The sequence below is a fragment of the Tamandua tetradactyla genome, chromosome 2 (assembly GCF_023851605.1).
Source record: "Tamandua tetradactyla isolate mTamTet1 chromosome 2, mTamTet1.pri, whole genome shotgun sequence".
NCBI lineage: Eukaryota > Metazoa > Chordata > Mammalia > Pilosa > Myrmecophagidae > Tamandua > Tamandua tetradactyla.
Genome location: NC_135328.1, coordinates 42655080 through 43231795, shown reverse-complemented (window position 1 = coordinate 43231795; position 576716 = coordinate 42655080). Strand labels below are relative to the sequence as shown.

Sequence of the window (576716 nt, the reverse complement as noted above, 5' to 3'; positions counted from 1 at the left end):
TGGGGAGCAGCACGGGCTTACTGTGTTCTTGATTCTTGCTGGGAATTGGTTCAAGTAATCCATTTCCTAGAAATAAGACAACGAATTTTTTTCTCCCCCTTTGCCAAAACCCCAATGCCAGCCAGCTGGGAAACTCTAAGGTGACATGGGCACTTGCTTTACTGCTGGTCCTAATCAACTGGATGAAACGATGAGATTGCCCAGTGGGTGACCCCTCTAATGAAATCTGTGGACTCAAAATACTACCTCTCTCTCCAGCCCCACGTCCATCCTAACCTTGAATAAACCAGAGCCCTCAGTCTTCTTGGCCAAAGGGCACCGAGATTACACCTGGACTTGGAGATTTTACCCAGAGCTGCCTTTGGGGAAAGAAGGAAGGGTTTGTGCAAGGCCTTTCCCAAGCGCTCCCCGGATTGTGTCACAGCCCAGGGACAGCCCAAACAACAGCTTCTTATAAAGGTCACTGCACCCTCTGGCCACCACTTCTGGCCACCCAGGGCCCTCCTGATCCGGCATGGCGCTTCCCTGGGCCCTCGCAGCCCTGAGCCTCCTTCCTCTGCTGAGCGCCCGGGGCCCACTGTGTGACCACCCGAGGGCTGCGCCCATCACCGACGCTATCCTGCAGCAGGTGAGCCCTGGGCCCAGCCTCTCGGGGCTGTGCTTTCCCCTGTTGGCTGTTGGCTCTCCCCTTTCCTTGCCCGGACCCTGGGGTGAAATCCAGGAGCCTCAGGAACCATTCTTCTGCCTCCAAAGTCGAGGCACCACAGCAGGGGCAGTTCTGTGCTGGGCATGGAGGGGGCGCCCCAGAGATGCCTGGTCATGGGGTGAGCTCCTGCACGTCCAACTCCCACCTGGGGCCTCTGTTTCCCTGTTTGCAAAATGGGGGGAAGATATGCCTGAGCCCATCAAGGGCTCAGTCCCCAGCTCCCCATCATCAGCTCCTGCTTTCTCCCCAGCTCTCTGGCAAGTGGTTTCTCATTGGTGTGGTCCTCCGCAACCCTGTGCTCAAGGAGATGAATAGAGAGCTCAAAGCACTCTTCTTTTATCTCATCCCCAACCTGACGAAAGACAACCTACAGTTCAGGGACTACGTGACAATGTGAGACCCCCACATGCCAGCCCTCCACCCCACCCCAGGGGCCAGCCTTGGCTTCTCCTCCTAGAGCGGGAAGATGGAAGCAACTTGCCCATCCCCTGGCCTCGGTCTGTGTCCCCATCCTTGGAGTGGGAGGGCCGACTGGAAACTGCCTGAATCTTGTCCTTCTTGACTGTCATGGTTGCCTGTCCCTCTCTCTATGACCACCTCACCCTGTGATCTCACATTGTGTCTGACGTTAGTGGGCCTACGTGCATCTACAGTGAGAATCCTGGGCGCATCCAGCGGCAGAAGGGGACTTTGTCCCGCAGTGGTAAGCCTGGGCCAGCACCTGGAGGCCTTCATGTGGAAAGGGGGGCCCTGGGGTAGGACGGCACAGCCCAGAGGAGGAGGAGGGTTGAGGGCAAGGAGAACACAGGAAAGGCTCGTGGCTTATGTCTCTGTGGCCCTGGTGCCAGCACATGCAGTTATCAAAGGAGTTATCACCACCATGTTTGAGCCCCTCCTATATGCCAGGCACTGTTCAAAGTGCTTTGCATGAATTAAGTGATTTAGTAACCCTAAGAGGACATGATGATAATCCTGCCCAATTTTCATGTGAAATTGGAGGCACAGAGAAGTCAAGACCTATCTCTGAGGTCACACAGCCTATAATTGGAACTAGGACTCAGACCCAAGGCTGGCTCCAGACCTGCCTCTACCTTAGCCACACTGTGAGATCCTCTGGAAGTGAAGGGTGGCAGCCCGTGTTGGGTGGATGGTGGCTTCACGCATGTCCCAGTCATCACCAGGGAGACAACACATAGTAGGGGCACACGAAGGCCAATGGCACTGAACTGGCCCCACTTTCCTGCCCCAGCGCCCCTCGCTGGACCTCATTCTCCTCATCTGTAAAATGGAGAGAGGGAACCCAAGAACACTGGTTGGCTGAGTGACCCTGGGCACGCCAAGGTGTCCTCATGTAAGAGGGGACACCGCCCTCCTCTCGGTCTCACCCAGAGGCTCTTTTCCCCTCTAGTGGTTAGTGAAGAACACTTTGCCAACCTGTGGCTCACCAAGGACCCAGAGACCTTCATATTGTTGTTCTCCCCAGAAGATGATAAGAACCTGGGATTAGCCTTCTACGGTAGGCACATGAGCAGTCTCTGACTCCAGACTCACCCAGGTTCCCACACCCCTGGGTGGGTGCCCAGAACCCCAGCCCTGCCTGGCCCCCTCCCAGCTTCCTCACCCAGGCCCTCCCACCCCTGCAGCCAGGAAGCAGGAGGTGACCAAGGAACAACGGAGGGAGTTCCACGAAGTCCTCACCTGCGTGGGCCTGCAGGACGAGGAAATCCTATACATGGATGGGAAGAAGGTAAATGCCAGAGGGCCCGGGCAGTGCCCAGTGCCAGCCCGGGGGTGGTCCAGCCGTGGGCAGCCCTGGAGGCCAAGAGAAGGAAGGCTGCCAGCCCAGGCTGCACAGCAGAGCAGGGCGTCCTGCTTTGAAGCAGGGACAGCTGAGCTTCCCGCAGGCCTGTGGGTGCTGGGTGGGAGCCCAGAAGGGAAAGGACACTGGGAAATCAGGAAGGAAGCACAGAGCAGGTGGGGGGGACTTGGAGGATAACTGGAGGGTAACAGTTCAGGAGCGTTGTGGTGGTGGGTCCCAGTGAGAAGGTGCACCCCAGGCAGTGCCATTTGCCATTTCCTGCTCCTCCGAGTCTGTGCTCCCCCTGCTCGTTTTTATGACCTGTACAATTGGGAATCAGAATTGTGGTTTCAATGTCATCCAATTCACAGTAAGTCCAGGACCACATCCCGATTTTTGTGTAACCAAGAATTTCCTACATAAGTATCTCCTTAATATGTTTCTTTAAACCCATTTTAAGTGCAAGTCTTTACTTGATCTCATCCTATGCAATATTAAATGAAATAACATGGCTGATGTGCCAGTTACACTTTTACATATATATTTTCCTTTTTTTAAGATATATATATATATATTTAAAAAATTAATTTCATATCTAGTTAAATGAAAATATCTCTGTTTGCCACCTGAGCTCATCTCACATGCTTACCTGAGGGAAAGGTTTCCTTCCAGTGCGGGAACCCCAAGAAAGGGCTTAAGAGCACAGTCTTCCGAGAAAGACCCCCTGGTCAATGGCCTGTCTACCACAGCTTTTGGTCAGGTGACCTCATACAGGTGATGGTGCCACCCTGAGCCTACTTCTCTGTAAAATGGGAGAAGTTGCAAAGCACCCAGGAGATACTGCCTCGGGCCTGACAAGTCAGATGTACTCGGAAAAGGACAATGGTGAAGGGGCTGAGCTCCCATTTTGGAGTGAATAAGCTGAGGTTCAGAAAGGGAAAGTGATTCCCCAAGGTTGTCCAGCTCTGAAGTAGCAGAACCAGAATTGGGAGCCCTGGCTAGGCTGGTTTGAGTCCAGAGTTCATTCCATCCCTATGAAAGAAACCTTTCCTCCCCCCATAACTGGGCATTCTCCCCCACTAGGATCTGTGTAGACCCCTGGAAAAACAGCAGGAGGAGGAGAGGAAGAAGGAAAACACGGAGTCCTAGGACACAAGGACTGACTGAAGACAGAGCTGGGGGGCGAGATCTTGGAGTTTGTGGATCTGGGGCCCATCCTCATCCCAGCACCCAGTTCTTGTCTCTTGGATCTTCCTCCAGATGCATTAATAACAATTCTGCATTTAGGACAGTCTGGTTGTTAATTGTTTGTTCATTCATTCATTTGAAGCCTGACTCGAGTTGAGCTCTGTCTGGCACTGGATAAGACATTGTCCATGCTGTAGCAGCCCCTGGTGTGATACTCACCATGTGCAGGATGGATAATGTGGGCCATGTACTGTGGGAGCCCAGTGTGGGAAGGTTCCTTCTGCAGAAAGGAAGTTTGGGAAGGCTTCCTGAAAGGGGCATCAGAACCAACAGTGTAGAAGGATTAGAAGCCTAACAAACCTGCTCTTCCCTCTGCCACCCAAGGACCTAAGAAGACACATATGAGGAAGGCCGAGGCAGATGACCCCAAGTAGGAGGTGTGGGTAAGGCGTAGTGGGAGTCCAGGCACATTGGTGCCCAATAAGGATAGGCCCTATTGTAGACATATGGCCCTGGCCTTCTGGGGAGGAGGGTTTAGAGGGTCTGGACTTGAGGCAGGAAGACCCTTGTGGAGGTTGCTGTGTCCACCCAGGCAAGAGCTGGTAAGCTGGATGGAGCAGAACAGGGGAACGTGAGCTGGATTCTTCAGAAATGTTCTCAAGGTGCTTCCCCGCAAGACCCAGAGCAGAAGACGCACCTCGGGGTGAGGGCCGGGAACCAGCCACCACCTTGCACTTGGGTTTGGAGATGGGCTGCATCTGAGGCTCACATTAAGACATCCACAGAGCTGATCCCCGAGGCCACGTGCCCAGCACAGGGGACCGGCCCCTCCCAGACCCAGAGGGCTGCGGAACACATGGCCTCTTGTGTCTGAGGAAGGCACCACCACCACCCAGGTGGCCGAAAGATGGGCCCGAATTCTTCAGGCAGGTCCACAGCCCAGGGGCCATGCCCAGTCCTGGGCCCTCACGGCCAGCACCCTCTCAGCCTCCCCTCCCAAGGGCCGAGCTCCACAGGCCCAGACTCTGGCTTCCTTCACCAAACAGGTGGGGCCGTGCTGGGCCTGGGACTTTGAGGCTGGGGACCCTGCCCTGGACCCCCAGCCCAGGCCCCTGCCCCCACCTGATGGGACACTAGCAGACATAACGGCCTCTAGGCCCTAGGAAGATCCAGATCTGGGGGCTCAGAAACAGTAAGGAATCTTTGCATTTCAGCATTCATTCCAACAAGATGCCAGTTTAAACGCATCTGGGGAAATCAGGTGAAAAGTAGCTGAAATGGGTCCTTCGCAGGGGAGGTGCATGTGAGCAGAGAGGAGGGACTGAGGAAAAGGCTGAGTGAATGAGACACAGTCAGAGAGGAAAAAGTCACAGTGGTGCAGAAATAAAACAGAGAACATGGATTTGGGGATCAATAAACGTGGGCTTTAGCCCTGGCTGAGCTCTGGCAGTGCAGCGGGACCTCACTGTAATTCTCGAGTAAAATGGGCCACAGTGGGAACTGTGCCGGGTGGGGGTACCTGGTGGGGGGTGCCATGCCAAGGACTCAGCCCAGGGATCACTTCTGAGGGTGTCAGGATCAGCAGTTACCGTAATTGTCTGTGCTCAGGAGCACTGGAAAGAAAGTCCAGTTCATGCTTTTGCTGACACCAATTTAATTGAAACATCTCTGTCCTCTATAAAAAAGGACTCGGCCAGACGGCCTCTCCTTGCAGGGCCCCTCCAGCTGATGGTTTATGATTCTGAGCTGGGCAGAGTGGAAAGTAGGAGAAGCAGAAGCCACGGGCAGGAGGCAGGCGGTCTGGGAAGGTGCACCTGGAGGTGCCCCGGAGAAGGGCTTGGCGGGGCGTCCACTCTTCCCCCCACAGACCTGAGGGTAGAAACCACAAGTCAATGACGTTCACTGCAGATGCAGGAGCTTTGGGAATGTTTTTCTTTTCTTTTAAGGTCAATATTCAGTCTCCTTCATTTGCACTGGAAAGGAAAAAATATTTTTAAATGCCTCAAATATGCAAACATAATGTACGCACACCCATTCCTGAAATGCTGAGGTGAGCCCCGCTGTGGGGTGGGGGAGCGCGAGACGGCCTGGCCTGCAGCCCTGGACCGGGTTCCAAACCAGGGCACAGCAGGTAGGTGGATACTCGCCAAATGCCACAGGGGTCCCAGGGAGAGAGCTGGGCCTCAGGGTGTGGCTCTGAGAGGGCCGTGGCAGGCCAGCTTCCCGGGGCTCTCCGTGGTGTCTGCACCCCAGTGGACCAGTGGGAAAGACCTCTCACCCATGGGAGCTGGGCGCATGTCACCCTGGGCTCTCCCCCAGATTCCCCACAGCCAGAGGTGGGCAGGTACAGGGTGAGGAGGAAACACTCCCCGATATTCTGCCTGGACAGAAGGTGGCCTGGCCGCCTCCCCTCCTAGAGGAGGCTGGACCCCAGGAGTCACTTCTCTTAGCATCTGACCGCCGTCCCCTCCATTTAGAAAAACCAGGACTGAGCAGGTGGGGCCCGGGCTGGGGGGTCGCCTCCTGCTGGGGGCTCTACAGGAACTTCAGGGGTCTGTGGCTGCAGCCGAGTCCTGGCCTGGGGGACAGCAGCGGGCTCCTGTCCCTCTCCCCGTCCATCTCTGGGCCCCGAAGGGAGTCAGGAGAGGCAGGAGCCCCGTCAGGAGAGGCAGAAGCCCCGTGGGCCGTGGCAGCCCGGACGGCACAGCCCAGGGCCTCGTCCAGCTGCCGCAGGTCATCCAGGGGGAGCTGGTGGGCGGCGGGAGGAGGCTGTGGGGGCCGCTCTGCAGATGCTCTGGCTGTGGGCGCTGAGGTAGGTCCTGGGGGTGCGTAGTACCTGAGGACACAGGTAGGCGTCTCGTTAATCAGGAGAAAGGTGTGCAGAGCCAAGGAGCCCTGGGTGGGACCCCACACTAACCGCCAGCTGGGCCCTGCCCTCCACTCTCTGTGCCTTGATTTTTTTCACTCCCTAAAATGGGAGAAACCAGGACTATCTGGATGGACTCGGAAGGATGCGGGATGAAAGCACAGGTGGGAGTACCTGGCCTGGAGCAGGTGTCCAAGAACAGGTTCTTCGGCTACCTGTTCCTCATATAAATGTCTACTGTCCAAATGCCCTCTGCAGACACTGTGCCAGATGGATGGAGGAAGAGACATGCAGCCTGTCCTCGGGGAGCTTCTCACCTGAAGCCAGATCTCAGGGGGACAGGACAGCAGGGCCTGCAGCAAAGCCCCCCTCACTGAAGAGGGAGTGTGTGTGCTCCCATTGCCAACCTGGGGCCCCGGAGCAATGTGATAACAATGAGGATTCTGGGGGGCAGCAGGGTCTGGTCCTGCCAACCCAGGGCAGTGGGGGGACGGCCTCCTTCTCAGCCGGGTCCTGCAGGCACTGCGGGGTGGACTTCAAGTGCTGGGTGAGGTAGGCTGAGAGGCCATGAGATGAGGCAAGGAGGTGTCTAAGTGACTGCTGCCTTCATCCAGGCCAGCAAGGGCTCCAAGGAGACCTGCCGTGGGCAGGAAGGGGCGTGGCCTTTGGGAGGTGGACTCCATGGGGGGATAAAGGAGCATTTCACCTAAAGAAGGCAGGACTGAGCTTCAGAGCTGGAGACATTCACTGCCTCTCCCGTGGCACACTGCGGGGGCCCAGCACACCCTGGTTTTATTCTGGGCTCCACTTGCTAAGTTGTACTATTGTACAGTGTGTTTACAGGGCTCTGCCAGGTTCTGAATAGACATTTTTCAGAAGGAGATAAGCAAATGGTCAACACGCACATTAAAAGATGCTCAACAGCATTTGCCATCAGGAAATACAAATCAACATGACACAGAGATGCAGGTTCACACACTTGACATCCACCAGTCTGGCTAAAGTGAAATGATGGACATATACCAGGGTTGAGGAGGACGTGGAGAAATCGGTGTCCTCACGCAGAGCTGATGGGAATGTAAAATGTGCAGCTGGCTTGAAGAACAGTTCGGAAGTTCCTCAAAATGTTAAACATGGTACCTAGACAAGAGCTGGCACCCTCGTCCTCGGTACCTGCATGCCAGGCTCCGAGACATGTGCTTCACCAGCACTGTCTCATTTATTCCATTGGCACGTTATCCATATGTTACAGAAGATGAAAGAAGTGCGGCTCCGAGAAGCCAAGTGCCTTGGAGGCAGTGTGACGTGCTGGCCTCAACAGCTCCTGCCTGCAGGCTGCCAACTGTACCCTGGGTAACTCACTATGCTAGCGGGGTGACCTTGGATAAGCTATGCCACCTTTCTAGGCCTCCATTTCCCCACCTAAATGACCTTGTTTCAGCTCTCCCAGGGTGGCTGTGGAGATCAAATGGGAAAGTTAGGTCAAACGCCTTGTGCGCTGCCTGGCTATGCTAAGTGCTCCATTAGCTGCTCAGCCCAGGGTCAGAGAGCTGGGAAGCAGCAGCGCTGGGACTCACACCCACACCTGCCTTGGAGCAGCATCTCTAACCTGTGCTGATTGGCACACACGAGAAGCTGATAAACATCACCTGGAGGAATGACCAGGCTTTCTGAATCCAAAAGCAACAGCCTCTTCTAGGGACTATCTGGTATAATTTCTGGGTTCCTGCTCACCCCCACTTTCTGTTATTTGATGACCAGCCTGGTTGAAAGTTACCCAATGTGTCCGCCAGGGCAGATGCAGGAAGAATCCCCACCCTGGCTAGGAAGCCTCTGGTGCGGCTGCACAGTGCACGACCAGCTGGTGGCGGCACAGGCGCTTTGAGCTTCCCACAGGGCTGCTCTGGGCTGAGCCTCCGCGCATGCTCAGTCCCACTGACCAGCAGCTGGACAAATGTCAAGGCAACCTCAGCCCAACTTCCAGGAGCATCAGAAGCTCTGTGGTTTACCAGCCACCGTCGAAGTACTGTGGATTCCCCCTGTAGTTCACTGAATCCTCGCCACAACCCGTTTCACAGAGGAACAAACGAGCACAGAGGAACAGTCAAATAAATCCCCAGCATGACCTGCAGCCAGTGCTGGGAAAGTGAAGGAGGGGCTGGGAGAAAGGGCGAGGCTGGCAGGTGGGTTCCAGTCCCAGCCTCCTGAGCAGAACATGACCTTGGGCAGGGCATGACTTCTCCCTTAGGGTCAGTTGCTCACTGCAAAATGGGGCTGGTGTGCCCTGTCCTTGTGCCAACCACAACAGGGTCCATAGTAGTAGGGAAAACTATATGAAATTGATGAGCTTCAAGTGCTTTTTGACCTAAAAAATTGACAGTTCCATATGCTTGACAATTTCAATCCCCAAAAAACACCAACATCCTGTGCCCCCACCTTGAAACAGGTACCACGCTGTGTGATGCGATTTCATCTCATGCACAACCTTGTGTGAAATGCATTATTTCTCTGGTTTTTCAGATAGTGAAATTGAGGCCCAACGAAGCTACTTAAGTTGCCCAAGATGACACAACAGGATTTGAACTTGAGCAAACGTTTTTTGTGGGGTGTTTCCCCAGCCCAGACACAGAGCTCCTAGGAGGGTGGTTTGCTCTTTCTTCATGGTTGCCCATCAGGAAGGAGATCCATGTTTGTCACCAAGGCTAAACCCTGGCTGTGGTGAAGAAATACTCAAATTGGCTTTTTCCAGAAATAAGGAGTTCAAATGCATGCATTTCCAATTCCCTAAAGGTCACTTAGTGTGTGACCTTGCATGTCACTTCATCTCCCTAATCTATTGTTTTAAATCTAATCTATATAAGGGAGGGAATATTCAATTTTCTTGAATCTGGGAGACATTTTTGCATTTTGATGTCTTTAGAAATGGGATGCAATCTACAATCACAGAAGGATTTCTCTAATGCAACATTCTTTCTAACTTTTCTTCCCACTGAAGCTTGTCCTTAAATAGATGGTAAGGCTTATGATAATGAGCAGATTCTTGAAGGAAATTTATTTCATTTACTGTGCATTATATAAATGTAAACTGGTTGAGTCCTCATACCTGGATGTAGTGGGTATTATCATTAGTCCCATTTTAGAGATGGGAAAATTGAGGCAAGGAGCAGTGAAGGAACTTACCCCAGGTCACACAGTCAGCAGGTGGGAGAGCCAGCTTCACTCTGCACCATCACCTACCCCACCTGGTCTGTCTTTTCTGTTCATCCACTCTGCTCCTCCCTAAACTCTGAAGCAGAGTCTGTCTCCTACGTCAGTGGCAGTGTCACCCCCAAATCATCAGGATATTTCAATGCAGTGGGCTTTTGCTTCAAGAATAAGGAGTGTAAGATGTTGAGAATTGTTTGCCTGGGACCTGAACAGTATTGGTCATGAATGTGGGTATTTGGGGCCATGGGTCATTCTGTGCCAGGACCAGTGACAGAGGGGCTTCTGTGTTGTTTTATAAGATGTGTGTGTTTGTGTGTGTGTGTGTGTGTGTGTGTGTGTGTGTGTGTGTGTGTGTGGTATGTGCGGCCCTCTAAAGCTCAGGACTCTGCTATCCCTGAGCCATGCAGAGCCTCTCCTTGAAATAAACAGCGGCTGGAACCTGTCCCCCATCATCTCACACCTGGACCGCTGGGCCAGCCTCCACTGGCCCTTCCAGGCTGTTCTCCCACCTCTGCCCTCCCCATCCTCCCCATTGCAGACAGAGTGATCTCTAAAGAGAAAATACGATTATGTCACCCTCAACCTTACTTAACATATTTCAGTTTCTGCCACCTGTCCCCTGAGTCCATACCAACCCCCTCAGCCTGGACCGTGCCCTGCAGGCTTGGACTCCTGCCAACCTCTCCAAAATCAACTCTGGACATTCCGTCTCCATCACCTGCTCCAGCCATACAGCTCTTCCATGCCTTGAAACATCTCACTCTCATTGTACTCTTTGGGCGTCCCTTTTCCCCCTGCCCTTCCTCCACTTTCCCAACACAGGGCTACAAGAGTGTTCTCCAACGCGGCTGCAACATTTTACATTCCCATCAGCTACGGGTGATGGTGCTGATTTGTCTACATCCTCATCAACACTTATTGTTGTCTGTCTCTTTATTTTAGTCATACTGTTGGGTGTGAGATGTGTCAAAAAGTGGATAAACTTCCCTTTTCGAAGAATCAAATTACACCCATGCAAATTCAAAAACCAAATTGAACTGGCATAATATAAATCAAAAAGTGGGGAATTCCAATTCTCACAAAGATGTGGTGAAAGACTCACTGGTGCATTGCTAAGTTGGTACAGCATTAAAAATTGTTAGTGTTTTTTAATTTGCCATGTTTTTGCTTTCTCTGCTTTGAGGGAGAGTTTTTATTTAAAAATCCACTTTCTCTAGATAAAATTTGCATACAACAAAATGCACATATTTTAGGTTTACATTTTAGTAAGTTTTGACAAAGGTAGAGATGTTTGGAACTGACTCCACAATGACAACATAGAGCACTGCCATCCCCTCAGAAAGTTCTCTGGTGCCCTTTCACCGTCAGATTGCCCTCCCTGCTCTAGCTAACTGCTGGTGTTCTATCTATCACTAGAGGTGAGTTCTGCCCATTCTAGAACCTCATGTCAATGGACTATGTGCCTGGTAAGTCTGCTTTCTTTTTGCTCAGCATAACATTTTTAAGATTCTTGTCAGTAGTTCATTCCCTTTTATTACTTAGTACTGTTTCACTGAATTAAAATTGCACAGTTTTTGCAACTTACTTGTTATGCTGGTTTGAAAGGATGTATGCCCCCTAGAAAAGCCAAGTTTTAATCACAGTCTCACTTCATAAAGGCAGAATAATCCCTATTCAATACTGTATGTTTGAAACTGTAATCAGATCAGTTTCAATCAAACTGATTTGATTGAAATAAAATTTTAGTGATTTAATCAAGAGTGGTTGTCAAACCAGATTAGGTGTCAACATGACTCCACCTATTTGGGTGGGTCTTGACACTTTTCTGGAGTCATATAAAAGAGGAAACATTTTGGGGAATGAAGGAGATTTGGAGAGAGCAGAGAATGCTGCAGCACCACAAGGCAGAAGTCCACGGCCAGCGACTTTTGGAGATGAAGAAGGAAAACGCCTCCCAGGGAGCTTCATGAAACCTGAAGCCAGGAGAGAAAGCTAGCAGATGATGCTGTGTTCGCCATGTGTCCTTTCAGCCAAAAGAGAAACCCTGAACTTCATCGGCCTTCTTTTTTTTTAAATTTATTAATTAAAAAATTAAGAAACCAAATAAAACATCAACATATATAATCAGTAATTCACAATATCATCACTTAGTTGCATATTCATCATTTTTTAGAACATTTGCATTAATTCAGAAAAAGAAATAAAAAGACAATATAAAAGAAATAAAATGAACACAGGAAAGAAAAAAAAAGATTATACCTACCATACCCCTTACCCCTCGCTTTCATTGATCACTAGCATTTCAAACTAAATTTATTTTAGCATTTGTTCCCCCTATTATTTATTTTTATTCCATATGTTCTACTCCTTTGTTGACAAGATCAAAAAAAGGAGCATCAAACACAAGGTTTTCACAATCACACAGTCACATTGTGACAACTATATCATTATTCAATCATCCTCAAGAAACATGGCTACTGGAACACAGCTCTACATTTTCAGGCAGTTCCCTCTAGCCTCTCCATTACATCTTGAATAACAAGATGATATCTACTTGATGCATAAGAATAACCTCCAGGATAACCTCTCGACTCTGTTTGGAATCTCTCAGCCATTGACACTTTGTCTCTTTTCACTCTTCCCCCTTTTGGTGGAGAAGGTTTTCTCAATCCCTTGATGCTAAATCTCAGCTCAGTCTAGGGTTTTTCTCAATCCCTTGATGCTGAATCTCAGCTCATTCCAGGATCTCTGTCCCACGTTGCCAGGAAGGTCCACACCCCTCGGAGTTGTGTCCCACGTAGACAGGGGGAGGGTGGTGAGACTGCTCGTTGTGTTGGCTGGAGAGAGAGGCCACATCTGAGCAACAAAAGAGGCTCTCTTGGGGGTGACTCTTAGGCCTAAATTTTAAGTAGACTTGACCTATCCTTTGTGGGGTTAAGTTTCATATGAACAAAGCCCAAGACTGGGGGCTCAGCCTATAGCTTTGGTTGTCCATTCATCGGCCTTCTTGAACCAAGGTATCTTTCCCTGAATGCCTTAGATTGGACATTTCTATAGACTTGTTTTAATTGGGACATTTTCTCAGCCTTTGAACTAGTAAACTTGGATCTTATTAAATTCCCCTTTTTAAAAGCTGTTCTGTTTCTGGTTGTTTTGCAGTCTCTTTGTGAACTGCGTGTGAACTGTGTACTGCGAACACCCACATACAGGGTTCCAGTGTACATGTGTCCTGTAACTACTTGTTGAAGAGTGCTTTGAAAACTAGTGCTTTCTTATTTCTTTGCTTTGAATGTATGTTATACTATACAAGAAAAAAGTAAAAACAAAACACTACATATCACTCCAGTGCCATGCCCATTCTAGCTTGGAATATGCCAGACCCCTCAGTTCTCTTGACCAAAGGGGACCTAAATTTGACCTGGGTTTAGAGGTTTTACTTGGAGCTGCCTTGGGGGAAAGAAGGGAGGGTTTTGTGCAAGGCCTTTCCCAAGCACTCCCTGGATTATGTCATGGCCCCAGTGGCTGGGCTGCCACACAGCTTCTTACAAAGGTCACTGCATCCTCCGCCACCCCTTCCGGCCACCTAGGGCCCTCTGGTCCCAGCATGGTGCTGCCCTAAGCCGGCATAGCCCTGAGCCTCCTTCCTCTGCTGAGTGCCCGGGGCCCAGTGTGTGACCACCCGAAGGCTGCGCTCGTCACCCATGCTGCCCTGCAGCGGGGGAGCCCTGGGCCCAGCCTTTTCCTCGTCCGGACCCTGGGGTGAAATCCAGGAGGCTTGGGAACCATTCTCCTGTCCCCAAAGTCAGAAGCCCGGTTCTGAGATGCCACAGCAGGGGCAGTTCTGTGCTGGGCGTGCAGGGGGCGCCCCTAGAGATGCCTGGTCGTGGGATGAGCTCCTGCACGTCCAGCTCCCACGTGAGGATCTGCCTGAGCCCATCAAGGGTTCATCCCCGTCATCAGCACCTGCCTTCTCCCCAGCTCTCTGCCAAGTGGTTGTCATCGCCGCCGTCTTACGCAGCCCTGAGTACAAGATGACTGGAGTGGTCGAGGCAGCCTTCCTGTACCTTGTCCCCAACAGTTCAGAGGACACCCTATCGTTCAGGGAGCACCTGACCATGTGAGACCCCACGTTCCAGCCCTCCACCCCACCCCAGGGGACAGCCCTGGCTTCTCCTCCTAGAGCGGGAAGACCGGAGCAACTTCCCCATCTCCTGGCCTCGGTCTGTCTCCCTATACTTGGAGTGGGAGGGCCGACTGAAATCTGCCTGAGTCTTATCCTTCTTGACTGTCCTGACTGCCTGCCCCTCTCTCCATGACCGCCTCACCCTGTGATCTCACTTTGTGTCTGACATTCGCGGGCCCGAGTACATCTACAATGTCGGCTCTGGGTGCATCCAGCGGCAGAAGGGGTCTCATCCCGCAGTGGTGAGCCTGGGCCAGCACCTGGGGGGCTGCATGTGGAAAGAGGAGCCCTGGGGTAGGACGGCAGAGCCCAGAGGAGGAGGAGGGCTGGGGGCAAGGAGAACACAGGAAAGGCTCGTGGCTTATGTCTCTGTGGCCCTGGTGCCAGCACATGCAGTTATCAAAGGAATAATCACCATCATGTTTGAGCTCCTCCTATGTGCCAGGCTTTACATGAATTAACTGAGTTAGTAGCCCAGAGGGGACATGATGATGGTCCTACCCAATTTACATGTGAGTAATCAGAGGCACAGAGAAGTCAAGACCTACCTCTGAGGTCACACAGCCTGTAATTGGAACTAGGACTCAGACCCAAGGCTGGCTCCAGACCTGCCTCTGCCTTAGCCACACTGTGAGATCCTCTGGAAGTGAAGGGTGGCAGCCCCAGTGTTGGGCGGATGGTGGCTTCAAGCATGTCCCAGTTATCACCAGGGAGACGGCACATAGTAGGGGCACATGAAGAGCCAGTCGCGCTGAACTGGCCCCACTTACCTGCCCTGGGGCTGCTGTCTGGACCTCATTCTCCTCATCTGTAAAATGGGGAGAGGGAACCCAGAACTCATTGGCCAACTGAATGACCCTGGGCACACCAAGGTGTCCTCATGTAAGGGACACCACCCTCCTCTCAGTCTCACCCAGAGGCTCTTCTCCCCTCCAGTGTCTGGTGAAGAACATTTTGCCAATCTGTGGCTCCCAAAGGACGCCGACATCTTCCTATTATTGTCCTCCCCAGAAGATGAGCAGAACCGGGGTCTACCCTTCTATGGTAGGCATGTGGGCAGTCCCTGACTCCAGACTCACCCAGGCTCCCACACCCCTGGGCGGGTCTCTGGAACCCCAGCCCTGCCTGGCCCCCTCCCAGCTTCCTCACCCAGGCCCTCCCACCCCTGCAGCCAGGAAGCAGGAGGTGACCAAGGAACAACTGAGGGAGTTCCACGAAGCCCTCGCCTGCGTGGGCCTGCAGCACGAGGAAATCCTATTCATGGATGGGAAGAAGGTGAACGCCAGAGGGCCCGGGCAGTGCCCAGTGCCTACCTGGGGGTGGTCCAGCCGTGGGCAACCCTGGAGGCCAAGAGAGGGAAGGCCGCCAGCCCATGCGCAGCAAAGCAGGGTGTCCTACTTTGAAGCAGGGACAGCTGAGCTTCCCACAGGCCTGGGGGTGCTGGGTGGGAGCCCAGGAAGGAAAAAAGACACTGGGAAATCAGGAAGAATGCACAGAGCAGGTGGGGGGGATATGTGAGCCCAACTGGAGGGGAGCCACCTAGCAAATGTGTGGTGGTGGGACACGGGGTCAGACACTCTCCAGTTGGTGCCATTAGCCATTTCCTGGTCCCTGCGTCTCTGTTCCTACTGCTCATTTTTATTACCTGTACAATTGGGAATCAGAACCATGGTTTCAGTGTCATCCAAACTGCTGCAAGGCCAGGACCACATCCCAATTTTTGTATATCCATTTACTGCCTGCATAAATGTCTCCTTTATATTTTTTCTTTCCAACTATGTCAAATGCAAGCCTTCACTTCATCTCATCCTATGCAATATTATCTATGAAATCTCATGGTTTATGAGCTGGTTATATATATTTTTACATACATGAAATGATTTCATAACTTTTAAGATAAAGACAACTCCATCCATTTGCCACCAGAGCTCATCTCATATGCCTTCTAGAAGGGCACGCTCTCTCCCAGCTGTGGGAAATCTGGGAAAGGGCTTAAGAGCACAGGTGCTCAATGAAGACCATGTGGATGACAAGCCCCACTCATTTTTTGGCCAGGAGACCTCAGACAGGTGATGGAGCCACAATGACTGTTTCATCCTCTGAAAATGGGTGCAGTTTTGAGGTACCCAGGAGACACTGCCTCGGGGTCTGACAGGTCACATGTACTCAGAAAAGGACAGTGATCAAGAGTCAGAGCTCCCATTTTGGAGTGAATAAGTTGAGGCTCAGAAAGGAAAAGTGAGTCCCCAAGGTGCCCAGTTAGGAAGTGGCAGAGCCAGAGTTGGGAGCCCCTGCTGGGCTGGTTCCATAGTCCAGAGTTCATTCTATTCCTATGGAAAAAACCTTCTCTCCCCCTGTGACTGCACACCATGTTTATGATGGATGATGAGATGGGCTACGTGCTGTGGGGCCCAGTGTAGGGAACTTTACTTCTGCAGAAAGGAAGTCTGGGAAGGCTTCCTGGAAGGGGCATCTGAACCATCTGTATAAAAGGATTAGAAACTAGATAAAACCCTCCCATCCCTCTGCCAGCCAAAGACCTAAGAAGACACATATGAGGAAAGCCAAGGCAGGGGACCCATGTAGGAGGTGTGGGTAATGGGCAGTGAGACTCTAGCATGTTGGTGCCCATCAGGACAGACCTTATTCTAAACATATAACTGTGGCCGACTCAGGAGAAGGGTTTAAAGGGTCTGGACTTGAGGCAGGAAGACCCTTGTGGAGGCTGCTGTGTCCACCCTGGCAGGAGCTGATGGATTGGACTTGGGTAGGTCTTGGGAACATGAGCTGGAGAGCCGGGTGATTCCTCAGAAATGTCCTCAGGGTACTCCCCCGCGAGACTCAGAGCAGGAGACCCAGGCCAGAACCAGTGGCCAACTTGCACGTGGGTTTGGAGATGGGCTCCGTGGACAGGGTGTGTGTGCACTCACGCGCACCAGGGCAACTACCTGGCCCAGGGATAGGCTTTAGAGGGTGTCAGGAAACAGCAGCTACCGTTATTGTCTGTGCTCAGGAGCACTGGAAAGAGAGTCCAGTTCATGCTTTTGCTGACACCAATTTATCTTGAGCCCGAAACATCTCTATCCTCCAGAAAAAGGGGCTCGGCCAGATGGCCTCTCCTTGCAGGGCCCCTTCTGACCTATAGTTTATGATTCTGAGCTGGGCACAGGAGAAAGTAGAAGCAGAAGCCACTAGCAGGAGGCAGGCAGTCTGGGAATGTGCACCTGGAGGGGCCCTGGGAGAAGGGCTTGGCGGGGCATCCACTTTTCCCCCCACAGAGCTGAGAGTAGGAACCACAAGTCAATGACGAACACCACAGACAAAGCAGGCTTTTGGAGTTTCCTTTCTTCTTTTTTAAGGTCTATAGTCAATCTTCATTTGCACTGGTAACGAAAATATATCTTTAAATGCTTCAAATATACAAATAAAATGTATGCACACCCGTTCCTGAAATGCTGAGGTGAGCCCCGCTGTGGGGTGGGGGAGCACGAGACGGCCTGGCCTGCAGGCCATGGACTGGATCCCAAACTGGGACCCGGCAGGTAGCTGGCCACTCGCCAAATGCCACAGGGGTCCCAGGGAGAGAGCTGGGCCTCAGGGTAAGGCTCTTAGAGGGCCATGGCAGGCCAGCTTCCCGGGGCCCTTTGCGGTGTCTGCACCTCAGTGGACCTGTGGGAAAGGCCTCTCACCCATGGGAGCTGGGCGCATGTTACCCTGAGCTCTCCCCCAGATTCCCCACGGCCAGAGGTGGGCAGGTGCAGGGTGAGGAGAACCAACTCCCCAATATTCTGCCTGGACAGAAGGTGGCCTGGCCCCTCCCCTCCTAGAGGAGGCTGGACCCCAGGAGTCACTTCTCTTGCGGACAGACTGCCGCCCCCTCCATTTGGAAAAACCAGGACTGAGCAGACGGGGCCTGGGCTGGGGGGTCGCCTCCTGCTGGGGGCTCTACAGTAATTTCGGGGTCTGTGGCTGCAGCCGAGTCCTGGCCTGGAGGACAGCGGCGGGCTCCTGTCTTCCCGCCCCGTCCATCTCTAGGCCCCGACGGGAGTCAGGAGAGGCAGGAGCCCCGTCAGGAGAGGCAGGAGCCCCGTGGGCCGTGGGCCTGGCGCAGGGCGGCCAGCAGGGAGCGGCTCATCCGCTGGCTGGTGCAGCGCACGCTCTTGGCAGCCCGGACGGCACAGCCCAGGGCCTCGTCCAGCTGCCGCAGGTCGTCCAGGGGGAGCTGGTGGGCGGCGGGAGGAGGCTGTGGGGGCCGCTCTGCAGATGCTCTGGCTGTGGGCGCTGAGGTAGGTCCTGGGGGTGCGTAGTACCTGAGGACACAGGTAGGCGTCTCGTTAATCAGGAGAAAGGTGTGCAGAGCCAAGGAGCCCTGGGTGGGACCCCACACTAACCGCCAGCTGGGCCCTGCCCTCCACTCTCTGTGCCTTGATTTTTTTCACTCCCTAAAATGGGAGAAACCAGGACTATCTGGATGGACTCGGAAGGATGCGGGATGAAAGCACAGGTGGGAGTACCTGGCCTGGAGCAGGTGTCCAAGAACAGGTTCTTCGGCTACCTGTTCCTCATATAAATGTCTACTGTCCAAATGCCCTCTGCAGACACTGTGCCAGATGGATGGAGGAAGAGACATGCAGCCTGTCCTCGGGGAGCTTCTCACCTGAAGCCAGATCTCAGGGGGACAGGACAGCAGGGCCTGCAGCAAAGCCCCCCTCACTGAAGAGGGAGTGTGTGTGCTCCCATTGCCAACCTGGGGCCCCGGAGCAATGTGATAACAATGAGGATTCTGGGGGGCAGAAAGGTCTGGTCCTGCCAACCCAGGGCAGTGGGGGGACGGCCTCCTTCTCAGCCGGGTCCTGCAGGCACGTGGGGGGTGGACTTCAAGTGCTGGGTGAGGTAGGCTGAGAGGCCATGAGATGAGGCACGGAGGTGTCTAAGTGACTGCTGCCTTCATCCAGGCCAGCAAGGGCTCCAAGGAGACCTGCCGTGGGCAGGAAGGGGCGTGGCCTTTGGGAGGTGGACTCCATGGGGGGATAAAGGGGCATTTCACCTAAAGTAGGCAGGACTGAGCTTCAGAGCTGGAGACATTCACTGCCTCTCCCGTGGCACACTGCGGGGGCCCAGCACACCCTGGTTTTATTCCTGGGCCTCCACTTGCTAAGTTTGTGTTATCATTCAGTGTGTACACAGGGCTCTGCCAGGATCTGAACAGACATTTTTCAGAAAAAGATATGCAAAGGCTCAACACGAACATGAAAAGATGCTGAACATCATTAGCCATCAGGGAAATGCAAATCAAAACCACAATGAGATGCCACTTCACACACTTCACACTCACCAGGATGGCTAAAGTGAAAAAATAGACAATTACTAGTGTTGACGAGGATGTGGAGAAATCGGTGTCCTCACACAGGGCTGATGGGAATGTAAAATGTGCAGCTGGCTTGAAGAACAGTCCGGAAGTTCCTCAAAATGTTAAACATGGTGCCTAGACAAGAGCTGGCACCCTCGTCCTCAGTACCCACATGCCAGGTTCCGAGACATGTGCTTCACCAGTACTGTCTCATTTATTCCATCGGCACATTATCCGTATTTTACAGAAGATGAAAGAAGTGCGGCTCCGAGAAGCCAAGTGCCTTGGAGGCGGTGTGACATGCTGGCCTCAACAGCTCCTGCCTGCAGGCTGCCACCCGTACCCTGGGTAACTCACTATGCTAGAGGGGTGACCTTGGATAAGCTATGTCACCTTTCTAGGCCTCCATTTCCCCACCTAAATGACCTTGTTTCAGCTCTCCCAGGGTGACTGTGGAGATCAAATGGGAAAGTTAGGTCAAACGCCTTGTGCGCTGCCTGGCTATGCTAAGTGCTCCATTAGCTGCTCAGCCCAGGGTGGGAGAGCTGGGAAGCAGCAGCGCTGGGACTCACACCCACACCTTCCTTGGAGCAGCATCTCTAACCTGTGCTGATTGGCACACACAAGACGTTGATAAACATCACCTGGAGGAATGACCAGGCTTTCTGAATCCAAAAGCAACAGCCTCCTCTAGGGACTATCTGGTGCAATTTCTGGGTTCCTGCTCACCCCCACTTTCTGTTATTTGATGACCAGCCTGGTTGAAAGTTACCCAACGTGTCCCCTCCATGGCAGATGCAGGAAGAATCCCCACCCTGGTTAGGAAGTCTCTGGTGCAGCTGCACATCGCACAGCCAGCTGGTGGCAGCACAGGTGCAGTGAGCTTCCCACAGGGCTGCTCTGGGCTGAGCCTCCACGCATGCTCAGTCCCGCTGACCAGCAGCTGGACAAATGTTAAGGCAACCTCAGCCCAACTTCCAGGAGCCTCAGAAGCTCTGTGGTTTACCAGCCACCACTGACGTGCAGCAGACTCTCCCTGTGGTTCACTGAATCCTCGCCATGATAATTTCACAGAGGAACAAAGTGAGTCACAGAGGAACAAAGTAATCTGTTCAAGGGTTCAGGGCTGGCCCGTCAGACACGAACGCGCAGGGGCTTTCCCCTTCCCATGGCCCATCCAAGCCTGGGGTCAGCAACCTGGGTTGTTCTCCCCGGAGGTGTGAGCCTAGAAGTAGACGGAACAGGGAGTCAAGGAGAAGTAAAACAACCCCAAGGGTGCTGGGGACACTCAGAGCTTTATCCTGGGCCATCAAGGCCAATGGCAAATTCCAAGCAAACCCTTCCTGCCCAGTGAGTTGGGTTATAGGCCAGGATCTCATCCCACTCCAGCCAGAGGCCTTGGACGGTAGGTAGGACAGGCTCAGTGTAGGTGGGGAAGAGAGGACATTGCTAGGCCAGTGTCCTAATAAAGGACCTGGCCTGGGTGGCGCCTTGGGCCTCTGCCTTTGCCCAACGCCAGTCCTCCCAGCTAGTCCTCAGTGCCCTCAGAGGTTCTTCTGGTTACGCAGCCATTAGAAAAATCAAGTGCCAACTGACTCATTTTACAGTAGAGGGGAAACAGGCAGAGAAAGGGCAGTTGGTACAAGACGGCAGGTTTCCTCATTCCAGCATCTAGGGTTCTTTCTCTCCACGATCTTGTCGTGTTGAACCTGCTCTAAGTCACTTTTCTTCTTCCGGACGGCGATACTGAACAATAGCATTAAGGGCTGCAATGCCGATGTCGCTACGGCCAGCAATGCGCAGTGCCCATCCCGCACTACAAACGCCACATCTTGTCTGGAGCTTGCCACGTGTCTCATTTCAGTCGAGACCATCACCCCATTTAACACAAGCATTGAAACCATCGCCCTATTTCACACACAGGGAAACTGAGGCTCAGAGAAGAAGTAGCCTGGTCAAGGCCACAGTGCTAATGAGTGGCAGACAGGATTTGAATGCAGCTCTGATCAACTCTAAAACTGAACCACTTCTGCTGTGTCTTTTCTGTCGACTGAGGTGATGTGCAAAGTCCATATTAGAGTTCATTGTTCAAACTGTGCCTGAGCAGTACTCCTCACAACTGTCAAGTTGTCAAAAATAAGGAAGGTGTGAGAAACTGTCATAGCCAAGAGAAGCCTAAGGAGACATGACAACTACATTTCGCATCGGCTCTGCAATGGAGATGGGGACAGGAGGAAGACAGAAGGTAAAAATGTAGAGCAAAAAAACAACAAAACAAAAAAACCTCAATAAGCTATGGATTTTAGTTAATAATAATATATCAGTCTTGGTTCACTGTGACAAAGGTATCATACTAACGTGAGATGCTCACAATAGGGAAAACTGCATGTGCATTTGGGAAGGGGATATAATTTGGGAACTTTCCACACTATCTGCTCAATTTCTCAGCAAATCTAAAACTGTCCTAAAAATTAAAATCTTAAAAAAAAATGTTCATTAATTGCTTGCTGAAAACAATCATGTGGAAGATGGTGAGGGTTCTAGAAGCCTCTGCCACTGCTGTATTTCCAGGAACGAGCACTCGCCCGGAACACAGTGTGTGCAGAGTGACTGCTTTGCTTGAGGGATGGGCTCGCCTGCAATTTGTCCATGTGGGGATAAAATACAGGAGCACACGGCGCTGGGTTCTCAGCTGCCCCAACGCAGGCCTGCTTGCCTGAGACAGATGGTGAAGGAGAGAGGTGGGGAGTAAAAGGTACTTACACAGAGGCTGGTGGATAAGGCACGATAGGAACCGCGGAGATGTAGGCAAAGGCTGGAGAGGCTGGCACTGGGGGAGCGGCTGCCAGGTACCACAGCCCAGGAGGCAGCCAGGGCGGTGACCCTGGCTGCTTGCTCCTCTGCTTGGGGCTGGAATTTGAAGGTGCATTTCTTCTTGTGGCAGCTTTTTCAGCCCCTGCCAGGGAGGAAACACCTGAGACACAGAGTCTAACTTCAGAGATCAGGGGTTCACCCAGACTTTCCCCTGTCAGAGCTGGACACTGCGCCAGCCAGGCTTGGGATGCTTAGCTCCATAAAACACATCATCTTCTCAATTTGCTCAGCCCCAGATGGGGGAAGGCAGCCAAGCTCGACCAGATCCCCGAGCCCAGTCAAGGAGAGTTGAGGGTCTGGATGAGAGAAGAAATGGGGCATCTGGTCTTACCAGAGGTGGCAGAGTCTGGGCCATCCCCCTCCAGGCGGGGCCCAACTCGACGACACAGGGGACATCGCAGGGTATCAGGTGGAGACGATCCTTGTGGATCCCTGGTGGCAGCACCACCTGGGAAGGAGGAAGAGATGCCAAGAAAAAGTTAAGTGTGGCTCCTCGGACTCCAGACGCATTGGGCCTCCTGCAGCTTGGGCTTCCCTCTGCACCCACTGCAGATGGCACAAGTCTGGGTGACAGCATCAACATTGACGAAACCATGACAGCAAGAGTAAGCAATAATGGGCCAGGCCTCTGCTAAGTGCTTTTGTGCACTGTTTAATCCAATCCAACAAGCCGCTGAGCTGGCACTACCATAACTCCTGTTTTACAGATGGGGAGACTAAAGGTCTGAGAGGTTGGGTTATTTGCCAAGGTCTCAGAGCTGGGAAGGGGCAGAGCTCTCTCTGATCCCTAGCCCACGCTCTCCCAAATGCAGTCCCCATTACCCCCATACCTACCTCTGGCCCATTCCCCAGAGCAGCCCCCCAGGCACCCAGGAGGTCATGCAGGCCCAAGAGAGGAAGAGAGTGGGCACACTCATTCTCTCCCTACCCAAATCTGAAACAGCATGTCTGGGTGAATTCCAGACTGGTCTGCTTCTCCTTCAGTCCTCCATATGGTTATTACCCCCTCCAAGAATCCCTTCTGCCCACCTAGGCTGAGCTAGGTGCCCCCAGTCCCTATCCCTGCCTTGGCACCCTCTTCCCAGCACTGATCTTTCTGTTCTATCATTGTCTGCATGGCTGAGAGTTCCTAAGGAGGCAGGAGACGCATATGAGTGGTTGCTAAGTAAATGTTGAATGAATGCATAGATGAATGAATGAATGACTGCAAGGGCCTCTTGGGACCCTAGCAAAGACAGAGAGGCATAGTGAAGATCTGTAGCTCTGGGATCATAAAGATCTGGGTTTAAATTCTGGCTTTACCACTTGTAAGCTGTACGCCTTTGCGCAAGTTACTTGACCTCTCTGGGCCTCGGTTTTCTCATCCATAAAATGGGCATGATGGTAGTACTTACTTCATAGAATGGTGAGGATTAATGTATATAAAACCCTTAGTATGATGTCCAGTACATAGTAAGGGTTTAATAAATACCAGTATCATCATGATTATCAGTGCTGGAAGGGTTCTTAGAGATCATCTCAAACCCTTGCATTATAGACGTAGAGCCTGAGGCACAGAGAAGTTAAGGACTTGACCAAGGTCACACAACAAGTCACTAGCAAAAACTGGACTAGAACCCAGTGTCCAGATTCTTGGGTTCTGCTCTCCCCACTATTCCTTGCTGTTGGGTTTGGGCAAGAGGAGGGGATAGGAGAAAGGTAGAGGGGAGATAGGACATATCACCTCAGCCAGTCCCCTCACTGCCTGGCACGCCCAATCAGACCCCTTCAGAAATTGCCTAAATCACATCCTGATTTCTCCAAATCCAAATCAAAGAGCCTTCAAGCAACAGTACCTGGAGCAACAGGTGTGATGGCAGAATGTCTTTGCAGGGATGAGAAGCCCAGAAAATATCTCAGTCCCTCACCCGTCCTACAACCCACCACTGAGCTGATCCCTGAGACCAAGAAGCTGTACCTTGGCTGGCATGGCCCAGGACCCAGGTTCCATCTCTTACCTGTGTCCTGGGTCCTAGCAGGCCGGCAGTGGGGACAGGAAACTGTGCCACTGCCTCTCGGGACAGTCTTAGGGGACAGAAGATGGTATTCCTGGCCTGCAGAAGAAAACGAAACAGTCATTAATGGATGCAGAACTGAGCCGAATTTGGGAATAATCTTCTGCCTTCTTCTTTGGTATGGCTGTAATGGTCTCTCACACATGTGTGTACATATGTGTCCTATATAATCATGTACGTGTGGGTGTGAACATGCATATACACATAAATACATAAACACACATGCGTTCATTTGTTTATTGAACACTCTTCAGACTCCTATTTTTTTATCATGCATCCTATTCACATCCCAGCTGCCTAGTTCTTGACATCTGGCAGCATTCTACAAACCCAAACTGAGTTGGAATTTGAAAGTAAGCCAGGAAGAAATGATAAGTGATCTGATTTCCCCCGGCCCCTGCTTGTGGTTTGGATTTGAATGGCTCAGACGTGGGTTCATCACGCAGCCTCCCTCATTTTGCTCTTAGTGGCTGAAAAAGGAGGATAATTATAGTGTTGAACTCATAGGCTTGTGGGGAGGACTGAATGGCTGTATCTCTGCCGCCCGGTGCCTGGCAGATGTAAAACTCTCAGTGTTACTATAAAACTTCTCGTCCAGCCCCGCCATTCCCCTGCCTCGCCCACCCCTTAGCCTTAAAGAAAACCTGCAGGATGCTGCCTAAAGCCACAGGAACAGAGAGCATGGTTCACCTTGTCTCCCTCCTGTGCTGCCCAGGCTGTTTCATGAAGGGCTGGCACTCAGTGCTCTGTGCCTGTGGCGTTGGGGACTCCCTGAACTTCCTGCTGCCCTTGCTCCTAAGCCCCCGTGGCAGATGGATGCTCCATACGGGGCGCGTCTCCTATTTCCTGTGTGGTCCCCTACACTCAGCCAAAGCCTGGCCCGCAAACACATAGGGATTCTGTTTTGGACAGATCTGAAGTTAACCCCTCTCCAGGCTTGGTGACGTGTTGATAAGGGATGCATCACACTTGCTGCCTGCTAAGGGTTCGGCTGCAGCTCCCAAAAGACGCATTACAGTTGTAATCTCAGCCCTGTGAATACAACCTTATTTGAAGATGAGGCCAAAATGGATTTAGGGTGGGCCCTAATCCAATATGACTGGCATCCTTAAGGGGAGGAGAGGGACAGAAGGACACAGGGAGAAGGCTGCAGGCAAATCCCCAGAAGCCAGCAGAGGCAAGGGGGGATTTTCCCTCCTTGGAGCCCTATTTCCACCTTGATTTCAGACTTCTAGCCTCTAGAACTGTGAGACAATCAATTTCTGCTGTTTTAAGCCACCCAGTGTAATACTCTGGTATGGCAGCCCTGAGAAACTGAGACACTACAATCGCTTTGTTGTGTGACTTCTCCGCCACGCGGCCAGATTCATCAACTTTTTTTTAAATGTCAAGCTTTTCAACATCCCACTTTACACGATCTCAGGTCTGATTATGTCCCTCTAGGAAGTCAGAATCTCAAGGCAAGCCAGGAATAAATCATACAGGATTCCACCCAGTCACCCCGTATCATCAGGCCTGGCAACGAGGAGGTAGCTCATAAATCTCTTTACGACTGACAAGCTGAATAGGCTGTGCAGGTGACTGACCTGGGAGCTCCCCGGGGCAGGGACAGTACCCCCTCATGGCAGCAACTGTGTCCCCCGTGGTGGCTTCCCCAGAACCCAGTGTGGGCCCAGGGAAGGGGGCTGTAGGAAGGTGTTTGCTGAATGAATGGGCAAACACCCTGAGATTCCCGAGGCAGTGCTCCCTGATGTTTACCATGCTAAGGAACACTGAGAAAATGATGCCATTTAAAGGGCCCACAACTCATTGGAAAAGGTGACTCACGACCCAGGAGACCACCCCAAGACTGCGGGCCCCCAGCCCTGCCACCTGCCCACCTGTGTAGTGGCCCTGGAAGATGACCCTGTCTCGCCGCCTGGAGCTGCCTCCTCCTCTCATTCCATCCCGGCCGGCCTGCGGGCTGTCCTCAGCCACCCTCCTCTTCTCAGAGGAGAGACGGAGGGAGGTCGGCTCAGACTCAGAGTCTGCAGTGGAGAGAGAAGGGCCTCAGAGAGGGCAGGGCTGTGGGGGGGAGGGCACAGCTCGGGGAGCGGGCACCTCATGAGTTCTGCCTCTGGGGCAGACGCCTGGGCTTCATCCCAGATCTGCCCCTTGGTAGTGGCCGCTGTACACAGGGAGTCTGATGCGGGGCTAAGCACAGGTCTAGGCACCTGGCATGTGCTGTACCCTGCACCTTTGTGGCAATCACATGAGAAGGATGTGCACAGCGAGCCATGCCCATGACTGCCCAGACAGGTGACCGGATGGGCCAGGCACACCCAGCCAGGCAGGGGTGGAACAGACAGGGAGCCCTGACCCCACAGCCACATCCCTTCAGGCTCTCCAGGCTTCAGTGCCCAGGTGTGCAGAAGGATGAAATGAGCCGCCTGCAGTGGCACCTGAGACAGTGGGGAGATGCTCTTAGCAGACAGCACAGCCCCCAGGAGGTGGCTACTAGCAGAAGTGTACTGTGCTCCAGAGTACTATAATACGTACTGCAACTGTCTAAAACAATAAAAAAAAAACCTTCTCAGAGCTCCCTCTAAAGGAGGCTGCTATGCTTCCTGTGGCCCAGACTGCGGCCTTGGGAATCAGTCCTGGCAGATGGCCACTTACTCAGGGACAGTCGGGATACCTCCCGAGGCACCGAGGAGGACCTGGCTCGCCGCCTTCCTGCAGGGAAAGCTTGTTCTGCATCTCCAGGCTCACCAGACAATCTCTCTGCAGATTTACTAGCAAAAGGGAAGAAAAGACAATGTCACTGGGGGAACTTTATGCAGCCTTGAGAGATGATCAATGAGAATATCAACCTGTGGAAAAGCATCTAACAATGAGAGGAGGAGAGCATAGCAATCAAAACAAAACACTCTGGAGTCAGGCTTACAGAAGATGACTGGGGGCCTCTCTGACTCTCGGTTTTCTCATCTGTTAAATGGGGACTCATAAGAGCAATTACTTCAGAGGGGGTGGTTGAGAGGACTAAAGGGAAAATATCCATAGAAACCTTAATCCTGTACCCTTCCATAGAAAACCCTTAAAAAGATTAATTAATTTTATAAATCATCACTCTAAATGAAAAGATTATCAAGTGAGTGGATAAGAGAGCAACCTCCTGGAATTTTCTAGTTCTTCAGTTAGGTAGATTCAGGGATATTCATTGTACCATGCTTTATAATTAATATAAATGTTTCAATACGCTTTTATGTATTAAACGTGCAATAAAAATTCAGTAACTGACTGAATGAATGAAAGTGGATATGGCAGTGCTTGAGTCCATTGCCCGGGCAGAGTCAGAGGCTGCCCAAGTCTGTCTTCTGTGGCTGCCGCCAGGGCACAGGGGAGGGAGATTTGGAGTCACCCACCTGCCACAGTAGGAGCCCCAGGCAGCTAAGGAATCCGCTGGGTGACGGTCCCGGTCCTGGGTGGGACGGATGAAGATGGACGCCGGGCGCTTTGGGCTGCCCTGGGGTGGCTGGTGCAGGCTGTCCTCCAGTCGCAGGCGGAGCCGGGACACCTCCTCTTGCAGCTTGCGGATGGCTCGGCTGGGGTAGGGGGTGGAGACAGACACCAGAACAGATGCACAGAGAACAAAGCTGAAGGCACCCTGGAGCGCGGCCCACACGCAGCTGCCTCCACCCCTGTCTGCAGCAGGGGACCCAGCTCTGCTCTCACATGAGCACACAACGACCCTGTGTAGCTGACCTTCTGACCACATGTCTGACCCCTCTCTGAGTTTGTGTCTGCACAACTGGGGAGCAGAACAGAACCCATCTCTGAGATCTACACAGCCTAACGTGCACAGCTTCTGAGTAGCTGTTCTGAAATGCCAGGGACTAATTCTCAAGCTAGAGAGGAGGATGCAGAATACAATTTGAATTCCGACCTGCCTTGGCCCCTGGGGGCCCCTTCTTCCTCCGCCTCTACCTGTACAAACCCTAACCACCTGCCTGGGCCTTGTTTCTCCTGCCCTTGCTCAGCTTCTCCCCTGTTGGGTTCCCCCAAAACACACTTCCCACAGCTGTTCAAGCCCAAGGCAGAAGATGCTTGTCTACCTGTCTCCCCAACCAGATGCTGGGCCACTAGAAGGCAGAGGGAAGGCATGCCCCATCTTGTCATCCCCGAACCACTTGGAAACATCACTGAACTGGATGTGAGGCTTCAGGTGACATTGGCGTGAAGGGCCGTGCATGGAGAGAGGACAAGGAGACACACGGCATCTCCAGTCACCAACCGAATGGGGTGGGGGTGGGGGGCTGAACGAGAACATGCTGGAAAACGTGGGGTGCTAGCTGCAAACTGGGAAACCACCAAACACCGCTCAACCTCTTATCTCCCCAGGCACCTCAATGAGCCCCCCTATCATCCCTAGATTAATGAGTTATACAAAGTTTGGATTTCTCTTCATTCTGACCCTGAATCTCTCTCCGTGGCCTGGCTGGCACTGACTGCAGATAACCTGTCCCAGGCGCCCCTGACAAATGCCGCTACACACCGGATGGCAGAGGCTGGGCTCAGCATGGGTGTTCCCTGGGCTGCGTGCAGATTCCACATCTACTCCTCAGGCTGGCTTCTGGAGCAGGGGCTCCCTCAGTGTAAACTCTTGCCTGGCAGTTCCTGTGAGTGGCTGGTGGCACCAACTTCAGCAAACAGTCTCAGATGAAAATGTCAGAGGGAGCCAGAGGTCTCTCTCTGGCTGCGCCCAGCTCGGTGTGCGTCCAGGGACAGTCTGTTTCCTTGGAAATCCCCAGGGAGATGCTTGTTGGGGTTTCCAAGGCAACCTGTGCAGGCAGTGGCTGTAGGAGAGTGAGAGCTTCCATCCCACTTAACTCCTGAAAGGCAGGGGAGGCTCCGTGCTGCCTGCAAGCCAGGAGGGCAGCTCTCCCCACTGTCTGAGGTTAAGACTTGTAGGCCTGGGACCTGGAATGCCCACGTGCATATCGCATATTGCTTCCTCTCTCTTTTTATCAAGATCTCAGGCTTCCTGACTTAACTCTTTAATTACCGGGTACCAGGTGGCACTTGAAATCTTTCCCTGCACATTGACAACCCCCTCCTGGACTTCCCATCTCCATACGTGACATTAGCATCCAACTGATGACCAGCCAAAAATCTTATTCTAGACTCTTCTTCTCCATTGAACTCCCCTAGAATTAATCAATTACCAAGCCCTTGGGCCTGACCACCTGACTCTCTCTCCTCAAATGCATCCCCCTTTTCCTCCCCCTCACTGACCCCTAGAGGCTGGACTACCTCACCTCTCTCCTGGGTAAGAGCCTTCCTGTAGCCTCCCTGCCTCCATTCCTCACAGCAGCCAGAGAATTCTTTCTAAAACATCAACCTGACCAGGCCACTCCCTCTGACTATCCCCCTAGCTGTCCTCAGGGTGAACCTTCTGGCCTTCACAGACAGATTACCGAACACCCTCTCTAGGCCTGGCCACCTTCCAAATCCCTTACTCTCCCAGATCCCAGCAGGGTCTCTGCTGTGCACCTCTCTACCAGCCCATCATCCTCACCCTCGGGGATCCAGCTATGCCAGTGACGGACACTCTCTCCCCTCTAGGTCTCTGCACGTGCTGTTCTCCCGACTGGGGATACTCTTCCATCTCCCCACCTTCTGGGTGAGGCTCAGCTATGACTTTTCTCCAGGAAGCCCTCCAGGAAGTCTGGGCAAGATGCCCCTGTGCGCTCCCCCAGTCCTCTGCCCACTGGATTCACTGGATTCACTGCATTCGCTGCATTCACCACCCACGGGGAGCAGCTGCCTGTTCGGTTGTCCGCCCTGCAAGACGGCAAGACTCAGAAGGTCGAGGACGGTGTCATGTCCACTATCTTGTTCTCGGGGCCTGGTACAATATAGACAAATGAGCCTCTAACTTCCACGCTGACATTAGGGGGACCAGAGGCAGTGGACCTACTAAACTCAGACAAGGAGGCCAAATGCCAGCAGCTGGCCACGACTTTATCCATAGCCAACATGGCACCCCATAAGGGAAGCCAAGTAGTCTCCCCAGTCACACTGCAGAACAGACACCCTGATCGCAACAAAGGCACGTGATTTAGTACTGGACTAAAGCAACTAAGAGGAAGTAAAAGGATTGACCAAGTTATTTTCCCTTTTCTGTTCAAGCAACCAAAGAGCAGCTTCTTTAGTAGAAAAATTGCTTGGATTATACAAACAAACAGTGGCATCTCAGTGCTTATACTGAATGGAAAAACTGCAGGAAAAAAACATGCCTGGGACGTGTGGACCTGTCTAGGAAGGGAGAAGGTGGTGGGTGCAGGGGGGTCTCAGTTGCAGAAAGATGAAGCTCTAAGTCATGCCCCACTGTCTGAAGAAGGGTCCTCAAAGTCTAGGAAGTGAGAGCTTGTGGAACAGCCCTGAGTCGGGAGGCAGGAGACCAGGGTTCCTCTGACCCCAGCATAGCTACCTGCTAGGTACGTGAGCTGAGCATACCCTTACCTGCCCCACGGCTTCTCAGACCTGAATGAATGCGGCGCTCAATCCCACCATTCCCGAGAACCCGACTTACTCTCGCTCTGTCCTGCTGAGGAGGAGGCTGGAGGTGGTTTCTGCGGGCCCATCGGTCAGAGGGGTGGCTGCAGGGGCCGGCCGTGGGGGTGGGCTGACTGCCCTGCTGGGGAGGAGCTGCTCAGAAATCCTCTTCCGCCCCTGAAACCCCGAGCCAGGGACCACTATGGAGGCAGAGAGAGATCAAAGTGAGGTCATGCACAGAGGACCCCTGATGCCTGACCTTGTGTGGGGGAGGGAAGGGGTACAAAGAGAGGGGCCTGGCTGAGCTCATGAGTGAAGTTCCTGATGAGGTCAGTGACCTACTGACCTGGAAACCAGAAGGAGAGCTGGTTTTTGCTGGGAGCTTGGGGTGCCAGTTTCGCAGAGCTGATTCTGACCAGACTCTGTCCCCCGGCCCCCACCTGTCCACTGTTATGGCAGCAGAGCCAAAGCCCTCAAGACCTCCCTCCTGCAAAGAGCTCGTGGTTCCCTGCCGTGGGCTCCCCCAGACGCTGTCGGGTTGTCCTGGGCTGGCTCGGAGCCTCCACGACCCTCTGAAATGGCATCTCACCTTTGCCTGTGTGCTTCTGGGGAGAGCATTCATGATTTTAGCCTCTCAGAGTGGGTGGTGGCAAAGAAAGACTAGAAACCACTCATCTGGGCTGAGTGTTATAAACCAGGAACCCCATTACACTTAATGACATATCTCAAAACAGTGAATTTGTGCAGACAGAAAGATAAGAGGTTCCCAAGGATTAAGGGGAGGCTGTTGCTTAGTGGATATGAAGTGCAAATTTCAGAAATTTTTAAATAAAACTAATTTTAAAAAGAAAGTAAAAGCAACAACAATGAACCCTTGGAATACTACTCAGCAATATTAAGGCATGAACTAATGATACATACACGCAACAACCTGGATGAATCTCCAGAGAAATTGAGGATTTTTTTCTGGGTGAAAAAAAAGCCAGTCCTAAAAGGTTCAACACCGTGTGTTTCCAGCTCTATAGCTTTCTCCAAATGACAAAAGCATGGAAATGCACAGCAGACGGGTGGTCCCCACGCGTTAGGGAGGGGTTGGGGGAGGAAAGCGTGTGTGGCTGCAAAGGTGACCAGGAGGGGTCCTAGAGGCGAAGGAACCACCAGACCATGGCCGGGCCTGTCACTGCATCTGGGACCGTTGGTGTCAGCAGCTGGTGTGACACTGGGGGGCAGGCGTTTCCATCGGGGGAAAGTGGGCAGCCGGGACACAGGAGCTCACCAAAAAGATTTCTTACAACTGCATGTGAATCTACATATCTCAAAATAAAAAGTTTAGTTAAAAATTTGCTTAAAAAAGATGAACCTTAAAAAGAGGGAAAGCTCATCTGGGATGTCAGATGTCAAAGAGCGGTTTCTTTTGGCAGGGGCCTGAGGGGGTCTGTGGGGTTCTGGCAAAGGCTGAGTTTCTTGGTCTGAGTGTGTTACTTTGTGAACATTTATCATGTGTGCTTTTTCCCATATGTTTCCTTTCAACAAAAAGTTCACATATTTTTAAAAGGTAAAAAAAAATCCAAGAGGAATCACACGTAGATTTTATAGATGTGGAAAACGTTCCTGGTGCAATGTTCAGTAGAAAAACAAAATGAAGTTCCTGAACATGTGTAATATGATCCGATTTCTGTTTTAAGTGTATAAACACACACGTCGCCGAGGTGACAGGTTCTACACCAAAATGTCAGCAGTGATGGTTTCCAGGGCATTGTTTTCTTTTATTCCCTTTTGTCTACCCATGGGTGATTTCACATTTTCCTACAACTAACCTGTAGATTTCATATTCTCTGAAGGGCAATATGATTTTTTTGTTGTTTGTTTTTTCAAATCCATGAGATCAGCCACACACACCCAAATCCAGCCAATCCAGCCTCACCTACTCACCCATCTCTGCCACTGGCATCTTCTGCTGGAGAGGACAGCCTGGGCTGGGGAGACGCCTCTGGGCTCGGCTCCTGGGTTTGCTCAGCTCAGCAGCTGTTCTGGGGACTGGGGGATCCCTGGCCGAGAGGTGGGAAGCTCCATCCTGGGGCACAGATGCCGTGAAAGGCTGGCCTGATGTCCCTGGGTTGCTGAGGTTCCATGGAAGGAGAGACACACTGAGGTCACATGGGGAGACCTTAGGCAGGGAACAGGGAGGTCCTAGAGCAGGGAGCTCCCCAGCCTTTGGGACTTTGTGTCCCTGGGAGTAAAATGTCATACAGGCATCTATTTACAAGCTACATAGCTGCAGACCTGCCAGTACATATATGGAAAACCATAAAGCTTAATTTGTTTTCAGAAAATATAGAGAACTAACATTTCTAGCACTTTCTTCTCTGCACCCTGGGTTACCATGCAGGCACCTGGGTCTGGAGACTCCATCATGACACACTTCACATGTCCCCTCCACTGACTTCCTTGCCGTTAGGCCCCTGCTCAGTCTCCACCCAATGCAGGTACCATGTCTTGCCCTTGGTCTTTGTATTCTGCTCCCCTCATGCTACCTTCCCTATAGCTTTTATTCATTCATCCATCTACACATTCAGTTATCTAACAAATATTTATTTCTGGGTCTGAGTGACGCTGGGCAAGTCAATTTCCCTCTCTGAGTCTCTGGTCTCCTCTTTCAATGAAATGGGAACAAGGAACCATGGTTAGGAGGATGAAGTGGGGTCTGGCTCAGGACAGGGGCTCAAGTGGGGTGCCACCGGTGCTCCAATTCCCAGGCTGTCCCAGGTCTGTGGACACTCAGGGGTTGATGGTGGGGGGCCCTGGGATACCTGCTGTGGGAGAGCCGGTGCTCCGGGGTCTGAGCGAGGGGTGACACTCTGCTGGTTTCTGAGCCCACAAAGCCACTGTCTGTCTCCGGAGATGCCATCCAGGGCTCCTGAAATAGGCAGTATCCCTTTAAGTCTGAGGAATGTGCTCAAGGCAGACTGGGAAGCCCTTCCAGGATCCTGGCCTGAGCCTCACATTCCAGAGGCTCATGGGCCAGGGAGGCGGGTTCAGCTCTCAACAGCCCGGTCTGGGCCTGAGGGTCCCCAGACCCCCAAGGCTAGCACAGCCCATGGCGTGAACAGTGCCCTGAGGATGCCCTGCTTTCCCAGGAGTGGGAGCTAGAGCCCCTGGGAGGGATGAGTGGGGCACACTTGCTGAGATGAGGAATATGAAGAGCAGAAGGAGAAAAAGCCGTGTCTTCTGGTTTGGGCCTGTGATTCCTTGGTCTTAGCGCAGAAAGGACCCAGCTCAATGTACTAGGAAAATAAAACCCATCGAACATGTACACCTGCTACAACTGATCTAATGCAAGGTCCAGAGGACTCAGAACAACCCAGGAACCTGCCCTCAAGGAGTTCATGGAGAGGTTACTACCATGGGCTCACCAGGGCTACAGAAAGTCCCAGAACCCTTGAAATTGTCAGCAGAATGTGTGTGTGGGGTGGGGGGCAGGCATGCACATTCAAATGCATTATTCTGTGAGAGAGTCTGTGGCCTAAGCAACACTTTTATGGCAGTCTGGTATCCTACAACAGTTTAAGAGTTACAGCTCTGATGGCATAAGCAGGGCACAAGCCCAGAGAAACACAGACAGGGCGCTCAGAGGAATCACAGGAGCTCCTGGCAGAGGAAGGGATGGGGCCAAAGGGGAGCTATGGCAGCAAGGTGGCACTGGGCATCTGCTCTGAGTAACGGGCAGGGTTGTCACCGGCAGGGACCTGAGTGGCAGGCTGTGCTGGTTTGAAAGGGTGTATGTCCCCTAGAAAAGTCATGTTTTAATCTAAATTTCATTTCATAAAGGCAGAATAATCCCTATTTAATGCTATATGTTTGAATCTGTAATTAGAACATCTCCCTGAAGATGTAACCCAATCAAGAGTGGTTGTTAAACTGGATTAGGTGACGACATGTCTCCACCCATTTGGGTGGGTCTTGATAAGTTTCTGGAGTCCTATAAAAGAGGAAACATTTTGGAGAATGAGAGAGATTCAGAGAGCACAGCAGAACAACATAGCCATGAGAAACAGAGTCCACCAGCCAGCGACCTTTGGAGATGAAGAAGGAAAATGCCTCTTGGGGAGCTTCATGAAACAGGAAGCCAGGAGATGAAGCTAGCAGATGATGCCGTGCTCACCATGTGCCTTTCCAGATGAGAGAGAAACTCTGACTGTGTTCGCCATGTGCCCTTCCACTTGAGAGAGAAACCCTGAACTTCATCGGCCTTCTTGAACTAAGGTATCTTTCTCTGCATGCCTTTGATTGGACATTTATATAGATTGGTTTTAATCGGGACATTTTCTTGGCCTTAGAACTATAAACTAGCAACTTATAAATTCCCCTTTTTAAAAGCCATTCTGTTTCTGGTATATTGCATTCCGGCAGCTAGCAAACTAGGACACAGGCATTGCATGAAGGAGGGGCACAAGGAGAGGCCGGGAGGCAGGAAGCCCACCTCCTCCAAGGAAGGGCCCGAGGCTCTGAGCCTCTGCCCCCGGGTGGATGCTTACCTCCAGGGGGACATCACCAGCTGGGCGGAAGGACTTCTGGGGAAGGCGTTCTGAGATGCCACTTCCCGCCAGGCTGGTCGTGCTGCTCTGGTGGGACGGTGTAGGCTTGGTGGTCTGAGGGTGGGGCAACATGCCAGGGCCCAGAGGAGCTGCCTCGGCCTTGCCCAGGCCTGGAGGGTGCCCGTCTCTGTCCACGGAAGTCTGGAAGCCCGGCGGCTTCACACTTACCACCTGCTCCATAGTTTCCCTGGTGGGAAGAGAGAAACAAGTCACCCCTAAGCCCTGGCAGGATCCAGGCGGCCCTGACTTGGGATTTAGCCTATCCCAGGGGCCCAGTGGTGCAGGGCACAAGTGAAGGCAGACACCCCTGGCTGCCCATACTAGCTCTGCCACTTTCTACTTGAGTGACCTTGGACAAGGCCCTTCTCCAACCTGAACCTCACTTTTCTTAACTGTAAAATGGGAATGCCAACCAAATCCATCCAATATACCACAGGAGAGATATTGCAAAAACAAATGCAGTAAAGCAGTATTTCCCAAACTTAGGAATTTATATATCCTCTTCCATATTTTAGCCATTTCCATAAACTTCAATTTAATTTAAAACACTTTATTTAACTGTTACAAATAGAAAAATAGTACTTTAGGTTACAAATATATTATCATACACTACTGTATGCTAGACTGCGGCTGTTGCCCGCTGAAGGCTCTGGAAGTGCAGTCTCACACGCCCTCATTTGTTCTCACTGTCTCTTTTTAAAAGCAGATCAAGATGGGCATTAAAGACATAACTGAGACTTTCTCCTTGATGTAATTAGAAGGACTGAAACTGAAAAGGAGAATAGTTATTTAATGCTGCTATCCAAAATCATGTCCCACACCACCCAAAATCAAATGCTATCAATGGTACACCATCAACATTTTAGAGATGCTGAGCTTCAGGACAGAAAAGCAATTTCTAAACCATAAAGAGTTGTCTTTATGACACTGAAAACTGTTGCCCCTATGGTTCCAGAACTGGTATGAGACAAGTGGGGGAAGGCGCGTTCACCCACTCGAGGGGGGCCCTGTGAGCTCCCAGCCTACCTTGGGAGCTGCTGTTGGGGAAGCCTGGTTGGCTCCGCTTTCCTTGGAGCTGGAACCAAACCATCAACTTCCAGGGTGCACCCCTGCTCTTCCTCCTCCTCCAGCCTGATAGATTCTGGAAGAGACTTCACACTGAGGTATCTGTGGAAGAACACACAAAGGGGTGTGACCTCTGCTCAGGTCGCCTGGTGGACGAGATCGAGCCACGGAGCAGAACATCACGGCCAAGGAGGCCCCTTGCTCCAGTGGCCTTGCTCTTTCAGGGTTCATGCCTGGTGGACACTCACTGCTCCAGGAGGCCATGGAAGTCTTGCTCCATCTGCAGTTCCTTGTGCTTGAGCGGGGCCGGGAGGTCCCGTGGTCTGTCTTTCACCTCGCTGCTGGAAGAGCTCAGGTTCATATCCACGTGCAAAGGGCAGGGGCTAGTCCTGGTGGCATTGGGCTGGGAACAGAGAGGGAGAGGAGCAGACATTCAGAGGGCATCTAAACACTACTACCTTGTGCCAGGCTCTTGCTGGGTGCTGAGTGAGAAATGCATTCAACTCATTACTCCCACCACCCCATTAAGCATGCAAAATGTGGGAAATGGACTCGGTGACCTTCAATACTGGCTGGCGTTAACTGAACACCTACTATGTCCCAAGCACTATCCAGACATACATCACTTCAAAGCAATCCCACCAGCATGCCCCATTATTACAACCCATTTTACAAACAGGTACTTAAGGCTCAACAAATCAGAACGTTCTGCCCAAAGTCACACAGAAGAGAGCAGCACAGCCAAGATTTGAACCCAGATTTTCTGCCAGAAGCATCTCTCCTGACCCCTCTCCATTTCAGGGTGGCCACCTAACATATCAGGCCTTTTTTCCTATCTAGTTCTCAAAAGACCAGTCTTTGCCCCAGAAGCAAGGAGGAGTTTTGAGGCAAAAGAATTACCATATGATCTGGCAATTCCACTCTTAGGTAAACACCCCAAAGAACTGAAACCAGGACTTGCACAAATAACTCCAACGTTCACAGCAGCATTATTCACAACAGCCAAAAGGTGGAAACACCCAACTATCATATCAATAGATGAAGGAATAAACAAAATGCAGTATATCCATGTAACGGAATATTATTCAGCCATAAAAAAGAATGGCGTTCTGATACATGTATGGATGAACCTTGAAAACACTGTGCTAAGTGAAATAAGCCAGATACAAAAAAACAAATGTTGTATGACCTCATTTATATGAAATATCTAAAATAAGCAAATTCATAGTGATAGAAAGCAAATTCAAAGATAGCAGGGCCCAAGGGAAGGGAGGAATGGGGAAGTACTGCCTAAGGCGGCTAATGTTTCTATTTGAGATCATGACAAAGTATGCCAAAGAAAAAAAATTACAAAGTATATGCATCCTACAAATATTTTATTAATTTTTTTTGCATTTATTCATTTTATTTAACAAATAATTATATATAATCTTACTACGTGCTAGGCACTGTTCTGAGTACTTTATAGCAATAAGAAGATTATCATTTTACCCATTTTATAGTTGAGAAAGCTGAGGCAGAGACATTCACCGACTTGTCCAAAGGCACACAACATAAGTAGCAGAGCTAGGATCGTAATGTAATTGTAATTTTCTCCATTTGACCCTCTCAGCAAGGCTGTCAGATGTCAGCGTTACTCTGCTCATTTTGCCGTTTAGGAAAGGAGGCTCAAATGGAGAAAATACATTACCAAGGGGTTTAGGAAAAAAAAATAATTGGAAAAGACTGAAAAGCTTCTCACCCATCAAAATATTGATCATTTCTCCCTAAAAAAGTGAAGAAAAACAAAATCTAGGTCTGAACCCCATCTTCATTGCATCCATAAATTTAGTATGTTGGTTTTCCTTTGTATTAATCTCTAAGTATTTTTAAAGTTTCCTTGCCATTTTTACTTTAAACCACTGGTTGTTTAAGAGTGTGTTGTTCAATTGAACATATTTGTAGTTTTTCCAGTTTTCCTTATGCTATTGATTGCTGGCCTCCTTCATTGTGGTCAGGGAAAATACCTTGCATGTTCCCTGTGCTGGTTTGAAAAGATGTATGTCCCCTAGAAAAGCCATGTTTTAATCTAAATTCCATTTCATAAAGGCAGAATAATCCCTATTCAATACTATATGTTTGAATCTGTAATTAGATCATCTCCCTGGAGATGTAACCCAATCAAGAGTGGTCGTTAAGCTGGATTGGGGGAAATGTGTCTCTACCCATTTGGGTGGGTCTTGATTAGTTTCTGGAGTCCTAGAGAAGAGGAAACATTTTGGAGAATGAGAGAGATTCAGAGAGAGCAGAGCAGAACAACATAGCCACGAGAAGCAGAGTCCACCAGCCAGTGATCTTTGGAGATGAAGAAGGAAAATGCCTCCTGGGGAGCTTCATGAAACAGGAAGCCAGGAGAGAAAGCTAGCAGATGACGCCGTGTTCACCATGTGCCCTTCCAGATGAGAGAGAAGCCCTGACCGTGTTTGCCATGTGCCTTGTCACTTGAGAGAGAAACCCTGAACTTCATCGGCCTTCTTGAACCAAGGTATCTTTCCCTGGATACCTTTGATTGGACATTTCGATTGACCTGTTTTAACTGGGACATTTTCTTGGCCTTAGAACCATAAACTAGCAACTTATTAAATTTCCCTTTTTAAAAGCCATTCCATTTCTGGTATACTGCATTCTGGTATACTGCAGCTAGCAAACTAGAACATTCTCCCCAAAAAGGTCTGGCAAAGGCTGGTGGTGATGGTAGTTCAACATGGTGAATGTAATTAATGTCCCTGAAATGTACACTTAAAAATGGTTAAGGGCGGTAAGACGGTGGCTCAGTGGAAGAGTTCTCACCTGCCATGCTGGAGACCCGGGTTCAATTTCTGCTGCCTGCCCACGCAAAAACAAAAAGAAAAAAAAAATGGTTAAAATGGGAAATTTTGCATTTTATATATACGTTGCCACAATTTAAAAAGAAATCATTATGTAAAACTTAGTTTAAAAATGGTTAAAACAGCAAATTTTATTTGCCACAATAAGATTTTGAAAAGAGGGCGGGCCGCGGTGGCTCAGCGGGCAAAGTGCTTGCCTGCCATGCCGGAGGACCTCGGTTCGATTCCCGGCCCCAGCCCATGTAAAAAACAAACAAACAAACAAAATATAATAAAACAAGAAAATGTTTAAAGATGTTTCCCTTTCTTCCTTCCTTCCTTCCTTCTCTCTGTCTTTCCTTCCCTTCCTCCCTCTAAAAAAAAAAGATTTTGAAAAGAAGGAGGAGTTTGTAGGTAGAGGCCCCACCTATGGGGTTGTCGGCTGTGACCTTTTTATGTTCAGTTTGTGCAACCACAAAACAGAGATGCTGTCTGCTATGACGGGGTGCAGAGGGCGGGGGAGGGTTCTCCAAAGCCCTTCCATGTGCAGTCCTCGCCTAGTGCACCCTATCTTCATGGATGGCCCATCATCTATCTTGTTCTACAAGTTGGAAGCCTGGAGGTAACCCTCAGCTCCCTGCCCTTTCACTGCGACTCCAAGTCCAATTAAATGTACCCTCTGAACCTCTCTCAAGTCCATGTATGTCTCTCCATCTGCCCTGCCACCTCCCCTAAACCACAGCAACAGCCTCCCTCTGACTAGTCTAGTTGCAAATCCTCTGATATCATCCCCAGCAGAAAAACAAAACAAGAAAAAAAACCCCAGCAGAACATAAGTCCAAACCCCTGATGGGACCCACATCTCAGACAACTGCCCCATCACCTTCCACTCTCCAGCCACAGGGCCTTTGCACAGGCTGTTTCCCCTACTTGGATGGCTTTTCCCTTTCTGTATCCAGTAATTCCTATTCACCTTTCAAATCTCACTCCTCAAGGAAAGCTTCTGTCATCTCCAAACTCAAGTCATGCCACCTTGTTATCTATTCTTACAAAACCCCATGATTCTCCTTTAGCATACTGATCACGAATTACAATCAAACTATGTAACGAGACTGAAAACTCCATGAGGTTTGAGAGACCATTTCTGCTATTTCCCACTGAGTCCTCAGCTTGAATCAGGGGTCCTGACACATGGCATATACTTCATAAAAAGCTTGGGAAGGAATGAATGAACAGAGGAACAGATCAACATGGCTGGGCAGTTACCTCTGAGTGGGACATCTGGACAGTTGGTGTGGGGGCTTGTGTGGAAGGAGAGGGCGGGCAGGCTGGCCTGCAGGGTGAGGGTGTGGCTGGGGGGCTGTCCAGAGCAGCGTCTGACCCGGTTTGCTCAGACTCCTGCTGGCTCTGCTCCATGTGGTCCTTCAGCTCTTCCAGGAGAATTCCCAGCTGGAATATCTCAGCCTCCAGCTCCCTGGAATGGGAAACATCAGCACTGGGAGTCCAGGATGGCAGCATATAGTGTGGCCCCAGGAGGCTGTGATTCTGAGCAGAGGCCCCAAGGAAAGTGCATTTAGGGCACATTTAATGTTCTTATTTATGTTATGTAGGGAATGCAAAAATAAACAAGATGAAAGAGGCCTCCTCCGGGAATCAGGAGGCCTCAGCTCATGTCCCTCCCTCTGCCACCAACCAGTTGTGGGACATGGAATAAATCCCTTTCCCTTCTGGCCTCATTGGGTCAACGAAGGGTTTCGACTTTCGACTCTACTTCAAGGCCCCCCTCATCGCAGGGAGCCCAAAGGGACCCAAATCTCAGTCTTCAAGTACTGCACCATTTGGGTATGCTGCTAATTGGGATATGATGTCTCCCTGTTCCTCTGTGTATGAATTATGAGGATGAAGCAGCTCCCTCCTGGTGACTGACGGCACCGGGGGCCTGCTCTGTCTGTCCTCCTGGGTCTCCCTCTCTAACACGTACCTGTCAGGATCAAATTTCCGACGGGTCCCCTGGGAGCCCGCAAGCTGCTGCTCCAGATGTGGCTGCTTCCTGCAGGCCTCCAGGTACTGCTCCTCCAAGGCAGCGTGGGCAGCCTTCAGCTGCTGGAAGCCCTGAAACCAGACCAGGGCAGGAAGACCTGAGTGCCCAGTCCCCACGGGCTCTGTCCCTGCAGACCTGGTGGGTGAGATGACTCGAGTGCATGGGATTCTCCCTGGGTCTGCAGAGGTCTCTGGGCCCCCGAGTCCCTGGGAGAAAGAAACCCCAGCATATCGCAGGACTGTCTGCCATCAAGCTGGCACAGTAGAGGCGTGGGGGAGAGCCTTGGTGCCAACTTCAGGGGAGGCCAGGCCTTCTGGGCAGGCCTACGAGGATGCTCCGGGACAGTCCCAGCGCTAAACGCTCTAGCACATGTCCTAAAAAGGACTGTAGGGCCTTATTCTTGCTTTGCGAAGTTGGGAGTTACAGAATATTAGTCCCTCTTTTCTCAAATTTTTATAGACTATCAAGACAGAGGATGTTATCATTGTCATCAGAGTATTGATAATGATTAACATTACTGCACTTTGCAATCCTAATGAGAGGGGTAATTTAAAGTCATAATTCAAAGAGGGGAAAACTAAGGCACAGAGAGGCTGCTTTAGTTAGTGAAGATCACATAGTGAGTGAGCAAGTTGCAGAGCCAGGGTTTGAACCCTGACCCTCTGGTTCCAGAGCTCATGGTCCTAACAACTGTGTTAGGCCCCCAGTCAACATGATAGCAGCCAATACATGGCTTGAACTAAGGGAGCTGGGATCATCATCCTGGCTTATTAGCATACTTAACCCACTCATGAGGATAGACCAAGGCCAACCTAGAATCCAGACCCCAGTCAAGCATGACTTTCTGATAACTTTCAAGGTTTCTGGATATGAAGAAATCAGGATAGAGAGGAAGAAAATGAATGGTTTCAATTTTCAAAGTCCTTTTGTCAACTTAAAATGTGGCAAAACCATATGCATAGAGCCACGGTGGCTCAGCAGGGAAGAATGCTTGCCTGCCATGCCAGAGGACCCGGGTTTGTTTCCTGGTGCCTGCCCATGTAAAACAAAAACACACATACACACACACAAAAAAAACCATATGCATATCACACATGTGGAAATGCAAAAATGTATATGATGTCTATATACTAACATAGGAAAATAGCCATGCCATGATATTCATTGACAGAGTATTCTCCATTTGCCTCTCCAGGCTCCCCTGCAGCCCCCTCCCCACTTGCTCGGTGCCTCTAGCATCTTCTGGGCTCTCTTCCTACCTGCTGGCTTTCAGGTGGGTGTGTCTAGGGGGGTGCCCCAGGGAGCTGAGGAGGTGGGAGGAGGTTGCTGCTGCCTGGGGCTTCCCTATTTCTTATGAGCTCCCCTGATATGGCCCAGGCCCTTCCTTCTACACCTCCACTGCCTGCTTTGATGGTTCCATCTGTTCCTGATGGGGTCGCTGACTGATGTAGAAGGAATCTTAATGGTGTATATGACTACGGTTACCTCAAAATACATAGAGACCAAAGCCCAAAGGAAATAAGCCAATAATGATTAGGTTAGGGGTCTTGCCCCTTTTTCCCCTAGTTTTCACATTTTTGGTGACTACCTTTATAATTGAAAAAAAGAAGAAAGAAATGGAAAAAGGCCTTTTTCTGATTGCTGGCAGGCAGGGTTAGCAGTAGGAAGCCATGCAGGGCAGTGGTTTTGACCGTGACCTTGGGGGTCAGACCTGAGTCTGTTCCCAGCTCTGTTGCCTCCTCGCTGTGTGTCCTTTGTGTCCTTTTTGGGCTTCAGTCCCATCCTGGTCATGTAGGGGTGGTGGCTGTAACTGCCTCCTGAGGTTTTATGATGATAAAATGAAATAATGCATATCGAGGACTTACTTACCACAGCACTTGGCAGGCCATCATCATGGCATAAAGATCGCTATCATGTATAAGAACTCAGAAATGGACAGCACAATACTACCCAATTGTAATGCAATTATGTTAAAACACTGAATGAAGCTGCATGTGAGGTATAGGTTTTTTGTTTTTGTTTTTGTTTTCTCTTTCTATTATTGTTTTAATTCTTATTCTGTTGTCTTTTTATTTCTTTTTCTAAATCGATGCAAATGTACTAAGAAATGATGAATATGCAACTATGTGATGTTATTAAGAATTACTGATTGTACATGTAGATTGGAATGATTTCTAATTGTTTTGTTAATTCTTTTTTTAATTAATAAAAAAAAAAGATCGCTATCATGGAAAGCTAAGCAGGAACTCTTTATTCTAAAAGAAGACACTGTCTCTGGGATTCTCTGGTCTGTTTTGCAGCAATCAAAGGTGCAGAAACTCAGTCTGGGGAATGGAACCACTGTCTGGCAACACCATGGGCATATCTTGAATTGGGCAGTACCTTAAGTTGGTCCTGGGGCGTGAGCCGTCCTGCCTGCATCAGCCCTTCAAAGCACTTCACCTGGACATTGGGAAGGGAAGAAAACGCAGTCCATTAGCTCAGACCTGGAAGATGGCCCTGCAGACACTCACACGCAGCTCCACTCATGCTTTGGCACATGGGTGGCCTCGGGAGGTGGGTTGTCTGACAAACAGAGTCTGATGCCAGAGACCAACTCCACCAGGGCCTTGGGAAAAATGAAAGTGGAATTTATCAACATCAAAACATAGTTGTGTGCAGCAAGACCTATGAGCCATGGTATTCACTGCAGCACAGCTGAAGGGAGTAAGGAAATAGCCTAAATGCCTGCCCGTGGGGTATCATGTGGCCATCAATAAGAGGGAGGCATGTCGTAGGCTCTGACATATAAGCATTTCCAAGGTCTGTTTCTCGGCACCACGTCCAGGTACAGACGGCATGTACAGTATGTTAGCATTTGTATGAAATCTATAGGGAAAGATAAATACATTTGCTTTCATGTGACAAACTAGAAGGATGCACAAAAAACCGGAAACATGGGTTGTTTCTGGTGAGGACTGGGTGGCTGGAGAACAGGGATGGGAAGATTTTCTACTCTGTGTCCTTTGTGCCTTTTGAACTTTGAATGTGTGAATTCATTGCCCGCTTACAAATAAATAACATCCAAATTTAGGACATTAAAAAAGTCAAGATACAGTACAGCTGGCACTGTATGATGACCATTTCTATATATATGTGTGTGCACTGCACATTTTTCCATGGATGCCAAAAACTGGTGGCAATGGAAACTTCTTTGATGGACACCTGAGGGACAGGAGGGCAAAGGAGTGAGGAGAGACTTACTTTTCACTGAATATACCCTTTGTAGTGTAGGAGAATTTTTTACCATGTGTGTATATTACCTCAACAAAAAAATTTTTTTTAATTGAAAAAAGGCAAACGATTTGAGGGTCATTTCTAGGGAATTTCTAGATCAGTGCTGAAACACAACGCAGAAATATAGATAATTATATTACAATGTCATATAATTATACTATATAACTTTTATAGAATATATAAAATAGAAATACAATGCAAGCTACTTAAATAATTTAAAAATTTCCCTAGTAGCCTCCTTAAGATATAAAAATAAACAGGTGAAATTAATTTTAATAATATATACTATTTAACTCAAACTATTGTTTCAACATTATCAATGTAACAAGTATAAGTGAGATATGTTATTATATATATATATAGGCATTACGTCTTTGAAGTCCAGTGTGTATTTTATGCTTAGCCACATTTATTTCAAGGGCTCACTAGCCACAAGTGGCAGTGGCTCCTGCATAGGATGGACACAACTCTAAATCAGGAGGGGTCAGCCGGTGAACCGAGCAGAGCCAGGCCCAGTTCCTGCCCAGTGAGATGACATGGTTTTACTTGCAGCCACCGAGAATGGTGAGAAAACTGAAGCACTGATACATGCTACAGTATGTGCGAACTTTGAAAATATTAAGCTAAGTTGAAAGAAGCCAGAAACAAGAGACCATATATTACACGATATCATTTATATGAAATGGCCAGTACAGGTAAATCCATAGAGACAGAAAGCAGATTCGTGGTTGCCAGGGGCTGTAGGGAGGAAAGAATGGGGAGTGAGTGTTAATGGATTTGGGGTTTCTTTTTGGAGCAGTGAAAAAATGTTCTAAAAGCGGCTGTGGTGATGGCTGCACGACTGTGAATCTACTAAATGCCCTTGGATCACACACGTTAAATGACTGTACTGTATGGGATGTAACTTATATCTCAATAGACTGTTATAGACAGAAACAGAATGGTGGTATTTCTCTGCGAGAACTGGTTTGTTTGGTGGGGATGGTGATGCCCGGAATCACTGCATTTCCCTTTTTGCCTCAACAACTCGGAGACTCAAAGCCGGCCACATAATCCTGGTAAAGTGTTCAGGGCCTGGCAGACCATTTTGTTTACGCTCCTCACCCAAAGTTCATTTTATTTTTTTCTACCCTTACGCCCCCTTTGGCCCCAGTTTCCTCACTTCCGTTTTCAAAATGTGGTTATAGTGTGCATATTTTCATAAGGGGCCTTAAAGCACTTCTGGAATAAGGCCAGGAGTGTGTGTACAAGCAGACCTGTAAACAATTCAGTGACTTGGACTGTTTGATGAAGATACAAAGGCCCTTTGAGAGGTAACTGAGAGTTGACTTCTATAATGAAATGAGCTAAGGAAGTGCAGCAATTTATCCTGACAGAGAAAAGATACAGCAGAGATTCAATTACCCTCCCGGTATCCGGACAGAGCTGAAAGTCTGCCCTTGAGAGCCAATCAGGAGACATTTTTAAGCACAACTTGAGGGATTCCGATGAGACTCAAGGCCAAAAGCAAAGTGGGAAGCGGGGTGGGGAGTAAACTTTGTTCCAAGATGGTGGGCGGGGCAGGGGGGGAAGGCAGGACAAGAGCCAGATGGTCCCTAAAACCAGGGGAGGGGCTGGTGTTACTGAGATGGCCTAGTTAGCTCAGGCCCAGGGGCAGGGGAGGGAGGGATGGGCCAGCCTCGCAGGGAGCCACTCGCTCAAGCAGAGGAGGCTCTGCTCTTTTTGGCGAGGTGAGGCCCCACGGGCAAAGCCAGGATTCCGCCTACCGTGGTCAGGAACCGGCTGGCCTGAGAGGCCAGGGCCTGGGTCTGCTCCCCTGAGGGCTGGTCCCTGGCGAGGCCCTGGTTCTCCAGAAGCCGGGTTGGGGTGGAGGTGCCGGTGGGCGAGGAGGGGCTCAGGTCTCCTGGCGCCGACTGCCAACCTAGAAGGCACAACCACTGAACGCTGGAGCCACGCACAAGCCCTTCTCCTGAAAGACCAATGCCAAAGCCCCAAACCACCGCCCCCATCCACCAGTTGGAGCGCCGCAATCTCACAGCGGCAGGCGGGGCAGAGGGAGGCCCCGTTCACAGGTGAGCACAAGGTCCGGCTCTGTCCCGGGCCACACCCCGGGGAGCAGTGGAGCCACCGTCAGGCCTCTGGGGTGCTGGTCCTTACAGCTTCCCCACCAAACCGCGCTGCCGCGAGGTCAAGGCCAATAGCGTGGGCCTCAACCCTGAAAGATGCAGGTTCTCGTCCTGACTCTTCCACTTAGCGGCCCCACGACCTTCAAGGTCACCTCATCTTTCGGAGCTTTGGTCTCCCCAGCCACCAGTGGGGTAGCATCAGAATGTACCTCACCAGGCTGATGCAGGGTTAACTGAGGGCATGCATGTCAGGGGCTTCCCGAAGGACACTGCTGTCTGCTATGCAACTCGCCGAAGGACCCACAGCTGCTGAGTGGCACAGCCAGGACTCCGCTGGCTCAAAGCAAAGCGGAACACTTGCCGCACCTCCATTTGATGTCCTCAAGTCAAAGGGCCCAGCCTCACCTTCCTTCCTGCCCCTGCCATCCCCCGGGGCAACAAGTGAACCACAGCCCAAAGGAGCTGTCCAGCCTCGGCTCCTCTCCCAGACTCACCTGCGGCCTTGGAGGCCTGAGGAGCCCCGGAGGGGCCTGGCTGCCACTCTGCCGTGCGGGGCTGTGGGATGGTGAAGGACAAGACCTTGGTGCCCTGGGACACCTTCCCCACGTGCAGGCTGGGGCTGGGCTGGGGCAGGTCCGAGTACAGGTTCACCTGCAGGGGAGGGGGTGGGCAGGAGCAGGTCAGGGTGGCGGCGAATCCACCCTGGGGTGGGGGCCAAACACCAGGAGAAGGGCTCATGGGCTCTTTCACTCTTTACGGCAGTCCCAAAAGGGAGAAAGAGTCCCCATTTTTCATCCCCATCTCACAGAACAGGAAACTGAGACCAGAGAGGTGAAGCCAATTACTCAAAATCTCCAACTAATAAGTACCTGACATCTACCACCGTGCTCTGTCTGACAGCAAGGCCTCTGGGGTTTTCCACTAGACTAACGATGACGACAGTAATTTCATTTCTGTATTGATAATAATAGCAACTAATGGCTGTGTGAGTGAACGAGCCAAGTGAACACACCAACAGCAGTGGCAGCAAAGCGCCATCATGAGAGGATGGACTGGATGCTGGGAACAGCCTGGTTTGTGAAGAGAAGTCTGGAGTCAGGCAGATGACCAAGGAAGACCATCCGAAGCTCAAAATTAAAGGGGACCCACGCCCAGGACAATGATTTAGAGCGGGGATCTGCGTCTGTAAATAAGGTTTTACTGCACACTAGCCATGCTCACTTATTTATATATTGCCATGGCTGCTCTCGCACAACATCCACAGAATTGAGTTGTTGTGACAGTGGCCATATGGCCCACAGAGCTGGAAATACTCTCTCTGCCCCTTTTCAGAAAAAGCCAGCTGCCTCCTGGTTTAGCAAGTGGACCCAGCAGTCAGAGACCAGGGTTACAGTCCAGGCTCACCCCTCCCTACCGCAGAGTCCCAGGGCAGCTGACTTAGGCTCTCTAGGTACAAAGTAAGTGCTCAATAAACAGCAGCCACCACCCTCAGGACCACTGCCACCATCGCTGTTGCCACAGCGGCAATGGAGGCAGTCGGTGGCACCTGCTGGTCAGGGGATCAGGCAGGTTATCGTCACTGAGCTCTGCTGCCCCAAGGTCAGGAGAAGGGCAGGAGATGGGGTGGGGAGCTGGTGGAGGGAGCTCCCTGGCTCCCAGGCTCCCAGCAGGCAGCCTTTCCTTGCTTAAGCTGCTCCTCCCGTCCAGGCTGAGGAAGAAAATCTACTCCACGAAGAGGCCCAACTTGGGCCTGGGCAGCGAACAAAGCCGGATTTGAATAATCCCCCTGGCCATCTGCTCAGACCTGCCCCCTCCACAGGGGCTGGCCCACTAGCCCTCCTCTCTGGCTGAGGTGACCCAAATCCTGGGGGAGCCCTCAGCTGCGCTTCTACACCCCCACCCCCACCCCCCTGGTTCCTGGGCTCCCCAAGGCCCAACCTAGAGGGGTGACTGCAAACAGGCAGCTCCTGGGCTGGGCTGGGGTGAGGGCAGCCCTTGAAGTCTCGGGGACCAGGGGAGCCCATGAAGTCTTGGGGACCAAGGAGGAGCTGGAAACAAAGGCCCAAAGCCTATGCTGAAGTCCGCGAGGGGGGAGCTTTGGGGGTGGGGGGTAACTGCTGAGCTGCTCGGGCCTGCTCCTCCCAGGACCTGGGCACAGCCCAGACCCACCCTGGGGGCCAGTGAGCGCCTGTTAGGCTGGGGGTCCCAAGGGTGTGCTGGGAACTTGGGTCAGGAGTCTGGGAAGGGTGGGCTGCTGGAGTTCGGAAAACTGCGGGTTAAACAGTGAAGAGTCTCTGCACAGAAACATTACTCACACCCTTTAAAATGCTAATGCGCTTGATGAATGGGGGGAGGGAGGAGAGAGTAGGAAGCCCTTCCCCACCTCCTGTGAACACAAACCCTCCCCCTTCCCCTCCCCCCACCCCCACCAGGCTCTTCAGAACATCCACTGGGAAGGTAGTTTTCTGTCACCCCCCACCCCCAGTTCTTTCTTGGGTAACTTCTGGTCTCCTCAGACCCAGATCCCTCTATAGCTGAGGTGGGGGCAGGGGTGGGGAAGTGGCAGCAAGGCAGTGAGGCTGTTCGAGCCCCAGGAACTCAGGACAGATGCCAGTGTGGAGAAGTGCCCAGTCCTGCCTGCCTGGCCTACCCCTGGCGTCTCCCATCCCCAGCCCGACCCATCCCTCAGGCTGGAGTCCAACGGTGCACTCAGGCCAGGCTGGGGAATGATGGAGCGGCCCAGGGCAGGGAGCCACTCCTAGCTACAGATGCTCGGTTATCTAGGGGGTTCATAGTAGGCTTTGGCACCATAATACCAGGTTCAAATCCAGTTCTGGCATCCGCTTATTGAGTGAACTTGGGCAAGTGACTTAACCTCTCTGTGCCTCAGTCTCCCCAACTGTAAATTGCTTAGGACAGTGGTGGATATACAGTATATTTTAGTAGTAGTAGTAGTAATATTATTATATTGCTCCTCTGCCTTGTCCCCGAGCCTCTGTGCATACCCCAGTCCCAGGGCACAGAGTCCCGGCTTACCCAGGCATGTTGACAAGAACACCCACTCTGGGATCAGACAGACTGATTGATTCCCAGCTTTGCTGCTTACTAGCTGGGGGATGCTGAGCAAGCCACTCCACCAGGCCCAGCCTGCTTCCTCACGTGGGGATCAGAGGCGACCACCCTTGTGGGGCACTTAGCCTGCCCATGGCAGTCGTGTCCCCACCGGTTGACCCGTCCCTCCCCAACGGGCCAGGCTCCCACTCAGCCTGGTGTACCCCTCACCCTGTGGGCCTGGGGAGCTGCGCCCACCAGCTCCCTCTGAGAGAGCAGCAACATGCTCCCTGCTCTCCCGGCCTTGACACGCAGCCCTGGATAGAGGCAGGAAGCCCAGCTTGAATCTCCTCTCCCCCACGGCCTGGGGCGAGCCCCTCCCCACTCGGCATCATTCTCCTCTGCTGGGGAGGACGAGCCCCGCCCTGCTGCGAGACTAGAGTGGGGAGAAGGGTAACCTAGGTTTCGAGCAGGCAAGTACTCTCCTTCCGCTAACTCCTTTAAGGAAGGAAGAAGGGAGGAAGGAAAAAGGGAAACGGGGAGAAAGAAAGGGAAGAAGGGAGAGAGCAGGGCTCCAAGCCTCTGCCCTGTTCTCTCTGAGGCTTTGGTAAGACTCTACCTGCCCAGTGCTCCCCGGTTTCCCTTCTGTAAACTGGGGTGACCTAAGGGTTTGCGCCAGATGGTCAGTTATTTCTCCTCAGACCTCCCAGGATTCCGCAGGCATAGGCACCTGGTCTCTGCGGAGAGGATGCCTCCTCGGCCTCTCCCTCCCCAACTCTCATCAGACCTGCTCAGCAGTTCACAGAACTAGAAGGAGCCTTGGGATGCCTGGCTGGGCCTGCTGGCTTCCAGAAGGCAGGACCCGAGAACCCCCTTTACAGGTATCCCTACTGAGGCCAGTTTGGGAAGGGGCCTGCTGTGTCACACAGCAGGTGGGGACATAACCCCCACGGCTGGACGAGGGCCTGGATGAGGGCCTCTTCTACTTCGTCATGGCTGCCTCCCCACCGTGAGTCTTGGGAAGCAACTCCAGGCTGGTGAGAGCCTTGCCACAGCAGGGCAAGTAGGGAGCATGACCGGGTGTGGACCGGTCCTGGGAGGCAGGCGTGGGCTGGAGAGGGCTGGAGAAGGTCTGCATCTCTGCTCCCCACCTCTTCCTCCCTTGCTGCCTCATGGGGCTAGAAGGGGGGCAGAGGGCAGGCCGGAAGCCACGAGAGGCTGCAACAGGTCCCACTTCCTGCTTCAGCTGAGAAAAAGAGGAAGGTACCAAGACCAGAATTCACAGCCTCCTCCTCTGAAGATGGGGTAAGAGCGGGCAGGATGGCTTTCCCCCCCACCCACCCACCCCGCCACACACTAGGCATTCGGCTAGGATGGGTGAGACGGTGGGGACGGTGCAAGGCAGATGTGTGATCCACCAAGGACCACGTCCAGGAAACAAGCACCATTCTCTGTGCTGAGCATAAACTCTGTGCCATACTCTGGATGCTCAGAGAGCTTAAGTAACCTCCTTAAGACCACACAGCTAGTCAGAAACAGAGTCTGGATTTAAGGTAGGTGGTTTTACTCCAGAGCCATTCTAGAGTATGAGAGCTTCTGGTGAAATTCCTGGGCCCCCTGAATTCTAGTACAGAGTGCAGCAAAGTTCATCAACAGTAAGGGAGACAGGGCACAGAGAGGGCAAAGCTGCTGCCCAAGTCATGGAGAAACGTTGCATTAGAATGGGGACTGGGTTTCAACTATCTCCAAAGTCTCAGAGGCTGCAGGATGCAATGACCCCCTTCTAAGTCTATGGAAAAGGGTCATCTCCTGGGGTCCTGGGCCCACATCTCTGCCCACCCCCCAGCCTTAGTACCTTGGCCCCGAGACGCAGCTGATCGATGGTGTTCTCAGCCTCAGCATACTTGGTGAGCAGCTTGTGGTAGTCCTCCTGCAGGAAAGGGAGAGCCACACAGTGTCATGCCCAGGAACACAGCGCATCACTCCCCCTGTGCAGGCACCGTCCCCACCACCTCGGGACCCTCAGCTGGAAGAGTTCAATGGTGGGAGCTGAGTAGACCCCTTCAGGCTCACACGTACTATGGATGTATTTCTCCCATCTCCTCTCTGGAGTATTAGAGGTGGCAAGAGAACCCTTCTTCCACCCCCTCTCCCCTGTATGGGCCGCACAGTGAGTCTGGGCTGGTTCACCTTGATGCATGACCCCCGTTATAGAGGGCTGTGACTGCCTTCTTACTTGTCCCAATTCCCTGCCCATCTGTCAGCTCCGTGAATGAGGGCTCACATCTGTCTTTTCTACCACTCTATTCCCAGGGCCTGCATGTGCTTAATAAGTACTTTATAATGAATGACTGAATGAATTACCCAAGGGTCCTTTGTTAGAAGAACAGAAGATTTCAAAATCACAGTTTCATCTACTCAAAGTCCCTATTTGCCTTAAACGAGACCTAAGGGTTTTATTAAAACAAGTCATTGCGGGGAAAAAAGCAAAAGCAAATTTCATTGGTCACTTTTGAAAGATATTAGGGAACTGACTTACGGCCCTGAAAATTGGTAAATAAAAGGACAGAATCAAGCATGGATCCTGTCTTTCCCATAATATGGAGGTAACCAAAGAGTTGATGAGGCAAGTTTTACCTTATAGAAGTCCAGCAAATACATGCAGAAGGGATGATGGCATGAGAATACTGCCGTCTTTTTACCCCAAATGAATGAGTGGATCTAGGCAATGAGCTCTAACATCACAAATGAGGGACCAGAAGATATCATGGGTTTCCTGAAGATCTCCCATGACATGCCCCTGCCAAAAAAGCCCTGACTGGCCTGGAGCTCTTGATCTAGGGCAAGTAGAGCAGATAATTAGCCCCAGAAGTCTCTAGCTCTAGACCTACCAATGCATAGGAGGGGCACAGTAAGAGATATCACAAGATATGTCAGAAAAGTCCAGGATTTAGGAAATTGTCCAAGACAGATCTGGTTTCTCCAACAAATAAAGAACAAGAAAGAATAAGAGGGAGGAGAAACCCATGGTTTAAAAGAGATTCAACAAAAAAGAAAAAAACAAAAGGAGAGAGATGTGAAAGGCACATTGACCAAATGCAATTATGGATGCTGTTTGTATCCTGATTCGAATACAGCAAAACAAACTACAAGACACGTAGGAAGATCTGAACACTGACTGGATGCCTGATAATAGTAAGGAACTGGCATTTAGGTATGAGAACGGTATTGTGGTTATGTCTAAAATAGAACCCTACTCCTTAGAGACACATATTAAAATATTTTTGGATTAATTGACCTGAGGTCTCACATACTCTTCCAAATAATCCATTTGGGGCATGGAGGGCGTGGGATGCAAGCCACAGTCGAAAAATGTTACTGCTAATTGTGGAAGTTGGGTGATCGGGGTACATCGGGGTTCATTATATTATTTTCTCTCTTGTATATGTTTGAGTTTTTCAGAGTAGAAGTTAAAAACAAAGGATTATTTTTGCCACTTGAGTGAAATCATTGCTACTCTGTGAACAAAGGGCTTAGGTTCATTCTCATGGCCCCAGGATGGGGCCCCAGCCCAGGCCCAAGGCTTCCCCACCCCAGGAAGTCTCCAACCCAAGTCCACATGTGACTTGATGACATGCCTACCTTCCTGGGCCCATAGAAGTGAATCCAGCTTACCTGGAGTTGATGGACCAGCTCGGTGGCTTGTTCAGGTGTCTGGAATTCTTGGGGTACCCTGGTGATAGGGTGAGTAGGGGGTGGGTCCTTTGCTGGGTAGGTTTCTCCACTGCTCAGCAGTACCTCCCTCACAATCTCTGCAGGTGACTTAAAGATCAGGGGTCTGACAGGACCTTGACACTGTCTACCATGGCTCCTGGCCTTGGGGGGTTGGTAGCTATCATCTTTGGGGAACCTCACCCGGGGTCCCACCTTGGAGAAATCAGGGAGTGGGTAGTTCAATTGCCCCCGGCCGTACTTGGAGCCATCAGAAGAGTGGCTAGCCAGAGCGGCTCCCTGCCTGGGTGGCCTGGGTTGTCTGTCCTGCTGGGCTGGCCTAGGCTGAAGACTCAAGGAGCTGATGGAGCCAGTGAATCGGGAAGGAAGTGCCTTAGTAGATGTCCTTGCCCGCTTCCAGGCTTGATCCCTGAGCTGAGGGCAGGATAGGCTGGTAGCATCTTTCCATCCATCTCCAGGACACAGGAGGCTCTCGGGTAGGGCTGCTGAGGAATCATGGAACCCTGTGGGGGTTGCCTGAGCAACGCTGCCTCCAGTTCTGTTGTTTGGATCTAGGAGGTGGCTGCTACGGCTCTGTGGTAGAGTTTCTACCAGAGAAGTGGGCTGGGGGCCTTCAGGCTCTCCTTCCCAGGTGGAAGTGAGGCTATCACTGGCATGCCCAAGGCTCACGGTCCCACTGCTCCAGGATCCTGCAGACTGGAGGTCAATAGATGGGCTGACCTCAGAATGTTCCGAAAGCTTGTTTTTATTGGCTGAGTTGCCAGAGACCATCCAGCCTCTGGTCTGCCCCTGCTCCAGATCCATGCAGCTAGTGCTTCCATTGTCCTTCAAGCAGAGTTCAGCTTTGTACCCCAATCTTGGGAAATTCTCTCCAGCTTCCTCAGTCTCCTGCGGACTTCTAAGGGCTTCGTCAGGCTCCTCTTCAGTCATGTCCAATTGATCCAGCTGGGGGAACCAGTTGAGAGGTAAGTTGGAACTTTCTGGGCTGTCCACATCTTCTGCTTCAATATCTGGAAAGACAGGTCATTGCTTGGCATATACCAAGTCTGGACTCACTCTGTAACCTGACCTAAGTCACTTCATCTCTCTGGGCTTACATTTTCTCATTACATGGAGATGGCAAGAATCCCAGTGAGCCCCTCATATGACCAAGTACTTATCTGACATCACCTCTTTTTTTTTTTTCAAAGATCCTTCAAGTTCAAAACCCAAACACTTGACAGATCCCCTAGCCCAAATCTGGTCATCCTCCTCAGTGCTCCCCATCTCAGCAATGGCAATGCAATCCCAACTGGGTGCTCCCATATAGATGGCAACCAACACCCACAAACCCATTTGCTATCTGGTCCTTTCCATTTCACCTTTTACAGAGCTCTCAACTGCTCTAACTGTCCACAACCACCACCATCACATTCGTCCAAGCCAATATCTCCTCTTGCTTGGACCACTGATCATCTGTTAATATCTTCCTATTGTTCCCAAGATAAAATGGATAGTTGTAATTATGACATAGTAGGTGCTCAAGAAACATTTGTCCATCTACCCACCCACCTATCCATTACTCACTCATCTCTCCTACAGCCAAGTAGCCACCCATCCACCCATCTGTCCCTCTACCTATCCACCCACCCACTCACCCATACATCGTCCTCCCACCTATCTCTCTATTCACCATCCATACAGTCAATGGGTATTGAGCATCTACTCTGTCCTAGACACTGTGTCAGCCCCTGGGACAGATCCAAAGGTTCATGGGACATAGTTTGGCTAGTGCCAAGCACAGACTGTCTGTTCTGGTTAGATGTACCTTTCTGACAACCCTTGTATCACTCTGCTCCCTCATGCTCTTCCCCCTACCCTTGGCATCTCCACTCCCTCAGATCCTTAAAACGACCTTCGGCAAGCCTGTATTATTTACACACCTGAAGCCCAGAGAGGTTAAGTAACTTGCCAAGGATTGTATAGTACAGAGCAGTCATGCACCTAGATGCCAGGCCTCAGCCACACAAGTGAGCTTGTCTCTGCTGCTGGAGGTTAGTGCAGTGGAGTAAAGAGCCAGGGCTTTGGAGCCAGGAAGCCCTAGGGTCAATCCTGGCTCCTCTGACTTCTCACTGAGTGGCCAATGGGCGGGCAAGTCGCTGTCATCTCTGGGCCTCAGAGACCTTCATTAACTTGTGGGTAGTCCCTGCTACCCAGCAGGGGCAGGTGAGCAGGGAAGGAGGTAAGGCCCAGACCTACCCAGACAGCCTGTGCCTGGCACACAGTAAGGGCACAGCATGTGGTAACAGCTGTTACATCATAGCAGGGGGTTACCATGTGAGCCCCAGGAAGGGCTGCCTCTGCCCTGTCATACCAGTTCTCAGAGGTGGAGGCACCTGCTCTCGAGGGAGAGCTCACAGATGGCTCCTGAGCAGGCAGCTGTGGGCAAATCCTGCTTTAAACAGATCTCGCCTGTGGAACTCCCGGAGTTGACACAATCCACTTGAGCCTAATGGCTTCCCTACCACGATGTGGGGCCTGCCCGATTCACGGAAGCACAAGACAGGGGTTTCTCATTCATAACTAAGCATGATAGCTTCCATTCCCGCCTCTATCCCCGCTAGGCTGTGTGGCCTTGGGGAAGCAACTCACGTCCACAACCCTCAAGGCTGATAGTGTTACTTCCATTTCACAAACGGCAAAACTGAAATTCAAAGAGATGAGGATACTGGCCAACAAAACTAGGATTTTACTCGAAGTTGGTCTCAATTCAAAAGGATTGCAGTTACTGTAGAAGACAAGGGGCGCTGATATTTCCATTGCCAACTGGGATTTTTAAAAATCATGAAAAAAATGGGCATTACCCCTGGACTGAGCAATTCAGAGAACCAAAGAAAGTATCAAATCAAGTAAACAAAGATATATTGGTTGATATTCATCACTGCATTATTCATAAAATAAAAAACCAAGAAACTACCTACATGCCTAGCAGTAGGAACTGATCCAATAAATTAAGAAACATCCACACCGTGGAATTTTATGCAGGCATTAGGGATGACGTGTGGAAGAATACTGGATGATCTGGGACAATGTTCACGTCTATCACATTAAAAAACCAGTTACAATGTGGTATGCAAAGTGCTGTTCCATATTCATATCACATTTCCATATTTCCTTTTTTTTTTTTGGAACAGTGGTTATGGTGGAGTGGGAGGATATGTCATTTTTAATGTCCCCCCTTTTTGCATATATTTTATGATTTTTCTGCAATGAACAATGCTGCTTATATAGTTTAAATTTTTTTAATTTTAAAATTATAGACTTTGAAAAAAATAATAATAATAATAACGCTCACCCTCCCTGCACAGAAGGTGGGACATGGGCTTCCATGTGACAGACTTGGGGGGAGGTAACGCTGGGCAGGAGGCGGGGTCAGCCTCACCCTCTCCCGCAGAGTCTCCAGACTGGGAATCCTGAGGTCCGGCAGGCTGTGGATCCCACTCCAGGGACAGCTGGTGCTGCTGGGCCGAGCAGAGGTCCTCCAGGAGCTCGGGGCTGGTGGCATCGGGAAGCGACCCGTCTTCTTCCCAGCTGTGGGTGTCTCTCCCACCACCATCCTTCTCCTCCTTGGCCCAGGCCCAGCGCTGCCGCCGGGGCCCCTGCCCCAGGCCTGGCCCTGCCCAGTGGGCCTCAGGGCCCGAGCTGGCCATCAGGCCCGACCTGCGCTTCACCTGGGCCACTTCATCTTCCGGAGATGGAGCTGCTGCCACGGGGACCTTGGGTCACAGCTGGTTCCTCTCGTCACTGGCCATCCTACCTATAGCCTGTCGGGGACACAATCGAGGGACAGCATTAGTTCTTGAGTCTCCAGCTCTGGTCAGAACAAAAAGTGACCCAGCAGGGACTGTGAAGTCAGAGAGCCTGGGTTCAACCCCTCAGCAGTGACAGTGAGCAAGTCACTGAATCTTTGGTCTCCTCCTCAGTAAAACTGGGGTAGCAAGTCCTCCCTCCCTCAGGGGTTTTCTCAAATTTGAAATACAGTGTAGAGAGCCCAGCAGCCCACAGGCTGTTGTGACAGTGGGCTGGGCACAGGAAGGGGGAATGGGGGGAACCAACCAGGCAACAGATTAACGTGAGAAGTGACAGGGGGCACTTAGGGGGCTGGGGTCGGGAAGGCAGGCCAGGACCCAGTTTGGAAGCCATTTCCTCTGGGAACCTTCCCTGACCTCCCTCAGGTAACAATTCAGATTGGGCATGGGGAAATGGTCAAAAGAGCATTCTAGAAGCCCAAAAGAATCGGAAGCAGGTACTCAAACACAGGAATGCTGACAGCATCGCTATTTACAGTAAACAAAAAGTGAGCAAACCCAAATGTCCATCAGCAGATGAACAGATAAACAAAGTGTGGCATAAACACACAATGGAACATCATTGAGCCGTAAAAGGAACCAGAGGATGGAGACAGGGGGTTAACCTGGAAAACATTATGCTACGTGAGAGAAGGGGACACGACAGGCTACATAATGTATGATTCCATTTATATGAAATACCCAGAAGAGGCAAATCTACAGAAACAGAGAGCAGACTGACAGTCGTCAGGGGCTGGGGGAGTGAGGAACGGGTATGGGGTTTTCTTTTAGGATGGTGAAGATATTATGGAACTAGATAACCTTGCTGGCTGCACACAACATCCTGACTGTACTAGATGCCACTGAACTGTCCATTTTAAAATGGTTACTTTTAAGTTATGTTAATTTCATTTTAATAAAAAAAAGATTTTTTTTACAAGAGCATCCCTTCCGCCCTGGGGTGGGGGGAGTGCACGTTTGATGGATATGGATGTGTAAATTAAAGTAATAATAATAAGAACAAAGTCATTAAGAAATTAAAAAAAAAAAAAGGACTCCAGGCTCAGCATGTGCAAAGCCCCGGAGGAGGGGAGGGAGGGAGTGGCCAGCTGCTTTCCTGGGCTGGCGCGGCCCCACCATGGCTGTGGTAGGGAGTAGGGCTGGGTACTGTGGACGGCAGAGGGAACGGGAACAGAAGAGGGGATGGGCCCAACCAAGGAGGGTCTCTCAGGAGGGTGAGATGCTCCCAGGTCAGAGCTGCAGCTTATAAGTTTCTCTCTGGCTGCTCTGGTGGAATGAACCAGAGCAGGAGAGAATGGCTACAGGGGGACCCATGAGGAGGTATGGCTAGGAGATTCTACCCCCTTTCCCTGCCTTCCTTCTTTCCTCTTCACCCTCCCTTCCACCTTTCTTCCCTTTCATCTTTGCCCTTCTCCTTTCAGCCCTCCAGCTCTGGCCGGTATTCCCTAAGGGCCTCCTCTAAGGCTAAGCACCCAGCCAGGCCCTGGAAACACAAAGACAGACCAGTTATGTGCAGCCCCACCCAAGGGGATCGCAGGGAGGTTTCAAAGAATCACAGAAAGTGAGTGCGGCCCCTGTGTTGTCATCCCCGTGAGCATTTGGATCCGAGTCAGAAGCCTCGGCTTGAATGGCTGAAATAAGTCAGCAGGCAATTATTTCTGGACAGAAAGTTCGCTGGGGAATGGAGCAGCCCGTGAAAGGCTGGCTTCTCAAGGGCTGGGGTAGGGACAGGGAAGAACATTCTTCCTGTCTGCTCTCTGGATGGGGCTCAGTGGTCTCTACCATCTCCCCACCCCCCACCCAGTTTTCCTGTTTGCCTCCCCAAATGCAGAGCCTCCAGATCACCCTGCACCTCCCTCCCCCACTGTGTGTGGTGCCCACTCTGTGCCAGCCTGGGCTAGAAGCTTTACTTTATTAGCCCTCAACCCTCCTTCACACTGAACTTGCAAGGTTGGCCACAGGAAAATATTGTTCAGATGCAGAAACTGAAGGTCAGCTAGTATAATAACTCGGCCAAGATCACCCAGCTGGTAAGGGATAGAGTGAGATTTGGAACTATCAATTTTGGCCTGGTGGCCTCCCAATTTTTTTAATCACAATGCATCTGTAAAAATGCATTGGCTGCCTGCCCCATCACAGTATATGTATACTCCTTATACCTTTATATTCATGTATTTCCACTCTAATATATTACGTGAATGAGAAAAATTGCATCCAAAAATAAATGTTAAAAGGATGCAACAGAAAATGAATATTTTAAGTAGAAGTTCTAATAATTGTTCCCCATACCCTTTGGAGGACCTGTACCAGTCTTTGAAATCCCTGCCAGTGGTTCTTCAGGGTCAGTGCACTTAAGAATCCTTCAAGAATACAGATTCCCAGGTCTACCTGCACAGTCAGACACACTGGCCCTGAGTTAGGGCCCAGGAATCTGAATTTTAAACCAGGACTCCAAGCAACTCCCTGTCTTTGAAGTTCACTGCACCTCACCTTCCTGTAACTCTGCTGGCAGGTGTAGGATGTGCTGAGGCTGAGCCGTTGCTTTTCTATTTCTGAAACCTCTGCTGCGGAAGGGGGCGGTGAAGGCCTGCGGTTTTCTAACTTTTCTAAGGCTTTTTTGAAAAGCCCTGCCATGGAGCTGCCTGCCCAATCACAGTGGCCTCTGGGTGCACAAAGAGGAACATCCTGTCTCCTGGTATGACTCAGTCTTCACAGAAATCTCACTGTGACCAGGAGTAGCCTCACGTCAGAGGCAGCTGTGGTCACTGGTGGAGTTTTGCAAATGCTCCCCAGGCCCCTAAACCTGTGAGACCTTCCTGAGCAAGGCCTCTGTCTTCCATGCAAGCCACAGCCCACAGTACTGCAGAGCCCTGACTAGTGTGGCGTGCATGCATGCACTCAGTCAATCAGAAAGTCAGTCAACAAACACGCATTAGTGCCAACCACATGGCAACTCCGGGCTAGGATGAGAGGATGAACTCAAGCAGCTGGAGTGAAAAAGCAGCAGACTGGGCATCAGGAGGCCTGGCCTCCACTACTCACTGTGAAATACTGGGCTCTCCCCTCACTTCTCGGACTTTTAATTTGTTGCACTGCAAAATAGGGAGAGCCACCACCTATTCTTGCCTCCACAAGGGGACATCACCCGGAGAAGGTGTGTTGGAAGCCAGGGGACTGGCTAAACGATTCGAGGTTCCTAGTGGCTCCCGGGAGCAACAGAACAGCCGCCCTCTGCTTCTCTGTGGTTACTTTCCAAAATAAGGTATGGACTCTTTTAAGGACCTGGTTGGATACACAGTAACTTCAAAAAAGCAGCAGTCCCTTAAGATGTGCAGATTTTTTAACCAACTCGAATTTAAATGAGTGGAAATGTATAGAGGGGAGTGCTATTATGAGTATAATGAACTGTGCTGAGTTGAGTGTGAATGTGGTTGATAGGGGAAGGTAAGAGTCACGTACAGCACCGAGAGGAAAATGGGAGGTTAAAACACGGGCTGGTATAACTCAGTAAATCTTGTGGCTGACGATGGCTGACATTAACAGTTCAAATATAAAAAATTTCTTCCATGAACTAGAACAAATGAAAGGAACTATTATAAGGAGTTAATAGAGCAGTATAAGGGAGAAAAAATGTAACTACTGCAAACTATGGAGTCTAATTAACAGTAATATCTTAATATTTTTTCATCAACAGTAACAAATGTACCACACCAATGCCAGGGATCAATGATGGGGGCGGTTAAGAGGGATGGGCTGTTTTGGGTATTCTTGGAATTTTTTTCTTCCTTTTTTTTCCTGGAGTGATGACATTGTTCTAAAATTGATCTTGGTGAGGAATACACAACTGTGTGATAATACTGTGAGCCATGGATGGTATACTTTGGATGGACTGAATGGTGTGTGAAGACAGCCCAATAAAATTGCATTTAAAAATAAAGGCTTTTACTTCCTACTGTGTGTCAGGCACTATGGGAAGAACAGACATGAGTGAAAGCGTCTCAGAATTTCAAGTAGGGGGCAGGGTACCAGCACAGACAGGTCAGTGAAGTGGGAAACACTGTCCCAGGAGTAGAGGTGAAGAGGAAGGGCACCCCAGCCTGGGAGAGTGCAGGCAAAGGTATAGGGGTCTGAGCAAGTGATGAGAACCTGCGGGAAGAGTCGGGAGTGGGAAGTCCTTGTGGGCCGGACAAAGGCAGGGCTGCCCTTCACAGGGTGGCAGGACTACTCCTGAGGTGGGCTGCATCGATGGAGACCCCAGGCTTGTGGCCTGGGGTCAGCGCTTTAGCATGAAGTCCCCCCATTCTGTGGTCGCTCCCTCCAATTCTGGGCGAGCTGGGCTCCTCTCCCAGAGTCCACCCTCATCGGGCCTCTGTCCCCTCAGCTGTACCCAAACACAGGCACAACCACTCAGAATCGCCTGAACTCGCAGCTTCTCTGCCAACAGCAGCTGCACAGCCCACCTCGGCGCCCCTGTGATTTTCTGAAGCCCCTTCCCATCTAGTCAGGGCTGCCTGCCCCCCACCCCCCACCCCAAGCTCCCACCCCCATCCCTGCCACCTCCCAGAGGAGGAAGCTGGGGTGCACAGGGGCGGCGGGCTTTCACAAGACCTCGCAGCCAGGAAGGTCTGCGACTCTGAAACCAAGGCTGCCAGAGCAGTCCTAGGCAGGACGGAGGGGGAGGAAGATGGCCCTCTCCCCATACCGAGTAGCTATCTGGGCCCCTCCGAAAAGGCTGGGCTTGGGGCTCAGGGTCCTGAACTCAGCTCCCTCCCTGGCCAGCTGGCAGGGCACAGACCTGCGTGCTCAAGGGTTTCCCGCCAGCCCTGGGGAAACCGCTCCATAAGCACCGACTCACCCCCTCCCTGCGCCCTCAGCTCCCTCTCGAGCAGCAGAGGCTGAGGGGACTGGGGAAGGGGCCCTGGGTCCTTGAGACTCTGGTCCCCCCTACCCGGGTCTCTCAGCCTTTAGAATGTCCCCGACTCCTCTCCTGGCCTCCCTGCCACCCCTTTGGGCCTGCTCCCCAGCCCTGTATCATCTCCGAGGCGCCTGAGCAGCCCATGGGACTAACTCCCCCTACGCAGATGGGAGAAAGCGAACAACGTTTCTCCACATTCAGGCAGAGAGCAGACCACAGCTGGGAAATCCCCCCCAAAAATCCACCCTTGCCCCAGGGGCCAGGCTCCCCTAAACGGGAGGGAAGCTGTACAGCTGCCTGCGCGGCTTCGACTTCCTGGCTGGGCTGTCCCACGGCCTCGGACTGTCCCAGAGAGTCTGTGACTGGCCAGTCCAGAGAGAAGGCGGCCTCCCCTGCCCCCTCCGCTCCCTTACCTCTCTCAGGCTCCACCACTGTCCTGCTGGCTCAAGGGACCCGCGTGGGAGGTCTTTGTTCCAAACCGAGGGAGCCCCCTGCCTCCATCGTGCCCTGGCCCACCGCCAGGCTGCTCTGCCAGCCCAAGCCGCCGCTCACAGACAAGCATCGCTCCCCACTTCTCCCGCCCCTGCTTCTCAGCCACAGGCAGGAAGCGCTCAGCCCGATTTCCTACAAGTGTTTGTCAGAAGGAGGGGGTTTGCCGTGCAGAGCTTAACCCCTTGCAGGCCCTCTGCGGGTCTTTGCTGCCCATAAAAGGACTCACAGAAACTTTCAAAGCCAGGATTTGGGACTACCTCCACCAAAGCCCTAGAGGTACAGACCAGAAGACCAAAGCCCAGAGAAGTCAGAGGCTTGACCCAGGTCACACAGCATGCTAAGCCTGGAAGGAGCCCTCATCCCTTACACAGCCCCTACACTGCAGGCAGTCTTCAACCTCAGCCAAGGCTCCTTCTCTCACTGAGCCTTAGTGCCCACCTCTACAATGGGTGCTCAGACGATGCTCGTTGGGCACTCTTCCAGCTCTGACTCTCTGACCCATCTGCCAATGTGCAACTCAACATCTCAGGGAGGTTACAATGATTCCTGCCATTCCACCCACTGTCCCAGCTCAGTTGGCCCTACAGCTGGAGTGGGATTTTCCAGGCTCCATGCGGGTGGGGAATTGGCTGATCAGGGGAGTTTCCCCTGTTTTAAGTATCCTCCCTGAGCTCATCAAAGGACAAAACGCAGATTTATTCCGATCGGCTAGCGGTCTTTTCTCAAACCTCCTGTTTTATTCATTCATATTTCATACTTCAACAGGTACTCACTGAGTTCTGACTGTGAGCCAGGCTCTTTTCAAGGTGCTGGGAACACGGCCGTGCACAAGACAGGCAAAAAACCGCTGCCCTGCTCTATAATTCCAGGGGGTGAGGTGGGAACAAATAGAGCATGGTGAGATGGAGCAGGCCCCAGGCTGCTTTGGTGAAATCCTGATGCCCAGGACTCACCCCAAACCAAGAGAATCAGTCCCTGGGTACCAGGGATTTTTTAAAGCTCCCCAGAAGACAGGACATGTGGTCCTGGTAGAGAACCCCTGGGACAGAGTCACAGGTAGGGAAGGAGGGTGACAGATGGTCAGGGAAGGACTCCTTGAGGAGTGACATTCAATCCAGAGACAGGAAGGAAGAAGGGGGCAAGAGTAAGCTACAAGAGGGGATGGGGACAGAGGACTGTGGAAGGGTGAGTGGAAAGGCCCAAGATGGGAACCAGCTGGGTGGCCAGATTTGAGAACCACCAGTGCAGGAGGGAGAACGTGAACCTTGGCATTGACATGAGCGTAGGTTCAAATCCCAGCTCCACCTCTTGACAGCTCTGTGACTTCAAGACTTCACTTCTCTAAGCCCAGTTTCTTCATGCAGAAAATAGGAATAAATCAAGTAGACACCCACTAGACTGCTGCTGAGGTAATGAAATTACTGAGGTAATGAAACAGGAAATGCAGGGCGTGGACCTGGAACACGGCAACTATTCACTGAGCTATGATAGTGTCATCGCCATCACCATCATCACTTCTGGATGAGTCTCTGCTCTCTTCCAAGGACGAGGTTTCATTACCTTTCCTAGGGCCCGGCACACTGTTTCTAGCTGATGAATGTGTGAATGAATGAATGAATGAATGAATGGACTTTCCCAAGGCTAACTTATGAATCAGGTGCCCTCATCCCAGGATCACCCTGCAGCTCACCTCTACCCCTCCCTGCCTTTTACCCACATCTGGGTGGCAGGAGTCTACCCCCAGCTCCAAGCCAAAGGTGGAGCCGAGCCAAACCCTGATGCAGCCCTTCCCTGCCAGCTCTGGTGACCATGTAGGCATTGTGTGAGGGGCGGGCTTCCCTGACACCCTGTCACTCACTCAGCCTCCCTCCCCCGTCATTAACTCAGCAGCTCTGCCATCAACGCCAGGTGGCGGCCGCTGGCGGCCAGCCACGCCCCGTGGCCCCTGGCTAACCCCAAGCCCATCTTGAGGGGCAGCCGCTAACACCAAGGAAAACTCTTGGGAGTTAACTCTGTCCTACCTTTTCTCCCCACCCCCGCACCCCCACCTCCCTGCTTGGGCTCACACTGCATCCTCTCCTGGAACACCGTTTTCACAAAATTCTACTTAACCAAAGCCACATGCCTATTATGAAGCCACTGAGCTCATTCATTATATTGCCACCCTCCAAGCCTGCCCCTCCCCAGTTTGGGCCCCTCTTTCACCCAGGTGCCCAAGCCAGAATCAGCCATCCTCCTGAGCACCTTCCTCTCCCTAAACCAGTCCACTGGCTGATTTCATTCCCTAACTCTCACCAGGCTCTGTCCACATCCCTGTACCCCAAGGCCAACCTCCTGGCCCAGGCCACCGCATCTCCAACACCGCCTCCTGCCGCAGCCGCACCCCTGCAAAGCTCTCCGGTCCCTCCAGCCCATTCCTCGCTCTTAGAAAGAAGATGAAACTCCACCTCCCTCCACCCTCGCCCCAGATGCAGGGGCCTCCTCACAGCTCCTCAGACAGAGGCCCCTGCTGCCTGCACGGCCCACCACACACAACTCTTCTCCCTGATAACTTCCAGGCTACCTGCAGAGCTCAGCTTGGGCACGCCCTCCTCGGGGACTCCCCTCATTTGGAATTTACATTTCGTGTGTGATTACTTGACTCACTTCTGTGTCCCAGACTCAACTGTGAGTCCTGCAAGCCGCTCCCCATCCTATCCCCAGGGCCCAGCACAGGCCTGGACACACAGTAGCAGTTTAGGAAACAGGTGCTGCGTCATCTGTAGATCTAGCCAGGTGCCCAGAGGCCCAAAGAGCCCAAGCAACTTGCCAAAGGTCACAGAGCTGATGAACGTGGGCGGGGGTGGGGGGTGGGAGGGGGTGGAGGGGTGCGGTGCAGGTAAGGGGATGGGAGAGGGTAGAGACTCAAACACAAAGACCAGGCTCTTAAAGACCAAGTTCGGTGCTGGGGCCAGAAAACAACTGATACCTATGTGGGACAACAGGAGGGAGCTTATTAATACCACCTGCAATTCCCTAAGCTGTTCTGATCTCATTAACAAGGCACAGAGCCTTGTCTCTGCAGCTCTGCATGCATAATAATGGCCTTGGGGAGTGCTCAGGGCAGCAGTATTCTCCATTATAGAGGTGAGGAAACTGAGGCCCAGGGACATGAAGGGACTAGCTCCTGGCCACCCAGCACAAAAACCCTTTGACGCCCACTGCCAAGGCTGGAGGACTTTCACTGGTCACATGCCCACAGGGCTGCATCTGCACAAACAGCCAGGTCTCCCCAGGGGAGCCCAGCAAGCCTTCCACCATTTGCTCCCTCCAGCCCTCACAATGCTCTAACACCACAGTGGCCTTTTCTCACCCACTCCCCCACTGCCCACCCTCTCAGCCCTCCCCTCCCTCGGCAACCATTCTAGAGCTCCTGCTAAGCATCCAACCTGTTAATGAGACAGGAAGCCAGAAACTGAGATTCTTTCCTTCTGGCACAGCCCATGACCCAGCACTGGGAGGGGCATCACTGGATGACATGATGAGCCCTCCACACTGGGACCCTCACACAAGGGACCCCTGGACTCCTCAGCCATCCTGGGGGAAACCAGGGGCTGGCAACTTCCGGAATCCTGGAGATATCCCACCTTCTGCTCCTCCCTGGGCTCCTGCCTCTCTCTTCCCTGGGAAAGGAAAGAAATGAACACCCCTCCCCCTGCCAGATCCCTCACTTCTTCCCACTCAGGTTGTTAAAATCCTCAAGGAGTCTAGGGTGAGAAAAAATGGGCAAGGATTTCTAGAGCGGAAGGCTAGCCTGGGCAGCTGGTGTCTTGCTTTTCACTTGGACAAGTGCTTTCTCCAATTTGTGCCTTGGGACTTGGGGCTTGACAAAATTATCTCTGGGGGCTCTTCTAGCACTAAACTTCCCAGGTTCTTTCACGTGATGCTGAAATGCTATGCAGCAATGCACAGGGGTTAAGGGTGCATGGACTTTGTGGGCAGTCAGAGAATTCCAAGTTTTTCTTTGGAAACTGTGTGCCCTCTGGCAAATCACTTAACCTCTCTGAATCCCAGATTCCTTATATGTTGAACAGCATAATAGTCTTAATTTTACAGGATCCATGAGGTGATCAATGAGACCAGGTGTAGATAACTGCTCGGGGATAAATGGCTTTGGCCTTGTTGTAAATGTCCATATTGCCTGTTCCTGCAGAACTGAGTTTAATTTTCCCGACACTGGAGATTCCCTAATGTCAGCCACAGCTCTAGCTCTGCATCCTAGACAAAAAAAAAGGGAGGGCCAGCTCTTTCAAATAGAGGGAAATGCTGCTGTCTCCCTTTGATCCCTTTCCCTGAGTTCCCAAACTAGATCCTAGGGCCACTGGCCCAGCTGGAAATGCTGTCCCCACAGAGAAGAGTTAAGGAGGAGAGGAAACAGGGCTTTTGAGGAGTGCGTGGTCCTACTGAGAAAAACACATGCTCGCACTCACGCACACTCAAATTAATGCTCAATGAAGAGTCAAACAAAAAAAATATGCTTGTGCCAGGAATGCACTGGTAATTGTAAACTTTTATTGAGTTTCTGTGAGGAGTCTAGCTCCTGTAGAGGCCATTTAATCCTCACATCAATCCAAGGAGGTAGGAATTATCATTCCCCTTTTACAAAGGAGGAAGCTGTGTTTGAACCAAGCTGATTCCAGAGGGTAGAATCTTAATCACATTTCATTTGATCCCTGTAGTAGGTGAAAGGGTGGAAAAAACCTCAGCGTCCAATAATAGGGGATCATTGAAATAAATATTTCTATCCAAAGCGATATTATACAGCTATTAAAAGTCGTACTGTAGAAGAGTATGGAATGGTATAAAAACTGTGGAGTGGGCGGGCCGCGGTGGCTCAGCGGGCAAAGTGCTTGCCTGCTATGCCGGAGGACCTCGGTTCGATTCCCGGCCCCACCCCATGTAACAAAAACGGAGAAACAGAATACAATAAAACAAGAAAATGTTTAAAAATGTTTCCCTTTCCTCCTTCCTTCCTTCCTTCTATCCTTCCTTCCTTCTCTCTGTCTTTCCTTTAAAAAAAAAAAAAAAAAACTGTGGAGTTAAGTGAACAAGCCCATTATAAAATAATATATAAAATATATATCTAGTTTGAGCCCATTAAAGAAAAAATAAACAGTAAAATATGGAAGAAGGGAAGGAGAGAAGGGAGCAAGGGAAGAATTGAGGGAAGAAGGGAGAGAGAAAGAGATAGAGACTGAGAAATATGCACGCCAAATGTATGCAATAATTATCATTGGGTGGTGGAATTACAGGCAATTTTACCTTCTTTTGCCTTATGTGTTTTTTTTTAAATAACAGTTGGTTTTATAATAAGAGATAAATGAACATTTACTATTGTGAAGGAAATAAAAAACAAAATATCACCTCACATCTGTGTGATGCTCCATTCCAATCAGACCTGGGGCACATCCCTCCTTAGTTTCTCACTATGAAAACTGGGAGGAGTTGCTGGTATCTTTGAGACCCACTGCAGCTCTGACTTTCTGTGACATCCTGTAACTCCCATCACACACCTTCCTCTCTTATTCTCAAACTCTGGATACTATGTTTCTTTTCTGTGTACACAGCCATCATGCAACATGTTGGAACACATGAAAATCACAAAAGAAAGTATGTGATTAGTACCCACCCTTAGCCATTCTTAATATTTGGGAGCAAAGCATGCGTTTTCCAGTTGGATCCTCATAATCAGGCATTTAACAGACAAGGGAAGACCAGAAAGGTTATGCAACTTTCCCAAAGTTGCACAGACCAGGGGAGGCAGAGTTGGGTCTGTGCCCACTAGTAAAGCATTACCTTCAAGATGAATCCCTTGCTTGGGGTTGCTGATTGCAGCCTCCTGGACTCCTTGGCTATGGTTCCAGGACCCCAAAAAGACTGACAGCAAGGCATTCCACTCTGGCTTTGATCCCTGGCCCCTCCCCCGGAACAGGCTCAGCAGGGAGAATGCTGGCAAGAGCCTAGGGGCTGGGCTGGCCTGTCTCCAGGAGAATCTGGTGCAGAAGCAGCTCTGGGAACAGGGCTGGGGGGAGTCTCACTGGACAACAGAGCTGGAGTTAGGCTGACACTTGGCAAGAGAGACCAGAGCCAAGACAGGGCTATAGGGACAGAGAAGGGACCAAGGAGTTAAAATGTGACCTTTGGGAAAAGTCAAGACCTGAGTTCAAACTTCGGCAGATCTGACCTGATATACATTTCCAAACCTCTCTGATGTCGACATTTCCAAACCTCTCTGATGTTGTCCTCCATAGACTGAAGATAAAATTTTCCTCAGAGGTGCGTGTGTAAAGTAACAGGGTGATGTGTTCACATGGTTTAGTACACAGAAAGCTCTTGGCAAATGGAGGGTGGGGAAGGATTGCTGCTGTTAGCCTCCTCCATATTCTCCTGAGCAATCGCAGCAGATTCTTCCTAGTTGTCCCACTCTGACTCACCCTCCAATCCCTTCAGCATCTGCTGCTGGATAAATCTTAGAGCATCAGGTAATTCCCCTGCTTAAAACCATCGATGGTTCCCACCACTTTGAGGTTGAAGGACAGATATTTAGCCTAGAATCCAGGCTCAGAGTAACCTGTTCCCAAATCAGAGTTGTATTGCACAACTCACAGCATAGACTATGAGCCTCATCTCATAAAAGTTTCCTTCCCAAATCCACACTCAAGCCAGAAGTGAACAGGGAAGCTGCAGTGGGGTGCAGGTCCCCTGGCCTGGCTCCCATGGGTTCACTGCACCACCAGAAGTCCCCTGACTCCCATGCCGAAGCAAGGTCAGTCTTTCATTCCCGACATCCTTCACATACAGCTCTCTTAAAAGAAAAAAAGATCCCTGATTTGTGGCCTTTACCTATTTCCATGGTGTAAATACTCTTACTCTGGCCAATCTCAGGACACCAACATATTGTTGCAGAATACAACACTGGGAAGAGAAGTGCACAATCAGCTCTCTCAAGCAGACACCCACACACTCTCAAGGTAAGGACCAGCTAACCCCTATAAACAGTTTTGTGATCTCAGTGAGTGCCTTAACCTCTCTGAGCCTCAGGCTTCTCTTCGGTAAAATGGGAACCACAATAGCACTCACGTCATGGTAATGCTGTGAAAACTGATATAACTGGGATGATAAGCAATTACATACTGACACCTACTAGGTGCACTGCCAATGAGAGTGAAAATAGTGATGAAAAAATAAGAGCTCTTGCCTTCCCAGATTTCACTCCATGCAGTAAAGCCCTTGGCACAACAGCCGGAATAGAATAATTCATTTAATAAACATCAGCTGTTGTTATCAATGCTATTATTGTTGTTATTCTTCTCCTTCTCCAGGCCTGTTTCCTCATCTGCCAACTTAGAATGCGGGCTGAGCAAAAAGCTTTCTATAATACCTTAAGCCTTAACGTGGTGCTGAAGAGGGCATTATCACTCCCATTTTACAGACAGGAAAACTGAAGCTCTGGGAACTGTAGCCAAAGTAGGGACTCAAACCTGGGTCTTCTAACTGCAAGTTTCTAGCTCATTCCCATCGCTCAGAATGAAAGAAAGATAAAAAGGGCCTGGCATTCAATTGATGGTGGGAATGTTTTACAAGTACTCTTCCTCTCCCCTCTCCGGGGGTGGGGGGGTGGGGCTGGGGGGGGTAAATGGGGATGACCAGGCATGCAACAGTTTCCAAAGTACTCTCTCAGCATGACAGCCCACAGTACAAGGCCATTCCCACTCTCTCTGGAAACCCCAATTTGGTCCTTCCTGCAGTCTGTGGGTTCGTGGGAGCTGATGAAATCCCCTTGCAAGAAATAGTTTCAATCATTTCACTTTTTCAAATAAAACCCAGCTGTATTTTGCAAAGCAAAGGCCACAAGCGGGTACTTTCTCCCTCCTGAAGAATCAGAGGCCCTCCCTGGAGACAAACCCCAAATAGGAAGTCCCAGAAACACCATGGGTTCCATCTCCCTGAGTAAGGAAGCCAGATTTAGGTCCCTCTGACCAACGGACAGCTATTCCATTTTCCTGACAAAACCAAACCAACAGCCAAAAAACAGCATTCACCATCCCCAGAGGAGGTACCTGGAAAATTATCTTGGGAAGTCCCTGCACGTATCTAACCTCAATCCTTCATGCTTCAGTCTCAGCCTATTTCTTCTTGTTCAGTCCTACAGGACAGGAATAATGTGGCTTTTCACTGCAACCTGTCTCAGGTTCTCTTCTCAGATCCAAATAGTTCAGATTTGTTATCAGCAACTTACCTTTCCAATTTTCTCATTCAGAAGCAGAGAGTTTTTAAACACAGGAAATGATGAAAAACCCAGAAAAGGAGACGAGAAGAGTCACGTCCAAGATCGTACAGCAAGCAGGCTCGGGCTCTGCCCCGCTAGTCCCATCACCCAAGGGAGCGGCCGGCTCCACTCCTGCCCTGCTGTGGCGGCCTTGGGTAAGCCGCGCCCCCTCCCTCTCAGATTCTCCCCATCTCTGCTCCGAGAGGGAACTATACTTATTTCCACAACCCGTTCCAGTTCCAACCATTGGAGAGACTCCCCACCCCCACGATGGCCCTTGCTCTACCCCACCGCCCTAGCAAAAAGAGGAAAAGAAACCTGCTTCTGGCGTCCGGGGAGGGCGCGCGGCTCCAAGGCTCTAGGCTGCGTGAGACGTTGCTTGGTGAGCGAACCTCACACAAATCTCAAGACAGAGGAGCCCCACCTCCCCAGTAACCACAGCAACCCGGGCCACGCCTCCAACCCAAACACTGCCGGAGGCCCTGCCAAAGACCACCCCGGGCTCCCCCGGGATCCCTCCCCTCCCAGCATTCTGCCCCAGCCGGAGAGAGAGAAAAAGCTGACGCCCCCATCCAACGCCCCACTGTACGGAAGCGGAGACTGAGGCCAAGGGGGCGGCACCTGCGCAGCCGACACGGTTACTTGGGCCCCGATCCACAGTCCAGGAGACCCTCCCATTGCCGGCGAGTCGAGCCCTCTCCTTCCTGCGAGTGGGGAGATTCCACGTGGGACAGGTCAAAAGCAACACCGCCGCAATGCAGCGGAGCCACCGGCGCCCTGTTCCCACTCCCCATTGCCCGGACGCAGCAACTGAGACCGCAGTAGGGTCTGGTGCCCGCCCCAGACCCGCCGCGAGACCCTCCCGGAGCCTAGCCGGCCGGCGGCCGCCGCGCGCCTGTTGCTTCCTGGAGTTCAGCGACAAACGAAGGCCTCCAATCCGGGCGCGGGGCGGGGCGGCAGGCTCTTTGCATAAACCCCGAGGCCGGCCTATGACTGGAGGGGAGCGGTCCAGGGGACGTGGCCTCGGGCAGCTCCACCAATCGCAGAGAGGCGGTTGTTTGTGGCCCGCCCCCAGGGGGGTCCGCCGCGGGAGAGCGGATCCCGAGTCTACGAGACTGAAAATTTCCCATCTGTGTTCCACGACCGCGGTCCCCAGTTTGCGGACATTTGTCCAAGGTCGCACAGAACTACAGTGAGGAAGAAGCCACGAGCTTTTCTAGCTCTTACTATACCCAACTCTCTCCTGTGGGGTGGGTAGGTTTCATCGTTACTGTCTCTCGACCCCCACGCCGCCACCGCTAGACCAGCGGTAAACGCGGGCGGGGAGAGAAAGGAGCACTTGCTCACGGTCCGGCTCGGGTGAGCACAGGGCAGGGGTCATCCATAGCCCAGGTTGAACTGACCTAGACTCAAGCCCTGTTCGGCCACTTGCTGCCACTGAACTTCAGGTAAATGGGGTGACTGTGGAGGGTAAATACATTAAGTTAGTGACAGGCCCTTGAGAAATAAATCAATGGCGTCGGTTTAAAGATCACCTCCTCCAACCCAATGGTGGGGCGGCGGGGGTGGTTAATAGGCCCCGAAAAAGGAAGCCAGGGGCCCAGGGGCCCTCACTGGCTGGGTGGCAGCCCCGTTCTCTTTCCAGTTCCCCAGGCTGAAGGTCACTCCCCACATGCATCTCCAGAAGTCCTAGCAGCAACTTCTGTCCACTAAGGGCCTTCTCTGTGCCAGGGGCAAACATTTTAAGCTAATCCTTGCAATAGGCCCCAAGATAGGATAATATTATGATCTCCATTCAAAGATGGGGAAACAGGCTCAGAGAGGTTAAGCGATTTGCCCAAGGTGGCACAGCCAGGAAATGGTAGAGTCCACCGCCAGGTGTTTGACACTGGGGTGTGGACTCCCTGAGCAGTGCCTTGTTCTTTGTCCTGCTTTCTCTGTACACCCCAATGGGAGCTATCCCACCCCTTACCTCATTTTCTCCCAGGCAGAAAGGGCCCCGAATGATTGAGGGCTGACTGGACATGGACAGGTCCAGGCCCCAGGAATCAAAATCTCATTTTCTTCCTGCCTTCCGCTTCATGCAGCTTCTGTCCCTAGAATGTCAAGGGCCCTGAGGTGCATGTACACACTATCATGGAATTGAACTGTGGGGCAGCATGGCTATCCGGCCTGAGAGATGTTTTAAACAGAGATTGAGATTGGAGAGGCTTAAAGTGCCCAGAACCTACCAAAGATTCTCCAGCAAGGGAGGAGCAGACTCTGACTCTCCAGCTACCACCCCTACCCCCAGATCTGGCATCATAAGTGAAAAGCCAGGGTCACAAGAACATGTGGTCTGGGTGGACCTCTGACCCCCACACCCCACACCCGCCTCCTGTATTCAAGGTTGCCTCCGTCTCAGGCATTGGGCCCCTTCAAAAGTAAAGGCCATGTGCTTGTCCCAGGGCTTCATGTTATGGGAAAAGCAGGCTCAGGCCTCTGGCAGCCTTGGGTCCAAACTTGTCCTCTTCCACTTGGTACTGTGTGACTTTGGGCAAGCAACTTGACCGTTCTAAGCCCACTTGCAAAGGAATTTTTTTTTAGGTTGAAAATTCCACAGGGAGGGGTACCCTTACACTCAGCAGACTGCAGCCCCAAAGTCAGACCCAGGAATGCCAGAGCAACAGTTCTAGAAACTCATTCTTATCTTGCTCTTTCAGACTAAAAACTTGGGCCCATGGGTGGCAGATACTGGGACTCTGCCTTCTGGGGGATTGGACCAAGTGGGGAGATGGCTGATTGGAGGCAGGGACCATCAGAACCTACCGGGAGTTCTCAGAGCAGGTCAGTGCCTGGCCGAAAAGTCACCCTGAAAGCCAGAGTTGGGGAAACTATTCCACTTTAAAAGGATGCACAGGGACTTGGGGATTGGAAGGTGTGGCCTTCACAACATCAAAGGACCACTTTATTTACCATCATTGTCATGACAACTGCAGTGACATCCCTAGCGCTGACTCTGCACCTGATGCTTTAGCCCATCTACATCATCTCCACCCACCAGCCTCCTTTCCTGTCCCTCATGTTTTGCTTTTGACATCCTGCACCGTGGCTCTTACTTGGAGGAATTGCCCTTGGAACAGCTTTGTCTACCCAGGTAGAGAGTGGCAGTGATTGGGTATTTATGGCCCCTCCAGTCCCAGGCCTTGTCCAAAGACTGACAGGTGTGGAGGTGTGAAAGCCCAGCCCCCTCGCCTAGAGTGGAGATGGAGACCACTCTGGGTCCAGCTTACACTCCAAGCCTCCTCCATGGGATCAGGCTGAAGCTGCCCTCTCTGGAACTTTGCCTGAAATCCCACCATTATGGGGCCTCCTCCCCTTCCCTGTCCTGCTTCCCCCTCCCTCACTGGCCTCCCCTGGAAGTTCTTCCTTAACAAGTCACTTGCATCCACATCCTCACTTCAGTGTCAGCTTCTGGGGAACCAGCCTCAGATAGACCACTTCTGTGTGTTTTCAAGCATTCATGCACATTTTGCATTCTGCCCCATAACAAACCTGGATGAGTTTTAATCTAAAAATATTACCTGTAAATCCTTAAGTTTTGCTGTTAAAGCTTCAAGTAAGATGCTCCAAGATGCAGGTGTGGCTCAGGTGCCCCTGCACACCCCTCTGTGTGTCCCATATTGAGCCGTGGGGGGCAGGGGAGGAGGGTGGTGAGCATGTGATGTTCTGAGTACCAGTCTCTGTCCCCGTCCCCCCTCCCCTCCGCCCTCCTAGCCACCCAGGCAGTCCACACAGCACACTGGCCCCTAACCTTGTTCAGATTTCTTTATTGAAAAATTAAAGTCATAAGCTCTGTATATAAATACACGGACACTTCTGGTCACCTGCGAGGCCTCTGGGAAGGGCTGGGATGTGGTAGGAAGACAAGATGGGGCTCTGGGGCCCTTGGGGTTGCAGGGAGGGAAATAAATAATACATACCACAGGTTTAAGGAGGCAGGGGAACAGGGTGTGTGGGGGGGAGTGCTCGATGCTTATTTGTGGCACTAAAGGGCCTGTGAGATGGCCCCTGGTGGGGGGCCGCGTCCACAGATTCTCATGTGACCTCCCTCTGACAGAGGCTCAGGCATCGGGGCTGCACGGGGCACCCCCCACCCAACCTGGAGCAACAGACCCTGGTAGCTTCAGTCGGATATTCCAGGATGCAGGTGCTCAGCCCTTCCCCTGCCTGTCTCCCCTCCCCGAAGTCCACACAGGTTTGAGCACCTACTGTGTACCCGGCACAGAAGGGGGTCCCAACCTGACCTTCTTTCTGTTTGCCTTGCCAGCTCTCTTCGCCCCCCAGTTCTGCTCTAGGGGGCTGGGGTGGAGTGGGGGGGAGGGTGTCTTCCTGCTACCCTGGCCAGGCAGCCCGGCCCTCAAGGAAGCTTGGCAGGGCCAGGAGGGGGGTGGGCTGGGGCCTGGGGCCGGGGGGCGGCCCTTAGAGCGGCACGTTGAACTCGGTGACCAGGAAGTCCACATAGTCCTGGTCCTTGGTCTTGAAGGCCTCGGCGATGGTGCGGGCGGCCTCGCGGTGCTCCTTGCCCCTGAGCGTCAGCCCGTTCACTTCCAGGATCACGTGGCCTACCTTGAGCTGCCCACAGTTGTGCGCTGAGCCGCCTCGCTGCAGGGGGGAGACGCAAGGCAGGGAGCACGTGGGGGGCCCAAGGGGCAGGCCGGCCTGGCCTCGAGCACCCCACTATGTGGTGAGCACTAGGGGCGGGCCAGGGCATGGCCAACCAGACTCCTGCGACCTGGGTGTCCACCACCCCGACGAAGAACACTGAGGCTCCGTGAGACCCTGGGTCTCCCTCGGGTGCTGGATCACCTCTGGGGGTGGCAAGATCCTGGGGATGCTGGGAGAGGGCTCCCCAGCGGGGGCCCCGGGGGAAGTACCTGGATTGTGACGATCCGAGGCAGGGGCTGGCGGGTGTTGGCGCCACCCTCGATGGCGATGCCCAGGGTGGCCGCGCTCTTCTTCACGCGGACCAGGGTGGACGTGGGCTCCAGAAGTCCAGGCTGGGGGGATGGGGAGCAAGGAGGCCACTGGCTGAGGCCGTCTGGTGGGCAAGCCCTTCTGGGGAATGGGCGGGGCCATGGCAGGCCCCTTGGGTCACCAGACCTCCTCACTGGGAGCTCATGTGGCCCGGGCACCACCAACAAGAAAAGCCTGGGAAATAACCAGTGTTGAGGAGGTCATGGGGAAGCCGGAATCTTTGTCCGTTCTTCAAAAAGTTAGACAGAGAATTACCACATGGCCCAGCAAGTCCACTCCCAGGAATACACCCAAGAGAACTGAAGATAGGGACTCGGGGATTAGGCAGAAATGCTCACAGCAGCATCATTCACAATAGCTGAAAAGTGAAAGCATCTCAAATGTCCGTCAGTGGGAGAATGGATGAGAGAACCGTGGTGTGTGCACACGGAGTGGAACATTATTCAACCATCAAAAGGAAAGAGGTGCTGACACCCGCCACCACATGGATAAACCTCAAAACATTATGCTAAGTGAAAGAAGCCAGACGTAGAAAGTCATATATGATTCCATCTACATGCAATATCCAGAAGAGGCAAATCCATAGAAAGAGAAGGCAGATTGGTGGTTACCAGGGGCTGGGGGAGGAGGAAATGGAGAGTGACTGCTTCCTAGTCAGACAAGCTGAAGCCTGGTTCCCGGGGACCTCCCTGCTCTCAGTCCGGGGCCCGCCTTCCCCTTCAGTCCTCCCTCCCCCCCGTCGTCCTTGCTCACCGGTTTGGTGGCCCCCTCTGTGGTCCTCTCATTCTGAGGTAGCTCTTTGCTGCTCTTGCTCTTGGCGGACACTGTCTGCCTGCCTCGGCCTGGGGCGCTGGCCTCCGCCTCGCCAGCATCCACACCGCTGTCCTCGCTCAGCGTCTGCCCGCTGTCTGAGAGCTGGGAGAGTGTGGAGGCTGCTGAGAGTGGGGGGACAGGAGACAACTGTTCATTCAGTGGGGACCAGAGAGGGCTTCCTGGAGGAAGTGACGGAGCTGGAGGCAGGAAGGCTGGATGGCACTCCCCAGGCATCAGCGGAGAAATGAAGGGATCATGGGGCTTGAGAATAGGGAGACCCACCACCATCCCCACCTAGTAAGACCTGCCCATTCAACTCAGCCTTCCCAGAAGGACACCACTTCCAGGCAGTCCACCTAGACCACCCAGTTCTCAGCCCCCAGGGTAATGATTACAAAAGAGGTCAGATATCAAACCCAGCCCACAGATATGGGTTTTTCTTTTTAACTTGTACAATTTTTAGTGACGGACCCACATGTTCAAATTAGGGGATTTAACATAAAAATTAAATTTCTAGTTTCTTGAGAAAAAATGAAAGATCTGGCACCCCTGGCCAGCAGCCCTGAATGACCCCAACTGGCCTGAGCTGAGTGGAGGACATGTGCTGTTTGGCTCGCCAGTCACACCTGAGCTGCCACCCTATGTGCATTGTATTCTGGACCCTAAGTTTAGACCCTAGATTAAGAACCCACACTCTGGAACCTGGCAGATAGGGCTTGAATCTCACATTTCTACTGATCAGCTGTGCAACCCGGAGCAAGCCACATGGGCTCTCTGAGCCTTGGAACTCCCTAAGAGAGAAGCAGTCAAGCCCATCCAAAGAGGTTATCATAAAGACTAATGGATCTGCTGCAGGTAGTGAAGCCATCAAAGACAGAGATGAGCCCAGACTGCCTGACTCCACTGTTACTTTCTGTGTCTCTGTTTTTCCATCTGTAAAATGGGGGTGAACAACAGGACCAGTCTCTTCGGGCTGTCGCCTGGGCCAAATGCATTTATGATATAGGAAGACTCCTAGACCAGGGCTTGGTCCTCGGTAAGAGCTGCACAAGCGTGAGCTCCCATGGGCCCAGGCAGGCCATACATCATAGCCCTGTTTTCTCTTTCCACATCCTGCCTGCTCTCTCCTTAGCTGCCTCCCCTGACTAAGGGACCTGCATTCAAGGACCCCGCATTGGACATCCTCATCAGTGGACTGCTGGGGAGCAGCAGGCACACAGTTAATCCCCCCTGACTTGGCCGGCCGCCTAGCTTGGCCTCAGCAGCCCCGCGGATCATTTTAGCCATAAGATGGCAGCAGAATCCAACAAAATGCAGGTGCCTCATCAACAGGAGGGGCGCGCTCTCCACGGTGGAGGGTTCTGGCTTCGCAGGGGTTGGAAACCCGGTTTGAGCCTAGCCTCGGCCTCCTCAGCTGGACTCCCACTGAGGGCCCCAGCCTCAGACTGGCCTCGGGAAGGTGGGGAAGGTCCATCCTGCCGTTTTTATACCCACTGCTCCCCGGGCAGCTATTCGTGCCAGCAAGGATAGCAGAAGCCACCCCCCCCACGACAAGCTCACAATCTTGGGGCAACTGTTAGACAAAAACAGGCTGATTAGGGCTGGGGGAACAAGGAGAGCTGGGAGAGGATCCCCCACCCCTCACAGCAACCCTGAAGGGGCTGTTCATGATGGGGAAGACAGCTCAGAGAGGTGGAGTGGCCTGTGAGAGCCACACAGCTAGTAATGGCAGGGCCAGGATTCAAAATCGTACTTCAAATTCCAAGGCCACCTTAATAGGGGCCTCAGGATCCTGGCCGCTCTGACCTGAGCCTGGGTGCATCTGGGCACCTAATCCCACCCCATGTAGATGGACCTGTGGAGGACAGGGACCTGCTGAGGCCATCCTAGCCCCCCAACCCTGAGGTCCGTGGGCACTCACCACGCGTCTGGGGCAGTGCCCTCACTTCGTTCACGTCCGGCTCGCTGTCAGGCCGGTGCACCTCCACCATGACAAAGTGCTGATTTGTGCTTGTCTGGTCTGGGTGGCTGCAAGGCGAGGGTGGTGGGAGGCAGCCCCCCACCACCGGGGCCTCTGCAGGGGGACTTTTCAGGTGCGGAGGCGACTGGACGCGTGGGAAGGGGCCGATGGGGTGCTGGTTGACCAGGGCCAGGTGGGTGTCCAGCGGCCTTTTGGAGCTGGGCTTGGCAGGGGAGACAGAGGCATAGATGGGAGAGGAGGGCGAGTCCTGTGCTGTGGAAGCCGCTGGGGCCGGTGTGGTGCCCGCTGGTGGGCTGTGGTTGTGCAGAGCCGAGAAGATGATCCCCGAGTGGGGAGACTCGGAGGAAGGTGTCTGGAAGTCTTCTCTGGCCGGTTTCCTTGGCTGCGCGGGTGGCTGGGCCAGGCCTTGGGCTGGAGGTGGTGTAGGTGGCGGTGGCATGAAGTCGGGCAGCCCCTTGGAGATGGATTTGACGTCATCCTGCCAAAACACCCAGCAAGAATAAAAGGAGTCAGAGCTCATGGTGGATGGAAGAGGGGAGGCCCGAACTGCTGAGAAGTGCCAGACCCGGCTGGAATTCTGTCCCTGCTCTATTGCTCCTGGCCCTGCTGCTCTGAATTATGCAACACCCGAGCGGAAAACTTCTCCCCAGCATCTCAGCAGCTGATAAGCGTCGGGATCTTGGCGGGCTTCCCTGGGAACAACATCATTACCTTTGGGAACCGAAGTCCTTGGCAATAGCCAGGACTTGTCACGGGGTATGAGACTTAATGAAGAGGATGGGGGGGGGGGAAACATTTCTTTGGCTTTTCTTTTTAGGGGGTCCTCTTGGCTACTGAGATGGGAGACATGATTGACTGGAGGGAGGAGGAGGGTGGCCACAGCGAGGACCCAAGCTGGGATGCTGCTGGGTAGTGCAGGACGGTGCTGGACACGAAGTGCACGGGGAAAGTCACCGTGTGTAAGTGCATATAAGGTGCTAGCAAAGTCCCCGTGATCCAGCAGGTGCCTGGTGAGTGGCAGCTATGGACAGCGTGATTACTACTTGCTCATGTCCATGTGCAACACTTAACATAGCTCTGATTACATTGCTGACACTGTTCTAAATGCTTTACATAATTTATCCCTCGTCACAAACTTTTGGGGCTGGGACACTATCATCATCCCTGTTTCATGGATGGGGGGGTTAAGAAACTTGCCCAAAGTCACGCAGTAAGTGACAGCAGTGGGATCTGAATCCAGGCAACCGGGCTCCAGTTCCAATGCTACTCAGGAGTCACTGGGGGAAAACCTCGTGTCCCCAGCCAATCACATAAGATGCTTCGCTTCTATTTAACCTGCCTCCACCTTCCCTAGGTCAACAGCCTCCAATCAGAGCATACTTGGGCCTATCTTTTTTCCCAGTATAAAGCTTTCCCACTCCTCAGCCTGCCTATGATGCTCTGCCAAATGCAAATGCAGGTGGCTGCCTCCCTGGCTATAGCAAGCTCTGAATAAATAGACTGTTTTTTTAAAAAAAGTCATTTGGGCCATTATCACAAAAGGACCGTTCAAGCTACTGTGTGCCTACAAGAAGAAAGTCAGATTTAAGTGTCATTTCTGGCCTAGGCATGTGCCTCTTCAAGGGGTTTTCTCCACCTACTCCAATTCAATCTTGCTCCAATAATAGTCAGGTCAGGTAACATACTAAAAGCAAGCACCAACTCGGCAAATAGGCTGCGGTCAAGAAGTCTGATGCTCCACCTAAAATCACCAGGAACCAGCCTTCCTGGCCCTGTGGGAGACCGCAGAGATGCTGCACCTGGTGCCCAGGCCTTGGCTGGGTCTGGGGATTCATGCAGGGACCCTGTTCTCTCACTCGGAGAAGGAGATCCCAGAGCCCAGGCAGGACACCATTAAAGGATCAGAGGAGGTCTTACCAGGGAAACATCTGGGAGGGTGTTGACACTGCCCTGGACAGCCTGGCCAGTCTCCTCCAGGTCCAGGGTGTTCTAGAAACAGAGAAGAAAGCAAGGTGAGCAATTATAAGACCAGAGGGGGAAAGCGGGGTTGCTCTCCAGGACCTCCAAATTTCTGGGGCCCGAGGGCACCTTCACGTGGTTTATGAGAGTCCTGACAGGCCCCAGGCCATTGGAATTTACTTATGTGTAAAATGAATGCCAGTGTTCCTGCCAGACCTTTTGAAGTTAGTTTTTCTCTGAGGCAGTCCCATCATCCGCAGGCGGCCCCTGCACTGCCTGGAGATGCTGACGGGTGACCCTGGCTTTGACTAGGAATCCTGGCGCCCAGGACTAAGCAATGTGCTCAACACCCCCCACACCCAAGGGTTCTCTCTCCCCTGCTCCAGGAAAGGATCCCAGGAGAGTGTGGAAAAGGCAAAATACATTGTGTTGTTGTATACAGAGGGTTGGTTCAGGGTTTCAACAGGCCGTGTTTTGCAACAGTGTCCATTTCCTCCTTCTTCAGCTCATTGGAAGAAGCGGGTTGCTCCCTCTGGGGACACTGCACTGAGGCTGGTGGTCTAGAGAGCTCAGGGGAGCCATTTCTCTCTGCCCAGGATGCAGTAAGCCATGGCCACCCACACCAGACTCAAGTCCCAAGAGATCAATATGGGTCATCTCTGCAGCTCTGGACTGACGAGGGGCTGGGCACCCCTCCATGGGGAAGGCTGTCTTCAGGGAACTGCCTTCAGGGAGCTTGGAGGCCCTTGGGGTTGGCCAATGAGTAAAGGAGCAACAAGGGACTGTGTGGAGAGGGCACAGGGAGAGGGAACAGAGGTGTCTGTGGAAGCCCAGGGAGAAGTGTGCTCGTGTGCGTCAACGTGGTGAAACGATGGTGTCCAGGTGTTTGGTCAGACACTAGCCTCGATGTTGCTGTGGAGGTATTTTGGAGATGGGATCAGCTTCTGCAGTCGGTTGTTGACTTTAAGTGAAGGCAATTGCCCACCATAACATGGATGGGCCTTGGCCAATCAGGTGGAGGCCGGAAGTGCAAAAAAACTGAGGTTTCCTGGAGAAGAAATTCTCCCTCAAAACTACACCATCAGCTCCTGCCCCGGTTTCCAGCCTGCTGGTCCCTGCTAATGAATTTGGATTCAAGAATGCAATATTAACTTTTACCAGAATTTCCAGCCTGCCGTACAGTTTTGGGACTTGCCAGCCCCACAACTGCATTAGCCAGTTCCTTAAAATAAATCTCTTGATGTATATAATCCTGTCTGTTCTCTGGAGAACCCTGATTGATTTAAGAGAGGCTTCCTGGGGGGCTGTGCTGCTTAAAGCTGAGTCTTGTGGATGAAATGGAAAGAGAAAGGAAAGATGGGTCTGTAACAGACAGAGGAAAGGTTGCACATAATGTAGGAAAAACATCGAGGATATTCAAGAATCTACAGAGACAGTAGGAAGAAGATAAAGGATGTTCAAGAATGTTCAACCGGAGCATGAGTGGAACTGCCAGGACTTGAGTTTGAGGGCAGAGGGTTGCCATGGAGACATGGTCAGGTTTGCTCTGCAGATCCCCTCTGCTCCTGTCCTCTGCAGTCACACTGCAGGCATGTTAGGGCCTTCACACAGGCTGCTCCCTCTGTCTGGAACATTCTGCCCCTCAACTCTCCACAAGGCATGATCCTTCAAGACTCTATCCAAATCGCCCTTTTGATGAGGTCTACCTGAACTCCCCCTAACATCGCAATTCCCACCCCCCTTCCCTGCCTTATTTTTCTTCTTATCCCTGATTGCTAGTTTCTATGCAGCAGCCAGGATGTAATCTCTGAAATATAAGTCAGATAATGTCTCTCCAGCACACAACCCTGCAGTCACTTTGCATCTTTGCTTGGAGGAAATTCCAAACTCCACACTCATGCAATCACACAGTCTGGTCCCTTCTTGCTGCCCCTCCAACACAATGGCTTATTCCTGCCTCAGGGCCTTTGCATTTGCTGGTTCTCAGCCTGCACTGGGCTCATGGTTCACTTCCTTGGCTCTGACCCTGAAGAGGCCTTCCATGACCAGCCCTAAGATAGTATTCCCCATCGCCTATCCCTGCCCCTGTTTTGCTTTGTTTTATAACATTTATCATGACCGGATGCCATCCTATTTATTTACTGACTGTCTGTCCCTCCCATTAGAATATAAACTCCATGGAGGCTGGATTTGTTACTACTACCTGGTCCCCACTCTATCCCTAGGGCTCAGAACAGTGGCTGCTTGATACATATTTATTAAGTAAAATAATGAATTTGTGACTGAATTAATCAATCACTCTGGCCATGATGGGGAGAAGGCCAAGTGGGCAGGGAGATAAGTAAAGAGGCTACTGCTGTCACCATGGAAAGCAGAGCAGTGGCCTGATTGACAGAAAGCACAGGGGGTGGGGATAGGCAGGGTCTCCACCCCTAACCCCCACGGCAGACGCCCCAGGCTACTCCACACTGATCCGCCTCTCACCTCTCGAATGATCTCCCTGAAGTATTGAGCATTTGGAGACAGGGAAGGGGCAGGCGATCATGAAGGCCAGACTTGGGTATCTACCAAGCAGCAAGCTGCTCGGCCTCCCAGAGCTGCAGAAGAGCCGTTCCTACCCAGACCCCCCCAGTCTGGTCCCCACGATGCCTCTGTGACAAAGTCAGGCTGACAAAGCTGACGTTGACGTGCAAACCTGGGTCTCCACTGCCTGCTTTCTCTGACCCTATCTCTTATATACTGCCCAGCAGGAAGATGCTGCTGGCAGCCCCTATGGTTCATGAGTCAGTGTGTGTGTGTGCGTAGGGGTCCTTGGAGAGAGTGAGGGGCAGTGATGGGCTATTTTCTCACCCACTCACTAGTGGCACCGGGTCAGGCTTTGCCATCTCTGAGGCTTCTTTGAGATCACACCCAGCTCAGCCATTTATACATACCTAGCTGTGCCTCAGTTTCCCCATCAGTGCCTGCCGCATGGGTTGATGTGAGTATTTGGCACGTTATTACTTGTGAGCAGCTCAGAACAGGGCCAGGCACAATACACGTGGGAAGGTGATTGTTCAGTGCATAAGAAGCCCAGAAGGCCCTGCAAACCTGCCGCCAGCAACCCATCAAACTGCCAAGATGTTCCCTGGATTACGTGAACACCTCAGTGGATAGGAAGCCGGTAGGGCTCCCCTTCAGCAGCCCCACCCCAGAGGCCCCAGAGACCCCATTTCAGTCCGGTGCTCCCTGAAAACCATGCAGCTGGGCAACCCGGGTCATCCTGAATCAAGGCATCTGGGGTGGATAAATGCAATTAACCCCCTAAGCGTCGACAGTGGTAGCCCAGGCTTCACCAGGAGGCACCGGGGAGATTGAGAGCCCCTAGGAGGCGCAGCCTCTGCCACCTCCCTTCCTCCACCAGGCATCCCACCTGCAGGCAACCCTGGCAGAAGCCGGGTGGGACCAAAGAGATGGAACTCTGGCCTGTTTGATGCGGTAGGAGCTCTGTGCACTCAGTCAATACACGCTTATCAGGTAGCCCTGACTTATGAGGAAGGACGATAAGATCATGACGATCCCAACACCAGGCAGAGGGTCATGCATAGTAGCTGCTCAAAAACTCTTGTTCAGGATCATCGATGGGGCTGGTTGAGTAGAGAGGCCCCATGGGATGGGGGAGGAAGGGTCTGGACCCAGCATGTCTTCACCATGCACCAAAGGGAAGGTGTGAGTTTTTCCTGATTAAGAATATTAGAGAACTACAGATTAGGGAGGCCGTCCACACTGGGTGCTTTACTTACATTGTCTCATTCAATTCTGCCAACAGCCCCAAGAGGCAAACCCTGTGATTCTCCTCCTTCTACAGATGCAGCGTATAAAGCTCAGAGGGGAAAGTGACTTGTCCAAGGTCACATAGCCATTCTGCAGCAGATCAGGATTCTAACCAAGGTTTGGATCGCTCCGAAGCCCATGCCACCCAATCCCAACCCCAGGCGTGGTTAGAACCAGAGGGGCCCCCGAGGGACTCCGTCTGAAACAGGAGAGAAGGCATCAGTGGCCCCTGGCCTCAGCCTCATTCTCTGCTATTCACAGCATCTGAAAATCCGGGCAGCAGGTTGGGGTGTGGGGAGACAAACATCCAGCCCTGGGAGGGGTCCTGAAGTGGAGCAAATGGCAGACGGGCCAGAGCGCAGCCCTGCCAGGCTCCATCTGCCAAATCCAGACGCTCAGGAGCCCCGAGTCCCCAAGCCATGCTCCATGTGCATCTGAAATAGCTGCAGACAGCAGGCTAGGAACCCAGGGGATGCGTCAGCAGAAACGCTTGTGCAATAGGCTTCAAGAGGCGGATCAAGGTCAGAGCTCAGGTAGGAGCCAGGCCTGTGTGTCCTGCCCACCCCCTCCAGCTGCCTGGGGCCCCTTCTGCCCTGGCACCCTCCGGGGCCAGAGCCCAGACCAGGCAGCTCAATTAATCCTGCCAGGTGGGACCCTTCACCCACACCGAAGTTGAGGTAACTGAAGCTCGGAGAGGGAAGGCCTCCTGCCCAAGGTCACACAGCAAGGATAGGGCAGGAAGCTGAGCCCCTTTAAAGTTCTGACTCTACATCCCGGGCAAAAAAACCTGCTTCCCACCAAAGCTAGCAAACCTCCAAGACCTGCTGCCCTTATTCCTGTCTCCTCTGTCCTCAAAACTATGACAGCTCAAAATATTCCCTTCCTTAAGAGAAAAGAACGCCTTGGCTCTAGTTTGGAAAAACTGCAGGGAGGACAAGAAACAGATCAACAGAAATGAAACAATGTGGGGCCATCATGTGTGCTGACCTTTGCCAGGTGGACTTACAATTTGAATTAAAGGGAGCTAAGGCTTTGCTTGGACATTGTCACAGCCCAGGCACTGCTGGGCGTCCAGTGCCACCTCAGCAAGTGAGCACCCCCACCCCCACCCAATTCCTGGGTTTCTAGGCCTTCTCCCCTCCTTACAATGGAAAGGCTTTTATATAAGGTGCTATTTCCAGTTCTTTTTCTTCCTGCTTCTTTACTCTGAAGTCAAGCCAAGATGCTCCCTTCATCCCACTCCAAAAAACAACAGAGGTTGAGGCTGGGTGGCCCCTCCCCCTTTCTGTATATGGGGAAACTGAGGCACTAAGTTACAATTGGCTTTTGGAAGTCATCAGCAGGGGCCTAGATTTCTGATCTAGGGGCTGCAGATGTAGGGAGCGAAGGACAGAGAGATTGAGAAAAGAGAGTGACCAGAGCGGGCTGAGTGAGATTAAGAGAAAAGAGAAGGGAGAGGGAAGGGGAGAGCAAAGCGGAGAGACAAAGGGAGGAAAAGAGAAAAGAAAGGGGTGGTGGCATGGCTGGAGCTGGGGGTAGGAACAATGGGATGGGGGAAGGGGGTGAGAGCAGGAAGCCCTGGCATCGCTAGGTGGGGGGGCAGTGGGGCTGCCCAGGGTGAAGGGGGGATCCAGAAGGATTATGGGACCAGACCCTGGGGACAGAGAAATGCTAATGGAGATAGGGAACTGTCTGACCCCAACTTCTCCACGTGTGGGGAGGTGGGGTTGGGAAGCAATAGGGGAGGTGAGAAGCAGGGGACTGGGGCCCAGACTAGCTGGGGTGGCTGACATCCTATCATTCCTCAGTGCCAGGTCAGCACTTTTTTACCTGCTTGTCTCCTCCCGCTATGCTGTTTGGTCATTGAACTACAAAAGCAGAAATGCCCCTGGGAGGCCCCTGCATGAACACCTCCCAAGACAGGGGGCTCACTACATCACAAGGAAGCTTGTTCCACTGTTAACCAGACTGCTTCGTCTGCTAAGCTGAAGATGCCTCCAGCATCTCTCTCCTGGCAGTCATCGGAAATGGACATGGTAGAGTAGCTCAGTAGCTCAGCCCTGGACTGACCGTCTGACCCAGAATCTCCAGGAGGCCAGGCCTGGCAGAAGCCTGAGGACCGGCATTCATAACGAGGGTCCCCTGGATGGAATGCAGGGGGCCTGTGAACCCGGCTGGGAGGAAACACACCATCTTTATTTCTACTAGCCTCTAACTGCAGTGGAGCGCCTCCTTCCATTTTAATGAACATAGATAACAACCCCCCAGGAGAATCGGCAGTACTTGTGACACTGGCGCCAAAAGAAGTCATAGATCTCTCCTATCACAGTCCAGTTGCTGCAGATGCCTCCAAATCCCATTTACACTCATCGCAGCTTCACAATTATAGCTGTCACTAACCCGTGGCCAGGCTTTGCTTTTAATGTGCTCATAATGTGCACATCTTATGATTTGTTTTGGTGTTTTGAAAACTGCATTGTAATATATAATTTCTCTGTGCAGTTCTATGTATTTTGTTTTAAGCATTTCCAGGTGTTACTCTAAAGATGGAAACCAAGGGCTCCCCCACCCTGCCAAAAAGGTTCATGGCACAGAAATGGTTAAGAATCTCAAGTCAACTCAAAGCTGCCTTCAACTTCCTCATTTGGTAGCTGGGAAATTTAGGGCTGAGGGCAGAGCAGGGGACAGCCAACAGCCTCTGACCTCCTGTGGGCTTGGCTCTCTGTGGGAACAGCTGCCAGCACCCCTAAGAGTTCCCACAGGGAGGAGGATGTTCTGGAACCCTCTGAAGACACAGCTAAATACTGGCCACGAGGAGGCTCCCCATGCTCTCTGCCACTGCAGCCACCCCGAGGCAATAATGTGTCTGGTGGGCTGTGTGTTCTGGGGCCAGGGGGCTGTTTTGAGGGGTCTCAGGATGGAGTGGGCAGTATGGAGACAAAACCCAAGGGGAGACAAACACCATCCTTGCGGTGCCCTGTCTAGGCACTCAGCGGCTTCTGGGGGCTTCCTAGGGGAGGAGGACATGGAGCCAGTCTGTCCCACAATGTGCGCGGACATCTGCAGCAGCCCCCAGCCACCTCCATTACCCTCTCCAGCCTGCCTCTGACCTCTCTTGACACTGCAGGGCAAGCATTTTACAGGATGCAAACAGGCTCACGTCACTTCCTCACTGAAGACCTTCGGTGCTGCCCCATCACTGAGGATGGAACCCAAGTCCCTGGCTCCTCCTGCCTCTGACCCCAGCTCCGGCCCCCAGTCCTAATGCTCTGGCCCCATCGACTTCCCTGCGTTCATCAAGGGTCTGTAAGCCTCCCAGCTTGGGGCTCTCACATATGCCAACCCCATTCCCACTAAGCTATTCCCACTCACTAAGCTATTTCCACTCACTAAGCTACTTCTACTCACTAAGCTACTTCCACTCACTAAGCTACTCCCACTGCCTGGGTGAAGCCAACAACCTCAGACCTCAGCTCCAACATCTCTCCCCTGCTGCCCCGGACAGGTCAGGGCCAGGCCATATGCTCTCACTTCACCTGCCACCCTACCTATCAGAGTGTGAATCAGGTTGTCCCTGTGAGGCTGCCTCTCCCGTTAGACTTGCTAAACTCTTGCTAAACTCCAGGAGGCCAGGTGCTGCATCTCTCACTGTTGAGTGGTCAGTGTCCGGCTCAGAGCCTGGCACATAGAATGTGTTCAACAAATGCTTTCTATGTGAATAAAGGAAAGACTGAATGAATGAATGAAAGAGGGAGGGAGTGAGGGTGTGAGGGAATAAATGGAGTTCCTTCCTTTTCCCCCACTGAGGAAGGACTTGCCCAGCAGAGGATTCTCTAAACCCATCCAGGCTGGACCAAAGTGAGAATGGCAGGAGTGGGGAGGGGCTCTGACTGTTTGTTCCCTGTTTCTGGAAAGAGTTGCCTTTACAATCAGGGGTCTCTGGGGCTGGAGGGGCCTGAGACAGGCTGAAGCTTCCCCACCTTCATTTTGCCACTGTGAGGAGGGAGGCATGGAGGCCACAGAGGGGCAGTCCAGCCTCTGCAGCCTTGGGCAGGCCTACGGAGCCCCTCTGAATGCACATGAGTCCTGGGATACAAAACTCCCTCCAAGAGAGGCAGAAAAGGCCTGAGGTGGAGACGGGTAAGTCCCCGTTGCTGCTGCTGTCCTCAAGGGCATCTTCCCTGTGGGGGGAGGCTAGCCTTAGCCTCTATAATCTCCTTTCTTCTGTGCTTCTCTTCAGGTCCTTTACCAGCCTTCAGGGTACTAACAGAGGCAGCTCCCACATGCTCACACCTGCATGGAGCCAGGCAGGCCCACTCCTGATCTCACCACATAGTCACAATCCACAGATGGCAGGTATCAGCCCACTGCACAGAGGCAGAAACTGAGGCTCAGAAAGCTGACATCACCTGCCCAAGGTCACACAGCTCCTAGGTTGGGGGAGCTGAACTGCTCAGTGGGATTCCAAAGCCTGTGCACTTCAGCCCCTCTGTCACAGGCCTGTTTGCACTAGATGAAGAGGAATTCAAGAAATGTCAGGCAGGCCTTTCTTCTCCTTTCAATCAACAGTGCTTTGAGCTCTCTGGGCCAACATTCTTTATGGGGGGAAATGATATTGTCTGGAGGCCGCAAAAAAATTCTCAGGGCTGACTCTATTAGACAAATGGAAAATAAACACAATTTGTCATTGCGGGAAGGCTGCAGCTGATTTCTTTTGATTGATAGTGTCTGGTTTGAGGGGAGCCGGCTGGAGAATGAGCCATGTTTAACCTGGGATTGATAACCTTGCCGCTTGGTCCAGGGAATTCAGGCTAAATGGAAACTGGCTCCATTTGGGGCATCCATCTGAGGCATCTGGGTCACTGATACCCAGCCGACAGAAACCACCTTGCCTGTCTGAATGCCAGAACGAAGGACATTTTCCTACAATACAGGAGGCGAATGTTTAGAAGGCTGGAATGTTAGAAGATAATGTGGAGGAGCTGGGGAGGGTGGTTTCCTTTTCATTTCAGTTCCACATTTCTTGCCCCACTGCTCCAGGCCAGGCTGTGGGCTGGCACTAGGGACACAGACAGAAGAGCTGCCCTCGCCCCACCAGCTCTCTCCATCTGGTGGGGAGGACCAACTGATGAGCAGGTCAAGCGACGTGACAGGTGTCATAATGGAAACATGGAAAGCACATGAGTGCTCGAAGAGAAAGGATTTGGGTCATGAAATGGAAGTATTGTGGCTGTTTTCCGTTGATATTTGGGGATTGTTTTTTCTCAGCATTCTTAGGGCAGAAAGTAACTAATATGTGGTGGTGTTGCAGTGCAATGCCTGGCACTTATTAGTGAACGTGAAAATATGATTTTGAGCACTCCTTCTGGAGGAATGCAGAAGCCCTTGTTCAAATATGCAGAAATGTGGCAGGACTGTGGAACTGTATTCCTTGACACGTCTCCCCCTGATGCAGAAAGGACTCTCAACTGTAAGAATTTCAGGAGTCTTGGAGGTTTGCCTTGGTCATGCAGATGGGGAGGTGAAGGCCAACAGTAAGTGAAGGAAGGAAGAAAAGGAGGGAGGGAGGGGAGATAGATGAATGGATGGATGGATGGACAGATGGACAGACAGATGGATGGATGGCTGGTGAATGGATGCTACTTAACAAACAGCTGGTGAGAACCTACAGGGAGGACTCACAACCAGACTGTGGAACTTAACAGCATCTGCTCAGAGATAAGCAGACCTGGGTTCGAATCCTGACTCTTAGCTCTTACTAGCTGTGCAACCTTAAGCAAGTTGCTTCTCTTCTCTGGGCTTCAGTTTTCTTCTCTGTAAAATGGGGATCATAACAGTACTTGCCACTCCCAGTTACTAGGAGGGTCAAAGAAGATACAATTGCGAAGTGTTATCACAGTGCCATGGAGAGCCTTCATCAAATATCAGCTACTATTATTACTTAAAAAGCAGTTCATATGGGCCAGGCTCTGAGCTGGACACTGGGGGCACTACCATTTGTAGTGGTGTCTACAAACACCATGGCTGCCTTCAAGAAACTCATGGTCAAGGGGGAAGAACAGAAAGGCTTGTATAGATTATTAGATTATAATGAGGCAAGAGCCAGGACAAAAGGAAGCCCAGGTGAGTGGGAAGCCAGAGGCTGAAAATCACACTCCTTTACAGGATCAAGGAAGTTTCAGAAGTGGACCAGAGGAGTCTTGTCTGAAGAGGTGGCATCTGAACTGAGGGCTAAAGCACACACAGGAGATGGCCAGGCCATGTGAAGTGGGCAGGAGACCAGTCCAGACAAGAGGGCATGGCACATGCAAAGCCAAGAGCTCTCAACTCATCTCCACAGAACAGAAATGATCACTCTTATTTTACAGATCCTAAAACAGTGCACAGAGGGTGACACTACTTGTCTAAGGCCACACAGCAAGAAAACATCAGAGCTGGGACTTGAGCAGGGGTAGTCCCACTCCACAACCTGAGAAGACCCGCTGAATGAGCAACCAGGAGAGACAGTGAGAGCCAAGAAGATCCCCACATCCCACCGGGGCTGGGTGCAGACGGAAGGGGGTGGCTAAGGAACTTCCACAACCCAACCCAACAGGAAGGACGGTACCTCCATTAGGTCTATAAGCCACAGCAGCCGCTCCTGGGGAGGAAGGTGTGCAAAAGGCAAAAAGAAAAATACATCAAATAAATATTGGGGATGGGGTGGGAATACCAACAGCCCCCACCCCCGAACATAATCACACAAAGGCAAAATACATACGCTTCTCCAAATTCGTTTTCTATAGACTTTCAATGATTTGGGAAGTACTAAAGGAGGGAAAGGGGAAGAAAAGTCCCTGCTGCTGAGCCAGCACCCCTTCACGCTGCCTGGCCCTTGAAGGAAACAGGGGACACCACTCCTGGGCAGAAATGACACTTGTCCTTGAGAAGGGCCTTCAGGCAGTGCTCATTCACTTCGGGTGGCTCACCTGACCCCAGTCAGGGCTGGGGTCCTTATTCCCACTTGGCGGATGGAGAAACTGAAGTTCAGAGGATGGAATGACTTGTCCAGGGTCACATCTGGTCATATAGGCAGAGCCTGGAGGAGGCCTCTGTTCAGAAGCCCCAGTTAGAGAAGGCCTGGGTTTGGGGGAGCCGAAGCCCTGACATGGCAGAAGAGCCAGGAGGCTGAGGAATGCAGCCCCTGGGACCCCACGATGTGTGTGCACATGGGCAGTTCCTCACACCAGCATTTTCCAGAAAGTATCCAGAAGGCCTTGGATGGAAATCCTCAGGGTGGTTTTCCCCGGCATGGTCGGGGAGGAAAGAAGGGCTCCACCTGCCCTTGGGGTGCAGGCAGCATGTCTGAGACGCAGGTGCGAGCAGGGCAGCTCCTCAGCCTGGTCCATAGGCATTCTCTCACTCAGCCCTCCTGAGAGGCTGGCAGCAGACTCCGCCCCAGACAACATGACTTTGTCTTCCTGCACTGCCTCTCCTGCCTGCCACAACTTTCTCTTAAATTCGGGGAGCCCCTCCTGGTCTCGGTCAGTCCTCATCCTGACATCCATGTCCCAGCTGGTGGGCCACAGACTCTCAGAGTGACATGATCTCAGTGCCATTCCCAGCTCAGAAGCTTGGGGAGGGCTCCAGCTCCCTCCTTTCTCTCTGCTCAAAACCATCCCATGGCCTTTCTGAGCTCTGACTTTCTCGGGGTGCCTTAACCTGCAGTCAGGGCCCTTCTAGTCCACAGGTGGGGAAACTGAGGCCCAGGAGGACCCAGCTTTGAACCTAATCTCCTGCCTCCCAGGCTGGAACACACCCCATCCCTCTCTCCGGCCTTCCCATTCCCGATTCTGAATGGAGCATCACAGCATTGCAGTCTGTAACTCCCCAGGCAGGAGAGCAGTGGCTCTCGCTGCTGAAGCCCCAGGTGGACATTATCAAGGCCACTTTCAGTGGAGCTGCCCCAGAGAATGGGTCCCTGAGCCAGGGCCTTGCAGCCTGAAACCAGCCCATCACCTGGGCACATAAAAGGTGGGCCCAGAGCCAGACAGGGAGCCCGGGTGGGGGCGGGGATGATCGGCTCGTGGCAAAGCAGGAAACTGTAGCCACGCCCAGAGCCCAAGAGGGATGTGCAGCAACTTCCTGGGTCACCCCGGGGAAGGGGCGAGGACTCCTGGGGGAGTGAAGGCGGCCCAGGATGGCAGGAATGGTGGGCAGAGGTGTCAAAGTCCCCAGGAGCCGAGAACCCCAGCGGAAACGCTACACTGGGAGACGGAGTCTGCAAAGGAAAGTGGAGTCTGCTCCAGGCCTGTCTCCGGGTGGCTGCAGGCTCATCCACAACCCCCTGGGGTGCAATCCTGGACATCTCCGCACCCATCTGGGCTCCAGCTTCTCTTGACCAAATAGAGGCAACTAATACTGCACCTGTCCTAAACTTTCTACCTGGCGGAGCTGGAGGTTCAGCTCCTAGAAGCAGTAATGCTTAAGAAACACTACTTTCTTTCCTTACATTTCGCAGAAAAGTGGTGTTGAATGACCCGGAGACAAGAAACAAGACTGTGGAAAAGTGTAAGGAGCCAGAGCCAGCCCCCTGACCCCCCAGCCCAGGCACTGCCCATCGCGCGGACCTTCAGGAACACTTGTGTCCCATGATGGACAGCAAGACATTTCCTCCTGCCCCTTCCTTGCAAAAGCCTCTGGGAATTCATTTGCCTCCTAGCATCCTGGGGGCAGAACCACACCCAGATGCATTCCCGGGTGGCCTGCAAGTCAGGAGAAAGCCAGGCTGGCTTTGGGGCTTCGAAGAAAAAGGATGGGCTCGCAGGGGGGTTCAAAACCACAGTCTAACACCCTTACCACTCCCATTTGCCAAGCGCTTGCCATGAGCCAGGCATCATGCTCAATGCATTGCTGTTTCCTCACTTACTTCTCTCAAGGACTGTACTTCTTTTTTTCCATTTGTCTAATTACCTGTGCTTTTTCCCTTTCTCCCCCAGCCCTCCAGGCTGTGAGAGTCCCATAAAGGCAGGACTCATGCCTATCTTGTTCCCCAGCTATCCTCAGAGCCCATGCCTGGCACTTCACAGGCATTCGAACAGCTATTTGTTTTTTCCCAGATGAAGAAACTGAGGATCAGAAAGGCAAGTCACAGAGCTGATAAGTGGCGGTGCCAGGATTGGAACTCAGGTCAGTCTCACTCCAAAGCCAGTATCTCAACTCCCTGCCCTGGACCATGAAGCCAAGGACGGGGCGGCAGTGACTTACCCTGGCTGAGCTGACGGTGGTGGAGGTGCCTTGGCTGCCTGTGGATGAGGCTGTGTCACTGTAGGAGACCATGGAGTAGGTGTCCCCAGCCCCAGGGCCCCGGGGCTGCCGCGCCTTCATTGACTCGATTTCCTGCCTCAGTACCAGGTGGTCGAAACGGTCCAGGTCTTGTGGGGAGATGGTACCTCTCACCTCGGAGAGGAGCGAGAACTGGGTCGGGGGTTGGGGTGGGGGGGAGACACGTGGGGCTCAGCAGGGAGCCCCACCGACAGGTGAGGCCAGTCCGACCCCCTATCCACAAATGACCTGTGTGCAAACTTGACCACTGCCCTCCCCTCCTTAACCCTCCATGGCTCCCAACTGCCCTCAGGAAAAAGTCGAAACATCTTCGCTTGGACACTGGGTCCACATCCTGCTTGCTGACAGCTTACTCTCTCACCACCTCCTCCCTGCACAGCCTACCATGGTCACACATGACTGAAACTCCCCGAACACACCACCTCAATCCATACCACCAAACCATTGACTTGGCTGTCCCTTCCACCCTGAATGCCCTTCTTCCTACTTGCCTCCAAACCCCATTTCCTCTTTTAAGTCTTCCCAAGTATAACCACTCCTACCAAATTTAATAGCTTCTTCCTTTGTGAAACTTGTGAACCTCAAACAGAACAAGAGCAGACTTTCCAATGCCGGCCACACGTCCCACTTTATCCAGGGAGCTTGTTAAAAACATTGACACCTGGTTCCCACGCACAGCTGTGTGGACTTATCCGGCGTGGACAGGGCCTGGGCATGGCTCTTTAAAAGCAATCCAGGCAATTCTATATGTGTACCCAGCGTGGAAGCCAGTGCTTAGAGCCCCAGTCACATGGGGCTTTAACTGTTCATTTCCCCCCAGGAGTCCATAAGCGTCTGGGGCCAGGGGACAATCCTGGTCACCAGTCTCTGCCCAGGGTTCAGTTCTGGCCTGATTCCTAAACTGGGGGCAGGGAGAGGGGTGGGGACAGGGAAGCGTGCAGAGGCCTTGAACTTGCCAAATCCCAGCCCTCAGCCTTGTCCGAGGAGGTCGCCGGTCACCTTGGCATGGGTGTCAAGCAGCTCGAACAGGGCCATGGCAAGGGCCTCCACAGAGACGCCGCCGTCGCGGTACTCGTCCAGGTAGTAGGCCAGGGTGGCACGCTCCGGCTCGCTCAGCAGGTGCCGCGCCCGCTCTTCCAGCAGCACACGGGTCTGGTTCCCCAGGCTGCTCAGGGTCACCTGGGAGCCTGCTGGCCCCTTGTAGAAGCCGGGCTGAAAGGCAGATAGACAGGGGGCCCGGGGAAGTCAGAGCTCCTCGGGAGCTGGGCGGCCACAAAGACACAGATCTCCTAAAAGCCCTTCAGTGCCATCTGGTTATCCCAGGTTAGACGTCAGTTCCTGAGCGTGGCCCACGAAGACTGGTTTGATCTGGCCATCGCCTTCCCCTGCCCGCCCCCCCCATCACCTTGCTCCGGCCTCCTCACTCACTCTGTCCCCCCTGCGCCCCACCCCTGTTCTTCCTACAGCCCAAGGCCTCCCCCTGCCTCAGGGTTCTCGCACATGCTGTTCCCTCTGACTGGCTCACCCCACCACCCCCACACTTTGACCCCACCAACTCCTACTGAACCTTCAGTCCACAGCTCCAATGTCAGGCACTCCCTCGGCAAGGCCATTCCCCTCTGCCCCGGCCCTCTGCGCCCCCATCTAAATAAGGCGCTGCATCTGCTATTCTCTTTCCTAACAGCGGGCCCTGCCCTGATGGCCCTGAACATCTTTTATGAGATATTTATTTGTCAGTTTGTTTAGTTGCTGTGGGTGGCTCCTTCCCTGGAATGTGCTGTTGGAGCCCAGGCAGCACCCTGCACGTGTGTGCCATGGGGGACGGACAGACAGCGCACGGGCTGCAGGACTGAAATGAGATATGGTATGTAAACCTCTCGGCACACACAGCCTGCCCAGTGCTCCCAGAGAGGAGAAACAGAAAAAACAGAAGATGGACACTTTACCTTGCTGGTCCCATCTACTGTGAGATCCCCAGGAAACCTGTGAAGAGAGACAAGCAGCTTCAGCCACCTGGCTAAGCAGAGCAACTCGGCATGAGTGAAAGGGAGGCTGGTCCGGAAGGGAAAAAGCAAAGCTTTGTGAGAACCCTGGCGTCCTGGCCTCCCGCTTGCTGACAGCTCAGTTCTGGGGCTGCTCGTGGGTATGTGAAGTCCTGGATGGACAGACTGACGGACGGACGGACAGACAGATGGTTTTGACCAATGTGTGAGCAGGACTTCTAAAACCACACAAGGCACACCCCTGAGTTGTTACCAACCCCATGGGGCCCGGGGACATAAGGTGAGGAGAGAAGTGGATAAATGACAACTGAGTCACGGCCTCAGGGTCAGGCCAACATTAGGGAGGGTGCAGACCGGGCTGAACTGAAGACCCCAAGATGCAACCCAAGGGGGCAGCCACAGCTCAGCCACAGCCCCTAACTCCTCAAGGTATTGCGCAGGCTGCCAGACTTCTTGGTTTTTAAGAAGCCAGAAACCCAGCTTTTTATGGGAAACTTGATGTCTTTTTAAACTTCAGCAACTCATTTTTTTTAAGAGATGTATAATACCGTACAGGTGGGAGAAAGGAAAGAGGAGGGAAGGGAAGGAAGGGAGACAAGGAAGAAAAAGAATGGAAGGGAAAAATGGGAAGGAGGAAGGAAAAGAAGGAAGAAGGAAAGAAAAACAAGAAAAAGTGTTTTTGGATTATGTCTCACCAGTTGGAGACTTGTGATGGAACTCAAAAGGTGAGACATTATATTACCAGCCATGGGGCCACCTGGTAACTGTTTCTCATTTTATGACTTCCAAGACTCTTTTCCCCAAATTACCTCATGCGATCCTCATTAACAGATGGGGGCAGGGATTAAGAACCCCGCTTTTCAGATGAAGAGACTAAGGGCCAAAGAATAAACTATGGTAATTTGCCTGAGGGCAAATCAAGGAGAAGAGAGCTGGAAGGGACATCAAGGATCCTTTAATTCTTCTCTCCACAAGGAAACTGAGGCCAGGAAAGAAGAGATGTGCTCAGGGCCACAGCGCAAGTGAAAACAACCCCTTGTGTGTGGATCTGGGCTCTTAGAAATGGAGTGGCCTTTTGTAGATGGGCCTTTATGGAGGGATGAGAGGGGCCCATTGCTGGCTTTCAGAAAACGGGGCTTAGGGTGAGCACAGTGGTCAGACCCTGCCGAATTTGTGGCGTTCTCCCCAATCTGGGAACTGGCAATCCACTTGGTCTCGTCCACGGTGGTGCGGGCGTGGGGCAGCCTTCTGACGTCCTTCACTGTCAGGATGAGGTGCCGAGATGATTTGAGCAGCTTCACCGCCTCGTCATGAAGGATGGTCAGGAAGCTCCGCCCATTCACCCCCAGAATCTGGTCCCCAACCTGCCAAGACCATCACACAACACAGTCACCTGGGCTGTCTGCAGGGAACGCACTTGTGCCAGGGGCTTTACAGCCCCCATCCCAATATTCCTCTTTACCAACTCCCAGAAAGGCTCAGAGAGGTTGTGTAGATGCCTGAGGGTCACACAGCAAGTAAATGGCAGAGCCAGCTTTCCATCCTGAGCTTGAACCCATGGTCCTGTCACTAGAAGAGACACCTCCCCACAACTTAGTAGCAGCTTTGAGGGCTCCTTGTCTAGAAACTAGCATCTCAGGGGCTGGAGAGGGGAGATTAAGGGTAAGGTGAGGTGAGAAAGCAGATTTCCATTGTTTTTCCTCTGGCATCTATATTGTTGAGCTTTTTACAGTGAGCATGTGTTCTTATATTACCTAAAAGTGAAACAACATTATAATTTACAAAGAGAAAAGCAATAAAGGAGAAAACTAGCCTCCCATTACAGTTAATATACTTTTGAGGTTCTTACAACAAGCATACAGTTTTATTATGTAATGTAAAAAAACAACACATTTTTTAATGAAAGGATGAAAAAAAGGAGAAAACTAGACTGCCGATAAAAATAAATAGGTGACAAAAATCAAAGAGGGAATGCAGGTTGGAAGGAACATTGCTGCCATCCAAGCTGGGGCACATTTAAAAGACCTGTAGTTTAAACTCGGAGAGTCCAACCTCCTCTTTTTCCCTTCACAGATGGGGAAACTGAGGCTCGTGGCCAGGAAGGCCCCTCCCCCACCCCCACGTCCAGGGTCACATCCCACACGGCCTTCAAGATCAGTCTCACAAGGCCAGTAGCTGACACACTCCTTTCCTTCTCCCCAGCTTTCCAGCCTGCTGATGGCACATGACCAACCCCCAACGGCTTTTTCAAGCAGTTTTCAAAGTAAGACTTGGATAGGGGAGTCAAACAGGAGTATAGAAGAAACAGAGGAGACAAGAAGACATGGCAATGAGACTGAGAACCAAAACCTGGGTCTCTGGTTTTCTGTCTTTTTTGCCTCACCTGCAGTCGGGGAGTTTCCAATACGGAAGGTGGTTAAACATCCAGACTTGACCTCTCCCCCTGGCACCAGCTTTGATGCACTCAGAGGCCATTTGCTGCATCTTTGCCGGTATGACCCCAGGCACTGGGTGAGGTCTGTGTGGCATCTCATGCATTTTAGAACATTTACTGAACACCTAGTATGTGCTGGTGCAGGGCTGGGATGGCGCAGAGGGCAAGCCAGACCTGCCTCCTGCTCTCATTTTCCTAACAGCAGAGAGGAGACAAGGCGTTATAGGGTGGGCTCACATTGAGATCCACCCTTATCCAGTCTGGCCTCATTTTAACTGATCTCATCTTCAAAGACTTGGCTTTCCAAATGAGGTCTCATTCAGGGCTAGGACCTGAACAAATTAGGGGGGACACAATTTAACCATAACACCACCTTTTCTCCATGGCCTCCTTCTCCCCTCCCTATTTGTTGGCTTTCCTTGAAGCTGTCACAAACAAGAGCTCCCCTTCCCGAGAGTGCATGAGAAACACACTCCCTGCTGGGTCCCTTTGCACCCAATTCATCCAACAGCTTCCCACGTGGCAGCTCTACCTTTCCCCTCCGCCACCCACCCTTTGAGCCGGCATCAGTCTTCACCCTGCAGAAGTGCTTCATTTTCTTAAGTATCTCCCTCCCTCGCTAAGGGAATCAATTTTAATCTTCCATGTACACATTATTTCATTCCGGCAGTTTAATTAAAGGAACTAGAGTCTGAGAGACCCGATGTGGGGGGTGGGGGAATGGCATCCTTCTATGGCAAACCTCTCTAATGGGTCCAGGCCTGGGGAGGGGAGCCCAGGTGGACAACTCGATGTGACCAGCGTCCACCTGGCCCTCCACAGTGAGGCTGGGGGGTAAGGTTGACAGATAAAATGCACGACGCTAGGTTAGCCTTGACTTTCAGATAAGCAGCCAATACATTTTTAGTACATGCATGTACCAAAATATTGCATGGACATATGCGTATTTAAAAAGTTAACTGCATGGCCTGTATTTTTATTTGCTAAATCTGTGACCTCAGGGAAGGAGGGCTCAGTAAGCTCTGTGGCCAATGGCTCTTGGGAGTGGGGGAGGGCAGCTGATTGAATGCTACATTTTCTAAACTTCAGTGGTTCTCCCGGGCCCTGAGCCTGGCACCCTGCCATTCATGCAATCCACATCCAGTGAACTAGCCAGCACCAGGCAACTTCAGCCTCATCTTAAGCTTCAATACCGATGAAATCACAGGTTTGCTGTGTTAGTCACATTTTTCCTCATGCCTGTTACATAAATATACCCCTACCAGATTTGTAAGAGGCAATGGGGTGAGGGTGGGAGGCTTGGGGGGGGGCATATGCAGTCCACCTGGGAAACCCCAACTTAATGGGGGAGGGGGGGGAGCGACACGGCCCATGAGCTCATTTTCTGAATCTCTTTTCAATCCTCTCCTGCCTTTCCTCTGCCTCCTAGTTTTGTTTTGTTTCCTTTTAGGATGGATTTTTCTTTATTAGGGAAAAAAATGACATGAAATAAAATTAACCATTTTAAAGTGAACAATTCAATGACATTTAGTGCATTCAAAATGTTGTGCGGCCACCACCTCTATCTAGTTCCATTTCTATTACCCCAAAAGAGAACCCCATCATCATTAAGCAGCCTTTCCCATTCCGCCTCATGCAAGTCCCTGGTAACCACCAATCCGCTTTCTGCCTCTACGGATTCACCTATTTGGGATATTCCATATAAACGGAATCATACAATATTGAGATCTTTCGTGTCTGGCTTCTTTCACTTAGCAGTGCTTTTGAGGTTGGTCCACGTTGCAGCATATACCAGCACTTCATTCCTTGTTATGGCTGAATAATATTCCATTGTAAGGATATACCAAAATGTGTTTATCCATTCTTCGTCTGTTGATGGGCATTTGGATTGCTTCCACCTTTTGGCTATGGTGACTGGTGCTGCAGTGCACATGCCTAAGCATGTATTTGCTTGAATCACCATTTTCAATCCTTTCTCCTCTATACCTAGAAGTGGAGTTGTGGGACATATAATAACTCTGTGTTTAACTTTCTGAAGAACTGCTAAACTGTTTTCCACAGTGGCGGTACCATTTTACACGCTCACCAGTCATGTATAAGGGTTCCAATTTCTCCACATCTTCTCTCACTCTTGTTACTTTGTTTGGTTTTGCTTTGCTTTTTAAAATGAATAGCCATCCTAGTAGGTGTGGAGTGGCACCTCCTTGTGGTTTTGAGTTGCATTTCCTTAACAGCTCATGATGGTTAGCATCTTGTCATGTGCTTACTGGCCATTTGTATATGTTCTCTAGAGAAATAGCTAAGTCCTTTGTCCATTTTTTGCTTGTTTGTTACTGAGTTGTCTCCTAGCCCACTTTTAAAACCAGATTGTAAGAGTGGTGGGGAGGGGACTGGCTTCAGGGACGCTACATGGCCCTCCCTAGCCTTGGAATTTCCCTGTGTCCAGCTCTCTCTCATTTCCTCTACTTTCTGAAAAGCTTCCTGAAGTCAGGGAGCCCTGTCAGAACACCCGTCTGCAAGCTCACCAGGATTCAGAGCTCACAGTCTGCTTTCAGATCAATCCAGTATCTCCTTTGCTGTCCCAGTGGGGTGCAGAGTCCCATCTCTACCATGCAGCAGATAAAAGCCCCTAGTTTTGAAGCCAGGCAAGCGTGAGGGGCGGTCCCTACTTTGTAACATACTAACCATGTGGCCCTGCACAACCAAAGAAAATGTCTGAACCTAGGTTTTCTCATCTGTAAAATGGGCGCTACTCTACCACTAATTCAGAGGCAAGGAGCCTGACCCACAAAAGGAGGCCAATAGTTTTTCACTTGCTTCCCTTCCACAACTGAGCTCAGAGAGGTCAAGTTACTCATGCAAGGTCACTGCTCACCCAGGAAGTGGACAAAGGAACAGGGATTTGAACTCTTCTCACTTCCCTCCTACCACCAGTGCCGTCTTTATCACAGCACAGTGCCTGGCACACAGGTGACGTTACATAAATAGAGAATGAAGGGGCCTGAACCGCGCTCTTCCTTATCCACCCAAAGTCCACTCCAAACTCGCCTCCAACCAGTTTCCCTTTTCCTTCAGTCGGTGCAATGTAATGTTGAATGGGGCACACTGAAAGGTCTTGGTCTGGCTCTTTCCTAAAGAAAACTAAGGGCTGTATGTGTTCACTTATTGAAATGCTACTTTTCTTCTCACCCACCAATGCCACCTCTGAGCTAGACCAAAAAGAGAGGTGCAGATGCTGAGACCGGCAGGGCCTTCGAAGGGTTCACCCACCCGTGGAGAGACGAGGCCGGGAAGGGCAGGGACCCAGAGAGAGCTGAGGGCAAAGCCCGGCCCTGGGACTGACCAAGAAAGCACCCACCCTGCCCCAGAACACACCAGGACAAGACCCCTGGAGAAAGAAGAGACGGGCGCAGAGCATGATGCGTGCTTACTACGGCTCAGCTGGCTCCTAAGGATAAACGAAGAAAGGCAGCTTCATAGTATTCGTCACCACAGCTGCTCTACTTGTGACCAGTGTCCTGGACTGGACCACGGAAGGTCCTTCATTCTAAGGAGGAAGAAACACTCCTCCATCACCCACAGCTCATTGAGTGGCACTTCTGAGGAAAGCATGACAGGATTTTGACAAGGACACAGCACAGGTTTCCCCTGAACTTGGCCAAGCACCAGGGAGCAGGGAATTCATTTCCTTTAGGCCTAAGGGGGGAACAGGAGCCCCGAGAAGGAGGCCCTTGGAGCAGGGAAAGTGCTCAGCAGGCCTTGGAGTGAGGTTACTTCGGTGTGTTAGTCAATTTTCTCTAGAGAAACAGAACCAACTGGACAGGTCTGTAAATATGAGATTTATAAAGGTATCTCACACAACCGTGGAAACAGAAGAGTCCAAAATCCATAGGGAAGGCTGTGAAGCTGGCAGCTCCAATGAAGGGTCTGGAGAACTCCACAGGAGAGGCCTGCTGGTTGAGGAAGCAGTGAAAGTGTCTCTCTTCTTCCTTAAAAGTCTCTAACCGATTGAAGCAAATCCAACTGATAGGATTATCTGGTTTGTGGGAGGGACACCTTTAGTTTACTGTAGATATAACCAGCCACAGGTGCAATCAACTGACTGATGATTTAATAAACCAGCCTCCCAGTTATCAACCATCCACAAAATATCCCTGCAGCAAGTTAGGCCAGTGCTTGCCTGACCAGACAACTGCGCATCATCACCTGACCAAGTAGAAACCAGAACCAACTCTCCCCTTACTCCCTCATTTTACCCCTCTAAGCTTTCCTTCCCTCAAAATGGGAACAAGCCCTTCGATTGCTAGTGGGTCACACGGACTAAAGGAGAGGCAGTCTGTGGTCAGAGCACAGATCCAGCAGTCTGGCTGGCTGGGTTCCATTCAGGCCTGGCCATTTAATTAGACGTGTGACCTTGAGTAACTTACCTAACTTCTCTGTTACCGCCTCTATAAAATGGAGATAATATAGGTGTCTTCCTCTGAGAGGAAGGTATGAGGATTAAATAAGTTAATATATGCACCACTGTTCCCTCAGCCCCAGGCACAGACCCTGGCACATAGTAAGTGCTCAATGAATAGCTATCGAAAGGACACATATAAGGCACATAAAGCAGTCTCTAGAATTCAGAGTGCTCAATAAATGTTAACCCATTTTTGAAAGACCACGTTCACCCCTGAGGTGAACCCCACCTCCAATTTTGCAATTCTATCTCCTAAAAGTCTCTCTGCACCATCCTCCCCCTCCCTAAACCTTACTACCTGCCTCCTCCTGGGCTTTGCCTCCAGCTTCCGCTGACCCACGCCTGCTGACAGCACCGAGGATGTACATCCTGTTAGCTCCACTTTACAGACAAGGACACTGAGGCTGGGAGGTGGGGTGACATGAACCGAGTCCTGACCTTCATTCTGTCTGCCTCCAGAGCCTCTGCATGAACCCATGGGAACCCTCTTTAAGGAAAACCAGCCTGTCCTTTCCCCCACCTCGGTACCCCTCGGCCCTGGGCTCCGTGCCATGTACACAGTAGATACTATGTCCGTGCCTGAAAACAAACCAGCAGAGAGTAGCTGCGGCAGGATGGCAGCAGCTCCAAACGCCCTCGCTAGAAGAGGTTGGGGGAGAGACCTGCCAACAACTCGATCCCCGGCTGAGCTAGAAGGGAACTCCATACTCTTGGGTCCAGCACTCCAGCACGAGCAGCTGGGAAAGGATTCTGAAAGAAGCCTTATTCCAGGGGCTTCTTTGCCACCATCCCAAGACTTTATTGAAATGGATTTTGTGGTTTCAAATGAGGACCCTGCTGAGCACGACATCACCACAGGGAAAATTCAAATTCCATTAAAGAGTTTTATTGCAATTATGAATCTTTAATAGTTTTCCATGTCAGGTATAAAACTTTAATGGGCTGCTCTTTTTTTTTTTTCAGCACAAGTGAGCAATCCAGTTTTAATGAGACATTAGTTTTTCCCAACAGTTCAGAAGTCAGTAAACCTTGTCTATATTTAAAAAAACAAACAAACATGGGATCAAAGTAAATGCTCAGAAGGTTCAGCGAAGGTCTGTTCTAACCTCCTCAGGTTATGAATGGAAAAAAGCCCAGAGAAGGCTTGCGCAAGGTCATATTCTTTCAAGGTCAAAGAAAGGGTTGAGAAACCAATCTTGAGTTCTTTCTATAAAAGAGTCTGGATTCCAAAGTAAACATTTAAGAGATATTATAAGATCAAACTCAGGAGAAATAACTACTATTGATCCCTGAGTGCCTCACTTGGACCAGCTACCTGAGACAAACCAGCTCTCAACTTAACCAGCACCACCTGAGGCATGGAATGGCATCCCTGGATTACAATGAGAGCAGTGAGGCTCAGAGAGGTGAAGTCACTTGCCCAACGACGTACAGTAAGTAAGTAGCAGAGCAGGATTTGAACTCCACCCAGATTGCTATTCTGAGCCCAGACTCTTACTAGCCCATTCAACTCATAAGCACTCTAAATTGTCATAGAACTTTCTGCACTATTGGAAATGTTCTATATCTGAGCCATCCAGTATGATAGCCCCTGCTATTTAAATGCAAATGACTTAAAATTAATTTCCCTACTTGCCTTCGCCCCTTTTCAATAGCCGCATGTAACTTGTGGTTATTGTATTGAACAGCATAGCTCTAAACACTTGTGCCCAAGATCAATCCCTGCTCCTTTCCTGTACCCTCCTCCTAACCCAGTCCCCCTTCTGGGGCCCCCCATCTCAGTGCTCAAGCTAAAAACTTCCCCCATCATCCATTCAGTCTCCTCTGCCTCTACTGACTTCAAACAGTGGCAGCCACCATCATCTCAGCCCAGAACCACTACCCCAGCCTCGTAGACAGCCTCCCTGCTTCCCTTTTCCCCACTCCCTCCACTACACTCCTAAGTAGGACTGAAGGGTTCCATTTAAACTGCAAATCTGATCATGGTACTACTTCCCTAAAACCTCCAGTGGCTTCCAACATCCTCCTTTACCTGCCTGAGAGACACCTTACCTCACTAACCCACCTCAGACTTCTCTCCCCAGGCTCTGTCTGATCCACCCACAACTTGTCATCTCTCCATCCCATCAATGGACTTTGCCCTTTCCCACCTCAGGGCCTTTGCATATGCTGTTGCTATTTCCCAAAGATTTGTCCCACCATTCCTTGCCTGGATGACTCCTACACAACCTCAAGTTTTGGCTCAAATGACACTGTTTCCTTGAAGCCTTCTCTGACTCCCTCCTCTGAGGCAGGTATGGCAGGGCACCCCCACTCCCCCAGCGCACCCTGCAGTCACCCTGCCCCCCAGCCCTCATTGCAGTTTGGTTACTGCTGGACTAGAAGCATTTAGTGCAGGGCCAGTCTGGGCTGTGCTCACGGCTGCCTCCCCATTGCATGACACATGGGCACATTCAACAACCACCTGCCAGAATCTGTGAATGAGTAAATAAATGATTAAATGAACTCATGAGAAAGCATACAAACAAGCCAGGTAGACTATCTCCCAAGCCTATGCCCCTCCCAGTTTCTGCAGACAGTCAGGAGACATTTTCCATTTATGGAAAGGTTTAGTATGACAAGGCCAGGGCATATAGGGAGGCTGTGCTGGGAATTTGCAGCCTGGCTTGTACACTGCAGCAGGGAAAGAGCACCTAGCTCTTTCAATTAAATGGAAGGCAGTGAGGTAAAAACAGAAAGCACAATTTTGCTTTTGCTTGGATTTATTCTCTGGGGAAGGGTGTATGTTTATCCAGCTCCTCCTTTTGGAAGAGAGAAGCCGAGAAGGGGTGTCCCAGGTCCGAGGCCACCTGGTCAGTCAGGGCAAGGCTGGCCCAGGACCCTTGCACACCTGCAAGAATCAGCAAGCTCTCAAGTTCAAATCCATGGCCTTCATACACACAGACAGTAACCAGTCAGAAGATGTGATGGAAGCGAAACCCCATTTAAACTTAACAAGAAATGTGCAATGCCTATGCGAGGAAAACTTCAAACAGTCCTGAAACACCTAACACAGTCTCGACAAATGGAACGAAAATCCACTGTCCTTGGAAAGGACGGGGCATCACCGAGATGGCAGTTCTGCCTCGGTTAATTTATAAATTTAACACGATCCCAAGAGAAGCACCAACAAGCTCTTGTTAGATAATGTGATGCCAAAAGTTCATATAAATGAGTAAAAAATGCAAAAATAGCCATGAAAACCCCGATGCAGAAGAGCTGCGGGAGGAGCTACCGGACACTACAGCCTGCCCCAAGGCTGTGGAGTCACTGCCGGGCAGCACTGCTCATGGGGACGCGCACCGACGGGGGCCAGGTGGGCAACGGACCCAAGGACACAAGATAATTTAGTATATGATAAAGCTGGCATCTCAAATCACTGTGGCAAGGATTGGCTTTTTAATACCTGGTACCGGGACCAGTGGGTAGCCATCTGGAAAAAGATAAAATTGGATCCACAAGTCACACCCTATGCAAGAATAAACAGGTCAGTGGTCTAAAGACAAAAAATGCATTTACAAATACTAACAGAAAAAAAATGGGTGAATTCCTCTAGGATCTGGCTGCAAGAAAAGGTTTTCTAACTAAAACTCAGATTCAACAGAAGAAAAGATTCATAATTAAACTAGATAAAAATAAAATCTTTTGCATTGCAAAAAACTCTATAAGCAAACTCAAAAGGAAATGAGAAAATGACAATCAGGGAGAAGATTCTCTCTCTCTCTCTCTCTCTCTCTCTATATATATATATATATATCAGATAAAGGGCTAATTAGGGGCCACGGTGGCTCAGCAGGCAAGAATGCTTGCCTGCAATGCCAGAGGACCCGGGCTCGTTTCCCAGTGCCTGCCCATGTGAAAAAAAAAGGGGGGGGGGGCTAATTAGTTCTTATATATAAAGAATTTTTAACTTTAAGAAGAAAAACTCAAAATCCTAATAGCATAAGAGTAATAAAACAAACGAACAAATTAGGAAAAAAATATAAAAATGAAACAAACTTATGAAAAGAGGATCAACTTCGCTTATAAGAAGAAAATTGCAAAATAAAAGTGTAGCAAGACATTATTTCTCACCTATCAGACTGAAAACAATGTAAAACTTCATGGGAATTCAGGATGGTACGATATTTAAGGGGTAGAACGTGGCAAAATTGAACAAACCATATATGCATGTACCTTTTGACCCCAAAATTCCACTTCTAGAAATTTACCCTGAAGATTTCTTCCTTCCAAAAGTAAGAAAATACTTATGCACACAGGTACTCCTCGCAACATTGTTTGTCACTGCAAAATATTGAAAACAACCTAAGTGCCCACATATAGGGGAGTGGCTGAATGAAGTATGATACAACTATACAGTGGAATACTATACAGCTGTAAAAAATGAATGACAATTATCAAAGAATGAAAGATCTCTCTGCACTGACATGGAGTGATTTCCAGGATATATGGTTAAATGTAAAAAAAAAAAGAAGAACAATAATATGCTATATTTTATGTAAGAAAGAAGAGGTGTGCATATATGTATCTACTTATTTTTGCAAAAAGTGATGGGAGGAAAAAACCAACAACTAATTTATTTGGTTACCCAAAAAGGAGTGGGTAGAAAAAGGTAAAAGAAAGACGGGAGAAAAGTGATACTCTGAGTATCAGAGTATCACTCTGAAATGTCTGAAATTGTTCAGACAATTTTGGCATTTTAGTTACTAAAAAAGTAAAATCAAATCAATACAAGATGGGGGGATACCTTAAAACTGAATAGCAGCAGAAACAAATGAACCTATTTCAAACGAACAACCTAAGTAGACTAAAGGGGAAAAAGAAATAACTAACTCAAGACCACAGACCCTCAGTTTAGAGACAAAATGAACTGCAAACAAACCAGTAACTGGACTTAATAGGTTTGTTTTTCACAGTTGTATGCATGCGGCAGTTTTGAAACTGCTTTTTGTGTACTATAAGACTGGGCAAATGAATAAATGTATTGATGATGGTGGGATCTGGGTTTCTCATTGTTGAAGGGAAATACAAATAAGGAATGGGAGAAAGCTAGGAAGAACTCTGTGTTTTAGAAAAACATTTGAAAAATATGTATAAATACACACACGTGCATTTGCATATATGGATATGAGTATGTGTGTTTTGTGCATACATGCAGACACAGGCATACACATTTCCTAGTTCTGTCCATTGAAAGGGCCCACAATAGTGACACCCAATAGCAATGAAGACATCAAGTTTCCAGATCTTGATTTCTAGATACCATTTTCCACCGAAACGAACCAGGGCCCCTTGGAAAAATAGCTGATTCCAGGACTACGGCAGGAGGTGTACAAGACGAACCTGGAACACCTTCCTAAGCCAGAAAATAAGGAAGAACTCAAAGAATGATAGGTACATGTCAAAAGGACACAGAAGCCAGCTTGAAGGGCTGATTTGCCACTGGCCAAATCTGGGACAATGTATCAAAACAAATAATGACAGTAATGAATTACAACTCAAAGAAAAAAGTCAGAATGCATGAGTCTATACTTATATGAAATAAATAAGAAGGCAGTAAAATACTGAGGGAAATTTTTTTTAAAATCACTAATTTGCAAAACTGATTCAGGCAAAATTCATAAAACTAGTGGGTACAAGTTTGAGGAGGAATAGAATATTTACAGAGTCTCAAAAAATCTCCCAAAGTAGTTATTAAACAAATGGAAAAATAGTAATTTCATGGTAGAAGAAGCTGGCAGCCATTGCTTAGTGATCACAGTTAATCTCCCAATAATGGGACCAGCTGGTATCCTGGGCCTCTTGGGGAGACGCCTCAAGGACCGAGCATCCCTGCTGGGGTGGCCCTGTCCAAACCCACAACCTCGACTCAATCCCAAGGAAACATCAGCAACCCAAAGAGAGAGGAGCATTCCACAAAATAATGGGCCAGGGCCCTTCAAAAACAGCAATGACAAAAGGAAGGCAAAGAACTCTCCTAGATTGAAAAACACTTAGGCATGAAAACAAAATGCCATGTGTGACCCTGGGATAGATCCTGGAAGGAAATGGATTTCCATGACAGACAATTGGCAAAATGTGAATGAGGTATGTAGATAAAATGATAGGATTATATTCGTGCTGGATTTCCTGATTTTAATCATTGCACTGTGATTACATTAAATGGTTGTCCTTGTCCTTGTTCTCAAGAAAAGCACACTCATGTATTTAGGAATAAAAGACCATGAGATAGCTTACTCTCGAATGGTTGAAAAAAGAGAGAGAAAAATTAAATAGAATAAGGGTAGAATAACACAGCAAATGTGGCAAAATGTTAACAATTGGAATATCTGGTGAAGGGTACACAGGAGTTCTTTGCAGAGTTCTTGTCATTTTTTTTTGTAAGTTTGGAATTATTTCAATGTAAAATGCTTAAAAAAAAAAAAGATCTTCCAGGTGGGGAGTATTAGATATCACAGACTAGCACATGTTCTCCATTTCTCTACTTAACTCGCCCTTTCAAAGACAAGAGAATCCTCCAACGCATTGCCATGGAGAAAGCAATATAAGTCGAGACCAGCAACAAATGATGGAAGACTCTGGGACAAACACCAAGGCCCTCGGACAAGAACCTAAGGGCCAGGGCTGCACAAGGTATAGGGGACACGTCATGCATTATGTTAGTTTTCTATTGCTGTTGTAACAAATTACCATAAATTTAGGGACAATACAAATTTATTATCTTTCAGTTCTGGAGGTCAAAAATCTAAAACGGATCTCACTGGGTTGAAATCAAGGAGTCAGAGGGCTGCCCGCGTTCCCTCCAGAATCTCTAGGGGCCTTTCCTTGTCTTTTCCAGCTTCTAGGCGCCACCCACATTCCTCCGTCTCAAAAGCTGGCCCCACCGGACTGACGGATGGAGGGAGTCCTCTGGTTCTCTCTTCCGATTCCCTCTCTCAGTTTTAAGGATCCTTGGAATTACATTGGGGCCGCCAAGGTAATCCAGGATAATCTCTCCATTTCAAGGTCAGCTGTTTAGCTACCTAATTCCATCTGCACCCTTAATTTCCCTTTGCCATGAACCCTAACATATTCTAGGGATTAGGAAGCAGACACCTTTGCGGCCCATTATTCTACCTGCCACATGTATGGCGTCTGAACCCGGAGACCACTCAGGGTTGACCAAACAGAACTGAACACCAAGGGGCCCCAGCACCCCATCCTGATGCAGGTGGGGGAACAGGAGGTCTGGCATTTTGCCAGCATGTTCAAACTTGAGAAGAAACATTTGACAAAATCATGCAAAAACCTTTGCAATTTTACTTCTAGCAATTAACTCCAAGCAAATAATTATGGTTATGCAAATGAAAAGTTACAAAAATAATTTGGAACCCCTCCTAAATGTCTAGGAACTAGTGATTAGGCAAATACCATATGGTACATCCATACAGTAAATATTGGAATGCTGTTAAAGATAATACTGTAGAATATTTAATGAGGATGCTTTTTTTCCTTTCTAAATTACAAAACCAGTACGAGCCCGTGGTGGGAATAAACAATTAAAAACAACAACAACAACACAAATAGGTGTATATACAACCTGCAAAACTTTTCCCCGCAAAATCCCTTTCCCTTGAAAATACATCTCAACTCCCCAGCCCATCTCTGAAGTCTCAGGCCTCTAAGACCATTAATGTTTCTTGGGCATTCTCCCTGAAACTTCCTTCTCACATATATAAGTATGTGCAAATGAATATATTCCTTTAAAAACAAATCCACAATGAGACCACATGACACCAAGCTGCAGCTTGCTTTTCTCACTTCCTACCCCGCTAAGGTCTTTCTGACATGGGAGGCTCTTGATACTACATTAGTACTGAGGGTTGGGGGAAGAACATACTCCAATCTCAATTTTGTCAAAATAGTTTTCTCAATATCATATTCCATGTAGGCATGGCGATCTGGAAGGATATATATCCACATCGTCACTCTGGTTTTTCTCAAAGTGCAGGGTTTCCACATCTTCTGCATTGGACACACTTTTCTTTTGAACCCGGGGTTCTTCAGCGCTACCTTAAAATCCCCCATCTGGGCTGGTCGTCAGCTGTGTTAAAGGGCCCTAGAAGGAATATGCCAAAATGCTTGGGCGGTGCCTCTGTGTGGTGAATTCCAGGCAATTGTATTTTCATGCTCTTTATTCATTTTCTGCACTCTCCAACTTGGATACAGAGGCCATATTATCAAGGGCTCAAAGAAAAGAAATGCTTAAAAAAAAATGAAAAACATGGGGAAGCGGAGCTTGCGATGACATAAAGCAGTCATCATTTACCAACTTTCTCTAACACCTCCCTTGACGCCACTGGGGTGTCTGGGAAATGGAGGGGCCTAAGACCTTGGCAGAAATGCTGTGCCAGCTCAGAGAAGAATCTTCTTCGTGGCACCGTTCCACGCTTCTTAGTAATTTTGGATAAATCAACCCTGACCCCCTCCAGGTTCAGCAGCCTGCTGGCATAGATAGGCTTGGAGGCAGTTTTAAGCTTCTCCGGAAAGATCCTCTGAGGTTTCTCTCATTTGTTGCTCCTTTTTAAACCTTATTTCAATAGAATCAACTAAACAGCTTGACTTCAAGGGAACTGTTAGATAAATTATAATTCAACTGCAAAATGGGATTTTATTATGCAGCCGTTACAAAAGTGTTTGTGAGAAGTTTTTACTAACATGGGAAAAAGCAAGGGGAAATGGCGTGATATAAAACAATATATACCATATAATAATAATTATGTGAAAATGGACCGCGATATTGTTCAAGGAGTATGTTGTCAACAGCCTATTCTGAAATGTTCAGAAAACAGACTGATCAATCAGTAGATGGATTGAATGATAGATGGCAAATGTGGCAAAATGTTAAAATTGGTGGTTCCGGGTATCTTAGGAGAGGGGGATATGACGGAGTGGTCTGTATGGGATGTTTATTATTTGAGCAACAGTCCTGTAAGTTAGAAATTATTCCAAAATAATTTTTTTAAAAATATATTGAGAAGAGAATGAAAGACACGACATCAAAGTTCTACCAGATGGAAACAACCTAAATGTACACCAATGAATGGAAAGACAAAAATGTGGCATAGCCATACAATGGAATATTATTGGCCACAAAAAATGTTACTCAGCCATGCAGAATGTATCAGGAACTATTGATACTTACTACAATGTTAGGTGAAAGATGCCAGATACAAAAGGCCACATATTGTATGGCTCATTTATATAAAGTGCTCAAAATAGGTAAACTCATAGAAACAGAAAGTAGATTACTGGTTTCCAGGGGCTGGGAGGAAGGGGGAAGGGGGAGCAACTGCTAATGGGTTCGGGGTTTTCTTAGAGAGTTGATGAAATGTTCTAGAATTAGATAGTGGTGATAGTTGCCTGACCTTGTGAATATGCCAAAAACCACTGAATCGTACATTGTTAAAGGGTGAATTTTATGGTATGTGAATTATGCCTCAATTTTTTAAATATGCAAATAGAGGTTGTCTTTAAGAGGTAGAACATCTGGGTTCTTCTACTTTCTGCATGTGTGTGTATGTGTGTGTATGTTATGTATTAAACCTATTACTTTATTTGCTGGGGTAAAAGATAAACTGAAAAAGAAACAAGGGACCCCAAATGGTTTGGGCTAATTGTTCTAGTGCACAGACCCCCCCACACCCCAAACTCTCAAGGCTTTGGCCCCCTTCCATCTGCCTAAGAGCTAGAAGCTTCTTGACTTGTGTTTGGAATTAATGCACAAATCCAAGGATCCTGTGAATCTCTAGATCTGACTAGCCAGCTCAGAGGTCTCAGAAAAGCTGTTGGAGCCAGTGTCCCCTCCCTCCTTCCCCGCCTCTCCTCTCTGTTTGCTTCACAGCCTCCTGCATCAAGCCTGACACCTCCCCATCCCCCTGCCTCTGGGCCTTTGCTCCTGGGCTACCCCGTACCTGAAGGCCCTTCCTTCTCTTCTCTGCTTGGCAGAATCTTCCACATTCAACATCCCATCTGGGCTGCATACTTCACAAGGGAAGTCATATGTTTCTTGGCTCCTGCTTACATTTCGGGTACACAGAGATGCTCAGAAGTTTCTGGAGACAGAGTGAATGCCTTGCAAGACCCAACTCCAGGGACCCTATCCATCTGCAATCACAACTGGCCCTGCTCAACCCAGAGTGCTTCTCCCTTTGAGGCCCCTGATAGAGAAAGGATAGTGCAGTGCTTAACTGCTAGGGGCTCTGAACTAGTCTGGTGGGTTCAAGTCCTGGTTCCATCTACCACGTCCTGGCTGTGTGACCTTAGGCAAGTCTCTTAACCTCTCTGAGTCTCCCTTTCTTGAAAGCCTGCAAGCAAGGAATAAGAACAGACCCCATTTTACAGGATTACTATGAGGATTAAATGAACTAATAGATGCAAAGTTTCCAGAGCAGTGCCTGTACATAGTCAATGCTATGCATTATCGAAGTATTAGGGTATCTCTTTAAGGGTCTGGCTTTATTTTGGTTTGCTATTTACTCATCTCTCTCTCTCTTTGTCTCTGTCTCTCTCTCTCTCTCACTAGATCATCAGTGATTTGTGTATCTTTGCTACTTCAAGTGTGGACCATGGAACTGTTGTATTGACATAACCTTGAAGTTTGTGAGAAATGCAGGACCTCAGGCCCTATCCCAACCTACTAAGGCAGACTGTATTTTCCAAAACTGGCCTCAGCAATATCCTAAGTCCTATAGGTTTTCTTAGAACCTCTCCACTCCCCAGCAGGAGGTAAGAACAGACTAACACAGCCCAGCTGTGTGATGCTAGATGCCTTCCGAGGCGAAGTCCTAAAATGAAATAAGCCTCCACCTGCCTCCTTCCTAGGACCTGTGCCCCTGGAATCCTCTTCTAAGCCACCACACTGAGAAATAGCCCAGACTAGCCATGTAGAAAGACTACACGATCCCCACAGAGAACTGGGTCCCCCAAGGAATAGCCAATATCTACAGCCACCCTTGAGCAGAAACCAGCAAATATATGCACCCCCAGCGTGCAAGCATGAGCTCAGCACGGCTGCAGAAGCCAGAGGGCAGCGGGTGGCCTTCCCAGGGACCATCTCCCGGCCACTCTGCTCCAAATGTGCGATTTGAAGGAAAGCCAGAAGCCAGCTCCTACCAGCAGCCTTCCCCCAGGGGACTGATCACTTCCTGAGGGCCTGGGGCACACAGACACCCAGTCTTTTCCTGTGACGAAGGCCAGTCGTAGCTGAGCTCCTGTGTGCACGGGCTGCCCTATGGAAACTACGGGCTTCTCTTTTTGGAGGCAGCCAGCCTGCCCTAGCAGGGGCTGCTTGAAGGGCCGGACAAGAGGGTTAAGCACCGTGAACACTGGCAATTCCTTAAACAATCATTCAGAGGCCAGCCGGTGCTGGATAGCTCAGGAAAGGAATTGCCTTCCGGCTCTTAGGGGAAAATGCTGGTCATTCATGCCCACTCATCAGCTGTCGGGAGTTTCGGATGCTGCTCTGGACCAGTCTCACGGTACAGACTACACTCCTTGACACCATCAGAGCTACTGTTTTGGGATGTTGAGCATGTGCCAGGCTATAGGTTTTATACGCATTCACTCATTTCACCCCGACAGCTTAGTACCCAGGTCAGTAGTGGTATTTTTAAAATTATTCTTCCTATTATTGGAGAGCCTGCAAAGTGGGAACCTGGGAAGCACAACTTCTCCTCCAGAGTCCCTGGGAAGGGAAGCAAGATGCCACCTCCAATGTCCGGGGCTCAGGTCCCCTGCAGAGAGCCCAGGCATGGGAGGCAGCCCCACTCCAGCGATGGGCTCCAGAGGGAGGCGAAGCCCAGTTCTCTACACTGGACCTCAGCACTGCTGTGGGTGCTGAAAGAGCTCAAGGCCACAGGGGCTGGCAAGGAGGCTGGTTCTGTGGGGGGCCAGGCTGGAACAACCCCCAGTTCATTCCATCCGGGAGGGACCATGCAAGATGGCCCTTCAGCAGAGGCAGTCCCCCTGGTGGAAACTGCCCCGACTTCGGGAGGAGGCCTAAGACCTCAGTCAGCTCCTGCAGGGCCTCTGTGACTTCTGTGCTCACCCACCCCTGGTAGTAGCACCCCCTGGGGTGGTGGGGTGGGGCGCGTGGCCTCAGCCATGCCCGTGTTTGAATGGCTGCCTACCCCCCAACTAGGACTCTGCTTTGGGGTGAGGTGCTTCATCTCCCTGAGCCTCAGTTTTTTCCTCGCTAAAACAGGGATGATGACAACCAGCACCTCCTTTCGGAACTGCGATGAGGACCAAATAAGACAGTTCAGATGATGCCCCTGGCACAAGGCACAGCCTGCCAAGGGCGGTCAGCAACCGCTTTTGCGCTGTTGTTATACGGAGTTCAGGAATATCACCATGGGTGATACACAGAGGGGAAAAAAACAAAGCAAAGAAGTCTGTTATTACTCCTCCCTCATCTCCATGGAGCAGAGACTCAAGGTACACGCAGGGGAAGGTCTCTGACCTGTGTTTCTCCCCCAGGTTTCCCTAAGAACCACTTTGCAAGGGGAAGGCCCCTCTGAGTTCTATAAGAGCCGCTGGGGTTGGTGGAGGAGAGGCATGAGAGGAGGGAAGAGTGGGGAAGGGGATTCTGTGGCTAAGAGTCAGAGTGGCCTGGATCCAATCCCAGCTCCTCTACCGGCTGGCTGTGTGACCTTGGGCAAGTCTCTTAACCTCTCTGGTTAAGAAACTCAGTTGCCCCATCTCTAAAATGGGGATAAAACCAGCCTCTCCCTCACAGGGCTACTGGAAGGATTAAATGACTCACTGTAGCCCAGCACTCACTAAGCACCAGGGAGCCATCCCCAAGTGCTGATGATTGCTGTTACTATTAAAGCAAGCTCGAAATTGCTAGAAAACTGCTCTAATGTACTTATTCCTACTATTATTCTTTCCTATTTTTATTACTCTCACTGCTGTATCCCTTTTGCTGGTTTCATCATGCTTGCACTTAAAAGCAACCTGAATGGCCAGAAGAATTCTCCAGGTTCCAAACCAGAGAGCAGAGTGTGTGGAAACATTGGGCAGGTGTCGCCAATGCGCTGATGGCAGAGAACCAGGAAAGAAGCTGGAGGGTCCAGTGCCCTGCTGCCCAGCTGCCAAGGGCCGTCACCCAAGTTTATTTTTTTTCCAGCAAGCAGTCAGGGTTGAAGGGCCAAGTGGCAACAGGACAGGTCTGGAGTCAATCTGCCAGGATTCCCATCCCAGTTCCACCACGTCCTTGCTGTGTGACTTTGACCAAGTGACAACCTCTCTGAGCCTCCCATTTGCTCATCTTTCAATGAAGGATGGTATGGTGTCTACCTCAGAGATTGTTTAGGGATTCATTAAAGTGGAACATAAAAAGCACTTAGTCCCATGCCTAGTATACAGTAAGCAGATTGTTTAGGGATTCATTAAAGTGGAACATAAAAAGCACTTAGTCCCATGCCTAGTATACAGTAAGCACTCAGTGGATGTATACTGTTGTCATTTCTCTCCCCAACATATCACCTGGGGGTACTGGGAGTCTTCGCTGCCTTCTGTCTCCCACTTCCATCCTCCCCATTCAACCTGATTTCCTTACAGAGCATGTAGCAGGCACAGCTCCTGGTGCCGGTGTGTCCACAGCCCCCATGATCCACGGAGCACCAGCACCTGGCGCCCACCCAAATACCGGCTTGGTTCCGACAGCACAGAAGATCCCTGGGCTCCCGGGTGCCCGGGAGGGACGTGGCCACCCACCCGGCCCTGCCAGCCAGCACAACCCTCTCTCCAAGCCTTGCCCAAGGAAGATGAGAAAACGGGCAAGCTCAGGGGACATTCTGCAGCTTCTCCTTCCTGCGCCTTCTTCTATCTCTGACAGAGGAAGGGAGAGCATTGTGGATATCAAATCACAACAGTAAAAAAATGATAGTAACGAGACCACTAAAATGCAGTTTGGCTGTGTTTTTGTGCTTCTCCTTTTGAGGAGGCTCATTTCAACACTCTGAAGGGACAACTTAGTCAAAATCAGAGTTATAAATCAAAGACATCAGGTTTAGAACTGAGGAGGGAAGTGATTTTCTAAAACAGCTGACGATTGGGCCATAAAAAGAACAGAATAAACCAGAAGCATCCTTAAGACAGTGCATGTGAAACAGGTCAGGTGGAAAAAGGACACGCCAGCTGCTGACGTCATCACGTCCGCGGCTGGCCATCGGGGCAAGTGAGGGAGGGCTTCACTGCAAGCACGGGCCAGTGCCCTGTTTCATTTTCCCACTATTAGCAAGGTTTACTTTTTTAAAAAATATTTCCAGGCTTTGATTCTTTTTTTTAAAGCGAGGTTTACTTTTGCAAAAGTAGAAAAAAAGAGTTACAGTTCCCCCACCCCCACCTGCCAATATATATTACTGATGACCTTAACTTTGAACACTCAACTAAGGTAGTGTCTGCCAGGATTCTCCACTATCCACTCACTATCTTTTCCCTTATAGTTACCAAATATGTTGAGGGTGATACTTTGAAACTATGCAATAAATTCTGTTTCTGTTTAAGCATTTGCCTACTTTTTAGCATCCACTGGTATGTCCTGCCTGCGGCAATTATTCCTATAATCTAACATTCTAATGCTGATTTCTATTCCCCATTTCTTCTACATTTATTAATGGGAATGTTTCCTTAAGGAACAGGTGTTCATCTCTCCCATTTACTTACTTATTAGGTCATTTATATGCAATTCATATTTATATATTTAGACTCAACGGGTATATGTTTTATTCTCTGGATTATATTCCAATCCTATTATTCTTTATTTTGTTGCTCCAGTAGGTCCAACTTTGGCCATGGGGAGCACTTTCAGGTTGGGTTCTGTGGTTTGTTTTTTTTTTCTTTTAGTATTTCTTTATTTTCTCTACTGCAAGATGCCCCAGGCTCATCTTGTACTTTCCCTGCTCCAGTCCTAGAATCAACCACTTCAAGTGTTCCCTTTGTTTGGAAAATGGTAACAAGAAACTAAAATCTGGATGCTAGGTGCCCCCATCTTTATTGGGGTGTCCCAGCCTCTAGTCTCTCTCAGTGGATAGAGCCAGGAAATGCAGCTATATATACTAACTCATGCTTACATGCAAATCTGTATTTCTGCACCTGTCTATCCATCTATAACACTTTCCCAAAAAATGAGCCCATATTGATTTATCTGACTCTCATCCAGCACCACAGGGTTCATTCATCTTCCCCGTTGTCTTGTTTGTAATTTTTTTCTAACAGTGAGAAAACTGGCTCTCATTATCTAAATAATAGTTACTTATCTTTTCAATCCTTGCATCAAAAAGATGTAGCTTTAGAATCCTAACCCATGCCCCTTTGAGAAAAATAGTACAGAGCTCTTTCCATCTTTCCCCTTACAGTAGGCAATCAAAACAATGTTTTCGCAAGATACTTAGACCAGCTCCCTTCTTCCCCACCCCCTTTCAGTGTGGTTATTTGTACTCATCACTCATTTGTACTTGTCTCAGTCTGCATTCCACCCTCCACCCCCCACATCTTAGTTGATTTTTAAATATTTATACACAGTAGAATTCACTTCGTGGTGTTTTGAGAAATGCATAGAGTCCTACGTTCATTACTGCAGTTCCATAGAAAACAATTCTATCTCCCCCCCAAATTCTCCCAAATTATCCTGTTATAGAATATCTATCTGCCTAGTTCCCTTCCCCCTCGCCACTACTGATCTGTTTTCCTCCTCATAGTTTTGCTTTTTCCAGAGCATCATTTAAATGAAGTTACATAATATGCAGCCTTTCAGAAAAGGGCTATCCTTTTCTTCTTGGCAAAATGCATTTAAGTAATAGATCATTCCGTTACCTCACTGAATAGTAACCCATTGTATGGGTAGCCCACTTTATCCATTCACCAGTCGAGGGACGTCTGGTTGTTTCCAACTGGGACAATTATTAATAAAGATGCTATAAACATTTGCACACAGGTTTCAGTATAAACATAAGTCTTCATTTCTTTTGGGCAGACACCCAGGACTGGGATCGCTGAGTCATGTTATAGGTTTGTGTTGCACTTTATAAGAAACTGTGAAGCTGCTATACAAAGTGGCTGAGCCATTTTACATTCCCACCACACACGTTATGTCCCGATTTATCCACATCCTAGTCAGCATTTGGTCTCGCCAGTTTTCATCTGTTCGTTTTTAACTTTAGACATTCTGATGGTGTGCCATGGTTTCTTGTTGTAGATTTAATTTGAATTTCCCTAATGCTTAATGATTTTGAGCGCTCTTCCACATGTATAATTGCCATGCACACGTCTTTGATGAAGTGTCTGTTCAGATCTTTGGCCCATTTTTAAAGTTCTTTATATAGTGTTGGTACAAGTTCTTTCTCAGATCTCGTGTATCTTCTCCCCATAAGTGACTTGTCTTTTACAGAGCAGAAGTTTTCAATATTAGTAAAGCCCAATTTGTCAGTAATTTTCTTTTATAAACTATACTTCTCGTGTCATATCTAAAAACTCCTTGGCGATCGAGACCACACAGTTTTCTCCCATGCATTCCTCTTGATGTATTATAGTTTACATTTTACATTTAGGTCTGTGATCTGTTTTGAGTTAATCTTTGGATAAGGTATGAGGTTTATGCAAAGCTCACTTGTTTGTACAGAGAGGTTCAGTTGTTTCAGCACTGTCTGGTGAAAGGACTATCCCTTCCCTATTGAATTGCCTTTACAATAACTTCTGCCAAAAATTAAATCTCTGAGTTTATTTCTGGATTTCCGGATTCTCTATTCTGTTCCATTGAGTTGTGTGTCTATCCTTGTGCTAACATCAAACTATCTAGATTATTGTAGCTTTATAAAGTCTTAAAATAAGGTAGTGTGAGTCCTCTAACTGTGTTCTATTTCAGAATCATTTTGGCTCCTCTAATTCCTTTGCCTTTAAATAACGCATTTAGAATCAATTCGTATATATCTACAAAAAAAGCTTGCTGGGATTTTGGTTGGGATTTCATTGACTTTAGTTCCATATAAAACAAATTGGGGAGATGTGACATCTCAATAATATTGAGTCTTCCTATCTGTGAACATGCTGCATCTTTCCATTATTTTAGTGCCTTTTTGTTCCACAGTTTTTGGCAAACAAATCCTGCGCATGGCTTTTTTTTCTTTTTTTTTGTAGCAGACTTGCTCTTTTTTTAAATCAATTTTTAATTTTTTTTAAATACCAAAAAACACCAAACATTCATAATTTTTTATCATTCCGTTCTACATATATAATCAGTAATTCACAATATCATCACATAGTTGCATGTTCATCATGATCATTTCTTAGAACATTTGCATCAATTCAGAAAAAGAAAACAGAAAAAATTCATACATACCATACCCCTTACCCCTCCCTTTCATTGACCGCTAGCATTTCAATCTACTAAATTTATTTTAACATTAGTTCCCCCTATTATTTATTTTTATTCCATATGTTCTACTCATCTGTTGACAAGGTAGATAAAAGGAGCATCAGACACAAGGTTTTCACAATCACACAGTCACACTGTGAAAGCTATATCATTACACAATCATCATCAAGAAACATGGCTACTGGAACACAGCTCTACATTTTCAGGCAGTTCCCTCCAGCCTCCCCACTACTCTTGACTAACAAGGTAATCTCTAATGTGTCAGAATAACCTCCAGGATAACCTCTCGACTCTGTTTGGAATCTCTCAGCCATTGACACTTTATTTTTGTCTCATTTCGCTCTTCCCCCTTTTGGTCGAGAAGGATTTCTCAATACTTTGATGCTGAGTCTCAGCTCATTCCAGGATTTCTGTCCCATGTTCCCAGGAAGGTCCACATCCCTGGGAGTCCTGTCCTACGTAGAGGCGGGAGGGTGGTGAGTTTGCTTGTCGTGTTGGCTGGAGAGAGTGTTCTGCGCATGTTTTGTCAGAGATTTATGCCTAAGTATTTTGGGTGCTATTTTAAACTGCATTGCTTTCATTAATTTTGAATTCCATTTTTCATTGCTCACATACAGAAATACAGTTGATTTTGTATGTTGATTGTATCTTTTCACCTTGCTAAACTCATATATTAGTTCTAAGAGTTTTTTCTTTAAAGATTCTTTGGAATTTTCTACAGAAAATCATGTTGTTTGCAAATAGAGACAATTTTATTTCTTCTTTTCTGATCTGTATGTTTTTAATTTCTTTCTCATGATTTATTGCACTGACTACAACTTCTAGTATGATACTGGATAGGAGTGGTGAGAGAGGACATTTTTTTGCCTGACTGCAATCTCCTAGGAAAGCAGTCATTCTTTCATCAGTAAATACGAGGTTATCTGCAAGTTTTTTGTAAATGCCCTTTATCAGATTAAGGAAGTTTCGTTAGATTTCTAGTTTGCTGAGAGTTTTTATCATGAAGGATGTTGAATTCTGTCAAATGCATTTTTCCAACAATATGCTTTTTTTTCTTTAGTTTCATAATTATGAATTTCAGATGGTGAACCAGCCTTGTATTACTTGGGAAAAAAACCCCACTTGGTCATGACATATTACCCATTTTATTGATTGCTGGACTTGATTCACTAGTATTTAGTTGAGATTTTTGCATCCATGATCATGAAGGGTAGTGGTCTGTACTTTTCTTTTCTTGACAAATCTTAGCCTAGTCTTGATATTAGGTAACGCAGGCTTCATAAAATAAATTGGCAAGTGTTTCTTTCTCTTCTTCTTCAGGAAGAGACTGTGCAGTATTTCTTCCTCAACTGTCTGGTAGAATTCATTAGTGAAATCATCCTGGCCTGAGTTTTTTCTTTTTTCGATGTTTTTTTCCACTCCTAATTCAATTTCCTTAATACATACCCCAGCCTTCCCAGTTATCTATTTTTATTGAGGGTTAGTCATTTGTGCATTCAAAAAAAATTTTGCTCCATTTCATCTCAGTTGTAGGATTTATAGACATTGAGTTATTTGTGGTATTCTTTTATTATCCAAGATATTTTTAACTGTCAGGAATTATACAAATATTAAGACTTTATTTTTGTCATCTTCATTAGGGCTGCTGTAAAATTAGCCACAATCATAGGTAAAATACTCTCAAAGATCCTTATTAAACAAAGACTATACAGTAACCCACTCCCTCTTCCCTACCAAAAAATAAGCGGAAAGCAGCCTTTGAGAGTTTGTCAAGCTTGCTCACCTCTCCCAGCAGGACCTTTGCAGGGAAGCATAGAGGGGGTCAGCAGGCAAGGCCAAATTGCCCGATGGCTTAGGGGCTCTGTGGGGGGCTCCAGAGACCTGGACCCACCTCTCTGTGAGTTTTTGTTTTTTTTTTTAAGATTCTTTGGAATTTTCTACAGAGAATTGTTGTTTGCAAATAGAGACAGTTTTATTTCTTCTTTTCTGATCTGTATGTTTTTAATTTCTTTTTCTTGATTTATTGCACTGACTACAACTTCTAGTATGATACTGGATAGGAGCGGTGAGAGAGGACATTTTTTTGCCTGACTGCAAGTCCTTTTCCCTCAGCCAGTCCTTTTCCCTCCCCTTGGCTCTCAGTCTCCCCATCTGTAAGATTGGAGGACTGAAGCCTGGGGTCACTAAAAGCCCTCACAGTCCTAGCTTTAGTGAGTGCAGGCAGGACTCCTGCCGCTGAGCCCCATCAGGGAGGAGCCACGAGAGCACGTAATGCTAACAGGGCACCTGTGATGGGCAGGCCTACTGAGGGTCGGGGATACTGCTCAGCCTCCCCCAGCACCAGGCCGGGGGGGGCTCTGGGGAAAAGGCTCTGGTTGCTCGGTTCACATTCCAAGCAAGTCTCAAACCCACCAACACTTCTTAGCAGCAGGCCAGGATGTCGATGAGACAGTGATCGAGATTAAGATTGGAGCACTGAGATCAAAAAGACCCAATTAGGGTCCTGCCAAGGTCACGGTCACTCTTTTATTCCAGAAACATTCCCTGAGCATCTCCTGTGAGCCAGTCTCAGTCTTGGGCACAGGGACACGGGGAGTGAAGAATCCCCAGTTTCTGCTCCATGCAGCCGTGTTCTAGGAGAAGAGATGGCCACTAAAGAAATGCTCCCAATTCATGGATGACCCTAAGGGTCCCTACCTCCTAGGGCTGTGGCGCGAGTTCAGAGTGATGATCCACATGGATCGCCTGCTACTTGTGGGTGCTCAAAGGGGCAAAGGGGGGCTGCCTGGAGGCTCAGTCTAGGGTGGGCGGGTATGGAGAACAGACCCTCATAAAAGCTCATCCACTGAGGGGTGCTACTCCAGCTCAGATGGCTACATCAATGAAGTCAACACACCATCCCAGCAACCGTCAAAGTCCAGCACCCTGGACAGAGCTACAAAGCATCAATTAGCCCCTGAGGGGCCCACTGTGCACCACACAGCCCACAGGCCTGTCCCAGAGCCATAAGCAGTGCAGCAGTGACCCCAGGAGCAGAACATTCCCAGGGACAGAGCCCGGCTCCAAGGAGCGTCAGCCCAGGACAGCAGTCTGGCTTCCACCTCTGGACACCCTCAGAAGTAGAGGCCGTCGGGCCAACAAGATGCCAGGACGACCACACAGGGCTTCAAAAACTTAGTGATTTCTAAGAAGATTAAATGACCTTGTGTGGTAGTTAGATTCAGTTGTCAACTTGGCCAGGTGAAGGCACCTAGTTCTGTTGCTGCGGACATGAGCCAATGGCACGTGAACCTCATCTGTTGCTCATTACATCTGCAGTCTGCTAGGAGGCATGCCTGCTACAATGAATGACATTTGACTTCATTGGCTGGTGCTTAAATGAGAGAGCTCAAGGTAGCACAGTCCAAGCAGCTCAGCATACCTCATCTCAGCACTCAGCAGCTCAGGCCAGGCCTTTGGAAATGCAGAAAGAAATCACCCCGGGGAAAGTTGCTGGAACCCAGGGGCCTGGAGAGAAGGCCAGCAGAGACCATTCTGTGCCTTCCCACATAAGAAAGAATCTCAGTGGAAAGTTAGCTGCCTTTCCTCTGAAGAACTAATAAAATAAATCCCCTTTTATTAAAAGCCAATCCATCTCTGGTGTGTTGCATTCCCGCAGCAAGCAAACTAGAATACCTTGTTTCCTCTCTCTGTATTCTTTTCATATCTAATCAAGTTAGGGAACCAGGGAGGTGGAAAGCAAAGCACATGAGCTTTGGACGCCAAAGGGCTAAAGCTGGGATCCCTGCATGATCCTGGGCAAGTTACTGCCCCCTCTCCTGAGCCTCAGTTCTCATGTACTAAAAGGCACTATTAATGCCACCATAGACTATTGGGAGGACTAAACATCCAAAGTGTTTAGCACAGTGCCTGATTCAGACTAACCGGTCAATAAATGGCAACTGCTATCATTATGATTTTTACATGCCAAAATCAATCGCAGCTGTCCTTGAAGGAATAAAGAAGCATTATGATCCATTCTATGGCAGGGGTTTGAAGCTGGGAGGCAGGTGCAGAGGATAAGATGGCCCAAGACAGAAAGCGTGAAGGTTGAGTCAGCCCCTTACCTGGAGGGTGGGAAGACTCCCAGGTCCCTCCCCTGGGCCACCCCCAGGGTAAATGCTGGGAACCAGCCTGGCCTCCCAAGTGCTTCTCCTTCTAGGACAGTGTTCTCCTGCCCCCTTCCCTGAACTCAAACGGGACTCTCGGGAGTAAGTGGGCTGAGCAACTGGAAGCCAGGCAGAAAGCATAATTTTCACCCCCGGAAAGCTCTGCTCAGCAGCAAGGAACCCTATTTGCAAATAAAGCCTGTTCTTAGCTCCACCACCCACACAGCTCAGCCCCTTTATTCCATCTCAATATACCTAATTCCACCAATAGTGCATTGGCAATAAACTGAATAAATCAGGGCTGGCTACCCGGGTGAGTGTAGGCAGGTGTGAGCCGCTCCTTGGAAGAGGAAGTGAAAACAGTGGCAGCGAATATAAAATGCTTTACAATATGGTGGGGACTGAAGAGGAAAAGAACTTAACTGAAGGCGGGCATTTTGTGAGCAAATAAAGCTTCTGATTGCCTGCGACCGAGTGGCAAACGAAAGGGCCTGGAAAACTTCTATGGAATATTTTTCCTTTGCCTGTTTCAAAATAGAAATAGCTTTATTGTGGCTGTTCTCGTAATCATACAAGTTAATACCCGCCCATTTCAGACAGTGCCTGAGGGTGTAAAGAACAAGGTGAGAATCATCCATTATCTCACCACTTGCAGATAACCACCGTTGACATTTTGGTGTCCATCAGATTTTTATCGATGCATATTTTTACATACATATACAATACAAATGAGATCCTGTTAGATATGTGGGTTTGCAGCCTGTATTTTCCACTTAATCATATGCCAGCGACATCCTTCCACATTCATAACTGCAGACCTCTACCACCATTTTCCCATGGCCCCATGGTATTGTATGAATCACCAGCATCACCAGGTGCCTTCCCTTCACCTGGCTTTCTGCATCCAGCCACACTGGCCTTTCTTTGGCTCCTGGAAAACTTCTTTCCATCTCAGGCCCATGTCATTTGCTATTCTTTCTGCCTGAAATTCTCATTTCCCTCTTCAGGCAATTATTTTCTCTTCTTTTAAATGTCAACTGCGGTGCTTCTTCCTCCAGGAAAACTTCCTGGATATCCACGACTAGGCCTAGTCTCCCGTTATGCACTCACCTGGTTCCAGGTGCTTCTCCGTGGTGACACTGGTCACAATTGTAATTAAATAAATGGATGTGTGATTTTCAGTTCCTTGTCTTCCCATTGCATTATGAGCTCCAGGAGGTCACAGACTCTGTTTGGCTCAGCTTTGAAGCCACAGGGTAAGGCCTGTGTCTGGCCCATAGGAGTCTGTAGTAAATAGTGACTGATTAAAGGGAAGCAAGGGAAGGAGGCTCAGCCACAGATGCCCACAGCCAGCAGGTGACAGTCACTTCCTTCCTTCCACACAAAAGAGGGACCTGCCAGCAGTTACCTGTTTTAGCAACTCTCTGTGAATATAGAAATCTGTAGATGAAGGAGAATGGAGTATGTCCCTAGTATCAGGGCACCCCTGGCCCTTTCAGGTTTGGAAAATGCACAAATCAAGGAGAAATCCTTGATGATCAGTTGGTCCAACTCTTCAACTGCTTCCTGTCTAAGCATGGAGGTGGAGGCTCTGAGTGACATGCCCACCCTCACGCAGCAGGTCAGCAGCAGCCTGCAGGGCTCCTGTCCCCCAACCCACATCCCCCACCCTGGCCCCCTGCATAGGCACCCCCAGGCTTTGTCATGCCTGGGTTCAAATTCCAATTCTGATGTTAGAAAGAACGTGACCCTGGCAAGTCAACACGAGCCTCAGTGTCTTCAACTGTAAAATGGGAACAATACCACCTGCTTCCTGGCCTTGCGTAACATCACTGGGGGTTGGGGGTTATAACCTAGAGATTAAGGGAATGGACTCAAAGTGCACTGGTGTAGGTTCAAATCTCAGCTCTAGCACTTCTTACCAGGATCATCTTATGTTTTAGCTTGCTAAAGCTGTTGGAATGCAATATACTGAAATAGATTGACTTTTACAAAGGGGATTTATTAAGTTACATGTCAACAGATCTAAGGCTATGAAAATATCCCACATAAGGCATCAACAGGATGATACCTGGACTCTGAAGAAAAGCAGCTGGCATCTGGGACATCTCTGTCAGCTGGGAAGGCACGTGGCCAGCGTCTGCTGGTCTTTGCTCCCGGTTCTGTTGCTTTCAGCATCTGATTCCAGTGACTTTCTCTCTAAGCGTCTGTGGGTCCTCACTTAGCTTCTCTGGGACAAGCTCTGGATTTCATCTCTTAGCTTCCCTAGGCTCTCTCCAGGTTCTATTTCTGTGAGACTTTGCTTAGCATCTCATGGGAAGGCACATGGCAGCGCCTGCTGGACTCTGATTTCTGTCTACCTTCTGTTGGCTCTCTCTCATAAAGGGTTCCAGGAAAGGATTGAACGGGTGGGGTCACATCTTCAAAAGGTCCCACCCAACAATAAGTCCGCCCCCACAAGAAACACGGCTTTTCTGGAGTGCATAACAGTTTCAAACCAGCTCACTAAGATGCAAGATGCAAGATGCTTAGCATTGCTCCTTAATCTGTCACCTATAAAATGAGAATACGAATATTCCTTCTTCATAAGATAGATAAGAGAATGAATGTGAAGCATTTAGCATAGTACCTGACAGAGTACTTGCTCAATATATGGACAACATGATAATAAAAGCTATCCTCGATTGGAAATCAGAGAGAGAGGGGGAGAGAGAGACAGAGATGTGTCAGGTCAGGATACAGCAAGCCATCTCTCTATCTGTCTTGCTCTCTCTTTCTCCGCCTTTCCTTCAATATGGATTTAATTAAAGTGTATTCAACACCACCAAAATATAGAGCTTGTCCATTCATTCACTGTCACTGAGGGCAGTGCTTAAAGCATTACACAAAATCCTCTCAAACTTGCTCTCAGACCTTAGGATGAGGAATAACTGGGCCTCTCAAGCATAACTGGACTGTTTTCATGGACCTGCTTCCCTCTTTGTGTTGTCTGCCAGGAAGCTCAGAGCCAAAACGATGGCCTACCCGTAGCTGGTTTTGCAGTGCCACACAACAGGTGTTCTGATAAAAAATTCTCACCTTCACTTTATCTCTTTTCCCCATTTCCCTTCCCCCAATTTTCTCTCTCACTCATCAAAAAAAATCTTAACTTTGTGTTTGCAAATTGCTTCAGTCTTTTTTGAAACTGGTGCAACAAATAGAATTAAAATTTCATAGAGAAAAGAAATTGCAAAAGAATGTATATGGAGCCCTACCTCTCACCATATGTAAAAATTAATCTAAAATGGATCAACAACCTAAATATAAGCATTACATAAGCTTACAAGAAAACATAGGAATGTATCTTCAGGACCTTGCAGTAGCAATGGATTTTTAGATTTTACACAAAAAGCAGAAGGAATAAAAAACAAAATAGATAAAATGGACTTTCATGCATCAAAAGACATTTTCAAGAAAATGAAAAGGGAATCTACAGAATCGGAGAAAATATTTGGAAACCGTATATCTGTTAAGGGTTTCATATTCAGACTATATAAAGAACTCTTACAACTTAACAACAAAAGGACAAATAATCCAATTAAAAAATGGGCCAGGGATCTGAATAGACATTTCTCAAAAGAAAATATTCAAATGGACAATGAGCATATGAAAAGATGCTCAATATCATTAGCCATTAGAGAAATGCAAATTTAAACTACAATAAGATGCCATTTCACATCCGGCAGGATGGCTGGTATTTAAAACAACAGCTACAACAACAAAAACAACAGAAAATAAGTGTTGGCGAGGATACAGAGAAGTAGGAACCCTTGTACCTCACCAGTGGGAATGTAAAATGGTGCAGCTGCTGTGAAAAACAGTTTGGTGGTACCTCAAAAAGTTAAACATAGAATTACCATATGACCCTGCAAGTCCACTCCTAAAAGTGTACACCCAAAAGAACTGAAAACAGAGACTCAGACCAATAATGCACACCAATGCTCACAGCAGCCAAAAGGTGGAAGCAGCCCAACGGTCCATCAGCAGATGACTCGGTCCACATGTGGCATAGCCACACGGCGGGACATTATTCAGCCTTAAAAAGAAATGAAGCACCGGAACATACTACAATATGGATAAGCTTTGATGACATCATGTTTAGTGAAATAAGCCAGATACAAAAGGACAGATATTGTATGATTTCTCATATATAAAGTACATACATATAAAGTATATAAAATATAGATAGATAGATGGATAGATAGATAGATAGATAGTCATCTCGTGCTTTGCTTCCCCACCCATACATAAGATCTACTCACCCATCATTGAACCCCGGGCTCCTTCAGCTGATGCTCCGTTTTCTCCCCATTGACCCTTCTCATCTCCTAAGGCCTGGCTCAAAGGCCACCTGTGCCCACCGTCACCACTCCACAGCACTGCTGTCTTGGCATCTCTGATAGTGGGATTTAGCCCCAAACAAATGTTCCATTTGCTTCGAAGGTCTGTGCCCTGCATCTAATGCTCCTGGCAGGTGGCCCCTCTGCCTTACTCACCATCACCTACCCGACAAGGGTGGTACTGTGTCACAGGTAACATGAAGGGCTTTGGCATCAAGACTGCCTTAGTTCAAATCCTGCTCTGCAACCCACTGGCTGTGTGACCTTGGGTTTAAGCGCTTTGTGCCTCAGTTTCCCCAACTGGAAAATGTGAGTAATAACAATCTACCCCCACTGGGTAGCATAAGGATGCTGAAGTGACTTGCAAATGCTGGGACACACAGCTAGCCCTCTGTTAAATGGGACTCCATAATATTATTTCAACAACTGCCAGTTGTCCTGGATTGATTGCCAGTCCTGAAGCTGCCCAGTGCAACCCAACCCAGCTCATGGCTTTCCTTCCCCTCCTCTCTTCAAGCACCATAATAAGCTAAGCCAGTCACAGGCCATCAGTAGTGTTTGCAAAACAGCAGCCACAAGGAGCTCAGGCTGGCCCACTGCCCAGCATCATGTAGGAGGCTGCCCTGCTCTGGGGTGGCTGGGAGAGCCTGAGGTGGGCCAGGCGAAGCCAGCGGTGGAGGGACAGCTCCTGCTGCTCCCTGTGAGCTGTGAATTAGAGGCCTGGCAGCCAGGGAAAGGCTCTTCCACCATGACTGGTCCTCAAGGTGCAGTGCTGATGGCTCTGCTCAAGTCTGATCAAAATCAGCTGCAAAGAGCTCCATGCATAGCTCTTTCCCTCTCTCCTCCCCAGGCAAGCACATAGCCTGGGTGGTATATCCACTCCCAGAGGAGGTGGGCACCTCTCACCTTGAGCCCGCTGCTCTCAGCTTCAGAGCCAGGGTCCACACCCGTGATGTAAATGCCCAGGCCATACTCGGCCCCCCCGCGGATGGTGAGGCCCAGGGACCGGCCGTCGCCCAGCACCAGGTTCACCTGGGGGAGGAGAGGAGACAGCATTAGACAGCCTGGACGGGGCCACGGCCTTTGCACCCCTCCCACAGGGCACGTGGAGTCAGAGCTGCAGGGTGGTGCAGGCCAGGACCAGAAGAGCCTCCGGAACATTCTGGCTCCTGCCCTACCTGCCTCTGACTTCCTCAATGACCTCGGGGAAGTCCCTTTTGCAGTCTAGCTCACAGCTGTAACTGCAGTAAAAGGAAGGCGCTGAAGGAAAGACTCTCCAAGGAGTCCGCGGCACTGACGGCACAGCCAGCCTGGGCGATTCAGGTTTTGCAACTTCTTCACAGCTGGGGGGCCCCAGGCCCACTGGGCCCCCACCAGCCCGCTGCTCTCTTGTGTTTCAGATGCAGCCCTGGGGTTTCAACCCAGGCTCCCTCACTCCCGCCCTCCTTCCTTAGGATCAAGGCCAAGTCCACCCTGCCATCCCAGGGGTCTCCTGCTCCGCTGGACCATAATGGCACTGTTCATCTGGCCCTTCCTTCTACTAACACAGAGCACCCACTGAGTGCACACACAGGGGCCGGGGGACCCGGAGATGCCACAGACATGGACCTGGTCGAGAAAGTCTGGCTGACTGGTGAGACAGAGACCAGCAAACAGAGCTTCACGGCACAGTGTGACCAGAGCTCGGGGCCTGGGGGCCACGTGGTCTTGGCTTGGGGTGGGGAGAGTGGTGAGGAGGGGCTTCCGGGGAGAGTGACGTCTCTGAGGAGATGGGAGAATGAGCGGGACTTAGCCCGGAGGGGTGGGGAGGGACGAGACAGGCATCCGGGCAGAGGGGCAGCCTGTGTCACCGCCCTGCTGTAGGAGAGCAGGGGGAGCGCAGGCTCGTGCCGGGAGGATGAGCTGAGTCACAACAGCAGAGTGTGGAGTGCTGGCGGGTGGGAGGAAGTAGGGGGAACTGGCCGGAAAAGCTGGGAGAAGATTCTGGAAGGCCTCACCATCCAAGAAGGAACCCGAAGGAACGTGCAGGATAACTGTGCCTTGGCTCTGAAAGGCGCATTTGTGAAACAGGAGAATAGAGGCCAGAGCAACGGCCAGAAAATATCCCGCAACAAATTAAAAGCCAACAACAGGGAACAGGTCTGAGGAGAGCCCAATGTGGCATCAAGAGGAGGTGGAGTGAGTTTTACGGAGTTAGAGAAGCCATCCAACCACAGGCTCCCTCCATGCCAGCCCCAGGAGAAGCATCTTACATATATTATCTCATTTAATCCTTCAACCTCCCTGGATGGAGGTAGTGAAGAAAACAGACTCAATCCACACTGCCCGAGCAGGGGGCCCAGTCCACACCTACTAGCTGTGTGACCTTGGGCAAGTTATTTAACCTCTCTGTGATTCAGCCTCCTCATCTATAAAATGAGTTTAAAACTAGTGTTGGCCTTCTAAAGCGACCGTGAAGAGGACCAAGTTCAGAGACAAATGTGAGCACGAAAGCTAGTCTCTGGCCCACAGTAAAGGTTCAATAAATATCAGTCATCGCAGGTCCCATTTTACACCTGACAAAACCATCTCATTAAGAAACCCAACAAAGTCACAGAGACTCAACCAAGTCACAGCCAAGTGAGGCTTGAACCCAGCCAGGCTGGCATCTCTGGGGCCCAGAACTCTCCACTGCTATGCTTCTCTACCTCCTGGGAACAAGCGCAAGTGGCTTTGTTCCTTTCCATTGCAGACTGCTGGTGAGAAAGAGCCCAGCAGACAGAGTCGCCCTAGGGGGTCTGGTTCTAAGGCTGTGGGCTCCGCAGCATGTGGGTTGGGCCTCCCTTTTCTGGTGGGACAGGGCGAGGAGATGCATGGGTGGCCCAGCCTTCTCTATCCAGGGCAGGTTCGGATTTACTCCTCAGACAGGAGGATGAACTGGGGGGAGGGAGCACGCAAACAGCCATCCTGAAGTGTCCGAGAGACGGATATTCTGGAAATAGGCTCCGTGGCTGCTTCAAGTCAGACTTGTGAACAGGCACCCAACCCTTGCGACCTGTTCCCCCGTGGCCCCCATTGCAGTGCCAGCTCCAGGGCTCGGAGGGGCCCAGCATTGGAGGTGTGTGGTCCCCCGTCACATGCCCGCCTGCGCCTTTGGGAGGTGGTACAGTGAGGGGGTTATGTGTGCAGCCTCCAGAGCCGGATCGTCAAGATTTGAATCCTGGCAATAATACTTGCTAGGTGTGTGAACTTGGGCAACTCACTTTCACCTCCCTGTGCCTCAGTTTCCTCATCCATAAAATGGGGGAACAATCATACCCACTTCACTGAGTTGTTGGGAGGAATGAGTGGATCCAAGCATGTAGAGCAGAGAACAGTGTCTGGCACAGAAGATGGCTCCGAAAATATTGGCTATCATGAATTATCTTCATCGTCACCATCTCAGGCAAGCCATCGGGCTAAGCTTCTACCTGGAAACAATGACTAGGCCGTCCTCAGAGGAGACAATGAATGTGAGTCGCATGACAGGCTGGGACAGGCCGTGCAGCAGCGAGCTGTCACTAGGACTCCCTTCCAACACTTACAGAGACCCAAGTATACACCAGGGGCGTGTGCAGAGCACAGAATTAGAGAAGAATCACAATGACACCCTGTGGGTTAAGAAAGTGCTGACAGGAAGGCAGGGGGCTCTCTGTGCCACCCGGGACAGTACAGTGGGTTGCCCTTCAGGACCACCTACTCATTCCCCCAGGGTTGGGAGTGCTGGCTGCCGAGGGCTCGCGGCCAAGGCCTTGTCTGGACAGTGTCTGGAGCTGAGGGGAGCCGCCTCACAAGGCCACGTCCTGCCTGGGGGCAGCCTGCATCCAATCCTTAGTCCATGGGGGAGCCTCAGTTCAGGACAACTTTGCAGGAAGGTCTCAGCTCCAGGGCTCCCGGTGGGGTGGGCTGGGGCTTCTGGGATCCTGTGCACCGCCACCCCCCACCCCGCTCTTTTGCAACCCTGACCTGAGGGCACCTCCCTTACACACCCCCTTCGGGCACATCCCAACTGCCTGGGTCCATTCCTGGAACCCTGACCTCAGGTGGAGCCTCCCAGAAATAAGACCACTGAGCCCCTCAGGTAAGCCTGAAGGGAAGGGAAAAGGAGGGAAGACAATTGTCGACTGTTCCCAGGGCAACAGGGACGTGCAAAAGCTCAGACACAGGACAGAACCCAGTCCCCAGGAGCCAGCGCTAGGGCTGTGTAAGGCTGGAGTGTGGCAGGAGAGGGAGGGGACAGGAAAGGTCAGCCTCTGCAGGGCCCACAAGCCAGGTTGGGGAGTGTAGGCTTTAGGTAGGAGAGCGACAGGTTCTGATTTAGGTTGTAGAAAGACTGTTTGGAGGGGGATGGAACAGGAGAGGGAGGAACTTTCAGAAATCCTCCACGTGAGGATGGACAGGGAAGGCCGTGTTCAGAGCAGGCGGAGGTGAGTGAGGCTGCAGTGGGAGCGAGCAGGGAGCTCCTGCCTCAGGCACCCATTGCCCTTGGGGCCCAGTTGGGAAGACCCCTCTCCCCTCCACTGCCCCCTTCAGGTCAGGAGCAAGTCTGTTGTGGTCTGGGCTCCTTCACGACTCACTGGGTGACCTGGGCTCAGCACCCACCATCACCACGTCCACCACCACTTGGGACCCTCCCAGCTCCAGCACACGAAGCTTCTAGGGGGTAAAGAGAGCTCTTGCGTCTTTGCAGCCAAGCCCAGGGATGCACAGATGGCAGTGGCCATCTTCAGCAGCCACGTCTGAATTCCAAGGATGCAAACAAACCTCCCCATGCATCCCTTCTAGCTGAAGAAGATGGATTCTTTATTGCAAAACTGTGAGGACAGCTCTAGCAACCCTGGGCAATCTGTCCCAACCACTCCTGGGAAGTCAACAGACTCTGATGTGGAACAGAGCTCGCCTATGGGAAAGCACACTCAGGTGTACTCAGTCATGCCATATGGCAACTATTATTCCCATTTTTCAGACAAAGAAACTGAGGATCAAGGGGCAAAATGAAGTGGCCAGGGTCACACAGCTGGGGGCTGGCAGAACTAGGTTATGTCAGTTGACAGATTGACAACTGACAAGTTCAAATCCTAACCCCTGGTCCTGTGAATGGGAACTTATTAGTAAATAGGATCTTGGAAAATGTTATTAGTTGAGATGAGGCCAAACTGGACTAGGAGACATCTGATCCAATAGGACAAGTGTCCTTATAAGAAAAGTAAATTTGGACATAGCCAGAGAGATAGAGACAGAGAGGCGTATGATGGAGGTAGGATTGAGTTATGCCACCACAAGCCAAGGAACACCACGGACTATGGGCCACCAGCAGAAGCCAGGGCAGGGAGGCATGGAGCAGACCTTCCTCTTTAGAGGAAGCACAGCCCTGTCAACACCTTAATTTTGGACTTCCAGGTCCAGGACCTTGAAATGGTAAATTCCTGTGGTTTAAGCTAGGTGGCCCACGGCACCTTGTAACAGGAGCCCTGGCAAACTCAGACACTCGGGCTGGCCAGGCATTTGGCCTGTGCCCTATGTTCCCTTTCGAAGGTCTGAATTCAGGTTTGGCTCCACCCTTTCTCCTGGGCAACCTCAGGGAAAACTTTATCACCTCTCTGAGCTTCGGTTGCCCTGAGAAGAAACTACTTCTTTGGGGCAGGCACTGCTGGTGACTCAGCCCCCAGCCATTTCCCACTCTGCCTTGCTGTAGAACCCTGACTGTCCAGGAGGCCACATGAGCAGGTACAGGAGACCATGTCAATCCAGGCCAGGGATAGGTATGGATGCGGTTCCTTCTGAGCCACTTCTTGGGACACACAGGGAAATGTCTGCTAGGGATTCTGAGAAAGATTCTCCACCCTGAAAAAAGAGACACGGGAAGAGAAGGGCCTTCTGTCCCACCCTCCCACACCCCTACTTTGGATAAGTTTGTGAGCAGCTGTGATGCCTGGAGCAGCAGCTGCCATCCTGAAGCTTTGAAGCAACAAGCCCAAGGCAAAAGCCATCAGGAGGAAGAACAGATTCACTGCCTGGCAGACTACACTTGAGCTGCCCAGCTCCACACTTCTTAAAAAGATAATAAATCCCTTAAGGTTTAAGCTCTCTATAATGCAGACTTTTCGTCACTTGCAGCCAAAAGCATTTGCAATCGACACACCACCTTTCAGGGTTGTCTTAAGGATTCGGATGGACTGGGCGCCCCACTTCCACCCTGCACCCATACCCTGTTGCATCCTAACTTGCATCATCTCCCATGGCTACCATCTCACTCAGATTGAAATCCCCAGATTTCATGGGACTGCACACCCCTATGGGAACGGGACCCCAGCCTCTCCATCCTGATCACCACTGCGTCCTGCCTCACTCACTCCTCCGCAGCCTCACAGGCCGCCCTGCTGTTTCTAAAACAGGCCATGCACACTCCCCTCAGAGCCTCCAGTCACTTGGAGCTCCTCCCACACAGGTACAAGCACAGCCACTCCCTCAGCGGCTTCAGATCTTTGCTTATACGTTGCTTGTGCAGCGAGGCCTTCCCTGCCCACTATAAAATGAACCCACCTGCATACCGGCCCTCCCCATGCTCCTTCCTTGCCTTATTTTCCCCCATTCTACAATATTCCACGTCATTTATTTTAATGTCTCATTCCCTACACTCACAGCACACACACACACACACACATACACACACACACACACAAAGTAGGCTACAAGCCCTTGAAGGTAGTTATCTTTTTCTCTTCACTGCCTGAGCCATTGTAGGTAGTCAATATGTAGGGGGAAAAGATAGATATATACCTAGCCAGCATTCTATAATTGAAGGTTGATCCTGGAATTAATTGCTATGTTCCAAGAATGGTGCTCTGTGCCTATGTGCAAGATTATTAACAATTGGAACAGCTCCACGTGGCTGGCATGACCATCCCCAAATCGTAAACAGGGAAGATCAAGTGAGCCCCCCTCCCCAAGGTCACATGGTCAGGAAGGACCAAAACTAGGCATTAAATCAGGTCCAGCTGAGCCCAACGCCGCTGCTGCTTCTCCTTAGGCTGCAGACCAGCCCGAGCCAAACGGCAGGTCCAGTCCTGTTCTGCAGCTCCTGAGGGCATGTGAACTTGAGGGGCTGTAGCTGCTGCAGCAGGGCCTAACTGCTCAGCCCCAGAGGGTGAGGTGGGGGTGAAACACTGCAGTGGTTTAGGAGGCCATCAATGAGGTTGGCAGGGGATGGGGCGGGGCTGAGTCTTACAAAGGGCAGCTCCTGCCCCCCTCAGTCCCCTGAGCGGATCGGGTTTGGGATGTCAGGCCCCAGGAGCAGGCAGGCCCCACTGTCACTCTATCCAGAGGGGCCTTCACCGGGCTGGGCAGAGGCTGGGCCATAAAGGGTCAGAGCCGGGGACACTGAGGCAGCCGGGAGGCTCTGTCCCTTCAGGCAGTGGAAGGACCTGGAGTCTTAAGGGAAAGAAGACAGGCCTTAGACACTGAGGATGACCTGGCCCCAGCACTCATACAGGCTTGGGGCAACTCACTCAGCCTCTCCAGACCTCCATTTTCTCATCTGGAAAACGGGGATAATGATGCCACCTGCAAGAACTTCACAGGTTTGGCATAAGAGTCAAATAATTCTTTCAAACCACATTCAAATCTGAAAAATGTGGTGCACAGGTAAAAACCCCTGGGAGGCAGGGAGTCCAGCACTCTGGTTTAGGGGTCTCCGTATCAGATTAATTACTCCCTCCCCAATAAAAAGAGGTGCTAGAAATGTCAGTGTGACCTGTGGAGACAGCAGAAGTAAGAGGAAAGAAGACCTCGTCTGAAAGCCCTTCTCTGGGTTTCTGTGGACACTTTGTGTTTGCCTCACGCAGCTTTATAATCTGCACGGAAGGACAGGCGGTCGCTCCACGAAACTCGGACTTGGAAGAGCTGGAAGCAGGGGAGGCACCTGCCTCAGAGCAGCCTCTAGAAACACCACGAAGGCTGCAGGCCAGACTGCTGTCTTCACTCCCTGCAGCCCCAAGACCAGTTGGTAACACTCACTTCCCAGCCTGATGCAGCTACCCCCTCATCTTTCCTTCTCCCAGCCCCGGAGGCCAAGTGATTTCCTTCTCCCAGCCCCAGAGGCCAAGTGATGGGTTGAAGTCTCCATTTCAAGCCATTTTAAAAGGAATGAGCTAGTTTCACCCTGAAAATCCATGTGGGAAAGGAAGCCAGCTGAGTACCAGAAACTTCCCCCAAGTGTTCATTTTCCACCTTTGAAGTTCACCTTGGCCAGAACCAGGAATGTCATCACTGGCTCCAGCGCTCTTTTTGGTTTCACCTGACCACCTCTCCCTTTTGAAAATGAGCTTTGCATCCCTTCTTTTCATGATCTTGCTAAAGGCCTTTGCATGCCTGGAATCAATTTTGCCCTTTCTTCTCCCACCAGCCAATAAAACGATCAACAAGTCTTTGCTATCTACAAGAAAGCACACACACACACACACACACACACACACACACACACACACTGGCAGTGGGACCCTACAAGAGCTGCCCCATTCTACTATTCAACCTGTTTCAAATTAAACTAAACCACTTCGGTTTCTGAGACTTTCTTGCTCTCTCTAACCTCTGTGCCACTGTCATGCTATTCCCTCTATCTGCACTGCCTCTCCCTCCCAAATTGTGCCTCCTCCATGAAGCCTTCCCCAGTCTCTCGAACTGGCAAACTCTACAATCTAAGGCCCGGCATCTGCTCACTTAGAAGAGTATCAGCTCCCTGTGGATGAAGCAGAGGTGGGAGAGATGAAGAACGTGTCTTGTCCCCTGCCTGGAGTGTGGCAGCTGTTTAGAGGCTACGACAAAAGATGCCAATTTAGGAAGCAGGTGGCCATGCCCTTTTCTGCATCTTTGCAAAAAACAGTGTGTCCATGCATCTGATTAAACAGGACTTTCATTCAAACCCTGCACACGTTTATCAAGTTCTAGCATGTGCCAGGCCCATGGAAAGGTGTTTTCATTTTAATTCATTCATTCATGAAACATACACTGAGTACCTATGCTGTGCCAGACACGGATCCAGGTACCCTACATGTCCCAGGGCACAGAACCAAGACATTTGTCACAATGGAGCTTACACAAGGGTGGGTGGAATAGGCCCTACTATTGTCTCCATTTGCACAGAGGAAGAAACCAAGGAACAGAGATGTTATGTAGCATGTCCAAAGTTGCACAGCTGAGAGTGATGGAACCAGGATTGAACCCAGGCAGCATGGCTCCCAAGTTCTAACACCTCTGCCACACTGGTGCAATCCCATTTCCTCTCCATGACAAGTCAATTCTAATGTATTACAGTTATAGAGGCTGATGGTTAGCACAAAATGGAGTAACCTCAGAGGGAAGCCAGAAAAATGGAGAGTTCTGTGCCCTGTTCATGCTAGCCTCTGAGGACGGGAAGGGGACTCCAGGAAAGACAGGTTTGATTCCTAGAGCTCCACATGTCCTTCCTCTGGCCTCGTATGAAGGTTCTCACACTTCAGTGTGGGGAAAAGCATGACTGAGAAGAGGATGCAAAATCAGAACCAGCTTTGGTGGGCTGCTTAGAGGGTTTGCAAGGAATTTTTTTTTTGGCTTTTAAAAAGGGAATTTATTAATTTGCAAGTTTACAGTTCTAAGGCTATAAACATGTCCAAACTAAGGCATTCAGAGAAAGATTAACTTGATTCAAGAAAGGCTGACGGGTCTGAACACTGTCAGCTGGGAAGGCACATGGCGACATCTGCTAGCTTTCTCTAAATGGTTCCCCCCCTTTTTTTCCCCCCCGCATGGGCAGGCACCAGGAATCGAACCCGGGTCTCTGGAATGGCAGGCGAGAACTCTGCCACTGCACCTTGCAAGGATAATTTTGCCACGTGTGTGATTTTTACGTCATTCTTACCCTGAAGGCCCATTTCCCCAGAAAGTGTGTCCCGGAGGCTGTGTTTAGGGCTTTGGATGTTTGGCACGGGAAGTCCAGGAGTCTGGCTGTGGCTCTCTAGGAAATTAACAGGAGAGACCAGACTGCTGGGGAGGAGAGAATCAGAGCCCCCCAGGACCCAGGTCAAGGGAGCCAGTAGCAAACTGGGGTTCCAGGGACATTTATCCTTTACATTTCCCCAGTAGGGGAATGGGGTTTCTACATTACATTAGGAAGGGGGGACTAGGGAGGCAGGTAAAAGCTTCATCTGAAGTTGGAAAATGTGTGAAGGCCTCTCTGCAGTTGGATCTGGGGCATCTCCTGTCTCCTGCGCTTCTCTCAGCCTCCACCTTCTGCATTCTTACATAAATTATTCCAAGATGCTGAGAGGGCACCTTATCTTCCACCACCCTTCACGCACTAAATCCCAGTCTCAGGGACCGTCTCTCTAACCTCAAAGACACCAGACTGTTCCCATCTCAGTACCTTGCACACTCTATCTTCTCTGCCTGGAACTTTTAGCACCCAGAACTGTGCATGGCAGCACCTTCTTGTCCTCTATGTCTCAGCTCAGAAACCAGCAACTCAGGAAGACCCTCGCCGACCACCTCTTCCGAAGCAGCCCCATCACTCGTTATTCCCTCCTCTCCTGACTTTACTTCCATCCTCCAAAAACGTTCACCATTTTCACTATCTTGTTCATTACTGGGCTACTGTTTCCAAGCTCACCAGAACCTTCCCCAGAACAGGGCCTCATCATCTCTTGTCCTCTACTGAATTCCCACCTCCTGTAACAGTGTCAGGCGCACCAGAAGTGAATGGGTTCTAGTTACTGCAGCACTCTGTGAGTCTCAACTCCTCATCTGTTCAAGGGGATAATGGAACTGACCCCATAAACAACTGTGGGGAGTCAGGGGCTGCCGAGAGCCCAGGGACCGCACACTGCCTGGACCACAGTGAAAACTACCACCTTAAGTATTGTGCCCAGCAGGGAAGGAGCTCGAGGGAAAAATAAAGCAAGTTCTCTGCCCAATGCTTGAAGGCTGGCCTTAAAAGTGACTTAATGCCACAAGAAACCCTGTCTCCTCTCTGTTCTCCTCCAGGCTGCCAGGAAGCAGCATTCCCTGGTGTGGACGTGGGTTCGAGCCCTCCCCTGCTCCCAGCTCAGCCCTGGCAGCCTTGTGAAGCTCGGGTGGGCTGCCGGCTGCATACCAAGCAGCCAGGCTGCTACCTCCCGTCTGGAGCAGAAGCCGCTATGATCGCTGCCACGTCCCCCGTATTGACGTTTGAGCAAAGAACACAAAACACATTAAATAAATGTTGTGATTTTATCGAAAGGGAAAGGAGAGCAGAGAGAGTCTCCAGAGAGAAGGTGTTTGGGCTCGTAGTTCCAAGCTGTGTGGCCTCCTAACTGGTGTCAAGATCCCAAAACACCAGGCAGCTGCTCACAGGAGTTACATTCCAGGTCCCAGGAGCAACGACGGGGCCCAGTGCAAACAGTGGCTGGAACAAAAGTCTCAGCATCGCGGAGATCACTTCTGAGCCTGTTGTTTTTAAAAGAACAGTCAAAGTCTTGGGGGACTCTAAAAAGGGCATCTGTTCATTTTGCCTGCCTAGCATCCCTGTCCCCCTTCTTTAGGTTAAAGCACCCCACTGATGCTTTGAGCAACTACCCCTCCCCCACTGTCTATAGTTTTGATGGGTTTGTCACTCAAAGTGCCTAGTCCATTTCACCTGCCAGCCAGGTGCTCCCTCCTGGAATATGTATGTATGGTGAGGGGAAGGACTCAAAGGGCAGAAATGGAGGGGATCCCTTTCCTCCTGGAGGCCGTACTTGGAATTCTGGAACACCAACCCCTACCGTTAACTTCTACATTAGAAGTTGGCCAGGGTTGGTTTCTGTTGCTTACAACCGAAGCCCTGTAATGCCAGGAGTCCTGGCAGCTGTGTGTGGCCATGAGTCTGAGTCTAGACCAACAGGAAAGAAATCATCTCTAATTTAAAGAGCAGCTTTGAGCTTTCTCTCTTTCCCACTTCCAGGGGCTAGAATGGGGACCTGGCATGGCTTAGCTTCAGCCCTGCAGAAGAAGGCAATACTTCAGAGGCTGGTGGAGCAAGACGCCAGAGGGAATCTGGGCCGCAGAATAACATGTGGACTAAAGTGGTCCCACCAGCCCCCACCACCCCCTTCAGTTTGCTGTGGGGGATGGGGGGCTGCAGGGGGCAGAAATAACCTAGCTGATTAAAGTTACAGTATTTGGGTTTTTTTTAATTGCAGCAGCTTAGCCTATATCATAATATACATTGTACAAATGAGAAACAAAAGAAATCGAAACACCCTGCAATTTCACTCCTAGGTCTATATCCGAAAGAATTGAAAACGGGACTCAAAACAAATATTTTTTGTGGCTCAATGGCAGAGTTCTCCGCCTGCCATACCAGACACTCAGGTTCGATTCCCAGTGCCTGCCCATGTATATAAAACAAACAACAACAAAAAACAACCCCAAATATTTGGGAACAAATGTTCAGAGCATCACTATTTACAACAGCCAAAAAATGGAAATCACCCAAATGTCCATCAACAGGTAAATGGATAAACAACATGTGGCATATCCATAGAGTGGAATATTATGCGGCCACAAAAAGGAATGAAATTCTCATACATGTTACAACATGAATGAACTTTGAAAACATGATGCTGAGTGAAAATGGCCAGACATGAAAGGCCACAAATGATTTAATTCCATCTAAATGAAATATTCGGAGCGGACAACTCCACAGAGACAGAATGCAGATAGGTTGCCAGGGGCTGCTGAGAGAGAGTAATGAGGGGCACCGGTTAATGGGTACCAGGTTTCCTTTTGGGGTGATGACATGTTTTGGAACTAGATGGAGATGGTGGTTGCACAATAGCATGCATTCACTAAATGTCACTGGACAGTTTCACTCTAAAATTTCACCTCAATTGAAAAAGTAAAGCAAAACAAAACCCTTCATAGGCACTGGAGGGAGAGAAGAAGCCCAGAGAGCCCCACCAGGATGCAGCCCCTTCTTCCAGTTTCTATGCAGCTCCCCTGTCCCGGGTCGGCCCAGCAGCTCACCTTTTTCTCATCCCCATCTTGCAGGAGGTGCAGGCCGCTCCTCCCGTCCCCCTCACGCTGCCCCAGGGAGCCGCTGTGGGGCGGGGAGGCGCTGCGGCCCTGTGGGTCCACCCAGGTGTAGATGTGGTTGGTTACGTAGCCCCCAGGGACGCGTCCCGCTGAGTACACGGACAGCACCAGCTTCTTGGAACCCTTCAGAGCCTAGAGAGAGGGACACATGATTAGCAGGGGATGGGGTGAGGGCTAAGGGCTGGGGAATACCCTCCTGCGACCCAGAACCCTACTTCCTCTCGAGACCCCTCGCCTGGCGGCATCTTTTCCAGCCCTTGGTTTCCTCCTCTGGAAACGGGGACATCTGTTCCACCCATATCGTGAAACGGCTCAAACGCGTGAAATGTCATCTCTTTGGATACTTGCGCAGAAAGAAAGTGAACATAGCCTTAAGAGGCTGCTCACAAGGCTGGCCATTGGCTGGTGTCTGGGAACTTGAGTTTGGGGAGGGTTCCGTCATTCCCTAACTGGGTGGCTCACAGTTCCTGGATTATGTATGCAAACGACATGGCTTATGATTAGCACCTGTTTTCCTTCTGGGCATCTGGAATCTCTGTGTGTGCGAGGCAGAGGGTGTCTATGTGACCAACCCCATAAAAATCTTGGGTACCGAGTCTAATGAGCTGCCCCGGTGGACAACTCGTGTGGTCATACCTCGCTGGACGAATGAGGGGCGTCCTGCGCGACTCTGCAAGGAGAGTGCCCTGGAAGCCGGCACCTGCTTTCCTCCGGGCTTCCCTGCAGGCACCTTTTCCCTTTGCTGGTTTTGCTTTGTATCCTTTCACCGTAATAACTCTTAGCTGTGAGTACGACTAGATGTTGAGTCCTGGGAGTTCGTCCAAAAAATCACTGACTCGTGTGGGTGGTCTTGGGGATGCCGACACAATACCAGACCAGAGGGTGAAGATATAAAGATGTTGACATAACACCAGCTTAACATTTAAAAAGGGCCTGTAGGAGCCAGGTGCTCTGCTCTGCACCTCTGATGTACTAGTTCATGGAACCCAATTCCGTGGGGAAGAGATCCTATTATTCAGATGAAGAAGCTGGGAGGAAATCACCTGCCCACGTGCAAGTCAGCAGTTCCTTTCCCTTAAGGATGAATGTCAAGTGTAGATGCGACCTTTATTCTACATTTTCCGTCTTGGGGATGGAACAAGCACAAGGAGCAGTTAAGCCTGAGCTCCATGCCTGGAGGAAAGGTGGGGGGTAAACTGAGATCTGCCATATTACTTTCTCCTGATGCACCTGTAGCTGAAAGACAGGCGTGCCTTCCAGAAAACAGGCGCCTTTAGCACCAGAATAAACAGACATGCCCAGAACTGGGGGCTGCTGGAATAAGTGATGGTATCTGCACATACTAAAATTTTTACGCTGCTGCTAAAAATCATATTTACAAAGAGTTTGCAATGCCATGGAAACACAGATCTATTTGAATGTTAAGTGGGGGCAAAAAGGATATAAATCATGTCTACAGCATGGTTTCAGTTATGTTAAGAGGAAATCACACAGGAAATAAAAAAAAACTGAGAAGTAATATGCCAAGATGCCAGCAGTGCTTCCCCCTGGCTGGTAGGATTACAGCTGATTATTATTTGGCTCTTCCTATTTCTCTATATTTTCCAAATGTTCCACAGTGAGGGTATATGGATTTCATTACCAAAGAAAAAGTAATATTCTTTAAAAGTGGAGGGGGAGGTGCACCTAGCTCTCTGGCTACTCCGAATCACCACACACTTGCTTCCCCTGACCTCCCCTGACCTCAACGGGCAAAGCGGACCAAGGGCTGAGCTTCCCAAGACAGCAGGTTCCCCGGCTGGGCCCAAGTGAGGAGGTGGCCTCGCCACGGGTCCAGACGCCCTGACATCTGCACACTACACAGAAGGAAGAGGTGGGCCGGGAGGTGCCTGGACCTTAATTCCACCGCCAAACGCCAGTCCCCAGGGGAGGGATACGAAGAGGACAGCCACTCTCCAAAATTCCGGTTTTAAAAAAGGTTTTTGTTAAGTTGAGCAGGGAAAGACTTAGGGTGTCTTTTAGCACTCCCTGGAGCTCCCCTGACAGAACAGTGGGGAAAATGAAATCTCTGTTAAGTCCGGAAGACAAGATGAAGGCAGCCTGGAACCAAGGGGCTTTTACTGAGCAAAGTGGAAAGCGGGTCCCAGGGGCAGGGGAGCCCCCATGGCCAGGCCCTCCGCAATGTCTTCCTGCTCACTGTTCCCTCCTCGGTGACCACAGAGCTCACCACCCCGGGCACTGTGCCAGGCTGCCCACCTGCTTCTCGGCTCTCTCATTTGACAGCCCCTGAGCTCCTGTGGGGCAGAGCTCCCCACTATTCGTTCAACCAAGATGTACCGAGGACCTATGAGGTGCCAGGCCTGGAGAGGGCAAAGAGGGCATGTCCTCGTGATGCTTGCAGCCTGGAGAGAGTCAAGGATTTGCCTGGCGCATAGCAGGTCCTCAGAAAAGACAGGCAGACCTGATTGGGCGAGGAAATAAATACTGTCCCCAAAGAATAAACATCCACAGGCATCGTCCCTGCAGCCACCTCACACAACTGATCTGGAAGGCTCCATGAAAGTTGGGAGCAGAGGAATGAAAGCGGAAAGAACATAGGTTTTGGAATCAGGCAGAACTGGATTTCAGCCACACTCCTGCCACTTATTAGCTAAGTGTCCTTGAGCCACTTGCTTCTCCTCTCAGAGCAGCAGGCATGCAACGGGTAAATGGATGGTATGAAACAGAAGAGACCGCATGAGGCACAAAGCCCAGGGCCTCTGCACATAGTAGGTGCTCAACAAACAGCAGCACCCACTCCCGCCACTGCATCCCCGGAACGTCTGCCTCAAGAAGGGAAACCACAGTGCAGAAAGTCATTGTCCAAACAATTGCAGAAGGGGGGGGGGTGAGAGAATAAAAAAGTACACAGAACATCATTTATATTCTTTATTGCCAACAAGAGTAGAATTCTCTCGGCCAGTTCTGTAAATAGCAAGCAGCAACCTTGAGAACCGGCAAGAGGTCAATGCCTTTGATGAGAATACCACAGAGAGCGAGTGCTGGGGAGGCCTGGGCGGTCACTGAGTCTCCTACACACCACTGCCCCCAACCTTTTATAGATTGGGAGCTGGAAACCAGAGATGGGAAGGATAGATATGTAACAGGCACAAGAGACACAGCCCAGGACATAGAAGGCCGGCCCTGGGCAAGCCCCTCCCCCTTTCTGTAGCTCAGTTTCCTCATCACAAGGGTGTGGGGACCAGAAAATCTGACAACCTTTCAAAGCAAGGTTAGAACATTCTAGAACCTCTGACGTTGGTGCTGCTCTGGGAGGAAAATGTGAGCTTTCAGTGGGTTTGGGAGGACAAGAACATCCTCTGTTGCCTCCTTTTTGTTATTTTTCTGGCAAAACCGAAGAAAACAAGATTTTAAGACAGCACTTCCAACATCTAAGCAGCCTCTCAAAGCATAGTCCGGGTGCAGGGACCATCGGAATTCTGCAGGAACGGCTCCATCCCTGCTCTTTCATTTAACTAGAAAAGAGAAAGGGATGGTCTAATAAGTCTGCATTATTTTTTCTAAATATAAAAAATACAATATTATTATATTTGAAAGGGTAGCATTAGGCAGAGGAGTTAATAACTCAAGAAATCTGACTGCTTACTTCTCCCCCCGCCATAACCAGGCCACCAGATGCAGACTCTCACTCAGCACTGCTACCTTGACCTCTGAGACTCGGGCCATCTGGGGTCACCAGAAAGAACTAGAAAGAGTTCTGGTGTCTGAGAAGAGATCACTGGCTTGCTGGGTGGCCTCCCCCCTTGCTGGGCCTCAGTTTTGCCATCAGGCACTGTGCAGTTTGGACTCTCTGACTGTCAAGGTCCCGCCCCAAGTTAAACTTTTCGTCTCTCTGGTTTTCAGCTGCATTTATAAGGAAAGGTCGTATTTACTCGCACGTGTTCATGGGTCACACAGTGGAGACATCAGGAGCTCTGGGACACGTAGGCGTAGTCTCCAGGCAGATCAGAGGCCTGGGCCCACCAGGGGCCCGATGTCTGGGTCTGGGAAACCATCCTCAGTTTCCCCTACTCAAGGAGCAAGTGCTCTGGATTGTCCTGGGGTGGTTTTCAGGTCCTTAAACCTGTGGGCTCTGAGGTTTCTTATCAGTGGGGAGATGCCAAGAGGGTTTAAGAAAAACTCCAGAAAGGCAGATGGAGCGTCTCAGAAGTGGTGCAATACACACCCCAACCTGGCTCCTTTTGTGGGCAGCAGGAGATCGTCACAGAGACCCAAGAGCCGGGTGTCCCTGCCCTTTACAGACAGCTACCTGCAGTGTTAAGTCACATCCAACATCCAGGTTAAGGCAACTGTGCCTCTTGGTGACTTTCCATCAACCACACCCCTCTCCTACATGATAACCCTGCAGAATCAATCAGTCTCCTGAATCAATTGCTTTTTAGCTGTGCCACCTGCCATAAGTTACTAAACCTCTCTGTTCTGTTCTCCCTCCTGCAAAACGAAGACGGTAATTTCACTCTCTCTTTAGTTAGAGGAGCCCTCACGGCACAGAGCTTTTCACTTAAGAATTCAATGGACTATGACTAAAAAGAAAAAAGGCAACATTTAGGAAGGATGGACATCAGAACACTAGGCTCCCAGGCTTGCTACCACATGTTTATTGATGGAACTTCACCAAGGGGCTCGTCTATATTCTGCCAAGTCAGATCATATAGAAACCTCAATCCGACCCAGCAGATGGCATGGCTCAGACTATTCAGGCAGAAAGCTATGATTATGTAAATGTAAATTATATGTGATGTTTTCAACCTTAATAACTTGCTACTTGGATTAATGCTCTCAGGAGTCAGATTTGTCTCACTCAGCTCTTTGGAGCAGACTCCAAAACCCCCAAATCACAGACCAGGCTGGCACAATTCTCTGCTTAGCAGGGGCCTTTGAAATCATCGTGAGAGGGCCACGGTGCAAGGCAATGTGTGTTAACTCAGCACACACTCGCACGCTCCGTGTTCAAACTGCTGCACCAAAGTGGAGGCATGGGACGACCACAAGCTCACAAGGTCACCAGACTATGGTCAGGGGGCGCGGGGACAAAAGAAGTGTTCTGGAAAAGTCCCAGGTAAGGATGTGTAATGGTGTGAAATAGGGGGAGGCTGGTGAGTCATCCAGGCTTATTTCAGGGTACAGACCTTGAGGGCTGAGATTTTCTCTTCTTGGGAACAGAGATATGCAATCTCAGGGAGGAGAGCTGGCCAAAGGCCCAGGTGAGTGAGCTGCAGCCCTAGGGAAAGAGGAAAAGAAGCTGCGCCCTGCTCTTCCTGACCCCACTTTGCCTAGCTGGGGCTTTGTATTCAGACAAAATGGACCCCCAACTTGGCTTGGCTGTTGACTTGCTGCGTGACACAGAGCAAATTACCTTCCAATGCCTGCTTCTGCATTTAGTATGCAACGTTAAAATAAGGTAAGGATTAAAATAAGGTAAACTGCCCCCACTCTCTCTCTCTATATATATATATTTACCTGGCACAGGGAGATACTAAGTCTGCCAGCTCCTTTTCTGCAAAACAAGCTATAAAAATTCTCTAACCTGTAATCTTCACAGACACAAAAACAAGGAACCCTAGTCAGTACCACCTCCCCCATCTTTCTCCTCTTCAGAAATGTCCTTTCCTTTAATCCACAACTTTTTATATCTATCTTGCTGTGCTGGTTTGAAAGGATGTATGTACCCTAGAAAAGCCATGTTTTAATCAAAATCACATTTCATAAAGGCAGAATAATCCCTATTAAACTGTAATCAGATCATCTCTCTGGAGATGTGATTTAATCAAGAGTGGCTGTTAAACTGGATTACGTGACGACATGTCTCCACCCATTTGGGTGGGTCTTGATTAGTTTCTGAAGTCCTATAAAAGAGGAAATATTTTGGAGAATGGGAGAGATTCAGAGAGAGCAGAGAAAAACGACATAGCCATGAGAAGCAGAGAGTCAGCAGCCAGCAACCTTTGGAGATGAAGAAGGAAAACGCCTCCCGGGGAGCTTCATAAAACAGGAAGCCAGGAGAGACAGTTAGCAGATGATGCTTGTGTTCGCCATGTGCCCTTCCAGCCAAGAGAGAAACCGTGACTGTGTTCACCATGCACCTTCTCACTTAAGAGAGAAACCCTGAACTTCATCGGCCTTCTTGAACCAAGGTATCTTTCCCTGGATGCCTTTGATTGGACATTTCTATAGACTTGTTCTAACTGGGACATTTTCTTGGCCTTAGAACTCTACACTAGCAAGTTATTAAATTTCCCTCTTAAAAAGCCATTTCATTTCTGGTATATTGCATTCTGGCAGCTAGCAAACTAGAATACCTGCCCTCTCCATTCAGCTTCTGACCCACCACCTCCAGGAAGCCTCCCTAGATTGTGAGTGATGCCTTCCTTCCAGAAGCACCTGGCACATATATGTATATTTTGTTGCCATCTGTATGACAGGCTTGTGTGTCACAAATGCATATCTTGTGCCTAAGACTTCAAGACAAGTTCCTTGAGACCACATGTTCTGTTGTCTTTATAACCTCTCCCTGACCTTTCATTCATTCATTTACCCATGTATTCACTCATTCATTCAACAAAATATTTACTGAGCCTTCTACATGTCAGGTGGCCCCAGGAATCTGTTCAAATTTAACCACAGAAAGAACAGCCCATTAGATTTCATTGGGCAGCCTTAGGTTTCCTCCCTACACTTTCCTGCACTCATGTGAGCATACATGACATTTGAAGAGAGAAGCAGGAGAGGGAGTGGTTAGGAGCCATAGCTCTGGAGCCAGGATTGGGGATTCCAATCCCAGCTCTGCAACCTTGGGCAAGGTACTTAACCAATCTGGGCTCCAGTTTCCCACACATAAAATAGGATGATGGTGGTATTATCTCACTGGGTAGCTGTGAGGATTAAACTAGTTAATACACAGAAAGCACTTAGTGGCTGAACATAGGTAAGAGCTAAAAAAAAAAAAAGGTTCGGTATTTTACTCCAGAGAACAAAAACCTGGAGTCTCAAACCTATAGTCTATGGCATCCACTATTACATTTCAATGTCTGTCCTGCTTGATTGGTTCTGTGCATTTTATAAACATTTTGGATACAAAAATGTGGCTATCTGATTTTTCCAGAAGTTGACTCACACTGAACATTTTCTTTCCATCCGTTTTTTTCCAGCTAGAAATGTATTTTGAGGATCTTTCCTCTCCAGTACAAAGACATGACACTCATCTCTTCCTGCATCGTATATCATTCCCAAGTGAGAATTCACCACCAAAATGTTTGTCTCTTTTTTTTTTTCCAGCCCAAAATATGCTACGTTGAACGTCCTTGTCCATGCACCTTGGAGCTCTATGCACCAAATTCTCCAGTCTACAGAAAGGCAATGAAATTCCTGGGGCAGTGGCTAGTGGATGCATAACGTTTTTTGGGAAAGTGTCTCCTAGGGTACGCCTGTCCCCTGGTTGCAGTTCCTGTGATCACCTGTAGGGGGAAGCACTATGACACCTGGGCTTACAAAAGTCCTATATTTTCCTCCATCCCCACCAGGCTAGTGGATGGGGTTGCGTAGGGGCTTCCCAATAGTCTTCTCCAAAGGCAGTGCTCACTCATGTTTGCACATCCTTCCACAGGCTCTGGAAATCTCCCAGGTTAGGCAAATCTTGAATCCATTTTCCAACTTCTAGGGGCTAATCCTTGGGCCCAAAGTATCTGCAAAGCAGCCAAATTAAAAGGGTAACCTCATTGTGACTTAGGGTGGGAGCCTCCAATAGAGGGTACAGCCCATAGCGAGCCATTCCCAAACAAAACCCCACCCATTCTCAGCAATAAGACTTCAAACAAGAGACTTACTTATTGAGCCCTGGGCCTCACCTTCCCCATCTGTTAAGTGGAGAGCTAATGCCTATTACAAGGATTCACTGCAGGGACTAAATTAAAACTGATGGGATAATGAATGCAAAGCCCTTTGCACCTGTTGGCATAGCAGGTGCTTGGCAAATGGTGGTTAATATTACTCATAATGGTAAAAATACAATGACCTCCATGCATTCTTCCTATGGCAAGGATGAGGAAAGAGACCCTGGCTGGTAAAGTGCCTTGCACAAGGCCACGAAGCTGATAAGAGGCAGGGCCTGGATTTGGATCTTGGCCTCTCCGATGCCTGACCCTTCCCTTCCTCCCACTGCCTCTCATCAGGGTTCAAGGGAGTTCAGATAACACAAGGCCAACCTCTGTCTAAGCCCCACAGGATGGGCAAGGGGAGGGTCTGAAGAGATGACATGGGACTTGCAAGATGATGTGAAAAGATGACGTGTGAATAAACAAGAGTCCTTCAGGCTCTTGAACCCTAAGCCAGTGCCGGCTGCAGCCACATGGGCTGTAAGACCCTCCCCACTCAGCCTGCTCCCAGGGAGGCTGGAGACGTGGACTTCCCGCCCCAAGGGCCTATCTTAATGTCATGAGAAAGTAAAGCCCTAATTAGTACTCTGTCTTCAGAGTTCCTTCCATCCGCACCATGTATCTGTATGTCTTAATTACCTCTTGCAGAAACCACTAACTGCAACAGCTTCCCCACCTCCTCTCTTGGGCACCAAAACCAGTCTCTGCAGAGTTGAGCAGATGATCCTTTCTAAAGGCAACTGGACTCTGTCCCTTCCCTGCCTCCAAACTCCCAACGACTCCCCACTGCTTCTGATGGAAAATGCAAACCCCTTGCCATGGCCTCATCTAAGGTCTGTGCAGCTGGCCCTGACACCCACCTCCCACCCCCCACCCTCCACCCCCACCCCCACCCTGCCATAGGGCTTCCTTACAGTACCATGTGTTCCCAGATAGCTTCTACTTCAGGCCTTTGAACATGCTGTGCCTTTTCCCTGAAAGTACATATCTCAACCTACTTACAATAACAAAATAACAAGTGGTTATTTTATCTGTCTTTCTCAATAGACAGTTACTTCCCTACCTAAATGAGGCAGGGAGCTCGTTTGATTTGGTCACACATAGGTCTGTAAGTATGAACAATAGGAAGTGGTGGGTGATTGCACGTAAAACAAGAGACACTGAAGAAATGGAGGGATGCTTTCCTCTTGGAATTTACCCCCAATGAGAAATTTTACCTCTCCTGAAGTAATGATGAGTTCTCTAGTAGAATCTAAATAATCCACTTATTTCCTTCTTTTTTTTTTTTTTGCTTGGTTGCTAGGAAGCTCAGAATTCAATTTACAGATGAAATGCCATTCCTATTAAAGATAAAAATACACAGATTAAGGGGCCCCAAATAGCCAAATCACTATTGCAAAAAAGAACAAAGTTGGAGGTCCCACACTTTCCAATTTCAAATGTACTACAAAACTGTAGTAATCAAAATAATGTGGTACTGGCATAAATATAGATACACAGAGCCGTGCAATAGAATTGCAAGTTCAAAAATAAAGCCACACATTTATGGCCAAATGATTTTTGACAAGTTTGCCCAATACATTAATTGGGGAAAGAAAGATCTCTTCAACAAATGGCATTGGGAAGACTGGATATCCACATGTGATAAGAAAGAAATTTGAGCCCTACTTCAAACCATATATAAAACTTAACTCTAAGTCAATCAAGGACCTCAACCTACAAGTTACAGACATAAAATTCCTAGAAGAAAACATAGGTGGGGACCATTCCTGACCTTGATTTGGTAGTGATTTCTTAGATATGACACCCAAAGCACAAGCAACAAAAGAAACATAGATAAAATGGACTTTGTCAAAATCAAAAACTTTGAACATCAAAGGACACTATCAGGAAAATAAAAAGAGAATTTATAGATTGGGGGAAAATAATTGTGAATCATATATGTGACAAGGATTTAGTAGTCAGCATATATAAAGAATTTCTACAACTCAACAACAGAAAGACAACACAATTCAAAAATGGGCAAAGGATTTAAACAGACATTTCTCTAAAAAAACATGCAAATGGCCAATAAGCACGTGAACAGATGCTCAACATTGGTCATCAGAGAAATGCAAATCAAAACCACAGTGATATCACTTCACACACTAGGGTGTAGAAAAAAAATTAGTGTTGGTGAGGATGCAGAGAAGTGGGGACTCGTACATTCCAGCGGGCGCTGCAGAGCAGCACAGCCAGTGTGGAGATCAATTTGGTGGTTCCTCAGAAAATTGAAAATAGAATTACCATAGGACCCAGCAGTCCCATTTCTATATATACCCAAAAGAATTGAAAGCAGGAACTCGAACACATATTTGTACACCAGTGTTCATAGCAGCATTATTCACAATAGCCAAAAGATGGAGCAACCCAAGTGTCCATCGACAGATGAATGGATCATTGCACATGAACTGAGAGGCACTGAAGAAATGCAGTGATGCTTTCCTCTTGGATTGGATAAACAAAATATGGTATATATGCACAACGGAATGTTAGTCAGCTGTAAAAAGGAATGACGTTCAGGTGCATGCTACAACATGGATGAACCCTGAAGACATCAAGTTGAGTGAAATAAGCCAGACACAGGAAGGCAAATACTGTTTGATCTCACTTATATGAAATACCTAGAAGAAGCAAATGTCACAGAGATAGATTGTGAGTTACAGGTTGACAGGGGCAGGGGAGGGGTACAGGATGGGAAGAGTTATGGCTTAATGGGAGAGAGTTTCTGTTTGAAGTGATGAAAAAGGAGGGGTTATGGATGTAACTAATAATAATGAATTGTACACTTGGAAGTCGTTAAAATCAGGTATTTTGTGCTCTCCATTAGTTATTACAATAAAAAGTTTTTGAAAAAATAAGAACAGAGATAAAAATACTCATACACACACAGCTTGCATTACGGTTTCTGATCTCTGTCTTTTTAAGCAATGTGCTTTATAGATTGAGTCACATGATTATTTTTCAAGTAAGCTAGAGATATTAATTTTAAATGCATTAGCATTTAAGTAACTGCGGTAAACCTGTCACGTAGTAGGCGCTCAATAAAACATTTGAAATATTAATTGTAAATGCATTAGCATTTTAAGTTAAATGTGATAAACCTGTCACGTAGTAGGTGCTCAATAAAACATCTGGAACTATTAATTGTAAATGCATTAGCATTTTAAGTTAAATGTGATAAACCTGTCACGTAGTAGGTGCTCAATTTGCCAAATGGATAAATGAGGGCTGAGGTCAGTACATCTCTAGGATCAGGCACCTTCTACATGCAGCTGGAGACAGAGATATCTTTCACAGATGCTTGGGCAATAACTCTGCTTTCTCTCTCTACCTCTCTGTCCCAATGCTCCGTTAAAGCCTTGCTGCTGCCGAGTTTGGTCTAAGAACACATTGTCTGAAAACATTCCCTTAAACAAAAGTTCAAGCACTGTTAGTCTAGCTTCTTCAGGAATGATGATGTAAGCGGGTGATGGTATGGTTAAGAAGTCACCATTTCTCAAAAGAAAACATGGCTTCACCACAGCATCCCGACATCACTGTGCCCATCTGGGAGCCAGGGCAAAACCGTGCCACAACTCGGCCCATCAGCTCCTCTCTGTGCGACCACCTCACCTCTGAGTTGCGGCATCCTGGGCTGAATTGCCTGGACTGCACAACAAACATGTACGACGCAAAGAGGAAAGGAGGCAGGTGATTAAACCACGGAGAAAATGTGACTTCACAAAGGCCAGAAGAGATGGCTGAGAAATGGATGATGACTAGTTAGCAGGTTGGAAATACTGGTATCTTTCTTTCCCTTTTTTTGGTCTCTTTAATGGCTGTTTAAATCTGCATTTAATTGGGGGTTTACAAAGCAGATTCTTTAAAAAAATCAACTGCCCACTCTCCACCCCTTTTCTTTATGAAATTGACCTTCTCCAAAGGCTTGGTGGGAAGATGAAGAAGGAACCTTCACTTCAGCACTGGGAACCTGGGATGCCAGAGGCTGGGAGAGGGACCTGAACCTTTGAAAGCCCCTACTGTCTATTCTCTTAGCTCCTAAATGTCTTTGAGAGCTCAGGCTGTGCGAAGAGGAAAAACAGTAATGATCAAAGACAGGGAAAAACTGTTGATCTTGGGGATAATGCTAAAAGAAATCTGCAAGAAAATGAAATGTGACTGTCCCTTTGCAAAACAACTCAAAATGAGGACAGAGCGGATTCCAGCAAGATATTGATTGTTCTTTAATGCAATTCTTCAATGATCCAACAAGCCTGGCTTTTAGTCTCTTGCAATTTAAGTAAATTGCCTGAAATGTTCTTTTAAATTTTCTCTCTCTATTCTTTTCTTTAAGCAATAATTAAATGAGATTCTGGGCATCATAAATATAATCACTGAGATAAGCCTCCATGGATTTGTGATGGGGTGTCCTGGCGTCTAGGATTGATGTCGAGTGGACATACACCCATCAGAAGAACCTGTTTATATCTCTTTATTTTCTCAGTCCAGGAGTGGATACATTGATGGGGTTCATTCTCCTCCCAGTGTCTTTACATCTTTATCCCTATCACTTTCTGCACATTCTCAGTTGATGCAGGTGATGGGCTTCCAATTTAACTTAATCTTAGCCTTTAAAAAATCTGAACTCAGGTGGGCCATGGTGGCTCAGCAGGCAGAGTTCTCGCCTGCCATGCCAGAGACTGGGTTCAATTCCTGGTGCCTGCCCATGCAAAAAAAAAAAATTTGAATTTAAGGTGGATTAATGAACCATCTTCAAAAACCTACTCAGCGGACGTCATAAAGAAAAAGATTTTGATGACAAAGAAATGTAAAGTTCTTGTAATTAAATGGGCAAAGGACACCAATGAACAAATTGCACACCCAAAATACATATACATACACAATAAGCATGCAAAGGGGGTCAACTTCACTATTGAAATTATGCAAGTTAAAATACTTTTTTGTCTATCAGACTGGCAAAGATGGAAAAGAAACATAATATCCAGTGTTGAAGAGGCTAGAGAAAAATGAGGGATCTTATAACCGCTAATGCTGGTCCGAGGGACTGTAAGAAACAAACTCCCTCTGAGGAGCAATTTGGCAACAGTTATCAAAAGCCTCAAAAATATGTCTATCCTCTGAGCCAATGCCAGCTGCAGAAAGAGAGCCCAAGGGATTATTAGACACATGCTTAAAGATTAATGTGCAAGGATGTTTCAAGCAGCAATATGGATAATACATCAAAAAATCATTGTCCAACAAGAAAAAAAGAAATAAATCATGTATCTCTTTACTATGACACATTATGCAGTCATTACAAATCATATTTTAGAAACATCCATCAAGGTGGGAAAACAGTCACGTTAAGTTTGGTGAAAGAAGCAGGCTAGACAACTATGTGTGGTAGAGAATCACTAATACATATTTACACGCAGATGCACTGGGTACCAGAAAGACAGGCATCAAATTGTCAAAAGGTAGGCATAATTTTTCTGTCAACTTCTTTAAGAAAATAAATAATTAGAAAAGTAAAATAACAGCAAGAAATTGTCAATAGGGATTATTTCAGGTAGGATGGGGATATCATCAGTCATATTTGTTTTGTTTTGTTTACCTTTGTGCTTTTCTGGGCTCTCCAAGTTTTCTAAATTGAGTTCATATGGCATAGGGTAGGTCATATAAATGTATGTATGTGTATGTGCGTGTGTGTGTGTGTGTGTGTGTGTGTGTATAATATTAAGAGCCTCAGCAGACTCCTCTACCTTCCATGTTTCCTATGAGCCAACCACAATGTCCCTTTAATTTGTCCAGTGGGTGACAGGCTGATGACTAGCAGTCTTTTTACAAGAGGCCGAGGACAGCATCTCCTCCTCCACAAAGTTTACTCTTCCCGCCCCCAGCAAAGCCAGCTTAGAGAGATGCGGGGACTCAACCATTCAGTGAGATGATTTCACAAGCTACCAGTTTATCCTAATGGGGGTTGAGTTGAGGTCACAGGGATCTATTAGGGAATTTCCACAGACACTGTACACGATGAAAACCTGGGAAAGGCTAGGGGATGGCCAAAGAGATAAAAGAGCAATAAGTGAATAAGTGAAAAAAAAGGAAAAAAGGAAAAAAGTGTTCAGCTTCTGTCAATCTTTGCCTGGAAAGGAGCAGAGCAGCTGTGGCCCGGGTTTTCTGATCAAGTGGCTACAAAGTCATTTCCAGAAGGGAAAACAATCAGGGAGAAATGGATCTTTAGAGACTCCCTGCTTTTGCCGGGTACCAAACTGGGCTGGACACTCGGCTTTCCAGGAGAAGCCATCGAGAGCTGAGGCAAAGAGCATAAGCTTTAGAGGGAGAAGACCTGGGTTCAAATCTCATTTCACCACCCCTCCGTCTGCGAACAAGGATGGCTACTTCCTCTTCCCAATTTTCAGTTTCTTCCCCCTCAGGGCTAGGGCAGGGGTGCAGGGTGGGGGTGCGTGGGGAGCCCTAAGCAGAACTCCAGCAGTGCAAAGATCCCCAAAGGTGGTACTATGCACTGGTGGGCAAAGCAGTAGAAGCCAGCAGCGTCCTATGTCTTATCCATTTTATACCTTTGACAGTGCCAGGAGGAGCTTTGTCCAGCAGGTCAGCTGACCTCAACACAGTGGTCTAAACATAGTGGATAACCACTAAATGCTCAAATTAATAGATGCGGCAGGTGCTTTAATACATTATCTTTATGGCCACTGGTATCCCCATTTAGAGACGAGGAGCTGGAACACTGCTGTTTTATTAGTGTCCTCATCACAATTTTATTGAGGAGAGATTTGGGACTCAGGGAGGCTAAGAAACTTGTGCAAGGTCATCCAGCTATGAAGTGGCAGAACTGGAATTCAAACTCAAGAGGTCCAGCTGCAGAGTCGAGGCTCTAGCCTCATGAGATGACACCTCTCTCTGTGATGGAATTAAGGATACAGTCTCTGAGTCAACAGAACCTGGGTTTAAATCCTGGATCTACCAGTTTCCAGCTTTGTGACAAAAGACAAGTAATAAACTCTGCAATTCTGCAAAATAAAGTGATAAAGGCGGCACCTACTTCAAACCTCGTAGGGTTCTTGTGAGGTTTAAATGGATTCACATGCACAAATCAAATAGCACTGTGCCAGGTACATAGTAAGACCTGAGTACAAAAGCTACCATTATTCAATTAAATAAATGAGTAAAACAAATCAAAACAAATGGAAACGCTAGGCATATACTATCTGTACCATGGCAGAAGTGAGTCTCATGCTAAGGGGTGTTGGAAGGAGGAAGTTGGAAGGAGGAAGAAGAGGCCTCCCACAGATGGGGGCAGCGGCGGAGTTGGGGTGGGCAGTTCTGTTGGCAGGAGACATTAAGGCTGGGTCTTAAAGGGGCTCTAGAGAGAAACAACGTCCTATTTCCTAGGAGGGGGTGTTGCTTGCTTGGCCCAGGGTGGGCCCATTTGGGGTACAGCTGGAGAGGAGAGGACTACCCATAGGCAAAAGGGATCAGATTGTGGCAGCAAACCCCAGGCTGAGGAGCTCGGTGTCTGCCCACAGGCCCCTGGCTTCAGTGCAGGGTTGAAGGCAGGTGAGGTACAGTCACACACACATTTGGAAGGTCTGCCCTGCCTCCAGCGTGGGAACGGACTGTGGCAGATGGGCGAGTCGTGGGCTGGGATGGGTGGGGGCTGGGACGTGCTGGGGAATGTCCCTGATTTGAGGGTGAGAGGCAAAAGGTGCCTGCAAGAGGTTTGGAGACCAGCCAGGACTTCCAGAGCAAATACTGGTGAAAAGCTGAAAATGACATCAAAAGTAAATAAATAAAATAAAGGCACAGATCCTGTTTGGAGAGAGCAAGGGCTAGAAAAGGGTAAAGATGCAGACATTTGGGGAAAGACAGGAAGGAATTTGAAGGAGATAGGAACTTCCTGGCCTCTGCGGTTGACTTAAGGTCTCAAGATTGGATGGGGTCTGGGAGGAGGAGGAGAAAGAGGCTTCAAGAGAATTGGGGAACAATCTTGGGGTTTGTTCATATGAAACTTAACCCCACAAAGGATAGGTCAAGCTTACTTAAAATTAGGCCTAAGAGTCACCCCCAAGAGAACCTCTTTAGTTGCTCAGATGTGGCCTCTCTCTCCAGCCAACACGACAAGCAAACTCACTGCCCTCCCCCTCTCTACGTGGGACATGACTCCCAGGGGTGTGGACCTTCCTGGCAATATGGGACAGAAATCCTAGAATGAGCTGGGACTCAGCACTAAGGGATTGAGAAAACCTTCTCTACTGAAAGGGGGAAGAGAGAAATGAGACAAAATAGTGTCAACGGCTGAGAGATTTCAAACAGAGTCAAGAGGTTATCCTGGAGGTTATTCTTGTGCATAATATAGATATCACCTTTTTAGTTAAGGCGTTAACACAGAGGCTGGAGGGAACTGCCTGAGAATGTAAAGCTGTGTTCCAGTAACCATGTTTCTTGAAGCTGATTGTATAATGATATAGTTTTCACAATGTGACTGTGTGATTGTGAAAACCTGTTTCTGATGCTCTTTTTATCTACCTTGTCAACAGACAAGTAAACATATGGATTAAAATAAATAAATAATAGGGAGAACAAATGTTAAAATAAATTTGGTAGATTGAAATGCTAGTGATCAATGAAGGGAGGGGTAAGGGGTATGGTATGTATGAATTTTTTTCTGTTTTCTTTTTCTGAATTGATGCAAATGTTCTAAGAAATGATTATGATGATGAATATACAACTATGTGATAAAAAAGAACGTTCATATGTTTATCGGTTTTATTAATAAAAATAAAAAATAAAATATTTGAGGTGGGCTTCTAGATGAAACAAAATTTCCTGTGAGTTGGTGATTGCTAGAGTTCGATGATGAATGTTCATTAAAAGTTTGTAGAAAGTAAACTTTCCCAGAATGTAGAAAGTAAAAAGAAAAATAATAACATCTTTGAGCAACAAAAAAACAAAAAAAGAGAACTGGGGGGGAATCTGGGAAAGGTTTGGGTCCCCTGAGGAGAAAGAAGAGTGGCAGCAGGAGACATGAATAAAAGGATAAAGGTCACACTGAGTCCAGATACACCAGAGGACACTATACCCTCCATTCCAGGGACCAGAGGATGGAAAGGACAGGAGGAAAATCCTGCCCCAGGAACTTCTAAAAACTTCCCTACCTACATGGGCCATTGATCTCTCAAAGCTAGACCATTTGCTTTGCTTTTCTTAATCGAAACCTCTCAATGAGGCCTAGCATACCATTTCAGATGTGGTTCAAACGAATGACAAGGTTTTTTCAAGGTGCAGAGGCCCATGTTTTCACTTTCACCTGCATTAATTGCCTTAATGGGCTCTGGAAGCCACCAGTTCCTCCCACTCCTCCTCAGTGCCCCAGGGAGGCCACCAGGGAGGGATGCTGGGGAGCACGGCTGGGGTGCTGCCACCATCCCTTCTGGGCCTCTGGCTCAGGCACCCGTCTGTCTGCCTCGTCACATTTCTAAGGCCTTGCAAAATGAGAAAGGAGAATTGGGGACACAGGATTCTACTTAACTAGTGGGCTCTATTACTGCTGAATAAAGATAATACAGAGGCCAAAATGCAGACAGTTGCAATCGCACTTCTAGAGAATTTCTGGCTACGTGGGTATGTTAGCTACATTGAACAGATGACCCTGCAATTCAAACAGCTCTGACAGATCACACAGGCCCCAAGTCTCGGTATTCTCTCTCACTGGCATTTTTTTTTTTTTTTAACTAAGCAGGCACAACAGAAGACTCTCAAAGCTGAATATAGTCAAGAACACTTTTCATCACACTGCTTGCAGCGGGACCTCCATGACCATAATTTTCAAACTTTCCAACACACGATGGTAACAGCGACCTGTTGGTAAGGGCTGGTTATGAGTAAGGCTCAGTGGTAGGGGAATCTGAGGCACAGGGAGAAAAAGGACCTGCCCAAGGTCACAGCTAGGATATGAACCCAGGTCTGTCTCTAATAGCCCTCAGGTTCACAGCTCCCTTCCTTGGATTATTCCAATATCTCAGTTGATGCACAGTTGGATCTTGCTCCAAAATAGCTAAGGATGAGGACAGAGTGGGGGGAAATCCTAGAGGAAGGTGATACTTCCCAACCATTGAGGTGGATACAACTTTTCTGGGAAGCTTGTTAATTCCCAAGCAAGCTAATGTTTGAGAATCGCTATGTCTAAGGCCTAAACATCTGGGTATTTGGATCATATATTTTAATATCATTTTACTCTATTCCTTCAAGCAGCCTGAAGCTTTAGAATCCTGTAAAGAGGGCATCTTGGGACTTATTCATGGAAGGCTGATATATTTGGTTTTCATTCAAAGTCTAGAGGATGCTGATATTACAAATGCTCAGGTAGAGAGGAAAAATAACTAAGAAACTGGCTGCCAGCTGAAGCAAAACCACAGCCAATTTAGCAGAAGGAACGCAAATTCTCAAAGGGCGAAGGAAGCAAAGGGGATGAGTCTAGAAAAGAAACAAAAATAAATCCACTTATGCATTCTCCGTAGAGACGAAAGCAGCTTTTAACCATCAGCATGATTAGCGGGGGCCCAGTCTTCACCTGAAATGTGGGGACTTCTTGAAACCTGAACAGTTTTGTTTTTTAAACTGAAAGCCTGAAGATATACGTCCTTCCAAATTGGTTCATTGATTGCTTCAGGATGCATAAATGGTACTATTTTGGGACCACAGACACAGGCTGCTGAAATAACCCACTTCTGGGAATTTAGTTTTAAAATTAAGAGCAAAGTCACAAATGCAATAACCAAATGGTATTGATAGGTGGATTTGAACTGCAGAAGATCTTAAAAGCTGGTGCCCACCCAGGCACAGGACACTTCATTTTTAAAGGGTTATTTACTATCAGCAGTAGGAGGGTTTCCCATTCACCTAGTGCTTGTTTACACACCAGTGCACACACCTGATCCCTTCATGCCCCTTGCCCCTCCGAAGCCGGTTGGAGACAGTTATGTCCTTTCACAGTTCCAGCACCTGATGTTCAGAAATGTCAAGTGATCTGCCCAGAGCCACACAGCAACTTCCAGGTGGAGTGGACACCAGAGCTGGCAGCTTTCCTCACGTTGGCCATCCAGTGCCCACTACACGGCAACACATGGGCTTCCTGCAGATGTCACACTTGGGGACCGAGAAATTGCTAGACTCACCAGTGCTGGGTTAGGAGAGGGATCATTCCATTCATTTGGCAAATAATTATTAGATGCTTACTAGGCACCAGACCCTGTCGCAGTACCAGGGATATGGGCAATTACAGATGAGATCTCAGTTCTCACCGAGCTCACTTATGGTAGGGGAGGCAGATGGTAAACCATAAAACATTGCAGTGAGAGCAAGGAGGGAAATAAAAGCAGGGTAAGGGGGCAGAGGGCTGGGGTGGAGGTGGGGGGTGACAGCAAAACAGAGGTGTGCAATGTCACAGCACTTAAAATACCTGCTGGTCTGTGGCCATGGGTGCTCCTGAGTCTGTTGTCCCCCCACCCTCACCCCTCAAGACTCCCAAGGGCAGGGGCTGTGTCCCATTAGTCTGTGATTTCCAAGGACCCACCACAAGTCTGTGGTGTGGCCAGTGCATGGACAAACACTCCTCCTGCTGGGAGGCTGGGCTGGGCCCCTTTCCCACAGAGGGTAACCCCAGGCTCCCTATCTAGTAAAATGGACTCTTTGGAGTTGATGGTTCTTATCCCTAAATGTCAGAAACAAAATGTGACATGTGCCTGCCTCCCTGCAGGGATGGGGGCTGGGGGAGATGGTGAAACCTTTCAGGAGGCTGGTGACATAACCCCGGGCTGGGGATCCGGCAGGAGGGCCACTTAGGTGCTCATTCTAATGGTGACCCTCGGCTTGCCAACTTCACCTCCTCCTCGAGCAGGACCCTTCCTCCCTGCCTTCCCTGTTAGGGGGTGAATTGCATCACTCCCCCCAAAAAAGAGATATGTTCAAGTCCTAACTGCCAGGACCTTAGAATTAACCTTATTTGGAAGTAAGGTCATTACATATGGAATTAGGTGCATTAAAATGAGGTCATACTAGAGTAGGGTAGACCCTCAATCCAGTATGTCCGGTGTCCTTACAAGAAAGAGACAGACACAGATGGACACAGAGAGAAGACGGCCAACTGACAGCAGAGGCAGACTGAGTTATGTGACACCGCCAGGTGACGTCCCCACCAGAAACCAGGAGAGAGAGGCATGGAACAGGATTCTCCCCACAGGTTTCGGAGACAGCATGACCCTGCCAGCACTTTGTCTTCGGACTTCTACCCTCCAGAACCATGAGATGATAAATGTCTGCTATTTTAAGCCACCCGGTTTGTTAACGGCAGTCCCAGGATACCAGGACACGTGGGGAGGACTAAACGGGACGGGAGGGACAGAGACCTGGCTCAGAGCAGCGGCTTGCTAAGGTCAGCCTCTCCTCTTCCAACAGTGTTCCATGAAAGCAAAGGTCAAATGCAGCCCCGCGGGCTGCCCACCACAGCTGACGCCACGAGTGAGCAGGGAAAGAATGCAGAGCTTGATTCCTGCTCTTTGCACCCTTCCCACCTGCAACGCTGAAAAATAAAATGCAAATTCGGCAGCACAGGAATCGCAAAAAAGCACCCCCACCCCGGGGCACGATTAGAGATCTGTACTGCTCAGAAGTAACATCAGATTCTTGCTTGAAGGGGGAAAAATAAGAATCACTTTGGAAAGGTTTTTATTTCAGTCTCCAACCACCTCTGGCCACCAAATGCCGTTCCTTCTAACCAGATTCTCCGGTCCTTGCTGGGGATTAGTCCAGGGTTTCCCAAGCAGTGGAGACCCAGTGCTGCCCTTGTAGGTCATAAGACAACTTGCTAGAGAGCCGCGTGGAGCCTAATCCCCCGTGGACACCTGCTTCAGTGCAAGCCCTGGGGGGGCGGGAGGGGGGCAGCAGGGATTAGGACTCTAAGGGGATGTCCCTGTGCCGTGGGCATGAACAGACAGGTGTGTCAGAGGCTGTGTGCATTTGACAGGTGTGTATAGGCTATGTGCCAGGTGGCTGGAGGCTGGAGGACATGGGAAGCAACATCACACACAAAATCCAGCTGACTGGGGGTTTAAGGACCACACGCAGCCCCATCCAAATGATGAATCTATGGCAGGTAATAAACAACACTGGGTTTGTCAGCAGAGGAAGTGATGGAAAAGCAAGACACTAGCACTGGAGTGACTCTACATCTCTTTCTCTTCCAGCTTAGAAGTCCAAAGGCAGGAATCTTCTACCCTAAAATTATTGATTCTTAAAAAAAAATGCATTCTTTCCCACTCTGCAGAATGCTTAATCTGAACAGTAAATAACCAGTGGAAAGAGATTTGGTCCTGTACAGGCATCAGAATTATCTGAAACTTTGGGCGTCAGTTTGAGCCAATAAACATATGAGCCTAAATTAAAGTAACAGACTCTCAGTATACTGCATTGCACTCTGTTTGGATGTGCAGAGATCAAAAGTTCATGCAATAAAGGGCTTAATAATAGTGAGCTTTCCAACGTGTAATTTCTGGAGGGCTCTGACAACCCAAGAACGAATCCACAGCCAGAGGAAAGTCTGTGCATACCCACAGAAACATTACACTTGGTTTCCAAATTGAAGTACAGGAATGAGACCAATGGGAGAAGCTGTGTTTCAGATACAAAGTTGGAAGAGGTAATAATTTGTAATGGCTTCAGCTAACCATGTACAATGGGGAAGTGACAAATGTGCCGTTCAGAATGCGCCAGAACAAATATAATGACATATTAGTATGGACAGATTCTTCCTGGGTTTTTATACACCGGAAGGGAGGGTATGGTAACTCCAATTAAATGAAAGGGACAGCAACTGTTTTTAACTTCTGGAATGTTTCAAATTCTAATATGTTCTTTAGATTTACCTGCGGGGATGCTGATACTGTAATGAAGCCATTTAATTTTTACTGAGCTAAAACATACACACGCCCATGCACACACACACACACACACACACACACACACACACACACACACACACACACACACCAGCAACACCTGGATACCCTGCCTTCAACTACCCACAGAATCAAGGCACTCAGAAAGCAATTGGGTAACTGGATTTGATTTTGAGCACTCCCAGCTTGGTGCTATGTGTGTCCGAATCCTATTGTTTTCTCATTTACCCTGGAATACCACCAGAATTGGTGTTCTTGGGTCGAGGAACTGCAGTCAACTTCTCGTGAGTACAGCATGCTACCCATCAATTTCCTGATTTAGTAGGAGGCTACACAAGGATGCCAAGATCCTCATCTCCCTCTCCTTAGCCAACACTCTTTACCCTGTCATAAACAAAAGCAACTTCAAAAGTACAAAAAAAGCACCAGATTAGACAAACCGAGCAAATCACAGGCTGTCTGAGCTGTAAGAGACTCTGTGGCAGCCCCTGGTCCATCTGCTCTGGGAAACAGAGAGGGACAGTGATTTGTCTAAAGTCACACAGCAAGCATGTGGCAGAGCCACAATAGAGCATCCTGGTCTGTGAACTCTTTGGCCAATTTAGCAAGCATTTTTGGCTGAAATCTTTAAAAGGCCTGCTTTTTATGTCTATGAGTTTGGCTCCTGTTCATTCAAAATAGATTTTTCCAAAATCAAACGTTTCAACATAATTGCAAATAGTAAATGTCTTACTTTATCTGGATATGTCAGTGCTGATTTAGCAAATAGGCTTCAAGAGAGGGAAGGGAGCCCTGCTAGATGTAGAAGAAAATCTTCACTGAAATGCTCGGGTAACAGGGGATGTTTGATTTGTCAAAAGAGAGAGGAAAAAAACTTTGTACATACAATCCCCTTTTAAAAAGCTGTTCACTAGGCTAATAGAAGGTGATGGTTTCGGGCTCATAAGATCTCTCTTACATAACCTGATTCCTAAAAGATTACTTTCTTTTTATTACACACACATATACACACCTACAGGCCTACACACACTATCAATCTCTTCTTTTTGGGGGAGACTCAGAGGATCTTTTCCCCTCTTTCTACTCACAGAAGGAAAATAAAGATTTTAAGGTTGATAAGACTAAGTGCAAGGTGGATACCCTGGAACAGAAAAATGATATCACGGGAAAAATTGGTGAAATTCAAATAAGATCTGAAGAATCAGTTAATAAATAGTGTGCCAACATTAATTCTTGAGTTTAGCCAAATGGTTATATGAGATGTTAGCATTACGGGAAGCTGGGTGAAGGATATGGGACTCTCTGGACTATTTCCGCAGCCCTTCTAAAAACCTAAAATCATTCTAAAATTTAAAAGTTCATTTAAAAAAATAAAGCAACTCTTCTGTTCATATCCCTACCCCCAATACATCTTTTTAAAAAGAGCCGTGTTACTTTAGATGAAGGAAGAAAACATCAGAGTTGACCTTTCCTACCAAGAGATGCAATCAGGAGCCGTGAAGAAATCAAGGCCCATTCTGGGAAGAGGAGATGGGAACCCAGCAAGCAAACACAATACAATATAATTGAGCTGGTCACCTTTACCATAAAATCCCTGACACTTTGCCCTACAGCACTGCAGCATACAAAAAAGGACTACCGGTGGAGAAATCCTGGCTAAGGGGTAGTTTGTTCCTGGTGGAGAAACAGGGTCTCTTGACCTTCAGTTAAGTGACACAGCCTTAATTTTGCAGAAATGTGCCCACAGCTCTCCAGTTGTTCTAAACTGTCTCCTAAAATATCTGCCCATTATGCAACTCCAAAGTACGGCAGCCTCAAAGGCTAAGTTCCACCTCCTCTGTTTTAAATTCCACTACCCAAAATCAGTCCCCTTTGCCCCCCTGGAGTTAATGCGACCCAAAGGAGCCTTTGCTTTGCCTGCTGTTTCAGGTTATGCATGTAATGTCAGCTGGCAGAGAGGCTAAATTGAGGCAGAAGGAGCTCATTCTGCCTTAGATGCCTCCAGAGGGAAAGAAATGACCGTCAAGGAGGAAGAGGACTAGTCAACTCATGGGGGCTCCTCCGGCCACAGGCTCCCACGCTCCCAAGGATGCACTGCTCCTCCAAACTCTTCCTTGCCAGCAAGTATTAATTTCCAAGCCTCAGAACTATGCCACAGAAGATTTTGCCACAGAAGATCTCAAGTTGCTAGAGCCACGGCGTCACAGCATAACAGCACATGGCATAGTTGAGGTAGGTTCAGACAGAAGATTCAGAGAGCAATCAACCCAATGGGGGAAGGCGATGGGAGGGGAGTGGGATACTGCTGGCAAGCTGAAATTTATAGCCAAGCAGCCAAGCAGCTTGACCCTGGTGGCATGGCTGAGTGTGGGGTATAAACTAGAGGAAGAGTCAGTATTTTAAACGTCTGGGTTATTGCTGGATCTATCAAAGTCTATCACCTTAGGATGATTAAGTTACCCAAATCATTTTAATAGCTACTAAATTGAATATAAATTTATAAATCACCATTTGGATCAAATATCGTTAGAGTATACATTTATCACCTGGGAACTCTAGATCTTTTTTAGATCTAAGGTTAATGCACTATTTTTCTTTATAAATTAGTATAATGTTAAATAAAGGGAAAAGATTGTGGAGACAGAGTACTGCTGCTTGGAAACCCACAACGAGGTTGGCCCAGTGCAATGCCAAACCATATAAACGGACCTGCTCTCTTCCAGAAGCTGCAAAAAAGTTACTGAAATTCTCAGGGGCCTCTCCAGTGGAGCAGGGAAGGATGGGAAGCAATTAGGAGAGGCCAAGGTTGGAGATAAGGTGCTGGTGTCCCAGGTGCAGCTCAGCTCCAGACCTACATGGCCACAGGTCACTGACCAGCATACCGGAAGTAGCCCGGGCCTGGGCCTCTGTTACTTGTCCTCACAGCAGCCAGCAGGCCTTTGGCTGGATTTCAAAACAAGTGCCCTGAGGAGGACCAGTGGGTAGAGGCCAGGGCGTTCGAGGGGTGTTTGCAGGGAGTGAGGGCAGCAGAGGCTAGATCACAGGCCAGCCCAAGTCCCTGGGAAGCATTTTCCCTGCAGAAGCACAGCCTATGTTGCTGTGCCTTGACCCCAAAACACTTCCCTTCTTACACTCAAGGGGGTGGAGGGTGAACACCTGCAAAGGATCCTTGAATCTACATATGGACCAAACACTGTCCATCTGTGCCTCTCTTACTCCAGTTGGTTTTCAATGGCTCTGAGCTGTGAGACTTGCAAACAACATCTTCCTTTAAACAGCATAACTAAATCCCTAGAAACTTGTTGTCAGAAGATTTTTTTTTCTCAATTAAGAGACACAAAAAGTACAACTACTCTCATGGGGGCTGGGAGATTTATTTTTTGACATTCACATGGTGCATCATTTCCAGAAAGGTTAGGGACCACTTAGCTGGTCCAGCTGCCCCATTTTCCAAGTAGAGAAGCAGAGGTTCTGAAAGGGCAAGTAACTTGTCCCAGGATACACAGTCTGGTCTACAAATAGCCCAGTGAGGCTGGATCTCCCTATCCCACCCACCCATTCAGCCCCTACCCTCTCAGCCCCTCGAGCTCAACTCCTACTACTAAGAGCTAACAAAACTTTCTTCCAAGGGGCAAAAGCCTAGAGGATAAAGAGAATAACAACCGCAGCAGCAGAGGTCACTCTGAGCACTTACTGTAGTTCAAAGCATTAGGCTTTCTCTCTGATAATATTCCACCGCACCCATCCACCCTACCCATTCAGGGCACTCTTTGTAATTCATATAATGTGCCTGAGTATTTGACGGCTGTCTGTCCCCAGCATTTGTCTTGAAATCTGATGAGGGCAGGATCTAAGTCTATTTTGCCCTTTCACTATATCCCGAGTGCCTGGCACATATTTGCTGAATAAAGCACTTTCCTGTTTCAAAGTCCAGGAAAAACGGGGTCCAGAAAAGTGATTTGCCTAAGAGCACACAGCATGGAAGCGACTGAAGGACCTGTGCTACTCTACCCCGCGATCCTCTCCCCAACCACAGACCCACCTTGACGGCCTCGGCGTGGGTCACCCGGGCCAGAGACTTGTCGTTGACGCGCAGAATCTGGTCCCCAACCCGCAACCCTTCTTTCTCGGCCAGAGAGCCCGGCTCCACCAGCGACACGTAGATGCCCACACCGTGCTCCGAGCCCCCGCGTATGCTGAAGCCCAAGCCCTCGTGCGCCTTGGCGCGCCGCAGGCTCACCAAGCGCACCTCTCCCGGCCCTGCGCCGTCGGGGCCGCCCCAGGCCGGCTGCCGGTAGGGAGCGGTGGCGGGCAGATAGAGGCCCTCGGCCGTGTATTGGTCGAAGAGCAGCTGGTCGGAGCGCGGGATGACCAGGCGCAGCATGGGCAGCAGGCGCCGCTTGACCGGGCTGTCCAGTAGCACGCGCAGGGTGCGCACCAGGTCGAAGACGTTGCGGCGCGCGTGGTACGCGTTCAGGCAGTGAGTGAACTGCTCCCGCTCAGCCTCGCTCAGCAGCGCCGTCAGCGCCTGGTGCAGCTGGCGCACGTTGGCAGACAGCAACCGCAGCCCCGAGCCCCCGCCGCCGCCGCCCGCCGCGGCCGCCGAGCCCAGCGAGCCGGTGGAGGACGAGCTCACCGACAGGCCGTCCAGCGGCGCGTTCATCTCCTAGCCGCTGCCGGGCCGGACTCCGGGCACGCGGTGGGGCAGCTGCTGCAATCGCCGGCACCGACGCGACAGCTGGATCCCCGGGAGCACGGAGTCCGCGGCTGGAAAAGGGGCGCGCGGGCACGCGGTGACAATGGCTGGATCCCGGGGGGGTCGCGGAGACGGCTGCTGGAGTCCCGGCGGGCGCGATGACAGAGGGGGTCGCAGAAACCGCGGCGGGGTCTGGGGGGCGCAGAGACGGCTACTGGACTTCGGAGGGCGCGGAGAGGGAGGCTGAAATCAGGGAGACGCCAAAACAGAGGCTGACGTCCGGGGGGGCGCGGAGACAGCAACTACATTCTGGAGGGCACGGAGACGACGGCTGGCTGTAGTATGGGGCGCAGCCAAGCCGACCGCCCCGTCACACCGTACCCCGGGCTCCCCCAGCCGGGCCACCCGATCCTCTTGGGCTGGGGGACCCCAAAGTCAGAAGTTGGGGTAGGGGGACGCTCTAGTTCCAGAGTCCAGCAGGGGTTGCAGGGCATGTCCGGGGCAGCCCCAGGATGTTGCAGCACAGGGGCTCCGCACCCCTGCGCGGACCGGGCGCAGACGGAGCAGCGAGGCCGCGAGGCTGGACTTTGCGAACTGTTGAGCCGCCCGGGCCAGTGTCTCCCGGCGAGTTGCGACGCTGCCGTCGCCGCCGCCAGCCCAGCCTTGGCCCCGCCCCCTCGCCCCTCCTCCCCGCCCCTCCTCCCCGCGGGCTCTTCAGGAAATGACGTCCCTCCTCGCGCTTGGCGGTTGCCTAGAGACGGGGTGAAACAGTCCAGACCCGGGGAAGAAAGGGGTGATAGTCGGGGTAGGGGTAGGAGGAGCTCCCGGGCTTTGGCGAGGCCCTCTCCCAACTTCTCCAGCCCGGAGGGAAGACCTGGAGGGGAAGGGACTCAAAACCTGTGTTCCTGGACTGTTAGGAGCGTTTTGCTCCGGGATCGCTTTACAGCAATTAGCTAGCTAGCTAAGCTACAACTGTGGAGAAGAATAGCCAACTTTTTCCCTCTAAAATACTGGACACTTCAGTCTCATTTCTCCTCTTTAAAATGCTGCGCTCACACAATGACTTACAAGTTCAAGGGCTTCCATGAACGTTGGTTAAATACTGTGTGTAAGAGAGGCTGCCCAGTCCAGACATGCTGGTGCCTGGGGAATCCAACTCCTGTGCAGGGACAGAACAGATTGGACCCCAGTCCAGGCTCCAGAGGGGATAAAAGCCTTTCTTCAGAGATAAAAAATGTGTGTAAAACTGGTGAAATTTGAATACGATGGATGGCTTGTATTAACGTCAGTTTCCTGGTGTGATACTATGCTATAGTTATGCAAGATGTATGTACTGGGGGAAACTGGGTGAAGGGTACATGGGTTCTCTCTGAATCTACAATTATCTCAAAAACTTATATATATATATATATATATATATATATATATATATATATATATATATATGGCGGGTCACGGTGGCTCAGTGGCAGAGTTCTTGCCTGCCATGCCGGAGACCAGGGTTCGATTCCCCATCCCTGCCCATGAAAAAAAAATTTATACACAAACACACTTAAAGGGTATATATAAAGGGTTGGAAAGAAAGGATTCTACACCCTGCCATTGCCAGACACAACTGGGACATACTTCAAGGCATGGCCTTAGAGTCTTCCATTCCCCAGCCCACTACCCAAAATACAATCTAACTCAAAGGCCTGTGCTTTTAAGCAAAGGTGGATTTCCTTGGAGCCCCTATAGTGCCCCCCTCCCGCACACACTAACACACCACACACATGTCCCTTCCAACTTGAATTGTGTCTGCAAAGTTACTCTCCTATAGAAAAGCCTGGAGTCGCCCCTGCAGAGCCAACTGACTTCTGTCTGGGAGAGGGAGAGATGGGTGTTACTTGAAAGAGCAGGTTTGAGCTGGACCCAGAAGGAAGGACTTGGGTCCAATTGCTCCTGCTGAGCAAATGGGATTTCTCCAAGATCTGGGGCCTGGAATGTGCTGAGCTTGTGCATGAACTATTAATGGTCTGGGAGGCCAGAGCCTTCATTTAGACTCGGGGGGTAGTAAAATCCCCTTCATTTATCCATTCATTCACTTATCCATTTATTTATTTGTTTGTTCTTCATTCAGTATTTTCTGAGCACCTATTCTGTGCTGGGTGCTGGAGGCCCAGGTTAAAGAGTCAAAATCTCTAATCTCAAGATCACAGTATAGCAAGGGAGAAAGACCACATAAGTAAATAAAGAGTTACAAACCAATAAGGTGGCATTTAAATGCAAAACTTGATCCCAGACAGGATCTAACCATGGAGGAGAAAAGGCCCCCAAAAGATCTTGGGAACATATGAAAACAAAAGGAATATAAACCGTCAGCTTTATAGCAATGTTAACTTTCTTGAACTTGATAACTATGCTTGAGGTGGTTACATAAATGAATATCCACATTCTTAGGAAATGTGCGTGGCAGTGTTAAGTGTTCAAGGGGTGTGATGTGTACAACCTACACGCAAGTGTTAAAAAAATGGATTGATAAATAAATAGACAAATGGATAGAGTGATAGATTATTATCAATCAATGTGGCAAATTGTTAAAATTGGTGGATCTGGGCATCTAGGAGGACAGAAGTATGCTGAAATTCTCTGTATTACTTTTGTAACTGTCCTGTAAGTTTGATAGTATTTTAAAGTAAAAAGTTAAAAAAAAAAAAGTATGCAAAGTGCTGTCATTGTAATTGCAGACAGGTATATGAGCATGGAAAAGGAAATTATCGGGGTTTCTTCCACCCATCTAACATAACTACCTTAGTATCAGGAAAATAAGGGCCTTACAGAAGAGGTGGCACCCAAGTGAATGTCCCTAATGAACACAGACTTTCTTCTCTGGACAATAGAGAACTGTGGAAGATAATCAAAAAGTATTGGCAAGGTCCCTCGAGAAAGACTATGAAACTATTAAACCTTTCCATCCAGGAATCCCCTAATACTGTGTCGAACTTTAGGGACACTCAAATCAATAGGCCATGCCCTTGATCACGAGGCTTACTCATGTGAAGCTTCTGTAGATAGTGGAGAAGCTTAACCTACCTGCAGGTATGCCTAAGAGTTACTTCTGGAGGACCGCTTCTGTTGCTCAGATGCAGCCTGACTGTCTCTCTGAGCCCAGCTCTGCAAGTGAAATCATTGCCCTCCCCGCTGCGTGCGGCACCACATCCAGGGGTGAAAGTCTCCCTGGCGGCATGGGAGATGACGCCCAGGAATGAATCTGGCCCTGGCACTGTGGGATCAACAATTCCATCCTGACCAAAAGGGGGAAAAGAAGTGTAATTAATAAAGTACCAGTGGCAGAGAGAGTTCAAATAGAGTCCAGAGGCTACTCTGGAGGTTGCTCTTATGCAAGCTTCAGTTAGACCTTGCTACCTGCCAAACCCCAACCAGGACCATTCCAGCCAATTCTAAAGAGTGCCTAGGGCGATATATAAGATTCCACGAGGGTCCCATGCACTAGGGTAAGTTTCCAGAAACCTACAACCTCCAGCTGGGTCCCTCGCCAGATAAGTCCTGAAACCTAGAGGGCCCAGTCTCTCCAGAACATCAGATAGTTCCATCTCCCTATCCCATATTAGTGACAGACCCTTCCAATATGAAAAAGTTAAAACGGCCATAGCCCAAACACCCCTAAAGAGAGGGGTGGAAAGATCAAAGGTGATGGTGGAGTTATACAGTGAAGATAGGGTTTAACAAATGAATGTGAATGCTGAATCATTAAGTTGATATCTCTTTTGGTCTCCAGTATGTTAGAGCAGCTAGAAGTAAAAACCTGAAATTGTCAGAATTTGTAACACATGTCAAGCTCTGAAACATGTTCTACCATTAGTTGTGGTGCTGTGCTTTGAAAATTATTGCTTTTTTGTATGTATGTTATTTTTCACAAAAAAAGAAGGAAAAAAGTCAATTGTGATGATGAAAAACTATTTAAGCCCTCTAGCCTCCTATATTCTGGAATAGCTAGAAGGAAAAATTTGAGAGGATCATATGGTATCCCATGACAAATTCTGGGATCTGCCTGTAGCTACTTGTTAAAGAGTGATTTGAAAACTGTTGCTTTTTTCTTTCTTTGCTTTGTATATATGTTATACTGTACAATAAAAAGTTAAAGAAAAGAAAAAGAACTGCGGAAGAATTTCTGACACTGTTGGCCAAATGCATTCCCAACTGTGAAGCTATATTTTCCCTAAAAATCCAATTCTCTTCCCACTTCTCTGAAAGAGACCTTGGTTAAATTAATACCCAATGTACATATTTGACGGGACATCCAAGAGGAAGATTTTTTAATAGCTAGTTAGACTAAGTTTGGACATCTGTCTTACAGCTTTAAGTTCCACATTTAACAGTGTATCCTTATTCCTCCATCTTAACTGCCACTGAAATCTTTAATACAACTAACCAAAGATATTTAAAAAAAAAATCAGTCTTCCCCATCCACAAAAATATATTAACGGCATCCCTCAGCAGGCCACCAACCAGGGCTTAGTTGTATGCAATGCAGGTTTCCTGCAAATCCATTTCATGTTTAGCTTTCACCTAGTTTGTGTTCTAATTATAATTAGTGTGATTGGCTTGATAAATGCTAAGATCCCCATTGCCAACATTTTCTTTCTGTGCTAAGGATGTTTGCTTTAGATGGCAGAAACCATGTTGCTTATGTGTTAGTAGAAAAAGAAACACTTTCTTTTACAAACATCAGAGACCATCTGGACGTTGTGCCATTCTGTAAATTTCACAGAGGTGCACTTGGGAGGGCAGATGAGTATGTGAGCACGGAAAAAGAAATTGTCGGGGTTCCTTCCACCCATCTAGCATAGCCACCTTAGTATCAGTTGGCACTTTTGTACACTTGGAGAGAGGCAGTGTGTAGCTTTACTCAAACTCCAAGAATCCTATCTCATATCTGAAGATGTGTTTGACGTTCAGAAATAAGCTCTTGGAAACCCAAGATGCCTGGTTCCTGAGGGCTGCACTGCCTCCAGCCGTCAACACCTGGAAGGACACCCTGGCTACATGAGCAGACAGAGGTTGCATACTGCCCTCTTCAGAAGGAAAGTATTATTCTTTTGCTTTCTTCACCAAAGCCACTTTTAATAGTTCATTATTGGTCCCCAACTCCGGTGAATTAATCCCTTCTCCTATGGATGTCCCTTGAAACTTGAACTCACTGGAGCAACTGAAAAGACAGAGGGGAAAAGTGTGAAGTGCTTTGTGTTGAATTGGATTTTTTGTTTGTTGTGTTGGTTTGTTCTAACCATGAAACCACATAGTGAGTTGAATTGCACTCTGGATATCAGGCAGAAAACCATTATTCCAGCCTCAGCATTTCCCTTTACTGGTTGTTATGACTCACAGCAAGTGGCTTCACCTCTCAACTGTAAAATGGAGCCCCTACACCTTCTCTGTCTCCCCAGGGGGCAGCTTCAAGCACTGTTCCTGTGCAGCAAATGAAGCATGTTGAAATTCATAGTGGAGCACAAAGGCATTAGTTATTTTTCTCCTCTTTTTGATGGCAATCTTAATAAAACTTTTTCTGTTTTGCAGTTACTTGGATTTTTCTCCCTTTCCTCTTATCCATTAGAATGTACTGCTTAGAAGGCAATTGAGATTAAAAATTTAAGATGCATTTCCCATGGGACATATAGAAAACTATAGCTAAAGTTTATTGAGTGCCAGGCACTGTTAAACACTTATGTATTTTAACCCAATCCTTCTAACTGCTTTGTAAGGAAGGTACCGTTAATGTTACCATCTTCATCCCCATAAAACAGGCAGGAAACTGAGACATAGGGAAGCAGCCTGCCCAAGGTTACGGAGCTAATTGAGAGAAAAAATGGGATTTGAACCTAGGCGGTCTGACTCCACAGCCATCAATCTCAACCATTGTGCTGTGCTGCCTCCTGATTGTTTGCTTCAGAGATGCTGAAAGTTTCTAGATGGGAATGGTATGGGAACCACATTTTCTCTAGAAAGTTGGGTTGGGAATGTCAGAAGTTAAATATAAACCACATTCATTAAAAAAGTTAATAATAATAATAATAATAATAAAACACATTTGAAAGTCTCCTTGGCAGCATGGGAGATGCCACCCAGTGATAACCCTGACCTTGGCATCATGGGATCAGCAATGCCATCCTGACCAAAAGTGGGGAAAGAAGTGTCACAGATAAGGTCGCAGTGGCTGAGCGAGTTCAAATAGAGTCGAGAGGCTACACTGGAGGTAACTCCTACACAAGCTTCAGTTAGACATTCCTATCTATCATAACTGGCCAACCCCCAACCAAAAACATTCCTGCCAATCCTAAAGAATACCTAGGGCATTATATAAGATTCTACAAAGGTTCTATGTACTACTAGGGTAACTTTCCAGAAATCTACAACCTCCAGATGTGTCCCCGGACTAGATAAGTCCTGAAATGCAGAGGAGTCAGTCTCTCCAGAACAATCAACTGGTTCTAGCACCCTAAATACTATCAGTAGCCCCTTCCAATGTGAAAAAGTTAAATACCCCTAAAGAGTGGGAGAAAGATCAAAGGTGATGGTGGAGTTATACAGGGAATGTAGGGTTTAACAAATGAGTATGATTGCTGAATCACTATATTGACATTTCTTTTAGTCTTCAGCATCTTAGAGCAGCTAGAAGAAAAACCTAAAATTGTGGAATTGTAACCCATTCCAAACTCTGAAATCTGTTCTACAACTAATTGTTGCATTGTGCTTTGAAATATATGGCTTTTTGGTATATATGTTATTTTTCATAGAAAAGAAAAAAAAGTCAATTGTGATGATAAATGCACAGCCATATGATGATAATGTAAACCATTGATTGTACACTTTGGATGATTACGTGGTATGTGACTATATAATGTATACCAATTAAAACTAGAAAATTACTAAAAGATCAAAGGAGAAGGTGGAGTTATAAAAGAGAAGATAGGATTTAACAAATGAGTATGACTCCTGAATCATTATATTGATATTTCCTTTTGTCTGCAATGTCTTAGAACAGCCAGAAGGAAAAATGTAAAGTTGTGGAGCTGTAACCCATACCAAACTATGAAATCTGTTCTATACCTAATTGTTGTGGTGTGCTTTGAAATTTATTGCTTTTTTTGTATATATGCTTTTTATTTATTTGTTTATTTTTTGCATGGGCAGGCACCCGGAACCGAGAGAATGGGCAAGGTTTCAATGAAGAGTTCATCATTGAAAAAGAGAGATGGAGAGGATATGGAACACCAGGGGCATAGGAGGAAGAGAAGGCTAAAGCTCTCTGATGCAAGGTGTCTTAGGGAGTCTTTCCCCACTCTGGAATCCCTCGGGAAGGGACATCAGGAACTAGAGTTATCACTTCAGCCCTGGGACCACAGCCTCTCTCTTCCCTGCAATGTCAGTGGGGATGGCATCAGGAGAGAAAAAGAAATATTAGCCTCTATGACTGGTAGATAATGCACAGTACTGATGAAAGTGCAGGGAGATAAGAGAGGAGGCAGAAAAAGAGAAAGCATAAAAACATCAGAGAAAGAGGAGAGATGCAGGTATTTATCTTGACCTGGGAATGATCCCAAAGACTCTATATCAGGTTCAGTGAGAATCATGCAGGGTTTGTGCTGGGAGGGTGTTGGAGTCTGGCTCTATCCCCAGGTTCAAATCCCAACCGCCAGCTGTGTGACCTTGGGCAAGTCATGGAGGACTTCGCACCTGAGTTCCCTTATTGTAAAATGGGCAACAGGGACACTGTCATTGGCATAACTGTGAATATTAATTGAACTCATGTGGGCAAATGCTTAACACTGAGCCCACCAGGTGCCAGCCGCCCCCACAACATGTAGCACTCACCTCGGTAAGAAGTGAGTGCTACCCACCTACACCCGGGAACCTCTTGGAAACTGGGGCCGTGGCTTGTTTATCCATGTTTATCTGCTCAGCCCAATGACAAACACACGCAAGGAATTATTTATCCCAAGTCTATCTTCAGTACTGACCATAGTGCTATGAGGCTGAAATGAGTGGGGCATTGGGACCAGGGAAGGAGCTGCCAGCTGGGAAGCCCTGCCTGGGCCACTCACTTTAGAGCTCATAACATGCCCATCCCATTTGATGCATTAACATTTTTACATTTGATTCATTAACACTTTCTGACTGTCAGCTCCAGGAGGGCAGGGGCCCTGATGGTTTTGCTCCTATGGAATCCCCAAGGACACAGGTCCGGAAGAGCAGAGGTGCTAAGTAAATTTTGAATGATGAATGAACAAATGAATGAATGCAGTGAATGAACAAACAGATGCCCTAGTTAACTGATGTGTGTATGACAGGACGTTTTCATTGGGGGATTCTCTAATCTGAACCCAACTGGTGTGTGGACTGTCCCAGTATAACCAATACATAATCCCCTGATTAAAGAAGCTCCTAGTCTTTCTAGAAATTGGATTACAATGCAGTATGCCTGATCAGGTCACTTCTGCCGTTCTCTCTCTTTCCAGCCCACAAATTGGCTCCCTGCAATTTACTATTGCTATCATTATACTTTGCTGTTTCCCCCAAAGCCACATGTAAGAGGAGTCAGGCCGAGTCTCATCTGTCTTAATACGAGCGGCAATGACTGCGTCGTGGGCCAGTGTGGACATGGAACAGCAAAGACTTTGGGGAAACCACCTCATGGTCTGCAAACTGAGTTTCCTCATCTGTAAAATAGGGGAAATAATAGTGTCTGATTCACAGGATTGATGCGAGGACTGAAAGAAATGCTGCCTGTGGAGAACTAGCACTGTGCAAGCACTCAATCGATTTCGCATATCAAATTTCCAAAGAACAAAGAAGAATGCAGTTTTAGATTCTTCGACACAATTTGCCAAGCAATTGGGCGCACTGAGGCCCTATAAATGTAATAACAACGTCTGCTATCTCTGAAGCTAGTCAAAGGCAAAATCACAAAACCTGCTGAAACACAGCTAGGACCATGAGTTGCAATCTGAAACCCTGGGCAAAGAGACTTTCTGAGCCTCCAACCTGTCAGAGGAGGCTCCACAGTTAGCACAGAGCCAGGGACAGCATTCTAATCCCGTACCAGTCTAGAATGCCGGGAAAATTAGTCATATTTCCCCTTTTGTCCTCCTCTTCTGCCCCAACCTCTCCCCTGCCGTAGAAGCAAAAACATAATTCTTAGAGCTGAAGAGGTCTGCAAGATACCACATCCAAGCTCTCACTGTACAGGTGTGAAGACCAAGGCAGAGAGACAAAGGTCTTGGCCACTAGTATGCCAAAGGGCCCGAGAGTAGCATTTGTTTTCAAAATTCCTTGCAGACTGAAGGAATAACTCCTGGTGATGCAACCGTGGAGGAATCACAACACCTCCCTGAGCCTCGGTTTCATCATTTAAGCAAAATGGGTATAAAAGGGCAGTTGGAAGGCTCATGGAGTCAATGCGTGTAAAGCTCACGCAGAGCGTAGTACAGGTGCTTTTGTGGCTTCGGGCTGCTACAAGGACTGCGAAGCTTTGAGAAAATAAACTTGCAGCTTTGCTTATCCTCATAGATCCTGTAAACCTTTTTTTAATAGTGAGATGTCTTAATTTCTGTATAACTGCGTTATTTCCTCACTTATCCTCAAGGAAGTTTTTTTGCTTTGATATTCTCATTGACCCATGAAGGTAATAAATAGGTGGAGTTTCAACATTATAGTATTGTTTTTAGACAGGTGGAACCTTAAAGAGCATATCATATATTCATTCAACAAACATTTGCCAAGGCCTACAATGTGGCAGGCACTGTGTGGGGACTGAAGGGAACTCTATTCCTTGTCCTCATGATTTTTACTTAGAAGGGAATAAAACATAAAGAATAATACTAGCTCTGTTCTGTAGCAAAGTGTATTAGTTATCTATTGCCATGTAACAAATTATCACAAACTTGAGGGCTTAGACAACACACATTTCTTATCTCAAAATTTCCATGAGTGAAGGGTCTGGGCATGACTTAGCTGAGTCTTTTGCTCAGGACCACACAAGGTGTCAGCAAGGCGGCATTCCCATTTGGAGGCTTGACTAAAGCAAGATTTATTTCCAAACTCATTCAGCTGTTGGCAGAATTTATCTCTTGGGACAGCATGACTGAGGAGCCCATCTTTCTGCTAGCTGTGGGCTGGGAGCCGATTTCCACTCCTAGAGGCCACTCACAGTTTCTTACTGTGTGGCCCTGAACATGGCAGCTGAGAGGGCAAGGGGGCCTCTCTCTCCAGGCTGCTAAGACAGAATCTTATATAATGTAACATAATCATAGGAGTGACATTCCCACACCCTCGCCATATAAGGTAACCTAACCAAGGACGTGACATCCGATCACCTCTGCCATGTTCTGTTGGTTAGAAGCAAGTCACAGGTTCCACCCAAGCACAAGAGGAGGGGATTATACAAGGAGGGGGCTCATGGGGAGGGGGTCTTTTGGGGTATGTCAGCCACACAGAGGATAGACAAAATGTGTTATTAGTGCTCGGAGGAGGAAGCCCCTAATTCTGAGCGCTGAGGTCAAATAGGTTTCCTGAAAGAAAGGACATTTGAAGGATGAGTAGGATGTCATCAGATGGGCAAGGTGGGAAGGGCCTTCCAGGCAGAAGGAACAGCATCAGCAAAGACATGGGGGCAAGAAACAGTGAAATATGTTTAGGGAACTGCAAAGAAGCTCTGCATAGTCTGATTCAGCAAGTGTGTGAGCAGAAATTTGGCTGGAGAGGAAGTGGGCAGGGCCTGAATCAAGCCTGGTCTCAAATACTGGGTTAAGCAATTTTGATGTTACTCTAAAGCCATAGAGAGCCATTAATTTGCAAGCTCAGGTTCTGATTTTTCTGGAGGAGCATCAAGGACCTTCTCTAACAGCTCTCAAAGATTTACAGAAGCACTTGTACTCCATAAAGAATCCTCAGTGAGGGTGGCACTCTTTCAAGAGCATGATAGACATCAGAGCTTGCTAAAAATGTGTCTGAGCCTCTGTGGCATACAAAACCACAGACAGTTTATTTCGGAAGAGGCTTTCAAACACCATACAGGCCAATGACTGCCTTTTCTCCTCATCTCAATTTTATGCACTTTGGCAGGCATTGGAGTCAGGCTGACCTGAGTTCAAGTCCCAGTTCTGCCACTTGCTAGCTGGTAAGAACTTGAGCAAGTGACGAGACCCTGTGGTCCATTAAATGGAGTTAGTAAAGGATGCAGTGAGGAATAAATACCATTATATATGCTAAACACTCATCTGGCATATAGTATATTCTCAATATATATATAGTATATATTGTTGAAAGCTCCAATTGGCCAAAACCCTTATGGCTTAATTACAGGTATGATTTCTTACCCTCTCCTATTCTACTCAGTCTCTGAGAATTAGTTCATCTCATCAATAACTTTCTAGAAGGATGTGCATTTATTCTTTGCTCTGTAAATAACAATAACAGCAACAATGATCCTGATACTATCCCAATGCCATTGAAATATGCCTATGCATCACTTGAATAACTTCAATTTAATCTGACAGCAGTAATTTTCTGGAACACACCGTTACAAGGGAGCAGTGTGATCTCCAGGGCTTTGTGATACCTAATTAAAAGGCACTGTAGCAAGAAGGAGATTGTGGTTGCATTCCAGAATCACAATTTTCTGATTTTTGGAGTTGGAAGAAATAAAGATTTTTTTTTACCAAATTGTGAGAGGTTTGGAAGAATAGCCCAGAGTGACTTGGGGTGGGGGTGGGGGGCAGGCTTTGCAGGTCACCTGGAGAAGACTTGTCTCGTTGTTTTTGTTTATCAGAGAAGGTCAAGGTCACTTCAAGAGTCTGTTAATCCTCTTTCCTGTGGCTGATGGACCAGGAAGGACTGACTATGGCTGAGATAGTCTTTGGCAGAGGATTTTCAGGTAGAGCTAACCCTATTTCAGTATTAACTCGTTCTACAGCACCTTCTTATTAAACCCTGTATTAGGTGTTGATGATAGTAGGCATAATAATAAAAATAACCAACACTATAAATGTCTCTAAATTATGGATTCTTAACTAGGGGCTTATAGTGCCAGAGCATCTGTGAAGTCCCTGAAGTGGTACACAATATTTTGTGTATGTGTGTGTATGATTTTTCTAGCTTTGGTGGTCCATAACCCCCAAAAAAGATTAAGTTTTCCCTAGTCTCAATAATACTTGCTTCAATGTATTGATTGCTACTATATAAGAAGCACAGGGTCCATGCAAAGTTCTCAGGGATGATTTTCCCTTTCTCTGGGCTTCAGTCTCATATTCATAGGTAGAGTGTGGCATTGTAGTTAAGAGAAAGCACAGACTGTTCTAGTTTGCTAGCTGCTGGAATGCAATATACTGAAACAGAATGGCTTTTAAAAAGGGGAATTTAATGAGTTGCTAGCTTACAGCTCTAAGGCCAAGAAAATGTCCCAATTAAAACAAGTCTATCGAAATGTCCAATCCAAGGCTTCCAGGGAAAGATAACTTGGTTCAAGAAGGCCGATGAAGTTCAGGGTTTCTTTCTCAAGTGGAAGGGCACATGGTAAACACAGTCAGAGTTTCTCTCTCAACTGGGAAGGCACATGGTGAACACGATCAGGGTTTCTTTCTCAAGTGGAAGGGCACATGGCGAACATGGCATCATCTGCTAGCTTCTTCTCCTGGCTTCCTGTTTCATGAAGCTCCCCGGGAGGCATTTTCCTTCTTCATCTCCAGTGGTCTCTGGCTATGGACTCTCTGCTTCGTGGTGCTGCAGCATTCTCTGCTCTCTCTGAATCTCTCATTCTCCAAAATGTTTCCTCTTTTATAGGACTCCAGAAACTTATCAAGACCCACCCAAATGTGTGGAGACGTGTCATCACCTAACAACCACCCTTGATTAAATCACATCTCCACGGAGGTGATCTGATTACTGTTTCAAACATACAATATTGAATAGGGATTATTCTGCCTTTATGAAATGGGATTTTGATTAAAACATGGCTTTTCTAGGGGACATACATCCTTTCAAACCAGCACAGACCCTATAGACAGACAGACCTTGAATTGAATTCTGACTTGGCTACTGCTTAAAGAATCAATTTCCTCATCTGGAAAATGGACATAATAAAAAAATTGGATTCACTGAGATAAAGCATTGCATTGTGTTAGGCACAGTGCTTCTCACATAGCTAGTACTCAGTAAATGCCTATCATTTTGACTGATTTAGTCATTAATTTGCTTTTTATTATTGTTGTTTGCTAACTAAAAATGGGATTATGAACTTGGAGGCACTTTATAAACCCTAAAGAGAGCAAAGGATAGGGAAGATAAATGATATTAGGATAAATAAAGTGAAATGGAATCTGCCTCTTTGGGCTCCTCCCCTCAGAAAGCTACTGGGCTGGGCCATGAGCTGCATTAGGACCAATTAAAGTAAGTCACCTGGGCCCAGAGCTGTGCTGATAGGCTGGGTCCTGGACAGGGAGGCTTGGTCACGGGCTTCCTGTACCCTGTCTTCAGTTTCATGGCAGGATGGCCCAGGAGCACTAAGTTACCCCAGAGAAACTGGTGTCCTCATTGCCAACTTTCTTTCCCACACCTCTGCTATACCAGGGATGGTGAAGGACAGGAGAGAAAGGAGCAGGGGCATATTCAGGGCCATTTTCATCTGGTGCTGGCTTCAGCTCTTCATCTGTGCTAGTGCCATCTCTGCCCCATCCATCTCCATCAATCTGGTCCTTTTCCGGCATGCCCCTCTCAATGAATAGCCCATCCAGTTCTGCTAATCAGAAATCTGGCAGCTAGGATTTCCACCTCCTTCTCCTTTCAACACCCCCCAAATCTATTACTCCTACCCCGAACCTCTCTCCATTCCATCTGTTCCCCACCATCTCTCCTCCCACCACCCAAGCCTATGTCTCACCTAGATTTTTGCATGGTCTACTGCTGGGCTCACTTTTATCTGCTCTAGGAATCTTATTAAAACCCAAATCTCATGATGCCACTCCTTTGTTTTAACTCTTCAATGGCTCCCTGAAAAAGTCAAAACTCTTTACAGAGACTGCACAGCCCAGCCTGTCGACTCCTTAAGGATGGCCATGCTGACCACCAGGTCTCTGTGTGTGCCTTATGCTTCCCTGGTGTCAGCATATGCTGTTCCCCCACCTGGAAATGCTCCTCCACCTTCATTCCCCCATCCATTCATCAGAACTCAAACCAAATATGCTTTAAAAAAAAACTACAACATTTTTTATTGTGTAATATAACAAATATACAAAGCAAGCAAGAAAAAAAGCAATAGTTTTCAAAGCACTCTTCAAGAAGTAGTTACAGAACAGATCCCAGAGTTTGTCATAGGGTGCCATACCATCATCTCAAATTTTTCCTTCTAGCTGCTCCACAATATAGGACGCTAGAAGGAATAAATATTTTTTTATTATCACAATTGACTTTGTTTTACTTTTTATGAAAAATAACATGTACAAAAAAGCAATAAAATTCAAAGCACACCTGGGATGAATCCTACTTGGTCAACATAAGAAAATCAATTAATGTAATACACCATATCAACAAATCAAAGCAGAAAAATCACATGATCATCTCAATTGATGCAGAGAAGGCATTTGACAAGATTCAACATCCTTTCCTGTTGAAAACACTTCAAAAGATAGGAATACAAGGGAACTTCCTTAAAATGATAGAGGGAATATATGAAAAACCCACAGCTAATATCATCCTCAATGGGGAAAAATTGAAAACTTTCCCCCTAAGATCAGGAACATGACAAGGATGTCCACTATCACCACTATTATTCAACATTGTATTGGAGGTTCTAGCCAGAGCAATTAGACAAGAAAAAGAAATGCAAGGCATCAAAATTGGAAAGGAAGAAGTAAAACTATCACTGTCTGCAGACGATATGATACTATACGTCGAAAACCCGGAAAATCCACAACAAAACTACTAGAGCTAATAAATGAGTACAGCAAAGTAGCAGATTACAAGATCAACATTCAAAAATCTGTAGCATTTCTATACACTAGTAATGAACAAGCTGAGGGGGAAATCAAGAAACGAATCCCATTTACAATTGCAACTAAAAGAATAAAATACCTAGGAATAAATTTAACTAAAGAGACAAAAAACCTATATAAAGAAAACTACAAAAAACTGTTAAAAGAAATCACAAAAGACCTAAATAGATGGAAGGGCATACCGTGTTCATGGATTGGAAGACTAAATATAGTTAAGATGTCAATCCTACCTAAATTGATTTACAGATTCAATGCAATACCAATCAAAATCCCAACAACTTATTTTTCAGAAATAGAAAAACCAATAAGCAAATTTATCTGGAAGGGCAGGGTGCCCCGAATTGCTAAAAACATCTTGAGGAAAAAAAACGAAGCTGGAGGTCTAGCGATGCCGGACTTTAAGGCATATTATGAAGCCACAGTGGTCAAAACAGCATGGTATTGGCATAAAGATAGATATATCGACCAATGGAATCGAATAGAGTGCTCAGATATAGACCCTCTCATCTATGGACATTTGATCTTTGATAAGGCAGTCAAGCCAACTCACCTGGGACAGAACAGTCTCTTCAATAAATGGTGCCTAGAGAACTGGATATCCATATGCAAAAGAATGAAAGAAGACCCATATCTCACACCCTATACAAAAGTTAACTCAAAATGGATCAAAGATCTAAACATTAGGTCTAAGACCATGAAACAGGTTAGAGGAAAATGTAGGGAGATATCTTATGAAACTTACAATTGGAGGCGGTTTTATGGACCTTAAACCTAAAGCAAGAGCACTGAAGAAGGAAATAAATAAATGGGAACTCCTCAAAATTAAACACTTTTGTGCATCAAAGAACTTCATCAAGAAAGTAGAAAGACAGCCTACCCAATGGGAGATAATATTTGGAAATGACATATCAGATAAAGGTCTAGTATCCATAATTTATAAAGAGATTGTTCAACTCAACAACAAAAAGACAGCCAACCCAATTACAAAATGGGAAAAAGACTTGAACAGACACCTACCAGAAGAGGAAATACAAATGGCCAAAAGGTACATGAAGAGATGCTCAATGTCCCTGGCCATTAGAGAAATGCAAATCAAAACCACAATGAGATATCATTTCACACCCACCAGAATGGCCATTATCAACAAAACAGAAAATGACAAGTGCTGGAGAGGATGCAGAGAAAGAGGCACACTTATCCACTGTTGGTGGGAATGTCAAATGGTGCAACCACTGTGGAAGGCAGTTTGGCGGTTCCTCAAAAAGCTGAATATAGAATTGCCATACGACCCAGCAATACCATTGCTGGGTATTTACTCAAAGGACTTAAGGGCAAAGACACAAATGGACATTTGCACACCAATGTTTATAGCAGCGTTATTTACAATTGCAAAGAGATGGAAACAGCCAAAATGTCCATCAACAGAAGAATGGCTAAACAAACTGTGGTATATACATATGATGGAATATTATGCAGCTTTAAGACAGGATATGAAGCATAATAACATGGATGGACCTAGAGAACATTATGCTGAGTGAGTCTAGCCAAAAACTGAAGGACAAATACTGTATGGTCCCACTGATGTGAACGGACATTCAAGAATAAACTTGGAATATGTCATTGGTAACAGAGTCCAGCAGGAGTTAGAAACAGGGTAAGATAATGGGTAATTGGAGCTGAAGGGATACAGACTGTGCAACAGGACTAGATACAAAAACTCAACAATGGACAGCACGATAATACCTAATTGTAAAGTAATCATGTTAAAACACTGAATGAAGCTGCATCTGAGCTATAGGTTTTTTTTTTTTTTACTATTATTATTACTTTTATTTCTTTTCTCTATATTAACATTCTATATCTTTTTCTGTTGTGTTGCTAGTTCTTCTAAACCGATGCAAATGTACTAAGAAATGATGATCATGCCTCTATGTGATGATGTTAAGAATTACTGATTGCATATGTAGAATGGTATGATTTCTAAATGTTGGGTTAATTTCTTTTTTTCCATTAAGTAATAAAAAAAAAAAATTCAAAGCACAACACAACAATTAGTTGTAGAACAGGTTTCAGAGTTTGGTATGGGTCCCAATTTCACAATTTTAGGTTTTCACTTCTAGCTGCTCTAAGATACTGGAGACCAAAAGAAATACTAATTTAATGATTCAGCAATCATATTCGTTTGTTAAATCCTACCTTCTCTGTATAACTCTACCATCAACTTTGATCTTTCTAGCCCACTCTTTAGGGGTATTTGGGCTATGTCCATTCTAACTTTTTCATGTTGGAAGGAGCTGTCAATAATACGGGGTAAGGAAATGGAGCTATCTGATGTTCTTCTGGAGAGGCTGGGCCCTCTAGGTTTCAGAACTTATCTGGTCTAAGGCCCCATCTGGAGGTTGTAGGTTTCTAAAAAGTTACCCTAGTGCATGGAACCCTTGGGAACCTTATACATTGCCCTATTTGTTCTTTAGGATTGGCTGGAATGGTTTTGATTGGGGTTTGGTAAGTATGATAGGTAGCAATGTCTCACTGAAGCTTGCATAAGAGTGACCTCCAGAGTAGCCTCTTGACTCTATTTGAACTCTCTCAGCCTCTAATACTTGATTAGTTACACTTTTCTTCCCCCATTTGGTCAGGATGGAATTGTCGCTCTCACAATGCCAGGGCTGGACTCATCCTTGGGAGTCATCTCCCATGTCACCAGGGAGACTTTCACCCCTGGATGTCATGTCCCATTTAGGGGGGAGAGCAATAATTTCACTTACAGAGTTGGGCTTAGAGACAATGAAGTCACAACCAAGCAACAAAAGAGGTCCTCAAGAAGTAACTCTTAGGCATACCTATAGGTAGGCTAAGCTTTTCCACTACCTACATAAGCTTCATAAGAGTATGCTTCAGGATCGAGGGTTTGGACACAGCACATGAACTCACTGCCCTCCCCCTCTCTGTGGGACATGACTCCCAGGTCTATAAACCTCCCTGGCAATGAGGGACAGAAATCCTAGAATGAGCTGGGACTCAGCATCAAAGGATTGAGAAAACCTTCTCGACTGAAAGGGGGAAGAGAGAAATGAGACAAGATAAACTGTCAGTGGCTGAGAGATTTCAAACAGTCGAGAGGTTATCCTGGAGGTTATTCTTACACATTATATAGCTTATGGTGTATTACAGAGGCTACAGGGAAGTACCTGAAACTGTAGAGCTGTGTTCCAGTAGCCATGTTTCTTGAAGATGATTGTATAATGACATAGCTTTCACAATGTGAGTGTGTGATTTTGAAAACCTTGTGTCTGATGCTCCTTTTATCTACAGTATGGACAGATGAGTAAAACATATGGATAAGAAATAAACAAATAGTAGGGGGACCAAAGGTTAAAATAAATTGAGTATATTGAAATACTAGTGGTTAATGAGAGGGAGGGGTAAGGGATATAGCATGTATGAGTTTTTTTGTATTTTCTTTCTTTTGCTAGAGAGATGCAAATGTTCAAATAAAATGATCATGGTGATGAATACACAACTATGTGATGATATTGTAAGCTATTGATTATAACCATGTCATGCACATTGTATATTTGTTGTTTACAATAAAAGTATTTTTAAAAAAGAAGAAGACTTCCACACACACACACACAAAAGAACAAGGGTTTGGTCTATTGGCTTGGGAGGCCCTAATGTTTGACATAGTATCAGGGGTTTCCTGATGGTAAAGTTTAATAGCTCCATATTTTTTCTCCCATTCCTCAACGGACTTTGCCAATACTTTTTGATTATCTGCTTAATATACTCTGGGATGTGTCCAAGCATTACATTAAGCTATCCAGGATTAAAGGCCCTCATTCTTATTCTGGGCTCCCTGTGTTTCAATTGTTCAAATGAGCTGTCCAGACAGATCCAAACACTCTCTTGCCAGGAAAGCTTCCTGGGCCCCTTAGACAAAGCTGGACCCCTCTATAGTCTTTCACAAGATGTTTTACTTGCTTTTCAAAGCACTTAGCATGATGTATATTAAGGATTTATTTCTGTGATTATCAGTTGAATTATCTCACTTTTATCCTTGAGTGATAGAGATTATCATACCTAAGATGATGAAAAAAACAGAGGTTCAGTTTGGGAAACTTGCCCAAGACCAAACTATACAACATTAGCAGATCTTGTGTTTAGACTCCATCCCAAAGCAAATGAGTTATCCAGAATGTTTGCAAGAAGATGTTTCAATTCCAGGGCTGACCCTTTGTGGTATGGGTTAGAGCAGTGGTTCTCAAAGCATGGCTTCTGGAACTTGTACAGGCTACTCCCTAGGCCTAATGAATCAGAAACTGGAAGTTGAGTCCTCCAGGGATCCTGAGGTATAATTAAGTTTGAGAGCTTCTGAAATCAGAGAAATGGATAACATCTGAGCTGGAAGTGCCCTTTTCAGACCACTTCAAATAAGGTCAAGTGCTGGGGAAGGCTTGACTAACCTCAAGGCCAGATTTTCTACCCCATATCTTGGGACCTAGATAGGGGGCCTTCTTTGGTCAAGTTGAAGATTTATTCATGGTCTGGGGAATGCCTGTCCATCCCCTACACAGTTTGGGAAATTTAATGGCATATGGACAAATTCTCTGACAACTTTTCCTAATTCCTGAATTTTAAAAACATCAGAACTCCAGTGTTTCCATAAAGCAATGGGACAAGTTATGGAGGAAGTGCTGTGCCTAAATCTTCTCTCCCCTCCCTCTGCCTTCCTAGACCAATTTATGAAGTATCCATTTGTGCCAAGCATCTGGGATAGAGAAGAGAAGGAGACCCAGTATTGGCCCTCAGTGGGCTTGTCCTCTAGGGAAGCATTGGCAAAATTTTTCTTGAGAGTCCAGATAGTACATATTTATGCTTTGCTTGTCAGCTGGTCTCTGTCACATCTATTCAATTCTGCCTCTATCGCTGAAAGCAGCCATAGACAATATTAAAATGAACGGAATACAATAAGGTGGGTGCTCAGATAGAGGAAGACAAACGGGGCACAGAGTGGGTAACTCACCCAACTCACATGGGGGTTGGAAGTCAGGGAAGGCTTCCTGGAGGAGTGAATGCCTGAGCTGAGTCTTAAAGGAGAGACAGGTGAAAATAGTTGGGGAAGGCATTCTGGAAGTAAAGTTTAACGTGTTTTGAAGAAAAGGTAGGAGTTTCCCAGATCAAAAAGGTAGAGAATACAAACTGATCAAGGTTATTTCTTCAGTAAAAACCTCAATCATTCAATAATTTTCAGAAGAGATAGTCAATCTCACTTGCAAATTGAAGCAAGATGCCATTTCATATTTAAACCTATCAAATTGGCAAAAATCAAAATATCTGACATTTCTGCCTACTAGCAAGAATGCAGTACAGCAGGCACATGCTCACAGGATTAGTGGGTGTTTGTAGACTGGCACAGGTACTTAGCAATAGCTGGTAGAGTTGAAGACATGCCAGCACTATAACCTGCAGCTCCATATCTTGATACATTCCCTGAAGGAACTTTCACACATTTGTACCAGAAGTGGGTCAGTTTTTGCTGCATAACAAACAATCCCAATATTGTAGTGGCTTAAGCCACAGTCATTTATTTAGCTCATATTTCTGTGGGTCAGTTGGGCATGAAAATGTTCAATTTCTACCTGAGCCCTGTGCATTCTGGAAAATAGGGAAGGTGAAGAAATTCCCCCCACCCCCTTTGTTTTGGAAAACAGCTTACTGCAAAGAACCACCCTTCCCATATGACTTAATAAGACTCATGGATGCCCTCCCCCCATTTACCTATGACAAGACTGGACACAGACCCTTCGCATTCCTATACTTTGCCTCATAAATGATTGGTCTAATTGCTTGTCTCCACTATGCAATCAGAACAAAATGCTTGTTAACCAAACGTTGGTTATTACTTCTCTTTCCTTCAGACCCATGAGCTTTAAGGGCACCTCCCAGAAAATAGGCTGTTTCAGCATTCCTAGATCTATCTGATCACACCAAACTCTCATCCCACTTCCCTACACCCAGTTCTTTCCTCTCTTTAAAAGAAAAACACTTTTGCCTAACTCTTGAGATGCTTTTGGACAGTTAGTTCTCCCTATTGCAGTAGACCCCTCCCTCCATTGCAATAATCCTTTGGAATAAAGTCTGTCCTTACCAAGCCCAGACTTAATTTTTTTTTTTTATTTGACAGGCAATTTTACTGGCTTGACCCAGCTTGAGTGTCTGCAGTTTCTTTCATGCATGTATGATCGGCTGGAGAGTCCACTGGCTGCTGGATGACCAAGAAGTCCTCGTTTACCTGCCTGAGGGTGGATGGCTGTTGGCTGGGGTGACAGGAGCTACTGGGCCACAATTCTCTTATCCTCCATCATACTAGTCCAGGCTTGTTCATTTAGTGAGTCATAGGCTTGTCGAGAGCAGCAGGTGAGGGCCATTCCCAAGTGCAAATGAGTTTCAAATCTTTGATGGCATCACATTTTCTATGGTCTAGTTAGGCAAAGCAAAGCACATGGCCAAGCCCAGCCTTGGTGCGGAAAAGGATCACCCAAAGGCAAGGGTCCAAGGATGGAGGAAATTGTGTGGCTCTCTTTGAAATCTACCACCAGGAGACATGTACAAGGATGTTGTGCTGGTTTGTGGCTATTATGTATCCCAGAAAAGCAATGTTTTAATCCTGACCCAATACTGTGGGTGGGAAACTTTGATCGGATTGTTTCCATGGAGATGTGACACACCCAATTGTGGGTATGGCCTTTTGGTTAGATGGAGATGTGACCCCACCATTCAAGGTGGGTCTTGATTACTTCAGTAGAGTCCTCTTAGAAGGGGAAACATTTTGGAGAAACCTCAGATGCAGACTCCTGGAGAACAGTTACTTCAATGCTGACAGAGACACAGATGTTTCAAGATGTTTGCAGTGCCTAGAGAGAGAGCAGATGCCTAGATGCATACAGAGCCCAGCAGACATTGCCATACGCCTTCCCATGAGATGTTAAACAAGCCAGATCCCAGAGTTATGTCCCAGAGGAGCTAGGGAAGGCCCACAGATGCTTTGAGTGGAAACCACTGGCATCAGAAGCTGGAAGCAATGGAACCAGAAGCAAGGACCAGCAGACATCAGTCGTGTGCTTTGCCAGATCAGCGTTCCTTGAGTCAAGGTATCTTTTTCTGGATGCCTTAGTTAGAACTAAGAACTGTAAACTTATTTATGGCCTTAGAACTGTAAATTTGTAACTTATTAAATTCCCTTTTTAAAAGCCATTTCATTTCTGGTATATTGCTTTCCGGTAGCATTAACACACTAACACAGATGCTCATGCAGCTTCTATCTGTGACAGCAAACCCACTAACAACCTAAATGTCCAGCAATAATAATAGCTAACATCTACTAATAGCAAAGACACCATGTGCCAGAAACTACTCTCTTTACCACCACCTTCTCCTATGGCAGAGCTTCTATTTGCAATCTCCACGCCATCAATGAGGAAAACAAGGCATGTGTGCAAGTCACAAGGCTGGGAAGTGAGGGGCCGTGATTCAGACCCAGGCACCTTGGCTTTGGGCTGTGCCCTGAACTGAGACCCCATATCATCCCAGGAAGGAAGGAGGAAGCGCTTTCAGTACCGAAGACCAAAGGAGACCAAAGGTAAAGAGTAGAGATGCCAACATGGGTACATCTCCAAAACCTAAGCTGCAAAATGCTATCTAGCACATGATAGCACTGAGTTGTATTAAAACAATACTATATATTGTTTGAGGACATATAAATACATATATAGCAAAAATATAAAGAAGAATATGGACCGGAAGGAGTCATATCAAATACAAGTCTTCGCTCTTACCACCAGGGCTAACAAATTGTAGTATTGTCATTTGTGCTTCATATATATTTGCATAATTTAAAAATTGTAAATTTTTAAATTTAATGTAATATGTAAATATGTAAATGTGTATGAAGCGTAACGGATAATACTAGGTATTGTTAATTCTGGATGGTGAGTAGGGGTGTTTGTTGTATTGATTTCTGTATTAATCAAAGAATTAAACACTGCAAAACAGCAAAAAAAGAAGATGAAGAAGAAAAAAGGAAAAAGAAGAAGGAGGAGGAAAGTAGGGAAGGAGGAAGAGGCTGAAATAAGTCTTCCCCCAGATATTGAGGTGGGGGGACAGGCCTGTATGGCATGGAGAAGGCGCTGGTTTTGCTACAAATTTGTACTTAGGTTCTGATGCTTTCCCTCGCTGGCTTGTAATCCTGGGAAAGTTACATGAGGTCTGAGTCTTCATTCCCTCGTCTGTAAAATGGGAATAAAACTACTGAATTCTTTGATGAGGTAACATGGGTCATGATCAATTGACACCACGCTTGGGGTACAGGCGCCCCCTTAATGAAGGCGCCTGCAGGGTGAGCTGATAACCCGTTCAGAAGAGGCAGCTTTAGAGTTGACAGCCCTCCAGGGTCAGCCTTGGGGTTTTCTGAGCTGACACCTGCCCATGTAACTTCCTGTTCCTTCGTGTTCGTTTTTATTTTTGCAAGTTTTTACACCAGGATTCACCAGGATGTGATGTGGCTTCAGGCCCAGATAGGCTAACAGTCTGAGGCGGGAACAGGGTTTATGTTCCACGGCTCCCTCACCTTCACGCTGTCACTGGGCTCCTGGGGAATCTTTCCATTCCTGGTTCCATTTCATTCCCATCCTCTCTGCCCTGCAGCCTTCCCTACCTGCCTGCTACAGGCCACTGGGGGAGGGCCTGGAGGGCATCTAACTGACCCCCCCATCTTTTGCTGGGACTCTGAGGCAGGATGGTGACCCAGGTCAGAAAATAAGTTGATAATGGAATTGAAACAGAAATCCAATTTTCTTTACTTTTCCCCCTTATTGTTGAAGTCATTCAAATATAATATACAAATTAGAAAATAGAAATAACTTAAACAGAATCAATAATTTTAAAATAATCATAATTTCATCATCCTGAGAAAACCTATGTCAAGCTTTTGGTTTATAACTTTCATTCATTCCATTATTCATGCATTAATTCAATAAATGTTTATTGGATGCCTATGACTCGCCAGATACTGTACTAAACCATGGGGACATTTTATTTTACAAATGCGTATGTGTAAAAATATACACATCTCTCCTTACAAAAAACAGGATTATAGTACATATACGTTTGATAATTTGAATTTCTCTACCATCCCAACAACATGTTGTAAATCCCTTTCTATGGCAAAACATTTGAAACTGCATCATCCTTCTTAATGACCATTTAGAATGTACCAGGATTCATTTAGGCAATCCTCCATTATTGTACAGTTAGATTCTTTTAAACTTTCCCTTATTATTGCATAACTATAATAAACAATCTTTTGATCTGATTAATCTTTCAGATAAATTTGTAGAAATGCAATTGTTAGATCAAAGGGAATAGTTATCCCTTCCACACCATGGGGTTAGGGGCGCACCTGTGTTCTAGTTTCTAGCTGCCTGAACGCAATACACCAGAAACGGAACGGCTTTTAAAAAGGGGAATTTAATAAATTGCTAGTTTACAGTTCTAAGGCTGTGAAATTGTCCAAATTAAAATAAGGCTATAGAAATGTCCAATCAAAGGCATCTAGGGACAGATACCTTGGTTCAAGAAGGCCGATGAAGTTCTCAAGTGAGAAGGCACATGGTGAGCACAGTCAGGGCTTCTCTCTCAGCTGGAAGGGCACATGGCAAGCACAGTCAGAGCTTCTCTCTCAGCTGGAAGGGCACGTGGCAAGCACAGTCAGAGCTTCTCTCTCAGCTGGAAGGGCACGTGGCGAGCACGGTGGCATCTGCTGGCTTTCTCCCCAGTCCTCTTGCTTCACCAAGCTCCCAGGAAGGTGTTCTCCTTCTTCATCTCCGATGGTGCCTGGCTGGTGGACTCTGTGATTCTTTCCTTCTTTTGTTGTGGTTCTGGGGCTCTCTCCTAGTTTTCAAAAGGTCGCTGGCTGGTGGACTCTCTGCTTCATGGTTCTGTGGCATTCTCCGCTCTCTCAGACTCTCCAGCTTTGTCCAAAATGTTTCCTTTTTTCATAGGATTCCAGTAAACGAATCAAGACCCACCCGAAAGGGTGGAGTCACGTCTCCACGTATTCAAGTTTAATACCTACAATTGATTGAGTCGCATCTCTATGGAGATAACTTAATCAAGTTTCCAACCTATAGTGCTGAATAGGAATTAGAAAAAATCATTGTTCCCACAAGATTGATTAGAATTAAAACACGGCTTTTGTAGGGTACATAAATCCTTTCAAACTAGCACAACCCACAACCTTGAAAATCTGTGTAAAATTTTTTGGCCCTCCCTTTGTACCAATGTGTAGCTGTTCATTTATGTCAATGCATAGTAAAATATACACTGTATAGGTAATATGATTCATAACAATACATACATTTTTTGCATTTATGAGTTACTAAACTTTTAAAGGTGTCTCTATATTTCTAGCTCTTATATTTCTGCTGGCTTTTGCATGTCAACTGTGGCTCTTGCAAAACTCCCCCCAAATTCCCATGTAATTTTTTATGCCAACCCACAATGCATTGAAACTGCGATGGGGAAAGTTGCGATGTGGAAGAGATAACTGTTATATATATTTTAAGGCTATTATTGAAACATGTTGCCAATTCACCCTTCAGAAAGATTTTACTAGTAAATTCTCCCCAAAACTGTGGGTATATGTGCCTATTACCCACCCTCATGAATATTCTCCTAAACGAAAGGGGAAATTATTTTTATTCTTTCCAATGTGAGAAGTAAAAAAAATGGCATTTCATTACTTTCATTTTTGTTTTTTGATTACTAGTAAGATTGAGGATTTTTTCTATATGTATCTTAGTCCATTTTTCTATGGGGATGTTTGTATTTTCCTTGCTGACTTAAAAGAACTCTTTATGTAATAAAAATATTTTTAAAAAATATCTATACCTAAACCTAGGCTTTTTTTTTTCATTTACTCAACTTAAACATAGCGAAATTTGCCCTGACTTCAGTGCATTTGTAAAACTGGCCAGAGAGAGTGCCTTACCCTTGGTTCAGCTGGGTATGGTGAGAGAATCCCCTCTTTAAGCCCACAGCTGGGGGACAACGTGACTTGCATGGTTTCTGCATTAGTCCAAGTAAGCTAGATAATGCCCATAAAAAAAAAAAAACTGACCTAGAAATCTGGGCGGGTCACAGCACACAGGTATATGGACTCACACCACATGTCCACTGCTGGCTACTCAGACCCGACTCCACGTTTTTACCCAGATGTCAGGGTCCAGTCAGGAAGATAGAAACCACCCTGTGCTTTAACAGAGAGAATTTAATACAGGGGATTGTTTTAACGATTATAAGAGGACTGAAAAGTCCAAGGGGAAGAGTGAAGTAACACAGAGGGAGCAACTGCAGGACTCAAAGGCCACTCCTGGGGCTGAGGGAACACATGATGGTGGGTGAACGGAGCCTAGAAACTCAGAGGAGGGACCCCAAAGAACTGGTACCCAGGCCTCCTAGGAGGGGACACACTCAGCTGGTGCTGGCACCTCAAAGGAGGTGCGATGAAACTGGGCTCTGGGAGGGCTGGGAGAAGCTGGAAACTCTGTGTGTTAGTTAGATTCAGTTGTCAACTTAGCCAGGTGAGCATACCCAGTCTTGTTGCTGAGGATATAAGCCAATGGTGCGTGAACCTCATCTGTTGCCAATTACATCTGCAGTCAGCTAGGAGGCGTGTCTGCTGCAATGAGTGACGTCTGACTTAATTGGCTGGTGCTTAAATGGGAGATTGCAACGTAGCACTGCTAGCAGCTTGGCATTCCTCATCTCAGCACTTGCAGCTCAGCCCGGGCCCTTGGAGATGGAGAAAGAAATTACCCCGGGGAAAGTTGTTGGAACCCAGGGGCCTGGAGAGAAGACCAGCAGAGACCATCCTGTGCCTTCCACGTAAGAAAGAACCTCAGTGGAAAGTTAGCTGCCTTTCCTCTGAAGAACCAACAAAATAAATCCCCATTTATTAAAAGCCAATCCGTCTCTGGTGTGTTGCATTCCGGCAGCTAGCAAACTAGAACACTCTGGACACTGGAACCCACCATTACTGCCAGGATGAAGGACTGGAACTGTGACAACAATGATGGGGCACCCAAAAAGGAGTGAGCAAGACCCTTCTCCCCTCCTCCAGCCTTCAGCCTCCCTAAGTATTCACTAGTGGCAAAACCAAAGGGAACCAGCAGGCAAAGGAGCCCCGGCATCACTGAGTGAGTACGATGGATTTGGAGCTGATAGTGGCACCCAGCCAGGCTTACGACAGAAAGAAAAGGGAGCGTGATGAACCATGTACTGGTCAGAGAACCTCTGCCAGGAGTGACCTCACTCACATCCCTCTGGCCAGAGCAAAGCTTGATGTCAACTGGACAGGCGAGTATTCTCCTCCATGAATGGGATATTCAATATTTGTGGACAATAGATACAAAGACAGTCTTCAAATTCAGCTTCCCCATTCTGATGGGCTTTACCTGGTGAACCTTTGATCATCTGTGATCAGGTTGTCTTCCTCCTACCCCAGCACCTGGTGCTATGGCATTCTAAAGCTTTATTATCTAAGACGTGGTCCCGCAGTACTGGCATCTCTCATGTCTTCAGTAACAAATACTACAAAGTGGTTGCTGTAAACAACAGGAATTGATTGTCCCACAGTTTGGGAGGCCAGAAGTTCAAAATCAAGTTCTTGGCAGGATCATACTTTCTCCGAAGTCTGTAGGGTTTGGGTGGTGGTTCGCCAGGAATCCCTAACTCAGTCTCTGCCACCACAAGCTGCAGAAGTCTCCTCTGCAGCTGGGATTGCACACAATCTCAACTCAAAATAACAAAACAAAACAAAACAACTGCAATATAAGTTAAGAGCAAATCTCTTTGCTTTTACAGTATGTAAATCCGTGTTTGCAGAATTGACTATACAAAACTAATCTTTCTAAAATGCTCTTAATTTCCCATAAGCTGTGGCCTCTCCTCAAAGCAGCAGCCTTGGGCAGCTTTGAGTAACAAGACAGTTGAGGCAAGTCCATTGGGCTTTGGGGTGAGCATCTCCCTTCCTCTGGAGGACCCAGAACCATGAGGTTCTACCAAACTGTTAGCTCTTGGGAGGCAGACACCATGCCTTATTCCTCTTTGTATACACCGAACTGCTTCCAGCACAGAACAATTATCTATTTGTCTTTGGTCAGTTTCCCCATAAACAGATGCTAAGATTAAGATTTGCAGGCAGGGCTTTATTATAGAAGTGCTCCGAGCAGACACCCATAAAACAGCAGACAGGGAAGAGAAGGCAGACTAGTAAGCAGGGCCAGGACTAGGAGGAGGCCACGGAGGCAGCTAGGGTGCACGATTGAAGGAGGTTCATGCATGCATCTAGAGCAGTATCTCCTTAAATTCTGTGCCCTTGTTGCCTCACTCGTCTCATCCTAAACCTGGCCCTATGGGCAAAGATATGATTTCAGACAAAAATCCCTCAGGGGAGAGCTCAAACTGATCCTGCGGGAGACGTCTAGAGTTTAAGTTACTCCTAAGAGTTTTCCTGACCAGAGACCAGGGGTCTGGAGCTTTCTCCCTTCTGCATTCCTCAGCCACTGGTTAAAGACAGCCTGGGGGTGAGCAGCATATGGGAACACAAGAGCACTTTAGAATCCTCCGAAAAAGAGCCTGGCTATTGGAAAAGGACTGTATTCCTAGGGAGGGGTTGGGGGCATAGAAACAGTAAGGGTGATTGCGGGGATCTGGGCAGAGCAGCAATTACATGTCTCCCCAGTGTCTGTTGAATGAATGAGTGAATGAAGGAAGGAATATATGAGTGACTTGACAATTGAACACCAAATGAATGAATGCACTAAAAGATGAGAGTGCTCATTAAAATTCTATCCTTCAACCAACAACCAGCTCCCACCCCATGTAGCCAGTGGCTCGTTTGGAGCTAATGTTCATTAATACTTGGTAGCAAGGGGGGTAGTGGTGGATGTTCTTATCACACACTCTATTCCTCCCTCACCAGGAAATTCCCTAATCTTGGCTGATGCACAGAACGTCCACTGACATGATCCAAACACTGAGGAACATAGCCAAAAAGGGAACAGGGCAGAGTGCCCTTCCCATCCCTGGGGGCATCTCTTGAGAGAGAGGAAAGAAATGAGGTCCCTGCTTATTAGTGCCCTGGCTGGTGTGCTCTGTCCTTTCAAATTCCTCCATCCTGCCCATTAACTAGGGCCACCAAAAGTTACACAACATGTCCTGTCACTGATAAATTCCAGCAGGTCTCCCTGCTGACTCTCACTACATTCCAAAATATTTATTCATTTGATCGCTCGGGATAATTGCTTCAGTCCCTGGCCTCTGAGACTGGCAGTGCAGAGCAACAGCTTGCCTGGCTCTATTGCTGCCAGAGGAGAAGTAGTGCTACTATCAGGTATGGGGGCAATGAGAAACACTCAAACATTCTGCCCAGCATGTCCCCTTTCATCCCAGAGGCACTTTTCCTGTTCCACATTCTCATTTCCTTTCAGAAGCATCACTGTTGTCCTAGTGGCCCAGGCTTAAGAAGCCGAGGCACCTATTAATTCTTTAGAAAACTTACAGAGCACCTACTTTGGCCCAAGCTTTGTGCTAAGCCCTGACCCTGTCCTTCAGCTGTATAGTAGATGACCTGTACGTGAAGGCCTGCATAGCACCTAGCATAGAACAAACTCGAAGGACAAATGGTTGGATCCGTGGATGGATAGATGGATGTGGGAAAATGAATGAAGAACACTTGGATGAGAACAAGCCAAGGCTATTTATTCAGAGCTTGCTAAAGCAAGGGCCTCAACCACCATCACTTGCATTTGGTAGAGACTCAAAGGCAGGCAGAGGGGTATGGAAGCTCTAAAGTGGATACAAGGGAAGGTGTCAGGGATGGCCTGTTTGAAAGTTGTTGGCGGAAGAAGCTGGAGATAGGCTAACTGGAAGTAGGGCATCCATTGTGATGGGCTTTCTCTGGCTGGTCTTAAGTTGGAAACAGGAACAAATATTAGGGAAGCTGTCAGCAACTGATCAAATCCTAGCCATTTGGGGCCAACTGCTATGGGGGTTGTGCTGGTTTGAAAGGATGTATGTCCCTTAGAAAAGCCATGTTTTAATCTAAATCCCATTTTATAAAGGCAGAATAATCCCTATTCAATACTGTGTGTTTGAAACTGCAATCAGATCATCTCCCTGGAGATGTGATTTAATCATGAGTGGTTGTTAAACTGGATTAGGTGACGACATGTCTCCACCCATTTGGGTGGGTCTTGATAAGTTTCTGGAGTCCTATAAAAGAGGAAACATTTTGGAGAATGAGAGATTCAGAGAGAGCAGAGAACGCTGCAGCACCATGAAGCAGAGAGTCCATAGCCAGAGACCTTTGGAAATGAAGAAGGAAAACACCTCCTGGGAAGCTTCATGAAACAGGTAGCTAGTAGAAGAAGCTAGCAGATAATTCCATGTTCGCCATGTGCCCTTCCAGATGAGAAAGGAATCCTGAACATGTTCACCATGTGCCTTTCCAGATGAGAGAGAAACGCTGACTGTGTTTACCATGTGCCTTCTTACTTGAGAGAGAAACCTTGAACTTCATCGGCCTTCTTGAACCAAGGTATCTTTCCCTGGATGCCTTTGATTGGACATTTCTATAGACTTGTTTTAATTGGGACATTTTCTTGGCCTTAGAACTGTAAACTAGCAACTCATTAAATTCCCCTTGTTAAAAGCGATTCAGTTTCTGGTATATTGCATTCCAGCAGCTAGCAAACTAGAACAGGGGTTGTTGTTGATTTCCTGGAGTGGTTCTGCAGATAGTAGTTGGCTTCCTGGGCAAGATGCTGCAGGTTGTAGACCAGAGTTCTATTTTTTATATGCTGTAGCCATTATTCATTTGTATATGTAATCTCTCAGATGGATGAATGGGTAAATGGGTGGATAGGTGGGTGGATGGGTTGGCAGAAAAGTAGAATCTAATAGTCATGTTTCTTCTGTGTCCTTCCCCCTATCTTTTAGAAATTGAACCCCTCTTTCCTATGGAGAACACATTTCCTGTTATTAGTTGGACTTGAACTTTACTCCTTTTGCTCTCCACTTCCTACATTGGCGATGTGTCTCTAGCCCTAGCTAATCAATCTATCCCAAACTTCTGGCCACAGAGATTTGTTTCAGGCAAGGACATGTGATGCAAGCCAGGCCAGCATCTGCCCTGATGCAAGTCAGCCAAGCCAGGATTTTTGGCTGGCACTGGCAGTAGACAAATTTTCTTTCCAAGTTGCTAAATAGGATGCTTACTTAAGGATGCTGGAGCCTCTTTTACTTACCACAAGTAGAGAACCTGACTGAAGAATAGGAAAATGAGATATGGAGAAAGGAGAAAGAAAAAAAAGAGAGGAAGAAGGAGGAAGCAGAGAGATACTCAGGGACATAATTTAAAGCCCTCGATGTGGGAAGCCGATTGTACTCTTTGACTTCCCAGCTACATGAACCAATGAGTTTCCATTCTTTGGTTTAGGCCAGCTCAAATTGGGTTTCTTGTACTTGTAACTAAGGGAATCTTATCAGTACAGAGTGAATGAGTGAATAAATGAATAATGCATGATTGAATTGAATGAATGAGTCCCACATAAATCAAAATAGTCAATATCCGCGCCCCCCCCCCCACCACAAGAGTTAAACCTTCAAATACAAAGATTTAATTTGTGCCTGGTTTCCACTGGGGCCTCTCTGATTGCTACTATTATATCTGTGATTGACTCTAGGCTATGAATTGTAAATGAAAAGTGAAGATGAGAAAATAGCCTACTAAAAATAATGAACTTCCAGGGCAGTTATTCAATTGTGGCTGCAGATTCGAGACTCTAGGAGTTATTATAAAAGGAGGTGTGCTGGTTTGAAATGATGTATATACCCTAGAAAAGCCATGTTTTAATCCTAATTCCATTTTGTAAAGGCAGCCATTTCTTCTAATCCCTATTCAGTATTGTATGTTTGAAACTGTAATTAGATCATCTCCCAGAGATGTGATTTAATCAAGAGTGGTTGTTAAACTGGATTAGCTGGAGATGTGTCTCCACTCATTTGGGTGGGTCTTGATTAGTTTCTGGAGTCCTATAAAAGAGGAAACATTTTGGAGAATGAAGGAGATTCAGAAACAGCAGAGCAGAACGACATAGCCACGAGAGGTAGAGTCCACCAGCCAGTGACCTTTGGAGATGAAGAAGAAAAATGCCTCCTGGGAAGCTTCATGAAACAGGAAGCCAGGAGAAGAAGCTAGCAGATGATGCCGTGCTCACCATGTGCCTTTCCAGATGAGAGAGAAACTCTGACTGTGTTCGCCATGTGCCCTTCCAGAAGAGAGAGGAACCCTGACTGTGTTTACCATGTGCCTTTCCAGACGAGAGAGAAACTCTGACTGTGTTTGCCATGTGCCCTTCCACTTGAGAGAGAAACCCTGAAGTTCATCGGCCTTCTTGAACCAAGGTATCTTTCTCTGGATGCCTTTGATTGGACATTTCTATAGACTTGCTTTAATTGGGACATTTTCTCAGCCTTAGAACTATAAGCTAGCAATGTATTAAATTCCTCTTTTTAAAAGCCATTCCATTTCTAGTATATTGCATTCTGGCAGCTAGCAAACTAGAACAGGAGGACTACAACTAAAACCAATAAAATTTAAAATTCCCCCAAAAGCTGGTTCCTCACCCCCACCCATATTCAGGCAAATTAGTGGGAACATATGGGCATGCAAATCCCACCATGCATGCACACCCAGCTCCTGCCTTTCCCAGAATTTCCTCTTCATCGGAACTTTTCAAGGTTCTTCAACGATTGACAATAAGCATAATCTGGGGATTCATGGACGGCTTCTCAGGCCAACCAGATGAAGCAATGCCTGAGTTGCATCTTGAAGACTGGGATGGATCCAGATATAGAAATGTGGGAAGGGCTTTCTGGGCACAGGAACAACATGGATAAAGTCACCAAGCCATGAAATGGAACGGTCTGATGAGTTCTGGGCAAGTGCAGGCAGTGGGAGTGGCCAAAGATGAGACTGGAGAAGTTCCAGGGACCAGGTCACAATATCCCTTGTAAATCAGACATATGTTCCAGAATTTGGTATCTCTCTAATCGTTCTCTGTGAAACATGTGGAACAGGAGTTCCTGGGGTACTTTTAAGCAAGACCAGTCCCAAGACCCCACTCCAGATCTGCTTATGAGAGAAGATATTGGGGTGGGAATCCAACTCTGAATATGTGTTGAGTGTCCCAAGCGAAGTGGATGCTCACTTAAGTGTATCTCCTCCAAGTCCTCCAAGCATCTGTCCTGTATGGTAGACAGAAAGGAAGAGGGAAGGGCAAAGGGTGCTTTGTCCCAGTTTAATCCATTCCTTCTTATCAGGAAAACGATAGCTTCCCTAGAAGCCCCTACGCGGTAAACTTCTGCTTATATCTCACTGACCAGAAAGAACCTGGTCACAAAACTTCTAGTGAATCTGGAAAACAGGATTTTTAACTAAGCATGTTGCCACCCCAAGCAAACCGGAAAAGCAAAAGGAGAGATTGATATAAGATTAACAAAGAAACTGGTTGTCCAGGAGCCTGGAAGTCTTTTAAGCAAGGTTGACCCGAGTGTGGATTTCAATCATTCTCAGTACAGAGTAGAGATGGATGGACATCGGATAAGCCAGAAACAGAGGGACCAATAGGAGGCTACTGTAGCCGACCAAGTGGAAGATGACAATGATTTGGCCACAGCAGTGGCTGGGTGGATGGATTCAAGAAATATTTAGCAAGTAAAACTGACAAAACTTGACTGATTGTAAGACATCAAAATGGGAGAATGGGCAGGATGGGAATGGATGATATGGTGCAAAGGAAAGGAGGAAAGGAGGCACCAAGGATGTCAGTAAAGTTTCTAGCTTCAATTACTGGGAGGATGATACCATCCATAAAAGAGAATGGGGCCACAGGGAGAGGAACATTTATTTAGTTTGGGACAAGCTGTTTAGCCAGAAAGATGGAATCTTAGCATCTCAGATGAGAGTTGAAATCACAGAGTGAATGCAATTGTCAAGGGGCACAAAGTTAGAAAAACAGTGGGCCACAGAGCTTTAAGTATCCTAACATCAAGTCTGTTGCATCTCCAATGACTATTTGAAAGTAGACTAGAGAGAGTAGAAGCAGAATCCTCCCATTTCCAAAATTTGACCAGGTCTAGGGTAAGGACCACTCCTCTGGGAAACCTTAGAAGATCTTGCTCTTGTCTGTAATGAAAAAGCAAATAATAATAGAAACTATAGCAATAACAGCAAAATAATAATAGCTAACACTATAAAAACACAACTGCTCTCTTATCCCCATTTGACAAATGAGAAAACCAAGGTTCAAGAAATGAAATTACTTTCTCAAGGACACGCAGCTATTCAGGATCAAAGACAGAAGCTAAACCCAGATCTGGCTCCAGAGTTCTGCATTTTAGTGACCATGTAAAACCATTTTCCTAGCCCAAAGCATTTTCTAGAATGAGCATCAATTATTATATCTTGGTCTTATATCCCCTGTGGAATTGCTGCTTAAGAGTTGAATAACTATTGAATGAAAGAATTAATGCAACCTCAAATTGGCCCCTAGGTTTAAATGCAGACATGCTCCTCGAACTCGTAGATTCATTCACACCCCATTGACCCTAATTCCACCTCAAGGACCAGTTTTGCACCATGTGGATAGTTATGAAAATTTTGTTTATAATTATCCTGTTTTCTGAGATGAAAAAAAGACTAGTTCAGTTTATTAATGAACCACAAGTACTGTTATGGGAAACTAATGTTATCAAGTGACAACTACTGATTTAAGCATACAAATTTTAATTCTTAATGACAAAAAACCAAACAAACAAGCTAGTTTTCCTAAGCACGATAAAGTAGTGGAATAAATGGAATGGGCTCCTGCTTCCAAAGGAAAACATGAATAAGCTATTAGAGACTCAAGTCCTGGTACCATCTCGGCAGAGATGGACCAGGGCAGAACAGGACCTGTTTTTTTTTTTTTTTTTTTTGGCTTTTAAAAAGGGGAATTTAATAAGTTGCTAGTTTACAGTTTTAAGGCTGAGAAAATGTCCCAATTAAAACAAATCAATATAAATGTGCAATCTAAGGCATTCAGGGAAAGATACCTTTGTTCAAGAAGGCCGATGAAGTTCAGGGTTACTCTCTCAAGTAAGAAGGCACATGGCCAAGACAGTCACGGTTTCTCTCTCATCTGGCAAGGCATGTGGCAAACATGGCATCATCTGCTAGCTTTCTCTCCTGGCTTCCTGTTTCATGAAACTCCCTGGGAGGGGTTTTCCTTCTTCATCTCCAAAGGTCACTGGCTGGTGATCTCTGCTTCTCATGGCTATGTAGTTCTGCTCTCTATGAATCTCCTTCATTCTCCAAAATGTTTCCTCTTCTATCAGATTCCAGTAAAGTAATCAAGACCCTCTTGATTGAGTCACATCTCCAGGGAGATGATCTAATTAAAATTTCAAACATACAGTGTTGAAAAGGGATTAGAAGAAATGGCTGCCTTTACAAAATGGGTTTAGGATTAAAACATGCCTTTTCTAGGGTACATACATCCTTTCAGACCAGCACATTCCACCCTCTGGATCCTAAAAAAGACAGGTTTTTCCCATATACAAGATACATTAATTCCATCACAATATCAGAAAACTTAAACCATTCTAGTAATATTACAAATATAAGACAAGGTTAAAACCAGTACAAAGTCAGTTACATTCATGGTCTGTCCTAAGGCAAAATTCTCCTCAGGAACAGACCTATAAAATTCAAACAAATAATTTACTCCCAACATACAAAGGAGGAACAGTCATAGGATGCGTATACCCATTTCCATAGGGAGGGATTGGAAAGAGCACAGGGTCACAGGACCCAAGCAGTTTCGAAAATCTGCAGGGTAAAGCCCATTAGATTTCAAAGTCTGAGAATCATTTATCTTCTGGGTTTTAGAAAGCAGCAGTCCCACCCTTTCCAAGAGCCTACACAGTGGCCTCCCTTGCTCCGAACATAATCTTGGGGGACATTAGGGAGACCACCTTTTTCTCGGCTCCACCCTCTCCAAGCATTGGGTCTGCACCAGGGCTCTCTGCCATCTCTGGGGCACATGCCCAACCCCTCCATGTGGTGGCAGCCAGGCTCTCCCCAGACCCCAAAGACTGAGCTCTCCAAGGCCTGAGACAGGCTGACTTTCCACCGCAATGAGGTAGGAGGCCAACCTTCTGCCTTTGGGGCAAACTCCCTCTCCACGGGCTTGGGTGGGTCTGCTCTCCTGGCCTGAGGCTTGACATCAGACCTCAACCTTCCTGGCATTGCCTCTGAAGTTATTTTTCCTCCAATGTGTCCCTTCTCTGAGTCCCCTAGTTCAGACTGGCAGCGGCTCTGTTTATACAGGTCCCATAGCACTCTCGTTGGCTTTCTATGCAGTAGCCTTGGATCATGCCCATCAGACATAAGGGGCTTCCACAAATCCTTCCTGGATAACTCCATGTCCAATCCTGGCTTTCTCTGAAATGGCTGGCTGGTTCCACATTTGGTTAAATCCTCATGTCGGGCACCACTCTCTGGGGTCTCCCATCCTGGAAGCCCAGAGTTTTCCAGAACATCAATTTCTGGTTTTTCTGTACCCAAGAGTTCAGTTCTCAGCTTATCTCTTTCCTGTTGCATTTCACTATAAGCTGTGAGAAGAAACCAGGCTGCCCTTTCCACATTTAATTTGGAGATCTCTTCTACTAAATATCCAAGTTCACGGCTTTTAAAATCTGCCTTCCAACCAAAGCCACTAGTCAATTTTGCCAGATTATCTGCTATTTTAAAACAAGTTTCACCTTCCTTCCAGTTTGCAATAACATGTGCCTCCTTTCTGTCTAAGGCCTTACCAACAGTATCTTTAGAGTCCACATTTCTACCAACAGTCTCTTCACAGCATTCTAGGCCTTCTCTATCAAGCTCCTTACAACTCTTCCAGAATCTTTCCCTTATCCATTTAAAAAGCTGTTTCAACATGTTTGATATTTGCAAACTGCAGCTGCACCCCACTCCTCTGGCACCAAAATCTGTTCTAGTCTGCTAGCTGCCGGAATGCAATGTACCAGAAACGGAATGGCTTTTAGAAAGGGGAATTTAATAAGTTGCTAGTTTACAGTTCTAAGGCCGAGAAAATGTCCCAATTAAAACAAGTCTATAGAAATGCCCAATCTTAGGCATCCAGGGAAAAATAACTCAGTTCAAGAAAGCTGATGAAGTTCAGGGTTTCTCTCTCAAGTAAGAAGGCACATAGTGAACACAGCCCCGGTTTCTCTCTCATCTGGAAGGCATGCGGCAAACACGGTGTCATCTGCTAGCTTTCTCTCCTGGCTTCCTGTTTCATGAAGCTCCCCAGGAAGCATTTTCCTTCTTCATCTCTAAAGGTCACTGGCTGCTGGACTCTTTGCTTCTTGTGATTATGTTAGTCTCTGCTCTCTCAGAATCTCTCTCCAGGGCCTATTTTTGATGACTGAAGCAGGGATGATGGGAGAGGCCTCAAAAGAAGGCTGAAATGTAGACAGTTGACTGAAGCCACCACAGGGCACGTCCTACTTGTTCACACCTTGTGACTTGCCTCACACTACTGGCTCTCCCCAGGCTTTTGGAAGGACCCAATCATATGTCTGGTCCATGACAAACTTATGAACATCACATCCAATGCCCACCACATCCACTTCAACAATGAGAGAAGATATCTGAAAGCCAAGAGTAGGATATTCAAAGAGCTGAATTTCCTTTCTTTCACCTGTATCTCCCAAATAGGTTTCTTCTACCCCTTTAAGAGCTGAGTTCTATCCCATTTTTCCGTGCAGTAGTAGGAAGGATTAAGATAAGTTTGTTCTTTCCTGCCCCCAATTCCACTAGCTGACTCAGAGACCAACTTCCAGACTCCTATGAATTAAACTTCAGTTTGCTGTTCAAAATACCCTTGTTATGTTAATTTAGGGGCCATAAAAATCTGGAGTGAAATATGTTTGCTGCAAATGCTAATTTGTTCTAGGAGAATATTAATTAGCTTTCCAAAGCAAAAATTACTGTTAAAGATCTGAAAGGTCATTCCTTACCTGCTCTGAAGGAAAAGATGAGTGATTGTCTTCTGGAGGAGGGAGGGATGGGGAGTAAAGTACAAATATTTGACCCCAGTGAGGTGTCACGCACTGTGCTGGGGACCGAAAAATTCAGGCGTTACACAAATCCCAGACCCCATCCATGGATCTTAAATTACTGCTGACAGTGTAAATAACAACAACAACAACATCTTCCACTTTTTGAGCAATTACCAAGTACGTGATACTGTACTAGGGCTTTAAAGTATTAACTGATTTAATCTTCACAGCAACTCTACAAGGTATAAGTACTATGTCTCCATTTTATGGGTGAGGATATTAAGGCTCTAGAGAATTTAAGTAACTTTTCTGACTTCTAGTTCTGGTCAAACTAGAGTAACAGGGACCAGATATACTCTCTTTCCTGAAACAACTGGAAAACCAAACAAATACAGGAAGCAACAGCTCTGGAGTTATTGAACATGAGTCACTGTAGGACGATAATTCGTAAAGAGTGGAAACAAAAGACTTGAGCCCAATGATTGCCCAAGCTTACCATCTAGAGAAAGTTGCCGGTCCACAATGCAGACGGGGGAATCCACACAGGGCTCAGCCCATTGTCTGAGTTGACGAGACGGAACTGGAACCCAGGGACATCAAGGTGGCTAGAGTTTTCAGGGCAGAGTACCAGAGAGGAGAAAGCTGCCCGGAGAGAGCACTCTGGAGCTCTGTTGTTCAGTTTCCTGACCAGTGCCCCAGTGCACCTGTGCGAGGAAACTACCTGAGGGTGGCCAGAGTAGGGTGGGGGTGGAGGTGGTGATAGGGAAGGAACCACCTGAAAGAATTAGAGGAAATGCTGCTTACTGTTCACCCAGGAATGGGAATCATATCTGCTCCCAATAGCTAGAGTGGGAACATTTCATAATTTATATGGCATTCATTAGAGAGCACTAAGAAGAGTATTGTCTCCATAGTGGGGAAATTGGCAGTAGGCTAAACATTGCTTTGGTGCCACCTACCTAACATACTTAAAAGGAAGTCCAGAGAGGATCAAACTGCTTCCAAGTAGCTTAACTACATTCCAGATAAAAAGGCTCAAAAATATATTTGAGAAATAGATAAGTGTAACCTGGCCATGCAAAATGCTTAAGTGGATGAACTAAATGTGTAAAAGTTAAAAAGTTGTGCACTTTACCATTATAATGGTTTCAATTATACTAAAATAAAACGGTCTTCAGGAAAAGAGAAAGATCTTTGGGTGGGCATATGCTTGTTTGTGTATTTATTTTAGGATTACAACAATAGCTAACATATAGAAAAGTAAAATTTTACAATTCCTGTAAGCCAAAAAAAAAAATGGGCAGGCATGCAGAAAAATGAGAAAAAGCAATAAAATTTGACCCAGAAATAGCATAGATGATAAAATTAGTTGGTCAGGATATTAAAAGTCATTATAATTGTATTCTGCATGTTCTAGAAACTTGAGGAAAGATTAAACATGTTAAGTAGATGTTGGAATCTAATTGTAATTCTAGAAATGAAAACTATAATATTCAAGATAAAAATATATCAGATGAGATCACTGCAGGTCAGATATCAGGGAAGAAAAGGCAAGTGAACTTTCTGACATCATAATAGAAGCTATTCAGAATTAAACAAAGAAAAAAGACTTAAAAATTAGCCAGATATCTGGGAACTGTGGGACAACTTCAAATAGCAAAATGTACATGTAATTCCAAAAGCCACAATAATATAACTTCACATCCAGCAGGCTGGCAATAAAGTAGTATTTAGGGGGGAATTTATAGCATTCAGTGCCTATATTAAAAAAGAATAGTCTCAAAAACATTGCAAAAACTACAGTCCGATATGCCTCAGGAACATAGATGCAAAAATTATTTAAAAATTTTTAGTGACTTTGAATAAAAAAGTACAGATAAATACACTATGACCAAATGGAGTGTATCCCAGGAATGCAAAGTTGGTTGACATTAAAAAACTGATCAATGCTTCAACAAATATCCTGGGAGAACCGGATAGCCATATCCAAAAAATGAAAGAGGACCTTATACAAAAATTAACTCAAAATGGATCAAAGACCTAAGGAGCTAGTATCATAAAATTCCCAGAAGAAAATGTAGGAAAACATTTTTAAGAATTTGTGGTATGAAGTGGTTTCTTAGATTTCACACCCAAAGCACTAGCAGAAAAAAAAAAAAAAAGAAATAGGCAAATGGGACTTCTTCAAAATTAAATACTTTTGTGCTTCAAAGGATCTTGTCAAGAAAGTGAAAAAACAGCTCACTCAATGGGAGAAAATATTTAGGAGCCGCATGTCTGATAAGGGTTTAATATCCAGAATATGCCTTTATTTTCCTACTCATCTGCCCATACACTGTATAAAGAGAATGTCACTCACAAAGTTTTCACAATCACATGGTCATCCTGTAAAAGCTATACAGTTATACAATCATCTTCAAGAATCTACGCTACTGGCCTCTCTACGTGGGACATGACTCCCAGGGGTGTAAACCTACATGACAACGTGGGACAGGAATCCTAGAATGACCTGGGACTCAGCATCAAGAGATTGAGAAAACCTTCTTGACGAAGAGGGGGAAGAGAAAAATGAGACAAAATAGAGTGCCAGCGGCTGAAAGATTTCAAACAGAGTTGAGAGGTTATACTGGAGGTTATTCTTACTCATTATATAGATACCCTGAAAGTGTATGGTGTATTAGAGTGGTTAGAGGAAAGTGCCTGAAAAGGTAGAGCTGTATTCCAGTAGCCATGTCTCTTGAAGATGATTGTATAATGATATAGCTTTCGCAACGTGACTGTGTGGTCGTGGAAAAAAAAAGTGAACATTCTTGTTCTTCGAAATGTATTTGGAAGTATTTTGTGTTCAAGGAGCAATATGTATATAATCCACTCCTTAAATGTTTAGAAAATAGGTGGATAAAAAGGCAGACAGATGAAGGGATCAGTAGATAGATGGATTGATACAGAGAATGATATGGCAAATGTGGCAAAATGTTAAAAATTGGTAGATCTGTGTGTCTGGCTGTCGGGGGACAGGTATGTTGGAGTTTGCTGTATGGGTTGTATATTATTTCTGCAGCTGTTCTGTGAGTTTGAAAGTATTTCAAAATAAAAATCTTTAAAAAAAGAATCAAGGCTACTAGATTATAGTTCAACAGTTTCAGGTATTTCCTTCTAGCTATTCTAGCTTTTTTTTTTGCATAGGCAGACACCAGGACTCGAACTTGGGTTTCTGGCATCACAGGCAAGAACTCTTCCTGCTGAGCCACTGTGGCCTGCTGTTCTAGTTTGCTAGCTGCTGGAATGCAATATATCAGAAATGAAATGGCTTTTGAAAGGGGAATTTAATAAATTGCTAGTTTACAGTTCTAAGGCCGAGAAAATGACCCAATTAAAACAAGTCTATAGAAATGTCCAATCTAAGGCGTCCAGGTAAAGATACCTTGGTTCAACAAGGCCGATAAAGTTCAGGGTTTCTCTTTCAAGTGAGAAGGCACATGGTGAACATGGCGTTATCTGCTAGCTTTCTCTCCTGGCTTCCTGTTTCATGAAGCTCCCAGGAGGCATTTTCCTTCATCATCTCCAAAGGTCACTGGATGGTAGACTCTCTGCTTCTCGTGGCTGTGTCATCCTTTGCTCTCTCAGAAATCTCTAGCATTTTCCAAAATGTTTCTTCTTCTATAGGATTCCAGTAAACTAATCAAGACCCACCCAAATGGGTGGAGACACTCCCTCACCTAATCCAGCCTAACAACCACTCTTGATTAAATCACATCTCCGGGGAGATGATCTAATTACACTTTCAAACATACAATACTGAATAGCAATTAGAAGAAATGGCTGCCTTTACAAAATAGGATTAGGATTAAAACATGGCTTTTTTGGGTGCATACATTATTTCAAACCAGTACACCTGCCTTAGCTATTCTAATATACTAAAAACTGAAAAGGGATATCTATATAACCATAAAGATAACCTCCAGAATGACCTCTCAACTCTATTTGAAATCTCTCAGCAACTGAAGTTTTATTTTGTTTCATTTCTCTTTCCCCTTTAGGTCAAGAAGACTTTCTCAGTCCCATGATACTGGGCCAGGCTCATGCCCAGGTGTCATATCCCCATATTGCCAGGGAGATTTATCCTCCTGGAAGTCATGTCTCACACAGAGGGGAGAGCAGTGAGTTTATTTGCAGAGTTGGCTTTCAGAGAGAGGCCACATCTGAGCAACAAAAGAGGTTTTCTGGGGGTGACTCTTAGACATAATTATTAGTAGACTTAGCTTCTTCTTTACAGGAATAAGTTTCATAAAGGCAAGCCCCAAGATTGAGGGGGTGTCCCATCAAATTGGCAGTACCCAATGCTGTGAGAATATCAGGTCTTCCTCAGGTAGGGAAGCTTAATATTTCCACCTTTTTCCCCAGTCCATCAAGGGGACTTTGCAAATACTTTATTTTCTGCCAGATTACTCTGGGATGTATCAGGGCATCACACTAACCTGTACAAATCAACAAGTTCTCAATCCCTATTCAAGGTTCCATATAATGATGGTATTCTAATAAACTGACCATACAAATTAAATAAGATAGTGTGCTACAGAAAGTATAAATTTCGCACCAGATAAACATCTCTTCCTTTGGTCTCACACAGAAGTTGAAGTTTAAAACACAATCAATAATATCCTTTACTTTTTAGTCTGATTTACTTTAGTCCTAACCAGATCAGCTTCATTCCTATCTCCAGTTGAAGTCTGATCTGTTTTTTAGCTTTAACGGTTTCTGTATGGGGTAGTGCTGACTTTCATAGCTTCAGAGCTTTAGCTCTGAGTCTCAGGTGTCACACAGATAACTGAAGTTCCAGGAAATGACCAGGTTATACACAAAGAGCTCAACATTTCAGAATTTAGAAATAAGCATTACACCTCAGGAATAGATACAACTGCTGTAAGAGCTCACAATCTAGGAAGCTTTACGATAAGCCTTCCCCTGATAACCTATGCTCTTGAATTCAGTTCTCAGAGTTTGCACATTATAATTAGCCCATATTAGTGAGGCATTATAATATTTGTCTGTTCATTTCTGGCTTATTTCACTTAACATACTGCCCTCAAGGTTCATCTCCCGTTGCATGCCTCACAGCTTCATTCCTTCTTGCAGCTGCTTAATATTCCATTGCATGTATACACCACAGTTTGGCCTCTGCTCATCAGTCTATGTACTCTTAGGCCACCTCCATCCATTGCAAATCGTGAATACTGCCGCTGTAGACACCAGTGTGCAAATCTCCATTTGTGTCTCTGCTTTCAGTTCGTCCAAGCATAAACCTAGTAATGGGGTTGCAAGATCGTATGGCAACTCTGTATTTAGCCTCCTGTGGAGCCACCACACTGCCCTGCAGCCGGGTTGGCCATTCTGCTTCCCTTCTAACAGCCAATAGGTGCATCCATCTCTCTCTCCACACATTCTCTGGCACTTTATCTTTCTGTTTTTTTTTTTTTTTTTAACAATTTTATTCATACACCATGCAATCCATCCAAAGTAAACAATCAGTGGTTCCCAGTATAATCACACAGTTACGCATTCACCACCACAATCTGTATGAGGACAAGAAACTGAATTTTTTTAAAACACCATTTACGATATAAAAATATGAAATAGTTCATGATAAATTCGGCAAAAAAAATGTCTGCGATGTGTACTTTTGCAGGTGATGAATACATTTGTTACCTTGGTTGTGGTAATGATCTCACATGTGCTTACATATGTCAAAAACTTATAAAATTGTACACTTGGAACATGCACTGTTCACTTTATGTCATTCAAACCTCAATAAAACTACCACAGAAAAAAAGAAGATGCAAACAAAACAAACCCCAAAACTAAGTTTCCTAAGGTCATACAACTAATAAATAGCAGTCTGGCTCCAGATTCTAAACACTTAACGACCACTTTATCCTGCACGGCAGATATTGTTATTCCTATTTTATAGAGGAGAGTATGAAACTCAAAGTGATGCTGTGACTTTTCCAAGGTCATTCAGCTGTAAGTGACCTCACAACTTCAGGGGAAATTTTACTTCCCTGTCTGTTTTACTCCAAAGCTCTTTCCTTCACATTCCGTGTATTTGAAATCTGCAGATCCCCGCCCTCCCCTTCCCCTCACATGCTCTGCTCTCCCACGGGACTCTCAGTCTCCCTCCTTCACAGTCCACACTCTTCGTTCAGACCCAAAGCCCATCCTGGACTCCCTGTTCTCACCCATGGATCATTACTCGGCCACTTATCTTCTGTAGCCGAAACGTGGGAACAAGTCAATTTGTAAATGGCTACAGGAGAACAGGACTCTGAGTCTTTGCCAATGCATCTTCGCGAAAGCAGGAGCTTGCTGGGCATGCTTTTTTAAAGAAATAGGCGCACCGAATCGATACAGACAAGCACGCCTGCACCACTGAATCATTACGGAGCCCATTCTCCTCTGTCATCTCTTCACAGTGACTCACTGAGCTGGTTATTCTTAACGTCCTCTCCCTCCCCCTTTAGATGAGGCAACTGACACTGAGGTTGATTATGAAGGTTGAGAAAAAAAACCCACAAATAACCAAGCCTGCATTCAAACCGTCCTCGTTGGGGGAGAAAAGGTGCTTTGATTTCTCGATTTAATTTAGTCCAAAATAGAATGAACATCTTACCACTTCGTTCAATATAAGCACGAATTTGATACAGTTGGAACTATTTTTTTAAAAAAACTAAAAAAACAAAACAAAGAGAAATGCTCAGGCTCCTTGAGTGGTAGAGAGATTTCCATCACAAGAGGGGTTTGAGCAGAGGCCAGATGAGGGGATCAAGAACTATGGAGAGAACATAGGATTTAACAATGGAGTATGACTGCTGAATCAGTATATCAATATTTCTTTGGTCTTGGAGCAGCTAGAAGAAAACAACTAAAATTGTGGAACTGTAACCTATAACAAACTTTGAAATCTGCTCTATAAATATTTGTTGTGGTGTGCTTTGAAATTTGTTGCCTTTTTTGTATATATGTTATTTTTCATAATAATTTCATAATTATTATTATTATTTTATGTTTTATTATAATAAAAGAACTATGCAGAAGGGACTCCTAGCCTGGGGAAAGGTTGACCCTCACAACTTCTGAGATTCCTTCCCATTCTGGTAATCTCTGAATAACAGGGGAGCTAATCTTACTCTTAGAACAACAGTTCACACCTGGGGCCCGGTGGAAAGAATGTGAGGTTAAGAGTGAGGAAGGGTAAGTCAATATTTCTCAACCACAGGACCATCTTTACATGTGTGATACAAAGCCTTAATCATTCTGTAAAATCGTTTTTCTTACTACTGAGAAAAGACACCAGGTCTGTGAGGTTGGTTGGAAGGAATGTGGAGTGGTTGCAAGATGCAGGCAGCGCAGGGCATGCCTCTCCCTGTACTTCAAGGCCACATTTTATAGAACTCTGAATTTGGTGAGCCATAAATGGTGCGCTATAAAACAGTCAGAGCTTTCATTTCACGTGCAAAATGTGAAATAATGCAAATTCCCCCAATTTGAAAATAATGCTTATTGGAAAGGATCATTTTCAAAGTGCAAAGGGGCTGAAGCCACAGCACCAAGCCACTCCTAGAGGAGCGCCGCATGGGCTGTTGAGGGCAGTGGGTAGACCTTTGGGCCCCCGAGGCAGGGCAGGGAAGTCCAGGAGTTAGGGCCAGCTCGGGGTCAGTGTTCTGGGCACGTTAATGGGCTCTTTTTAAAGAAGAATGGAAATGTGTGCATCTTAATAGTAAACTATAAATTATTATATTTGAATATTTTTAACAAGCAAACAAATCTGGGTTTACACTATTGACCCACAGCTGTGCCTCTTTAGCAAGTAAACCTAAGCACCCACTTTCTCTGGTTAGGGTCTGCCTTAAATTCATGCGAGGCCTTCAGTAAGTGTGTCCCTTTGCATTGCCCCATAAGAGGTCAGAAGCAAAGGACAACATCAAGCCAGTTCAAACAGGCATTGTGTGTTTTCTGGAACATGGCAGGACTTGGCCTTTGAACAGTACAGTCCAATAGAAATATAATGTGAACTACACATGCGATTTTACATCTTCTAGTAGCCATATTTTAACAGTAACATGAAGCAGGTAAAATTAATTTTAATAATCTATTTTATTTAACCAATATATCCAAGATATTATTTCAATAGTCATAAATATAAAAAATTATTTGGGGGATATTTTACATTCTTTCATAGTAAATTCTCAACAACCCTAGCATGTATTTTACATTTACAACACATCTCGATTCAGAATACATTTCAGGTGCTCACTAGCTCTTCATATTGGACAGCACAGGTCTAGAGTATGCCAGTGTGGACAGGGCAATAAAGAAGTTTAGTGTGGTACTGGCCTCCTTTAAGGATTCTCTAAAATGCTGTTCCTTTCTAGCAAGCACTGCATCATAATTACCCTCCCTTAACCTATTGCTTTAATCTTTCTGTCACTACAAAGGGCCTGCCCCAAACTCCAGTATTCAAAGGCGTCTTCATATTCAAGAAGAATGAGAACAACCAGAGAGAATATTGGATAAGCCACAAGTCAGTTAACTATTTTAGGATAAATTCCCCCTGTGCAGAGTGGTGATAAACCAAAAGCTGATGTGAAAATCTTCCAGATAATTCTTAGGTTCTTTTTCATTGACTTGGAAAGACATGAGTGGTATAATTTGATTTTTGTTATGAATGGTTAAAATTATAGCTCTTGGCTGTATTGCTAACACTGTGTAGGTGAGTGTATGATTTCATATTTCATCCTACCCTTCATAGTAGGGATTTACACAAAACAAAAGAAACCAAACAACAACAACAAAATGAACTGTACGTATTTGCTGAATCATTGACAAACCAAACCCAAATATTTTTCAAAATTTAACAGAGAATTGAATCAATCCCTAGAAAAATAACAACAACAAAACAAAAGCCCCAATGAGTCATTTCTAACTAGTAGGAGTTCTTTGGGGTCCTCTTTGCTGCCTGACTTGACACCTCCAATTCAGGCAGCAACATTGAGTGTGGGACCCCCATCACAGAGCCCCTCACCCCCACCCCAGACACTCTTTACCCATCTCATGGTTCCTTTAAGGCATGAAAATCCAGTACATGTACCTCAGGGAGGTACGGAGGCATCAGCCAAATAATCATTATTTTCATGTGATGTGGATGCAAAAGCAATGAGGCTTGTGTGTTTATTTCACAGAATGCGCATAAAAGAATCATTTAAGATGAATTGCCAAGCTGCCAGGACAGGGCAGTCTGTCCCCAATCAGTCACCACAACATGCCCAAGCACCCCGCTTAAAGGAAATTGCCCTGAGTGAGAATCCATTGAGTAACCTGTTCCATTCTATCTTGCTCAGAATCCGATGTTTTTCCCCCAGTTGAATGATAGGTTATTATTGTGTACCTGGAAAAAGATTTGAGGCTACTGAATGTGGGCGTTGTGCCATATTTCACTCAAAGCAATTTGATGAAGAGCAGCCAGAATAGCTGTGTTCAGCCTCCTTTGCTTAAACAACCAATGGCACATCCAAGCACTAAATTGTTAAGGATTAATCTAGTGTGCTCCAGTGTAAAACTTCATGGCTTTGGACTGGGGCAGATTTGGTCCAAATCCTAGCTTTGATCCTTACACTGAATCTTAGTTTTTTCATAAGTTACAGGGGGTTTATCTTGGCTGCCTGAAGAGAGATAAAATGAAATCATATCAGTAAAATTCTTGGCACATAAAAGGCACTTAATAAATACTTTCCCTTCCCAGTTGGCTAGCCAGAATTCCCCTCCCAAATGGGTCCCCCTTCAAGTAAATCTTGGGTCTTTCCAACTGGGACAGCAGATGATGAACTTTTTGACCCCATATAAATCATGACTGCCTTTGTTACAGCAATTCCAGAAATGTTTCTCACAGGCTAGCTGCTAATAATCAAACCGCTATCAAACTAGAAGATGTTCTGCTCTTGTCCCTAAGTTAGTAGGCAGATGCTACCAGCAACTAGAATTGAAATGTCAGTCTGTTCCTGGAGGTAGAGCAGTCAATCAGAACATAATGAGGAATTAATGTGAGCTGTGTGGAGTACTGAATAATTCCTTGGAACAAAAATTCTGGAAGTAGAGTAGCTAGTATATAGCACCTGAACATTTTTAAGGCTCTTAAACTATGTTGTAAAATTGAGCTCAATAATACACCATGTGGGCCAGGTGGCTCAGCAGGCAAAGTTCTCGCCTGCCATGTCAGAGACCCGGGTTCGATTCCCAGTGCCTGCCCATGCAAAAAAAAAAAACGCCATCAGCAGGGAATGAGAGTGCCCCCTTTCCCATGACTTCTTTTAAACCAACTATTTGTCAATTTTCTTGTATTTTTGTTACTATGAAGAGTGAAATGGTATATGGTTTAATGTGTAATGCTTTGTTGAACATTTTTTTCATACATTTATTGAATATTCATATTTATTACTTTTGTTCATGCTTTTAGCCTATTGCTCTTTGGGACTTAAGTTTTTCTTATTGGTTTATAAAAGATCTTTGTATTGTAGATGTGTCAACTCCTTATCATATACATAACAAATGTTCTCTTTTTTTGCCATGTGTTATCGACTTTTAAGGTTATTTATTCTGGTTTTCAGAACTGACCAAAACATAACAACCAACCATTTATCTGTCCAGTAAATGTTTACTGAATGCCAACCATATGTCAGTTTCTGTGCCAGACATTGGCATTAAAAGAGAAAACAACACAAACCTCTACCCTCTAAGAGATTATAGTCTCATGAAGAAGAGATATAAAAACCAGAACCATCAATACAGTGAAATAGCTGTTATGGCCAAGAGAAGCACAGGGGGCTTGGGGAGCAGTGGCAAGAGCTTCCTGACCCAGTTGGGAGAGGAGACGGGGAATGAGGGAAGCCTTCCTGGAGGTGGTGATATTGGAACCTAGTCTCAAAGCAAGGAGGGCATTCAGGGAAGAAGAAAGAGCATGGTTAAAAGCCCCGAGGTGTCAAAGAGGCTCAATCTATTCAGAGATTATAAATAATTCAGTTTAACTAAAGGATGTAATGTAGTGGGGCTTGGAGGAGGGGAATACTCATTCAAGGAGAGACATTTGACAGCAATGAAGTTGGACAAGGAGGCAGGGGGCAGATCAGAGTAGTTCCTGGAAGCCAGAACATGGAGCTGGCATGTCATCCTAAGGACCATGGATTGCCACTGAAGGGCAAGGGGACTGGTCAGAGTTAGGAGGCATAGACTAGAGGCAAGAAACAAGTGAGTTGGGTAAATGAACCCAGCCAAGAAGGAAATGTGGTTTCCACTGGGCCGGAGCTTTCTTCAGTCTTATGTGGGAAGGTTCTGGGGTAAGGTGGCCCTCCACTGCATAAGCTTTTCCTGGAAAGATTAGGTTCTCTTGCTGACAGCCTAGATTCAGGAGGCCTGAGAAGAGTGTTCACAATCACAGTCTCTCAGTTCAGCTTTGTTGGCTGGGGAGGTTGCAGCCCTGGATTCTGGGCCTGCCTATCCTGGCGAGTGTGGGAAGAGGGGTGTCAATGAGGTTAAGGTCTGTAATTCTGCTGACTTCAGTTCACCAGGCTCTTTCCAAGCACCTCTGTATATAAAGCCACAGAGAGGAATAAAGTATGATCGTTGCTTTCAAGACATGAAAAGGACAATTAGTTAGATAAAAGTTGGCCTAAAACTGTTAAAAAAAAAAAAAGTGATCAGACTTCATCTAGAGATATGAATGAAGCTGATCTGGATAGGACTAAGGTAAGTCAGAAAACTGGGTAAAGGATGATGTGGCCCATATTTTCAAACTTTAACCTCTGTGTGAGACCAAAGGGAGAGATGTTTATTTGTGCAAAATGCATGGTTTTTTGTGGCACACTATCTTATTTAACATGTATGGTCAGTTTACTTGAACACCACAATTACATGGAATCTTGAATAGGGCATGAGACCTTGTTGGTTTGTACAGGTTAGTGTGATGCCCTGATATATCCCAGAGTAATTCAGGCAGAGAATAAAGAAGTATTTGCAAAGTCCCCTTAGAGGACTGGAGAGAAAGGAGGAAATATTAAATTTCTTCATCTTGGGAATTCCTAATATTCTCGGAAGCAGTGGGAATAACCAATTCAATAGGCTGAGTCCTCTATCTTGGTGCTTACCCTGTGAATCTTATTCTTGTAAAGGAGAAGCTAAGTCTACTGATAATTATGCCTGAGAGCCACCTCCAGAGAATTGCCTTTGTTGTTCAGATATGGTCTCTCTCTAAGCCAACTTGGCAGGTGAACTCACTGCCCTCCCACCTGGGTGGGACACGACTCCCAGGGGTAAAATTCTCCCTGACAATGTTGGACCTGATTTCTAGGCATGAGCCGGGACCCAGTATCATAAGAATAACAAAGCCTTCTTGACCAAAAGGGGGAAGAGAGAAATGAGACAAAGTAAAATTTCAGTGGCTGAGACATTTCAAACAGAGTTAAGAGTTTATCCTGGAGGTTACTCTTACGCATTATATAGACATCCCTTTTTAGTTTGTGGTATATTGGAATGGCTGGAGGCAAGTACTCGATACTGTTGAACTGTGTTCTAGTAGTCTTGATTTTTAAAGAAAACTGTATAGCTATATAGCTTTTACAATGTGACTGTGTGATTGTGAAATCCTTGTGTCTGATGTTCCTTTCATCCAGGGTATGGACAGATAAGTAAAAAAATAATAATGATAAGGATAAAAAACATATAAATAATGGGGGGAATGAAGGGTAAAATTGGGTAGATTGAAAATACTAGTGGTCAGTGAGAGAGGGGGTAAGGGGCATGTGATGTATGAGTTGTTTTTTTTCCTCTCTTTTTATTTCTTTTTCTGGAGTAAGACAAGCTTCTACAAATGATCATGGTGAAGAATACACAACTATAAGATGATATTGTGAGCCACTGATTGTATACTACTGTTGGACAAAGTGTATGTGGATATTTCTCAATAAAAATAAAAAGTTGGCCTAAGCTCTACACCAAATGATAAGCACCCATACACCTATAGTTTAAGAATTAGGAAAGCACCAAGGGGATGTGGGGAGCTGGCCCTAAAATGTTTGGTTGCATTTCAGCCCAAGAGGGGTAGGAGGGAGAATTATAAATTTCAGGCACAGGATATGGTTTTTCAGACCAAGGGAGGATGTTTTGAAAGATGTATTCAGAAGAAATGGTGGAAAAAGAAGTGGAGCCCAATCTGGAACTTGTTCTCCAGGCAGTGGGGAGTCACTGAAAGTTTTGAGTTAAGGAGAGAAGCACTTCGGAGGATAACTTTAGAAGTAATGTGGATAGATTAGGGACCAAAACACTAGTTAAGAGGTAGTGGCAACACTCAGACTGCCCTGAGTGGTGGGGGTGGGGATGGAGAAAAGGGATGGATTGCAGGACACTGCAGAGGTCAAGAAAACTTGAGGGATTCAGGTATGGATTAGGGTGAGGCTCAGGTAGAGTCAGCTTTGAGAATCAGCCAGGCACTCGTGGATTCCAAAGACCTCTGAACTGGCAGAGCTCTTAGAGATCATGGTAGTAGATTAAATATGGCTGCAAATTCTTTGATATTGCTCCTATTGAGAAGTGCAGACTATGTCCCCTCCCCTTGACTCTGGGTGGGCTCTGTGTCTGCTTGACCAAAAGAATATGGTGGGAGCAACACCATGCCAGTTTCTGGAGCTAGACCTTGAGAGACCAACAGCTTCTACTACTTGTCTCTTGGAACAACCCAAACAGCCCCATGGAAAAGCCCACACTAAGAAGTATCAAACTCCTGGCTGACTACCCAGATGAGTTCCCAGCTGACAGCCAGTTCCCAGAATTGACACCAATTTCTACCCATGTGGGTGAACTACCTTGGAAGTGGCTCCTCCAGCCAGAGTTGAGCATTTCGAGGTAATGCTGCCGGAACAGAGATGAACCACCCTGACAAGCCCTGTCCAAATTGCAGGTTCACTAGCAAATTTATGAAGCTGTTGTTTTAAGCTGCTAAGATTTAGGGCTATCAAGCAGCCATAGATGACGGGAACAACCATATAGTAGAAAGGGTTGCAAACTATGGCTAGAGGGCCAAATTTGGGGTGCCACCCATTTTTGTAAATCAAGTTTTCCAGGAACACAGCCACATTCACTTGCACATGAATTGTCTTTGGCTGCTTTTGAACTACAGCGGCAGAATTGAGTCATTGTGACACAAAGCCTAGACTACTTATTATCTTGGCTCTTTACAGAAAGAGTATTGATCCCATATCTAGTATTTGAAAGAGATCCAGGGAGAAGAAGGTACTTGCTCAAAGGTTATACAACAAGCTAGAGACAGAATCAAGACAAAAACTGAGGATTCTCTAATCCTAGTTCTGTGCTATTTATATTATCTGAGTAAGATTTATTAAGCACTTGCTATATGCTTGGTCTTGAGTCATGAGTTTAAAGATGATAGGAGTCATGGTTGTTCCCCAGGAACACTCTAAGATGTGGGAAAACAGGCAGGTAAAGAAATAACTATGTAGTAAAGGCACTGAGAGAAGGGAGCACAGCAAAGGAGAGAAACCAGAGCAAGAGCTTTTCATTTCTGCAAGGGTGGCTGGAGAAGAGCTCCTGAGTGCTCATCTGTGTCTTTGCAAGTTCAGCCTCAGGCCCCTCTTATTCCAAAAACAAGACCCTAATTTTCCCTTAAGAAGCTAATTTCTATCATGTCAGTTCTTGTGACTTGAATGAGACTGTCCTCACCTTTCAGCTCTGGCCTGGCCACAGTGCTTTGTTCAGGGATGTCCAGATGACACAGGCCAGCCGATGAAATTCCACTTGCAGTCTTCTGCTGGATCTTTTAGGAAAAGGGGGAATTCTTTCCATGGAATGCTTAGATCACCATTGGTCTGGAGCCATTGGTGGCCGTCTTTGACACCTGGTTGGGAGGGCGTGGCTAAGACTGAACTTCTGCAGAGGAAAGCAGAACCAGGGGCTGGAGAAAGAAATCTGATGACATTGACTCATATATAATTATGGGCTCTTCTGATACTCCAGTAAATTTCCTTTTTATCTTAAATGACCAAGAGTTGGGCCTCTGCCATTGCAACTCAAGAATTCCAGCCAATATCATTTTTTTCCTCCGTAAATGTCACCTAGCCCATGACTCAACCTTTCCCATCTCCCACCCCAGCTCAGCAGGTTGATGTCACCACCCATATTTGCATCCTGCCTCTAGGAATGCACATTTCAGAAATCAAAGACATCTCTCAGAGGTGCAGAGCTACAAAGCTTGATAATGAATTTGTGCGTTGTTTCGTTTGCTAATGCTGCTGGAATGCAAATATACCAGAAATGGTTTGGCGTTTACATAGGGGGTTCATTAGGTTACAAATTTGCAGTTCTAAGGCCATGAAAATGTCCAAATGAAGGCATTAACAAGAGGATATCTTCACTCAAGAAAAGCCAATCATGTCTGGGGTTTCTCTGTCGTATGAGAAGGCAGATGGCGATGTCTTTCCTTTCTTTCCTGGGTTGGTTTCCAAAGTGGCTCTCTCAGTTCCTCTGGGTTCTACTGGCCTCTTCTGGGGCATTTTCCCTCTCTATCATCTGTGTGACCTCTCTTACCTTCTCTGGGGCAAACTCTGGATTTCATGTCTTGGCTTGGCATCTCCTGGGGCATTTATTGTCTCTAAGCATCTGTCATCTCTCTGCTCTCCATGTCCCTTCTGAGCTCTCTCTCTGTTTTCTGTCTTTTATTCTCTTCATAGAGGACTCCAGTAAACAGATTAAGACCCACCTTGAAATGGGTGGGCCACATTTCCATGGAAACAATTTGATCCACAACAGGACTGCCCCCCACAAGATTAGATTAGAAGAACATGGCTTTTCTGGGGTACTTAACAGCTTCAAATCTGCACATGCACTCTCTGGGGGTTTTTCTGCAGTTATTCAAAAACCCACTGGACGTTTTTCTCCAGTAATAGTAAGTACACTGTTCTCAGTATTGTATCTGTCACCAACTAAATGATGGTGATATTTCCACTCAGGATCTTGAGCTCATGGCTCTGGAAATGATGTTTCTCAGATGCGATGGATATTGCAACCGGCAGATGTATATGAGCTGAGTGGACCGGGGCAGCTGGGATATAGGAGATCTGCTTCCTTCTGAAGGCCTGCTCAAATCTGAATCCCATTGTTTTCAGAGATTCCTGGTTTCAGAAAGCTTTGTCTCCCTCCCTTTCAAAGTTGGCACTCCCTTCTGGGATTGGAATCTCTAGTGTGGGCAGAAAATGCCCATCAGATATTGAAGCAAGAGCAGAGGGCCATCTGGGAAAGGGGTGGTTACCAGGACCCCGGGTGGTTGTGGTGGGGTTTGTTTCAAATCTTGGCTCCCCAACACCTGCTGGAGAGCTTTCTGAAAATCCAGGTTTCAGGCTCTATCCCCTGGCAAGATTCTGCATCAGTAGGTCTGGGGTAAGCAATCTCAATTTTTGCAAAGTGATTCAATTCTGAAGGGCAGTTGGAGAATCATCTGTCTGAGATGTCCAGTGACCAGGAATCTGCTCCTCCCTCTTCCTGGGGGGCCCTGCAGCTTGTCCCCAAACCCTGCCTGGGGCTGCAAAGCCTTGATACCATAGAATTGGCTTCCTCTGCTTTCTAGTAGGGTTGCCTTGGGCAAGTGTGCTGGTTTGAAGAGATGTATGTCCCCTAGAAAAGCCATGATTAAATCTAAATCCCATTTTATAAAGGCAGAATAATCCCTATTCAATACTGTATGTGTGAAACTGTAATCAGATCATCTCCCTGGACATGTGATTTAATCAAGAGTGATTGTTAAGATGGATTCAGTGATGACATGTCTCCACCCATTCGGGTGGGTCTTGATTAGTTTCTGGAGTCCTATAAAAGCGGGAACATTTTGGAGAACTAAGGAGATTCAGAGAAAGCAGAGCAGAACAACATGGCCACGAGAAGCAGAGTCCACCAGCCAGTGATCTTTGGAGATGAAGAAGGAAAATGCCTCCTGGGGAGCTTCATGAAACAGGAAGCCAGGAGAGGAAGCTAGCAGATGATGCTGTGTTCACCATGTGCCCTTCCAGCTGAGAGAGAAGCCCTGACTGTGTTCACCATGTGCCTTCTCACTTGAGAGAGAAATCCTGAACTTCATTGGCCTTCTTGAACCAAGGTATCTTTCCCTGGATGCCTTTGATTGGACATTTCTATAGACTTGTTTTAATTGGGACATTTTCTTGGCTTTAGAACTGTAAACTAGCAACTTATTAAATTCCCCTTTTAAAAGTCATTCCGTTTCTGGTATATTGCAAACTAGAACAGCAAGTCACTTGTCTCTAGAGTCCCAGTTTCCTCTTCAGCAAACTGGAGACAACTGCCTATCTTACAGGGCTCAGTGAGAGTCAAGTAACAGGAAAGCACTTTTTAAACTGCAGAGACTGAGCTGCAAACATAGCATAATCTACTTGTCAAAGAGCCCAGGTTTTGCGCACAAGGGGCTCCCATATTCTGTGTTAAACGGAAATGAGTTAAATTACTGACCCCTTTAGCATGACCTCCGAGAGCGTTCTCATCCTCTTTATCTTTAAACCTACTCTAACTCTGACAGCATCTCTCTAAAAAGATGCTTCAGTAGCAAAACTCAATCAAAACAAGCAGTACTTTCTTTTCCCGAGGTGAGACCAGTCAGCAAGCCTCCGTGCCCCAGGATGTACTGGTGATCGTGGTCACCAGTGGGGCTGCCGTGGGTCTGATATCAAAGAATCACAGTTTCCAAGGAAGAAGTTTTTCATTTGTGAAATTGGGGGGTGGGGGTGAGCGGCCAATGGGGAAGGGAGCACATTGTAGCATATGACACCACCCAGTTCCCTTCTTCATTCTCAACTGGAAGCTATTTATATTTCCACAAACTGTTTGGTCTCTACAAACTTTTAGTATGGGCTCTGTCAATGATTTTCAAACTTTTGTATGCTAAAGGACCTTCTTCCCCATTCTAGTGAAATATTAATATGTAAAACAGATCAAAGCCAGCTGCTCTGGACAAGACGGGGGCAGGGCCCAGCCCTTCCCTCTGTCCCTGCAGGTGTCTCTCCTCCAGGTCTCTAAGACCTCGTTGGGACTCTCCCCTCCTTGGCCTGTCCAGAGCTACCTTTGTGGAATCAGAGGCTCTTAGCGAGCAATGTGTAAAAACTGCTGATGTAGTGCAATCTTTTACGTTTCCATTTAAGGAAACCAACCAGGGCCCGGAGAGGCCAAGCGAGTTTTCCAAGCTCATATTGCAAGTCCACATAGCTTATACAGGGTGCAGACTCCGGAGGCTGAAAACACTGCTGTGTCTGGTATCCCTCATTCAGGAACTATCTCACTCAGCTTCCCTAACCAGACTCAGCATCTGCCTGGTAGTCTTCACCCCGTCCTTTTAAATGGGAAGGAGGTTGCCCCCTGAGAGAGGGGAGGGGCCTCTTCCCATTTCCCCTCTCCCATCTACAGGCTTTCAGCCATGACAGGGCTGCTCGGAATTTTGACACTGATTGGGTGACTCACATGGCTCCAACCTCTGTAACTACATTTCCTTTCCCTCCCCCAGGATAGGGTGAATCTGGCCGATGGGCTCCCGCTCTACCTACACTTCAGCTCCTTCCCTCAGCCCCTGCCCCAGGATGTGCCACACCCTTACCCAACCAGTCACTCAGAAGCAGCCCTTTCCAGTCCAGTGTGTTAATAGATGTGATTGTTGGACCCTACAAGCCATTGCTCACGGGATCCTTCTAGGCAGATAAAGAGTGCCATAGCACACAGCTTCGCAAGCAGAGAAAGCTTAAAATCTCAACCATCTCCTGCCCTGTCTCCTGCCTCTGCTGGGTTCCCTTGTGCTGGGCCCCAAACATTCAAAGCTCCCATGCAGCAAATATACACAACAGAAAATGCCACGCAACTAGGGTTTCCTCCAAGAAGCTCCTCAGACCTGCAAAAGCAAAAACTGCCCTGGACAATGTGAAACAGGCAGGCATGACTTGATTCAAGGGCTGCTAAAGCAGGGGAAAGAGAGTAGATCTCAGCAACCTGGAAACAAAGGACAGCCAGTTTTTTAAGCTGGGTTGGGAATGCGCTGGAGGAAAAGCGTTGGAAGATAGTAAGGGATCACTGGGATGGGTGAGGGGTTTCCTAAGTGTGCAATAGGGACCATTTGATGCAGGATGTTTTCCTTTGCAGTAATTAGGGCACCTGGAGTCTGCAAGGGCTGGGAGAAGAGAGGAGGTAGATAAGGAAGTACCCAGGTGGGAGCTTCTCAGGAGCCTGGGTAGCTTAAGGGCTGGGGTGAAAGGGAGAGGGAAGAGGGAGATCCGGTGTGAGACTGATATTTAGAATAGGGTTTGAGGTTGTCTTTTTTCCTCTACAATCCCAGTTGTTTTTCTCTGCAGTTCCACGGCTGCAAAATTAGTTTCAAGGTGGTCAGGCTGGGTGAGGGGTGTGGGTAGGGATGCAGTGCGAGTAAGGCCAGCAGCTTGGTCAAGAGAAAGAGAAACTGTCTTTGCCAAGCCCCATTGCAAACAGTCTGTTCCGCCGTAACATGACATATGTGTTTCAAAAAAATAACCATGATATGTAAAAATCTGTCAGTAACATATTTAAAAAAAAAAGAAAAGAACTTAATAAAAATTGGGTGCACGGGTGGTTCAGTGGTAGAATGCTTGCCTTCCATGTGGGAGACCTGGGTTCGATTCCTGGACCATGCCCCCCCCCCCCCACACACACACAAATTGTAGGTCAGTTTTACATACGTTAAATGGTTAAGAAATACATAAAAATCACAATGAATGAGGCACTTTACCTTGAAAAAGACCTGAAGTTTGCTTGTGAAAGTGGGCTTGCAGCTCATGAGTTATTGTGAAGGGGTGAAATAAGAGTAATCTGAAACCGGGGAGAAAGTTGTAACACCATAGTAGAATAGGGATGGCTTATAACACATGCCCTGTGAACTGAGGTAGCTGGTAGATGTTTGAAGTGTGTGCATATGGGCATTTTATTTATTACTGCTGGCAACGTTGAATATTACTGGAGCCCTGTGATCTGGGAAAACAGCGATGGCTAAAGAAATCCTTTCACCCATTTGTATCCCAAAAATGGCTTTCTCATTTGCAAAGAATTACAGTTTCCCATATGAGCTGGATAAAATTTGCAGATGCCCCCTTATTTACCTATGGCAAGGCTAGACACAGATCCTCTAAATTCCCATTCTTTACCTTATTAATGATTATTAGCTGAATTGTTTTGGTCCCTACTTGAATTGGAACAAAATGCTTGTTAACCAAACTTTGGTTACGATTCCCTCCTTCCCCCAGGCCCCTAGACTGTAGCACCTCGGCCAGAACCAGCACACAGCCCTCCTTAAGGGCCCCTTCCTACCATCAGATCATCCCACCCTTTCTTCCTACTCCCCACACTGGGTTCTTTCTAGCCTTGTGTTCTAGTTTGCTAGCTGCCGGAATGTAACACACCAGAGACGGATTGGCTTTTAATAAAAGGGGATTTATTTCATTAATTCTTCAGAGGAAAGGCAGCTAACTTTCAACTGAAGTTCTTGCTTACCTGGGAAGGCACAGGGTGATCTCTGCTGGCCTTCTCTCCAGGTCTCTGGGTTCCAACAACTTTCCCTGGGGTGATTCCTTTCTGCATCTCCAAAGGTCTGGGTTGAGCTACGAGTGCTGAGATGAGGTATACTGAGCTGCTTGGGCTGTGCGACGTTGATCTCTCTTATTTAAGCACCAGCAAATTAAATCAAACATCATTCATTGCAGCAGGCATGCCTCCTAGGTGACTGTAGATGTAATCAGCAACAGATGAGGTTCACACGCCATTGGGTCATGTCCACAGCAATATATCTAGGCACCTTCACCTGGCCAAGTTGACAACTGAATCTAACTATCACACCTTGTTAACTACTCTCTATAAAGAAAAAACCTTTTTTGCCTAAGCCATGAGATACTTGTAGATCTCATGACTGAAGTGTTCGCTCTGATATCCTCTTTCCCCTACTGCAATAGATCCTTTCGCTCCTTGCCGTGGTTCTTCCAAATAAAATTTCTCCTGACCCAAGCTCAGATTTGTTTCTAATTTGACACTATGCAGTTCAGTTCAGTTGGGTGCAGTTTTCTGCATTCACCTTGCAGAATGAAATCCCACATAAGCAAACGTGAAATTTGCATTATGCTCAATTGTTCTCCACTTTATCAGTTGCATTGGAACAAAGTAACATTTTCAAAACAAGCATTATAGCAGAATAGACTGTAGATGTCTGACATGCCCATACCACCAGACCAGCCACGTCCAGAACATGCTGAACCCTAGCAATGGACAGCCTTATTCACATGTCAGCATCCAAATTACATGATATTTATTTTAAACTTACAGCAAGAGAGATGCCAGGTTAGTATTTTGGATAATATTTGACAAAATCCATGCTATTTCAATCATCTTCCATCTTTATTTATTTCAGAACACTGAATACTGTAGATTTATTAGTCTGTACAAGTTGTTTTGATAAACTATTGTTACTTGTTACAGTAAATCATCAAGATTTTCATTGCAATAGTATTTTCCCACCCATATCAGAATCTGGAAGCAATCTACCTTTCTCAAATTGTTGCTTAGTGTTTCTACCCCAGCCCTCAAAACGCAGAAATACGTTTTTAATAATAACTGGCCATTTAGAAAGTCATAAGATACAGGTCTTCATAAACATTAAACAAGCTACAATTGAGGTATTTGGATGATGTGCTGGTTTGAAAGAATGTACGTACCCTAGAAAAGCCATGTTTTAATCCAAATCCCATTTTGTAAAGGCAGCCATTTCTTCTAGTCCCTATTCAGTAATGTATGTTTGAAACTGTAATTAGATAATCTGCATGGAGATGTGACTCAGTCAAGAGTGGTTGTTAAACTGGATTAGGTAGAGACATGTCTCCACCCATTCAGGTGGGTCTTGATTAGTTTATTGCAATCCTATAAAATAGGAAACATTTTGGAAAAAGTGAGAGATTCGGAGAGAACAGAAGATGCTGCATCACCACAAAGCAGAGAGTCCACCAGCCAGCGACCTTTGGAGACGAAGGAAAACACCTCCCAGGGAGCTTCATGAAACAGGAAGCCAGGAGAGGAAGCTAGCAGATAATGCCGTGTTCACCATATACCCTCCCAGATGAGAGAGGAGCCCTGACCATGTTCACCATGTGCCTTTCCAGACAAGAGAGAAACTCTGTGTTCGCCATGTGCCCTTCCACTTGAGAGAGAAACCCTGAACTTCATCGGCCTTCTTGCACCAAGGTATCTTTCTCTGGATGCCTTTGATTGGACATTTCTATAGACTTATTTTAATTTGGACAATTTCACAGCCTTAGAACTGTAAACTAGCAACTTATTAAATTCCCCTTTTAAAAAGCCATTCCGTTCCTGGTATATTGCATTCCGGCAGCTAGCAAACTAGAACAGACGAACACTGCCAACATTTATGAAAAGAAGTGTTGGACCTCCAAGTGGTAAGTACCATATGAGTTACAACAAACACTATTCATGTGCTGGTGAAACCAAGATGGGGGGAAACCTTATTTCCATTCTGTCAAATACCACATAGCCCAGCAGGCTGTGGGAACAGGCCACTCACACATGTATGTACCACAAAATTAAAAACTCCAGGTAAGCAACCGAGTTACTCACTGAGGTAAATTAAAAACTAAGACCAAACTGCTTTAACGTATCAATGCTAGTTTAGAAGCATCAACAAAACAAAGAGATTTAATTATAAGCAGTCTGGGCTACATTCTTGAATGAGAATTTTGTAGTACTAAAAGAGAATCTAACCTGCCAGTGCACATCCTAGAAAAGCTGTGGAATCAAGCGCTTTGTTATTCCTGAAGGAATAACAAAGTTTGGTAATACACGTACATCCTCCCAGGGTTTCAGGAGCTCTACGTACCAATAATTCAGTATTAATAGGAGGATGTAAGCAAAGAGGAGACAAAAAGCAGACCTTGTATCAACATATATATACTGGATGAATATGCTTTTTTTTTAAATTACATGATAAATGTAATTCATAAAATCCAATCCTGCCAATTCCAAGGAATACTCAGGGCATTATATAAGATTCTACAAAGGTTCCATGCACTAAAGTAACTCTCCAAAACTTACAATCTCCAGATGGGTCTCTGGTCCAGATAAATCCTGAAATGCAGAGGGCCCAGCCCTTCCATAATATCAACTAGTGCCATCCCCTATCCCATATTATCGACAGCCCCTTCCAACATGAAAAAGTTAGAATGGGCATAGCCCCAATATCCCTAAAAAGTGGGAAAGATCAAAAGTGATGGTGAAGATATACAGAGAAGGGCAGGTTTAACAAATGAGTATGAGTGCTCAATCATTATACTGATACTTCTCTTAGCCTCTGGTACCTTAGAAAGTAGCTAGAAATAAAAACCTAAAATTGTGGAATTGAAACCCATACCAAACTCTGAAATCTGTTCTACAACTAATTGTTGCAAATATACTTTGAAATTTATTGTTTTATGTACAGATGATATTTAAAGAGGAGGAGAATAACAGAGAAGATAGGATTTAACAAATGAGTATGACTGCTGAATCATTATATTGATATTTCTGTTAGTCTCCAGTGTCTTGGAGCAGCTAGAAGAAAAAATGAAAAAATTATGGAATTGTAACCCATACCAAACTTTAAAATCTATTCTATAACTACTTGTTAAAATGTAGTTGAAAATTTATTGCTTTCTTCTATATATGTTATATTTCACAATAAAAAAAAACACGTTAAAAAAATCAAAGGTACTTATAAAGGCACACCAATTTTATGTTACATAAAAAACTGTAGACAGCAAATTGTGCATGTTTACCATCACGTTTTACCTGGGAAAGACAGTGACCGGGATTTCTTGCAAATACTTACTGTCATGATACAAAACAAATATGTGCAAACTGTAAGGTCCCTAAATGAGCAGTTAGAGTTAATACACAGAAAAGATTCAGTGTCTGATCAAATATGCAAAAGGTGAAATTTCCTAGAGTTTGCAGCCCAGCACAATAACCACCACAGGTGCCTCCTCTTGGCCTTCTTTCCTATGTGACAATTTTGGTCCTTTATCCTGGTTCTCACTTTCCCACAGTCCAGGGGTCTGAATGATCTTTTCAGAGTCCCTCAAAGGCACATTGGACACCATCACAGGTTTTTGCACTTGCTTCTGTGAATAATGTGGAATGGCTTTTTGTGCAAATTTCAGGCCTTCATTTCTATCAACGTCATGATTTTCCTTATCAAATTTATTTCCAATTAGCATGTTCACTCTGTCATTTCTTGTGCAGTATGTCTGCAATTCGACTAACCAACTATCCAGTTTAAGAAAGGTGTCTCTTCTTGTGACATCATAAACTAATAGAACACCCTGTCCACTTCTTTCACAGCTGGGAGGTAATGTTCTGGATCGCTCTTGACCAGCAGTATCCCATATTGCAAGTTTAGCCTTATTTCCACCCACTGAAATTGTTTTCACCTCAAAGTCAATGCCTGTTGTTGCTGCAAGTTCCGGATCAAAAGTATCATCTGTGACCCTCAAGAGCAGGCTGGACTTGCCCACCCCTCTCTGGCTGATGATGAGGAACTTCAGTGTGGTCAGTGCGACCTTGTCCGTCCTGACCCACTCAGTTCCCAGCCCAGCTGGCCACCCCGATCTGGTTCTCAACCCTGCCCCCAGGAGAGCTGCCTGTCCTTATTTTTATTCTCAAGTAAAGCCTTTCTTCACAGGGCCTCTTCTTAGAAATGACCTCGCAGTTTTAGAAACCACAGAATGTTGCTTAGTGTTCTGACCCAGCTCTTGGAAGGCTTGGGTCCGGGCAGCCCAAAGACCCAAGAACTCCTCTGGCTCAGAGTTAGACATGAATTTTAATTAGGACTTGCAAAGAGGAGAAGATTCCTTCCCAATGGCTGCCTGTTGGGAAATGGAAGGTAATGCTCCGCAAGGCGGGCAGGGGGAGCGCAAGGGCTTATAAGGGTTTAGGATGGGGTAAGACCAGAGTTTCAGCAGGGTCCTGGAGTTTTGTTATCAATAGTGATCAAAGAAGGGAGTTTAATGCTTTGCTTAGGTATCTATATATTCTTCCACTACCATCACCACCACCCAGCGCTTTGCCCTGAGGCAATATGATGCTTTAATTTCTGTCCCTGTCACTGTAGGGTGCTATGGGCAGTAACTTATTCTCATATGGAGGAGGGGCTCAGGCTCTGGGTCTCCACACTGACAGGGAGTGCCTTGAGGGCAGGTCCTGGCCAGGATTCAAATCTGAGACCCCCATGCCTAGGGAAGGACTTGGTACAATCAGCTACTCAGGATGTTCTTGCTGCTTTGAATTGGAATGGATTATAAACCTGATGGGCAGGTGGAGTTTGATGCAGGGGAGCTTGCTTGGGTCTTCTTGAATTACACCAACTAGCCAAAGGCTATTCTTCCTGCTAAAGACTGCAACATTCCATTGCTCTCAGGCCCAGCCTCCACCTGTTTCCCGAGCCACTGAAAGAGAGGGACACCTTGGTGCTCCGACTGAATTGAACCTTTTCTCCTTTTCCTTTTGTCGGTATTCTGGTGGATGAGGTAGATCACAAATGGTCAGAGTACAGTATAAAATATGGCTCCTCTGGAAGTTTTTAATCTATCCCAGATGCAGAATAGCACAGCAGGGAAAACTGAAAATAACTCAAGGACCTCATAAGAGGAAATCTACAAGCTTTCCTAGGGTCGCCATGGTGACCAAGAGAGAGGAACTATTTGTAGATGCTGGTACCTGTAGAAGAGCTCAGGTAAGGGGCAGAGCTACATTATTGAAAACAAGCCATGTATCAGGTTGCTCAGCACACAGTGCTTTATTTAATCCTCACAAATAGCCGTGAAGTGGTTGGAGTTATCTCGTGTTTAGACTCGAGGAAACTGGCTCAGAGGTGCTAAGCCATTTGCCAAAGACCACAAAGAACTGATTTGACTTCGGGTCCTGTCTGACCCTGGAGCTTCTGTGAATAGGGCTCTGTGCAGTGAGGGCCACCGTGCTTATGCGGCCTCAGATTATGAAAGCTGTAATAAAACTGCCCAGGGTACAAGCCGGCTGGGGAAGCACATCAGTGGGGAGGCACAGCCAGGACTCACGTGGGACAACAGCCTCCGCAGGGGGCCACGACCATTCCCTGGATCCAGCTCATCTGTGGCTGTTTCCTTCCCCACTCCTACCTCCTTTAGTGCCTTCCTATTCCACTCCCTGAAAAAAAAAACCAGATTGCTTTGGTTAGTCATATCAAGTACCGAGTGGAGTTCTGGTCAACCATGGTGGTCGCTCTGGGTCAAGGCTCCATCCTAGTCTCGTCAGCTGAGGCTGGTGGGTTCTATTAGAAACAGACCTTGAGGCAAGGAGTGGAGCATACGTCTTTGATTTGGAAGAGAAATAAGAAAGAGGCATTAGTAAGCCAGCAACCACCATGTGCAACTGGATTGTAAAACTCCCTTGGAAACAGTACAAAACACATGCCTCAGAATTTATCCACCCCAAACTCAAGGGAGCTGGGGTCCATAGTGCTATTGCTTGAAAGCTGTACCCTATGTGGGTCTCAATTTCCGGTCACTGCCAGCTGGCCCTGTACTTAGGTAGGGGCATCTTCCTAAATTCTGAAAAAACAAACAAACGAAGCCTTCAGACTGGGAGATATAGATAACAGCAGTCAAGAAAGAGGTCAAACCCCTAAAAGGGCCCTGGGCGGGGCACTGACAGCCTCTCCTACACCAGGGTTGCGGGGTCACATTACCAAAGGCCAGTGTCCCCTGTACAAGGAGCTGCCTCTGGCCCCTGACTGAGCTGAGGGAGTGGCATCACCGAGTGTGGCCAGGGTTCCTCTCAGAGATGACGGTCTTTCTCTCCTTCCTCAGACCACCCTGTCTTTCCAACACATTCTCATAAATCTAACAAGCAACCATCTCATACATTATCTCACTGACTCTCCAACAGCCCTGTAGGGCAGACATCATTATTATTCAACTTTACAGACGAGGAGACTGAGGCTGAAAACAATAGGGCTGGCAATACTTATTTGGAGCTTTTTCAAGTAATTGGTTAAAGTGCTCAATAAAAGTTGTGACAATTTATTTAGAAGGCAGTTTCACATGCTCCTGGCAGGCTTAATCATCTCACAATCTGGTGCCTAACGAGGTGTTTTACTCATAAAAGATGCTCAACAAATGCTGTGTTCTACTGGAGTGAAGCCATCCTTGCTGGATTGCACATGAGGGCCACGATCATATTTTCCAAACCAAGACATTCTGATTCATGAATTTACTTATCTGAAAGATTTTGCTGAAGACAAAATGCAGTAGACAACTATGGAAATGATTTTATTTAGCCTATTGCAAAAGAAAGAGCAATCAGATGATCGAGGTGTCTCAGCAGGGTGGTTTTGCCTTAGACTTTTATAGGGAGGAGTAGACACTTTACATGTGGGGCGATCTGCAGATGGCCATCAGCTGAAGGATGAGCTGAACAGGAGATGTTTACCTCTTTGGCTAGCTAGTTTCAGGGGGACAAATCATTATAATCTTAGTTAATCACTCATGCACAAAGAACTGGGAAGTTGGAAAGTCTGTGTTTTGCCTTATCAGTGGGTTCAAGCAAAAGGGACAGGTCGCCATCTGGCCTTGTCACAGATCACAGGAGTTAGCTCATGGGAGTCATGATAAAGAGCAGACAAGGACTGGGGAAGGGTGGCTTCTTTTGGTTAAGACCATCCAGGAACATAAAAGAGTGGGGAGGGGGGGTTGGGAAGGGGTGGTTTGGAAAAACAAAAGATGGGAGAATTTCTTAACCTTGGCTGTTTTCCAGGAGCACAGGGCTCAGGTGAAGTTCAATACTGTCGATTTCATTTAAAACGTATAAAAATTAAAATACATTTAATTACCTATTAAAGCTCATTTACAAAAAAAAAAGCAAAGTAAAACTCCTCACATTTTGCTCTGCCACCCACCACTGAAGATGCAGTGATCTTTTCAAAAGTCAAATGTGTCCCTGGGACTCCCCTGCTGCCTTACCCATTGCTCTCAGGATAAAAATCAAAGTTCTTAGCAAGGCCTCCAGGCCCACCTGGTCTAGCCTTTGCCTACCCCTCTCGCTGCATTGCACAGCCCTCCACCACTTCTCTGCACTCCAGCTTCACTGGCTCTTTCTGGAACATTCTGTGCTCTTTTGCCTCAGAGGCCCTTTGACAAGCTATTCGCTCTGCCTCAAAAGCTCCCCACCTCTCCTGACCTCAACTCCTCCCCTACTACTGACCCCTAGTAAGTTACCTCATTCTTCAGTCTAGATCAGGTGTCTTTGTTATAAACCCTCAGAGATCAGTGCTCTGTCCAATAGAAATAAAATGTGAGTCACATGTATAACTTTAAATGCTCCCACAAGCATTTTTTTAAAAAGTAAAAATAAGCAGATGAAATGAATGTTTACTAAGATAGTTTATTTACCCCAATATCTCTAATACATTATGTCAACCAATAATATTTTGAGATATTTTACTCAAATAAAATATAAATTATTATAGTTTATATCTCAGTACATTATTGTATTTCTCAGTAATAAATTATTGAGATATTTTACTTTTATTTTGTAGTGAGTCTTTGAAATGCACTGTGTATAATACGCTTGTGCTGTATTTTACATTGAGAGCACATTTCACTTAGAACTAGCCTCATTTCAAGTGCTCGGTAGTCACAAGTCACAAGTAGGCTAGTGGCTACTGTACTGATCAGCCCAGTTTTGGAGCATTTAACTTGGTTTGATGTTATGTATTCATTGGTGGACATGTCTGTTTGGCTTTCTTCTACTTAACTACAAGCTGCCAGGAACAGAGGTGTTTATGTTACTTGCTCACATTATAAGAGCACCTGCCACAGGGGTGGCATATACCATATGCTCAAGGGATATTTTTAAATGAATGGAAAGCACTGCTGTAATATCTCATTGTCCATGGCTTTGTTCAGATTCATATGCAATTAATTTGTAGTAATAATTTGCAATTCTTTGTTTCCTTGATTTACTTTCCAGACGTGGTCCTTAGCTCCTAGGGAAGCAGAGGGACAATCTGTGAGGAGACTGAAACATCAAATAAATGTTTTACAGCCACATGCACAGCTGACTGGGTTCATTGCAGGAAAAAGATGATCTCTTTAACATTGATAAGATTTGGGAATATAATCTTAGTTTCTTTATAATTATCTTCAGGATAAAGCAAGGGAGAAGAAGGGTTACCTATTAATCTTGTGGACCTTCCAATGTGTAAATGTGTATGGTGATCACCTCGGGCAGAGACCAGGCAACCGTCTTCCAGAAGGCCTCACGTGATGGGGAGAGGGAGAGGGCACTTCAGTTCCCCTTCAGTTTCCTGGGGGTGGGGGGTTGTTAGGCCCTCCACATGGAGGGTCAGGTCACAGGACTGTGACACTCCAGCTTCATTGGCTCTTTCTGGAACATTCTATGCTGTTTTGCCTCAGAGGCCCTTTGACAAGCTATTCGCTCTGCCTCAAAAGCTCCCCATCTCTCCTAAACTTAAATACAATAGAGTCTTTGTGTGAATTAGAAAGCAGTGCAGACATTGCTTCAGCTCAAGTTTCAGGCTGGTACGTGGATGTTAGCACAGTCTGGCCCACTTGTGTAGTGAACCACCTGCACAACCACGTGTCGGCCCTACGTCTCTACAAGCAGTCATTTCGTCTGCAGTGAACTTCTGTTACCCAATTCCACTAGGTTGGTGTATAAAACTAAAAGGCCCATTTATTACTTTTTTTTGTATGTGGAGAATGCACTATCTTAGGGCTTCAGATATCTACGTTCTTATGAGTAGTGAATACATTATGAACTATTTACATGTTAATCCTTATAATAACTCTCTTATACTATTATTAACTCCATTTTTAAAACATGAGCCTGAGGTTCAGAGAGGGGAAGTAACTTGCTCAAGGTTACCCAGAGAGTAAATGGAAGAGTTGGGATTCGAACACAGGTGGCCTGGGTCTCAGTCAGGGCAGTGAGGGACCCCTCCCCTTTCAGACACTGCTGGCCTGGGGTCAGTAAAGATCACCCGTTTCTGCTCCTTGTTTTCACCTCATTTCTGAATAATTGCAGCTCAGAATGGGTTCATTCTTTTCTTAGATGTGCTAATATATTCCTTAAGCAGTGGAACTAGGCCTGGGATCTCCTCTGTGCCCTTCCGATGACTTTGTCAACCTTTTCTCTGGCCTTCTGAACTCATAACGTCAAGGTTTCCCTTGGAGGACAATTATTTCACCCTCATTCCCTAGTTATTGTGGGACACCTTCCCAGGGCACCCATGTTGTGACAACAAACCCACTCAGATCATCAGAAAACTTAAACAAGTCAGAATTTTCAGAGGAGGGATTGTCTAGTGTTTCTTTCTTTACACAATAAACTTTTGAAATGCTTCAAGCAAAAAAAAATTATGGAATTTGTAGATATATTCAGATGCTCAGGGGAAGCTGGCTGTTAGACGAACCCTAATGTGAAGGCTTTTGTTAAGTGGAGGACCAGATTTATAAATCTATTACCCCCTAGCTAGATAAAAACAACAGCTTCCATTTCCAGGCATTTACTACACACTAGCAACTGTGCCAAGGGCTTCCTAGCCATCATCTCGCTCTCTCTTTTTAATATCAGCCCTGAGACATAACTCACATTCCATAAAATTCGCTATTTTAAAGTATACAATTCAATGTTTTTAGTATATTCACAAGGTTGTGTAGTCATCACCATTATTTAATTACAGAAAGTTTCCTTCACTTCCAAAGAAACCCCATACCTGTACTTGTTAGTAGTCACACTGTATCCCCTTCCTCATTTACTTGTTCTAGGTATTTCAAATAAACGGAACCATGCAACACGTGACCTCCTCTTTCACTTAGCACAATGTTTCTAAGGTTCATCCATTTTATATCATGTATCAGTACTTATTCTCTTTTTATGGCCAAATGCTATTCCATTATATGGATACACCATTTTTTTGTTTGTGCAGTCATTAGATGGCGAACACTTGGGTTGTTTCCACGTTTTGACTAATACCATCTCCTTTAATTCTTATCCAACCCTTTTGTGTGAGGTGTATATCGTTGTCCTCTGTTGATTGTTGAGTGTGTTATGCTTAAAACATCCCAAATTACAACTCTTCCCAAGAAATCACTGAATTGGTACAGAACCAGTCAAGCCTGACAGTAGCAGTGTGACTTTGGGCAAGTTACTTAACCTCTCTGAGCTTCAGTATGGTCATTATAAAGTGGGATTAATAATGGTACTTCGGAGATGCTGTGAGGATTAAGCCGAATCTCTCTCTCTCTCTCTCTCTCTCTGGAAGTACCCATGGCAGCCCAGGACCATAGTAGGCATTCATTAAATACTTAGGAAAAACTGTCCAATCTTTCTCTTGTAAAGATAAAGAAACTTGGCTCCAGTGAGGGAAAGCGAGTTGCCCGAGACCACACAGCAGAGTCGAGGTACGGAGTGAGCCCCAGCCTCTCTATTCGCAGCACAGAACTCCTTCCCCAGGGCCTTGTTAGAATTCTTCTAAAACGCCCCCTAAAGCAGCTTCAGAAAGGGCAAGAGGAAAGCGAGCAAAGTTGGGGAAAGAGATTTACCGTGGCCCCACCTCACCGCGCCTTCAAAGGAGCATATATTATACACTGAAGGATACGACAACAACCTCGCTGGATGGCTACAAAGTTACAGCCAACGAAAGAAGAGCCCTTGTGAGCAAACTCCGGAAGGCAAGGAAAACCGAGAAGGCGGGAAAAGGCACGAAAACTGCTCCTGCGCAGGCGCAGTTCAGGCACTCCGCTCTTTCTTCCTCCGCCGGGCTCCAACCCTCCACGTCGTCAGACGCTAAGTGCCGGCGGCTAACGTGGCGCTGCGAAGGCACGTGACGCCGGGGCGGGGCGCAGGCTCAGAGCGCAGGCGCGCATCGCGAGCGGTGGGTCACCTGATCCTAGTGGGCGACGGAACCCCTTTAGGCCGCTCGGTTGGGCCTGGAGCGGCACCTCCGCCGCCTCTGCTGCCATGGCCTGTCAGTCCCAGGGCATCCAGCAGCTGCTGCAGGCGGAGAAGCGCGCCGCGGAGAAGGTGTCCGAGGCTCGAAAGCGTAAGTTTCGGAGGGGCGCGGCCGGCGGTGGCGCGAGTTTAGGGGGCGCGGCTCCATGAGGCCTGAAGAGCTGCGGGCGTTAGAGGTAGTGATAGTCGTAGAAGTTGGTTTTCTAAGCCTTGTGGGCCAGAGGTTCAGGAATGCGGGATACTGAGTCGGGGGATGAAAGCAATAATGGGGTTAACCCCCTTAGTGGGGTCTGGAGGCCTGTAAAACAGGCTATACAAAGTGGGACCCGTTATCGACTCCCCCACCCCCCGCATCTGCTCCTTTGGCTTTCTGCGTCTCAGTGAAAGGAGCCGCCTTCCACACAGTTGTCCAGTCTAGAAATCTGGAATCTTCGCCGTTTCCCCCTCGTTAGTTTCGTTTAGTCGGGCCCTAAGGCTATCCGTCCGTTACCCTCCCCCTCTCATCTCTACCACCAGCGACGTAGTCCAGGACAACAGCTTCTCTCAGGCTTCCGAAGCAGCCTGACTCGATTCCTTAAAATATTTTTTTGGCGCGGTTAATACATGCCTAGCGCAGTCCCCAGGACTATCAGTAACTTACCATCATGTTATTCCAGGTCGCAGTGAAGGAAGCATGTGCCACTTGCAAGTGAGATGAGGGCTAGAGGTGAGAAATGCAGGGCGCCTAAAAGAGTTTAACAGGTGGATCTAATGTAGACCAGTGAGTGAAAAAGACTTCGTACTCCTCCAATCCATTCTCCTCACTACAGTATCCATCTAAAATGCAAATATGACCTCCCCACAGGCCTTTACAGTCAAGGTACGTTTAGTGTCTGCAGTAAAAAGCCCAAATTCCATAAGTGGACGTAGGTCGGAGGCTCATTTGGGTCTGGCTCCCACTGTTCTTCCGTAATCTATAACTTTTAGGTACTCTCCTCCAGCCATACTGAATCACTGTAATTTCTCAGAGGCACCTTCATGCATTTCCCCAGCAGGCCTTTAAGCATACTATTTCCTCTGATTGGAAGAGGCTTTTCCCCAGTATCCTCCCCCTTGTTCTCTAATGCCTAGTTTTCCTTCAAACCTCACAATTTAGGCGCTATTTCTACCAGGAAGCTTTCTCTGACTCTTCCTCTTCCCCTCAGACTAGGCTATGAGTCTTTATTTCTGTCATAGAACCTTCTTTTCCTTTATATGGTGCAGTCACTAGACAAGGCTGCAGGAGAAAAGAAATTGTGTCTCATTTAACTTTGCATATCCAGTTCCCATCTGATGAAGTAGGTGTATCTATCCCTGTTTTGCAGATGGGGGAAAACAAGGCTCAGAGAGAAGATAATTGACCATATCTGGAAAGCAGCATACATAGCTGAGCCTTAGAAACTTCTATCCTATGGAAGAGTAAAATACCAAGAAATATGTATCTTAGTAATTACTTGGTGAGCTTCTCCTAGTATAATTTCTCTACATCCAAGTGGATCTCAAAGTGTGACTCTTGTGCTTCCTTGACTTAAAGTTGTGTGATACTCTAGTATTTAGTAGAAAAAGTTTTCTTTGAAGGAACTGTGGATGAGGAAGGCTTTTATTTTTGCTCCAATTGGAAAGTTCTTTGTTCTTTCACATTTCTGATGATATCCATGATACAGTTTTTCTAGAATGGCTTCTCAGAGTTGGTCCTGTGATAGTTCATCAGTAACAGAAGTTGTGCCTGTAGGAAGCATGTAAAAATGGGGGTAGTGCAGGAACAAGCATTTGGGATGTGTAAGTCTGAGACAGGAGTCATGTTTTCCACATTTCTGAAGCTTATTAAGCCTGGTGCTGCAGGATATTGTACATACAGGACAATTACATATTTGCTGAATGAACTGTGATTTACTGAATTAATGAACTTGTTTTAAAGGAGTGATTTGATGACAAAAATAGCCATCAATGGCTCAGATTTCAGAATGTGCAGTAATTGGGAACAGAAGTATTCAAGAGATCTACACATTGCAAAATTGGAAATTATTACTGTCTTTGATCTATAAATGTGGTTGACTTGAAAACTCAGTTAAGAAATGGAAAGAGTCAATGCGTGCCAAGCTAAAACAGTGCGACTCAAATTTTCATGAAATCACTGCTCTGGACCTTAAACTTTTAAGAAAAATTTGTGTTACATTTTATTTCGCTGGTGTGAAACTAAATACTGGCTCTGATACATAACGCCCAAGACAACCAAGATTTAAAAGAATTCTGATTTCTTGTTCAATCTTTACTTTCTGTGTTTCAAAAAAGGCTATCAGGATTGAACTTTGAAGACATTTGCTGAAAAGCAGAGAATAGTGTTATTTTCAGTAATTCAGGAAACTGTGGGAGTTGGATATGATCAGGAGAGTGGAGTATGAAATTAGGTGGAACAACTGTGTGATGTTCTGGTCCTAAATGCTGAATGTTTTTTATAGATGATTGGTTTGGAAAAGATCTTTGGCTTTGAAATATGGTCCAGTATAGCTGATCTGGGGAAGGGGGCAAGAACATCTGAGCCATTGGCATAGACGTGTGTGTGTGTGTGTGTGTAGTAGGCAGTGGCAGTAAGCCTGGAATTAATACAGACTTGCAGAAAAAGCCCCTGGGGTACTTAGAGAGGGGCTTGTGGGCTTGTGGATTATTTCAGGCTAGTCTCAGGAATGTTTTTATCACAGGGTTATCATGGGTCCAAAATCTGTTTAGGAGGAGGTGGTAGGTCTAATTTAATTTTATTCAACCAGATGGGCTGAGAGGGCTCTGGGCAATTGTTACACAGTGATATATAACAAAATATTAGTTTAGAGGTGGGCTGTCTTCTACTCTATGCTAAATAAATTGCTCAGGGCAATCATTTAGGATCCCCTCTCCCCTTTTTTCCCATTTGAGTGTCTGAGAAGTTTGACTCTTGAGCAGAGAATCAAAGAGTGTGTGTTGGCTGGCGTGTGTGCTGTTCTCATATAGGCTTTGTTAATTTCTCTAGCTGTTTTCTAAAAAACACTCATGTCTCCTCATCTCTCTGAAATGCTTGTGCAGCCTTACTATTGAGTACTCCCCTTTTAGCAATGACTACTTTCATTATTTACTTCCTTGTGACAGGCATGGGTTTTAGTTTCCAATGTTACATCATCTACTCCATTAGTTACATTTTAGATTGCTGTCTTTTGGGAGCATATTAGCTCCCTTGCTAAGGTTTAAGCAGAGCTCCAGTTTTAATCAGCTGTATACTGAGGTGTTTACTTCTTGAGAAGGAAAGATTCTCAAATGGCTAATGTTAGCATTTTATGTTCTTGGTAGTTGAAATTGTGAGAACAGAGCAACATGTTCAATTTTTTTCCAACACCCTATAGTTAAGTCTTCCTTTTTTTTTGTCTACTCACTTCCTAGTTAAGTACAGCCTATAGGAGGCAGGAATCTGTACTGTTATTTAGCTCCGAATCCCCTCTAAGACACTAAACTGTGTCTTAAAACTTTGTTTACTGTTAAAACTTAGACCATCTCAGTCTCTGCTTGCCTTCTACATATTAACCACTTCCTGATACAGCTCTCTGCTTTGAAAACAGGAAAGAACCGGAGGCTGAAGCAAGCCAAAGAAGAAGCTCAGGCTGAAATTGAACAGTACCGCCTGCAGAGGGAGAAAGAGTTCAAGGCCAAGGAGGCTGCGGTATTTATTTTCATTTCTTGCTGAGCTTGCACCCAACATGGCCTAGAAGTTCTGATTCTGACAGACTCTTGAAATTTGATAATTGACGTATATTTTATCAGATGCTTAAGCTGGGTCTCTGTCAGAATAATCCATGTTTAACTAACACTGAATTTATGCTGGAGAAACAACTGTGAATGGAAGTAAATAGATAATCCCTGCCCTCATGGACCTTACAGTCAGTTTATCAGGGAGACTCTAATAAAATGCTAGTCACGCAGATTTACAACTATTGTGAAAAGTGCTGTGAAGGTGAACAACTAAATTGTGGAGTCCCACTTGAGTCTAGTATAGATACAAAGAGATACAGAAGCATTTACCAATTTGGCTAACCTACAGTGCGGACAATAATAGCACAAAAACAGGCCACAAAGTACATAGGAAGCCAGGAAAATTATCTCAAGGGCTTCACAGAGAAAGGAAACTATCAGTACTTTTGATGTAGTAACAGAAAACACAGTTCAAACTGGTGCAAGCCAAATGGAGTTTATTTGCATATATAAAATAAGGATCCAGGTGAAAGACTAGCTTTACCTTGATCCAGGAGCTTAAATGGTGTTTTCTGAACTCTGTGTCCATCTCTCAAGTATGCCTTTCACTTTGTGGGCTTCATTCTCAAGTTCTACATTGTGACCTCCAGTAGCTTCGGGCACACGTCCTCCTAGGTTCATGTCCAGTGATTCAAGGCATGTGCTTCCTCCTAACAGTATGTAGCAAAAGTTTCATCTTTATAGGGGCTGAATAAATTGCTGTTGAAACTTAAAATGTTTCTTTGCCTCTCAATTTGGGGCTGATTGGTGCTATAAATTGTCAGAATGCCAATAAAACAATGTGGAAATGCTCTTGTATCAGAGCACCCATCTCTTGTCTTTATACTCAGTACTGCAGTTGCTTATAAAGACAGTATCAGTGTTGCAATGCCTGTAGCAATGCACTCTGAGTTTGTCTAGCAGTGTCTCCTTGTGACCTCTTTGCTTTTGAGACAGCTTACTCTGGGTTTGGAGTATGATGTATATTTGTGGAACAGAAATCGTGGGGTTTTTTTGTTTGTTTGTTTTGCTTATTCTAAAAATATGAGTCAGCAACAGAGCTATTAATATAAATAATATGAACAGCTGTATAGTATAAGAACCCCAAGTTTGAATTCAGAAGACTTGGATTTGAATGTTTTGCATGCTCACCTCATCCTCTTTCAATCTTGGATCAATTATCTTAAAAAGGGGAATGATTCCTCCTCTTAGATTGTTGTAAGGAGTATGTAACATGAGAGAAGAATCACCCTATAAAATCTTAGGTTATAGAAATACGAAGGATGGACTCACTAATACATAAGTGATAAGCACAAATGAGAAAGGTTAGTCACAAAAGAGATGCAAGTATTTCCCAACCTGATAGGTCAAATTCTAATAAAGTAGGCAGTTAACAAAAAGCCAGCTGTACTATGAAGACGATAGGAGGAAAAGGAATTCCTGTATTTGAAAGAACAGATGTCATATATTCATAATACTGGTGAAGCAATCTACTGCTGACTTAAGAGCTAAAATATTCAATAATAGTGAAACTCTTTGTTTATTCCTCCTAAATCACCCTTATTTATCTCCTACTTTTAAAACCACACAAGGAAACGCATACACTAACCATACTGACATTGTTTTATGACTTTTTTTCCCTTAAACTGCATATTTTACTATTCATTCTATATTGTTACCCTCATCTACATTATCTTTCTTAATGACTGAATAGTATTCTATTGCATAGATGCACCACAATTTGTTTATCTACTCCTTAGGTTGATTCTAGTCTTTGATTAACACTATACAGTATACCCTACACAGATGTGAATCTTCATCTCTCTGGGATAATTTCCTACCTGTGGAAATGCTGTGCTCTTGACATTTTGATAGATAGTGCAGCATTGACCATGGATGTGCATCAATTTATGCTCACACTAGTGCTGTGTATAAAATGCCTGCTTCCCCACTATTCAATTATGAGATTACATTGCCAACTACCGATTATTTATATTTATTGATGAAACTGGGCTCCTTTAAAAGTAAGCAAGTTGCTTACAGAATGTTGTTTCTGACCAACCAGAGCGTCATCCTGACTTTCACTCTCCATTATTGCTCCCCAATTCCAGGCTCTTGGATCCCACGGCAGTTGTAGCACCGAGGTGGAGAAGGAGACCCAAGAGAAGATGACCATCCTTCAGACCTACTTCCAGCAGAACAGGGAGGAAGTCCTGGATAACCTCTTGGCCTTTGTCTGCGACATCCGGCCAGAAATCCATGAAAACTACCGCATAAATGGATAGGAGAGAAAGAGTTCCTGTTCCATGGATTGGCATTTTAGATGCCCTTATATGGAATATGAAGCTTAAGCAAAGCTAGAGTTATAGTCTTGTGGAAAGGTATTAAATTATTTCTCTATGTTATGTGATAGTTCCTTTCACTTTTTGGAAAGTAGCAAGCCTAGCTTCTTTGTACAGACTTAGAGCTTATCCAATGATTTCATCTTTTTACCTTGTATTTCTTATAAATTTAATGGGTATATCTTGTCTTTTCCTGTGTCATTTAGCTCAAGCTACATATATGGCAATATTGACTTTTTCTTTCTTAGATTTAGTACCAAAAAAAAAAAAAAAAACCACTTATTTGAAGAAAGAAAGGGGTTAAATATTTTATTTCCCTAAGGCTTTCTTAAAGGTCAGGGGCTTTACCTATGAAAAAGTAGTAAATAGTCATTTGTAACCTGTGTGAAGCAGCAGCCAGCCTTAAAGTAGTCCTTTCTGGCTAAGAGAACAATGAATACTAGAATAATTATTTTGGTTGTTTTTAGTTTCTCTTAGTAAAAATTAGTAGTTAGAATTCAAGAACTTGTTACATTGCTTGTTACTGCTTAATGTACTGATCATCATTTTAAAGTAAAGACTCTTTGTCATGCAGTTTTTCTTCTCTGGCTCATCCTTTTTTTTTTTTTTAATTTTTTTATTGTAAACCATGACATATACACATTCTAAACATGATACACAATCAGTGGGTCACAATATCATCACATAATTGTGTACTCATTACCATGATTGTTTTTTTGAACATGTGCATCTCTCCAGCAAGTGAGTGCAAGCCATTTCTGCTAGTGTAAGGACACCTACATGTGCACTGGAAGGTCTTACCACAATCCTCTGCTAGTCTTTTCAGGTCCTAATCAAAGAAATAAAAAAGAAAAAAACACATACATACCATACCTTTACCCCTCCCTTTCATCGACCACCAGTATTTCAATCCACTTAATCCATTTTAACTTTTGTTCCCCTATTATTTGTCCACTTCTTATCCATATCATCCATTCATCTGTCCATACTGTAGATAAAAGGAGCATCAGACAAAAGGTTTTCACAATCACACAGTCACATTGTAAAAGCTATATCATACAATCATCTTCAAGAAACATGGCTACTGGAACATAGCTCCACAGTTTCAGGTACTTCCCTCTTCTGGCTCATCCTTTTTGATAATGCAAAGTGCACTTTGACCCAGATGTTCTGCAGAATTTCACTTAGGAAATTAGCATACATCACATACACACTTTAAAGATGTACATGATATACTTCTTAGCAGGAAGAAAATTTCTTGGACTACCCAACAACTGTTTTGAAAAATGACCAGCAACTAGTGAGTCTGGTTTGCCTTTTCTCTAGAACACTCAGTCCCTCAGGAGCATTCTTTGACAAGTTTATCAGATATTTCCTTCCTAGAGGGTTGTGATGTGCATGAAACCTGTAGTAACCTCACACCAGCACTTAAGAGTTAAATGCCTTGTGACCCTCTGTTAGCCAAAAGTCTTTCTTTTGCTGCAAAATAATTTTAGATAGGTAGAAACAAAAGAGGACATTATGAAATTTCCTTTCTTCTGAAACAATACAGGAGAATTAAGTGGCCTTAGAAAACTTCTATTTTATGTGACTCAGAATGGATTGATTTCAGGTCACTGCTGTCTCTAGTTATTGTTGCATTTCTCTCAAGTTTTTCTTTACTAGCTATTTTCCATTTTCTTTACTCTTAAAACTAACCAGGCTTGGCACTCCACTGAAACTGTTTATCAAAGTCAGCAGTGACACTGGTTTGATCAATCCAATCCTCTTTCTCTTTGGCCTTTCAGTGCTGACAGGCTTGACCATTTTCTTTACTTATCTTTGATTACACATTGGTGAGCTGCCTGGCCTCTCAGTCCCTTTCCTCGTTCTAGCTCATCTTTTCCCAAGGTTTTGTTTTTGGGCATCATTTATTGCCTTGGTAATATCATCTATGTTTCATTGTTTTAAATCTTAGATCTTCAATGTAGAGGACTCCAAAAGTTACCTCTCCAACCTGTCTCAAACTCATATCAAATTGTTTATTTGATATTTTTCTTGGCTATTTAGCGAACGTCTCTAACTTTTACCTGGTTTTATTGTGGCTGCATTCTTGGTAGTGACTCCTGGCTTCTACAAATAAAATTTTCCCAAACTGGATAACCATGAAGCAACACTTGTAGTCACTGGTTTAGTCCTATTGTCTTTAACCTGGTTGCTACAAATATTTTTATCCTGGATTAATAGGGTTGTACTTACTTACCTGACTGCTTGATTCATACTTCCAGCCAAGTGGCTGAATGTTGTTAAGAGTCACAGAGGCTCACAGAGTAGAATAATTAAAAGGGGAGTGATAAGTCAGTTGAGAGGCTAAGAGAAGATCTGAAAAGCATCCATTGGCTCAACAATAGCTTAGTGACTTAGGAGAGAAGGAACCTAAATGAGGGGATAGAAGAAGGAGTGTAGGAGATTGAAACCTGAATGACTAACACATTTAAATGATGGGGAAGGGCTTAGGGAGAGAGTCCAAGGGGAAAGCATTCTGGTTGGATGGCAGGATCCCTGAGTAGTCTGGAGATGGTGGGTTCCAGGGTACAGGCAGAGGGATTAGCTCTGTAGTCTTCAGTCCTGATTGCTCCCTGGGAACTTGGAAGATGGCAGACACCTATGCCTCTCCCAGACTATTTGAATCAATCTGGGCAGCAGTGCTAGAACTATGATGATTTAAAAGGGCCCTGGGAATTCTCAGGGAGGAGGACTTATTCTATTGCAGTAGGACCTGAGAAATTAGCATCTGTTGTAAAAATCTTAAAAACAGATAAAGATATGGCACTTATGATGAAATGAACTCTAGGATGTAGATGAGTGTGTGATTTGTTCCCATTTGAGCAACATACCTGGAAGGATTTCGAAGAAATCTGTGGACATAACGATTCTCTGAGATTAGAGACTGGGAGTCTAGGCTGCAATTGGGAACTTTTTTTTTTTTTTTGTATGCTGTATGGCAGAGGTCACATTTCATTCTTTGTCCATGTGAGTATCCCCTTATTGGGATACTGTTTGCTGAATTTTTGTTTGTGTTTTCATTTGCTTGTTTGGGAAGTGCATGGGCCGGGAATCAAACGCGGGTCTCCTGCCTGGCAGGAGAGAATTCTACCACTGACCTACCCTTGTACCCCCTGGGATGTTTGGCAGATGTTTCCTTCTTTTCTAAATTTGCTTATCCTTTTCTCATCTTCACTCTCAATTATAAGTATAATAAGAATACCTGTATTTGTCAGGATAGGATAAAAATCTAGGTGACTGAATATAACAAAAGTTTATTTCTTGCAAAGTTCAGTTCAGTGACTCAGGGTAGCTGTTTTCTATGTGATGATTTGCTGATTCAGATGACTTCTGCTTTCCACCATTTCAGCACATAGCTTCCACGATTGCAAAGGCCAAGGAAGAAAGGTTTCAGTCCTGAAATGACATTTGACACTTGTTCTCAGCCCAGGGACCAGGATGGGTCACATGACCCAACCTAACTGCAAGTAAGGCTAGGAAATAGGGAGAGACCAAAGATATTCAAGAAGTATAAAATGTCTCTGCTACCACTGCTAACAGTAATTTACCACACTCCAGTTAGTGTTCTCAGAACTTTTGTTCATATTAACTAATTCATTCTTTCTAGTGATTATAAGATATAAGACAGAAGTTAAGAAACCAGCTAAGGTTAGAACTGGCTGTCTGAGTACATCTGTGTACTTAACCAGCGTGCATACTCTGAGTACTAAGCTTCATAGTTGCACACCTTTTATCTATCTCTTATGTGATTCTTTTCTCCCGAATCCTAGATCGATACTCCTCAATTACCCTCTGAACAATTTCACACCCAAACCCATTGTCTAAAGAGAAGAATATCCCTAGTGTTGCCTGTTTCAAGTATAGAAACTGACCATTCCATTTGCTGCCATAGGTCAGATCTATGTAAATTCTCTCTAATTAAAGGCTTAAAATAACTTACAATAAGCCAGATTCTGTATGTAGCAGCATCTTATACAAATTCCCAGAAGAATTAACCACTTTAATTTCATGGGTGGTGTCTTAATCTGCCAGGGCTGTTATTACAAATACTACACAGTGGGTCAGCTCAAACAACAGGAAATTACTGTCTCAGCGTTTTGAAGACTAGAAGTCGAACTTTCTGCCTGGGTGTGCAGAGTTCTGGCAGTCTGTCATACGATCATCTCTCTCCTTGTGTCTGATACTCTGGTTTCTGGCTTCAACTTCTGTGCCCAGTTTCCTTTGCTTATAAGGACTTCAGCCCTACTGCATGAAGACAGACCTTCAATCAGTGAGGCACCTAATAGCATTTTCAAAATTCTTATTTACAAATGGGTTCATAGCCACAGGAACTTGAAGATGTCGTTTGTGAGGGACATGTTTCGATTCCCATCAGATGGAAAAAACTATGAGGTGCTGAAAGATGAAGTTATCTTGTCAGTGGCCACACACTGAATCTGGGAGTTTCTGAAATAAGGGTCATGTAACTTCTAGCAGCAGAGGCCTATTTTGTGCCAGGCACTTGATATAAATCCAATAGCCCCGTGGGTTAGGCATTGTGATGCCCAGTTCTATGGTTGAGAAAGCCGAGGCTCAGAGAGGCTTAGAATGCACAAGGTCACAGAGCAAGGAGATGACAGAACTGGAATCAGGCCAGAACAATACAGGCCCCGCTGGAAAACCTACTGACCTTTGCCTTCAGGATTTTTCTGGAAAACCTACTGACCTTTGCCTTCAGGATTTTTCTGAGGATTCTGGTAGGCAGTGTAAACAACCCCTGTAAAGCTTCTGCACCTGGTTGAGGTATTACATTCTGAATTTCTTGGCACATTTGGCCTTTCTTCCAAATAAGAAGAGTGATGACACCAGAAGTAAATGAAAGATTCAACAGAAAGGACATGATTTGATGAGTTTTGCATACCTCTCACTTTTTACCTCTTTTATTTTTTCTCTCCAGGAACAATCTGGCAGATCTCAGAATGTTTTTCTCTTGTCAAGTGTTCTCACATCACTTCAGTGACTCAGAAATTATTGAAAAAGCTTCTGCACAAGCAGGCAGTTCTAGTTTTACTTTTTTTTCCTTTCTCCCTTCCTTTATAAGTAGGCAGGTCTTAAGAGGTAGGCTAGACACATTCTTTATTGAAAGATATGGCCTGTGGCTCCGGGAGAGGAAGCTGCCAGATTATCATGTCAACATCTATCTTTTCTGGCTTTTAACAATTTTCAAATGACACTGACATCTGGGTCTCAATTCACCACCATAACCCTATTGTATTCAGGGGGAGGACTGATGGGATGGGTGGGCTTGGAGAGTTAGGCAGCAGATAACTCTTTATTTTTTCTGCTTTAAAATAACTTACAAAAGAAAGATTGACAGCATTCTAAACCAGATGACCACATCAACAGTTAGTTAAGATTAGGAGAGAAGCTGGGCTGGCTTCAGAAAGTAACATTTGGGTTGTCTGCTGCTGTTGTCTAATAGGGTTTTTAAAGGTGGACAGGAAAGCTTTCTACTTAAAAGCCCAATTATCTTTGATTACCATTCCTTCCCCAGGCAGACCTGAGTTCTCCCTCCTTTGGCCCCACCTGTTCATTCCCTTTGCACCTATTCCATGGCGCTGATCTTCTTGTACACAGTTTTGCATTCCTTTCGCTCCTAGGAGTACTGTTGGCTTCCTGACAGGAATTCAGAGTGTATTTTCTTCTGGTTTTGGTGCAGTTTCCTGAAAAACAGCATGTGATTTCTTTTAATCCTGGTAGATCTCCTGACTAGGTCAGCTGTGTGTTTAGTCCCAAACTTCCATGCGCTGTTAACCTAAATTGCGTATGTACGATAGTGGAGTTAATATCTGGTACATGTGACTTCCAGGAGGTGGAATAGACATAATGGAGCCACTAAGAATGGAACATTTTTGGGGACATGCTTTTGGAAATAATTTTTAACATAGCTCATATTTATTAAGCATCATTTTTTTTTTTTTTTTTTACCTGGAACAATTCCATTTGCTTTCTATACATAATCTAATTCTCCCATCATCCCTTTGAGGTAGGTATTATTACTTCTATTTTCTAAATTAGGGAATTGAAGTTCAAAGAGATAAAGTCACTGGCTCAGGGTCATAGGGCTAATTAGTGGCGATGTCTGGATTTGAACCTGGGTCTGTCTGGCTTACCAGTTTGAAATACTGTATGATTTAGTTTAGTTTGTTTAGGCCATGGCAACATTGCAAGCAGTACGTTTCTAAAAGAGTTTAGAAAGTCAGTGAATTTACAAAATTGGCAGACTGGTTCCAAAACATAAGATATAATTTTTAATCTTTGCCTTTCCACTTCATCCAGTGGCTTTGAGGCAATCCCCTGTACCATCTGCTGCAACACTGAAGGGTCTGCCAGGTTGGGAAGAAATTCATTCCCTTTTAGTACTACATCCAGGTTGCCAAAGAGGGTTGGCATCAAGTCCTCAGTCACGGGTCTGTAACCCCTGTGAACACGACAGGACAGATGGAGCAACTGCTGAGTAAGGGTGGCTCTGGCTGGGGTTGTGTTTATTTGGATTTACCAATAGTTGAAGTTTTGAAGATTTCATTCTTATCTCTTTATTGACTAACTGAATTTACCAAATTCTGAGGGCAGGGTGCTGGGGAGACAGCTATGAACATGAGAAGAAACTGCCCTCATACCCCAAAGATTTATTCTCTTTTTGGGAAAAGGGACATTGATCCATGACCATCCCAGGTGACAGGTGTGGCTGCAGGTAAACCAAGCATAACTATGACAATGGTGGATTGACCTAAGCCCAGGATAGAAGAGGGCTACCAGAAGAAGGGGCCTTCAGCTAAGACTGAGAATGAGTCACTTAGCCAGGTGACAAGGTAGGGATGGAGTTTAAGGCATTACCTTCCACATGGAGAGGGAAGGGCAATCACTGAAAACTGGAAGTGAGAGAGCATGGTGTGCAGGAAGAACTGAGAATTGGCCTGTATTCTTGGAGCTTAGGGTTTCTAGCAATTGGGGTAAGAGTGGATACAGATGAATACAGCGAGAGGCCGGGGGCGGGGAGGGCCTTGTGACTCAAAGATACGGCAGTGGAAGTCATCCTTGCCCACCTTCCTAGAACACTGGATTTTAGTCCTCTCTCTAGTCTACGTAGAGCATCCACTCCCCCATACCACAGTGTTCAAGCCTGGTTAAGTGCTGACATTTCAGGGATGCACCAGGCACGATGCCTTGCTGTCCAAGAATGCAACTCACTTTTACTGAGCACTTCCTGCTTTGCACTTTGTATACATCATCTCATTTAATCCTTACTATCTCCCAGTTCCGCAGGTATTATTATCCCCTTTTACACAGAAGGCAATCGAGGCTCAGAGGGGTGAACTGACCTGTCCAATGTCACATGCCAGTAAGTAGGGGAGCCTGGTTGGCCAGCTCCAAAAGCCTACATCTTCTGTGCCTCCCTAGAAAAGAAGACTTAATATGTCAATAAGTAAGTTCATGCTGGAGTGGCCAGCAGTGTGAATACAGAGTGAAGTTAGCCTGGCAGAAAGGGGAAGAGTTATCATATTGGTTTCATGGGGGAGGTAGGCCTTGCTGGAGAAGCAAGATTTTGATAGAGACCAGTCCACAAACCATGACAGTGTCCCTTTCAGTATCCTATCAGCATATAGTAAAGCCTTGACTTTCCTTGGGTCTCTTGTTCCCCTCCCTAACCCCCCCCCCCCCTTTTTTTTTTGGAATTAGGTAAAGTAAAAAGGGATCTTGTGTGTTTTGCTCACTGCTGCCCTGTACAATGCCTGGCATTTAGCAGACACCCAACATTGATTTGTTGAATGAATAAATGAACTTCATTTTTATTAACATATTATCTGGGTGGTAACCGCTGCTCAGTTTCTCCATCATTGCTCACTGCCTCCCAGCAGTCTGTCTCTGTGGGCTGGCTGAGCTCACAGCCAGCTAAGCCTGAGATCTGAGAGGCCCCAACGATTTGGCCATTCACCAGTTCAAATAAAAAATGCACAACCAAGTTCACTTCAACATGTCCCCTCTAGGAAGTGCAGGCTGTGGTGGTGGTTAAATGATGGCCATATGAACTTTGCCACAGGGCCTACAAGAGCAAGAGTGGAAAACACTGTCCACCAAGAGGAGGGCGAGGAAAATAAAGACCCTTTCCCCAATGCACAGAGGTTTACCCAGCCTTTAAAGAGAAACCAGGCACAGCAGAGTGTTCTGGCAGGAAGTGCCCTCCATGGTATCTTGTTGCATGAAGGAGCAGAGCGCCCAATAGAATAGAGCCAAGAGCAGAGTGGGCTCCTTCTGTATAAGGATGTGTGTGCTCTATGGAAAAACACACAAAGCCATTAGGCTTCCTCAGGGGAAGGGGGACTTAGTTTCATCATGGACCCTCTCGAAACCATGAGTGATGATGGTGGGGACAGGCAGCTAACGTGGTGAGCAATCATGTGTCTAGCAGTTGTGAACACCTCACATAGATTGTTTCATTAAATCTTCACAACCCATGACATAGTTACAAATATCAGTCATTTACAGAAAACTAAGGCACAGAGAGATGCTTATCTATCAGAGGACAGGGTTATCACTGATAAGTGGGGAGTCTTGGATTAGCGCTTAGGTGGTCTGATCCCCAAACTGATGCTCGTGCACTTAAGTTAAATCGTGCACATACGGCTTCTCATTAAAAACAAGTCCGGAGAATTTCGGGTCCCAAATATCGCTTCATCTGCTGAATCCCAGGACTGTATGTCAGGCCTGGCCTGGACCTCCAGCGGTAAGGTAGGGAGGTTGGCCCAGGTCCCGCGGGAGGCCCTCAGAGCCCCAGGTACACGTGGTGCGTGAAGGCGCAGAGGCTCTTTGCGGCATCCCTGGAGGGGGTCTGGCTGACGAAACGCAGCCTCTCAGCTCGGCTTCCAGGCGGACCCAGGAGAAGGGTAGCCTCTCCCGCCCGAAGGCAAGGCTGGCGGGGCGGCCCCTCCGGTGGAGTGACCGAGCGGGGCCGGCTCGTTCCCGGGGGGCGGGACCGGGGAGGGCGGCGCGTCGCGGCGCAGGAGGCGGGCAGGGCGGCGGGGGCGCCGGGCGGCCGTCCCCGAGGCTGCGGCGACCGTCACGGTGGGGCGGCAGCCGCCCCCGGCCTTCCACGTCCCAGGGCGGCGATGGCGACGGCGGCGGCGTGGGAGGGTGAGTGTGCGCCGCCTGGCCGGGGGCGCGCGGGGTCGGGGCGCCTGCGTCCCTGCGCCCGCGCGCCGTGCTCGTGCGTCTTGCATCTCAGATTTGTACGGCGCGGCCCCGTCTCGGCCTGCGTTTGGGGCCCTCAAGGTCTGGGTCGGCGCCTTGGCGCTGGGTTTGGGCTCTTCCGGGGGCCTTTGGGCCGCTTTCCCCTGGTGTGTCTTGCGTGGGAGAAGGGAGGTTCCTGTGTACCCATTGCCGGAGGTGCTTCTTGGGGTGAAGAAGGGCGATCCCCAGGGAGCGAGCTGGGAGAGGACTTGAGGGCAGCTGCCCAAGGCCAGGCCATGTGTGGTGCCCCCCAGCCCCTTCTGGTTGAGCCCCGGATTCCGGTTCAGGCTCCGTCCCCGACTGGCTTCTTGATCTCAGGTCATTTTCTTTTACAATTTGCTCACCTGCAAAATGGAGAACTTGAGCCCACTTTTTCCCTCGATGCTTTCCATCCCCAAAACTTCTGTGTCAGGCCCTCCTGTGTTCTTTTGCTGGAACTTTCCAACTTGACAGACAAAAACAACCTGAATTTTTAAAACGCTGAGTTTCTCTTTCTCCTTCCCTCTCTGTTTCTCTTTTCCAGACAAAACTCAAGCCCCGGGCTCCTTGGGGAGGCAGGGCATTCAGTGTTTGGTCTGCAGAGACATTTGCTCAACAGGGGCTCTCTATCTACCTAAAAAAGAGGGGAGCCTAGTCGTTACAAGATGAACAAATGGGAGGTCTGGTTAAAATGCAGAATCAGCAAAGGGAACTCAGTGAAGTGGCGGAACTGGTGTCAGCTGCAGGAGCCCAGGCTGGCCTCACACCCTCTGCTGTCCCTCTCCTGTCGCTCTAAGGATGGTGCAGGATGGAGTGGGAGCCTGGGCTCAGGATGTACTGAAGGGTCTCAAGAAGTACTGCTGCCCTGCCTCCTGACCCCTGCAGAATCCAGGTTGGGAGGAGGGAGGCAGCACAGGCGGCTGAATGAGCGTACAAAGTGAGTGCACAGTGGGTTTGTGCAACCCCGCTGCCTCAATTGTGCTGTCCTGGCCTCTGATCTGGAACCCTTCCTACTTGGCACTTGCTTCTCTTCTACCTTTCCCAAACCCAAGAGCCACCCTTCCCCCGAGGCTCAGTTTACACCTTCCCTGCTGCAAGAAGCCTCCTGGAGAACCTCTCCCTACCTCAAGGTGTTGCCTCTGATTTTCTTGTTTAATAATTGTCTGCTGTAATTCTGTTTTGCTTTGTCCCTCATTAGATGGTGATCCCCAGCAGGAAGGGCTGATTGGGGATTTTAGAGTTTATTTCTGGTTTTGTAGTTAGAAAAACACAGGGCCTGGCACTAGAAGTTTCTTAGGATATGTCCCTGAAGTAAACACAATGACAGCTGTGTTCCTCCAGTGATTCCTGTTCTAGTGGTTTACCTGTATGAACCCTAAGCCTCACAACAACCCCAAGGTTACTATTATTTTCTGCATTTACTCATGAGGGACGTGGGGCAGACTTGCTCAGGGTCACACAGGTGAGAAGTGGCAGGACAGGACAGGTTACCTTCACCCATTACAGTAGAACAGTGTCCAGGTGAATGAATGAATTTCCCTGATTGGTGCTTTCAGGGAGGCTAATTGGCCAACTGGGGTGTTGGGATTTCTTCTCCAAGACCATGCCTAACCGTGGGATTATTTGAGAATAACCAACTGGTTTTCTTGAGTAGCCTGAATCTAGCTTTACGAAGCAAGTAATGGAAGCTTCCATGCAATCTGCCGGACTACCTGTGTAGCTCCAGCTTGCCTGTCCTGCCTAGAAGGATGGAGGGCGGGCTCCTGGATCCCAGGGGTCTCTTTGAGACATTGCGGGTTCTCTGGGCTGCAGGCCCCTGCCCATGATGTCCCTGGGTTCCTTGGAAAATGAACCTAAGGATTATATCTGCTTTGGAGTCTAGGAGGGGATCAGATGAGACAGTGGTGGAAAGGGCTGCAGTGATTGTCAAGTGCAGGGCAGACATCTTGTAGCTATTGTTGCTATTATGTGTCTTGGGGTACAAAGTAAGAGGAAGGAAGTAAGGGGTGGCACAATTGTTTGGCAAAATGTTCAACAATACCTGGGATTGCCTGCTGCAGGCCAGGCCTTGGATTAAACTAAATAAGAGCTGGAGCCTGCTCTCCCAGAGAAGTCCATGTTCCTCCAAAATGCTGCATCTCATAGCCAACTGGAATGTATTACTAGACCACACGTGGGAAATGCAACCTCCCAGAACTCATTCATGTCTTTTTAAGGCGGTTAAAGGCACAGGCTCAGAAGTAGCACAAGGTGTGGTGATTGTGGGGTTGGTGATTACAGGCCTGGTTCCAACCTTGGACAAGTTACTTTGAGCCTCAGTTTTCTCTCATGAGAAGCAGGAAATGTCTTGAGGAAAGGCACCTGCATGGGGAGCAGGGAGCTGGAAGTCATGCTTGCATTTCCTTCTATTCCCCTGCTGTGGCTGTTTGGGGTTGACCATTGTCTCTCCATTTTACAGATGAAGATAAGAAGGCTCAGCCCACTAAGTATCTTGATGCAGATGTCACAGAGCTTGTGAATGGCCAAGCGGAGACGCAAGCCTAGGCTTTTTGGTTCTCGAGTCCATGATCTTTTCATAATACCTTGCTGCTTTTCAACTTCAGAGCCTGGTAAAGGACATGTGCATGATAGTTTTTAGTTAAAGGCTCATGCTTTGTATATCCATGGCTGGGGAAAGGAGGTCCCTAGTGATCTTCTGGGGTTGAAAAGCAGGGCCACCTTCACAGGTAGGGGGCTTATGCAGTTACAGAGGGCCCTTGCTTAGAAAGGCCCCACACTTGGCCTAATGCTGCTGTTGCCATCCTGAGTTCCTTAATAATTTTTGAACTAGGGTCCCTCAAATTACATGGCTGGTCCTGCTTGAAATACTGAGAGAGGTGGACAGTGGTGAGAGCTTGGGATTCAGGTACCACCTTTAGGGGGCCTGATCTGTAGCATTCAACCCCGGGGCCCGCCCAGAATCAAGCTGACCGATTCGTGCTGGCTGGAAGGGCTTCACGTCTTCCCCATCCTGCTTCACCATGGTGGCAAAACATGATTTTGGTGGACTTTTCATCAGGCTGTTTAGCAGGGCTGTGCATCACCCCAGGGGACCTGGCTCTGATTTTCCACAGTGAGGGATGATTCCCAGGCGCCCAGGTGAACACGTAACAGAGGTAAAGCCTGCAGTTTGCAGCTGGCCTGAGTGGGAAAACTCAGTCTCTTATTAAGGAAACACCCATAAAGAGCATTATGTCTTCTGCTGATAGAAAATGACCAAGGCTGATGGCCACTGTGACACTCGGTGACCCAGCTTTAGAGTCTTTGGAAGCTTTTCCAAGGCCATTTAGTACCAGGTAGATGCTTTCCTTCCCCTCACCATTATCTTTTCTCCTTATAGATAGTACGAACTATTTAAATGACAGTGTTACAGTTTTAGCTTTAGCCACCTGAAACTTCAGAACCAAATCCTTGGCTCAGGTCCATCAGCTGTGTTTCTGTCAAACCTCCAGACAACAATGGCTAATATTTTTGGAGTATATGCTTTGTTTCTGATGCTGTTTTATGCACTCTATGTGTATCGTCACATTGACTCTTTTCATCAGCTCTGTGGGGAAGGTATTGTGGTTTTAAGAGGGCTGAAGCTGTCACCCAAGTTTACATGACAAGTAGGTGGCAGAGCTGGGATTTAAACAGGTTAATCTGACTCCAGATTCTGCATTCTTAAACGCAAACCTCCACCACTTCTGTTTAGGAACCAGATTGCCATAATATCTGTTTATTTTGTTCTTCATGGTTGTGACTTTTTGCGGGTGGGTGGGTAGTAATTTTATTTCCCTCTGTCCTGATTTTCTCACATGTATTTTGCATTGTGTTATGGGAAGCTATTCGAGATCCTTTGTGTAAACATTCCCCATAATGAGTGTGCCTGTGCCTGGGTCTGTCCCCTGGGGCACCCTCAGTAAGGGAACAGATCTTAGATGCCTGAGAGTGTGACCTAGTCAGCTTCTTAGCTCCTTGTGGGTCCCTGGAATGTGGCTGAGCTGGAGGAGACTCAAGAGCAGATGGGAAGCTCTCAGTTGGGGCTCTGGTGGGTTTTACTTTCTCCACTTCCTCCTTCCCTCTGAGCATTTTTCTCAGCATGATCAGAAAGATGAACATAAGCCTTCGGTCTCATAGAGTCCTAGAATCCCAGCCTACCCAGACCCAGGCCTGAAGTCCTTTTTGTACTGTTTCTGAAGGCAAGCAAACCTGAGCTGGCTATTCCAGAATGAACTACGGCTCTGAGGAGTGGAAGTAGCAATCCAGCTGGCTCCCTGCCATGGCCTGTGAAGCACCGATGGACCTTGGTGGGGCAGCTGGCCCGGTGCCCACCTCCTCCCCAGGCTGGAGCACCCTGCCTGGTAGGAGCCCTCCTGGCTGGGGGCAAGGTAAGGTCACGACACTTCATTACTGTCCTCGGATGCTGTGCTGGGCTCACTTAGCATGAGTGGGGGTAGGGGGTAATGGGGTACAGAGTTCCTTTAGATATGAACAGACATTTTGTAGATACATTTCCAGGCCATCCCAGCTTCAGTCTTTTCTACCCAGTTTTTTCTGTCACCACTACCTCTCTGTCACCACCACCTCTGCCATCATCCTCTGCTTTCCAGCTGGTCTCCCCTCCTTCAGCTGGGTCCCTTCCATCTATTCCCTACATGATACCCAGAGAAATCCTTTTTTTTTTTTTTTTTTGCATGGGCAGGCACCGGGTGTCAAACCTGGGTCTCTGGCATGGTAGGCGAGAACTCTGCCTGCTGAGCCACTGTGGCTCGCCCCCCAGAGAAATCTTTTTTAAGATATGCATCAGACCATGTCATTTTCTGCTTCAGTGTTTCCCATTGGGCTTAACATGAAGAGTCACCCTTCACCAGCCTACAGGCCCTGTCTGAATGGCCCTGCCACCCCTGCTCTCTGTTCCTTATCATGCAGTTCTGCCTCAGGACCTTTGCAACTGCTGTTACTTCTGCCTGACATGCTCTTTCCCTGCATCCTTTCCCCTTTTCTTTTTATTTTTTCTTCCCTACCTTAGAATTATATTCTAGTACTTCCATTGCTTTTTTTTTTTTTTTTAGCTTTTTTATTGTGTACTATAACATATACAAAGCAAAGAAAGGAAAAAGCAATGTTTTCAAAGCACTCTTCAACAAGGGCAAATCCCAGAGTTTGTCTTGGGCTACAGTACCATCCTCTCAGATTTTTCCTTCTAGCTGCTCCGGAATATAGGAGGCTAGAAGGCTTAAATGCTTTTCATCATCACAATCGACATTTTTTCCTTCCTTTTTGTGAAAAGTAGCATATGTATGAAAAAGCAGTACATTTTGAAGTATAGTGCAATAATTAGTTGTAGAACAGATTTCAGAGTTTGGTATGGGTTACAATTCCACAATTTTAGGTTTTTACTTCTAGCTACTCTAAGATGCTGGAGACTAAAAGAAATATCAGTATAATGATTCAGCAGCCACACTCATTTGCCTACCTTCTCTGTATAACTCCACCATTACCCTCTGTATAACTGTGCCATCACCACCTTTCTGCTTTTTTCTTCTGCTTAATTTTCACTCATTCTTCAGAGCTCACCTCAAATATTCCTTCCATGAGGAAACTTCTGATGGCCCAGTCTAAGTGAGCTCCCTCTCATATATCTCTGCTTGTTCCTACAGACTTGTCACAGCCCATAATTAAATAAGTATCTGTGTAATGAAGTGTTGGATGTCTAACTTCCTCAGCTGGAATCTGAACTTTTTGAGGGCAGGGGCGCTGTGCTTGTCTTGTTCACCCTTGTGTCCATAGTCCCCAGCACAGGGAGGCCCATAGTAGATGGTCAGTAAATATTTTTTTGAATGGATGAATGGATGAATGAATGAGCTAAGGAGTGGCTGGGAATAGGCAAGGGAAAACCATTCTGAATTAAAAGAGTCAGAGAAATGTGGCTAATTACTTATTTGAAACTTGACTACTCTAAACAATGTTAACTTTTATTACTACTGTGATCAGGAAAACAATTTATATACTCAATAAAAAATGCCAACAGAATGGAAAGAAATAATTTTCCTTTAGAATTTTGAAGTCATTGCTACACTGATTTTTTTTTTTTTTGGTGATTCCAAAATTGTTTTATTGGGTGGATTTCCAAATATGGTTAATTTAGTTTGTCAGCTTATTACAGAATTTAGATATTTATGAATAGAAAGATATAAATGGTAAACCGCTAATTTGAAATTTGTAACTAATTTTAAAAACCCCCTTCTCCTTATTATGCCGTAGTTAAAAAGATTGCCTGGTTTTAGATTGCAGGATTTTGAATTCTTTTGCCAAATACTTTATTATAGAAAATTTAAGCATGTTACGTTTTTTCAAAAAATTTTACCCTTTGAACCCCTATTATTTATTTATTTTTATCCATATTTTTTACTCATCTGTTCATGCCCTAGACAAAAGGAGCATCATTCACAAGGTTTCCACAATCACACAGTCACATTGTAAAAGTTGTATCTTTATACAATCATCTTCAAGAATCAAGGCTACTCGAACACAACTCAGTCGTTTCCGGTACTTCCTTCCAGCCACTCCAATATACCATAAACTAAAAAGGGGTGTTTATATAATGCATAAGAATAACGTCCAGAAGAACCTCTTGACTCTGTTTGAAATCTCTCAGTCACTGAAACTTTCTTTTGTCTCATTTTTCTCTTCCCCCTTTTGGTCACGTAGCTTTCTCAGTCCCTTGATGCCAGGTCCTGGCTTTTCCCGGGATCTCTGTCCCACATTGCCAGGGAGATTTACCCCCTGGGAGTCATGTCCCATGTAGGCGGCGAGGGCAGTGGGTTCACTTGCTATGTTGGCTTAGAGAGAGGCCAAATCTGAGCAACAAAAGAGGTTCTCTGGAGTAACTCTTAGATCTAATTTTTTTTTTTTTTTTTGGGTTCATGGTCTGGGAATCGAACCTGGGTCTCCCGCATGAAAGACAAACATTCTACCACTGATCTAATTTTAAGTAGGTTTAACCTGTCCTTTGCAGGAATAGGTTTCATAAGGGCAAACCCCAAGATCAAGGGCTCGGACTATTGATTTGGTTGTTGCCACTGTTTGGAGAAAATCAAAAATTCTCCCAATGGGGAAATTGAATTTTTCCTCCTTTCTCCCCAGTACCCCAAGGGGACTTTGCAAATACTTCTTTATTCACTGCCCAAATCACTCTGGGATATATTGGCATCTCTGATTTTTGGCAAGCCAGTCTGAAATTCTTGTTCCTTTGTAGGAATTGGTCCTTCCCTAACTTCTTTGCTAGCTTTGGGATCCCCCCCCCCAACTTTTTTTTAAACCTCTAGCTGTGAAAACGAGTCTTCTAAGTGGAAGACTCACTGTTCTTCCTTTGAAGAATGGATGTGAGATGCTATTGCCAAGAATCCAGGAGCAATGGCTTGAAATGCAAACAAAGATGCCACAAAAAGTCTTTTGCATTGCTCGGGCAAATGCTTTTCTAGCCAAGAGCCAAGCTTGGGTACTGGTACAGTTCTCCATGCTGGAGTCTGAGTCAATGTGGGTGTCCCATTGTGCTGTGATCGGAAGAGTTAATGTGAGCGTGTCCAGCCTTACCACCTGCAGTTTGGACACCACCTTCCCTCAACCCTTCTTCTCTTTCTTACTTTCATTTTCCATGTTAGCATCAGGTAAGTCTTTAGCCTTGCAGAGGCTCAGTTTCCTTTTCCTGTAATAAGGTGCCCGCCTTTTAGGGTTGTTGGGGATTAAATGAAATTCTGTGAAACCTGTATTAAATACCCGGGGCCGCCTGTAGGGCCACACCCCCTCTGAATGCTCCGGGGAGGAATCCTTCCTTGCCTCTTGTAGCTTCTGTCGGTTGGTGGCAATTCTTGGCATTCTTTGGCTTGTCCATGCTTCACTCGAATCTCTGCTTTTGTCGTCACCTGGCCTTGTTCCTGTGTGTGTCTGTCTCTGTCTCTTCTTAAAAAGATTTCAGTCAAAGTTGGATTGGGGCTCACTCTAATCCAGAATGAACCCATTTCAACTGAGCTACATCTGCAAAGACTCTATTTCCAAATAAGGTCACATTCACCAGCAGGGGCAGAGGTTAGGACTTCAACCTATCATTTTGGGGGACACAGTTTACCCCACAGCAAAGCCTTTAGCCCACTGCCTGGCACATCACAAGGACTCGGCACGTGGAAGCTGCTCTTATCTGCCATTGTTTTCCTCTTCTCTTGTTTTTTCATCTGTTTATATTTAAATTTAATCTTTTTATATTTCATTGTTATGAAGCTAGCTTAAATTCTTTCTGGAGCTAGGTAAAAAGGTATACAAATAAATCAGTGTCCTTTCTTGTACCTTTTAAGTTCTGGTAAGTTTGGCTTTAAATTGTAAGAATAGTGATCAGTTATTCAGTACCTATTTTGTGCCAAATGCTTTAATTATGCAATTTTAATGATTTAGGGTGAAAAAAGTCCTCTTCAGTGGACATGGTTATCCTCTAAATGAGGAAGCGGGTCCAGAGGTTTAGGCCTCTTGTTTAGGTTACCCTGTTCAAGAGAGACTGAGCTATCATCTGTACACCAAACCTGTTCTAGCTTGTGCCTTCCTGCCTCACCATCTTGCCTGCAAATCTCTTAGCCCTTGCAAAGCAAAACAAGAAAAATATAAAAAGAAAAAGCAAAATAAAGTACTTTTGGCAGGGAATAGAATTCCATGCCTGTTTTGAGATCATTGCTGATACCTTGGGGTATAAAAAAAGAACCCAAACAGAATTGGGAACCAGAGTCCTATTGTCTTAATTTAGCTGAACATCACACATTTATTTCCTGCTTACTGTGCCAGGCATTGAACCCAGCCCAGGAGACTCAGTGAGGAGTGCAACCAGTGTGGGAACATATGGTTTGGTGGGGAAGATAGACTTTAATCAAATAATTATATACAAATGTACTCACCATTGATGCGTGTAAAGGGGAAGAGCAGGGAGTTATGGGTGGGTTTAGCAGACAGATTTAATTTATTAAAAATTTAGAGTGTCAGGGAAGGCTCCCTGAGAGAAGTGATTAATAAGCTGGCTTCCAAATTATGAACATAAGCTCAGGGGACATAAGCTTATTCTAGTATAAGGGGACAGCATATGCAAAGGTCCTGTGGTGGGCCATGTTCAAGGGACAAAGGAAGCTGATGTTCCAAGACACAGAAAGAAGCAGAGAATCTCCCTCCCACCCCTCCCAGTAACCCCTAATCTACTTTCTGTCTCTGAATTTGCCTATTCTAGATATTTCCTATATGTGGAATCATTTAATGTTTGTCCTTTTGGGTCTGGCTTCTTTCACTTAGCATCATGTTTTCAAGGTTCATCCATATTGCAGCATGTATCAGAATGTCATTCCTTTTTATGGCTGAATAATTTTCCATTGTATGGAAACACCATATTTTGTTTATCCATTCATCTGTTGATGGACGCTTGAGTTGTTTCTACCTTTGGCCGTTGTGAATAATTCTGCTGTGAACATCAGCGCACAAATATGTTTCTAATTCTTTTGGCGCAGGAAAGAATTTTGTTGTTGTTGTTGTTGTTTTTAAATTTTAGGGCAAGTGTTTTAATAACTGTGGTTACCAGCCTCTGGTGTAGTGTCTTTATTGAGAGAATAAAGTGACCTTATACTTTTAAAATGTTGAGTGAGTTGCAGACATACCAGGTTGAGGTTACCAGTAAGTTGGTGTATTCATTTTCTATTGCTACTATAACAAATTACTACAGACAGTGGCTTAAATGAACACAAATTCATCATTTTTCAGTTCTGGTTTGAAGTCTGTTGCAGGTCTCTCAGGACTAAAATGAAGATGCTGGCAGGGCTGCTTTCCTTTCTGGAGGTTTGAGGGGAGAATCTGTTTCCTGGCCGTTTCCAGCTTTGAGAGCTTCCGCGGCTCCTGACTCATCCTCCATCTTCAGAGCCAACAATGCTGCATCTCTGTCTTTCTTCCCTGGTCCCAGCTCCCTCTGACTCTGACTTTTCTTCTGTCTTTTTCTTCTACTTTTAAGAACCCTTGTAATTACACTAGCTAGTCCGGGATCATTTCCCTATTTTAAAGTCAGCTGATTAGCAAGCTTAATTCCATCTTCATCCTTAATTCCCCTTTGCCATGTAACCTGAGATATTTACCGGTTCTGGGTATTCAGATGTAGCCTTCTTTGGGAGGCCTGTCAACCTCAGTCTGTCAGCCACCATCAGTTCCCTCTGACTGGCAATGTAAGTTATTTGATTGAGCTTCCTATCTAGTGCTTGAATAAATACCCACTACATCATTCTTTCCATGTGTTTGTTGTACAGTCTCTTTTAAAATATTTCTTGTGATGGGGAACTCACTACCTCTCATTCTTTGTGTGGGCAGCTCTCACTCTGCCAAGTTCTTCTTTAAACGATCTCAAATTATGTGTCCCAGTAGCCTCCATGCTTTGGCTTCAGTTCTGCCTCCTGGGGCTTTTCTGATCAAGGCCAGTCCTCCTGCAGGAGGATTTGAGGATGGTGACCATGTTCCTTCTCTCCAGGAGAAGGTTCTCATGGTCAGAAGGGTTGATGGCATCAGGCTCTGGGTCCCTCTAAAGTCGTTGGCTCAGCCAGATGAAGCTTCTGGTCTATTTTAGAGCTCCACAATGGCCAGGTCCTTACAGTTCTTCGAATCGACAATACCTGTGCACCCATCTCATTTGATCTGGGAGCTGCAGAAGAGCAACTGCAGGCCTGGGGCATTCAGGTGAGTGCTGATTTAATGGAGTACCTGCTGTTTTTCCTTCCTTCTATCCGTCTGTCCATCCATCCATCCATCCATCCATCCCAGTTATTCACAAAATATTTATTAAGCATTTACTCTGAGCTGGATGTAGTGGGGGTTATAAAGAAAGTTTGTTAGAACTATCTTCTCTTCCCAATTAATTCACTTAACAAGTGTTTGTTTTCGGGTGTCTACTTGTGTCAGGCACTTAGCTGGGTGCAGAGCACCTTAGAGGTGACGAGGTCAGTGTGTGTGCTCACACAGCTCAAGAGCCTAGTGGGGGGTATAAATCAGGATAGTGTGATATTACTGCTGCAGTAAAGAAATATGCAAGGGGTTGAAGACATTCACAGAGAAAATGCTACACTTAGCTAGGGAGGTAGTAGTTCTGAAAGTTTCACGGAGGAGCAGACACTTGATCTGGGATCTTGAAGAACAAGAAAGACTTTACTGTGTGTATAAAAGGAAGGGCATTTTAGGAGAAGGAACTGCATGTGCAAAAGAAAGCGTGCATGAATTTATTAGATAGCTGCATCACCTGCAAGCAGAGTAATTCAGCAGAGGCTTCATAGACCTGTAGGTCTGGGCACAGATGCGGTTTGGCCACTGACTGGCTGTGTGACTTTGGGCGGGTGACGTCACCTCTTTGAGCCTCAGTTTTGTCATCTGTGAAATGAAGACAATATTAACGACTGCTTTATAGGATTTTCATGAGGATTAAGTGAAATAATGCTTGTAGAGCTCTGGCACTGTTTTGGGCATGTAGTAAAGTCCAAATAAAGTGTAGCTATTGAGGTTGTTATTATTGAATATGCATTGGTGTGATTTTCTCATTTCCCAGAGTCCCCAGTACGATTAGGCCTTCCTGTAGCCAGGGAGGATTAATTACTGATAATTAATTATACTGTTAACTTTACGCAGAAGATTTTAGAACTTACTTTTTTAAAAAACTGAATGGCATTATTGTTAAACATTTTGTCACCATTAAAGAAAAATTTTCCAGACTGATGTGCTAACCCCTCATCAGCACAGTGGCTGGTGTATCTTTCCATTTGTCAGCCTTTGAATGGAAGAACATCTTTCTTGAACAGTTATCTTCAGTTTGGGTTTTCTTGACCGGTGAACAGTTTGCATGGTATGCTACCATATCCTCATGCATCTTCTTTAATTCTTTAATGGCTGACTTCTATTTTCTTAAGCAGTCCTAGGGCCTTTCTTAAATCTCCTGGGGTGTTTGTGGTCTGTGGCCATTTCCCCTGCCTGTTGTTTGGGCAGGAAGTCATGTGTGTATTACCCATTATTGGTATCGTGGCATCAACAACAGAGCTGTGTGTCAAGTGTTCACTCTGGGACTGGCACTGAACCAAGCACCGTACCTGTTTAAGCTCATTTAATATGTCCCCAACCCTGCAAGGTAGGGGCTCTTATCATCTTCATTCTGCAGATGAGAAAGCCGAGGCTCAGAGAAGTGGAGTCATTTGCTCCAGGTAACACAGCCTGTGAGTGCAGAGCCCAGATTTGGGCCCAGGACTTCCTGACTCCAGGGCCTGTGCCTTCACCTTTAGGCTATCTGGTGCCTGCTGTGAGACCCTGAGTCTTGCACTGCAGGGATCTCTCTCCATGATGTCCTCCTGGATTTCAGGCTGTCCTGCCTCTCCCGTATGCCCATCCCTCCCTGAGCTGAGAGCTGCACCCTGTAACTTCCACTCAGTGCTCTCATACCCCCTCCATGTGATGGTCACATGAACTGGAAATGACATGCTTGCTGATGGGAAGGAAGCCGGGGGGTGGGGGGAGGGATTCTCCTGAGGTTGTTGCATCTCTTTCCTTTGGGTGGCCGAGCAGCTTCCGGCCGACCAGTACAGGAGCCTGGCCGAGAGTGCACTCTTGGAGCCCCAAGTGAGAAGATACATCATCTACAACTCGAGGCCTATGCGGCTGGCCTTTGCTGTGGTAAGGAGGAGAGGGGCTGGCGACCTTGACTTTGCCCTTGGCTGCCACCAAGGTGACCTGGAGCCTGATGGTATGGACAAGGGGGTTGGAAACTGGTAGACTAGCTGCCTGGGGATTTGGTCTAAGAGGAAATTTAAGGGAGAAGGTTGTAACCACGTATGTTTATAAAGGATTGGAGGCAGAGGTTACAGTGAACTGAGCTTGGAAATCTGCAGACCTACCCAGGTTCTGGACTCAGTGACTGGCCTTGGCCAAGACTTGCCACACTCCTGGGCTTTGGTTTCCCATCTGTTCAATAGACGAGACCATTTCAGCTCTAATCTTATGTACAGATACATATGCACATGCACAAATACACATGTGTGCTTATATACATATATATGGGAACCTAGTATGTTTAAATACACAATGTACTTAGGTATATTTGTGTGTGTGTATATGACAGAGTCAGGATTTGAACCCAGCCAGTGCTTGAAAGCAGAATGATTTGCTGCTTCTCTGTATGTAAAAATGGTCCACTATCATTCCTGACTCCCATATCCAACTTCTAGGGAGAAGGGAAGGGAATGGGAACCAGCATTTATTAGTTCCCTAATGAGTGCTGCCTGTTACATGTCATTAACCCTTATATGTTATTAACCCTTCTAACAACTCTTTGAGATATGTATTATCATCCCTATTTTAGAGATGAGGAAACTGAGGCTCAAAGAGGTCTAACTGGTCCCAGGCCACACAGCTATTGAAGATCACCGTGGGCTTTGGACTCAAATTAATTTCACTCAGGAGCCCGTCTTTCCGTGTTCAATTTAAAATCAGGGCCGACCAGGACCAGGAGTAGCTACTCTAACCTCTCCCCCCATGTTGCTTATAAACAGAGAGCACGGGGCATGCTCAGGTGTCTGCCCTGGACTTCTGCTGGTCTTGGTGAGCTGGCCGCCTGCAGGCAGCGGCCGCATTCCTGGACGGCCGTTCCTGACGGCTCTCCCCTGGCTCCCGCAGGTGTTCTACGTGGTGGTGTGGGCCAATATCTACTCTACCAGCCAGATGTTTGCCCTGGGGAACCACTGGGCGGGCGTGCTGCTCGTGACCCTGGCCGCAGCAACCCTCACCCTCACCCTCGTGCTCATCTTCGAGAGACACCAGCGCAAGGTGAGACGTCCCGTGCCACGCTTCCTGCTGAAGGGCCCTGCAGGTGTGAGAACCCCAGCGTCGGCTACTTCTGTTTTCGCCTTCCTTCCTCCAGGAATGTCTTAAACTGTGAAAACTCACACGGCACCTGGGCCTGGTGTCTAACAGAAATCAGATTAAGGGCATGATTAAATCCTGTCTTTCCTGTCTCGTCCCTGCGGCTTGTGTTTCTGGAAGCAAGCTGTGTTTTGAGAGAGTCTGGGAGGAAGGAGGAGGGCCCTGGCAGCCCCGCTTTGAGGTTACTGAGCCCTTTCACGCATCTCCTCTCCTGTGTGTACTTGACAGCATCCCTGGGAGGAAGGGGGGCTTGGTTTCTAAACTTGTTTTGCAGCACAGGGTACCTGCAGGTAATTGTTGGGAAGAGGTGATTTACATTATTCCCTCCTGCAGTGGGCAGACAGTGACCTGCTGGTTTGTTGACAATCATACCTCATTTAATTCCATCAGGGGCCTTTGAGGCTGAGAGTAGGTGGTTAGAGTTTAGCTAACTTATCCTGGATCCCACCGTGAGTGACAGATCTGGTGTTCAAAGCCTGCGCCTCTGATTCCTGCTCAGATTGACAAAAAAGATCCATACTTCCCAGCTTAATATATGAGTGCTCTAATTATCGTCTGCTTGTTTAACTTCTGTCTTCTGTGACTTATTGAGCACTTCATCTGTAGTAAGCTGTCGATTAAATGTTCTACATACGTTATCTTATTAAATCCCCCCGAAACTCTCTGGGTAGAGGTTATTATATTCATTTTACAGAAAAGGAACCTGAGGCTTATAGAGGCTCAAGGAGTTATCCAGAATCTTGTAGCTAACAAATGGCAGAGCTAGAATTCAAAGCCAGGGCTCTCAGATTCCAAGCCACGTTCCTAGTCAGTATCCTACTTATTAGTTTTCTGTGGCTGCTGAAACAAATTTCTATGAGCTTTGTGGCTTAAAACAAATCAAATTTATCATCTCACATTTCTATAAGAAGTCTGACACGGGTCTCACGGGGCTAAAATCAGGGTGTCAGCAGGGCTGTGTTCCTTTCTGCAGGCTCTAGGGGAGAATGTGTTTCCTGGCTTTTTCCAGCATCTAGAGGTCACCTGCAGTCCTTGGCTTGTGGCCCCTTCCTCTGTGTTCAAAGCCAACAGTGGGGAGCCAAGTCCTTCTCATGTCTTCTCTCATCCTGCCTTTTCTGCCTCCCTCTTCTACACTCTGCCATTTTTAAGGACCCTTGTGATTACATTGAGCCTTCTGTATAACCCAGGATAATTTCCCTATTTTATGATCATCTGATTCTATCTGCAGCCTTAATTCCCCTTTGGCATGTAAGGTGACATACTCACAGGTTCCGGGGATTAGAACATGGACATCTTTGGGGGGGCCCCTGTTCTGCCCATTGCACCTATATTGTCTTTCCGGCTTCTTGGGCAGCCGTTGCCCCAACAACGCCTGGCACTGGGCTGGACGTCGAGATCTTTACCAAACAGTCTTCTCTTGCCTGACTCAGAAGCGGAAAGTGGGACCATGGGAGATGTAGTCAGGGTTTGGGCTGTGGATTTGGTTTCATGCCTGGGTGTAAGGGAACAAATAGGAATTTAGGGCTTAGTCATGCTGAAAGGCTCTTTGTCAGGCTCTGCCTTAGGCTCTGTTGATGCGAATGGCCCTCGTGCTTGGTCTGTAAGAAATAAGTTGGGCTGGCCATTTCTGTGGCAACAGACTTTTCTTGGGGAGGGAGAAAAGCAGCAAGCAAAAAATCTGGCACTTGGCAGGTGCTTCAGGGATATTGATGTAAATACTGACATTATGGAAATGCCAGGGAATGCTATGTCTCCCTGCCTCCTTCTCTCTTTTCCTTTCCCTAGTCAGCTGGCCCTTAGGAAGCTCCTGCATGTGCCAGGTAATGTGCTAGCCACAGGGGAGACACAGAGATGAACGAGGCCCCATCTCTTCACTCATAGGTGCAGCATGGAGGCCCTAGGTGCACAGTGACTCTCCTGTCAGTGCTGCCTACTCATATAGGGAACCCTGCCAGGGTCCTTTCCTCCCCAGTCTTGACCTCTTATGAGCTTTGTGTTTGGGGTCTAATAGGTATTTAATGAGCACCTCTTGTGAGCTTTGTGTTTGGGGCCTGATAGCTATGCCTAACAGCAACCTTATAAGGTGGCAGGGTAGCTTTGCCATTTGCTAGTTCTGCAACCTGGGGTACGTTTTTACTTAACCTCTCAAGGCCTCAGTTTTCTCATCTGTCAATGGGATAATAATTATAGCTCCTTCATAGGGTTATTTTGAGAATTAAATACCTTACTACATGCAAACTGCTTATAATAGTGTAAATGCTCAGTAAATATTAACTGCTAGTATTATTAACTATGTTTTGCACATAGGGAACCTGAAGCTCAGAGAGGTTAAGTAACCAGTCTAAAGTCACATAGCACCCCCTCAGGTCTTCCTTTGAGCCTTAGCTCAAGATTCTCTTCCTCCCTGATCCCTTTTACTCAGGACCACATAGATCCCCACTTCCTGGCCTTTGTCACTCTTGCTATTAGTATCCTGCCTACAGTCGTGTAGCAGTCTTGAAAGGCTCAAAATTTTGCATAGGTTGCCATATTTTCCCCCATATTATTAGCCTTTTCTCAAGATTGGAAGGTGTGTGAAGGAGAGATGACCCTGCCTGGAACCACTACAAAATAAACTACCTTGCCAGGTCATGTAAAAGATTCCTAAAAATATTTGTTTGGTGAACATAATACAGTAGAAAAATGATGTTTTTAAATTCAATATCCCATTATAATAATGATCTTATTAGCTGACAGAATAAACATGGAAGGTTCATTATGTAGTGTCCTACATGAATTAACTCAATTAATTCTTACGATAACACTCTGAGGCAGGGGACATTAGTCTCTCCAGTATGGAGATGAGGGCAGGGAGCTGTTATGTAATTTTCCCAAAGTTATAGTGGTGGTGAGAGCTGGAATCGAGTTGAACCTCGGCCTGCTCAGCATTGGTATTTCTAAACACTGAGCTCTGCTGCCTCTCGTGGAGTACCCGCTTGTCACAGGTTGACAGTGACGTCAGCTGCTGGGGCTTTGATCCACTCATTTACAAAATGAGGCACAGCATTATTGTACAGCGATGCTCTCAGTGTCAAGAGAAATGACTGTCAACTGCAGAATGATGAGCATATATTATCATCCTTTTATTATCAAATAGAAAGGAATTGCGTGGGCTTTCCTGGCTTCTTATTAATTATAGTTCTTTTATTTGAGCTTTACAATAGTCATGAGCTCCGTGCCCACCTGGACATCAATGCAGGTGAAAACTCTACTTATAGTTCTCCCATCTGCCAACCTAACTCCATTTTATACATGAACATAAAATGTTTAGGGCATGGGTTTAACACATACAGAATTTTGTGTGTTAACGAAGACATGATTATTCCCATTTCATAAATCGAGCGGCAGAGGGTTGGGGAAGTCAAGGAATTTGCTCCAGATCAAAGTCAGGAAGAAGAGAAGCCTGGGATTGAATCCAAGGCGGTCCAACTCCTGAGCCCATAAACAGCACCCCTAAATCACAGCCGTCAAACCTGTTGGACCTCTTGCTCTTCCCTTTATGAACGGTTTTACTGAGGTATAATTTACGTATCATAAAATTTAGCCATTTAAGTGGGTGCACAATTCAGTGATTCTTAGTAAAGCTACGGAGTTGGCAGTCCACAATCCAGTTTTAGAAAATTTCTATCACCCCAGATAGACCCCTCATGCCTGTTTGCAGTCCCTTTGCCCCAAGCAACCACTAATCTACTTTCTGTTTCTATAGATTTGGACATTTCATAGAAGTGGAATCATGCACTGTGTGGTCTTTCTCATCTGGCTTCTTTCACTTAGCTTCATGGTTTTGAGGTTCATCCATGTTGTAGCATATTTCTGTAGTATTTTATTATATGAATCTATCACACCTTGCTTATCCATTCACCAGTTGATAAGCATTTAGAATCAATGCCCCCTTTCAAAAACGCATACTTTATAATACCTCCTTTATTGTTTTGAAATCTAATTCATAAATAATGAAACCATCTAATAATTTATTTTTTAAAAATGAATACAAGATCCTAACCGAATATAATGGGGAAAAGAAAATACTTTAAAATAACCAGGTGTGTATTTCACTATGTAAACGCCCAGCCATAGCCACACTGGATGCTGTAATGAGGTGCTCGTAGGTTTGCACTGACATGTAGCATCATGGTGAAAATGCTACATCATAGTGAATAATGGCACGGTGAATTAGATGCCACCTGATTCAGGTGGTGGTATTGGCCACTGCGTCAAGAGCAGCATTGCTGCGGGTTGTGTGGGTTTCAGAGAGGGCGAATAACCCTTAACTGAAGTTACGGGCAAAACAAAGTTGTCATCCTTCAGTTGTCATAGTCATGGCATTCCATGCTTGTTAAAATTCAGTGCGTGTTAAACCCATGCCCCAAAGACTTTATGTTCACATATAAAATGGAGTTCGGTTGGCAGATGGGAAGATTATGAGTAGAGCTTTCACCTGCATTCACGTCTACTTGGGCATTTGGAGTTCAGGTAGGATGGGGCCAGTTCTTCCATGTACAGGATTGTCTCTCATGGGAGATGACCTTCAGTGGAAGGCACGTGTCTGGTGTCCCTGACCCTTGTGCACTAAGTGCCAGCGGAGCCCACCCCATCCCTTGACAACCAAAGGAGCATTTGGAATAGTCTCATCAGCTCCCTGTGGGAGTCTTGCCCCCTTTGGGGACCATTGTCCTGTATTACAGTGCCGCCTTATAAACTACACTTGAAGATCCTCTTGGGGTCTTTTTCCCCAAACCAGCATTTCGGGTCCTGTCACCTTCCCTCTTCCTTTTCTGCCCCTGCCTGCTCAACATTTACTTGTGAATTTGTTTGGGTAGGAAAAGAAGGAAACTGATTTCCAGAGTCCCTTTGAGGACCTGGCACTGTGCTATGCACTTTAAAAAAGAAGACAGAGAAGGTGCTTTACTTACACAATAGATGCTCAAACCCATCATTTCACCCGCCTCCCACAAATTCCTGTTGCAGCCTAGCTGTGTTTCAGGCACTGGGTGAAGTGCTTCCCATAGGTGAACTCAGGTCAACCTCTCCCCATCCTATCAGTTAGGGACATTCTTTATACTTAGTCTACAATTGAAGAAAAACAAGCTCAGGGACATAACTTGTCCAGGGCCACGCAGTCAGAAAGTAATAGAGCTGGGCTTCTGTCCAGGGCTGTTTGACACCATAGAATTTACTCTCTCAAGAACCCCATTGTGTAGGGGAGATGGGAGAGAATAGGAACGGGGCAGTTGTGTGGTTACCGCCCCGGGCCAGGAGCTGGCTGACAGCATGGGGTTCTGGCCTTGGGGCTGGGCATCTGTCTTACAGGCCAACACCAACACTGACTTAAGGCTGGCGGCTGCCAATGGAGCCCTCCTGCAACATCGGGTGCTGTTGGGGGTGACAGATACGGTGGAAGGCTGCCAGAGTGTGATCCAGGTACTGTGTCTCAGAGCTTGTCTTTGATGGTCCACCTCGGGCTGGACCAGTGGGGTGAACTGCCTCCATTGTCTCCCAGAGCTCCACTGCACAGTGTGTCCAGGTGTGTCCAGCAGTCTGTGAGCCAGGGGGTGCCTAGAAGCCCTTTCCTTCCTCCCTGCTCCAGGGTATCTTCCCTGAGACCCCCTTCTGTGTAGTAAGGGGCCACTGTGGATTAAGGTGGTACCTTGAGATGGACACAAGCTGTCCAGGAAGGGTTTGGAGTGACTTGTGGGAAATGTGAGGGCCAGCCATTTTGAACAGGATTTGACCATTTTGAAATTTGAACACAAATCCTTTTTTCTACCAGCTCATAGAAACCAGTCTTAGTCGTGGTGTGGTGTGGTACTTTGGGAGAAAACAGAAGGCATGTTCCTTCCGGAGAATGGAATAAAACTGATTGCCCTTCAAGGGTGGACCCTGATGAGGAGGCAGGAGGGAGGGGGCCTCTGGTCAGGGTGGTCTTGGGGCTGCTGCACTCATAGGGCTTTCCCTCCCCTTCCCAGCTCTGGTTTGTCTACTTCGACTTGGAGAACTGTGTGCAGTTTCTGTCTGACCATGTTCAAGAAATGAAGATTAGCCAAGAGGTAAGACATACTAAGTGAGAAAAACCCCAAAACCCAGGAGACCAGATTGTTTGGATCCTATTACTGCAGTGTTAGAAAAATATCTAAGAAAAATTTATTTGGGAGAAAGAATACTTGGGTAGAACCAAGGGTTATTTTTTTGTCTAGGGAATGCCAGATTTTTCCTTCCTCTTCTTTACTAATCATATTTTCCACATTTCTTATAGCATATATTTCTTTATAATATAATAATAATAATAAATCCTGGTAGAGGGAGGTACTGTATGTTTAGACTACATTCAGTGGTTCAGAGTGCCTTCCTACAATTTATGAAGAAATCAGATTGGAGGGATTTTGTTCTGATCCTACAGATGGGGAAACTGAGGCTCTGGGAAATCTTGCTGCCTGTGTAGGTCACAGAGCTGGTCGGTGATGCCCAGGTTCGAGCCCAGGCCCCTACCTCTAATCTTTCCCAAGAATCAGCCTTTCCCTGGGTCCTGGAAGTGTTGCTTGTTGGATCTTGAAGTTGGAACTGTGGGTTAGCACTGGTCCAGGCCCTTTCGTTCCTTTGTAGTCTTGGACCAGGCCTCTGAATCTCAGTTTGTTCGTCTATAATTTATGTCTCAGCTCCTGTATCTCATTTGAACTATTGGTTTGTTCCTTTGACTGGGCCATATCTTCAGTTTTCCTGGTGTGATTTGTTATTTTTTGCTGGCGTCTGGACATTTAATTACCTTAATTAGTTTATTCTGGAGATTGCTTTCACATATCTTACCTAGGGTTTTCTTGCTAGATGAGTTTGTGGTCTATCTGTTCATTGACCTTCAGTTCAGCTTTTTCTGGGCCTCTAGCTTAAGTTTTGTTTAACAGAGGGTAATTTTTCAGTTCTTGTTTTCTTGTTTCTTGTCCTGCTTGTAAGGTGCCTTTTTCCTCCCCACCCTTAGGAGGGTCTACATAGGTATTACAGACTCCAGCCGGGTTTTCCTGGACTAAAGCTGGCCTCCTTTCAGGGGGATGGAATCACCTGCGTCAATTTTCCCTGAGGGTGAGACCCAACAGGTTGAAAGACTTTCCTGTGAAGTCTCTGGGCTCTGTTTTTCTTATCCTGCCCAGTATGTGGCGCTTGTCTGTCTGTGGGTCCCACCAGCAAAAGATGTTGTGGCTCCTTTAACTTTGGAAGTCTCTCTTGCTGGGGCATGGTGGAGACAGAGGAAAGGTTGTAGGCTGGTTTTAATAGCTTCAAATTGCCAAGCCCTGGGGTCTGAATTCTTTGAGAGAGGGATTCCACCTGAGTTGCATTTCACCCCTCCGGTGGGGAAGGTTCAGGTGGGAGACAGCCCTGAAAGCAGCCTGTTTCTGTGTATGTTTGGGGCAGTTGCAGCCTGTGTAATCCCACTGCTGAATCCAGAGGCAGCCAAGCCTCCATGGAAACAGCCACAGAAGTCTCTGTTTCGTCCCCTTTCCTCTTTTTCGGTTAGCCCAATAGGCGACCTCCACCTTGACCAGTTTCGCCTGAGCTGGGGGCCTAATTATAGTAGTCAGAATTTGTGTATTAATGCCACTATTGGTGTTTGGTTGGACTCAGTCTCTGCTACTGTTAGAGTTTCTTTCCTTTCCCTCCGGGAAGCTGCCTGTGGGGGAGGGGCGCCGGGCGCCAGCTGCTGCAGCTTAGGGAACTGCGCATGGCTTGGGGAACTCACTGTTCTGGAGACTTGCAGCCGGTCCAGCTGGTCCAGACTGGGGTACGCTGTGTGTCCGGTCACTGTCGTGGCTCCGGGAGCTGTTCTGTACTATTTCTGGTTGTTTAGTAGTTGCTCTGGAGGACAAACTAAAACGTGCGCACATTACTAAGCCGCCATCTTGGCCCCGCTCCATCTATAATTTATGAATAAGGTTATCCACATCCCTGGTTGCTTTGAGTAGCAAGTGAGAGCATGGAAAGGAAAAGTGCTTTAGAAGCTGTCGTGGACTGTACTCTTGTAGGGAGTTGAGTGAATTCGCTATTGTAGCTCACTTCCAGATATTCCTGCAGTTAGCATCTGAGTCTCTAGATGAATCTGCCTTCTGTTGGGTGTACAGTGTTGGGAGTGACTCAGCCTCCCAGATTTAGATGTGTCCCATTAGAACGTGATCCGTGTCCCCTCTGTTTCCTTTGCAGTCCTTGCTGAGAAGCAGACTGAGTCGGTTATGTGTGGTCATGGAGACCAGGGTGACCGCTGAGTCGGTGGAGGGCTCTGAGAACCTCGTAGAAGATACTCCGCTGCTGCCCAGCAGTCCTCGGCCCAGGGAGAGCCCGCTCATGCAGACTGAGCTTCGCCAGCTTGTCCCTGAGGCTGAGCCAGAGGTAATGGGCACTGCAGCCAGCCAGGGCCAGCCTTCCTCACAGGGAGCTTGTGTAGAGTCCATGTGGGGGCCTCAAGTGGCCATTCAAATCTTCTAGCTCACTAGTTTTCAATCTTTTTTGTTTTCCCCCCTCATCCCAGCCCTTTATAGTTTTTAGGAATTATTTTACACTTACTCATGTTTTTTAAAATAATATATCTTAGATATTCTTTTCTGATTGTTGCATTGGATGGGTAGCTGCATGTTGATGGATCATAACCTATTTAACTGTGCTGCATATTGATGCATCTTTGGGTCATTTTTTGTCTGTCACCCCTTCCATCAATCATCTGTTCATCCGTTTAGCCATCTACCCATCTGCCTACTTAAATTGTAGTTAGATATTTGATCCTTATATGTACCTCTGTTGAATTCTAGTTCTTCTACCCCTAGAGCTCTGTTGGGTCTTGCCACCCAGTCTGCCCACTGGGGATGGCCATATGCTGGTAGACCAGAAATCTGATGATGTGCTTTGTGACTCGCGTTCTCCTCTTCCCCCCTTGGGGACAGACCCACTGTCTGGGAGGCACTTAGCAAGGGGTGACCTCAGGCCTGGCTTGATTCAGAGACCACTTGTGTTTTCTTTTCTTCCAAGGTCCGACTCCCCCCAGATTTTCCCTTTTGTACTGGTGAGGACTTGGGCAGGGGGTGGGGGTGGGGACCTGCAGTTGGGACTGTTTAGAAGAGGAAATGATAAATGTATTAGACTCTCCACTTGAATCCTACTGACTTTTATTAAAGAGCAAAAAAAGATTGATGATGTCACATACTTTTTGTGTGTGAAATAGCCCATTAAATATGGGTCTTTTAAATTATTTTTTCACATTCTTCTTAACCAAAAGTAATACAATTTCCTGTCATGAATATGAAGTATCACTTTGTGTGCACATGATTTTAAATTAGCTGCCCTTATAACTTAGGAAAAATACAGTCTATGACCAGGTCTCAGCACAGACAGTTGTAGTGTTTCAGTAGGAACCCAGGGTCTATGAAAGGCAGAGCAGTAGTTATAATAACCTCTTATACGCTTATAGATTTCTGTCATTTAAAAAACTGTTTAGCATACTCTGTGAGGTCTGGATTATTTTCCCTTATTCCCTGGTGAACAAAGTAATGTTCTGAGAATTTAGCTGACCTCCCCAAGGTCACAGAGCAGGGACAATGTGGCAAAACCAAGGGCAGAAGCGAGACCTATTAATTCTAAGTAGGCCAGTTTTCTTGCCACAGTTCTATGTTTTGTACATTATTGACTTTAGAGTAATTTGGCTAAAAGACCAATTTGAGTTCATGGGCGGTAGAATATTTTAACATTTTATAGCACAAAGGACAGTTCAAGAGAAAAGCTAATTGTACAGAACCAGGTAGAGTTTCTACTTTTTTGAATAATGAAAATGATAATGATATTGGTGATATTTATTGTGCACTAAGCATTGGGCTAAGCGCTTTCTATATAAGAAATTTAATTCAGTGAGGGAGATGCTATTATTTTCCTTATTTTATTGATGAAGAAGCAGACTCAACAAGGTGAAGAAACTTGTGCAGACTCAGTCAAAGAGCTGTAAGTGACCTTCTGATTCTAAAGGCTGTCCTTAATTACCGACTCCACAGACATAGGAAGCCTGGATATAACCCACATTCTCTGTAGCAAAATCTCGAGGGTCCTTGTGAGAGCCCTTTACAAAAGCTGTGCTTAAGGGGTTTAGCAATTTTCCTGTAATCCCAATTTTCAGTCTGGTGAATTCCACTTTAGAAATGTGTTAAGAGCCTGTACTAAATCCAATTTTTATAAGCAAACTCTTATTTAAATATATTGCGAGTACCTGTTGTGTACAAGAAAATCTACCAGGGACCTTGTGTGACTCGAAGAATCCAGCTGTAATGGGAATATTTCCTCCCTCACTTAACTAATCATTTTGATTTTCTTCATGTGAGTTACCTTGACCTCATGGTATGTCCCAGACTCCTGAACATTTGAAACTAGTATGTGTGTGTATGTGTGATCACTAGGTATAAATCAATGGTTAATTTACCAGTACTTTGAGCTTACATGAGTTTTTTGTGCTCAGCAGTTAGGCCACCTACCTTTCAAATGAGGAAGCAGAGGCTGAGGGAGCCTAGGAGTTCCCCAGTGAGTAAGTTGCAGATTTGGGATTCCATAGCCAGGTGTTTCCCACTTAGCCCCATGCCTGGAAGCATCACCGCTAGGTCCAAGCTCATAAGCAAGCCTGGGTTTTTCCCCTTGTGCATTTGTACCCCTCCCCTCAGTGTCTTCTCTGTGGTCTCACTCTGCTCCCTGTTCCCTCCAGGAAATGGCCCAGCAGCTGTTGGCAGTGTTTGGTGGCTACTATATTCGTCTCTTGGTGACCTCCCAGCTCCCCCAGGCAATGGGGACACGACACACGGACTCGGCGAGGGTCCCTTGCCCCTGCCAGCTCATAGAGGCCCACCTCCTGGGCACAGGGTGCTGCCCTTGGCTGGCCAGGTGACACAAAGGACAAAAGTTCTCATCTTTCTCTAAGACTGAAGGTGAGAAGCAGGATGGCCAATGGCTAGAACACAGGCGAGGAGAAGCATCTGAAGGCACACCGAATGGTGTCAGTCGTGTCAGCAGTGGGAGTGGTGTGCTCAATTCCAGGACCCTGCACACAAGCTGGTGGTTGCTGAGCTGGTTCCACTTCAAGCCACCCACTGTGCATCTTAGAACCATGAATGTGGATGGAAGGGGCCGTCTCCTTCCCTGCTCATTTCCTGGAGAGTCCGGAAGATGTGTCAGTGGCCAGTCTAGGGAGCTCAATTGTTTAAAGCTTGGTTCAGATGATGCTGTCATGTCACTTGGGGGAATCTACTCTTTTGGTGTTGCCACACCTCTAAAATTATAAGATTGCCTTTGCCCAGTCTGAAGAAAAGATACAAATTCTTGAACTTTTTCCATTTTTCTTCTTAATATTTTATCAAAAACATTGGCACCTGTGGTTGTCTGCTAGCACCCAGGCTCCTAAGAGACAGAAAAATAAACCAATGACAGAAGACTGTTAATGGAAATATTTGGAAAAAAACTGACCCAAAAGTCTGTTTTGAAAGCTTGTTTTGTTCAAAGACATGGATGCTTGTAGTTATGATTTTATAGTGCAATCTTAGACCAACAGTTATATTGCATGACAGTTAACAGCGGATGGGATGAACATGGAATGATGTGTAATCAGTCGCCCGTGGAATTCTGTGAAAAGTTCAGAGACTTCCAGTGGTACTATTTCTGAGCAAGTTGGAGGTCCCGTTGCTCCGAAGGCCCAAGTCCAAAGCCCTGGCCTGGCATCTAAGGGCTTCCCAGCTTCCAGGACCTGACGTTCACCTGCCATTTTGGCTTCATCTCCCCTGAAACCCTTCCTTACATTAAGTCTTGCCTGGACTGATATACCTATCACTCGCCACCTGTTGGACTTCCATGCATGCCCAGCTTTACTCACCCCTGTTCCAGGAAGGCTTCCAACATAGTGAGCCTGCTGCTGTCTCCCTCCTTAAAATTCTTGATGTACGTGCTATCTGTACTTATGTTTATGTTATTGATTCTCATGGCCTGTGCACATGCCTGTATTTCCAGCTAGACTGTGAGGTCCCCAGTGATAAAGTCTCCATCTTATACTTTTTGCTCATGGCCTAGAACTGGTAAGGAAAAAAGAGAATCCTATGGATTGATTGCTGTGTCATCTCTATGACAGCTTTCACAAACTGCTGCCCAGACTAAATGATGAGGTTGGCACAGACTTGGGTTCTGGTCCTGACTCTGCCACTTGCTAGCTGTGTAGCTTTTATCAGATTTCCTTTTGCCAGGCCTCAGTTTACTTATCTGTAAAATGGGACAGAGGATCAGGTGATTCTAAAAGACCCTTTTAGGGCCAAAGTTCTGGGGATTTCCAGGTTGGTTGGCTGCCTCCTGGCCCCGGGCTTGTCTGTGATTTCACCCCATGGCTCCACTTGGCTGGAGAGTCCCTGGCAGAACAGTGGTCCAGCTGGCAGGAGATCTGGATTCTTGTCCCAGGTCTGGTGCTTCCTATGTGACCTTGGTGAGGTCACTTAACCTCTGAGTGTCAGTTTTCTCCTTTATAAAATGGATGGGTGACATGGCATGTAAGAAATGGGTCTGACTATTTACTTTCCCTGTGCCAGAGAAGAAAGATTATAGACCCCAAAATGACTATTTTAGGTGTTTATATTTAGCTCGTTTTGCTAAAGGAGAATTATTCATGGACCCAATCACCACATTTTGAACCTGGAAATGGAAGTGTCGGTGGAGAAGATGATCACTAGAAGTCCAAATTTATCATCCAATCATACAACCCTAATAAGTCTTAAGAGAAGAGAATAAAAATTTGTTAAATGACAAAGTAGTAATTTCTCAATTTTAAGGTCTGCCTAAAGAGCCCTTGATATGTTATTTTCTGCTTTTTCTTCCTTTAAAGTTTCTGGGGGTCTCACCTGGTGGGGTGGGGTATTCAGGGTGTGCCCAGGATGTGCATTTCTTTGCACTGGTTTCCTCATTTAAAAAATCCCAGTGATCTCTGCCTTGCCTCCTCCACCAGGTTGCTGTGAAGATCAGGAACCGTGAACAAACTTGCTCTCAGAGTTGTAAAGCTCTGTGTTTAGATAGGCATGGTGATGCCAAAGATCGGAGCTGTCACAAGTGCCAGTGAAGGGAGGAGCCCAGAGCTTGGACTCTAGGGTTGGATTTTATATCGGGGGTCTGCTACTTAGGAGCAGCATGACTTTGGAGAAGTCACTTCCCATCCCTGGGTCCCAGCTCCTCGTCTATAGAATGAAGATGAGAGTACCTACTCTGTGGGTTGTCATGAGGGTTAGATGAGATCACGAATGTAAAGTGCATGCAGCACAGTAAGAACTCAGTAAATTGTGGCACTTTTTGAACTCTCTCACCATGTCTTATGAACAGTAGGTGCCTGGTTTTTATCTTTGTTATGGAGTGGGCCATTTACAGTTAATGGTTGGTCAGCCTGCATTAGTTTTCATTTAGCCCAGGAGGCAGTAGAGCAGGGAATTTAGGAGCAAACTGTTGGCTTTGGGCTAGATAACCCTCTGTGTGCCTCTGTTTTCTCATCTACTAAGATACAGGAAGTGATAATAAGGGGAATTCAGTGAGGTCATGCATGTCACCCACCAGCCTTGTCCATACCAAGGGCTTGATCAGTGGCGGCTTCTCTGCAGCTGTTGCATGCTGTCTCCTACGTTTCTTTTAGCTCAGTTGGGTTGTCTGTATCCTTTGGGATTTTGATTTGCTTGTTCTCAGTGATCCAGGGAGGAAAACTCCTAAGACTGTAGATTTTCAGTTTTTTCTTTTATTTCTGACAAGTGTTTTTTTTTAATTACATATTTTGTTTTATTCACTTTTTTTTTTTTTTTTTTTTTTGCATGGGCAGGTACCAGGAAATGAACCCAGGTCACCGGCATGACAGGCGAGAACTCTGCCTGCTGAGCCACCGTGGCCCTGTTCATCATTTTAAACTGTGCAATTCAGCAGTTTCTAGTACATTCACAAGATTGTACAACCATTACCACTATCTAATTCTAGAACATTTTCATTACCCCAGAAGAAAACCCTTACCTGTTAGCCGTCACTCCCCATTTCCCCACCCACTAGCCCTTGGCAACCACTAATCTGCTTTGTGTCTGTGAATTTTCCTGTTCTGTACATTCAGTATAACCTTGAGCTCCCAGGTCAGTTGATGTGCTGATTTGAAGCTATTCTGTACCCCAGAAAAGCCATGTCCTTTAGTCCTCATTCAGTATTGCTGGGTGGGATCTTTTTGATTGTTTCCATGGAGATATGACCCACCCATTCAAGGTGGCATTGCTTACTGGAGCCCTTTAGAGGGAACCATTTTGGAGAAAACCAGCAGCGCCTGCACAGCCAGACATCTTTGGAGATGCAGAAGGAGAACACTTCCAGGGTTTCCTTATGAAATTAGAAGCCAGGAGAGAAAGGTAGCAGCTATGTGCCTTTCTAGCTGACAGAGGTATTCTGGACCCATTGGCCTTTCTTGAATCTAGGTATCTGCCTGAATGCCAAAGTTTGGGCATTTTCATGGCCTTAGAACTATAAATCGCAACTTAATGAATTCCCCCTTTTTAAAGTCATTCAGTTTTTGGTATATTGCATTCTAGGGGCTTACAAACTAAAACAGTTGGTTTTATCTTCTATTCTTGATAATTTTTTATTCAATGCTAGACATTTTATATGAAAAGCTGGAGATATATAAAAGGCTCTGGATCTTTCAGAGAGGATTTATTTTTGCTTCTGGCAAAAGTAGGGTTAAGATACTTTTAAAGGTTAAAAATAGGGTTAAGTAGGTAAGGGTACTGCACTATTTTTAATGTGATTAGCCCCACTGAATTGCTTGGGAGGGGTTGTGTTGGGATGGGATTCAGTCTTTGTGAGGACTCATCTGCTTCTGGTTAGCCTTTACATCTGTTTCTGTAGCCCTTTATGGATTTTAACTGAAAACCTGTTAACAATTTTGTTTTAAAACCATAAATTGTGCAATAGCTCCTCCTTGGTGAATTCTGATGCTCTAGTTTTTCTTGCCCCAGCCTTGTGAGTCTGTTGAAACCTCTGCACAGCCTTTTAGCCTCTTAGAACCTGCTTAGCATTTGGCAGGTGCCTTAGGGGCATCAGCAGGCCTGGATGGCTGTCTCATCTTTCTCTGCGTCCTTCTCTCTGCCGTCTTGGGCCCTCAAGTCCTAGGTGTGTGGGTAGCTTTCTGATGGATTCAGGAATAATCAGCACAAGATTATAGTTAAGAAATATTAACTATAACAGGACTGGAATGATGAGGGATTGGTTAGTAAGAAGTAAAGAGAACCCTAAGGAATTTAGGAGTAGCAGATATAAGGAACAGCCACTGTGCCTTGGGAGTCTGCCATACCCCATCCCCAGCTAAGATCCAGACCTCATTGGAAAGGACATGGACTGTGGCTCACTGGACAACAGAGAAGTCTCTAAGGTGTCATAATGACAGAATGTGCTAAAAGTCTGCCTTCTAGGGTGCCAGGAAAAGCGGTCTAAGGAGAGATGTCTTAATGGAGGACTCCCCTATTTGTGGGAGATAGAGAACTGGGTGTTGTGAAAGCTGTGGGATCTGCTGCATCCAGATGCTGAAGAAACTGCATGTACTTGCAGGAACTTGCTGAGATGAGCACAAGACCACTTGGCAGGAAAGCCGCTTCCTCCTCCAATGTTTCTCCAGCAACCCCTACTGGTAAAGTTTAGCATTGCATCAGCTGGCAATGAAAACCTACTTAAAGGGCCAGCTTCAATTTTGAATAGCACACAATGAAGGCTCGATTTGGAGCGGGCAGCAATAATTGGCCCCATATCATTCCACTATCCTTGTGAAGGGCAACATAGCTGAGTGAGTAAGAGTGTGCTTCTCTGGAGTCAGGCTTCCTGGGTTCAAGTCTCAGCTCTGCCATCCACTATTAGTGTGATCTTAAGAGATTTCAATTTCTGTGTGCCTCAGCTTCCCAATCTGTAAATCTGGGGTAATAATAATGCCAACCTCATTAGGCTTTTGTGCTGATTGAGTTGATATTTCTTAAGTGCTTATAACAGTACCTGGTACAGAGTGAACAATAGGCCAGACTTTATATATTACTGTAATTATTACTCTCTCTCAAACCCATCCTTCAGATTACAGCCAGGGTGGGCTTTCCATTCTAAGTATAAATTTTAGTCTATAACACTGTGGCATAAGACATTATATGTTTTTATCCTCTTTTCTGAGGTGGGCACGGCACAGGGGTGCTTATATAACAAATTGTCTTCTTAGTAACTCACCCTGTTCATACTGAAAAAAAAAACCAAACAGAAATCTGGTTATGTTACTTTAGGGCTAAAAACCCATTTGTGGGCTTCCCATTACTTTCAGGAGAGAGTCCAACTCCATTTCCCTTCATTCGAGGCTCTTGATGTCCTGCTTTGCCCATCTCTCCTCCCATCAAGCCCTGGCTCAGTCAATCCAAACTTTTCAGCCTTGCCACCTTGCCCCTACCAAGTTGCGTCTCTCTTTTCTAGTTTGCTGATTTAGTTCCTTCCTGGAATCCTGTTCTTCCTCCTCTTTGTTTGGCTAATGGCCCTTCGACTTCCATAAAATTCAAGCATCACCTCCTCCAGGAAGCCTTCCGTGAACCCTGGAGCTGGTTGCAAAATGCTCCCTTTCCATATGCTCCCGAAGCTGTTGCCTTCTTGTGTTGCAATCCCATGCCTCTGTGCCTGGCTCCCGGGATAAAGCAGAAGCCACTCGGGGTCTCCTGAATGTTACTTGTGTTTGCATGCATTGTGTTTATGTTTTAACACAAACAGGACTCTATCTCTGCACTGGCTGTGCACAGCCCGCTTGATTAGAGTGTCACACAAACTGCTTCACTGTTCGCGACAGCCCTGTGTACCAAATGGCATCACACAGTAGGGGAACTGTATCTTGCCCTCAAGCTCTAGAAATTTATTAGATCATTCATTTACTGTTGCCTGTTAGTGGAATCTTGTTGGATTGACCGAAACTATTTAAAAATGATAGATCACATTTCTTGAAGAGATGCTAGGTTCTAATGGCTGCATATCATGGGTATGTCAGAAGTAGGGCTAGGGAAGGGGAAAAGAGGAGGGACACGGCCCTGCGATGGGACCAAGGACTTTAATTGGGGGCCGCTCCTCCCACGGTGGCTTTTTCAGGAGGTGAAGTGACTCTCATTGGTGGCGCAGGGGTGGCTCAGACGTCTTCTCCTCCCCACGGGAGTTTCCGAATAGGTCTTCATGACTCTGCTCACCGCCAGCCCTCTTCTCGGGGACGCTCGGGCCCCTGTGCCGCGCTAGCGCCTGCGCAGGGGCCGCCAGCTACATGGGTCAAGGCCTGCCGAGTGTGCACAGCTTCATCAGCTGCCTGTTGCCGGGCAAGCAGTGGGCGGGTCCCATTTTCAAACTGCTCTTGCGAGCATTTGCATTCAGATCTGAAAAAACAAAGGGGAGAAGCCATCCTGGGTAAAGGCTTTGCCTTCCGCGTGGACGAACCACCTTCATCCTATCCCTGTCTGGCGATTCCTTGAATTGTTCGTGGGCCCTTAAAAAACAAAACAAAACGAACCCCCCAGAAAACTGAACGAAGCCTGGGAGTGTCCCAGCCGGAGGTGGCTGGGGAGACTGGGGGCTAGAGAATCACTCACGCGTCCTTGCCAACCACCACGCTCCGGGCTCGGACCTACCGAAGGACTGCGGCCGATGAAGCGGTTGGGACCTCCTCTGACTGTGGGAGCGAACAGTGGTGGGGGACCCCTCGCTGTCCTGGCAGCAACAACAGAAGATCTTTGCGGCCACGTTTGGATGGGCTGGGGGAGGAAGAAAGGGCCTGGATGCTTCCAGCTCTGCAGCCTCTAATTCCAGAAGCCACTGGTATTTAAGCAGTGGGTCAGACTGGGCGAGCCTTGCTCAGCGTACCACATCCTGCCCCTCTCCCAAACCTCCTGGGACTGGCGGGTTCAGGCTCCTGTGCCTGGGCCTCCATCTCTAAAGCCTGGTTCTTACTCTTTTGTGAAATGTTCTCTTATCCATGGAAAGATCTTAGAGCCTCTACTCTGCTAGGCCTTACCTGTAGGGGTGCCTTGTTGAATTCGCTGATCTTAGGGTTCAGCACAGTTCTCTGGGCAGGGCTGTTTCCTAAAGGAACATAAGACTACTGCTGAAAAATGCCAGTCCCTTCTGTTCAGGTCCTACCAGAACAGAACCCAGCACATGCACTAGTGCACACGGACCAGCTCTTGTTTAGGAGCCGGGTTTGTGTTCTGTTCTCGTGGTATGAGCTTTGGGGCTAATCCCTTAATTTTTTTGAGCCTCACATTCTTAACTAGAAAATGGGAATAGCAGTGCCTACCTGTTTGTAAAGTGACTGCTGTGATGACAGCGACCCATGCGTATGCATTCCATGTTCTTTCTCTTTCCTGTTCCTTCCTCTGCATGTACCTTATGCACTGTTTAATTTCAGCTGACCCTAGTTCCCATGGGATCATGAGGCTCAGCCTTGCAGGTTCAAGTGTTGGTTCCGCCACTATCTTGCTGGGTGGCTTTGGGCTCGTTTATCCCTGTCTTTGGGCCTGGCTCCCCATCTGTAATTGGGGGTGATTGGGCTGGGGGTGATTTTTTCCTAAGATTCTTCCAGCTCTATGACCAGAGTTTTAAAATCCTTGTCTTATTCCCAACATCCCTTCTCTGTAAGCTCTTGGCCTTCGTCCACTCTCTGAACTTTCACTCTGGTGTTGGTCATACGTCACTCACAGCATCCCAGTTCACTCTGTGGTCACATTCCTGGGCACCAGCTTCTCATGCCCCCTCCTGCTCCTCCCTGTTCTGGCTGCCATCATTTCTTGCCTGGAATTTTGCAATGGCCGAATTGGTCTACCTGCTTCTTCCATTAAGTGATAGCACAACCAGAGGAATCTTCTTAATATATAAGTCAGAGCAGGTCATGCCTCTGCTCTGAGTCTCCCAGTGGCTTCCTATATCATGTAAGTGGAAGCCCAAGTCCTTCCCGGGGCTCTCCTGAAATACTTCATAACCTATCCATCACCTCCCCCACTCCTGCTACTGCGGTCCTTCTGAGTTCATCTCCCACCACCCTCCCCTTCACTCCCTTCCAGCCGCCCCAAACACAACTGCTTTTGCATTTGTTCTGATTTCTGCCTGGCATGCTCTTTCCCCTGGAGACCCCAAGGCTCATTTCCATACCTCCTTCAAGCCTTTGTTTCAAGGTTGCCTTTTCTATTGAGGCCTTCCCTGGCCCACCCAGCGTATTAAACTCACCCTATTTCAGTTGAGGTTCACCCTATTTAAACCCCCATTCTCAGCACCCCCTAACCCCTTTCCCTGCTTTATTCTTCTCCACGGCCCTTGCCACATTCTGACATGTTCTAGATAGAATCTGTGTGTGCCCTGTCCTCCGCCACTATAAGCCACACAGAAGCAGGGAGTTTTACTTCTTTGCTCACTGCTAGATCCCCAGTGCAGGGCACAGGGTAGGCGGTTAACAAATGTATGTGGAACGGTTAGATGAACTTGTATTTATACCACTTTGGTCCCGGGACAAGCAGTTGCTGTCACCAGGGGCCGCGGGGAACAAGGTGAGCAATTTTGTTCCAGGACCTTCATTACCTGTAGGACACGGCTCCCTGCAGCCTGGTGCCAAGTGGGTGGCTTTGTAGAGGGCCATTGGGTTTGTTCCCTGGCCTTCTGCTGGCCACCTCCCATGATCCCTATTTTGGGGACAGGTCCCACCATTCACCTTGTGTCTGGGGCCAGAAATGGTGAACCCTCCTGCTTCCCATGCCGACATCCCATCCTCGCACATTTGATCTGTCACTAAGGCCTAGTGATTCTATCTCATGAATCTCCTCTATCACCTGCAGCCCTCCATCTGCCTGCCCTATGGGCATCCCCACTCGCCTGCACCCGACCACAGCTCCCACTCTGTCCCCTCACTCACCTGCAACCAGAAGAACTGCTCCTAATGCAAATTGCCTCAAACCCTTCAGTGGCTCCCCTATTCTGCTGCTCTGAACCCGCTTTGTGATCTGCTCCCAGTCAGCTTTTGCAGCCTCACTTATTTCCAGCCTCACCCTATACTTCAGCCATAGTTGTTGCTGGCTGTGCTTCAAACTTGCTCTCATCCTGCCACCACTTGCCTTTGCACAAGCTGTCCCCTCTACCTGGGATCTTCCCTCCCTGCTCTCTCACCCATTACACCTGAAGGCTCAGCGCAGGTGTCACTTCCTCCAGGGAGTCATCTACACTTGGGGTGAATTCGACGCTTCTCCTTTGTGGTCCCATAGACCCCGGTGCTTCCCTGCATCGTGGCCCTTACACCATCGTTGCACATCGATACTCAATGAATGCTTGTTGAAAGGAAGATATTATAAGTGTCTGTTTATCTGCCTACAGGAGAATAAACTCCAATCTGAGAATTTTTTTTTCTCATCTGTGCAGCATATAATAATTGAGGCCCTACCGATACCAGGCACTGGCTGAGTTGCCAGGGCTACTGCAGTGAGAGAGAGAGAGAGAGGCAGATTCTCTGCTCTCAGGGAGGTAGGGAGGGGCCCAGTTCCGCTTCGGATCCCAGCACACACGCGGAGTGTACGCAGAGGAGGTGTCCTTTCAACAGCGGTTGAATAAATGAAGCTGTCTCGGACTGTCAAACAACACTACGCCCAATCCTATCCCCGCTCTCCTTTCTGCTAACAGGTTAAAAAAAAAAAACTCCCTGCTCTAGAAATGGACAGGAACATCCTCATTCTGGATTTTCCCATTCTCCCCGGTGGTATTCATTGGCATCCTGGGCCGGTTGTTTTACATCTATGAGCCCCTTTAATTCTCACCACCACGAGAAAAGCAGGCATTGGCCTCACTTTTCAGCTGAAGGGATCTGAACCTTAGGAATATATTCGCTCCAAATCTCACAGACAGGAGGAACTGCCGGGATTTTAACGTGGTTTCGTTTGATGCCAGAACCTTCGCTGCCCACCACCTCGCCCTCCAGGAAGTGCTGAGGGGAGAGATTCACAACCACTGTCTCCTCTGAGAGTGGAAGGCGGCTGGTGTGTAAATGGAAAGGCTCCACCAGAAGTTTGGCTGAGCAGCAGAGCAATTAAGAGGGCATGTTTTTGAGTTAGATGATTTGAGATCTAATTCTTGCTGCACCTTGCTGTGTAATTTAGAGCAACGTAACCCCCATGAACCTCTGTTTTCCTGTCTGTATGATAGGGAGGATTGTGAGATGAAGATGTAAGGTGCTTAGCATGGTGTCTGGCATGCTGTAAAGGTGTAATAAACGTCATTGATGATGATGCTGTAGAAGAGAGCACTGGGAGAGGTGGGCGAGGTGTTTCTTGCACTGCCAGTGCCCCCCTCTGGATGGAAACAAGAGCCAAAGAAAAGGGCCCCCTTGGTTTATTCCCTGTGGGTCGTGGACTTCAGATCTCTGATGACCCTACAACACTTCTACTAGAACAAGAAAGATTAAGAGAAAGAAAGAGAAGGGGGCAAGGAGACAGAGAACAACAGGAAGGCTTCTGGAGTTGGAGGAGCCGTTTGGGGTCATTCAGCACAGCTGGGGAGACTGAGACCAAGAGAGAGAAACAGTGGGGTTGAGATAAGTTAAGGGCGCTGTCTGCTTCCTGTAGCAAATGGCTATGAGTCCAGAAGTGATGGAGACATTGTCCCTTTTGGTACAGAATGAAACACACCCTCCTGCTGTTAGGGCTAAGCTTTGAGCCGCACTCACCTGCAGCTGGCAGAGCTGAGTGGAGGGTGTCTGTGATGTCACAGAGCTGGAGAACCAGGGAAGGTTGAGGTGGTGGGACCTCAAAGGCAGGGAGGAGGGTGGGAAGAGGTCTGCTGACTCTCACTGCAGGGGTCTTTCCCTCTGTCCTTAATGCCATGTTATCCACCAGGTCCAACTTGGCATCCCAGGGCAGTTCTGCCTTATATCTCTCTTATCCTCCTTGCATCTTTGGGCTAGCTGAGGCATGCTCTTCTCACGCGGGTGCTAGAGGCACAAGAGGAGAAGGCCACTGTGCAAACTTTCAAGCTCCTGCTGGTGCGCCATCTGCTAAAATTCCCATTGACCATGCAAGTCACATATCTGAGCTGAAAGCCAAGGAGGAGGAATGTACATTTCACCCAATAATATATGACAAATAGGGGTGAAGAATTGGGGCTAATATTTCACTCTGTCACAGGCAGATAGCATTCCTGTCCCCAGCTTACAGACGAGGAAACTGAGGCACAGAAAATTTACCAGGTATCTTGGCCAAGGTGACACAGCTAGTACCTGGTAGAGTAAGGATAGGCCGGAGGTTGGGCATTTTAAAGGTTGATACCGTCAAATTACTTTACAAGTGGGTTGTGCCAATGGAGACTACCTTCCCAAGGGAGGTTATGCTGGTATATTACCTGTTGCCATCACCTCCCTTCCTTCTGTTCTGGCCTGTGTGCTGTGGTGGCAGAAACCTGTCTCAGAGCTGGGCTGCAGAGATTCTCCCCATGTGATTAGATTGGGCCTGCCTGGATAATCAAGGATAATTTTCCATCTTAAGATCAGTTGATGAGCACTCTCAACTGAAGAGTCAGCATCAATACCTTTTTGCCCAATAAAGTGACATATGCACAGGTACAGAGATTAGTATGTAGGTGTCTTTGGGGGGCTATTATTCTGGTACCAGAGTCCTTAAACACTTTCATAAAAAAAGAATGAAATAAATTACCATTTCAAAAAGCTATTAAAATAAAAACAAGATAACCAAAAGAATGCACAAGGAAATAATACAGAGTATAGAAAAAGTCACCCTAATTAATAAATCAAAACTTTCTGTGAAAAAAAATTAACAAAATAGAAATACTATCTATCTTATCAAGAGTAAAGGAAGACAGCACAAAGACATATGTATAAGTTCAGTTTTTACAGGTGTCTTTGTGATTATAAGTGAGCACCCCACCCTGGCTAAAACACCAAAACCCCATGCAGAGTGTCCCAGCAGCCAGCACTCAGGAGTGGCAGGAGAGTGAGGTGAGGAAGCCAGTGCAGCAGGCTGCTGAGACTCTCCAGAACTACCAAATAGCACCAACTCGAGCTCTTTTCTCCTTCCTAGCAACTTTTACTCAAAACCACACTCTAAGACAACATCACAATAATCTACTTCAAAAAGCCTATTCATCAAAAGAAAGCCCTCATACTCCCAAAGTAAAGCAAGCTCACTTACCCGGGCCTTATCCCCAGGCCCCTCCCTGGCCCCCAAGCTCTCGCTGCCTGCAGAGTGACGCTTGCATTCTGCCTGGTGGGAAAAGAGTTGCAATTCCCATCAGTGCAATCCATGCATCTGGTGCTCAGTCACCTCTGTATAGGTACAGATGGATGTCGTGTGAATGTGTGTATTTCCTAGCTCTGCCCACTGAAAAGTCCTAAAAGTAGAAAAGAGCACATCTGGTACCCAGATATTGGTTTCTAAATATTCTTGTTCCCTTAAAGGAACCAAGGCTCCTAGAGGAAACGGTTGATTCTAGGGTTGAGATAAGGAAAACACGAGCATAGAACATTTTGTGTACCAAAATGCAAACCTTGACTCTAATCATAAGAAAATGTCAGATAAACTCAAATCGAGGGGCATCCTATAACACAATTGCGGCTATACTCTCTAGAAATGTGAAGCTCATGAAAGACGAAGAACTGTTCTGGATTAAAGGAGACTAGAGAAACACGAAAACGACATGTAATTCCTCTTCTTGGTCTGGGTCCAGGCTGGGCAAAAAAAGTAGTCATAGAAGACATTTCCGGAAGAACTTATGGCATTTGAACAGTATGGTTTCGGTGTTCATTTTCTTCCTTTTGATAACTGTACTGCAGCTATATTAGCAAATATCTTTGTTCTTAGGATGTATATATACACCGACATATTGAGGGGAAAAGGGGAATGATGTGTACAACTCACTCTCAAATGGTTCAGAAAAAAATATCAGGGAGAGACAGAGGAGAAATGATAAAGCACAGAGAGGAAAATGGAAACTGGCTAAATTGGGATAAAAGGTAAACAGGCGTTCTCAATCCTATTCTTACAACTTTTCTGTAAGTTTTAAAAGATCTCAAAATAGAAAAATTATTTTCCACTCTTCTCTCTCCTGCACAAAAAATAGCTATCCAAAAGGTAAAAAAAAAATGGTTAGGTTAAGTAGGTGTGACAAGATATTTGAAAACTCTAAGACTATATTATTTGGAAGAGCTACTTCCCAGTAAGGGGAAGGGGAGAAGAGGAGGGACACAGCCTGCGATGGGACCAAGGACTTTAATTGGGGGCAGCTCCCCCTGCGGTGGCTTTCTCAGGAGCTGAGGTGACTCTCATTGGCACAGGGTGGCTCAGACGTCTTCTCCTCCCCACAGGAGTTTCTGAATCGGTCTTCACGAGTCCTGCTCCTCGCACGCCCTCTTCTTCCAGGGGCCTCCTGAGAGCCGCGGGGGTGCCTCTGGGCTCTAGAAGGCTCAGGGCCTGCCAATGAGGCACGGCTGGCACGGCCACCGCCCCTGGGAGTAGCGGTTGAGGTTTCTCTTGCGAAAACCTTTCTGGGAAAATTGATCATTCAGTTCTGAAAGAATGAAGGAAAAAACGTCCTTTATAAAGGTTTGAATTGGGCTCGGGGTGAACTGTCTTGGTCATGTCTGTCTCAGATCACTCCTCAGATTCTCCAATACTGCTTAGACAAGATGGACCCCAGCCTGGGACTCAGAAGTCCTTTGTCATAGGGAGAGCTTCTTGCAGCCGATTTGATGTTGTGCTATATTGGTGGGTTCAGTGAAGGTGGAGTGGCTTGCAAAGTGTAGTGGCATGGAAAGTAGGACACGTGGCCCATCCTGGCTTTGACATGAACATCGCTTCCTGGCTGGTTTCTGGAAAGTCCCTTCCACTCTTTGGAACCTCAGCCTTCTCTGTACAGTGAGGGTGGGTTTTGAATCACCAACCCTGTGATGGGTGGGAAGGAAAGAGAGGGAGCAGAGCCAGTGGTTCTAGCAGAACAGGCCCTATTGGATCTTTCTTCAGACAGCAGACTTTGCTTACAGGAAGGGTTTAACTGTTAAGAGTTCTAAAAGGACTGAGCTGGGTGGATCACTAGCCCTCAGCAGTTCAGACTCATGGGCTGGTCGTGACCTATGTGAGACCATCCAGGCACAGAGCTGGGGCCCAGCAATATAAGTACAATTCTTTCTTCCCTGGTCTGTGCCTTTGTTTCGGACCAGGCAACTGCCCTTCCCTGACCCAGAGACATCTCACTGTCCTATGCTGAAGTGACATGCATTTACATGCCATATGGCTGGGCTTTGGGGGAACAACGGTGAACAAAACCAATGCAGGTCCTGCCCTCCTGGAGCTTGCTGGTGAGTGCAGAAGTTGACATTAAGCAAACAATCACACAAAGTAAATATATGAAGCAAGTGCTACAAGGGCTTAGAAGGAAAGGTATGGTTGCTTCCTCTCCCTCCAGAATGGCTTCTCCTCTTGTAATTCCTACATTGGAAGATCATGGAGTCAAGTCTACCTTAGACCCTGGAATCTCCTTGTGTGCTCTAGAATTTGGCTGCAGCTTCCTGATGGGAGGCCTGTCTCTTCTGTCGTCCCACTTAGGTGAGACCAAGTATCAATGAAATCTGGCCATCAGGACAAGGCCTTTCCCCCTAGGAGTTCCAATTAATTTGGGGACCCCCATTTAAGACTTACCTTCAAACTCACTGCTGCTGGTAGAGACCTTCTTCTCTGGATGGACCAGCGGTTGTCCCACAGGCAAGGAGGACGCTGCCTTGGTATGCTTGGAACTTTGTCTGTTCAGCTCATCCTGTTGAAGCGTCAGATCTGGCAGTGATAATTCCATGTGGTCATGTAGGGGAGGCCCAGATAATGGAAGTGAAGGCATTTGTCATCTCTGATAGAGTCCACAGAGGCAGACAGCTAACGCGGGGTGGCTGAGAACCTGAATGTACCTCCTTCCATCCTCCAAGTGCTCCCCCCTCAAAAAGCAGGTGCTGGATTCCAGCTATGTATATATTTTAAAATATCAAGTCTATTTTGTCTGTTTATAAATGCAATGCATATCCATTATAGAAAATTTAGGAAATACTGAAGAGTGTAAAATAGGGGGAAATGTCCCCAAACAACCCTTCCTCCAGATATAATCATAGTTAACAGCTCTTTTCCTAGGCATACCTTTACATAGTCTGTCATGTACTATATATTATGTACATATTTCAGTTTTTCACATATATTATATCATAAATATTTTTTCATGTCACTAAAACTTAAGGAATGTTGATTGCATATTATTCTATCTTATGGATAGTTCAAGATTTATTTAACCAATGTTTTATTGTTGGATGTTCAGACTGTTTTCAATTTTTCACTACTACAAGTCATACTGTGATAAACATTGTTGTGTATCAGACTTTTTATGTACACATGACTTCTACTAAGAATCTAGAGGCACAGGATTTTGTCAACAGACTGGGCTGTGTTCTGTAATAAATAGCTCTGCCACTTTCTAGCTGCAAATCTTGAGCAAATTGCTTGGTCTCCCTCTGCCTCTATTTTCATACTCACAAAATGGTGATGATGATAATAACCACATCTTAGAGTTATTGTGAGGACTGCATAATGTCACCCTCCTAGCAGATAAGCTCTGAAGCAATGGGAATTCATCTGTTTACAGCAATATCTCTATTGTCTGGGTGATACCTTGCATGTGATTGGGGCTGAATAGTTACTATTATCTTAGAAAAAAAGATGGGCATATTTTTTAGGTTGATTTTTTATCCAGAAACTACTTTCAGGGGAAGTATTTCAAAGACAGTCACGTGTGCATTTCCTTCCATTGTACTGCCTCACTTCTCAGTGGGACAGTCTCAGATTCTTGGCCAGCCTCCTCCCCATGTGACTGTCAGTCCTAACTTTGCTGAGTTTGGCAATAATATCTTTTCTCTGTCTGAAATTGCCGCTTTAGACCACCATGACCCCTTGTCCTGGATCATCAAGAAGATTATAAACCAAATGCCAGTGTTCCTTCTCTGTCTCTTTCTTTCCTTGACATGGCACCTTGGAAGCTATGTGTTCCAGATGCCCTGGCTAGAGAAAATGGAAAATTTATAAGAGGGATGGATGATCTGTACCAGACACTGCATGAGCAAGAAATGAACTTTTATTTTGCAAATCATTGAGACTTCAATGTTATAAGCCTATAACAGCTGAGCCTATCATATCCTGACCAATATACGTATATAGTTTCTATTTGTTGAGTGCTGACTTTGTGTCAGGTCCTTGCTATGTGCTTAGGTATGTTACCCCATTTAATGCTCCCAATGATCCTGAAAGTAGTAATGTATTATGAGCATCCCCATTTTTACAGGTAAGGATGCTGAGGCTCAGAGTGAGAGGTGGGGTGATTTGCCCAACTTGTGTGGCAGAGCTGAGACTGAGCTAGCATGTATGGCCCCAAAGGCAGAGATCTTAATCACCATCTTTACAGAGCATAAGAAAGTGCTTCTCAAACTTTAAAATACATTCAAATTTACTTGTGTTCCTGTTAAAATGTAGGTTCTGATTCAATAGGTCTTGAATAGGGCCTGAGAGTGCGTTTCTTACAGGCTCCCTCGTGATGCCTATTTTATTAGGTCTGTGGACTACATTTTAAGCAGCAAGACCTTAGGCTCTCTTGCTTATTGATTTGGGCACTGAACCACCCATCCCCTACTCCCTACCTCTTGTAGGTTGGATTACCACTTAAAAGCTGAAGGAAATATGAGGGTATCCCAGCAGGAGGGAGATGAGCACACTGTGGTCCAGAGAGGCCACTCAGGGGGTGCTTGTCTGGTACCTACCGCAGGTTGATGGCTGATGCTCCTGGGTTTGACTGGGAATCTTGGAGGCATTGATTTCATAGGGCTCCTCACAGTTCCTGCAGCATATACAGAAGATCTTCGAGGCCAAGGTTTGGTGGGCTGCTGTAGGAGGAAAAGGAATGGAGGCCATGGGTTCTGGGACCTGAATGCCAGATGCCTATTACCAATTTGCTGCGGTGGGGGTCATTTTGAACCAACCTTTCCCAAGGTATAATTCCCATCCCCTCTCTCAACCCTGCTGTAGCTCCCCATAGCCAGCAGGTCCAGAACCTTCTGCCTGGGTTGTCTTCTAAGGCCCTTTTCCCTCTTCTGTTTAAAATTTTCTTACCCATGGCAAGGAGTTGATGCCTCTGTGTGCCAACTCTGCTGTAGGGGTGCCTCGTTGGGTTAGCCGATCTTGAATTTGAGCTCAGTGCCTTGGGCAGGACTGATTCCTGAATAAACATGAGATTGTGGCTGAAAAATGTCAGTTCTTTACCTGCTTTGCTCTCCAGATAAGATCCTAACACAGCAAAGCCCCAGCTTATCCAGAAAAATTGCGCACAAATATGCTCAGGTTTTAGATAAGTCTGTATTTTACTCCTTTTCCAGGTGCATGCTCTTGAGAAAATTCCTTAACTTTCTTAAGCCTCAGTTTTTTCATGTGGAAAATGGGAATAGCAGTGCCTACTTTGCAGAAGTAAAGTGTTCAACATATGACTATTGTGGTGCTAGATACACCAGAAATGTTTAGTCAGTGTTCATTCTATTTCTTTTCCCTCTCCTTCATTTGCTTTAGATTATTCCAGCTGGTCCCAGGTCCCATGGGGAAATGATAATGTCCTGCATGTTTAAGTCCTACTTCTGCCTCTAACTTGCTGTGTGGCCTTTGGTAACTCCACAATGGTCGCTTTGTTTCAGGCGCCTCATCAGTAATAAGAGGAAGTTAGGACAGATAACCTCTCTAAGTGTCCTTCTGGTTCTGATGATATGGGATTATAGATCTTAGTCCCAAATTCCTTTGTAGACCAACTTTCCCAGGTCATGGGACACTTGCTATTCTCACTCCCCTTCCTATGGCAAAACACTCTTTTAGGAAATTATCGTCATGGTACTAGTTAGGTATGTGTATCACAACATCCAGTTCACCATGTGAATTGCCTTGCACATGAGCACTTTCTTCTCACTTCTCTCACTGCTTTCCCTGGACTAAGTCACTATCACCCCTTGCCTGAATTATTACGAAAGCCTCCTAACTGGTATCCCTGCTTTGTTTTTTTTTTTTTTACCCTGATACTTAATTATTAATAAAAAGCTAGAAACCATATAACACAACTAAATAGAAATCCTAGTTCTAATAAACCAGTATCTGAAATAAAAATTTATTGGGCAGGTTGAACAAGAGACTGGACACAGTAGATGTACTGATCAGTGAATGTGAAAGAAGATCAACAAAAATTATCCAAAGTGAAATAGAGAGAGAAAAGGTTTCAGAAGAATGAACAGAGTATCATTGACCTGTAGGATACTATCAAGTTGTCTAATATAGATGTAAATGGAGTCTCAAAAGGGTGAGAGGGTAGCAAAAATACGTGAAGAAATAATGGCTGAACTTTACACAAGTTTGGTAAAGTTTTGGCACCAGAAATGGTAAATATATGGGTAAATGTAAACGATTTTCTATTTTCATTCAGATCATTTCAGCTGCTTCTCATATCCCTTGGCAGAAAAGCCAAAGTTCTTTTCTGGCCCTTAAGAAGCTCTTTGATTTAATCATCACCCCCAATCAACCATCACTACCAACTCTCTGCCTTCATCTCCTGCTACACTCCCCCTAATTTCAAAAATCAACACAACTACTTGGTGAAGACCAAGAAGGAAAAGCAAAAAGAAAATAACACTTAGGCATATCATAATTGTGCTGATTTGAAACTATTATGTACCTCAGAAAAGCCATGCTTTAATCCTGATCCAATCTTGGGGGAAAGAAAGATTTTTATTCTCATTAGAACTTTCTGAAACCTAATTTCTTTGCATCTCTCTTTCTCCCTACCCAGCTTATACTCTTTCTAGTCTTTCCTTTGAATCCCACCCTGCCAAAAAACAAAAAACAAACAAACAAAAAACCCACCAAACTTTCCTTGGGATATTTCTCTAGAAAACACAATCACATTGCACAATAGCTCCTTAAAACTCCTGTATTAGAAAATGGCTCTAGGGAGGTTGAACTTAAATCCTGGGTGAGATTTAAATTGAGTGAGAATATTTTAAATCTTCCTAAATTTTGGAACGATACAAAGTTGCTGTATAAACCAGGGCTCTGTTAGCTGCTTATTGCCCTGGACTACCATATTTGTACCAATTAATTCACTTAAGTGTCGACTTTCAATGGGAAAAATGTTTAAAAGCAGCAAGTTGGAAAGTATCAGGAGAAGATTTAAATAACTGATCTATTCAGGAAATTAAAAAATGGACTCGAGTAGCTAGGAAAAATAGGAAATGCACCCTATAAAACCATCTAAAAAACTTTCTCTTAAGGATATATTGGACAAATGTGCAAAATTGTAAACAAAAAATGAAGATGGATCAATGGGAGGTATAAAAACAGACCTTAGGAAACTTTCAAACACATTCTGGGGCACCCACAGTTTACATAAAGGGAACCTTTTCTTCTTTCTTTGCAAAAGGCTCAGACCTGAAATTGGGGACTTACAGAAAATAAGTTGGAAAGGTAAATGTCAATTTAGAAGATCTCTTGATCATTTTCAAAAAGGCCTAGAAAATAAATTAGCTAGACATCAAAATAACCTATGGATCTTCTGGTTAAAATGACTTGCTCCTGGAATAAAGACAGGGCAAAAATTTCCGACGTTCTTTTAAGAACTGGGAGACTGGGAATGAGGACACTTGCATTCAATGCGAGCAGAAAGGCCATTGGAAGAACTAAAGTTCCACATTGGCGGAAGGGCAACAGTCCCAAAGCTGCCCAGCGATGTCTTTCGGAGGATACTTTAACACCCAACACTTCCCGGTCCTTTCTCTAAATTACCAAGGGGGAGTTGTTTATAAATATAGATGAACAACAACAATATTTGCTGGTTGCTATGGTTGCCACTCTATCTGCCATTCAATCCATTACTGCAATCCTCAGCTCTCATTTAGTACTAAGACCACTTAGGTAAAGGAAATTTCTAATAACCCTGAGATTTCCCATTTCCTAACATAAAAATGTTACTTTGGGACCATTATCAGAAGACACTTTTCTCCTCAGTGACACAACCCGCCCCTAAAATTTCATAGATAGATATATGCCTATCAAACACAGCATCATAAAAAAAATACTTTAGAAAAACTATTTTGAGATGTCTCAGAAAATTCTTCCACACACAGTCAACTTGTAACTTCTCTGGACATGAACATACCTACATTACATGCATTTTAGGAAATAACCAAAGAATTGGCTACGGTTCTGGAAGCAATGTGGGTAAAAACTCCACAGATACAGGCAGGATGATTAGAGCAGAGCCCTTATGAGTTCAGAATAATTTCCCCCAGATTATCATAAACATTTTGTTTAGTATGTGGATGAAAGTTTAAGCCACGCTAAAGGCGCATAAACCCCATAGTACGGTACACATCAGATTCATGTCTGTTATAGCCTATCCCTTGACTAGTAGCCACAGCTTATATTCCTTGTCTCACAGCAGTTAGAGCCTCGGCTAAATTAACCAAAGAATCTTCAGATGTTGAGAATCAGATTTACACCTGATGATACCACACAATGAACAATTTCTTTTGCTGACTATAAACACCCAACATTTTCTTCCTGGTTGATTTATTAATTATGAAATAGTTACTTTCTTTTTCTCATATACTGCTGACTCTCAATCCAGCAACTTTATCATTGTTATCCAATAAAAGCACATTTAAAGCTTTGGTTTATATAAATCTAGAGTGTCAATATCCAGAATAGATCTTTTGCATATTCTCATGCCAAATTCTGGCTTAATTTTTGTTGTGGATAGTTCTTACTTTAAAATTAAGAGGGACAATATCATTCTGGCTATACAAAAATTACTTTGGACTTTCTTATAGGATCCAATCTCTTACCAAGTCAAGCCATGTCAGCCCAAGGTAGCTGAACTTATGGCCATTTCTAGAGCAAAGAAAATTGGTAAGAATCAAAGGTTAAAAAATATTCTGATAGCCAATATAAATTTGGAATAACTCATGACATCAGCATACCATGGGACAAGAAAGCTTCTTCACGTACTCAGGTATTCTCTAAAAATAGACAAGATATATATATAAATTACTTGATGCCTTAATGCTATACAAATAAATAGCTGTCATAAAGATAGAAGCCCACAATAAAAGAGATTATTTAGACAGCAGAAGAACTGCTATAGCAGATTACCACGCTAAACAGGTGACTAACCGAAATCTCTATGCAAGGACACCTTACAGAATGAAAAGACAATTCCAGGGACAAGAAAAGGATTCTATCACCGGTGCACAAAATTTCATCCCCGACACTGAAGAGGAAATACTAGGAATCCTCAGGTTGTAAGGTCCGAAAGTATAAGATCGGGTGAAACCTATATAACCAAATAAATTCAAATGGATGTGTGTCCAAATTCTCTATGATATAACGCATCACAGTAAAGATATTTCCTATAATGTTAAATTAAAACTACTGGGGAAACTTCTAAGATAACATAGAACCTGATCAGTTCATACCTTATCTGTAGGTCAACACAATCCTGGAAAACCTGTAAAGAAACTGCAGCCTATGAATATTTTGAGCATTTAGAAATTGGACTGGTTTGAAACTGCTGTGTACCCCAGAAAAACCATGTTCTTTACTATTCATTCAATATTGTTGGGTGGGACTTTTTTTATTGTGGTTGTTTTTTGTTTTTTTAACTTTTTAATTGTATAGTATAGCATATATGCAAAGCAAAGAAATAAAAAAGCAATGGTTTTCAAAGCACTCTTCAACAAGTAGTTACAGGACAGATCCCAGAGTTTGTCATGGGCTACAATATGATCCTCTCAGATTTTTTCCTTCTAGCTGCTCCAGAATATAGAAGGCTAGAAGGCTTTTTTATCATCACAATTAAACTTTTTTTTCCTTTTTTTGGTGACAAATAACATATATACAAAAAGAAATAAATTTCAAAGCACAGCATCACAATTAGTTGTAGAACATATTTCAGGGTTTGACATGGGTTACAATTCTACAGTTTTAGGTTTTTACTTCTAGCTGCTCTAAGAAACTGGAGACTAAAAGAGATGTAAATTTAATGATTCAGCATTCATATCATTTGTTATCCTATCATCAATGTATAACTCCACCATCACCTTTGATCTTTCCCTCCCTCTCTTTAGGGGTGTTTAGGCTATGGCCATTCTAAATTTTTGATATTGGAAGGGTCTGTCACTAATATGGGGTAGGGAGATGGAACTATCTGACGTTCTGGAGAGGCTGGGCCCTCTAGGTTTCAAGACTTATCTGAACCAGGGACCCATCTGGAGGTTGTAGGCTTCTGGAAAGTTACTCTAGTGCGTGGAACCCTTGTGGAATCTTATATATTGTCCTAGGTGTTTGTGCTGGTTTGAAAAGATGTATGTACCCCAGAAAAGCCATGTTTTAATCCTAATCCCATTTTGTAAAGGCAGCTGTTTCTTCTAATCCCTATTTAGTACTGTATGTTTGAATCTGTAATTAGATCATCTCCCTGGAGATGTGACTCAATCAAGAGTGGCTGTTAAGCTGGATTAGGGGGAGATGTGTCTCCACCCATTCGGGTGGGTCTTGATTAGTTTTCTGGAATCCTATAAAAGTGAATGACAAGAGAGAAAGCCAGGAGATTCTGAGAGAGCAGAACGACATAGTCATGAGAAGCAGAGTCCACCAGCCAGTGATCGTTGGAAATGAAGAAGGAAAATGCCTCCCGGGGAGCTTCGTGAAAGGAAGCCAGGAGAGAAAGCTAGCAGATGATGCCGTGTTTGCCACATGCCTTTCCAGATGAGAGAGAAACCCTGACCCTGTTCGCCATGTGTCTTCTCACTTAAGAGAGAGACCCTGAACTTCAGCGGCCTTCTTGAACCAAGGTATCTTTCCATGGATGCCTTTGATTGGACATTTCTATAGACCTGCTTTAATTGGGACATTTTCTCAGCCTTTAGAACTGTAAACTAGCAACTTATTAAATTCCCCTTTTAAAAAGCCATTCAGTTTCTGGTATATTGCATTCTGGAAGCTGGCAAACTATAACAGTGTTCTTTAGGATTCTAGAATGGTCCTGGTTGGGGGTTGGCAGGTTATGATAGGTAGCAAGGTCTACCTGAAGTCTGCATAAGAGCAACCTCCAGAGTAGCCTCTTGACTCTATTTGAACTCTCTGCCGCTGATACTTTATTAGTTACACTTTTCCCCCTTTTGTTCAGGATGGAATTGTTACAGTGCTAGAGCCGGATTCATCCCTGGGAGTCATCTCCCACATCTCCAGGGAGATTTTCACCCCTGGATATCCTGGGACCCTTTTGATTAAGTTCTTTCCATGGAGATGTGACCCACCCAATTGTGAGTGGGATGTTCTGATAAAGTGGTTTCCATGGATATGTGTTTCCACCTATTCAAGGTGGGTTCCTTAGTGGAATCCTTTAAGAGGGAAACATTTTGGAAAAAGCTTCAGAGCCATCACAGAGAGAGACGTTTGGAGATACAGAAAGAAAATGCCCTTGGGAAACTGTTTGAAATGAGAAGCTGGGAAAGAAAGCTAGCAGATGTTATGTGCCTTCCCAGCTGACAGAGAACCCTGAACATCATTGGCCCTTTTTGGAGTTAAGGTATCTTTTTATGGATGCCTTCGTTTGAACATTTAAGGCATTAGAACTGTAAGCTTATGACTTAATAAAGCCCCTTTATAAAAGTCAAACCATATCTGGCATATTGCATTTCTGGCAGCATTAACAAGTTAAAACAAATGGAATTTATACAATTGCCTCCCTCTAAGGATAATAAACATGTACAAGTAATAGTATGCTTATTTTCCAAATGGGCTGAAGCATTTCCCTGTAAAACTCAAAGCACCCAAATGGTTAAAAAGCAATTAGATTTTGTATTTCCTGCCTGGGGCATTCCATCTTATTTATTCATGAATTATGCAAGGCCTTTTGCTCTTAAAATATCATTGTCATTTCTACCCCCACCACATTGGAAATAAGAATTGGGAAGTAATTCTTATTGATTTTAAGCTGAGTTCTTGCAGGGAACCTCCAGGAGCAGATGGTTCATAGAAGTTGACTTTGACCATTGCAAGATTCTCCAATATTCTGAAAGTGTGGACTGAAATGTCTTCTGCATAGTTTTACTCTTTATCGTCATCCTTTTGGTCATACTTTTCTTCTTTACATGTTTAAGATTAGGAACTTATGACTCAGCCTATCGTGTTCCCATTATAAATAATAGTAATGCATCTTGAATGGGTAGAAACACATGTCCATGGAAACAACTTAATCAAAAACATCCCACCCAACAATGTTAAATGAGGATTGAAGAACATGGTTTTTCTGGGTACACAACAGTTTCAAACCAGCACAATTTCTAAATGCTCAAAAAATTCCTAGGGTACAGTTCCTTTACAGCTTTTCCAGGATTATGTTGATCTACAGATGAGGCATGAACTGGTCATATTCTATGTCCCTAGAAATTACTAGGGATAATCACCCCACTAATTTTATAATTCATCTCTTACAAGCTATTCCTAGTGCAGCCATTTCTAAAAAATGTTGGATATGTCTCCCCCTACCAATTCCTGGAAAACTTACAATAAAGTGAATTTTGATTAAGGAATTCTAGCCAACAAATAACTCTAAGGAATGTTGGACTGATATATTTAGGAAAGGGTAGCTACAAGTATCCCTATATAAAGACCATGACTCAAGTTCATTATATGAATTGGGGGCAACCTAAGCCATACTTCCCTTTGACAGTTGTCCATGGTATTTTATTTGTAGTATACTACCCAGAAAATTCCAAAAGACACTCAAACGTTTTAAATAGTTATTCCTATAAAATGACTGAAAACCCAATGTGTTCAGCTATAGAAAAATTGAGGTTGGTATAAAAATATGTCACACAAAACTAACAAAAATTATGTGTATGTAGGCAATGCATAGATGAAATAAAATGTCCTTGGGCAGCATGTTAGTTTACAAGCTGCCGGAATGCAATGTACCGATACTCGAGTGGCTTTTAAAAAGGCAAATTTAATAAATTATAAGTTTACAGCTCTAAGGAAGGGAAAGCATCCAAATTAAGGAACCAACAAGAAGTTACCTTCACTCAAGAAAGGTCAATGGGTCTATAACACCTCTGTCAGCTGGATAGTCACGTGGCTGGTTCCTTGCTCCTGGGCTCCATTGCTTGCAGCCTCTGTTCCTGTAGGAGTTCCTCACTTTGCTTCTCAGGAGCTGGGTTTCACCTCACAGCTTCCCTTGGCTCTCTCCAAGTTCTTGGGCTTGCTTAAAACCTCATGGTGATGTCTGCTGGAATCCAAGCATCTCCAAATATCTGTGTCTCTGTTCTTTGAAGCAACTGTTCTCTAAGTGTCTATATCTGCTCTCTCTGTGGCTCTGAGGCTTCTGTCATTTCTCTGTCCAAAATGTTTCCTCTTTCAAACCATTCCAGTAAACTAATCAAGACCCCCCTGGATGGAGTCGCATCTTCATCTAATCAAAAGTTCATACCCACAATTGGGCGTCACATCTCCATGGAGATAATCCAATCAAAAGTTTCCATGCTATGCGATTGAATCAGGTTTAAAAGAAATGGCTGAGTTCACAAGTTAGGATCAGGATTAAACATGGCTTTTCTGGGGTATATAATTTTTCAAACTGGCATAGGCAAAAAGAGGGGATACAAATATTCTTGTGATATAACAGTGACTATGTCATGATAAGACCCATGGGCAATTTTCTTACATCTCCTAAATTCTCTCACATCTATTGTATATCTTCTGGGTTGATTTCTTATGTGGAAATCAGACTCTTTGGTGCCAAATGGGTCCAAGACTGATTGTTCTGTAGGATAAATTGTTAGACCATTCCAAGTATATGATTCCCCAACATTGTCAGTGCACTTTCTCTTTGTACACGGAGTCTGAAGGAATAAAACCCTTCCTGGGGCTATAAATACTAACAGATGGAAATGACTTCTGGAGGCAGTGAGTCCTTCATTGCAAGAGTTGGGCCAACTCAAGGTGCTTACTGTCCCTCACCCTGGCTGACATAGGAAATACTATAGCCTTTGCCCTGAGTACAAATAACCAACTTAAATGCCTTAGCTTAAGTAATTATGGATAATATAATTAATAGGCTAATTGGGGGAGTTTGCACCATTGCTTTATGTTACCATAGATGAGGTTCATCTATATCTAAGCCAAAAGAAAACGTAATCTAGCAATCTAAAGCGGACCCAATGATTTGTATGAGATTTATATTCTTGGTATATATTATATTCCAGACCCTTCTTAAAATACTTTTAATTGTTATTGTTTGTCTCAGTGTCTGTTATTCAGAGAATTAAAATTTTTTTTGCAGCCACTGTCCCATCAGACTATGGTCAGCAAATGATTTAAAGACCAAAAAAAAAAAGAGAGAGAAAGCAGGGTGACAAACTTAAAATCAAACCTTTGCAAATGGAACTGTGTCTTCAGGAAATGTGAGTGAAACTTCTGGGCCAAGATGGCGGCTTAACAATGTGTGCATTTTAGTTTGTCCTCCAGAACAACTACTAAGTAACCAGAAACAATACAGAACAGCTCCTGGGGCCATGTCAGTGACCGGACACACAGCGTACCTCAGTCTGGATAAGCTGGACCAGCTGCGAGCCTCCCCAGAACTGTGAGCTCCCCAAGCTGAGGCAGCTGGTGCCCCTCCCCCACAGGGTGCTTCCCAGAGGGGAAAGGAAAGGGACTTTATCAGCAGCAGGGGCTTAGCCCAACCAAATGCCAATCATGGAATTAATTAACAAATTCTGACTACTGAAAATAGGCCCCCAGCTCAGGTGAACCTGGACAAAGCAGAGGTTGCTCATTTTTGCCCCAACTCCAAGGGGGCAGGGCTGACAGAAAAAGAAAAAAAAAAAAAGAAAGAAAGGTTTTTGTGGCTGTGTTTCTACAAAGGCTTGACTGCCTTTGGAGACAGTGGCAGGGCTTCTCAGGCTGCAACTGCCCCAGGCATAGGCAGAAGTGAGCTCTTTTGGGGGCTTTTCTGGAGCCTGTGCCTTCCCCAGGGCACTGGTGAAGCCCAACTCAGGTGGAATCCCTTCCTCAAGGAATTCAGACACCAGAGCTTGGTAATTTGAAGCCATTAAAACCAGCCTATAACCTCTCCTCTGTCTCCACCATGCCCCTAGCAGGGAGAGTCTGCCAAAGTTAAAGGTACTGTATCATCATATGCTGGTGGGATCTGCAGGCAGACAAGCACCACATACTGGGCAGGATAAGAAAAACAGAGCCCAGAGACTTCACAGAAAAGTCTTTCAACCTGTTGGGTCTCACCCTCAGGGAAAATTGATGCAGGTGACTCTTTCCTCTTTACGGGAGGCCAGTTTGGTTTGGGAAAATCTGGCTGGGGTCTATAACACCTAAGTAGACCCTACTAAGGGTGGGGGGAAAAGGCACCATACAAGCAGGGCAAGAAACAAGAAAACAAGAACTGAAAAATTCTCCTGTTAAACAAAACCTAAGCTAGAGGTTTCAGAAAAAGCTGAATGGAATGTCAAAGAACAGACAACAAATTCATCCAGCAAGAAAACCCTAGGTAAAAGAAGTGAAAGCAATCTCCAGAATAAACTAATTAAACGGCTAGATGCCAGCAAAAAAAAAAACAAAAACAAATCATACTAGGAAAACTGAAGATATGGCACAGTCAAAGGAACAAACCAACAATTCAAATGGCATACAGGAGCTGAAACAATTAATTCAGAATATATGAACAGACATGGAAAACCTCATCAAAAACCAAATCAATGAATTGAGGGGGGATATAAAGAAGGCAAGTAATGAACAAAAAGAAGAAATCAGAAGTCTGAAAAAACAAATCACAGAACTTATGGGAATGAAAGGCATGGTAGAAGAGATGAAAAAAACAATGGAAACCTACATGGTAGATTTCAAGAGGCAGAACATAGAATTAGTGAACTGGAGGTTGGAACATCTGAAATCTGACAAGAAAAGAAAATATAGGGGAAAAAAAGGAAAAATATGAGCAGAGACTCAGGGAATTGAAGGACAATATGAAGTGCACAAATATATGCATAGTGGGTGTCCCAGAAGAAGAAGAGAAGGAAAAAGGAGGAGAAAAACTAATGGAGGAAATTATCACTGAAAATTTCCCAACTCTTATGAAAGACTTCAAATTACAGATCCAAGAAGTGCAGTGTACTCCAAAGAGAATAGATCCAAATAGACATACTCCAAGACATTTACTAATCAGAATGTCAGAGGACAAAGAGAAAGAGAATCTTGAAAGCAGCGAGAAAAGCAGTCCATCACATACAAAGGAAGCCCAATAAGACTATGAATAGATGTCTCAGCAGAAACCATGGAGGTGAGAAGACAGTGGGATGATATATTTAAATTATTAAAAGAGAAAAACTGCAACCAAGAATTCTATATCCAACAAAATTGTCCTTCAACAATGAGGGAGCAATTAAAACATTTTCAGACAAAAAATCACTGAGAGAATTTGTGATCATGAGACCAGCTCTGCAAGAAGTACTAAAGGGAGCACTAGAGACAGATACAAAAAGACAGAAGAGAGAGGTGTGGAGAAAAGTGTAGAAAGGAAACTATGAGTAAAGGTAAAAAAGAAGGAAAATTAGATATGACATATAAAATCCAAAAGGCAAAATGGTAGAAGAAAGTACTACCTGTGCCGTAATAACACTAAATGTTAATGGATTAAACTCCCCCATCAAAAGACATAGACTGGCAGGATGGAATAAAAAACAGGACCCATCCATATGCTTTTTCTACTCAAAGAACATGAGGGCAAGGACACAAATGGACATTTGCACACCAATGTTTATAGCAGCATTATTTACAATTACCAAGAGATGGAAACACCAAAATGTTCATCAACAGACGGGTGGCTAAACAAACTGTGGCACATACATACTATGGAATATTATGCAACTGTAAGACAGAATAAAGTTATGAAGTATGTAACAACATGGATTGACCTTAAGGACATTATGCTTGAGTGGGATCAGCCAAAAACAAAAGGACAAATACTGTATGGTCTCATTGAGATGAACTGACATTAGTGAATAAATTTGGAATATTTTGTTGGTAACAGAGACCATCAGAAGATAGAAATAGGGTAAGATATTGGGTAATTAGAGCTGAAGGGATACAGATTGTGCAAAAGGACTGAATATAAAAACTCAGAAATGGACAGCACAATACTACCTAACTGTAATACAATTATGTTAAAACACTGAACGAAGCTGAATGTGAGAATGATAGAGGGAGGAGGGCTGGGGGCATAAATGAAATCAGAAAGAAATATACATGATAAAGACTGAGATGGTACAATCTAGGAATGCCTAGAGTATATAATGATAGTGACTAAACGTACAAATTTAAAAAATGTTTTTGCATGAGGAAGAACAAAGGAATGTCATTACTGCAGGGTGCTGAAAATAGATGGTAATTAATATTTAAAAATTTTACCTTATGTGTGAGACTAAAGCAAAAAATGTTTATTTGGTACAAAATTTATATTTTGACTAGTGCATTTCCTAATATAACTTATATAGATAGTTGGTTGAACAATATAAGTACATGGAACCTTGGGTAGGACATATATTTTTTTGGTTTGTCCAGAGTGATGCCCCGATGAATCCCAGAGTGATTTGATCAGTGAGTAGAAAAGTATTTGCAAAGTCCCTTTTTTTTTATTAATTAAAAAAAATTAACTAACACAACATTAGAAATCAATCCATTCTACATATGCAATCAGTAATTCTTAATATCATCACATAGGTGTATGGTCATCATTTCTCAGTACATATGCATCGATTTAGAGAAAGAAATAGCACGACAACAGAAAAAGAAATAAAGTGATAACACAGAGAGAAAACACAAATAAAAATAAAAAGTACAAAAATATATAAGAGAAAAAAAAAAACAAAAAAAAAAACTATAGCTCAGATGCAGCTTCATTCAGTGTTCCAACATAATTACATTACAATTAGGCAGTATTGTGCTGACCATTTTTTTTTTTTTTTTTTTAGAAATCATACCATTCTACATATGCAATCAGTAATTCTTAACATCATCACATAGATGCATGATCATTGTTTCTTAGTACATTTGCATCGGTTTAGAAGAACTAGCAGTATAACAGAAAAAGATATAGAATGTTAATATAGAGAAAAAAAATAAAAGTAATAATAATAAGAACAAAACAAACAAAACAAAACAAAACAAAAACCTATAGCTCGGATGCAGCTTCATTCAGTATTTTAACATGAATACTTTACAATTAGGTATTATTGTGCTGTCCATTTTTGAGTTTTTGTATCTAGTCCTATTGCACAGTCTGTATTCCATCAGCTCCAATTACCCATTATCTTACCCTGTTTCTAACTCCTGCTGAACTCTGTTACCAATGACATATTCCAAGTTTATTCTCGAGTGTCGATTCACATCATTGGGACCATACAGTATTTGTCTTTTAGTTTTTGGCTAGACTCACTCAGCATAAAGTTCTCTAGGTCCATCCATGTTATTACATGCTTCATAAGTTTATCCTGCCTTAAAGCTGCACAATATTCCATCGTATGTATATACCACAGTTTGTTTAGCCACTCGTCTGTTGATGTACATTTTGGCTGTTTCCATCTCTTTGCAATTGTAAATAACGCTGCTATAAACATTGGTGTGCAAATGTCCGTTTGAGTTTTTGCCCTTAATTCCTTTGAGTAGATTCCCAGCAATGGTATTGCTGGGTCGTATGGCAGTTCTATATTCAGCTTTTTGAGGAACCGCCAAACTGCCTTCCACAGTGGTTGCACCATTTGACATTCCCACCAACAGTGGATAAGTGTGCCTGTTTCACCGCATCCTCTCCAGCACTTGTCATTTTCTGTTTTGTTAATAATGGCCATTCTTGTGGGTAAGAGATGATATCTCATTGTGGTTTTGATTTGCATTTCTCTAATGGCCAGGGACATTGAGCATCTCTTCATGTGTCTTTTGGCCATTTGTATTTCCTCCTCTGAGAAGTGTCTATTCAAGTCTTTTTCCCATTTTGTAATTGGGTTGGCTATCTTTTTGTTGTTGAGTTGGACAATCTCATTATAAATTCTGGATACTAGACCTTTATCTGATATGTCGTTTCCAAATATTGATTCCCATTGTGTAGGCTGTCTTTCTACTTTCTTGATGAAGTTCTTTGATGCACAAAAGTGTTTAATTTTGAGGAGTTCCCATTTATTTATTTCCTTCTTCAGTGCTCTTGCTTTAGGTGTAAGGTCCATAAAACCGCCTCCAATTGTAAGATTCATAAGATATCTCCCTACATTTTCCTCTAACTGTTCTATGGTCTTAGACCTAATGTTTAGATCTTTGATCCATTTTGAGTTAACTTTTGTGTAGGGTGTGAGATATGGGTCTTCTTTCATTCTTTTGCATATGGATATCCAGTTCTCTAGGCACCATTTATTGAAGAGACTGTTCTGTCCCAGGTGAGTTGGCTTGACTGCCTTATCAAAGATCAAATGTCCATAGATGAGAGGGTTTATATCTGAGCACTCTATTCGATTCCATTGGTCGATATATCTATCTTTATGCCAATACCATGCTGTTTTGACCACTGTGGCTTCATAATATGCCTTAAAGTCAGGCAGTGCAAGACCTCCAGCTTCGTTTTTTTTCCTCAAGATGTTTTTAGCAATTCGGGGCACCCTGCCCTTCCAGATAAATTTGCTTATTGGTTTTTCTATTTCTGAAAAATCAGTTGTTGGGATTTTGATTGGTATTGCATTGAATCTGTAAATCAATTTAGGTAGGATTGACATCTTAACTATATTTAGTCTTCCAATCCATGAACACGGTATGCCCTTCCATCTGTTTAGGTCTTCTGTGATTTCTTTTAGCAGTTTTTTGTAGTTTTCTTTATATAGGTTTTTTGTCTCTTTAGTTAAATTTATTCCTAGGTATTTTATTCTTTTAGGTGCAATTGTAAATGGGATTCGTTTCTTGATTTCCCCCTCCGCTTGTTCATTGCTAGTGTATAGAAATGCTACCGATTTTTGAATGTTGATCTTGTAACCTGCTACTTTGCTGTACTCATTTATTAGCTCTAGTAGTTTTGTTGTGGATTTTTACGGGTTTTCGACGTATATTATCATATCGTCTGCAAACAGTGATAGTTTTACTTCTTCCTTTCCAATTTTGATGCCTTGTATTTCTTTTTCTTGTCTAATTGCTTTGGCTAGAACCTCCAACACAATGTTGAATAATAGTGGTGATAGTGGACATCCTTGTCTTGTTCCTGATCTTAGGGGGAACGTTTTCAATTTTTCCCCATTAAGGATGATATTAGCTGTGGGTTTTTCATATATTCCCTCTATCATTTTAAGGAAGTTCCCTTGTATTCCTATCCTTTGAAGTGTTTTCAACAGGAAAGGATGTTGAATCTTGTCAAATGCCTTCTCTGCATCAATTGAGATGATCATGTGATTTTTCTGCTTTGATTTGTTGATATGGTGTATTACATTAATTGATTTTCTTATGTTGAACCATCCTTGCATACCTGGGATGAATCCTACTTGGTCATGATGAATAATTCTTTTAATGTGTTGTTGGATACGATTTGCTAGAATTTTATTGAGGATTTTTGCATCTATATTCATTAGAGAGATCGGCCTGTAGTTTTCTTTTCTTGTAATATCTTTGCCTGGTTTTGGTATGAGGGTAATGTTGGCTTCATAGAATGAATTAGGTAGTTTTCCCTCCACTTCGATTTTTTTGAAGAGTTTGAGGATAGTTGGTACTAATTCTTTCTGGAATGTTTGATAGAATTCACATGTGAAACCGTCTGGTCCTGGACTTTTCTTTTTAGGAAGCTTTTGAATGACTGCTTCAATTTCTTTACTTGTGATTGGTTTGTTGAGGTCATCTATCTCTTCTTGAGTCAAAGTTGGTTGTTCATGTCTTTCCAGGAACCCGTCCATTTCCTCTAAATTGTTGTATTTATTAGCGTAAAGTTGTTCATAGTATCCTGTTATTACCTCCTTTATTTCTGTGATGTCAGTGGTTATGTCTCCTCTTCCATTTCTGATCTTATTTATTTGCATTCTCTCTCTTCTTCTTTTTGTCAATCTTGCTAAGGGCCCATCAATCTTATTGATTTTCTCATAGAACCAACTTCTGGTCTTATTGATTTTCTCTATTGTTTTCATGTTTTCAATTTCATTTATTTCTGCTCTAATCTTTGTTATTTCTTTCCTTTTGCTTGCTTTGGGGTCAGTTTGCTGTTCTTTCTCCAGTTCTTCCAAGTGGACCATTAATTCCTGCATTTTTGCCTTTTATTCTTTTCTGATATAGGCATTTAGGGCAATAAATTTCCCTCTTAGCACTGCCTTTGCTGCGTCCCATAAGTTTTGATATGTTGTGTTTTCATTTTCATTCACCTCGAGGTATTTGCTAATTTCTCTAGCAATTTCTTCTTTGACCCACTCGTTGTTTAGGAGTGTGTTGTTGAGCCTCCATGTATTTGTGAATTTTCTGGCACTCTGCCTATTATTGATTTCCAACATCATTCCTTTATGGTCCAAGAAAGTGTTGTGTAAGATTTCAATCTTTTTAAATTTGTTAAGACTTGCTTTGTGACCCAGCATATGGTCTATCTTTGAGAATGATCCATGAGCACTTGAGAAAAAGGTGTATCCTGCTGTTGTGGGATGTAATGTCCTATAAATGTCTGTTAAGTCTAGCTCCTTTATAGTAATATTCAGATTCTCTATTTCTTTGTTGATCCTCTGTCTAGATGTTCTGTCCATTGATGAGAGTGGTGAGTTGAAGTCTCCAACTATTATGCTATATGAGTCTATTTCCCTTTTCAGTGTTTGCAGTGTATTCCTCACATATTTTGGGGCATTCTGGTTCAGTGCATAAATATTTATGACTGTTATGTCTTCTTGTTTAATTGTTCCTTTTATTAGTATATAGTGTCCTTCTTTGTCTCTTTTAACTGTTTTACATTTGAAGTCTAATTTGTTGGATATTAGTATAGCCACTCCTGCTCTTTTCTGGTTGTTATTTGCATGAAATATCTTTTCCCAACCTTTCACTTTCAACTTATGTTTATCTTTGGGTCTAAGATGTGTTTCCTGTAGACAGCATATAGAAGGATCCTGTTTTTTAATCCATTCTGCCAATCTATGTCTTTTGATTGGGGAATTCAGTCCATTGACATTTAGTGTTATTACTGTTTGGATAATATTTTCCTCTAACATTTTGCCTTTTGTATTATATATATCATGTCTGATTTTCCTTCTTTCTACACTCTTCCATATCTCTCTCTTCTGTCTTTTTTTATCTGACTCTAGTGCTCCCTTTAGTATTTCTTGCAGAGCTGGTCTCTTGGTCACAAATTCTTTCAGTGACTTTTTGTCTGAGAATGTTTTAATTTCTCCCTCATTTTTGAAGGATAATTTTGCTGGATATAGGAGTCTTGGTTGGCAGTTTTTCTCTTTTAGTATTTTAAATATATCATCCCACTGTCTTCTAGCTTCCATGGTTTCTGCTGAGAAATCTACACATAGTCTTATTGGGTTTCCCTTGTATGTGATGGATTGTTTTTCTCTTGCTGCTTTCAAGATCCTCTCTTTCTCTTTGACCTCTGACATTCTAACTAGTAAGTGTCTTGGAGAACGCCTATTTGGGTCTAATCTCTTTGGGGTGTGCTGCACTTCTTGGATCTGTAATTTTAGGTCTTTCATAAGAGTTGGGAAATTTTCAGTGATAATTTCTTCCATTAGTTTTTCTCCTCCTTTTCCCTTCTCTTCTCCTTCCGCGACACCCACAACACGTATATTTGTGCGGTTCATATTGTCCTTGAGTTCCTTGATACCCTGTTCAAATTTTTCCATTCTTTTCCCTATAGTTTCTGTTTCTTTTTGGAATTCAGATGTTCCATCCTCCAAATCACTAATTCTATCTTCTGTCTCTTTAAATCTATCATTGTAGCTATCCATTATTTTTTCTATGTTTGCTACTTTATCCTTCACTTCCATAAGTTCTGCGATTTGTTTTTTCAGTTTTTCTATTTCTTCTTTATGTTCAGCCCATGTCCTCTTCATGTCCTCCCTCAATTTATCGATTTCATTTTTGAAGAGGTTTTCCATTTCTGTTCGTATATTCAGCATTAGTTGTCTCAGCTCTTGTATCTCATTTGAGCTATTGGTTTGTTCCTTTGACTGGGCCATATTCTCAATCTTTTGAGCGTGGACAGTTATCTTCTGCTGCTGGCTCTGGGCATTTATTCAGATTTCTCTGGGTGTCAGACCCAGCAAGGTTGTAAGATTTTTCTGTGAAATCTCTGGGATCTGTTTTTCTTATCTTGCCCCGTACGTGGTGCACGTGGCACACGTTTGTCTCAAGTGTTTGGAATGGGTCTCCCCCAGTCACCGATCTCCGCGGCCTGGGGAATTCGGATCCAATTCTCTCTGTTGGTTCAGGGGCCGCGCGTGGTGGGGGCGTCAGCTTCCGCGGCTTGAGGGGACCCTGTGGCTGGTTGCGGGCCACAGCGGGCCTGGGGGATTCCCCACCGGACCAGGAAGCCTCCCGCGGGGGGGGGGCTACCGCGGCTTGGATAGCCCTCCGATCCGAGACTCGTATCCGCGGACTCGAAGCAGAGACTCGAAGCCGCCCGCAAAAGAGGGGTGCTGCCTGCCTCGGCTTGAGAAACTTGCTTCTCCAATACTCTCAGCCGGCCTGGAAAGGAGGGAGGGAGTAGCTCGGACCACCGCAGCTGCTGCTGATCGGGAAATCGCGAGCCGCTCGGGGGTCTCACCGCAGCCGAGTCTCGCAGTCAGTCTAGCCAGCCCAGACTTTGGATAGCCCTCTGATCCGAGATTCCTAGCCGCGGACTCGAAGCCGAGACTCGAAGCCGCCCGCAAAAGAAGGGCGCCGCCTGCCTCGGCTTGGGAAACTTGCCTCTCTGATACTCTCAGCCGGCCCGGGAAGGAGGGAGGGATTAGCTCGGACCGCCGCAGCTGCGGCTGCTCGGGAAATCGCGCGCCGCTCGGGGGTCTCGCCGCAGCCAAGTCTTGTAGTCAGACTTGCCAGCCCAGACTTTGGATAGACCTCTGATCCGAGACTCGTAGCCGCGGACTCGAAGCCGAGACTCGAAGCCGCCCACAAAAGTGTGGCGCCGGCCGCCTTGGCTGGGAAGCTTGTCTCTCTGAGTCTCTCAGCCAGCCCGGGAAGGAGGGAGGGATTAGCTCGGACCGCCGCAGCTGCGGCTGCTCGGGAAATCGCGCGCCGCTCGGGGATCTCACTCACCGCAGCCGAGTTTCGCAGTCAGACTAGCCAGCCCAGACTGGGTTACGTTGTGTGTCCATTCCCTGCTGTAGCCCCGGGAGCTGTTCTGTACTGTTTCTGTTCACCTATTAGTTGATTTGGAGTCAGAGGAACTAAGACGCATGTACCCTACTAAGCTGCCATCTTGGATCCTGCAAAGTCCCTTTTAAGGAACAGTGAGAAAGAGGGAAAATTCAACCTCCCCAAGCTGAATTCTTGATATTCTCACAAGCAGTGTGGACAACCAAAGCTATAGGCTGAGCCCCCAGTCTTGGGGTTTGTTCACATGAAACTTAACCCCACAAAGGATAGGTCAAGCCTACTTAAAATTAGGCCTAAGAGTTACCCCCAAAAGAACCTCTTTTGTTGCTCAGATGTAGCCTCTCTCTCCAGCCAACACAAAAGCAAACTCACTACCCTCCCCCTGTCTACGTGGAACATGACTCCCAGGGGTGTGGACCTTCCTGGCAATGTGCCATAGAAATCCTAGAATGAGCTGAGACTCAGCATCAAGGGATTGAGAAAAACTCTACAATGAGCTGAGACCCAGAATCAAGGGATTGAGGAAACCTTCTCGACCAAAAGGGGGAAGAGTGAAATGAGACAAAGTGTCAATGGCTGAGAGACTCCAAACAGAGTCAAGAGGTTATCCTGGAGGTTATTCTTACACATTAAGTAGATATCACCTTGTTATCAAAGATGTAATGGAGAGGCTGGAGGGAACTGCCTGAAAATGTAGAGCTGTGTTCCAGTAGCCATGTTTCTTGATGATGATTGTAATGATATAGCTTTCACCATGTGACTGTGGGATTGTGAAAACCTTGTGTCTGATGCTCCTTTTATCTACCTTGTCAGCAGATGAGTAGAATATATGGAATAAAAATAAATAATAAGGGGAACAAATGTTAAAATAAACTTAGTTTGAAATGCTAGAGATCAATGAAAGGGAGGGGTAAGGGTTATGGTATGCATAATTTTTTTTCCTGTTTTTATTTTATTTTTATGTTGTCTTTTTATTTCTGTTTTGGAACTAATGCAAATGTTCTAGGAAATGATCATGATGATGAATATGCAACTATGTTGATATGATGATATTGTGAATTCCTGATTATATATGTAGAATGGAATGATCATGTTAACAATGTTTGTGTTTCTTTCCTGTCATTTTTTTTTAATTTCAAAAATTAATTAAAAAAAAGAAGAAGAAATATGAGTATCCATGGTGCAAATCTAGGTAATCCTTGACAGTCTTTCTTGCAGTTTTGGTCAATGGGGGACAAGTGGGAGACTGAAAATAACAAAAGAGCACTCCCAGATAAAGACTGATTGTTCTGAATCACCAGGAATTGTTTTGAATCTATTTAATCTATCAATGAAAAATTGCCTTGATGACCATATTTCTGAAAGTGACAGACATATAGCAGTGGGCAAACCTTCATGAGTATAGTTCTACCATTTGTAAACACTCCTGACTCTCAGATGCCACCATCCATGAACTCAATACCTTCCAAGACCCTTTATATATTAGCCACTAGCATTGTTTTGAGAGACCTTGCCATAGGAGTCAAGTTCTTCCTTGTTTAACCAGAAATAAACCCAGTTTTTTGGTTCAGATAATTGAATGGAAGTCTCTTCCTTGAAAGCAGCTTTTGCATATACAAGTAAATATGTGTTAAGTATTCAAATCCCCCCTCAGTCTTTTTGTCTCTCTTTTACTACAAATAGCAGTTTACTACACACAATGCTTTGCACTTTGATTTTTAAAATTAAAAATATATCCTGAAGATGTTTCCATATTAGCTGTGCAGTGTGGATTTTAACTGACTCCAGAGTCTACACTCTCCCAGGCAATTTCTCCAGGAAAAGGGACTGTTAGACCCACTTCCTCCTCTGAGTGTTGATAGCAGGGAGTCTTGAACTTTTGAACCCTCTTTAGAAATGGAGAGGCTCTTGGGGAGAATAATGTACCAGTTACAAGCACATGCTTTGGGGTTTAATTTTTGAAGATACATTACTTGCCAGCTATGAAGTTTGGAGGAATTCAACCTCCTTGAAACTCGGTTTTCTTATTTGTAAAATGGAAATGATAGCACAATAGTTTCTACTCTAGAAGGTTGTGTGAGGATTAAATACTTATGGAAAGTGGGTAACAGTTTTCTGACACTGTAACAGTATAATAAACATACATGAAGATGATGATGTAGAAGAGATGCTGACTGGGAGGGGTGGGTGGGTGTTTCTTGCACTACCAGTGCCCTCCTCCAGATGGAAGCAGGAGCCAAAGAAATGGGTCCCCTTTGACTTATTCTCCAGGGCTGTGAACTTCAGATCTCTGATGACCCCACCAGAACAAGAAAGATTAATTTTTTCTTTCTTTTAAACAAAAAGGAAAACAGGAAGGCTTCTGGAGCTGGGGGAGCCCTCTGCGGAGCTGGGGGGAGACCGAGATCGAGAGAGAAACAATGGGGTTTGAGATAAGTTAAGGGCGCTGTCTGCTTCCTGTAGCAAGTGACTATGAGTCCAGGAGTGATGGAGACATTGTCCCTTTTGGTACAGAATGAAACGCCCCCTCCTGCTGTTAGGGCTACGCTTTGAGCCGCACTCACCTGCAGCTGGCAGAGCCGAGTGGAGGGTGTCTGTGATGTCACAGAGCTGGAGAATCAGGGAAGGTCGGGGCTTGCAGTGGACCTCAAAAGCACGGAGGAGGGTGGGGGTGGTCTGCTGACTCTCACTGCAGGGGTCCCTCTGTCCTTGAAGCCATGCAGTCCTCCATGCCGTCCAGCGGCGCTCCCGAGTGGAAGTCCTGGCATCTCAGGGGAAAGCCCCTTGGAGACAGCCAGACCTACAGGGGGCAGCATAGCGCTGGACGCAGACCGGTGACTGTCTCCATACATCAGCCGGTGGTTACCTGGCCAAGTGTGCTCCAAGTCTGGGTTTCGGCATCTGCAAAATGGGTATAATAATAATTATATGTCATATGTATATGTATATATACTTTTTTAGAATTAAATGAGACAGTGCCTAGAGGTAGGTAAGCATTCAACAAATGGTAGTTGTTAATGATATGTGTAAAAAATAAAGTAACATTTTCTCCCCAAACTATTTCTCCAAAAAAGAAAAGGAAAATCACTTTATATTTGCGTCCTTACAAAATTCCTCATCTTATAGATCACTCTTATTCATTGGGAAGGCAAACTACAATTTGGGGGGAAGTGAAATCAGGTTAAGATGTTCTCAATCAGTGCTATTTTTGAATGCTTATAGAATTTCCTTGATACAGTAAAAAGAGGTAAAAATCAAGGAAATTCAGCACGGGACTGGAAGTTTTGGGGATGTTTGTGTGCAACGGGTTGTGACCCTAGCATCGCAAGTGGGCAAGAGAATCTTTCGAAGCACTTTGAGAAGGAAAACTCTTAAGCGGTAATATTGAAGATTCTCAATCTTGCTTCAAATGAGAGTCATCTGAAGTGTTTTTAAAACCTGAGAATGCTTGGGCCCTAATCGCAGATAAGTTAGAATCTTTGGAGATGGGACCTGGGCGTCCATAGGGTTAGAAAGCTTTTCCAGGTGATCCTATGTGTAATCAAGGTTAAGAACTATTTAATTACATTGTTGAGGTCACCAATTAGGTAGTGGTTCTCAGCCCAGGCTGCACATTAGAGTCTTAGAAGGAAATTTTTAAAATACCACGTCTTTGGGAATATAAAATGGTGCAGCCACCGTGGAACGGTTTGGCAGTGCCTCAGAAAGTTAAACATAGAAATACCTTATGGCCTGGCAGTTCCACTCTTAGGTATACGTTCAAAGGAATTGAGAACAGGGGATTCAGACACTTGTACACCAATGTTCATAGCAGCATTATTCACAATAGCCAAAAATTGGAAGCAACCCAAGTGTCCGTCAACTGATGAATGGATAAACAAAAGTTGGTATGTACACACAATGAAACAGTATTCAGACGTACAAAGGAATCACGTTCTGAGACATGCTGCAATATTGGTGAGCCTTGAACACATTATACTGAGTGAAATGAGTGAGACACAAAAGGACAAATATTATTATATGACTCATATGGAATACCTAGAATAAGCAAACTCATAGGGACAGAAAGTAGATTAGAGATTACCAGGGTCCAGGACAGGGGAAATAGGAAGAAATTGCTTAATGAGTACAGAATTTCTATTTGGGGTGATGACAAATTTTTGGTAATAGATGGAGGTGATAGCGCAGCACTGTCAATGTAATTAATATCACTGAATCGTACACTTAAAACAGTTAAAATGGCAAGTTTTCTGTTACATGTGTGTGTCACTGCAAGTAGAAAAAATTATACCATGCCTAGGACCCACTACAGATGGGTAAAATCATTGGTAGGCTTTTTGTTTGTTTTCAGTATTTATTTAAACAAAAATTCATACATTAAAAAATTAATCTCAGGTGGGCCACAATGGTGGGCGGGCCACGGTGGCTCAGCAGGCAGAGTTCTTGTCTGCCATGTTGGGAAGCCGGGTTCGATTCCCGGTTCCTGCCCATGCGAAAAACTTAATCTCTAAGACCTTAGAAGTTTGGACTAGGTACCAAACTTCATGAATGCTTTGTACATAATAGGTTTTAAGTACGTATTTATATATTTTGAATTGTGTATTTCTCTTTTATTGTCTTCCAAATGTGTTGTGGCAACATAGACTTTTGGTAAGCAGAAAGATAAGCCAAGATAGAAGAACACTTGATTCCTTGGGTCACATAAAAATCCAGTATTGAATATTGTTAGAAACATAACATTTTGATGCAAAATAGAATATACCTATTTACTTTCAGGCTTATGGGTAAAAACTTAAAAACACCATAATGTGATAGATTGCCCAGGTGATTTTAATTCACAGCCAGAGTTGAGAACACCGACCTACAGGGCAAACAATTTTTTTTAAAGCTATAAGAATGGGTCCTTTCTGCTTAGGATTAGTTGTTTTTCAGTGACAGTATCACAGAAGAATTCAGAAGTACCATTTTCAAATAGCTTAGAAATGAAGATTATGCATTCTGGGAACCTCTGTTAGATGAACATTTTCTCTAATGATATAGAAAACACTGATGTTAAAGATGTGTTTGAAGCATCTGAATAAATTTGATAAGATGGGAGAGTAAGGAAGGCAATATTCCCAAATTAATATATTTTATGTGATATGCCATTGTGAACACATACCATGTAACGAATCCTTGTAAGTAGATACTTGATTATTTCACTCACAGCACTAAAAGTTATATATTCATGTTGGCTAAAGTACTTTTAAAAAATCTTCTCTTGGAGAAAAAGGGGAATGGACTTCTTTTGGGGGTGTCTTAGCATTCTTGTAAATATGGGATTGCTGCTTCACTCCCTCTTGGGCCTGGGGTGGAGACCAGTTAGCAGGCTCTGGTCTGAATTTCTCATTCAGGTAAAGAATAATGAAATCTTGAACTAAGGCATTGGGCTAAGATGAAAGGGTGGATTTTGGAAACGGCAATTCCACAGTACATGGGTTCTAGCATCAGGCAGCCTGGGTTCAAAGCCTGCCTTCTTAATTACTGTGTGACCATGGTCATATCCAATAATCCCTCTCCTTACTTTCTTTATCTTTCAAATGGAAAGATAAATACTAGGCTTGATGTGAGGAATAAATTAGACCAGCTATGGAAAACTTTAAGTGTAATGCCTGGTACACAGGAAGTGTTCAATAACTGCCACCTATTATTATGATGCTGCTGATGATTATTATGATTATTACTTTGATGTTGGGGTGAAAGATAAGGAGGAATAAATGCTGATGCTAATGTTTCTGGCTTTGACAACTCTGAGGATGTGAAATTAGGGAATTCTAGAGGGGAAGTTAGTTTTGGAGAAAGACAAATTTGTGTATCTAAAAAACCTTTAAATTTTGAAATAATTATAGATTCACAGGAAATTGCAAAGAAATGTATGGAGAGGTCCCATGAACAGTTCAACCAGCCTCCCTAATGTTAAAATCTTGCATAACTGTATTACAGTATCAAAACTAGGAAATAAACATTGGTACAATCCACAGAGCTTATTCAGATCTCACCAAACATGCACTCGTTTGTGTGTGCACGTGCATGTGCAGCCCTGTGCAATTTTATCACACATGTAGCTTCATATAACCACCTCCACAATCAAGCTACTTAACCATATCAGCATCACACAACTCCCTCATGCTACTCACTTAAAGCCACATCTAGCCCCTTTCTCCATTATCTCTAATTCCTGGGAACCACACTAATCTGTTCTCCGACTCCATAATGTCATTTCAGGAATGGTGCATAAATGGTACATAAACACGCACTATGTATTCTTTTGAGATTGGCCTTCTTTACTCATCATAATTTCCTTGAGGCTCATCCAATTTGTAGTGTGACTCAATAGTTTGTTTCTTTATATTGCTGACTAGTATTCCTTGGTATGGATGTGTCATGGTTTGCTTTTACCATTTTCCCAGTGTAGGACATTGGATGGTTTGTAGATTTTGGGTATTTTGAATAAAGCTATTGTGGACATTTGTGTACTAGTTTCTGTGTGAGATAAGTTTTCATTTCTCTGGAATAAATATCCAAGACTGTAAGTCCATTTTTAATTCTAAAATAAATTGCCAGAGTTCCAGGAAGATGGCAGAATGGGATAGGTCGTGTTCACACCTGCACCAAGGAACAGCTAGAGAAGAGACAGAACAACGACTGGGATGGCAATTCCAAGGTTAAGTGATCTGGCAGGATCTTCTACACCACGCGGGGAAGCTCAAGTTGAAAATGCTGAGGATTTGAGACTCAGAGAACTGGAGACCTTCCCGCTAGTGCAAAGAGCCTAATGCACCCCTTCCCACCAGAGGTCTGGAGCCCTCAGGGGTGCACGGACAGGGAGACAGGGACTAGGAAGTAAGTCAACCCATGTTTATTGAACGCGCTACACCCACATGTGCCCTCCCAACCTGCAACCGGCCCACCCCGCACACCTGAACCCTGCCTCCTGCCACCCCTGTGCCCACGCAACCAAGCCCCACCCCTAAGCACTCCAAACACCCCGCCCCTCCCCAACCCCGCTCACATGCGCACCCCTGCCCCCTATGAGATCGGTGTCCGCTCACACCATGGCCCCCCCCCCCCAGATCCGTGCACATACACAATCGCATATTTGCTGCCTCAGCACTCACCCATCTGTGCCCCTACACTTCAACCCCTGCACCCCATCCCCCCTGCCCTGTGCACATGCACAGCCCTGCCCTGCCCCCAAGCTCTGCTGACATGCACACCAGTGTCCCTTCTCCCCATGCACACATGCACATCCGTGTCCTGCCTGTGCTGGCACCCATGCATCTGCACCCACTGACCCCTTAACCCCTGAACCCTGAGCCCCCATCCCTGTGCATCCGCACAGCACCCACCATCTGCCTTCTGTTGCACCCTGCCTCTGTGTCCCCCACGTCGCACCCTGCTCCTGCACTCCAAAGTTTCCCTGAGCTGACCCCACCCCCATGGCCCCCTGCATCCCACACCCCATGCTCCCGGGCCCCAGCGTAGTGCCCCCGTCCCATGCCTATCCTTGTTCAGCAACCAGCCACTGCACCACTGTGCCCTGCCACATGCCCCAAGTCCTGCCCCACACCTGTCCCACAAATACAAACCTTTAGACTACTGAAGGAAATCAGCTTCCAAAGTAACCCTATCAAGTAAATTACATGCCTCGAAGGCAACAGCAAATCACTAAGCATATCAAGATGCAGACAGATAAAGCCCAGCCTACTGACCAAATGGAAACACTGGAGGAAACAGACTTTGGAACAACTGGTCAAAGATGTTCATATAACTCTATTAAATAAAATCAGTGGGATGGCTAATGGCCCAAAGGAGATCAAGAAGACACTAGAAGAGCATAAATAGGAATTTGAAAGAATAAATAGAAAAATAGCAGATATCACAGAGATGATAGATTCTGTGGACCAATAAAAAATATACTAAAGAGACACAACAGCAGATTTGAAGAGAAAGAAGAAAGAATAAGCAAGTTAGAGGATAAGACAATTGATTTTGAACACACAAAAGAGAAAATGGCAAAAAAGGTGGAAAACTTTGAATTGGATCTCAGGAAAATGATGGACAAAATGAGGGTACAAATATTCAGTGTTCCAGAAGGAGACGAGAAGAGTAAAGGGCTAGGAAGATTAGTGGAGGATATAATAGGGAAGAACTTTCCAACCCTTATAAAAGACATAAATATGCATATCAAAAGAGCTCAAGGAACTCCAAATAGAATAAATCCAAATAGGCCAATCCAAGCAATATCTAATCAGTCTGTCAAATGTTGAGGAGAAGCAGAGAATCGTGAAAGCAGCAAGAGGAAAAATGATCTACTACATGCAAGAGAGAAATCACATAAGACCGATTCTGTGCTTCTCAACAAGCACTATGGAGGCGAGAAGGCAGTGATGTGATATATTTAATATCCTGAAGCAGAAAGACTTGCAGCAAGAATTCTGTAACCAGCCAAATTGTCCTTCAAAGGTGAGGGAGAGATTAAGATTTTCAAAAACAAACAAATGCTAAGAGAATTTGTCAACGAGAGACTGACTCACAATAAATACTAAAGGGAATTCGGTCAGCTGAAAAAAAAAAAAAAAAGACGGGTGAGGGAGGTCTGGAGGAGGGCACAGAATTGAAGAGTATCAGTAAGGGTAATTTAAAGGATAAAAAGAGAAACAGGGAAAAGAATATATTGATTTGACCAATAAAATCCCAAGGAAAAGGTGGTGGACTCAAGAAACGCCTTTGTAGATATAACTTTGAATGTTAATAGACTAAACTTAACAATTAAAAATACAGATCGGCAGAATAGATTAAAAAATATAATCTGTCTATAAGCTGCTTATAAGAGACTCATCTTGGAGCCAAGAATATAAATAGATTGAAAATGAAAGGATGGGAAAAGTTGTTTAATGCAAGCGGTAATCAAAAGACAGCAGGAGTAGCTACACCAATATCAGACAAAATAGACTTTAGAGACAATGACACTACATGGTAATGAAAGGGACAATTTAGCAAGAGGAAAAAATAACTATCATAAATGTTTATGTTCCCAATCAAGGAACTCAAAATACATGGGGCAAACTTTGGCAAAACTGAAGGAAGCAATAGACATTTTAACAATAATAGTAGGAGACTTCAAAACACAACTCTCCTCTATAGATAAAACAACCAGACTGAGGATCAGCAAGGAAATAGAGAGCTTAAAGAATCTGATAAATGAATTCGACCTAACAGACATATATAGGTTGTTACACCCCAAACACCAGGATATACATTCTTCTCTAGTGCTCGTGGAATGTTCTCCAAGATAGATCATATGCTAGGGCACAAACAGATCTTTATAAATTAAAAAAGATTGAAATGGAATGAGGCTGGAAATCAATAATCACCAAAAACCCAGAAGTTTCATAAATATCTGGAGATTAAATACATATCCTTAACCAGTGGGTCAAAGAAGAAATTGCTAGAAAAATCAGTAACTATCTGGAGATGAATGAAAATAAAGTATGACATTTCAGAACTTATGGGATGTGGCAAAGGCAGTGCCCAGAGGGAAATTTATTGCCCTAAATGCCTATATTAAAAAAGAAGAAAGAGCAAAAATAGAGGACTAACTGCTCATCAGGAGGAACTAGAAAAAGAACAACAAACTAACCCAAAAGCAAATAGAAGAGAAATAGCAAAGATTAAAGCAGAGTTAAATGAATGGGAGAACAAAAGAACAATAGAAAGAATCAATAAATCCCAAAGTTGGTTCTTTGAGAAAATCAATAAAATTGATGGGCCACTAGCAAGACTGACGAGAGAGAGAGAGAGAGAGAGAGAGAGAGAGAGAGAGAGAGCAAGAGGATGCAAATAAACAAAATCAGAAATGAAAGGGGTTGCATAACCACAGACCCTGAAGCAATAAAATAAATCATAAGAGGATACTATGAACAACTATATGCCAACAAACTAAACAATTTAGATGAAATGGACAAATTCCTAGAAATACACGAACAAGCTACCCTGACTAGAGAAGAAATAGATCTTAACAAATCATCACAAGTAAAGAGATTCAGTCAGTCATTAAAAATCTTCCTGCAAAGAAAAGCCCAGGGCCAGATGGCTTCACAGGGAAATTTTATCAAACATTCTAAAAATAGCTAACACCAATCCAGCTCAAACTTTGCCCAAAAAAAAAAAAAAAAAAAAGGTGAGGAAAAAGGAACACAACCTAACTCATTTTAGGAAGCTAAAACCGCTCTAATACCAGAACCTGGTAAAGCTGCTATGAGAAAGGAAGACTACAGGTCAATCTCCCTAATGAACATAGATACAAAAATTCTCAACAAAATACTAGCAAATCAAATCTAATACACATGAAAATACTTATATACCTTGACCAAGTGGGGTTTATATCAGGAATGCAAGGCTGTTTCTACACAAGAAAATCAATTAATATAATACAGCACATTGACAAATCGAAAGGGAAAAATCACATGAACATTTCGATTGGTGCTAACAAAGCATTTGACAAAATTCGACATCCTTTTCTGATAAGAACACTTCAAAAGGTAGAAATCAAAGGTAACTTCCTCAATATGATAAAGGGCATATATGAAAAACCCATAGCCAGCAACATATGCAATAGTGAGAGACTGAAAGAAAATCTTTCCCCTAAGATCAGGAACGAGACAAGGATGCCCTCAGTCACCACTATTATCCAACATTGTACTAGAAGTTCTAGCTAGAGTAATCAGGCAGGAAAAAGAAACACAAGGCATTCAAATCAGAAAGGATGTAAAACTTTCATTATTTGCAGATGATGTGACACTATACTTGGAAAATCCTGAGAAATCTATAACAAAGTTACTTGAGCTAATAAACAAATTCAGCAAGGTGGTGGGATATAAAATTAACATGCAAAAATCAGTAATGTTTCTATTCACAAGCAATGACCTAACTGTGGTGTCACTTAAGGAAAAAAATCCATTCAAAATAGCAACTAAAAGAATCTAGACCTAGGAATGAACTTAACTAGGGATGTAAAGGACTTGTACACAGAAAACTACATAACATTGCTAAAATAAATGAAAGAAGATCTAAATAGGTGGGAAGACATTCCCTGCTCAGGGATAAGGAGCTTAAATATAGTTGAGATGTCAATTCTGCCCAAATTGATCTATAGATTCAACACAGTACCAATCAAAATTCCAACAACCTACTTCGAAGACTTGGAAAAGCTAGTTATCAAGTTCATTGGGAAGGAAAAGTGACCCCAAATAGCTAAAAATATACTAAAAAAGAAGAACAAAGTGGCAAGATTAACACTTTCTGATTTCAAAGTTTATTATAAAGCCGCAGTGGTCAGAAAAGCATGGTACTGGGTGGTCCACAGTGGCTCAGCAGGCAGAATTCTCACCTGCCATGCCGGAGACCAGGGTTTGATTCCTGGTGCCTGCCCATGCACAAAACAAAACAAAACAAAACAAAACAAAAAACAGCATGGTACTATATGATGATACTTTGAACCATTGATTGTACTCTTCGGATGATTACATGGTATATGAATATATAATATATATCAATAAAATTGTATTAAAAAAACAACAGAACAAGTAAACAAACAACCAAACAAACATGGTACTGGCACAAAGATAGATGTATTGACCAATGGAATCGAATCAAGGGCACAGAGATAGACCACCCAATCTATGGTCAACTGATCTTTGACAAGGACCCCAAATCCAGTGAACTGGGACAAAATGGCCTTTTCAATAAATTGGGCATGGGAGAACTGGATATCAATAGCTAAGAAAATGAGAGAGGACTCTTACCTTACACCCTTTCCGAAAATTAACTCAAAGTGGATCGAACACCTAAGTATAAAAACCAGTATCATAAAACTCCTAAAAGAAAATGTAGGGAAATATCTTCAAGACCTAGTAATAGGAGGTAGCTTCCTAAACTTTATACCCAAAGCACAGGTAACAAAAGAAAAAATAGATAAATGGGAACTTCTCAAAATCAAATGCTGCTGTACCTCAAAAGACATTGTCAAAAAGGTGAAGAGTCAGCTAACTCAATGGGAGAAAATATTTGGAAATCACACATCAGATAAAGGTTTGATATCCTGTATACAAAAAGAAATCATAGGGTGCATGAGTGGTTCAGTGGTAGAATGCTCACCTTTCAGGCAGGAGACCCAGGTTCAATTCCCAGACCATGCACTCCACCCCCACCCCCCCCAAAAAGAAATCATACAACTCAACAACAAAAGAACAAATATCTGAATTATGAAATGGGCTAAAGATATGAAAAGGCATTTTCCCAAAGAACAAATATAGATGGCTAAAAAGCACATGAAGAGATAATTATTTTCATTAGCTATAAGGGAAATGCAGATCAAGACTACAATGAGATACAACCTCATACCTATAAGAATAGCTGTTATTAAACAAGCAAGAAACAACAAATATTGGAGAGGATGTGGAGAAACTGGAATACTTATGCATTGTTGGTGGAAATGTATAATCGTACAGCCACTATGGAAGACAGTCTGTCAGTTCTTCAGAAAACTAAATATCGAGTTGCCTTATGAACCAGTAATACCACTACTTGGTTTATACCCAGAAGAGCTAAAAGCAGTGACACAAACAGATGTTTTCACACTGATGTTCATAGCAGCATTATTCACAATCACCAAAAGATGGAAACAATCCAAGTGCCCATCAGGAGATGTGCGTATTAACAAAAGGTGGTATGTACAAACGATGGAATATTCTGCAGCAGTAAGATAAAATGACACCCTGAGAAGATGGATGAACCTTGAGGACATAATGCTGCGTGAAATAAGTCATACACAAAAGGATAGATACTGTATGATCCCACTTTTGTGACTATGGTAAAGGTAATATCAGAGGCTTATAATTCAGAATATAGAGGACCTAGAGATATATGGAAGCTAGAGATGGGTGAACAGTTAGCTAATGAGGCTGAACTTAACTGTAAGGGAATAGATAGAAGTAAAGGCAATTCACTAGTGGGTCTACAACTAATATTGCCATATTGTAGGTGAACATGATTGAAAGGGGTTGTATAGACCCATGTGTCCCACTGATAAACACTACAAATATAAATACATTCAAGCGTCTAAGATTGGGGTTTGAGGGGAAGACTGCTATTGCATGCTAAGTCATGTATGGGCTGTGTTTAACAGAGAAACATCAACAGTGCCACAGCAATGCCAGGGGTAAATAATTGGGGCAGGGCGGGCCGGTGGGGGTGGGGGGAGCAAGAGTTAAGGGTAGGTTTGAATTTTTTGGTGAGGGCATGTTTATTGGTTCTTTTTCTCTTGGAAACAATGAAATTGCCTAAAATTGAGAGTGTTGATGGACTTTGGACATTATACATGAGGCCCAATGGACGCAGGTGGTTGAAGGATACACTGATAGAGAAGGAGAATGACGAACGATGGTGTATACATAGGATCATATATTGTGTTGCTACGGAAAAGAATGAAGTTGTGAGGCACGCAACGTTGTGAATGAACCTGTGGGACATTTGGTGAGGCAGAATAAGCCAGAAACAAAAAAGCAAATATTGTATGGTCTCATTTAGAAAACAGTTATAAGAAAATTGGGGCATAGATTGTAAGCTCTTTTAGCAGTCATGTTTAGTCTGGAATGGGTAATTGTTATTTCTAGATTTTGAGAGGCTGTGGTATGTATGCATAACGTGGTATTTAGAGACAATATATATAAGTATAACCTGGTATTTAGAGATAAGAACAGAGCCAATCAGTTTGGGATTAAATTAATTCAGCATACAGGGGTAAGGAAGACATTGTCAGTATTTTAGAACTTCACCTACTCTATGAGACCAAAGGAAGAAAAGTTTACTTTGTCTAGAACCTAAATTTTTCATAACACATAATCTAACTTAACCTGTCTGGATAGATCATTTAAACAACCCAAACACAGGGAGCCCAGAATGGGAATGAGGGTTTATAATCTTCTATAGCTTAATATAATGCCGGGATGCATCCCAGAGTATGTTAAGCAGATTGTCAAAAAATATGGCAAACTCCATTGAGGGATGGGAGAAAAAATATGAAACTATTAAACTGTACAACTGGGGAATCCCCTGATACTGTATCAAACATTAGGGACACCCAAATCAATAGGCCAAGACCTTGATCTTGTATATAGCAGAGAAGCTTTGCCTATCTATAGCTATGCCTAGGATTTACTTCCGGAGGACCTCTTTTGTTGCTCAGGTATGGTCTCTTTCTTTCTAAGCCCAACTCTGCAAGTGAAATCATTACCCTCCCCCGTACAGGGGATATGACATTAAGGGGTGAAAGCCTCCCTGGCAACATGGAATATGACTTCCAGAGATGAACCTGGCCCTGGCACCTTGAGTCAACAATGCCATCCTGACCAAAAGAGGGAAAAGAAGTGTAACAAATAATGTATCAGTGACTGAGAAAGTTCAAATGGAGTTAAGAGGGTAATCTGGAGGTTGCTCTTGTAGAAGCTTCAGTTAGACAATCGACCCATCATAGTTTGCCAAACCCCAACCAAAACCAATCCTGTCAACCCTAAAGAACACCTTGGGCTTTATATGAGATTCTACAAAGGTTCCATGCATCAGGATTACTTTCCAAAACCTACAACCTCCAGATGGATTCTTAGGCCAGCTAAGTCCCGAAACCCAGCAGGGCCAGCCTCCTGTCCCAAATTATTGATAGCTCCTTCCAACATGAAAAAGATAGAATAGGCATAGCCCAAATAACCCTAGAGAGTGGGAGAAAGATCAAAGGAGATGGTGGAGTTATACAGAGAAGGTAGGATTTAAGAAATGAATATGATGTCTGAATCATTATATTGATATTTCTTTTAGTCTCCAGTGTCTTGGAGCAGCTAGTAGTAAATACTTAAAATTGTGGAATTGTAACCCATAACAAACTCTGAAATCTGCTTTACAGCTAATTGTTGCAGTGTGCTTTGAAAATTTTTGCTTTTTTATATATATGTTATTTTTCATAAAAAAGAAAAAAAGTTGATTGTGATTATGAATGCACAGCTATATGATGATACCATGAACCATCGATTGTACATTTTGGATGATTACATGGTATGTGAATATATATCAATAAAATTACATTAAAATAAAATTAAAAAATGAATTGCCACGTGATCTTCTAGAGTGGCTGTATTTTATATTCCTACCGTTAGTGTTTTTCTGTGTCCTCTCCAGCATTTTTTCACTATTTTAAAATTTAGTCCTTCTCTAAAGAATGTGTGGCCTGATATCTCATCAAGGTTTTAATTGCATTTCCCTAATGGCTAATGACATTGAATATTTTTTTCATGTGCTTATTTGTCATTCACATATCCTCCTCAGTGAAATGTTTCTCTATGTCCTTTGCTCATTTTCTAATTGAGTTATTTTTAAAATTCAGCTTCTAAAAACAATAAATTAATTGATATAATTCATGCGCCATAAAATTCACCACTTTAAGTGATGAATTCACTAGTTTTTAGTCTATTCACAGAACTGTGCAACTATCATCACTATCTAATACCAGAAAATTTGATCACTCCCCAAAAAACCCTGAACCCATTAGCAGTCACTCCTAATTTTTCCCATCCCCCCAGCCTCTGGGAACCACTAATCTAATTTTTGTCTCTATGATTTGCCTATTGTGGATATTTCATATACATGAAATCAGATAATATGTGACCTTTAACGCTGCCTTATTTCACTTTGGATGTTTTCAGGTTTCAGTCACATCGTAGCATGTCTCAGCATGGAGTATTCATTCAGCACGAATATAGCACAATTTTTTTGTTGCCAAATAATATTCCATTGTATGGATATGTCATATTTTGTTTATCTATTTGTCTGTAGTTGGACATTTAGGTTGTTTCCATTTTGGGGCTATTATGAATAATTCTTCTATGAATACTTGTTTACAAGTCTTCATGTGGACATGTTTCCATTTCCTTGAGTATATACCTATGAGAGGAATTGTTGAGTCTCATGGTAACTATGCATTAACATTTTGAGTAACTGCAAACTGTTTTCAAAAGTGGCTACTCCATTTTATAATTGATCCAGCAATGTATGAGATTTCCAATTTCTTTGCATTCTCTATAACTTGTTATTGAATTTCTTTTCTTTTTATTGGAGAAAGTGTGAATTTACAGAAAAATCATATATAAAATACAAGATTCCCATATTCCTACCTATTATTGCATTAGTGTGGTACATTTGTTTACAATTGATGAGAACAAAGTTTTATAATTGTACTTTTAATTACAATCTGTGGTTTACTATAAGGTTCCCTATTTGTGTTGTACAGGCCCATGGATTTAAAAAAAAATTTTATTCTAGTAACATATATACAATCTGAAATTTCCCCTTTTAACCACATTCAAATATATAACTCAGTGCTGTTAATTATGTTCACAATGTTGTGCTACCATCACCACCATTGATTGCTCAAACTTTTCCATCATCCCAAACAGGAATTTAAACCTTAACTGCCTGTTCCCTCCTTGTCCCCTGGTAACCTATATTCTAGATTCTGACTCTATGAGTTTGCTTATTCTAATTATTTTAGATTGGTGATTATATAATATTTGTCCTTTTGTGTCTGGCTTATTTCACTCAACATGATGTCTTTAAGGTTCTTCTATGTTGAGGCACACATTGGAACTACATTCCTTTTAATGGCTAAATAATATTCCATTATGTGTATAGATCACATTTTGTTTATCTATTCATCATTTGATGGACACTTGGGTTGTTTACATCTTTTGGCAATTATGAATAATGCTGCTAGGAACATGGTGCGCAAGTATCTGTTTGAGTCCCTGCCTTCAGTTCTTTTAGGTAAATTTATGGTAATTTTTGAGCAACAAACTGTCTTCCACAGTGGCTGGACCATTTTACATTCCCACCAACAAAAAGTTTGCGTTCCCATTTCTTCATATCCTCTCTAACACTAGTAATTTTTTTTTTAATAGAAGTCATTCTAATACGTGTGAAATGGTATCTCATTGTTGTTTTGATCTGCATTTCGTGTGCTTATTGACCAATTATGTACCTTCTTTGGAGAATGTCTGTTCAAATCATTTGCCTCTTTTAAAATTGAGTTATTTTCCTTTTTGTTGTTGAATTTATATATTCTGGATACTAGGCCTTTATTAGATGTTTGACTTGCAAAAATTTTCTCCCTAAACTCAGAACTCTGCAGATTGTCTTTTGAATTTCTTGATGGTGGTCATTTGAAACACAGAAGTTAATTTTGATGAAACCCAATTTATCTATTTTTCTTTTGTTGTTTGAACTTTTGGTGTCATATCTAATCAACCATTGCATAATCCAAAGATTATGAAGATTTACTCCTATGTTTTCTTCTAAAAATTTTATAGTTTTAGTTTTTACATGTAGGTCTACGATCTATTTGTGTTAATTTTTTTGTATATGGTGTGAGGTAGGGATCCAACATCACTCTTTTGCCTGTGGATATACATTTGTTTAGGAGCATTTGTTGAAAAGACTTATTCGCTCCGCATTGAATTGTGTTGGCACACTTGTGAAGAATCAGTTAACCACAAATGTAAGAATTTAAATTTAGTTTTAGCAAGTTACATTTGACATTGTAAAGGGCAGTGAAGTAAAGGTTTCCAGAAAGATCTGATGATTAGATTGCATTTTTGGTCCCACTGCTTTGCCCCTGCCTACAGCCATACCCTTATTAAGGCTTTATCATGGGCAGAATGTATTTCCCTGTTTTCAGTTGTGGGCTTGACTAAGTGACTGGCTTTGGCCAATGATGTGTGGGCAGAAGGGACAGTGTTAAGACTTCTGAGCTTAGGCCTTAAAATAGACCTTGTAGGTTGCCACTTATGCCCTTATTCTTCTGTCATTGACATGCGAATATGCCCAAACGAACTCATTAGTCACCAGAGGAAGATGAGAAATGTAGAGCAGATTCAGCCTGGATAAATCCCAGCTAAACCCAGCTTGGATCAGCCACCCCCATGCTACTCACAGACATGGGAACAATAATAAAAATGTTGTCTCTGAGTTTTGGGGTGGTTTGTTATATAGCAGTGTTTAGTAAATACACAGGACATGAGATTTCTTTCTGTTCTATAATGTGTTGTCCACATGAGAAAAATGATTGGAATCACTCACTCCACTTTCTTTCAGTCCACTTCTGATTATAAATAAAAGCTCTGATGAATTAGAGACTCTTGGAACTTTTCTAGGTTCAGGCATTAATGCAATATTTTCCCACATTTTGGGGCACAGTCTCCTGACAGGAAGTGAGATAGTTTAAGGTGAAACATGGCATTATACAGCATTGGGTCACAACATGAGAGTGATTTCCTTATTAGTCCTTTCATTTACATTGAGGAAGGGTTCTCAGTGATGGGCTACCCCATCCCTAATGCCCATAAGGAGTCACTGATCTGCTTTTACAACAAAGAGAGAACAGCTCACAGGTTCAGAGTCTTTTACAAGTGAAAGCATCAGGCCAGAATTAAAGTACATTCTTGTTTTTTATTGTACTTATTTTTATGTTGATATTTTCCATTTATGATAGTGATATGTACAAAAATGGCATAAGGAAAATATTAAGGAAACAATAGTAAAGGCAGAGTCATGGATGATATGTGAATCAATGGAGTTTAGGAAACACTGATTTAATAAGCACTATTTAATTATGACCTTGGGAGATTTCTTTACATATAATAAATATCATGGGATGAATTTATGTTTCCATCCTAAAACATTTGTGGAAGCCATCATTGTGTGTAAATTAATCTCTTGCCAGTACTTTTGGAGATGGAAATTTGATTTATCCTTTCAGAGGATTTGGGATTTTCAATTAATCGTAATCCTAAACCCTTGACTTCCTTCAAAGGCCCAAGGTGATAGTCACAAATAAAATCTTTTGTGTCTCTTACATAACTGATACTTAAAAACCTTTTGGAAAAACCCTCCTCTGTAACCTCACATTCAAAAAATAGTCTTGACTTTTGGGCTGTTTCTAAGTAAAAATATTTTTTTCGATTACACTGGAGACAAAGAAAAACAATTTCCAGCATCAATTTGAGACTTGTGGGAAAATAGAGAACCAAAGAGCTTCACTGTTCTTGTTGAAGGTTTTAGTAATGAAATTTTGTCACACTGGCTGACTTCTGGCTGTGGTCGGGGTGGGGAGGGAGGGTGACTACTGTCACCAGTCATTTAATGGGTCCCTTATTACTCAGATCTGACACCAAGTACAAAGCGTGTAGCAGGAAGACAGAGCTCGCATCACTGTACATGCTGTGGTTGAGGAGAACATCTCTATGGTTTCTCTGAGTAATTACTAGATAATTCCTTATAACAGTGAAACTTCACAGAGACACTATTTGCCAGAGAGCATCATTCAGTGTCTTCTTGGGCAGCATCCAAAAGGACTTAGAATCTGAAAAGCCTTAGGGGCCCTTCCCATGTCCCTGTGCCAAACTGAGTGACCCACAAGGCAAGGTGAGGATGGCCGGTCTTCTCTCAGGAACACCTGGTGTGCAAGCCCTCTCGGTGTTGGATTTTGCCTTCCCTCCCGCTCCTTTTGGGGATGTGGGTAGGGAAGAAGGAGCCACAAGCATGTAATCCAGAGTCAAAATGTGGGCTTCCCCCATGCCTATCAAGGATGTTTCCCCCCACCCCAGGTTATCTGGTCTGTCCAAAAGGCCCCTCATCTTCTTTGGATTAGGACATCTGGTCTTACACTCAGGATAAAACTCTTCCCTCTCCAAGTCCATGAACTCATCTCTAAAACGGGGCCCACAGTTCCTTGCATCTTGCGTTCCAATGCAGTATGAATTGATGTGTGTGCAGTGGCTTGTTGGACAGGCCAGCGTGGTGTGTCCTGAAAGGACACCTGTGCTGCCTTCCTCAAGGCCACCCTGCAATGCTCACAGGTCTGTCATGTAGCCTCCCACCTCTCTCATATCTCTGTACAATCGTAGGCTCCACCATGTGCCCTGACCTAGAATGGTGATGGGCTAACTGGTCCCTGAAGGAATAATACATAAGCTTGAGGCATCACCCTTTTTATATTGATTCTCCTCTTTGCCTTAAAATTGATTTCAGGGCAGTTTGCTACCTACCTAAGCATATGGCAGAGATAATTTCTTAAGACTTTCTGAAGAAATCCTAAAAAGTGAAATCAACATTCTCAGGAACTAATAAAACAAGATAAATCCTCTGAATTGGGCGATGATCCTGGAACCTTGCAGGAGAGCTAATGAGCTTCTAGTGATGGAAGTTGGCTAAATACCGTGGATTAAGGGATCTTTGCGATTGTCTTGCCCAAGTAGAGGACCGAGGACCATTTTACGGGGAGTCAGCATAACAGAAACATTTCTGAGTACTTTCTGGACCTGTGTGAAGTGCTTTGTTCCAGAGATGAACTGCCTGGGATCAAATACCAGCTCAGCCACATGTTAGCTGTGGACATGTTGCATAGCTTCTCTGAACTTCAGTGTATTTGTCTGCAAACTGGGCCATAACATGTAGTGCTTAGGATTTCTTTAGGATTAATTAAGACATTGCACTCAAAGTGTCAGAGTAAACACTTAACACTGTTACTTATTTGGTTGTTTCTATTCTTCATACATTTAGTTCAGAGAAGTGGTGAATTTTGTGGCAGATGAAGCTTTCTGTTGGCCTTGAGGTTCAGTGACATCTTGGGATTTTTTTCCCCACCAAGGAGAGAAATCAATACTTGAGTTTTAAAGTCAGAGGATTTCTGAGTTGTAAATTAAATCAGTTTGTTTTATAAAAGTGTAATGACTTTGATCACAAAATTAATCATAGTGATTTCAAAGTAGAAAAAGACAAAAAAGCCAGAGACTTAGGCTTATTTTGGAAGAAAGTGATGTTTTTGTGCATATTAGGTGGAAGAAACTTCTACTCTATTAGATTTGAAAATCTCATTATATTGTTCCAGCCTACAAGTGGGCAGTTTCATTCATCATAGAACTGTAAGTTTTTTTGGGGTGGGGTGGGGGTGGGGGGTGGGTACATGGTCCAGGAATCAAATGCAGGTCTCCTGCTTGCAAGGAGAGCACTGAACCACCCATGCACCCAGAACTGTAAGGTTTTATAGGACTTTTAGAGGGCCTTAATTATATTCTGAGCAAAAGTTTCTCCCCTCTCTGTAACATGTGCATATGAGCTATATAACTTGATGGTGGTAAATTAATGTATTTGTTCTCCATCCCTTCTCCTAATAGGGCCTTATAAGCATTGTCTGGCTGGACTTTGAATGTCTGATCACTCGCTTCCCAAGTCTTTTTAGATCTCAGAGCTTCCTTCCACTGGGTCTGGGCAGGAGTTGAGCAGAATAATTGAATCTTTGTTCTCTGACAACTGCTAGGAGACTGAGGTTTATAGCCAGAGAGCTTAGAAGCCTATACCCCTGAGACAGCCACTTCTCTGTAACTGAAAAGCAGCAGGGAGTAAGCTGAGATAGGTCTCTCATTTACCTTTTTACATTGATTGCTTTTAGACTGAGGATGGGACACCTGGTGTGTCCATAGGTATATATCTCTGCCAGTTTCTGCTGAAAAGACACTGAAGACCCCCTTCAGAATCTTCACTTCATGATTTGGAGAGGAAGAGCCAAAGTGGCTTAAGAGACCATGAAGACCAACTCTCTCCTTTAGCCTCATTGTATAAGTAGGAGAACTGAGGCCTAAGAAAGAAAGGAGTTTGCCCTTTCCTTCCCCACATCACAAGTTGAGTTCCTGATTAAGCTGTAACATGGACTCAGGTTCACAACCTCTTTCCACTTGAAGTGGAAACTGCTAAATGTTTCCCAGTTTCCATTTTCCTCTAATAATAGAACCTCCAGTTTTTTGGCTGGGCACATGGCTGCCTGGATTAAAGAGTATATTTTCTGTTCTTCTTTGCAGTGTAGGTGGCTATACAATTAAGTTCTGGCCAATTGTAAAGAAGTAGTAGTGTCCTGTGTGACTTCTGGAAATGTTCTTGTTTCCTTCCTCCTTCCTGTTGACTGGAATGTGGATGTGATGGCTGGAGCTTCAGCAGCTATCTTGGATTATGATATAGGAATCATGTGTTGAGGATGTCAGAGCCTTCAGATAGCAGGAATCAGGTACCTGACCTTGCAGAACACTATACTAGCTCTGCAAAGCCCACCTCTTGGCTTTTTATGTAAAAGAAAAAGAATATATGTTTAATATCTGTTATTTGTTTCTTTTTATTAGATAAATTGCAGGTTTACGGAAAAGTCATATATAAAATACAGAGTTCCCATATATCGCCATATTATTAACACTTTGCATTAGTGTGGTACATTTGTAACAATTCATGAAAATATATTTTTATGATTTTACTCCAAACTATGGTTTATATTTATAGGGTTTGCTGTTTGGGTTGTACAGTTCTATTTTTTTTAAAAAAACTTTTGTTCTAGTAACATATATATGATCTAAAATTTCCTCCTTTAACCACATTCAAATATATCATTCAGTGCTGTTAATTATGTTCACAGTGCAGTACTGCCATCACCACCATCCATTCCCAAAACTTTCCCATCATCCCAAATAGAAGCTCTGTACAATTTGCACATTAACTCCATAATCCCTACCCCCCCCCCACCATGGTGACCTATATTCTAGATTCTGATGTTATGAGTTTGTTTATTCTAATTATTTCATATCAATGAGACATATAATATTTGTCCTTTAGTGCCTGCCTTATTTTACTCACATGATGTCTTCAAGGTTCGTCCATGTGTGTTTAATATCTGTTATTAAAAAAATACTTGTCAATTATGCTTGGACCTCATCTTTACTGATAATCTAGTACCTCATTCTTCCTTCTGTTACCTCCAGATAAGTCTTGTTCTCCAGGGGACAGAAGTAAGGTCTTGGGAACTCTATTAATTCTATTGGGGGTGGTGGGGTGAGATCCTCCTAGATAAGGAGGTGCTTTGTGTGTCTCTCTCACCAGATCATTATCCCTATGGGGGATCCTATGGGGGAAGGACTGTGGCTGATTTTTCTCTGTGGTCCAAAACCCAGCATAGGACTGGCACATAGTTGACACTGGTAAATGTTGTTGCATCTTGCATCATTTACCTATTGCTACAATAATGCTGAGTAACAAATATCCACAAAATCTCAGGGGCATATGGCAATGACTTTATTTCTCATGTGTCTGACTAATCAGTTGGATAGTTCTGCTGAAATTGACTGGGTTCAATCACACATCTAAGATGACTGTATGATCTAGGGAGGCCATGGCTAGGATAACTGGGTGATATGCCTCTGTCCCACATGCCTGTCGTCTTCTAGCAGGCTAGTCTATGTCAATGGAAGAGGTCACAAGCGATGAGTGGAAACATGCATGCAATTTTTCTTGCTTCTGCTGGGTCATGTCCGTTGACATTCCATTGACTAACATGAGTCAAATGTCTGGGCTCAGAATCAGAGAGAGATGATACTTCATTGGTACATGGGAAAGCCATGGGCATAGAGAAGGATGAGAATTGGGGTCCCCAATGCAATCAAATCTCCTACAGATTCCATGAATGCATGGAAGGATGAGTGGAAAGAGAGGGAGAAAAGGTAGACAAGAGGAGGAAACTCTATTCCCTATATATATTTATATTCTATTCAATACAAGGGGAAAGGTAGTACTAAAGTTCAGTTCCTTAAGTTTCTAATGCTCTCTGGGGCTAGCTACTAGCTTGGGGCCATCTTGGCTTGAAGACTGCCCATGGCACATGGGGGCCTGGAGCTTTGGCACAGGGGCACTTATGTTATGAGTTACTTCTCTGGTGGGGAATCTTTGCTTCTGAGTGAGTCATTGTGAAAGTTTTTGCAAGCTCGTGGTTGCGAAGAGTCTATTTTGGAGATGAAAAGCCTTTTTCAGAGGCCCTGAGTTCATAACATGACAATAGTTGTGCTGTGGCCTGAGAACTGAACTGGAAAGCAAGGACTGGAGGTTTCAGTCCTGCCTCTGCCTAGTAAGAAAAAAGAAAAAAAAAAATCACAAATATGAGTTTGTCTTGGGCAATTGCTAAGTACTAGAGTACTTGTTAGCAAGAGAAAAGGCTTAAAAAATAGAAATTTTAAGAATGTATTTCCTCCCATTCTTCATGATTTTTTAAGCTACTGATATGTAATTTTAAGAAGATAATCCCCCTGATGCTAACAAATTTGTAATTTAATTTTCTGTTATACACATTAAATATCCATTAACATTACTGTCTCTGTCTTCAAAATGATGTTCAAGTAGTTATGTAAGTCATAAAATAATATTTAGTATGAAAATTAAAGTCATAAAATGTAGTTAGTGTGAAAATGATGATTTTAAATTTTGTTGTAGTCAATGCAAAATTTTAGCATAAATACAACCAAGTTTTACTCAAAGATGAGAGGAACTTAATTTGTTTTAGTGGTATTGGGATGAACAACTTGTTTCATCGTTTTCCTTCTGTAGTAGAAATAAAAGTGATTCTGGCAATTTTTCTGAATCTTAAGCACAAAGCAATGCTTTGCTTGCTTAACTGACTTAGACACAAGCAATATTAAATACAATTTCTTGGGTATCTGCAGATCTTACTGGTATTTCAGGGTCAAGGTCAAGGACACTCAAGCAGGCCATTGCGAAGGGCTAGACCCTGGAACCCTGAGATGCATCTTTCTGATCTGTTTTAGACCAAGCAGAACACGCCCATCACCAACATTCCTGAACATCCTAGCAAGGGTCTCTAAGGATCAAAATTTTCATTCTATTGCTTTCTCCCACCCTGGAATTCCTGGGAATAGGAATGCCCAGAAAGAAGAGAGGTTTGTCTCTGCAAGTCTCAGGGGACCACGAGGACATCGAATCCTCAGTCTGCAGGTTGCACTGGATCGCTTTCTTCCATCCCACATAGCTCTTGTCCCTTTCGTCAGTGACTTGCCAGTTTCTAGATGCATAAGCTCCAAGTACCTCTGTATCTGCTTTCAGAAGGGAGCAAATCATGTTGCCCCAGGGGGGTGTGGAGCGATAGATGTTTCATTTCCTCATCACTTGATTAAACTCAGTCTAACCCCTGCAAGTTGCTAAATGGATCTAGGGTCTGTCTCATTCTGTCTCGATCCTTTTATCCTCCTTCTCCATGGCTTGCACTGAAATATAGAGAAGAGATGTCTTCTTTTTCCAGTGCACAGTTTCTGATTTCACATCATTACGAATTCAGGATGGGCAAGAGCTTGACAGTGTCAACACAAGGCACTGACAGCTGTGGGGAGATGTGGAGCTCCCTGTGAGCACATCGAATCCCCTTTGATCAGATGCCAAATAGTTCTCAGAAGGAGTGGGTCCAGGGATTCTGGTCCTGTTGGCTTGATTCATGCAGAATGATGGCTGCAATAGAGGAGGTGATCTCAAGATTTGTCCTTTGCTTCCTTGTGTCAAAACCTTGTAGTTGGGGCCTCATCTCTGTAGAGAGAAGAAAAGATCCCTGCCTGAGTGTCTACAATGGTTAGACTGGGGATGCCGCTGGTATCAACAACTGTTTTATTTATGTCTCGTGTTCTTCCAAATAGGATGAAGATAACTTTCTTCAGATTATTGTTTTGAAAGACATGCAGGGTGCTGGGGTTTGGAATTCATCTCCACAGACCCTAAACTCCCATGGTTTTCTTCCTGGATTGTGCAGAACCTCAGGGGTCCCCAGACTTGCCTTTGAGAACTGAATGGAAGGGGTCCTCACTTCTTGCCTAGTTTTCAAGCAGGACAGATTGTGGCTCCATGTAAGATGGTGTTTGAGCAGAGGGTTCTGCTATTGCAAAAGAAGCTTGAACTCTTCCCCATCCCTTTTATAGACCTAGGCCATGCTTGATATCTAATAACTTCTGTTCTTAAAGAGTTCCAAGAAGATGTGAGGGGGTAGTGAGGGAACACAATTCCCCAAATGCTTCATTGTCCATAATATCTCAACAATGAATGGACTTTTGCAATAATTTTGTTTACCTTTAAGTATGAATCCTTTATTCATAACTCTGATTATTAGCCCTGGCTTGAACCACTGTGGATCCAATAATTCAGATTTATTTAGCATTAGTCTGGCAGCAGACTCAATTTATCCAAGTTCATTAGACTCTGATGTGTAAACTTGATGCCATGAGTTAATTTACATTCTACATAAATTTAAAAAGGGCTATCTGTTTATCTGTTATCATATGCTTTGGAAAAGTTGAATTTAGAGATTATGTTTTGATGGAATAACCTAAACAGTAGCATCTTTTTTTGTACTAGTCTTGTTTTTTTTTTTTTTTTTTGCTTTATAATATTGACTACAATTCCCCCTCCCCCGCAAATATCAATGGCTTATGATAACTTTTCTATTCCTGGGTTTGCAGATCAAATCAGATGGCTCTGTTAGGCTTAGTTTGAATCAGCCAGACTCAGCTGTACAATGAGTGTTAGTTCAGGTCTGCTTTACGTGTTTTTATTCTAGGGTCTGGGCTGAGGGGCAGCAGCTACTTGGGGGAAGCTCTCATCATGACAAGCAGAAGTGCAAGAGAAGTACACAGAAACAAACGATGCCTCTTGAGGCTTCAATTTGGAACTGTCGCTGTCATTCCATTCAAGTTCCCTTGGCTAAAACAAGTCAAATGCTTTGCCTATTCTACTTGGAGGGGCACGGTCAGGTCACAAGTCAAAAAGGATATATAATCCTGATAACAATTACAGAGAAGGGAAGAATTGGGAATAGTCATTCAATCTACTACATGGTGCCACAGGTGACGTTTCTGTCCTGGGAAATCTTCAAGGAGAGAGACAAAGAGGTAGAATGAAAAGAGCTATCAGTTCTGACTCTGCTGCTCACTTCTGGTGTGAATTTAAGCAAGTCGTTTTCCCTACTCTGACCTCAATTTCCCCATCCCTGCAACTGAAATCTCTAGTTGAAGAAGTGGATCTTAGTCCTGGCTCAGCTGTGTGCTCCAGGTCAAACCACCTGGGCTTTCAGAACTTCATTATTCATGCCTGGTCATAAGGGTCCAATATCTGAGACCGGAACTATGTGTAAACTCCAGAGTCAGAGAAATGTAAAGGCCATTCATCCAGGGTCGACATGTTGATCAGGTCTGAAAGGGCTGGGATTCTGTCTTTGATGGGTTTTCCACCTAACCTGGTAGAAGGCAGAGGACTGGATCCTTTGCGGTCCAGTCTGGAGCTTTGAAGGTCCATTCCTGCCTCTTTTGATATTCTTGCAAAACTTCCTCTTAGAGAAGGCGAAAGGCCCTATTGCATGTGTATGTGGGAGCATGCCTGTTGTAAAAAAAAAAAAAAAAAAAAAAAACCTAACAAAACTTTCTAGCCTGGCCTCTTCTGAAATTCTCTGCGGAGAGAAATCAGGGATGCCCCGAAATTGAGAATGTGGTAGAGGGCTGAGATGAAGTTGCTCACAACACGGTTATGTGACGGATGCTCAGTCATATCAGGACTCAGAAAACGCGTAGAGACCTGCACTGCGGGCTGCTTGAAGGTCACACCAGCTTTGTGGTGCTGGGAAACTAACTCAGAATCTCCGATTGCGGGTTCCCTGCGCTGAGGGTACGATTCACGGGGGCTTTGAGTTCTCCGATCCTGGCTGCTGCCTGGTGGTCTCTACACCCCGCTCCACCCGCACCCCTCCTTACACCAGGGGCCTCTCCTGATGGGGGTGGTTTCTAGGCTTAATTGTTTTGTGCTCCCCTCTTTTTCTGGGTTTTCCTCAAAGCGTACGATAATGGTACAGGATCTGGCACAGGAAATGCGTGGCCACCTGAAGCCTTGGGGCCCAAGGCGGGTATTGGGGCCTGAAATCATCAAAACACGTTCCAAACTAATTGTATCTGGGCCAGAGAGGGGCTTGTGACTCATCGTGGGCAAGAAGCTGCAGTCTTTTTAATTTTTGCTGCAGTCTCCTGGGGGAGTGAAAGGAGAGTTGCCCCGTCACCATCCTGGGGTCACAGGGCCACTCAGGGAGGGTGAAGGGAAAATGATGTATATTGAGCACCTGCTGTTGGACAGGTATTTTAATAAGATCTTCTCTTTGAATCTCATGATGCATAATGAGGGAGATTTGCACATGGGGACTCCAGCTTGGGGAGGTTAAAGGACACATCTAAGGGGTTCCAATGGTCAGTCTTTCCCAGGCCAGGGAAAACGAGTAGCCCCATTGGCATCCTCCTTTCTCAGCCCTCTGCCTTAAAAAGTGTGTGCTGTAGTGGATACGTTGTCATTCCTGCTTTGCTGTGTCATTAGGAATATCCCTTTTCTTCTCTGGACCCCAATTTCTGCTTCTGTAAAATAAAATCCTTGGTCTCTGTGAGCTCAAGAATTCTATATCCCATGCCCTCTTCTTTGGGATCATCATTGTTCTCCCTAGTGCCAGGACAGGCTTACAACTTTCTAAGAAGTTAGTGTCCATTTCAAGCAGTGATCCCATACAGATAACTGAGGAGCTCATAGGCGAGTTAGGAGAGTTAAAGCCTAGGTGTTATAGGAGAAATTGTTAGTGGCTTTGAAATGGACCCAAAATTACTGAGTGTCTTCTGTGGAAAAATGAGATGTTTTTATGACATCTCATCACCTTTCGTTGTCTTTGCGCTATTTCAAAACTCTTGTACATTGTACATAATTAAAAACAATACAAATGATTCTTGTCCATAAATATGCATGTGATTTTTTTTCTGGTGGAAATACAATTAGTTTACTATACCCCCTGTGGAATAAGCCAATTTTGAATCTATTTGTGAATTAATTTCAGCATTCTTTATTGCTTGTGTATATGTGGTTTTTGAATTCTCTTTGAACCAGTTGTAACATCCTACTGGCTCCTTCACTAATTAATGAAATAAAATCTTTGATGTGTACTCTCTTTATATTTCTATCAGAGTCATGATTATAACCTTGTTTGGGAATGATCCTTTTAATAGCCAACTAAAACACAAGGAGGTTTGGCATTGTTGGTGCATAAAGGATAAAGGTAGGAACATTCAAACCTTTCTCTATGATTCTACCCTAAAGGCTGTTTTTTCAGTCCAAACTATTTCCCATGACATCCTCCCTTCCAGCAGGCTTCATGTGGCTTCCATTCAACTGGAGTTTTGCCATTACCCTGGTTCCTTGAGTTCTTCTCTCTGTGTCCCCTGGAAGGGGAACCTAGGCTCCCCAAAACTCCATTTCTAAGGCACCTTAAAAGTCCAGTTAGTCCATCAGTGGTGTGTGTTCAGGTTTGACACATCATGAGCGGAGGATCGAAATGCCTACCATGGGGCAGAATGAGGGTTCAGTTAGGTCACACATGCCCGAGTGTTCTGATCCGTGTTCACTGCAGGTACTTACTGAGAGGGTCACTAAGGGCTTTGTACCTTGTGCCCGCACCACATGCACTGATGAGAATAGGGACCCACCAACCCCAGGCCACTCCTCCTCTACCACCTGCCCTTTAGTAAAGCGGGTGGAATTCTATTCCACCTGGAAATGAAGTCTGGACCTGAAGAACCAACCGGAGCAGGATGCGAAGTGCTCCCAATTCTTAAAGCAGGTATTAGGACTTTCTGAGGCCTCCAGGCTTCCCCGGGTTGGTCCCCTTTAGGGCTTTCCTCACCAGCACTTAGAAGTTTACAAAATACATTTAGCTCCATTCTGAGATGAGTCCTACAATAACTTCTGCAGCCTGACAGGAGAAGTTTGATCATCCTCCACTTTATATAGGAAGGACTGTGAACTTGAAAGAGAGGAGGTGAACTCCCTGTGGGGTCTGAGTGTGGGTGTGGCAGAGCAGGACCTGAGCCGGGATGGAGAGCCCCCCACACCTTGAGCACTCTAAGTTACTTTGATCCTTGGTTGCCAGCTTCACCCACCTTGGCTGTTGTTGAGGTTTCTATCTTTGATCAAAGAGATGGTCTGAGTGTGGATGGGGAGCATCTTGTTGGGGTCTTCCTCTCTGCTTGGGAAGCAGAGGCCCGTGTCTTACTGATGGGGCATCAGTCAGAGAAGGATGCTCTAACCCTTATGTTGGCTGATATTAGCTGTCCTTTCAGAGACACATAAAATAAGCTTCATTGACTTGAATATTGTCCCCAGGGCAGCGGCATCCCTGGGGCTGTCCCAGTCTCCCTGGCAGCAGCAGTTAAAATGCATTTGGCTCCAGGTAACAGAAAACTCAGCTTACGGTGACCTAAAAAAAAGGGATTTACATTCTTACATAATAAGAAGTCTCGTGATAGGTGGCTTAATATCAGGGTCAAGAGCTGCTAGGGTTCCTTAACGTGAGCTGCCCAATAAGGCAGCCACCAGCCACAAAAGGCTATTTAAATACACATTTCCAGCTACAATAGGCTATTTAAACTCATATTTAGATAATTAAAATTAAGTTAAACTAAAAGTTAAAAGTATTCAGTGAAGTTCCAATGGATGCTACAAATGAATGAAACTTGACATGCTAAGTGAAATAAGCCAGACACAAAAGGGCAAATATTGTATAATCTCAGTTACATGAAATAATTAGGACATGTAAATTCATAGAGACAGAAAGGAGAGCACAGGTTACCAGGGACTCGGGTAGGGGTGGGGAATGGGGACTTAATGCTCAAAGGGTACAGAGTTTCTGTTTGGGGCTATGGAAAATTTTAGCAATGGGTGGTGGTGATGATGGCACATTTGTGACTGTGATTAACACCACTCTATTTTCTACTTGAAAGCAGTGAAAACGGTAACTTCATGTTGAATGTGTTGCCATGATAAAATTTTTAAAAAGAGAATAGCACATTTCAAGTTGTGCTGGCAACATTTCAAATGGCTAGTGATACTGTGTTGGGTCAGCAGAGGTAGAACGTTCTCATGGCTACAGAAAGTTCTTTTGGACAGTCTCAACCTTTCCCTCATAGCAGAAAGATAGTTTCTGCAGCTCTTCCTTCTTTCCTCAAGATGGGAAGAAAGGGAGAAGGTGATGGTGCTAGCTCTGCTTGTCCCTTTTTATCAAGAAGGAAAAACTCATCCAAAATTCCTACAAGACTTTTGCCTGTGTCTTACTGACCAGAATTACACTATAGGCAGGCTGCAAGTGAAACTGGGAGAGTGGAGATCTTGGGGCTGGGCACTTTGTGACCCCAAACAGAACTGGGGTTCTGGACAGCAAGAAGAAGGGGAGAAGGTTACTGGACAGGCCAGTCACACTGTCTACTGAAGACACTGCACAGGTCCGTGGTGGGGAGGCACTTAGGGGATCACCTCTGCTCGGAGATGGCCTCTCTGCTCACGTTTCTTTCATTCAGTCCGTGAACTGTGTCTCTGTGTGCTGACCCATTTTACCCCACTTTCCCCCACAACTTTTCTTCAATTTCCTCCAAAAACAAAAGAGCACGACAAAAAATAAAAACTCTCACAAAAAGCTTTCATGTGCTGAACACTTCACTAGAGGCTTTAGGAGTGGGGATGGGGTTTAGCCGTCCCTGCTCCTACTGGGCTGCCTGTACCACACTGTCGTGTTGCTCTTACATCCTATTTCTCCTCCAACTCCCCAGTTACCCATTGTCAGCACCCCACCCCTCAGCCCTCCAGAGTCCTGTCCGTTTACTAAGCAGAGCTGACTTAGGCTGAGAGCACTGGCCGCGCGCCACACGGCTCCCTTTGCACACCCGAAGACTCGGCCAAGCAGAGCAGTCTGCAAAGCAATGGACAGACTTCTTCAGCACTAGGGCAGGAGAACCTGGGAAGGAATTTGAAATGTCGGTCTATCACTTTCTCTCCCTCCACCAGCTCGGCCATTCAAGAGTGTGCTACCCAGATTTATCTTCCCTGCGATAGAAGTTATGTTTTCTGCCCTCGGCAGGCAGAAGCAACCGCAGCTAGGTTTTTTGTTTTTATGTTTTAAATTAGGGAAGTTGTGGGTTTACAGAAAAATCATGCATAAAACATCATATACGGCCCTACTTTGCATTGGTGTGGTACATTTGTTTAGTGTTGTTTTTAAATAATGTTTTTCTTTGGCATTCATGAATGGCATTTGTACTGCTGAACCCTGAAAAAGCAATTAATAAAGCATGTGGTTAAGAACGAGCATCCCCTATTTTGAAAAAAATTTTTTTTTATGAAATCAAATGAAGTATTCTTAATTTAGGAGGCAGAGTGGCCCAGGCATCAGAGCTGAGTATGAGTGACAATTCTAATTGCTGAACTTACCTTGGGTGAGTGTTCTCAATGGCTCTGGAGTCCAGTTTCCCCCCCTGTGCCTTGGAGGGTTGGGTGGATCAGGGATCCACAAGTGACAGTCTTTACTTCCCAATCCTGCCCCAGGCCCTGATGCGTATGGCCCCCTAGCTAAGAATCGTTTTTTACTTTCTTAAGATTTGTTTTTTTAATGTAACGAAGAATGACATGGGACAGTAACGTGTTTGCTACTTGGCCCTTTAAAGAAAAGGTTTGCCCATCCCTGGATTAGATGTCCTCAGGGTTTTTCCAGTTCTCAGGGTCTAGAAGTCTGGGATCCTGGAGCCCAGATATACAAGGTGTGCCTTTAAGTCCAGGCTTCTGTGGGGCTCAGCTAATGACAGAGGTGCCCCTCAGTTCTGGGGTCTCTTCTTTCCCTAGGCAAAGGCAAATGGGAGTGGGGGGGTTGTGAGTGATCAGGGGCGGGGGCTGGAAGCTGCCTGGTGACTGACTTTACCGTAAACCTGCTGACACAGTCCCCGGAGAGAGATTTCCCTCAGCAGGCGGGCAGCGGGCATGCACGTCAGATCCTGGAAACTGTGGGGCAGAACATTCTGGGTTTCCGGCCGCAGCCGGGGCTGCCCGTCCAGAGCAGGCAGAGCGAGCTTCCGGGGCCCAGGGGAGGCCCACGGCAGCCTGTCTATGGGTCGGAGCCTGTCAGCAACTCCAACCGCAGACATGGGCCGGCTGGGCCCTGTGGGGAGGGCTGAGTCCGGCCTGCTCCCGAGGCGAGGGCACCGAAGGTGCTGAGGGCCTGGCTGGCATTGAACCTGGCAGGGGGCTTTTCCGGGGCCGGCACCCTTGGCCTCGGGTGCTGTGGCCGTGGAGATTCTGTTCCTGCCCCTCAGGGCCTGCAAACCAGCCTGGGTGCCTGTACCTCCACTTCTTCCCATTTCGGAGGACCTTGGGCCAGTCCCTTCACTTTCTGAGCTGTTTTCTCAACAGTGATATGGCCTGAATGAATCCTAATCTATGTACTTACTCGGGTTTCTTCTGGGGGCGGGGGAGCAAAGGAGAGATTACGTGGAAAAGTCTTTAGCAAAAGAAAAATACCACGGGGCCTCAAAATTTCAAAGGGAGATTTTTTTTTTTTTACTACCACTTATTGAACACTGGCTATGTGCTAGACACTGGGTAAGCGCTTTACTCAGTTTACTTGTTTAGCCCTCAGGACACCCCTCTGAGAAATGAACTATTATCCCCGTTTGCGGATGGGCAACCTGGCCCTGGGCTGCTCGCTTCCCTCTTCAAGCCCAGGGTTTCAAGCCCAGGTCTGCTGAGGCCAGGGCCTACCGCTCTACCCCTTCTCAAAACCTGCTGCTCACTGCCGCCACATATTTAAAAGATACACTGCTGGAATTGCTGTTTTTCAGTTGCTGTAAGGATTCCCATACTTTCTCAGCTGGCTCCTTCATTGGAAAAACAACCAGCACTGCCTCAGAGCAGGCTTGCATTTTCTGTCCCATAGAATTAAAAAAAATATATATCATACAGTATAACCTATATAAAAAGCAAAGAAAGAAAAAAGCAATAGTTTTCAAAGCACTCTTCAACAAGTAGTTACAGGACAGATCCCAGAGTTTGTCATGGGCTACCATACAATCATCTCAGATTTTTCCTTCCAGCTGATCCAGAATAGAGGACGATAGAAGGCTTAAAATATTTTTTTTATCATCACAATTGACTCTTTTTCTTTTTGTGAAAAATGACATATATATGGAAAAGCAATAAATTTCAAGGCACAGCACCACAATTAGTTATAAAACATATTTCAGAGTTTGACATGGGTTACATTTCTATGACTTTAAGTTTTTACCTCTAGGTACTCTAAGATACTGAAGACTTAAAGAGATACAAATTTAATGATTCAGCAATCATACTCATTTGTTAAATCCTATCTTCTCTGTATAACTCCACCATCACCTTTGATCTTTCTATCCTCTTTAGGGGTGTTTGGGCTATGGCCATTCTAAATTTTTGATATTGGAAGGGTCTGTCACTAATATAAAATAGGGAGATGGAACTATCTGATGTTCTGGAGAGGCTGGGACCTTTAGGTTTAGGACTTATCTGGTCCAGGGACCCATCTGGAGGTTGTAGGTTTCTGGAAACCTAGTGCATGGAACCCTTGTGGAATCTTATATATTGGCCTAGGTGTTCTTTAGGACTGGTTGAAATGGTCCTGGTTTGGGTTTGGCAGGTTATGATAGGTAGCAAAGTCTAACTGAAGCTTGTGTAAGAGCAACCTCCAGAGTAGCCTCTCGACTCTATAGGAATTCTCTCTGCTACTGACACTTTATTAGTTTCACTTTTCCTGTCTCATAGAATTTTATTTTGGCTTCTGCCTAACAACATGGAGGACTGTTTCTGTCAAAGCTCTTAGCTGGAGACTTTATACTGTTTAGAAACATTAAAGAAAAGAAGAAAAGACAAGTACTCTATGGAAACACACAAAAAAATCCCAATCCAAAATTAAAAAAAAAGAATAGTAGCAACAAAGACAAAAAAACAAGGTTAAGGCAGGAGCCCAGAGTTCTCTCGGTGGACTTTGTATCATCAGAGGCGTCAAAATTCTTTGATTTTATCTTACTTCTCCCACTGCTAATTTTCATCTTGCCTCTGCCTGCATTCTGGATAATTGCAGTTTGAAAGGATTTTAGAATTACAGCTGTCCAGGCTCATCTGAATGATAGTCTTTTATTGATTTGTGCTAGGGAGATTTCTAACCACTTTTATTTCCATTACTTGTTTGAATAGCACAGTAGCCTTTCAAGGTCTAGAAAACATTGTATCTATTGTCTAGAAATAGAAGTGGAGGCTCAGGAGGTTTATGAATGGCTTAGCATCATACAGCTCCTATGCAGTAAGGCAGAATTTCTAAGATCTGCCCCATCAAGCCACTAACATTGGCTGACCCTGCGCTTTAATTACTTTTCCTCTTTTAAACTTGACAGTCCTACAAAGTAGGTATTTATCATCTTCACCATTTTACAGAGGAAGAAACCAAGAGTTGGAGAGGTTGGCACTTTGCCCATGTTCACTCAGCTATTAAAAGGAAAAGGTAGGATTCAAACCCAGCTCTGCCTGACTTCACTGGTCAGGGATGGGTTAATTGAGGGAAGGGAAGATACAGGGTGTCTACCTTCCAAAATCCATTAAGATTCTACCTGTCTGGAGACCCAGGGAGTGGATCTGGTGGGTACATGTTTGTTCAAGACTGAAGTTGTGTCCAGAACCTCTGTCATCAAGAAATGTCATATTAAGCCAGCTAAAATGATGGTCTAAAAATAGCAGGCAAGTATCAGTTTGGGGAGGTGATGTGTGCATGCGCATGTTTTTTTCCTTTTTCTTTTTTAGTGCAGGATTTGGGAGTTCCATTTATTAAGCACCTCCTAATTACCTTGAGCTCACGATCAAATACATATTTATTATCTCCATTTTTTAAGTGGAGGAAATGGAGGCTCAGAGATGTGCAGGACTTGCCCACAATCACACAGCTGGAAGGTGGCAGAGACCAGATTTGTACATAGGTCTCTCCAGTATTGAGTCAAATTTGCCGGCTGCCTGTGTCAGTATTTTCGTTCGGTCCAGAGCCCCCTTCTCTTTCAAGTAGCCCTTACTGCTATGACTCTAATCTGATTATCCCTGGCCTTAGCTGCCTCGTCCATGCTAGGCTTTCTCAAGTATGAGAAAACCCAGTTCCCAAAGACAGAGCTGGTATTTTCGTGTCAGCGCTCCATTTTCTAGCTCATTTCCTCTTTAGTACCTTCTGTGACCTGGGCAGGCTTTCCCCAAAAGGATTAATGTACCTGATAGCTAACAGTGACAGCTCCTCACTGAGTGCAAAGCAACCTCACATTCAATCTCCATCTGAACCAGGAAGGCTCAAATATTTCTTGGGTGTAACCTGTTTCAAGGTGGGTTCCTGGGTTCTAGCCTAAGCTTTGCCAGTTATCTTTCTAGCTCCCTGGCTTTCCCTTTCTGGACCTAAGCATTTCCCTCTGCAAATGAGGGTGATCTCTGGAGAACTTCTAAGGGAGCAAGCTGAGGCTTCCATGGCTTCGGTGCAAATTTTAAAGGTGTTCCTTGGCCATAAATTTTCACCTATGATAAAAAGGACTAATATCATAAAAACGCAACAAACAATAACAATAATTCTCTCAAATAATTTTTTTTTTTTGCTATTGTTCTGGAAAGGGCATTTTTTTTTTCATTATAGTTGTGACCTGTGCTCAAATAGAAACGATTGTTTTCCTTAATTCTGACCCCAAGAAATAGGGAAGGTAAATTTAGCCTCGGAGTGATTACCCTTAATTCAGTATAATGCCTCCCTGCCATGCTCACGGCCTGAGCTCCTACCAGGGCACGGGAATGAGGTCACATTGTTTTCCACCCAGGGGACTGTATCTATTTCCGCCATCAAACTCACCACTCTCCCTCTCGCAGGATGCTCAATTCTTGGACAATTTTGAGAGCTTGTTTAGGGAAAAGCCCATGTTTTTCCTCCCAGCGGAGTTTTCTTTTGAATTAGCTTTGGAAAAAGCAGCCCAGTGGAAAAGATTGCTCTCTGTGCTTTGCCAAGTGCATTTCCTTTTTTTCTTTTGGTTATTTATGCCTCCACCCATCACCACTCCTCTCTCACTTCTGTACTGACTTGAAGAATGGAGCTGAGTGGAAAATGGGGCATCGAACCTGGAACAGTGTCTTACCAGGCTGCGAGGAGAGCTGCAAGGCCCTTGGTTCCATCCTTGGCCACTGGTCCCTGATGTCAGCAAAGCATCTCCTGGCCAGAATGGGGATCTTTTCCTCATCTCATCAGAAGCCTTGTGTCAGCCAGCTGCCTCCTGCCCTGTGCCCGGTCGCTCTCTGCAGGTTTGCAGAGAAGCTTCAGTCTACTTTTTGTCTGCTAGGGGTGTCCCCTCGAGGCAAGTAGATTTGATATTTAAAAAGTACAGAGTTGACCAAGAATGGCCTGTTGGGGATGTACTGTACTTACTAACATGCTGCCTGCCCCGCCCACGACATCTGGGGCTGCTGGCTGTTTTTGGCTTGTGCCAGCCACCTGGGACTTTGCATATCAAAAATATGTTTAGCTGTTTGGTCCCTTGGACCTTGGAGGCCACCAGGAAATCGGGTAAAATACCACTTTCATAGTGTCCCTGCCTTGCTCAAGAATACTCAGTGTAATAGTTTTCTGTTTCTGTTGCAACAAATTATCCTTAAACCTAGCTGCTTAAATATAACAATAAATATTTATCATTTTGCACTGTTGCTCTCAGTTAGGAATTTTGGAGCGGCTCAGTTGGGGGGTTCTGGCCTTATGAAAGTGTGTCCTCAAGCAGTGTGGACAACCAAAGCTATAGGCTGAGCCCCCAATCTTGGGGTTTGTTCATATGAATATTAACCCCACGAAGGATAGGTCAACACCACTTCAAATTAGGTCTAAGAGTCACTCCCAAGAGAACCTCTTTTGTTGCTCAGATGTGGACTCTCTCTCTCCAGCCAACACAACAAGCAAACTCACTGCCCACCCCCTGTTTATGTGGGACGTGACTCTCAGGAGTGTGGGCCTTCCTGGCAATGTGGGACAGAAATCCTAGAATGAGCTGAGACTCAGCATCAAAGTATTGAGAAATCCTTCTTGACCAAAAGGGGGAAGAGCGAAATGAGACAAAATAAAGTGTCAATGGCTGAGAGCTTCCAAAAAGAGTTGAGCGATAATCCTGGAGATTATTCTTATGTATCAAATAGATATCACCTTGTTAGTCAAGATGTAATGGAGAGGCTGGAGGGAACTGCCTGAAAATGTAGAGCTGTGTTCCAGTAGCCACGTTTCTTGAAGATGATTGTATAATGATATAGCTTTCACAGTGTGACTGTGTGATTGTGAAAACCTTGTGTCTGATGTTTCTTTTATCTGCTTTATCACCATACAGATATGATGAGAAACATATGGAATAAAAATAAATAATGGGGGAACAAATGTTAAAATAAACTTAGATTGAAATGCTAGTGATCAGTGAAAGGGAGGGGTAAGGGGTATGGTATGTATAAATTTTTTTTTCTCTTGTCTTTTTCTTTCTTTTTCTGAATAGATGCAAATGTTCTAAGAGATGATCATGATGATGAATATGCAACTATGTGATGATATTGTGAATTACTGATTATATATGTAGAACAGAATGATCATCTGTTCAGAATGTGTTTCTTGTCATATTTTTTAAAAAAATTCAAAAATTAATAAAAAAGTTTTAAAAAAAGAAAGTGAGTCCTTATTACTTAGCAGTGGAAGCAGATCCATGAGCAAATATAATAACTATGACTTATGTTACCAGCTTTAGTTATAAACGTGGTCACAAAATATTAGGAAATATACTTTAAAAGCAAAAAGTGACAAAGTATAATGTAGGATGAGCGTATCCAACCTATCTTAACAAACAAACCCCTCTAGTTACGTTCCCTATTTTGTCCTCCTCCTGACCAACTCTTTACCCAACAAATAACCATTTCCTTGAATTGTGTTTTTATTGTTTCCAAGCATGTCTGTATCCTTAAGCAACTTATAGTATTGCCTTGCAGGCTTTAACTACATGTAAATTATATTGTACTGGCATATATTTTTTTGCAATTTGCTTTTTTACCCAACATGACATTTCTACATGTAAATACTCTTGTTCATCCATTTTCACTGCTGTATAGTATTCCATTGCATGGTTCTGTAATTTATTTATATCATTCTCTTGTTTGTTGTTACTTAGGTTGTTTATGCTTTATTTCAAATTCAATGCAGGAGCTCTGCCTGCTCTAATTAGTAGAAAGTCTCCAAAATGTCCTCCTTGAGGTGCTACATTGCTGCCCTTCCCCTCAAATGTTTAAGAATCTTAATGACTTTCTTAGGCTTTAGTGATCAGTTTGCTTAAGTGTTCAATCAAATACAAAGAAATATTACTTAGCCCTGAAAAGGAATGAAGTTCTGATACATGTGACAACATTGATGAACCTTGAAAGCATCATGTTAAATGAAATAAGTCAGACACAAAAAAAGACAAATATTGTATTATTCCAGTTATATGAAATAACTAGAATAAGCAAATTCGGAGAGTCAGAAAGTAGATTAGGGCTGGAGACTGGGAGTAGGGGTGGGGTGTTATTGTTTTATTGGGACAGGCTTTTGGTTTAGGGTGATGTGCAGTTTGAAGCTATTATATACCCCAGATAAGGTCATGTTTTTTTAATCCATTTTTGAAGGTAAAGAACTATTGTGGGTGGGAAGTTTTGATTAGGTAATTTCAATTGAGATATGACCTGCCTCATTCAAGGTGGGTCTTAAGGGGTTTTACTGGAGTCCTTTATAAGATGATAAAATGCATACAGTAGCTAAGAGATGAAACTCGGATGAAAACCCCAAAGAAGCTAAGAGAGAACCCACAGAAAACAGAGAGGAAGCCACTGAAGCCAGAAACTGAAAGCAGTGAAACCCAGGAGAGAAGGACCAGCAGACACTGGCCATGTGCCTTCAATGTGACGAAAGTATCCCAGATGCCAGTAGACTATCTCCAGAGCCTGGGTATCTTTGTGTTGATGCCTTGAGTTGAACATTTTCACAACCTGGAGCTGTAAATTGTTAAGTTAATAAATGCCCATTGTAAAAGCCAACTCATTTCTGAGTATATTGCATTCCAGCAGCTTTAGCAAACCAAAACAGGTGATGAAAAGATTTTGGTAATTGATGATGCTGATGGTAGCAGGACATTGTGGATGTAATTAATGCCACTTAAAAATAGTTAAAATGGGAAATTTTGTATCATGTATTACCACAATAAAAAAAAGAATTGTGCATTTTACCAAATCCATGCTATATGAAAATTGCTTTAAAAAATTACAGCAGCCAAAAAAAAAGAGTCCACTCACTTGCTCCTTGGTTGCTCTTGCTTCTGTGATGGTAACATGGTGTCACTGCTCAAACCTTGTTCCACATGGTCTTTTGTGCCCCTATTTTCTGACATGGTGGCACTTTCAGAAGAGCAGCCAAGCTTGTGAGCATGAACTGAAGAGCTGTGACGTGAGGTCTGAACCTAGGGTGAGGTTCATGGAGGTCGTCTCTTCTGAGCACAGGGACAGAGCCTCCCTGCCCAGTGTCCCTCTGCCTGAGAGAGCACTGATGCAGATATACTGATGAGCAGCCATGACATTAGACACCCTGTGAGGTTGGAATTCTGCTGCCAAGGCCTGTAGAAGCACAGCCTTTGATGAGTGCATTAGCCCAAGAAGTGGCTTAATTTTTCAATGGTGGGCTCAGCCTCTGCATTTCACTTTCCTCATCTGTGAAGAGTGAATTATACCACTTACCCTGTACACTCCTCAGGGTGCAGAAAATGATTGCCCCTGACTGTTTGCCTGGCAGCAGCATCATCGAGTCTGAGCTCCCAACCCCTATATACCCTGCCTCCCTGCCCTACCATTAGCACTACCCATTACCAAAGCTCCCTTCCATAATTCCTGCCTGGGCTTCCCTGTTAGGCAGCTGATTGATCCAGAAAGAACCGCTCCGGTGGACGGCATGGCCAAAGCATTGGACTTGGAATGAGAAGATGGGCTTAGGCCCCACTTCTTCCCCGTCAGGCTGTGTGATCTTCTTCCTGCCCCTTAACCTCTCTGAGCATCTGTAAACTTGGGAAATCACCCCCCTCTCTTTTGATCTGCTGTGAGGCCAACATGAGAAGGGTCCAAGAAAGTGGAAAAGGTAGGGAGAGGAGAAGGGTCCTCTCAACTTTAGAACACATTCTATTGCTGAACAACTCTGACTTAATGAACATCTGAGTCAGGTCCTGCTTCCCCACAACTCTCTGGAGCTCTGTCTGTGAGCTCCGTGGAATGGATGCTGTCCAGACTTTCACAAATTCAAAGACTCTCAGCATGCTGAAAATATTTCTACTGAGTCTTTCCTTCTCTAGGAAAACTTCTCTAGATCCTTCAAAATTGACTTTTAGGGCCTTAGTTTCCATGGAACAAAAGAACATTGCAGGGGTACATGGGTGGTTCAGTGGTAGAACGCTCATCTTTCATGCGGGAGACCCAGATTTGATTCCTGGACCATGTACCTAAAAAAAGAACATTGCTGAGGAAGATAAACTGCTTGCAAAAGAATGAAGTGTGGTATAGTTCTAAGGCAATGGCATTGTTGATGAGACCAGGTATTATGGTCACTTTGGTGAGAGTGACAACCTCCCTTATTGGGGGTAAAGGTCACTGATGACTTCATGTCCCTAAAACCAGGGAACACTTTTGGTCCTCATCTAATCCGATTTCTCATACTTCTTAAACCTCACTTTTCTCTTAGCTCCTGTAACATACCTCACTTTGGCTCCTATTTCACCGGCAGCTCCTTCTCAGTCTCATTTGCTGGCTTTTCTTCTTCAAATCAGCCCTTAAATATTATGATTTCCAGGGACGTGTTCTAGGCTCTCTGTACTTCTCCTGCCTCACAACATCTGGAAAGCTCATGTAAGTTCATCTTCTCTGAAGTTCAATTCCATTTCTAGGCTGGTGATTTCCAAAGTCCTCCCATCCAGACGTCTCTCCTGAGCTCTGGCTCTCTAGCTCCAATGTGCATGTCTGTGTGCATGTCACTCTCCGTGAATCCAAAGCAACCTGCCGTCCTTCATGGAACCCCAAACCTCCTCCTGCTCCTCTGTTCCCCTGCCGCTGTGAAAGGCACCACCAGTCACGTGGTGGGAACCCCATGCCAGAAACCGGGGACTCATTCTTCCCTTCTTTCTCACCTTCGATCTCACGGTTGCCGCCGGTTTTCTCCCTTCCCGTGGCTGCTACTTCTGTCTAGACCGTCAACAGCTCCTTTATTGCCGTTTCTTTTCACCTAGACGCTCAGTCTCCTGTGTGGCTGGTTCCTTTTCTGCATACGCCAACGAGGTCTCCTTAAAGCCCAGTCAGACCACAGGGCTTTCGGGTGGGATTGTTCCCTCTCCACCAAAAACTCAGCTCTACAGACACCAAGGAAGGAACGGGGAGCACAGAAGTGCAGAACTAGCCTCAAATCTGGGAATACCTGGGGAGGAAGAAGGGGGCCCTAACTGCATGGAGAAGCAGAGCTGGGGCCGCGGGGAGCGCCAGCCTCCTCAAGGAGTAAGTGTGGCTTCAGCGATTTCCTCTCCCACACGTTGCTGAGGGGCGTCACTGTCTGGCTGTGGCAGCTGTGAGACAGAAAACTCCTGTGCCCCTCACATTAGCACAGCACTTGAAGCCCAAATGAGAAGTGAGAGGTGTAAGGATTGGAAGGGAAGAGATAAAGCTGTCGTTATTCACAGAGAAAACCAACTACATTAGCAGCCTTTTTTTTTTTTTTTTAGAACTAATAAAAGAACTCGGTGAGATTACCAGACACAAGAGCAACTTCTAAAAATGACAGCTGTGTCTTCGCACTAGCAAAAACTGATCATAATAAAATATAGCAAAAGATAAGATGCCACTCACAGTAGCCATGGAAACTAGATATGCAAGGAATGAGTCTATCAAGAAACTAACAAGTGCCTTACAGAATAAAAAACATGAATTCAATTAAAGAACGAAATGTGATTTTGAAAGAAATGGGGAGATACTCCATACTCATGATAAAATAATGTAATAGTGTAAAGACGTCAATTCTTTCCTAATTATAAAGTCAGTGTGATTTCCATCAGCATTTCAGATGAATATGTTGAGAAGCTTTACAAACTTATTCTGAAATTAATGTGTTTAAAGGTCCACAAGTCAAGACTTGTCTCCTTGATATTAGGGCATATTACAAAGTCACAGCAGCAGAAGAAAGTCTGGTTCTGATGGAAGGGCAGGTAATTAGAGCAATAGAATAATATCGAGAGCTCAGAGGCAGACCACACATACACAGGAATTTAATATAGAATAAGTGTGGTGCCCAGATAAATGGGAAAGGTCCCACTGATTGGTAGATGGCTTTGGAAAGCTGGCTTATTATACTTATCAGAGTACAAATAGAGCCCAACTTTACCTGGAATACAATAGTGGATTCTAGATAAATTAGAGACTTAATGTCAAAGTTAAACTACAAGGTGGATAGAAGACAATATAGGGGAACTCTTTTGCAACCTAGGTCAAGGAGAACTTCTTAAACAAGATCCCCAAAGCACAATGCATAATATGAAAAATGGAGGAATTTGATTTTTGAATCAAAATATGGATTTGTAATCAGTGAAGGATAGATCAGTGGTTCTCAATTGGGGGCAACTTTGTTTGGAGACATTTTCGCTTGTCACAACCAGGGGGAGGGGTGCATGCAGTGTGGGGAGCCATGGATGCTGCTAAACATCCTACAACCTGTATGACAGCCCCACATTGCAGAGGATATTTTATCTGGCCAAAACGTGCCATGGTTGAGAAACCCTGGTATAGAAAAATGACTTATACAGACACCACATCTAAACCTAATAAATGACTAAAATCTAGGATATACAAGAACTCTTGTAAACTGTTAGAAAAAAGTAGGAGACTCAATAGAACACTGAGCAAAGCATAAAAACAAGCAATTTGCAGAAGAGGAATCCCAATGGCTCATAAACATATAAAGAGGTACTCACACTCATTACAACTTAGATAAATGCAGTTTAACACAACAGTGAATTGTTACATTACACTCACCAGACTGGCAAAAATGGGAAGGTTGGACCATGCCAAGTGTTTGCAGGGATGTGGGGAAACAGGCAGCCTTGTACACCAGTGGTGGGGGTGTAGACTGGTGCTGTGATTTTGGAGAAGATCCAGACCGAAGGCTCCAGAATCTTCTCTGTAGAATCACATCCCCGAGACACTTCCACACAGGCCCACACAAACGTGCTCAAGCATATTTGGCTCAACCTCCTGTTTGGCAGCTGGATGATGGATACCCCCAAGGCCTGTCACTAGGAGAGACGGTAAAAAAATATGGTCTAACACATGATGAAATATTACCCAGCTGTCAGACTCCGTGAACTAGATGTATTCAGAGCTGTGCTCTAGGTACTATTTATTTTTTAGTACCCTCCTACCCAAACCTCCATAGGTAATTATTTTAAGTGGTTTGACACTTAGACACACACACACACACACACACACACACACACACACACACACACACACACACAGTGGTGAAGGAATATAAAGAGGAATAAAAAAATAAAGAGGGCAGGAGGGACCTTCTAGGATGCTGGTTATATTCTGTTTCTTGAGCTAAATGCTGGTTTCCCAGGTGCGTTTATTTAGCGAAAATTTATTGGCTGTTCACTCAGGTTTTGTGCACTCCTGTGTAGGTGTGGTGTCCTTTGAAGAAAGTTTTAACAGTCGTTGAATCATAGCGACTGCTCTTTTGGCCTTTACTGAAATGTTCATATGGGTTTTCTTATTTTGATATTTTACTGTGTTATTTTACATTAATAGATTATCTGAAGGGATATCCTTGTGGCACTATTTGATCATGAGATATACTTTATACATTGCTGCATTCAAAATGCAAGCATCTTATCTAATATTTTAAAGAGTCTGTGGCCAGATTTAAATCAGTCTTACATTTTATTGTTCAGTGCCATCCCTATCATGTTTAAGTATTGAGGTTATAATAGCTATACAAAATAAGATCGGTCATTTTAGTTTTTTGTTCTAGTCTGTGAAACAATTGTTGTCACCTCATTTTATGTGTGCCTAGAAGGCTTAGTGAAGCTGAACAGTAAAACTCTGTTGCTTCAAATAGAATGTATATTGAGGGGGGAGATGGGGGGGATGTTCTTAAAGGCAAATGATGAACAACACTGGGGATGTGTCTTCTGCCTCCAAGGCCCAATTTCCACCCTCTCAGAACATATGACACACACCCTCTCAGAACCAGTGAAGCAGGCAGATCATGCTGCTCCCTGCTCCAGCTCCCCAGCGCTGCCCCTTTGCCCTCCTCACCATGGCCTTTTAGTTCTGGCCCTGGAGGCCTTGAGCCCTGCTCACACCCAGCTGGGCCCCGTTCCAGGTTCAGGGCTCTCATCATGGAAAGAATTCAGGGACAAGGGAGGGCCTGTACGAGTAAGTAGTGGCGTTTATTAAAGAGAGAGAGAGTACACATTAAAGAATCTGATACAGACCTGCTAAAGGCAGAGACACCCCTCCAGTTTGCTTAGAGGGAGGTTTTGCAGCAGAAATTCTCCATCTCAACGTTTGGACACCAGGTGTATACTTTCTTCCAGGAGGATATAACTATCCGTGCTTGTGAAGCTCTGACACATACTCAAAATTTGTTTTGGGGCAGATGTCTAGCCATCTTTATTACCCCATGCTTTTTTTTTTTTTTTGGTTAAAATTTTTTTTTAATTTAATTTAATTTATTTTTTTAAATACTCAAAACAAACAAACGCAAACATTCCTATTTTGATCATCCCGTTCTACATATATAATCAGTAATTCACAGTATCATCACACAGTTGCATATTCATCATGATGATCATTTCTTGGAACACTTGCATCTATTCAAAGAGATAAAACGAAAACAGAAAAAAAAATTATACATACAATACCCCTTAACCCCATGATTTTGTTATTAACTAAGAGCCTGCTTCCGGCCTATGACCTTACAAGCTTTATGGTTTGGGGCTTCAGGGCTTTAGGGGAAATTTTCATCCTATGAAATTTGCAGCTATGCATTAACTCCTTTGGAGCTGGATAGGAACCAGTAATGACAGCCCCATGCCCTGGTCTATCCTGCTGAACCTGAAGCTGGAAAAGCTGTTCAAACGCACATGCTTCTATCTCATTCCTGGGCTTTTGTTTGGAACACCACTCCTCCTCCCATACCCTGGCCTGGCCTCCTCCTCCTCCTCCTTCAGCTCCCAGACCAGATCAGGCTCTGGGGCACCAATCAGACTCTGGGATGAATGATAATCTGACTCCTGGGGGAGTTTCCCATATACTTGGATCATGGGAGCCCTTTCCCCCTAATTAAACATGCGAAGAAATGGGAGCCAGCCTTTGAGTTGAAGGCCAAACCCTTTTGAGAAGATGATGACTTCCAAAATTGTATCTAAGACGCCACACTAAAAAAGTTCTTCTTCCATAGGAGATGGAATTGGGTGTCTGAAGAAATGCACTTCCTCCCCCTTTTGAGGGCAGTTGCTTCCCTGCTGATCTGGGGTTGGCCATCATAGGCTCCATCTTTCTTTTTATTTCCAACATCAATTTTTTTTTCATGGATTGTGCTTTGCATCTTGTATCTAAATAGTCATCACCAAACTCAAGGTCATTTAGATTTTCTCCTGTGTTGTCCTCTAGGTATAGAATAGTTTGCATTTTACATTTAGGTCTATGAGCCATCTTGAGTTAATTTTTGTGAAAGATGTGTCTAAATTCATCTCTTTTTTTTCCAATCATTTTTCTCTTTCCTTTAAATTTTTTTTTTAAATAAATAGACACTCTTTTCACTCCTAAGATAGGGTTTAAAGACTCTAATTTCAGGTACTACCTCCCCTCCATTCTTTTTCCCTTCATCAGACCTGTTTGAAAAGGTATTTAACTCTTCTTTGAGTCCCACTGGCATTCATCTTTGTGATACAGCCTGATGGCCTCTGGGTCCTTAGAGATTATCATCCCCTTGCCACACTGTCTACCCAGGGAAATCGAGACCCAGATTGTGGAAGAGGCTTGTCCAAGTGCATCTCCATACTGGGGACAGAGGCAGGTGGTCTTACAATAGGGTGGAGATTCTTCTAGCAGTGTGTGGTCTAGGCTGGCTGGAGTGCCAGACCTTCCCATGGGCTGCATCTTCCCTCTTTCATGCCTCATTTGCCATCCTGGTCCCTCAGACGGGCTGTCTCCTTATGTTTTACTGCTTCATCTGTCCAGTCTTTGAGTGCCTCTTCTTCTGAATATCCTACTAGTTATACTTTATGAGGTTTTTGCCCTTTGCTGCCTCTCTTCCCTTCCCCTTTCCCCTTCCTTTCCCTTTTCTACTTTCTTCTGTTCTCTGACTTTCTCATATCTTTTGTTCTAGCCTAATTTTAGGGGACATCCCTGTTTTTTCTCCTTCCTGACCTCCATCTCTCATCTCTGGCTACTTCCTAGATTTTTCTACCTGGATTTCCTACTGTTAGCACGGTGTCTCTTTTCTTCTCCTTCTGGCTGGAAAACTCTTGCACACTCCAGACTTCCCTATTTACATCCTCAGCAATGCCCTCCCCTGACTTGCTCTGCTTTGAAACTTCTGAGCCATCTGACCTACTACTCCTTCCCTCTGGACTAGAGAAGGGTGTACTGGCTGCAGCCTTAGGGAGTGGCTGCCAAACTTGGTTCAAAAGTTAAAAAAGCACAGCTCCTCTAGCCACAGGATTTGAATACATGGCAGGAGTTGCCTCTGTGAGTCACGGCTAATGAAACCACACGCCCCCCCACCTCTACTGTTTTTCTTGGAATCAGGTGTGTGGGCGTGAGCAGCCTCTCACGAAGACCTCTGAAGTGTGGCACCCTGAAAGGAGGATAACCCCTATGGAACACTTCGCAGTTTACAAACATTTTCACATACCTTGACTCCTTTCTACCTTGCCACAACACTGTGAAGTAGGTCTTATTATTTCCAGGTGAGAGGTTCTGAAAATACAAGGTCATTGTGTGTAGTTGGCCAAGCGTGTATGCAAAACCTAATCTTCGTACTTGCGAATGGATGAAAGAACATGCATTGGGTGCCTCTCTTTGCCAGACTCTTGTCATTTGTCATCTCAATACCGGAGGGGTTTTGAAGTTCAACTAAGTGGGATGATTTACTAGGGCTCTTCAACTGGTGAGTACAGCCAAGTGGGTCCGAACCCATGATTCTGACTCCAAAGCCAAAGAATGCATGATTCTGTGAACTACACTGGCCTTCCAAGTCTCAGGTTTCCCATGATCTGGAGGGATGTCGAGGTCAGAGCATATGGCTGTGGGTGTTGAGCTGTGTTTGCAACCCTGCTGCAATGGCTCCTACCATCACCCTCACCTTTGACTCCACACTGAGTGCTTCCTATACGCCAGGCTCTGTGCAGGCATACTGTATACCTGACTTTGGATCTCATAGCCATTGTGGGGAGTGGGGTTTTTATCCTTAGGGAATGGGGCTGGTGAGACAACCAAATTGGTGCCCACAAGGTGGCAACTGTCCTGGCCAGATCTCCATGCTGGGGGTCTGGCGGGCCTCAGCTCTGTGAGCCCAGAAACCCCTGTCAGCCCCGTGAGGATGAGGATAACCTGCCCTTGGCTGGGAACTGCCTCTGTGCTGGACATAGGCTCGGTGCTGCCCATGCCCTGTGCTGTTCCTCCCACAGCAGCCCTGCACGCTGAAAATGGAGGCTCAGGAAGGTTCCCTGACCTTGTCCAGGAGAACACAGCTCATAGGCATGAGAGGTAGAATCTAAGCCCAGTTTTGCCTGTCTTAAGAACTCAAAGTCACACCAGTAAAGCCAGAGAAACTGGTGCCTTTCTTTCTCTGTTAACCTGATACCCAGGGATCAATTTGCAATGATAAATATGCTCCACAAGTGATACATACAGCTCGGGGAGCCTAGAAGAGGGCATTTTGTTCCCTGCAGCCATGTCAGGAGGTTACTTCTGATGCAGGAATCAGAGCAAAGAAAGTGAAAACTGTTTTTTCTTTCATGAGCCCATAAGGCATAGTTGTTAAGAGAACACACTGTCGAGTCAGCTTACAGAGGTCCAAATTCAAGCTCTATCATGGAGAAATGACTTCAAGTTGACCTGATGAGCCATTAAAAAAAATCTGAAATTCTGTCGTGAGGAAGAGGGGCCAGGAGAGATCACATCTGCTGAGTACCTGCTATGTGCCCACTATTGAGCCGCATCCTGGGCTGGGGCTTCCTAAGGAGCATCATCATTTAGGACTGACTAGAGCACTGGCTTTGGAGTCCCACTGCCTAGATTCCTGTTCCTCTTTCCCATTTCCTAGCTGCATGGCCTCAGGTGAATTAGGTACCATCTTGGGGCCTTAGTTTCCTCCTCTGTAACCCAGATGTGCTTCAGAACTGAGATTTTCCAAAGGGAATAGGAATGCATATCACATGTAACATCCCTCCCTGGTGTGGTCTTGGGCAATCTCAGAAATCAAACACCTTAACATTTCTGTACAAAATGTATAATATGCACTCCAGGTGGGTTAAGTATTATGTATAAAGAGATTATGCATGGTCAGTGAGGTTTGTTCATAAAAAGAATTTGCTCCAAACTTATAGAAAGACTTGGAATTTTCAGAGCTCTTTGGATTTTGAAATAATGGATGAGGGACTATAGATGTCATCCCCATCTCCTGGTGGTGACTAAATGAGATATTATGCATGGAAACATGTATTAATTTCCTATTACTGTTGAAACAAATTCCACAAACTTAGTGGTTAAAATGACGCAATCTATTATCTTACACTTCTGTAGGTTACAAGTTTGTGCACGTCTCTCTAAACTAAAGTTAATGCGTCAGCTGGGCTGCATTCATTTCTGGAGGTGCTAGAGAAGAATCTATTTCTTGGTCTTTTCCAGCGTCTAGAGGCTACCTACATTCCTTAGCTACTGGCCCCCCTTCTCCACCATTGAAATATTGCTTCTCTCTGAGTATTCTTCTGTAGTCACAGCTCCCTCTGGCCTCAGCCAGGAAAAGTTGTTGGCATTTAAGAACCAATGTGATTAGGCTGGGTGCACCCAGATAATCCAGAATAATTCTCCTTTTCAAGTCCTTAATTTACATCTGTAAAGTTCCTTTTGCCATGTGTTCTAGTTTGCTAGCTGCCAAAATGTAATATACCAGAAACAGAATGGCTTTTAAAAAGGGGAATTTAATAAGTTGCTAGTTTACAGTTCTAAGGCCAAGAAAATGTCCCAAATAAAACAAGTCTATAGAAATGTCCAGTATAAGGCATCCACAGAAAGATACCTTGGTTCAAGAAGGCTGATGACATTCAGGGTTTCTCTCTTGGTTGGAAGGGCACATAGTGATGTCTGCTAGCTTTCTCTTCTGGCTTCTTGTTTCATGAAGATCCCCAGGAGGTGTTTTCCTTCTTCATCTCCAAAAGTCACTGGTTGATAGACTCTCTGCTTCATGGTTCTGTGCTGTTCTGAAGCTTTCTCCAAAATACTTCTTCTTTTATAGGGTTCCAGTAAACTAATCAAGACTCAGTGGAGACACATCTCTGCCTAATCAAGTTTAATACCCACACTTGGTTGAGTCACATCTCTGTAGAGATAATCTAATTAAAGCTTCAAATGTACAGTGCTAAATAGGGATTAGAAGAAACCATAGCTCCCAGAAGGTTAATTAGGATTAAAACATGGCTTTTCTAGGGTACATAAATCCCTTAAAACCAGTACACTATGTAAGGGAGCATATTTATAGGTTTCAGGGATTAACATGTGTACATCTTTGGGGAATCATCCTTTTGCCTACCATAAGTGCTTAGCATGATAAGGGCTCAGTAAGTGTTAGCTATGATCATCTCATGTAGCTGCAACAGTGACTTGGAGAGGCAGATATTATTATCCTGCCTTATTTCTGTCACTGTCTAGTTAAGTGACCTCAGGCTGACTATTTATCATTTCTGAGTCTCATTTTCTTCCTTTATATAATGGGAGATAATAGTCCCTGTCTTATGGTGGTGTTTGTGGTGCTTAAGTGAAATAATATACCATTGTCTGGTATGTGGTAAATGCCCAATAGAAATGATCTGTAATAATAACAACAACAGTGAAGGACATTGACATACAGAGACACAGGCCATTGAATGTTGCATCCTCTGCTGCAGACATAGGCTTGTGACCCCAAACTTTGTGCTTTCTCTAGGAGAGGTTGTGGCTCCACGGGGAAGAGCAAAGACCATCGTGTTGATTGCCCAGGAAGCAGATTTCAGCTCAATAAAAGAAATATCTATCAGTCGAATTGTCTAGCACAGGAAAGGTTCCTCTGTGCAGAGGTGAGTCTTCTTCCCTAGGTGTTTCAGTCCCTTCTTCCAACCCAAGAGTCTGTGAGTTTAGCAGAGGAGCAGGAAGCTAGGAGATGGTCATCAGGATGCATTTTGCCAGCTTCTTGATCTCACCCTGCAGGAGAGGGGGAAGTAGAGGGGAAGCTTGCTTCATGGGAGGGCTTCTGGGAGATAGGCTTCTTGCTTTGCCTTGCTTTCATCCTTCTTTTCTCAGGAAACCAGTCTTTGGCAGAGGCCATTGGAGTTTCCCAACATAGGACCAGAATGATAGAGATGTAGAGATGAGAGGGCCTGCTAGGTCATCAGGCCTCACCCCTGAATTTACAGATGAGGAAACTGAGGCCCAGAGAAGTGCAGGGATTTGCCTGAGTGGGAGGAGATATGGGACTTGAATTCAGGTCTCATGGCTTCTGGGACATGTTACTACATCTTCCATCCCTCCCTCTTACAGACATATGCTGTGCCAGATGCTCCCTTTCCAGCAGGGAAAAGACAGCCATGTGCCCCCCACTTTCAAGGGATTTCCTCGCCTGCCAGCTCCTCTGCAGTGGCCTGCTGCCAATGGCTCCAAAATGCCGATCCCCTTTCAGCCTTGGGGCCTTTGTCTCTACTGTTCCCTCCACCCAGAGCAGCTTCTCCCTGCTCAGTGCACATTTGACTCCCCATCCTTCCTGTCGTAACTGTCTCCTCTAAGGGAGGGCTTTCTCAGCACCATACCAGGGTCACAACTGTCTCCTTGTTCTTTCTCTTGGGACACTCTTTTTTTCCTTTGTTTCCTTCTTTCACCATGGGACACCTTGCTTGCATGGCTTTGCTTGGGTATTGTCCACACTGCCCAGGCTCTAAGCCCAACAAGGGGCAGGGACCCTGTCATTGTATTCACCATGGTGTCTGCAAGGGCTCTGCACGCAAATACCTGGTGATTGGATGATTAACAAAGGGCCATGCAAGCAAATAGGTAATCACAAATTGTAGCAACTGCAAGGAGGGAAGTTTACAGGGCACCCTAGGCCACTATACGGGTGCTGGGTGGGGATGGAGTGGTGGTGTAAGGGTCATGGGGGAGGCACCATGACACTGCGGGGTGATAACTGGGTGTTGAATCCTCTGAGAACCTTCCCTGACATCCCAGACCAGGGCAGGCTACCCTGCCTTATGTCTCGATCGCTCCCTACACTCTTTCTTGACAGCACTTATTACAGTTGTAAACATTGGTGCAATTCAAAGTTTTTCTTTATTTGTTTTAAATCTGCAAATACACGCTCTCCTCCAAACACACCCTCTGATTAGTTTTTTTTCTTTGTATGCTGTATGGTGGGGGTCACATTTCATTCTTTTTCCATGTGACAATCCCATTATTGCAGCACCATTTGCTGATTTTTTTTTTTGAGAGGGGAGTGCATGGGCTGGGAATTGAACCCGGGTCTCCCGCATGGCAGGCAAGAATTCTACCACTGAACTTGCACTTGCCCCCCTCACCCCTCAATTAGATTTTTAAAAGCTATCTGTTTTGTGTTGTCCTCTCCTTGAGAGTAGGGACGGTGTCTGTCAACCTTTGTACCCAAGAACCTGGCACATGCTATGTGTCCTACAAACAGCTGTAGAATGACAGGATGATGTTTTCTCCATCACACGTCTATGAGCTTATTGGCAGCAGCTCTGTGATTCACAGGGTCAGAAGGGTCAGAGTGCTTGAGTTCATTTCCTCCATTTGCCTCTTGCTAGTTGAAATATTACCTTAGGAAAGTTACTTAATACCTTGAAGCATTAGTTTACACATCAGTGAAACGGGGTCACTGTGGCACTCCTTTTCGGTGACATGAGGACAGATGGCACACATGCTGCCTGTCCAGGAGCCCCGCTCAGTGCTGACCCAGAGCAGATTCTCCTGAAAGCTAGCTTTTGTTATTATTTTTCCTGTGGTTTTCAGACTGAGCTCCAGGCTGGAAAATGTGCACAGTTCAGGCTGAGTAAATGAATTTCAAGGGGGTTAAATGATGACTAAAAGGGTTTAAAGGTTAGGTGGTGGGCATTCAGGGTGAAACTGCAGAGAGTTCACTTGGGATGAGGATAAAGAAGGGACCCTCACATTACTTTTGCTAAGTTATCCCGTGCTTAAAAACAGTACCGATGTCTCAGTGACTTGCAACAATCAGCTTGTGTTTGCTCACCCTGTGGACCAGCCTGGCTCTGCTCCACGTGCTTTCTTCATTCTGGGACCCAGGCTGAGGGGGCCGTTCATTGGGGATGTGCTGTCCTGTGGCAGAAGGAAGAGGAAAGGAATGGCTCCCAAAGCCCCATTCCTATGTCTCCACCACTCACATCCCATCCAGTCACATGGCCAAGCCTGATGTTAGGGGTGGGGTGGGGTGGGTCGGACGCAGCGGTAGGGACCATACCATCTTGCATCCACACTGTGGACCACAAAGCGTTGGTTGGGGATGGATAGACTTTTTACAGGAAGGGCAGCCACTAATTGGGAATGATGATTGTTGGCTATTGAATCATGTCTCCCCATGAAGACATATTCAAGTCTTAATCCTTGTTCTTCAGTCTGCAAACCCATTTGGAAATAAGACCTTGTAAAATGTTCATGTTAGTTAAGATGTGGACGCATTTGTGAATAGGAACTTGGGAGATTTTATTTAGACGAGGCCAGTTTGAATCAGGGTGGTCCTTAATCCATATGCCTGGAGTTCTTATAAGGCAGAAGAAATCTGGATACAAACAGAAAAGGCCACAGGAGGAGTCAAAGGAGAACAGAGTGCCTTGTGATGGAGGCAGAAATGCTATCAGAAGAGTCCTAAGGATTTTGGCAAGCCAACCTCAGAATGTTACAGATGCTCGGAGAACACAGGGGGGTAATTGTAAAGAACTTAACTTTGTTTTGCAGCTTCAAAAACCATGAGAAAATGAATTCCCGTTGGTCATTTATGAAAAACTTACCGCTAACATCACATTCATTGGTGAAAGTGTTAAAGCTTTCCTCCTAAGATAACGTATGAATTAAGGATGCTTGCTTCCACCGCTGCTATTCAAAATTATATTAGAAGTTCTTGCCAGAGCAATTAGGTGAGAAAAAGAAATAAAAGGTATCCAAAATGAAAAGGAAGAAGCAAAACTATCTCTATTTGCAGATGACATGACACTATATAAAGAAAACCCAAAGGAATCCATAAGAAAACCATTAGAGTTAATAAATGAATTCAGCAAAGTGGCAGAGTATAAGATCAACACCCAAAAATAGGTGTTTTCCTATACACTAGCAATGAACAACTGTAACTGAGAAATTAGGATTTAAGGGATGATTTTGATTACTGAATCATTATATAGATATTTCTCTTTGCTTTCTGGTATATTAGAATAGACAGAGGAAATACCTGAAATCTCTAAATTGGAATCCAGCTGCCTTGATCTCTGGTAATGGTTGTATAGCCCTTATCTTCTGCCCCTGTGTTTGCAAAAACCCTTTGACTAACCTTCATTTGTCCCGGTTATCCAGTTTTTCAACTCTAGAGTCTTGTAATCACCAAAGACAAGCCATAACGCTTATTAATGAAGGGTCTTGGGTCAACCCAGAACTAACCCACTCTAAATCCAAAGTTATCTTGATAACCGAGACTAGATCTAAACCAAATGTGCCTGCCTGATGTGCACAGTAGCTTAGACTTAAACCTATAAGTCACCTATATCTCATTCCACCATTTTCTTACATAGATTCTGTGACTAAGCCTGTAATCAATCTATGCATGTTCAATAATCAGATCACCTCTAATTACATCATCTGGGGCCATTGTGCTTTTATCCTAAACCCTGCCCATCTTTCTCTCTTAATAAAACTCAGAATTAATGCAATCTGAGGAGAAAGATTTTGGGTCAATAGGCTATCTGCTCTGCTACTATGCACCTAGTAATAAACTTTTTCTTTCTTTGAAACGCTGGTGTCTCAGGAATTGGTAACTGAGTGCATTGGGTAAAAGAATCCATGGTCTTTGTCTGGTAGCACAACTTGAAGAAGAAGTTAAGAAAACAAATCCATTTACAAGAGCTTTTAAAAGAGTAAAATATATAGGAATAAATTTAACTAAGGATAAAAAGATGTGAAAGCTACAAAGCACTGCTGAAATAAATTAAAGAAAACCTAAATAAAAGGCAATACATTCCATGTTCATGAGTTGGAAGAATTAACGTTGCTAATATGTCAATAATTCCCAAAGCAACATGCAAATTCAATATAATCCATAAAAAGTTCCAGCAGCTTGTTTTTGCAGAAATGGAAAAAACTGATCCTCAAATTTATGTGGAACTGCAAGGGGCCTTGAGTAGCCAAAGCAATCTTGAAAAAGAAGAACAGGGTTGGAAGACTTACACTCCCTGATTTTCAATTGTATTACAGAGTGACAGTGATCAAGACTGTGGTACTGGTACAAATATAGACAAATAGATCAGTGAACCAGAATTGAAAGTCCAGATATAGACTGAAACATCTATTGCTAATTGATTTTTTTTTCGCATGGGCAGGCACTGGAAATCAAACCCGGGTCTCCAGCATGGCAGGTGAGAATTCTGCCACTGAACCACTGTGGCACTGCCCTGTTGCTAATTGATTTTTGACAAAGATGCTAAATACATGCAGTGGGGAATGAATAGTCACTTCAACAAATGGTGTTGGGAAAACTGGATATCTGCATGCAGAATAATGAAGTTTGATCCCTACATCAAACCATATACAAAAATCAATTAAGGGGGGCGGGCCGCGGTGGCTCAGCGGGCAAAGTGCTTGCCTGCTATGCCGGAGGACCTCGGTTCGATTCCCGGCCCCAGCCCATGTAACAAAAACGGAGAAACAGAATACAATAAAACAAGAAAATGTTTAAAAATGTTTCCCTTTCTTCCTTCCTTCCTTCCTTCTATCCTTCCTTCCTTCTCTCTGTCTTTCCTTTAAAAAAAAAAAAAAAAAAAAAAATCAATTAAGGGCGGGTCACGATGGTTCAGCAGGCAGAGTTCTTGTCTGCCATGTTGGAGACCCAGGTTCAATTCCTGGTGCCTGCCTATGAGGGAAAAAAAAAAGAATTAATGGCTGTGCGATGGTGGCTTGTGGCAGAATTTTTGCCTGCCATGCTGGAGACCTGGGTTTGATTCCTGGTGCCTGCCCATGAAAAAAAATTATACTGCATATAATAAGTAAAAAATAAAAAAACAGAAAAAATCAATTAAACAGGAATCAAGGACCTAAGTATAAGAGTTAAAACTATAAAATCTTAAAAGATAAAACAAGGACTAATCTTCACGGCCTTGAATTTAGCAATGAATTCTTAGATACAGCAAAAGCATGAGCAACAAAAGAAAAAGTAGATATATTTGATTACATCAAAATTAGAAACTTTTGTACTTTCAAGAAAATTATCAAGGAAGTGAAAAGACAACCTTTAGAAATAGAAAAATAGTTGCAAGCTGCAACTTGGATAAGGGTTTAATATCCAGAATATAAATAAATTTTATAATGCAACAACAAAAAGACAAAAAATCCAATTGAAAAGTAGGCAAAAGACTTGAAAAGACATTTTTCCCCAAAAGATATACAAATGGCCGATAAATATATGAAAAGATGCCCAACATCATTAGCAATTAGAGAAATGCAAATTAAAACCACAATGAGCTATCACAAGGATGGCTGCTATTAAAAAATTGGAAAATAACAAATATTGGAGAGGATGCAAAGGAATTGGAACCCTAAAGCATTATTGATGGGAATGTAAAATTCTACAGCCGCTATGGGAAGTAATATGGTAGCTTCTCAAAAAGTTAAATATAGGATTACCATTTGATCTGGCAATCCAATATTGTCGCAAGTATAATTCACAATAATCAAAAGGTGGAAACTACACAAGTACCTATCAACAAATGAATGGATGAGCAAAATGAGGCACACACACAGTGGAATATTATGCAGCCATAAGAAAAATGAAGCTCTGAGACATGCGGCAACATGCAAGTATCTTGAAAACACTGTAGCTCAGTGATATAAGCAAGACCTATACACTAAAAAACTTTATGTATTAGTCATGGTTCTCTAGAGAAACAGAGCCAACAGGAGATATCTGTAAATATGAGATTTATAAAAGTGTCTCACACACCCATGGGAATGCAAAAGTCCAAAATCTGTACAGCAGACCGCGAGTCCAGCAATTCCAATGAAGGTCTTTGATGAAATCCACAGGAGAGGCTCTCTGGCTGAAGAAATGAAAATTCTCTCTTCTCCCTTAAAAATTTTCAACTGATTGGATTCTCTCCTTGCATACCCTTATATACCCTTAGTTGATTGTAGATGTAAACAGCCACAGATTCAATCAACTGACTTTTGATTTAATAAACCAGACGTCTGGTATATCAACCAGCCACAGAATATCCTTGCAGTAATGGTTAGACCAGTGCTTGCCTGACCAGACAACCAGGCACCATCACCTGGTCAATTTGACACCTGAACCTAATCATTGCACTGTATGATATCACTTATCAGAAATGGTTAGAAATAGCAAATTCACAGAGATAGAAAAGAGATTGAAAATTACCGGGGATGAAGGGCATGGGGGAAGGGAAATTGTGTGCTTTGTAAAAAAAGAAAAAAAGTAACAATACAAGAAAAGAGAAAAACATAAAGAAATAATATATAAAAAAGAAAAATATCAGCCAATTTAAAAAGTAAATACATTCCTGTTGTTGAAGCCAATCTCCTCTTTGGTATTTGTCATAGCAGCCCTGGCAACTAAGACAATGATAGAACTGATCACCCTCTTTTCTTAGAGTTTCAGTTATTTTTGCGTCCTTCTCCCTTGCTCACACTGATTCCCCACCCACGAGCTGGAGCCATCACACCAGGAATTTGTGGGGGGGCTGTCAGCTAGAAGTAGATGCAATGAGTTGTCAGGGAGGCTCTCTTGCTCTGTCGAATTGGTCCACAGACCAAAACCTTTAAATCCTCCCATTATTGTAGTGCTAGTTATGGCAGTGTAAAGCTAGAAACACCCTAAATTTCCAGCAATAGAGGAAGGCTAAGTGAACAGTGATTTGCTCAGGCAATGGGATTCTAAACCACAGATAAATTCAATGAGCTACAGCTATATATTAAATGGGAGGAATCTCCAAGGACATAATGGTGAGTGGGAAAAGCAGCTATAGGATGATCCCAATAATTGAAAAAAAAAAACCAAAGCATGCAGAATCTGGTACAACAAATATTCATAGCAGCGCTGTTCACAATATCCAAAAGGCACAAACAATCCAAATGTTCATCAACCCATGAATGTCCATCAACCCATGAATGTATAAACAAAATGTGACATATCCATACACTGGGATAGGATTCATACAATGCAATATCACCCAGGTTACAACATGGGGAACACATTGAAAACATTATGCTAAGTAAAACAAAAGCCAGTCACAGAAGACACACTATATGACTCCATTTATGTGAAATGTCCAAAATAGACAAATGCATAGAGGCAGAAATCAGTTTAATAGTTGTCAGGAAATTGGGGGCGATGGAAAGGGGGAAATGCTTAATGGGTTCAGGGTTCATTTTAGGGTATTGAAAATGTTCTGGAATTAAATGGTGGTGTCAGTTGTTTAACCTTGTGAATACACTAAATGCCACTGAATTGTATACTTGAAAGCAGTAAATTTTACATTATGTGTAATTCACCACAATAAAAAAAATGTGTGTGTGTGTGTATATATGTATATATATAGTGTGTGTGTGTGTGAATAAAAAAATTGCATGGGGTCTATGTTTACCAGTGTCAGGACGGTATTTATCTCTGGGGAAGGAGGAAAGGAAATGGGAAGGCGGAAGGAGAAGAAAGGAGTTTCAACCATATTTGTAACCTTTTATTTCTTTAAGATGCCCTGAAGCACATATGGCAAAATGTCAACATTTATTAAACTTGGGTTAGTGTGCATTTCTTGTATGATTCTCTGTATTTTTTCTGAAAGTTTGAATTATATCATAATTACAAGACAGGAAAGCCAGCAGCTTTGAAAGCCCAGCTTCTGGGCAACTAGAAATGAGACCAGGCCCTCTGCCCCCATGCACTCTGGGAGCAGGTGACTTTGGGAATAGGGAACATTAGGTTTCATTGCTTCTGCCTGGCTGCATTCCATTATTTTAGATTCTGTTGAAATTAATGATGCAGACATCTCATTTTTCCCCACTTAGACCTGGAACTTTGACTCTGACCAATGAATTCCATCTTCCAGAGGCATCGTGATGCTCTGGGGGCTTTAATCTCCCCAAATTGCTTTTTTTCCTCTTTGTTTGGCAGAACACAAACAAATTTTTTTCTTTCAGGCCCAAACTATTCAAAGATAACATAGTAAATTTGTTTTCTCAGTTTGTGATATTTTAAAATGAGTTATTCCATCATCATTATGAGCAATTCTCCAATCCATAGAGCCTCTCAGAGATGATATAGTGTGAGAGGGAGGAAGCTCAGGGGCTAATTTTAGATATTACTGATTGCGTCGCTGAGCAAACAAATTCGGAGAGCTTCTTTGGGGAGGAGGCAGGAGATGACGGTGGCTGTTTTTCTTCCATAAAATTTAATACCTCTCTGGGTACTGTTTTCTTTATTTGTTTTGTTTTTTGTTTTTACCTCTGGAACACAAAATGATTTTTCTTGTTTCAGAAGCAGCTATGGAATAAAGTGAACATTAATTTTGATAAAGTTGGGCAAAACTCTTATCCCAAGTGTAATATGACTGGAGCTACCATTGTTCAAAGCTCTCCTGAGGAGTCCTTCAAGGTCAGGTTGCCAAAGAACTCATTTTATGGATGAGGAACTCAGGTCCAGTTTAGCTATAAGACTTGCCCAAGTTGCTACAATCTGCTTTCTATTTCAAGGTCAAGTTTCTATGTGGCCTACTCGATCATCTTCCTCACTCACCGATCTTGGCTTCAAATGTCTTTTGTCTGTTTCTATTAAACTAACTTTCCTTCCAAGAATGAAGATCCACACTAAGATTTTTTTTTCTCTGAGACAGTTGTGGTGCTATAAAGAGAACTCCACATTTCTGAGTCAGAAACCCTGATTCCAATCCCTTCTATGCCTGAAGACCCACATGATCTCAGCCAGACACTTCTCTTGTATGATTCAGCTGTCTCCTCTATAAATTGGGTGAAGGATCCCCAAATCCAAGGGGTGTTGTGAGACAGCAGATGTTCCCTGTATTTGAGAAGCTTGCAGATTAAGAAAACACCAGCAGGTAGGACCTGGGCAAAATCAGAGTTTAAATAATATTGTGGAGTTGTTTTTCCTACAGTGGCACCTTACCAATGAAAGCGGGCTCTTCTTGGGCCCTTCCTAGGTGCTTAAACGCAGTGGCGGTTGCAGCTTGTGGATTTTCTTCTTTAACCCCCCTACAGCTCTATAAAGCAGGTGCTATCTTTGCCCCCGTCTCACCTGCTGGGGCAAAGAAGGTATAGATGGGGAAGTGTATGCTAAAGCCACACAGACTCTGAGGAGGTGGCCCAATTCACACTTGAGACTGCTGGCTCCAGCACCACTGCCTTTAACCTCAGGGCTTTCCTTTCTCTCTGCTCTTGGGTCCAAGGAGGCAGTACAAGAAATGTTGCTGATCAGCTTGAGTTCTTCTTCATGTCAACCCCAGAAGCTTCTCGTCCCAATTACGGGACTTTTAGGAACATCTTTGCATTTACCCAGGAGCGTTGGAGAAGAACGCAGCAGAAAATAGTGCCCAGGAGGTGTCAGCTGAACCCCAAAGTTTTCTTCCTCTACAGGGATAACCTTGTTACCTGGTTGATTTAAAAAAAAAAAAGAGCTTATAGGGCTTTACTTTCTTGGGATAAAGAGAGGCAGAAGATGGCAATCACCTGTCACTGGGAGAACATTTTAAAAACAGACTCAGGAATTAATGCTCTTGCCTCCCAAATTCTAGATCAGAGCAACTTTCATGGCCTCATCTGCTGCCACCATCTCCTGCACCAGAAAAGATGCCAGGTCAGCGAGTCTCCTACCAGGACTGTGACCGTGTTTCCGGTGGAGAGAGTCTCCTGCGGTTTCCACTGTGGGAGGGAGGGAGCCACTGAGAATGGGTTTGGTGAGAAAATATCTTTGGTCCCCCCAGCAAAGGCCCCCCTAGAAATTTGCAATGCTTGTAGTGTAGCTGTGCCCAGCCTCCTCTCCACTGATACCCAGGGTCCCCGCGCTCCTCACACTGCCCTGGGCACCGAGTAGGGGGAAAGGTCAAGAAGAAGGCAGCAGCTCTGAGGGCCCCGTTTACTCTTTCCTGCCTCTTACCACCCCACCGCCCACCCTCACTTTTCCTTTCACCCTTGTGCCTCCAGCTTCCGGGACTGAGACTCCCGAGACCTTAGTCCTTAACTAGTTCCCACTAGCGTGCATTTTACCGGGTGATAGAGCACATTCTGTTGATTGCTCTATTTTTCTTTTTTAAGAAGTGTTTCAGCATTACATCATAATTAGGGCCCATCTTCTCATTGATCTAAAAGTCTACCTTGTATTCTCAGCAATTGTCAGGTCCAAACCCCATGTCTGCAATTGTGAAGTCTATGAAGCTTGGTAAACCAAAATTCTTCTGCTGGGAAAGTTATTGTTTCTTTTCAATTGTTCTTCCTAACCTCACCTGAACTGGTAAGTGGCTATTTTATGCTCCGTTTATCTCACTCAGGGTGACTATGCATCTGTTTTGTTGCAGATATTAGTGTGTGCGAGTGTGAAATTCTGCTGGGTGTGATATACATATATATATACATATAAGCAATGCCTCCATTTTCTAAAATTGGAAACATTTGGATTTCCAAAATACATCAAGCTCTATGGGTTTTGAGTAAGGGATTGTGGGTCTGTATAATGTACCACAAGTTCCTGGCAGTCCTCTTGTGAGTTTGAGATGTTTTAAACTCTACACTGGCATAAAAATATCACTTCTTATCAACCCCTCCTCTGTTTGGCATTATTTCCTTGGGATATACTTCTCAGATGGAATTATTTCCTCAGAGGGCAGGGACAGTTTTATAGCTCTGCCCTGTGACACTGAGCAAGACACTTTTCCTCTCTAGTCCACAGGGTCCCCCTGGGCACTGGGTATATTGCTTGGAGGGTCTCTAAAAAGCCATCTGCTCAGATGTTCTGATCCTTTCCATTGTCAGTGTTCTCTTTGAAGCACACCTCCCCTCCTGTCATGCCTAGTCTAATTCTGAGACGCTAATATGGTAGCCATTAGTTACACATGACAATTAAAATTAATTGAATTAATTAAGATAAAAAAATTCAGTTCCTCAGTGACATTAGCTGTATTTCAAGTGCTCAGTAGCTACCTATGACTAGCGGCTACCACGTTAGTGCAGATATGAAACTTTCCCACTGTCAACTAGAGTTCTCTTGGACAGTGCTGGTCTAATCTGAAACATATTCAAGTTGGTCATTTTCCAAGGAGACCTTGGTGATTTCTATTTGATCTGCTTGTAGCACAGGGAGTGTACTGAACTCTCTAGGAATTCAGTTCTGTCCACCCTCGACCTGTGGAAATAAACTAGTCTTAATGGACCTGGAAAAGGAAGGGTAGCTCGGATATCCTTGATGAGTGTTGACAAAGCATCACACGCAACCAATGCTCTTACAATCTCCACCCTCTGCCACTTGACTTTCTAGAAATGGATTCAGAACAATCTTTGTGGATTTTCTTTCTGTTATTAAATTTATGACTTTAATCTAAGGTCATCAGTAATCAGTAAATGGGTTATACAATCTACTCAGCTCCAACAGGGAACTTTTCCAGTTCTGTTGACTTGATCCATATGCTACTCCTCACCCTCATTCTCTCACTTTTTTCACAGTAGTAGCCACTACTCTGAGTTTTTAAAATCATTTCTTTTTTACGAAAAAATGGTTGCACTATTACTTCATACATCCCTAAACAATATTTTACATTTTATTCAGGGTTGCATATCTTTGACCTTTATAAAGTGGTTTCCTACTTAGATGTAGTGTCCAATGAATTGACTCTTTTTATTCAATGTTTCTAGGATTCATTTATGTTGCTTGTAGCAGCAATTCCATTTTCCATGTTAGATGGTATTCCATTCTGTGATTTGATTCTCTATTGGCAGACAGTTGCTGTTTTCCCCTACAGCGTCCTCTGTTATATAAACAATGCTTTTTGAACATTCCTGTACATGTTTTCTATTATACAATGCAAGAGTTGCTCTTGGGTATATACCTATGATGCTTTTACAATTAAAAAATTAAAAGAAAGTGTAGAAATTTAACATATACTTGAAAAATAATTCAACTCTATTGATTAAAATTACACAAACGAATACTTTTTGTTTGAAACAATTTAGAAATTTCCTACAGTGCCCCAGTCTCAGTTCATTCCAGAAGGTTATTTTATTGTATTATGAACACTTTCTATAATTTAATTAATTTCTTTGAATAAAATGGTGGTTCAGAATCTCTAACTCAGTAGCTTTCATTATTGAAATGTCCCTCAAAACTCTTATCTGAGATGCTACAACTTTCCTTTTGTTTTTATGTCCATGTCCTGGTTTCCTGATTAGATGGTAAACCACATGAGGCTTTATCAGGTATAATGAGAATGTATCACCTTCCTTTATGAAGAAAGAGATTGCAAGCCTCAGCAGGTTAAGTAATTTGCCTGCAGTCCTGTAACCACACTGGGAATCAGTCCAAAGCCCATGTACATTTCACTGCAGGATGCTGTTGGCCACAGGACTTTGCTCCCTCCTCTGCTGATGTCGACTGTCACCTCTTGCTATTGGGATTGGTGCAGAGAGGAAAGGAAGCCTCTGCATCTGGTAGACTGTCTACTAATCACCACCATTTCTTGTCTACTATGTGCCTACTGGCACAGGTCTGAATTAAGCCTCCTAACAGTGTGATGTTGATGTTAATACCCACATTTTACAAGATGAAGAGAATGAGGCCCAGAGAGAATAAATAGCCCCGGTCATACAAGTAGTTGAGATAGTAGAGTTGGGTCTCAAACCCAGGTGTGTCTCACTCTGAAGTCTTTATTCTTTTTTTAAAATACCACATTGTTGCCAGGAGATACAAACCCAATGTGCTATCCACATGAGGTCTGTTCCTATCTCACCCTGATCGAGCATATCTATACCTATGTTGCTGGAAAGAAGCAGAGAGATTAAAACAAATATTTAGAATGCTCATGAACACTCAATTCAGATGTAATTTTGGGAGGGCACTAGACTCAAACCCAAACAGAATCCTTTCTGATTTTGACCTTCAATCAGGAAGGACTAGGATTCAGCTAAGGGATTGTAAAAAGGTTGTTCTACCTCCTCACTGATAACCTTCAGAGTGGAGCTGGGTTTAAGAGAACTGACTTTGATGTCAGGAAGACTTGGGTTTAGATCTTGGCTCTTCTACTTATGAGCTGTATAGCCTTGGCTGAGTTACTTAACCTCTCCAAGCCTCAGCTTCCACATCTGCAAAATGGGGACAATTAACAGTGTCTTTATAGGTTCTTGTGAGAATTGAGTTCATCCATTCAAACCTGTAAACACTCAATATCAGCTATTGTTACTGCTATTTTTGAGTAATCATAATGAAATAGAGCATTGGCAGGCTGAGCTTCAGGGCCCTGTTAAGAAACGAGGGGTATGCCCAGTTTATTCCAGCTTGAGTGATTAAAAATATGCACATTGGGATGCTTTGGGACTCTTGGACAAAGTCTACTAGATCCTCTCAGGAGCCCTCTGCACGGCTGACAAGACCTACCAGATGCTCCCTTCTATCTATGGAAAGCTTAGGCCCAGAGGGGGCGACTCATCCAAGGTCCCCCTTGCTCCCTCTAGGGACAGAACTCAGGTGGCTTATTTGAGCCCTGCCTTGGATAAAATCTTCCCTGTGGCCTCTTCATGTTCTAAAGGGACTTCGAGGATAAAGCAAACACTTCTTCCAATCCCCTTGATTGGACATTTCCTCTCCATGGAAAAGACCCAACAACGATCCACTTCATTTGGCCTAGATTGGGGAGGCTACTTGGGGTGGCAGCTGTGCTGGCATGAAGGTTATTTGCTTGTCAGCCTTCTGGACTGTTCTGTCTTCATGGACTGCCCCCTATGGGAGAGGCTGGTGTCTAGTTCATGGAAAATCAGGCATTCTGTTCTTTTCCTCTAAGAAGTATCTGGTTATGCTTGGAACTGTTTTCTTTCCAAGTTTTCTAGAAGTTGCCACTTTAAAGCTCACTTTAAAATCAAAACATTAGCCTTATTTATTTTAAAGAGAAGTAACATAAATTTTTAACAATATAACTGGGTGGAGGAATTACTCCATCTCGGGCAGCATTTAACTAAAACGGTGTAACTGACAGCATGGGTGAGCACGAGCTATGCCAAAGGCTCAGGGACGTGTGAATCCTGACGACAAGCAATGGGGGTCTCAGGGTGTGTTCGTGTTAGAAAGAACGAGTCTACGCAGCCCTGGAGGAGGTTGAGGGATTGGGGTCTGTTGCTGGCCTTGACATTAATGCTTGGTTTGACCTCAGGCAAGTCACTCTGGCTCTTGGGCCACTTACTGTCACCCCTGTAAAAGAGGATGTTAGACGAAATGGCCTTAAACATCCCTTCCACTTCTGGAATTCCTGTACTCCAAGAGTTTTGTTTGTGTAGCTGGTAACCAGTTTGTCCCCAGACCCTTGGTGTTTATATCCACCAGAGGGAGATGTGGCTCACATTTTGGCCCCACCCATCTGATTGTGAGAACTGAGCGAGTGCCCTGGGCTGCCAGGGGAGACAAGGCCTGAATGAATCCCTGCCTTTGGGAAGGGGGGCGTGGGAGACATGAATAACCGCACCGTTTATTTTGTCTGTAAGGTCTACAGTTGACAAAGAGTCTGGAAATTCATCGTCTCGTTGATTGATCTCACATCAGTTCCCTGGGCTGGATCCTATTTTCCCCATTTCACAAGCCAGGTTGCCAAACCTGGGAAATTAGAGGCTCTCGTCAGGACGACGTGGATTTCTAATGGTGGCATCAAGGCCTTATCTCTGCATCCTGGTTCGTGCCTGCAGAGGCAGTGCCGTCAGAGGCTGGCGGGCACTGACTCTCAGGGGCCGCGGATTTCCTGTGTTTACACAACAGCTGATTAGGGACAACATAACCCAAACCCTTTATGCCAAGGGTGGGAGCCAATTTGCATGGGGAGAAGTAACTTGGCTCCAATGAAGCTATTCTTTTGGAATTTAGACTAAATGATATATAAAATGTGACGGCCGGTGGAAATTACAATGGGGCAGCTTCTAAGATGCTGAGAGCAAAATCCAAGCTGCCTCATTTAAGCAGTGATGGAATTTTTAAAAGGGTACTAGGAAACTCTCTGAATCTCCAGGAAGGCCGGAGAGCCAGAGTCTGAAATTACATAGTCAGAAACCATGACCAACGCTGCTGTGGGGGCTTTTTCTAGGAAAAAATCCACTGCCACAGCGGCTCAGCACTTACAGTGTTTGCAACTGGGTGCCATGGTGGAAACAAACATTGACTGGGCATGAATTCTGTTGTGGTAGGCTGAGAAATGCTCCTGCCCCCTCCTCAAAGAGATCAGGTCCCTGGAACCTCTGAATGCTTTATTTGGCAAAGTCTTTGCAGATGTGATTAAGTTAAGATCTTGAGATGGGAAAGTTATTCTGGATTATCTGGTGTGTTCTTAAGGCATTTCCCTGTATCCCTGAATAAAAGGCAGGCAGAGGGAGATTTGACATGTAGAAGAGAAGACAGTATGAAAATGGAGAGGAGAGAGATTTAAAGATGCTGTCCTTGAAGAATGAAGTGATGCACCCATGAGTCAAGGATGGTCAGTAAGCACGATTGCTAGAAAAGGCCATTCTCCTCTATAGCCTCCGGAGAGAGCATGGCCCTGCCAACAGCCTGATTTTTGCTGAGTGGTATTGATTGTGGACTTCTGGCCAAATAAATTTCCCACCGCGTTCGTGGGAATATGTTGCAGGAGTCACAGGATGAAACTGGTCCATAGTATTGGGCCTTATGTTGGACAGAATCCTATCTCATTTAATCTCATGATAATGCTGTGGGCTAGACAAAATAACCCCCAATTTTGTAAGTAAGGAATGAAGCTTCAGGGAGGGTCAAAATTGCTCTATAAAACCCAGGCCTGTCTGACTTCTGGACTCCAAAAGAGCAAGGGGATATGCAGCTGTAGCTGAGGGACTTCCTTCTGGAACTAGAAACTACCCTCAATTGTCAAAGGGTGAGCCTGAGAAAGGAGGGACTTTCTGGTGTTCCTGACTGCCTTTGTAACTCTTTTGTCTTCTAGTGATATGGGAAGAGAGAAACAAAAAGAAATGTTAAATTCTCATTTCCATTTATTGCATCCTCTTGTGCTTCTGGCCTTTCTGAGAAGTAGAAATATCCCTGAAGGAAGGAAGGATTTCCCATCTGATGCTCCATGGGCATTACTTGGATCTGGTCCTCTTTGAATAAAAAAATGTTGAACTTGGAAAAGGCCATGATGTAGACTCATCCAATGCCTTTAGTTTATAAACTATGAAACTGAGACCCAGGGCAGGAAAGTTAGTGGCTTTCATGCGTCAGGTCCTGGACGCAGTGTGGGACAGCCCCCATGCTGCCAGGGAGCTTTTATAAATAGTGAGAGAGGGAGCCTCCACCTCTAGTTCTCCAAACTTAAGTTAATCTACAGCAAAAAATACTCAGCTGTTTTTCTTCAGTAATGAAAGAGGAAATAAAAAATGCCCCTGGCAGATAAGAAAGAAAAAAGCTTAACTTCATTATTTATGAAAAAGTGCAAGTAATATCTGTACAATGGGATACTACTCAGTTATAAAAAGGAATGAAGGGTGGTGCAACAGTGGCTCAGTGGCAAGAAATCTCGCCTGCTGAGCTGAAGACCCAGGTTCGATTCCCAGAGCCTGCCCAGGTCCCCCCCTCCCCCCCAAAAAAAACACAAAAAAGGAATGAAGTGCTGGGGGTGTGAGGGTAATTCAGTGGTGAAATTCTTGCCTTCCGTGCAGGAGACCGGGTTCTATTCCTGGCCCATGCACTTCCCAAACAAATAAACAAACAAACAAAAAATTCAACAAATGGTGCTACAATAATGGGATCTCACATGGAAAAAGAATGTGATCCTGCCATACAGCATACAAAAAAAATAAGGAATGAAGTACTGATACACGCTACAACATGGATGGACATTGAAAACGTGCTAAGTGAGAGAAGCCAGTATATACTGTATGATTTCATTTACATGAAACGTTTGGAGTAGGCAAACCTATAGAGACAGAAAATAGACTAATGGTTGTCAGGGGCTGTGGGGAAGGAGGAATACAGAGTGGCTGCTTTATGGGTATGAGGTTTTCTCTTGGGGTGATAAAAATGTTCTGAAACTAGATAGTGGTACACAACAGTATAAATGTATTTAGTGCAACTGAATTGTGTGTTTTAAAAGGATTAAAATGGTAAATTTTATGTTGAGGATTTTACCACAATATGAACATACAAATAACATTTTTCTTTGCATTCTATCAAATTGGCAATATGTAAGAAAAAAGACTACCCATTGACAGTGACAGTATGTGGAATTCTGTAGTCTCACATGCTACTGATGATCAAAATATCCTTTGACCCAGATTCTTCTTCTTAGACTTTCTCCTAGGAAAATAACTGTTAATATATATAAGGATACATCTAATAAGAATCACAGTACGGTTTATAATAGCAAAATCTGGTAATAATCTAAATGTCCGACAACTGATTCATTATATAAAGTATGCTATAGCCACTCTACCAGTCAAAATTAGGTTTGGCCATATATAACAGAAGACCCCAAACAGTGGCTTAAATACATTAAGCATTTATCTTTCTCTATTAAAGAAAAAATCTGGAAGTGGGTAATTTCAAGGCTGATATGGAGGAGGCACAAAATTATCTGGTTCCTTCTATCTTTTAGTGCTGCCATTCTTAGTGCATAGTACAATATGGTTGCTGGAGCTCCAGCCATTGTGTTCACACCTCAGGTGGAAGGGAGGAATTGCAAAAATTGGCCAGAACTTAGTTACTTGGCTATGTGTATCTGCAAGAGACATGGAATGGTGAATTTTAGTTGGGAACATTAAAGTTCTGGTACAAGGAATACAAGGAAAAAGGAAACAATGGGTATTGGGTAGGTTTATGGTCTTCAAAGATTTGTGCTCACATATCCCTTAACATTTTTTTGAGATGTTATCTACCACCTTGCACATCTTTATCTTGATCTCAAAAACTCTTTTTTCTCATATATGTATATGGAAGCAAAGGATATAATTTCTGGCACATTGGAAACATCAACATAAAAATAAAACTATTGTATCACCTTTTAAAATGTGTATAATGACACCTAAATACCACTGTGACTTGATAGCTACCATCTTCCATCTAAAATCTAAATAAATTCTTAACAGTTGGAAATTTTTTATCATTCCTTTTACTCATTCTACTTCCTCTATAAACTTTTTCTAATATCTATTTTTCTGCTTGAAAATCTTGTATTAATCACCTTATCATACCTCAACAATATATATAGAAATTTTAATCTTAAGTTCATGTGGTATAAGACTCTAAAAGTATTAAAAATTTTTTGAGTTATCACTACAATTATTAATATAATTGATTAAACACTATAAACATAGCATGCCTTTTGACAAATATGAAACATAAAATGCATCTCTTGAGGAGAGGGGTGGGGCTTTTAAAACACTATTTTACGACTACTTCACACCCACTAGATTGACTATTATTTAAAAAATGGAAAATAAGTGCTGGCGAGGATGCAGAGAAATTAGAAGCCTCATATATTGTTGATGGGAATGGAAAATGGTGCTGCCACTGTGGAAAACAATTTGGCAGTTCCTCAGAAAGTTAAACATTGAATTATTATATGTCCGGAAATCCTACTTCTATGCGTATACCCAACATAATTGAAAACAGGGACTCGAGCAGATATTTGTACATCAGTATTCATAGTAGCATTATTCACAACAGCCAAAAGGTGGAAGTGACCTAAATGTCCTTCAACAGATGAATGGATAAACAAAATGTGATGAACACATACAATGGAGTATTATTCAGACATAAAAAGGAATAAAGTCCTGATACATGCTACAGCATGGATGAATCTTAAAATCTTTCTGTTGGGTGAAAAAAGCCACACACACACACAAACACATTGTATGATTTCATTTATATGAAATACATAGAATAAGCAATTACATAGAAACAGAAAGTAGGTTACAGGTTACCAAGGGCTGGGGTGGGGGTGGGATATGAAAAGTGTGCCTTTCTTTTGTAAAGTGGGGCAAAAGTGACTTTGAAAAGGAAAATGGGAAAGGATAGACTCATTGCCTTGCTTTGCCCATAAGTGTGTTTCCATCTAGTCTCTGATTCCCTGAAAACTATACTTGCCCAAGCACCCCTTGGAGTAATCCCCAGTTTGCAGACTGCTGTTGAGGCAAGTAGAGTTTCTAACATAAAATCCCAGAAAATATCATTGTTTTTTACAATGTCATTGTTCTCAGTAGGTGCCATTAAAGATAATGCTATTGAAGAACAGATTACAAGATATTTGTAGAAAGAATTTAAAAAAGATTATGAACTAATATGTTATTTTTCATAAGAAAGAAATAAAAAGTCAACTGTGATGATAAAAAAGTATTTATTCCTTCTTGCCTCCTATATTCTGGAGCAGCTAGAAGGAAAATTCTGAGAGGATGGTATGGTAGCCCATAACAAACTCTGAGATCTGTCCTATAACTACTTGTTGACGAGAGCTTTGAAAACTATTGCTTTGTATATATGTTATATTATACAACAACAACAACAACAACAAGGTTATAAACCCATATGGGCAGTGTGATCCCAAGTTTATTAGATATGTGTCTGGAAGATTTAAAAGCCGTGCTTGTCTCTAGCTGAGGAAATTAAATGCAATTTCAAACTTTTCTTGTAAGCCAATGTCCTAGGCTTCAAAACAAAAATAGTGACCATATCTACCTTTAGTTTTTCCTTCATTCCTTTGATCATTTCTTCCTTCCTTCCTTTTATCATTTTATATATATTCCATTTGTGGTTTTGTCTGATGTTTTTCTCATGATTACACTGGGGTTAGGGGTCTTGGGGAGGAAAAGGGCCTTTTCGTCACATCAAGAGTGCCTGTTGTCTTGTGACACATCACTGCTGATGCTCTCCTTGACCACCACTGAGGACGTGTGTGCCAGGTTTCTGCTCTTTTCTCACTGTGCTCAGCAGACGCTTAAATGGTGGGGTGTTACGCTCCATTTCCTTGAGGGTAGAGGATCTACATAAATCACTTGGAATTCTTAGTCATGGGATGTTTGTCTTATATCGCCCCCGTTTTGTTGATTTTGTCAACCATTTGTTTATCTCAGTCTGGACTCATGGATATTTATTTTATACTTTGAGCATTAATCCAGTATGACATACTTTGTTTTGCTGCTCAAATTGTTTCTAGCTTTGGCTGCCGAGAATATTCGCAGTTGGCTTCTATTGTCCCTTGGACATAACCTCATCATTTTCTTTTTTGAATACTTCCTTACTTTTTGGCACTTCAAAAAGCTTCAGGCTCATCTTGTATTTTCCCTGCTCCAAATCTAAACAGCCATTTTTCCAAAGAGTTTTGGTTCTTTTTATTGGAGAAAGGTATTAGAAACTAATCTTTAGGTGATGGGTCATAATTTACTTTTTTATATATTTCATTTTGTTATGCATAGTTCAGCTCTGAGGGGCCACTCTGGGCACCAATTAAAAATAGCACCCCATCCCCCTATCAAAGACTATGACATGATTTAAACATTTTTTCTATAGGACTTATCATTACCTAAAATTATCTTTTTTGGGGTGAGGTAGGATGGAGTAAGAGATTGTTATGTTTGAGTCTCCTAACCCCATGTGTTTTTGTTCCTAATTGTCCTGTGGTTTTTATATTAAAAGCTAAGGCCAGTCTTGGCCAAGATGGCAGCTCAGCGAGGTGTGGGATTTAGTTTGTCCTCCAGAACAGCTACTAAATAACCAGGAACAGTACAGAACAACTGCTGGGGCCACGTCAGTGACTGGACACACAGTGTACCACAGTCTGGACCAGCTGGACTGGCTGTGAGCTCCCCAGAACCGTGAGTTCCCCAAGCTGCAGTGGCCGGCACCCCTCCCCTCCAAGCTGCTTCCCAGAGGGGAAAGGAAAGGGACTTTACCAGCAGCAGGGGCTGAGTGCAACTAAGCTTCAAATGTGGAATTAATTCACAAATTCTGACAGCTAAAAACAGCTCCCCAGCTCAGGTGAATCTGGTCAAAGCAGAGGTTGCTGATTTTTGCCCTGGTACCAATGGGGCAGGGCTGACGGAAAAAGAAAAAAAAAGAGGTTTTTGTGGCTGTTTCTACAAAGGCGTGACTGCTTTGGATACAGTGGCAGGGCTTCTCAGGCTGCAACTGCCCCAGGCATAGGCAGAAACAAGCTTGTTTGAGAGCTTGTCTGGAGCCATTGCCTTCCCCAGGGGAGGGGTGAGGCCCAACTCAGGAGGAATCCCTCCCTCAAGGAATTCAGACCCCAGGGCTTGGAAATTTGAAGCCATTAAAGCCAGCCTACAACCTCTCCTCTGTCTCCACCACACCCCAGCAGGGAGAGTCTGCCAAAGTTAAAGGTACAGCATCATCTTATGCTGGTGGGACCTACAGGCAGACAAGCACCACATACTGGGCAGGATAAGAAAAACAGAGTCCAGAGACTTCACAGGAAAGTCTTTCAACCTGCTGGGTCTCACCTTCAGGGAAAACTGATGCAGGTGACTCTTTCCTCCTGACAGGATGCCAGTTTGGTCTGGGAAAATCTGGCTGGGGTCTATAATACCTACGCAGACCCTCCTAAGTGTGGGAGGAAAAAGGCACCATACAGGCAGGGCAAGAAACAAGAAAACAAGAATTGAAAAATTCTGCTCTGTTAAACAAAACCTAAGCTAGTGGTCCAGAATAAGCTGAACTGAATGTCAGAGAACAGACAGACTACAAATTCATACAGCAAGAAAATCCTAGGTAAAAGAAATGAGAATAATCTGCAGAATAAACTAATTAAGGTAATTAAATGCTTAGATGCCAGCAAAAAAAAAATAACAAATCACACTAGGAAGATTGAAGATATGGCCCAGTTAAAGGAACAAACCAACAATTCAAATGAGATACAGGAGCTGAAGCAATTAATTCAGAATATATGAACAGACATGGAAAACCTCATCAAAAACCAAATCAATGAATTGAGGGAGGATATAAAGAAGGCAAGGAATGAACAAAAAGAAGAAATTGAAAGTCTGAAAAAACAAATCACAGAACTTATGGGAATGAAAGGCACAGTAGAAGAGATGAAAAATACAATGGAAACCTACAATGCTAGATTTCAAGAGGCAGAAGATAGGATTAGTGAACTGGAGGACGAATCATCTGAAATCTGACAAGCAAAAGAAAATATAGGGAAAAGAATGGAAAAATGTGAGCAGGGACTCAGGGAATTGAATGACAATATGAAGTGCATGAATATATGTGTTGTGGGTGTCCTGGAAGGAGGAGAAAAACTAATGGAGGAAATTATCACTGAAAATTTCCCAACTCTTAAGAAAGACTTAAAATTATAGATCCAAGAAGTGCAGCATACCCCAAAGAGAATAGAGCCAAATAGATGTACTCCAAGACACTTACTAATCAGAATATCAGAGGTCAAAGAGAAAGAGAGAACCTTGAAAGCAGCAAGTGAAAAGCAATCCATCACATATAAGGGAAGCCCAATAAGACTATGCATAGATTTCTCAGCAGAAACCGTGGAGGTGAGAAGACAGTGGGATGATATATTTAAATTACTAGAAGAGCAAAACTCCCAACCAAGAATTCTATATCCAGCAAAATTGTCCTTCAAAAATGAGGGAGAAATTAAAACATCTCCAGACAAAAAATCACTGAGAGAATTTGTGACCAAGAGACCAGCTCTACAAGAAATACTAAAGGGAGCACTAGAGACAGCTATGAAAAGACAGGAGAGAAAGGTGTGGAGAAGAGTGTAGAAATGAAGACTATCAGTAAAGGTATAAAGAAGAAAAATTAGATGTGACATATAAAATCCAAAAGGCAAAATGGTAGAAGAAAGTACTACCCATACAGTAATAACACTAAATGTTAATGGATTAAACTCCCCAATCAAAAGACATAGACTGGCAGAATGGATTAAAAAACAGGACCCATCTATATGCTGTCTACAGGAAACACATCTTAGACTGAAGGATAAACACAGGTTGAAAGTGAAAGGTTGGGAAAAGATATCTCATGCAAATAACAATCAGAAAAGAGTAGGAGTAGGTATACTAATATCCAACAAATTAGACTTCAAATGTAAAACAGTTAAAAGAGACAAAGGACACTATGTATTAATAAAAGGAACAATTCAACAAGAAGACATAACAATCATAAATATTTATGCACTGAGCCAGAATACTCAAGAATACATGAGGCAAACACTGAAAAGAGAAATTGACACATCTAACATAATAGTTGGAGACTTCAATTCCACACTCTAATCAATGGACTGAACATTTAGACAGAGGATCTATAAAGAAGCAGAGAATTTGAAAAAACACAACAAATGAACTAGACTTAACAGACATTTATAGAACATTACACCCCATAACAGTAGAATACACCTTTTTCTCAAGTGCTTATGGATCATTCTCAAGGATAGACCAAATGCTGGGTACAAAGCAAGTCTCAATGAATTTAAAAAGATGGAAATCATACAAAACACTTTCTCAGATCACAAAGGAATGAAGTTGGAAATCTATAATAGGCAGAGTGCCAGAAAATTCACAAATATGTGGAGGCTCAACAACACACTGTTAAACAACCAGTGGGTCAAGGAAGAAATTACAAGAGAAATCAGTAAACATCTTGAGGCAAATGAAAATGAAAACACAACATATCAAAACGTATGGGACGCAGCAAAGGCAGTGCTGAGAGGGAAATTTATTGTCCTAAATGCCTTTATCAAAAAAGAAGAAAGGGCAAAAGCCGAGGTATTAATTGTCCACTTGGAAGAACTAGAAAAAGAACAGCAAACTAACCCCAAAGCAAGCGAAAGGAAAGAAATAATGAAGATTAGAGCACAAATAAATGAAATTGAGAACATGAAAACAGTTGAGAAAATCAACAAAACCAGAAGTTGGTTCTATGAGAAATATCAATAAGATTGATGGATGCTTAGCAAGATTGACAAAAAGAAGAAGAGAGGGGATGCAAATAGATAAGATCAGAAATGCAAGAGGAGACATAACCATTGACCAGACAGAAATAAAGGAAGTAATGACAGGATACTATGAACAACTTTATGCTAATAAATACAACAATGTAGATGAAATGGACAACTTTCTAGAAAGGCATGAACAACCAACATTGACTTGAGAAGAAATAGATGACCTCAACAAACCAATCACAAGTAAAGAAATTGAATCAGTCATTAAGAAGTTCCCTAAAAAGAAAAGTCCAGGACTAGATGGCTTCACATGTGAATTCTACCAGGTATTCCAGAAAGAATTAGTACCAATCATGTTCAAACTCTTCAAAAAAATTGAGGAGGAGGGAAAGCTACCTAACTCATTCTACAAAGCCATCATCACCCTCATACCAAAGCCAGACAAAGATATTACAAAAAAAGAAGACCAATCTTTCTAATGGATATAGATGCAAAAATCCTCGAAAAAAAATTCTAGCAAATCAAATTCAGCAACACATTAAAAGAATTATACACCACGACCAAATAGGATTCATCCCAGGTATGCAAGGATGGTTCAACATAAGAAAATCCATTAATGTAACACACCATATCAACAAATCACAGCAGAAAACCACATGATCATTTCAATTGATGCAGAAAAGGCATTTGACAAAATTCAACATCCTTTCCTGTTGAAAACACTTCAAAGGATAGCAATAGAAGGGAACTTCCTCAAAATGATAAAGGAAGTATATGAAAAACCCACAGCTAATATCATCCTCAATGGGGAAAAACTGAAAACTTTCCCCCTAAGATCAGGAACAAGACAAGGATGTCCACTATCACTGCTGTTATTTTCTAGCCAGAGAAATTAGACTAGAAAAAGAAATAAAAGACCTCAAAATTGGAAAGGAAGAAGTAAAACTCTCACTGTTTGTAGATGATATGATACTGTATGTCAAAAACCCCGAAAAATCCACAGCAAAACTACTAGAGCTAATAAATGAGTACAGCAAAGTGGCAGGTTACAAGATCAACACTCAAAAATCTGTAGTGTTTCTATACACTAGTAATGAACAAGCTGAGGGGGAAATCAAGAAAAAATCCCATTTACAATTACAACCAAAAGAATAAAATATTTAGGAATAAATTTAACTAAAGAGACAAAAAACCTATACAAAGAAAACTACAAGAAATGGTTAAAAGAAATCACAGAAGACTTAAATAGATGGAAGGGCATGCCATGTTCATGGATTGGAAGACTAAATATAGTTAAGATGTCAATTCTACCTAAACTGATTTACAGATTCAATGCAATTCCAGTTAAAATCCCAACAACTTACTTTTCAGAAATAGAAAAAACAGTAACCAAATTTATCTGGAAGAGCAGGGTGCCCCAAATAGCTAAAAGTATCCTGAGAAAAAAATGAAGTTGGAGGTCTCACACTACCTGACTTTAAGATTTATTATGAAGCTACAGTGGTCAAAACAGCATGGGGCTGGCATAAAGATAGATATACTGACCAATGGAATAGAATAGAGTGTTCAGATATAGACCCTGTCATCTATGGACAATTGATCTTTGATAAGGCAGTCAAGCCAAATCACGTGGGACAGAACAGTCCTTTCAATAAATGGTGCCTTGAGAACCAGATATGCATAACCAAAAGAATGAAAGAGGATCCTTATCTCAAACCCTATACAAAAATTAACTCAAAATGGATCAAAAGCCTAAACATTAGATCTAAGACCATAAAACTGTTTGAGGAAAATCTAGGGAAATATCTTATAAATCTTATACCAGGAGGTGGTTTCCTAGACCTTACATGCAAAGCATGAGCGTTGAAGAAATGAATGAATAAATGGTAACTCCTCAAAATTAAACACTCTTGCACATCAAAGAACTTCATGAAGAAAGTAAAAAGACAACATACACAATGGGAGACAATATTTGGAAATGATATATCATATAAAGGTCTAGTATCCAGGGTTTATAAAGAGATTGTTCAACTCAACAACAAAAAGACAGCCAACCCAATCACAAAATAGGCAAAAGACTTGAACAGACACTTCTTAGAAGAGGAAATACAAATGGCCAAAAAGCACATGAAAAGATGCTCAACTTCCCTGACTATTAGTGAAATGCAAATCAAAACCACAATGAGATATCATCTCACATACACCAAAATGTCCATTATCAATAAAACAGGGAATGACAAGTGCTGGAGAGGATGTGGAGAAAGAGGCACATCTATCCACTGTTGGTGGGAATGTCAAATGATACAACTTCTGTGGAAGGCAGTTTGGCATTTCCTCAAAAAGCTAAATATAGAATTGCCATATGACCTGGCAAAACCATTTTTAGGTATCTACTCAGAGGGCATGAGGGCAAGGACACAAATGGACATTTGCACACCAATGTTTATAGCAGTGGCATTTACAATTGCAAAGAGATGGAAACAACCAAAATGTCCATCACCAGACAAGTGGCTAAACAAACTGTGGTATATACATACAATGGAATATTATGCAGCTGTAAGACAGAATAAACTTATGAATATGTAACAACATGGATGGACCTTAAGGACATTATGCAGAGTGAGATTAGCCAGAAACAGATGGACAAATACTGCATGGTCTCACTGATATGAACTGACATTATTGAATAAAGTTGGAGAATGTCATTGGTAACAGAGACCATCAGGAGATAGAAATAGGGTAAGATATTGGGTAATTGGAGCTGAAGGGATACAGATCGTGCAACAGGACTGATTGTAAAAACTCAGAAATGGATAGCACAATACTATCTAACTGTAATACAATTATGTGAAAACATTGAATGAAGCTGAATGTGAGAATGATAGAGGGAGGAGGGTTGGGGCACAAATGAAATCAGAAAGAAAGACAATAAAGACTGAGATGGTATAATCTAGGAATGCCTAGATGTATAACAATAGTGACTGAATGTACAAATTAAAAAAATGTTTTTGCATGAGGAAGAACAAAGGAATGCCATTACTGCAGGGTATTGAAAATAGATGGTAATTAATATTTTAAAATTGTACCTTATTTGTGAGACTAAAGCAAAAACTGTTTATTTGGTACAAAATTTATATTTTGACTAATGCATTTCCTAATATAACTTAAGTAGACGGCATAATTGAACACCATAAGTACATGGAACCTTGAGTAGGGCATGAGATTTTGTTGGTTTGTCCAGAGTGATGCCCCTATAAATCCCATAGTGATTTGAACAGTGAATAAAAAAATATTTGCAAAGTCCCCTTTGGGGAATGGTGAGAAAGAGGGTAAATTCAACTTCCCCAAGTTGAATTCTTGATATTCTCACAAGCAGTGTGCACAACCAAAGCAATAGGCTGCACCCCCAATCTTGGGGTTTGTACATATGAAACTTAACCCCACAAAGGATAGGTCAAACCTACTTAAAGTTAGGCCTGAGTCACCCCAAAAGAACCTCTTTTGTTGCTCAGATGTGGCCTCTCTCTCTTCAGCCAACACAACAAGCAAACTCACTGCCCTGCCCCTGTCCATGTGGGACATAACTCCCAGGGGTGTGTATCTTCCTGGCAACATGGGGCAGAAATCCTAGAATGAGCTGAGACTCACCATTAAGGGATTGAGAAAACCCCTAGAATGAGCTGAGACTCAGCATTAAGGGATTGAGAAATCCTTCTCGACCAAAAGGGGGAACAGCGAAATGAGAGAAAATAAAGTGTCAATGGCTGAGATATTCCAAAAAGAGTCGAGAGGTTATCCTGGAGGTTACTCTTACGCATTAAATAGATACCACCTTGTTAGTCAAGATGTAATGGAGAGGCTGGAGGGAACTGCTTGAAAATGTAGAGCTGTGTTCCAATAGCCATGTTTCTTGAAGATGATTGTATAATGATATAGCTTTCACAATGTGACTGTGTGATTGTGAAAACCTTGTGTCTGGTGTTCCTTTTATCTATCTTATGGACAGATGAGTAAAACATATGGAATAAAAATAAACAATAAGGGGAACTAATGTTAAAATAAATTTAGATCGAAATGCTAGTGATCAATGAAAGGAAGGGGTAAAGGATATGGTATGTATGAATTTTTTTCTGTTATCTTTTTATTTCTTTTTCTGAACGAATGCAAATGTTCTAAGAAATGATCATGATGAATATGCAGCTATGTGATAATATTGTGAATTACTGATTATATGTGTAGAACAGAATGATCAAAAGTTAAGAATGTTTACATTTGTTTGTTATATTTTTTTAAAAATTTAAAAATTAATTAAAAAATGTTAAAAAACAAAAGAAAAAGCTAAGGCTAGCTGACCTAGACCACAGTTTCTTTCCCTTGCCATGCCTTTCTACTGATGTCAGCTTGACCATGGGGAAAGAAAGAAGATATCATGTTAGAGACATTCTGATCAGACTGGAAGAGGAGGGAGGAAAACCCTCTTATTCTGGCCCTGGTAGAGTGGGGTCAGGGCAAGCAAGGACTCAGATGTGTGTGTCCTGCCCAGGCCTTTCTTGTCTGAACTAAAGTCTGAATGGGAGGTCTGTTTGATAAACTGAAGGGAGATCCCAAAGCAGAGGAGGCTTGTGCTGGGACAAAAGTGGCTGCTTCTGTGAGTGTGGGGCCCTCTGGAGGTGGTGGGCCTGAAGAGAAGAGGTGGCATTACAATAAGCACAGGGTCAGGGCTACAGAGCCAGACATAGTGAAGCTTGTTGGGCAGGGAGTACTCTTGGATTTCACTAGCTTCTCTGCACAGGGGAGGAGGGTAAAGTCTCCAGACAGTCCCTGCATTCATCCTCAGGAAATGGAAGGTAGCAGTGATGATTCCCAGTGAACCACCCATTGGGGCCACTTTGGGGAGATGAGAGGAGACTCCAGCAGAGGCTCAGGCATGGGCACCCTCATCACAGGCCAGATGGAGTACATGACTCAGACCCAGCAGGGGCTGAAGGGCCAGTGAGAACCACAGTGGGGGATGAGCCAGCCAGGCAGGACCACAAAGGTCCAGCTCAGACCCAGCAGCCCTCAGCAGAGACCTGGGAGGACACAGAGGTCAGAGCATGCCTGGAGGTCCTTTTCTCTACCATGTGATATCACACTAGCCTCCCTCCTCACCCAGATGAGAGAAAGCTGAGAGTGAGCCTCTGCCCAAAAGAGCCTGAGATGATCAAAAGAGACTACTGATTGTAGAAGTTACTGATATGCTGTTAATTGGCAAGTTCGACTTTCCCTCTCTGTTTCATTCACTGCTGAGCCCCTGGTGATTAGAATAGTGACAGGTGCAGAATTGGCATTCAATAAATTTGTGAACAAATGGACCACAGGGACAAAAACCCAGTGCAACAGGCCAGCTTGGGGGAAGACAGGTGATCCCATCACCTCTGGCTTTTGGTTTTCCTCTGTGGACCTTTATTCAAATGCCTCTCTCCTCTTTCAGTTATAATTATTTCAGTTAAAATATTAATTACCATCTATTTTAAATAAATGTTTCCATGGTTATTAATGAATACAAATAGACGCTGGGGAAGAAGACAGTGCTGGTGATGGCAGAGGAGGTGGGGAGGATGCATACTTAATGCTTCTTAGCAGCATCTGAACTCCAGTTCAGCCTTTGCTCTGTGCCTTCCTTTAGTTGCTATATTCAAATAATTCACATGTGATAACTTTGAATTCAATAGAACTAAATTCTATTTAAGATTCTTTTTACTGTCTTTGACATTCATTCTCTAGGATATCTTTTCTTTTTTGCCAGAAAGTGTTATAGTGCAGCAGCCAAATATATGGACCTTGGAGTCAGACTGACTGCCTTCAAATCCCAAACTGAATGCTTGGTAGATGTGTGACATTTGGCACATTGTTTAATCCTTCTAAGCCTTAGCTTTTTGACATAAAGTCCTACATATCTCTACACACTGCTCTGCTTTTCCCCCATTCTTTCATCTGTGCTTCAGCTTGTCTATTTCCCATAGCAGTCTGCTATGCCCAGTCTGTTGTGAATTCATCCAAGGTTCTTAATTCAAGCATAGTTTAACTTCTAGAAAGTCCACTTGATTCTTTCTGATAGATTCTAACTCTGTTGAAATTCTTTGCCTTTTAAACTCTTCCGTCTTAACTTTTCATGTCCTGTGCATATACATCTTAGGAGTGGGATATAGGTAGAATTTGTGTGTAGAATTTAGGAGACCTTCTCTGCATGGTCTTTCTCTCTATTATATTGCCCCTAAAGTTCTCACCAGTTTCATAGCCCTGAACTTCCACATCTATCTCCTCAGTCCAGTAAGACTGTTGCTTTCTTCCTGAGCTCTTCCACCAGATGGTATTTCCCCTTTTTTCTGTCAGGCAGTTAGATGAAGGGCTGATACTTCAGTCTGATCAAGGACCAAGCAGGTTGCAGTTGTAGTAAAACTCAACCCATGGCTCATCCTTATTTTTCATTTATGGCCCTTTTGCATTTGTGATGGAAAACCTGGTCAGCCTCTGTCTCCTCAGGTCTGCAAGATTCTGGAGTTTCAATTCTGCCCTTTGTTCGGTTTGAGGCTTAGCCCTTTAGCCTCACGTTGCCCACAGCTTAAAACTATGACACATATATTCACGTTTGGTTTTTGAGGCAATCCCCTTTTCTCAGTGAGATTATGGGAGATTTTGTTTTGCCTTTTAGCAGTCCTTGACCTGGCTCTCCAGTCTTCTGCACTGTCCCCAAATTTAGAAAATTTATCATGAGGACTTCTGGTCACATTAGGGCCTCCTCAAGTTTCCAATCTGTCACTCTAATACCATCATAAGCCTTGCTGATTTCTCTTTCCCCCAGTAGCATTTCACTATATGGCCAGACTCAATTCTTTTTCTGTCCTCAAAACTAGCAAATAAAGAAAATGACTCATGTGAGAAGGGCTCCCCTTCTCTGGAATGCCAGTTCATCTAGACATTGCTTCTACAGCTCTTTGATATCATAAACTTTTATTTTTGTAGTTCATTTGACTTTTTATAGTTATTGCGTGAGAGTAGTGGAATTCCATGACCTGCTCTACAACCTGACCGAAGCTGAAGACTGTTTTTCTTTTTAAAGAACAATATAGAAATGTTTTAACTGTAAAGTTAATTTTTCCCCCCAGCACTTTTGATAAAAACTTTGCATGAATTCTTTCATATCTTGTCTTAGGCATAACTATACATGTGAATATTTATTTACTGAGGCACTCAGACATATATTTTGATTCTGAGATGAAATTTCTTTTTCATATTTTAACATGCATCTTTCAATTAATATAACGATTAAGGCAATTTTACTTTTTTGAGAGTTATTATTAAATCAATTGTGTGTTCTGCAATTTGCTACTCCCAATTTCAGAATATAATATGGGCATCTTTCCAGATCTGTATATGTGTTCTGTATTATTTAATAAATATTTATTTCTCTCTCTGTTTATCTGCACATATGCATAAGAATTTTTATATTAATGAAACCTTAGAAAATTTCAAATTTTCCACTGTTATAAACAGAGCTGTAAAATATGTCTGTACCTTTGTGAATGCTTGAATGGTTAGCAGCATCTAATATTTTTAAAGACTTTACTCAGTGCTAGGCATTATACTAAGTGTTTCTACATGTGTTAAATCATTTAAACCCTGCAATGAATCTGTGAGGTAGGTGTTACCATCATCCTCATTTTACAGATGAGAAAGCCAAGCTAAGACAGGCTAGCTAACTTTTCCAGTAGCATAAACTTGGTGGGTGTCCAAGCCGGGATTTGTGTTCAGAAGTGTCTGACTCCAGAACCATAGATCTTAATAACTATGCAATTATGTATATGAAGGAACTTGAGGGGCAAAAGTTATGCATGGTCTTAAAATTTCCAAGATACATGTCCAAATTGTCTTTGCAAAAGCTCTATAAGGTCTTCAATCTGTAATTATGCCATATATCTTGGGCAAAGGAATTTCTGCTTTTACTAAAAGTGGGATGGTTAATCCTGTAGTAAAAATCTCTCCCCAAAGAACATATATTTCTTTATTTTGACATCTAGGACTCTCCCATTTTGATCCTACAATAGCCATTAATGCTGTTTATCAAGTATTTCCACCTCTTTGCTTTCTGGGTATATGTGGTACCAAGTACATAGGTACTTCCACTAACTTTGAGGTTAAGTGTGGTGGTATGAATTTGTTTGGCCAAAGAAATAAGACTAGAATTAATGTGCATCAAACTCTTAAGGACCTGCACTTGGCATGTATTGTGAGCTAGAAATGAATTTTTTGTGTTAAGCCACTGAAAGTTTGATTCTGTTTGTCAATGCAGTCCAACCTAACATCCTGACTGATGCATGCCAGTCTATATTTCCATTAGCTTTCCTGTAATTCTCCAACAGAGAACTTTCACTCTATGCAGGTTTCCTAAGAATACTTTGTATCTTCCTTTCTTTGACCTTTACCCCTGCTACCTTTCTTTCTGCTTTTATAAATCTTATTTATTTGCTAAAGCCATGATGATGTTATACTTTCTTCAGGAAATCTTCCCAGACCACCCAAACCCACAGGCTTGGATATAGTGGCTTTGGAATAAGGCAGACCTAATTTCAAATCTATTCTCTGCCACTAACCAGCTGGTTGGCTTTGGGTAGGTGGCTTGCTGTCTTTGAAGTCTGTTATATTTGTTAAGGAATGTTAGCTACAATAATGGTTAACCTCCCAAATCTTGGTGGCATATCGACAAAATTTTATTTTCTACTCACCTAATGTCTGATAGTGGGGTCCTCACCCAATGAAATGATTCAAGGAATCAGACTTAGTCTCTTCATCCTCAATATGTGACTTCAGCGTTCTCCTGAGTATGACATAGAAAAGAAAGAGAGTGACATATCATACAGAAAGTTTTTATGGGCCAAATCTGGAAGTGGCACATCTGACATCTTTTGGTCTTGACTCATACCCTTAGCCATTCCTAACTACAAGGGAGTTTGGGAAATGTAATCTGCATGGATGAACAAAAAGAAGAGAGAATAAGTTTTCTCAACAGTTTGCCAGTCTTTGCTACATTATCCATACATAAAATGCAGATGATATTGTCCATCTTGTGGATTTGTGTGAATTAAATGAGAAGCTATATGGAAAGTACAAATACTGAACCTGATCAAAACTGTTTCATTTCCCCCCTTTTTTTTAAATTTGTGCCTTCAAACAGTGGCTTATACATAAAACTGCCTTGGCTGGTAATGTTTCTTCTTTATCACAGAGTCTTCCATTGGACAAGACACCGTTGGTGACATTTAGTAGGCGTTCGATGCATTTACTGGCTGGTTGTTTCCATTTGCTAAGGAGGGGGAGAAGGTTGAGGCCTGCGGATTCCAAAAAATCAGAAGTGATAGATGCCAGTGAGTGGGGGTTGAACCAGGCTCAGATCTGAGCACAGAGAAGTGGTTTAGTAATTGTGGTAATATCATGTGACTTTCTCTGTGCATGATGGCTTGGAGAAGTCAGGGGAGGACATCACCATGACACTAGGGCTGTAGTGGCCAAGGAATCACAGGTGTGTGAAGTAAGTCTGGGAGGAGGTGGGGGCAAATCTCTCACAAGAGGAAATGCCACCTTTGGCTTAAAGTTACCTGCCTACGTACAGCTTGGGTGAAGGGCTGGCAAGTTGTGTGGTGGAGATAAAGAAAGTCTGGGCCCCAGCCCTGTCTGATGGGGAATTTGAGATGACAGAAATGACTGTGGGTAATCTCTCCTGGATTTTCTTCCTTTGGTCTCCTGAACAGGAAGTGCAAGCTTCCTGGGTCATAGTAAGATGATCAGCCCCGGTTGATCTTGTTAATTTGGCCTAAGGGCTCCTTTGTTTCTAAGGGCCTCTGTAATCAAGAAGAGTTCTATTTCAGCACCCCTTCTTCCTGACTCTGTGACCCTTCACTCATAGACACTGCTGTCTCCATTCATGAGATGAGCAGCATGTTACCTGTATTATAGGATTTTGCAGGTGGCACATAAATAATGGATTGAAAACCACCTAGTACAGTGTATTTACTAGGTATTCAATAAGTCTTGACATAGTGGAACTCAAAATTTTTTTAGATTACACAACAGTAATTTTGCATAGCTGCTGTGTGCTAAGACCCTGTATTAGACACTGGAAATACTGAGATAAATTATTTTTGTTATTTCATCAAATTATCTTGACTTCAAGTGCCATCTGGTTGCTGATGACTGTCCCATCTATTATCTTCTGCAAGATATCTTTCCTGAAATTCAGTTCTATCTATTTAATTGCTTATTAAAAATCTCTACCTGGGAGGTGTGATGGTGGCTTAGCGGTAAGATTCTCACCTGCCATGCCAGAGACCCAGGTTTAATTCCCGGTGCCTGCCCATGCAAACAAACAAACAAAAAAATCAGTTAAATATCTCTATCTGACTTTCCACCTCAAATTAAACAGGCACAATATTTCATTTTTAAAATATTTAAAAACTCTTTATTGTGTTGAAATATATGTAACTCAAAATTTTCTATTTTAACCACTTTCAAGTGTACAAGTCAGTGGTATTAATGATATTCACAAGGTCGTGCTACCATTATCATCATCATCCATTCCTGAAACTTTGGCATCACCCTAAATAGAAACTCCATCCATTAAGCATCAATTCCTTGTTACCCGCCCTGTCTTACACCCTGCACCTGATAACTTCTAATCTACTTTCTATTGCTATGAATTTGTTTATTCTGGATGCTTCCTATAAGTAAAATCATTCAATATTTGTTTTTTTGTGTGTATCTGGCTTATTTCACTCAACATGATGTCTTCAATATTCATCTATGCTGTAGTGCATAACAGAATTTTGTTCCTTTTTAAAAATGGTTAAATAATATTCCATTATATGTATATATATCACATTTTGTTGATCCATTCATCTGTTGAAGGGATCTTAACAAGTATGATATTCAATGCACACACTTTCTTATCTCTTGAACCAAACCTGTTTTCCCTCCAGGGTCCTGTGGCTTTAGTAGCAGCATGTACTCATTTGCTCAAGTTAGAAATATGGGTATCATCCTTGTACCTTCTCCTCTTCCAACTCCTACATTCTATCAGTTGCCAAGGACTGCTGAATATATCTTCTTAATATCTCTGGTTCTCATTTACCTCTCCTTCCCTCTACAAATACTTTAGTCCAGGCCACCGTCATCTCTCCCACAGGATGACAGCAACTGACTCTAAGAGACCTACCTGCCCCTAACTTTGCTTTCGACCAATCCTTTCCCTTTTTGCAGCCAGAATAACCTTTCTGTGCTGGAAAGCATATCAAGTTCTTCCCCTGTGTGAAGCCCATTCATCATGGGTTCCCAGTGTCCTCTGGAGAAAAGTCCAAATGTGTTAACATGGCCTACAGTGCATCTTGTTACCTGGCTTCGTCTACCTCTTTAGTCTCATTCTCTATGTGCCCCTTGACCTGTACTCTCTCTTTCAGCTCTTCCCGCAGTCATACTGTTTCCCATCCAGTTTCCCAAGCACACCATGCTATCTTTTGTCTCCAGGATTTTGCCTGTGCTCTTTCATCTGCTTAAAACAGATTCTTTCCCTTTTAGCCAGGCATAGTAGGTTGAATTATGTCCCCCAACAAAGATACTCTCTAAATTTTAATCCATGCTCCTTGAACTCATTTGTAAATAAGGTCCTTTGAAGATGAATTATTAGTTAAGATGTGGTCCAACTGAATCAGGGTGAGTCCCAATCCATATAACTAGAATCATTTGTAAGCAAAAGAAATTCAGATTCAGGAGTCAGACAGAGAAGACCACACAGCCAGAAGCTAGCAGAACTAGGGAGAGCAGACCCAAGGAGTGAGAAATCATCATGAGACAGGAGGCAGAGATGCAAGCCAAGGAACCCCAAAGAGGTGGCAAGATAGCACCAGAATGCTTCAGTCTTTGGGGAGAAAGCATAGCCTTGTCAATCCCTTAATTTTGGACTTCTAACCTTCCTAAACCATGAGACAATGAACGTTTGTTGTTTAAGCCAACTCACTGTGTGGTATTTGTCACAGCAGCATGGTGAACTAAGACACCAGGCTAACTCTTACTCAGCCTTCAAGGAATATCTTAGTTATCCCCTCCTCTGGGAAACTTGCCTTGTTAAGCCACCTTCACTGTGAACTTTCCTGCAATCATCTGTTTCCTTATCTAAATTCTGCACTAGGCATAAGCTGCTTGAGGTGATCGCTAGCTGTGTATCTAGGACCTTAGGTCTTCATGTGTCCTGTGAGATGAAGGGTCACAAAGAATTAGAGCTGGGAGAGAATCCCTCTTGATTACCATGATCCTTTAATTGATAATTGTTAGACTAAATGAAAGTGAATTCAATAATATGTAAGATTATAATACATGGGATATATTATACAGAATAAAAATATATGGAATCTCTTTTCTCAAAGAATCCCCACTGAAGACAAGCACAGCAGTGATGGTGATTAATTACCACACTCTAACACTATGCTCTGTACTTGTTTCTCTCTCTCTGAATGAAATAACCTAATTTTGTATCACTGGAGATTATCAGGCAGTACTGGGGTTGCAGTGGAGATCGCACCCTGTTAAGTGACCAGATGCCTCAAAACCTAGTTTAAAGAAGGCTTAGTTCTTGGGTGTGAGACTCCCCATGTGCTCCTAAGTGTTTAAAGAAGGTTGAAATCATGGTACGAGAGTCTCTGTGTGACTCCAGGTGCAAGAGGCTGAACAAATTTGATGGTGTTTATTAGTGAGAAGTGAAGGAAAAAGGCTTAGGAATGAAAGGGAGAAGCCGTGAGGAAGGAGGGAGGTGGGGAACACTGATATCGTGAACTGTCACTTCTTCCTCTTCTCCTCCCCCTCAGGGAAGAGGACATTTGACTTGCTCCTATCCTTCCTACAAAAAGGGGAAAGCACACTGCCTATCCTCTCTCCCTCCCCAGAAAGGGTGGGAGGGCTGGCGTTTCATTTCTGAACTCCTGTGAACCCCCAGGCCCGTAGAGAGCCTGATGGCGCTAGCTGCAGGGAAGGCAGCAAGCAGGTGGAGAGGAAGTGTGGGCAAGCTGCCCTTCCACTGAAATCATAGGGAGTCCCCCAGGGGTAGAACTGACTTCATGAAAGTGCCTGGGTCTTAAGCTTTCTTGTGGATTTCTCTAAGTGGAACGCCTATTGGGGGAAGGCGCCTCTTCGGGGAGAGACTCTAAGATTGGCCACCCAGGGACAGCAAGGCTGAGATGTGGAAGAGGTGGAGCCACAGTTGGATCTCCCGCACTGGAGGACTGGGGAGAGGGAAGTCCCCAGAGAGACCTCCAAAAACCCCACCAATGTGCCCAAAGCCTGCATGTGAACACCTACACCTACAGGGAAACAGCCAGCCCTTCTAGAGGTAGGCTGGGGAGACATCCAAACAAAAGGGAACTGAGCCTCATTCCCACAGATTCCCACAGGTTTGCTCACTAGGGAATGGGAGTTATGAGCAAAGGAGACACTTCTCCCACTCCACCAACAGGCAGATGAGAACAAACATCCATCCCCTCCCCCTCCTTGCTGCTGGGACCCCAGAGGGCGATGGCCAGGGAAGAAGATGGGGCAAGGATGCACCACATCTAACTTCTTCTGCTCCAAGTCCAGAGAAGAGGAGACCTTTCCAACAAGTAGGAGACGAGAGTTCAACAGCAGATGGACTACGCTACAATCAGAGAAAGGAGACAGTTTCCCTATTTAAAGTATCCGAGAGTAGTAGCATTGGATTGAGCGAATTTTAAGGGAGTCTATTACCCAGCGGGAAGGAAAGACTTGGCATAGCATAGGAGTAGCAGGAAAAATAAGGTCATTTGTTGTTTATGTAGCAGTGATTTGAGAATCTTTTAATCCTTCCAACAGCCCTGCAGAATAGGTATTATTATCCTTGTTTCCAGATGCAGATACTGAGGCTGGGAGTTAAGTGATGTGCCAAAGGTTTTCCAGCTTAAAGGTGGAGGAGCCAGGAAAACAGGTAATTATTCTATAGTGTGACAGCAGCACAAGCTTGAGAAAGGTACAGGAATTGTAAAAGTAAGGTGAACCTCCAGGAAGAGAAGTGCACTAGAAGAAGGGAATCTCCTAGAAGTGCATCTTGCCGAACAGCGTCCAGTGACTCTTACTCTCAAAACAAAGCCCAAACTCGGGGGTCCTCGGCCCACGCCCACTTGCAGCTTTGGCCTTGCCTGCCTTTGCTGCTCTGTGTGCCTCTTTCCACCTGGTAAATTCATCTTCTTCCCTCAATAACCAGCCCCTCCTTCTGTTCCTGCACTTTTCACACCATTCTCACCACCAGAATTCCAGCTCCTTCTTCTGAACATATCCCTGAAAATCCACACTGAGCCCCATCTCCATAGATTTCCACACGTTTACTGAGGGTTTACTAAAGCCCAGGTCTGTTTAGACATGCGATCTCAGGCCAGCCCTCACAGTCCCAGGTGAGGTGGGTAACCCACCTTACACGCGTTTTACAGGTGAGGCTGAATCGGGGTGGAAGAGGCTCTTGGGGTTTCTCCTATGTCACTTCAGTCAGAGTGGCTCTACTTTATCTGTTTCTGTATAGTAGGATCCCATTTTCAGCAGAGTGAGATTTTAAATTCTTGTGTAAACTCTCTCTTGGATGGGTGCAAGGGTAGTTCAGTGGTAGAACGCTCACCTGTCATGCGGGAGATCTGGGTTCAATTCCTGGTCCATGCAACCCCCCCCAAAAAAACCCTTTGGAGTGCACAGCCTTGGAGACTGACTCTTGACGGGCAGCCCTTCTAGTGGGGCTGTGCTTCCCTTAGTTGAGCGACGTTGCCCTCCATCTATGAGGCATGTTGCATGGACAACTCATATCTACATTTTAAATTACAGAATCAATCTCAGCTCATACTCTTAGTGGCAGGTATAAGCTGAGACACTCCAAGTTCCCAGCAGCCTCTCCCCAGTCACTAGGTGGAATGGCCAGCAGAACACCTTGCTACCTAACTTGTTGATTGTATGTTTGCCTGCAGTCATCATGGTAGCTTTGTTTCTTGCCCACTATCTGCCTTGTTTTCAAAGCGTCTTACATTTCATTTAAATAAAGGGCTCTACTGTCAAAATGTTGAAACCACAGTCCTATACTACATTATCTTCTGTTCTTCAGCAAGTTTGCATGCATTATGCAATAGGTATTGGATAGGATTTGAAGCTCAAAGAGTATTCTTTCTTTCTTTTTTTTTTGTATACTGTATGGTGGGGGTCACATTTCATTCTTTTTCCATGTGAGTATCCCTTTATTGAATCACCATATGTTGAATTTTTGTTTGTTGTTTTCCTTTCTTTTTGTTTGGCTTGTTTATTTGTTTAAGAAGTGCATTAGCCAGGAATTGAACCAGGGTCTCCTGCATGGCAGGTGAGAATTTTACCACTAAACTAGCTTGCACCCTGTAACTTCTTCTTTAAAGTTCCAGGAGGAGGAAATTCATCCCCTTGCACCATAAATACAAATCTTAGTGACACATCACTTAAAGAGAAATGTGGATCCATAAATTAAATCAAACTTGTTGATTTTATCAGCAACTACTCGAAGTGCTGTTTAAATTTTTTTCTTTTCCTTTTTATTTGAAATGGTCAGAATTGAAGGCTATTAAATCAGCAAGGTCTAGAAAAAAGGGTTCTTAATTGAAGGAACTGAAAACGGTTTCATTAATGTTGTATAAATTAGTAGTTAGGATTTCCAATTCCTTGTGAAAATACCCACGTTGAATTTCAGGAGGGGAATTTTCCTGCAATTCACAACACTTCAACAGAAAGGGCCCAAGGGTTTGTTGTAATTTTAGGGGACATTCAATCCATTCAGTTTGGAGCTTACATTCTAGTGGGATGAGGGTGACAGGAAGCAGACAAGAGAAAAAAAAAAAACCCCGAGATTTCTGATAGTGATGCATGCTTATGGACAATAGAGGTAATGGGAGAGTGATGAGGCAGGGGGTGGGGTCCAGCCGTGCTGGAGTCAGGGAAGACCTCCTTATCTAAAGTCCTTTAACGTTTTTAGCTTCTGTGGTGATCTTGGTCACTTCGGTCTTTCCAGTGAGGGGAGAACACTGAGTGAGCTCCCAAAGCCACACCCAGTACCTGAAATAAGGCTTTGTTCTTCCCAACCTGCCAGGTCAAGGACATCTTCTTCTTTTTTTTTTTTTTTTTACATAGGCAGGCACCGGGAATCGAACCCGGGTCCTTGGGCATGGCAGGCAAGCATTCTTGCCTGCTGAGCCACCGTGGCCCGCCCAAGGACATCTTCTTTCTGATCCTTAGAGTTGATATTGCTAACTATGAGCCTCCTCTCTTGTGATGTAAAGAAATTACTGTTTGAAAACCACTTGTCAAAGTACGTTTTCCTGAGTTTTAAATCTTGCCCCTTTTAGAACTTTGGGTGTTGTGATTTTTTTTTTTTCCAGTTTACAAGGAAAATTCTAGACTTATTCTACCAGGATGGGCTTCTTACTCCTCTTATGTTACTTTCAAACATCTGCACCTTCAGTTTCATCTACTCTGAACTTCTTGCCATGGCTCTCAAGGCCTTCTCGGAACTGGCCCTGCCTGTCTTTCCACCCTTCCCCACCATTCTCTCTGCTCACTTCACTCCAGCCCCACTGCCATCCTTGCTATTCCTGGACAGTAGTAAGCTTCTTCCCACCCCAGGGCATTTGCACTCGTCATTCCCTCTGCTTGGCATATTCTTCCCCCTGAACTCGGCATGGCTCGCGTCTTCTCATCATTCGGGTCTCAGCTGAAGTGTCACTTTCTCAAAGAGACCTTCCTGACCACACTATCCAAACTATGTCCACCCCCCCAACTATCCTTTACCACTTTACTCTTATTTATATTTTTCTTCATGATGTATTATTATCTTAATTATTCTAGTTATTTATTGTCTTTCTGTATAACAATGCAAATTCCCTAAGGACTGGACTTTTGCCCTTCTTGCTTACTGCTAATATCTCCAGTGCCTAGAACTGTACTAAGTTCTATAAACATCTATGGAATGAATGAATCTATTCTCATTGTTTTCAAATTGGTTTTATTTTCATGGGCGTAGCCATTTTCCATATCAAATATTATGCATAATGTTAAAATACAAAGCAAGTCAAAGCGAGGGGTGCTGACAGTGGCGGGGAGCCCCATGTCCAGACTGCAATTGTCATTTCATGCTCCACAGAGGCCAGTAAGTGCTCTGGGGGAAACCATGGTTCTATGGGATGCAGTTTGAAGCCCCCTGCTGTAGTGCAGCCCTTTGATTTTACAGAGAGGAAGGGTAAGACTCAGGCGGGGATGGGACTTACTCAAGTTCAAACAGGGGCTTTCTGACAAAGAGGAAGCCAGAAATTGGGATTCCTTGTTCCTAGGCCAGGGCTTTCTATGGTTAACCTCACCTCCTGGAAGTTTCACTTATTTCACCCGCTTATTAAATGATTATTTATTGAATACATTTAGACATTAGGGTTCAAAAAGCAATCTTACTATATAAGCTTTAACCCAAAGAGATGTCCTTAGACTAGTGACGCTTAAGGTCTCTGGCTGTCTAGCCTTGAGCTTCCCATGTTTTCAGTCCACCAGAACAAAATTGGCAGAAGTTTGGCCATGCGTCAGCTGCTTTCAATTTCCTGTTTATCTCTGTAAACACAGAGAATTCAATAAATATGCCCTGGGTTCTTGTCATCCAACAGCCACCTGGGACACAGGGACGAAACAAGCACTACCTCTGCCCTCACAGAGCTCTCAGTTTGGCGGAAGAGGCCAGTGAAAACATGAAGGAGATACGTGCTACGGGGGAGCCAAGCTCAGCTAGGGAGTAGGTGGAGAGGCTAATCCAGCTAGGGTGGATAGCATCAGAGCAGACTTCCTGGAAGGGGGGACCTTTCATCAGGGCCCTAAACAATAAACAGGAGTGAGCCAAGGAAGGATGAGGGAGGGGAGGGACCTGACGGCAGGGAAGGGCATTCAAGGCTAGTGGGAGAGTCTGTGTAAACACATCTGTGTAAAAAGCAAGAGCTTTTAACTCAGATTCAAGTGGCTCAGAGTGGCCAGATGTTCTGAATTAAAAGGGCTCCATGAGAACAGGGCTTTGCACTTCCGCTCTAACTCCTGGTCCTACTATATCAGAACTGACATGATTAAGGGTAAAGATTATTAGATCCAATTTGCAAATTGGGTTTACTCCTCCACTTGATGACACCACCCCATAATACCCGTCCAACCCCAAAGTAAGGGCAAAAATAACAAGACTGGCAAAGTGGAGTCTTTCTGTTTCCTCACCAGATATATAGTACAGTGAGGTCACGGGTATAGGAGCCAGTTCATTGTGAGGAAGAGCAAAGCATTCTCAGTCTGTGTGTGTGTGTGCATGTGGGGGGTGGTGGTGAATATGTGTGCGTGTGAATATGTGTATGTGTGCATGTATACGTGGGGCAAATGTGTGTATATGCATATGCATGGGAGGGTGATGTATGTGTTGTGTGTGTGCCCATGGGAGGTGACTCTGTGTGTGTGTCTGCCATTGGAATGGGACTAGGGAGGGTTGGCTGGCAGCCAACACAGTGATACAACAGTGGATACCATCTCCGAGGTTTCCTTTTGTTCCAGGAGCTGGGAGTCTAATATTGATTTCGCAATACTGCCATCTTTGGATGGAGAAGCTCCCTATAGCTTATCTCACTCTCTCCAGGATTCTTATTTCCTCCTGGTAGTAAAATTTAAATTAATTTGCTTTCATAGCCTTGAGTCCACACAGCAGGCTACACAAGGTAGAAATGTGTTAACTCCAGCAGAAAGAAATAGGAAATAAATGGGTTTGCCTACAAAAGCTGACTTAAATCACTTGTGAATTGATATCCCCCAAGAGAACCTTGGCTTTTCTTCTTGAATATTTTGCACAAATGGGGAGGAAGGCGTGAAACATTTGATAGTGTTCAGCCTGTGAAAATAGAATTCTGCGGTGAAGATCATAGTATTAGATAACATTTGTGGAGAACTTAGAGCGTGCTAAGCAATTTATATGTGAAGTCTCATTTAATGCTCACAGTAATTGAATGAGGAGGCATAATTAGCTTCAACCTCGTTTTACTAATGAAGATGCTGAGGCTCCTGGAGGTTGTTCAGGCTGGTGGAATCTAGAGATCTTAAGGGGGCTTGCCCACAGTAACTCAGCAGGACAGGTGGGAAGTAGAGGGCACAGCCCCACTAGTTTGGTTCCTATCCTTGCACACCTAGCCACTGTGAACACTACCTTCCAAGATTCATATATTGTTGAAAAATGTCTAAGGTTTATGATCACAATGAGGCTTCTTTTGGAAAGATACTCACTTCTTTGCTTTTAAATGGACTAGAGTGTAACTTTTTCTTTTCAAAACCCACATTTTCATGGGACTTTAGTTTTAGAACGGCCCATGACATGGATGGGATGGTTCTGAAATCCTGTTGATATGGAGTCTATGAATTAGCTGGAGAATATCACCAGTAATATCTGGAGACACTCTGCCTGGCTCATGTGCTGAGCAACTGTCCAGAGGCCACATGGGTTTTGGGTGATTCTGAGCACCTAATAGGTCTTTTCTTACTTGGATTAGATTCAGGCTTTCCCTTGTTCCTGTGTTGGAGCCAGAAGATTCTGGCATTCTTGAGAAATCTAAGTTGTGTGAGTTACAGCTCCTACTTTGTAATATCGACCAGGTGGTCTTCACTCATGAAATCTTCTACCACCTACCATTGTTGCCTGGTGCTTCTTGACCTGGAACTTGTTGGGAAGCAAAGATCTTGGATTCTTAGCTTTGCGACTGTGGTTATTCTTGTTTCTAGCCAGATTCATCTTCTGATGGACTGATGACCCATTATATGCCTGTGTTGAGCCAGGCACAAGGAAGAATAAGCCCCGTCCCTTGCCCTCATGAAACTCACGTCTAGTGGGGATGATAGATACAGATATTAAAATTTGACCACAATATGGTTCCATGAAAAGACAAGGGGGTGTTTGTATAAGCTCAGATCAGATCTCTGAGTAGGTGGTGACAGTTGAGGGTGTGGGAGAGGGAATGTGTCAGGAAATGCTGTTAGTGACGTTTCACCTGAGACCTGAATTAAGAGGAGGTGTTGGGTAGATGAAGAGATGTGTGTGTATTGAACATTCAAAATAGAGGGAACATCAGGTGAAAAATCAGAACTAAGCAACTCAGACTGCAAAGGGGGTGTGGTGGCAGGAGGTGAGGCACAGGTATGCCTGAGCTTGATCATGCGTGGGAGGAGATGGAATTTATCTGAAGGGCAATGGAGAGTGACACAGGAATATTTCTATTTCAGGTCAATTACTGATTGCAGTGTGGGAGACTCACTGGAGGGGAGAGACTGCAGGCTGGAAATCTGGTTAGGAGGCCATTGCTTTGGTAGAGCCTCAGCTACTGTGGAGAAGACTTTGCAGATGAAACAGATGGAAAGGAGAGATAATAAGGAAGGGTTCCATTCATGTCATGAAGGAATTTGCAGATTAGGGTGTGAACCTCTTAATGGTATTGCCAAAGGCACTTTCTCTTAATCTAAGTATGATTTATACACAGTGAAATGCCCAGATCTTAAGTGTACAGTTTGATGAGTTTTGCAAAAGCATTGATCTGTGTAGCCCCAATCCCCATTAGGATATACAACATTCCATCATTCCAGAAAGCTCTTTAGAGTATACTTTCTCAGTTAATCCCCAGCTCTCTCCTGTCCAGATGAAACCATTGTCCTGATTTCTGTCACTGTAGCTTAGTTTGGCATATTATATAACTTCAAATGAATGAATGGAGTCATATAATACATACAGTTTTGTGCCTTGCTCTTTCACCCAATATAATGTTTTGGGGATTTACACATGCAGTGTGTCCTGAGTAGTAGTTCATTGTAAGAACAAATGACAGTTTGTTTACCCATTCTTTTGTTGAAGGACATTTGGGCTATTTCTGTTTTCTTGCTATTGTGAATAAGTCTTCTCTGTACATTCTTTTTCGGGGATACATATTTTACTTTCTCTTGAATAAATACCCAGAAGTGGAATTACTGGGTCATAGGGTAGATATATATTTAATTGCATGAGAAACTAACGATAGTTCTCCAATGTGGTTATATCACTTGGCACTCCTCCAGCACGGTGTGAAAGTTCTAATTGTTCCACATTTGGGGCAACATTTGGTATTGTCAGCATTTTTAATATTAATCATTCTGGTGAGTGGCTGTGCATTTTTTTTCCGTTATCTTAAAACTAATGACCTTAAGCACATTTTCATGTGCTTATTGGCTATTTATGTATCTTCCTTTGTAATATACATTTTCAAGCCTTTTGCCCATTTTTTTTTTATCATATTGTCTGGATTTTATTGAGTTGTGGGAGCTTTAAATATATTCAGAAGTCCAGCTTGTCATTTTTTTTCTTTCATAGTGAGTCTTTCCAGTGTTCTGTAATTTTAAGTTGTATTCATTAAGAAACATAATCGAAACTGCTGCAAAAGCTAATTTCCAAATCCAGTCAGTGTTTGATACTAGTAATTGAGGTTGGTTTTTCTCATCCAGAAAAATTTCAATCTCGTCCCTGAACTTAAAAAAAACACAGTAAAAATTTACCACTGCTAAGACATTAAAACTACTGTTTGTAAAGATATTAAATTTTTTATTTTACAGAAATCATGGAATTGATACTTCAGTCACTGGCACGTGAATGAGGTTCACCATTGATGCTACTGGTTCGGTAACATGTGATAGGTTCAGATATTTTCTGCAGAGAACCTATTGATGGATACTATAATGGATAACTATTGGCTTCAAACACCTCACATCTTCACAAGCTTAGTAAATCTGTTCAACTAAGAGTTTTTCTGCTCCACACACTTTTTACCACCATCAGCTGTAACACAGAGTCTACTTCAAGTTATACTGAAGCAGAGTTTTCTCAAACTCTTTGAAAATATTCTTATCTGTCATTGTTCCACAAAGACTATTTGTAGAAGTAAATTCTTCAGTCCTTTCAAAGTCGACATTGACTCCTTGAATAAGCAACCACCAACCAGCTGGTAACATCTGTCAGTTTATCAAGAGCTGATGAAAACAACCCCAAATCATTAGTCTTGTTTTTTTTTTTTAAAGATTGCTATTAGAGGATTTGTAGGTTTGCAGAAAAATTGTGTAGAAACTTACCTTGATTTTTAATTGACTATTGATTTGTCCCCATTGCCTTCAACCCTTGTAGCAACTGTTCTCACAAAAATAATAGTCTTAAACAAGTTTATTTTCTCTGCCTTGGATACTGCAATCAAATATGATTTGATCAACTCACCATTGACAAATGGCTTTCCTTGCTTGACCAACAATTGAGTACTTGGAAACTCATTTTCTTTACAGCTCATCTCTACTTGTAATTGTTGTGAAGAAATTATGCTGTGAAGAGAGAGATTTTATTTTAAATATTTTAAAACTTTTTTTATTGTATAGTATAGCATATATACAAAGCAAAGAAATAAAAAGGCAATAGTTTTCAAAGCGCTCTTCAACAAGTGGTTATAGAACAGATCCCAGAGTTTGTTGTGGGCTACCATACGGTCCTCTCGTATTTTCCCTTCTAGTTGCTCCAGAATATAGGAGGCTAAAGGGCTTAAATACTTTTTTGTCATCATAATCGACTTTTTTTCCTTCTTTTTTTGGTGAACAATTAACATATATACAAAGAAAGCTGTAAATTTCCCAGCACGGTACCACAATTAGTTGTAGAACATATTTCAGAGTTTGACATGGATTACAATTCCACAATTTTAGGTTTTTACTTCTAGCTTCTCTAAAATACTGGAGGCTAAAAGAGATATCAATTTAATGATTCAGCATTCATATTCATTCATTAAGTCCTATCTTCTATGTACAATTTCATAAGCTTCTTTGATCTTTCCTTACCTTATTTTAAATTTTTCTGACCACTGTTTTCACATGAACTGGAAATATTGTGATGAGTACTTACTCTGATAATATTGACATACATTGTATATTTTTTTAAGCACATCTACAGTCCTATTTGGATAATAAACATAATGCTCTGCCATCTATTTGATAATAAAATAATCCATACTCCACTGTGACTTAGCAAAACATTAGGTGCCCACTTTTATTTCCTTGTTTGAACATTATGGGTATGCACTAGTAATAATAATAATAATAAAAATGTTGTTGTATGGCAAGCATGAGACTCAAAAGGCTCTTGAGTTATAGATGGTGTCACTGAGATTTATAGTGCACTTCCAAGAGGCTACGACAGTGGCGAATGGTCTCCCTCACAACTGTTCAACCCTGCCATTATTGAGTAAAAGCAGCCTTAGATGCTAAATAAATGAATGAGCATGCTGTGTTCTAATAATTTTTTTATGGACACTGAAATTTGAATATTGTATAATTTTCTTTGTCATTAAATATTATTCTTCTAATTTCTTTTCAATCATTTAAACTGTAGAAGCCATTCTTAGCTTGTGGACTATAAAAAATAGAAAGGTGGACCAGATTTGGCATTTTGGTGGTAGTTTGCTGACCTTGGCCTTAAACAGTCGATTGTCTTTTAGAACATTAACAAACAAGGAAAATTTCTTTTATTTCCCCCCTTGTATTGATCAGATCCGGTTATCTCATTCTTTTGTGTAACTCATTGTTTCCTGTGGTATTATTTCCCCCAAACCTGAAGAACTTCCTTTATCATTTCTTGTAACATTGATCTATTGGGGATAATTTCCTAAGCTTTTGCATATTTTAAATGCTTTCTTTTACCTTCATTATCACCCTTTTAAATATGTTTATGTTTATGAAGACAAAAGAGTAAGAATAACACACCAAATAAAGACAGTATTAATAATGTTTTCAAATAATTAGAAGTATCAACAAGTGTTACATTATTTGTTTGATTCTGTCAACTTATTCAATACTATCTCACCTGCTAATTATTAGGAACATTTTCAATCTCCCTTCCTTAGTTCCAACACAATGCTGGTAAATTTGATTATATGATATTGCTCATCCCAAGAGGCCTGTGTGTGTGTGTGTGTGTGTGTGTGTGTGTGTGTGTGTGTGTGTGTGTGTGTATGTCTTGGTCCTATATTCGAATGTTTAAAAAAAGACAGGACAATTTGGATTTCTTCTTTATTCTTTCTGGGTCTCTTTCCATGTTATGCCCTCTCAGTTCTCTCCATCTTCATAAAAGCCTCACTAAAGCTCAGGTTTATTTCATTTCAAAATATTATACTCCTTTTCTGCTCTCAATTTAACTCTTTGTATCTGTTACACGATTGGAGCTATTCAGCTTGACAGAAATTAAAATTCATAAGGTTGACAAAATAAAATTCATGTTTACTTAAAATCCAACATAAGGAGAGCTCCCTATTAAAGAGAACAAAATGTAGAACAGTCTGGTTTGAAGACTTTTTTTCAGGGTTTAAGCTGCAGTATTTTTAATATATTTCATAGTTTTAGTACATCTTAGATACCCTAAGGATGCTTACCCATATCTTTTGTAGAATATAATCATGTATTTCAATTTCAACTTAAAACGTTTCAAGTTTTTGATGCACTCTATAATAAAACCTATAAAGCAACTCAATGCAAACATTTAATGATGCATAATATCTAAATTTCTTCCTTTCATTAAGCTATTTTACGATTGAGTCTTTCTTCATTCAACAAATTTTCATTATGTACCTACTACTGCAAAGCACTGTGCTAGGTGCTGAGATTCAGCAGTGACAAGGCAGATACGGCCACAACTTTATAAACACATAAAAATGCATTATACAGGGTACCATGAAGGAAATAAAAGAGATGCAGGGTTCTACATAGATTGGTCAAGAAAAGCAATATCACATAATCAAACTGATGAACAGGTCAACTTTGAATAGCTACTGATTAAAAGTAGGAATGAGAAGGGGGATCTCAACAGCCCATCTGAGACAATCGACTCATTTCAGGTTGCAACAGCGATTTTAAAATCCTTGCCTCTTAATTGCAATGGCCGTGCCATCTTTGGGCTTGTTTCTATCGATTTTTTTTTCCTCCCTCCTGATTATGGCTTTTATTTTCCCTGATTTTTTTCACATCTAGTATTTTTTTTTTTTATTGTATGCTAGACATTTGGTTGCTGTGTTGCTGAGAGTCTTAATTTCATTGTCTTTTTTTTTTTTAAGGAGTTTCGAGGTTAAAATATTTTTTTCCTGGAAGGCTTGATCCTATCAAGTTTTTTTAAATTTTATTTTTAATTTTTAAAAATTATTATATTTAATAACACTCTATACCCACCAAACTCAAATTTTGTCTTAAGGGCTGCTGGGATGGGACTAATGTGGTATAGTGTAACCTGCTCCCAAGCATGGCTTTTCTAGGGTCTCAAATGAATGTCTTGGGTTACAGTGATACCTCCCAGGCTGTCTGGTCAGAATTCCACCTTATCACAGCAATGCATAACTCTGTAATCTCCATTCAGCTCTTAGGCTCCCTGTAGCTGTTTTTTTTTGTGAGGTTTCTGCAGGAACTTCACCTTCTGCTTGCACAGCTTAGTCTTAGTATGCAATCTAAGGGACCTCCATGAAGGTTTCTGGAGCTTCTCTGTACCTCGTCTTCTCTCCTAAACTGTGTGCCATAAATTCTAGTGGCTTCAGCAGTCCCAAACCCTGTTTTCCTTATCTTCTCTTTGGGTTCTACTTTGCCGGGCCACTCACTGGAAACTGCACAGGCAGAAAGCTTGGACCTCAAGGATCAAAGCCCTCTGTTGTCTGTTATGCAATGCCCAGTTTAACTTGTGTTATGACTGGAAGGGCATCCCTTAGCCATCAGTCTGTCATGGTTAGAACTGGAAGTCCCAATGTCTTCCTTGTCTTTTCTTTTTTTTTTCTTCAGAGATTAGTGCTTAGAAATAGGCACCCGATGTCACTTGAATGAATGCCCAATAATTTTTTATGTAATCTGCCTAAGGTTACATAGATCCCAGATCTCTGGCCTCTTGGTTTAAACTTTTCCATTCTGTATTGCATGAGGATTTATCTTCTCCCTGTGGTTCTGAATTGGAATCCAGAGTTCACTCATGCCTTTATGGAAAGAAGGCTGAAGTTCCCCATTAATGACTTCTTCCTTTCTTTGTGAAATCACCCACACTCGTGATGAAACTACATATAACCTTTTGGGATTCACTTTGGGGGACTGAAGGGGAAGCACAAGGAAATATCCAGCATTTTTCAGTACTCTTTTCTTAGCTTCCTTCTTCATTTAACAATGGTGCAGAATTTTGATTCCAGTATCTGTGATGCAATCAGGTGCTACTCTGGTCTTCTTGAATAGCCCTGCTAATTATTACCCTGGTCTTCCTGGTGCAACTCTTTACTGGCCTACATTCTTGCAGGTTAATGCTGAGATATTAATTTCAGGAAATGGAAACCACTTCCTGGGAGCATTTACAAGGGGAAGTTGAGTTGAAAGATTGTGTCAAGGTCAGAAAACGTGAACCACAGAAGGGTGAGCACCTCTGATAGCTGAGCTCTACTGCTTATGAGATGTGGGGTACTGGTCATTTTTTTAAAGCCTCTCTTAGCCTCATTTTTTTTCTTGTGTAAAATGAAAACAATAATACCTTTTAAGTAAGAGTAAGTGAATTAACAAGGGTAAACTCCTAGTTCAAAAACTACCTATTTTCTTACCTGTTTCAGGGGAGTTTCTCAATAGGGATGAATGTTATTTCTTTTTCTTCTCTTTTTTCTCTCCTCTATTTTCCAGTCAATCAATAGATCAATAATCTATCATCTCTCTCCTCCTCCTTTTCTTCTTCTTTAAAAGAATGGGTCAGAGGAGAGAGAGGCACTATATTTTTATTAAAGTGGTTAAAAGCATGGTTTATGGAATCAGTCAGACCTGGGTACAAATCTTGTCTCCACAATTTATTATTTTTGGAATGCTGAAAAAGTCATATGACCTATTTAAGCTTCAGTTTATTTACTTATAAAATGGAGATAATTCTTGACTGATAAGATTATCGTGAGAACTGAATTTTAAAAAATGAGTAAATGAAAATTGGCCAGCCCAAGCTTGCACTGTGGCAGGTGCTCAGGTGTTGTCCTTTCCAGTTAGCTCTGTAGAAGGGACCCAGAACAAGCTCTAGAACTAGCTATCTGATTCTTCTAGGTTTCCCCCCATTCTGAGCTCCTCTCCTTTCTCCTTGCTAGGAAAAATTGGTCTGGGGGTGGAGAGGTGGGTGGTATCTGAATTTGTAGTTCTTCAATAATGTGAATGATAAAATCTATTTTGAGAACTTTCACTGAAGCCTTCCCCTGTCACTTTCTCCATTCTGCTTCTAGCCCCCACCAAAAGCCTGCTTTGGTTCTGGGAGAGATCCTTAGGAATAGATAGGACTGGAAAAAATCTGGAAATTGGAAGACAAATGCTAATGGGGAGGAATCTACATGTGAAACTGTATAATAGTTTGTTCCGTAAACATTTACTGTGAACCATTCAGTGCTATATTCCTAGAGTGAATCAGATATCATCTAAGGGGGAAAGACAGAAAAACAAACAGGCAATGACCCTGTGAAGATGGGGAAGGCAGAGTCTATGGGAGCAGAGAGCAGAAAGTGATCAACCCTAAATGCCTCTGTCTTTCAGAGAAGGCTCTATGGAGGAAGGGACATCTGAACTGAGTCTCAGAGAATGAATAGGAGTTCACCATGGGGATACTGAGTGTGGGCAAATGCTTGAGCTAGAGCAAAAAGTAGGCCAAGAAGTGTGGAAAAGCAGTGCTTTAACTAGTGAGGCTGGATCCAGTGTACTCCAGCTTGCAAGAGCTAAATGCTGTATGATTAGGAATTTTGTGAACTGGTCATTTAACACAGCCATGATTAAAAATCTTATTCCATAAATTTACATTTCAATTAATTATATTAAAAAGTAATACTCGAAGTTCATCACTTCCTAGCTATTTTACTATTATCTATGGTTTTGGGGGTTCTTTATGTGTCTATTGTATTCGTGTAGTAGAAATACCCTATAGTGATATGCTACTACACATTTCCTCCCAAATCCCTGTTCAATGACAACATGTTGGTTACTTGATTGACCATAGTGGAAGTATTTACATCATGGATACTGGCAAATGGTACAAATTGGGGTTTTAATTTGGAGAGCTAGTTGCTAAACACTTCTCAGTGTGACCCTCCCTATAACATGAGGGAATGGGGATACCAGACGAAGCAGAGAGGTTGGTGGGAGCTGAATCAGGGAACCCTTGCATGTTCAGTTCCAGAGCTTGGATATCTCTCTAAAGGTGCTAGGAAACTACTGCTGCATTTTAAGCAAGTGAGCCATATGTCCAGGTTTGTTTTAGAAAGACTGCTCTGCCTGCCATTTGGTGGATGGACTGAGTGGGCTTCAGTGAGGAGGGCTTTGTAATGAAGAAAAGAAGGGATTGGATTTGAGACCCAGGAGTTGGCCTTGGTGAATGATAAAATGTGGGGAGGGTTGGGTTGGGGGAGGTAAGGGAGTGTGACCAGCCTAGGATGACCCCTTGGTTCTGCCTTGGGACACTTGGTGGTAGAGGTGATGCTCTTGAAGTGCAAGTGCTCATGAACAGATGGACATGGTGTGAGAGTGTCCTGGAGAGAAGGGGAGGTCCAGTGCATTGAGCCCTTGCTCCTCTATTCTTGCCTGTATCAAATTCAACATGTGCTTATAGGGTTTTTGTTTGTTTGTTTTTTTCTGCATAGACTCTCAGAGTGAGGTCTCTCTGATTCTTTCCCCCATGGATTGCATCCTCCAGAAAAGCAACATGGGACTGGGAACCCAGTACAAGGACTGGTCAAATCTGGCTCAGATCCTTTATTCTTATGAATCCTTGCACATGATGGCATGATAGGTTCTCCTCTGAGTCTCAGTTTACTTCTCTATAAAGTGAGCATTCCCATCCAGGCCCTATTCTCTTTCCCCATGGAGCTCTTGGGAGAAGGGACATTTGCCAATAATTTTCCTTCTGATGTCAGATTGTATTTCCAAGCACAAGACAGAAAGCTGGGAGATCTCCCTGGCACAGAGAAAAGCAAAGTCTGGTTGGGTATCAGTTCTGAGAAACAGCAGTATGATGGTTAAGTTTATGCACGAACTTGGCTAGCTTATGGTATCCAGTTGTTTGGTCAAGCAGGTAGTGGCCTGATTTTTACTGTGAGGGTATTCAATGGATTTAAATCATTAGTTAGTTGATTGCATTATGGCTGATTAAGTCTACAACCAACAAAGGAAATTGCCTTGAGCGAGGAAAGAAGTTTCATCCAACCAGTTGAAGGTCTTAAAGGAAAAAATGAAGATTTCAGCAGTCAGAAAGAATTTCTATCTCCACTTCAACCAGCCAACTTCTCCTGGGAATTTGTCAAATACTTCATTGGAGTTCCCAACCTGCAGCCTGCCCTATGGAATTCGGACTTAACCATCCCCACAGTCTCATGAGCCAATTCTGTAACAAATCTCATAATATCCTGTTGGTTCTGTTTCTCTAGAGAACCCTGACTAATGCAAGCAGGGAGTTCCAAGGGAAATGCTGGATTCCCCTGCAGTGGTTGCAGGAATGTTTCCCATATGAGAGCATGGAGTGGAAAACTAAGGACTAGAGTGGTTGTCACCAGTCAAGCCAGGAGAGTCCTAGGCATGATTTGTTTGTTTTGGCCCAGGAACAGCTGGCATCCAGCCAGTGCTCAGCCATCTTGTTCTTTGTCCCTGAAGGTCCTAGTAATTAGCAATCTCCACTGAATGAATCACATTTGCTATCAGCTGATAACTAAACCCAAACACTGTGCAGAGTTGACCTCCGTGAAACCTTCTCTGAATCACTCATATCGAGTTTGTGTCTCTACTGTTTCCCTTGTTCACTCCTTGTTTATTTCTTTTAGGTCACTCATCACGATGTATTACCATTTTTTAATTGCTTCGTTGTATCTCCTCCCCATTCCCCAACTTCAACCCAATAGTTTGGAAGCTCTGTGAGACCAATAGCCGTGTCCATTTCACCCACAGCACCTGGCATGGAATACATGGAGAGAATTTCTAAGTATTAGTTGAATAAATGAACCACCAAGTCCCCAGCTCATGTGCCCTACTTCATTTCATTCTAATCTTATAATTCCCATACTTTTGTTTTACTTCATTCAGTGTCAAAGAGAAGAAATACAGAGAATAGAATTCCTGGGTCATTTTCTGGTACAGTGACAACAATTGTTTATTGAGCACCAACGAGGGACCTGGAACCTTCAGGGGCATTAGCCCATTTTATCCTCACAAGTGTCCCATGTGTCATATACTACTATTATTTCCATTTTGCATATGAGGAAAGTGAGACCCAGAGAGGGTAACTCAGCTGCCTGATGTTTCATAGCTGGACAGTAGAGCACATAACACAGATTCTGTCTGTTCTTTTCTTATATGCCAGTGCTTTGAAAATTGTGGTACTCAACTCTGGCTGTACATGGGAATTACCTGGACAGTTTCAAAAGTTATGGTTGCCATATGAGTAGGCAATCCCATTACTGGGAATATACACAGAAGACTGGAAGCAGGGACTCAGATAGACATTTGGAACTGATGTTTATGGCGACATTATTTATATACCCAATAGGTGGAAATGGTCAAAGGGTGCATTGACTGAGAAACAGAATAGCAAACTGCTGTATACGTATGATGGAATATTGTGTGGCTACAGAAAGGAACAGAGTCATGAAGCATACAACCAGGTAAATGAACCATGAAGACATATTGAATAAAATTAGCCCAAAACAAAGAGACAAATATTGTATGATCTCTTTTAGGAAATACCTATAAGAAAATGGGGGCCTAGTTTCTAAGCTCTTAGCAGTACTGAGCTTTAAGTGTTAATCCTAAATTCTGAGACGCTGCACTATACATGCACAACCTGCTATTTTCCTGAAACTTTGGGTTCCTGTATGATGTCTAAGACTCAGCGTTGGAGTTCTGCAGCTTTGGAAGTCAGTATGCCTATATTCAGCAACTGTCAAAGAAGCTAAAAAAGAGATCAGGCTTCAATTGGAGATAAGAACGAAACTAATCTGGTCGGGACTAAGGCAAATCAGAATACAGGGTAAAGGCTGATATTGTCTATATTTTAGAACTTCACCTATTGTAGGAAACCAAAGAAAGAGAGGTTTATTTTGTCCAAAACTAAATTTTCTGTAGGATACCATCCAACTTAACCTGTTTGGCCAGTCCAGTTAAACAACATAAACACATGGAACCTAGAATTGGGAACGAGGTGAGGTCTTGCAATTCTGTATAGCTTAGTCTAATACTCGGATACATTCCAGAGTATATTGGACAGATCATTAAAATGTATTGGCAAAGTCCCTTGAGGGACAGAATAAAATATAAAACTATTAAACTTTTCCACCTGGGAAATCCCTGATACTTTCTCAACCATCAGGGACTCCTAAGTTAATAGGCCAAGTCCTTGCTCTTACGGAACTTATTTCTGTAACAGAGCAGGTAAGCCTACCTATAATTATGCCTCAGAGTTACTTCCAGAAAACTTTGTTGCTCAGATGTGGCCTCTTGCTCTCTGAGCCCAAAACCGCAAGTAAAATCATTACCCTCACCACTGCGTGGGACATGACCTCCAGGGGTGTGGGTCTTCCTGGCAACATGGGACATGCCTCCAAGGGATGAGCCTGGCCCTGGCACCATAGGATCAACAATGCCTACCTGACTAAAAGGGGGAATAGAAATTTAACAAAATAAGGTATCAGTAGCTAAGAGATTTCAAATACTGCTGAGAAGCTATTTCTGGCGGTTATCCTTATGCAAGCTTCAGCTAGATATTGCTAACTGCTGTGGTATGCCAAGCCCCAACCAATAGTATTACTATAAACCCTCAATAATACCCGGGGCTCTATCTGAGACTCTATAAAAGTTTCACTCACTAAGTTTATTTTTCAGAAATCTAAAACCTTCAAATGGGTTCCTAGGCGAGATTAGCCCTGAAACCTTGTCTCTCCCAAGAGTATCAACCAGCTCCATCCACCTTTCCCATGTTGTTGACACTTCATTTCAACATGTAGAAGTTCGAATGTGCATTGCCCAGATATTCTTAAAGATTTGGAGAAGGAACAAAGGAGAAGGAGGAGTTGTAAGAGAGAAGATAAGATTTAACAAATGAGTATGACTGCTGAGTCATTATACTGATATTTCTTTTAGTTTCCAGTGTCTTAAAGCAGCTAGAAGAAAATACCTAAAATTGTGGAACTGTAACTGTATCATACCTTTAAATTTGTTCTATAACTGCTTGTTAAAATATAGCTTGAAATTTATCACTTTTTTGTATATATATTAAATTTCTCAATAAAAAAATGTTGGAAAAAAAGTTACGGTTGCCTATTTTTCACTCCTAGAGATTCTGATTTTAATAGTCTTGGGTATGGCCTGGACATTAGGGCTTTTAATCTATCTGACCACCCCCCACCCCCCAACACCTTCCTGCCACCCCTCCCCCCACATCGTGCAGTCCAAATCGAGAACCTCTCTGAAAGAGAATAAGATAAAAAAGGACCCAGTCAACCCATTTTACTTGGTGGCAGCTACTGGCAGGGCTTCCTAAGGAAAGTTTTAATGATGGTGCATCTTGGGCCCCCTGGGGTGAACGCCCAGCCTGGAGAGGAGAAGGCTCTAAAATAGATGTCCTTTTAAAACGATACCTAATCTTATCATCTGTAATTTGGGAATGATGATTATGACAATTCTGGCTCTGCTTAGCTGGCATCCTAGAATTTTAGAGCTGGAAGTAAACTTTGAGATCTTCCCTGAACTTAGACAATCTGCCCAAGACTATACAATAAGTAGGGGCAGCAAAATGGGCAAAGCTGAGAAGCTGCACACAATAGCAAATGAAAACCTAGAGTTAGACTGACTGATGAGTTCAAATTCAGATTTATTACTCTCCGATGCTGTGGCTTTGGGTGAGTTACCATGTCCCACTGAGCCTCAGATTCTCTATCAATAAAAGAGCAATATTAATTTTTGTGACACAGCCCTCACACTCACTACTTGGAGTTGGGCAGGCTTGGCAGATAAAACATTCAGCCTCACGAGACTGCGGTCACTCCAGATAGCACTGTAAACTTTGGGATTCTCAGACACCTGCATTTCTGGCTGCAAATTCGGGGGCTCCCGTCACCCCACTCAGGTTCGATAATTCATAGAACAACTACCAGAATTCAAGAAAGCACTCTACTTCTGATTACAGTTTTATTGGAGCAAAAAATAATGCAAATCAAGATGCACAAAGTGAAGAGATGCTTAGGGTGAGGCCTAGGATGGTCTCAGACCGGGAACTTCCATTGTCTTCTCCCTGCAGAGTCATAACACGTCACCCTCCCAGCACATCCATACACATTACGGATCAGGGAAGCTCACCCAGTCTTCCCTGGTCAGAGTTTTTATTGGAGTTTCACTAAGTAGACATGGCTGAATGAATCAATGCCCTCCTCTCCTGAGGTCAGGCTAAAATCACATGGCTCAAAATCCCAACCCTCTGATCTCATGGCTGACCCCACCCATACCCACTAGCATAAACTATCAGGGGTGTTGGTGTGGGGAGGTCCAACAGGAATAGCAAAGATTGTCCAATCACTCAGGAAATTCCAGATTTTATCTTCTAGCAGCCAGGACAAAGGGCAGACCTCTCTTTAGGTGAGGCCAAAATCCTTCTTACACAATTACCATTAGGGTTGCTTGATGATGAGAAAAAATAATGTTTGCAGTGTTTAGCACAGTGCTTGCACAGGAGAGGGGTTCTAACCTTTCTGTGGTTTACAAAAGCAGCACAGAGAATAGAGACAAAGACAAAATGAGGCTCTACCCTGTCTGAGCTTTGACATTGCAGTGCCACTGAGACCAGTGGTCTTTCGAGGAAGGACCTAAGTGACCCAGTGGTCTGTTGATGGGGCTGGATCAAGGGCTGGGTTGGATCAAGTTGGGCTGACAGGAGAGTGGTGATGCCAGCATTCTTATTACAGGTCCAGGAAGGGGGAATCAGAGTAGCATGTGGCATTCAAGAAGGGAGGAAAGCCTTAGATCTCTTCTGGGGTTGGACTGGTTGTTCAATCAGTGTTTATTCCATAGAATAGAAAACCCAGTTATCCTCTGAGGATTTGGAGGTCAATTCCTGGGAATGCCAACCTCTCTGGGAGAGGATTGGTTTACTGACTTGGAGCCAGGAAGTCAGGGTTTGATTGAGGATTAAATGGGATGATGCAGGTAAAGTGCTCATACTATGAGTGGCCAATAAACATTAACTCTTACTATTCACTGCTAACAATGAACTCTGAGAGGTGGGCACTTTTATCCTGCATGGGTTCAAATACTGGCTTCATCTGTAAAATGGGATAATAATGTCAGCGTTGTTGCCTTGTTGAATTAGGTGAAATAGGTCAACAGTTGAGCTGAATGCCTGACATAGGTAAAAACAAAAAATACCAGCTATGATTACTGGTGTTAAAGACCTGGATGCTCCAACATTAGCCTATGAATGTACCATGCCCTGCTTCTGCGGGACAGAGGGTGGGCCACCTAGCCCAACAAAGTCAGAGGGGCTGGTGGGTGGAGGAGGACAAAAGGGTGGTGTCAGAATGGACCAGCATTCATGGATCTTATATTCACATTTTGTTTCAGTAACTCTTCTGCTCTGAAGAGCTAAAAATCCCCGTGAACCTAACAGCAGGAGTTTTGCAACTTAAGGTTTTTGGGGGAATTTTGCTTTCTTCTTTCTTCAGGTCTTGGAGAAATCCTCTTTTCTCCCTCCATATACCTGAAAAAAGGAAGCTCATTTGAAATTCAAGCACTACAAACATGGAATTATTGAGACCTGTTTCTGAATTGCAGATGGAAGGGACCTTAGCTTACTTCATCCATCTCTGATCCTATTGCTCAGAGGAGGAAATTGAGGCCAACAGAAGTGAAATGGCTGGCACAAGTCCTCTCAGTTTGTCAGCCGGAAGACCTGGAACACAGGTCTTCGGACTGCTGATTCCCTGCATCTACTGCAATTCTACCGGGGACTTTGTAATTATAACTCTTGTTATTTTAGAGAAGGAGCTCTGACAGGATGGAAGCAATGCAAATAGGGATGAGAGTCAAAACAGCTAGCAACAGGTGTGACACTAGCATCAACCACTCAGAATCATGCCTAGCCATCAGAGCAGTCACAGTACCTTTGTGTCCTGATGGAATGTTAGCTGGGCTCTAATTGGACACTGATATCTCCAATTGTTGCCTCACTAAGAGGGCACTCTGTGTAATGTACATCAAAAACCAATCCTGTGACACTGGAGTTTCAAAGAGAGAAAGAGTTTTTTTACAGAGCATCTGTGTAAGGAGAGAGGAGGCATGCCTCAGATCTTGTCTTCCTGAGACCAAAAGGTGTTACCAGGCAAAGACGGTGGATTTTCTGCCTGATGTGTTCCATAACCAATTTCTGAAACTCTGGGGTTTCAAAGAGAGAAAAAGTTTATTACTAGGCATGTAGTAGGAGATCAAATGGCCTATTGGCCCAAAAATCTGTCTCCCCAAACTGCGGTAATTCTGATACTTTTATAGTATTAAAAGGTGGGCAGGTTTAAGGATAATTAGAACAATGGCTCCAGATGATGTGATTTAGCTTATCTAACTATTGAGCATATGCAGATTGATTACATGATTACATTATATTCTCAGAATGTATGTAAGAAGATGGGGGCCTTAATATGATAAAGAGCTTGATTTTTTGTATTATAATGAGGTATAGGTGACTTACAGTTTAAGTTGAAGCTACTATGCATGTCAGGCAGGCCCATTTTGGTTAGATCCAGTTTTGGTTATCAAACAACTTTGGAATTTGGGTAGGTTAGTTCTGGGCTGACCCCAAACCCTCCATAAATACACATTAGGGGCTGTCCTTAGTGATCACAAGACTCCAGAGTAAAAAAAAAAATGGATAAAACGGGTAAAAGTGAGGGTCAGTCAAAAGGTTTTTAGAATCACAAGGAAACAAGATAAAGACTATACCATCGTTATCAAAGATGAAGGAGCTGGATTAAGTACAAAGACTTCAGGTATTTCCCTCTGCTCCAATATACGAGAATGCAAAAAGAAATATCTATATAATACAGGCTTCAGCAACCATAATCATTCCTTAAATCCTACCTTCTCAGTTACAAAGTGTTTAGGGTTTTTATGGGATTTAGACAAAGGGTGGTAGAGATAATGGCACTGGCAGATATTGATTGGTTATGGTTAAGTGTGGGCCTAGAAAGTTTTTGAAGACTAAGAAGTTTTTGAAGACTGACAAAGGGTAAGTGTTATGGTAGCAGTTTGCAACAGGATCCTAAATTGTTTAATTAACATAAAATAATAACTAAAGAGACTAGGCTAAACCAAAGGGCGATAAGGTCTGACAGAACCCAGCTGGGGCAAATAGATTGTTACCAATCACAGCTGTGTTGTAAACACAAGTAAGGGAATGGAAGTAAATTGAAATTACATAAGTGAAAATCTTGTAGTCAGCAGTTATGATCTACAGGGAAACAGAGGTTTTCCCTAGGATACATGGAGGGGTCTCAAAGGGAAATGGGCTAATAAATAGCGACAACTGCCACTTCACAGTTACGCTATGGACAGCTGGACAAACATCAGGATGGACAGTTGGTTAGTTTTGTCTCCTTGCTCAGGCACTTCCCAGGATAGAGGGTCCTTTTGGGAACTAATTGAAAAAGTTGTTGTTGGGGACCTAGATGAGACTATTAAATTAATACTTTTCATCTGGAGAATTACTTTTGCAGGGTTTTTGTCTTTGAATCAAATTAAGGCAAATGATTCATTTCTCTCCATGAGTGTGAAAAAGGTTGTGGTCTTACCACCCCCAAAAGTGGGTACAAGCTAAATGTGGGAATTACATTTCAGAAGGACATTGATACCTTTCCAGATTCCCCATCGGGCGGGGCGGGGGGTGGATTTTCAGACCAGTGGTTTGGAAGACAACCTTACGCTCTTCTCCTTAACCCATCTCTGAGTCTACCTCTGACTTTTAGGTAGAAACAAATGAAATTTCTGATATTTGACCACTTAGACCTATAGAATGGCAATTTAATGTGGTCTGGTCTACTATTGACTGAACACCAACTGTGAACCCAGCTACTGCCCTGAAAAAAGGAAAGATTTGATTCCTGCTTACATGAGAAGCAGTGGTATAGTATCAGAGACAGATCTGGGTCCAAATTCTGGCTCTAACAAATACTACCACAGCTTTCTCTGCCCTCTATTTTTTTTTTCAGCATTATTGGCTGTGAGATTATGTAATTTAACTGCAGACTTTCCTAATTCATAGATTAGGTGTCAAACAGATCAGGATTCTCTTCTTCCTTCACTCCTTCCTGCACTTCCTTCATCTGAGCAGAGAACCATAATCTATGTTGTACCATGGTCAATTTGCTGTAAGATTTACTATAACTGGGGAAAATTAGTTGCCATTTTGCATGGAAAGTCAGCTGTCATTTTGTAAATGGAGAGCTAGATACATTTTGTTTTTAAAATCCCAAGAGATTACCCATAAACCTTCATCTAGAAAGAAAAATAAACAAACAAATTAACAAGTGAGTCAGTCTAATTGTTGGAATACTGTGGCCTTCAATGCCAGTTTATTAAGTCGCATTTATTAAATACATTAACACATACAATATTTCAATCACAGAAATTAGAATTCATACAGTAGTACCTGAAAACATGGGATGCATACTAGTTAAGTACATACTCAACAACATACAATATGCATTTTATCTTGGGGTTGTGACGTTTTAATATAAAACATAAAACCAATGAAAGCCCATAGGTCTTATCACTAAAACCACACAAATAACTATATTTGTTCCATTTGTATACCCCTGAAACAAAAGAGGAGAAAATTATATATTTTAATGACTTTAAGGATAAAATCATTTGATTAAGTTCAGCTACTTTATTGACTTGACACTGTGTGTCTCCTTCCTCCTGAATGTATGTATCCTGGGAGTAGGACTTGCCTGTTGCTTTTCCCATTGGATCTCCAGCATCTAAGCACATGCTATTGTGTGACAAATGCTCAAAACAAAACAAACAACCAGAACAAAACAAAAACTACCCACAAAACTGGCTAATGGATGAAGTTGAGAGACAATCAGTCTTGGTGTCAGGAATATGAATTCTAGACTTAGCATTGCTACTAACTACTGTCTGACATTGAACCAGTGATGACATACCTCTGAGCATGGATTTATTCCTCCTTAAAATGATGCAATTTGGAGTAGATAAACCCTGCAGATCTCATCAGCCCTCACATTCTCTGACATGTCGCTATTGGCCAAGATCTCAGAGTCATTTTGTGTGGGACACAACCTGAACAAGTGAGAAAGGGCAACCTCTCTAGGCTGGAAGCCATTGAACTGTTGACAAGTCTTCCCAGGTCCTTAATGATCCAGTGGGGCACATGGAAGTCAATTAAAGCATGGCCATATAATCATAGATTTGGAATAGACTTTAGAAATCCTTTGGCTCTACAAATCCTCTCTCCTCATGAAGGAATAGCTTCTCTAAAACCCCTGAGATAAGTCCTTTGCTGGAATGTCTCCAAGGACTGGAAAGTAATTACCTGATGAGATTCAGCTTTTGGGTACCAAGCCAGAAATGGCAACCCTGTAACTGCCACTCATTAACCCTAGCCCTTGCCTCTGTGAACACCTAGACGAAGCCTCCTCCACCTTCTGAACTGCCCCACAGGTCTTTGAAGAAATTTCTCCTGTCTTTCTTCAATCCCTCCTATGTATACTATTTGCTAAGTGTAGGGTAATTGCATGATCCCAGGATTATGACCCTGGAGAACAGCATCCTAGCTCTGGATCTGCCATTAACCTATTCTGTGGCCCTGGGCAGGTAATGTCTCCTGTTTGGGTTTGTCTGGTTTTATTGAAAAAATGGGGCTGGAAACCATTGAACTCTTGACTAGTCATCCCAAGTTCTTAATGAAGGAGGGGGGGGAGGTGTAAATATGTCTCAGAATTTGGGAGATTGTCGGTATGGTTATTGGACTAAGACAGGGCATAGATGTGACTGCTCTGACCCCAACTCTCCTACTGTTGAAGCAAAAGGATTCAGGGGTTAATGCTCCACTGAATTCTTCCCAGGCCTAAAATGCTCATATGATACAATGGCTGTTAGTATCTGGGATAATGATGTTTACTTTTTAAAATATTATTTAAAAAATGGCAGAACACTTCCACGATGCTGGGCCATAGGGTAGCAAGAAATCTTGAGGCAAGAGGCTTTTGCGTGTGTTTTGCAAGTCCTGAACCAAAGAATCACTCCCCAATGTCACAATCATGGAAAGCCAATTGGGGAAGACTTGGGAAAATACCTTGTAGGAGAATGTTGGCAGCCTCGTGCTCAGTGAGCTAGATGAACTTTTATAATCCAGAGGGGTTATTGACGAGCTCAGAGGTGGAATTTCCTCTGCAGTGACGTTGCTTATATTGAAATGGGGCCAAAGACTCTGGCAGGCCCTGTTAACTGAACCAGACATGCTTCTTTTGTGTCTTTGTCAAAAGAATTATAAATTTTAGTAGATTAAACAATTCTGTTCTTTCAGATAGATCTAAAGCATTTGCAGCATCGAAATACAGGGTTCCTATATTGGCCGAGGTCATCTGTAAACTCCTTATATTTTCAAGGTGCTGATGATCAAACAAGTCCAGCATGTACTAACCTCTTTCTACAAGTGGCTTAAATAAGGGTGTCTTTATTTCCCCCTCCCCCATTATTTATTGAAAGTTGTTCTTGAATAACTTTAAAAAAACACATAGTAAACACAAATCATTTTGGCTTTGATCATACTTCATCAAATGGCACCCATTTCATAATGAGAAAATATTTATGTGCCTAGATTTAGCTAATTCATTAGCTAATAAAACCAAAATAATTGAAAGGATCTGCAGACAACAGAAGTGCTCAGCAGTTAGAACAAAGCTCTATGACTAAGATAATTTTTCTCTGTAGCCTTAGGGTAAGCAGGAACTCAGTAAATGTTTGCCAAATTGATTTGAATCAAGCCTTTTGAGAGACATTTAACTTACTGGTTAAGTCCACCCCCACCCCCCCCCCAACTTAATTATTCTCTAAAGCAAGCTTCTTTTTCATCCCCAAACCCTTGAGTACATCCCATTAACCCCTTTAATGGTCCATCCCATGTTCCTAAAAGACTTTCTCTCACTTTCTTTTAAAAATAGTACTCTAATGTTTGTCATGGAGACAATGCATTGGAAGTAGAACTTCTGTCTTGAGTCCTATTAGGAACGTGTGGCAGTGCCTTTCTGAACACCAAAAGATACATCACAGAGAATTTAACAAGGTCAGCAGTGAAAACTTGAGCTAAACTATGTTCTTATATAAACAAGCTTATGACAGCAGCAAAATAAATATGTGCAGGGATTTTTTGGAAAGCCTCAAGTCCCTCAGAATGTTAGAAAATTCTTATTTCTTGGGAAAACTTCTAAATCCACCAGATCCCTTAAGGAAAAGGGGGCATATTTTAAAGCCCTTGGCACGTGGTTCCTTTTGGCGGAGAAAAAGGTAAACAGTTGACTCCCAACTCTTTCAGTGCAAACACTTTCCAGACCCCAAAGGCACTTGGCACTCTCGTGTATGGAGGAGACAAGTGCAGAGTGTATTTTATGTTTTTTAAATAATAGTGTTAGTTTTGATCACGGAGCCAGACCAGAATCATTCATAAAACACCTCTGGTCGACAATAAATGTTTAGGAATTGGTCGAAGAAATGTTCTCTTACTTACCTAGTCTTACAGTTACTGAGAAACCTTTCTTTTCTGCTTAAAAAGGGTAATTCCTCTGTCTGAGATGCCCTTTCTCTGCAACCATCTGGTGTCCACCCACCTTTCAAGCTTAAGCTTCACTTCCTCTATGAAGACTCTTCAAAACCCCAGGTGGAGGTGACCACGCCTTTCTCCCTGCCTGGTTTAAGTGAACCTAGCAGAGGTTAGGAAATAGGCTTAGATTCTTAACCTCCCTATTGAGAAACTGGAAATTAATTTTTATTTAATTATAAGTCAACAAATATTAATTGAATGCTACTAAGCCAGTCATGGTGCTTAGGAGCCCGGCTGTGCACCTCCCCGCCTCTAGAGTTTCCTGGCAATGAGTAGAATGAGTCACTTTTGTGCTCTTTGCTCTCAAACCCATTCCTGAGGTCACCAACAACCAGAGAAAGGATTTGTAGTAGTGGCCCAGCTGCTGGCACTCACTCCCCATATCACACTGAAATGCTCTCAGATGTCACAGAATGTTTGAAGGTAACACATTTCATCCCTTGAGCTCTTTAGATCCTCATAGCAACTCTGGGAAACAAACTGGTGGAGGCTACAATTTCTGCTTTACAGCCAAATCAACAGAGGCTGGGAGAACAGAAATGCCCTCCCCTCCCTGTATATTAGTGCTGGAAAAATCACACAGATTAGAGGATATGAATCCATCAAGGCACTGGAGGGACCTCAAGGGAAGAAGCTTTGGTTGGGTTGATTAGTTAACTCCATGTTTAAGGCCTTTTGAATATTTTAAGAGAAAAATAACTACCTAACACTACATATAAAGTTGTGAGTCATACTCAGAGATCTAGGTTAACTTCTCCAGATTTGGTGATTGACTTTCCTTTTTTGCTTTCTTTTGTTTCCCAGAGAGTAAGTCCATTGTCCCCTGGCATTAATCAAGTTTGTTTTATAGTTGTCTTGCGAGCTAGAAATTTGTCTGCAAGTTTCTTAGGTGGCCTGGCCAACTGGATATTTTACATCATCAGAAAGCTCCAGAAATTTTATGGAATGTGTCAGAAGATAATTTTTTAGAACTTGGCATTGATCTTTAGAGTGTGTTGAGTGATATTTGATCAGGAAGCATCTAGCAATATTCGTAAGGGTTTTGAGAGGAGTCTGTTTCATCCTTCATTGTATCTTTTGAATTGTGGCTGGCACACAATAGGGCTCAAGATATATGCTATAAATAGAATGAAAACCAGCTCCTTTTTTGAGATGATTCATGAGGAAACTCCAGTTCTCTTTCCATATTTTTAGACAAGGCATGACAGTATGTGTTTGGGGAAACTGATTAAGGACTTTGCCTCTCAGGGGCTTGCATTCTTCTCAGGAGCTTTTGACTTTGCTCAAGCTTTCTGAACTGAAGCAAATACTTCATGATCAAAATGGGCAATAACCAGGGGCCCTGGTGAGAGATGTGTAGTAGGAAGGTGTGGAAAGTTTGTCTTCAATTCCCGACCCGAATAGACCAGTGTTTTAATGTTTAGAAACTCACCACTCCTCTGAGAAACCGAGATAATGTCTGTTCTCTTCTGCCTTTTCCCAGTTAGTATTCTCATCAGTTAAGGAACATCAGCTTAACTTTTGGGACCTACATTTCATAGCTAAACTGTTTTGTAGTTGAATGTTCTCTAACCCTTGGTCACAAGAAAATCCTTGGTTATAATTACATACGAAGGAAGAAAATTAGGAACTAGGAGGCAGAGGATCTTCACACAATGGCATCCCCCTTGCTTCTATAGCAAGAAGGCGCCAAAGAAGGTTTTATCTTCTTTTGTGTAATCCACCAAAGAGATGTCACTGACATTTACCACCAGCTTGTCTCCTTCTTGCAAAGAGAACACAGCCCCTAGGTAGATGGGTTGGAACCAGTTGCTGCTTATTTCACACACTGACTTGGTCCCTGTTATGAGTTGGGTTGGCTCAGGGTAGCTGTCTGTTACCTTGGTGATGATAACGATGATGGAGTCTGGCTTGCTGGGCTGGCTTCGTTGGTTGATTTCACCACACTCGGATGTGGTCCCTCGGAATGTGATCTGTGAGTAAACAAAGTAGTCTCCCGACTCTGGGATCAACAGGAATTTATTGGTATAGTTCATCCGGTTCTTGGTGAAGGCCAAGCCAAGTTCATGTTCCCAGTGCAGAGTTGGAAACTGATTTTTCAAGTGTTGTGTAAGAGTTTGTCTCACAACTGCAAAGACAAAAGAGAGGTTTAGTTTGCTCACATTAGAACCTGTGGACTTTGCTAAAAGGAGTCTCAAATTGTTTTCAAAGCAGAGTAAATTGGCCGCATAAAACAAACAGCTAATAAAAGCTTTGATGAGGAATAAGTAGAGGGTATGTGTGTGGATATGGATATTTATGTGTTGAAAGAGAGCAGCATCTTGAGCTGGGTGACCTTGATAGATTACTTTGCCATTTTGAACCTGAGTTTCCTGAGCTTTCATTAAAGAGAAAGATGATAGTAGCACCTGTGGAAAGGGCTAATAAGATGGTGTGTGCCAACCCCTAGCTAGTAGGAATAGCCTCTAAACTACATTCACCTCTGTGAGCCTTTTTGTTCCAGACATGCCCTGCTACAAAGAGGATGCTTCAGAGAGAGAGTCAAGGGTTCCTTGTCACTCCATTCCAATGCTGTAGTCCAAAGCCTTGTAAATGCAGGCAGCAATTAATAGAGAATCAATATACAGGGCATGTGTTAGAGCCAGAGATCCAGATCTTGGCACATCAATAGGTCCAAAATGCAAGCCAATGTAGTTAGAAGAGTCAAGGGCTTGGGGCTACTTAGGCCCAGTTCCGATCCTGACTTTGCAGCATACCAGCTGAGTAATCAATTATATAGTTTCTTTCTTTTATGTGAGCCAGTTTCCAGTGCATATCCTGGGATTAAATCTCTCTCATAATCTTGTTCTGAAGATCAAGTGAAAGGAAGAGACATAAACATTTTTGTCATGATAGCTGGGTAGCTCTACTCAATACATATTTATTTTAATTCCCCAAAGTAAACCAGTATCTTTCATATTGAAAGATTAAAAACTACACCTATTCATTTAATATATTTTATGCGTTCTTATGTTTGTATTATTCACACATATACGTTATATAGAATATATGAATGAATGCTTTTCTGAACATGTGTCACTTCAGAAATAATGACTAGAATCAAGTCATTGGTTTAAGCCACTGATTTCAAATAAGATAATATGCAATAAAGCTATGCTTTCTAGGAGAAAGAAAAACATGCTTTCAACTCCTTTTGAAATCTGGAGCAATTACCATTGTGCACTGTCAGTCACAGTGCTGGGATAGGCTATTTTTAAGGAGACCGTTTAGTAATCTTCACACCAAGTGGGTGGCCAGCAACCGGGTTCCTGGTTTTTCTGAAATTACTTTCACATTCCTGACTGGACCTTGGGTTTCTTTTGCAACATGTCTAGAATGTATGTGACTCTGGCCCCAGACTATCTAAATTAAATGACCTCTGTAGAACTCTGGTGTCTCTTTGAGAAATTTGTGAAAGGCATTTTTACTACCTGAAAAATTGTACTTTTCCTTTGCTGATGATGCAGTGGTTTCTCCTCTCTCTCTTTCTCTCCTTCCTTCTCTCCTTCCTTCTCTCCTTCCTTCTCTCCTTCCTTCCTCCCTCCCTTCCTTCCTCCCTCCCTTCCTTCCTTTCTTCCTCTCTCTTTTTCTTTCTTTCCCTTTCTTCTTTTCTCTCTCCCTCTCTCTTTCATTCAATTTTCCTCTTAGATGATCCAAAAGCAAAATATATTTAGTCTCTTGACAAGGCACAGTTCTTTGAAGTTGATATGCAATTAGCTATGTCAACATATCAGCAAGTAGGAGCTTGGGTACGGAGTATGTTGTAATGGAAACAATGTAGTTTGGGAGAGAAGCTTGAATCTCCACACTTCCTCTTCCTAGTTGTATGACTTGGGACAAATGAATTTACTTGCCTGACCCTCAGTTTCCTCATATGTGGGTGGGAATGACTAATCTTTATTTCATTGGGTTGATAGTCAGATTTAATTGAGATAATAGATGCAAAAATGCCCACCACTGTGCCTGGCACATATTCTTATTTCTCTCTATTCAACAAGAAGAGGCTGTCATCTCCATAGTCAGAGACTTTTTAGATTTGCCTCCCAGTTTGTTCAATCCCTCCCATTCTTATAGAAAAAGTGATCAGTCATGGTTACTTTCAGCATCTATTCACGATTTACCCAAACCATTCCCTCTTAGGGGCAAATATCTTGGGGTGCAAGGAGGTACCTCTTGTGGGTTGCAAATTTTCTTATTGGTCAGGAGAATATATATATATATATAAATATATATTTATTTATTCAATATACTTGTTTTTAAACTCTAGTTTTTCAGTGGGTTTTTAAAACATCATTCTATACTGTGGCACTCTTTCCTCAGTCTTCAAGTCACCTAAAACTCCAGGTATGAGATGCCAGGAATTTGCACACTAGACTAGGGAAGTTGGTGAACAACTTGAACAACTGATGATATGAAGAGATTCCTGTTAATCTCTTCACATCAATGAAAATTCTTTTGAAGCACCTTCCTAGATATAAATGTCCAGTAACTGCATCTTGATTAAGATATAGGTAGACATGATAAATTGGCAACCTTCATCTGCCACCAAATTCAGGATTACTTGAAGCTCTGAGTCTGAATGAAAGAGAAAAGAAGAGGACTGATAGAAACTGAAAGAAAACCCCCAAGAGATATGGACCTTTGAACCTTTCAAAGGGAGAAAGAAATCTGAAAAGCCTTGCTAGAGAAGAGGAGTCTGTTACCAGGTGGTGTGATTTCCAGTTTGAAGCCACTAGAATGAGTTTTGGCAAATGTGCTATGTGAAGTCTCAGGACTTGATCTTTTGGAGAACACATCTAGGAGAATTACCTGTCAGGTGTGCCCTTGGTTTATCTCCATTAGCTCTGGGAGGTGCATCTATAAGAAAAGGAGAAACATGCTTTGTATTGCTCAAATGGTGGTGAGTAAAGACAGCACTTTGGAAGTTGGGTGGAGCATGTGATGGGAGAGAAATATTCCTCTCCTCTAGCTGGAGCTTAGGAGTCCTTGGGGGTCTCTGAATTGAAATGCGGTGTCTTGAGAATGCACCACTGGAGTAAAGGGAGGTTCAGGAGTTAGAGTCTTTAATGCAAACTTGGCCATGTTACATTGGGTAAGTTATCTACCCTGTCTGAGGTTCTATTTTCCCATTATTAAGACAGGCACAGGAATCTCTACCATAGATGGAGAGTGCTCAGCATGATTCCTGGTATGTGCTCAGTGATCAATCAATCATGGCTCTCCTCTCCTTCACTCTTCTAGCTGTCTGCTCTTGCTGGTCCTGTGGGATTTAACTGGCCTTGTATCTTCTTCCTGGTCCCTTTAATTATAGTCACTAATATGGATGGCCTAACAGAAGTGGGATGGGGAGTGGGTGGGAATCATCTGTAGCTCTAAATGACCTTGGCAAATCTCTTTCTCTCTTTGGACCACTGTTTTACCCATTAGTACTCTAGAAGTCCCCAGAATTTCCTTTGGTTCTCAAAGATGACTATATTGGACAAGTGTGTTTTAACTGCAGTGATGATGTTGATGATGATAAAAAGCAAAATTCATTGAGTACTTTTGATGTGCTAGGTACTGTTCAGAAGCCTTTTATAGGAGTTCACAAATTTAATTCATACTAACCCTGTTGAATAGGTATTTTTGTAGATGATGAAACTGAGACAGAGATAGGTGACATTATTTGCCCCAGGTCATATTGCTAGTAAATTCCAGAGCTGGAGTTTGAGCTCAGGTCTAGAGCCCCACTTGGCCACAGTGTAATTTTGCTTTTTCTGTGCTTAGGGAAGGGCCTCATTTCTACTTTTTATCCCTCAGCTTAGCAAGTTGGTAATTAAAGACCCGTCTCTGAACCTCATGCATATCAGAACTACCAAAAATGTTCTTTTTCCCCTCAAGAAAAGACATCCAAGACAAACATACTTACAAGCTCGCTGATGTGATGGTCCAAACTCCTGTCCTTTTGGAGTCTGTTAGGAAAGACAGATATGGGTCAGGCCTTCTGTTGTCCACCTGACCCCAACAGCTGCCCATAGCATGGATATGATTAGGATGCCACTGCTACCCAGCCTGGATAATTTGTGATGAGGGCAATAGGAATGTACATATTTCGGCTGATAGGAGTCTTGTCCTAAGCCCTCCCTTTTCTTCCTCTGGCACCCTTAAAGACCCTTCTCTCACTTATGCTGGCTTCTGAAGCTCACGCTGAAAGTTCTATTCTGATAATTTTTCCTGTTCTACACTAGAGGACCCCAACTTCTTCTTGTTGCTTTATTTTTTTTTAAACAAATAATGGCACTTTATATATATTTCCCCGTCACAATACAAAAATTGGAACTATTTTTAAAAATGATGCAAGAAAATAAATAATGGTCAGGTTCTCCTTCTCGTCAGTCTCAATACTTTCTTCCTTGTTTCCACTCAATACGTGAAGACTTTTTCCTCAGTGCTATCCTAGTTTGTAAGCCATTTCAGATACCACATGGTAGTGGAATAGCAACTGCTTTGGAAGCAGACACATCTGAATTTGAATCCTGCTTATAGTAATTATATGATCTTGAACAGCTTTTCCTCTATGAGCCTTGGCCTCCTCATTTGTAAAGTAGAAATTAAAACACCCTTAAATCACTAATATTAACATTCTAACTAGCCCTAAATAACTAAGTCAGTGTAAAGAACATGCGAAGATGAAGAAACCACCACACACATGCCTGGCTATAAAGCTCAGGAGCAAAACTAAACTCTTAGCTTAGGAATAAAATCACTGTCATACATTTACAATATTCCCAAAACACTTCTCTATATGATTTTGGCTGAGCCCAGAGTCTTCGATTTAGTTCTTTTAACTGCAATGTCCCCACCAACTGAGCCATTTTCATGTCACCATGAACGTCCATCAGTTCTACATCCTAAAATATGTGCGTGTATGTGTGTGTACTTATCTATTTGTAAATGAGGAACTGTGTGTCTGTGTGAGCATGAGAATGTGGTTCTATCAGTGGGATAGACTGCACTTTGATGTGTGTTTGCATTTGCATGTCTCCATGTGTCTGTGGTGTGGTATGATGTAAGTGAAGTCCACATGTATGTGTGGTCATGTGGGGATGATTGTGTCATTGTTGAGTTTAGTGAGTATGAGAAAGCAGGTCTGTAATAACAGTGATCTTGTTAGAGAACTCAGACCTCCAGACTCTTTTTACTCCCAAACCACTCTACTTAACCTCTGCTGAAGCCCTCTTGAGGATTTCTTGTCTTTACATGATTAATTGACTTCATTACTGTCTAACTCCTTTTCTTCTGCTCCCTAATCCTGACACTGGTACCACCGTTGCTTCCCCTCAGTTACCAGACCTGAGTTCTTTCTTCTTTCTTCTTCCACACACCCAAAGGCAATTGTTTCTATTTTTGCTGCTTTTCTCATTTGTGCCTCCTCTCCACTCTAGGCTTCAGCACTCTGTCCTCCGGGATTCTTCCAACAGTCCTCAAATGGTTCTTCCTGCCCCTGCTTTCTTCCTTCCTCTGTTCCATTTTCTAGCCTGCCTCCTTCAGCTTCACAACAATCCTCTAAGGTAGATGGTACCATGCCCTCTTATTGAAAGTTTCGCTCACAGGGTTTAAGTAAATTGTCCAGCTTCCTGTACCTTAAAAGCGGAAGAGCAGGATTTCAGCCCAGGCTAGTTGACCCCAGAATCCCAAGCCCTAAATCATTGGACTTGACAGCTTTTGGGCAAGCTCCTGGTCCGGCGTTGTGGATGGATAAGTACCAGGAGTTCCATGCATTGTGCACAGAGTGCAGAGGACAGGGACCTGGCCCAGAAGCAGGGGAAATTACACCTGAACTGAGTCTTACAGGTTCTGCCAGTATTAACCAGGTGATAAGAGAGATAATGACCATTCCAGACAAGACCAGTATCTTGTGCAAGAGTAAGAAGGCTCAACAGAGCATGAGGACAGCTGAAAAATGGCAAGGATTTCTGCTGCTAAATGAATGCATTATGTACATTTGGCATAGGGTCGTGAATACAATGATTTTGAAAACCTAAACCTAATTGATGTGACTATTTGTCTCGCATCAATGTCTTTGAAAGTAGCTTATTCGGATTTCTGTTTCATTCCTCACTATTGACAGAGCTGAGAAAGGAATTGATCCTTTGGCAAGGCAGAAAACTGAAGATGGGATTCTTAAAGAGAATTGGAGAGGGCTTGACTGCATCCCCTTGTACAGGAAGAGGTAGCTGCCCTGGCTGGCCTTCTGCTCCCTTCAGTTCTCTGTTTAGAAATCTTCATCAGTATCCTGCTCGTCTTTGGCTAAGCAGACACTCAGCTAAGACTTTGGAGCATTCTTTTTTGGCTCATAGAGTTCCATTTGTAATTAGCAGATATATAGGATATGAAGACATTTCCCTAAATTTGCTTTGCTGAATTTCTATAACCTGGGGATATATTTTCATTCCATGCATGGATGGATATATCTGGATTTTAGTGGCCCCAAATGCTGCTACACACCTGGAGGCTGTGACAATGCTAACTGGCAGCACTGAAGACCACAACATTCCAAGAATCCACAAGAATAACATTACCTGGGACTTTCATTACAAGAACAACATCTAAACCTCTCTTTGCTGTTTCTCTTAATAATGACTTTGTCTATCACGGGAAGGATATCCTGAGCAAGGGCAGGATGAATGAAGAGATCTGAGGGGATGAAATAGTAGCTTACTTAGGAAAGTTTTGTGCATTTGCACTGGCTCATTGCCTGTTCTCAAGAAGATTTCTGGCCACACCAGGTGTATAAAATGCCTTGATGTCCTCCAACACTGACTCATCACCTTCACTGCTGGCTAATTCTGGTACCCAGTAGACCATGGCACTAGAGGGGGTGCTGACTGCTGCATCATTAGCCTTCAAATTTGAATAGCCACAGGGTCCAAAAGCATCCAGAAGAATGAGATTTATTTCCACTTAAGGGTCTTTTCAAACCCCTGGTGGGAGTCAGGATTCAATTTTATTAATCCTTGAACATTTATTACTCCTTGAAGGTTATTACTTATTTGGGTGCTAAATGCTTTTCTCTCTCCAGTGGAATTTAAGCTGTGTGCAGACAGGGAGGGACCTGACCTGTTTTGTCTTCTTCACCACTCTATTTCCAGTGCTTTGGGCAGTACTTGGCACTTTTGCTAGACTACCTGATCAGCAAAGTGCACAGATGTGCCAGCACTGGAAAGACAAAGACAGAAAAGAAGTAGGAGATAGAGCAAAACTGAGCACCAGTGACTTTAGCCAGAATTTTGCAATCCAAAAATTTAGGAAAGAGATTTTTTTAAATTTTAGAATACATGCAGTTTTGCAGTTTGTTTAAATAAAAAAAAAGTTTTAATTCCACAGAGGTTAGTAGCCACAATCTTTTAGTACTAGGGCCTCTAAAGGTCTTCATTGAGCTCTGCTTGGATTGGCTGTAGAAATATTTGTTGAAAGTGCTAAGAGTTGGCCAGGAGCCAGACCTAGAAGAGGCAAAAATGTGTATGCCCCTGGATCTTCATCTTAGTGAGATGCTTGCTGCCACCACGTTTGATTAGACCAAGCAAAGCAAGGGGTGCATTTTGACCCTTAGTTTATGTAGGTCAGGGAATTTGCGTGTTAATTTGATTTTCTTTCTCCCACTCTCCTCCCTTTTTTGAATGCTAGTTGAAAATCCCTGACTCATAATCATCATAACCTATTACAGTAGGCATTTTGGAAGCAGAATTATTCTGATTCTTCAAACGGGGAAGAAGGAAGGATGGAGAGAAGGAGGAGACTAATGTTTTAACGGAGTGGTCAGCAGGTGCCAAGCCCTGTACTGGCCATTTCCATGTGTTCTGCATTGAATCCTTCAGTTATTCTCACAAGAGGGCTCAGCATCACCTTTTTATAGCCTCTTAATCCTATATGCCTTATGTATACGTTTATAAGTCTTATAAACATAAAGTTAAACAACTGTTAAAGGTCAAAGAGAAAATGGAGGGTCTGGTATCTGAACCTTTAGGCCAAGTTCAGACCCTGGCACGTATCGGCAGCTCCATAAACATTAGCTGAATGCGCAATGGACAAATGAGCCCGAAGCAAGATAATCTTTGAGATTCTCTTGTTGGCATTTCCCCAGAAAAATCCCTTGAGTGTATTTTAACTAATGACCCATTTAGCCTTTCCTCACATGTCCTGTAGTTACTCTCTAGTCGATCATAAACAGGAAGAGGTATTCATTACTCGCTATCATAAATGCTGCAATTGCAAAGGCAGTGCTGTTTTACAATCCATAACATCCTTCCAGCACTTCGAGAAGAAAGATACAGACATTTGCCTCCTTCTCTCTTCCTTTGACTTCTCCCTGTTTGTACTAGCACAAGGGAAAATCCAGCCTGGAAATGTTTTATTCTGAGGTCATTTAATTTCTTCAGCCCCTAAGGTGTCCTGAAGAGGGCTTCACTTACAACCTTCAGTGTGGTGCAGAGCTGAGAATGTTGTCTGTACAGTCAAGCACATTTGGGAATCCCAGCTCTGTTATTTTCTTGCTTTCTGACTTAGGCATCCTACCCAACCTCAGTGAGACTCAGTTTCCTTTTCAATAAAAGCAGACAATCATTCCTTCCAAGACTACTGTGATAGTTTTAAGAAAGTCCATAAACATAAAGTAGTCCCAGCTCATTTTCCTTTGCTTCTTTGGGCTCAATGCATGATTGTGTACGTATTGTTGGTTCAGTGTGTCTTCCCTTCGGTTTTATCACTTCAGTTGTAAATTGCAGCCGCCCTTATACTTCTACACCTAGCATCAGAATTGAATCCTTCAGGAGCTCTGGGTAGCATCCTCGCCGGCCTAACAGACATTCAATAGGCTTCTCCAGTTCAGTTTGCTTCTGGACACCTGCTCTTTCACAATGCCAAAGAATGGAGGGAATGAAGTCGTTCCCACTCCTGTGGCCTGTTTCGAAACCTGGGCACGTTGCTGCCATCAGCTGCTCCGCCTCATTAAGGAGACAGAGCCGGGAAATGAACTCTTCCAGCCATGGTGCTGGGGTGGCCCCACAGGTGTGCGGTCTGCTGGGTGAGGACACGGAAGCCTGAGGTGCTGGGCACTGAGTGATCTGTGTGTGTTTACATCAACAGGTGAATGAAGGGGTCCTGAAATCACCAGCTGCAAGCCACTGCGGGTGTTGGGAATCAAATGCTCCCTTTCCTCCTTCTGCAGCACGCCTTCACTACCTCTCCCTTTACCTTTTGCCCACAGCCTGACCTTTGTAACTCTTGGGCTTCTCTTTCAGTGCTCTGGGGCCTGTGCCACCATGTGATCAGAGTTTTGCAATTTACAAAGCACTTATGCCTCAATTGTCTGTTTTTTCCAGACAATGCTGAGAGAGATAAAAGGGTTCATCCAAGGTTAGGTGGGCAGGGAAATAGTATCTATTGAACTTCTACCCCGTGACAATGGTTTTCTGGACAGCGTTGCAGAAGTCTCACCACTGCTCTAGGAAGAAAGTGTACTAATCTCACTTAATAGCAGGGAATCTAAGACTCGGTGAGGTCTGGTACTTTGCCCGTCCCTCCATTCCTCTCTCTGTCCAGCAAACACCTAGAGACTATCTTCTGTGTGCCAGGTACAGGTAGCTGCTCTCAAGGGATGAGGGGACTAGCGTTTATTGAGTGCTTGCTGTGTACCAGGCACTTTTCAGGATGCTGTCATTAAAGCTTCCTAACCACCCTGGGAAGTGAATAATTTGTTTGAGGTTATGCGCAGAGGGGTTCAAGCATAGTAGGTAGGAAGGACAAACATTGAGGGACTGAGTTCCAGCGCCCCGCTCTTCAGTTGTGGGTCTTTGGGGAAGTTAGTTACTTAACTTCTCTAAGCCTCAGTTTCATCATCTACCAAATGGGGATTTTGAGGATTTACTCAGCTAACACATAGAAGAACAAATGTGCACTGCACATGTCTTCTATGCTTGAAACCACATTAAGTGCTTTATATATATGATCTAATTTATTCTCCTTGAAACCTTAAATACAAAAAAGCTTAGCACAGTGTCTGGTATGAATAAGTTATTATAAGGTCACGGCTATGCATTGGTGGGACCATTGCTTTCCTCGAAGTCTGGGTAACTCTGCAACCCAAGCTCTAGTCACTGTGGGATCCTGTTGGCTTGGGTGGGGACTCCTTGGGGCAGGGGCAAGTGTGTGGGGAAGAGGGCTTCAGGGAACAAGGGAAGGGGTAGGAAGAGATTGGAGTGAATTCAGGAGTGGATGGGAGGTGAGTGTGTGTGTAGAAAGCATGTGTTGATTCAGGGTTGAATCTAGAAGTGGCAGCCCTGAGCGGGAACCTGTCCCCAACATCCCTGAGAATTCATTCCATTGTATGGAGTGCCCACCTGTGCCAGGCTTGGAGCTGAGCATGAACTCAGAATATTCGGTCACACCTGGAGCACCGACTGTGTGTGCTGGGGCTGCGCACCAGAGAAGGTGAAGGGGCTCAGGGCACCTGTGGGCCAGTGTGGGGCTGAGGACCTATCCTGAAGGCAGTAGAGAGCCACCGAAGGACCCAAAGAAGGCCCAGGCCGTGGTGGAGCTGGGAGGACAGTGGAGTAGGGACTGGGGTTGGGCGGGGGTAGGTGCCAAGACATTTAAAAATACCAAGGACTAAGAAAAGTCCTCCAGCATCAAAACCTGCTCCCTGACCTGGAGATGACAGATTCCAGAGTAGGTGGAGGGGTTTGCCTTCTTATGATGTAATTTCTGCAAGCAGGAAAGTTTCCCAACCGTATGGTCATCATAGCTGTTGTTTGCTAACCCAGCACCCCTTGCCAGGCACTTTAAATAATTTATTTCTAAATATCCCCATTTCTTACATAAAGAAGCTGCAGCCCAGGAAGGTGAGATAACATGGCTAAGAGGTGGCTAGGTCAGCATTCAAACAGACTTGGAGATTTCGGCCCAGGATTTTTCTAAGACACAACTCTGTCTAACATCCTCTAAGAGTCTAAAAGTCCGAAAACATTTTGCTATTTCTATGTATAGGTGATATTTACATTTTGCGCCAATGGTTATAGATTTAAAAATATCTCCTCCTTTCCTCATACACTAGCCACCTAATTTCCCTAGCAAGATGCTAACAAAGTTACCAGTTTCTTTTGGACCCTTCCTGAGCTATTTTATGCATTTATAAACATATTCAAGTTTATGAATATATATTATTTTTTAAGAAAATGAAGTGTACCATATTACATGTGGTTTTATGCACTTTGCTTTTTTTTTTTCTGAATATCTCATGGGGAATTCACTACCCTTCCATATAGAGCTGACTCATTCTTTTTAATAGCAGCAGCTGCACAATTTTCCATTGCATGCAGGTGCCTCCATTTAATTGATATGTTTATGGCGACGTCACTTAAAGACAATTAAATTCCAACCCTTCCCAAATCTATTTTTGATTTCTACTCTGCAATTTACCTGGGTAATGTTTGTCACATTGAATTTTTTCTTTTTTTTTTTTTGTTACACAATCCTAGAAGGAAGAATCCATTCTAAAATATTTTTTAACAGTCCTGGTAACTATTTTAGTTGCTGCTAATAAAAACCTGGGACACCTCTATACCCACTGCTGTTGCTTTCCTAATGTCTAGACTGGGGACCCAGCAAGAGTAGAGTCCTGTTTTCTGTTATATAGAGTCCTGGTCCCAGCTCCAGTAGAAACAGAGTCTAGTTCCAGCTCTGTGACCCTGAACTTTTCCTTTCCATCTCTCATCTTTGGATTCCTCCACTATAAAATGAGGAGATTATACCAGATCAGGGGTCAGCAAACTTTGGCTGTGAAGGGCTATTTTATTGACAGAAAATAGCTGGTGGGCTGGATTGGCCCATGGGCCACGGTTTGCTGACCCTGGGACGAAAGGTTTCTATAAATCTGTGCAGAACTTTCCCCCGCTACTTAGAGGAAGGAAAAACGAAAACACCTAACAAGTCCCACTATTGCCAAGTTCTCCCTTGGGTGCTCTACAGAGATTGCTTCGAATCTTCCCAGCACATCTGTTGGGTAGGTAATGTTATCCAGTTTTACGGGTGGGAAAACCAAAGCTCAGAGAGATTCTGCACCCTTCTCACTGCTTCCCTTTGAGCCCCACAAAAAAACATTCTCAAGACCTCAACCCTCAACCCCTTTTTATGTTGGATTAGAAAAGATTTTTAATGATGCCAACCTCCTAGGGTTGCTAAGAAGATTGAGGGAGAGAAGTCCCGGAAGAGTGGACAGCCTAGGTATGCAGTGGCAGCAGGGGAATGCTTGGAGGACTGGGGGAGCTGATCAAAGCAGCATGGCTGAGATGCCAGTGATGGTGGGAGGGGAGAAGAGTGCAGTGGAAAGGAAGGAGCAAGGTATGAGACAAAGCTGCCGAGGGAGGGCATTGACTCAGCTGTGACCCAACCTGCTGAAGCTTTCAAGGGATTGTTTTGGCTCTCCTGTGGAGAAAGAAGTCCTGGCCCGTGTCCACAGAATTTCTTTCCTATGAATACCCACTCCTGTTCCTTATTTCTCCCCAACACATTCATTCATCTATAAAAAAGGAGGATAGTAAGTGCTCTCCAGGATCACAAAGCTTGCCTGTGGGTGGGGGAGAAGGTAATACTTCGAGGCCAAATGTGATCTGGATTTACCATCTAGCAGTCTGGCTCTGTGATCTTGGATGCTCACACAGAAACCTCAACGTTTCAGGTTCCCCCTTGGCCAAGTGTGACCAGTCATCCCTTCACAGCCCCCTCTGGGTTGGTGTGAACATCCAAGTGAGATCACGTTCAGAAAAGCTCTACCAGCATGACATGAGAGTTACTGTCCACACTGTTTTATTATTATTTCCATCAGCTTATCCTCTGCTCTGAGCTTGCTCTTCTGGGCTGTGTACATATTTGAAGGGGTGACTGATCCTTCTCTTGATTTTCCTTGAGTTAGAGTTGACTTGCCTTTGGGTCTGGGCTACTGTGGAAATAGAAAACTCACTCCCCAAGCAACTTCAGATTCCATGGATCTTGTTGAAGGGTGTGGGCAGAAGAAAAGGACTATGGGGCTTGTGGAGGTGGGATATAGGGGCCAGGGGCTGGGTACATGAAGGAGACAAACCTGGAGGGGAGAGAATGGTGGTTATTAGCCCCCAAGGTGAGTTTGGTAGACTCAGGCAAACTACACTGGCGCTTTGCATTTGCAGGGCTTATGGAAGGTTCCAGACTTTGGGGGATTTGGAACTTAGTTCAAATTTGGGACCTAGGTCTTATTAATTGTAAGGTCTTGAGTGTACCTCTCCTCCTCAGATCCTTACTTTCTTCCTTGGAAAAACATAGGCAGCCCTATGAGTCCTGGGTGTTTGGGTTGTTCTGAGGATGAAGTGAGATTTGGTAGAAGGAGCTCCTTGCTGAGAGACTGGCACTGGGGTCAGTCTTGGTGCTTGGTAATAGCTGTGACTCCCCTTGGCCCTGATTACTGTGGGCAGCTTGGCACTGTGGGGGAGGAGCATGGAGTGGGGTCAACCCAGATGGCTGGGGTGGAATCTTGGCTCTGCCCCTGATGGTGGGACAGGCTTGGGCAAATCTCTGCAGCCCTCTGTTTCCCTATCTGCAAAACAAAGGACTTTAGGCTGTATGAGTTTAAAAGGCCTTATTAGCCCCACCACCTGTGATTGTCTGATGGCTTTTATAGGTAGTGGGGTCTGTGTCTGGGACGTCTGGTGTGGCATTCTAATCATGGATGACCCCAACTGCTCACTACAGGCCCTTTCCCTAGCTCTGGTTCTTGTTGAGTTCCTCTTTCCCTTCTCCCTGCACTTGTCCCTTGAGGCCACGTTGTGGCTTTAGGCTTCCTACTGTCGCTTGCCCTGGGATGCTTCACCAAGCCCTGTAGTTCCCTTAAGTCTGTGTCTTGGCAAATAGGACCTTCTTTGAACTTCTTTCAACTCTTCTTTAAACTTTCTTCTTTGTTAGATGCTCTGCTTTGAGCGGATCAGTTGTTTCTTTTCCTGACTCTGATTGCCCCAACCTTCTCTCCATTTCCCTTTCTTTCTTCTCATGCAAGAAGAAATGTCCCCTCACACCCACTCTCTGCTGAGATGGGTTGAACTATCACGGGATGAATCATGTGAGCCTTATCCATTCCCCAAACACTGACAATGGACCAGGACCTGCAATGGACTGTGGGGGGTAGTGACAAGGATAAAGGACCCAGCGCTGACCTTAACAGGATAGCTCTCTTGATGCTCACTCCATGACTGTGGCAAAGCTGCTGGCCCTCCCAGTGGCATTTCACTTGATAGACTTCCAAATCTAAAACAACATTCTCTGACTTCTGCAGACATCATTGATCTCAAAGTCATCTTGGGCAGCGGGGTAGATCCCTTCAGCACTCCAGTAGGTCACTGGAGGACACTCAGTGCCACGTTCAAAACCATATGTCTCCTTTTGGCCAAGGAGGAACAGAACCAGAGGGCTGACCAGACCCTGCAGTGTTGGCTTCATCAGAACCAGCCCTATAGTGGTCAAGGGATCACAGCCTGACCTCCAATTCCCAAGCCCAAACAGCATTTCCAGGCACCTGTGTAGTTTTACATTTCTCAAATGAAGGCATGTGGCATTGAATGTGGCTGCCCGAATCCCTGGTTCATTTGTTGACCTGATGGGGTCACGAGAGTTACACATTAGCCATAGTTTGCCCACGTGTCTCTGCTTTGAAGTTGGCCAGGATTGCTTGGAAACCAGGTTTCCAATGAAGCCAATTGAGAAAACTCTTTTCTCCTCTGAAATTTAATACTTTTAACTGAAATGAAATGCCATCACAGATTGCATAGGAACATTTTTTCTTTAAATAAAATCACTTGAGTTGCATATTCTTCAGGATGTCTGTAGTCCTGAATTCCAAATTTTCACCTTGCCACCTGTACCCCCTCTTGCCATTGTTCTCTCTAGACTCAAACTCTTTTTTGACCAAGCTTCTTCCTACCCTTGGCAAAATTTGGGAGACAGACAACCAGGCAGGAGGTTCTTTCTTGAGCATTGAAAAAGAATATTTCTAAACCCAAGAAAAGGAGTTTGGTGGAATAAATGGCAGCACAAGTATGTACATACATATAATACAGCCATCTGCAGCATCATGCCAATGTGAATTTATTAACATGTAAATAAAATGATAATCTATTGGGAGACTTAAAAAATCCCATCGTAGTAAAAAAAATAAGGAATTATATACCCCCAAATGTTAACAGTGCTCATCTCTAAGGGTTTATAGGTAATGATTTTTTTTCTCATTATCTATGTTTCTAATTATTTTTTCAATGACCGTGTGTTTCTCATGTAATTTAAAGAGTTTTTTTTTGTTTTTAAGAAAAAGAATGTCATCAAATTATCAGTATACTATGATTATAATTATCTAAAAATATCGGGGTTTGAGGTTATTCCATATAGACATAAACCTGGACAATTCATTACCTGGAATTATTGAGAATACAACTGATCTGATCTCTCCATCCCTCACAATCTATTTGCTTTATAAGTGGGAAGCCAGACTGCAATGGATCAAGGAGCTCTGTCCAAAGCTGCAGAAGCTGCCAGGGGCCCGCTGAGGGCCCAGTGATCTGCAGGTCAGAGCAGAGTCTTGCTTACCTGGAACACACAAGCTTCCCCTTGGGCCCGCAGCTGGCCAATGAGCAGGTAGGTGGTGAGTCCCCCGAGGATGGGGAGCGACACAAGGCAGCAGGTGAGAGTCCAGTGCAGGCTGCCACTGCTGGCCTCCAGCCTGGCTCTGGCATCAGGCCGGTGCCTGCCTTCCTCTGGCAGCATTTCCATGCTGGCTGCCTCCCCGAAGCCCAGCTCCAGATCCTCTGCCATGCCAGCTCTGGAGGCTCCTCTGAGCTCTCCTTAGCAGAGAGACCCCCATTAAATAGAAGACCAGCTTCTCGCAGTGGGTGAATTCATCCCTCTGCCTACTCCTCCCCTTCTCCTCTCCCCCTCCCTGTCGACACACACTGTGGCCCTGCCCTGCCAGGGAATGCACCGCCTACAACAGAAACTAAGTTTGGGGTAAGGAAAAATGAAAAGCTTTCCCAAGCATATTTATATACACTGTGCTCATGTGCTTGCTCCTTCGTTTACAGAAGGAAGTTAGGAAAGTCCCTGGAGGAGGAGAAAAAGAACTCATCAAGCCAGTGGGCTGGGCAAATCAAAATATACACATCCCTAGCTTTGGAGTCCTGCCAGCTGTGCCAACCTGGAAGTGAAAGTGAGGGCTGCGGAGGTGTGTGGCTTGGAGACTGGAAATGGAAATCACGTTTGCATCAGCTCTTTGCAAAGTGCTGCCAAGCCCTTAGTCTTTTTGACCCTCCCAGGAATTCATTCCCATTTTGCAGTTGGGGATATCAAAGTTCTCAATGGTAAAAAGGTGAAGGGACTAGACTGAATCCATCCAGGGATTAAGACAGAGAAATTAGGAATATAACAGAGTTCTTTTAAAGCATGGTTTGAGGTTCTCGCCTCCATCGCACAACCTCCTGAAAGGAAAGTGTTTTCCCAGCCCGGGTTGAACAACTGTATAAGAGAGAATGTGAGTTCATAGAGCCCCCGATAAGAGGACATTGCCTCCCACTCCCTGATTAGTCTAAAGCTAATTGAGCACCAGTGATATGCCTGCTTGCACTTAGGTACAGTTTAGGAACTATCCCATGTATCAAAGGCTGGCATTTATTATGCATTTACTTTGTGCCAGTCCCTGTTCTAAGTGAGTTAAATATACAATTGAATTATTGACTCCTTAAGTGACCTTTTTGAGTAGTACCGTTATTATTCCTATTTTACAGATAAGGGAATTGGAGCATAGAGAGTACAGGGTAAAGCCAGGCAGTCTGCCTGAATGCAGGCAGACTGGCCCCAGACCCTCTTAATCATTATGCATTCATTCAGGATACTGCATCCATTCTGCCCAGGAGGAGCTTAATCCCTTACAGTTAAGGATTTGAGAAGCTTGGGGGAGGGTGAAAACAGAGAAGAGGAGAGGACCCTGAAAAAATATGGGTTACAGAGATGGGAGAGCTTAAGGAATGTCCTGTGGCATATGGTGGAGATTAGTTTGAATAGAGCCTCCGTTCAATTGCCATTTCTATGCATTACATCACCTTAATTCCCTCAAACTATTTGGAAAGGGTTTCCATGGCCTGCTTTCTACTCACCATCACCCCTCGCCAACATCCAGCCTCATCTTTACTACTTTCCCAAGCTGCACTAAGGATTCGCTGTGCTGTCGTGCATGCTGTTCCTTCTACTGTGAAACAAACCTTCTAACCCTCACACTTCCCATTATTCCTGTACTCCTTTCCTTTGTGTAGAAAGCTTTCCTATATCCCCCTGCCTCCAAGATGGAGTTAGATGCTCATCTTTGATGTTCTTATAACTTCCCATTCTTCTCCTATCATTGAATATTTCATAATAAACTGTGATTGGCTATTTTTCTGTTACCCCTATTAGACCATCAGTTATCTGGGAGGAGACGTACTAAGTCCTCTCCTTTCCCTGTGGCTGTAGCTTCAAACCTAGTGACAGTCACATTCTAGACTCTTAACCAACATCTATTGAAATAAACATCTAACACACTTTCAAAGCAAAGGTTGATTTTAACGTCCCTTGGCTACCCTTTCTTGGTTTAACAATTCTATTAAGATTTTTTTCCTTGAAACAAACTTAAACCTTTAGTGCCATAACTTAAGTTTATCAGTTCACAGAGTCATCCTTAATATCTGATCATTTTGAAGGGATTTACAAATATGTATGCTTGTTCCTGACCTATTTTATTTCCTTTTAGAAAGTTGGAATGCTTCATCAAACCAGTATCTGAAAAGCACAAATGAATGGATTCAAATGAAGAGGTTTGTATTATCACCCACAATGTAAGAAGGCTTCAAAAGATAGTGACTAGCAAAAGCAGAAAACAGGGATCCAGAGACTTGGGTTTTAGCTCTTCCTCTCTTGTGTGAACTTGAGAACTCCAGCAGACTCTCCCTGTTCTAGTGTAAACAGGCTTGCCATACTTCTGTTTAAGTTAAGGATTCTGAGTTTGTGCCTCAGGATTGTCCTATGGGAAGAGTAAAGAGCTTTAGGGCATGCACCTAGAGATATCTATTGGTGATGACAGTTTGAATCTGTTATGTACTCCCAGAAAAACCATGTTTTAATCCTGTTCCAGTCTTGTGGGGGCGGCCGTTTCTTTTAATCCTGCTCCAATGTTTTAGGCAGAAACTTTTAATTAGATTATCTCCACGAAGATGTGGTGTGCCCTGAGCTTTTTGATTAGATGGAAATGTGACTCCACCTATTCAATGTGGATCCTAATTAGTTTACTGGAGTCCTTTAAAAGAGGAAACATTTTGGAGAGAGCTCAGAGCTGACAGGCAGAGTTATAGACATTTGGAGATTGAGACAGAAATAGCCCAGGTGCTAAGCAAGGACTCACAGAAACAGAAACCTGAAGAGAAGAAACCTCTGGCCCTGGCAGATGCTAAGCTTAGAGATGAAGCCTAGGGTTTTGTCCTGGAAAAGCAAAGTGAAAGCCCACAGACACTTAGAGAGGAAACCACTGGCAACAGAAACTGGGAACAAAGAGCAACAGATGCCAGCCACATGCCTTCCCAGATCACCCTTCCTTGAGCCAAGGTATCTTTCTCGGGATGCCTTAGTTAGGATATTTATGGCCTTAAAACTATAACTTGTAACTTGTAAATTCCTTTTTAAAATTTCCCTTTTAAAAGCCATTCCATTTCTGGTGTATTGAACTCCAACAGCTTAACAAACTAATATGATATGACTCAGGGGTATATCAACTCTCCAGCCCTGTTCATTATCCTGTCTGCAGACCCCTTTATTGTTTCTCCCTCCTATAGGACATCACACTGGTCCATTATATTGATGATATCATGTAGATTGGACCTAGCGAACAAGAAGTAGTAACTACTCTAGACTTATTGGTAAGGCATTTATGTGTCAAGGGATGGGAGATAAATTCAACAAAAATACAGGGACCTTCAACCTCAGTGAAATTTTTAGGCATCTAGTGGTGTGGAGCATGTTGAGAAATCCCTTCTAAGGTAAAGAATAAACTGTTGCATCTGGCCCCTCCTATGACCAAAAAAAGAGGCACATTGCCTATTTGTCTTTTTGGATTTGGGAGACAATGTTGTGTGTGCTACTCCAGACCATTTACTGAATGGCAAGAAAAGCTCTTAGTTTTGAGTGGGGATAGGAATAAGAGGAAGCTCTGTGACAAGTCCAGGCTGCTGTATAAGCTGCTTTGCCACTTGGGCCATATGATCCAGCAGATCCAATGGTGTTAGAGGTGTCAGGGGCAAATAGAGATGCTGTCTGGAGCCTTTGGCAGGCCCCTAGAGGAGAATCACAACACAGACCCTTAGGATATTGGAGTAAAGTATTACCATCTGCTGCACCTAACTACTTTCCTTTTGAGAAACAGCTTCTAGATTGTTACTGGGCCTTAGTAGACACTGAATGCTTTGACTATGGGTCACCAAGTTACCATGAGACCTGAGTTCCCTATCATGAGCTGGGTGTTATCTGACCCACCAAGTCATAAAGCTGGGTGTGCACAGCAGCAGTCCCTAAGAAAATGGAAATATTATATTTGAAATAGGGTTCAAGCAGGTCCTGAAGTCACAAGTAAGTTAGACTAGGAAGTTACCCAAATGCCCATGACCCCCACTCTTGCCACATTACCTTCTTTTTCCCAGACCAGAGCTACGGCATCTTGTGGAGTTCCTTACAGTCAGGTGACTGAGGAAGAGAAAACTGGGGCCTGGTTGATAGACGGTTCTGCATAATATGCAGGGACCACCCAAAAGTGGACAGCTGCAGCACTACAACCCCTTTCTGGGATGCCCTTAAAGGACAATGGTGAGCAAATGTCCTCCCAGTGGGTGGAACTTGGAGCAGTACACCTGGCTGTTCATTTTGCTTGGAAGGAAAACTGGCCAGAGGTGCATTTGTATACTGACTCATGGGCTGTTGCTAATGGTTTGGTTGGATGGTCAGGGATTTGAAGAAGCATGATTGGAAAATTGTGACAAAGAGGTCTGGGGAAGAGGTATGTGGATTGACCTTTCTGAGTGGGCTAAGGACTTGAAGGTACTTGTGTTCCATGTGAATGCTCACCAGACGGTGACTTCAACAAGGGAAGGATTTAATAATCAAGTGGATAAGATGATCTGTTTTGTGGATATGTGATTCTCTTTCCCCAGACACTCCTGCACTTGCCCAAAAAGTTCATGAACAATGTGGGCATGGTGGTAGGGATAGAGGTCATGCATGGGCTCAGCAACATGGACTTCCACTCACAGAGGCTGACCTGGCTACAGCCACTGTTGAGTGTCCAAGATGCCAGCAGAGATCCCACATTCAGTCCTTAATATGGCACCATTCCCTGAGGTGATCAGCCTGCTACCTGGAGGCAGGTTAATTATCTTGGATCATTTCCATCTTGGAAGGGGCAGTGATTTGTTCTAACTGAAATAGACACATACCCAGATATGGGTTTGCCTTTCCTGCACACAATGCTTCTGCCAAAACTACCATCTGTGGATTTACAGAATGCCTTATCCACCATCATAATAATCCCCACAGCATTGCTTCTGACCAAGGAAACCACTTCACAGCAAATGAAGTGCAGGAATGGCACATACTCATGGAATTCTCTGGTCTTACCATGTTCCCCATCGTCCAGAGGCAGCTATGTTAATAGAATGGTGGAATGGCCTTTTGAAGACCCAATTATGGTGTCAACTAGGAGGCAATATTTTGAAGGTCTGGGGCAGTGTTCTCCAGGAGGCTGTGTATGCTCTGAGTCAGCATCCAGTGATGCTTCTCCCAAAGCTGGGATTAATGGGCTCAGGAATCAAGGGGTGGAAATGGGAGTGGCACCATTCATTCTCACCTCTAGAAAAATTTGTGCCTCCTGTCCCTGAAACCTTAACCTCTGCTTGTACACAGGTCTTGGTTCCAAAAGGAGGAGTGAGCCTACAAAGAGACACAGCAGTGATTTCATACACTAGAAAAACCATGTTTCAATCTTTTTTTTTTTTAAAGCAGCTATTGCTAAGATTATTGATCAGCATGTTTCAATAATCAAGATCATGTTATTGATCTTGATCAAATCTCATGGAGGTAGCTGTTTCTTTTAATCCTAATTCAATACTGTAAATTGGAATATTTTTATTACATGAAAATGTGTCTTCATTGATTCTAGGTGGGTCTTGATTAGTTTACTGAAATCCTTTAAAAGAGGAAACATTTTGGAGAGCAGAAACTTTAGAGCAACAACCTAATCCAGGCAGAATTATCAATGGCCCAGAAACTTCAGGAATGAAGGTTTGGGTCACACCCCAGGCAAAGAGCTACAGACAGCGGATGTGCTTGCTGAGATTAGAGGGAACAGGAAATGGGTAGTGGAAGAAGGTAGCGATAAATATGAACCAAGACCATATGACCAGTTATAGAAACAGACTATGATGGTATGAATATATCCTCCTGGTTTATAAGTATGTTTGTATTTGCATATGAAGCAAATATCTTGTTTTCCTCTTATCATATGACATAAGTTGTATTGTTCATGTTATAGTATTTAAGTTATAGTATATCAAGTTTAAGAGTGAACATTAGCTAAGGACTTGCACCTTATTCTGGAGAGATGTAGTCTGTTTCTGGTAGTACTCAGAACATTTGAGTATTATTATAGGTGAAACAAGTCTGCTATTTTGCTCCATTTAGAAATTAAGCATGTTACAAGGTGATATGTATAGTTGCCATGTTGACAAGGGGTGGACTGTAATGGTTAGGTTCTGGTGTCAACTTGACCAGGTGATGATGCCCAGTTGGCTGGTTGGGCAAACACAGGCCTAACCATTGCAAGGATATTTCATGGCTGGTTGATAAACTGGAAGGCTGGCTTATTAAAACATCAGTCAGTTGACTGCAGCTGTGGCTGATTTTATCTACAATCAACTAAGGGTGTATCTGCTGCAAATGAGATAATCCATCAGTTGAAGACTTTTAAGGAAGAAGAGAGACTTTTCACTGCTTCTTCAGCCAGCGAGCTTCTCCCGTGGAGTTCATTGAGACCCTTTATCAGAGCTGCCAGCTTCACAGCCTGCCCTAAGGATTTTGAACTCTTCCATTACTACCTTAATAAATGTCACACTTACAGATATCTAATTTTGGTTCTATTTCTCTAGAGAACCCTGACTAATACAGTTGTAGATTCACATATTGTTGTAAGAAATATAATATGGAAAAATACCATATATCCCTTTCTCCATAGGTAACATCTTACATAACTGTAGTACCGTGTCTTAACATAGGAAATCAACATGGACAACATATTCAGATTCCACCAGCTTTACATGTACTCATTTATGTGTGTACATTCAGTTCTTTGTGATTTATCACATGTGCAGATTCATGTGCTGACCACTACAGTCAATATTCTGAGCAGTTCCATTACAGGCTCCCTCATGCTACCCTTTTCCTTTCCATGGCCATCACCTTTCCTTTCCAACTCCTGGAGCCCACTAATTTGTTCCCCAACTAGATAATTATGTTATTTCACAAATGTTGCATAAATGAAATCATACAGTGTATATCCTTTTGATATTGGCTTTTTTTCACTCTCATTATTTCCTTCATGTCCATCCAAGTTGTTGTATGTATCTTTGGCTCATTTCTTTCCATTGTTGAAAAATATTCCATAATATAGATGCACCACAGTTTGCTTAACCCTTCACCCATTGAAGAACATTTGGGTTGTTTCCAGTTTGGGGCTAATTATGAATAAAACTGTGAGCATTCATGTACAGATTTTAGTGTGAACATATTTTCATTTCTATGATTAAAAAACGCCCGAGTGCAATTATTGGATTGTATGGTATATGCTTAGTTTTATTAAAATTTCTTTTTAATTGTAGTAAAATATACATGACATAAAAATCATTTCAACCATTTTAAGTAGACAGTTCTTTGACATTAAGTACATTGGCAACACTGTAACTCTCACCACTATTCCCAGACGATTTTCATCATCTCAAACCAAATCTCACACTCATTTAGCATGACTCCCCAATCCCTGTCCCCACATGCTTGGCAATCACTGTTCTGTTTTCTGTCTATGAATTGCTAATTCTAAGTGTTTCATATAAGAGAAATCATACAATATTTGTTCTTGTATGTCTGGCTTATTTCACTCAATATGAGGTCTTTAAGGTTCAGCCTTAAAGACCTTATATTGACATAGCATGTACCAAGCCTTCACTTCTTTTTATGGCAGAATAATATTCCGTTGTATAGATATACTACATTTTGTGGATCTATTCATTCTATTGGTGGACACTTGGGTTGCTTCCACCTTTTAGCTAATGTGGATAAGGCTGCAATGAATATTGATGTATATAAATACCTGTCTGAGTCCCTGCTTTCAATTCTTCTGGTTATATACCTAAGAGTGGAATTACTGGCTCATGTGGTTATTCTGTGTTTAACTTCCTGAGGAACTACCAGACTGGTTTCCACAGCAGCTGTACCATTTTAATTCCTACCCACAAAGGATTCCAATTTCTCTGTATCCTTGCCAACACTTATCTTCAGTTTTAAAAATAGCAGCTGTCTAGTGTGTGTGAAGTAGTGCCTGACTGTAGGTTTAATTTGCATTTCTCTAATGGTTAATGGTGTTGAGCATTTTTTCATATACTTATTGGCCATATGAATATCTTCTTTGGAGAAATGTGTATTCAAATCCTTGGCTCACTTTTTAAAAATTTTTATTGAGTAGTTTTATTTTAAAACATTTGTCATTATAAATATGAAAAAGCTTCAGATTTATTAGTCTGAAATTTTAACAACTGAAAATCAAAGAACGATATTAGAAGTTATTGTTTGTGTCAAAGAATATGTTGGAGACAGCACCACATTGTTGATTCATCAACAAGGTACTGATTTTTGAACTAATTTGAGATGTAGCTGATTAAAAGATATTTTATTGAATTAAAACTGGTAAAGAAAAATTTTTAGGTTGGTTTAAGCTTTGCAGGAAGGTTGTACTCTTGTTCCACCTTACTTTTTTTCTTTTAATTATTTATTTTTTATTGATATATATTATATATTCACATGCCATGTAATCATCCAAAGTGTACAATCAATAGTTCTCAGTATCATTACATAACTGTGCATTTATCATCACAATCAACATTTTTTTCTTTTTTGTGATAAATAACATAAATTCAAAAAAACTATAAATTTTAAAGCACATCACAACAATTAGTTGTAGAAGAGATTTCAGAGTTTGGAATGGTTTACAATTCCACAATTTTAGGTTTTTACTTCTAACTGCTCTAGGATACTGGAGACTAAAAGACTATAATAATTTAGCAATCAAACTCATTTGTTAAACCCTACCTTCTCTGTATAACTCCACCATCACCTTTGATCTTTAGGGGCATTTGGGCTATGCCATTTCTTACTTTTTCATGTTGGAAGGGGCTGTTGATAATGTGGGATAAGGGGAAGGAACTTGTTGATGTTCTGGAGAGGCTGGCCCCTCTGCATGTCAGACATATCTGGTCCAGGGACCCATCTGGAGGTTGTAGGTTTCTGGAAAGTTATCCTAGTACATGGACCATTTGTAGAATCTTATATAACACCCTAGGTGTTCTTTAAGATTGGCAGGAATGGTTTTGATTGGGGGTTGGCAAGTTATGATAGGTAGCAATGTTTAACTGAAGCTTGTGTAAGAGTGACCACAAGAGTAGCCTCTCAACTATTTGAATTCTCTCAGCCATTGATACTATTTTAGTTACACTTCTTTTCCCCCTTTTGGTCAGGATGGCATTGTTGATCCAACAGTACCAGAGCCAGACTCATCCCTGAGAGTCATCTTCCATGCTGCCAGGGAGACTTTCACCCCTGGGTGTGATGTCCCACATACTTAGCCCACTTTTTAACTGGATTGTTTTGTCATTTTATTGTTGAGCTGCAGTAGTTCTTGATATATTCTGGATATTAAACCCTTATCAGATATATGGTTTCCAATTATTTTTTCCCATTCTGTAGATTGTATTTTCACTTTCTTGATAATGTCCTTTGATGCACAAAAGTTTTCAGTTTTGATGAAGTCCATTTTATCTATTTTTTTTCTTTTGTTGCTTATGCTTTTGGTGTATAATCTAAAAATCCATTGCCTGAAAATATGTTCCTGTTTTCTTGCAAGAGTTTTGTAGTATTAGCTCATATATTAGATTATTGATCTATTTTGAATTATTTTTTGTATAATGGGAGAAGAAAAGATCCATATTCATTTTTTGCATGTAGATTTCCAGTTGTACCTGCACCATGTGTTGAAGAGACTGTTCTTTCCCCGTTGAATGGATATGGCACCCTTGTTGCAAATCAACTGGCCATGGATGTGTGGCTTTATCTTTGGACTCTTAATTCTATTCCATTGGCCTATATGACTATCTGTATGCCAGTGCCACACTGTTTTAATTATTGTAGCTTTGCAGTAAGTTTAAAAATCAGAAGTGTGAGTCCTCCAACTTTGTTTTTCTTTTTCAAAATTGTTTGGCTATTTGGAGACCCTTTCAATTTCATATGAATTTAAGGGCAGGCTTTTCCATTCCTGAAAAAAAAGGCTGCTGGAATTTTGAAAGGGATTGCATTGAATTTGTAGATCACTTCAAGCATTATTGACATCTTTATAATATTAAGTCTTTCAGTATGCTCAGTTTTGTAAGAAATTGCCATACTCTTTTCCAGAGTTGTATCATTTTGCTTTCCCACCAGCAATATGTGAATGATCTAGTTTCTCCTTATCCTCTCCAGCATTTGGTGTTATTCCTATTTCTTGTTTTAGTCACTCTGATAGATGCTTATTTACCATCTGTGCAGCTTCTTCAGTGATACAGACACCTACTTTAGTCAGCACAAGGTACTTCCTGCTTCCTTCTTACAGATTTAGCTTACAGAGTTACTTCACTTTAGTGCCTGTTACATGGAAGATAGTATTCTAAGCACTGTGAAGAAAAATGATGAAATCTTTTGCTTTCATGAAACTTACCTGCTTTGAGGGGATGGATGATAAATGAAATAGGTAAGTTAAATTTATGGTATGTTAGATGGTCTTAAGGATTTAAAAAAAATCATAAAGGGAATGGGAAATTACCTTAATTGTGATTTTAAATAAGGTAGTCAGAAAAGGCCTCACTGAGAGGATTCATTTGTATAGAAACCTGAAGACAAAGAGAAGGAGAGCTGTGCGGTGTCTGTAGAAGAGTGCTGCTGGCCTTGAAGGAGGAGTGTTATGGTGTTCAAGGAGCACAGAGTGGCCAGAGTGGCTGGAACAGTGAGCAGGAAGGAGGAGAGCAGGGTGACGAGGTCAGAGAGGTAATGGAGGAGACCGATTGTGCAGTCTCCTAGATCAGGGGTAGGACTTGGCTTTTCCTTCAGGGAGGAAGGGAGTCTTTGGAAGGGTTAGGGTAAAGGAGTGGCAGTTTCTGATTTCACTTTAAAAGAATCATCCTGATTACTCTGTTGAAAGTAGCCTGAAGGGAGAAGAGTGGAATTAGGGGGACCAGTTTGGAGGCTACTGCAATAATCCAGGTGAGCTATGATGGTGGCTTAGAGTCAGGTGGTAGCAGTGAGGGTAACAAGAAATAGTGGCTCCTGGGCATAATTTAAAATAGAGCAGACATAATTTCCTCTTGAGCTAGATGTAGAGTAAAAGAAAGAGAAGAGAAAAGGCTGGATCCTAAGGTTTTTGATCTGAGCGTTGGAATGTTGGAGATGCCTTCAGTGGAGATGGGAAGGGTTGTGGGAGGAAGTGCTTGAGCTCAGATTGATAGGGTCATCGGGTAAGATGACATGGACCACCACATGGAGATGATGAGTCGGCATTTGGATGATGGGTCCTGGGAGATACCCAAGTAGACATATTAATTTGAGAGTCATGCTCAGCACAGCAGCTATTACATAGTTAGTGCTCCAGAGTGGGGCTCCTCTGTTGATTACAAGGCATCATACCTGAGGCAAGATTTCAGTAAGAAGTTGAACCATATAAAATTGACAGTATTTGACCTCCAATCATCACAATTTCATATGGCTCACCCTAATAATACACTCCCTATGTTACAAAACATGCCTGATGGGGTCTAGAATGGCAGCCAATAATTAAATAAAGAGATGTTGCTGGAGCCCAACTTACTCATATTTAGTGAGAGAGATAAGAACTACAAACAGACACGTACCTTTTCCATTCTGCTTTTGTGGTCAGATGAGTTAAATACATTTTAGAGCATTTAGAATTGTGGATTGTGGACTTGTGTTATTATTGCACTTGCATCATTTTTATTACTATTTTTTGTGGCTTCCAGGGGTTGAAGTAGGTCAGTGACTGGAAATTTCTGGGAAGCATACTTCAGCTCAATTTGAAGACTATGTCAATGCTAGTCAAAGATAAATCATACTGCCTTCAGAGATTTGTCCCAAGGGTAGGTACAAGGATATTTTAGAGGGAAGTCAATTATTGGAGAGGTGTTTGGGGTTCATGTCATTTACAGATCTTGATTTCACTGAGACAGGATGAGTCTAAATCATTTCCATCCTTCAGGCCTTGTTATTCCCATCTGTAAATGGACCAGAGAGTTGGACTTTGGGATGGCTGAGGGTGCTTTTAGCTTTAATGTTTTCAGAGTTAATATGCCTCCTTGTTTTTCCTTTTGCCTGCCAATTCCCAGCTCCCACCCATTCCTGCACATCCTTGTTTGCATTATGCTTTGCTAAGGAGCCCTTTTCCAGATTGTGCCATAGCAATTTCCCCATGATGTGCAATAGGGGATCAGCAGGGGAAGCTGGGATGGCTCAGCAGCCATTTTCTGTGTTACCTCTCAAATGGGGAAAAGTGATCATTTTTCAGCAATTATTTCTTGACTTCTAAGCATGTTTTGACTTGTGCAACATCCACAGCTTTTCTGCCACTGTCAGGCTTGGGCGCAGGTATGTCTTCCTGGAATGGTGCTGATGGCTGCAGGGCCTCCCTGTCCGATTCTGTTGGGAAATAAGCATTTGATGGAAGGAAAATTTTTAATGACACACAGCTCTTTAAGTGACACTATAAGAAAAATACAAGCATTTTGAGTGGAAACCTTTCTAAAAAATAATTAAAATTTTTTTTAAATTTATTTTTATGATTATAAAAGTAACATATTTTGACTTTAGAAAGCTGAAAAAATATAAAAAGTAAAAAAATTATCCACATCCTCTAAACTAGAAATTGATTGAATTTTTCTGTAAAGGGCCAGATAATGAATATTTTAGATTTTTGTAAACCAAGATGGAAAAGTAAAAGACATTCTTAGTTTGCAGACTATTCAAAAACAGGCGTGGGCTGGATTTGGCTCACTGGCTATAGTTTTCTGACTCTTTCTGTAAACTTTCCACAATCTAGTATTAACAATTTAAAGAATTTCCTTCCCGTTTAATTTTAAATGATTTTTTTAAAAAAACAGCATGGTTGGGATCATGTGGTATCTTTGATTTTTATTTCTGCTCATCTCAAAAGCAGTATTTCAGGAATAAAGTTGTTAAGGACTCTGTAATCTTCTTCAAATGGAAGAGTGCAGTTTATTTAACCAATACCTATTTAATGTGCATTTGGATTGCTTCTTTCTTATAGACAAAGAAAGCATAGTTCTCTTTTGTATTTGATTAATTTCTTTGCATGGTGGCCCAGGAGGCAAAAGATATGAACATATCTGGGGCTCTTCCCATGTAGGGTTTGTACCAAATACTACCTTATTTTTGCCAATATTAGGCATTTTCCCAGAACCATAAATACCATTTTATTGCTAAACAGGACACCCAAGAGGATTTAACTATGTCTGGATACTTCAGATTTCCACTTTGAACATTACTAAGTCTGTGCCTGGATCCTCTGCAGCTATAAAACCACAAAGGACGTGCCTGCCACTCCTATATTGAATATGCTAAGAAAATTAGGCTTTTAGGGTTCTCTTTTCTTTTCCTTTTTTCCTCATTACTCTCTTTTGTTCCACTTTACTAAAATCTAGCTGCCCTTTGATCTGCCTGAGATCAAGCTATTAAGTAGATTAGAAGTTAGAGTCTAAAGCAGGAGCCAACTATTCTACTTCTGACTTATACCCACAAGAAACTCTTTCACATGACTGATAGGAGACAGGAGGCATCGAACACTCATCCAAGTGAACATGGATGAATCTTAGTGCAAAAATAAGTTTCCAAAGATTATATAAAAATAACGCTCACACACACACAAAAATGCACATAGATGATGTAATACAATTTATGTAAAAAGGAAAGCAAAACAATGATGAACCCAAGACTCAGGATGATGGATACTCTGAGTGAAGAGAGCTAGGGGGTGGGTTGGCAAAGGATTTTATATGGTGTCATATATGATACCCCTCAAGATTGTGGGTTAATTGGGTACTTAAGATGTTATAACTAGTTAATTGACTAAATGAGAAGCAGATCAAGCATGGATCATGATGGCAGTGTGATATTATCCAAGGAGTATGATGATTCTGATTCTGGGTTGAGATCCAAATTGGAAAACAAGTTAAGTCAGTGGGCTCTGCGTGTGGTCCAGAGAGACTTTCCGGTGAATAATGAGGACGGGTGTTAGTACACAAATTTCATGGTGTCTATTTTGGCTTCACTCAGGAATATTTTTTTCTTTTCTTCCCTGTTCTTTGACGCTGGTCTAAGCAGCTGATATTGCCAGATAAATGAGGTCTTGCTGAATCTGGCACCATTGTTATAGTTAATAAGCAATCTTTTGAAAGGGTCTGGGTATATGAGTTTGTATTAGTTGACCATTTGGGTCTGGTTAGAATAGAGAAGAAGACTTGTTTCTGGATAGACGGTGAGTTCTGATGGGAAAAAGAGAGTTCCTTGTCAAGAGAGTGCTGGTGGTGGTCCATGGGTGAAGAGAAGCCAGGCACAGGAAGGAGGTACAGAGTGCAAGCTGGAGTCTTGGCCAAAAAACCTAATTATTTTGTTGGACTCTTTCCTTCCTTCTTTGGTCTTTACATTATTTCTCAGTTTTAGTCAACAATGCTGCTAAATTTTGAGGCCTGGTGGGGGCATTCCCTCATTCTTGACGTACTCGTTGGTCCAGGCTCTATTAGAAACTGTAGATACAAATATGACTAAGATCTGAGGTTGGAGATGATCATTATTTTGTTCATGGTTGTAGCCCAGATAGTAATAGCTTTTACTGGATCCCTAGTAAAATCCAGTAAATTTGAAATGGATTTTACTAGGATGGAGTCAAGTGGATCTTGCTAGTAAGGGGAAGAGGGTCAAGCTCTGCAGTGACATGCACAAGTGGCAGCCTGGGACAAAGTTAGAGTTCCCTTCTTTGAGTATGCCCAGCCCACACTTCAGTTATTGAAATCTTATCACATTGCATTGTGATGATTTATTTACACAGCTTTTTTTTAAATTTACACACACACTAACCTGTGAGTATCTCGGAGGCAGAGACCAAGTTCTGGGGATAGTATAAATGTGAAAGAAATGTTGGGGAAATGCCATGTATTACAGCCTATGGCAGTGCCCAGTGAGTAGGACATCAAAACGGGGACAGATTATCATTGGTTGAGAGAGATTGAGGAGAGTTTCAGAAAGGAGGGAGTGGTTTAGCTTGGGCTTTGAAATAGATAAGCAGGGATAATAATATTCAAAATGAATAGCCATCAGAGTGGACTCTGGCTGTAAATAACTGGCCTTGCTGTCCCTGTGCCACCTCTCTATAGGTCAGCCTGGGAGACGAGGAGCAGATGGGGTTGGGTTGGTGCAGCAAATAGGAGGGGAATAAACTTTTCCGCGCGGTTATTCCAGCCCTGAATCGAGAGCCTCCTGTATGTATTACTCAGTTCTCATACAACCTTGGCAGGTAAGCATTAGTACTCCCATTTCGAAGAGTAAGAAACAGATTCAGAGGGGGTGATGTGCTCGCTCAGAATGAGCCAGCCAGTGAGTGGCCGAGCAGGAGCCGAAGTCGAAGCCAGGCATTCGAAGTTCCCGAGCCTGTGTCTGGTTCCTTCCGCCACTCTGTGACAGTGCCCCGGTGGAGGGTGTGGCCAGTGGGGATCAAAGTGAGGGCCGAGGCATGGAGGCGGTGCCTTTTGGCCCATCTCGGGGACGGTGTAGGGGAGGAGCAGGCGGTAAGGATTTAGCACAGCTGGGCGGTTCCGCAGGGCTGGGGTGGGTAAACAGTTCTATTAGGGCATCCTTGGTTGGGGCCACTTGGAGTCTGTAAACCTCTGCCCTTCACAGCCAAGAACTCTTACGCTGGCCACACCCTTGGCATGGCTTTTCAAGAACATGTTTTTGGAACTGGATACAGAGTTTCGGCAACGAAGTATGACGGGAAGTTGCTGCCCTAGAATTTAGAACGACTACGTTGAAGACAAGATTTCAATGGCTGGGGAGGAATAATGTCCAGTTAGAGGGAGTTCTACTCCAGGGATGAAAAGAAAGTGATTTAAAAAAACAAGAAAAAAAAAAAAAAAAAGGATTGGAGACTGAAGACGTGGTTAGACAAGTAAATGGCTTTGGTATCAACAACGGTAAAAGAGAAGACAAAGCACTTATTCTGGGGAGTCATTTCTCATCCAAAAATATTTCAGTGCTGTATGATGGAGCCCGTGCATATAGCAAAGAGAGAGCAGAAGGGTTGGGGAAGAAGAGAAGCGATGACCCAGAAATAGATAGAAATAGAGGCAGAATACACAATGACAAATATAAATACAAAGACACAGAAACACATAGATAACAAATTAGAGGTCCAGGAACACATGGAAATTAAGATGGTGACAGAGACCATCAGAGAGAGAAACACATCCACATGCACAGAGATAAAGAGAGGAAGCGGGGTAGTGACACACACTGAAGGTACAGCTGTGTTTAATGGGAGAAATTCATACAAACTTCCCGAGAAAATCTGCATCTTGGCCCAGAAAATCTCTATGGCAGGATGATTTCCGTGGCTTGGCTGAGGTGCTGCACAGTCATAACTTTCTGTACTCTCCTCTTGCACATGTGGCGAACCCGGGTAAAAGGCTACCTATAAAGTTTTTCCATGTAATCATAGGATCTCAGCACTGGAAGAGACCTCAGAGTCATCTGTCCTTCCATCTCCAGTCCAAGATCTCTGACATCTGAAGTCACCTCCAGTGGCCAATTTCTCAGTATTAACTATTTGAACTTTGTTCCTTCGCCTGTGCTACCTCTCTGTGATTTCCACCCTGTGGGAGCAGCCCATGAGCTAATCTAGTTTTGCTTTTCCACTAAGCTCTTTAGAGCATTGATGACAGTGGCTATGCACCCATCATGTTCTCTTGTCTTCAGGACAATCATCTTCAGCCTTTCCACTGGTGCGATTAGTCAGAACATGTTAGGATATGCTATAGTAACAAACAATCCCAAGATTTCATGGGCTTTCGGGAACGAAGTTTCATTTATTACTCCCACTATGTGTTCGTCACAGGCAGAGCAACTCTGCTCAAAGTCATATGCACTCCGTGACTCATCCTGATTGAATAGCTTCTATTGAGAACACCACTGATCATGGTGGATGAAGAAAAAGGGAGCATGGACAATCCATACACTGGTTCTGAAAGCTTCTACTAGAAGTGACATGCACCACCTTAACTCACATTGCATTGGCCAGAGACTTATGTTGGTGATGTGGGGAAGGGAAATCCGTGCCTAAGAAGGGGCAATGGGCAACTGTGGACAATAATAGTCTACCACAACTGGTTTCTCCTACACCACAGTTTCCAGCTCTCTACCTAAGCTATTCCCAGTTTATAGAGGCTCCCAAGTTTATTGGAGCCAGTACTAGACAAGAAACTTGCAGGGAAGTGATACTAACTACTCATGGAGTGCCAGGTGATCACACCCATGAATAGTCTGCTCCATCTTCTACTTCTCCATATGAATATGTGGTCAATACATTTGCCGAGGCCAGGGTGGAGGGAGAGAAGGAAGCACACTTTTAATCTATTCTTTCTATTGGGTTTCAAAGGGCCTTTATCTCACAAAGCCTTTGAAAATCTCATCTTTTAGTACCTGAGATTCAGCAACAGTTGGCTTTTCTGTAGTTCCAAGATGGAACAATTCCAGCCTTCCTTTGGTGGCTTTAGTGTTTTTTTTTTAATTGTGAAGTATAACATATATAAAAAAAGCAATAGATTTTAACAAGTAGTTATAGAACAGATTTTAAAGTTTGGTATGGATTATAGTTTCACAATTTTTCTTTTTTTCTTCTAGCTATTCCAAGACACTGGAGACCAACAGAAATATCAATATAATTATTCAGCAGCCACACTCATTTGTTTAATCTTAACTTCTCTGTTATATTCCTCCTTATCATCAAATATGTGTATGCATAAAAGCAAAACATTTCAAAGAACATTGCAATAATTAGTTGTAGAACAGATTTTGGAGTTTTGTACGGGTTACAATTCTTCAATTTTAGGTTTTTATTTCTAGAAATATCAGTATAATAATTCAGCACTCATACTCATTTGTTAAACCTGAGCTTCTCTGATAGCTTCACCATCATCTTTGATCTTTTTCCCACTCTTTAGGCGTATTTGGGCCGTGCCCATTCTAACTTTTCATGTTGGAAGGGGCTGTTGATAATATGGGATAGAAGGATCGAACTAGTTGATGTTCTGAAAATGCTGGTCCTGCTGAATTTCAGGACTTATCTAGTCCAGGGACCCATCTGGAAGTTGTAGATTTCTGGAAAGTTACCCTAGTGCATGGAACCTTTGCAGAATCTTATATAATGCCCTGGGTACTCTTTAAGATTGGCAGGAATGGTTTTGGTTGGGTTTGGCAAGTTATGATAGGTAGCAACGTCTAATGAAGCTTGCATAAGAGTGACCTCCAGAGTAGCCTCTCGACTCTATTTGAACTCTTTCAGCCACTGATACCTTATTTGTTATACTTCCTTTCCCCCTTTTGGTCAAGATGGCATTGTTGATCCCATGGTGCCAGGGCCAGACTCATCCCTGGGAGTCATCTCTGCCTTTGGAGATGGGTTGAAAAATAAGAAATAAATATTATTGTGTTAAGACTCTGAAATTATCAAGATTTGTTTGTTTTAGCAGCTGATGTCAATTACATCAATACAGAAATAGGTACTAGAAGTCAGGTATTCCATAACAAAAAATGTAAAGTACATGACAAGTTTATTGATCAGACAATGGCCGATGGGAAACTGAAATCGGATACTGGAAAGGTGGAACTCTGTTGATACAAAGTGGCAAAACACTTTTAAAGTTGTTGCACATGATAATTTGAAAGGCAGACCAGGTACTTACTGGACTGGTCCTTGTAGGGGAAGGGATAGGAAAATAGAATGATGTCAGTGTGGCTGCATTTGGCAAGGTATTACAAGTATGAGATGAGGTCAGGAAATTACTAGATGGTTTACAAGCAGAAATGAAGAAGAATAGGGAAAGTTCAGAAATGTGGGGCCTTGTAGTTGGGAAAGTAGACTGCTTCTAGAGAGAAGTAAGTTGGTAAAAACAGTAAGGAAAAAGGCCGATTTGAGAACTATGTCTTAAAAAGAACTTCAGCGTTGTTATTGAGAAATAGATGAGATGTCTGTAAGTTTTCGGTGAAATGAATTGCTAAAGAAACCATGAGCCCGGGCTAAAAATTTTTGGCATTTAAAAACAATCCTTGGGGTGCGATGGTGGCTCAACAGCAGAATTCTTGCCTGGCATGTCGGAGACCTGGGTTTGATTTCCGGTGCCTGCCCATGTGAAAAAAAACGAAAACAAAAACAAAAACAATCCTTTGGATGCCAACCTTTCATGAATAGGTTGACTATGAAAGCATGGGCTAAGAAAACTGTGCAGCCTCCAAGGAGGGCATAATGTCTAATGCTCACTTCATATGTGTCCAAAGAAGAGCATGGAAAAGGAAAAAGCTCCTAAAGTGTGAGCCAGGAGTTGTGAGAATATTGGACAAGAGTGTACTTCCCTGAAAGGAGATTTGCAGCTCAGCCCAAGGGCCTTCGTGTTGTCTGCCTGGCCAGATGTCACAACTGGTTTGGACCAGTGGCTCCTGGATGTTTCTCATTCTTTCCAAGCCAATGTGTTTATTATGGTTAGACTGTCCCCATTCCACCAGTCTAACTGTATCTTGGATGTGTGGTGTGTGGGTTGAGTGGTGGAAATTTCTGAGTGAGAAGTTCTCAACTTGGGGACTTTTGGCAATAACTGGGAGCCTTTCTGATCATCATGAATGGTGGTGGTGATGGTGCCATTGGCATCTAGTGGGTAAAGGCCAGAGATGCTGCTTAACATCCTACATTGCAAAAGACAGTTCTGCATGATGAAGAATTTCTAGCTCAAACTGTGCTGAGGTTGTTAGTGGTGCTGAGGTTGAGAAACCCTGGTCTGGGGAACAAAGGGTGTGACATCCTGACCTCATAGCAAGATTGCAGGTCATCACCTGCAAATCAGAGGGCCTGGCTCAGAGTTGGTGCTTATTCATTTGTTCAATAGATACTCGCAGCAGCATCGGGAAGTTGGGGGAGCAGAAATTTGTCAGGGCAATTGATACTAGCTGTTGCAATAGACAGCCTCCCCAAATATAGTGTCAATACAATCAAGGGCTATTTCTCACATCAAATCACGAATTATCTGTTTTTCCCCCGAGGAAGTGATGTATTTTTTCTTATGGACACTGTGAGCATCGTAACAGATTGATTTTCCTCACCAAATTTGGCTACTAGGAAGCTCGTTATAATAAATGTTCATTGCTATTTACTGATGTTCCTTGGATCATCTGACTGTTTGACCCTCATTTGCCTATTACTCTGATTTCATTTTCCACCCCACTGTCTCCCCACACACTGCATTGCATGAATTTTTTGTATGTTGCTCAAAATATCTCTGGGCATGAAGTGAGCTATAAACTAAAACAAATACATCATAAGAATCCTTGCTGAAAAATGACTGCTATGAAAGGGAAACTGGGGAACTAGGGAATGCCCCTTTCCTTCTTTAAAAAGGAAAGTTAGGCTTTTGGTTCTGGTTTGAAAATTTCCAGAATTGAAACTGCAGTTTGAGCTTGGTGTCTTCAAATAGGTTTCCTTTTTTTTTCTTTCGTTCCATGATTTTACTTAGCCCTTTCAAGTTGCTATTTGAACAGCCCAGTGTCCCATTTGCTTTAGCTGGAAGAAGGAGACAGGAAAACCTTTTCTCCACTGCCTTTTGGGGAATCATTTAATGTGAATGCCTTTCTCTCAGAAGGAAACTGCCTGGAAGTTAGTTCTCTGCCCGCTCATCAGAAGGCTACATTGAGAGTTTGTGTTTTTCCTTTTACTTTCTGTTTCCAAATATGAAACAGGCAAGGAGTCAGGAGACAGTCATAAACTTGCTGTGTGACTTCAGGCCTTTTACACCCCCTCTCTGGTCTCTAGAAAACCAACTGGGCTGAGAACCCACTTTGAATCATTGTTCTCATTTGTGAACTGGGGAAGTGGGCTGTTCCAATGAAATGTGATTTCTGATGAGGTTGGCTGAGTGGGATTTTATGACTTCCAAAACCTGTATCAGGAAGAAGCTGGCTCTACTCCCCACAGACAAGGAGGAAAGGATGGGTTTGGAGGTTCTCATGGGTGACTGTCTTGGGAGGGAGGTTAAAGTGTGCCCCATTGTCTATATTCCTTGGTTGGGTAACCTTGGGCAAACCACGTAGCTTCTCTAGGTCCCAGTGCACTCGTCTGCTTTAGTAGGATGACAACAATAGAACCACATGTCTTGACTGAAGAGTAAATGATATAATGTTTATAAAGAACTTGGCACATTGTGCAATACATAACAATGATTGCTATTTTTAACTAGGCCAGCCATTGCTGGATTGTGGTGTGGCCAAAAGCGGACTGAGCTAAGGCACTCATCCAGGGCCCCATGTCCTCTTTCCCCTGCCTTCCAGGAGATCAGAAAATAACTGCCTCAGATATTCTCTCCAAAGTGGTGGCCAGGGAATTTGCTCAGAAACAGCAGGGAGAATGTTCAGAAATATTCTCACTGCCAAGTTTCCAGAGGGCCAACTCTCAGACTGTGGGGCCATCTTCCTCTCCATCCAATCCCTTCTTGAATATGAGTCCTTTTCCCTTTCTGGATTTCCATTTTGTCTTCTGTGAAATGGATCATTAGATTAGATCAGGTCTAATCTAATTTATTTCACCCCATCCCAGTTTAGATATTTTATATTCACTTAAAGCAGGGTGTCTCATCCTGAGCATGATTGACATTTTAAGCTAGATAATTCATTGCTGTCTTGTACATTGTAGGATGGTTAGCAGCATTCCTGGCCTCTATGCACTAGATGCCAGTAGCACCTCTCCCCAAACTTGTGAAAACCCTAAATGACTGCACACATTGACAAATGTCTACTGGGGTTGGGGTGGGGGTGAGGGGGCGGTACTAAATTGACCTGGTTGAGAACCACTGATTTAAGAGTTGAACTAGTTTATTGAGGAATTAAACATTATAATGTTAATCATCTTTATTGAGTATTTCTTTATGCCAGTCCCTGCCTGAAGAGACATTTCCATGCCTGAACCCAATTAAATCTTCATACCATCCTTGGGAAGTGGGTATTGTCCTCTGCTTTGCAAATGTGAATGATGAAACTGGAAATAGAACCCATGTTTTCCTGACTTCAGAGCCTGTGTGCCTGACTACTACAGAAGGTTAGAAATAAAGGGTGGTCTTTTGGAGAGTGAGGCAATACATGTAATTTAGTGTGAGCACAGGATTTGGAAGCAGGCAGACCTCATTTAGAATGTCAACTCCATACTAATGAGCTCATCACCATCTTCTCAATGAACCCCTATTTCTGCTATCATTAAATTAAAAATCATACCAACCTGGTGGGTAATTTGAGAATTGAATAAGGAGGAGAGATACCTGGCATACTAAGTCCTTCAGCTATATTAGATGCTCAATGACAGTAAAGAACATTGTTGGCATTGTTTTCATTCCTTCTCCACAGCCTTAGGTGTGGTGTCAGAGTCCTGGGGTGGGTGAAAACCCTGTGCTGTGGTCTATCACCTCATTCCTGGTTCTACCCTTTCTTAGGTGTTTAGACTTTTCTTTCCCTGGCCAGGTGGCCATGCCTCTGGACTACTTAAATTACTTCCTAATTATTCTCCTTGTCTCCACTCTTGCCCTCACATTACATCCCGATGGGGCAACTGACTATGAATCTGACCAGGTCTCAGCTCCCTTGTTCTCAGAATCAAGCCCAGCTCCTTAACTGGGCCCCAAAGCTCCTGTTTTAATTCTTGTCTTCTCTGAATTTTCACCTTTGACCTTTCTCCTCTTTTTTTTTTTTTTTTTTTTTTTGTTTCAGTCATGTAGGACCACTGGTCTCTCTTCTCTCTAGCCATCTGATTATGTTTTCCCTTGTCACCTTTTTCTTGGCCTAAATAGCTTTCTCAATCCTCAGTTTCATGTTCACTTCCCCCTAGGAGCCTTCTTGGACCCCTAAACCTGAGTCAAGCACCTCCTTGGGGCTTCCTCATTAGGGCAATTGTGCTGTGCTCTAATCTATTGACATATATCTCCCCAACTAGACTGTGTCTTTTCTATAACCCCCAGTGCTCTGCACTTGCCTTATTATAATAAGCATTTGTAGCATAAATGAATGAGATGAGGTATTGCATGAATCAAAAAATGTGAGAAGGGAAGAAACCAAGACAGGGAAGTATAGACCCTGACAAATGAATGCTCCATGACCAGTACTGAAACTGTCTTGGGGCTCCTCTTCCCATCTTGAAATCTCCAGGAATTCAAGAGGAAAATGATCTATTTCATGGAAAGATGATTCAAGATATCTTTATCTTTGACATTAAGATAGATAAGAAACTATCTTCATTCCTAACAAGGAAACTGTGCTTCTTTTGTGTGGTCTAAATGTCAGATAGGATGGCTATATGACCTATGATTCACTCTCAGCTGTGAGAGAATTTATTAACGAGTTTCTCTGATGATGTAACTTGAAAAACCAGATGGGCTCTTGGTATGCTCTAGAGCAAAATTTCTCAACCTTGGTACTAGGGTCATTTTGAGTCAGATAATTCTTTGTCTGGGGAGCTATCCTATGCATTGTGGGATGTGTAGCAGCAGAACTGGATTCTACTCACTAGATGCTGGTAATGCTCCCCACCCCAATTGTGCCAACTCAAAACATCACCAGGCATTGCCAGATGTTCTCTGAGGGGACAAAGTCATCCCCAGTTGAGAGCCACGACCTTATGGTAATTGGAAATGGAGACCATCTGATAGAGTCCAGAGATCTCTGGTGGACAGTTGGTTATGAAGTCCACTGTCAGCCATGGCATTTAATGACAATGTTTTTGTTAATTCTTGAATTTTATACAAATTCAAGATCTAGCTGTATGGGCTTGGGGAAACAGCTTGACTTCCTGGATTGCAGGCTTCTCATCTGTAAAATGAAATGATGGAGTAATGCAAGGCCATAGTGTTTTGGATACATCCGAGTTCAGTTTTGGTATCAGGAGTACTCTGGGAGACCTTAGGATGAGAATCTGGAGCCTGGCAGCTAGAGTAGGAGATGTGATTAAAGCTCCTTGCTGCTCTTGATGTTCTGTCTCCACTGGTTAAGTAGGCTATTTCCCCAGTGCTTCTCAAGATGCCCCAAGGAGATCTCTCTCTTATTAAGGCATTTCTTCACTTTCTTCTTTCCTAACAGCTTATACTGTTAGAGCTGGAAAGTACTTTAGAATAGTTGGTCTGAGCCCCTTTTGCTGAAGAGGAAACTGAGGCTCATAAAAGGAGAGAAACTTTGCCAAATTCTCCCAGTAAGTGAGAATAAGACTTAACTAACTCAAGTTTCTTGATTTGGAGTCTGCTATTCTTTCTCTTAGTCTGTGCTGCCTTACTCTAGGAGCCCACCCACATCTTCTCAACCCTGGTTGGACCTCCTATTATAGTCTTTTACTGATATTTCTTTTCATTTCATTGAGATATACATGTCTTTGCTTTTATACTTCCTGCATTCTGCTTTCTGCTTGGTGATAGCCATCTAATATAAAAGTAAGGCTGTAACACTTTAGCAAGAAATAATGTGCTTATGTTATCTCCAAAGAAAAACATTTGGCTTTGGCTTCAATTGCACTCTAACTCATTGAAATGAAACTAATGTTAGGCATCTGAGGAACTGAGCCAGGTTTAGAAAGATCTTTGCAGCAGGTATGTTCTTCTGGGAAAGTCCCCCATCTTTGGATACTATTCTACTGCCATTAGGGCTGCACATGGGGTTATTTCTCATCATGCGATTTAGAGGAGAGAACTTGGGCTTTGGAGATAAGTTCAAATCCCAGCTCTACCACTTAACAGCTGCTTGAGCTTACCACACAGATAATACCATTTTTGAATGTTCACTGTATATTATTTTATTCATTCTTACAACTGTGGGAAGAAGGCTTCATGTTTTACAGATGAGCAAACTGAGATTCCGAGTGTTTACGACACCAAATTACATGAAGTTACAAAGCCAGAAGCAGTAGAGCCAGGATTTGGACCCCAGGCAATCTGACTCTAGGTTATAAATGACTAAACTGACATTTTAAAAAATAATTAGACTTAATGCAACTTCTTGAACTTTACAACTTCCCTGAACTTTAGTTTCTTGGTGGGTGAAATTGTAATGATGATACCTGCACAGAATAACTATTGTAAGGATGAAATGAAATAATACCTATAGAATACCTGGTACCACTAAGTGTCTGATTGGTGTTTAATCTTCCTCTCTTTATCACAAGTGGCTCACACTAGTTTAACGCCAATTACCACTTATTAAATGCTAACCTGGTGTTGTGAAACTGTTAAGTGATTTTAAATACACAATTTCACTTAATTTTTCAAAAACTTATTCAAGGTTATTATTATTTTCTCCATATTCCCAATGAATAGACTGAGGCACAGAGAGATCGAGGGAACTTTTCATGTTCAAACTGGGGAAATGGGATACTCAGGATTTGCATTAATGCCTGGCTGACTCTAAAGCTGCACTCTTATCCCCTTCACCATGCTTACCCCTATATCAGTTCTAAGACACAAACGAGCTTCAGAAAATCTTAGATGCCCTAGACATCTCTTTGGCATACTTTGCACATTTTGAGACTGAAAAAACACCCCAAATTTTGTCTTAATTAGTAGATTTCTTCCTGTTTGGGAGATGGGTGCCTTGAGGACCCATCTGAATTCTGTTAAGTGTTTAGGTTGCTAATTCAGACTTACATCCATCACTCTTCCATCCTGCCCAATATGGCCTCAGGGACTACAGCCTAATCTTCAACTGAATTGGAATGACATCTAACAAAAGCGTTCATGGTCTGGACCCAAAGCATCCAGCCAGTCTCATTTCCCAATACACCCTCTCCTCAAACTTTTTATGACTCACAGACTTCTGGACATACTGAGACCTTTAACCTGTCAGAATGTCTTTTCCTCTTTTCTGCATTTCCAAATCTGACCCAGCCCTGTCTTCTTCCTATTCAAATTTCTTTTCTCCAAAACCATGCCTGCAACTGTAGAAATGTTGACTGAGGTCAGAGCAAAAATATGGGACTGGAAACCTTTTTCTCTTTTTCTCTGTATTCATAAGAGCCCAGCATAGGTGCCCCAAACTGTAGGCCCAAACAAATGCCTGATGATGAAAACTGTACAGGGTGTAAAAGCAGGGGCTGAGAGGCACATGGACTAGGGTGTGAATCTCAGCTCTGCACTTAACACCTCCATGATTTTGGACAAGTTACACTGAGGCTCAATTTTTTTATTGGTAAACTGGGGACAAAAATATGGTTGCTGTTAAGATTCAAGGTTGTACATAAAAAAGCACTCAGCAGTGTTGAATTTGGCCTAAGCAGATGCTCGCTAAATCATAGGTGAAACCATGAGTTGCTCTTCTCTGATCTGATCTCTCATGGCATTTTTGCTCTATCTCTCTGATCGCTTACCGTTTTCCACCTTGGTTGAGATTAACTGGGGGCATGTATATCCTCTCCTACTAGAATCCAAGCTGGTTGAAGAAAGTTCTTACAGTAGACTTAACTTTGAATTTCCAAGAAAACCAGGGTGATGCCTTTTATAGTAATGATTAATGATAAATAAGTGTTGGTTGCAATAAGAAACGAAAAGAATGACTTTTTGGGGAAAGAAGGGTTCAAGCGTTCTCCAAAGAGAAATGCATGAGTCTAAGGTTGTGAAGGTCAATATCCTGCCTATTTTAATCACAGCTATGTTCCCTTCATCTGGCACAGTGCCGGGGGCATGGACAGTGTTCAACAAATGCCTTCTGGAGAGATGAATATGGGGTCTAGGAATATTTAACCTATTTGAGCTCATAAAATTCACTTCAACTTCCACTCATCAGGTCTCAGAAAGGGAAACTGAGGCTCAGGAAAGGGAAAGGGCTACCCAGTTTCACATAGGGACTCAGCAGCAGGTATTTTAGATTACCTAGTACATACAATTATCTATAAGTTGGTATAACCATAGTTCTTGGCTGATCAAGGCTGACCAGGTGTAGCCTAAACTGAATCAAGCCCAGTTCTGTTACTCCTCAGTGATTGGTAGGAGCTAAGCCAACCACAGAGTGAAGGGGATTGAAGCAGATGAGGAACTCCGGGCGAGATAAGTATCTGCAGGGTGGTTGATTTATATTCAGGTTCTTTTTGGACTGAGATTCAGTGCATTCTTACATCAAACTGCATGGCTTGAAATGAAAAAGAGAAGTTAGCTATTTTTACCTGGAATGCCTTAGCTTTTTAACCATATTGAGCTGTATAGTCAGATTCTGCTTTTTTTCCCCCTTCATTTAAAAAAAAAATTTTAGGGTGCATTAAACCAGCTGGCCATGTTTACCTTGAGGCATTCTCCTTGAGTATCAGTCTTGCCTCACAAGGATTGAGGTATATTGTGTGGCCCCAAACAATAGTTGAGGTCACCTTCTTTTTTGGTTTCTGATTTTAAATTCATTGTGTTTCATTTTGTTCATGGCTGCTTTGAATAGAAAATCTTTCTTACGATTCTGATGGGTCCATAAAAACTAGATATAAAACAGGAACATAAGCTTCATGAGGGCAAGGACTTTGTTTTGTTACTACTATGTCCCTACTATCTACAAAAGTGGCTAGTATATGGAAGGTGCTCAATGAGTGAATGAACCCCCTGTGCTTTGAGAGTGGAAAAGAACCTTCAGTATTGGTGTTGGGAGACACTGGAGCTGTAATCTTGAGCATGTGTTCCATCCGCTCTAATCTACTTGTTCACCTAGAAAAAGAAACGGGTGAGATAGATGGTTACGAAGAGGGTTAAAGACAAAAATGGATATGAAAGTCTTTTGGAAAAGAAATACTTTGCTTACATTACTTTCTTTTCTTTGAAATCTCTGTATGGGATTGAAAGAATATAAGAAAATCTCCAGGTGTGTGTGTGTGTGTGTGTGTGTGTGTGTGTTGATCACAGAGGACAACCAGCTCGCTTTTCACCTGGGTAGGTTCTGAAGATGTTGACAGATGCTTTATGACTGATGGGTTATGATTAGATCTGGAACTATATAATGGAAAAGACTGAAGTATTTTCCAAAAGTTTGCATTGGGAGTAGTGCTATACGCCTCTCTGATAGTTTGTGCTTTGAGCAGTGTCTGGTGATCAAGAGCAGAAACCACAGTAGTAGATGGAAAGACAAAGAGAGAGTAGCACAGATGTTAGTTGCACTGTCTTGGATTGGCATATCAGTAAACTTTGAATTTGGAAATTAGAGGATGTTTAGATCTGACTTGTATTAACAAAAGGATGGCAAAGAAGATGGGAAAAGGTAAAAAAAAAAAAACAACATCACTCTGAGAGGACTGAGAAAAAGCAAGTGGAGAAATGAGTTGATCAGGAGCTAGGTCACGCTTGACCTCTTTCAGCTGTGTGATCTTGGATAAGAACCAGACTCTGTTCCTCAGATCTCAGTCTCCTCATCTCTAAATTGAACAATTGGTCTAGAAAGGCATCTCTGAACCCAAATTTCTATGACTGCCTCAGGACTAATGAAATAGAGATGTATTTATGACTGGGATTTGAGATGTCCTGGGAAACGAGTGGCCTCACAAGGAATACCATTTTGTAGGCTCCACATAATTTTATTGGCTGATTTATTTGGGTGGATTGTTCTAATTTTCATAAGACTCCTGCTAAAGGATGAAGAAACCCTGCTATGGAACATGGAGGAAGGGACCTAGGGCAGGGTATACTTGAGTGGTGGCAAGAAAGTCCCAGATTTGAAAGAACCTTGAAAAGTCACCCTATTTGGTGCACTAAAAGATTATGAGCCTTTGCTTAGATTCCTTGCTATAAGGAGAAGACATTACCTTCCAGAGAGCCTGTACCATTGCTGAAAAGTTTCAACATTAAACATCCATTTCTACCTTGCCTTGGCCAGAGAAAGGAGTGACTTAAGAATCCTTGCACAAAATACTTGATAAATGAAGGTGTTACAAAAAGCCAATGATTCTCTTGAGTGAAATTGATTTTCATTATTTCTCATTTGGAGCCCTCCAGTTTTCAAGCTGTATATAAGACAGGGAAAGAAGCATGAAACCTAGAACAATCAGAAGGAAGGAAATAATAAAGATCAGTCTGAAATCAATAAAATGGAGAATAGGGAAAAAATTGAGAAAAATCTATGAAACTAAAAGTTGCTTCTTTGAAAATATCAACATATTGGTGAAACTTCAGCTAGACCGATGAAGAAAAAAATTGAAAAGACATAGCTTATCAAAAGCAGGAATGAAAGAGAAGATATAATTGACTTTACAGAAATTAAAAGGGTTATAAGGGAATACTATGAAGAACATCATGCCAATAAATTAGACAAATTAGATGAAATGGACAAATTCCTAGAAAGGTATGTTTTAAATTTTGTTTTTAATTGTATAATATAACCTATATACAAAGCAAAGAATGAAAAAAGCAATAGTTTTCAAAGCACTGTTCAACAAGTAGTTATAGGAAAGATCCCAGAGTTTGTCATGGGCTACCATATCTTCATCTCAGATTTTTCCATCTAGCTGCTCCAGAACATTGGAGGCTAGAAGAAATAATATCACCACAAGCGACTTTTTTTGTGTGTGAAAAATGACATATATACAAAAAAGCAATAAATTTGAAAGCACAGAGCAACAATTAGTTGTAGAACAGATTTCAGAGTTTGGCATGGGTTACAATTCCACAATTTTAGGTTTTTACTTCTAGCTGCTTTAGATACTGGAGACTAAATGAAATGCCAATTTAATGACTCAGCAGTCATACTTGTTAAACCCTACTTTCTCGGTATAACTCCACCATTACCTTTGATCTTTCTCTCACTCTTTAGGAGTATTCAGGCTATGTCCATTCTACCTTTCTTATGTTGGAAGGGGCTGTCAATTATATGGGGTAGGGAGGTGAGACTAGCTGATATTCTGGAGAGGCTGGCCCCTTGATATTTCAGGACTTACTTGGTTCAGGGACCCATCTGGAGGTTGTAGGTTTCTGGAAAGTTATCCGACTGCATGGGACCTTTGTAGAATTTTATATATTGCTCTAGGTGTCCTTTAAGATTGGCAGGAATGGTTTTGGTTGGGGTTTGGCAAGTTATGATTGGTAGAAATGTTTAACTGAATTTTGCATGAGTGGCTTCCAGAGTAGCCTCTCGAGTCTATTTCAACTCTCTCAGCCACTGATTAGAAAGGTATTTTATTTATTTATTTATTTGTCAAAATTGAGCTCTGGAAGCCAGATCATTCTAATACCAACAGTACAGTTGAGGTCATTTTTTTCCATGCCAAGACAAGCATAGAGTACTGGCTGAAAAAGTTGGAATCGAATTTAGATGGTGAGGATGGAGTTAAAGCATTGTCCTGGGATGAACATGGGAACTGTTAAGAAATAAAGAAAAGTCTGCTGCAGTGAGTGTCACTAGAGGGCTGGAAAAACATCGAACCATATGACTACAAATGGAATGGGCTGCTTCCTGTCCTCTCTCACCCTCACTTCCCTTATCATCCTCCTACTCCAAATCTCTTCTTCCTGGTTTCTTCCATTGTCCCCTATCTAAATTGACTTCCTCCTTTCCTCCTTCCTCCCCAAGCCAGCTCTTTATTACTCCAGGTTTCTATCTCATTCCCCACATGCAAGCAATGCCTTACATTTTTTGTGATGCTTCACAGTTCACAGAGCTAATTGTAGCACATTATCTCATCAACCTCAGAACCACACTGTTAGGTAGGTGCGGTCCCCATTCTGTATCTGAAGACAATGAAGCAAGGGAGTTGAAATCCCTTACCCAAGGCTGCATAGCCATGTAGGGACAGAAGCAGGATGATGGCCCATGACCTGTTCTCTGTACAAAACTCCTTCACCCCACCATTACAGAGTAAGTCCCTGATATTCCAGTGTACTGATTGGCACTGGGTTTGCCATGAACATAGGAAATTGAATGATCTTCTCATTTAAGGACCCTGACGATGACTACTTTCTTCTGGAAGGATTTTTGGAGAAAGTCAAAGGAGGACTTGTCTCCCCAAAAGTGTGCTTGAAATCTGGGCAAACCTCAGTTGTGGAGTCTCTTAATTAATGTTCAAATCCACTGGACAGGCTCAGACTCCATTCTGATGCTGCTGCTACTATGGACTGAAGCAGACGAGGGTTAGAGGTGCTCTGGAGCCAGCTCAGATCAGCTCATGAGAGCCAACTGCTAAATTTCCAGGAAATTGGTGAACTGGTTGTTAAATACAGCCATTATTGGAAATTATATAAACTTATAATCCAATGAATTGTATGAAAAATGACAGTAAGGAATACTAGACACTTAACGTCCAAATTATTTTACTTCAGTTTACTATTATCTATGCTCTTGAGGTTGTCTATATCTATTACATCTGGATGGTGAAAATCCTATATAAAGGCGTGTTGTTTCACATCCCATCCCAACTCTATGTTCAGTGATGGCAGCTTGAAATTGGCCATGGAGACAGAATAGTCATACCATGGAAATGGAAAATGCTACAAATCAAGGCCATCGTTCTCCCTTAGAGAACTGTTCATTAAATAATAACCAGCACGCTGCTGGCTAGGATACATAAAGTTTCTTGGCAGTTGGGTCTCTAGACTCTTGAATGCCCTACTTGGTCCTACTTCCTGACTGCGTGAATGATAGTAGACCTAACGGAGGTGTCTTTCTAGAGTAGAATGGAGATGAATGGAGGTAACAGACATTAGGAGGTAGCTCATTATTTGTTCTCCCTTCTTCTACCTTGGTAAGTGTCAATAATATCACCAATGTTATTTAACCTTTCATAGGTAGGTTAGACCATGTGCTGCATTTGTCATTTTACTTACCCTATTCTGTTTAATTCTCATAAAAGCCACAGGAGGTAGTAACACTATCCCCAATTTACAGGTGGAATCCCAAAACTTTGGGCAGTGGAGGAGCTCACCCAAATTTACCCAGAGAGAAAGTGGTATGGCCAGGCTTTGAGGCCATATCTGTCTGATCTAAGGTCAGTGTTATTTCTGAAGTGCCAATAGAGATGGAAGTCATCAGAACTGGATGGACCATCCTATACACTGTTCTCACCTCCAGAAAGTTGTTTTGTTGCTGTGGATTGACGGTATGCCAGACATCTTTTAGTAAAATTTATCACTAAGTCCAAACAAAAAATAAATCCGAGGTATCACTTCAGTTATTCAAATAATTTTTGAAGTGAATATGGTATGCTAGGCACTACAATAGGTGCTTGGGACCCAGCCGTGTAGAAGACAGATGAGACCCTTGCTTTTCTTGTGCTTCTTGGATTAGCAGGGAGTCTTTAGCCTGGCAAGACACTCAAAGTTCTGACAGCTCCCCGATGCCTCCAGTGTGGTCCCTGGCACATATTCCGAGTCTATGCTTGGCAACCTGAGTGACAGTTTTGTGCTTTCCTGGGTCCCACTATCTCTGCCTATGAAGTTGGTAAAATCCCTGTTCTCTCCCCTCTTTCAAAACAAAGGTTGGTCATCAATGATCAGAGGTGCTGCTTCTGCAGAGAAGAAAAGTGGTGCTGGGGCACTGTGCACAGATCATTTCCCCATCTGGAGTAAGGGGGTTAGGAGAGAGGTGTGCTCATGGTTTCCTCCAGTTGTGGCTTCCATTTTGGGTTTGTGGTTGAAATCCTCATTTTTGACAGCCACCTCCACCATAGACTGGCCATTTGGGCAGGTGGGTCCTTTTCACCCACCTGTGGAGCAGATTTGAAGGCAGAGCTGGAGAAGTCTGATTTAAGATTTCATCTTTCTGTTCATAGTAGGGAAACACAGACAGTAGTTGGGAGAAAAAAAATTTTTTTTTGCTTTGTCAAGGGCAAGGTCAGGCTATTAAAAAGTACTTCACTGCAGCCACACTCAGATTGCCTGATGGTGATTCATCCTGAAGTCTATATTTTATCCAGAAACAGAGAATAAAACTTTTTTGATAGGTAGAAGGGGTACATTTCCTTTGATCTCTGTGATGCTGATCTCCTGAGACCAGCCAGAGTTATTCCCCATTTCATGACAGTGATGGAAGCATCTTTTAATGCCTGGAAGCCTACAGAGGAAAGTCCCTCTGGAAGCCTGGCTGAAGACTGTCCCCAACTGCAACCTTGTTTAAATGTGATTGGTTTTTCGGTTATCTGAAGACATGGGTTTTCCATGCCCTAGTCTCCTCTCCTCTCACCATTTTTAAGGAGGGGTGAGTATTGATTCCACTTGAAAAGTATATCCAGATAATGGCATTCATTCCAGTGGGATGATGAGAGTGGCATGTTGGCACTTGGAAATGCCAGACCAAGAGTCTAGAAATGAAACAGAGGAAAGCACCTGGTGGAGCTGGTGAGGTGTGAGCCTGGAGAGTCCCTACCTGGCAGAGAGGAGCTACAGAAGAAAGTGTGGTCTGAGCCTACCTCCTTAGCCTACTTTGTTTTCCTTCGCATCAGGGACATGGCTAGGTTCTCCTTGTCAGATGGTATGGAGCTGTTTCCCTAAGCAGGAATCACATGCAGGGAGGGGCAACATCTCGGTTCCCCAGCGTTCTTGACGTTTTGGTCACTCTTGATGACAGTCACCTCCTCCCCTTTGCAATCTCTGATTGGGGTCAGTTCCCACAGGCAGCTCTCAATATTTCACCATCAAAGACAGTTTCACAATTCCACAGTTCCACAATTTGCCACCCCAAAAAACCCATATGATTTTTTAAAAGAAATTCCTTAGAGCAGTGGTAGGTTTGCTAAAAATCATGCAGAAAGTGCATAGCTCCTATAAAACCTGCCGTGTTTTGAAGGAAGTTTTCTATTAATAATTTATTTCCTTAGTTTATATGAATCAAAGACCTAGGGAAGGGATGGTTGCAGTTTTTGAACTGTCTGAGATACCCAGAGAGACGACAGAAAGCTCATTCAGCAAATATTTGAGGAAAGCCTGTCCTGTGCCTGGCGCTGAGCTCAACTTTAGGGATACAATAACAAGCAAGGTCAACACAGTCCCTGCTCTCTTGGAATTTCCAGATGAATAGCAAGAAAATCAAGCCAGTTTCACACCAATCACAAGAGCACCTGTCTCTTCCATTCCACATGGTTTTACATATATTTCACTGTGTGGAGAATTCTGCTTTGAATGTCTTAACCCTTGCCTCAGTGCAAGCTTTTCCAAAACCACTTTTTTTTGTGGAACTGTAACCCATACTAGCTACAGTTGGCTGATCCACATTTTTCCTGTTTTTGACTTCCCAGTGAACATTAGTATAGCTCTACCATCATTATTTATTTATTTGTTTATTTTGGCATGGGCAGGCTCCGGGAATCGATCCCTGGTCTCCAGCATGGCAAGCGAGAACTCTGCCACTGAGCCACCATTGCCCGCCCTACCATCATCTTAAAAAACTCATCGTGTCTAAATGCAGGTTGGCACTTCTCTTCTTCTTGTCCTGACATTCCTTCTGAATGGCACAGAAATTCCTTTGGTTAGCAGATTGTCTGGGCCATTATTGTCTCCTCTTTCGAGGATTCAAGGCCATTATCCCAACCTTCCTCAATATAATCATCAGCTCCCTGGCTCTGTCTTTTTGCTCCTTTCACTCCGTCAAGCCCACTCATACATAAGAAATTAATGTTCTCAAAACTTGGCCTCATAATATTACAGAACTTCTGAACACTTTTTATATTCCAGGTTCTATTCTAAGCATTTTATATTCACTGTATTTTAAAATTTACTCAACAACTCCTTGTGGTATATAACATTATATTCATCTAAATTACAGAGGGTTATGTAAAGTGAGATATCCAAGGTCTTGTATTTATTAAGTGGTGATGACCAGACTTGACCATTGTGCTGTCTGATTCCAAAGACTGTGTTTCTTGTCCATTGTGCTAAATAGCTTACAGGTTTTTTCTCCTCCTCCTCCTTCTTCTTTAATGTCAATTACTATATAAAAAATATTCAGTGGCTCCCCATTATATAAAAAATTATGTCCAAGTGTCTGGTCAAGTTATCTTGTCACACATTGTCTCTCACCATTTTCCAGCATACACTCCTGGCTTGGACTCCGCTTCTGAGTAAAATGCTTGGTTCATTCCAGTCTTTCCATTTTCGGTCATGCTAAGAGCTATCTGAAGAGTCAAGAGAGTAATAAAGCAACCCAGTGAAAGCTCAACTTAGAAATCAAGAGAAGCTGTTCAACTCTTCTTAAATTAGGACAAAAAATATAAATTTAATGAAAAGGACAAATACTATTAAATCAATTTGCATCTCATACTGGGTTGATTTATGGCAATTTGAGGTCAGTCTGTATTGTTCCCTTTGATGGTCAGGAGCTAAAAGGATACCTGATTATTGCAGGGACTTACAAAGTAAGTAAATGAGTAAATGAGAGAAATTCAGGGTGGTAAAAGAGAATGCAATAAAGCAAGACAAGACGGTGGAGATGGGAAATAAAAAAGGGACTGATGGTTACATTTTGGCAGACTTCGTTTATAGTTTTGGGACTTGACAGTTAATGTAAAGATTAAAAAAATAGAGAATTTTGTAAGTTACTTTAAATGTAAAAATTTAACGAAACTTTTAACTCCAAAAGCCATATTTCAATACATTTGGTCAATTCATAAGGTGAAACAAATTTACTCTTTGTCCAAAGTGTTCACCAACTCTCTTTCTTTATTATCTATGAGAAAAATAGTAATCGTAGTAGTAGTAGGTCCTCGTAAATTGTCTCACATTATGGGATGCTTTCACAATTTTTTCAGTGTTTAACATCAGTATAATTTTAGAGGAAAATAAATTAGCCTGAATGTATCTCAAGCAATGCTAGGTTTAAATGTGTACAGAGCTTAATCAAATGTAACCAGAATGAAGTAAAGGAATCTAATCCTGTTCTAGTCATTTTTCCTGGATATGTCTTCCCAACTGTAAGTGGTGGGTGTCAATGTAAATGAGCCTTTAATAGATGGTTTCATGAAACAATAGAATTAAGTGATTATGTTTTGGAGATCACAAATACTCATCAGAAGTCAAATAAAAAAATCTGAAATTCAGAAAATGAATACTTGTTGATTGATTATATTTGCAGTGTGAGTATGATATATGGATTAATTTGCTACTTAAGCAGAAATATAGATGATATACTTTGGAAAACTGACTTAAATAATTCAAATATGGCTCTAATGATGACAAAGACATTGAGGTGAAGATGCATGCGAGGATGTTGAACTGAGTTATTGCAATAAACATGAGTGGGAGAAAAAGTGGTATTCTACCTTAATATAATTTTGTATGTATTTTAGATTATTTTAGATATGTTAGCCTAACTTAATCACCATATTCAATACAATGAATGAAAAATGACTGTTTCGTGTCTATCTCCTGAAAGTGTAAATACTCGGTTGGCTTAAATTCTTCTTTTTAAATTGGTATTTAGTTGAGGAGAATGGGACATCTTCCTACATATCTGGCTGTTTTATATTTGGGCCCTTATGGCATTCACTGGACTCTCTCTAGAAGACATGAACTATTTTTTTAATCAGGGAAACATATTCTTTATTCCTTTTTTTTCATCACAATCATCTTTTTTTCTTTTTTGTGAAAAATAACATATATACATAAAAACTATAAATTTCAAAGCACATTGTAGCAGTTAGTTGTAGAACAGATTTCAGAGTTTAGTATGGGTTACAATTCCACAATTTAAGTTTTTTTTTTTTTAGCTGCTCTAAGATACTGGAGAGGAAAAGAAATATCAATATAATGATTTAGCAATCATACTCATTTGTTAAACCTTACCTTCTCTGTATAACTCCACCATCACCTTTGATCTTTCTCCCACTCTTTAAGGGTATTTGGGCTAGGCCCACTCTAACTTTTTTCATGTTGGAAGGGGCTGTTGATAATATGGGATAGGTGCGTGGAATTAGTTGATGTTCTGGAGAGGCTGGTCCCTCTGCATTTCAGAACTTCTCTGGTCCAGGGACCCATCTGGAGGTTGTAGGTTTCTGGAAAGTTATCCTAGTGCATGGAGTCTTTGCAGAATCTTATATAATCCCATAGGTGTTCTTTAGGATTGGCTGGAATGGTTTTGGTTGGGGTTTGGCAAGCTATGATAGGTAGCAATGTCTAACTGAAGCTTGCATAAGAGTGACCTCCAGAGTAGCTTCTCAACTAGGAGACATTAATTTTAACACAAGTTAAAACTTACATGACGAATGCCTTCTTTCAACCATTATAGCACTTATAATTGGAGATAGAGCCAAAGTTTACATGTTGGGCACTCCATGAAAGTGAGGCTTGGACTACCATTGGCTAATTTTATCTGCTGTTGGGGTCTTGATATGGCTTTCTGACAGAAATACCTTCTATGAGAAGGTTGGGTGAAGAGATCACAAGAGCCTTCTACTAGTAAAAGTTCTAGGTCACCCTTTTCCGTCCATGTCTTAACTATCCAAGTAACACTCATTCTCATACCATGTGCTCGGGGAGCCTGGTTTCAGGCCCTCACACCTTCCACCCTCTATCTATCCTTTCATAACTGGAGTTCTTACCTGAGCCATAGAACACAGAGAATGATTTGACTGACTATTTTCTCATTTCTCTAAGGGTAGTATTTAACTACGACCATTCTAGATGCAGAAGAGAGAAGTTACTGGATTATGTATACTGGACACTTTAGGGTCTCTCTCTAGTCTATCTCTTGGGGGTTCTTTCTTTCCTAATACTTCCTGTGTATTAGGAACCACCTCCTAAGACTGTATGAGAGATACCCTTGATGCAGCACTTTCTATGGACAGCAGTGTGTGAGATGTTTTACATACATCTCATTTAATCTTTCCAGTGAGGCCCTGATCTGGGTACCATTATTTGCATTTTGTGGGTAAGGAGACTAGGGCTCAGAGAATTTAAATAACATGGAGATGGTCAACAAGATGGTTAGTTGCAGAGCCAAAATTTGACCCTAGGTTATCTAGATGCCAAAGACCTTTCTTTCAACTACTGCCCTATATTACTTATATCTTGGTATGAATAATATTTTTTTCCCTTTGATGATGAAAGTTTCTTAAGACTAGGGTTTATAAAAAACCATAAACAAAGCTCTTGGTCTATTGTTTGGCTACCTGTCCTCAGATCTCTTCTGAATCCTTTCATATCTGAGTCTGTTTAGATTCTCCTGAATATATCACTTAAACTGATACTTACACATACCTACTATGAGCTGGGTGATGTGCTGAGGAGTAATATAAAAGAATAATTAGAAACCAGCCTCAGAATTCCTCCTAAGGAAGGTACTCTCTTTAAGAAACAATCATCTGGGATTATGAGTGACACTCTGAAGTTATGGTGTAATTAGAAACAAAGAAAAATAAGTGGTTACAACATTCAATAAAAGAACTCAGCAAGAATTTGGGTGTGGATGGATGGTTGAGAAGAGAGCACTAACAGTTGAGAATTGGCAGGCAAGCACAGGCTGAGGGATTTTTGAAGATCAAGGTTGTCCTCATAGAATTTGAACTTCTTGGACTGCTGTCATGTAACTCTGCCTTTACTTCCTTGATCTTCCAAAACTCTTGTCAAGTCTGCTATGTGTACTAAGGTCCTCTAATTCCAAATTCTAGGTCTGCATCAACTTTTAAGGAAGAGAGAAAGTACACCGTAGAAAGTGCTACATTGTCTAAATTGTACTCATTCAGTTAAGAGGAGCTCGGAGTTAGAGGGTATTAGGGCAAGTTCAGTTCCCTTGGATTTCCTATGCAGGTCCCCAATTATTAACAAGATGAGCAGTGGAGGTTCAAGACAATCTTGTCTGGATCTTAAGGGGCACAGTGCCAGCAATTGTGTGGCTCATATGTGGATTTCAGAGAAGATCAAGGTACAAGCCCTGTCCTTCAGAAACTTAGTCTAGAGGGGAAGGCAGTTACATAAACGGATCATATTAAGATCATGTCCTAAATTCTAGGGAAAGGGAAAAATACTGGATTGTATGTGAGTCCAAAGGAAGGGTATAATGATTGGTTTGGTAAGGGCCAAAAAAATCTTCTTGGAAGAGATCATAACAGTCTTGAAGGAGGATTAGTTATTAATCCAGGTGAAAAAGAGTGGGAAGGACATTCTGGTTCGAGGAATTAGCCTGAGAATTCTATTATTACTGTTATTGCTACTAATACTACTACTACTGATTGTATTACTAGTACTACTAATGACCACTAATATTACTACCATTTTACACTGCTACTATTGTTACTGCTACTACTACTATTACTATTATGATGACTACTAGCTATCATTTTTTTCTGAGCATGTATTTTATATAGAAAGTACTGCTCTAAGCAATTTAGCTCCACAAACTAATTTGAATCTCACAACCTGTTTTAGTTTCCTAAAGCTGCTGAAATGCAATATACCAGAAATGGAAAGGCTTTTAATAATGGGGACTTATTAGCTTACAGGTTTCAATTCTAAGGCCATGAAATGTCCAAATTAAGGCATCAACAGGAAGATACCCTCTCTGAAAAAAAGCTGCTGGCATCTGGGACACCTCTGTCATATGGGAAAAGCACTCAGCTGGCGTCTACTGGTCCTCTCAGATGTTTTGTTACTTTCAAATTCTGGCTTCAGAGGCTCCTTCAGCTTGCTTCTCCAGGGCTTTTCTCTCTAAGCTCTCTTGGCTTTTTCTGTCCTTTATTCTCTAATAAAGGACCCCAATAAAAGGATTAAGACCCACTTTGAGTAGGCTGGGTCATATCTTAATTGAAATAACCTAACCAAAAGGTCCTACTCACAATAGGTCTGCACCCACAGGAATGGATTAAAAGAACTTGGACATTTCTGAGGTACAGAACATCTTCAAACCAGCATACAGCCATATGAGATATGTACGCTTATTATCACCATTTTACACATGAAGATGCTGACCAGGTGATTTGTGCAGGATCACACAACTGAGTAAATGGTGGTGAGTGGAAGTCAGGCAGTCTGACACCAGAGCTGATGTGTATAATCACTATACTAAAGTGACTCCCCAAACTTGTATAGGGAAACATAGGGAGTTTATTATTTCTTGAGTGTAAGGATAAAGCTGGAAGTAGTCACAGATGAAGGTGGAGTTGGTAATTAAAGGCCAAGCAATAAGGTCCTCTTACTTTTTTCTTCTGGAAGAAGGGGGTCCTGGAATCTTCCCCCGTCATCTTTCTTTTCCACCAAGGCATCCCCAGATGGAATCTGTGTGCTAGTTTGGTATTGTATCAGCTGTCTATTGCCACAAAAATGCAGCATAACAACCAACCATAAAACATTTATTTAGCTGAGATATTTAGGAGACTCAGATGATCTGGTCTGGACTCCATCTCAGCTCTGCTTGCTCCTACATTTGTAGTTAGCTGCAAGTCAATTAGGGAACTACTGATCTTGGAAAAGCTTGGGCTTGTGTCTAGCAGTTGGATGACCTATGGGTGATCTAGGCTGGCCTCATCCAGATTGGCTAGGGTGCCTCTTCTCTGCTCCCCATGGCCTTCCTCCTCTAGGAGGCTAGCTCAGGCACATTCACATGACAATGACAGAAGTATAAGGGGCAAGTTGAAATGCTCTAACCTCTTTACAAGTCTTTTCTTGCCTTCTTATTTTCTAGCATCTCATAAGTCAAAGAAAGTCACTGCTCTGGCCCAGATTCAAGAAGTATGGAATAAACTAAGAATTTTATGGCCAAGGGCATGGATACATGGATAACTAGAGAATTGTAATGATTAATCCAATCCATCTACCATATATATTCACCTGCTCTCAGCTTACTGTTATGGTTATTTACATTATCGCTCCAAGGAATCACTTGAGGGCTATGCTTGCTAAGAGGAGAAAATGCAAAGAAGAGTGGAAAAAAGAGAAACAGGGCAATTTTCACCTTGCAGTGGGGAGAAAGAAAAGACATAGTATAGGAAAGGAAGTTAGGATCCTGCACTCAGATTTAAAAAAATAAGCTTCTAATTTTATAATAGTTTTAGATGTACAGAAAAATTACAAAAGATAATATGGAGAATTCCCATATACCTGATAACCAATTTCCTCAATTATTAACATCTTACATCACAGTACATTTGTCACAATTAATGAGCCAATGTTGATGTATTTTTATTAACTAAAGTCCATATTTTATTCAGATTTCCTTAGTTTTCCCTTAATGTCCTTTTCCTGTCCCAGGATCCCATCCAGGTACCACCTTACTCTTACTCATCAAGTCTCCCTTGGCTCTTCTGGGCTGTGACAGTTTCTCAGACTTTTCTTGTTTTTGATGACCATGACAGTTTCGAGGAGTAAAATTTTGTAGAATGCCCATTAATTGGGATTGGGTTATTCTGATGTTTTTGGTTTTGGGAAGGAAAATTACAAAGTGCCATTCTCATCCCATCATTTAACGTGTTCACTGCTATCAACATTATATTACTGCTGATGTTAACCTGTGTTGAGTTTTAAAAATAAATCTTATGTAGCAGTTTATTTTTTAATCCGATAAACTATAAAAGGAAGAGCAAATTTAAAGTGTCTTTTCCAACTTCCAAAAGAATCAGCACATTTTATCACCACTTAGATTAAATATGACAAGATGAATGAGATCTTACGCCAGTTGCTTTAACTATTACAAGCATGAAAAAGAAGTTTATCATAACCAATATAAGGTAAGTATAGTTTCCCAAAGCAAACAAACAAAGGATGCCTTTTAGTGTCAAGGTAAAGAGTGTATAACTATAACCTGTTGTAGTTGAAGGAGCATCTCTTGTGAGGGGTTCCTCTAAATAACTCATTTTCCTGATGACTGGTGTCTTCCCTTCCTAGGGCTGCTATAACAAAGTACCTGAAACGGGATGGCCTAAAACAACAGAAATTTACTGTCCCACCATCCTGGAGGCTAGAAGTCCAAATATGTAGGGCAGAATCCTTTTTTGCCTCTTGCTAGCCTCTGGTGATTTGCTGGCAGTCCTGGTGCTTCAATCTTTATTTCAGTCGTCACATGGACTTCTCCGGGTGTTTGTCTGTTGGTGTCCCATTCTCCTCCTCTTATAAGGACACCACTCATATTGGAACAGGTCTCATCCTAGAACAGTTTGACCTCATTTTAATGGAGAACATCTTTAAAGACCCTATTTCCAAATAAAATCAAATTTACAGTGTTAGGACTTGAACATTCTTTTTGAGAGACAAAAACAACTGGACATAGGGTCATCAGAGCTTCAATTTTCAGGAAGATCTTTCTTCATCCCCTCTAATGCTTTTCCCACTCCAAGTTACTTCTATTTTGTGGAAAAATGACATTGTCCACCTCATTTCTTTTTCATTCTCAAAAGTACTTGTGGCAAGAATTTCTTTTCATTCTTCCAGGATTCATTTCCAACCATACAATTTTTGACCTCTGGCTTCAGTGATTATATTAACCAAAGCCAAATCAAGATAATGGGGCATAACATTCTCTATCTCCACATGCTAGAGGCAAAGATGAGAAGGTAGTAGGCAGGATGAGCTTTTCCTTATTCAGTAAATATTTATTGAGCACCTATTATGTGCCTGGCTCTGGGCCAGGGATCAAATACAACAGTTGTAGCCCATCAAAATTGTTCAATTGTGATGTGGAAGCAAAAACAAATCAGTGTGAGAGTGTGATAAGAAGGAAGCATATTGTGCTGCAGGAGTACAAAGGGGAGAATCTTCTTCAGGGAGGGGAACATTTCGAGGCGGCGTCTCAGAATAGGGACCTCTATGACACCTGAAGGACCAGTAGGACATAGCTCCAGATGAGGGGAAAGAAATGTTTGTATACATCTGTGAGAGCATGTATGTACATATACATATGCTATGTCTGTTTATGTATGTGACCAAAGAATGTTCTGGAGGAAAGGAAAACCATATCCAGGAAACCTTGAGATGAGTGTGGTCGTGGCACATTCAGGGAAAGGCAAGATGATCTGATCTCTGTGTTTAGCTTAATCTGAGGAGTTTGAGGTCTAGGAAGGTTTCTAAGAGGAAGTAACTATTGGCCTTCAGTGAGGGGACAGCCAACCAAAGAAGAGGGAGGGAGGAGGCTCCAGGTGGACCCAGAGCCTGACCAAAGGCTCAGAGGAAATGAAAACCCTGGTACCTTTAGGAAGCTACAAATAGCTCAGTCAGACCAGAAAATAGATTGAAGGTGGTTGGTAGTGAAAGGGGAAGCAGAAGAGGCAAGAATTTGAGCTCTGAACCCTCACTAGCTTTGTGACCTTGGATGAGTAAGTTAGCATCTCCAAGCCTCAGTTTTTCCATCTTAAATTGGGCATAATAATAGTAGACCCTACTGCACGGGGTTGTGGTGGAAATTATGTGAGATGAGCTTCTAGACCACTTAACACAGTGCTTGACATATAGACAGGGCTCAGTAAGGGTCAGATAGGATCAACATCATCATCCTTCAATTGTTAATGAACTGATTTATAGCTCCTGTTTGCAGCTGCTGGGCCAAGGTTTAGGCAGTTCTTTGAATTTTCCCAGAGTACTCTCTCTCAGAGAGCCTTAGCTGGGCACAGTGCCTGATACATAGGAGACACTCAAGGACTAAACAAAGAGGGGAAGAGAGATCATTCCTTGGGTTCCAACCACAGTGCTGGACCTCAACCCCACCCAGATCAAAAGGCTCTGCAAGATGTTTGGCCTCTTCCAGTCAGAGATGTTTTCACCCTTGACTGTAAGACTTCAGAGAAGCGTTTCTTCTTGTGACCACTCTTAGTTCCCATTGCCATTTTAATCCCACTTCTTAACTTTATTTCCCCACCCAGAAGTCAAAAAAACAGAGTGCATGCTGGCATGGAGTGAAGGGGTGTTGTGCAATAGTTTTCTTATTCAATGAAATTCTGCTCTGCCAAATATTCCACTTGTGGTTTTCATCTTGTCAATTGGGTGGCTGACTCTGATGTAAACACTTTTAACAAGACAGCAAACTCTTGTACCTTCAGTCTTTATAAGAGTGAGGGGACCTGGGGAGATAGCCTGTCTGTTCATGGCCAGTTCCCAGTAAGATTCAGCAGAAGACAGTAGGGCTGGTTCTCTGTGTTCAGAGCTATCAATACCACCCTATTCACAAATGTGAATAGACCAGCAGAAACTCTAAACAGCTTCATTACTGCTGTTTATAAATAAAAATGTCAACAGCTCTTAGCCAAACTGGCTTTTTCTAGGTATTTCCTTACAGCCACCCCATTTTTTAGCCATATCCAACTATGTGTGCCTGCATTTTCAGGATTCTTTGCTTTTTCCTAACACATACTCTCCACCTGGACTGCCCTTTGACACACACTCTTTTCTGTCGAGGCCGGTTGCTACCCTGACTGCATCTGTAACTGGACTCAGGAAGGACTTTTCTCCTCCACAAACCTTCCACTTGTATTCGCGTTCTCCCACCCAGTGGATGACCTTCTGTAATTCTGCCTCCCTCCCTTGGTGGTGGTGAGTTTACATGCGCTTGATCACCCCAGATTAGCATTAAACTGGGCTCTCACTGAGAACAGGGGTCCATTGGATTGATGACTACAACACGAGACATCGCCATGGGTGCAAAAAGATATTTAAAAACATGAATTGAAGAATCGAATAACTGAAATGTAGGCAAAGAATGATCATTTTCTTTGTTTCTTAGAGTACTTCAATTTTCTTGATATAGCTTCACTCTTCATAATAGCTTAGTAAAAATTGTATTAAAAAGGTTATTTGGTTAAAAATCATTTCAATAGTGATTAGTGTTTATTGTAAATACTCTAGAATTCAGAGGTAAGTAAGGAGCAAAGTATAATCTATAAATTTACTTTCTAGAGATAACGTCCACTGAATATTTTGGTATACATTTTCTCAAACATATGACAAACACTATATAAACTGCTTTACAACTTCATTTCAATCACATGTCATGAAAACCTTTACTGCCATTAAATATGTTTGTTTTAATAACTGCATGATATCCTACTAAAGATGAATTATAACCTATTTGACAATTTCTCTAGATGTGGGTTTTTTAGATGACTTCTAATTTTTTTTCTTTTTGTACCATGATTAATGCTATAATTAGCATTTTGTTGCTAAATATTTATTCTTGTTTATGTTTTCTTTCCCTTTTTAGGGTACATTCTTAGAAATAAAATAATGGGGCCAAAGAGTATGTGTGTTAGTTTTAAGTCTATTGGTACATTTCACCTATTTTCCATTGAGAAAATTCATACCATTTACACTTCTGTTGGAGTAACCCCTTCCAGGTACTGGGCATTGCCGTTACTTTCAATATTTGGCAACTGGATGAGTGGAGAGTGGCATCTTATTTTAAGATGTACTTCTTTGATGATTGATGAGGTTGAATGTCTTGTCTGTTGATTGATTATTCACCTCTTTCTTTGTGAATTGTCTCTTAGTGATCTCGGCTCATTTTTCAACTGGTGAGTTCACATTTTTCTGGTTGCCGTGATAGTCCTAACACTTTATTGAGGCTTACTGTCTTGTAAATGCCTTAAACCAATTCTTTCATCTAATTCTCATGGTAATCCCGTGAACAGGGCATTTTCCTCATTTTACACATGAGGGTAGGAGAGGCCAAGAACCTGGCCCAAGTCCTACAGCTGACAAGAGATGGAACTAGAGTTGACTCAGTCTGATTGCAGAGCCCTTTTCAGACCAAGATGCTACACAGCACTGTTAATTTTCATTAGTACTTCTTATTTTAAATACAATTACCTGTATCTGTGATAGACACAGTTAGAGCCACATTTGAATCTATAATTTTTCTTTTAATTTTTCTCAATGTGGAAGTTTAAATTTTACATTACTATATAATATTTGAAAAAGTAATCCAGAAACATAAAAACAGCACCAAAATGCACACAATCCCAGTTCCTCAACCTCTCCACTCCTGACCCCCAGGTTCTAATTTTCCACTCCAAAAGTTTAATTTTTTTGTATAATCTAATCCATTCATCTTTTCCTTTGTAGCTCCTAGCTTAATTACCATATTCAAAGAATGTATCAGTACTAGAAGATGTTATACATATTCATTTATATTTTTCTCACTACTTTTATAGTTTTTTTTATATGTACATCTTTAATCCCTCGTGATTTATTTTGGCCTATGTTACACGATAATTTTTTTCTGAGTATTTAGCTAAAAATTGAATTTTAAATTTTTAGGAAAGACAGAGTTATATTCCATATCCAATTGCAGAATCCTAGAGAATTACTTATGCAACAATAAAAAAGAGAAGCTGTCTCATCTGGAGGGAATGCTGAGTATGTCATGAGAAAAACTTGCTTCGTGAAGAGAAAGTGAATGAGTTTATGATCTCACCAGTGGAATCCACAGCTTTTAACAGAACTGGTTTGAACAAACCACTTATGTGATGAAAGGGGAACCCATAGGGCCACTCCCAAGACTTTCCCAGCTGGATTTTTGCCACCATGTTCTGCTGCAACAGTCAGGAAAGAACACAGAAGGGAATTCTCCTATCTATATCGGGTTTGGGGTGTTTCTCAGTCTTCTTGGGTAGAGTTCTGTCCCTTCTCAGTAAATGCTTTGGGTCCTCTGGCATGTGGCCAGTCCTGGGACCCATGAAGGAAGACCATGATTCTGCAACCTTGAGGAGCTTAGCTGGTGCCCATGGAAAGTAGGACCTTTGAGCAACAATCTTGGAGGAAGGGAGGGTGGTGAATTAGAGGGAAGTTGGTTTGGGGAAATCTCAAAACTTTCAGTTTCCATTTTACCATTGATATCTTAGGTGAATTTGAACAAGTCATTTACTCTAAGGAATCTTTAATGTCCTTTCCAACCAGAAGTTTGTGATCCTTCTGGTCACCTCCCATTGTCATTCTCGTAGGTCTTAGATATTCATTCATTCAGCAAATATTTACTGATAAGCTACTATTATAGGTAGAAATTGTTCTTAAAACTAACCCAAATAGTATTGAAAAGTCTTCAAGAAACTAAGACTCCAAATAAAAGTGTCTTATTTAATAAGACCTCTTTTTTTTTTTTTTAATCTTACCTAACAAGATGTCCTAAATTAGGGGAGATTCCATCAGCTGCTGAATGACATTAAATGCCAGACTGTTTTTGCCTTTCTTTTATGTAATCTTTGGAATGCTAGCTGGATCACCTCATCTTCTAAATATAGTTACAACAGCTCTGGGCATTGCATCTTCTCACATCAACATCTATTGATATAAAGGCAAAGAAGGGCACAGTACTGCAATACCTTGAGATCTCATTTATGAGAGCTGAGAACTGATTCCTAAAACCCTCCCCCCACCTCTTTCCATGGTGATTTTCTCTCATAAATCATTAGCCAGAATTGGAAATTATGTGCTTTACCAAGCCAATCACTGATAAGGATAATGGGATCACCGATTTTGACTTAGGCTAATTAAGGTTCTACTGGGCTGGGGACTGGGCTAGAACCTAGAAAAAACAAAGCCAGTGAAAAAACTTGGGTAACTGAACAAATCCAGTGTTCTGTTGGTGAGGAAGGATGCTGCTGGGTAGGCAACCAACAGTGTCTCAGTGTCTGCTTTGACAATCTTTATATATTTGGCTAATCTTAGTGGCAAAAAGTGATATCTCATATTTTTATTCATGTTTCTTTGATTTTTTTTTTCTTTTCCTGTTTCTTTTTTTGTATGCTTTATGGCAGGGGCCATATTTCATTCTTTTTCCATGTGTGTATCCCCTTATTGCAGCATCATTTGCTGAATTTTTGTTGGTTTGGTTTTTTGTTTGTTTGTTTGCTTGTTTGTTGCTTTTTTTTTTTTTTTTTTTGCATGGGCGGGCACGAAGAATCGAATCTGGTTCTCCAGCATGGCAGGTCAGAATTCTGCCACTGAGCCACCATTGCACTGCCTGGTCTTTGCTTTTTAATTCAGTTAAGTCTCTCATATTTCTTGACTATTTTTATTTTTTCTTTTGTGAATTGCTTGGTATGCCCATGGCTTATTTTTCTAATGGCATGTTCATTTTTCTTACTGCCATGCTTATTGCTTTTTCTAGTGGCATCACTATTTCCTTCCCCAGTCCTGCACTCTGAATTGAGTAATACTGAGGACTGTCTTTTTCTCAGTTCACCATACCTTCCAAATTACCTTCTCTGAGACCTAAAAACTTAAAAAAATAACATATAACTCTGGTAAAGCACAGAATAGTTACACTGTTCTGAATAGTTACACCTATTCAGGTGTAACTATTCAACTCAACTTCTGGATTCAGTTTTGAAAAAATATCTCATCCTTCCTTTCTTTTCCCCACTGCAGATGTCCAAATCACTTCTCCCTTTGGGCCACCCTATTGATTTCTTCGTCTCTAGTGCCTTCCTTTTAAACCATCCTGCTTCATGCATCAGTGATATTAATGTTATCAGAACACTTAACTGTGGATGGACAACTTTATACCCATTGTTGCTAAGGCTGCCCTTTTGCTCATTGAGTAAAACCTAAACTTCTTAGTCTAGCATGTAAGACCTACTTCATTTATCTCCAAACAACCTTTTCCACTTTGTTTTTTCTTTTTGCCTTACGCTTACATTATATCAGTCTACCATGCCTACTCCTACTCTCCGTTAGTGCTGTTTCCCTTTGAAATCCCACCCGTATTTCAATGCCCTACTCAAAAGCTACCACCTTGGCAAAGCCTTCCTAGATGCCACAAGTCAGAATGACCTTCTTTTTTCTCTTCCATAAGTATTTTGCCATCTGTGTTTGGATATGTAGGATGTATTACCTTGGGTTACTCTTCCTTACAAGCAGAGCTCACTGCCAGTCCTGAGTGTGAAGCATTGCAGGCATCTGGTCCAAGCCTGCATCTTCATCACCTTGTAGGGTTTATTTATAGTGAATATTCAGTGCTTGTTCAGCTTGTTTAATTTGTTAGTCCTCAATGCATTTTGACATTAACAATTCCTCTTGATATACAATTAACACAGGAGTCAACTGACACTTAATTGCCAGTTAGCAGTTACCACAGCAAGGCTGATTACCTCTACATGCACATATCATTTGGGAAAAGGAGATATTTTCCACAGTCTATTTGTGGCATGGATTTTCCAGCCTCATTTTTGATTTATTAGGAGACAACTTTGTAATGATAGCTCAATTAATCGATTCTTTCATGGTAAGGTGGTTTTAAGTGAATTCAGCCTTAAAATTGCTACTTACAAACAAAACTTTATGTCATGCTGAATGATGGAGAATGAGGTAAATAGCACAAACTTAGTTTCCCAGTTGCTTTTCTAGGAAAATAAAGATGAGACATTTAAAGAAACTTTTAAAAATATATAATATAATAGCCAACAGTTACTGCTAATTTACTGTTGCTAAGCACTTTTCTAAGCACCCTAGATGCATTAATTTATTTAATGCTTATAACAGTTCTAAGAGTTAACTGCAATGGTCATTTCTATCTTACAGGTGGAGAAATGAAAACACAGAGAATTTCAATAACTCTCTGCCATTCACTCAGCTAGTCAGTTGAGGAACCAGGATTTTATTTCAGGCAGTAGAATTTTTAAACTTCCCCATTTCTCTCTAAGCTATACTGCTACTTATCCCACCAAGGGGATAAGTTGTCAATTCAAAACCTTTCGCTATAAATTACTTTTCAACAACCTTCAGCTTCAAAGCACAGGAAAACAAACTGGAGAATAGTTAGATAACATCTACAGTTACTAGAATAGAACTGGGTCCATCTAACCATCTTATGCTACTTTGGGTCTTTTAGCTGGAATCCCTGCTGATCTGGAAGACGCAGTCCAAGCTCCAGAAGGAAGATGGGATAGAACTTGGAATATTATGGAGCTCAAGGTTTTGCACTGCTTCTATGAATATTCTGTTTCGTGAAGATAAAGGTAAACAATTTGTGAATTTTAACACGTGTGATCTTTTAACAATAATCTGCATTAGAATTTCTCTGCTGTGACATCTTAGCCTATTAAGGTTTATTCCTTTCTTCAAAGCAGGAAAAAAAAAATCATTTGATTAATTTTCCCTATTGTGCCTGGAACTCGTATTATGAAATGTGTGGAAGGATGGTTTCCAAAGGGTGGTCTGGGGGATCCCTGGGGGTGTCTGAGGCCATTTCAGAGTGCCTATGAGGTCAGAGCTATTTTCACACTGATACAAGGATGTTATTTGGCTTTTTAACTCTCATTCTCTCACAAGTGTATATTGGAGTTAACCAGAGGTTGAATGCCTTGTGATATTACAAGGTTGAATTCAGAAGCAGGTGTGAGAATCCAGCTGACATCTTTGAAAACCAGACTTTAAAGAAACTTATTACAATGTGTAACAATGCCATTTTTCTCACTAAATTATTTCTGTTTTTGAGAAATATTTATTGTCATAAAAATACATTGTTAGCCTGTTAATATGTGATGGGTTTATTATTGTTATTTTAAAATAAACACATTTAAAATTTATCAGTTCAAATTATTAGTACAGTAAATATCAATAGATACAACCCATATAAACAAAAGCTCTTTAAGGTCTTCAATACATTTTAAGGATATAAAGCGTTTCTGAGATAAGAGGTTGTGAGAACTGCTGGTGTAAAGAAATAAGAACAGATCCACATCACGAAGTATATCTAGGTTAGCTTTATTTTTGGGGGGTGTGCAATTTTTATTATTTTTAAAACTTTTTTTTTATTATATAATGTAACCTATATACAAAGCAAAGAAAGAAAAAAGCAATAGTTTTCAAAGCACTCTTCAACAAGTAGTTACAGGACAGATCCCAGAGTTTGTCATGGGTTACCATCCCATCATCTCAGATTTTTCTTTCTAGCTGCTCCAGAACATTGGAGGCTAGAAGGAATAAATATTTTTTTTATTATCACAATCGGCTTTTTTTTTCTTTTCTGTGAAATATAACATATATAAAAAAAGCAATAAATTTCAAAGCACAGTGCAACCATTAGTTGTAGAGCAGATTTCAGAGTTTGGTATGGGTTACAATTCCATATTTTTAGGTTTTTACTTCCTTCTAGCTGCTCTAAGATATTGGAGATGAAAAGAAATGTCAATATAATGATTCAGCAATCATACTTGTTTGTTAAACCCTACCTTCTCTATCTAACCCCACCATCACCTTTGATATTTTTCCCACTTGTTAGTTGTATTTGGGCTATGTCCATTCTAACTTTTTCATGTTGGAAGGGGCTGTCAATAATATGGGGTAGGAAGATGGACCTAGCTGATATTCTGGAGAGGCTGGCCCATTGAGGTTTCAGGACTTACCTGGTCCAAGGACCCATTTGGCTGTTGTAAGTTTCTGGAAATTATTCTAGTGCATGGAACCTTTGTAGAATCTTATATATTGCCCTAGGTATTCTTTAGGATTGGCAGGAATGGTTTTGGTAGGGGCTTGGCAAGTTATGGTAGGTAACAATGTCTAACTGATGCTTGCATAAGAGTGACCTCCAGTCTAGCCTCTTGACTCTATTTGAACTCTCTCAGTCACTGATACCTTATTTGTTACACATCTTTTCCCCCTTTTGGTCAGGATGGCATTGTTGATCCCACAGTGTCCAGACCAGGCTCATCCCTGGCAGTCATTTCTCACTCTGCCAGAGAGATTTTCTCCCCTAGATGTCATGTCCCACTTAGTGGGGAGGGCAATGATTTCACTTGCAGAGTTGGGCTTAGAGAGTGAAGCCACATCTGAGCAACAAAAGAGGTCCTCCAGAAGTAACTCTTAGGCATACTTATAGGTAGGCTAAGCTTCTCAGCTACCTACATAAGCTTCCTACAAGAGCAAGTCTCAAGATCAGGGGCTTGGCCTGTTGATTTGGGTGTCCCTAATGTTTGACACTATATCAGAGCTTTTCCTGGTGGTAAAATTTAATAGTTCCATATTTTTTTCTCCCACCGCTCAAGGGACTTTGCCATCTAGGTTAGCTTTTTTTGGAGGGTACATGGTCTGGGAATCGAACCCAGGTCTCCTGCATGAAAGGCAGGCATTCTAATCACGGAACTACCCATGCACCCACTAGGTTAGCTTTTTTTTTTTTTTTTTTGCTTAAAGGATTTTTAAAAAATTTTTTTATTAATTAAAAAAAATTAACAGACAAAACATTAAGATATCATTCCATTCTACATATACAATAAGTAATTCTTAATATCATCACATAGTTGCATATTCATCATTTCTGGGCCATTTGCATCGATTTAGAAAAAAATAAAAAAGACAACAGAAAAAGAAATAAAACAATAACAGAAAAAAAAGATTATACATGCCATACCCCTTACCCCTCGCTTTCATTTACCACTAGCACTTCAAACTAAATTTATTTTTAACATTTGTTCCCCCTCTTATTTATTTATTTATTTTTTAATTAATAAAAAAATTAACACAACATTTAGAAATCATTCCATTCTACATATGCAATCAGTAATTCTTAATATCATCACATAGATGTATGATCATCATTTCTTAGTACATTTGCATCGATTAAGGAAAAGAACTAGCAAAACAACAGAAAAAGATGTAGAATGATAATATAGAGAAAAAAATTAAAATAATAATAAAAAATATATATATACCAAAAAAACACAAACAAACAAACAAACAAAACTATAGCTCAGATGGAGCTTCATTCAGTGTTTTAACAAAATTACATTACAATTAGGTAGTATTGTGCTGTCCATTTTTGAGTTTTTGTATCTAGTCCTGTTGCACAGTCTGTATCCCTTCAGCTCCAATTACCCATTATCTTACCCTGTTTCTAACTCCTGCTGGATTCTGTTACCAATGACATATTCCAAGTTTATTCTCGAATGTCGGTTCACATCAGTGGGACCATACAGTATTTGTCCTTTAGTTTTTGGCTAGATTCACTCAGCATAATGTTCTCTAGGTCCATCCATGTTATTACATGCTTCATAAGTTTATTCTGTCTTAAAGCTGCATAATATTCCATCGTATGTATATACCACAGTTTGTTTAGCCACTCGTCTGTTGATGGACATTTTGGCTGTTTCCATCTCTTTGCAATTGTAAATAATGCTGCTATAAACATTGGTGTGCAAATGTCCGTTTGTGTGTTTGCCCTTAAGTCTTTTTAGTAGATACCTAGCAATGGTATTGCTGGGTCATATGGCAATTCTATATTCAGTTTATTGAGGAACCGCCAAACTGCCTTCCACAGTGGTTGCACCATTTGACATTCCCACCAACAGTGGATAAGTGTGCCTCTTTCTCCGCATCCTCTCCAGCACTTGTCATTTTCTGTTTTGTTGATAATGGCCATTCTGGTGGGTGTGAGATGATATCTCATTGTGGTTTTGATTTGCATTTCTCTAACGGCCAGAGACATTGAGCATCTCTTCATGTGCCTTTTCGCCAATTAGGTAGCTTTCCCTCCACTTCGATTTTTTTGAAGAGTTTGAGGAGAGTTGGTACTAATTCTTTCTGGAATGTTTGGTAGAATTCACATATGAAGTCATCTGGTCCTGGACTTTTCTTTTTAGGAAGCTTTTGAATGACTGATTCAATTTCTTTACTTGTGATTGGTTTGTTGAGGTCATTTATTTCTTCTTGAGTCAAAGTTGGTTGTTCATGCCTTTCCAGGAACCCGTCCATTTCATCTAAATTGTTGTATTTATTAGCATAAAGTTGTTCATAGTATCCTGTTATTACCTCCTTTATTTCTGTGAGGTCAGTGGTTATGTCTCCTCTTCCACTTCTGATCTTATTTATTTGCATCCTCTCTCTTCTTCTTTTTGTCAATCTTGCTAAGGGCCCATCAATCTTATTGATTTTCTCATAGAACCAACTTCTGGTCTTATTGATTTTCTCTATTGTTTTCATGTTTTCAATTTCATTTATTTCTGCTCTAATCTTTGTTATTTCTTTCCTTTTGCTTGCTTTGGGGTTAGTTTGCTGTTCTTTCTCCAGTTCTTCCAAGTGAACAGTTAATTCCTGAATTTTTGCCTTTTCTTCTTTTCTGATATATGCATTTAGGGCAATAAATTTCCCTCTTAGCACTGGCTTTGCTGCGTCCCATAGGTTTTGATATGTTGTGTTTTCGTTTTCATTCGCCTCGAGATATTTACTAATTTCTCTTGCAACTTCTTCCTTGACCCACTCGTTGTTTAAGAGTGTGTTGTTGAGCCTCCACGTATTTGTGAATTTTCTGGCACTCCGCCTATTATTGATTTCCAACTTCATTCCTTTATGATCCGAGAAAGTGTTGTGTATGATTTCAATCTTTTTAAATTTGTTAAGACTTCCTTTGTGACCCAGCATATGGTCTATCTTTGAGAATGATCCATGAGCACTTGAGAAAAAGGTGTATCCTGCTGTTGTGGGATGTAATGTCCTATAAATGTCTGTTAAGTCTAGCTCATTTATTGTAATATTCAAATTCTCTATATCTTTATTGATCCTCTGTCTAGATGTTCTGTCCATTGATGAGAGTGGGGAATTAAGTCTCCAACTATTATGGTAGATGTGTCTATTTCCCTTTTCAGTGTTTGCAGTGTATTCCTCACGTATTTTGGGGCATTCTGGTTCAGTGCATAAATATTTATGATTGTTATGTCTTCTTGTTTAATTGTTCCTTTTATTAGTAGATAGTGTCCTTATTTGTCTCTTTTAACTGTTTTATATTTGAAGTCTAATTTGTTGGATATTAGTATAGCTACTCCTGCTCTTTTCTGGTTGTTATTTGCATGAAATATCTTTTCCCAACCTTTCACTTTCAACCTATGTTTATCTTTGGGTCTAAGATGTGTTTCCTGTAGACAGCATATAGAAGGATCCTGTTTTTTAATCCATTCTGCCAGTCTATGTCTTTTAATTGGGGAATTCAGTCCATTAACATTTAGTGTTATTACTGTTTGGATAATATTTTCCTCTACCATTTTGCCTTTTGTATTATATATATCATATCTGACTTTCCTTCTTTCTACACTCTTCTCCATGTCTCTCTCTTCTGTCTTTTTGTATCTGACTCTAGTGCTCCCTTTAGTATTTCTTGCAGAGCTGGTCTCTTGGTCACAAATTCTCTCAGTGACTTTTTGTCTGAGAATGTTTTAATTTCTCCCTCATTTTTGAAGGACAATTTTGCTGGATATAGGAGTCTTGGTTGGCAGTTTTTCTCTTTTATTAATTTAAATATATCATCCCACTGTCTTCTAGCCTCCATGGTTTCTGCTGAGAAATCTACACATAGTCTTATTGGGCTTCCCTTGTATGTGATGGATTGTTTTTCTCTTGCTGCTTTCAAGATCCTCTCTTTCTCTTTGACCTCTGACATTCTAACTAGTAAGTGTCTTGGAGAACGCCTATTTGGGTCTAATCTCTTTGGGGTGCACTGCACTTCTTGGATCTGTAATTTTAGATCTTTCATAAGAGTTGGGAAATTTTCAGTGATAATTTCTTCCATTAGTTTTTCTCTTCCTTTTCCCTTCTCTTCTCCTTCTCGGACACCTACAACACGTATATTTGTGCACTTCATATTATCATTCAGTTCCCTGATCCCCTGCTCAAATTTTTCCGTTCTTTTCCCTATAGTTTCTGTTTCTTTTTGGAATTCAGATGTTCCATCCTCCAAATCACTAATTCTATCTTCTGTCTCTTTAAATCTACCATTGTAGGTATCCATTGTTTTTTCCATCTTTTCTACTTTGTCCTTCAATCCCATAAGTTCTGTGATTTGTTTTTTCAGACTTTCTATTTCTTCTTTTTGTTCAGCCCATGTCTTCTTCATGTCCTCCCTCAATTTATTGATTTGGTTTTTAAAGAGGTTTTCCATTTCTGTTTGTATATTCAGCATTAGTTGTCTCAGCTCCTGTATCTCATTTGAACTATTTGTTTGTTCCTTTGACTGGGCCATATCTTTAATTTTCCTAGCATGATCCGTTATTTTCTGCTGGCGCCTGGGCATTTAATCAGATTTCCATGGGTGTGGGACCCAGCAGGTTAAAAGATTTTCCTGTGAAATCTCTGGGCTCTGTTTTTCTTATCCTGCCCAGTATGTGATGCTCGTGGCGCTCGTCTGTCTGCGGGTCCCACCAGTAAAAGATGCTGTGGCTCCTTTAACTTTGGAAAACTCTCGTTGTGGGGGATGGTCGCCAGCCGAAGCGGCTTGGGGGAGTGCCGGTCCAAATCTTCCAGCCGGCCCAGGAAGCCAAGCGTGGCATGGGGCGCCGGCCGCCGCAGCTTGGGGGAGTACCGGTCCAACGTTCCCAGCCAGACCGGGAAGCCACGTGCATGGAAGGGACCCCGGTCGCTGGCCTCCACGGCTTGGGGAACCTCCTATCCAATTCTCCCAGCCAGCCCGGGTGGCCGCGCGTGGGGAGGGGTGCCGGCCACCGCAGCTTGAGGGGACCGCTTGTCCAATTCTCCCAGCCGGCCTGGGAAGGAGGGAGGGAGGGACTCCGGCTGCTAGCCGCCCCGGCCCGGAGAAGCGTGCGCCCCTCGGGTATCTCACCGCAGCGGATTCTCCCTGCCGGTTCAGCCTTTCCAGAATGGGGTACGCTGTCTTTTTGTTCTCTGTCGTGGCTCCGGGAGCTGTTCTGTACCCTTTCTATTTCTTTAGTTGCTGTTCTGGAAGAGGAACTAAGACCCGCGCATCTTACTAAGCCGCCATCTTCTCCAGGAGGTCCTCTAGGTTAGCTTTTGAAATGATAATTACAACTCTGTGTATTTACTCAAATATTTATAGCCTGAAATGTACTTAGTTATGTATTCATGTTTTTACTGGACATTTATTGGAAACTTGCCACTGGGGGTCAAACGGGGGCGAGACAGTCTTTGTTCTCAGGGTTTACACTTTAATGGTTAGTTGTGAGTCAACAGCATTCATTCATGCATCTTCCCCTTCAGCAGCTGTATCCAGTGTCTACTCTGGTCTTAGCACTGCCTTCCAAGGAGCTTGCAGTCTAAGGAGGCAAGGCCTTTGGGTGGAACCTTCCACAAAGCAACATGAATACATGTTAGAGCCACCACTAGCCGTTCTCATGATCAAGAGCCCAGAGGAAGGTGAAATCAATGTGGGCAGGGATGATAAAGAATTCTGAGACTAGAATTAAATCCAGAAGTACAGACAGGCTTAAGAAAACTGAGTTGTGTGGCAGTGGCCAGGCTGGGTGAGGGAATTGATGAGTGGGTTTGTGGAGGTGAAGTCATTACTTGGTAGATAGGGATGAGGGTAGGATGGGGCCTGCCTCAATGGAGAGGGAGGCTCACCCAAGGGAAGTCCTGATCAAAGCCTGGTTTTCTTTTGTAGCTGATGAAAGCTCCCTCATGTTTTCTAAGCTACTGGCCAGCCGATGTCTCTCTTGGGTTTGAGTAAAAGTCTATGCCATCACCCAGTGTTTCCCAAACTTACCAGATCCAAAACTTTCCTAAATAACAAGAATTTTCTGGAAATACTTGTGAAGAGCACAGATTCTAGGGCCCCATCCAAGATGTACCGGTCTGGTGAGAGGCTGAGGGCTCCGTACATTTTAAAAGTACTCCAGGTGTTTTCGTTTGCTCGTTTGTATTTTTTTATAGGCAAATTTTGGAATTCATATGTCAACACATTACTAGTGGCTCCAACCTTGATGCTGCACACTGGGAAATTAAAAAAAAAAACAACACAACACCATTGCTCAGTCTCTACCCTGAGCAGTGATCCAATCTGAAAACAATGAAATGATAAAAATGGTAATAGTTAGAATTAGATTATTGCAATTTTTGGCCCATAATTGTTTGCTCTTCTGCACCATTTTCTCCACAGCCCTGGAATGACTACTTAGCAAGGAAAAGCGCATGGGGACCCATTAATAGCATTTTTGTTTTATCTTTTTTGAGAGGCAAGAGTGGTTTTTTGGAGCTAGTAGCATGATTATTGATTGTGGTAGAAGTAGGGGAGTAACATAGCTTGCTTTGGAGTAAAAGAAAAATAGTATGCACGGATGCTTTGGATTGTAAATATTTGTCACAACAACTTTAAGAACAGCCTGCTGAGGCCAAGTGAGAAACAGTCCTTGTGGCCCTGCTTCAGTGGAACTTTTGAGAGGAAGCAGAGAAATCAAAGTCTCACCATGGCTTTCATTGTTCTGAGAAGTTTCTGAGTCAACGTGAAGTACGTGCTATTTGATCCTACAGGAAAATCAATTCAGCTTTCGCTGGGGGATGTTTGTGTGTGTTTCCATTTGTGAAATCATGGACACCAAGTTTTAGAAGGTCCCAGAGCCTAAAGACATTTAAGAGGCTGTTTAGATCCACTGCTTATTCTTTCCCTTTCTCTGCTCTGCTCTTCCTCACTCAGCCTGGACTGAGAATCAGAATAGGCAAATGTTAGGCTGCTGCTGACGGTGGCATGCAGTGTGACAGGAGTAAGCCCTGTGCTCTTTCTGGACCTTAGCTTTGCTATCTGTTTTGAGCCCTTCCACTGGAACAATACAAAGATCTAAGACTCTGCCATGATATTGTTCTGACACCTTACTTTACAAATGGTATTGCTTCCTTTTGCCAAGGCTGCTATAATACATGTGGCTTATACAATAGGAATTTATTGTCTTATTGTTTTGGAGGCTAGAAGTCTAAAATCAAGTACTGCCAGGCCATGCTTTCTCCTGGAATCTATAGCATTTTGGTATGGGCTTATTGGAAATCTTTGTGGTTCCTTGGTTTGCATCTTTGCTTCTGTTACGTGGTGATCTCTCACATTTGCTCTGGCTTCTGCTGACTTCTGATACCTTCAGTGCTGGCTTTTAAGACTTCTAGCTGATTGGATGAAGAGACACCCCTCATTGATGAAGGCGATCTCCTTTGTTGATTGAGATGCAATGAGCTAGAGATTCAATCAATTGAGTATAGATGCAAATTACCTGTGAAATACTTTCACAGTAATAATCAGGCCTATGCTTGCTTAAACAAACAACTGGATATCATAACCTAACCAAATTGACACATAAAATCAACCATCACAAGCACCTTGTTTATAGAGGTGAAAGCTTAAATGGCATGTAGAAAGAGGTACACTTGTTACGTGGTCAAATAAGACAAGACCTGGGGAAGGAATAGAAAACAGTCTCAGCCTTCAGGAAACCATGCATGACTTTCTGAAGAAAGGAAGGGTTTGCAGCCCCTCTTTGTGAATAAATTCCCTGTTGGACTGTATGATTTTAGGATAATAAGTTATTTTCTATGAGACACATTTTCTTCCTCTGTAAAATGGAAATAATAATAATTGTACTTGTTTCATGAAGTTGTACTAATACATAGATAAATAATATACTTAAGTTCTCAATAAAAATGAACTATTGTCATTTTTCTCTTCTCATTTTGGTTCCAATAGGTGTTTCTCCTTCTCTTGGTGTGTCTCTTTGTGCTGTTATGGCTTAGTTCTCTACGTAGCTCTTTAATCACTTTCTATTCTATAATTATTTTGGCCTGATTCACCTAAAGGAAGTAAGAAATAAAATGTTTATTATGGAATCAATTTTTAAAGCCTGAGTAGTTTTAAATATATATTAAAGAATATATATGGCTGTTAAAACTCAAAGTGTGAAAAATCATGCTATCAAAATCTAGATGGAATTAGAGTCCAAGATTTGGGAAAAGGAGCAGTTCTCTGGATGAGGCCTTGTCCCTAGTGCTATGTTTTATGAACTGCATTTTCTGAGCCAGAACTTTCTGTGCAAAACATTGGCATGAATCAAAGGAAACTGGGGAAACAACCAGGGAAACTTCCTTCCCTCCTTCTTCATTTCTCACCTTCCCAGCCACAGTCCCTTGGAATGGATCACTGATAGCAAGGAGCCCTCAGTGACTATGTCAGATCTGAGAGTCAGGACTCAAGAGTCTTGTCTTGGTTCTACAACCTCTAATTATCCATGAGCCTTTAGGTGGGTCACTAGCTCCATCAGCCTCACCCACCATTTATACCTGTATGTAGGCAGGTTGAACTGAATCTACATCAAGAATATGCAGGGGTATTTTATTAACAATTCACACACATACACATGCACACAAAGAACACATGTCCAGATCTCATTTGCAGAGATTCTGATCCAACTAAACCAAAGAGATAAATTGTGAGTCACTGCTCCTGATCTGAAGCAGCTGTACATGAAATCTTAGATGTCTTCCATCTGTGGTATGCAGCGTGTCTCACCGAACCACTGTAATGTTGAGAAAACCCAAGCAAGCTTCCTCTTTCATAGCTTGTCATTGGGGACTGTGATTCTGAGCGTGTGACCAATGGGTCTCTAGTGGGCCAGAAGGATCTCTCTGAAAGCCTCAGTGGGAAGCAGATGTGAGCCTTTCTTCACTTTTAGAAAGTTAGTAACATACATTCCCACAGATTGGGATATTTGTGTATGGGTAAGGGCCATGTACTAATAATCTACTAGCTAAATTTGAGCTCCGCTGAAACAAAGCCTGAGTCAAGAACTTTGGTGTGGGAAGTTTATTTGGGAGGGGACTCCAGGAAGTACAGGTACGGAATGAGAAGAATGTGATGGGAAATGAAGAAAAGCCCATAAAGGGGGGAGTCATTGAACTGGTTGTTTCTCTGGGCAGTTGGAGTTCAATCCTTTTGGGGAGCCAATGCCAGATCTGTGTTGACCCGTGGTTCTCACTGGGGTGATTTTCCCCTCAGGGAACTTTGGGCTATGTATGGAGACATTTTTGGCTGTCATAACTAGAAGGTCTTACTGGCATCAAGTAGGTAGAAGCTACAATCTTTGAACCCAGACTACTTGCTTTCAAGTCCTGCTTCCAACAATAGTTAGATTTGTGACCCTGAGTAAATTAAACTTGTCTGTCTGTCAATTTCCTCACCTAGAAAATGGGATTAATAATGGTTCCCACCTCTTAAAGTTATTTTGAGGATGAAATTTTATAAATTATACGTATATGAAACATTGGCATGAGTCAAAGGAAATTGGGATTCTCTGTAATGTAGTATATATAACAGTACTCTGCATTTTGTGGCCACTAATTGACTCTTACAATCATCCCAGAACTTTGAAAGTTGCAGTATTCATCTGGCTTCAATTCAATTGAGAAAACATTAATTGAACTTCTATTTTAAACCAGGTAGAGTGCTAGGCTCTTGGCCAAGGTCTTAGCAATAAGAATAAGAATCTCCCTCTCTGCTCTTCTATTCTTTCCTTTATTTATGATCCAACATTCTTTCCTTTGCTTTAATGAAGTATGGATGGAGAGTAAAGAGTTTAGGACTTAGAGAAATAAATTGCCCTTTCAGGCCCAACTTTGCTATTCATTAGCTGTTGGATTTGGGCAGCTCACTTTGCTTCTCAATTTTAACATCCATAAAATGAATATAATTCATTCCTGCCTTACTGTGTTGTTGTGAGACTTAAATGAGATAGTTCAAGCGAGAGTATTATAAGAATTGCTAATGTGCCAACAATTTGTTTTACTAGACTGTCCAGTGTTCTCAACTCTATCTGGACATGTGGAGTTTAAACATATACAGATTTCCTGGGTTCTAGCTTTGCAGTGGTTCACTGCGCTGGAGGGAATCTGTAATTAAAAAAAAAATTTAGTTGAATTTAGTGAGCAGCCAGGTTTGATAACTGCTAAAGTATACTGTGAGCTCCATGAAGCAAGAATTATGTCTTATTCAATTTTGTATTCCCACTTCCTAACAGAGCTCCTAGCTGTGTGGTTAATAAATGTTTTGAATGCATGAAAGGCAAGACCTCTACACAGGAAACAGGAAAGGTACAATACTCCAGGAGTCACCCTGCTCTTCCTAGCTGTGTATCTATTTTGCTCACCTCCCTCCCACTGGGTTAGCGGTTTGCCTATGAAGTACCTGAGCTTACTGACACCCAGGTCTATAACACCCATTGCAACTTTCACTGCCTTGTAAGTTTAGAATCACCATGAATGATAATCTTTGCCTTCTCTATTTCAAAGGTGATTGTGAGGATTAATGGGATAATAGATGAGAAAGTGATTTCTACACTGCAATGTGCTATAAATATATAGTGAATTAACATTGATATTAAAAAGAATGTTCTAAGTAATTTGTAGTTCCCCAAGGCTCATAAATACTGTGGCTGGAGAAGAAACAAGATTCTTTAGTCAGAATCTCTACACCCAGTACTGAGCTCATTAAGGTGATTCAGAGAACACAGTTAAAATGGAAAGAAGTGGAAGGTTGGCTTTATAAGACCCAGCAGACAACACAACAAGCAAATTCACTGCCCTCCTCCTCTTTACGTGAGACATGACTCCCACGGGTGTGGACCTTCCTGGCAACGTGGGACAGAAATCCTAGAATGAGCTGGGACTCAACACTAAGGAATTGAGAAAACCTTGACTGAAAAGGGGAAGACAGAAATGAGACAAAAAAAGTGGCAATGACTGAGAGATTCCAAACAGAGTCGAGAGGTTATCCTGGAGGTTATTCTTACACATTAAATAGATATCATCTTTTTAGTTAAGGCGTAACAGAGAGGCTTCAGGGAACTGCTTGAAAATGTAGAACTGTGTTCCAGTAGCCATGTTTCTTGAAGATGATTGTATAATGATATAGCTTTCGCAATGTGACTGTGTGATTGTGAAAACCTTGTGTCTGATGCTTCTTATATCTACTTTATGGACAGATGAGTAAAACATATGGATTAAAAATAAATAAACAATGGGGAAACAAATGTTAAAATGAATTTAGTAGATTGAAATGCTAGTGATCAATGAAAGGGAGGGGCAAGCGGTACGATATGTATGAATTTTTTTTCTATTTTTTCATTTCTTTCTCTGAATTGATGCAAATATTCTAAGAAGTGGTCATGATGATGAATATATAACCATATGATAAAAAAAGAATGTTCATATTGTATGTTGATTGGTTTTATTAATAAAAATTTTAAAAAATTATAATTAAAAAAAAGACCTGGCAGAGGTATACAGGCTAAGGAAATCCAAAAGAATGCAGAAAGACCACAGCATTAACATCTGGAAAGAGAATTTCAAGACACAGTGTCTTGAGTCAGTAAAAAAGAAACCCTTTTCCTCATATTTATGGAATGTGAGACCCATAATGAAATATAACTGTCATGAGTAATTACGCACCAATTAACGTAGCCCTAAACTCTAGGAAATGAGATGTCCAGAAAATAAAAAAGAAATAGAATCACAAATTGTAGTGGGAAAATGTATAACACCTCTTTGGAATTTCGGCAGGTCAGGTGAACACAAAGGATGTGAATGTAATTCTTAAGACATTTCTAGTAGATGTAAATTGGACCCCACAGAGAATAAACTTTTTTTTTTAATCCATGGAACAAACTTTACCAAATTTCAGGCCTACAAAATGCCCTAATAATTTCTCCAAAGAGTAAATAGTACTAACCAGAGCTGTCTAATATGGTAGCTGCTGTTCACATCTAGCTATTGAACAAATGAAAGGTGGGTACTTTGAGTTGAATTGAACTGTGAGTGTTAAGATCCATACTGAATTTTGTAGCCTTAGTACAAAACCAGGTAATGTAAAATATCTCAATTCTTTTTACATCGATTATGTTGAAATGATAATATTCTTGATATATTAGGTCAAACAAAAACATTATTGACATTAATGTCATGCTTTTTACTTTTAAAAATACGACTATTAGAAAATTTAAAATTGTATTTGAGGCTGCTTGCATTTGTGCCTCGCTTATATTTCTATTGGGCAACACTTGTGTAGACTGTATTTCCTGTTCTTAATATAATAAGAAGAAATACAAAGTATAATAATCAACAAAACCCAAACCACTTAGAATTTGAAAAAAAACAAAAAACCAAATTATAAGCCCCCACTTAAAAACTTTTTGGGTAAAAGAAAGTCAAACAGGCAATGTTAGAATATCTAGGAAATAGGTACAGATATAAAAATAAAAGATTATTTTGTAACTTCAAAATATAAGAGATTAACCAAAAGGAAATTAAGACGACTAGATACTTTCATTACTAAGTAAGAAATAGTGGAAGTAAAAGAGCTAAACATTCAACTCAAGGAATTAGGAAAACAAAAACAATAATATCCTGAGTCTTATAGTCAAGTTGGGGAAGAAGACTAAAAGTACACAGTGGGTGTCTAATTGCAGCGGGGTTTTAACTCCATTTTCTCAATTCTTTCAAACCTACAAAACTGATAAAATTATTCCTGTATTGTAGATGAGGAAACTTAACTCAGCGAGGTTAAGTGACCATTTCAAGGCCTCAAAACAAAATGAAGTTGCAGAAACATGATTAGAATTCTAGCTTTGGTGCTTGTGTTGTTTCCAGTTCATCACACTGTTTCCATAAAAGTGTCAGCTACATGACTGAGAGTCCTAGGTTATAGAAGTTTGGATGGGAGGGAATCAATAAGTCCGATCCACTTTGTTTGACTTGATTTGGTTGGCATTGATAAGTTTAGTTTTTAGGAGCTTCGATCTCCTCCTTTATACTACAAGGGAATAAAAATAGGTGATTGTTTAATGACCTTTTAGGAGGAGCGCAGTGAAAGGTACTTTGGGCAAGTCAGCATGGATTGGTTCCAGCTAGAAAAGGCTTCCCATTATGCGAGGGCATGCAGTCACATGGGGGGGGGGGGGCACTCCTGACATGTGACCTATGAAGAGTTCCCTGGAGTTTGGGTTTCGGAATCCAAATAATGCCCTAATACTGACTTCATATTTGGACACAAATTGCAGGCAAAGCATGATAAGCTGCAAAATAGATTTCATTCACACTTTTCTTTTAGGGGAAAATGGAAAATCATAAAAAAATTAGAATTAATCGATTTCTTGAAGCATTATGGTCAGTTGAATCCATCTCAACACATAGTTTTCAGATTTCGACTATGTGCTGGGTTCCAGGGACAGCGCTGTAAACAGGACCGAGCATTTGCCCTGGGAAGAATGATACGGATTCTGCTATTGTGTGTGTGTGCGTATATTTTAATGCCAGTTGCAAGAACAGAGACCCTTCCAGGTTTACTCAGGAAATACGGGCCTGCTATAGGGATGCACACAGGAATAAGGGAGACTAGAACCTCGGTTATACAATCCAGAGACTGGATCATAATGGGGGCCTGAACTGGAAGGCGTGGGACCTTCCAGAATATGACTCAACTACTGCCTCTGTTTCGGCTGCCACCAAAATAATTTCTAATAATAATCATGCCTCTTAAATTTCAGGGACTAGGCTAAACATTTTCACTTCCAATGTTTGTATCTCATAGGGTCTACTACTTCATGGCTATGTTTTGTTTTCTATCTTTGTTATTAATTTTTTATCTGGCTGTGTCCAGATTTCAATCATCAGATGACCCGATTGGTCCATGCCATTGATTCACTTCACTACGATTTACGTTCCTCCTTTTATGTGCCAATTTTGAGCTAGGTTCTGGGGGTTCCAAATTTTAATGAGAGTTGTAGTCCTAAATTGTGTGTGTGTGCATGTGTGTGTGTATGAGTGTGTGTGTGAGAGAGACGGAGAGAGAGAGAGAGAGAGAGAGAGTGAGATATGAGGGAAGGAGGGAGGAGAGGCACCAGTAAACTAGTACATAAATAAGATCCAACCTTTTTTTTGTGAGTAATTGGTTTTTCCTTCTTGTTTTATTCATATATACTTATTAGACATTTATTCTCTTAACAGTTCAGTAAAATTGCTTCTTTGCAAGGAGTATAAGGAAAGGACTGTATACAAAATGTAACTATGAACCAAAGATCTTGGTATGAGCAGTAAGGTTAACAGGCTAGGTGAGCTTCACCAGGTAACTCAATTTTCATACTGTCATGTAGGCTAATAAGTCTTTTAGGATTTATGTGTATATTCTCCCAAGGGAAAAATGGGATTATGTGTATATATATTTTTCCCATATCCCTTGTGGCTCAGTTTTGGGTCCCACTACTCTCCTAAATTAATTTCTTTAAAGTTATCTGCGACCTTGTTAGCAATCCAGTGACCTTTCTTAGCTCTTGTTCTTGGCTGTGGCTTCTATTTCTTAAAATTCACTGGCTTTAAGAATTATTACTTAAATAATAAGATCCAACTTTTATTTTAAGAAGATTGTTCTTAAATCTTAAATGGGGAGGAAGATATGAGAGTGAAAGAGGCAGTAGGAGCCAATTCCAGTAATCCAGGTGAGAATGATTGCTTGGGTTGCAGTGTGGTGGGAGAGATGAAGAGGAGAGGAAAAACATGAGAGATTATTAGAAGGTAGCTCAAGACACTGTTGCTTGGACATTGTATATTGGGGAAAGGGCTATTTCTGGTTTGAGCCACCAAGTTGTTGGTGGTGCCCCTTTCTGAGTAAGCCTTAGATAAAGGGAGGCAGGTGGAAGAAGAAGAGGTTAAAGTAATGAGTTTTGTGTATGTTGAACTTGAACTGTAAGAGAGTAAATGTTAACTAGCCAGTGAAATTTGAAAATGTGGTGCTCAGAGAAGCTATTTGCACCGAAGATACAAATTTTGCAGTTATAGCGTAGATAACACTTGAAAGAACCATAGGGTCAGGGAGATGAGGAGGAGCCAGATAAGCGACTGAGGAGGAAATGACAGTGATGTGGGAGAGAAAAACAGGAGGGTGTTGTGTTATGGTAGTTGAGAGAGAGGCCAGTGTCAAGGAATGAAAGGTCAGTGGAGGCAAAGGCTAGGAGATGAGTAAGATGAGAACACAAGTCCATTAAATTTGAGAAGAGAAAGGTCATTGATGATCTTAACAAGAACAATTTTTGTTGAATGTTGGAAGTGGAAGTCAGAGTGGAGAATATCGAGAGTAAAAGGATGGAGCTAAAGTTACCTTTGCGCAATTTCAGACTTGTCTTAGTTTTCTTTCCCCCCCAAAAAAGTCAACTGCTATCATGGCTTTTGCCTGTATCTTTTCAATTCCTTGAAAATTACTTTTATATAAAGATAAATATCTAATTTTTTCTCTGTATTTTAAAATTCCTTGATCAATTTTTTTTTTAAGTAAAAAAAGCTATAGTGGGAAGTGAGGACTTGGAAATATTGTGTGTAGACAACTCATGGCAAGTTTGATTATGAATGGGGATAGAGAATGGTGCAGGGGTCAAAACTGGCTTTTAAAGAGGGCAGGCATTTGGGCATGCTTGCTTGCTGATGGGAATGATTTAGTAGAGAGAGAGGAAGAGACTGATCATGTTCCAGTAAAGGGCATAAATGAGGAAGTGCAGTCCTTTCGAAGCCAGGATGGGATAGGATACAGAGACCAAGAGGGTTGGTCTTATTAGGTCCAAGAACACTTTCTGAATCACAGATGACTAAAAAAACTAAGAAAGTGAGTACAGATACTGTAGGCGTGAGGGTACGTGGTGAGAAGATGGGGGAGTTTGCTTCTGTTGGCTTCTATTTTTTTCTCAGCTAAAGATGAGGCAAGGTCCTTAGCTGAAACTGTGGATGGAAGAGGAGGCGTGGGAAGAACGGGGAGAGGGAAGTTGTGAAATATGAGCGGGAGAATGAGCTCTTTAGAGAAAGATGGTTCGGCTCTCTAGGCAGCAGTGAAAGCCCATCCACTGAGATTTAGGACCATTGCATTAAAGTGAAACCTATTTCTTAGTTGGGTGATTGCTTTCTCTAGCAATGAACAGCTGCTTAGGTGCAGCTTCAGAGAAGGGAGATGGAGTGCCTGGTCCTGGCAGGAAAGTTAAATGGAGGGTGCTATGGTTGAGGAAGTTGAGGGTATTTGTCAGGAAGTAATTAAAATGATTGCTCATGAAATCTAGGATAGACAGGAAAGGAAGCGAAGCCAGGAGAGGTTAAGGGAGAGTGAAAAATGGCAGAGCTTGAAGGATGAGGTCAAATAATTTTGGTGGTGGGAGTGTAAATGAGAAAATAGGGTTTAAGGGATGATTTTGATTACTGTATCATTACATAGATATTCCTTTTTACTTTCTGATATATTGGAGTAGATGAAGGAAAACTCTTGAAACTTATAAATTGTAATCCAGCTGCTTTGATCTCTGATAATGATTGTATAGCCCTTATCTTCTACCCCTGTGATTGTAAAAACCTTGTGACTAATCTTCATTGTACCCAGTTGTCCAGTTTTTCAACTTTAATCACTAAAGACAGCCCCTAATTTGTATTAATTATTTATTAATGAAGGGTCTTGGGTCAGCCCAAAATTAATCTACCCCAAATCTAAAGTTATTTTGATGACCAAGACTGGATCTAATCAAAGTTGGCCTGCCTGACATGCACAAAAGCTTAGACTTTAACTTCCAAGTCACTATACCTCATTCTACCTTTTTCTTACATATGTTACCTAAGCATGTAATCAATCTGGGCAGCTCAATATCAGATTACTTCTAATGATGTCATCTGGGGACACTGTGCACATTATCCTAAACCCTGCCCATCTTTTCTCTAATAAAATTATCCAAATTGCTGCAGTTTGGGGAGATAGATTTTGGGCTGTTAGGCCATCTGCTCTCCTACTTCATGCCTAGTGATAAATTATTTCTCTCTTTAAAACTCCATTGTCTCATGAATTGATTATTGAGCACATCAGGCAAAAGAATCCACAGCCTTTGTCCGGTAACAGGAGTAGTGGGAGCTGTTCTGGAATGATAGGATGTAGTGGTTAGCAAGTGGGATGTTTAAGTAGCAATTTCAGAGATGTTATAGTTTCTGGTGATGACAAGATACAGGATGTGACCATGGGAGTGGGTGGCTAAGATACAATAGAAGAAAAGTTGAAGTAGCTGAGAGACCAGGGCATAAGGTAGTTCATCTGCATAAATGTTGAGACCAAGGAGAATGATGACATGAGTTGGTGTGAAAAGGAAAATTTGACCCAGGAGCTCAGGTCTGCAGTGAGTGAGAGAGTGGGCAGGAGGAGGTCAGTAGATAATATCAACAAGGAGAAGGTGTGAGCTCATAGGAGCCAGTGTTTTTGAGAAAAGTAAGGAGGAAAATTGGTGTGGAAGATGCAATGGGGAGACAGGAGGCTACCTACCCATCTCAGACTGAGGTTATGGGGTATGAGAGAACCAATCACCTTCCCCTTGAGAGGCTATGGGGAAATGGGTCTCAGGGAATAGTCAGACTTTAAATAAGGCAAAAATGTTGAGAGTTTACCAAAAAAAGTTGATGATTCAATGTGTTTGCTGACCCCTGAGCAAGATTGGGCTAGATTATGGTCTGTGCAAGTAGCATAAGATATGAGCCCACTTAACTGCTGTCCCAGAGGAGCTGAGCTTGCAGACCACACTAACGCATAGGTACTGAGCAGTCTGTAGATGGATCAGGCACAATCTATCCCTGGTCAGATCCCCTAAAGCATAGGAGGAAGATGGTACAAAAAGTGGCCTTGTATGCTTAAGGAGTTACCTGCAGAACGATTTCTTTCACCAGAGGACAGAGTAGAAACTCCTAGGGCCATGAATTCCTATACAAACTCTAAGCAGTTCCTACCCACTTTTCAAAGTAGGGATCCTCTTTATAGCACAGCCAATAGCTTGTGCTTAAATGTATAATTAATGAAAATTATTTCTAGAGAGTCTAGTTCAAATAAGTGTAGACAATATCCAACATAGGTATGTGATTGTTATATTTAAAATGCCCAAATGACTGTAAAATACCATTGGTCTCCCTTAGGCTAGCAAATAATAAAGATTGTAGCCCCCATGGCTGGTGAGAGTATGGGAAATAGGTTCCTCTAATGGAAGGATACTGAATTGATTCAAAATTTTTAGAGAATAATTTGTGATATCTGTTAAAATTTTAAATGCCCATATCCATTGAAATCAAATTCCACTTCCAGAATCTAATTTGCATAAAATTTCTGACTGCCCTTTAGGTGCATAAAGATGTATATTCAGGGCTGTTGCTTGTAGTACTGTTGAAATAGGAGAAAACTGCAAACAACCTGATTGTCCGTCAATGGCAAAATGGTTTGAAAATGTTCACATCTCTTTTTTACAAAGAAATACTAGACAACCATTTAAAAGAATGAAGAAGAGGAAGAGTAATAAAAAAGGCAGGTCTCTAAATTGACATGTGAGGATATCTTTGCTATATGGTTAAGGAAAAAAGCCACACTACACACCAATATATACAGTATGAATACATTTTATATAAAAGAAAATGTATATGCAAATGTATCATATAAATGCATGTGTGTATCCGTATATATATATATATGCATGTATATATCATATAAAGATATACCATAGTTCATAAATTCTAAGACATTAGAAGGATATAGCTTACAATGTCTGGTGTATTATAATTTGAGAGTAGTTTTGTTTCAATTTCTTGTTGGCACAGAAATTAATAGTATATTTTACAATTGACCAAAACTTAGGTGTGATGGACTACGGTGGATAAATAGATGAGTAGAGAGAAAGAAAGAAACATAAAACTGTATATATAAGCATAGGAAAACAAGACAAATATTAAATAGTTGTCAGATGTCTGTGTGAGGGTATGCGTATAACTGTACTTTTTGCGTGCTTTTTCTATAAAACTACAACTTCCTTAATTAAAAAAAATGAGCAAAAAACCAAATAGTTACTAAAGATTGTCTTTAGGGATAGACATGAAATTAAAAGTAGATTTTTTAGTTTCTTTAAAATGTTTAAAAATTTATTTTAATACTTAAATGGGATGAAAATGCCCAAATCATAGATGAACAGCTCAATGAAGTTTCATAAATGTATATACCTATGTAAACCCCGCCCCGCTGAACAAGATTTAGAACATTTCCATTACCCAAGATGTTTTCTTCATACTTCTTCCCAGTCAATAGTTACGCCACCCTCACCCTCTAGATAAATGCTCTTCTGACTTCCATAATGACAGGTTAGTTTTGTCTCTTATTAAACCTTATATAAATAGAAACATACTATATCCATGAATGTATTCCATTCATAAGATGGAATCAAAAGGGACGTATCCTTTTGTGTCTGGCTTCTTTTGCTTTACATGGTGTCTTCAAGACTCATTCATATTATTATTATTATTATTGTGTTTAGCAGATATATTGTGTGGAGCAAAATATAATTGATTTTTATATATTGACTTTGCATCAGCAACCTTGCTAAATTCACTTAATATTTGTAGATCTTTTGTGATGTTTAAACTCTAGTAATCATATCATGTTAATAAAGACAGTTTCATTTCTTGCCCAAACTTTCCTTTTATTGCTACCTAGTCTTATATTGCATGAATAATTTTGTGAATAATAATTGTGAATTTTTTGTAATTTATTTTTTTGTGAATAATAATACCATTTATTTAGCCATTCTTTTGTTGATGGACATTTGGGTTGTTTTCATTTTGGGACTATTATGAATAAACCTGCATTAACATTCTTCTACCTGTCATTTTGTGGATATATGAACTCAATTCTATTAGAACTATGCCTAGCAGTAGAATAGCTGTGTCTTAGGACGAGCATGTGTAGATATTATCAAATAGTTTTCCAAGTGATTGTACCATTTTCATTTCCCCTAGCAATGTGTGAGATTTTCAGTTGTTTCACATCCTCACCAACACTTGATAGTGTCAGTCATATTAATTTCAGTAATTCTGGTGGGTGTGTAGTGTTACTTCATTATGGCTTTAATTTGCATTTTCCTGATGACTAATCAAACTAGGCACCTTTTCATATAATACATACAGGTCATATGGATATTCTCTTTTTTGAAGTCCCTTTCAAGTGTTTTTAAAAATCGGATTAGTTTTTTTCAGTTGATTTATAGGTGCTCTTTATATATATATCCTTTGTCCTATAATTGTATCAAATCTCTTCCCAGTCTGTGGCTTGCCTATTTCATAATTCCATTCATGAGACACTTTCATAATGGTATCTTTTGATGAATGGAAATTCTAAATGGCTTGTGTCTTTCATATCCTGTTTAAGAAATTCTTGCCTACTTCAAGACCATGAAAATATTCTCCCATGTTTTATTTCAGAAGCTTTATTGTTTTACAGTCTACATGGAGGTCTTAGAGCTATCTCAAATTTTTAGTGTGATATAAAATAGGAGATAAGAGTTCATTTTTAAAAATAAGGATATCCAATTGCCCCAGCATCATTTATTAAAAAAGAACAATGTTTTTCCACTGAGGCTTTTGTCACAATTCAAATTCAAATTTAAATAATGTATTGATCTATTTTTAGATCTGCCATCTATTCTTTAGTCTTTTTATCTATCCTTATGTTAATGTTGCATTGTTTTATTATCTTGCTTATAGTAAATTGGAATCTGCTAGTTTAGGTCTTGAAACTTGCTCATTTTCTTCAAGGCTCTCCCGGCTACTCTAGATTCTCTGCATTTCTAAAAAGGTGTCAAAGAAGCCAGGCTTTCTCCCCAAAGTCTGCAATGTTTTGGTTCCTTGGGCATCTCTTTCTCCTTGTGGCTGCTTCTCCTGTTTCCATGGATTTCCTGCTATTACTGCATTATGGTGAGCTTTCATATAGAATTTAATATGTATTTTTTTACTTTATCAGGATATTTTGAGAATATATGACTTATTCTCCAAATACAATTTTAAGCTCTGTAAGGGTACATTTGTGTCTTTTGCTTTTCTTGCATTTTCTTTGTGCTACTCAGATTTACTATTTATAATACCATGAATATCGGGATATCCATGGGGTTTTTTTCACCTGTATTTTTAAAGTGCTATTAGCCTGAGGTTTCAAAAGTCCTGATATTCTGGGGATAATAGTTGTGCCTCTTTTATGTGGAGGTTTTACTTCTTTAAGTATACAGAGAAATAGATGAAAAAAACTTCTCTCCAGAATAGAAAGAAAAGTAGTATGTAGTGTGTGTGTATGATGGTATTTGATGTTTTATTTATTCAACAAACATGCGTTGAATACCCAGTAGGTGTAAAGAACTGTCCTAGCACAGAAAAGTGATGGTTGATAAGGATTAGTCACAGAAACTTTGGGAAAGGCCTTCTTGTTTGGAACCTTCTGGTGATGAAGGTGGAACAGACTTCAGTTCAGTCTTTTTAAAATTAATTCAGCAGATACTTATCGTGGGTGATTTCCTTCTTCTGTCGTGAGTGATTGGAGTGTTGGTTGATTGTCAGGTTGGGGTCATAGGGTAAGAAGGCAGCCTGGTGGGTGGGGGTGGGGTTTTCCCCTGAAGGGAATTGATGTTCACATAGTAAATCATTTTGGGAAGTGGTTTATTCTGGGCAGGAAATGAGTTGGCATTTTGGGTTCAGGCTGGTAAGTTCTTTCTCTCTCTCTGGGGCCAAGACAAATTGGGACAAGCATCCAAGTTATGGCAAGTCCTGGACAATTCTGGTTGTGCAGAGGAAGTTCTTTCTTGGCTATGCCGAGTCAGCTTGTATCACCAAGTTCAAGATTTCCCACTTAGCAGTGACACTGACCATGACAGAAAGCAGCCTGGATCTGGAGCTGCCAGCATCAAGGCTCGGGGTTATACAGAATCCGGAGTCCAGAGGAGGATGTGAGTTGTGGGGGGCTGCGGCAAAACAATCCGGAAGCAAGACTCCCTGTCTCTCTTAGGTATTTGCTGGAGAGGTGCACTACATTTAGACATTATTCTTACTGGGAAGTCTACAGTCTAGCCAGAGACAGAAACATAACCATTCGATTACAGCACAGCGCCGTGTGATAACTGTTTAACAGAGGTGAGGATGTCGAGGTCAGTTTCGATGCCCAACTTGGCCTGATAATGTTTCCTGAGAAATGACGTCTGACTTGAGACCTTTTGAATGAGTTCAAGATAACCAAGCTGGGAAGGGAAGGCAAGAACCTTAGAGGCAAAGGGACCAGCAGGTGTAAGTCCAGGTGGCCTCGCAGTAGCACGGCGCACCTTTCAGGGACGAGGCTCTCAAGTCAGACCGCGAGCATTTACATCCGGTCTTTACAGCTCAGGAGCTGCTTAAATTCGGACATGCCGATTCATCTCCTAGAGCCTCTGTTATTTTCTTTGTAATGCAGGAATGGTAATCTCTGTTACCTAAGGGTTTTGGGAGGATGCAATGGACTATAAACCTGGTGAGCATGAGTTCAGAAGTGTTGCCAACTATACATACATTTGTGTATTATGAAGCTATTTTAATAAATGTACCATAGCTAATGAAAGAGGAACATAAAAAGATCAGATATACTTGATGACGGTGTTTTTGGGTACAGGAATACAACTCTGGCAGTCGGAATTAAGCTTCCTTAAGCATTTTCGTGCTTTCCCTCATCTTACCATGTCAAACTTGTGATGGGCCTTTCTTCTCTGACCACTCCTGACTGCATCAAGCCGGCTGGTAAAAACGAAACTCGCTGTGAGGGTGGAATGCCGGGTCAGAAGATCGCGGCAATGATGTCATCCGGGTCCTCAGCGTTGGGACTGAAATGATGAAATGCTTCAGCTGCTTTTTGTTTGGAGCCTTCCGGTGATGAAGGTGGAACAGACTTCAGTCTTTTAAAAATTAATTTAGCAGATACTTATCATGGGTGATTTCGCCTCTTCTATTGTGAATGAAATCTAAATATTTCCTGAGCCCTAATTTTGTGCCAGGCATAGATCTAGGGACTGGTGTCCAGAGATGGATTTCCCAGCTTCTAGGTGCTCTCTTCCAAGGAGCAGGAAAGGCATGCCAGCACCAATATCCAGTGTGATCTGTGCTGCTGCAGAGGGAAGCATGGGGAGAGGTAGGTCCTCCAGTAATCTGTCTCCTGAATGTTCAATTGGCTTATCCAGCTCAGTTTTCCCTGGAATACTAAGTCATCCCTGGAGCTTTTGCCTCACAGAGACTTCTGTTGGTCCAGTGGGTTCTCTGGATACAGATGAGAGCAAGCATTCGTGAACTTGAGGAACCTCCATTTCTCTCAAATTTGCAGTGGATTTTTTTTCATGCTCTGATGGGCAAAATCCTTCATTGATGTTGAACATAATAGAAACACACCACATCTGTATGCTTTTCAATGTTATGTGTGTTTTTTTATTCCAGTGGCTTTGGAAGGACTGCTTTTCCTATTTCACAGCTAAGGAAATTTAAGTTCAGAAAGAGTGTGACTCACCAAGGTCATATGTAGTAATAGCTTGAACTGAGATTCAGACTCAGGGTTCTAAGTGCCAAAGTTTCTGTCCTTTCTCACGAATTACATTTAGATGTGTTTTCTCTCTTTTCCTGCCCATAGGGAAAGTACAGCCCCCATCAAGCTTCTGGATTGTATCCAAAGCTTTCAACATATGAGCCAGACCCTTCAATTCAGCTTTTGCCCATTATTCCCAAAGGAGAGAGCTAGACCAAAAGCAATTTTTAAAAACTCAGTAATGATCATTTCAAATGAATATCATCATGTTGATTTCATTAATGGTGCTTTTGTGGCATCAAGAACTTCCCACTTGCATAAACAGCAGAACGGGAAGGGAGAATCCATTTCCCAAAGTCAATTGAGGGAAAGCAGGGAAGCATGATGGATTCTAAGCAATATTCTCCACTCATCAGGATGTTTAGTTTCCAAGCACTTTTTTAACAGTTTAGCACAAACTTAATCACTTATTACCACAGAAATATATTCTCTCATAGTTCTGGAGGTCAGCAGTCTGAAATCAAGATGCTGCAAGGGCGATGCTCCCTCTCAAGTTTCTAAGGGAAAGTGCTTGCTTGCTTCTTCCAGCTTCTTGGTGGCTTCTGGCAGTCTTTGGCATTCCTTCACTTGGGGCTTCTGTCTCCACATGACCTTCTTCTTTCCTGCTCCTTTGAGGACACTGGCCATTGGGTTTAGGGCCCCCCCCTTGAATCCAGGGTGATCTCAGCTTGCGATTCCTAACTTGATTACATTTTCAAAGACACTATTTCCAAATAAGGTCACATTCACAGGAATCAAGGGGTTAGGTATCTTTTGGGAGGACACAAATCAACCAACTACACAAGGAAAGTCATCAAAACTAATGCTTTTTCAAACTGTCAGATGCCTGTGACTCTCCTGTGGGTCTTATTAAAATGCAGATTCTGTGTCAGCAGGTCTGGGCGGGTGAGAGATTCTGCATTTCTAATGAGCTTGCCAAGTCTGCTGGTCCTGGGACACAATTTGAGGACTGAAACCACTGACTCTCAAACTTTAATGTTTGGGGAACTTAAAATTATCCTGATGCCTGTATTCTAGCCCCACATATTCTAAGTTTATTGGTTTGGGGTGTGGCATGGGCATCAGGATATTTAGAAGCCTTTCAGTTGATTCTAATATGCACTACAATTTGACCTAAACTCTCTAGGTTTAGTATGTTCATTCACAAAATTATTAGAATATTCAGCTATCTCATAGGGGTAGGAAGAAAATTACATGGCGAACATATTAACCTGGCCCATAGAAGGGGTTCAGTAAAGTGAGTGAAAGTTTGCTTCTTCCCTTGAAGTTCTCAGATGGACCAGATAAATTACGTTTTCAGAAAATGTCACCTTTCTTTATAGGCATTCTTTCTCTCCTGAGTGCTGAAAAACATTTATAGAAAAAATGGTGGCTTTTAATTCCTATTTCCATATTTTGCAAAGGGTTGTTTCTCTTGTTTTTTTTTTTTTTTTTCAGGTTGAATCATTTGATATCTTTCCTAGAGAATGAGCTGGGGTTTAAAGAGATTTACTTCATTTATTCATTTAACAAATCCTTACTGAATAGCATCAGCTATGCCCACCCCAGGAGCTTTGCCTCACTGTGAGGACACAGAACTGAATGAGATTCATGGGTTCCTACCTTCAGGGATTTGGATGTTGGGGAGGAGGTATAGAGGAACCAGAGGTGAAAATAAAGTTCACTCAGGATGGGAGAAGTAGGGAAGAAAAAAAGCAGGGAATTAGATAAGGCCAGAGGATTCTGGGAAGATTTCTTGGAGGAGGTGATGTTGGCATGGAGACCAGAACAATGATAGGAGTTAATCAGGTAAAAGAGAGTGAGAGGAGTATTCCAGGTAGAAGGAAGAACATCTGAAAAATGCTGGTGGCGAGGGTAAGCTAGAGAGGTCCACAGGACCCAGATGGATAGGGACCTGAGCTTGGCCATGTTACTCAATGTCTCAGAGTTTCAATGTCCTTGTCCACAGCATGGGGGTAATAGTCTACCCAGTAGGACTGTTTTGAGGATTAAATGAGTGAGTACATGAAAAGTGCAGAACATGTAAGAACTTGATAAACTATCATTTTTATTATCCATCCCAAGAACAATGGAGAGTAATTACTGATGTATGGAAATGGGATTTGTAAGGAGCAAAGAGGGGGTTAGGAGATAAGGATTTGAATTAGGACGTGGTAAGAGTGGTACAAGTGAGGTGATGGTGGCTGCGACTAGAAAACTGGATGAATTGACAAGATGTTGACTGACTGAGAAATGGAAAAGAAGGGTCATGACAGTCTGGGATAATTCTTGAAATTTGGAACATAGGACTGGTGATGAATTTGGAGGAAGCATCATGAAGTCAGTTTCGTACATGCTGAGACTGGGGTGTATAAACATCAATGATCCATCGCAGAAAACAGACTACACTCTCACTTTTCAATAATAAGGGACTTATTGGGGGTGCAAGGGTCATTCAGTGGTAGAATTCTCACCTGCCATGAGGGAGACCCGGCTTTGATTCCTGCTTCATGTACTTTTCAAAAAACGAACAAGCAAGCAAAGCAAACAAACAAAAATCCAGCAAATGGTGCTGCAATAATGGGATACTCACATGGAAAAATAATAAAATGTGATCCCACTGTACAGTATACAAAAAAAAAACACAACAAACTCTAACAACTAGGAACTTATCACAGGGTGTTAAATGGCACATAGACTTGTCAAGAGGGCCAAGGAAACAGAATGCAGGCTGAGCTTTCTGGAGCTTTCAGGAGCAACGTCTGGCTGCTGCTAGAAACCGGACTGCCACGGAAGCTGCTGTCTCTTACGGTCAGGAAGCTTATCTCTCTAGAACCACAACAGCACTTTCACGAACAGGAAACCACCACAATCAGGAAGCTGCTACTGCTGCTACAGGGTCTCAAGAGAAAACTATAGGTAGAGCTCTGTGGCTCCTGAATAGATGGGGCTGGAATTTAGGGGCAAAATCAAAGCTGGAGCTATGGACTTTGGAGTAATCTGCAGAAAGATGGCATTTGAAGCCATGGGAGTGGGTTAACACCCCCACCCCCCACTCCCAGCAAGAGCTGATTGGACCTCAAGGAACATAGACATATGCGCTTGGAGATGCTTTCTTCTGGAATTGCTGGTATTTCTCATTTACCCCCCCCTCCCCCCAGAAAGAGTCCCCTTTTCAAAGTGCTTTGGAAAGGTGTGTTTCAAACCCATGCTAACTAGGCTGATTCAGTACAGCCTGGCAGAGCCCTACCGTGCACCCCACTGGACTGGTAATGGGGGACTGCACTGGCGCTCAGGTCAGAGTTTTTGAAGGAATGCACCTGGCAGAGAATAACTCAGGCAAGTTTTCTAGATCCCTTCAGATTCTAAAGACTCAGCTTCAGCTCATGTGCTGTGTCCCCAAAAGGTTCTGAATCTTCACTAGCTGCAGTTAACTCGGTAGCTTTGGGGGACTATTTATAACTCTTAAAATGTGCTTTTGCTATATAGAAAAATAGCAACAAGTGGTGGCAGCTGTACAAGAAACTGTGCTTATTGCTACTTTGTGTGTAATAGTGAAAATTTGGAAGCAAACTATATATTCATAAATAGGAGAATGGACAAACTGTGGCGTATTCAAACAATGACATATTATATAGCTAAATGAATGAACTAGATCTACATGTATGAATGTGGCTAAATATCAAAAACTCAATGTGAAGTGAAAAAATCAAGTCACAATATGTTATATAAAGTATGATGTCATTTATTTGCATTTTAAAAATTACACAAAATTTTGCTATATGTTCTTATGGGAAAAACAGGTATAAAATTATGCAAGTGAAAGGGATACAAACTTCAGGATGCTAATTATCTCTGGGGAGGAAGAGAGAAATGGATGGAGGAATAGGACTTGTATTGTTTTACCTTTTAAAAGAAGCAAAAGCAAATATAGCAAAATATTAATAGTTGTTAAATTACCTGGTGAGGCAAAGGAAAAATAATACTTTCTGTCCTTTTATAACTAAAAATAAATACAAGCATATATAAAATTTTCAAGGCCCAGATCGAGTCAGATGCATCTATATATATATAAACACAGGCATGTATGCATAACCTCAAATTAAAACAACAACATTTTCATTATTTATTGGAAACAATAGTATAGTTCTTTAATTTCTGAGAGACAAAGTTTTTATATACTCAGACTCTAACCCTCTCCTGTGATTTGACCCTGGATACTGAATCTAAGAAGATAGAGGCCACGGTTACCTCATGTTAGAAGGGTGGGCTGGAATGACTGGGATGGGGAAAAGGCAGAGGAAATCCCTGAAAGCTGGAGCCTCCTGCATCGCCAGAAAGATGTGACCTGTGGAATTACAGAAAGACTATAAGAGGAGACAGGTAAGGCATGGTGGAATTAATGGGATGGTTCAACTCCCGGCTCTGCTATTAACAGAGCCCCTGAGTGGGCTTTCATTCAAACCTTGCCTTAGGTCTTCTCTTACATTCTTTCCAGAAATAACACTGGCTGACTTCTATGGTGGGGTCATATTTCATTCTTGTTATCACAATACCAGCTGTTGAATTTTTTGTTTGTTTGTTTGTTTGGAGTGCACTGGCCGGGAATGAAACTCATGTCTCCTGCATGGCAGGCAAGAATTCTACCACTGAACTACCTGTGGACCTCTCTATATTCTTTTCTTTACTTTTTTTTTTGTTTGTTTGCTTGCATGGCAGGCACAGGGAATCGAACCCGGGTCTCGGGCATGGCAGACAAGAGCTCTGCTGCTGAGCCACCATCGCACCGTCCACTCCTCTATGTTCTGTTAACTTAAAACTTTGAATTCCAGTGCCAGAATTATCAGTGGAATTATCAGTGGTAATCATGGGGTGCTGGAGCCATCTTTGAGCCTCCCTTTGCGCGACAGGAGGACTCAGAAGAGGAACTGGATGTGCAAGTTGCAGGAAACATCAGTGAGTGATGGGGAGACCAGGTGAAGAAAAAGTTACCAAATGTGGAAAAAGAAAGTCACATTATTTTTTCCAAGGGCAGGAACGTTTTGTCTATGTCGACTTGTTATTTCTTATTCACTCACTCACCTCCTTCCTCTTCAAGTTCTGCAATTATATGGTGGTGATGGTGGTAGAGGGCAAACAGTCTGTGGGCTCAAGTTGAGTTTTTACCAGAGACATGTGTTTCAAGTAGCCTAATTAGAAAAATTATTTGTTTTGCTTGCAGAGACAGTAACACTTGCTCATAGCATTCCCAGGGTCTGGTTAACCATCAGGGGGAAACAGAATTTAGTTTTAAACTTTAAATTTAGTCTTAACTGACTAATCAAACCCAGCCCCTTTGTTTTTCTGACGTGGATCCTGAGTTCCAGGGATGCGAAGTAATGACCCACGATGATGCAGTGAGTTAGTGGTTGAGTTGGAGTATATATCCATTCCTTCTGATTCCCATGGGGGACTCTGCCCACCACACCACACTGCTCTTCTGAGTTATTAGTGATTACTCTAACTTTTTTGTTTTACTACAGTATCCCTTGAAATGCTGCTCCCCCTTGGGAGAGCAGTCTTTAGCTGCTGGCTTTCAGAACCCTTCCTGACTGAGGCTGAGGTTAGTAACCCAAACAGTGCAAAAACTGGACGCCTTTACTCAAGGAAGATTGGTGAAAAATGCAAGAGGAAGCTTTCTGGAATTAGAATGTGATATGATTAAAAGTTTACTTTAGTTTACATAAGATCAGGATGCATGAAGTTTTTCAAGAATGCATGAGTTGGTTTTAACAAGATTCCTTTGTCCCACACAGTTAGAGCGTAACTCAAATGCCAGATGTCTCTTTAATCCTCCAGCTTTCTCTCCCTATCTCCCGCCCTCCCCCCTCCTCTCTCTTCACCACGTACCACCGGGATTGCTCAATCCAACATCTCTTCATATGCCAGGTCCTCCCAAACAATGTACTCACACAACACCTTACAGAGAAATGTAGACTTTACCAAATATTTCATAGAGGAGACCAAGGAAGCTTATATGGCATACTGCTCTGCAAATGACTGAAGTTTCCCTGGGCCATTTTTGTTTCCCCAAGTTCCTGTCATCTGTCCACCACTGCTGGGTCTTTCTTCAGTCTTTTGTGGTCTTTCTTTGACAGACTTTCTCACACTCCTACGCCTTTTCTTTTCTTCCTTCCCCCTTTCTAGAGAAAAATGCGGTTTCCTCCATTCTTTTGCATAGCAGTGAAAGGCCCTACTTTTGTCACTGAAGCATAACTTGAGGGGTCTACACTCCAGCTCAATGATTTGCCAAAATCCTCTTTCAGAAAACAAGGTGCTGGCCCAAGAGGTGATGGAAGGGTGTAAAGGTTGATGTAGCTAAAGACACCACATGGCTATCCAGATCAGGAGAGGACGTTGCCGGGAAGTTCTCACCTCTTTCGTGGTCATCTCATCCTTGCCTATTGACAGCTTTGTGGGGTCTTAAAAACCCTCCACAAAAATGGCTTTCTGAGAGGTGTTTGAAGCAGGGAGCAAAAGCCACCACACAGGAGACCAGCTGCAGCTCCCCCTGGCTAGATGACCTCATTGCCTTGACCACCGCACGCTGACTGAGTGTTCTCAGAATGTACAGCACAGATGCTGCTGCAGTCGACTCACTCAGGTTTCTTGTTTGTTTGTTTGTTTTGGCATGTGGAGGCTCTGGGAATTGCACCCGGGTCTCTGGCATGGCAGGCGAGAATTCTGCCACTGAGCTGCCCTCACCCTCAGTTTTAATTGGAAAGGAGCCAGGCCTGTTTGGATGGTTTTCCAAATACTGGATAGTCTTTTAGATTCTGTGTCAGTTCGGCAATCCTTTCTAATAGAGATTTTTAGATCCTTCAGTCCACAGCAATTCTGCAAGGCACCATGAATCTTCTTCCCATATTATTTTGACTTTGCTAAGGTAAAGTGCAGCCAGATGCTGTTAGGACCTTCGGTTTTGCACTGGTGTGGACCATCTTCCTTTGGTTGAGGAATTCCAGAACACTGCCTGCAATCCCAGTTCATAGGTCTGTGATGAGAAAGCCTCATCTTCTGAGATGTGAGAAACCTTGGAGAGAATCAAACCCAGCCCCTTTGTTTTTCTGACGTGGATCCTGAGTTCCAGGGATGCGAAGTAATGACCCACGGTGATACAGTGAGTTAGTAGTTGAGTTGGAGTATATATCCATCCCCTCTGATTCCCATGGGGGACTCTGCCCACCACACCACACTGCTCTTCTGTGTTCTGTCTGAAAGATACTTCACTCTTTTTAACCCTGGAGCTGTATCTTCTCAAGACAGAAGGAGATGAGTGCCATTTAATTTCCTCTATGGTTTTAATCTTGGTTTAAAGTTGTCTTTTTGCCCAAGTGTAAGCTTAGATGGAGTACTCTATGGTAGAAAGTTGCTCTCTTCCTGAAGACCAGGAGAAACTGTTCAGACTTAACTACTGAATAAGAAGATGGACAACACGTTCTCAAGAGGAAAGGTATTTGTATCCACATACTGGAATTTTTCCACCTTGACTGCTATGGTGCTGCTGACATGGAGGTATTCCAGCAAGAATTGGGAGAGATTCTGGTATATATTTTTGGTGTGCACTCCAGATTCACACACGGTCACCAATGCCTGCCTTTTGACCACTTCATTGATGAGAAGCTCCACCTTCAGGTCGACAGAATTTTCCGGGCATTTGGTCACAAGAAATTGGAGTTGGCACACAATGAAGTACCAGCCTGCAGACTGGATCACCAGATCTCCATCCTGATATCTGACTCCGTGGACAATGCCATCTTTGTTCCAGGACAACTTGGTTTTGTTTAGATGCTTTGATACTGGAAGGAGAAGTACAAAAAACAATTATTGAGCAAGTTGTCTGGTGCAGATTGGAAAAGTTGAAGTCTTTATTCCAGGTTTCTCATTCAAGACCCGTGTTTGCTATAGTGTTGCCTGCTGTTCTAACCATCTGGAATGTCTCCCATGTACTCTCTCTAGGTTCTACTTATGAGTCACTGCACAAATACAAAACCAGCCTTTCCATTTCTCTAATGCTCAAAGCTGGAGAGTCAGAACATCCATGGTACCCCATCTCTACTCCTATAAACTTAATTTTTTTCACTTAATAATTGTTGTATTAGTCCTCACTTTCTTTTTAGACTGTATGCTAAGGGAATGTTTTCCCGATAAGTCTTGACTATAGTGTTTATTTATTCAGTCAACCAGTGAGCACTGGGTGGGGGACTACTATTTGGTAGGCACTGCACAATATATTAGAGATAGGATGTTAAAAATTGTTCAATTATTTAGGTATCAAGAGGTCCAGGAGCATCTTAATCTGTTAATTTTCACATTAATATGCATGTCTTAATCTTTAATTGTCTTCCATCTTTAAAGGGGCAGCCAAACATTGTTGTGCAAGCCCCTCACATGCACATTAAGGGGCTCTTGCCATCTGGGATCTATAGAAAAGCAGAAAATCAGCAGACCCTTTAAATACTGCCCATGAGAAGTCAAGTCTCTTATTATCATAACAAGTGAAAATGAGCTCTCACTGGCAAGGTTTGTTTCCAGAACTATAAAGCTGGTATGTAAGTTCTGTGTTCATATTTTCCCTCTACATACTGATGCACTTCAGTTGCGAAGGGTGAGCACTAATCTAACAGTAAAATGGAGTTTTAAAATGAGCAGAATGGCTATTTAGAGAATCTTGGCCATCTCCTCCGTATCTCATTCTTTTGCAGGGTAAGTACCTCTATTATTTCATTTATAGGGTACCTCTTACCTGAGGTATGCTGGGATATGCAAATGGATGCTGTGCCAACTTATTCATTAGGCTGTCAGTCTCAGAGACAAGGCAATTTTGTGTTTCCTTTATGAATAACTAACTCTACAGAGGTGGAGAATGAGAGACTGCTTCCATTGCAGTAGAAGTACTATGCACTTGACTGCAACTGGTAGGTGACTGAATAGAGAGGTGTGGTGGCAGTGGTGGTGATGGTGATGATAATGGCGGTGGTTTTTGTAATGATTGTGATGGTGTTCATGGTAATGGTGGTGGTGGTGATGATGGCGGTGACAGTGATGGTGGTGGTGGTGATGGTAAAGATGATGGTGTTCATAGTGGTGGTGATAGTGGAAACTATGGTGATAGTGGTGTCCATGGTGATGGCGGTGACAGTGATGGTGGTGGTGGTGATGGTAGAGATGATGGTGTTCCTAGTGGTGGTGATAGTGGAAACTATGGTGATAGTGGTGTCCATGGTAATGGTGGTGGTGGTGATGATGGCGGTGACAGTGATGGTGGTGGTGGTGATGGTAAAGATGATGGTGTTCCTAGTGGTGGTGATAGAGGAAACTATGGTGATAGTGGTGTGCATGGTAGTGGTGACGGAGGGCGGTGATGGTGGTGGTAGTGTTCGTGGTAATCGCGGTGGTGACCTGGTGGCAGTGGTGATGGTGACGGGGTGGTGGTGGCAGTCGTGGTAGAGATGGCGATGGAGATTGTGGTGGAGGTGGTGATATGCACATGCCTGCGGGGGCAACATCAATGAGTCCCTGGGGTCTGAGGAAGGAAGAACCTTGCAGCTTTGGAGAGTAAAACTCTCCCCTTCCTCTGATAAGGCATTCAAATTCAGATCATGAAAACTATTGTGCAGGCTAAACCGAACACACCTGCAGGTCACATTTTGCCATGGGTCTCTACTTTGACCCATGGCTTAGAATTTGCAGAAAGGCCACAGGAGGTCATCTTCCTAGGGTTGGAGCTCCTGGATTCAGTTACTGACCTTGGAGGTAGGCCCATGACTCCTTAAATGGAGATCTTTTCAGGGTACAGAACATGTCTTCTGAGCAATTTCCTGAAAATAAGGAGATCATCATTAAATGTCTTTCACTGTTCTGGAATCTGGAGACATCAGATCTTTTTCTATGACCCATTAGTGGAGATAATTATCATTCTGTTTATATTCTGGGGACAAAGAAAAAACCTCTTTATTTCTCATTTGCTCTCAAGTTTAAAGTTAAAGTTAAAGAACTTTCTCATCAAGTTCTTTAAGCTTCCCTTTAACTGACTGTTCCTACTTGGGCTTTGAGAGAAGATTGTGGAAGGAAACAAATGTGACCTGGGTCTCTGTAATGTGCTGATTACTGGTCTTGTCACTTTGCATACTTTACCTCACACAGTCTTCACAATAACTCCATGAGAGAGGGGTTAGAAAGCCCATTTTACAGATGGGAAGGAACCGAGGATCAGAAACATTAAGTTATTGTGCCATGTCACCCAGTGAAGCAGTGGTAATCAGTGTGATAAAGCTGCTAGTGATTAATGCAATCCTTCCTTGATTACTGTCCACCAGACACTAGTTTGGGTACTTTCACATTTATTATCTAATCTAAATCTCAGAATAACACTGCAAGGGAGTGACTGTCATCTCTGATGGTTACAGATGACAAATGATATATTCTAGGTCAAAAAGCAAGTTGTTAGGAATATGGGGATTCACTGCTATGTCTGCCTGAATCCAGAGTCCAGATTTCCTACACTGAGTCATTTTGCTAGTAGCAGAGATAAATAGATACTTGTATTCAATTTTGAGAGGATCTTGGATTAAAGGGCTCTTAGCAGGAGATCTCCTATCTGCAGCCTACTTGGCAGATTGAAAAATGATATATAAAATATAAAATTTGTATATTATATATATAAAATATAAAATATAAAAATATTTTAATATGTTCAACAGTGATAGCAGCTTAGCTTTTTCTTATTATAGTAACTATTTTGTATGCAAATGTCCAAGTTATACATTTATTGCAATGACTCATGAATACCACAAATTCTGGGAAAACATCTTCTCGTTTCTGGTTTTCCTATTTGTAAAATTGGGAGGTCTGTGAACTGACATTGACATCTTTTCGATGATGTCACTGGAGATGACCATTCGTTCCATCATCTATAGGTCTATTCAGTTGAAATAGCCACATTCTGGTGTGTTTGTCCACTGGACCACCCAGTGCTATCTGTTGGGCTTAGAACCTTCCTCATTGCCCTCTCTGCCCAGGTCTGAGAAAGTTCCCCTTGGTCTTCCTCACAGCTCCAGGGACATTTGTTGAAAATTGAGTGAAGAGGTCCCTCTGCTGTCTGAATAAGATAACTGCTAAAGACACACCCAGCAGAAGCAGTGGGACAGGAGTTTTTGTTCTTATCTGTCTTCTACCCGTAGAGAAACTCTGGTCCAAAGCCCCTCTTGGTTATGAGTGCCCTCGGGCAGCTGCCATTCTCTTGATCCTTTCTCTCACTCATCCTACAACCATTGTTTCTTTGTCCTGCGTGCTTCACACCAGAGCTCAAACTCTCGGGGCATATTCAATCAGAACCACAACACCGAGGGTTGCTTATTCTCCTAACGGATGGTGGCTATTGTTAGAAATTTCCGCTGACCAAGCCTTCTCTTTTTCGTGCTCTCTTTCTGGATTACCATATGGAGCATCAGTTAGAAGGAAACACATCTCTTCCCTTTTTAGAATCCCTTCCTGATTCACTTTATCTGGAGGATCCTTAGCAGAAGATTCATGCTCCCTTATGTTCTGATCCTGACTGAATTCTCTGGTCTCGTCTTTCCTTTTCTCCTTCTCTTGCATTCTGTATTCCATTGATGATGATAATGATGATGATGATAGTGGCAGCAGTCATTGTGATGTAATAACAATAATAGCCAATGCTTATTGAATGCTTGCTGCTTTCTAGGTACTGCACTAAGCATGTCTCGTGCATTATTCCATTACTCCTCACAACCACCCATAAGAACAGCACTATAATTATTTCTGTTTTGTGCATAAAGAAACTGGAAGTGACTTCTTCATGTTTGCACAGCTAGTCAGTGGTGATTCAGACCTAGGCTGTCAGACTCAAATGTCCAAGAGGAGGTTTACCTACTATCCTGGAATTTGGGTGCTTTCAGTGCCTCCAAAAACACTGCTGATTTGCCAGTTCCCACTCGCATCTGCTGTTCCCACTACCTGGAATCCCCCCTTTCACTTTGCAAGTAATTCATCATTGAAAACAATCTGGCAGTCATTTCCTCCAGGAAACCTCTGATTCTCCCTTCTGTTCCCTACTTGTTCCCACAGCCTAGCCCAGGAAGGTGCTCTGTAAGTATTTGCTAAATTGAATCACCTAGTCCCTCGATCTTTTTTCCCTCTGTGGATGCCAGGTATATATCTATGGCATCAGTGGAGTGATTTTGGAGGCTTGGCTTGCCCTTCCCCTTGGGGCTAAAATAACACCAGGCCTCATTCTCTCTTTGGTTCTACAGGTTAGGTTAGATGAAGGGTAGGAGGTGTACCCTGGTGAGGCCGGTACATCGTGCCGAGGCCTGGACTTTGCTGATTGACCGAAGGCCCCCTACCACCAGGCCACTTGCGGTGACACCTAAGTCAGGTGCGCTTCTGTAAACGGGTGGCTGCTGAAGTATAAGCCTGGGCTTGCCTTTCTCACATGTAGTTTCCTTTGTTCTTTTCTCCCCCTTTGGTCTTCACATGTTTAGCAGGTTGACCTCAGTTATAATTCTGAGAAACCCAAGGATGGAAAACAAAAACCGTATTTTGAATCATTTGCATTTCCTGAAGTCAAATGGCATGGCATGTTTTAGTTTTTCTTCAAATATTTTTTAGATTGTTTCAAGCTGCCAGAAAACCTCTGGCAGGCCCTTAAGAGTGAATATGTTCACCCTTTGCCCTCCATCTCTCTTTACTTGAGAAGGTGCCTGCATGCTCCTTTTCTCTGCATGTGTACTTAATCAATACTGTACCTACTTCCCCTAAAAAACTAAAGAGTGAATGATGTTGAGTTTCCTCATTACTGGAACATGATGCGATGTTCATTTTCTGGTTAGGGGGACAGGAAGGAGGGACTTATAAATAGGTGCTACATAAAGGTAGAATCTTGTAAAATCTCTGGAATTGTAAATGTTGGAAGCATAGGGTGTGAAACACACCCTGCCTCATTCATTCTCCAGCTAAATGTGATTAGGGGATTGAAAGGGTTTAGTTTGAAAAATTAAACACTTGGCTAGGTGGGGAGTGAGGATTGTCTGCAAGTAGTAGCTAAGCAGATGGCCTTGGACTTAGAATCCTTGAATTTCCCCTCTCCAGGCTTCAGTGCCCTGTCTAAAGGAAGAACAGTGTAGATTTACTCATTTATAAGGCCCTTCGAGCTTATTTTAGTAGCCAGGCTGTGTAATCTTAGCTGTCCAGCGCCAGGCCTGCAGCAGGGGGAAAGACAGCCCTAGTGCCAATTTCTGCCTTTGTGGGCACGTTGCTCTACCCTGGTAGCGGGTTGTATCTTCACACAGTCTGAGTCCCAGACACCTGCAGTAGTAGAATGGAGCATTTTAGCTCTGGGGACTATCTGACTTATGGACAGTCTGGTTCTCTAAAGATTTGCATGGTTTGCAGAAATGGAAATTTCCTGAGAGATGCAAAACCTGGTACAATTTTGGTAAACACATAACACATGTGCTTCCCCAAGTTACCCTGACGGCCGGCTTGTCTTAGGTCACCAGGCTGGTTAGTGACAGAGGTGAGAACTGAGCCACCTGTTCTCCTTCTTTCGGGCATCCAACTCTACCACTCTGAATTTCTCTGAGTACCAAAGCTTGCCTTCAGATGGGCAAGATTTTTAAACTGTCCTCCCAAGATTTGGCCTCTTCTTGGAGGATCATAGATCTTTCCTGGGCTTTTTTGAATATCTGGAGAAAAAGATAAACTCCCTCTGATATCTGTGCTGAAAGCATTGCCGGGACCTACACGAGGTTTATCTAGTGTTTCAGCTTCCTTAGTGCCCTGAGGAGCCCCTGGGTATTGCAGGCCACGTGACATTCCCCGGAAAGGTAAAAACATCTAACTGGCAGGCTGCGGGAAGAAAGCATCCTAGGTCGCATAATGGGCTGCGCGGCCCAGGCTTCAGCTTAGCCTCTAGATCCCCTGCCACAGGCCTTCCCTTTTCCCCACCCATCCACCTCTCCTACAAAGCCATGCGTGTGGTCTTGCTAATGACCCTCTCTGCATCATAGCTTGATAACAGAGTGCACTGCAAAGACAGGAAAACCGGCGGCTGGGGAGAGCAGGAGCTGCCGAAGCGCTAGAATGTTGAAACGATTCCTAGGCTTGGAAAGCTTGTCAGACACTGGAAGGAAGCACAGTGCTGAGGTTTACTGTGTGTCCAGTGATATGATTGTGGGTAAGCGTAAGGGCTCCAGGGTGGTTTGACCTGGATTTGAGGTCTTGCCCAATTCCTCACTAGCAGTGAAATCTTAGGTAAGTTAATAAACATCTCTGTGCTTTAGTCTCCTTACCTATAAATGATAACGATCCTTAGGGGGCTGTAGTGAGGACTGAAGATTGAATGAGTAAACTGTAAAGCATCCAGCACAATGCTGCACACAGAGGGAGTGCCCCATTAATGTCAGCTATTGTCACTCTGTCAAATGCTTATAATTAGGGGGGGGGGAGAGAAAGTTATTTTCAAAGTTGACTACAGAATTCCTCTAGCAGATGTAAGAACTATCATTTGGTTGGTGGGTTGGTTGTTTTGGAAAGGTCCAGGGTATGTTGGGAAGGGCTGAGGGTGAGATGAAAGGACCAGAATCATTCTGCAAAATAAAATCAGTAAATGTGAATTTCTACACAGTGTGAAAGGACCTGGGGATGGGGACAAGGAAGACATGAAAACAGGTAGGAAGGAGAGCAGGTCAGTGTACACGACAAAGAGCTGAAGCCTAGGGAGGAGAGATGTCCTTGAGAAATTACCCATGGCTGGAATGGCTGAGGCTTTTCAACAGCACTGTAGCACATCGTGTTGTAATGCATTCCCTTTCAGCTTCACTACATGCCTGTGCTGGTTTGAAAGGATGTATGCCCCTTAGAAAAGCCATGCTTTAATCTAAATCCCATTTTGTAAAGGCAGAATAATCCCTATCCAATACTGTATGTTTGAATCTGTAATTAGATCATCTCCTGGCAGATGTAACCCAATCAAGAGCGGTTGTTAAGCTGAACTGGGGGAAATATCCCCACTCATTTGGGTGGGTCTTGATTAGTTTCTGAAGTCCTATAAAACAGGAAACATTTTGGAGAATGAAGGAGATTCAGAGAGAGCAGAGGATGCTGCAGCAGCACGAAGCAGAGTCCACAGCCAGTGACCTTTGGAGATGAAGAAGGAAAATGTCTCCCGGGGAGCTTCATGAAATAGGAAGCCAGGAGAAGATGCTAGCAGATGATGCCGTGTTCACCATGTGCCCTTCCAGATGTGAGAGAGAAACCCTGACTGTGTTCGCCATGTGCCTTCTCACTTGAGAGAGAAACCCTGAAATTCATCGGCCTTCTTGAACCAAGGTATCTTTCCCTGGATACCTTCGATTGCACATTTCTATTGACCTGTTTTAACTGGGACATTTTCTTGGCCTTAGAACTATAAACTAGCAACTTATTAAATTCCCCTTTTTAAAAGCCACTCCGTGTCTGGTATACTGCATTCTGGCAGCTACCAACTAGAACAATGCCCTAAACCCTTCTGCAAACTTTGCTACACACAAATGCTGGTCTGTTGGAACTCTGGGAAAATCAGAGCAAGGGTGGTTGTTTTCTGTGGTTTGGCAAATAAGCCACATGACCTGAACACATGTAAGATTAAAATTTGGTGGAAGCAGAAAATTGGAACAAGAAGGGATGAGGAGAAGTCTTGCTTTGCTCCTTCCACACCTCCCCTGGGCCCCCACAGCATGCGGGATGGGCCATTTTACTTGGATATGAAAGAACAGAGCGTGCATTATGCCCGTTTGCCACCTTATTTGATCTTCATCGTCACCCCATGCAGGAGCCTTAATTTAACTCTGTCTTCTAGATGAGAAAACTAAGACCTGAAGGGGAGAAGGGTGCAATGAAAGTGTCTTTTCCCAGTACCTGGCATGGTCCCTTGAGTCTTAAGCATGATAGAGTGGACATGAAGTGACTATTTGCTGTAAACTGTCCTGGCTGGGAATGGAAGCCTTGTGTTAAGACTTACAATTCCTTTCATTACCCAAAAGGCTTGGTTATCTGTAGTTTCTCCACAGCAAAGCGTGTACACAGAGCCCTGCCTCTCCAGGCTCTGGACTGGCTTATCATGGACAGAAGATTCCATTGGCCAGTGGCAGAGGGCTCCTAGGAGGTTTCTGGTCCCTGCCCATGTTCTCCCCAAAGATTAAACCACTTGCTGCCCTTAGCACTTCCTCCCAGGGGAAATGATTCACCTCTGCTCTAAATGTCTGGCAATGGCTTTTTCAAAAGGGACAAATTGCTGCTTGTGACTACTTAAGTTGGGTGTGTTGGAGGAGGAGGCTGTGGCTTCATATTTCCACCAGAATATTGTTGAACTTTTTCCCCTCTGTATTATTAAGCAAGATGAATATACTATCATAAAATGTTAGAGCATTTCATTGAATGCATTGTTGGATGTTACACATGAGGCCAGAGAGGAGAAAGAATTTGTCCAGAGAGGAACAGGCTATTGGTTTTGAGTTGAGTTCTGGACCCAGGTCTTTTTCTAAAGTTAGTATTCTCACCCCCTCTCCCTGCTTACAGTGGCCCTGGTTCTCTGTAGTTTGTTGGGTTAAGGAAAGTGTAGACTTGCATTAGAGTGGGAGAAAGTCCAAGGCTAACACACAGCATGTTATCAACTCTCATGGTGAAAGCACAACATGCAGCTGGACTAGGGAGAGCCCTGGATTCTGATCCTTTAACTACCACTGACTCCTTGTCTGAACTTGGTACGTCACTGGGATCCCAGGGCCACTGCTTCTCATCTGCAGAAAAGGACCATTAATCTCCAGTTGCTCCCTTATAGGATTGAAGATGAAGTCAACCAAAAAAGAGGCATGGGAAGGTCTTTAACAAAAGTTTCGGAGCCCTGATCAGGATGACTATTAGCATTTTGAAATCTAGTTGTGGGAACATTAAATCTGTTATGGAGATTGGTTTTGGATTAGTTTGTGTTCCAATATTCACAGTCATGGCCCAAATAGGAAGGGACTTGACAAGAGAGCTAGGGCTTGGTTCCCAAAACTTTGGACTTCATGTTCTAAAGAAATGATTCCCCAGAATGAAAATTCAGGGACCAATATAAAGCATGCAACTTTTAATTTTGCCTCTTATGACCAGGAAAACAAAACAAGATGTGTTTTGCTTTTAAAGCAAACCAACTTAGCTCTCATCTCAATCATCTTTGTGTTATTAAAGAAATTGCACTTTATCATAAAAAAATATATAGGAAGGACATACTCTCAGTGGAAAGAGGTACCCTCTACATTAAATAAAATTAGCTATGTAAAAAATGGGTTGTGTTGTCCTTCTTTTTCTCATTCCATTCTGAACTGGTGAAAACTTTCTTAAGGGTCCAGCACCCGGATAAAGGGGTGCTTGGTCCCCCATGACTGAAGTGCTTGCAGGTGAGGAACCTGGGACTCAGATAGGTCAAGGTCACATTGCTCCATCAAAACTACCTTGTGATTAAGATCACGTTTGCATTGAAGGTCACCTCCACCTCTCAAAAAATGAAAAGTTCCTGTCACACTTGGAAAATCTCAGTGGAGATGTGTTAGAACAGTGGGAATGGGGAGGCAAAATTTACATTTATTCAAAATACCTTGCTTTGTGCAAGGCTCCCGGTGAATGTGTGCTACATATTCAACTCAGACATCTACTCCAAAACCCGTTCTGCATCCATTAAGGGGTAAGTGAGCCTGCGGCTGCTTCAGCACTCTAGCATCAGAGTACTTGTGACTTCATGGCCTGCAAAGCCTAAAATATTTACTATCTGGCCTTTTACAGAAAAATGTTTGCCACCCTCTGTATTAGTACACCATGCTTCTTTTTATATTAGTGTGAGTGTCTCTGGAAGCGTGTATTATGGTCACACACAGCCAAAATTAAGATACTGTCAAAGCTGTGATTATTGGTCTGCCTTGAAAGAGGTAGAATGCTTGTATGTGTGGGATTTTCTACCATTAATTTCTATGTCTGGCCAACACACAGCAGGAAAGGCATTACCAAGGATTCCCTGAGGGAAAACTCCAGGTGTGGTGCCATTGGTGTGAGGGCCGTGTCCAGATCTCTGTGTCCTCTGGTCCCAAGGACATCTTCCATGCAGGTGCCTATGTGGACCCACCCCCTCTCCTTTACTTTTTTCTCTGAACTATTTAGTTATGCAGCTGTGCTTGCTATCTAGGTGCTAAAGAGAAAGGACTGAGATGAGGCTAACATTCTTGGGTGGAAATAACATGGGTTAGAAATGAGGACATCTGGGTTCTAGATTTGACTCTGTATGAGTTTGGAAAAGACACCTTCCCTTTCCGTGCCTTGCTTTTCTCCCTCTGTACAATGAAGACATTAATCAGATGATCTCAAAGATTCTGTTTTCAATGTCAACTGAACTTAGCATCTCATCCCTCTGGAGCAACCAGAAATGGTGTATTAATTGATGACCACAGTGATTGAAAATGTGTAGGATGAAGACGAAGTGAATTTATCGATGAGATCATATTGGCTTCTCCAATACTCTGTGCAGTGGGCATTATTACCCCCATTTAATAAATGAGGAACTGAGTCTCCCGTGTGGGAAGGAGAGCCAAGATTCATACCCCGCATCTGCTCGCTCCAGATTTCAAACTCTGAACACAATGCTGCTTTGTGTTCTAATCAGCACCCGTGGTGTAGTCTATGCCTGGGGTAGGAATGTTCACTAATGGGAGTGCCAAGGGTTCAGGGGAGACTGGTAGGGATGAGAGTATTGATCAGGGGCCACTTGGATGAACCCAGATGCATCTGCTCAGGCCTGAGCACCTTCTCCACACCCCTGGACACCCTACTATGGGGGGACTGTTGTGTTTCTGGTTGTTGATTGGCCACCACACCTCATAATATCATCTGGATGATTCACTACCATTTACTCTCAATGTCAAGGTCTTACCTCCTTTAAGGGGGAAGTTGTCAGGTTGTTTAGGAATGGAGTCCTGGAGGAAAAGAAAGAGAAAAGAAAGCACATGAGTATGACATTCAGTTTAGACAACTTAAAAAATTTTTCTTTTCCGTTTTGGTCTTCCTCAGCTTTCTGTGGAATTTAGAATGCACCCTCAATCTGACTGTCAAACTTAAAAATTCATTCACCGACAGTTTGCAATGGGTTTTCTAGTTCATTTTCTTGACAACTGGCATATCAGAAATGCACAAGGCTTATTGTCCACATTTCACAGATGAGAAACTTGGGGCTGAGCAAGGTAAAATGACTTGCCCATAGGCACAAGTAAGTTTACGACATCTCAGGGACCCAAAGCTAGGACTCTCCACTCCCAATACAGTGCTTTTCCCCTCCACCTGTGTTATTCTTTCTCTTCTTAGTCAACATGAGAACAATCAAGTGTGGTGTATAAATATACATGTAGTTTTTTTCCCCATATTTGATTCATCGCATAGTGAAAATATGCTACAAACACCTGAGAAGGTGCATTTTATCTCTTTTGTGGTTAGAAATTCTGAAGTAATTGAATATTTATGTGCCAAGCATTGTGAGAATACCATACAAATTGGGTCCTTGACCTTATGTATTTATCATAAATTTATATTCTAATGTTATATACACATATTTATAAATATATAATAAAAGCAAATAAAAATTTATGCCATATATTTGTATATTACAACATTTATTATAGAATAAACACAAATCCATATATTAATACTTATACAAATATGTAAGGGGCTGATGAAAACCAATTGTCTTCTGATGGAGCAGCTCCTGGGCTGGGGCTGGAGGGACATTGAAGGAAGGTCAGGTTCAGATGTTCTAGGAGCAAGAGCAGAATAAAGCACAGCTCTTCTCCCCTAATAAATTCCTCATTGACTAATTGATTCACCCCTATTCCCCTCTTCTTCTCCCTACCTTAGCCATGGAGTCTTTAGGTTTCTTATTTACCTTTTCCCCTGCCCAGATTAGGATATCTTATAGTGCATTGAATTGCAATATTAATGCAGGCCTAGAAAGATGTGATCATTTACATGGCAAAAACCACCTCCCAGTCTCGCCAAAGCAAGAAATAAGCAGTTACCCAAATTTAATTTCTTATTATTCTGTCCAAACAACTAGAACGATCTTTCCTTTTTCTTTGGCTGTTTCCCCAGGAGCCCTGTCCTTTGCTTTGCACTGATGGCTCGTTTTCTGATAAATGGATCTCTTCTCCAGCTTGAGCAGGTGGTAATGAGTCAATAAAGTCACCCAGAGTCAAAGTCTTGGCATAGCAGGAATCTGGACACTGGGGGAGGTCAGTTAACCTTTGGGGCCTCAGCTTTCATGGGAAGGAAAGTAGACACGACATACAAGGCCTTTCCATCTCTGCTCTAATATTCTATGACTTCCTTTCTTTAGTTAAAAGCTACTTAACTAACAAGGTAATATATTTGTTCCCTCCAATGTCACATGCAGTTCTTAGGAAAACCTGACATCACAAAATTTCCTTTCTTGTTGCCTCTGCAAGACAACGGTATTTCAAGATTTAATAAACATCTTGAAATACATGACCATTGATTAGTTTGATGTGAAGATGCAGAAAGAAAAGCATCTGCATTTCAGTGTGGTATGAGGATTGTTGACTCCACCAGCTGCCTAGGGCAGTATCCAAGGACAGTGAGAGAAGGCTAGACCAGTAAAATCAGAAAGGGAGCTCAGAGCTCAACAGCAATTGAGGGAATACCAGAGAATCATTCATCCACACATGTGGAATGGGTACCTGGTAGGTGCCAGGCACTGCGTCAGTCATTGGAAGACATCCTTATGGAGTTTATGGTTTAGTGTGGGAGGCAATCATTAAAAGGCACAAATATATCATTACAGTTGCAGTTAAATGCTATAAGGGAAAAGAACCAAGAGTGCTATAAAGAGTACTTTTCAAATTTTTATGCGCATAATGCATCTCTGGGGATCTTGTTAAAATGCAAATTCTGATTTAATTGCTCAGGGTGGTTTTGAACACCTATTTCTGACAGCTCCCAACTGATGCTGATGCTGCTACTCCACACTTTGAGTAGTAAGTTTATAAGAGACAATGTCAAGGAAGAAGACCTAAATCATATCTGGGGTCATGGAAGGTCCTACTTTCTGGTTCTTACCTTCAGACAGGTAGATGCCAAAAGCAAAGCATTTCAGTAGGGAAAGGAATCCCATAGCTTAAACCTTCACATAGGGCCCCAGGAATCCAAGACAGAGTGTGAGACTATTCTTATTTTGAAGGGCTCTGGGGGCGAGGTCTCTACAGCTTCCCTTGGCTGCCAACAGTGGACAAGAGTCATAGGATCAAAGCTGGAAGGGGAAGTAGACATCTTTTAGTCCAATAAGCTAATTTTACAGAGGAGGAAATCAAGGCACTCATGAGTCAGTGTCAGATTCCGGGTTGGAATTCTCCTGGGCTTTTACCACTTCCCCCAGAGAGACCCTGTCTTCAGAAGCCAAGGACAGGGAAGTTCATTCTCTAAGAGATGATGATTGCTTAAGTTTAATGGAGATAATACATGCTCCAGGCACTATGCTAAGTGTCTTCTGGTCCTAGAATTTTCTCCCAAATATTGCATGGGGATTTCGGTCCTGGGTAGGAAAATGCAAACCATCTTGTTCAGTGACTTGGCTTTGAGTAAGACTGCACATACACTAGAAACACATAAGTAAATGGATCTTTCCAAGTTCTCAACTCCATTGAGCAGCTCAGGAAACCTCATCTCTATGATTGTCAGTGTACTTCCTCTTTTCTCAGACTCTGTGGGTATCTGATGGGTATCCCTAACAATAGAAAACTTCTTTCTATGTGCAGAGGGAGAAATGATCATATTTAAGCTATTCTCCTCTAGGAGAAACAACACAATCTCAAACATCTTCTCTGCCTAGGATTGGTCTGTCTTTCCTTTAGCCACTATGATTAGAGAGCTAATTACCCTTTCCTCCACTGGGTGGTTATGGATATAATAAGGTTTTGCATAAAAAGGGTTAATAATCTTTTGAAAATGGTAGCTATTTTGGTTACTACTTTGACCCTAATGATCTGCTTAATTTGCTCCAATTCTTCAAAAGGCTCATTTCTTTTGCAGAGCAAATACTCTCTTTGAAAATGACCAAGACAAGTAATGTTTGGAATATCTGAGAAGAAATTCCATATCTCCTTTCTGGACAGTCTTAACCACTGTCTTGTAAGGAGGGCTCTGGTTTATGTTTCATGAGTCCCTTTACCAGGAATGCCTCTTTTATTTTCAAGCTAATGTTTATAAAGCACTTAATGCAAGTCACCTCTGGGACTGTTTTACATGCATTGTCTCATTTGGTCCTTGACCCCAAGAGTTAAGAATTGACCAAGGTATAGCTGAATGAAGAAGTCTCCACAGGTGGTGAACAGCACGGAAAGTATTCAAACTCAGGTGTGTTGACTTGGAAGGCAATGCTCTTATCTGCTATACTACACTGCTTTTAGTGTAGTAGAAGGTTGAGGCAGGATGAAGATGGGCCTGCACACTCTCCCGAGATGTGATGGCTGAGTGAGTGAGGGCTTAGAAAAGTTCCAAGGCAAAAACTTTTACTTGGAAGTATATGGTTTGGGATGGTCAGAAAAAAGTACGAATTGGACCAAGGTAGCATACAGCGTCTCACCCTTTAAAGGCCATACCACTGGGCTAGGGATCCTGATAAAACGCAGATTCTGATTCAGGAGCTCTGGGATGGGGCCTTAGGTTTTGCATTTCTAACAAGCTCCCAGGTGAGGTCAATGCTGATGAGCCACTGAAGATACCTTGAGAACTTAACTACATCACTCAGGCAATCAGAACACCTGAAGCCTTCTGCCCCCAAGAAGGAGTTTGATCATGGTGTTGGACTCAACAGATACAGGAAGTCTGCTCCCTAGTCCAAAGGTGGTGGTGGTATCCTATCCCCCAAGTGTTCTATCAAGACTTCTTACCATCTAGCCCTATATATGATCTGGACTGACTTCTCTTCTGGGCCTCCATTACTCTCCTCACTCCTGGGCTTGCCCCCCTTTGCTATACTCTGCTTTCACCTGGGACACCCTGTTCCATCCACCTCCACCTGTCACCATCCTCCCAACTAATGACTATAGAAGGAATGAAAGAATTAATCATCATTCTTCAGCCCCCAGAACATTAACTGATTCAGATGAGGATCATCAAGGAACGCCAAAACTCAAACCTGACCTAAGGCTTGAGATGGGCCACAATAAGTAGATAATGTTACCTATGAACTATTCTCACCAAAAATGCTTCATCAGAATAAAATCGTGAGATTAAATGCTTCATCTGAATGCAATATAAAGACACATCCAAACTCTGAAACATTCTATGACAAAACTGGCCTAGACCCTTCAAAAATGTCAACCTCATGAAAAACAAACAAAAGGACAGAAGCAATTGTCAGACCAGTGCTTTTCAAACTGTAATGTGCACATCAATCACCTGGGGATCTTGTGAAAATGCTTGAGACTCTGAATTTCTAACAAGGTCCCAGGACAACCCTTTAAATAGTAACATTCTAGATTAAAATAGACTTAACAAAACGCAGTACATACACCATGATTGAATTCAGGATCCTAAAACAAAACAAAACAAAGCAAAACAAAACAAAAAGCTATAAAAGACATTTTTGGACACGTGGGGAAATTTAAATGTGGACTGCATGTTATTATTAGGTGACGTTACCGAATTAAAGTTCCTCAGCTATACTAATAGCTTTGGTATAAGTAGGAGATGGGGGCTGAAGTATTTGCGGCAAAGGGTCTTGCTACCTGCAACTTTCATGTGTCTATGAATTTCATCATTCTGCTTTTTTGTAGGCTTGAAAATTTTCAAAATCAAATTTTGGACATGAAAACGACCTTTCTAATCTTTGGAGGCCTGGCTTCCATTCCAGCTCCTTGCAAAGTCCTCTGTCATCCCAAACAGAAATTGCCCTCTCCTCTTCTGGTCTGTGGCACTCTTTGCCATTCTGCCGGGAACCCAGGCTTCACCTCCTCAATTTGGCGAGAGTCCCCAGAAAACAGGGTTACTCTTCTGTCCACCTGAGTCTCCCCCTTGCAGCCCAGCACAAGGCTTGCCCCTGTGAAGATTCTCAGTGAACATTGCTTTGAATTGACAAATTAAATGAATGCCACATGCTGAGAGTAACTGGGGTAGATGGAAGCATCACTGGGTATTTCAACTCACACTTATATCTTAGCTTAAAACAAACAAAAAACCCCACCCAACCACCACCACCACCAATCACTACACCTAAGCATGTGTCCAGTTCTGCTGTGGGTAGGAAGGTAGAGTGGAATTTCTAGGATAAATAATTTTAAAAAGATTTTTTTTTTTTTTTGCTTATAAGGAAATTGAGGGGAACTGCTTTCTCTTCCTCTCTTGAAAGGGTCTTCTTAAAAGCATTCTACCTTTTAGAATGTAAATGGATCTCTCAAGTGGCACTGGTTTTACAATTAGAAATCTTCTGTTTACAATTACACAAGTGTTTCTGAGGTTGAGGACTTTCAGTCCCTGGACATGGAAGCACATACCTCTGGGGTTAATCTAGGAACTATCTCATTGTATAACCCTTTGCCCCTCAAGGAGATAAGGGAAGTTTTATTTTATTTTCTGCTTTTCCGTATAAATTGTGTGAAGCTTCATTCTCACTTTGTATTCTCTTTCAGCCTACCTAAATACATGTCTCTCATGCTCACTCAATAACAAATCCATTTTTTTCCTTTCCATAATGATGCGAAGTTGTGTCTCCTTGTTGGTAGGATATTTACTTCCCCCAAAACATATTGGTACAATTTCTTTGGGGACCAGGTGACAGTATTTACAGAAGTGAAAATAAACATTGCATTCCCACCACCGGGAATTTATCCTGTAGGTAATACTGTAGATGTGCATACGTGGCAAAAATTTTAGAGAAAAACATGTGACCCTCAGTAGGCATAGATGAAATAAATTATAAAGCAGCCATAATACTATGTGGCTCTTAAAAAGAATGTGATGGCCTTCTGTGCATCGACATGGAAGGATCTCCAAGATAAACTCTCAAGTGAATATAGCAAGCGTGAACTGTTTACTACAGTGATATGCGTATTATATAGTGGTATAATAAAAAAAAAAAAAGATTTTTGGAAGGACACAAACAAATCTATTAATAGGAGTTTTCTCAGGGAAGAGGGCTTGATTGGTGGATGGGGAGGGTGTGGGAGATTTTTATTTTTGTTTCTTCTCCCTTGTCTACTGTTTACTTTTCTTAAACCATGTGAATATGTTTTACAATAAACATACTGGTTTAAATTTAAACAAAACAAAATACGACAGCTGCAGAGACTTTGGAGACATCACTAGAAAGTAAGTTCCATGAGCAACATGAGAACAGGGCTTTTCTTTTTGTTCGTTTAAAGCTATATTTCCAGTGTTTAGAACAATGTCCTATACAAGTAGAGGCACAATAAATTGTGATTGAAATCTAAGTTCCTTCTTGATTTCTCTCAATGTGTTTGACCTTGGGGTTATTTGAGCTTCTATCCAAACCGCAAGGCACTTTTGGTTACTTTTTCTACATGCCCTTTATCTTCTTTTCTTGAAACCTTTGCTCGTGATTGGCCAAATGTGCCCTCTCTTCTGATTTTCCTTCTCCACCTATTTCAAATGTATGCGTTTTGCACACCAACCTGAAACTCCTATTGCCAGTGAAATTTTTTGCCCTTTCTGCCTGTAAAAACTCTTTGCCTATTTGTGGTCTTATGGTAGCCTTGTGTGCTACCATAATCTTCCATCATTTCCCATAAATTATGACTTACCTTGTTTTTTTTTGAAGATTTATTATATTTTTAAGCACTGAAGAGGTCTTAGAGCTGTATACTGTTGGCATTAACAAAATTAGAGCTGATTTCTGGCTAATGGTTATTTCAGAAAAACACTGAGGAAAATGTCAACCATTACAACCAGTAAAAGAACCAAATTTTATCTTTCATGACGAGCAGAAGTTATGTTTAGTAATAGCCTCACTTATAAATTAAGTTCCTCTCACTTCAAAGTAGTATTTTGATGCTGTTTCTTTTCCCTTCCTTTGTTGCAAATAACTGACAAGTGCAGCTGTCGGGTAACTGGCAGTCAAACAAGGGAGGAGTCATGATCAGCCACTTAGTTGGCGTTGTTTGTCAAGTACAAACACAAACTTTTGGGTGTGGCAACATTATCAAAAGGGGAAAGTCCTTTTCACTCCCAACTTGTTCCATTAAAATAAGTATATTCTAATTTACAAAATGGATTTTTAAAAATTTAGTATAAAGATTCAACACCACTCAACATTTCAAACACTGATTTCTAATTCCCAGAAATAATTCACATAGCAGTTGGGAGTCTAATTTGAAACATTTAAATGAAAGGTATTACTTTTAGAGAGTAGGTATAATGACATGATTCCTGATCATATTTATATAAAGTATAAACTTGAGATACTGATTTCGCTGATATTATAAAATTAAAAAAAGCAAAGAACATCTCAATTATGTATGTTTGTTACCAGTAGCTTCTCTAAGATGGCTTTACAAAATTATATAGAATATAGTTTCAAGAAAACCTTTGATTTTAGACACCAAAAAAAAAATAAGGTTTAATACTGAGGCACTTTCCACTGGGTTTTATGTTACTTTCAATCAGTGAGCTAAATTTTAAAAATAATTTTTAAATTATTGATTTCTTTTTGTAAATGAGTATTAGCTGATTTAATCTCATCCAGTTGAGTGGGCTTCCTTTGGTTGGTCAATACGATAGAGAAGCTCTGCAGGTAAAAAGTATCCAAGATATCCCACTGTATCTGGAGTAGTATCATAATGGTAGTGTCCACCTTCTCCGTGGCGACTGAAACAATGAGTGCGCTCCAGTCGCAAATCAAACCTCGGGTTTCTGGAGACAAAAACTGGCAGACAAACCAAAGGAGCATTCATCCCATAAAAATGCAACCGTTTATTCATTCTTCATCAGTGTTCAATGGGCAGGAAGAAAATTCTGGGGGCTTGATTCAAGAAAAGCTGATGGGTCCAGAACACCTCTGTCAGACTTAACCTTGTTTTAAACTGTGTTTGCACATGTGCCTACTGATCTAGAACTGTAAGACCATTGTTTTCATGGTCCTTCAACCCTGCTAGGACAGCCTCACTCATTGGGTGTTATATGGCAATCAACCCATTCCATGTTCAATAATGGAATTGTAAGTTTAAGTTCCATGGGTCTCTCCCATAGATTTCTTCCCTAGAGTCTTATTAAAGTTTCCTTGCTTGTCTAAATTCTACCTATCTTTAAGTCAGTCCACATTCCCTCTTCTTGCAGGAAGTCTTTCTTGATAACTCAAGCTCAAAGGGATAACACTTTTGTCTTAATTCTTATAATAGTTAACATCTGAACAATCCACTGGAAATGAAATGTTGAAAGAGCTCAACACAACATTACTATTGATATTAATATTACAGGCCTTAGTTTTTAAGCAAGAGATTGATGTTTCTCATGCTGAGAAACCACAGCATGCCAAATTGTACAGATTGTGAGATGAATCCATTCATACCCAAGCATGAAGGGTAAGTCAAGAAAATGGATGCACAAGAAGATAAGGCCTCCAAGAGAGGAGTGGGGACAGTTCCTTAGGTCTGTCGCTGTCTATATTGACAAAAGCAATGCTACCACTTTCTCAGGATGAGATTTAATTCAAGTACTGTCCTTTCTATTCTTCTCATTCTCCACATTTATTCAAAGGAAGCAGAAAGAGCCACTCCAGTATCATGGAAGAAATCAATTAAACTAAAAGTTAGATTTGAATGAGGACCATTCTGGAGCTCTTTCTAGCTTTATATATCACCCTTTTCTCCCCAACAAATATCAACCATACTGTCTTTTCTCTTTCTCTCTTCCTTCCTTCCTTTCACGTTCTCACTCTTCCTCTCTTTTTCCTTCTTCTTCTTCCTCGTTCTTCGTCTTAGCAGTTCTATCTGCATCTTTTAACTAAAGAACTTCTTAAAGTCCACTTCAATTTCTTTTCTTTACTGCTATGAGATGACTACCTCTAGTTAACTCATAATTAGAGCTATAGAAATTATAGAGTATCTGCCAAGAAAAAGATTCCCTAGAATGTTTGCACGAGTATTAATCTTAGTAGATGTAGATGAGCCCATTAAGTAATGTTTTACAAATTTCCATTATCTAAATAAAATGTTAAAAATTCTGTATCCTTTCACTTTTATGGATATGTGAGCTTCAAAACTTTATTTAAATTTTGAAGCCTGTTCACACTTGAGGAATGGATACCAAAGCATTTTAAAACCTAGATCTTTTTTGCAATCAAGAAATTATAGAGCATTTGACATTAGACAATGGGAGGAGACCCACAGCAAATTCTGCAGGATTGCTAAACCATGAAAAATGGATGCTATAAAGAAATAAACATAGGGCTGGGGAATGGAGAGTACATTCTCAAATTATCTGTTCTTTAAACACAAAAAATTTACTTCATTAAAAAAATTCATGTGCAATATATGTGATCAGCACAGTCTTTTCAATAAAATACATACTGATGGATTCTCTGTAAATGCAGATTTTCTAAACTGTGAAGAAGCTTCCGTCTTCATCTCTTCTGTTTTCAGAAACAAATCTTAACCCTTTATTTCAAACTAAGTAAACCTCCTGAGATGGCTTTACCCTGTATAGCGTGTACCTCATGATTGCTTTAATTTTAGAGTTCTGAGGAGGCTTGGAGGGAATGGTTTGTTAAAATTATCTCTATTTTTTTGCCTTTGCACTCTACACCCTAAACTCTTCAAAGCAGAGGCATGTTTTCAATTTTCCCTGTGGCTTTTAATGCTGAAATGCCAAAGCCCTAAGGAGCTTTTGTCTGCTCCCTTGCCCCCCTCCATTAATGACTTTGACCCTTGAGATTGACCTCCCTGTTTAAAGGTCTTGGTGACGGATGTGGTCTCAGAAGCCCGAGGAACATCTGGACTGAGGAGATGAACATTGGAATCTGGTCTCAAAGCCTTGAAGACAGGACAGCAAGTTGTGCAAACATGCTATCAGGTGTCCGTATCTATTCTTTCCTTGATATGAGTCTCTGGCATAACAAGATTTAAATCTTAATTTCTAAAGGCCAACAGTTGCCCTCCATCCTTTTGGCTCACATGAGCCTGGAAAGTTTTGAGATAATGGCTTAAGAAATATTTCTTGAAGGGTCAAATGATTTCAAAGAGTTAGGCTCCTGTTTCTTTTCTCCCTTTCCTTATATGATATATGTTTTTTTTTTCTCTCTCTCTCAATTTGTAGTTTTGTTTTTTTTTTAACCAAATTCTCCCTGGAGGAAAGTAAACATAAATTAGAAAGGAGAGGCAAGGCGAAGGAGCCCACTTACCGTTCTTTGAACTACCAACACCATGATGGTTGCCACAGCAAAGACGAGACTCAGAGCCAGGGTGGCTGTGGTGAAATAGAAATAACTCCGGATAGGGGATCCCAAGTGGCTGGAGACAGAGTCTGACGGCCCATGCATGGCTGGGTCTCGGAAGGGGGCCACCCTGTTGAGTGTTTGCGACAGTCCAGTGTCCATTGTTTATATAGTCGTCCCTGCATCACACCTTATCTCTCCTCATCTGAGTCGGTTCTGGGCCCATCTCGGTTCCAAGAAGGATTCTCCCCCTGCATCCTGGATCACGTGACCTGGAAAAAAACCTTCACCAGCTGCCTTGTGAAGAAAACCTTTTCTGGGGGCGTGAGGCAAAAGGCAACTGCAAGAGTGGGGGAGAAGTTCATTTTTCATCGCCAGGGATTAATTTGAGTGCAGAGAAACTGCAGCTACGGAGAAGGTGGCTGATGTCAGAGGGCGCATAGGAAAATGACAGTTCCCCTACTGTATGTGTGTGTGTGTGTGTGTGTGTGTGTGTGTGCGCGCGCGCGCGTACAAAGAGACTTTGGTTTCACTTAGACTCAACCACGAAACTCCTTCCTGCTTGAGAGGCTGCACGTTCTCTTCAGCAAGGTCTGCTGCTGGGAAGACCTCCTCGGATGCCTCTGGGCTGAGTTTTGGGAAGGCTGGACCCTTTTGACTTAAAACAGTTTAGTCTGATAATATCAGCCCCTGGTGGGAACTAGAAATGCAATCAGGTGTCTGGGAAGGAAGAGTCCACCAACATGGAGTTTTTACCCAAAAAGGGGACACCCTCGTGGCAGCATGAAATCTGGGGACAAGTTCAGTGATACTGTAGTACAGGGGTCCAGAAACACTGCCCTTTTCTGCAAAGTGCTTTGGGATCTGTTAAATGTGCATATCAACCCGGGCCTGATAAAAAGAGGAAGGAATTTGTGGTATGGAGGTGGGAAGGTGGTGTGGTAGGGAATGTGCGGTGTGTTTGTGGTGTCTGCGGATGTGGTATGTTACGTGTGTGTTGTGTGTGTGTGTTTGTGGTATATGTTGTGTTTGTGGTAGGTGTTGCATATGTGTGTTGTAAGTGTTTATGGTGTGTTTTGTGCGTGCTTGTGTATGTGTATGTGACTACTATAATTAGATCTCTGTTCCAGGCACAGCGCTAGGAGATTTACGTACATTGCCTCACCCTACCCTCTCCTTGGCTCTCTGAAGCAGTCATAGACTTCCCATACACAGGATGGGAAAATTGAGGTTCAGAGAAAATGAAATCTGTTGGGCAATGAAAGAACTTGAATGTCATCAAAACCTGCCTGGCCCCAAAGCCTGTGCAATCCCATTCAAACTTTATTGCGCTTGAAGGCTCAAAAGCAGAGGTTTGGGCTCAGCCTTACCTCTTATTAGCCTTGGGTGTTTGAACAAGTCCTTATGTCCCTCTCTTTTTCCATCTGCAAAATGGGCTAAGGACACCTGCAATAATAGTCATTATGAAGATCAAATGGCATGATGATGTAAGAGTGCTTTGTAAATAGGAATAGTCTTGGTGGATGATTTAGGGCCATTCTTTTTCAAACATCCAAGTGGCCAATTCTGGAATTGAGATAAATACAATACATAGGTTCTCTTGGGGGGACAGAGCTGGGTCACACATCTCTGGTTACTAATGATTGAGGCAGGGGATCTCCCTGGCTGACTCTCAATTTCAAAACCCCATTTAAAATGTGAATCATTGCATAGCTACTGTCTCCAGATGTGGTTGTTTAAAACCGGGAAGTAACCAGTTATTTGTAGAACTCCTCCCCTTTCTGCTCAGTTTTTGGCTGTAGTAGATCTGTGAGAGGCAGTGATTATCTCAGACCCCAGGACATTTCTCAGGAAATATCCTGGCTGACTTTGGATTTTTTATCACTGCCACAGTCTTGTCAATCTAAAATTTCGGAGGATCACCTGAGTTAAGTCAGCTTCTGGGAGTTGGTCTGGATGTCATGTTCCTTCCCAATGAATCCAAGTAAGAACATAGATCCTGGAGAAGGAAGAGGAATTGTTTTCTTGGGCTAAGTCAAGTGGGCGGCAGTATACTTATTCTACAGTTGAGGAGGTTGGCGTCCTCTTGAACCCAACTTGAACTGAGTTTTGGAAGAAATGTGTATGCACATTCATTTGGTCTGGTAATTGAGGAGGGAATGAAAGAAGCCAGTGTTTTTAGGGGTGTGTTCAGTGGCTGTTTTGGGGAGAAGGTTGAGTCCTGTGGGAGACACAGGCAGTGAGTGGGTAGCAGGGGGCTCTCTAATCTGCCCAGAGCTGCTGAGAACCAGCTCCTCCCCCAGTCCTCTGTGTTCAGCCTCTTTGATGAAAATGGAAAACTTCTGATTGTTGAATGGAAGCTGTGGGTGTTGAAAAATAAAAAGGGTTTGCTTGAAGTGCCCGGCTTCCTGAAGGCCCATGGGGTTGAGAAGGGCAGTGGAAAAAAATGTTTGTCTTACAGTTACCCGTTTTGCATACAGTACAGTGTCCTGGGAGGGAAGGCTGACAAGGGGGAAAAATAACGCCCGTTGATTTTACTCAGAACCTTCTGAGCAGTTGAGATTTTCAGATCGGTTTGTTTCTCCAGCTGCTTTTGGGCCAGATTTCGCACATTTGCTGGTGGTGCCCTTCTACTCAGAAGCCTTCGGTGGTTCCCTATTCCTGTCCCCGTTAATCTTACCCTTCTTTGTCTTCCAAGCTGCACCCCGCTTAGCGGGTACCAGCCTGTGTCTAATTGGCTTCTTTCTTTTATTCAGCCACCAAGTTTGCCCACGGAAAGAGCCTTTACACAGAGTTTCTTGTGGAGTGGTTTTCAATTCCTTTCTGGAAGTGAAACTCGATAAAGAGAGAAAAGATGCAAGAAAGAGGAACAGCTCTGCCTGAAGCAAGGTTGGGACAAGGAAAAGGGGTTGGTCCTGCCTATTCGTCCACCCTCTTCTAACCTGGGGCCACTCTAAGATGGAATAACATAGGAAAACTTCTGACTGAGCTCAAACCCTTCACTTCCCCCAAAGGGAAACTGAGACATAGAAATGGCAGTGTCTTGGTAGAGTTCACATGGACAGGGGTAGAGACCTGCTTAGAAGTCTCCTCTACACTTTCTTATCTACTCTCTGCTAATATTCTAGGTGCTCGCAGGCTTCCTCTGATGTTTTCCTCACCCTTCCGCTGCTTCAGATCTTTCCTGTCCTTCCAGCTGCCTGCCAGCCTTCCTCACCATCTCCAGCAGAGCCTTCCCAACCTCTTGAGTGAAATACCCTCTTCAGCAACCCTTTTTCTCCATGCCACATAACCTCATTGCTAAGTAGCTACTTCTCTTGCTCTTCTCAGACTTCTGAATCCTTGTAAACCACCAAGCCTTATTGGAGACTGGGACCTATGGTCAGTCAACTCTCAGTCAGCACTTGTGTTGACTGTCTTTGTGTTTATGGAAAGAGAAAGCCCTAGAATGGTGGCTTAGATAAAAGAATTGGATGATGGCATATTTGCCTCTCCCTTCTTAGCTGCCCCAACCCCCATTTGTCCATTCTCTTTAGATGGTTTACTCAGCTGTCCATTGGCCTTTATGTTCTAGTCTGGCCATGTGAGCTTGACCACCAGCCTCTTCTCAGCCAGTTATTAGTGGCTGAGGTGTGGCTGCAGTACCTACAACTCAGTGGGAAAACAGAACTGATTTGTCATCCCTACAAGAGAGAACCCCATTTTGAGAAAATGAAGAGGAACCACCTATAGGACTTCCCATTGCTTCCGCATATAAGGGACTGTGAGATCTCTGTCACATAGGCTAGTAGTTCTCAAAATGTGGTCTGGGAACCAGTAGCATCAATATCACCTGGAAAGTTATTAGAAATGCAAATTCTCAGACCTTACCCCAGACCTACTGAATCAGAAACTCAGGCTGGGGCCCAGTCATGCGTGTTTTAACAAGCACTCCAGGGAATCGTCATGCATGCAAATATTTGAGAATCAGCGGTTTAGGGAAATAAGTTGTCTAACTTCTAGGAAGAACTCCGGGAGATAATCTGGTCCAGATTCTGGCATTTGGCAGGTGAATTACTATGCCCATTGTGCAGATGAGAAAACTGAGGCATAGAGAAATTATTGTCTGGGGTCATAAGCTGGGTAAGGGTTGTGTGAAGACTAGTTTTTCTGCCCCGTGATTGAGATCTCTTTCAAACCTCAAATATTAGGTTAGCCTAGGTTGTAAGCCCTGAAAATATTACCGATGATGTAGCTGGGCATATATTTGTAAATAAACAGAAGGAATTTTATTTATCTAAATTTCTCTTGTGGTGGTCACAGTTTGTGATAGAAAGAAATATATTTTTTTAATCTACTGGTGTATGTGAGAGAAGGAGGGACTCTCTCAGGATATGCTCAAGCAGTAAAGCATGCAACTAAACCATCTTGTGTGGAGGGAGTTTCCTGTGCCATCAGTTCAAAAGCCATTGTCTTGCTGGGGCTAATGTGAAGAGGCTGGGCATCGGAATCGGACCAGAGGGACATTTCCGTGACAAGAACCAGTGAGGGTAGGTACAGTGGGAGTAAGGTTTAGAGTAGAAAGCAGCAAACTATGGCCCATAGCCCAAAGCTGGCCAGGCACTTATTTTTGTCAATGAAATTTTATTGGAACATGACGACATCCATTATCTATGGCTGCATTTGTACTACCCCAGCAGGTTTGATGAACTCTCTTGGCACACAAAGTCTAAAACAGTTACTATCTAGTCCTTTACAGAAAATATTTCTGAAACCTAGTTTGTAATATCAAAATAAACCTAAAGCAGGAGAACTGAGAAGAGGTTTGGGGAAAAGAATAGAAATGCATTGCTTAAGACTCCCTTACAAAGTTTTTGGTAATACCTACGTTTCTGATTCGCACTTTCATGTGAGAGAATTCTTTTTGGGATTCACTAATTGGAGAGGAGTTGTATGTCCTGGATGGTGCACGACAAAAATAGACTTCTTGAGAAAACAGAATAGCTGAAGGATGAGGGGTGTGGGCTGAAGACGTCTGGGAGACTAATAGGTAGACTTTTAGAATATAATATTCGCATATTATATATTTATATGTTACATAAATACACACACACTCACACACATATACATAAGACATATATATATATATTTTATCCCTGCCTACTTTAAAACAGTTTTAAGGCAATTTATGATAAATGTACAGGTATATAAGAACTGGAGCAATTAATCCAACGTAAAGATAGAAACCATGATATAGCAAAGAGAGTAAGATAAAAGTACTAAGAAACTCTAGTTGATGACACTTTGAGAATTTGTATACAAGATGCATACCTCTGGGCTTCCTGACAACAAGGACAAAGAAGGAAACACATTGGATTTCAGAACACATTTTAGTTGGTTGTAAAAAAAGAAGATGAATCAAAAGGAGAAATGTATACTTTACCAGTTGCTTTGAAATATATAATATGTATTGTAAAGCCAGATGATTTTAACATATGAATTTAAAGCATGCCATTGCAATGAATTAAGATGAGAACCAATCTTAAGTGAATATAGTGGAATATTTAAAAAGAAATGTAGCATTTGGTTTTCAACAATCCAGAGCTAGCGAGGAACTGGGAGACAAGAAAAAAGAGAATAGTTTTCCTGGCCTCTAGGGGTGTCCTGTCCACTTGAAGGGCTAGAAAACTGGAACGATGCTTCTTAAGAAACCTATTGCTGTTCAAAGGAGAAAAATGTGTCTGCATTTTTTGCAAAACAAAGAAAAAGGAACTTCCATGTCAGCAAATGATGCATACTCGAAGACCCAGCATGGCATGTGTGCTAGTTAGAAACTGTTGTGTAACCCCAGAGAAACCACTTTCTTTTATCCTAATTCAATAATGTTGGGTGGGATCTTTTTTATTGCACCCATGGAGATGTGACTCACCCAATTGTCGGTGGGACCTTTTGATTAGGTGGTTTCCATGGAGATATGTCTCCACCTATTCAAGGTAGAGTCATTTACTGGAGCACTTTAAGAGGGAACCATTTTGGAAAAGGCTTTAGAGTCCTCAGAGCCCACTCAGTCAGAAACCTTTGGAGATGTAGAAGAAAAATACTTCTGGGGAAGCCTTAGGAAATTAGGAGAGAAAGCTAGCAGATGTCACCATGTGCCTTTCCAGCTGAGAGAGGCATTCTGGGTGGCAATAGCCTTCTTGAGTGAAGGTAATCTCTTGTTAGTGCCTTAATTTGGACATTTTTATGGCCTTAGAACTGTAAACTTGGAACTTAATATATTCTCTTTTAAAAGGCATTCCATTTCTGGTATATTGCACTCTGGCGGCTTTAACAAACCAAAACAGCACGTTATATGGAGCATCATCCACCGAGCATATGAAAGATTAATCTGGGGTAGGCACTGTTGTAACAATAACAAGACAAACATCACCCTTGCCTTCACATAGCTTATAATCTGATAGGTGAGATGGGCAATTGAATAAGTAATTCTGGGTGTTATGAGTACAAAATTGGGGAACTCAAGCTGATGTGTCATTCTCTATGGGACTTCCTTGAGTTCAACTCTTTGATGTCTACACTAGCTTAATGAATAAGAACACCCCCAAATCTCCTAGCAAGTCATTTCACTTCTTTCCTTTTCCAGGTAAAGTCTTTCATTAGTTCCCTTTGCCTACAGAATTATGTTTATGTTTCTTTGAAAGACTATTCCGGCCTGACAGTAAGCTCTGTTTTCAGCCTTTAATTCCACTAAATCCGTACCTCCATACCAGATGCACAGTGTGTTCTGATCCTCATGCCTGCTCAGTCCTTTGCTGGCTCTGCTTTTGTGCATGTGGCACCTTCCTTTCGACATAGATGCCCTTTCTTCCACCTCTCGTGCTTCAAAATTCAATGAATTATTTTTTAAAGTTTCTGTTCTAATATCATCTTTTTTTCTGAGCTCTCACCCCCCCAACTTCCAATAAGAAATAGATCCCTCTTTTCTCTGTAGGGTCTCAAAGCAGAATTCTATGTCCAGTTCATAACGGTGAGAGTGACAATAATTCCTTTGGTGATTGCAACCACTACCTACATTGAGGGAGCTCCTACGGTGTGCTAGGCATATTGCATTTATAATTGCATACAATTTTTATAATAATCCATTATGTAATTCTCAGTCAGCAGATAAAGAAATTGAGACTTGGAATTACAAAGTGACTTTTCCAAAATTTTACTGTTACTTAATGTTGGAGCTGGGATTTTGACACAGGTTTGCCAGACTCCAGAGCGAGTTGCTGTAACCACTATGATTATATCATCTGTACTTCAGGCAACTATTTAGGGCCCTATCTCCCATACAGACTTTAAGTGTTATGAGAATGCGGAGTGTTCATTTTTGGAGTTAGTGAAGTGGACACGTCCACACCTAGTAGGATCCCAATATGTGTTTAAATAGCACATTTACCTAATTAATCAATTTCAAATGATTATGTTAGGGAAGACACTATTTGTTTTAAGATTTTTAAAAAATATTTTCACAAATCTCACATTAATAACTTCCAAACCTGAACGTGTTCCAGAAGAGACTCCAGACCTCATTCTCTGACTTGTTCCTCCTTGCTGTTTTCCATTCTCAAACTCCTGTTCCCCCCCCCCCCCCCCCCCCCCACCGACTCCAGGTCTCACCTCTATGCATGTGCATACACACATCTTTGGAACAGAAGTGTACAGGAACCAGGGCAGTGGATGTTTAAGAAAATATCTTGAAATAGTGCCTAGAACATACTAGGTGGGCAAAAAAAGAAGGATGGAAAATGCTGCTGGGGAAAAGAAAAGAGAGAGAAAGAAAAAAGAAAATTTGAGTGCATTTCACAAATTTCGGGCCTGAGATTTTGTTTGAAAAGAATGGCTCATTTCTTCTGAAGGAGTGTGGAATGAGTTTCTGAGCAACTCAACTAAGCTTTCTTTCATACAGAACCAAGCATGTATACTCCAGTCTAAGGGCTTTGCTGAGGGTGGGGTTGACACTGAAAGATATCAAGTGCTGCTTCCTGATGTTAACAAAACCAGGAAGTGAACTTTTCTCTTTAAAGTGGGCAAACCTTTTTTTTTCCTTCAATTTCTCCGAAACTTGAAACTGGATGGGTCTTGGTTTTGAAGTATAAGTCACTTTATCCCTAGGTGGTTAGAATAACTGAGTCAATAATTTCAGATTGGATAGGTCCTTTGGCTGTGCATTGAGTTGAGAAACAATGCACAAAGGAGAAAATACGTGAACCAAAACAGAATGCAACAATTCCTTTTTTTAGTTATTACTTTGACTGGGAAGGAGAACAAAAAAGCCCTAATTGAATTGCCTTCATAATATACACTTTCAGCTCTGCAAAGAAAGGGGTTGGCAGGATTGGCAGAAGGTTGATCTACCAAAATGTAGGCTCATAGGCTGTGATACTCCTGTGCAAGTGACCAGAAAAGAGAATAATCAGTGAGTGGGGATAAGAAAAAAGCGTTTGAATCTTTCTCTGAATATCTCCAGGCTTTTATACTTCATTAGAAGTTTTCCCATTTTCAGAGAGGTATTGGGGGAATGCAGACCTGGCTTTGAGCCTGTCCTCCCTTCCTTCTATGCCAAGACGAACGTTTGATCACTAGGTGCTTGCAACCTATGGGGAACCACTTAGTCATCTCCAGTCCCAGGGGTTTTCACTGGTAATGTGACAAATCATTTTGCACTTTAGGGTAGTTGAAAGATTGATTGAACAGTAGCATAGGCAGAGGGTTCGAATGAGAGTTGTTATATGTTGTGTGTGATATAACTAGTGTAATCCTGTAACTTATTGTCCAAACAAGGACACCTATGAGACAAAGGAGGCTGATATTACACTGAATTACTCTGGGATAGCAGGTGAAAACCGTGACTGTCCTAGCCAATCCAGGATTTAATCCATTTTGTGATCGCTCAGCAAATTCTTCAGTAAAAATAATGTTACTTACCATTGCTTTTAGAACTGTGTGCATGGACGGGGAGAAGGAATAGAATGCAGCACTGAGACTAGCTACGGGGTGTATATAGAAGTAACGTCAGGGACCATCCATGGTGATCTACTCATGTTTGAATGAGTTTGATGAGAACATTCAGGGCCAGAGGAGATGGTTTTCCAACATCACATCATGGCTGATGACAGAGCTATGACTCAAACTTTTGGTCTCCATTTGTTTTTCCAGTGTTCTACTCTGCTTCTCTGTATTAGGATAATAACATGATATGTAGCACTAACAAGTGAACCTTGAGACTTAATAAAATAAAAGTTTATTTCTCATTTCTGTGAGGTCTAATGGGTGACAGGCAGCCTTGTGGCCTCTAAAGTGGCTCTGGGAGGGGAAAGAAAATGTGGAGGGTTGCTTATCGGATATTCCAAGGGTCAGGCCTGAGAGTGGCTGTATCACTCCTACCTTCAGTCTATTGGTCGGAACTCAGTCATATGGCCCCCATCTAGGTGCAAGGGAGGCTGGGAAATGTAGTCTTCTTGTCTGCCTAGAAAGAAGAACGAGTATGGTGAACATATAGCATTTTCTCTTCACCCTTTCTCAGAACTATATGTGCCTTAGCCATTGGTTAGTATGTATAAAAGAAAGTATATAAATAAGACTCAGCATCTCATGAGCACAACCAAGTGCTTTCCACCTCCATCCACTTCTCCACAGAATACCTTCTGCCATTTTTTGCCTACACCCAGAACACTATATAATTGAAAATATGGAAACTGGGTTTTGGCCCAGACTTGCCATGTATGGCTCTGGGAACTAGGATCTCTGGTTCTGTGGCTTTTTGCTGAATGTTTCCCCAGTGCCTGTCTTTAGAGCTTTTGACATAGTGAGCATGAAATAATTTTTTAAGTATTCAATCTCCAATTTTTAATAGATTGCACTCATATTAATATTCCAAATTTTAAGGGATTAATTCCACAAGTCAAAAATATGAAGTATATTTCTTGTAAAAGGACCTGTTAATTACTAAAATTGCCCTCAGATGAGCATCAATAAGGTAGAGTGAAAAGATGAAGAAAGCAACATATTCAAAATTAGGAAAAGTGCCAAATTTGAATTTACAGGGTAGTTTTCCATTTAAATTGTAATAATATATTGAAAATATTTTGGTTAAAGCTTAATTTCTTTATCCTCAAACTAAAAATAAAATGTAGAACAACCTCCTGAGGGTAATGTGGGTAGGTCTGTTGCTTTCCAATACTTATGAGAAACTTTGGTAGACCATGTGTGAGGTTGAGGGGAGGTGAAACTCCAATTATTTGACCATTAAATAAATTAGCTGAACCTCTGACCTCCAAAGCACAGTCATAATATAAAATTAAGAATTTAGTTCAAAGTATGAATAAAGATGCTAATTAATTACAATTTCCAGTTTTCATCATATAATATTGTATAATTGATTGATTTACAATAAATGTCAGAATCAATGCTTTAATACTGGATACCTGCAGGGATCAAAGCATTCTCTTGGAGTAAAAGATAACTTGCTTTCATACTACTGTAACAGAAAACATCTAATGAGAACTTATAAAATACTTTAAAAAGTCTTACATAAATTTCCCAGTTGGACTTTTATAAAACGTTCAGTCAAATCTATGTTTTGGCACAAAATCTAGTTGCAATCCGATTTTATCTTCAACATACAGTTAACATAAATCATTTCTAATACAAAATTAACGTGTTTTTAAAAAAAGATTTAGAAAATCAAATAAATTGTATTTTAAAAATTAAATAGCAAATGTGGGTCTATACTAGTAGCTGTTTGACAAAAGACAATTGATTATTAAAACCTCAGTATAGGGGAAGGGTGGGGAGTATGGTATGTATGAATTTTTTTCTGTTGTCTTTTTGTTTCTTTTTTCTGGATTAATGCAAATATTCTGGGAAGTGGTCATGGTGATGACTGTGCAACTATGTGATGATATTGTGAATTACTGATTATATATGTAGAATGGAATGATCATAGGTTGAAAATGTTTGTGCTTGTTGCTATATCTTAAAAAAATTAAAAAATTAATTGAAAGAATAAAAAAATAAAGTACAAAAAAAAAACAACTCAATATAATGCTGCTGTGGTAACATAAAAAAGATCCATATAATTTGAGAGGAAAATACAGCCAGAAAGTCACTGGATACAAGAAGGCAGATAATCATTTCATAATAAGAATGGATACATAAGTACTGAATATGCTTTTGTTCAAAGCAAAATTTTGAGAATTACCCTTAATACACACAGCTAAACTATATAACTAAGATAGAATTCAGGCAAAGTATGCTTTAGGTAAAAAGATGTTTTCATATTTTTTTTTTCCATCCCACCCACACCCAAATACCACAGAGCATCTATACTAACTTATGTCCGCTTTGATCTCATGTTCCTGATTATGAATTGTGTTTAAAAAGGAGCTTATGCTTTAACTGTATAAAATCACTAAGAAAAAGGTTCAAGACAGAGTCAAACCACTAATTCCTAAAGTCAGGAAAGCTTTACTCTGGACATTTTTCAGTTCTAGTGCTACCACTAAATAGAAATTTTTTAAAAGTACCACATTAAATTAATCTAAATATGATAAATCAGTACACTTGAAAATAAGGCAAAATTTAAATTAATTTACAAATAAAATATTAAATTAAAACCTGATTTTGAACAGATTTTTTATATTCTTATGAATACTGAATATTATTTTTGACCCAAATTTTTAAAAGTACTGCAAAATGAAGTATTATTCTCTTAGTATACATTTTAACTTTTTCACTATAGCATACTCAAACATTCGAAATAAACAGGATTCGAAACTACTGTATTTGTCCCCTTCTTAATTTAAGATATGCAATGCTTAGATTTTTCATTAAAAAACTGTCTTAAAACTGTTAAATGCTAGCCAATAAACTTTTGATAGATCAGGAGTTTTTTTTCTTTTAAAATATATTTAATTTGATAAGCTGTCGGTGTATTAACTTTGAGTCTTACTCATAGTCTAAAAACCAGGATTAAATTCAGCAGTTCCTTATAATCCGTCAAAAGATTTTATAGCATGAAGCATGACTATAAATATGGCAGTTGTTTCTAGCCTATTGCATTAAAACCTCCAACAGATTTAAGAAATGCCACATGGTAGTTTAAATAATACACTGTTGGTAGTAGGAATATTATTGCAGACACAGATATTTTTCAAAACTTGCAAAATAAAATAAATGATTTATATTTTTTCATTCTTGCCCAAAAAACAGTATTTACAGACATGATGCCCCTTAAAAATGGAATTGTTGAAGACTTTGCTGATAATAAAGTTGTTTGTAATCGATAATACAAATATCCTGTGTCATTTCAATTTTCGTGTTGGTATTCTTCAATAAATCCTATAGTTATGTACGCTTTAAAAAATGTGACATTCTTAACATGAGATTTATCCAATAGGATTCATCATCGAAACTGGGATTAGTTTCTGACCAAATGTGAGTAAAGAGGTACATCCCACTCCCCATCACAGGCCAAAGAGTGATCTGGATTCTTTCAGACAAATAAGTAATGTACTTAATTTTCATGCTAATATCAACTTAAAATTACTCCATGATTTGCAATGTGGGGAAGTTACTCATTTAAAGACAAATTCTTATGATGTTTAGTCTGCTTTATGTGTCTCCTCTAGGCAGCTGCCTCATAATAAATTCTGTTCAAAAGATAACTGGTTTATGGAGGAAACAAATATGTAGAGCTAGAGAAGTTTGCAAGCAGTACCTGATGATTTCTACTCTGACTCTGTCAAATTAGTAATTTAGCAGGGGTGGGGGTTGGGATCAATAAATGAAGAAAACTTGTTATTAGGGTAATGATGATACTTCAGAAGACATTAAACATATGACAAACATTTCTTGCAAGGCAGTTTTTGAATAATTAGAATAAACAGAAGAATTTGATGCTGAAACCATAATTATACATTATGCTCATCCAACTGGAGATTGGTGCATTCAAAATAAAGTTGAGAAAAAATCTTTAATGTTTGCAGTTCATCTGTGCTTGAAGTGTCGCTCTTAGAGGTTTGGGTTGTTATAAATTAAACAGGCTGCTGCCTTAGCAGCCAAAGTAGCAGAAAAAAATGTTCCTATTCACAGAATAAATAGAGCAGTCTCTCATGACAGGAAAAGTTATCTTATGCCAATCCAGGAGATGATCCACTCCAGATCTTGGCACACCCCTTCTCCAGTTAGGGCACAGCAGGATGAATGTACCAGGGGTGGTCCTTGATTTGAGCTAAGGGTGAGGTATTTAGAGATCTCAGCAGCTCTCATACAGCCTCTCATACCCTGCTTCTTTTCAAAGGTACGGACTGCAGCCTTTCGTAAATCCTCATGAGCCAAGCTGCTGTATAATTCTTTTTGAGAGCTCGTCACTCCCTGTCCTTGCTGTCAACTATAAGCAAGATGAATTCCGTGTTTGAGTAATAGGTTTTCCACGAGGGTCACAGAGTGCTCATGGCCACCAATGTCCCACAGCAGGAAATGAGTGTTCTTCACCACAATCTCTCCAACATTGCTCCTTATGGTTGGAGAGGCATGAACCACTTCTTTCATTAAGAACTGGTAGAGAATGGTGGTTCCCCCCCATTATCTAGTCCCACCGTGATGACTTTATGTTCTTGGTTACAGAAGAGGCTCCCCAGCTTTGTGAAGAGAATCCCCATCAGGAGCTCGCAGGGCAGAGCCTCTGGCAGCAGGTGGATGAAGGAATTTTATGGAAAAAGGTGGTGACTTCTGTGCCTCAGTCAGTTCATACTTTCATTTTAACACATATTTTTGAGCATCTGCTAGACATTTTGCTAGAAACTAGAGATACAATAGTGACCAATAACAAATGTGCTTGCTGCCCTCAGATTTTATTTTTGCTTCTTCAGGAATATAGATTAATTTTTGTTATTTTCAGAATAACAACTAATTATAGATTGTAATAAGTTCTATGAAGGAAAAGTACCAAGTCATAAGATTCGACATCAGAGTGGCACCCAATCTAATTTGAGGGTCATGAAATAACCCTGGAGCAAGTAATGCTTGAATAGAAATCTGAAGGATAAATTGCAAATTAACTAATGATAATGATGATGAGAATGATGATGACAATAACAGCAACACTTTTGAGGCCTAATCATTATTGAGACTTCCAGGTGATGTTCTAAGTGCTTATTATCTCTACTATTGTTATCTCATGTATTGTCTTATCATCTCATTATCTTATTATATTATTATCTCATGTATTATCTCTATTATTCCTCACAATCACTCTATGATCTAGGTATTAACAGTAGTCCTTTATTACAGAACTGGATGGAGAAATATGAGAAGCATCTTCCAGTGAAAGGGAACAGCACATGCAAAGGTCCTGTGGCTGGAGAGGACATGGCATATGACACATTTAAGGATGTGAAAGAAAGCTGAAGCATTTGGAATCATGCTGTGTAAAAAGCTATAAGGAAGAAGACTTCTACCTTGCCATCGAAATTGTGAATGTGTTGGGGGAGGATTGAGAGAAGCAAATGTCCAAGTGTGTGTTTGGAAGACAAATTCCACTGCCCACAAAATACATGTAATATCACCTTATGGAAATTTGATTTAAACTTTTTGAGTCTGGATTTCTCATAATGTTGCAGGAAGGTCAATGAAACCCAAGCTTTCTGAAGATGTGTAAAATTCCAAGGCCAGAAGAGGGAATTCAGTGTTTGCTAGCACTTTCTTTTGAAGCCATAAAGTTGGGTATGGGAGCTTCCAAGGATTAGTAAAGAACAAGGAGTTAAAGAGAGAATATTCCCAGTTGATCTTATTTAAATCTGTAATATGGACTGAGGAAGATAATTTTCTATAACATGGTGATAGCATATCTACTCTGGCTTGGGGTGTTTTCAAGGAGGTTAAAAGGAAAGTTTTTTTCTTCTCTTCTTAGAAAATGATAAGTTCTTTTGAAGTTAGGTTTGATTCTCTTTGCTAAGGCAACATTTTGTTTTCACTGAATTGACTTTGACGTGAAATTTCTTGGTACTTTTTTTTTAATTCGGTAGAGGTGGTTTCTCTTTTGATGCTGAGATGAATATGTTTATAATTATGTGTGTTACATATATGATACAGATGTAAGTCCATGTGTCTGACTGGTCCATGTGTTCATTCATTCTTTACAACAATTTATTCAGCACCTACTATGTGCTAGACTCTGTAGTGAGCAGATCAAATAAGGCACAGGTCTTCATGGTCATGGAATTTACTATCAGAAGGTGCTTACAGGCAACAAATAAATTGATAAATACAGAAGTGAAAAGTTTGTTGGTTACTGAGAAAAAAAAAGAATAGTGTGATGTAAGTCAGAATAACAAGGGGATCTACCGAAGACTGGGAGCTGTCTTGGGTACCCCTGAAGTCCCTTTCCACCCTTCTCCACCCTTCTGGGAGACAGACCTGCCTTGAAGGATTTCTCTGCCCTCTGGCTTCCAGTTGGGGATTGGCCATCTCCTTGGTGGGAGAAGAACGAGAGTCTGATATTCAATTCCCTGGGTCTCTCCCTACTGTGCCCCCATGTTTGGCTGTGTCTCTCTCCTGAAGGCCGCTGCTTCTTCAGAACCTTTAAAGTGGTCCTCTTCTTATACTTACCCTCTCCAAGTTCCAGTTCCTGTTTCCTCTTTGCACCTGGGCTTGGTAGCTCCCTGCAGTTGCTAGCCCTGGGGTATTGCATTAGCCCTTGTTAGTGTCCTTAAACCCTGCCCATATCTTTGTATATAGTTCTTGCATTAGTGTCTCCTCAATTGACCCCATTTGGTATGTGACCTCTGTTTTCTGCCAGGGCCTTGGCTGATAATGTATCCAAGAGGATCCTTTTGAGGACGTGACTTTTAAGTTGAAACTTGAAGGTTTCAGAGGTTGTGCACCAGGCAATTAGAGGAAGGAAGTAGATTTTAGGAAGAAGGAAGAGCATATGAGAAGATCCCAAGGTCAGAAAGAACTTTATATGTTCAAGCATAGAGAAAGGAGGGCGGTTCCTGATGAGGCTGGAGGGCTGGACAGGTACAGTTCATGTCTGGTTTTGTAAATACTGTTTGTAATCTGAATGCAATGGGAAGCCGTTGAAGGTGTTTAGGCGGGAGAGTTACGTGACCAGATTTGATCTACCAGTTCATTAATTTGCTTAGAGTCTTTTATTGACACTTATACTGTGTGGGCCAAGGCCTATATAGGGTATTGTGTTATGGGGGAAGATGGAGAGGCATATAAGGCATAGCCCTTCCATCAAGTAACCTACTTGGAACAGTTAGGATATGGGTCTATAGAATGCTAATAAAAGACAAATTGCATGTAGTATAAAAGGGAGATCCAATGACAAATTTTTTTCTAGCTATCGTGACTAGGGAAGGCTCCATGGAGATGGTAACATTTGAGTGGGGCCTTAAAGGATAGATAGATCTTAGCTATTTAAAGGTATTCTAGGGGAAAAGAACTCTGTTGAGCAGTGCTATTCAAAGTAGTTGGTGACTGTATGAATGAGATAAGAAGCTTGAGTCTGCTATAAATCAATGCATTACTTCCTTCATCAAGACTCTTGCAATAGGCCACTTGGTATGTGCAAGTAGGAGGGAGATAATTAGAGAGAGAAGAGATAGAGAAGGTTGGTAAAGTGGGATGCAGCAATGTCACAGAGAAATATGAACACTGGGGTAAGGAGCTGAGACTTTATATCATGGGCAAGGGTGGACATTGCACATTTTTTGGAAGAATAGCAACTTTGGAGTTATGCTTTAGAAACTTCATCAAGCTGGATTGGGCTGGATCAAAATAAGGGGGAAGTGTGAGGCAATGATCAGATAGTCAACGTGGAAGTCACTGCAGAGATTAAGTTCTCACTCTTGTAGTTTCATTAATTTAATGAGTTCCTTTATCTTTGAAATGATAGCTGTTTTATAAATGTACTATTAGTTACTTTTTTCTTTTCCATGCTAAATATTGATGATGCTAAAACAAAGCCATGAACCTCCAATAAAGCAAAAGTCTTGAGACAAAAGTGAATTTCAGTCTTCTCTTTTTTAATTTATTGATTGAGGCTGGGGGTAACTTTCGATTCTCAAGCCTGTGACTTGTGTGAACTTGGACAAATTATAGAATTTTGCTAGGACTTGATTTGCTCTCTCTTGGAGTAATGCCAAATAATTACCCAGAAAACAGCATCCCGTTTATTTGTTCATAAAAGAGAGCAATCATTTTCATTAAGAAAGGCCCCAAATAGGATTTATAGAAAAGAAAGGGAAGAGAGGGAGAAAAAAAATAACTGCCTAGGAGAGTGACTCTCTTGTGTGCATTTTCTTGGTAAGCATATTACCTAGCATCAAGCAAATAGTTCAATGTGAACAGTCTATTCTTGAAAATATTGGCTAGGGGTATCAAGGAAAACCATTCCAGTTGTTTATGGCTTCTGTGGAAAATTGGGAGTGTTTAGCTATACAGCATATGTCACAGGCTGTCTCTCTATCTTCTGATATTCTTTCCTTGATGCCTTTACCTTAGATAGTTTACCATTTTATCCATCAGAAAGTCTAAATAACTATGAAGATTAAATGGAATAAGTTATTTTCTGATCTAGAGTGGATCATTAACAAATGCTTTTTGAAACACATGCACTCATGCATACCCACATGTAGAGAGGGAGATGTGTCTACTCATATATCAAAGCCTCTAGAAAGTTCTGTTTGGATTTGGCTTCAGTTAAGGGCTATAATTAAACCTGAAATTCCAGACTTGTTACCTATCAGATCTGTGTGTGATTCCCCCAGAATCTATAGTCCATGCACCACTTATTATCTGCCATATTTCCCTTATCCATGAACTGCATTTTACCAGTGATTTGCATATTTGGGTCCTCCACTTATTATTCCCTCCTGTTTCAAACCCACAGTAGAATTACTGTATTTTTATTAGGCCTTCAAAGTCATTCCAAAGTTACTTCCTTCCTGAAGCATTTCTGAATCTCTCATCTCACAATATTCTGCCTCTTGTAAGTGCTCTCTGGTAAATTTTCAATGTCTTCTTTACATTTATTACTTTTAAAGCATTTGTTAATTCATTTAGTAAATATTTTTTGAGAACCTACTTTGTTATTAAATTAATATTTGTGTACTGTATACCAAAAATTTAAATATGTTCTTTCATTTACTATTCTAGACCATCCCAAAAGGTAGGGTTATTATTACCACTTCACAGATAAAGAAACCAAAGCGTGGGGAGATTGTCTGGCTTCTTGGTGGCCAGACGTCTTGGTGGGTTGGTAGGGTGACCTGTTTTTCCCAGGACTGGGGGATTCCTGGGGATGTGAGACTTTCGAAGACCTGGGTGAACTGCGATGGTTGGAAAGCCTACTGTTGAGCCATCACTTGAAACCAGGTCTGTGATAGCAAAGTCCTAGCTCTAAGCCAGGGCCATCGAATAGAAAAAGAACATAAGCCACAAATGCAAGGTTTGCATGTAATTTAAAATTTTCCAGTAGCCACATTTTAAAAAGTAAAAACAAGCAAGTGAAACATTAATGATAATAATATAATGTATTTAAAGCAATTTATCCAGATATTATAGTTTCAGCATGTAATCAATATAAAAATTATTCTTGAGATATTTTACATTATCTTTTTTATCATAAGTCTTTGAAATAGTGTGAAATTTCGCTCTGCATACTTCAACTTGTGCCAGCCAGCTTTTAAGCGCTCCACTAAGCCACTAGTTAGGGCATCATGAAGGGTACCGTCCATGACTTGGCTTCCATTGCCAAGATTGTCTTCTATGATCTGTACCAGTTTAAAAACTGGGCAAAGATGTTCAATTGCCACTGAGGGCATCCACACAGACCAGTTTCTGTATTGTGGACAGAAGGCCCAGCTGGACATTGTCAATATCCTCTTGGTGGCACCATGCCCAAGGTCACCATTCTGTGCTGCTTGGAGAAGAAGCTTGGTGGCCTGGGCAAGCTGTCCAGGAACTATACCATCATCATCTGCCACAACTCCTGAGACAAGGAAGACCCTAGTGAAGCTGCCTTAGGGCTCCAAAAAGGTCGTCTCTTCAGCCAAAAGAGCAGTGGATGGCATGGTGGCCAGTGACGTATGCAATGACAAACCCACCCTGAAGGTCAGCTGTGCCTACCACAAGTATAAGGCAAAGAGGAGCTGCTGGTCACACATGTGCCTTGTGGCCATAAACTGCTTGGAGCATCCTTTTGGAGGTGGCAACCATCAGTTATTGGCAAGCCCTCTATCATCTATAGAGATGCCCCTGCCAGAAGCCAAGTGGGTCACAAGTGGAACATGTGATCGGTGGCTACCATATTCCACTATGCTGGGCTATGTGTGCCAGACTCTGCCCAAAATTCCAGGGATACAAACTTGACCTGGCAGGGGCTTATATTTCATTATTCTCACAGAGTCAGGATATGGGCAAATTCATAGTTAATTGTATTAGCAACTATATGCCAGATGCTACAAAAGTGGGGTGGTGGGAACCCAGGGGAAGGGTGGTCTTAATATGCCTGAGGCATGCAGGAAAGGCTTCCCAGAAGAGGTGACAACTAGAAATGATTGAAGGAAGAGTAGGTATTTGGGGAGGCATTTGAGCAGAGGGAAGAGCATGCACGGGCATGCATATGTGGGGCAACTGTTACACTTACGGACTAGAATCCTGTTCAAGAAGGTTCGTGTATTAAGTGTGATGGAGTGAGTGGCAGAAAGAGAGGCTAAAGACAGAGGTAGGGGCCAATTTTTGGAGGACTATTAATACCAGGTGAAAGAAGTGACATGTGTTCCCGAGGGCAATGGTGAACCTTTGGAAAGAGATGCTTTTTCAGCCAAAACAGAACATCATAGAGAGAAGTGGGAGGTAAGAAGATCTCTTAGATTTTATCTCTGTTAGATTGAAAGTTCCAGAGGGAAGAGAAACTTGCCCCTAAAAGATACCATATAAATGTCTGTTGAGTAGAGGAATGGAAATGGGAGAGTGAGAAGATCATTCGTTAAGTTGCCTTTGAAGGAGGTGTTAAAGGCAATGTCTGGCTCTGGTCATGGTGCCTGCAGATAAAACTTTGCAGGTTGAATTGGGAATGAGCAATAGAGGGAAGAAATCTCACAAATTGAGGCTGTGATAACCAGATGAAGATGATGAAAGAGTAAACTAAGACTTTGAAGAGAGTGTGGCCAGAGGCACAGAATTATTCTTGGTCTTCAATCTCATGGACGATGGTCAACATGTACCAGTAGAAATTGAAATGAAGCAAGGAGGGATTAGCAATGAGATACTAAGTATAAGAGGCAGGAGAGCAAACTTTGTCTTTGGCAATGAAAATGTGTCTCAGGGGAAGATCTGCAGGATTACTACATTTCCTCTTTGTCACTTCTTTATGAGTTAAGAGTGTGTGCTCTAATATTTGTTAGCTGTGTAGTTTGGGGAACAGCTTTTATCCTCTTAAAGCTCACTTTTCCCACCTTCATAATGGGTATATTAACAGCAATTATTTCACAAGGTTTTTGTTAGGATTGGGTAGGACTAAATAGGAATCCATACATGACAACTAAAAATGTCAGGCACAATAAAATAATTATATGATACTTTGGAAGGTTGGAATTAGGAAGTGTTTGCATAAGGGTTCTAGGCAAAGTGGAAAGAATATGAATTTTGGAGTCCATCCTTCTTGGATTTGAATTTTGACTCTGCTGTTCACTGACTTTGACCTTAGGCAAGTTTCTTTACCTCTCTGAATCTGTTATCTGATCTGCAAATTTGGGTTGCTGGAAAGATTAAGCAGATAATGTGTACACACCATTTGACACAGAGGAAAATCCCAAGAAATGGCAGCTATTATTATTGTTATTATCTTCCTTAAAAGATATTGGGTTGCCAGTTCTTTGAGACTTTAATAACTGGAAATTTTTTGCCTGTACTTTCAGCTAATATATAAAGAGGCAAAGCTAGATATGTGGCATGAATTAGAAGGAATTATCTCAGGTGCTTTGAGCACAAGCTTTTTCCTTTGCAATTAGACAGAAGCTAGAGAAAGGGAGATGGCAGATATTAAACAAGTTGATTATACAATTACTTCATTAATTGAAAATATTATGAAAAAACACTGGGTTCTCTTTAAGAAGATAGAGGGAAAGGTCCAGGAAGGCTTCCCTAAGGAGGTCACATCTGACAAGCTCTGAAGGGGAAGTAAGTGTGTGACTGTGTGTGTAGGGGGTTTTCAGGGTGCTTCCAGGCTAAAGGAGTAACATATAGGAAAGCACTGAAGCTAGAAGGGAACTGGCATGATTGAGGATTTGAAAGATGGCTCTTGTGGATTGAATGGAATACAGAGAGGGGAAGGGCAGACTGTAGATTTTGGAAAGAAACCCTTTTGTTGGGTCCTTGAAACAACCTGGCCCCTGGGGTGTGATTGCATCATCAGTTCTCTTATCTGAATGGTCACATCTACTAAACATGGAACCTTCACTATGTATCAGGTAGAATGGTAAGCACTTTCCATTCATCATCTTCAGGAACTTCCCAAAAGCCTTGGGAGACAGGCACTGTTATCCCCATTTTACCAGAGGTTACTGAGGTTCACATAGTTTTCCATGACTTGCTCAAGTCATATAGTTAGTAAGTGGTAGAAGCTGATTGGAAACCAGTTCCATCTTACTGCACAGCCATGGTCCTTAAATGGTATGCATTGCTTCTTCCCATGATCCTCCTTTTCCTGCTCAACTCCAGCCCTTGACAAAATGAAACTTGGTATTTT

At 43.8% G+C, this 576716-nt stretch overlaps 9 protein-coding genes, 3 long non-coding RNA genes and 2 pseudogenes across 45 annotated transcripts; 6 read left to right on the top strand and 8 right to left on the bottom strand.

Moving 5' to 3' along the window:
• The first annotated feature begins 463 nt into the window (after positions 1-463).
• LOC143659815 (alpha-1-acid glycoprotein-like) lies at positions 464-3786 on the top strand. The gene is made up of 6 exons (XM_077133127.1): positions 464-628; positions 957-1099; positions 1339-1409; positions 2115-2222; positions 2350-2453; positions 3588-3786. The coding sequence occupies exons 1-6, from the start codon at positions 515-517 to the stop codon at positions 3651-3653; spliced, it is 606 nt and encodes a 201-aa protein (XP_076989242.1). The 5' UTR covers positions 464-514; the 3' UTR covers positions 3654-3786.
• Positions 3787-17275: 13489 nt separating this feature from the next.
• On the bottom strand, positions 17276-71942 carry AKNA (AT-hook transcription factor). Of its 16 annotated transcripts, none has more exons than XM_077143924.1 (24): positions 71377-71599; positions 68154-68344; positions 56830-57298; positions 53439-54505; positions 51619-51693; positions 47207-47363; positions 46353-46507; positions 43693-43752; positions 41251-41381; positions 40536-40743; positions 39253-39288; positions 36672-36826; positions 36385-36525; positions 35299-35545; positions 33574-33680; positions 32696-32883; positions 30801-30963; positions 27631-27810; positions 26885-27000; positions 26107-26253; positions 24170-24265; positions 22504-22620; positions 22062-22272; positions 17276-18258 (listed from the first exon to the last, which is right to left on the bottom strand). In XM_077143924.1, the coding sequence occupies exons 3-24, from the start codon at positions 57182-57184 to the stop codon at positions 18018-18020; spliced, it is 4353 nt and encodes a 1450-aa protein (XP_077000039.1). In that variant the 5' UTR covers positions 57185-57298; positions 68154-68344; positions 71377-71599; the 3' UTR covers positions 17276-18017. The 16 variants fall into 16 exon arrangements, with proteins under 16 accessions (XP_077000039.1, XP_077000027.1, XP_077000089.1 ...); XM_077143912.1 differs by lacking the exon at positions 71377-71599 and adding an exon at positions 68586-70371; XM_077143974.1 differs by lacking the exons at positions 68154-68344; positions 71377-71599 and adding an exon at positions 62672-64673 and having other exon boundaries at positions 53439-53496; positions 53737-54505.
• Positions 71943-74851: 2909 nt separating this feature from the next.
• On the bottom strand, positions 74852-169233 carry WHRN (whirlin). Of its 5 annotated transcripts, none has more exons than XM_077143870.1 (13): positions 167923-169233; positions 141884-142084; positions 129755-129880; positions 97129-97331; positions 95911-95947; positions 94964-95176; positions 93887-94096; positions 91248-91280; positions 80786-80857; positions 78809-79346; positions 76828-77009; positions 75975-76097; positions 74852-75702 (listed from the first exon to the last, which is right to left on the bottom strand). In XM_077143870.1, exons 1-13 carry the CDS (start codon positions 168541-168543, stop codon positions 75520-75522), a joined length of 2742 nt encoding a protein of 913 aa, XP_076999985.1. In that variant the 5' UTR covers positions 168544-169233; the 3' UTR covers positions 74852-75519. The 5 variants fall into 5 exon arrangements, with proteins under 5 accessions (XP_076999985.1, XP_076999989.1, XP_076999995.1 ...); XM_077143874.1 differs by having other exon boundaries at positions 76828-77006; XM_077143880.1 differs by lacking the exon at positions 91248-91280.
• A 60804-nt stretch (positions 169234-230037) lies between these two features.
• On the bottom strand, positions 230038-238850 carry LOC143669225 (uncharacterized). Its single transcript, XR_013168789.1, has 3 exons — positions 238616-238850; positions 233087-233195; positions 230038-230567 (listed from the first exon to the last, which is right to left on the bottom strand). It is a non-coding gene; the product is annotated as an uncharacterized LOC143669225 (long non-coding RNA).
• Positions 230921-232244, bottom strand: LOC143670147 (ras-related protein Rab-18 pseudogene; annotated as a pseudogene).
• A 71-nt stretch (positions 238851-238921) lies between the features above and the next one.
• Positions 238922-245710, top strand: ATP6V1G1 (ATPase H+ transporting V1 subunit G1). Its single transcript, XM_077143844.1, has 3 exons — positions 238922-239115; positions 242627-242727; positions 244907-245710. The coding sequence occupies exons 1-3, from the start codon at positions 239034-239036 to the stop codon at positions 245078-245080; spliced, it is 357 nt and encodes a 118-aa protein (XP_076999959.1). The 5' UTR covers positions 238922-239033; the 3' UTR covers positions 245081-245710.
• A 2476-nt stretch (positions 245711-248186) lies between these two features.
• Positions 248187-252840, bottom strand: LOC143669232 (uncharacterized). Its single transcript, XR_013168790.1, has 3 exons — positions 252544-252840; positions 250748-250884; positions 248187-248578 (listed from the first exon to the last, which is right to left on the bottom strand). It is a non-coding gene; the product is annotated as an uncharacterized LOC143669232 (long non-coding RNA).
• Positions 252841-254243: 1403 nt separating this feature from the next.
• On the top strand, positions 254244-281237 carry TMEM268 (transmembrane protein 268). 4 transcript variants are annotated; one of them, XM_077143813.1, is made up of 9 exons: positions 254244-254353; positions 258649-258837; positions 265083-265192; positions 267056-267163; positions 268163-268312; positions 273758-273868; positions 274414-274494; positions 276632-276817; positions 279162-281237. In XM_077143813.1, the coding sequence occupies exons 2-9, from the start codon at positions 258729-258731 to the stop codon at positions 279339-279341; spliced, it is 1035 nt and encodes a 344-aa protein (XP_076999928.1). In that variant the 5' UTR covers positions 254244-254353; positions 258649-258728; the 3' UTR covers positions 279342-281237. The 4 variants fall into 4 exon arrangements, with proteins under 4 accessions (XP_076999928.1, XP_076999941.1, XP_076999949.1 ...); XM_077143820.1 differs by lacking the exon at positions 254244-254353 and adding an exon at positions 254473-254491; XM_077143826.1 differs by lacking the exon at positions 268163-268312.
• Positions 281238-285352: 4115 nt separating this feature from the next.
• On the bottom strand, positions 285353-318774 carry TEX48 (testis expressed 48). 6 transcript variants are annotated; one of them, XM_077143742.1, is made up of 7 exons: positions 318531-318759; positions 296665-296770; positions 296316-296438; positions 294169-294300; positions 286506-286573; positions 286123-286245; positions 285356-285870 (listed from the first exon to the last, which is right to left on the bottom strand). In XM_077143742.1, the coding sequence occupies exons 2-7, from the start codon at positions 296666-296668 to the stop codon at positions 285865-285867; spliced, it is 456 nt and encodes a 151-aa protein (XP_076999857.1). In that variant the 5' UTR covers positions 296669-296770; positions 318531-318759; the 3' UTR covers positions 285356-285864. The 6 variants fall into 6 exon arrangements, with proteins under 6 accessions (XP_076999895.1, XP_076999881.1, XP_076999857.1 ...); XM_077143751.1 differs by lacking the exon at positions 318531-318759 and adding an exon at positions 304662-304854; XM_077143780.1 differs by lacking the exon at positions 286123-286245 and having other exon boundaries at positions 285353-285870; positions 318531-318774.
• LOC143669184 (uncharacterized) lies at positions 318397-413768 on the top strand. Of its 4 annotated transcripts, none has more exons than XR_013168772.1 (5): positions 318397-318878; positions 367124-367253; positions 377220-377381; positions 377812-377935; positions 382162-382445. It is a non-coding gene; the product is annotated as an uncharacterized LOC143669184 (long non-coding RNA). The 4 variants fall into 4 exon arrangements; XR_013168771.1 differs by lacking the exon at positions 382162-382445 and adding an exon at positions 413307-413768 and having other exon boundaries at positions 318401-318878; positions 377220-377281; XR_013168770.1 differs by having other exon boundaries at positions 318401-318878; positions 377220-377281.
• A 15552-nt stretch (positions 413769-429320) lies between these two features.
• On the bottom strand, positions 429321-450629 carry TNFSF15 (TNF superfamily member 15). Its single transcript, XM_077143709.1, has 4 exons — positions 450295-450629; positions 438563-438605; positions 437464-437511; positions 429321-434743 (listed from the first exon to the last, which is right to left on the bottom strand). Exons 1-4 carry the CDS (start codon positions 450517-450519, stop codon positions 434289-434291), a joined length of 771 nt encoding a protein of 256 aa, XP_076999824.1. The 5' UTR covers positions 450520-450629; the 3' UTR covers positions 429321-434288.
• Positions 450104-570102, top strand: LOC143669143 (uncharacterized). 3 transcript variants are annotated; one of them, XM_077143726.1, is made up of 6 exons: positions 450104-450342; positions 450786-450925; positions 452483-452546; positions 500104-500230; positions 568583-568677; positions 569249-570102. In XM_077143726.1, exons 3-6 carry the CDS (start codon positions 452529-452531, stop codon positions 569363-569365), a joined length of 357 nt encoding a protein of 118 aa, XP_076999841.1. In that variant the 5' UTR covers positions 450104-450342; positions 450786-450925; positions 452483-452528; the 3' UTR covers positions 569366-570102. The 3 variants fall into 3 exon arrangements, 2 of the variants coding, with proteins under 2 accessions (XP_076999841.1, XP_076999847.1); XR_013168750.1 differs by lacking the exon at positions 568583-568677; XM_077143732.1 differs by lacking the exons at positions 500104-500230; positions 568583-568677; positions 569249-570102 and adding an exon at positions 454419-454571.
• TNFSF8 (TNF superfamily member 8) lies at positions 531093-555366 on the bottom strand. 2 transcript variants are annotated; one of them, XM_077143713.1, is made up of 4 exons: positions 554897-555366; positions 544412-544454; positions 535197-535268; positions 531093-533246 (listed from the first exon to the last, which is right to left on the bottom strand). In XM_077143713.1, the coding sequence occupies exons 1-4, from the start codon at positions 555089-555091 to the stop codon at positions 532855-532857; spliced, it is 702 nt and encodes a 233-aa protein (XP_076999828.1). In that variant the 5' UTR covers positions 555092-555366; the 3' UTR covers positions 531093-532854. The 2 variants fall into 2 exon arrangements, 1 of the variants encoding a protein (XP_076999828.1); XR_013168740.1 differs by lacking the exons at positions 544412-544454; positions 554897-555366 and adding an exon at positions 536577-537059 and having other exon boundaries at positions 533207-533246.
• A 3582-nt stretch (positions 570103-573684) lies between the features above and the next one.
• Positions 573685-574260, top strand: LOC143656020 (large ribosomal subunit protein uL2 pseudogene; annotated as a pseudogene).
• Positions 574261-576716: the final 2456 nt, after the last annotated feature.

Coding starts and splice junctions, on each gene's coding strand:
- ATP6V1G1 (XM_077143844.1), top strand. CDS start 239,034: ATGGCCTGTCAGTCCCAGGGCATCCAGCAGCTGCTGCAGGCGGAGAAG. Junction 239,116..242,626: donor GGTGTCCGAGGCTCGAAAGC/GTAAGTTTCGGA, acceptor CTTTGAAAACAG/GAAAGAACCGGAGGCTGAAG. Junction 242,728..244,906: donor TCAAGGCCAAGGAGGCTGCG/GTATTTATTTTC, acceptor CCCCAATTCCAG/GCTCTTGGATCCCACGGCAG.
- TNFSF15 (XM_077143709.1), bottom strand. CDS start 450,519: ATGGCAGAGGATCTGGAGCTGGGCTTCGGGGAGGCAGCCAGCATGGAA. Junction 438,606..450,294: donor GGGAAGCTTGTGTGTTCCAG/GTAAGCAAGACT, acceptor CTTTCCTAACAG/ACTCCAAAAGGACAGGAGTT. Junction 437,512..438,562: donor ACCATCACATCAGCGAGCTT/GTAAGTATGTTT, acceptor CTTTTCTTATAG/ATGCACCTCCCAGAGCTAAT.
- TMEM268 (XM_077143813.1), top strand. CDS start 258,729: ATGGCCTGTGAAGCACCGATGGACCTTGGTGGGGCAGCTGGCCCGGTG. Junction 273,869..274,413: donor GCTGCCAGAGTGTGATCCAG/GTACTGTGTCTC, acceptor TCCCCTTCCCAG/CTCTGGTTTGTCTACTTCGA. Junction 276,818..279,161: donor TCCCTGAGGCTGAGCCAGAG/GTAATGGGCACT, acceptor TGTTCCCTCCAG/GAAATGGCCCAGCAGCTGTT.
- TNFSF8 (XM_077143713.1), bottom strand. CDS start 555,091: ATGGACACTGGACTGTCGCAAACACTCAACAGGGTGGCCCCCTTCCGA. Junction 544,455..554,896: donor TGTTGGTAGTTCAAAGAACG/GTAAGTGGGCTC, acceptor CTTTTCCTCCAG/GACTCCATTCCTAAACAACC. Junction 533,247..535,196: donor GTCATGGGCCTACCTCCAAG/GTCAGTAACTGA, acceptor TTCTCCTTCCAG/TATCAAAGCATCTAAACAAA.
- TEX48 (XM_077143742.1), bottom strand. Junction 286,574..294,168: donor CAGCAGCAGTGAGTTTGAAG/GTAAGTCTTAAA, acceptor ATGTTCCTTTAG/GAAACAGCCCTGCCCAGAGA. Junction 286,246..286,505: donor TCAACAAGGCACCCCTACAG/GTAAGGCCTAGC, acceptor TTCCTCCCCCAG/CCCATCCAAACGTGGCCGCA.
- LOC143669143 (XM_077143726.1), top strand. Junction 500,231..568,582: donor TCTGTTTCGTGAAGATAAAG/GTAAACAATTTG, acceptor TCTTGGTTACAG/AAGAGGCTCCCCAGCTTTGT. Junction 568,678..569,248: donor AAGGAATTTTATGGAAAAAG/GTGGTGACTTCT, acceptor CCTTTATTACAG/AACTGGATGGAGAAATATGA.
- WHRN (XM_077143870.1), bottom strand. CDS start 168,543: ATGAACGCGCCGCTGGACGGCCTGTCGGTGAGCTCGTCCTCCACCGGC. Junction 97,332..129,754: donor CTGAGAGCAGCGGGCTCAAG/GTGAGAGGTGCC, acceptor TGGTCTTGGCAG/GTTGGGGACCAGATTCTGGG. Junction 95,948..97,128: donor AACGCCACAAATTCGGCAGG/GTCTGACCACTG, acceptor CTCTCTTCACAG/GTTTCCTGGGGATCTCACAG.
- AKNA (XM_077143932.1), bottom strand. CDS start 57,184: ATGGCCAGCTCGGGCCCTGAGGCCCACTGGGCAGGGCCAGGCCTGGGG. Junction 51,694..53,438: donor AGCTGGTCCATCAACTCCAG/GTAAGCTGGATT, acceptor CCTTTCCTGCAG/GAGGACTACCACAAGCTGCT. Junction 27,811..30,800: donor CTCAGCAGGACAGAGCGAGA/GTAAGTCGGGTT, acceptor CCCCTACCCCAG/CCGAGCCATCCGCAAGCTGC.
- LOC143659815 (XM_077133127.1), top strand. CDS start 515: ATGGCGCTTCCCTGGGCCCTCGCAGCCCTGAGCCTCCTTCCTCTGCTG. Junction 1,410..2,114: donor GGGGACTTTGTCCCGCAGTG/GTAAGCCTGGGC, acceptor TTTCCCCTCTAG/TGGTTAGTGAAGAACACTTT. Junction 2,454..3,587: donor TATACATGGATGGGAAGAAG/GTAAATGCCAGA, acceptor CTCCCCCACTAG/GATCTGTGTAGACCCCTGGA.